The following is a 576,716-nucleotide window of genomic DNA, read 5'->3' on the forward strand; positions in this document are numbered from 1 at the left end:
GGGAGGGGCGGCAGCAATGAGGATGGATTTAGTTTCCTCTGGACCACTTGCTTCATTTTGATGATAACAGTTCTCAAAATTTATGGAAGTGCTCTTGCTTTATGAATCTACCCTTTATTTCTAGAAGAGTGAGGAAGGAATGTCAGATCTCCTCCTCGGATGATAAATGATAAATCTCTTCCTCCGCGCCCCTTCTGCAACTTCCACACTCTCAACCTGGGCTTTGAAATCAGGAGTCTGAGCAGATGAAGAGACAGGAGTCAAGAGCATGTCCAAACAGTAATTTTTCCTATTTTAATAATAATGTGTATCGCCTTGGGGTTCTTAGTTTCTTCTTTAGAGCCAACACAACTGATTTATCAATTTGTTTTCCTTTTTCCTTTGACTTCATGGCTCTTTCTCGTTATTTCCTGAGTATAGCTTTGCTTTGCTTCCCCGCATGGGTAACAGAAATGGTTCTGATGAATCTTGGGAAAGGCCTGGTCTTACTCTCTGATGACACGGCTGCTCAGAGGGAAGTCTGGCCAGTAGAGAGCGCTGGGATTCCTGTTCATATCCCTGGTATGTGGTTACATGGGGCCATGAGCATTCAGTAGGCTCATGTGGTCTCAGAACCCCACAAAGGGAAGAAAAGCACCCCTCTAAGGCTTGGGGAGTATTAAATGAGTTGGAGAAACCAGGTCTTATAACTTTCTGAGTGATCTGCACCAAGTGGAAAGACCCCTCTTATACTCTCTTCAGAGGCCCTAGTGGTGGGGGGTAGGAAGGAGGCTTCCCCCTCCTTTGTGTCCTCTCTTCCCTCTCCCTAGGAATCCTGCGCCTTAAGTTACCTCCTCTCCTATCAGGAAATCAGGGATTTAGTGTCTTTTATCTATTAAAGAATCCAGAAAGGATGATTCTTTTTGTGGCCTCTCCCGTTGCGGAGCACAGGCTCCGGACGCGTAGGCTCAGCGCCCATGGCTCACGAGCCCAGCCGCTCCGCGGTATGTGGGATCTTCCCGGACCGGGGCACGAACCCGCGTCCCCTGCATCGGCAGGCGGACTCTAAACCACTGCACCACCAGGGAAGCCCGAGAGGATGATTCCTAATCTCAGAGAATCGCTAATGGAATTTCAGGCATTTCCACGGAGTGTTTTAAATGGCAGGGCAGCCTCTGACTCACATGCAGGTGGCCGAAGTAGACTGGTGTGGCTCTGCCAGGTATCCTGGTGGGCCTGAGACAAATGTTCATTTGACGTGAATAGATTTAAGTTGGGACACTGTTAATAACCCCTGAGGAGTTCGCTCAGAGAAGTGTATCTGACGGAGGCCATCTTTCACTCTTGCCCATCTCTGTGGTTACGAAGTGGCCCCTCGTAGCCAGAGTGTTCACATTACCGCTGGAGTCCATGGTGGGCCTCCTTCCTCCTCCAAGGCCCCGGGGCTGGAAGGCTGGATCCAGGGGCGGGCACCAAGCCAGAGGCATATGAGGAGCTCTGGGGGGTACTGCTGACAGGCCGTCTTCTCCTGGGGACCGGAGGTTGGGCTCAGCAGCTGGCACATCTGGGGCCGGGGATCAAGCGTGCAGCCCACTCCCTGATGAGTGCCCAGGGGCATCGAGCCGAGCCTGTCCCCTCATACCTCAAGGCCCACCTGCCGGCCTGCAGCTGGTCACTCACAAGCAGCTGAGATGCAAAGCCTGGCTTTGTGCAACCTTGGGCAAGTTCCTCAAACCCGTCTGAACTTCTTTCCTCGTCTCTAAAATGGGGACGAAGCCCGCCCTGCAGGGTAGTTATAGGACAGGTGAGGTGATCTGGGGAGAAGCTGGAGCCTTTGTGGGATGCGCAGACACGAGCTGCTCTCACCACATCTTCTCAGATGGGGTCGACCCCGGATTTCCTTCTGGAACGTTCTCCCATGCCTCAAGGTTTCCAGTGGGCGGAGGGTAGGTGGTGACAAAGATGTTTTAAAGCCGGAGAATCACGGGATCCTAAGTCCCCAGTGACACCCGTCAACCCAGTCACTACTTCCGGCCCCGGGAAGTGCAGGTCAAGGGCCTGGGGTGCCCCCGGGGTCGGCTGGAGGCGATTGACACCAGGGCGGCGTGCAGCCCCGCGGAGCGCTGCTGTCCTGGCGGGGAGGGGCAAGCCGGCTGCAGCTCCCTCCCACGCTCTCGCCCTTGCCCTCCCCTGGTGGGGCCCCCCCGCACGCTACGCCGGCGCCGCGGAGCTTCGCAGCCTCTATTCTGGGGTGCGGCTACAGGCGGCGCGGAACAGAGGAGACGACAGGCTGTCTGAGTTGCTCTCCGAGCAGACCCTCATCCTGCTGGTGCCAGCACCCTCTCGCCACGTTGGGCCGAGCTGCGAGGCGGAAGGCGGAGGCGGCTGCCCCCGGCCGGAGGTCACGTGACCCGGAGCCCGCGGCACCGATTGGCCGGACTCTCCCGGGCCACGCCCTGAGGGCCGGGCTCTTCGCTCCCAGAGGAGGTGCGGCTGCCGGCGAAGTGGCGTCCTCAGGTGCACTTGGGTGGGGACATCTGGGCTTCTCGGCTTCCGGGTCACGTCGGGATCTGTGCTGCTGCGTCTCTGGTGGCTGGACACATTAGCTGTGCTGAGCTTGGCGTGCTGCAGGGCAGCCGTCCGGAATGGGGCTTTCTAGAGAGACTGCTCCAGGGCTGCGCTAGGGAAAGCAAGCCCTCCACACGGGGTCACATCCTCGCCGTGCCCCGTGACGTGGTGCCCGAAGAAAGCCCTCACCGCCGTGAAGGAACCCTCCCAGGAAAATCCTTGCAGAGGCCATCTTCCCCTCCCCGCAGTATCCAAGCCTGGTCCCAACTTGCTTTTCACTCCTGTTCCCCGTGAGGAATGCAGATTGGACCTCAGGACACCCCGCCTTCCCCCGCCTTCCGCCTCCCCCCACCCCCCCGCCCCGGGTTCCCCAAGGTTGATATTCAGTGAGACGTGTACTGTGACTCACGGTTGCAGGCATTATTTCTCTCCGTCCCGGCAGAAGGTGGCAGGCTGCAGCTGGCCTTCATTCCTGTGTCTGGCGAATCACAGCTGTGATTTCTGAGTGAATTTACAGCGGAGCCTGCTGAGGAGTCCCACGAGCTCTGCCCGCATGACCAGCGGGTCTCCCTCCTCCACATCATCCTACAGCTCGCTGCAGCGCCAAGCACGGTATAAGCACCGACTCAGGAGACCTGCAGAAAATAGGGAACCCTGCCCAGTGGGACTCACAGTCTGGAAAGGGAGAGAGAACAGGCCCTTCAACAATTATAGTGCAATATGCCACAGCTTCCACGGCCAAGTAGCCCCAGTTAGGCATTTATTTGTCAAATACAATGACCCTGTGAGTTCGATGTTACCTTCATTTCACCCAGGAGGACTCTGAGACTTAAGAAGTGAGACGCTGTGAAATCACTCTTGAGTTTTCTTCCCATTCATCAACTTCTAAGGTATCACCTGTTGTAGTTTTAAATGGTTGAAGTCCTTTGCGGTCCCCTCCACTTAATAATCGATACCAATGTTGCCTCAAAACCAACAGGGGTTCTTAACCCCTATAGGACCCCTGTCTTCACTGACTTTTTTCTGAAGAAACTTAACTCCAGAACTTCTGATTGAGATCTAAGGATATCACAGTGGATACACTATTCCATAGAACTCCAGGTTTTCAATGTGAGAGAAAAGGAAAGGGGGACAGGAGAGCAGACTACATTTTCCAATGAACTGTGGGAGGGTCCCTGACCCAGGAGACAGGGTCCAGGTGGCGTTTATGGGGGTGCACATATGGAAAAGGTGAGGAAGCTTCCATGGAGGAAGAGGAGAGAGAGAGAGAGAGAGAGAGGGAAACTTTAGAGCCTTTGCAATGTAAAGCACTGGGTTGCATCTTCAGAAATTCCTGCAGAAGAGTCTACATTATTCTTCAAGGCTTCTGGGGTTGATTTATTTTACTTTATATTTTGTTATTTTATCTAATTTATTTTTGCTTCAACCCGCAGAGGAAGACTTCAAGGCACTGCAGTTATATTCTGGCTATCTAAATTGATCAGAATATGAAAACACATTTACAGACTTCCCTGGCGGTCCAGTGGTTAAGACTTTGTGCTTCCAGTGCAGGGGATGCAGGTTCGATCCCTGGTCAGGGAGCTAAGATCCCACGTGCCTTGCAGCATGGCCAAAACAAAAACAAATAAAAACCCAAAATGTATTTAAATCGATCTCAAAACACTTGAGCAGATTTGATTTTCTTCCCAAAGTGAGGTACAGTTGAGTAGCCCTGGAAGGAAACTGAGCAATGATTCCGTCCTTCCCTAGATGTGGTCCAGGCCCCACCTGCATCAGAAGGTCAGTCCCTGGGCCACAGTAGGACCTGCTGAATCGGACTCTCTGGGACAGAGTTTGGGAATCTGCAAGTTTAATGAGCGTGGTTAGGACATGGAAGGTGGAAAGAAGGCTGAGACCATATTCGAGGCCCAGAGCTTTTTTTCTAGTTGAATATAGCAAAAAAAGAGAAAACAAACCCTAGTCTTTAATAATCTTTTATTTCTGTCATTGGTCAGTCTGCCCAGCAAAAGCTTTGGGGTGGAAAGCGCATGGAAGGAGGCCTTTGCACCCTGTGGATTGGTGTAGGTCGTTTAGGCAAGTGTGAGAAAGCTCCCTGGGAGCTTCTGAAATGTCTTCCCCTAATTTGAGAATTAGACCCAAGAACCTTGCTACTCCAAGTCTGTTCCTTGGATGGTGTCACTGGGAACTTGGAAATGCAGAATCCCAGGCACCTGCCTTATAACAGGGTCCCCAGGTGGTCCACCTACCCAAAAAATTGGACAAGTGCTGCTCTTGATAATAGTGTAAATGTGCAGGCTGGACACAGGGGCCAGAGGGAGAAGGACATCAAATTACTTTTGATAACAATTTCAGGAGAAGGAGCACTGTTGCACTCTTCTCTGTGGCTCTGAAGCTCCACCCACCCACCCACCGTCTCCACCAGTGAAGGGGCTCCCTAGTGTGTGGAAACTTTTCCTCCTTCACAGCTCCCTCCCAGAGGTGCAGGTCCCGTCCCTATTGTTCTGTCTCTGTTTTTCCTTTTTTCTTTTATCCTACCCAGGTATGCGGGGAGTTTCTTGCCTTTTGGGAAGTCTGAGGTCTTCTGCCAGCGTTCAGTAGGTGTTCTGTAGGAGTTGTTCCACATGTAGATGTATTTTTGATGTATCTGTGGGGAGGAAGGTGACCTCCACGTCTTACTGCTCCGCCATCTTGGTCCACCTCCATGACTTCTTGAGTCTCCTCCATGGGTACCTTCTGCATATTATTTCTCACATCATTTGAAAAATCCTGATAATTATTTTTTTCCAGTTTTATTGAGAAATAATTGACATACGTCACTGTATAGGTTTAAGATGTACAACATAATGGTTTGATTTACACATATTGTGAAATGATTACCACAGTAGGTTTGGTTACCATTCATCATCTCATATAGCTACAATAAAAAGAAAAGAAAAAAATTCCTCCTTGTGATGAGAACTCTTAGGATTGAATCTCTTAAAAACATTCAAATATACTGTACATCAGTGTTAACTATAGTCACCATGCTGTACATTACATCCCTAGTACTTATTTATCTTATAATTGGAAGTTCGTACTTTTCATTGACTTGAAAAAAAACACACAGTGTGAGAGCTGTGAGTTTCAGTTGCAGGGGACTTACTGAGGACTAGAGCCCGGGAGACATCCTCTCAGATAGCTCTGAGGAAGTGCTCCAAAGAGGGAGGGGGAGAGGTCAGAGTACACGTGATTTTGGCAAAGGGGTATGTGCACTCAAACATAGACCTCAGTGGAAGCTTACTGCTCATCATGAGGGACAGATATCTCAGCTAATGATTTTAGTGCTTTTCTAAGTATGGGAAGAAGCAAGAATCCAGGTTCATAAAAAGTTTCACCTGAAATATTTCTAACTCTCTAAGGGCCTGTTTTGCCTCATTCTTCATCTTCGCCCTGAATTCTATATATAGGTCAGCGACTGCAGTGACTAATAACTCAATCCTTGTAGAGCTGGATGGTGGGCAACATTCTTTGCTTTCCACTTTTGACCACCTTCCTCCAATTCTCCTTTCCCCACCCCTATTTTTCACTTCATTTTAATGTACTGCAGTAGTTCCCCCTTATGTGTGGTTTTGCTTTCTGTGGTTTCAGTTAACTGAGGTCAACTGTGTTTCAAAAATATTAAATGGAAAATTCCAGAAATAAACAATCCATCAGTTTTAAATTGTGCACCATTCTGAATAGCATGATGGAACCTCATGCCCTCCAGCTCCATCCCTCCAGGATGTGAATCATCCTTTTCTCTAACATGTCCCACCCGTTAGTCACTTAGTAGTCCCCTTGGTTGTTAGATCACCTATAGCGGTATCACAGTGGTTGTGCTCTAGTAACCCTTATTTTACTTAATAATGACCCCAAAGAACAAGAGTAGTGATGCTGGCAATTAGGGTATTGTCTTACTGTGCCTAATTTATAAAGTAAACTTTATCTTCAGCATGTATGTTTAGGGAAAATCACAGTATATATAGGGTTTGGTACTATCCTCGGTTTCAGGCATCCACTGGGGGTCCTGGAATATATCCCCCAAGGCTAAGTGGGGATGACTGCATGTATTAATTGGAAGGGCATACTTGGGAGCTTATCAGTATCCCATTCTGAATTGTTATTTGGTAGTTCTACGTGTTGAATCTCTCTTCTAAGTGCCATTGGGAGCTACAATGACTGGACACCAGTTTTTTCAAAATCTTTGAATATGCAAAACCTTTCCCATTCTTCTGAAGGTAACCAATCAGAAGCAGTGACTCCTTAGAGCTGAGTCAGATCTCGTGCTGTAGATCATACTTTTAGCATTTTAACTAAAATTGCCTTTAGGACTGAGGAATCTGATTATCTTCACTGTACAGTGGAGGGGCAGGGTTCAAATCATTTGGCTAAAGCCACATGGTAACTTTGGAACTTAAGTGAGGGGCATAGGCAAAGCCACAGCATTCAATGGTAGTTATTGAGATGACACAAAATAGGAATAAATATAGTAATGCAAAGAGAATTAGAATTCAAGTTTAAAAATCCAACGTCTGAGGAAAACCATCAAGCCATCTGCATCATGAAAATGTGTTTCATGGTAAAATGCTATTTACTGTCGTTTTGAGTAAAACAGATAACAAAACCAAACCAGAGTTAAAAAGTTCAGAACTTTTTTTTAAAAAAACTGAAGTATAGTTGATTTATAATGTTGTGTTAATTTCTGCTGTACAGCAAAGTGATTCAGTTATACATATATATATATTCTTTTTCATATTCTTTTCCATTATGGTTTCTCACAAGATATTGAATATAGTTCCTTGTGCTATGTAGTAGGACTTTGTTGTTTATCCATTCTATGTATAAGAGCTTACATCTGCTAATCCTAACCTCCCACTCCATCCCTCAGCCATCCCCTCTCCCTCTTGGCAACCACAAGTTCATTCTCTATGTCTGTGAGTCGGCTTCTGTTTTGTAGATAAGTTCATTTGTGTCATATTTTAGATTCCACATATAAGTGATGTTATATGGTGTTTGTCTTTCTCTTTCTGACTTACTTCACTTAGTATGATCATCTCTATGTCCATCCATGTTGCTGCAAATCCATGCCCTGAGAATTTTGTTGTTATTATTGTGTTCTCAAATATTTTTGCCTGAAGAACTTTTCAGTCTAAGGACTTTTCTCCCCTAGAGGAATGGCTTTTCAGTCTTTCTGTTGAAATTACTCTCACATCTCTTCTGACAGAGTTGCAAACACGCCGACAACCCCCAAATGATCTGATATGGGATCCTTAATAGGTGTGGAGGTGTTCTCCAGACAAGAAGTGCTGCCCTCGCTGATGGTGCTGGTTCTGGATTAGAAAGCCAGGTGGGAGTTTGTTTGACAGATCTGCCAGGAACTGCAGGATGACTTTCCTGATCTGGAAGAGTGAATCTCACATACTTTACCCATTTGTAGGTATTTTAAAATAGTTTTTGTAAGATGCAAACTTTACATGTACAGTATCTTGGGGTTCTCCCATGTTTATTGCAAGAAGAGCTCAGTGGTGTTTATACTGAATTTCGGGTGCTCTCTATGACCCCAGCCCCCCTCACCCACCAACTTCTCTCTGGTTCTCAAACTCCACTCCCCTGGGACCCATGGTGCCGATGACTGACTGGTGTCCTTTAGGCTTCATGCTCCAGGACCCATTCCTCCCCCTGGGTCTTTGGCCAGAGTCTTTCTTCTGCTAAAGCAAATCTGCCACTTCCTTCAAGATTCTGCTCAAGACTCTCTCTTCCGAGGAAACTTTCCTAAAAACCCGACTCCATATTTTCATCATTGGCCTACCCCATGCCCTTGGTAAGATGAAGTTTGACCAACGACTCTATGGCAATAGACATTTGCATTCACATAACTTTTCTCTTCTCTTGAATTATTTGCTTAAATTCCCAGGACTGAGTTTACTGAATCAAAGCAGACAGGTATTTTTATGGCTGACAGAATTCATTCATTCAAAAAATATTTGTTGAGCAGCTGTGGGGTGCCAGGACTGGGCCAGCTGCTGGTGGTGAAACAGCAAACTGTCAGCCTTCCTGGAACTTACCACTAGTAGAGGGAGAAGACCACAAACAAACAAACAAATAGATAGATAGACAATCAGGTAGATGACCACCATAGAGAAAAACAATGCAGAGTAGGAGGCCTGGAAGTGCCTGGTTGGGGGATGGTGAGGAGGGCTAGGGAGTTGCTGTTTTACACAGGGAGGTCAGGAAAGACCTCCATGTTGAGGAGATATTTGAGTGGAGACCTGGAAGAGGAAAGTGAGTGAGCCATGCTGATAGATAAGGGAAGGACAACTCAGAGGAGCAGTAGGTGCAAATGTCTTGTGTGTCCCCTTCAGAGACTTCCATTAAGTGCATGTTGGTACACTTGACGATATCCCACAGCTCTCTTGAGACACTGTTCATTTTTTAAAAAATTCTTTTTTCTTTCTGCTGTGGACTGAAGGTTTGTGTTGCTCTCCCCCCACACAACCAAATTCATATGTTGAAGCCCTAATCCCTAGTGTGATGGTATTTTGAGGTAGAGCCTTTGGGAGGTGATTAGGCTTGGATGAGGTCATGGAGGTGGAGCCCCATGATGGGATTGGTGTCCTAATGAGGGGATGAAGGGACCAGAGATTTCTCTCTCTCTCTGCCATGTGAGAACCAAGAAGAGAGAACTCACCAAGAACCCAAACATGCTGGCACCCTGATCTCAGACTTTCAGCCTCCATAACTGGGAGAGATGAATGTCTGTTGTTTGAGCCACCCAGTCTTTGGTATTTGTTACAGCAGTTCGAGCTGACTAAGACACTTTCTTTTCCTCAGCCTGTGTAATCTCAACCAACCTGTCTTCAAATCTGCTGTTGAGCCCCACTCTTCAATTTTTCTTTGCAATTACTGTACTGTTTAGCTCCAGAATTTATATTTGTTTATTTTTAAAAATAAGTCCCATCTCTTTAGCGATATTATCTGTTCAGTGGGACATAGTTCTCATGCTTTCTTTTTGTTCTCAGGCTTGGCCTCCTTTAGTTCTTGAATTTATTTATAATAGCTGATTTAACATCTTTATTTAGTAAGTTCAACATCTGGGCTTCCTCAGGGGCAGTTTCTGACAGCGTTTTTTTCCTGTGGGCCATATTTCCTGTGTCTTTACAGGTCTAATAACGTTTTTGTTGCAAACCGGACATATTAAATCATATGCTGTGGAAACTCTGGAAATCACATCTCTCAGACTCTGTTAGCAACAGCTGCTGTTTGTTTACGAACTTTCCAAACTAAATGTGTATAGTCTATTTTCTTCATCGTGTGTGGCCACTGGGATTTCAAGAAAACTCGCAGACAGGACAATAATGGCAGAGTCTGGGAATGGGGCTTTTGGGGGGAGCAACTTGCCCCAACTGCCCCAGCTGGGAAAAGGAAGATGGGCCCAGGGCAAGTGAAAATGCTACAAAGTTCACATTTCTTACCAAGATTTAGTCATTTTTCTTGAATAAATCTCCTCAAATTGTTGCAAGCCTTTGGTTAATTTTCAGAGTACTGAAAAAGTTGCTTTTGACAATTTTCTGTTATTTGCAGCCAAACCTAATTTCAACATTTGCTTGAAACTTACTTTCACATCACTTACATTCAGGTTTGCAAAACCTTTGCTCATCACTCACTGGATTCCATCTTTAATCCAACTCACCCACGTGCTGTCAGATGCTCCCTGGTCATTTCCTCTCTGTGGTAACTCTTGCCCCTCTAGGACACTTGCCTTTATCCCAAGCCTTTTTCACATCTGGGCATTTTGCTTTCCATTTTCAACTGGGGCATGAGGACAGGAAGGGGCTGTTTTCTGATTATGTAATCATCATGCTTTCCATGGCTAAGTGATTGGAGAATTGACTAAACTTTATATCTGGGCTTCTAGGTCAGTTTTCTTGATACACCTTTTTAAAATTGAAGAACAGATACAATGAGCTAACACTTTATTGGGTGTGTGTGTGTATGTGTGTGTGAAAATCCCTGAGAAGCCAGAGTAGGGGCAATTGATTGAGCAGACAAGGAGGGAAAGCAGACAAGCGGGTGTGTTACTTACCCGTCCCAGCCTCGCCAGACAGGCTGGCTGGTTGTTTGGTCCCATGCACTGTCTCCGGGCTGGCTGTATGAACATGCAGCTGCTCAGAGCCATCCTTCAGGAGGGAGGCAGGTAGAATTCATCCACTGGATCCTCCTGTTCCATCTCCCATTGTCAAAGTTCCCTTCACAGAGATCAGCTTCCCACACTTCTGGGTCCTGCCACCTTCCCAGGAAGCCCCAGGGGTTGGAACCTCTCCTGGGCTACTGTCACCCTTTCTCTGGTCAGCCTGTCTTATTTCTCTTAGGGAGCACATGTTTTTTGTTCCATCTTTCCATGGGGCCCTTTGGCTTGGTGGTGGAACCACTATTACCTTCTGCTTCAGAAGTGGTCTTGGTGGGTGAAATGGTCCCAGGATGCTTCCCACTTCGGGATGCTGTCACTTTCATTAACATGACCGACAGCCCTTCCTTAAGGGGGAAAAAGACAAATCATAAAAACAAACCCAACAAACGAAAAATAAGAGACATTGGTGACTTATTTAAAAGAACCTGGGGACTTCCCTGGCAGTCCAGTGGTTAAGTCTCTGCACTTCCAATATAGGGGGCATGGGTTTGACCCCTGGCTGGGGAACTAAATCCCACATGCCACATGTGCCAAAAAAAAAAAAAAAAAAAGAACCTGAAGGGTATGCCCTTGCATCCCCCAACCCCCACTGATCAGGGGATGTGGCCAGTGCCCATGGAGACTGGCCAGTGCTCTGTGTGGGTGGAACTAGGTTTTCCGAGGCCCGAAGCTTGTATTATTGGAGGGTCCATTTTAATAACAAATAACATGAAATTATGAATATGGAGTTAGGTTTGATGGTGAATATTTATTTAGGAGAGAAAAAATCACCATCGATCATAAATTTAATAGCACACCCATTAAAAAGTCCAGAAAAGTAACACACTATTTTATTAGTTAGCTGCCCGAACCACCTCTTTCCCCCCCTCTCTATTTTTTGGGCTGCATATTCTTTGCTTCCTCTTCATATGACAACGATTTTAAACTATATTTAGAAAGAGAGAATAGATTGGTCATTTGGTCTTTCCTCTGGCATCTGTGATCAATATTTGTTATTGATAGTTTGGCAAAGATTAATTAATTAGTTAATTACAACCTCACAACTAATTACTGGTAATATCATGTAAAGTTTTAGGATTGTTAAAATTGGGACCATCTCTATTGAGTTTCTGTCACCCGTGAGCTTTAGGACTGCAAGGCATTTCAACTTTCTTGTGATTCACTATTCTTAAGTATTCTTTGAACCAATCCTCTTTAACCAGATGGTCATCAACGTCCTTGTTGTAGTGGTGTTAGGAGTTTTACGTTATCTTCATCAGTGTCACAATTTAGTGTCACAGAAGCAAAATATTGAAATCTTATTTCAGTCTGATCCTATGACTCACTTCTCATTATTAATTGGATACCACGTCATTCAAGAAACAATTATTTCTATTAGAAATTTATTTCCTTGTCTTAATGATCAACTACTTTTAGGATCATCTAAACTTTTTCATTATTAACGTTCTCTCTTTGATAGCAGAATGATTTCTGTTGTTCATTTCTCATCTTTGTTGCTTTTTAAATATTCTATTTTTTTTTTTTTTTTTTGCTGTATGTGGGCCTCTCACTGTTGTGGCCTCTCCCGTTGTGGAGCACAGGCTCCAGACGCACAGGCTCAGCGGCCATGGCTCACGAGCCCAGCTGCTCCGCGGCATGTGGGATCTTCCTGGACTGGGGCACGAACCCGCGTCCCCTGCATCGGCAGGCGGACTCTCAACCACTGCACCACCAGGGAAGCCCTCTATTAATTTTTATGTGTATTTTCTTTCAGTGCTTTAACAAATTTTAGTGTCAAAAAAGGCACTTTTTATACAAGTCCTTACGAGTCTATAATTTCTCATTTGTTTTATTGAAACATTCCAAAGCACATTTTCAAATTGCAGTTAAACTGGCATATTCAAATTTTATCAATTTTTCTGAATAATTCTTTTTCTCATTCCTGCTGTGTTTGGATTTCTCTCTTGAATCTTTAAAAACATATATTAAAGTCCTTAAAATATTGTTATATCCAAGTTACAAGGCTTGAATGAATTTATAGTGTTATCTCTCTACAAATAGACTCTTCAAATAAAAATCCAGTTGATAATGTGTACTTAAATTACTCAATCACTTGAACCTGAAAAAAAAACCATATAATTACTGCAAAATATTACAGTAGTTAACAACTTTAGGTCTTATGAAGGCAGTTTTTTCTCCTATGAAATTAAAGAAATGAGATGCTCAAGGCAAACATATTGTGATATTTGTGTCACCAAGCCAGGTGAATTGGAACAGAGGGCAGGAAGAGTGTTCCTGGAAATCATTTCTGCACTAGATTAGTTTCTCATTTTATTTCTCTGTTACAATTTCTTATATTTTCACGAATTTTGCCCATTTTTCACTCTAAAAATGTTAACGTATATATTAATACATTTAAAGTCTTTATTTGCACATGACAGTTTTGGATCATCCCTGGGTCTGTTTCTACTGACTATTTTTTCTATTTATGGTTGATACTTTCAGGTTTATTCACATGTACTTTAGGTTTTTTTTCTTGTTGTTTTTTGTTTGTTTTTTAATTAAATACTACAGTTTGAGTATAACAGAGCAGTGAAAACAGACAGAAATTATAATATTTTCCAGGAAGTGCTCACTCTTTTTTGAGTCAGGTATCTTGGTCTAGGATCTGATCTCTTCAATCTAATCATTAGTTGAGCTGAATTAGCACTGGGTTTGTCACTCTGGTTAACTTAATTCACCTCTGTTCCTAAATATCTTGAGTGTGGGATTACCCTCCTTCCAGCAGTGCTGTGAGATCTGATACCACAAAATTTCTCTTTCTTGTGTCATCTTCCTGCCCACCATTTACTCAGTAAATTTCTGTGAGAGAGGGTTGGCAGACAGTGATGTCTGACTCTGTGTTTGGGACTCCACCAGATTCAAATCTACACATCAGCTGTTAAACACTCAGTTTCTCCTTATCCCCTCAATTTTTCTCTACCAGTAGCAAACTTGCTTTTCTGCCCATCCAGGCTCCCATACTTGACCACTTACCCCAGTAATGGAAGAGGCCATGCTCAACAAAGAAGGGCTCATCCCTCTCTAGATTTTAGTTTATTCAGACTTCTTTTGAATCTATAACTCTTCAATGGTGTTAAAGAAAAATACAATTTCAAGCTTATCCAGCACTTTCTCATAGCTATGGTGTAGTGGTGGTCTTTTACATCTTAACCAGAAGTGGAACCTCTTCATTTTGTTTTGATTTTGGAAAATCTGCTCTTTTATATTTTGTTTCTTTTAAGCCATTATTTGTTTTGTTTATTGCTTTTGATGTCTCTGTTAATTTAGTTACTTTTTTCTGAAAAATTTTCCTTGTACTTCTAATCCTGTTCTGAGTTCTGTTACCTGTCCTTTCAAATCCTGTACTTCTAAAGGTTTCTAGTTTTGATTTTTACACTTTTTTTTTTTTTTTTAGCCACATGGCTCAGCTTGTGGGGTCTTAGTTCCCCTATAAGGGATTGAACCTGGGCCATCGCAGTGAAAGTGACAAGTCCTAACCACTGGACCGGCAGGGAATTCCCTAAGTTACGCTTTAATAACATCTATCATTTGCTTAATTCCTTTCACCTCATTGCAAATATTAGGTTACATTTTCATCTGCATTGTGCAGCATAGCTTTCTGTTTTGCTCTCGTTGCCTGTAGGGACAATATTATGTTCTATTTCTCTTTCCTCTTATAACAACTTTATATTAGAATTGGCCATGATCCTTTCTATTGTGTTTTGTTTTTAAGTGAAATGAGTTTTTCTGTATTTATAGGAGTGAGGGATACAGCAAAATAGGTTTTGTAGCTTCCTGGCTCTAGTGCTCCCTCTTCTGCTGCTTTTGCAAAGTGACAAAAAATATTGTATTCAATATTTTCAGAGATCTGACTTTCTGATCCCCTCCCCCAATTTTTCCTGCACCACCTCTGTTCTCTGTACCCTTTATTCCTGATCTCTTCCTTGTGGAGTTTGTCTTGACAGGTAGCTTCCCTGTGCTGTTTTTGAAGGCTTCCAGACTGCTCCTTCATGGTCAGAATGGTGTGTCATGGTCCCCTCGTGCTCCCCTGTGAATTGGATGCTACAATTTTCAAATTGGACCTCTGTGCTGTCAGTGAATACAGGTGAGCAATGTTGTGGTTTTTCTGTTCTCTGTACTGTCGGAATCCCTTTCTTTCCTCCCACACAGATCCTCAACCATACGGGTCTTGTAGCTGTTGGTGATTTACCCCACATGCTCATTCTGCAAGATTCATTGGAATACCTTGTTAATTATTTTGTTGTAGAAGTTCAAGGTCTTTGATTTTTTTTTTTTTTGCTGTACATGGGCCTCTCACTGTTGTGGCCTCTCCTGTTGTGGAGCACAGGCTGTGAACGTGCAGGCTCAGTGGCCATGGCTCACGGGCCCAGCCGCTCCGTGCCATGTGGGATCTTCCCAGACCGGGGCACGAACCCATGTCCCTTGCATCGGCAGGCGGACTCTCAACCACTGCGCCACCAGGGAAGCCCAAGGTCTTTGATTTTGATACACTGGTTGCTTGGTCTGATTTGATGGAGGAATTTGAAGAGATGAAAATATTATGCCTCACAATCTCCCCAGAATCCTTGTCATAATTATTTTCATATGATTCTAAAGGAAAAAAAAAAGATTTTACTGATGATTCAACTCTGATGCCAGTCAACTGGGATATTTCTAGAGAAGATGGTTCTGTTCTGGTTTGGTGGCTAAACAAGGCTATGTCACCATCTATGACTGTTTTCACAGAATCCCACAAACTCTGATCTGATTTCTTCACACCTCTTATTTTCCCTGTTTTGGGCTGAATTGTGTTTCCCTAGATTTATGTTTTGACGTCCTGATCCCTGGTGCCTCAGAAAGTGACTGTACTTGGAGATAGGATCTTTAAAGATGTCATTAAGTTTACATGAGGTTATATGAGTGGGCCCTAATCCAATAGGACTGCTGTCCTTATTAGAAGAGGAGACTCAGACACAGAGAAGTACAGAGGGTGACCATGTGAAGACACAAGGAGAAGGTGGCCGTCTACACGCCAAGGAGAGGGGCCCTCAGAGGAAACCAACCCTGCTGACACCTTGATCTCAAACTTCTGGCCTCCAGACTGTGAGAGAATAAATCTATTTAAAGCCTCCCAGTCTGTGGTACTTTGCTATGGCAGCCCTAGTGTGATTCAGCCCACTCCCCCCAACCCCACCCCCCGCCCCCGAACAAACAAATGCACAAATGCTTGTGAGAATCTGTTCCCAGTTCACCACGTCTGGAGTGAAAAGACCATACCGGGACCTTATTTTCCCTCTTGTTATATAAGAATAGCTCCCTAGACGTTTTACTCCCTTAAAAAACTCATTTTGTGGGAGGGATAAGCTACAATATTTTTCATTTTATTTTGTGATCTTGGTTCAGGCAGAACTCAGAGGTGACTGACCTTTTGTCTGTTTTCTTATAATCTGTTCTCTTATAGCTGTACCTTCAGATGTTTAAATTACACTAAATATATTCTCTGCCTTCTCTCTCTCAGACTTTCACTGCAAAGGCTTTCTGGAGAAGGAGTATGACAGAAAGAGGCAAGCTTTGTTGGAATAGAGAGGTGGGTTCAAACCTTCTGTCTGTTGCTCATGTGTGGGATATTGGGTGAGGCACCTAACATCTCAGAGCCTTTGCTTCCTCCTTTTGAAACTGAAATGATGCTCCTCCTTCAAGGACAGGCCCAAGGGTCACAGGAGACAAAGCTGTCATTTGCTTCCTGGCACATAACGGACATCAAATAAGTGCTATTTTCCATTTTTTTTTCTCTTCCTTCTCCCAACCACAGTTAGCCAGAAAAAAAAAAAAAATCATGGATCAAGGAAAATTTCAGTTAATTGAATATATGTTTAAATGTGCGCAAATTAGCAACGTATTACTCCCTGCACTCCAAATGAACTGTCCTCATCGGGAGTCCAGAAGGGTGTTGCTTACACACTCGGGAAGCACACCACGAACAGCTCTCTGAGCGTGGTCCTCTCTGCAGAAACAGAGGCTGCTTCAAGGATTCCCTATGTATCGTTTTTATTCAGCAACTGGCAAGCTGGTGTCCTACCTAGTGGTCAGCAGGAGGTAGCCCATTTCGAAAAGAGATGAGAAGACATTTCATATGATCTTCAGAAGTCTGAAGAACTATCAGTTCATCCTTTTCTCCCCATTTACAGAGGTCCGGGCAGTGTAAAGCCCACTGTGTGAGGGTGGCAGGGGGCATAGTACGTGTGCAGCTGCCGGGGCAACCGTGGGACTGATAAAAGAGGTCCTGCTCAAGAGAAAAAGAGTCACTACATTAAGAGGCACACTTTTGAATGCTTTTCTTAAAATATGAATGATTTTAAATACACAGAAAAAGTTCATGACAAACACAGCACATTTACCACCCAGCTCTAGCGAGCTCCAACATTTTGTCATACTTGCTTCCTATTTCTTTAAGAAGCAAAAGAACACACATGCTGGCAAAGCTCCCAGTATATCCTTCCATGATCCCTTTCTTTTCCCCGTCCCTCACCCAGAGGGGAACTGTCATCTTGAATTTGGTGTTTACCTAGAATGGCATTTGAAAATTCTATTAACATCCTATATGTGAATCCCTATTTTTTTGTGTTGTCAGAATGTATTTTATTGATGTCATACTGTGTATATTTTTTCTATGACAAACAAATAATGCAATAAACTCTCTTGTGCCATTTTCCCTATGGAACTTCTGTAAGAGTTTTTCTATTCTTTTCCTAGAAATGGAACCGCTGGATTGAAGAGCAAGTCTTTTCTTTCCAGAGTGATTGTAGCAAATTACCCTTCAAATACCCATGTGTAAGTTATCCCATGGCTTTATATCTGCACTGATACTGAAATCATTAGGCTTTTGCATATTTTCCAATTGGGTGGTTATAAAATATTTCAGTGTTTTAATTTATCTTTCCTTAATTAGTATGTATATTGAGCATCTTTTAAAAAAATGTTTTGTTGAAAAATAGTTGATTTATAATGTGTTAATTTCTGCTGTATAGCAAAGTGACTCAGTTATACATATAAATATTCTTTTCCATATTCTTTTCCATTATGGTTTATGATGGGATATTGAATATAGTTCCCTGTCCTATACAGTAGGACCTTGTTGTTTATCCATGCTATATATAAAAATTTGCATCTGCTAATCATACTGGCCACCTTTTTTTATATTTCTTGGTCTTGTATTTACCTCTTCAGGATGGGGGCTGGTTTCCAGAAAGGTCACACCAGGAATAGAAGCCTGGAACTTTCAGCCTCACCCCCTCAACCTCTGGGGAGGGAAGAGGGGCTGGAGGTAATCACCAATGACCAGTAATTGAATCAATCACATCTATGTAATGGAACTTCTATAAAAACTCCTGAACAATGGGATGCAGGGAGCTTCCACGTTGCGGAACACATCAAGGTGCTGGAGGGTGGCCTCCCTAGAGAAGGCATTGAAGTTCTATGTCCCACCCCCAACCCCCATGCTTCTCTTCCATTTGGCCATTGTTGAGTTGTATCCCCTATGACAAACTGGTAATAGTAAGTGAAGTGCTTTCCTGAAGTTCTGTGAGTTGTGCTAGAGGATTATCAAACCTGAGGAGGGGGTCTTGGGAATTTCTGATTTATAGCCGTTTGGTCAGAAGATTGGGTGGCCCAGGATTTGTGAATGATGTCTGAAGAGAGGGCAGTCTTGAGGGGCCGAATGACCCCTTTAACTGACTGACTCCAGGTAGAGAGTGTCAGAACTGAATTGAATTGCTGGCCACCCAGCTGGTGTTGGAGAGTTGGAGAAGTGGTGTTGGAAAAGACACCATATATTTGGTGTCAGGAGGAAAGAAACCTCTCAGGACTGTACATAATGTGTGTGTGGTGCCGTCATGGAGGGAGCAATTAACAAATTCATTCACTGATTCCACAAATATTTATTGCACAACTGCTTCACACCAGACACTGTTCCAGGCACTTGGGTGGTGAATAAAATATAAAAAATCCCTGCCCACGTGGGATTAGATTCTAATAGGGAGCAAAGAAAAAAAAAAAAAGAAATCAACATGTAGCAGATCAGGAAGTGTATTCGTTTTCTAGGGCTGCCTTAACCAAATACACGGACTGGGCAGCTTAAACAATAGAAATGTACTGTCTCTCTGTTCTGGAGGCCGGAAGTCTGAGATCAAGGTGCCAGCAGGGTTGGTTCCTTCTGAGGCTGTGAAGGAGAATCTGCTCCAGGCTTCGTGGTCATTCTGTTTCATCGTTTCTATATCATCTTCCCTTTGTGTGTGTCTGTCTCTGCGTCCAAATTTCCCTTTTTCACAAGGACACAGTCATATGAGATTGGGACCCTAATGGTCTCATTTTAATTTGATTAGTTCTGTGAAGCGTCTATCACCAAATAAGGTTCCAAGGTAAATGGGGGTTAGGATTCCAACATATTTTGCCGGGGAGGAGACAATTCCACCTCTAACAAGTAGGTATTGGAGAATACAGAGGGCAAGATTGGGTAGGTTTGTATATAGAGAGTGGTCAAGGAGGGCTTCCCTTAGAAGGTGATGTCTGAGCAGAGACCTGAAAGATACTAGGGAGCAAGTCCCACAGATGTCGGGATGTTGGGGGAAGACCTCCCAAGGCAGGTTGGTGGGGGGCTCTGAGACCCTTGCTGAGGGTTTGAGGGGCAGCAAGCAGGCAAATGGGGCTAGGATGGAGCTGGTGGGGAGGGTCATGGCCACGTCTGCTCTAGTATGAAGGGCTGTATCAGTTTCCTGAGGCGGCTGTAACAAAAGACCACAAACTGGGTGGCTTAAAACAACAGAAATGTATTCTCTCACAATTTTGGTGACTGGAAGTCTGAAATCAAGGTGTCGCCAGGGCCATGTTCTCTCCCCTGGTGGTTGCCAGCATTTCTTGGCTCACAGCAGCATCATTCTAACATCTTCCCACCTCCGCTCCCCCCTCCCCCATCATCTCACGGCCATTACCCCTCTGTGTGTCTGGGTCATCGCTTGGTGTCCTTCTTTTTGCATCCCTGTCTCTGTGTCTCTTCTCCTCATCTTATAAAAACACCAGTCTTATTAGATGAAGAGGCCACCCTACTTCAGTATGCCTTCACCCTAATGTACATCTTAATTTTATCTTTAAAGAGCCCATTTCCATATAAGGTCACTTTCACAGGTACCCAGGAGTTAAGGCCTCCACATACCTGTTGGGGGACACAATATAACCCACACAAGGGCCTTGTACGTGAGGTGGGGCCACTAGACAGTAGGGGTTCCTGTGTGTCTGATACTCTGCTCAGGGCTCTTTGATGCGTGGAAGTAGCTGCATGGAATAGAGCATCTTTTTAGCGACACATCCCTTGCCTACTTTCAGAAAAGCTTGGATGCAGCTTATAAAGGTCAATGCATAGGTAATAGGACAATTATGAAAGAAAGGACAAACTTCTAACGACAAGACTGAGAAATAACTATGTTCTGGCCCCAGGAATGCATCAAGGACTGAATTCACTGGCCGCAAAGGCAAAGGGGAGAAATTGGTTTAGTTCCATAAATGCCTTATTTTTAAATTACAACGTAAAAGCCATAGGTTAGTATGATGACAAAGGTCTGCAGCTACAGTTTGACAAAGTCGGGGAAACCTCCCCAGCATCTGTTTCCTGTCCTGATGCTCTCGCACCTTTGCCCGGAAGTGAGCATTTTGGGGACCAGCTGAGGGTGTGCAGCATCCTGTTTCGGAAACCTGAAAGCATCGTATTATCTCTGAATCCAAGGAGGGCTTTCTTTGCGGAGAGTTGAAACCACACGCTTCCTAATGATTCAGTTGAACACATCGTTTGCATTTAGAAGTCCGAGAGGGAGAGACAGCTAATGGAATCAGTAGGTCGAGACTGTGCTGAATTGACCTCAAATCACCCTTAAACGGACCACACCAGTCACGTTACCTGCCCCCCCATCTCCCCACTGTGTGTCACCCCAAATCCTGCTTCTTTTTTCCCTCCCACGTCCCGGTGAGTCCTCCTTCAGCACCTCCTGTGTACATCACTCCGTATCCTCCCTGAGCCACAACCCCAAATCACCCCTTGTACCCGTTTCTGGATGACGGCACCAGCCTTGACTAGCCTCCCAGACCCCTCTGCTCTTAGAGGAATCTTCTCAAAACCTAGCACGCGCACGTCAGCCCTTCCGTAAGAATGGTCAGTGGCCCCAACCCTTCAGCCTGGCCTCAGAGAGTAAGTGGAGGGTGGAGACACACAGCCCTGCATCCCTATATTGATGCTCCCTATTGAGGCTCTCTGAACCGCAGTGTACTTTAGCCGAGTTGGCTACAGGTGTCACTGGGGGGATCCTGCTGACCCCACCCTATAACGTCGGGTAAGGATGCCAAGTGTCTTGGGTGGCTTTGCTCTCCTCTCCCCTCCCGCTGACACCACAGTTCAAAGCTCAGGGAGCAGTCTTACTTCTTTCACTTTTAGGTTCTTAGGGGGTGCACCATCACGCACTAGCCATGGTGTTGTGACGTTGCCAGGATCTGGGGTGTTGGGCAATCTGGATGGAACTCAGTGATGAAATGGTGAGCCCTTTGGTTCTCAGCTGCATGCCGTCTCATGCTCCATCCGCACAGCTAGGGGTCCACCTTTCTGAGAAGAGAACCTTCTAGAAAGCAGACGGTCGCTTCTTTTTTTTGCTATAAGAGTCTCCATTTTTAACCTAATATGCATAATCTTCTTATTTTAGGGGCTAACATGAGAGCAACTTTATGGAAGAAATGATAACTTTCAGTTATGCCCCAAATATTTGTTTCAGGGTGGTGAGAAGGGGTGGTGGGTTGCTAATGAAATAATTAGAAGCGGCTGCTTGAAGTTTCCTCAGTTTTAATAAAGCGGACGTTCCTAATTAGGGGTGACAGATGAGGCTGACAGGCATTTAGACAGCCAGATCCACCTGAAACAATTATTTTACAGACAGATTATGGTCATTACAGCCTTCGAAGCTTCCAGAAATTTCTGTCAGCTCATGGACCGTGGGTTCCTAGAAATCTAGTTTCAGACATCGGAGGGGTCTGAACATCCATGGGGAGGCCACCCAGGATGCTTTGTGTAGATGCTGGATCTGGAGGTGGATAGCATGTTGGCTCCCCCTGTTGCTAGCTATGAAGCCAGGGCAGGTTACTGAAAGGTCCTGAGCCTCAGTTTCCTCATCTCTAAAATGGGGGTAATCAAACCTAGCTCATCAGGTGTTGTGGGGAATCTCATGAATTGATGTACGTGAAGCACTTAGCCCAGCGCCCAGTATTTGGAGGCCAAGTAGCTTCTGTTTTTACTCTGTGATCAGGTGCTCACAAGCAGAACTTTCCGTGTCGACCATGATCACGTGGGCAGCCTGCTTTTCTTTGTTCAAATTCTTTCTTTGAAGGATGGATGAGAAAAGGGCTTAAGACTCCAGACTTACAGGAAGCTGCTTGCTCAAAGCAGGGCTTCCTGGAGACTGATGATATTACAGTCTGGAAAGGCTAGAAGGTCAGGGGGCGTGATTGGCTTTCTCCTTTTGCATGTTCCGGGAGGGCCTATTTAGGCTCTGGGGATGTGTTCCCCAATTTTTCAGGGTCAGGAAAAAAGTGAATTTGTAGCTGGACAGTCTTCCTTCTCCGTGCTGTGCAGTGCCGAGGTTGGCCCCTCAGGCTGGGGCAGTGCCGGGGAGGACCGGGGAGATGACACCAAGCATGGTTTGACTTGGTCTCAATTGCTCGTTGAGGGTAGAAGGATGGGTCGTGGAAGGCAGGTCCTGGCCTGGGATGTTAGCCATGGGTCACTCTCCCGTCCCTACTCTGGGGTTTCCTGCTTCGGTTCTCTTGGGTGGAAATTCCAGTAGGGAACTTGGATTTTTCCCGTGCAGTAACTTGAAAGATAATTGATGATAATACTTCTTGACTGTAATTGTTGAATCCTGGTATGGTCCAGGCACTTAGCTAAGCTTTCGCTCACAGTGACTCATCCATCCTGGCAATACCACTCAAGATAGGTCCTGCCGAGGGTGCTGAGGCTCAGGGAGGCTGAGTGACTTGCCCAGAGATGCACAGAGTATGTCAGATACACACCTGAGTCCAGAGCAGCTGCGTGTAAACACTGCGCTGCTCTGTCCTCCAGGGCTGTCTTCCATGGTCAGTTCCCCCTGTGGCCTCCGTAAACTCAGAGCAGACACACAGCTAGGCTTGCTTGCTGGGCTGTGAGCCCACCTGGACCTTGTGTTCAAGGAGCTGGCAAAGTCGACAGGCGCAGGTAACAGAACAGCGTCATCCTGGGTGGGAGTGCGAGGTGCATGCGAGCGGGGTTGGTGGACTGACGGCAGGAGGTCTGGGTCCTGCTTCTGACTGTCACCACTGGAAAGGGGACATTCAGCCATCGGCATCTTCTTCTGGCCTGAGGAATGGGACTGTGTCCTGATGTAAATCCTTACCATTCTAGGTCTCTGTGTGCTGTAGGACTTTAGGAAGAAAGGAAGCCATACGTGGCTAGCTGGAGCCAGGGATGCACTGGTGCTCTCTGGCAAGCTGTAGGCTGCATTATGTGCTTTCCAGACTGATCTGGGCTTTGTACTGCTCCCAGGCGAGCCCTGGCTTTGCCCTGCGTGAACCCTCGTACTTACCTGGTGGAGCCCTGGTCCCATGCCTTGCACTGCCCTTGGGGAATGTGTGCAAGCCTGGCATGTCCCAGTGCCACCTAAGCAGGTGAGTTGGCCCAGTAATCCCGCAGAACCAGCCCTGGATGCCCAGGGTCACAGAGTCACAGAGTCTGGTTGCCTTTGCCTCCCTCTTAGTGGAGCTGCTCCCCTAGCCCTCCTTCATCCTGGGAATGAAGAACTCCAGAGGGACCCCAGACTCCCTTCTCCCTTGTGAGACCCCCTGATATCAGTGGATGAGAAGGGGGGGGATTGCATCCCACAGAGACTCCTCCTAAGCCTGTGCTCTGGCTTCATGCAGACAGACCGTGAACCCCGGAGGATGCGTTGTAGCCTGAAGGGAAGGCAAAACAAACCTCAACACTGTGGATTTTTCCTTTTAAAAAATGCACCAGGAAAGCGTAACTAAACACAGACATGCAGGAAAAGCGAATACAGTTCCTCAGGCTCGCTTCTGTTCTTCCAGGATGCATTTCAGAGGGCGGTTGACCTTTCTAGTCGTCTCATTATCTCCTCTGAAGGGTGGCAGCCTGCAAGGTTTAGCGCCTTTTATCGGCTGAACGGTGGAGGTTGCCGAGTGCTCTAGAAGTGGTTTATGTTTAGACCGTGTTCCAAGTTATGCAAGACATCCCCTCCGGTGGATAACGGCAGGTCCCCAAATCCCTTGTCTCCTGTCCCTTCTGTCCCTCCCTCTTCCCTTCCCTCTCTGCCTGCTGCCCTCTCCTAGTTAATAGAGGAGACTCCACCTTGGATGTCCTCCTCTCCTGGTGGCCATTGGGAATTCATACGTGGGTTTCAGCCCCTGCTTCCTTGTTAATGCCCTCTGCTTTGGTGACAGTATCCTGGACAGTAAGAGAAAAGCCCCCTACCCCAGAGTCTGACAACTTGGGTTTGACCCTGGCATAGCCTCCAGCAAACCTCTAAGTGGACAGGTCACTTAACCCCTCTGAGCTCCCATCTCCTTGCCGTTCCATGAGGTGCCAGTAGCTCCCACCCACTCGGGTGTCGTGTGCTCTTTTGTTCTTTTCCCATGAAACTTGAGGACAGGGCTGGTCATATAGAAAACTATCAAGGTGAACTGTCATTGTCATGATGCCTTCAGGGTGTCGCCGCAGTGTCTTCTTGGTGGAGCCCAGACACCGATCAAATCATTCCTGTTCAGATTGGAGAATCACAAACCTCAGGTCTCCCAAGATGAGGGAAAACACGTGGGGTTCCAGACCTGACAGTGTGGCTGGCTTTCCTTGTGTGTGTGGTTCTATTTCTGGATTTCCCTTTCTCTGCCGATTGGACGCCTGGGGGTTGGGCTTTATATTCAGTTCCCAGCGCTGCTGTATGTAGCAAGTTACCATGGACCGGGTGGCTTAAAACAACAGACCTGTATTATCTCACAGTTCTGGAGGCCAGAAGTCTGACATCAAGGTAGCTACAGGCCCCAGCTTCCTTTGAAGGCTCCAGGGGAGGATCCTTCTTGTCTCTTCCAGCTTCTGGTGGTTCCTGGCATTCCTTGGCTTGTGGCCTCATCACTCCAACTTCTGTTTCTATCTTCACTTGGCCTTCACCTCTGTGTCTGCCTTTTCTTCTTTGTAGAAGGACACTAGTCATTGGATTGAGGGCCCACCTTATGATCTCATCTTAACCTTAACTAATTATGTCTGCAAAGAGTCTATTTCCAAATAAGGTCACATTCTGAGTTTCTGGGTGGACATGAATTTCTGGGAAATACTATTCAATCTACTATAGGTATTAACATTGGGGTCAGCATGGGGTAGCCCCACATTCATGCCCCGGTGACCTGGAAGCTCCTTTCTCCAGGCCCTGAGACAGGCTGACCAGACTGTAGAATGTTCCTCTACTTTCTTTCTCCAGCACCCAAAGCAGCTCAGACATTCCCTCTTACTCTCCACTGGCATTTCCCTGACTCTTCTTGCAGACTTATCTTTTGAAATCTTCCTATTTTTCTGTCATCCCAGGTACCCTACAATGAAACCAAAGGCATGTCTGAATACACTGTAGCTTCTGAGAGGGTAAATAATTTTTTTAAATGCTAAAATGTTTAAAACAAAAACATTTTAAATTTGAAAAGAACACAGAAATATAACCACAATCTATAAATCAAGAAATCGGTGGGGCTGCAAAAACGTCCAAACCGAAGTCTGTCTGTTCTGCCCCCCTCAGCTCTGTTGTCTGTCTCTGCGCCCATCTTGGGCTTTGCGGGGATTTCATTCTGCTGGCTTTGTGCACACAGAACAGACCTCCAGGTCTTGGCAGCCCTTAGGGAGCAGGTTCTGGCAGGCAATTATGGACAAGACTCCTTTCCTTTCAGGAACTAGTGGTATTTTGTTCGTATGCCCTTATGGGCTTATGCAGCACTTCGGTGCTTAGAGGCAGAATTTTGTCATCTCTTTGTGCACAGAGATGTTAGTTGCAAGTGGATGAGTGGCCTCTTTGGCCCATGGCGGGTGAAGGCACAGCCCAAGGTTTGGTTCCCCTCCAGTAGCTGGCGATATGGTTGCGGGGCAGGGTAGTGATGGGGGTGGTGGTTCCAGCTAATTTGTTTCTCGTGCGTCTTTGGCCCTGGCAGTCTCCCTCTAGCATTTCCCGGAGCGGACAAGACCCCAGAGACTGTTTGGATTCTGTTTGACATCAATTACCTTGGTCAAGCTGTGTCCTAGGGCCATGAGGGCAGCTGTCTGACTGCATTTCTCATCTTGGGCTTCTCCCGTCTAGGGCTTGTTAAGGCCCATTAGCCAGTCGTGCATCTCATATGAGTAAAGATCTTTTTTTTTTTTTTTTTTTTTTTTGTGATTCAGCTTAATTTATTATTTAAAAAAATTTTAAATTGAGCTATAGTTGATGTACAATATTATATGTTACAGGTGTACAATATAGTGATTCAAAATTTTTAAAGGTTATACTCCATTTATAGTTATTGTAAAATATTGGCTATATTCCTTGAGTTGTACAATAGACCCTTGTACAATATATCTAGCTTATTTTATACATAATAGTTTGTGCCTCCTAATCCCCTACCCCTACTTTGCCCCTCTCTCCTTCCCTCTCCCCACTGTAACCACTAGTTTGTTCTCTATGTCTGTGAGTCTGCTTCTTTTTTGTCATAAGGATCATTTTATAAGGCAGCTCTCTGTGATTCCAGCACAGGTAGGAACTCAGGAATGACATGAATAGAGGTCTTGGCTGTTGTGTTGTCATCAGAGAGCCACTATAATGCTCTAACAGGAATGTAATTAATATGATAAGGTTCTATTTTTCTTGTTGCTATTTTTTCTTTCTTTATTTTTATTGTGATAGAAGGAATGTGTGAATTATGGGGGAGGAAGTTAAGGAGGGCCTCAGTGCATGTTGTCTGGAAGGACGTGGAAAGGGGTGGGGGCAGTGTCCAACCTGGGCTGAGGGAGTTAAACCTTTCACTGGGCCCTTCCAGATCTAGTGTCGGGAGGGTTAGAAAGCAATTACAGTGCACTGCAATGCGGGCAGGCTGGGCTTTTCTACTAACAGGGGCAATGGGTAGTGAACTTGTCCCTCCCCTGTGGTGGAATAGAGTCTCTGCCTCCTTGGATCTGGGGTTAGGGTGGGCACTGTGATTGTTTGGGCCAGCAGAGTGTGGTGACAAATGGCTCAGCTCCTGGTGAGACAGGCTGGGACCTGGGGCCCTTTACTGCAGGGCTTGCCCCTGGACAAACATCTCCTCCAGCAGCAGATACAAAGAAACTATAAGGGACTAAAAATAACTGCGTGCATGCACAGCTGGAGCAATGTATGAACAGTAAGATACAAAAAGGCCACAAACCAACTGCAATTTCTGATGTGCCAGGAGCATAAAGCAGGGGACTGCACATGGTCCTTGCACACAGCACAGCCCAGGGGGCGGGCCGTCCACCTAAGCTGTCCCTCTGGGCCCGACCCACCGATCCGTCCCTACCCCCACCCCATTTAAGAAACCAGCTTGCCCACACTCGGGGAACGAGCAAGGGAACCTGTTACTCGTTTCCTCTCCCTCGTGCTGCAGCACGAGCCCCAACAAAGCCTTGCCCGTGTTCCTAGTCTGGCCTCCGATCAATTTCTATTGATTCAAGAATCCTAGAACCCAGGTCAGTAACATTGGTGCTGCCCTTCACTGAGCAGTCTGGGCTTCTTCCCTCTTGGAAGCGCTGTCGTGTGAGGAGTGGGACACCTGGAGACATCCACGCTGGGAAAAACCTGCATCTGGTGGCTGTGAGCATCCTGGGCCACGAGCAGGTACGTGGAGACAGAGCTGGGCGAGGAAACCAAGGCGCCCAGCTGACGGCTCATGGATCCGAGACACGTCATCCCCGCCCACAGTTTTGTGGGCGCTCCCCTGCCCACAAAACTGTGAGCAAAATACGTGGTTGTTTGAAGCCTCTATGGGTGGCTTCACGTGAAGCAACACGTACCTGGGGCATTTTGTCAAGACAAGATTGGTCACCCAGCTGGGTCGGGGAGGAAGCTCTATGAAAAGTGGCCCAATAAACTGGTAGATAAAGATTTCAGCTGCTCTCTCAGGTGAAGGTGAAGAGGGGCGTCTATTGGGGACCAGCGAGGGTACACGATCACTGTGCAGGCCTGGATGAGGCCCCATCACCCTGCCTCCTGGTGGGGCAGGGCAGCTGGAACAGTCAACACACGCGATCCCCATGTCCCTTGTTCCACCACTTAGCAAACGCCTACTGAGCTCACAGCTGCTTGGCACACGAGACAGGAGGAGTCGACAGACAGACTCTGGTCCCAAGAAATCCGTGCCTGTCCTCGGTGGGACGGAGTTCCTGCGGGGTTACTGCGGAGAGGGAGTGGGCTCGCTGGGAGTTTGGCCTCCTTGATTAGGCAGCTGACCAGTGTCTTCAGACCTGGTATATCCTGGTCGACCTGCCCCATCTCTGCCTGCTGGATGCCCTCCCTGATGGCCAGTTTGGGGAGAGACCCAGCCAGGCGTGGCGTAAGCGGCAAGACCCTGCTGAGGAGGTCACGGACACCCCATCAACTAGTTTCCTTCATCATTAGCCAGCGTTGGGCCCCTGCTCGTCTTGGCTCCCTGGCTAACATTCTGCTGCCCCCTCCTGGCTCTAGCCTAATGACCTGTCACTACATGGGTAATGATGGTTTGTCCTGGCTTCCATTTCTTCCTCTCAACACGAATCTGTGTATTTGCTGGGTCATCTCGGAATGTTTAACACATAACTGGCAGTATAGCTTTCAGTTCAATATTATCATTGTAGCTTGCCATGTCATTTTGGACTAAGTGTTATAATCTTTGAGCCTCTGTTTTCTCAGCTAGAAAATGGACTAATATTACTGATTTTGCAGGGCTATAAGGATATGGAATTCCTTGCACCTATATGTAAATGTGCTAACAAGTGGGTTTTTTTTTTGTGTGTGGTTATGCCATCAAACAATCGGAGTCCAAAAAGGGAAGAATCATCAGCTTGCCTTGAGTCTATAAAAGTAGAAAAACCATGTTTTTTGAGACTGGCCTGTGGAAGAGAAGCTGGAATGGAGAGCTACAATGTATTGACAGTGACCTTCAGCAAGGCGGCCCTCTCACCTCTATACCAGCTCTGGTAGGGACAAGCTGTGTTTTGAGAAACTGGCCTTCTCATTTTCTTGTCTTTGGGATTCCTTGACGCTGGAGGGCAGAGAGGCAGAACCTGGTCTGCTCAAAGCATCTTTTGTGGGTGGAATTGAACTCCCAAGTCTTCCTTCTAGAGATGACTTCAGGGCTTTGAGAAAAAGAAACATGATGCTGTGATTTAGGAAAACTGTAACTTGAGCAATTACTGAGAAGACCCAAAATAATGCATTTCTTTGTAAGAGAGGAAAGATCATATTATACAATCAAAGCATGTAAAATGATGTGTGCATTGTGTTGGTTAAAGAAGCCTAAGGTGAGCTTCGGGAAAGCATTAGCGGTGGGAGGTGCTGGCTGTTCTGCGTCCCACTGGATACAACGTCCATCCCTCCTCATGGGTCCTGCCAAGAGATGAATGAGAAACACCTTTTTGTAGGATATCTATTGAGCTTAGGTGGCTGAATTGTAGCCTACCGGTTGTTAATGCCCAGGTCACAGTGATGGACAATGCAGACAAGAGGACCTCTTTTTTTTTGAATTTTATTTTATTTATTTTTTAATACAGCAGGTTCTTACTAGTCGTCAGTTTTATACACATCAGTGCATACATGTCAATCCCAATCGCCCAATTCAGCACACCACCATCCCCACCCGCCCATGGCTTTCCCCCCTTGGTGTCCATACATTTGTTCTCTACATCTGTGTCTCAACTTCTGCCCTGCAAACCAGTTCATCTGTACCATTTTTCTAGGTTCCACATACATACGTTAATATATGATATTTGTTTTTCTCTTTCTGACTTACTTCACTCTGTATGACAGTCTCTATATCCATCCACGTCTCAACAAAAGACCCCATTGCGTTCCTTTTTATGGCTGAGTAATATTCCATTGTATATATGTACCACATCTTCTTTATCCATTCGTCTGTCGATGGGCATTTAGGTTACTTCCATGACCTGGCTATTGTAAATAGTGCTGCAGTGAACATTGGGGTACATGTGTCTTTTTGAATTATGGTTTTATCTGGTCATATGCCCAGTAGTGGGATTGCTGGGTCGTATGGTAGTTCTATTTTTAGTTTTTTTTTTTTTTACATGTTTATTGGAGTATAATTGCTTTACAATGGTGTGTTAGTTTCTGCTTTATAACAAAGTGAATCAGTTATACATATACATATGTTCCCATATCTCTTCCCTCTTGCGTCTCCCTCCCTCTCACCCTCCCTGTCCCACCCCTCTAGGTGGTCACAAAGCACCGAGCTGATCTCCCTGTGCTATGCGGCTACTTCCCACTAGCTATCTATTTTACGTTTGGTAGTGTATATATGTCCATGCCACTCTCTCACTTTGTCATAGCTTACCTTTCCCTCTCCACATATCCTCAAGTCCATTCTCTAGTAGGTCTGTGTCTTTATTCCTGTCTTACCCCTAAGTTCTTCATGACATTTTCTTTTCTTAGATTCCATATATATGTGTTAGCATACAGTATTTGTCTTTCTCTTTCTGACTTACTTCACTCTGTATGACAGACTCTAGGTCCATCCACCTGATTACAAATAGCTCAATTTCATTTCTTTTTATGGCTGAGTAATATTCCATTGTATATATGTGCCACATCTTCTTTATCCATTCATCCAATGATGGACACTTAGGCTGTTTCCATCTCCTGGCTTATTGTAAATAGAGCTGCAATGAACATTTTGGTACATGACTCTTTTTGAATTATGGTTTTCAAAGGGTATATGCCCTGTAGTGGGATTGCTGGGTCATATGGTAGTTCTATTTGTAGTTTTTTAAGGAACCTCCATACTGTTCTCCATAGTAGGTGTACTAATTCACATTCCCACCAGCAGTGCAAGAGTGTTCCCTTTTCTCCACACCCTCTCCAGCATTTATTGTTTGTAGATTTTTTTTTTTTTTTTGCGGTACGTGGGCCTCTCACTGTTGTGGCCTCTCCCGTTGTGGAGCACAAGCTCCGGACGTGCAGGCTCAGTGGCCATGGCTCACGGGCCCAGCCACTCCGTGGCATGTGGGATCTTCCCAGACTGGGGCACGAACCCACATCCCCCGCACTGGCAGGCGGACTCTCAACCACTGCGCCACGAGGGAAGCCCTATTTTTTCTAGATTTTTTGATGATGGCCATTCTGACTGGTGTGAGATAATATCTCATTGTAGTTTTGATTTGCATTTCTCTAATGATTAATTTTGTTGAGCATTCTTTCATGTGTTTGTTGGCAGTCTATATATCTTCTTTGGAGAATTGTCTATTTAGGTCTTCTGCCCATTTTTGGATTGGGTTGTTTGTTTTTTTGTTATTGAGCTGCATGAGCTGCTTGTAAATTTTGGAGATTAATCCTTTGTCAGTTGCTTCATTTGCAAATATTTTCTCCCATTCTGAGGGTTGTCTTTTGCTCTTGTTTATGGTTTCCTTTGCTGTGCAAAAGCTTTAAAGTTTCATTAGGTCCTATTTGTTTATTTTTGTTTTTATTTCCATTACTCTAGGAGGTGGGTCAGAAAGGATCTTGCTGTGATTAATGTCATAGAGTGTTCTGCCTATATTTTCCTCTAAGAGTTTTATAGTGTCCGGTCTTACATTTAGGTCTCGAATCCATTTTCAGTTTATTTTTGTGTATAGTGTTAGGGAGTGTTCTAATTTCATTCTTTTACATTAGCTGTCCATTTTTCCCAGCACCACTTATTGAAAAGACTGTCTTTTCTCTATTATATATCCTTGCCTCCTTTGTCATAGATTAGTTGACCATATGTGCGTGGGTTTATCTCTGGGCTTTCTATCTTGTTCCATTGATCTATGTTTCTGTTTTTGTGTCAGCACCATATTGTCTTGATTACTGTAGCTTTGTAGTATAGTCTGAAGTCAGGGAGTCTGATTCCTCCAGCTCCGTTTTTTCCCCACAAGAATGCTTTGACTATTCGGGGTCTTTTGTGTCTCCATACAAATTTTAAGATTTTTGTTCTAGTTCCGTAAATATGCCATTGGTAATTTGATAGGGATTGCATTGAATCTGTAGATTACTTTGGGTAGTATAGTCATTTTCATGATATTGGTTCTTCCAATCCAAGAACATGGTATATCTCTCCATCTGTTGGTATCATCTTTAATTTCTTTCATCAGTGCCTTATAGTTTTCTGCATACAGGGCTTTTATCTCCCTAGGTAGGTTTATTCCTAGGTATTTTATTCTTTTTGTTGCAATGGTAAATGGGAGTGTTTCCTTAATTTCTCTTTCAGATTTTTCATCATTAGTGTATAGGAATGCAAGAGATTTCTGTGCATTAATTTTGTATCCTGCAACTTCACCAAATTCATTGATTAGCTCTAGTAGTTTTCTGGTGGCATTTTTAGGATTCTCTCTATATAGTATCATGTCATCTGCAAACAGTGACAGTTTTACTTCTTCTTTTCCAATTTGGATTCCTTTTATTTCTTTTTCTTCTCTGATTGCCGTGGCTAGGACTTCTAAAACTATGTTGAATAATAGTGGTGAGAGTGGACATCCTTGTCTTGTTCCTGATCTTAGAGGAAATGCTTTCAGTTTTTCACCATTGAGAATGATGTTTACTGTGGGTTTCTCATATATGGCCTTTATTATGTTGAGGTAGGTTCCCTCTCTGCCCACTTTCTGGAGAGTTTTTGTCATAAATGGGTGTTGAATTTTGTCAAAAGCTTTTTCTGCATCTATTGAGATGATCATATGGTTTTTATTCTTCAATTTGTTAATATGGTATATCACATTGATTGATTTGTGTATATTGAAGAATCCTTGCATCCCTGGGATAAATCCCACTTGATCATGGTGTATGATTCTTTTAATGTGTTGTTGGATTCTGTTTGCTAGTATTTTGTTGAGGATTTTTGCATTTATATTAATCAGCAATATTGGTCTGTAATTTTCTTTTTTTGTCGTATCTTTGTCTGGTTTTGGTATTAGGGTGATGGTGGCCTCATAGAATGAGTTTGGGAGAGTTCCTTCCTCTGCAATTTTTTGGAACAGTTTGAGAAGGTTGGGTTTTAGCTCTTCTCTAAATGTTTGATAGAATTCACCTGTAAAGCCATCTGGTCCTGGGCTTTCGTTTGTTGGAAGATTTTTAATCACAGTTTCAATTTCAGTGCTTGTGATTGGTCTGTCCTTATTTTCTATTTCTTCCTGGTTCAGTCTTGGAAGGTTATACCTTTCTAAGAATTTGTCCATTTCTTCCAGACTGTCCATTTTATTGGCATAGAGTTGCTTGTAGTAGTCTCTTAGGATGCTTTGTATTTCTGTGGTGTCTCTTGTAACTTCTCCTTTTTTGATCTAATTTTATTGATTTGAGTCCTCTGCCTCTTTTTCTTGATGAGTCTGGCTAACGGTTTATCAATTTTGTTTATCTTCTCAAAGAACCAGCTTTTTGTTTTATTGATCTTTGCTATTGTTTTCTTTGTTTCTATTTCATTTATTTCTGCTCTGGTCTTTATGATTTCTTTCCTTCTGCTAACTGTGGGTTTTGTTTGTTCTTCTTTCTCTAGTTCCTTTAGGTGTAAGGTTAGATTGTTTATTTGAGATTTTTCTTGTTTCTTGAGGTAGGCTTGTATAGCTATAAACTTCCCTCTTCGAACTGCTTTTGCTTCAGCCCATAGGTTTTGGATCGTCGTGTTTTCATTGTCATTTGTCTCTAGGTATTTTTTGATTTCCTCCTTGATTTCTTCAGTGATCTCTTGGTTATTTAGTAACATATTGTTTAGCCTCCATGTGTTTGTGTTTTTTACGTTTTTTTCCCTGTAATTCATCTCTAATCTCATAGCGTTGTGGTCAGAAAGGATGCTTGATATGATTTCAATTTTCTTAAATTTATTGAGTCTTGCTTTGTCACCTAAGATGTGATCTATCCTGGAGAATGTTCCATGCATACTTGAGAATAAAGTGTAATCTGCTCTTTTAGATGGAATGTCCTATAAATATCAATTAAATCTATCTGGTCTATTGTGTCATTTAAAGCTTATATTTCCTTATTTATTTTCATTTTGGATGATCTGTGCATTGGTGTAAGTGAGGTGTTAAAGTCCCCCACTCTTATTGTGTTACTGTCGATTTCCTCTTTTATAGCTGTTAGCAGTTGCCTTATGTATTGAGGTGCTCCTATGTTGGGTGCATATATATTTATAATTGTTATATCTTCTTCTTGGATTGATCCCTTGATCATTATGTAGTGTCCTTCCTTGTCTCTTGTAACATTCTTTATTTTAAAGTCTATTTAATCTGACATGAGTATTGCTACTGCAGCTTTCTTTTGATTTCCATTTGCATGGAATATCTTTTTCCATCCCCTCACTTCCAGTCTGAATGTGTCCCTAGGTCTGAAGTGGGTCTCTTGTAGACAGCATATATATGGGTCTTGTTTTTGTATCCATTCAGCAAGCCTGTGTCTTTTGGTTGGAGCATTTAATCCATTCACGTTTAAGGTGATTATCGATATGTATGTTCCTCTGACCATTTTCTTAATTGTTTTGGGTTTGTTTTTGTAGGTCCTTTTCTTCTCTTGTGTTTCCCACTTAGAGAAGTTCCTTTAGCATTTGTTGTAAAGCTGATGTGGTGGTGCTGAATTCTCTTAGCTTTGGCTTGTCTGTAAAGCTTTTGATTTCTCAATTGAATCTGGATGAGATCCTTGCCGGGTAGCGTAATCTTGGTTGTAGGTTCTTCCCTTTCATCACTTTAAATGTGTCATGCCACTCCCTTCTGTCTTGTAGAGTTTCTGCTGAGAAATCAACTGTTAGCCTTATGGGAGTTCCCTTTTATGTTATTTGTCATTTTTTCCTTGCTGCTTTCAATAATTTTCTTTAAGATTTGCCAATTTGATTACTATGTGTCTCAGCGTGTTTCTCCTTGGGTTTATCCTATATGGGACTCGCTGCACTTCCTGGACTTGGGTGGCTATTTCCTTTCCCATGTTAGGGAAGTTTTCAACTATAATCTCTTCAAATATTTTCTCTGGTCCCTTCTCTCTCTCTTCTCCTTCTGGGACCCCTATAATGCGAATGTTGTTGCGTTTAATGTTGTCCCAGAGGTCTCTTAGACTGTCTTCATTTCTTTTCATTCTTTTTTCTTTAGTCTGTTGCGCAGCAGTGAATTCCAGCATTCTGTCTTCCAGGTCACTTATCCGTTCTTCTGCCACAGTTATTCTGCTATTGATTCCTTCTAGTGTAGTTTTCATTTCAGTTATTGTATTGTTCATCTCTGTTTGTTTTTTCTTTATTTCTTCTAGGTCTTTGTTAAAGATTTCTTGCATTTTCTCGATCTTTGCCTCCATTCTTTTTCTGAGGTCCTGGATCATCTTCACTATCATTATTCTGAATTCTTTTTCTGGAAGGTTGCCTGTCTCCACTTCATTTAGTTGTTTTTCTGGGGTTTTATCTGTTCCTTCATCTGGTACATAGCCCTTGCCTTTTCATCTTTTCTATGTTTCTGTGAATGTGGTTTTTGTTCCTCAGGCTGCAGGATTGTGGTTCTTCTTGCTTTTGCTCAAGAGGACCTCTTTTAAAAATGTAAACTAATGAATTTCACAGAAATTACTCATTAGATGATGGTAGGATGTGAGCAGTGAAGCATGTTTTGTCAAAATATCAAATGATGTAATTTGGTAGGATAAACCATTTTACCTTAGACGGAAGGAAGCACCAGACCATTCCTGGTTGGCAAAGAGTGAGATTTTCAAAATATACTGCAACTGTGAAAGCAATAATAGGAGTTTCTGTGGCTGCTGTTGTTGCCTGAGTGGCAAGCTATGATTGCACTACTCTTTCTACTCCACCCATCCAACCATCCATTCACCTACCCACCCACTTACCCATTCACCCACCCATCCATCTACCCATTCACTCATCCACCCATCCACCCACTCATCCATCCATCCATCCATCTATCCATCCACCCACCCACCCATCTACTCATCCATCCACACATTCATGAATCCATCCAGCCACCCATCCACCTACTCATCCATCCATCCATCCAACAAAAAAGCACCAACTAAGTACTGAGTATTGTGGAAGGTGCTGGGGACAGATGAGTGAGACAATATTTGGCTGTAAGGAGTTTGTTGTCTACTGGGGACGACAGACAGGAAGAGTTAATATACAGTGCAGTACTAGCTTATGAGCTCTGAAGATGGAAATTTGGAAGGCTGGTGGGGTCGGAGGAGTTAGGGAAGGATATCTGAGCTCCCCAGATGGCCCCAGATTCACATTCCATGTGGTCTTGGAGGGCGTGCCCTGTTGGGGAATGTAGACATTTGATAAAGAGGGCTAGTGGGGTGGAATATTGGCCCATCCTTATAAGGCCCAGCACGAAGTTTGGAAATGATGCTGCACAACAATGATTATTAACCTGGGCTCCAAGGACAGGGGCCCAGGGCACTTGGGTTTGAGAGGCAGGGCTCCTAAGCTCCACCCCTGCTGCAACTGGGCAACTCATCTTTTGTCTAATTTAAATAATGAACTTCCGCTTGAGAGGTCTGTCAGAGAAAAGTTTCTGCAGCTTAGTTTAGAAACCATCAGAGTAGATGAGGGGGCTCCAGCTATGGCTGTGGCTGGGGAGTTGCTTTAGACAATCGCTCCAGGGTAATGTGGAGGGTGGCTCCAGGGGAGTCAGCTAGAAGCAGGGACGGGGGCTCTTCTCTTGGGTACCTGAAGGGATGGAGACATGCCCATGGGTTTCTGCTGGCCCTGGTGAGTGCTAAGTGGGACAGATGTGTAAGGGGCCAGGGGGTGCAGAAGATGGGTTAGTAACTCTACCAGGTGCAGCAGCGAGACTGGCGGGGAGGTCACATTAGGAAAAGTGGGATGAAATAGTGACGGTGTCCTGAGGGTTTTATTTCACATCCAGCAGGCTCTGGGAAATGATATAACCCAGGTATATTTTTACGCAACGTCTTCTGTTCATGTTATAGTGTGAGGCGATCAATATGCCATTTGGAAACTCCCTAGAGGGGGCTGGGGGCCAAGGCTCTCTGGAGTCAGAGCTGAGGTGCTGGAGTTGGGCAAAGCCAACCCCATGCAAAATGGAACACTGAGAACATGGAAAACTCTCTTAGGAACGTTTCTTCAGTTCAACATTGGACTTTGGTATTGTTAAACTTCTCTAATTGAGACACTTAGAGCTGTGACAAGCAGCTGTGAACTGCTCTGTGAGTCCTGGGGTCCCCTTCCTCTTTTAAAGTTTCATGAGGTGCAAACAGCAGATGGGTATAGAATGGGTACTGCCTGGGTGGGCAGGTGTGGGAAGGAGCAGGGCCGCCTCAATGCAGGGATCTGGCCACAGGCAGAGCGTGTGGACAGGTGGGTGGGGGAGGGGAGGGGGGAGAGAGACAGAGACAGAGAGACAGAGAGAGAGAGAGATGGAAGAGATTATTACAAACCCATGACACCGTTCTTGATTTATATGGGGGGAGGTCTGACCTCCTGGTGGTCCTGTGAAAGGATATGACACTTCAGAAATGATTCATGTTCCCACATGCAGAAAAGGCTAACTTCCTTGGACACACACACACAAAGAAGAAACCAAGGACATATCAAATTTTTCTTTTATTGTTCCGGTCAAAAAAAAGAGGAACACCTCAATATGTAAACAGTTTCCCTAACACAGCGAGTTCTTAAAGATATATTTTTTTATTCTAAAAAAATTTGGCATTGTAGTGATTTCTCAATACATAGTTTGTGCTCTCGCATTTTGCATGCTTTCGCCTCATTGTCCGTGCACAGATGTACTTGGAGTTGCGTTACAAAAGGACTGAAAAGTGGGTCAGGAGCCAAACCAGCACTTGAGCCCTACCTGGCTTTCCTTTCCAAAAAGCGTGGCGGGAAGGTTGATAATACTGACTTCAGAAGCCAGTCTAATCACTTATCACGAGGAAAAGTCAGAAGCCTTGGTAGGATTTTTTTGAAAGATGCATTTTCGTATTTTTTTCTGTTTATCATTAAAGGATTGTTGGTTTTGCTCAAGTAAAACTTCATTTTTGCATTGTATTGTTTAATATCTATAAATCTCTCTTATAATAACCCTTGTTTTACGATTTTTCTGGACTTGTAATTTACTACTAAATGGTATGGAAATTCCACCAATGATTTACTCTGTCTCCACAGACTCACTGAATCATATCAAAGTGCTTGACAGTTTTGTCGAGGACATTTTGCCTTTTTCTAGTGAAAGTTATTCTGTTAAAAAAATTCAATCCTAAAGCCTTAAGAGCCTTTTAAGCACAATGTTGGGTTTATTAATAAATGCTGCTGTACTATTCTTTCTGTGGTCTGTGTTCCTTAGCCTGGAATCCCGTCTTCTACAATTTAGCACCAGTTTTCGAAATGCATATTTCATCAAATCTACAATAAGCCATCCCAACCCATCTAGGCTGGCCTAGGTACCATCTCCCAGTCTTGCTTTGTGTATGCCTATCTTTGGACCCTCTCTCATGCTGGCTCCTCAAACTGAAAGGAAGGCCCTCTCTCCTGGATCTCTATCTTCCAAATCCCATTTAATCTCAAGGAATGTCAGGACAAATATCCCTTCCTTTCCCAGGAAACCACTCCTTATGGCTTTCTTTGAATTTCAGAACACTTGTTGTGCCCTCTCTATTAGGCTGTCTTCTTCCTAAAACTAGAGTATGTTAATTTCCCTCTTAGGCCTCAGTATCTTCATTTGTAAAATGGGAGTCAGAATTTGCTCACCAGGCTTTTGTGTGGCTTGATGCACTCAGCACGAGTTGTCATGTGGTGAGAGCTGGTAGCCATGAGGTTGTAGACTTGTTGAGGGCAGAGGAAGAAGTCAACATTTCTTAGTCTTCAGAGTAACTTGCCTAGGGCACCACCCACTGTACTACAACTTGTCATGGACCAATACTCAGTCAAGGTCATGTAGATATAGAATAATAAAATATGGAGCATCAGCCAGCTTTCAGAATATTTTGAGTAGAGTTCTTTCTTTTTCTAGTTTTAGTCGGTGGTTTAGATCCCTGAGAATGGAAATACAAGTGCATGGCTGCTCCCAGCATTGGTGAACTTCGTGCACCTTGAAAATGAAATATTTTATTTCTCTGTAGGAGAAATTTATCAAAAACTCAAGTTCTTAAAAGAATTTCTGGGAACAACACTGAAGATCAAATATGTCTGTGCCTTGTCTCTTTTTAGAAGACCTGCATTCTCTAGGAATGGATACTGGACCTGGAACACCAACATGCACCCCAGTGACACCCCAGCTTGATGACCTGGTCCTGGGAGCGACCGTTCTTTGTTTTGCTTCAATAGTTCCTGACAGCTCTGTGTGATGGTAGGAATGAGGACTTCCAGGTCAAGAGAAACATGGATGTCTAAAAACAGGCAGTGCTCAAACCAGATTAAGAATTATCCTCAATTTCACAGATTCAGATTAAAAAGACTATTGAAGTTTACGCACTGCTCAGGACTTTTGAACTAGAGAACTTTCCAGAATAGTTTTCTTTCTATCTTAGGAAATGGCTCACAGAACAACCTCATATTTTTTAGGGCCAGAGTAAATATTTGGGGCCTTAGTATTGTGCTATTTTATTGGGAAAGACAAACATAAAGATTATCTTTCAATTAGTAGTGGAAGAGAGTGATATGGTTGAAATAAAGCAGTTGAATGAAAATGTTATTATGGTGTAAGCTTTTTGCCTCCTTAATTACGTTCTGCTTGGTTTAGTATTAATTCTTTTTTTTTTTTGGCTGGCCTGGGATCCCAGGTATATGCTTCAGGAAAGGTAGAGTTGGATTCAGGTTAAAAATAAGTTGCCAATAACCTGCTGGAGCTGACTGAGCTGTTCATGGATGAACCTAGGATGTAGGCATGCACTTATTTTCTATCAAAGATGCTAAGCTTCCTTGGGGCTTTTTCTACTGTAGAAGAGAGTATAGTGCTTCTCTGGTAATACCTCATTTTTCTAGAAGGTACCTAACTCACACGCACAACTTGTTTATTTGCTACAGGTTTAGTTGTGGTGAAAGAGAGGAGAGAAGGATGTGGTTGGCAAGGGGATGCTGGAGACAAGCATATGGGTGGTGATGAAATTTCACTGCTGCCAGCAAAGGAATCAGTGAAACTCTTAAAAGCAGCTAAGACTTCAAGCTAAACCATCTTGGGCTATTTAGTGTAAGGAAGGATGGTATAGACCAGATCCTATGGTGATGTAGACTGGAACAGATACTGAGTCATAGACTCAGAGACTGTGGGATTCAAATACTTGCTGAAAAAGATGAAAGTAACAACAGACACATTTTTTTCCCTCAAGCTTACATGAAACATTCACCAAGATAAACCACATTCTGGGCCGTAAAACACACCTTAACAAACTTAAAAGAATAGAAATTACGCCATGTCTGTTTTAGACCGCAGTGGAATTAAACTAGAAATCAATAACAGAAAGATAGATGAAATATCTCAAAGTACTTGGAGATTCAACAGCACACATCTAAATAACACATAGGTTAAAGCAGAAATCTTAAGAGAATTAAAAAAATATTTTGAACTCAATGAAAATGGAAATACAACTTATCATAATTTGTGGGATGTGTGAAAGCAGTGCTTAGAGGGATTTAGAAGGAAGAAATAAAATTGTCTTTGTTTGCAGATGACATAATTGTCTAAATTGTCTATGTAGAAAATCTGAAAGAATAAAGCAAAAACTCCTGGAACTAATAAGCCCTTATAGCAAGGTTGCAGGATACAGGGTTAATATACCAAAAGTCAATCACTTTCTTTCCTATATACCAGCAATGAACAAGTGGAATTTGAAATAAAAAACACACCACTATTTACATTAGCACTCCCCAATATGAAATACTTAGGCTTAAATCTAAGAAAATATGTATGTGGAAAGCTACAAAACTCTGATGAGAGGTATCAAAGATGAACTAAATAAATGGAGAGATAGTCCATGTTCATGGATTGGAAGAGTCAATATTGCCAAGATGTCAGTTCTCCCTAAATTGAACTACAGACTCAATGCAATTCCAGTCAAAACCCCAGCAAGTTATTTTGTGGATATTGACAGACTGATTCTAAAGTTTATATGGAGAAACAGAAGACCCAGAATAGCCAACTCAATATTGAAGGAGAAAAACAAAGTTGGAGGACTGACACTACCTAATCTCAAGGCTTATTATAAAGCTACAGTAATTAAGATGGTGAGGTATTGGTGAAAGAACAGACAAACAGATCAATGGAACAGAATAGAGAGCCCAGAAATAGACCCACATAAATAGTCAACTGAACTTTGACAAAGGGGCAAAGGCAATACAATGGAGCAAAGATAGTTATTTCAACAAATGGTGCTGGAAAAAACGGTACATTCATATTAAAAAAAAATGAATCTAGGGGACTTCCCTGGTGGTCCAGTGGTTGAGACTCTGTGCTTCCAATGCAGGGCATGAGGGTTCTATCCCTGGTCAGAGAACTAAGATCCCAAATGTGGCGTGGCAAAAAAAAAAAAAAAGAATCTAGATGTAGACTTTACACCTTTCACAAAAGTTAACTCAAAATGAATCATAGATTTATATGTAAAACGCAAAACTAGAAAACCCCTAGAAGAGAACCTAGATGACCTTGAGAAAACCTAGATAACCTTGAATATGGCAATGACTTTTAAAATACAACACCAAAGGCATATTTCATGAAGGAAAGAATTGATAAGCTGGTCTTCATTAAAATTAAAAATTTCTACTCTGCAAAAGACACTGTCAACAGAATGAGAAGACAAATCACAGACTGGGAGAAAATATTTGCAAAAGACTCATCTGATAAAGGATTGTTATCATCCAAAATATATGAAGAATGCTTAAAACTCAACAATAAGAAAGTAACCTGATTAAAAAATGGGCAAAGAGATTAGACCCATGCACCTATGGTCAACTATGTGACAAAGGAGAAAAATGACAGTCTCTTCAGTAAGTGGTGCTGGGAATGAAATTAGAGGTCTCTCTAACACCATACACAAAAATAAACTCAAAATGGATTAAAAACCTAAATGTAAGGCTGTATACTATAAAACTCTTGGAGGAAAACATAGGCAGAACACTTTCTGACATAAATTAGAATAATGAAAATAAAAATAAATAAATGGGACATAATTAAACTTAAAAACTTTTGCACAGCAAAGGAAACCATCAACAAACCAAAAAGACAACCCACAGAATGGGAGAAAATATTTGCAAACAAAGTGACCACAAGGGGTTAATCTCCAAAGTATACAAACAGCTCATGCAGCTCAATAACAACAACAACAAAAAACCAAAAATCCAATCAAACAATGGGCGGAAGACCTAAATAGACATTTCTCCAAAGAAGACATACAGATGGCCAAAAAGCACATGAAAAGATGCTCAACACCACTAATTATTAGAGAAATGCAAATCAAAACTACAATGGGGTATCACCTCACACTGGTCAGAATGGGCATCGTTAAAAAAATCTACAAATGGACTTCCCTGGTGGTGCAGTGGTTAAGAATCTGCCTGCCAATGCAGGGGACATGGGTTTGAGCCCTGGTCTGGGAGGATCCCACATGCAGAGGAGCAACCAAGCTTGTGTGCCACAACTGCTGAGCCTGTGTTCTAGAGCCCGAGAGCCACAACTACTGAGCCTGTGCGCTGCAACTGCTGGGGCCCGCGTGCCTGGAACCCATGCTCAGTGGCAGGGGGATGCCACCGCAGTGAGAAGCCTGTGCACCACAAGGAAGAGTAGCTCCCACTCACCTCCACTAGAGAATGCCTGTGCACAACAATGGAGACCCAATTCAGCCAAAAATAAATAATAAATAAATAAATAAATAAATTTATTTTTCAAAATTTACAAATGATAAATGCTGGAGAGGGCGTGGAGGAAAGGGAACCCTTCTACATTGTTGGTGGGAATGTAAATTGGTACAGCCACTATGGAGAACAGTGTGGAGGTTCCTTAAAAAACTAAAAATAAAGCTGCCATAGGTTCCAGCAATCCCACTCCTGGGCATATACCCTGAGAAAACCATAATTCGAAAAGATACATGCACCCCAATGTTCATTGCAGCACTGTTTACAATAGCTAGGACACTGAAGCAACCTAAATGTCCATTGACAGAGGAATGGATAATGAAGTTGTGGTACATATATACAATGGCATATTACTCAGGCATAAAAAAGAATGAAATAATGCCATTTGCAGCAACACGGATGGACCTAGAGATTTTCATACTGAGTGGAGTAAGTCAGACAAAGACAAATATATGATATTGCTTATATGTGTAATCTAAAAAAATGGTACAGATGAGCTTATTTACAAAACAGAAATAGAATCACAGATGTAGAAAACAATCTTATGGTTACCAAGGGGGAAAGTGGGGGGAGGGATAAATTGGGAGATTGGGATTGACACATACACACTATTATATATAAAATAGATAACTGATAAGGACCTACTGTATAGCACAGGGAACTTTACTCAATACTCTGTAATGACCTATATAGGAAAAGAATCTAAAAAAGAGTAGATATATGTATATGTATAACTGATTCACTTTGCTGTACAGCAGAAACTAACACAATATTGTAAAACAACTATGCCCCAACAAAAATTTAAAAACAGTGGGCAAAGACCTGAACAGACACCTCATCAAGGAAGAAGTACAGTGGCAAATAAGCATATGAAAAGATGCTCCAAATCTTATATCATCAGGGAAATGCAAATGAAAACAATGAGATATCAGTGCACCCCATTAGTATTTTTTTTTTTTTTTTTTTTTTTGCGGTACGCGGGTCTCTCACTGTTGTGGCCTCTCCCGTTGCGGAGCATAGGCTCCAGACGTGCAGGCTCAGTGGCCATGGCTCACGGGCCCAGCCGCTCCGCGGCATGTGGGATCTTCCCGGACCGGGGCACGAACCCGTGTCCCCTGCATCGGCAGGCGGACTGTCAACCACTGCGCCACCAGGGAAGCCCAGTGAACTCCTATTAGAATGGCCAAAATCTAAAACACTGACAATTCCAGATGCTGGCATGGATGTGGAGCAACAAGAATTATCACTCACGGTTGGTGGCAATGCAAAACGGTGCAGCCACTTTTGAAGGCAGTTTGGCAGTTTCTTACGAAACTAAACATAGTTTCATCATATGATCCAGCCTTCATGTTCCTTGGTATTTACCCAAATGGGAAAAAAAAAAACCTTGATGTCTACATAAAAAACCTGCACACAAATATCTACAGCAGCTTTATTCATCGTTGTCAAAACTTGGATGCAACCAAGATGTCCTTTGGTACATGAATGGCTAAATAAACTATGGTACATCCAGACAATGGAATAGTATTCAGCACTAAAAATAAATGAGCTACCGAGCCACGAAAAGATGTGGAGGAACTTAACATGTGTATTACTAAAGGAAAGAAGCTAATCTGAAAAGGTTATATACTGTATGATTCCAACGATATGACATTGTGGAAAAGGCAAAACTATGGAGACAGTAAAAAGACTAGTGGTTGCTAAGGTTTAGGGGGAGGCAGAGCACAGAAGATGTTTAGGCAGTGAAACTATTCTGTATGATTCTACAATAGTGGATACATCACACATTTGTCAAAACTCATAGAATGTACAACACCACGAGTGAACCTTAATGTAAACTATGGACTTTAGGTGATAACGACAATCAAGATATCAATTGTAACAAATGTAGCCACTCTGATGGGGGATGTTGATAACGTGGGAGGTTGTACATGTGCAGGGACAGGGGGTATATGGGAAGTCTCTATATTTTTCGCTCAGTTTTGCTGTGGACCTAAAACTGCTCTAAGAAAATAAGGTATATTAATTTTTAAAAAGATGAGAAAACTGTTTCAAAGCAGTTCATTTATTTATCCAAGATCACACGGCCCATCTGGGGATGGAACCAGGACCAGAATCCCAGTCTCCTCAGACTGAATCCAGGTTTCCTACATACCAGTGAAAAAAAAGGCTACTTTATGTATGACCCGTTGCCTGTGGCTTCAGGGAAGCATATGGTACATTTCAGAAAGAATATCACAGTGATGGTGAGGGGGGTCCGGGAGGAAGTGATTATTATTGTTATGGCTTTGGCTTTCTGGAAATTCACTTATGTGGACCAGCTCATAACGGATTGGGAAGGATAAGTGTGTGTGTGTGTGTGTGTGTGTGTGTGCGCGCGTGTATATAAGTGCATGTATATTTGTGTATATGTGTGTATGCATTTGTCAGTTGATGTGTTAGTTACAAAAGACTGGAAACCCCCACTGCATTGTGTATGTTTAGCGGAGTCTTTTAGAAAAGGAAAACAAGCATATGAAGATACAAATAGAGAGGAACCACAGGAGAAGAGCCCACACGTCTTGTTGATGCCTGTTGTAATAGAATTAAAAAATAAGATGGAAGTCAAGCTGCTCAGGTTGTGGAAAGTTCTCACTTATTCCCTAACACCCATCTGAACACGGCCAGCTGACCCAATGAAATGCAAACTCTGGGATCTGATCTGGCTGACTTGTACAGTTTGGGCATGACTTAGAGATTTGAATGTTAAGATCGTCTCTCTGAAAGCAGGCCATCATCTTGAGTACCACAATGACCAAAGTTTCCGTGAGGTCGGTGTCCAGCGGGATTGCTGCTGAGACATTCCTGGTTAGCAGAGTTTATTCCAGCCTGATTTATGGGGCCAGACTGAATTGAACTCTAAGAGCTTCAGTGCTAAATTCCACTTCACCTTTCATACCAATGTCAAGGAGTTTTTTTCTCAGTTTCAAAGCCAGATGGAAAATGGCAAGTTCAAGGAGAAATAGTACTGGGGGGACTTTGCATCTTGGTGGCAAAAATGAATATCTCTGATTTAAAATTAGGGCTTCTAAAGGAATTTGTAAGTAAATTTTAAAAATCGCTTTTGTTTGTACTTGAGCTTATTATTGAAACACTAACTATTTATTGTGGACCAATTTTAATCTTTTAAGCAGAGATTAATAAGATGGCAGCTCTTTGGATATCTATTACATCAGATGATGTGAACTTAGTTTTGGTTTTGGAACCTTTTTTTTTTTTTTTTAAGGCAAATGTGATTTGGGTGTGAGAGTGTGTGTATGGGGATGATGGCTTAAAGAATAGCTTTTTTTTTTTTGGCGGTACTTGGGCCTCTCACTGTTGTGGCCTCTCCCGTTACGGAGCATAGGCTCCGGACGCGCAGGCTCAGCGGCCCTGGCTCACGGGCCCAGCCACTCCACGACATGTGGGATCCTCCCGGACAGGGGCACAAACCCGTGTCCCCTGCATCGGCAGGTGGACTCTCAACCACTGCGCCACCAGGGAAGCCCTTAAAGAATAGCTTTTTAAGGAGGAGTTTGGCCACCTAAGTGCATGCCATCCTAGGAGGAATGGGTAGGAATATCTCACACCTGGCATGCTGAATGAATACCTATTTGCCTGGGCACTGTCCCATGTGTCCTTAGTTTCCCCCAAGGCTATCTACAGGTGGAGCAGTCCTGGGGGGCCTCAGCCCCCTGGGGCCTCTGCCAATTCTCATCAAAGACTCCATGGAGTGGTCAGTACCAATAGGCTATGGTTGCCATGGCAGCAGCCATGAATGTCCTGGGTAACCAGGCACCACATAGGTGCTGGGTTTTTCCCCAGAGCACAGTCTGTGCAGATGGTGAGGGAGGAAAGACCACTTTGCACAGGCTGATTTTGGGCTCATTGTTTCAGAATCCTGTACACGCTTGATAGTTCACTGTTGTCCCTGCGTGGCTCTCACTTTAGATGCAGAATCATTGGGTGGAATAAAGATATTCAGGACTATCTTTGGTAAGCTGGATAACCTAATCACAAGGACCAGAAGGTTTCCCTGGAAAAATACAGCTGTCTCTTCCGCACAAGACTTCACTGATATTCTGTTCAGTTATGGGCTGATGTCAAAATGCCCGACCATCACTCGTGGGCTCTCAATAGCTCATGTTTATGCAGCAGGAGCAAAATATTGTACGTTTTGGTCTCAGGTAGTCAGACCATGAACATAGTATATGCTCAGTTAAAACTGGTGGTGGACAATGAAGTGGTAAGAAATAGGACTAGCCCCAATAATAGGTTCTCTGCTACTGCTCAAGAATGGAATGAACATTCAGAGGAAGGTGCCAGGAAAGATGACTGTTAGTGGTTAGCTGAGGGAGGAAATTCAGAAAGAGGAGCAGGGTAGAAGGCTTGGATGACCACCTGAGGTGACGTGAAAGCTGGGTGGGCACCTGGGAACAGCACAAGTTGTGCCTCCAAGAGTTGCAATCCAGAGGCGTTCCTTGCAAATAAAAAGAAAAATCCAAAACATTGCTGCCACATTTGGTGGCTCTGCTAGAGGAAAGAGAAGGGATGTAAAGTTTCTTGACTGGGGCAGCATTTGTTTGGTTGTGGGGTAGATTTGTGGTGACAGATCAAGACCTCTCACTTAACAAGAGGAGACAGGGTCAGACCATCTAGGGAGATGGCTGAAAAGTGAGAATTTCTAGAGGCTGAAGAAAGATATGTAAAGGAAAACAAAGCAGTGAGGTAATCACCATGGGAAATGAGAACTCTTTTGGACTTCCTTACACTTACTTCATTTATGCATTAGTATTGTTTGATTTTAACTTACATATGGGAGAGGCATCCCTGTGCATAGGGGACTCAAAAGGTCTTACTTCAGTTCTTCTAGGGAGACTCATCATCCCTAACCCACGTGGGTGCTCTGTGGGGTCAAGTGTGCTGGCCAAGAGAAGCTCAAAAGATACAGGCTTCCCAGCAGACACTTCTGGGCGGTCATTGGCAAAATGGGCAGAAACCAGGGCTGGAGGGAAAGGCTCACCCAGAGAGGTGGTGGGTATGAACAAGGCTTCTGGACTACCCAAGGCTGAGCCAATGGACAAGGGAGGGAATGGCTCATGCCCACCGCCCCACCCCCCATCAGCCATGCTGAGAGATGATGCCAGAACGGCACCTGCTGTGCCTGGATCTTAGAACAGTGTTCGTCTCCTTCTCTAAGAAGGCTGGCGAAAGACCAAGAGGTTCCAGTCATGCACAGCTGTCGACAACCCAGCTCTGCACTACAGCTGATCCAGTTCCGCTACTTGTGCTTAGTGGTGATAGACCCAATATTGAAATATTCCATAAGGCATTCAGCTTGGACTGGGGTTTTAGTAGCCAAAGAGATCCGATCCTGGACTCCAGGGACGTTTGCTCCTTTGGATGGATATTTTGTGGTTTCTATTAGAATTTTACAAATGATGATGAATTACATGTTTATTTCACTAGTGCCTGTTGGTAGCAGATATTTACATTGCCTGAGAGAAACAGCCCTTCCTATTCTTATAAAGATTGGCTGGTTGATATCACAGTATTCATGATCCCTGTTAATACAACGGGTGTGTAGCCTTAATCTTGAAATGGTCAATTACGCTTTGTTAGTAGGAAGATTTAGTTCTCTGAAATCAAGCTCTGTTGCTTGTGTGGTCACAAATCTCTAGCTGACCACAGGGCACGTTAGGATTGATGTCTAGGGAGGGTAGTGTCTAAAATTAACTTTACAAATACCATTTTCACTGGTGGTAAATCTCAATCACTTAGTCATGCTGACTACTTCAATTAGCTATTCTCTGAGTGCTAAAGTATTTTGTCCTCTTTCCCCTATGACTCTCTTATTTGAATTAGGTGGATGCATGAAGCTTTCTTTCACCAAGGTAATGAGGCCAAGTAACAGTTTGACTCCTTTTAACATTTATTTAAGTTTTATGGTGTTGAACTTTGAGATTTTTTCCCCTCCCACTTAGTTATGCTGTTCCATGCAGTTGCAAGATCGCAAGCTTTTTGCACGATTGCAGATACCATCAACTACTTAGTTTCAGACACAGGACCAAATTCATCTCAATTTCCATCATTTATCTGTCAGCAATACAACATCACAATGATTTATTACAAAATTTTTTCTTTTCCACCTAACTTCCAGGAAAGCACTCATAAGAGAACTTGATATATTTTTCAATAGAACTAAAGAGATAAAAAACGTAACTTGGCTGACCTATGTCTGGATTTGGAAATGCTTCCTTAGAATACAAGTGAGTTCAGCTTAGTGATACTAAAGAATGTCATTTAGTATTGATTTATCTCAAAACTCCATGGTCTGAATTTCTTTGATCCAATTGGTAACTACAGAGTTACCAATTTTTATCTTGCGCTTCAGACTCAGAAAGCAGCAAACAATGCAATAACCCTTTACTATGCTTCTGTTTCTTCCTGAGCTCTTTCACAGAACCGGTTTGTTTTCTAAGAGAAGCATTTAGTTTTTATTTGCATGTTAAACTTTTAGCTGAGTACCTAGAGGGAGCCAGAACAAGTACAACTAAACAGGAGTGGTGGTTTAAGATTCTTCTTATCACGCTGATCAATTGGGAGCTAGAGGAAACTAGCAAGGGAAGATGGAGAGACAGCTCAGCAGTCTAGTTAGTTCTATTCCAGGAAAGAATTAGAAGGAAGGCATGTAGGGGAGGGGAATTTGTTCGGATGTGTGACAACTACTGCAAGTCTAGTTCATCCCACTCAGCAGAGGCCCAGGCCCCAGCTGTCTACATATTTAAATACCTATGCATGTCAGCGAAGCAATAGCTCAGTCCCTGGAATTCCCATTTTTTTAATTGTTTATTAATGAGTAGTTGTACCACATCACTTTCTGAGCTGGCCACTGGCTCTTGCCTGACTGTTTACTCTATTTACCACTCTTGGGGGAATGGTTATGAAAAGAAAGGAGCTTTTCTTTGAGACTCAACTCAAAGTCCTGTGAAGCAGTTGTCTCTCTTACAAAAAAATGAGTTATTTTTCCTTGAACAAACCTAAGCACAATACTGGAAAATAGAGTCATACTGGAAAAGAATGTCATCATTCTAATTTGCCCAGGAATATTTTAATAGTACAGTACAATATGTAATAGTACTTAATGGTATTAATAGTAGTTAATAGCACAGTACTGGGGTTGGCAAACTTTTCCTGTAAAGGGGTCAGAGAGTAAATAGTCTTCTGGCTATGTGACCTCTGTTTTAGTTACTCAGCTCTGCTGTGTATTGTGAAAGCAGTCATAGAAACAGATAAACCAATGGGTGTGCCTGTGTTCCAATAAAACTTTATTTATGGACACAGAAATTTGAATTTGATATAATTTTCGCATGTCAACAAGTATCCTTCTCTTGTTTCTTTTTCCCAGCCATTTAAAAATGTAAAATCAGTCTTAGCTCGCAAGTGGTGCAAAAACAGGCAGTGGGCCAGATTCTGTGCGCAGATTTGGTTTGCTGACCCTTTTTGTAGTAAAAAGAGCCCATGGTTTTAGCCTCAGCACCTGGATTTGAGACCAGGATCTGTGATTGACTTGCCTTGTAGCCTTGGGGAAGTTACTCAGTTTGCCTAAACCCTAGTTTTCTGTCTATAAAACGTAAATTATAATACTCAAGCTCTGATGGTGGATTAGAATTAAATGAGAAAACTTGTGCAAGTACTCTGAATGCTCCAAAACACCACACAACGTAGGGTGTAATATTGTTTGGTTATTATTGTACATACTGTGCTTTGTCAAAATCAAATAGTAACCTGACAGAGCTTGGACTGCTAGATGACATTCTACATTAAAAGCTCTCCAAGACGTTGAGGGCAGAGATATTAGGAAGAGGTATGCTTTACTCAATTTTAAATTAAAGGATAACATTTTCTTAAATGCGGGGTGGCCATAGAGTCTAGAAACAAGGTCTTATTAGTTGATTATATTGTAATGCAATATCAATGAATCATCTATTATGTATATGTTGCCTATGTTTTTGACTTTATAGCCATCCATTGAAATGAAACCATAGAAGATAATGTTTACCATCTATGTAGGACATTTAATCTTCAACTACCCTTATGACTCTTCTGAATCACACAGAGTATCACCCAAGTCAAGGAAAGAAAGACTGTAGTCAGACCCTTGGCAAGCTGTTTTGGAAATGACTATGAATATATATATATATACATATATATATATATATATATATATAATTTTAAATCTTGTATCACTTAGCTAAGCAAATGATTTCACATTATTTTGCTGAGTTAAAGTAGTTTTCTAATGGAATTTTTAGAGTCTCTTTCTCTGTCCACCAGCTCCCATATTTATAAACAGTTTCTGAACATCCCAAAGATACTGGCTTCAATCTAAATAAAAAAGCAAAGGGGAAAAAGTAAGAAACCTGAAATGTAAGAAAATGTAGGAAGGGAAAACATAAGAATGTTGCTTGGAGACTTCAAAACTTAGGCTTTTAAATGAAGTCATAAATAATTTTTAAATTAGAGTATAATGAAAAACAGACATTTCAGAGCCCTAGTCTGGTTAAACCAGCAAGAGAAAATTGTGCTTAAGAAATAGATTGACCTTTTTAGAAACAGTAGCTGGATTTCTGTTAGGGAACATAAGATATTGAACTAAATCAATGGAACTGGAACTGGAGAACTAGGGAAAGAGAAAAAGAGAGGGACAGATGGAGGAAGGGAGTGGGGAAAGAGAGGTTTTCTTCTCCTGGACATAGAGTGTCTATGTATTGGACCAACCAGGCTAAAAGGCCATATTTCGAAGGGATGGAAAAGTAATGACCTGACATTACAGTGATTGCAAAGGTGTTAATCCAAAAGAGTATAATTTGCCCATGGGACATCCAAGGACATAAACAATTTTATCAGTTACATAAAGCTGACATAAATAAATAGGTGCTCTTCCAGTTGGAAAGCATGTTGAGGTGGGTGGAAATGACAATCTGAGGGTCTTGTCAGCCCTTGGGGAGGTCATGCTCCCAGCTGAGTCTGCCCTTTCCTCCAAACTGGAGTCAATTGTGGCAAACTGTAACCCTTTAGCCCAAAGTTCTTATCTGGCTAATGGATACTGCCATGCTTTTATGGGAAAGGGACTCAAATACATCATCAAACAGACCAAAATATCAAGTTGAGTGTGATCCTCATTCATTATGAGTATTGGTGCATTAAAATAGGCTTATTTATTTCCATAGCTCTGGATTTGCTAACAAAGTGACTGAGTGATTGGAGCCTGGATATGGTGGAAGAGAATGGATAGAAATTGTAGGGTCATCTTTGCTGAACTGTTAATGAAAAACACCATTCAATACTTGCTACTTAGAAAATTCAGTCTTAATGAGCTTTTTTCAGTTCCAAATTTTAACAGTTGACACAAAATACACTGTTAAACTGTGTTATCAATAATTGTAGAAAAATAGACATGTTTGATAAGGACATTCTAATAAAAGGTTCTTCTGGAGCATCCTCATTTAAAGATTCAGAGGCTCACATTACAAAAATGAGATTTGGTTCATGTTCCATCTCCAACCACATTGACACCAAAGACAGTGAGAAATAGGGAAAGACCTCATACCTGGGTGCCCTGTCACAGATACAGAACTGACGTGTGTGTCTGACCAAAGGGTTGTCAAGGCTCTTCATTCAGTTGTGCTCAAGGGCCCCCAACTGCTCTTCCAACCAGACAACAGGGTCTATGTTGTCCTTTAAGCCTTAGTAATGGACTTAGAAAGGCCCATTGAGTCTTTAGGAGCTAAATTAGCAGACTTTTTGCAACCCCAGCTGATCTTGCTTTGTGCTACCATGCCTGGCCCTGCAACTCTGGTGATGCTGCAGGGATAGCGCCCCCAAGGCAAGAGGGCCCTTCCTAAGGCTACACTGAGGTAAGGCCACAGTACCTCCCCACAGCCTGGCAAGAAGTGTATGGGGCTCCCTCCTCCTCCTCAACTACAACCTCCTCTTTGGAGTATGTGGAATGAATAAATGATTCAACAAATATTCAATGCGAAAAGTGAAATGTTGGCAAAAGGAAAGAGTTATGGCCAACAGTTTTGTTTTCCATACTGTCAGTACCAAGAAGCAGTTGTCTTGATACAAGGTGTCAGAAGTGGGAGAAGAGAGACCCAACCCCCATGTCAAATTGAGGAGTTACTTTCCTTATCTCTGGGACATGCTTTTTAGTAGACAAGGTCCCCAAACTACAGTGTGAAGGCCTGTGATATCTGGTCAGGGAAGGCAAGGGCAGCAGGGAGGGACAGCTAGTTTGAGCTCTTTGACCTCCATGGTGCAAAGCCTCAAACTGAGCACAGCTGTAGAAGTTGAAAATGAACTTGGATCCAGTCAATGAATATTTATGATGGATGATTATGTTAGGGAACAAACAGTTTATAAATGCCAACTTAATGTGAAAGATCTGTTTCAGTGCAAAATCTCCACCTGCCCTTGAGGTTTTGTCTAAGATTCTCTTCCTTTTCTTATTTTTTCATTTGAAAATTTTTTCATTTTGAAAATTAGATTTTCAGTACAAAATACTATTCCTTCCTTCCCTCCTCCTCTCCTCTCCTTCCTTCCTTCCTTCCTTTCTTTCTTCTTTCCTTCTTTTTATCTTTGCAGATTAAAATGAATTAAGGCTGTAGTTTTTTGTTTTCTTTGATTGGGAGACACTTTGGATTTGATTTCTAACCTGTGGCATACTCTAGAAATATTTCTTAGACAGTCACCAAGATTGTTGATCTAATCTTTAAATATTGAACTCTGGAAATTTCATAATAATAAACTAATAATAATAATAATAATAATAAATACCAATGCAAGGAATGCTGATGGATAAGCCCCCCAGGTATAGGAAGAGTGCCAGATGGAGTCAAGGTGTGTGAGATCAGTGACTACAATATACTTCGCCCATTACATGCCATTATGAATTTCATGACTTTAGACCCAAACCACCTTTTACTAATTTAACATGTCTCATTTTTTAACTGTGATTATAGAGTGAAAATAGTTGGAGAGTCAATGGTTTTGTAGAAAAAAAGTTTCTCAAACTGTGGTACTACAGAGGGTGAGAGCTAACTTGAAAAGCATAAACACATAATTCCCGTCATTGGTGGGAATTCCCTAGTGGTCCAGTGGTTAGGAGTTGGCACTCTCACTGCTGGGGCCTTAGGTTTGATCCCTGGTCAGGGAACTAAGATCCTATAAGCTACGAGGTATGGCAGAAAACAAAAACAAAACAAAACCAAAAAACACACATCATTGGTGACATGCCAGAGCATGTCCTCCTCCTGAAATTCTGCCCCAGGCTAGTCAGTGAGGTCTTGTTACTTAAAAAAGAGACCTCAGTTTTGTAAACATTTCACAGTATATCAGCATACTGGTGGTGTGTTTTGCCATCTACTGAACCTCCAAACTTCTCCCAGACCTATGGCTTATTAGATTCAATTAAAGGGAACAGTGAGGTACCCAAACGGCTGCCAGTCTGGGACACAGAGCAAAGGCCATGCACTAAAGGGCCAGCGGTCAATGGGACCAAAGAAATCCAGAAAACAGGACATCAGAACCGAAATGCCTACTGTACTTTGGGAATCCTTTTTTTTTTCTTTTAATCTTATTTCTAAAGTTATATATCTAAACCTACATTAATTTTACATCTATGTACATTATTTAGAAGTTTTGTTCTACAGTACTTTTGTACATGCTGGGTTTTATTACTAACTGCAAAAGAAAATAATTACATAAGGCATATATATGTACAGTATTTTGTCATTACCTCACCTGGGTCCTATAAATGCAATGCCCGCAGAGGGCAAGCACCTCGCCCTGTAGATGAAATTTATTGAGATGTATAAAACTGAGGGCTCAACTCTATGTCTCACTGCATGAATGAATAGGCACCAGAGACCTTCCTCATCATATCCCAGGTAGACTCTTTGATGCACTCTTTTGAGTGATCTGGTATTGTACAACACATGCAGGTAAGTAGCAGAAATCTCTAGGACTTGGATGTGTCGTATTAAGGGAGGAGACCAGGCTTGGGTCACAAATGAGGGCACATGACACCTTAACCCAATCTGAATCTGCCTTGTTGATCTGAATAACTGAGAGGGCAGGTAGATATTTTACACCTTGAAGATTTGTTTTCTGGTAATGCCAAACTTCAATATAAGGAAAGAACAAAGTAAGAGAGACAGAAAAGAAAGAGAATGAGAGACAAGGGAAGGTTGTGGGCGGAGAGGAGAAGGGGTGGCCCAGCCAGGGGACTAAACTTTGGATTCGTTCTCTAGATTCGCCACATCACCATTCCTCTCCGTCTGCTCCTCAGGGTTCTTTTCTTCCTCCTCAGTCTCCAGTTCTGCGTGTTGGTTGAGTTTGCTGGAGACGGACCAGCTCAGGGGCAGCTCAGCCCTGCTGGCTAACTCGGCCAGCTCTTTGGCACTGAGAGATGGGGTGCTGGTCTCGTAGGTCTCGTGGAAGCTGTTGTAGTCGACTTCGTAGAACCCGTCCTCCAGCGTCAGAACAGGGGTGAACCGGTACCCCCAGAGGATCTCACTAGTGATGTAGGAGCTTCGAGCTTGGCATGTCATCCCTGCAGAGAGGAGAACAGAGGCTTTAGTGTGTGTGTCTGTGGGCTTTGTATCGCCCAGGGGACTCAGGGAGACAGGCAGGACTGCTGCATGTGATGTTGAGACTGTGACCCACATAGGCTGCTATAATAGGGAAGAACAGAATCTGACTCCATATTAAATCTGCTTCTTTTACTTTAACATTGTATTCAATTGCTTTTGCTACAAGTTAAGAATGTTGCCTATAGCCTGAAATATACAGGATATCCCATTCTCAAAACTCTGACCTTTAAAGGTATAACACTTTCCCATTCATATAGAGGTAAAAAGTTGCAGAACAGAGGATAACATTTGTCTTGTTGGAGGTTTACAGGGGCATTATGACCTGACCTACATGGACAGCTGCAAGAACAAAGGATTCTGACCCCAAGAAGTCTGCAACAACCAGCCACACCCCCTCCTCTTTTAGTATAAAAGAAGCCTGAATTCTAACTCAGGTAAGATGGTTCTTTGGGACGCGAGTCCACCATCTTCTCGGTCTGCTGGCTTTCGAATAAAGTTGCTATTTCTTGCCTCAACAACTCGTCTCTTGATTTATTGGCCTGCCGTGAGGTGAGCAGTACAAGTTTGGACTTGGTAACAGTGTCACAACTACAAGGAGGTGTCTTTCTTGTTGTAGACATGTGCTACCATGCAGGAGGGCATGTGGTGGAGATACCAGGCTTCCGCATGGAATCCCAGGGAGCAACGTGAAAGTTCTGGCTCACACCAGGCACTTGCAGGCACTTGCCTGCAAGGTCAGGCACACACACAGGAAAGCATGTGTGCACATGCACACAGGTGCACACTCATGTGGTTGTGCCTTGTCCACTTTTTACTCCAGGATCATCTGAGGTCATGACTTTTGTCTCACACTGCTTTTAGAGGTTTTGCCTGAGTCCTGCTGGGATTTGAGTCTTGGTTTTGGCCACAGACTTAGAATGAAATTTGACATTTTAAACTAAACTTATGCTGCCTTTCAGCTGGAGGCCACAGATTTGTGGTACCCTCCCATTGCCGTGACACAGAGGCAGCTACTGTGGTCACCCAAATGAGGTTGGAAGGGATGCTGATCTGAATGTGTACTTTCCCCAGGACCAGTGGAGATGGTTGTTCAGATCGTGTGATAATATAATACTTTAAAGTCGCCCCCCATCTCACCCGCCCTTCCTGCTTATAGACAAGAAGACTTTTTCTAATTTGCACAAAAATGCCATATGAGCTACTGGCAGCCCAGGAGCCGGGGATAGCTTCCTTTTAAATGTGAAAAGGCAGAACAAGGGAAATCCCACCCACCTCCTTAGAAAAGGAAACTAGGCAACAGGCTTGGTGTAAAATACGGGGAAGCCATTGGTGCATTTTTTTCCTGAGGTCGAAGAATTCTCTTATGAAACTTCTCAGGAAATGGAAGCGTTCATTCAGCCATTCCTTCAGGGCTGATTTTCCATTAGCTCAGTAGGTCCAGTACCAAGGGCCCACAGTGCTTTTAGGGGCCCATCGTAAAGTATATTACATATTACATAAGGTAGATTATATACTTATTATATTATATAATTATATAAAAATATAATTAGAAAATTTTTAAATGGAATAAAGGGCCCGCAAAGGTAAAACCACGTAGGACTCACCATAGTCCTACTGCAGCCCTGTATTCATTCATCCAGGGAAGCAGCCAGCCAGTCAGTCAATATATTATTCCTTAGGACAGCCTATAATATATATTAGGCAATTGCTTTATGCTGAATGCAGGTGTGGTAAGGAGAAGAGGGCACATGTAGGTTTTACACAGAAGGTTTTACACAGTAGGTTTTTCAGATCTACAAAATATTCCCACAGCAGTGCACCTGTTCCTCGTGGCTAGAAGAAGAATGTTGGGGCCCAGGGACTGAAGTGACTGACCCACTGCAGCTGGCAGAGTCTGAGCCCATACAGCCCTCATTCACATTCTGCTCTTCCTCTGAACCTCAAAACTGAATGCTACCCTTCTTCAATGTTTCCCTGATTACCCAATTATTTGGTCTGCCCACCTCCATGCCTCTGAAACAAGTAGAGCAGGGTTACTGGGCATTGCAAAGCAAAGAACAACAGCATCTTGCTTTTATTTCTCAACGTTTCTCTTCTGAGTTACCAACTCTTTATCTGTGTTTGGGAGTGATGGGGGAAGACAGGTGATGACAGGGTTCTGTGGGCTCAGAGTGAGGCACAAACAGGAAGTCAAAAAGAAAAGGTGATAAAATGACTTTCAAATTTTTCTTCCCATTGAGGAAGCATATGTTTATTGTGACATGACTAGAAAACAGAGACAGGCATATAAAATAAAATTCACCTAGATTTTGATTTCTGGCTATGTAAATGGCCAAATGGAACTAGAAATTAAAAATACAATTATTAAAATTAAAATCTATATGGAGGTTTAACATCCAATTGGAATTGACTGAAGAGAGAATTAGAAACTTGGGACACAGGTATGAAGAAACAACACAGGATGAAGCCAAGAGGTTGTCATTGGGACTGCTGGAGAAAGGACCTCTGAAAACCCTCTCCTCCATGAAAGCAATGAGAACGCTGGCAGAAACGGACAAAGCAAACTCTTTTCGAACTCTGTAAATGAACTCCAGGAGTGTTTGCTCAAGAAAAATGGCTGAATTGCAGTAAGAACCCTGAGCTTTGGGAAATTTAAATTTTCCCCCTGCTCAGCTTTACGTTAGCCTTAAAAATCAACAGCCTGCAATCATGGTGCAAAAGAGCAGTCTAGCAACTGCTGGAGGGGTCAGAACAGGATTGGAGCTCTTTCAAAGCCTCATGCTCAGAATTGTCATCAGTTGAAGTTTCTAGCAGTTCCCTAGAAAATCCCATTTACAAGGCTTGTCTCTTTGTGACTTGGGACAGAGTTTGCCCAATGCAAATAACTTGTTCCCTTGGGCTGTTTGTCAAAAACAAACAGTGGTTAAACTTTGTACTCTCCCTCAGCCCAAATTCCTATGTTGTTCTAACCCCCAGTACCTCAGACTGTGACTTGTTTGAGAGAGGGTCTTTAAAGAGGTAATTAAGTTAAAATGAGGTCATTGGGAGGGGGTCCTAATTCAATATGACTGGTGTTGTTATAAGAAGAGGAGATAAGTTACACAGACATGTGTAGAGGAAATACCATGTGAGGACATAGGGAGAAGATGGTCATCTCCATCTGTAAGCCGGGGAGAGAGCAACCAACCCTGCCAACACCTTGATCTTGAACTTCCAGCCTCCAGAATTAGGAGACAATAAATTCCTGTTTAAGCCGCCCAAGTCTGTGGTACTTTGTTATGGCAACCCTAGCAAATGAATGTGCTTATTGAATTCCACAGGGATAGTAAAATACCTTTTCATAGTACCACTTTAATAGGATTAATTTATGTAATCAAAAATGAATAAGAGAGATTTAAACAAATGTTTGTGGATGCTTTCCCAATTTTTATTCACCTTTGGTGTCCTGATTCATTTGAAAAGAGATGAAAAGAATATTAATATATTTGTCTAACAATATCGAAAAGTATTTCTAGTGTAAGCTGATAATTTCCATTTTCTTCAGAAAGATTCCTGTCTTACATGTTGACATTGGTCCCAGTCCATTCTTAGAAAAATTGTGATTTTTACTGATGTTGAAAAAGTAACAAAATAAAACCAACTAAGGTGCAGCCACCAAAATTACATCAGTGTGTGACAGTGGAGCCCTTGTGATTTTCGATGTCACTTAACTCACTGAAGTGTGACCGTGACTCTGAGACCAATTTTTCACGGATTGTGTTTCAGGCTTTGAAATGAGTGTGAGCTGAGGATGCAGAATTTTCTTTGCTTAATAAAAAAGATTAAAAATGAAAAACATGAAAATATCCACAACACTAATAATGGAAAACAGGAATGACACATGTATATTTACCACGCACATAAAAGTTTAGATACTACCTGACTATGTATGTACAGAAATATAAAGTAAAAGGAGACCGCCTGGTCATCAGAAAAAAAAAAAAGATTCAATCAGTGTGTATGCAAGTTGTGTTTGTTTTTCGTATCAGAAAGATCATTACGGTGTCCTGAGGTAGGTTTTTTATTTTTAAATTAATTAATTAATTAATTTTTGGCTGCACTGGGTCTTTGTTGCTGTGCGCATGTCTTCTCTTGTTGTGGCGAGCGGGGGTTACTCTTTGTTGCGGTGCGTGTGCTTCTCATTGCAGTGGCTTCTCTTACTGTGAAGCACGAGCTCTTAGGCACATGAGCTTCAGAAGCTGTGGCTCGCGGGCTCTAGAGTGCAGGCTCAGTAGCTGTGGCGCAGGGGCTTAGCTGCTCCATGGTATGTGGGATTTTCCCGGACCAGGGCTCGAACCCATGTCCCCTGCACTGGCAGGTGGATTCTTAACCACTGCATCACCAAGGAAGCCACTGAGGTAGGTTTTTGAAGTGAGTGAAGTAATCTCTGGAAAAAGAGAAGCTCCTTTTGTAGAGATGAATAAAACCTGAAAAATCTGATCTCCAAGTTCAGATCACAGCCTTTACTCTGAGCATGCTGGCTGTCTTGCCATTTGCATTTATATTTTTATGACTGTATGTGTGCTATTTGCTTTATCTTGAATGCCCTTCCCCCGGTGGACTCCTGTTCATCTTTCAAGAGCTGATTTATTATCTCCTTTCTAAAGCCCTCTGTGACCGACCCCACTTGAGTTGGAACTAGGAGCCCACGGCTATCAGGACATTTCAGTGACACCCCATCACAGCCTTCTCACAACCTTTGCAGCTCATGCTAAGTGTCTGGTTTCCTTGTTGGACTGTGGATGCCTCAAAGTTCGTTTATCTTCTTTATTTCCATATTCCTAGCATTTACATAGTGCTTCAACATTGGAGGTTCCCCCCAAATACCTGTTGTTAAGTGAAGAGAATGGACCTAAGGAACTATAGAGAAATGTTGACTGGAAATGTCTGACATGTATTATTAAATTAAAAGATGGCTTGTGGTTCTTAGAAAAGAAAGTGGGAGATTTCTGTTTCTGCGTCATGTCAGATTACCTAGGAATGACCCTCAGCTAAAATACAAGCTAGACACTGGAAAGTTACAAACTCCCGAATTTTAATCAAAAATAAGTTCAATAACAAGTAAGGGATGGAACTTCTGGGCTTGGTGAAGATGGAGTCAGTGCAGCCTTTGTCTCCCGTTGCTTACAATGAAGACTTCTAGACAAAACACAAAATGCAACAACCTGCAGACTCTGAAAAGTTACCACTAGTGGGAAGATTGGGGAGGGGTACCAAAACTTGAAGAATGACTTGTTTGGGGGTAAATTTCTTGTTTTTTCTCTCTTTTATCATCTGGCTTTAACCTGAGAGTGGTCCCTATGCAGAACTGGGCTGTGGTGCTGCAACAAAATCTCAGAGAGAAACCCTGTCTTTCTGGCCAAAGGACCAGGACAAGGTCCCCTCTGGGCTGGAGAATGGGGGTGGGGAGCTCTCATTAATTTTGTATCTCTGCACCCAGCTCTCAGTGCTGCGTAGTCCAGAGCTGTGAGAAAATCTTTCTGGCCAGAGGACTGGGAAAAGAGGTCTCTGTGGACCAAAGAGTTTGTGGCTGCGTTTTCCTCTCCTCACTGCCTTACTGTGAGAATGAACTCTGAGCCTGTGAAACCGGGCAGCAGTATGGGTGGCCAACACGTGGAGAGAAATCCTGTCTTCACAGACAGAGAAGAGGGGGTCTGGGAGCTGAAAAGGATGGGGAATCTCACAGAGGACAAAACTGAAGAAGAGTATCCCCTAATTCTGTGTATGAATTGATGCAAATCATGAATAAAAAGAAACGATGAATGAAAAGAAACTACTATGTGTTTCATAACATATAATCATACTTTGAAACGACTTCAATGAAGAAACTCTAATGGGAGTTCAATAATACTTAGAAACGAATGATACTGAAATGTAGAATGTCAAGATTGTGGGATACATGGAAAGTAAGAAACATGTATAGACCTAAATGCTTATATTAGAAAAGAAGAAAGTCTGTGCAGAATATCCAACTTAAGAAATTAGTAAAAGAACAACAGGATGAATCCATGGGAAATAGGTAATAAACATCAGTGTGTAAATGAATAAATTAGAAAACATAATATTGAGTGAAAAAGCAAGTTGTATAGAATATATAAAATGATACCATTTGTACAAAGCTAAAAGTAAGCATAAGTAATATATCATTCAGGGGCACATTCAAAATTATTTTTTTAAAGAAATTAAGAGAATGATAAAAATAAGTAGTTACGTTAGGGTGGAGAAGGAATACAGAAGGAGATATAGCAGTAATGTTCTAGCTCTTAAATCGAACAGTCAAATTGGAAGTGTTTTCTTATACCCTGTAATGTAATACGTGACATGCATTATTTTGTACTTACCAAGTGCTATACTTTAAAAGCTTGCTAATTCCATTTGTTGTTGCAGTATTAGCCTGCTTATCTTTTGTGCAAAGGCTCCTCTTGTTCTGTGTTTTCAGAACTGTTTTTTCTTCTTTTTTTAATTGAAGTATAGTTATTTACAATGTTTCAGGTATACAGCAAAGTGGTTCAGTTATACATATATATATATATATATATATATATATATATATTCTTTTTCAGATTCTTTTCCATTATGGTTTATTACAAGATATTGAATATAGTTCCCTGTGCTATGCAGTAGGTCCTTGTTGTTTATACAAACTTATATTTTTATGTAAAGAATTGGAAACAATAAAAAAGAATTGTGACATAATCTAATCTATATAATTCTGCTTTGTACCATCATTTAAATGTTTCCAAACATCTGTTGGCTCAAAATAGCTATAATGTCTTTTCTTAAAGTTACCCTGTGATAAGAACTGTTAACCACTCATTTATTCGGGTCATGTTTATTAAATGGAATCCATGTGCTAGGTAATGAGTTCCCAGCCTCAGGGAGCTTACAGTCCGTCTTCTCATTCCTGTAGAAGCTCAGAATCAGGAATTCTGACTGGAACTTCCAGAAATGAGGACCCTTGCCTGCATGCCCTAATGACCAAGGGTTCATGATAACTGACATCCAACTGGGTGCCTGGGGTCTTCGGAATGTATGGTGGGGGCAGAGGAAGGAGGGAGGCTCAGTGCCTCTGGGGCGTAAACTCCATCCATGGTCTCCTTGGCTCCGTGACCCAGCTAGTGGGGTTAAACAGAAATACATGATTGTGTTTCTCACCCTTCAACTAGTTTTTCGTGCATTTTTATTTCCTTGATGGTGAGTCAGAAACTGGGTCTCTGTAGAGTAGGATGCTGTCTACTTAGCCTCCTTGACGGCTTTCTGTGCAAATAACCATAGGAAATTCCACAACTGAGAGTCAGCTTAGAGGTGGACAAGACAAAATTGGGGGGGAGGACGTGACATGTGAGACCTGTGCTATAAATGATAGTCCCCGTTTCTTCTCATTCCTCATTATCACGTCACTGTCATCTTCATGGAATATTCCCAAGTAGTTACTGTGAGCTGGGGATTCCCTAAGCCCTTTACCTTGTCTATTTCATTTAATCCTTATAACAACCCCATGAGCATGTGCTATGATTCTATCCCTGTTCTACAAATGAGGAAACTGAGGTGTGGAGACCACTGATGTCACATCCCTGGGGAATCTGGCCTCACAATCTCGAAAGAAACAGGTGGACACTGACATTGCAAGACAGCATTGAGGCCAGTGGGGTTAGAGGAGGAATGGCCTGTTGGTGTGTTCATGGGTCAGTCATGCCTTTGACTTTGTGTTTGAGGAGTCTGCTTGATTTCCATAGCAACGTTGTCTGGTCTAAGTTATTTCCCCAAAGCCCAAAGGCACGTGCGCATGTGTGTGTGTATGTGTGTGTGTGTGTCTTAAAAAGAATTATTGCACTTCATAATTTCTCCACTGAGAGCTTCTCTGGTTAATCTTCCAAGAGTTTAACTCACTTGAAAGTGAATAGAAACAGCCCATCTTTTTGGTGGTGTTTCATTCCTTGAGTAAGAGTACGTTAGAATAAGGAGTGGTGAAGGAGGGACTGCTTGTCATTGGTGGTGAACAAAAAGCCCAGGAAGCTGGGAAGCCAGACTGAGGCCCAGTTGAGGGATCTAACAGGCACTGAGCAAACACAGGTCAGACCCTACAAGATGGAGATTTAACAGGCAAAGCCTTATTTTTAGATTCGCGGCGACAAATGATGACTGGAGATGTTTTGTGCAGAATACCAATATGATGAAAGCCATCCTCAAGAGAGAGCCCTCTGGATAAAGCTGGAAGTATGCACTCAGTAGATAGAAAATGCATCAAAATTGCCTGGAGAATGTGATTCCAATAAAATAAGATGGAATAAACCACCCTCACCACTTTGGAATTCTGTAAAATTAACCTATATTGCCAATATTCAGAAACAAAGAATTGACTGCAGGCGTTTTGTCTTTTTATTTCAAATACCAGCCTACATGATGTAATGTTTTCCTTTACTCTTTGTTCTCATTCTCAATAAAAACTGCACTGAATTAGTGCAGTAATAAAGTGTTCTGCACTAATGTTTATAAGTCTTTGTGAGGGAGAACGATCTTGGTGATTTTCCAAGCCCAGTGTCAAAAAGAAGCAGTATAGAGTAATCTCTGCCATAATGTAATGGTAATTCTAATTCATTAGGCTCAGCCAACTGCTGATCATTTAAACAACAACAAGCCCTGTCTTATGCTCAGGTTAAGAATACCTTCAATAAACAGTTGTACTTCTTCTGTTACTGAAATTTTGGGTGGCCAGTGAGGTTCACCTTTAGCTACACAAAAAAAAATATTGAAAAGTGTATTTTTTTTAATGTTTAGAGAAAGGCATTCTACATGTGTACTCCCAATTGTACTCTCACCAAAGTAACTGATAAATTCATAAATCAAGTATTGAATTAAGTAATACACATTATTTATTAAGTGTTTATTGTATGCCTGGCACCAAATGCTTTATGTGCGTCAACCAACTAACAACACCTTACAACAGCCCTCATAGGTGGGTGATGCTATGATATCTACTTAACATATAAGCAAACTAAGACAAAGAGAGGTTAAGTGAATGTTCTGGGTCACACAGTTTTATGGACTGAATTGTGTGCCTCCAAAATTCCTATATTGAACCCTAACCCCCTCATGTGACTGTATGTGGAAATAGGAACTTTAGGGAGGGAATTAAGGTTAAACAAAGTCACCTAATCCAGTAGGACCATTGTCCTTGTAGAGGAAGAGGTACTAGAGAGCTTTCTCTCTTTCCACGTGCCACATGAGGACACAGCCAGAAGGTGGCTCTCTACAAGCCAAGAAGAGAGGCCCTACCAGAAACCAATGCTGATGGTGCCTTGCTATTGGACTTCTAGCCTCCAGAATGGTGAGAAAATAATTTCTGTTGGTTAAGCCACCCAGTCTGTGGCATTTTGCTATGACAGCCCTAGCAGACTAAGAGTAAGAGTGGAACTAGGGTTCTAATTTAGGGAGTCTGTCTCTAGAGCCTATGTCCTCAACTGCCACACTATTATATCTGTTTTTGAAAACAGGGATCATGTGTTCATTGTCACCTTTATAACTCCTGTAAGTTCCTTATACTTATATTTACAAAATAAAATGGAGAGTAGATGAATCATCATGGCCCAAGTGATGTTGCCACTGGGTGTTGTAACTTGACTGCCAAATAATACCTGCTCACCATTTGTCTTTCCCATCATATCTACCATTTGTTCCCCACCAGCTCTCCTAAGCCTGTCCGTTCTTACCTTGTCTACCATACAAATGTACTTATTCTCTACTCAATCTGGAGCAGTGGCTACCAGATTCAGAATGTTGCTTGGAGACACTAAACAACCTTGATTCTTTTTGAAAGAAATCATGAGATAGCCTCAAATCAAATCATAAACTGCAGGATTCTTCTTCAACCTCTCCCATTCTATATTCGTTTCTCTCTTCTCCAACAGTTCCGGGTTCCCAAAAATCTATACACTTATCATTGGCTCTATCCTACGAGCACACAAAGCAGCTTTGGAATTATCACACCTATAAGTCTACTGAAGAATTGTTTGTACAAGACTCAGACCTCACAGCAGAGGACCAGATATGCTTCTACTTGAAACAGGAAAGCCCCTGTGACTTTACAAGAAAGCCCCAGTATGTACCAGTAAATAGTGAGCCACAGACCGCCAAATGCACTTGAAAGCCAATTAGACCACTTCCCTGCTTCCAAAAATTCTATAATAGAACACTCACCAATCAAAGACTCTCTTAACATTTCCTCCTTTTACTCTGTAAGTCCTGTGGGTTTCTACCGAAGGAAAGAGATAGTAGCAAACTATCTCGTATGATCTGAATAAGCAACCTTTTGTTAATAGTACAGGTGCTCTGTGTACTTTTGAAACCATCATCCGCAAACCTATGAGGTAAACTTAAAAATTGAAATTCTTTTTAATCTTAGACGATTCCCACTGAGGTAGTGCAATCCAAGTACTGAGTTCCAAAGTTATTGGATTCATCCTTTTTTCTATGTAGCCTTGTTATCTGTTTTATATCTAGTTAGGTTCATTTGTTTCTAATGGTATTTCCTTTTAGGATTTGTTTTTGTGATCCTTTTTTTTTTTTTAAAAGAAATTTTAAACCACTTAAATAGTTCAAAAATTAAGTCAGCATAAAAAGATATATTCAGAAAAGTCTCATTCCCACCTCTTCTTCTATCCTGTTTCTGCCCACCTCCTGTATGTGGCCATTTTCATTTGTTTCTGCTTTACCCTGTGTTTCCTTTTGTAAAATAAACAAACTTAGATGCACACACATTCTTATTTCTCATTTTGACCCTGCAGAGGGAATATATTTCAGGACAGGAAGCTGTATGATGATTTTCTTCTGCTAAAGCAATTTGAAATCTCTGGACGTGCTCATTTCCTTTTATCATAGAATCCATAGGCTTATCAATGATACAGTGGAGCTGAACAGTGGGAGCTGGAAGCAGACTGGCCCAGGTTTAAATCTGGGCTGCCCAGAGCCACAGTGTGGCCTGGATAGGCTACTTAGCTTCTCTTATTCCTCATCTGTCATAGCTGGGAAAATAATGACCAGAGTAGAGAAATGATCTACAAGAAATTTCACAGGTGAAAGCCTTGACCTAGGGCTCTGTTTGAGGACATCACTGGCAATTCTCTTAGTGCCATTCCTTCCCTTGGTCATGCATAAAAGCTGACCTTTCTTGTAGAATTAGCAGCATTGATCAATAACATTTTTTCCCTTACCTCAAGTGATTGGTTGCTTGTTGATTTTTTTCAAAAGGAATAAAAACCATTCAGAGAAAGATCTGGAGACATCATGTTTCATCTTCCTGTCGATGTCAGGGTTTATTTTATGCCTTACTATTCTTTGAACATTTCAAAATACCCTTTGGTGCCTGATATTTGAAGAGTCACTCGTCTCTTCATTGTCCCCCATTATTCTGCATTGTCCAGGCAGTGGTTCTTAACTTTTTTTGGTCAAGGACCCTTTTGGGAATCTTATGAAATTCATGGATCCTCTCTTCTTAAAATATACAAACATACAACAGTTTGCAAAGGTTCAAGGGCTCAGGAACTCACTGAAATTTGTGGGATCCTAGGTTCAAACAAAACAAAGAGAAGCAAAACCAAAAGAACAAAACAATTCTGCTTTAGGAGAAGGTGTGTGTGTGCATGTGAGGAGGAAGAGGTTTAAGGGAAAATAGAGAAGAGAGGGTTTCATTAAACTGCAACTGGGTTATGCGCAGGTCATGTGCTTTCTCAGTGGCCAGTGCTCACCCTACCAGAATCTTCCTCACCAAATTGCAATTGTCAATATTTGTTCCTACATTTTCAAGTCTGGGGATGGGGGTTCCTGTGGGCAGGAGTTCTGTCTTGGCCACTATTTTATCTCTGTCCCCTGCTATAGTGTTTGGCAATGGTGTTTGATAATATGCCCAGTAAGTATTTGTTAATGGCTAAAGGAATAAAAGGGCCCAGGTGATAATAATTCATTTATTCATTCATCATATAATATTTATTGAGGACCTACTATGTGTCTGGCATTTTGACGAATTCTGGGCATCAAAAGATGACATGGTCCCTGGGTTCATCGGATTTATAGTCTTCTAAGAATGGAATAAACATCTAAATGAATGTAAAATTATAACTGTAACAAATGCAATGAAGAAAAGGTGGATTCTTCTATAAAACATAACACGGAAATCACACTTGGGTTCACGTGGGAATTAGTGAAAGTGTCCCTGAGGATGTGGCATTTGGGTTAAGACTTTAAGGATGAGCAATGGAATGAGTGAGGTAGGGGTAAGTGGACTATATCAAGGAAGCATTTCTGGCAGAAGGAGGCTCTGTTGGAGGAGGGCCCCTGAGATGTCCAAGGAACTGAAAGACTAGTGTGTTTGGGGTAGGGGTGAGGGGAACTAAATAAAATATTGCTCTGGCTACAGAGGGAAAAATGACTTGGAGGAGGGCAAAGTGTGTGTGGGTAGAAGAGTGAGGAAGCTACTTCAACAGTACAAAGAAGAAATTATAGTTATCAGAAGCAGAAGAGAACCAGTGGAGATGGGAGACTAAAATGGACTGAAGATGTATTTAGGAGGCCAAATGGATAGACCTCTGTAATGAATTATTCATGGGGGTGAGTTAGAAGGAAGAGCCAAGAATGATGCCCAGATTTCTGGCTCAGGCAATGGGATGGATGGTGGTGCCACTGCGAATCTTGAGTGCAGGAAAATTACATGTTTGGTTTTGGGAATGTTAATTGTATTGTGACTTTGAGATATGCAAGGATATTGAATAGGTCCTTGGGATAACCAAGTCTCAAATCCACAGAAGATGTCTGGATTGGGTAGATACTTGGGATGTCAGTGGCATGCGGATGGAATTGAAGCCTGGGGGCAGATGAAATTGCCAAGGGAAGGGTTTGTGATGAGAAAAACTGAGGGTGAGACTATTGTGAAAATTTAACATTTGAAGGTGGGGAAGGATGAGCTTGCCCAGCATGTTGAGAGAGAGAGAGGGTGGCTAGAGAGATAGGAAGAAAGACAGAAGAGTGGAGGGTGACACAAGCCACGGGACAGGAGTGTTCAAGAAAGGCAGGTGGTTAACAGTGCCAAGAACCGGTGAGAGAAAATTGCCCCAAACCGAAAAGTATACACTGGATTTCAGACATGGTGGTCATTATCAACTTAGTGAGAGCTGATGGGTAAAGGAGTCAGTGAAGTGGTAAGAGAAGTGGGTTTGGGGTGAGGAAATGGGGTGAGTGAATTTAGGAAAGTTTTTCAAGAACCTGACTATGAAGATGAGGAGAGAAGGCGATAGTTAGCAAGGGACATGGGATTGAGTGAGTTTTTAAAGACGTGGGACACCTGCCCACGTTCAAATACTGATGCAAAAGGCTCTGGTTGAGTGGGAAGGGCTCCATGTAACGTAGGAGAAGATGTAATCAGTAGCTTATGGTTCTGGAGAGACGGGTAAAGCTAGGAAATCAAGGTGGCAGAAGGAGGCTCTGTCCTTATAGACCGTGGGCGTTGGTCCAGGTAGATTTGTGATATGGGGCAGAGTTGAGCGAATTTCTGTCTGAAAGTGCCTATTTTCTTATTGAAGTAGGAGGTGGGTGGGGGAAGATTTGAAATTTTCGGTGGAGAGTGGGACAGCAGACTGATCAGAGAAACAAAGAAGGATTAAGACAGGAGGATAATCATGAACTTGCAATGAATACTTGTTGCTTATATTCCTTCTTCCTAAAGGTACTCAGAGTTTTATAGGTGCACCCCCTCCACTATAGCCCATGAACTTTGGGGTCCCACTGGGCTTAAGCTTGTTGATACATTTCATTTTCTTGGCCACGGTCATTGGTTCCAGAAGACATATGATGTTCCTTCAGTGGTTCTTCGTTCAGGATGAATTTCAAACCATCGCATAAAGTGATGGGCAGAAGTAAGCTCTCCTCATGATTGTGAACCAGGGCACATATAGCCCTGCTGGCTGCTGGTGGCCATATTGGGGCTGTGAAAGCAGAGAGATAGGAACAGATGACTGGGAGCAGACACCTTATCTGTCCATGGACTTTGCACTTGTGAGAGGCAACAAACCCCCTAAGTGTTCTAGCCTGGTTGTCAACAGCATCCTAAAACAATCTGTCTGACCCTGGCACCAGTTTGCCCTGATGTGTGTTAACCTTCTCTCTAGCCAGACTGCTGGGGTTAACACATGGGTCCATTGATCTGCCAACTAGACCAAAACCAAATGAAGACTAACGTATTCATCTTTTTCAGTAAGAATTTATTGAATACCTTCAAAGTGCCATATATATTCTGTGCTTGGTGATGGGGATTCAGTGATGACCTTGACCTCATAAAGTTGACCATCCAGTGGAGGGCTGCAGTAGGGCCAATGACCCAGCACCACTGATGATAAATTCTCATCAAATTTCAGTAAATGAATGTGAATGAGTTTCTCATTATCACTACAGCAGTTCAGGGTGATTGGCCATATTCTCCTGAATGGCATATTGCCTTAAAAGGTCCCCCAAACTTCAATTCCTTCAATTCAACAAACTTCAAAGCTGCTCTTGATGTTCATTTCAATCTACTTTTTCTCATCAAAAATACTAATTTTAAGGGGATGGGCAAGGAGACGGTGGGAATTTTCTCTGGGTCTAGACCTACATAGAGATGTTATCAAACGTGCTAAGCAATAAACCGGTCCTGATGCTGACGTCCAAAGCACACACACATACACACACCCACTCACTCTGGGGCCCACCCCACGCTGCTGCCAGACACTCCCCTGTCGGTGCTTGTCCCACGCTGGCCACCAGCCTTTCAGTTTTCACCGTGCTCTCTGTTGGTCGAGGAAGCATCACTTTAGAGCCGATTCCTGCAGTGGGGATTTCCCTGGAGGGGCCCATGAACATGCAGAGGGAAAGTCTTTTGGAAAGTTCATGAATGCAGTCTTCTTCCTGATGACCCCAGGTTATTCCTGGCTGCCCTGTGTCTTCCCACTCATGGTGTGAATGCTTTTCACGGCTTCGTGGGGTGGGTGGAGAGGCGCCAGCTCTCAGCTTTGACACACTATAAGTTACACTTTGAGTCCAAAGTTGCACCAGTGGCCTGGACAGCAGGGCTTTCATTGACAAGAGCAAAACTTTGTGGAGAGAAAATAAAAAGGACTTGGGAGTTCCAGAAGCCACAGCTAAGAGAATTGAAGTCTTCCTGTGCCATTCAGGAAAGTGAGACCAGCTGGGAAGAGGGGCGACCGGGTGGAGGTGTTGGGGATGTGACTAGGGTTTGCACACTGCCCGGGTTTCCAGGAAATGGCTCAGGACCCCCTGCCTTGGGCCTGACTTAGGCGTGGGAAGAGGCCAAGACAAAAGGCCCTAAAGAGTTTGAAGTGGAATCAGAAATCGTCAGGACTCAGTGCCTTTTCTGTGGCCCTGGAGGATTTCAGACGTCATGGAGCAGGCTAGGGTCGGCCCAGCTTCTGTGAGGCTGGCTGCCAGCACCGACAGGGGAGTGTCTGGTAGCAGCGTGGGGCGGGCCCCAGAGTGAGCGGGTGTGTGTATGTGTGTGCATGTGAGTGCACTGTGCCTGTTTGTGTGTAGGTGGGTGCGTTTTGCCCTTGTGCAAGCTCCCCTCGTGTGTGTGCAAGTGCGTGTGTTCCAGAGCGTGTACGCGGGAGTGTGTGTGTGTGTTCCCACATCGCTCCACCGAGAGGGTGGATCCACTGGCAGGCCCAGTGGGGAGAGGTGCCCAGAAACTTCTACCCAGGAGCCTTGGCACCTGCATCCAACACAGGGACACCATGGGATACTCTCGAAGACCTTGGGGGGAGTAGCAACGAGACAGAATGTACTTAAGCCACACCCCTCCATCCCTCGTGCCAAAATGATGTATAACCCACCCCAATTCAGAGTGCTCCTAGGATGGCGGAGGGGGACATCTCGAATGACAGTTTAGATCTGAGTTAACCCCATTTAAAGTTGGAAGTGAGGGAATTCCCTGGTGGTCCAGTGGTTAGGACACTGTGCTTTCACTGCCGAGGGCGCAGGTTCGATCCCTGGTCAGGGAACTAAGATCCCACAAGCCACAAGATGTGGCCAAAAAAAAAAAAAAAAAAAAGTTGGAAGTGATTGTCACCTTTTAATTCCCAAATTTAAGGTTTCTTTTTTCTAGGAGGAAACAAAAAGGGAGCTTAAGAGAAGAGTTAATTTCAGTTGCAGAGAAAGTCAGTTCTATCCGTACTTATCTGAGTGTTGTCTATAAAATTATAAACTCCCCTTGAACATGTTTTTAAAAGTTGGCTTAAAATCTTTAGAACTCCTTCTCAAATAAGACATAAAATGACATTTATAACTAAAATGCCTTTGTCTTGGAGGGAAAAATCAGAGTCTGTGAGCCTGAGGATGCCCTCTGATGAGTTTACAAAACTTGGGAAAACTTATGTGATCCTATTACTCTTTGTAGAGTTCAACATAAACATCCTATTTCAACTGGCTTTAAGATTCTAGTAAAACCAGTTTTGAGTTTGATAATTAGAACAATATAGACATTTGGGTGTGGGGCTCAGTTTTTTTCCAAAGACTTAGGATCTTTTTGATGGGTAAAGATGTACAGATGGACCATTTCTATGGACCTGTGGGCTCCTGTCCAGTACATTGATTCATCAGTGTTAAAAGCATGTACTGCGGTTTTGAGAAGACTAAAACGTACATGAACTACTGCCTACATTGTTTTTGTGGCAATTGAGAGTTAAAAATGTTGAGGGAAACTCTAGATGATGACCTCATCCCACCTATCTAGCTTTTTATAAAACCCCAAACTCAGGTGAACCTGCGGGCAGGCAACAGACGGGTGATCATATCCTGCAAAAATCAGTTACATGATTGTGGAGCTCCTACTATGTGCAAGCTCACTGGATTGGCTCTGCAGCTGACCATGCCGGTCCTCTTGGCCACCAGGGCCCTCTTCTGGGGCTTCGGGGTCCTCTGTCTACACTCTCTCCCTGGATGACCTCATTCACTCATGTGATTTCATGTGCTGCTGGCTTTCGAACCTCCAGCCTGACCCTCATGTCTGATCTCCAGACCCAGACATTCACCTGCCCACTGGGCATCTTCCCTCCAATGTCTCATTAAATGCTCCTGATGGGACACGTGCAGCCACTTTCCCTCCAAGCCTGCACCTCACCCCAGGTTTCTGATTCCAGGTACCATTACCACCAGCCAGACAGAATTCTCTCCTCCCCCCAGCATCCACTCCCTGAACACATCTGGTTGATTCTGCCTCTGAAATATTGCTGGGATCTCTGCTGTTCCCTCGCCTCATGGCCACCACTGTGACCTGTATCACCTCCAGCAGCAACTCCAGCCTTCAGCCTTTCTGCTCTCCTCTCCTTTCTCCTCCTGCCACCAGGGTGACCTTGGAACAAAGCAGATCTGATTCCAACTGTGTCTGGCTTAGAGCCTTTCAGTGACTCCCTAACACTCCTCGAATAAAACCCCCAATCCTTAGAGCCTTCTCTCCGGGTCTCTGCTCCCACTACCTGAAGTCCATCCTCCTCTCGCCTGGCTGGCTTGAGACCTTCCTCGGGGGCCATATTGCCCTCTCCAGGGGGTCTTTCCTGACCCCTGCACTGAGTTAGACCTCCCTGTCACTCTCACCCATCACACCCGCCTGTTCCCTTTGAGACTCTCACTGCAATTCTTGATAAAATGCCTGTATTCCCCGATAGAATATAAATGCTGCGACAGCAGGGACTGTTCCTGTTTTATGTTTCTGGAACCGTGCCCAGAGTGGGACACGGTAAGTGCCCAATAAAGACCTGGGGAACTAAAGAAATGAGAGGAAATGACAAAGCATAACCAGCATTTCTTTCACTGATAACCCTTACAATAGCACAAATCCAGTTGGAGAGGGAACGCCTTCACCTGGGAAAAAGATAATGGGTAGTTAGAGGCTGCATGTGGTCAAACCTAAATGATCAGCCCAGGGAGTGTTTCCAAGTTTAAAGGCTGAGGGATTCTCTCTGGGTTGGGGCCGGCTGGGAAGGCTCTGGACCAGGATGCCTTTAGCTGGGCCCTGAAGACCTCGCAGGATGGGGCTTCAGGTTAGCAGAACCCCTGGGCCTTGAAGTTCCCATCTGTTACGTGCAAACAAGCTCTGGGCTAAGGTACTACCATTGAGAACTAGACACTTCAACAAAGGCTCAATTTGGCATCTTGTGGATACCATTGGCATCCCAGTGGGTAACCTAGGTCTCTAGACCACCCCTTGCCACAAATTTGCACCTGGGCAGTTGTGTAGAAAGCTGAAAGTGAAGAGAAGGGTCTCAGCAAAGGTGACACAGTTACAAGAGAAAAAGAACATCAACTGATTTGCATTTGATTTGGCCAAGAATACGAAGCCAGGAACACCTATCAAAACAACTTTTAGTTCTCCAGCCTGAGCTTTGTCTCTGCCTGTAAGAGGCATGTGTACAGCCCTCGATTTTTTTTAGGGGTGATTTACGTGTGGGAAGGGAACAGAATGGGGGGACCTCCCCTCCTGATTTTCCTTTAGGTCTATGAATCTGTCCTATCTCTCAGAAGTGTACAAAGACTGGAGACCCTTCACTGAAAATTAAGTATAGTTTAAGCCTGGCCTAGACATAGTTCACTTTTATTGCCTTTTCATAATTGTTTATGTTTTCATTAATTTTACACCTTGGGAGCCACTGTTGGATCAATTTGCAGAGATACAGTTTCTGTGTCTCAGAGGACCCATTTGTACTCTGCCTTGTTAATAGCCCGTCAGAAGGAAATGGCTTGAGAAAGACGAATACTGTATGATCTCACTTATATTTGAAAAAAAACAAAAAGCCATCAAATTCAGAGAAAAAGAGACCAGATTTGTGGTTACCAGAGGTGGGGGTGGGGTGGGGAAGGGGAACTGGAGCAAAGTGGTCCAAAGGCACAAACTTCCAGTTATAAGAGAAATAAGTCCTAGGGATGTAATGTACAACATGATGACCATAGTTAATACCACCGTATGGTATATTTCAAACTTGTTAAGTGAATAGATCCTGAGAGCTCATCACAAAGAAAAAACATCTTCATTTCTTTTTTTGGTATCTGTATGAGATGATGGATGTTAACTAATAGTGATATTAGTGATAGTCATAGTGTATTGTGATAGTCATTTCACAATACATGTAAGTCAAATCATTAGGCTGTACACCTTAAACTTACACAGTGCTGTGTGTCAATTGTATCTCAATAAAATTGAAGAAAAAGAAGGAAATGCTTTGAGCATATTTTAAATTCTTCTTAAAGTTAGGGGCATACCTGCAAAACAATAGCCAAACTTCCTACCCTCCCTCCTTTCCTCAAAATCATTTTCTGGAAGATTCAAAGGTGCCCTTCCCCTAGGGGAAGGGAAAGTGATGGGCAAGGGAAGAAGCAGCAAGTGTGGGAAACACCAACTGCAAGAAAGACAGTGTTTTTCTTTTGAAAAAATGAACAAACAAACAAAAAAACCCAATAAAACCAGACCCTAAAGGATTTTTTAACCACAAGCAACAGATTTTTAAAAACAAAGAAGACCTTTACAGACTTACTTACAAATCTAGTGACATTCTTGTGATCTGTTGGAATTTCCTTGTTGTTCAACTAATGGTGAACAGTTAATGAACTCGGGGTCCCTCCTACTTATGATTCTATTTTGCTCCCTTTCTTCAAATTTGGATTCTTTCCTGACATGCGGAAAACTGGGTTTGGCTTGTAGTGTGTGAGGCAAGCCTTCTGAATGAGCACATCCTCGTAAACATGTGTCATACTGTTAGAAAGGAGGCATCATCCTGTTAGCCTCCTTAAGCTAAATTCTGTGTTGAAGCCTTGATTTCAAGTACATGTATCAACTAATCTCTACATTCCTCATTCCAAACCATTTATGGTGAAAAGTGTAACCCAGGAGGGTATGACGTTTCAAATACAGGGTTTTGATGTTAAATGAGAATCAAACATTTCTAAGGATCGAAAGGAAACTTGGTGTGGCGAGATAAACCCTCACCACGCTTCATCCTTGGGCTCCGAATCGCCACCAGGTGTCTGGGTTCCAGCCCGCCTGAGCTCCGGGCAGTGACGGGACCATCCCTTTGGTTTCTATTCTCACTTCTTGCTTGTTATTATCCTGGCATGATACCATGTTCTGGGAGCCTCATCATTTGCTTGCCTCTGCCTTTTAAGGCAAGAAGGGTCTGTATAACGACACTGTGTTCTTCTTCGGGCTAATCTCTGCCATCTCATCTCACTGTTCCTCGGGGAGGGATGCTGCGATGTTGCAGCCGGTGTGCCGGAGGTGCTGAGCAGAGTTCCCCAGAGACAGGAACAGCAAATGCCTGGATTCTAGGCCACGGTGTATCTGCAGTCAGCTCAGACGCTTTGTGACAGGGGCACTTGCGCAGCGCGGCGCAGATCGTGTGCGCGGGTGAGACTGGAGACGGGGGGGATCCCCTCCTCTGTCCCAGTGGGAGGAAGACAAATCATATGTCAGATGGAATAATACACGAGTATCTAGCACGGTGCCGAGCCCTTAACGCGTTCCTAGTCAATGGCACCTTCTATTAAGCCTAGGCTGTTATGTTATGCTTATTGTATCCTCAATGTACTGGTGATTCTTTTTAGCTCATTTCCTTGCACCCCATGATTTTTGGGGTCTTTCTAAGAGTGCTTTATGAAGTGTAGAGACCTGGCCGAGGGGCGTGTATGTTTTTAGGGTCAGGGTGGGCTGGGGGAGCGGTATTTTGTGGCTGTTTCGTGGCTTGGTTCTGAGTTAATGTACTAACCATGTCTTTTATTTTCTGTGTTCTGATGCTTTGACACCTGGGGCCTTGCTGACCCTGGAGGGACTGTCCCTCCCAGGGTTAGCCAATCCCTGCACATATTAATTGATAGTAAACAGCTTGCCCGTGAGAGAAAGTTTTAAGTACAAACTGACCCGTCCAGAGTCGACGCTCCGAACCCATCCCTCTATGAGGTTTTCCCACTCCTGGGCCACTGTTCACCTGCCCTAATCACCCCCGGGCCAGGTGTCAGACAGCCAGGGGCAGCTCCTAGGCTCGGAGTCCGCTAAAATCATCCAAACCAGCCCATTCAGTCTTGCCCCTCCCTCCTGTGAAAATGGCTAAAGGAAACCTCACTGAAAATGGAGCGGGGAAGCCCTGAAACGTACAGACCCGGGCAGGAAGAAAGGTTTCCTCTGACCCTCCAATGCAAGCTGCCCGCCGCCGTCTGCAACTAATGGCAAACCCCACGGCCTGCCCCGATTCCCTGCTTTCAAGCCGCCTCCTCTGTTCTCTGGACTTGCCTATGGTTCACAATAGTTGGCTCGTCCCGAACTGTAATTTTTTGCTATTCCTGAATAAACTCATTTTGCTGGTAAAATACGTGGGTTTTTTGTTTTTTTGTGTGTGTTTTTAGGTCAACGCTCGCCACAGAAACCACAATAAAAGCTTTTCCCATCGTTTCCCCTTTCCCTCTGCCTCCTGGCCAATCCCAATGCTTCTTCCCATCACACACCCCCTCCATGGCGTGGCGTGCCGTGGGATCTGTAACAAGTCGTCTTTGCAATGGCAATCATCTCCTGATCTGCTGGCCTTACGGAACCTCAATTTTTCTACTGATACATAGAAAAGTTGTTTCTCTATTTTAAAACAGTTAACCCCTGGAGGAAATGAAGGGCAGGGTCTGTGGCTTGGTTGACAACAGTGTAGCTGGGGAGGAAGTAACAGCACCGCTAACAGTGATTGTGTTTCCTGAACCTCAGATCGGGAGCCGTGATCTGAGCCAGCACCATGTGTCAGGTGTTACGGGCATTATCTGTTCTGGACTGGAGTAGCCAGGACAGGGTGGCTGCTGCCACAGATGCTCTTTAGACAGTCCTGGGGGGATGTCAGGAGCTCACGGAAGAGGCAGCTTTGAGCATGACCTCTGCCTTTCGCTTTCAAGAATTGAAATGCTCCCCAGGGCTTCCCTGGTGGCGCAGTGGTTGGGGGTCCACCTGCCGATGCAGGGGACGCGGGTTCGTGCCCCGGTCCGGGAGGGTCCCACATGCCGCGGAGCGGTTAGGCTCGTGAGCCATGGCCGCTGAGCCTGCGCGTCCGGAGCCTGTGCTCCGCAACGGGAGAGGCCACAACGGTGAGAGGCCCGCGTAACGCAAAAAAAAAAAAAGTGCTCCCCAAAAGAGCTAGGACTTGGGGATCAAGGCCTGGAAGGGGCCCACAGGGGAAGAGGCTCTGCCTGAGAGGGTGGAGGCTGGCTGGCATCGTTGAGGCCGGCTGCTCTGTGTGCAGAGTTTGGGGCCATAGTCTTGCAAGTAGTGGCTTCCTTGCTGCCACCTGCTTGCCGAGCTCTTAGAATGTTCCTCAGGGGAGCCATGGGGAAGGCCGCCTGGCCTTTCCTCTGGGAACTGCTCATGCACACGTGGTGGGCATCAACCTGGAGAGCTGGTCCATGGCCTCAGGGGGATGGATGTCATCCGGTTAATATTTAGATTGGGGGGATGAAAACCAGAATTGTTTATTTTCCTTTCTGGGTAATCTAACTTCACTCCTTTAGCATTTTCTTCTAACCAAACTGTCAGTAGGTACACGTTTTCTGCTCCTGGAAGAGAGGGTCTTGATTTCACTGTGCTACTTCCTGGACCATAGATGTCACAGGACATTTCTCAGCCTGACGAGATGATGGAAACTAGCCTTCTCCCCTGTTTTTTGTTATTTCCCGGGGTCCATCATTTCTAGAGCCACATTCTACTGGATTTATTATGCTGGGGTTTTAAAGTTTTTTTTTTTTTTTTTTAAAGAACTTGTAATGTTAAAATCAACGTGTTTCTCTTTTCTCTCCCTTTGACTTCTATTTAATTTTTTTCAAATCCCTTGTCAATTTTTATTAAAAATTTTTAAAAAATAAATTTATTTCTTTTTTTTATTTATTGTTGGCTGCATTGGGTCTTTCCAAAGGTACAAACTTTTGTGCGGGCTTTCTCTAGTTACGGTGAGCGGGGGCTACTCTTCGTTGCGGCACGTGGGCTTCTCGTTGCGGTGGTTCCTCTTGTTGCAGAGCAGGTGCTCTAGGCACGTGGGCTTCAGTGGTTGTGGCACGTGGGCTCAGTAGCTGTGGCTTGCAGGCTCTAGAGCACAGGCTCAGTAGTTGTGACGTCCTGGCCTAGCTGCTCCGTGGCACGTGGGATCTTCCCGGACCAGGGCTTGAACACGTGTTCCCTGCATTGGCAGGCGGATTCTTAACCACTGCACCACCAGGGAAGCACCTCTATTTAATTTTTGCAATTAAAATGTCCATGAGCTATGGTGGAAGAGACCTGAGAAGTTTCGACCCGAGGAATCCTAGCACTTATATTCCTAGAAGGAGGATGGGATGGCTTTTCTCCTCTGGCCACTCCTTCAGTTTCCTCTAATTGTTCAGTATTGTTCCACAGACTCAGAATTCATTACAACTGTATAACTTCTCAATACAAGTTATTAAGGAATATAGAATGAGAAATTGAAGGAGACTTATAGAGAGGAATATTTTTGTAGGTTGCAAAAGCCGTCCATGACAGTCTCATGATGAAATCAATTGGAAACTAGGGTTTCCGTGGTGGGAAGCTGTGGGGATGACAGTAGTCTTTTGCCAGGGGCTGTCTGCACCATCTACAGAGACGCAGCCATGAGCCTCAGATTGCCTTTGGTGGGCTGTCTGTTGCTGAGGTTTCAAAAGGCGCTGCTTCCAAATGAAGTAGCCTGGGTTCTGATTTAGTGACATTTGTATCTCGTATGTTTATTCTACGTCACTGAATGGAAGGTGACCATATGGCATAAACTTGATTCAGTGAGCATCTTCTATATGCGCCAGGGACATGCCCCTGCCAAGACCTTCATGGGCGATGCAGCCCTGCTTCCCTTGGACAGCCTTGGTGGCTTTGTTTTTTTTTTTTTTTTTTTTTTTTGCGGTACGCCGGCCTCTCACTGTTGTGGCCTCTCCCGTTGCGGAGCACAGGCTCCGGACGCGCAGGCTCAGCGGCCATGGCTCACGGGCCCAGCCGCTCCGCGGCATGTGGGATCTTCCTGGACCGGGGCACAAACCCGTGTCCCCTGCATCGGCAGGCGGACTCTCAACCGCTGAGCCACCAGGGAAGCCCGGTGGTTTTGTTTTACGTCCCCTTGGTGGCCTTTTTGGTGGAGAAGGGTTTGGGGAATATCTCTCAGTTCATTGGAGGCCGTGTATTTCACTTTACAACTCACAGCACTTCATAAGGACTCCTTTACTGTGAAAATACTGATCGTGAGTGTACACCAATGCGTGTGAAAGTAATAACTTATGACTTGATCTACATTAATCAGAAAATGTATAGTGGAAGACCAACTTTAAAGAATGCTAAAATGTTTGCATAAAAGGGTGTCAGGTGGAATTATTAAGACTGAGAAGGGGTGCAGAGACAATGCCAAGAGGGAGAGCATCCCTAGTGATTTGTACCAGCCGAGGCAAAGGCCCAAAGCACAGAAGACTGAGCTGGGCCCCCTGCATCCCAGCTCATTTCCTGTTTGAACCATAGCTATTTGCATATCTGTCTCCCTTTCCCTTTCCCTATTCAAGAGTAAGCTTTCTACCTAATGCAGTATTTACCCAGTGCCTTGCAAATAGCAGGTGCTCAATAAATCAATGGATGGATGGAATCATGAAAGAAAAAAATGAGACAGATAATCAAGGAATGGGCCACCGAGGTCTGCAGTGGAGGTGAGTTTGCGCTGGTCTGCACGTGGGCCCAAGGGATTCAGGCAGAGAGTGTGGGAGAGGGGTCAATAGGAGATGAAACTGCGGGTCCTTCTACAGGTACTTCTCCACAGCCCTGGTCCCAGCAGCGGTGCACAGATGGGCTCCATCCTCTCCAGGCTCCAGGGAGCCTTCCTGCCTGCAGGGGGCGCCAAATCACCCAGCACCATCTCATTTGGTGCATTCGCTTTTGCAAAGGCTTTCTCAGCTCTTTGAGGGATGGTTTTAGTCTGTGGAGATTCTGCGTGGTTTGACACGTTTACATTGGGCACAGCGCTCCCTTTCTGCCCTCCCTTGTACATTTCTAGCTCTGCTTTTAAATGAAGAGGTGGAGTAGACTTGTGGTTGCATTATTTTTCACCTGACCATTTTATAGGGTCTTTCCTCGGTGACACGTTTGGGGTAAAATCTTCATTTTTTTTTTTTTAAGTTAAATGTTTGACTCTGAACTATACATGCATTCCTCCATTATGAGTTGGAATCTGCCTTTTAGCTGGAAGTCCTTCAAATATAATTTTAAGATTTTTATTAACAATCTGACTTGGGAGCTCCCTGTACCTCACTGATTCAGTGATCTGATAAGAAGTTTGTATTTCACAAAAGTGACAGTGTTACTCTAATAGAAGAAATGGAAGAAAGACCCTCCCTGGGTCAGGAAGAACACCCAGTAGCTTGCTTGCTTTCCTCTCTCTCTGTCTGTCACTCTCTGTCTGTCTGTCTGTTTCTCTTTCTAGGTGCCTGGAGACTAGTTCAGCCCTGGACTCTTATAAGGATTGAATATCCTCAAACCTCTCCATAAAGCACAAAGATTCATGGCAGAGTATGAGAGAGACAAATGTCTATTTATCTCTTTTTGGACTTGATAAACAAAAGGATGTCCTCATTTGTGGAAATAACAAGGAACTCTCATTCCAGCTCTTAAAACAATCTGTCTGGCGTGTCTGCATTCTAGAAAAGTAGTGCACTAAGATGTGGCTTTGATCCTGCCTGGCCCACTTGAGGCTGATTCAGAATGTCTGGGGCCAGTTCCCTCTTGTCCTCTGTGAGCAATCAGCCCTGACAAGGTGGGTCTGGGCAGGAAGGAGGCAGCCCACAGTCGTTGTTGGGAGTAGGCTACCCTTGTCTTCCTGTCACTCGCTGTGTGACTTGGGGCAAGTTGCTTTGTCTTTCTGAGCCTCAGTTTCCTTATCTGTAAAAGAAGAATAATAATACTTTCCAGGTTGCTGTGAGGTGTACTATACAAGGCATGCAGGGAATCTTACCTGATCCACTGTAAGCTCTCCATAAAGAGAACAGCTGGAGGGCAGCAGCCTCCACACCTTTGTGCCATTCCTCCCTTCTGGAATATTCTTTCTCCTCCTCTGCCTGTCAGAGTCCCGTCTAATGCCATGAGGAGGCCTCTCTGAGCATCCCAGCCAGCTTTATCCTCAGGAATTCTGATTCATTTATTGTCTGTACCACTCACTAGGGTCTTTTCATGTTCTGTCTATTGTTTTTCCCTTGACCATTTTTAAGGGTTTTATTTATCACTATTATAAAAAAGTTAAGTGTGAACCTTAGTTCCTCAACTAGGCGGTAAGTCCATGGAGTTTACTTTTCATTTTTATTTATTTATTTATTTTTGGCTGCGCTGGGTCTTCGCTGTTGTGCGTGGGCTTTTCTGTAGTTCTGGCGAGCAGGGGCTACTCTTTGCTGTGGTGCACGGGTTTCTCATTGCAGTGGCTTCTTTTGTTGCAGAGCACGGGCTCTAGACACACGGGCTTCAGTAGTTGTGGTGCACAGGTTCAGTAGTTGTGGCATGCGGGCTCAGTAGTTGTGGCGCACGGGCTTAGTTGCTCTGTGGCACATGGGATCTTCCCAGACCAGGGCTCGAACCGGTGTCCCCTGCATTGGCAGGTGGATTCTTAACCACTGCGCCACCAGGGAAGCCCAGTCCATGGAGTTTAGTGAATGTATTTTTGCACCTCCAACCTCATCCCTTAATCAGATAACCTGAAGAGAATTTTGTATCTTTTGCATAAGCTCACTAAATACTTGAAGATAATATCTAAATAATATCCCTAGAGTGGGTTACTTGATTCATTCTACTGGCACTACACAAAGCTTTTGTTCTTTTGAAGTGGGTTCTCACTCCCGCAGCCAGCCTGGATCAGGTGTCACGTACATAAATAAAAATCATTCAGTAATTCAGCAAGTGTGGACGCCTATTATACGAGTCAGGCACTGTGTTGGTTATGGGATACACTAATGAATAACACCAGACACAAATCCTGTCGTCTTGAAACTTGTGGTTTGGGGGGGGTGATGAACATTGATCAGTGTATAAAAGCTGTGATGAGTTTTATGTAAGAAAAAGGTATAGAAGGCTATGGCTGAAGATAAGGGTGGGGACGTGGTATAAACTGGTGAGTAGAGAAGGCTGTCTTGGTGTCAGAATTAACATTACCCACGTGAAGGGGAATGTGGAGAGAAGGGAGTTATTGGACTGGTGAGCCAGCACCCTGTGGTGGGAGAGTGTGGGCTGGCCATAATGGGAAACGGGGCTAGAGCGGTGGGCAGGGGCCCACGCGCAGGCTGTGGTCATATCAATAACTCAGCCTTTCCTCTGAAAGCAATAAGAGGTCACTGGGGGCGTTTTGAGGAGGAACCAGAAAGGACCTGATCTGCATTTTCATTGAAAAGGGCTGCAGTGTGGACAGTGGGCTGGAGGACAGTGCACGTGGTCACAGGAGGGCAGCTAGAGGCCTTCCTGATGGTCTGGGTGATTGGAGCAGCTGCAGAGAGGGAGAGAGTGGATGGATTCAAGAGGTAGGAGTTGAAATGGGCTGAGCTTGAAGCTGGATTGGAGAGGGGCATGGGGAAGATGCAGGGGTCCGATGTCTCCTGGGTTTCTGGAATGAGCATCTGGAAGGATGGAGGTGCTGTACGCCAACATGTGGACTCCTGCGAGAGGACCGGGCTTAGGGGGTATTTGTGAATTTAGTTTGGTTTTGTTGCGTTATGGTGCCTTTGAAACCCAAGCTCCAAGAGGAGCTTTCACAGGGGCCATTGGATGAAGCATTCAGGAACTCTAAGGACAGGTCTGGGTTAGGGGTAAGCTTAAGAGTCACTGGTGTGGGGTAACTGAAGTTGTGGGTGGGAATGAGAATTGGAGACAGGATAGAATGAGGGAGAAGAGGGCTTAGATTGAACCTTGAGAAACTCTGACATTCGTGGCTGGGTACAGGAGTATGAGCTTGAACAATAGCCTGAGGGATGGACAGAGGGGAAGAAAAACCACGGAGGTTAGATGTCATAGGAGCCCAGGGAAGAGAGCAGAGCCAGAGGGAAAGTGTGGTCAACATCAGAAATGGCTGGAAGGACAAATAAAATGAAGATTGGAACTGGCTCATTGGATCTGGAGACTAGACGTCATTGAGGAGCTGAGTGAGAGATGTGTTGCTGGACCAGTAGGGTCAGACCCCAGTGGGAGGTGTGGATGGGCAAAGGGAAGAGGGAGGAGGGAAGTATAGACAATTCTTAATTTGCTTGTGTGGGGAGAGAGAAAGAGAGCAATGCGGAGCTGTGGAAACAGGGGAGAATTTCTTTATCTTTGTTAGTTGTTTTTTTTTTAAATTAATTAATTAATTTATTTTTGGCTGTGTTGGGTCTTCGTTTCTGTGCGAGGGCTTTCTCTAGTTGTGGTGAGCAGGGGCCACTCTTCATCGTGGTGCGTGGGCCTCTCACTGTCGCGGCCTCTCTTGTTGTGGAGCACAGGCTCCAGATGTGCAGGCTCAGTAGTTGTGGCTCACGGGCCCAGTTGCTCCACGGCATGTGGGATCTTCCCGGACCAGGGCTCGAACCTGTGTCCCCTGCATTGGCAGGCGGATTCTCAACCACTGCGCCACCAGAGAAGTCCCCTTTGTTAGGTTTTTAATAAGAGAGACTTGAGTACAATTACAGACCAATGCAAAGTATTCACTGGCAAGGGAGAGGCTGAATATTCAGGAGAAAGAGGATCTTATCTAGAGTGTTTTAGGGTGAGTGGCTGTCCTTGTTTGCCCAGGACAGAGGGGTGTCCTGGGACCCAGGACTTTCAGTGCAAAACCCAGAACAGTCTTAGGTTAACTGGGATGTTTGGTCACCTGAGTTTTTAGAGAAGGTGAGAGGGGATGAGATCCAAAGCATAGGAATAGGAACCTACTTCTGCAGGAGGAGGGCCACCTTCTCTCTTGCAATGGAGGAAAGGAAAGGATGAACTGAGGTGGAGGGAGGTTCATAGGCTTGTTCTGCAGAGGAATTGAAGGGTGCTCATCTGATGTTTTCAATTTCCTTTAGGAAGTAAGGGGTGTGATTATTTGCTGAGGGGGGATGAGTGGAGAAAGTTTCAAATGCTTCTCATGGAGCCTGGAAGAGCAAGTTGACCAGAGAAATATAGTGGTATTACTGGGTGGTGGTGAAGGGCCATGTGAGGTTGGGTGCCATGAATTTATAACAATGCTCATTTGCCCGTCACGTGTATGGGATTATCCAGCAGAGATCAGCTGCTCAAGGGCAGCTTAGAGATGGTGGATTGTTGGCTTCCCACAGGGCTGACATTTTTCCAGCTGGTGCAACTATTCTAGCAACAGAACAAAAGGGTGAAAGGAAAAATTTAATGTACTGCCAAGAATTTTATTAAAGTGGTGGAAGACAGAACTTAGGCTGCATAAAGAAAAAGTGAAGAACTTAGGCTGGAGAAAGGAAGAAGTGATGATGGATTTGGAGTAAAATCAATGGATTGGTAAGGTTGGCGGTAAGGCTGTGAGCCCAGGGTGGAGGCTGTGGTTGAGCTAGAGGTGGGAAGTTGTCACCAAGCATGCCAGAGGGCACAGGGCATGAGGCTCAGAGGGTGCTGGCTGGGACCTGTGAATGTACATTCTCTTCATGGGACATTATAACAAAGGAAGGGAGGGACAAAAATACTCTAGGGGGAAGTAGGGTGAGTGATTGATGGTAGAGGAAAGCTTCTAAATGTGTTGAAAAAAAATAAAGCAAATGCATTTAAATGCTTTAGGGAAACTACCATTATCAACTGGTCTTTGATTCTAGGATGAATGGTGTTATGGGTTGAATTGTGTCCCCCTAAAATTCGTATGTTGAGGTCCTAACCCCCGTGTCTTCAAATGTGACCTTATTTGGAAATAGGGTCATTGCAGATATAATTAGTCAAGTTAAAATGTGGTCATTGGGGTAGCCCTAATCCAATAGGACTGGTGTCCTTATAAAAAGGGGAAATCTGGACACACATACACACACACACACACAGAGCACCACGTGAAAATGAAGGCAGAGATCAGGGTAATACATGTGTAATACAAGGATGCCAAAGATTGCCAGCAAACCACCAGAAATTAGGAGAGAGACTGGAACAGATCCTTCCCTCAGCCCCCAGAAGGAACCAACTCTTTCGACACCTTGATCTTGGACTTTTGGGTCCAGACTGTGAGACTAGATTTCTGTTGATTAAGCCTCTCAGTCTGCGGTACTCTGTTATGGCAGGAAACTAATACATTTTGGGATTATGAGACTTCAGTCAGTATTTTATACACTCTCCTCTTTCATAGTTTTTCCCTATCCTGTCTCTAGTTCTGATGTAATTCTAATTTGGTGTCTGAACAAATGTATTCCTCTAATTATCTTGCCTCTCTTACTCTCCTATGTAATATTTTTAATCTTTAACAGGCTACCCTAGGTGAGAATTTATGACCTGTGTTAGGGGCTTGAAATGCTTTCCACAGAAAGTTGGAGACACAGTCTCAGTTATAACAACTTCCAGAAAAATTAGGTAAGACGACTCCGTACTCTAAAGGACAGTCCTCAAAGTGTGAAGCCACCCCGCTCCAGCACTGACCCCGTGACGACAAGGAGGCTCAGGCATGGAGACCCCAAAAGGGTCTGGAGCCGTGTGCAAGAGATGCCCATGAGGAAGCTGGTGGTCTCTGGGCAACTTTCACCATCTCTTAGAAGCTGACATTCTGCCTCGTGAGAGCTTTATGAGCACTGGGGACCACGGACGTAAAAGCATCCTGCACACTTTGTCAGCTTGCCGCCCATCTCCTCAATGTTTTCATTCATTCATTCCTGGGGCCAGCGAGCCAATATCCCTCAGGGCTGCTGTGTCCGAGGCACTGGGATCGTGGAGCATGCAGCATGGCCCTCAGCGCTGGGCAGACAGAAGCCGCTGTCAGCTCTCTGGCTGGTCTCCTGTCTTCCTGGTGTAACACTCCCCTGTATTGACCAGTGGGAAATAACGTTTCGGTGTCTCCTGATAACTCCTCCCAGCTCGCTTTCGTTCAGTGGCAATCCCAGATCCCCTTCCCACAGTCCCTGTAGACAGCAAGTGCAGGAGAAAGGGCACCGGCCAGTGGGGGGTCAGCACCCTGACTGTGCCCTCGGGCAGGGCCTGTCCCCACCTCCCTCCCACTCCCACTGGCCTCCTTTGATCTTCTCAAGCGCTCTGTGAAGCGGCGGGGGCAGTAGCTGCTGCCATTCCCGTTTGACAGAAGAGCAAATTTACGATTAAGTGACCTGCAGGAAGCAGAGGCGAATTCCTGGAGGAGCCTCGATGTGGTGGGTATTCGGGGTTCTCCTCCCCAGCAACTGCTTCCTCATCCTCTCTGCACAGCGCCTGGCTGTGTTTGGGGACACAGATGTTTTCCTGGGCTCCAGTGAGGACCCCGTGTCCAGGTCAGTGCCAGCACGCGTGGACCTTCCTGAGGCCACATGGGACCCAAGTCAATCACAGTGATTCTCAGAACTTACGGGGCTACAGGAAAGGACCTTAGCCCTTCCCCTTTGAACTTGAACCTGAGAGGTGTGAGAGAGGCTGGCTGAGACAGAGGCAACACAGAGGAAGTACAGCTGAGAGAAGGAGGAAGGGAAGGTCCCATGACATCATTTGAACTCTTGGGTCAAACTGTACCTTAATTAGTCCGGCCTGGGCTTGTGATACTGGTCTTTGTGCTCCAGCTTGTGTGTGTGTGTATGCACACATGTGTGTTACTGGCACTGAAGAGGGTAACTGATACCCAGTGCTACGATGTGAAACCCTGAGCCCCCAGACCAACTCCCACCCCCCGTGGTAGCCACATTGCTTTCTGAAATAATTACGCTTTCAGAGATGACATCTCTGAATGTGACATGCAAATCAAAGCTGCTGTTTTTTCTAAAGAAGCCGAATGAGCTCACGGGCTGTTCTTTACAAGAATTTCAACAGACTCTTTATTCCAAGGAAGAAGCGATTCTAGATTTTATGTGGACCTCTGTGCAGGCTGTGATTGTGTATGTGAGTGAGTGTGTGAAAGTGTATGAGGGGGAAGGTGGGACATAGGTGGGGGAGGATGGACGAGAACAATGATGGGAAAATTCTTTGCAAAGTTAAAGAAATGTCTTGTTCAAATATGATGTGACCTTCCATGATTGTTCAGTTGATTCTTGGCCTCTGAAAGCTCCATGATTAGTGCAGCGCCTTCCCTTGATTCTTCCTGATGACCCGGGAGGTCCTGGCGGTGATGACTCACACCGGTGGGCTAGTATTTCTTCCTTAGAGACCATGACCTGGAGCCCAGCCTCGAGATGGAAGAGAAGGGAGCAGAGGCAAAAAGGAGGCCAGGCCAGCAGGTGCTGTGCTGGGGACGGGTTTTAGAGGAACATCCTCCCCTGGCCCCGCTTCTGGTGCTGTCACCACCTTCTCCTCTCCTGTGTCTGGAGTTGGTTGATGCCACTACTGGGACGCATGCAGCCCAGCCCCGGGGGCATTGCATGGACACAGTGTCACACCACCACCTTTGTCCCGTGGTTTCTCTCCACGTTCCCATAACACACGGGACCCCCGTGGGCTTAGGGATCGCGCCGATGGTGGTCACTGACCATCCTGGCCCAGCCGATGGGGACCCGGGCGGGCACAGCATGCTTGCATATTGCATTCACAGCAGCAATGCTGTTTTTGTTGTTGTCACTATATATTCTATTTTATTTTTCATTTGAAATATTGTTAGTGCCTACCCTAGGTCCAGCCTTTTTCCAGGTGGGAAAATTCAAAAGCAAGGGACATAGGGAGAGGCAAATACCCTTGGGATGAGTGAAGTATTCAGCACCCTCTCCCCTTATACTCTCCCTTGGGATCCAGCCTTCTCTGCAGATGGAATAACAGACCCACCTCACCTCTCAGACCTTCTCTTACCAATTCACTCTCAAGATTTCAGCTAGGCTCCAGGCTTTTAAATGCACACAGCCTGAAAGACGTAGCTCCTGGATCCATGGATCATTTATGGCTCAGTGTAAGCACATTTTCAATGGGTTTGAACGGAGCAGAGCACCTGTGGGGACTGGGTTTGAGAGGCCATGTTTCCTGGGTGCAACGTGATGTGCTGTGCCCCCCCAAAGTGACGCACCCCTGCTCCCCAGACTGGCGTCTGCTGCCCACCACCACCTCCTCCTTGCCTAGCATTACGGGCACTGTGTTTGCTCCTGGAGACCGGCACCTTCATCACATTGCTTGGGGCTCCTTCCGTGGTATGTCCAGGGTCTAGGCTGGATAACTCCTCCCTGGAAGATACATGCTGGGTTTGAACCCATGGGCTTCAGACCCCTCTTGACTGCTAAGGGGCCTGCCTCAACATCCCCAGCAGCTCACCTGTCTCTGCTGGTCCCTCCGATGGCGCAGCTGCAGACTCGGCTGGGTTTGTGGTGTAGACGATGGCGGGGTTTGCGGTGTAGATGACGGCTTGTGGCTTGGTTTGCAGTGTAGACGACGGCTTGTGGCTTGGTTTGCGGTGTAGACGATGGCGGGGTTTGCGGTGTAGATGACGGCTTGTGGCTTGGTTTGCGGTGTAGACGACGGCTTGTGGCTTGGTTTGCAGTGTAGACGACGGCTTGTGGCTGGGTTTGCGGTGTAGACGATGGCTTGGTGGCCCTTGTCCTGGACTGGCTTCTGGCCCCCGGTGCCCCCACCTCGAGGTGGGCGGCCAGCGCCTCTCACGCCCCAGGCTGCGCAGAGCTGCAGGGAGTGAGCCAGGTGGAGCTCCTGGAGCTGGGAGCTGGCATTCGATCCAAATGCAGTTTTCATTTCTGTTCTCACCCAGCCTGCCCGCTTGGATGGCGCCCTGGAGAACAGACCCTTGGTCTGGCTTCTGGCCAGGATGCTGTGCTGGTTGGGTGTGGGCTGAGGACAGAGGTGGTGGTCGTGCATGACTTGGCCCCCGGGGCTCTCTTCTCTGGAAGGTCCTGGAAACCACTGGAAAGAATGGGGGATGCTTGCTCCTCCTTCATCCCTGGGGGGTGTCGTGGCGCTTGTGCCTCCTTCTGACCTGGAGAGAGGTTCCAGGTGCGTCCCTGTGCTGCTCCACTGGAAGGTCCGGGCGAGGGGGAGGGGCTTGCCCTAGGGTGGAGGGGGAGTTCGGGGTGCCCCTGCCCTGGGGCCTGCACCGGCCTCGCTCCCCGGGACGAGGAGTCCCCTCCTCCACTGCCACCAAGCCCCAGGTGTCTGGGACCCGGGAATGCCCTCCCGCAAGCGGCTCCAATCTTATTCCAAGGCCCACGTTGGCCAGAGTCGCAGAGTTGGCTGTGTGGGCACCCCTAGGCCTGAGGGGCTGCAGGAGACCTTGGACATACCTGCTAGGGTGAACCCACATAGGTCCCAAGGACCCCCGCTGGACCAGTTGGGAGACGGAGACTAGAGAGAAGAGGTGTGTGTCCTGGGGGGGCACCTCTGCGCTTGCTCTGGCCCCATGAAGCACAGCCAGTGGGAGCCCAAGGGGGAGGAGCTGGTCCTGAGATGGGCGGGGATCTGCCCCACCATCCCCAGGAAGAGCCCCACTTCTCCATCTGCAGCAGGACCGAGCTCCATGGGGAGCATTGGACCCTCTTCCCCGCCTTCCTCTCTTCTTCCTTTAAAGGGACACTGTCACTGGCTACGTAAGTTATGGGGTCTGATGCAAAGTGAAAATGTAGGCCTCTTACTCACAACTGTTTAGAATATTAAGACTGTGACAGTGGAGCATTAAACTAAGTCAGGGCCCTGTGTACAGGTTGCTGGCTCATAACGCTGACCCCGAGCCTTTATAATTTTTATTAACCTAATTTTTTTTTTTTTTTTGCGGTACGCGGGCCTCTCACTGTTGTGGCCTTTCCCGTTGCGGAGCACAGGCTCCGGATGCGCAGGCTCAGCGGCCATGGCTCACGGGTCCAGCTGCTCCGCGGCATGTGGGATCCTCCCGGACCGGGGCACGAACCCATGTCCCCTGCATCGGCAGGCGGACTCTCAACCACTGTGCCACCAGGGAAGCCCCTAACCTAATTTTTTACTGAGGTATAGTTGAGTTACAATATTAGCTCAGGTAGTATAACACAGTGACCCAAATTTTTATGGATTATACTCAATTTAAAGTAATTATAAAATATTAGCTATAAAAAATAAAGTAAAGGGACTCTCCACTGGGAGAGGGTCCATCGGGATGACCGCAGTGAACCAGAGGGGCTCCCCTGATTTTCTGGACTTGGTGGAAATCACACTCCTCCAGTTTTGCCATATCATTCCTCATAGAAAGACAAGTAAATAAAGCAGTGATTTCTCAAAACTGACCCATCCGGGCCACCACCTGGTTTGGAAAAGTCCCTGCAACGTGAAGCATCTTTTCAGGGGAAATGGCACACTGTGTTCTCTGGCAGTGTCTTTCCCGTGGTTGTCTTGCAGGCTGGTGAAGTGGTGAGTGCGGGATTTGAACTCAGGTCCGTTGGCTATTCAAGTTCATCACACCATGCCTGACTGGACTCAAGCTCTGAGACTCATGTTTCTGACTAGGATGTTTTCTTCTAAAACAAGGCTCCTGTTTCTGTAAATATTTATTGATCACTTTGTTACACATGGAACGGAATTTCTTTGAGTGAGGTGGGGGCAGGGGACATGGCCATCTGCAGAAAGGGCCCAATTAACTGATTTCATGCCAGCCACAGCCTGATGGAGACACTCATTTTAGTGACTAAGTTGAAAATAAAAGCGAGATCAGAGCATCGCAAGCATGTAGCAGGAACGCACAGTGAATTCAAGGGGGAGACGGAAGATTTGGACCCTGAAGACAAGCACGACATTGCAGTTTAGTTTGGGTGAGAAAACTGAGATCTCTTGGAAATGCCTCTGCACGTGTGCGAGTGTCTCTATCAGGTTTCTGCTGCTGTGCGGCCATTTAACATTGGTCCTAAAATATCCTCAGTGCAGAACATTTGAAATGAGCTTTTCATTTGCTAAAATGTTGCAGCGAGCAGGCAGAAGTGATGCTTGTGTGCAACTTTCTGATGGTTTAAAAAGCCTTGCAGAAATGGGGGGTGGTGATAGTTCTTCTTTTTTTTTTTTTGGCTTGTCTACAGAATGAGTGGAAAGAGAAAATGTACCCAAATACTGTGCTCATTCCCAAGGGCACACCAGGCAATGCAAACACCAGAGGCAGGACTGATGGGAGGGAAAGGGATGCTGAGGCCAAAAGAACTCTCTGTGGCACAGATCCTGCCTCATCAGGGCTGGAAAGGACACCAGAGGCCATCCCCGCCCCCCTCCTGTGGCAGGTGGGAAGACAGAGGCAGCCACCGCTTGCTCCGGGTGGCCCAGCCGGCTAGTGGCAGAGCCTGGGGCTCACCTAGACCCTCCGTTCCCCAGGCCAATCCTCTTTCCATTCTGCCTCCCCCAAACATTATCTGTCTAGAAATGTTGGCTCCCACACTTCAAAACAGAAATCTCCTTGTTCTCTCTCCCCATGTGAGTAATTTGTTTTCAGTGTTTACATTAGCTGGAAACGGAGCTGGGAATACTCCTCACTCTGTTCTCAAATGAGATGTATTTTGATCAAGTTTCCTGGCCTCAAATGCTTCTCTGCTTCGTCAGGGCTTGTTGGTTAGAACTTGGTTCGTGGAAGTTCTCAGAGTGGCGGGTGGAGCTCGGAGGAAGAGTTCCAGGTTGTCCCTGGGTTTTGTTTTTTTCCAGGCACGGCTGGAACCTGCAGCACAGTCAGATCACACTGTTCCACATAAGAAATGTGCTGTGAGGTCGCATTCCTGACCATGAACTTGGCACCAAATGAGTCGTAGAAGTGAAACCAAAAGGTGTGACCAAGGGTGGGTAGATGACCCTTGAAGACCGAGCCCCGGCTTTCAGCTGCCACCCCATCACACCTGGGGCAGATCTCTTGTGACCCCAACTGCTGGAGATGCTATAAGCGTCCAGGTAGGTCTGAGATGCAGCGGAGAAGATGAGAATGGAAAAAGGGAAGCTTGAGAAAGAGAAAGAGGCAGGAATAAAAGAGGGGAAGAGCACAGGAAGACACAGCCGGAGGGCAGGGGAGCTTGTGCTCACCACGGCCCGGGACCTCCCTGCCGTCCCTCAGCTTCCTCACTGTGGAGGGTACTCACATGAGCCAGTGGTCTCCAGCCCAACCCAGTGGAAGGACCACAGTCCTCAGGTGGGGGCTGTCAGGGACAGGGTGACGCTTGGTCAAGTTTGCGACTTCAGGATTAGGTCTGGTACACTCCTGGCTTCTTCTGGCCTTCCTAACTGGGTAGAGATTCAAAACCTTTTGTAAAACTACCCAAGCACTTCTGCGTCTAGCTGTGTAGGCAACCGGAAAACTGTCCCCTTCAGAAATACTTAAAATGCCACCGACACACGATAAAAACGTAGGTGTCGGTACAGATGAAGCTGGGAGGAAAGGCCAGTCCCAAGAGGCAGGAAGAGGGAACGGGAGGGGAAGTGGAGATGGCTAGGGGCCACCTCGGTGAGGTTGCTCTGGGTCCACCTGGGTGGCGGGCTCTGCCTGGAGGGCTCCGCACAGCATCACCCGCAGAGCCTCACCATCTGGGGAGCCTTTCCCGAACGCGTCCACCTGGCACACACCTGCAGTTTCTTTTCCCCGTTTTTATTTTTTTGTGATTTGTCCCCTTGAACTTGACCGAGAGTGGCCACATTTCACCAACATCAGTGCCCCAGAGTGCAAGGACCTCCTGAGGCCCCAAAGGGGCAATAGGAAATATCAGAGCCGGTGGACACGCTTTTAATTGGGCACCACTCTGGGTCTTGCACGTCCTGCCCTGGGCGGGGAACACTGGACACAGGTGTTCTGGCCCAGCTGCGATGCTCTGAATCCAGGTGAGCTGCAGAGCGGGCTAGCACACGGGGCACAACTCTCCCTTTAGCCACCTTGTCCCTTTCATCTCCTACTATGGCCACAGCATGTATTGTTCCCACGAGGACAAAACAAAGACTCTTGGATGGTTATGTCTCCTGTCACCCAAGCAGTAAACACACACACACACACACACACACACATGCACACACACACAGGACTCCACGCCTTGTCTGCTTCCCTGTGTTAGAAATATCTGGGCTTGGGACAAGGCATGCTGGAAAGGCCCATTGGCCTCCGAACACCCTCTCTGCCTGTTTTCCACCTCGAGACAGAAAGAGCTTACTGCATGCAGGCCTGGCACCAGGAATTGCACACTTTGCTTTATTAACCGCATTGATCTTGGGGAGCCCTGTCTTATGCTGGTGTCTCACTCCGTGGACTGTCACATGATTTTTAAGGACGAGAAAGTGAGACTGTCCGCTTCTAGCAGGTCATTATGACATCTTTGAGAGAAGGCAGCATGTATCAGTGGTAAGATAGTGTTTTAGAGTTTCTTCAACATTATTCAGACTCACAGGGCAAAGATTTGCATTAAATTTTGCCACAAATTTAATTACTGACTGAATGCCCTATTCAACTTTACCATTGAAAAGGTCTATTGAAATGAATATTTCTAGTTTCCTAAAATTTTTGTAGAATAGGCTAAAAGATATGCCTCTAACTACAAGAGTAACCAGCATAATTAACTTTGATTATTTTGATTATTATATAATTAATTGGATACTGGTTAATAGTATTAGATACTCTTGGTAATAGTCTTGATAACCCCTCCACACCCACACTCTGTATAACTCTTTGAAACTGAGAATGTGATTGACTGTAATGATTAGAATGTGACTAGAATGTGACTGACTAGTAATGTAATAGAGAAGAACAAATCTGACACCATGTTGGATCTGTTTCTTTTACTTTAACCTTTGTATTCTATTGCTTTTGCTACAAGTTAAGAATGTTGCCTATAGCCTGAAATATACAGGATAGCCCATTCTCAAGGCTCTGACCTTTAAAGGTATAACATTTTCCCATTCATACAGAGATAAAAAGTTGCAGAATAGAGAATAACATTTGTCTTGTCGGAGGTTTACAGGGGTATCATGACCTGACCTACATGGACAGCTGCAAGAACAAAGGATTCTGACCCCAAGAAGTCTGCAACAACAAACTACACCCCTCCCTTTTTAGTATAAAAGAAGCCTGAATTCTAACTCGAGTAAGGTGGTTCTTTGGGATGCAAGTCCACCATCTTCTCGGTCTGCTGGCTTTCCGAATAAAGTTGCCATTTATTGCCCCAACAACTCATCTCTTGATTTAATGGCCTGTTGTGCGGTGAGCAGTACAAGCCTGGACTCGGTAAGAGTAACAAATCCTTTTGTAAGTAGCTTGTTTCTAAGGATTTGCTTTTAACAAAACTAAAACAGGGGAATTCTCTGGTGGTCCAGTGGTTAAGACTTCACTTTCCAATGCAAGGGTGCAGGCTCGAGCCCTGGTCAGGGAGCTAAGATGCCTCATGCCTCACGGCCAAAAAATCAAAAGATAAAACAGAAGGAACATTGTAACTAATTCAGTAAAGACTTTAAAAATGGTCTACATTGGGCTTCCCTGGTGGCGCAGTGGTTGAGAGTCCGCCTGCCGATGCAGGGGATATGGGTTCGTGCCCTGGTCTGGGAAGATCCCACATGCCGCAGAGCAGCTGGGCCCGTGAGCCATGGCCACTGAGCCTGCGCGTCCGGAGCCTGTGCTCCGCAACGGGAGAGGTCACAACAGTGAGAGGCCCGCATACCACAAACAAACAAACAACAAAAAACAAACAACAAAAAACCCCTAAAACAGGACCTAATTCATGTCTCAGCATGTGGATCATTTAAAATATTTTTTGATGATTAATCAATATGTAATTTTTAAAGCAAATTATTCCAAAGAAGTTCAAAGAACTGAGTGGCAAGCTATAGTGATATGCATTCTACCCCATTTATGTATTTATAGGAATAATACTTATCAGTACTTGTAGCTAAACAAATAATAAATCAGAATGAAAATAATGCTCATCCCTGTCTCAGACTACCAATAAGTAATAGTATCTACAGCTACATGTGAAAAATAAAAACTCCACCCAAGTCTTTAAGAGATGTATATCTAATAAAATTTTTCTGTTTGTACTTAATAATTATTTACCCAAAATTAATATATTATTTATTTATTTATGACTGTGCCACATTGCTTGTGGGATCTCAGTTCTCTAACCAGGGATTGAACCCAGATCATAGCAGTGAAATTCTGGAATCCTAACAACTAGGCCACCAGGGAACTCCCTTTAATGTTTTTTTTTAATATATTCATATTTTGATTATTTGTATTCTACTTATGTTGTAATGATATCTATGTAGAAGAAAGCAGTTTAATCCTTGAAGCTTTATGATTACAAGAATTTTTTTTCAAATTTAAATTTGTATATGTATTCTTGTTGCAAAGAAGTCTGACATTGTAATCAAAAGATCTGGAAGCACAAAAATGTAACACACTACAATAGAATTCTCTGGGGGAGGTGAAATGAAAATACAAGTTCAAGGGAAAAAAAGACACTGTAAAATGTCAGATGTTTAAAGAAAAGCTTGTCTTGTGTTTTTAAAATAGATGATAACTATTAAATTGCTATATATTTATATTTCATAAAATATATTTAAATGAATTATGTAATCATTTTATAGTTAATGTCAGTATTTACAGTATGCCAAAATATCTTTTGCAGTTACTTAAACTTATGATAAACATGTTAGATGTCAAATTAAACCTCTGTGAGAGGCCTGTTTGCCCAAATTTTTAAGGAGTATGTGAACAGAAAAGTTGTATAAACCCCCCTTAGACCTCTGACGTACAGCACTCAACTAATTCCCTAGTAAAAAGACAAAGATGGTTCTACTGAATTTTTAAAGAATCCAACAGCATCCTATTTATAAGAGGCAGTCCATCAAAACAGTATGGTACTGGCACAAAAATAGAAATATAGATCAATGGAACAGAGTAGAAAGTCCAGAGATAAACCCACGCACTTATGGTCACCTAATCTATGCAAAGGAGGCAAGAATATACTATTGAGAAAAGACAGTCTCTTCAGTAAGTGGTGCTGGGAAAACTGGACAGCTACATGTAACAGAATGAAATTAGAACACATCCTAACACCATATACAAAAATGAGCCCAAAATGGATTAAAGACCTAAATGTAAGGCCGGATACTATAAACCTTTTAGAGGAAAACATAGGGAGAACACTCTCTGATATAAATCGCAGCAAGATCTTTTTCGATCCATCTCCTACAGTAATGAAAATAAAAACAAAAATAAACAAATGGGACCTAATTAAACTTCAAAGCTTTTGCACAGCAAAAGAAACCATAAACAAAACAAAAAGAAAACCCTCAGAATTGGAGAAAATATTTGCAAATAAAGCAACTGACAAGGGATTAATCTCCAAAATATACAAACAACTTATGCAGCTCAATATCAAAAAAACAAAACCCAATCAAAAAATGGGCAGAAGATCTAAATAGACATTTCTCCAAAGAAGACATACAGATGGTTAAAAAGCACCTGAAAAGATGCTCAACATCACTAATTATTAGAGAAATGCAAATCAAAACTACAATGAAGTATCACTTCTCACCCGTCAGAATGGCCATCATCAAAAAATCTACAAACAATAAATGCTGGAGAGGGTGTGGAGAGAAGGGAACCCTCTTGCACTGTTGGTGGGAATGAAAACTGGTACAGTCACTATGGAGAACAGTATGGAGGTTCCTTAAAAAAGTGAAAATAGAGCTATTGTATGATCCAGCAATATATGCTACTCCTGGGCATACACCTGGAGAAAACCATAATTTGAAAAGATACATGCACCCCAATGTTCATTGCCTTATTCACCGTAGCCAGGACATGGAAGCAACCTAAATGTCCATCAACAGAGGAATGGATAAAGAAGATGTGGTACATATATACAATGGAATATTACTCAGCCATAAAAAGAACAAAATAATGCCATTTGCAGCAACATGAATGGACCTAGAGATTCTCATATTGAGTGAAGTAAGTCAGACAGAGAAAGATAAATATCATATGATACTGCTTATATGTGGAATCTAAAAAAAGTCTACAAATGAATTTGTCTACAAAACCGAAGTAGAGTTACAGATGTAGAAAATAAACTTATGGTTACCAGGGGTTAAGGGGCGAAGGGATAAATTGGAAGATTGGGATTAACACGTACACACTACTATATAAAAAATAGATAACTAATAGGTACCTACTGTATAGCACAGGGAACTCTACTCAGTACTCTGTAATGGCCTATACGGGAAAAGAGTCTAAAAAAAGTGTGGATATATGTATTTCTATAATAGATTCACTTTGCTGTACACCTGAAACTAACACAACATTGTAAATCAATTATACCCCAATAAAAATAAAAAGAAAAAGAGGCATTCATAGAACAGAAGAGTACAGAAAGTTTGAAGAAAAATAATAATAAGAGGTATATCAGGCAAATAGTAACCAGAAGAACACTTGTGTAGCTATATTAATATGTGACAAAATGGACTAGGGCTAAAATTATTGCAAGAGATGAAAGGATCACTTCATAATGATAAAAGTTTCTACTCGTCAGAAGATATAAACATGCTAAATTTATGTACATCTAATAACATGTCTCAAAACAGAACAAGAAGAAATGGACACATTCACCAATGTAATGAAGACTCTATCAGTAACAGATAGATTAAACAGACAAGAAATCAGTAAGAACCCATGTATCTATACAAAGAACACAATTAACAAGCTTAATTCATATCATGAACACGTGTCAGACACTGCATCCAAGGGCTGGGATCACATTCTTTTTAAGGACATACAGAGTATTTATTAAATTGACTATGTACAACATCAGCAACCAAGACTTGATAAACTCCAAAGAACTATCATTCAGTTCACATTCTCCAGCCACAACAAAATTAAATTAGAAGTCAATAACAAGGAAAATTAATAAGATGCCATGCTTTTGGAAACAAAGTCATGTCTAAATAACTTATCTGTTAAGGAGCCAAGATCATAGAAACTGGATAACTCTTGGAATTGAACCATAATTTAAAAACTACATATTAAAACTTGTGGGATGAAACTAAAGGGACTCTTGGAAAATTAACTCTAAATTATATTAGAAAAGAAAAAGAGGACAGAAAATGAATAAGTGAAACACCCACTTTAAGAGAAAAAAGTAACAGAAATAATCCAAAGAAAAAGAGGTAAAGAGACAATAAAGATAAAAGCAGAAAATAATGAAAGAGAAAACAATAATGTAATGGAAAGGATTAAGTCGATTCTTTGGAGGCTAATGAAATTGACCAACCCCTAATGAGATGAGCACAGTGGGAAAAAAAGATAATTTGAATGAACAGTATTAGGAATTAATGAGTGTACATACTAAAGATGCCTTGAGATGTAAAAATGTAACAAGAAATACGAATTTATACCAGTAAATTTGAAAATTGAGATGAAATAGACAAATTTCTAAAACATATGTAACTTCCAAAAACTGACTCAACTAGAAATAGAAAGACCTGAATAGTCCTATAACTATTAAAGAAACTAAATTGGTAGTTAAAAGACTTCATAAAAAAGAAATACTAGATGCAAAAACTGAAGTGGTTTTATTGTGGGCTCTTTTAAACATTCAAAGGATAGATAACTGATTGTACAGAGATTGGAAAAAGGAAATATTCCTTTTATAAATTTTAAAATTTTAACAAACTAATTATTTAATTAATTTTAAATTGAAGTATAGTTAATTTACAATGTTGTGTTAGTTTCAAGTGTATAGCAAAATGATTCAGTTATATGTATATACATATATGCATATAGGTATATATAATATATATATTCTTTTTCAGATTCTTTTCCATTATAGGTTATTACAAAACATTGAGTACAGTTCCCTGTGCTACACAGTAGATCCTTGTTGTTTACTTATTTTATATATAGCAGTGTGCACGTTAACCCCAAATTCCCAGCTTATCTCCCCCCCAACACCCCTCTATCCCCTTTGGTAACCATAAGTTTGTTTTCTATGTCTGTGAGTCTACTTCTGTTTTGTAAATAAGTTCACTTGTATCCTTTTTTTTTAGATTCCACATATAAGTGATATCATATGGTATTTGCCTTCCTTTTAAGGCTTGGTTTAGTCGTCCGTTGAATGGGATAGCAACAGTACAAACCTTTTGGGATCCTTGTGAGGATTAGAGGAGATAATGAATGGAAGTCACTTGGGGGAATAGTCATTAAATAAACAGTAACTATTATTATTATTATTATGGATCACACAACAGTAAAACAGAGCGTTAACATGGGGAGGTTGTCCCCGAGAGACCCTAGCTGACAAGGCCATCCATGGTAGGGGATGTGGTAATCTTTGCAAGAGTCACTTCTCCAGGGAAGGGTAATCATTACTCACTCTGGTTTTACAATAAACATTTAGCAATTGGCAGGATGCAGATTCATGGCAATCGGAAGTAGTTCTGAATCGTAAAAGGAAACAGAGCAAGATCAGGTGGAGAAGTAATTTTTAATGATTCCACCTAATTTCAAGGGGGGGAGATTGCCACCTTGGTACCAGTAAGAGTTAGAGCTGGGATTCACACAGCTCTGTCTAGGAGCATAGCCCCTCCTGCCTCTTTCAGTGGTTCAAGGCAGACGAATAAGACTGAAATAGGGTTTTAGGTGGATCCAAGGGTGTGTTGGGTGAAATCGTTCATCCCTCCACCAAGCATCACAGAAAATCTTGTACTTGAAAGTTTACTCCCTTTTAGTAATTTAAAGTGTATCTGAGAAACAAAATACCCTGACGGAGAGTTGAACAGCAGTAGGGGGTGTTGTGTGAGTGCGTGCTAGAGGTTTGGTGGTTTAGTTATTTGGAGAAGGGAGTGTCAGACGTGGTTAGGGAAGGCTTCCTGGAAGACACATTATGGAAGCCAGAGAACGGATGGGATGTGGGTAGAAGGAGGAAACGAGCACACATGCTACGATGCCCGGGAAATTTGCTAGTTGTTTTTGACGTGTGATCTCATTTTATACCGCACGGCCACCCTGAGAACCTGAGAGCAAGATACTGTTACTCCACATTTTGTAGGTGAGAAGGTTGTGGGCTGCACTGGTGAAATGATTTTCCATAAACCAAACGACCGGGAGTGGGGGGATTCTAACCAGGGTGGGAGCTCAGAGGAGAGGGGAGAAGATGGAGTATGACGGAGAGACTGGGGAATGGGCAAGGTCAGCTTCTGTCGACCCACGAGTACCCTAGTCCTGGCTTCCTGTTGGGTATTGCCAAGTCCCCAGCCTGGATCCTTTGGGCCGAACCTCGGCTGAACTGGACCCTCATGGTCTGGGCAGGATGGCATGACTCAGGTGCTGCTATGTGATGATGGGAATGAGCTGCTAAGAAGGCTGCTGGCACCATAGGGAAGAGCCTTTGCATTCTATTACAAGTTAATCACCAAAGGGATGTTGCCTATAAACTTAAATTATACATATTGAGCATTACGTTAAAATACCTTTGTTTAGCTCACAGGAAACACCCTGACCAGGTCTACCTGTGAATGGCCGCAGGAAGGAAAAAATTAACACATCCTCTCAGGAGGCTGACTGGGACCAGGAAATGTTTGACTTTACTCCCTCCCCTTTTACTACAAAAAGAAGCTTGAATTCTACTTCAGGCAAGGTGGTTCTTTGGCACACGAGTCCATCATCTTCTCGGTCAGCTGGCTTTCTGAATAAAGTCCCTATTCCTTGCCCCAAACACTCTTTTCTAGATTCACTGGCCTGTAGTGCACCGAGAAGTATGAGCTTGGACTTGGTAACACCGGGACATCCACCTCTACCAGCACTGCTGTGTCATTTCAGGCAGGTCCCCCTACCTTTCCGAGATGTACTTTCCTCATCTGTAAAATGGGAATCCAAGGCTAGTACCTCTTTCATTGTTTTCCCCTTAGGAATCAAATGAGATGACAGGGGCAAAGCACCCAGACCAGAGCTGGGTGTGTAACAATAAGTGCCAATGAGTGTGAGTTCCTTCTGGCTCACCACCTGTATCTCTAGGTCAGCGTTTCTCAGCAGCACACCATGGGTACTTTGATCTGGAAAATTCTTTTCTGTGGGAGTGCTTGGCAGCTCTTTGCTCTCAGCACATAGAGCCCCAAGCTCTGCGCATCCTGTCTGGACCAGGAAGTCCAGCCCAGCCTAGGGTCAGCCCGCAGAGCCCTGGCAGAGCTCAACAGGAAGAGGCAGTAGGGGTTCTTGGATCAGCGTGGTTGGATGTCAAGCAGCATCCCCACTTTTCTCCAGCATCTCTCATCCCCTGTTGTGACAACCAAGATGTCTACAAACATTGCCAAGTGTCTCTTGGGGACAAACTTGCCGCTGACTGAGAACCACCGTTCCAGGTCCATCTCATGCAGTGGGACCATATCCAAATGGGGCTTGGGCACAGGGCAAGAAGCACTCCTGCTAGGGAAGTGCTTCTTGCCCCCGGGTGCACATCAGAGATCCTGGGAGCTTCTCAAAAGAACTGGTGCCTGGGCTCCACCCTGAGAGTCTGCTGTCATTGCCTGCGGGTGGTATTTGCTCAAAGCTCACCAGATGGTTCTGATGCAGCCATAGCTGAGGACCACCGGTGACAGGCTCCCTGGGGACCGGAACCCTCGCTCCTGGTGGCCTGACCTCGGCTGCAGGAATGCTGGCAGTTCTGTGCATGCTAAAAGCACGATGAGCACCTACTATTGTAAGATGCTCCTGAGAGCTGGGGCCTGCTTCACTCACTGCTGTGTCCACACGGCCTAGAACACTGCATAGTATGTGCTCAGTTAATGACGAACGAATGAATGAATGAATGCATAAAATCCAGACCACTTGCTCCATTGGGGTGGCCAAGGAGGGGCAAGGGCGGCTCTCCCCAGGCAGCCCCCCAACCCCCAGCCTCCCAGGTGGGCTCAGGCTGCCCTGCTTGGAGCTGCCAGGTGCCCTGGGCTTAACTCAGCGGACGTCCTTCACATCATGCTCTACGTGTCTTGCTTGGACTGAGCCCAGGGGACCTCAACTGTGTTTTATTTACTGTCCTATTACTGTGTCTGGTCTAGGGTCAGTGCAAACCCCACAGCCCTTTCCTTTCATTATCTGGAGTTTCAGAGGTGATGGCTATACCTCAGAGATATGAATGTGCACAGAATAAACCTCAGTGATGTTTTCCAGCGGCTGACTGCGCTGGTTTTAGAAACTGTCCGCCAGCCCCATGGACACCTCGGCTGCGCTGTGTGGCCTCTGTACCACCAGGTGGCGCGCACACTCGCGCGTCTTTCAGGGATGGTCAGACGGCCCAGGTTGCTTTCGGTCGCCGCTGACAGCGCTGGGGAAAGAGCACCGGGCTGTCACCGCGAGCGCCATGTAGGAAAGGTGCTGTCGCAGGGAAACCTCGGGCTGCACCTCGGGCTGCACCCCGGGTCCTCGGGACCCCACTATCTCTGGGAGGAGCTGTTCCCTGATCTCTCCTTGGTCCCGGGGTTTGGGAGGGGACAGCTGCAGTGATGAATTTAGCCCCGGGTGCCTTAGTCTTAGGCCGCCTCCTCTCTGCCCCAACCTGAGCAGAAGTTTCCAGCCCCAAGGAGAGGGTGTGTGATAAGAGAGGAGGCCTTGACCTCTAGATTCAGACCCTGGAGGCTGTCACTAGAGGCCTTCGCTTCTTCTAGAAGCAATAGCAAACCAGCAAGCTGACTCTTACACGATTTCCGTGTCCTGGAGAAGAAGAATTTGGAGGTCTGCCCCTGAAAAGTCTGTCAGTATTACCCCCATCCCCAAATTCCTGTTGCTAGAGTCATCTTTAGGGCGGACGACCCTGCAGTCCCCATGTCCATGGGAGGCGGTACACTAACCCTGCCTGAGGCATCTGTCAGATTTCCTAACTGTGGCTTGGACCACCACCCCTCACGTGTGGTCCCCACGACTAGCAGTGGCAGCATCCCCTGGGAGCTGGTTGGAATGCAGAACCCAGACCTACTAAGTCGGAATCTGCCTGTCAACACCATCCCCAGGAGACTCGTGGGCATCTGAAAGCTTGACCTGCGCTGGGAGAGGCCGGGATGCGGGGCCCGTGGTCTGAGGGCGGTAAGCAAGGTTGGCGATGCCTGCAGCCTGGAGAGCTGACCGCTGGGTCAGAGGCTGAGAGAGGGCTGTGGTCCCTTCTTCCATGGGTCAGGCATGTGTCCTGTGACCCCAAGGAGCTCATAGTCAGGTGGCAGATGGGCTCTAAGCTCCCCAGGGCAGGGCTTGTCCTCTGGCCACCACTGTATCCTGCTACCAGCTGACACCTGATAAATCACTGTGGAACGAAGCATGAACACGGAGGAACAATCCCAGGGCCCAGTGGAAGGGCCCCCGAGGGCTGTGGGCATGTGCACAGGGTCCTGGGCGTCTGGAGGACACTGGCATGTTAGTGAGGGGCTGTGCCCATGGTGGGCCTGTAGGGAGGTGACAAGTGAATGAACGAAACAACAGGAAAGCAGAGGGGTCGACCTTCCTGCCTGATCAGTCGTTCTCAGTGGGTAGCTTTGCCCACCCCCAGTGACACTGGCCACTTCTGGAGACACTTCTGATGGTTACAACTGGGGGAGAGCTGCTACAGGCAGCTAGAAGGTAGAGGCCGGGGACGCTGCTGCAAAACGCCCTACAATGCACAAGATGGCTCCACAACCAAAAGCCTCGGATGTGAGCAGCGTCAAGGTGGAGGAACCGTGCAAGAGAGCGGAGGGCCTCTGTCCACATCGCTGGAGATTTCCTGTCTCACGGTGGCTCTGCATCTCCCTCACGAGCTCCACTTTCTCCAGCGCTGTGGCCTGAGACCTTAAGAGGAGTGACTGCAGCTCTGGTCCCAGTTGACTGTAAGGGTAGGGCTCTTGGCTAAGCTGAGGCTGTCCCCGGGAGTTCTATCTGTTCAGTGGCTGAAATCCATCATTGGTTCTTTCCCCAGATGCCAGCATGCTGGCAGTGCCCACCACCCTGCTGGCCTTGGACAGTTGCCTCTGACTGCAGGACCCATCCCTCCTGTGGCTTAAGGCAAGCTCCAACCTGCTGCTCTGGGACAGCCTGGGGGCTGGGGAGGAAGAGGACTTCTGTAAACACAGCCCGGGGACAATGTCTTTTCCATGGCAACAGCTCAGCGCTGGGTCTGCTCACAGGCACGTGGGGCATATGCAGCCTGTGTCCTACCCAGACAGCAAGTTGGCCAAGAGAGTTTATTTTCAATCCTTTGGGGGAAAAACAATAATATTGCTCAAGAGAATGAAATCCTTGGGTTTGTGAAATAGTGGTGATTTTATTTGCCCTTTCATTTCTTCTCCTGTCCTTCTCCTGTTTTTTTCTCCCCTTTTGTTGTTGTTTGTATTAAAATTTTACACTTTGTTTTTCATATGGTTTTATCCTGATTAGGCTATTTTCCATAAAGTTCTTCTATAGTAAATTTCTCTAGAATACATATTAATAGTTAATCTTATTTTTATATGACCGTTATAAGCTCCATGAGATCAGGAGCTGTGTCTCTCCATCCAGCCATTCACCCATCCATCTCCCCATATACCTACCAACCTAACCATTCATACATCCAATCATTTATCCAACCATCATCCATCCATCCATCCATCCATCCATCCACTCATTTATCTCCCCACCCACCCACCCATCAATTTATCAACCCATTCATTTGCTCACCCATCCATCAACTCATTCATCCAGGCAGCCAACTGTCCAACCATTCGTCTGTCCATTCATCTACTCATCAGCAAACATTTGGAGTGCCTGCTGTCTGCCCGGCCCACACAAATATCCTTCTAGTGGAGGGTTTAAATTCACAATACAATGTGTTAAATGCAACCTGAGTGGTATGTACAAAGTCCTATGGGGCCAGAGAGAAGTTGCTGGCTAACTTGGCGGGTAGTCAGAAAGATCTTAGAGAAGAGAGATTTATCAGGAACGCCTTGGAGGATAAGTGGAGAGCAGTGGAACCAGCATTTAGGTAGAGGGAACAGCATTTAGTGAGTGGTTCATTGGGGCTGAGGCATGGGTTGCTGAAGTGAAGGTGAGGGCAGAGATGATACTGGACAGGTATGTTAGGTGTACATTGCGAAGGGCCTTCAGTGACATACCAGGGAAATTGCACTGAATCCTATAGACAGTGGGGAGCTATTGAAGATCTGAGGAAGTGAGTGATGTGGTCAGCACTGTGCTTTAGATAGATACCTCTGGGTGCAGGGAATAATAGTTGGGAATTATGGCTTCTCCACAGCAAAGTCAGAGAGAGGTGGGGAGTGCTCTCCTAAGTGACTAAAAATTCTCTGGGAGGTTTAGAAACCTCTGTTCTAGGGTCCTAGGATTGCTTGTTGCACAATTCCCAGCAACACATAGAAAGCCACTATGATAGGTGGTGGTGCCTGGACCTGGAAGGGAGTATAACAGGACCAGCTACAGAGTTTTGCATGTGTGGTTGAGAGACCCGTGTTATCCAGTAAACTTAGGGATGATGACCATAACTGTGAAGTACATGGCCTTTGGAGCCAGAATGAGTGATCCAGACCGTAGCTCCAACATTTACATGCTTTGCTCTTCCGCCTTCAAGAGTTGGAGCCTAATTTCCCTCCCCATAAGTGTGAGCTGGACTTAGTAACTCATTTCTAGTGAAGAAGTGATGATGTGTGACTTCAGAGATGAGGTCATTCAAGGCACTGAGGTTTCTCTCTGTCTTTTTTGGACCACCAGCTTTGGGGAAAACTATCTGTGATGTTGTGAGGACACTCAAGCAGCCTATAGAGAGACCCACAAGGCAAGGAACTGAAGCCTCCAGCCAACAGCCACATGGAAGCGGATCCTCCAGCCCCGTCAAGCCCCTGGGAGACTGCAGCCCTGGCTCATCTGCAATCCCATGAAAAACCCTGAGCCAGAACCATTCAGCTAAGCAGCTCTTGGTTCTCGATGTACAGAAACTGTGAGACAACACCTACTTGTTGTTTCAGCCACTAAATTTTGGGGTACGTTGTTGTGCCGCAGTAGAGGACCAGTACGGAAGCCCTGTGCCCTTGGACAAGTGAATTAAATCTCTGCTTCCTCACCCACAGAATTAGGGTGATAATAACAGTGTTTCCATCATAGAGGGTCAATAACAATTTTGTGAGTTAGTCCATATAAAGTACTTAGCACAGTGCCCGGCATGCAGTAATTGCTCAATCAGTGGTGGTTAGTTTTAACTATTACTGGTAGTCATTGCATGAATTTTGGGCAAAAGTGGAAGAGTGTGCAAGAGGGAGGAGATATGGGAATACATGTATATGTACAGTTGATTCACTTTGTTATACAGCAGAAATTAACACACCATTGTAAAGCAATTACACTCCAATAAAGACGTTAAAAAAAACTTAAAAAAAAAAGGTGGAAGAGTGGGGAAGAAAGAGAGTTCTTGCTGGATGAATAGAAGGTGGGAATTGACACTCATCCTAACTAGTTGGTGAGCTCTGCCAACCCAAACACATCACAAGGGTGAGGATGTCCGCAGGCCAATGAGGGAGTGAATGAAGGGGAGGGACCGTCACCATGGGAGGAGCCTCTGTGCTCTGGGGGTTGTGCTGAGCCCTACGCCCTCTTTGTCTCAGGAACCTCTCCTGCTGCCTTTTGCAGTGATTCAGCATATCATACTGTCTCCCCTTCTAGACTTGGTTGAAAGAACCCTATCTACTGACCTGAAAAATCTTTATCAAACATCCTCATTACTCATATTGTTGAAGTAACTGTGTATCTGTGAGCATCAGTTCCCAGGGAAGCCCTGAGTCAGCAGAAGGGCCAGTTACTGTTGTGACAACTTTTATTAAAATTCTTATTTGACTCTAGCTAGATATTTGTATATAAGTAAATGGTCTACAGCAAATCTTTTTTTTTTTTTTTCCTCTGATACAAAAGCTAGATGTGTAGATCCCATTCACTTGCTCTCAACTGGTTTCCCCAACTGGCCAGGAGTGTGTATAAATAACGGCCCATTCTTACTTGTTCTTTTTTTTTTACTTTTCTTTTTTTTTAACATCTTTATTGCAGTGTAATTGCTTTACATTTCTTACTTGTTCTTTACTCATTTTTTCCCCCTTTTGGAGTGAAAAGAGCATATGAAGATTCCAACTGGGTGCAGAAATTCCTGAGGAAGAAAGCCCTCTGGGGACAGATCAGAGTGAAAGATGTGCCCAAGAATGATGTGAGTGAAGGTAAAGCGAAACTCTGCTCATCACAGACTGTGACCCTGGTCCAGTCAGCCAGGGCCTCAGTGAGCAACTGACTGTGAATTTCTAAGGGCTCTTGCAGGAAGGTCAAACCAGCATGCATGGCGACTCTGTCTCTGCTGGCTTCCAGAATATTTGGCTGCTGGCAAGGGCACGCCCATTTCAGCCCTGTGATGGGACTGTTTCTCAGAGCTGTGCTTCCCGTGACCACCTAGCATGTTTCACACTCCCCCCCTCCTGCCCCCCCCCCCCCCCGCACAAAACCAACAGTTCTGAGACTGCACCAGTCTCCAAGGATGTTCACTGTCTGAGCCACAGAGCGGCCGACCAGCCAACTCTGGGCCCCACGTGGCTGCCGTTGAAACCTGGGGTATCCATACTGTGACGGTTCCTTGTATGTGTCAACGTGATGGGGCCGCCAGCCGCCCAGGTCGAACATTATTCTGGGTGTGTCTGTGAAGGTGTTTCTGGATAGGGTTCATATTTGAATTGTTGGACTAAGCAGAACAGAGTGCCCTCTGCAACGTGGGGAGGTCATCCAATCCATTAAAGTCCTGAATAGAACAAAAAGGTGGAGGAAGAGAGGGTTTGTTTCCTCTGCTTGACTGAGTTGGGACATTGGTCTTCTCCTGTCTTTGGATCTGGACTCGGGCTGAAACTACACCATTGGCTCTCCTGGGTGTCCAGCTTGCCAACTGCAGATCCGGGGACTTTTCAGCCTCCATGGCTATGTGAGCCGATTCCTTATGATAAGTCTCTTTATCTGTCATCTATCTATATCCACCTGTTAGCTATTATCTCTCTATCTGTCATCCATGGATCTTTACCCCATTGGTTCTGTTTCTCTGGAGAGTCCATACTAATATGCATACTGAACAGAACGCCGCAGCCAGAACCTCCATGACCCTTCGTGGGGCTTTTTTAACCCACACCTCTGGGACCTCAGGGCTCACTGAAGAATCCCTTCTCCAGAGCAGGCGGCATTCACTGTCTGTGGCAGATCTGGGGTTTCTGCGGAGGTTCCCATCAAGGGCACTGGGATGAGGATTATGCCAGTTGTGGAGGGAGCTATGACCCTAGAGCTGACTGCAAGATTTCTAAGTAACCTCAAGAAATCTGTCTGTTAGGTATCGAGGAGTAAAAAGCTTAGTCCCGTGGCCCCGGTCAGAAATAATAATGCCAAGGTTGAGATTTCCTCTTGTCTTTTTAACTTTCCAGGGGTTGAGAGTTTTCAATGCTTGACGTTTCCTGGCATTTTTCATGTGATGCAACAATGTGAAACTCTCAGAGGAGGGGAGGAAATTCCCAAAGTGTCGGCACGGATGATATGATCCAAGTGAAGGATGATCTAGAAAGAGCCAGACGGTAATCTGATAACTCGCCAAGCTTCTCTGATTGCGCCTGTCTCTTCATCTTCTGTGGACTGTTCCTGTGTTGGTTTCAGTCCGAGAGGAGAGTGACAGGTGCTTGTGGATGAATTTAGCACAGGATCCTGCGCTGTCCTGAGCAGAATAGAAACCTGTAACTTGGTCAGGAGCTTCTGAAAAGTGTGTGCACAAGCCTGCTGGTTTCACCCTGATCCATCCCCCAAGGGCTTGCTTCCTTAGGACGTCTGCACTCAGATTCTTAATAACCTTTTTTGAAAAAGGGAAAACATGAGTAATGTTTTCTCATCTTGCTGTTCATTAAACGTTCTCTCTGTGAATGTATATGTGGCTGGTGAATTAGGCTAGTGAAGTCAGCTGGCAACAAAAAATAAGAAAAAGAAGGGAAGGTAGAAAGGGCGTTTTCTGGAAGGTCAGGGCTCTGGGCAGCCACCGTGGCCAACTGAGACCACCGTCCCTGGAACCCCCGTGTAATCTGAGGTCAGGGTGTGTGATTGGGATGCTGGCCTAGGCTGGCTGATGAAGGTGTTGGGTACCTGTTTCTCTATTTCTTTATCGGGGCGAAAGAGGTCTGGCGTGCCCACGTGTTGGGGGGCTGGCCTGGACCTGACACTTTTCTGTCTTGTCCATTTCTTTATTCCACAAATATTATCTACTTAGATGGTCTGTGAGGAGATAGCAGAAGGTGAGAGATTACTTGGAAGGATGGAGCGTTTGTTTCCCATGGCTGCCATGACAAATCATCCCAAACCGGGCGGCTTTGAAACAACAGAAATGGAGTCTCTTGTAGATCTGGAGGCCAGAAGTCTGAAATCAAGGTGTCAGCAGGGCTGTGCTCCCTCTGGAGGCTCTGGGGGAGGATCCTTCCTGCTTCTTCCAGCCTCTGGTGGCTCCAGATGTCCCTTGGCTTGTGGCCACATCACTCCAATCTCTGTCTCCGTCTTCACGTGGCCTTTTCCTCTGTGTCTGTGTCTTTGTCTCTTCTATCTCTTATAAGGGCACTTGTCACAGGATTTAGGATGACCTCATCTTGAAATTCTTAGCTTACTTACATTTTTGAAGACCCTTTTTCCAGAGACACTGGAGCTTAGGGTATAAACATCTTTTGTGGGGCGGGTCACCATTCAACCCCCTACATATCGGTTGGTGCCCGAGCAGTGACAGAGTGGTCCTCTGTTGACCCAAGAACTACTGAAGGGGGCTCCATCTGACCCTGCAGCCTGCTGGGAAGGTGCTGCAAACCCAGCAGCTTTCAAGAGCTCTGGAGCCACAGGGAGCAAAGGCAGGGATGCTTCAGGGAACAGCAGACCCTTGGGAACAGTGCTCAGGCCAAACCAGATCTCCAACATCCACGCTCACCTTTCCGAGTAGATCCAGCCTGCTTCCACCCACGCTGCCTCTCATCTCTGAGGGAAGCATTCCTGGAAAAGCGTGTCCTCTGAATCATATTACCATCCTGATTTACATTATAATTTCTTCAGCTGTGCGTTCCCAGAGGGAGGAAATCAGCTACAAGCCATCACCCAAAATTCACATATAAGCACAAAGCAATCCCGAAAGAAAAGTCGTGTTTGCAGAAAAAGACGGGGCCAGTGTCGCAAAGGTGGATTCCCTGGTGACAGACGTGGCTGTGGACTTCAGTGTGATGTGGCCGTTGAGAAACCCCCATTTCTGGAAGCATTTTCACGGTTCTTGCTTTTTTAAAAAACAGCATTTAACGAGAGCAGCTTTGAATAAATCCTTCCTCAGGGTTCCCTGAAAGGATCATCCTTTCCCTCCCATCCCCCTTCCTTCGCTTAGCCCCCTGGCTTTTCTACAGTTTTAGGAGCACATTGTCGATAATATTTCTCAGCAGAGGAAACACAGATGCACTGTCTCTTCAATGGTCGGAATGGTCTGTTTGCCCAGCTCAGCGTGTTTGTTTGTTTCCAGGAAGAGGGAAGGAAAGCTCAGAGCCTGGCAGGTGGTAGGAGGGGAGATGACGGGAAGGAAGCCAAGGCCAGGGCAGGAGTGGGCAGAGTTCTGCTGGGAGCGGAGCGTGACCGGGTATGGGGAGGGGGCTGCCTCACCATAGCAGATTGCTGGTCTGGACCCTGGGCCCAGCTCTTTCCTGATATACTGCAGAGGAGGAACCCTTACTTGGGTAGGCGGAGGGAGAGGGCGTGGCTTTTGCAGTCTGATGAGCTGGCTGCTTGCAGCATCAAACTGTGCAGGGCGGGTGGGAGTGAGGCCCAGAGTGCCTCTCACTGATGGCCTGAGATGGAGAATGACCACATCTGTGTGAGGCCGACCTGCACAGAGGGGAGATGTTCCCCATGGAACCTTCTCCAACAGCAAATGAACTGGTCTCCAGCCATAAGTAAGAAGTCAAAACGTTCCCTCTGATTGTTGTATTCGTTTGCTAGGGCTGCCATAAGGATGTGCCATAGACTAGGGGCTTCAACAACAGAGAGCTGCTGTCTCCCAGGTCCGGAGGCCGGAGTCTGCGAACAAGGTGTGCGCAGTTTGGTTTCTTCTGAGGGTGGTGATGGAAGGTCTGTTCCAGGCCTCCCTCCTGGCTTCTGGGGCTTTGCTGGCAATCACTGGCGAATCTTGGCTTGAAGTTGCACCACCCCTACGTCTGCCCTCATCTTTATGTGACATTTTCCCTGAGCACGTGTCTGTGTCCAAATTTCCCCTTTTTATAAGGACAGCAGTCATTCTGCAGTAGGGTCCAGCCTACTGTAGTATGACCTCATCTTAACTAATTACATCCACGATGACCCTATTTCCAAATAAGCACACATGCTTAGGTCCTGGGGGTTAGGACGTTACCGTATGGATTTTGGGGGATACAGTTCAATAATAACAATTGTAAAAAGTCGTGTTGGCATAAGCAGCTTAGCGGAGCTTAGATTGATACTTGAAACAGTCACCCGAAGATCAGGAATATTTACTATTGACTTGGGTTTTCTTTTGCTGAAGAGGGTCAGGAGAAATCATAAAGGGCAAAGCTGATAAGCACTCAACTCAGCTGAGAGAAAAATGGATTATTCAATGGACAGTGTTTGGACAATCAGCTGGTCATTCAGAGCAAAATGCAAGCTGGCTCCCTAGCTGAGTCCAGTTGAATCAAAGATCTCGGTCTAAAAGTTAAACTGTTGAAAGGACTATGGGAAAACAAAGTGGAGTTATTTTATGCTAATAATATAGGAATAGGGAAGGCCTATTCCTATGTTCCTAAAATATAAGCATGCCTATGACATAAAACTGAGATCTTATTAAAAAAAAAGTGATGTTTCACTACATAAAATATTATAAAAATATCCAGGCTAAAGATAAAAAAATACCATTAACAAAGAAAGCCATGAGACAAAGGATAGATTGTGAAACACACGTATGTGTAAAACATGTAACTGGCAGAGTGCTAATTTTCTTTATATAAAGCAAGACTTTCCAAATCAATAAGAAAACGCTAAAAACCCATTGGAAAAAATGGGCAAAGGGCAGAAAAAGCAGCACCAGGAAATATATAAAAAGATGCTCAACTCCACTCTAAGAAATGTAAATGACACCTAGTTTTCACTTACCCTGCTGGCAAAGACCAAGGAGCTGCTTATATCCAGCGTGGGTGAAAATCTGTTTACTCAGGCACGAGCCCCTCTGGAGGCAGGCTTTTAAATCAACACAACCTCTTGCGGGCAATTTGGCAGTATCTTTAAAAGCAAAACATGCATATCCCCTTTTCTCCCATCAATCTCACTTCTAAGAATCTATTTTATGGAAATCAAAGAGTTTCCTTATAGTGTTGTTTGTAATAGAAAAAAATGTAGGAAGCCATCTAAATATTCATCAGTAGAGGACTAGCTCTATACATGATCACACATCCATAAAACAGACTATTATTTTGCAGCTTAAAAGAATACGTGATTTCCTTCGCTGTGCAAAAGCTTTTAAGTTTCATTAGGTCCCATTTGTTTATTTTTGTTTCTATTTCCATTCCTCTGGGAGACGGGTCAAAAAGGATCTTGCTGTGATTGCAGCTGTACTTACAATAGCCAGGAGATGGAAGCAACCTAAGTGTCCATTGACAGATGAATGGATAAAGAAGATGTGGCACATATATACAATGGAATATTACTCAGCCATAAAAAGAAACGCAACTGAGTTATTTGTAGTGAGGTGGGTGGACCTAGAGACTGTCATACAGAGTGAAGTAAGTCAGAAAGTGAAAAACAAATACCATATGCTACACATATATATGGAATAAAAAAAAATAGCTCTGAAGAACCTAGTGGCAGGACAGGATAAAGACACAGACATAGAGAATGGACTTGAGGACGCGGGGAGGAGGCAGGGTAAGCTGAGATGAAGTGAGAGAGTGGCATGGACTTATATATACTAACAATTGTAAAATAGATAGCTAGTGGGAAGTAGCTGCATAGCACAGGGAGATCAGCTCGGTGCTTTGTGACCACCTAGGGGGTGGGACAGGGAGGGTGGGAGGGAGACGCAAGAGGGAGGAGATGTGGGGATATGTGTATATGTATAATTGATTCACTTTGTTATAAAGCAGAAACTAACACACCATTGTATACTCCAATAAAGATGTAAAAAAAAAATCTATTAAAATAAATAAATAAAACAATAAAACAAACAAAAAGAATACTTGAATCCGTACATAGATTACATTGTGAAAAAGCAATTAACCAGGAGCAAAAACGTACGCTTCCACTTGTGTAACAAAATATAAATATGTATTAATGCATGTGGACGTATGCTTGAATAAATATGGAATATTTCTGGAAGGCATACAAGTGGCTGTGAACCGTTCTCTCCCGGTAGAGTCACCAGAAAAGAGGGGGTGGGCGGGGGATGTATTTTTCATTACACATTCTTTTATGCTATTGGAATTTCTTACCGTGTACCACTATTACTTGTAATGTAAAAACATCAAAATCAAAATGACTAAAAAATTGAGGAGCCAGACATTGATCCTTCTTTGGCAATCAAATGGTTTTGCTCTGATGACTCTTATGTGTACAGCTGAGGACAGTGGCAGGTAAAATTTAAATGCTTTAGACTGAAGCAAATAAAGAGAGATTCATTACCCAAATCAAGCTGGCTATGTAGGTGGTGGATCAGGGTGTCTGTTGTGTGGGAGGAAAAGAGCTCCTATGATTTAAAAAACAGGCATTGGACTTCCCTGGCAGTCCAGTGATTAAGACTCTGCGCTTCCACTGCAGGGGGCGCAGGCTCCATCCCTGGTCAGGGAACCAAGATCCCACATGCCGCAGGATACAAGGGGCCGAGGTATTTGGTCACAGACCTCAGACTCCTGGGCACCTAGGTGCCAGGACACAGACATGATGGGGAGGGAGGGGATAAAGGAAAAAATGAGGGCTGGGGGCAGGAGGAGAGAGGGGGCCTGCAGCAAAACCCGGAGGACGCACCCTCCCTAAAGGCAGGCAAATTCAAGCTCCTAAGAATACTTGGTCAAATAAATGAGGAAAGTGAGGCCCAGAGTGGCTCACGTGGCTGCCCCAGTGGGCTGGTCCCCTAGTCCACGCCGTCCTCTCACATGGAGCATCTAAGGCCCCCAGAGGGCAGGGTACCTTCTAGGACACAGGGAAGCCCCTTAGGGCGGAGGGCATCATCCACACAGACCGCCAGGGCCCTTAGAAGTGCTTTAGGTGCTGGCTTGGGTTAGAACAGTGTGACAAGGGCGTCCTCACTTGGGACAGGCTGGGCTGGAGACCTGGGCTGCTGGGAGCCTGGAAGGTTCATACCTGGCTGGGCCCCAGCCACTGGCTCAGCCACGTGGGATTGCACGCCGCAGGATGGATATTCCAGACGACAGAGGTTTTCCCCTTAAATGGCAATGTAAATAAACAAACGCTTCTCGGTTGAAGCCAGAATTCTTTCGGCAGTGTGGCGAACACTCCCCTTTCTTTGCAAGCGGACGATGCCCGAGTGTCATCTAAGCATGTTCTCACGTCCCCGTGCCATGTTGCTGAAACCTTAAATACCGTGCTGCCCTTCAGTGCAGACCTGATCTCAGGAGACTGGAAGGTGTAGGAACGTGGGCTTCTCTCCTGAATAGTTCCAACGGCTGCATGTTCGGGCTCTTTCTCTTTGGTGTAGGGCTCTGGGCTTTCCTCACTTGCTGCCAGACCCAACTCTCACTGCTTTCCACATGCCAGCTGTTTGCAAACCCATTTCCTCCCTTTATTTACTGCGTCCGGTCTGCTCTGGTCTGGGAATCCTGTCAACTGACCTTAGGATTTCTTATTAGAAAAAAGAAAGAAACAGGCTCTGCTTATCTGCACGTCAGCCTTAGATACTGTGCTAAAATGCACGAGGTTTAATCAGTGGATACTCTGATGTCTTTTGTGGTTGCATTTCTCCCCTCACTTTTGGGTTCTTAGTTGGATTCTGGAATCTAGATGGATCAAGTTGCTGGATAAACAAGTGTCAGATGACTGACATTTTTTTAGTGCTCTTTAGACCATATTCAATGATTCTGAATGATTTAAAATTTCTTGTTCTTGTTCACTGAGTCCTAGCATCCAAGATGGAAGGCATCCCTCTCGTCTGACCTGGTTCAGGTATAGAACACCTGATGAGAAACAGGCAGCTCTCCAGTTCTTAGTTTAGCTGATATTTTTGCTAAGGGCTTGGCAGACAGTTTTTTTTTCCCTATAAAGATAATTTTAGAGCTAACGTGTTCTAAAGTTACCTGAATTATATGTGATGGAATTCCCAGCTCATCCTGCTGAGATTCAACCTAAGAAAGAATTACCAGCTAATAAGGAGGATGAGTGCTTTTTCTAACCTGACATTTTTAGGAGTTTGAACTATCTGTCATTTTACAGGTGAGTTAGAGCCTCAGAGCACTAGAGAGATACCAGTATTTAAAAAGCAAGATTTTTTTTTTCTCGGTTGTCTGCAATATTTCAGATTCTATGCTAAGCTCTTTTATGTAATCTCATTTAAGCCAGGCAGGTTATTATCCCCTCTCATCAGGTAAAGGAACTGGGGGTCCGGGTAGACCAGGTATCTGGGTCAAGGACAGGGTAGGGTCAAGACGTGAATGCACCTTCTGGTCACAAGAGGTCACTGCTCTCCCTGGTGAATTGCACCGTCTTGGTCAGCCTAGTGGAGTGTGTAACACAACCCACTGCTGGTGACAAAGACTCTCCCTGACCTGACTTTAGGGAGGCTCCTCTGAACCCTCTCTCCAATGAGGCCTTGACTTCGGGACTTATGTGTCTGTCTTTGCATCGCCCAATTTTAGCAAAAGTCCTGCTAAGTCGGTTTAGCCAGAACCCCCATTCCCCCTTCCTTGATATCTGATCGCCCTCAGTATCTGATCTGCTTCTTGGTCCTCACCACTCCCTAGATGATCACCCTGGCCCGCCTTCAGTAAGAGTCCTATTAGGTTGCTTTAGTCAGAATGTTCTCTTTTTTTTGCGGTACGCGGGCCTCTCACTGTTGTGGCCTCTCCCGTTGCGGAGCACAGGCTCCGGACGCGCGGGCTCAGCGGCCATGGCTCACGGGTGCAGCCGCTCCGCGGCATGTGGGATCTTCCCGGACCGGGGCACGAACCCGTGTCCCCTGCATCGGCAGGCGGACTCTCAACCACTGAGCCACCAGGGAAGCCCCAGAATGTTCTTTTACCCCAACTGTTTCCTCTTAGTAGTTTTCCATCCACCGACAACTTCCCCCTCCACCACCTTGGCTAAAAGTCCCTGCTTGTCCACACTGTATTTGGAATTGAGCCCAGTTCTACACTGAGATTTTGTTTCCCCTATTGTAATAGTGCCTGATTAAAATCTCCTTTTACTGCTTTAACTACTCTCAGGCTCTGGTTTTTCTTGGACGCTGGCAAGGCTTGTTCTGGGATACTGAATTCCAGTGGCCAAACAGGTGGGGAAGAGGGATGCAGGTGTCAGATAAGATACCTGAGATTATTCATTACTGAGACCTGTCTGTACTGATGCTTGGCTGGAAACCAGACTTGGGTGCTTAGTAAATATTTTCTCTTAGTCCTACAGTTTTAGAAAAGGTATTTAATAGACACAGTGACATTATGGGTGGAAGTGTTGGCTAAAATATCAGATCCAAAGAGAGCATGCTGGAGGTCAAATGGAGGATTCTTTGAATATATTCTGAACTAATGTATTGTGTTGGCCAAAAAGTTCATTTGGGTTTTTCCCTAAGATGTTATGAACTTTTTGGCCAACGCAATAATTCAATTGTAGTGAAGATATCATTAAATATATGCGCATATATATACATAATGTGTATATATGTATATTTATGTACATATATGTATGCATATGTATATAATATATACATATATAATATAATAACATATTATATTATTATATATAATAATATAATATATATTATATATATAATATTATATATAATATATAATATAATATTATATTATATATAATATATAATATACACATATAATATATTATATATATAATATAATAATATATATTATATATATTATTATATTATATATATAATATATATTATAATATAATAATATTATATGTTGCATTATAATATATATTATTATATATTATAATATACATATATTCTTGAAAGTACAGTTAAAGTGCAGGAGAGAGTAAGAAGTACCATTTAGGAAAGAACTTTCAGGGTCTACAGCTTTTAAAAAGTGATCCTTTTCTGGTTGACTGAGCCCAAGTAAGGAAGAGAATGATCTCTCCTACCCTCCACTGTCCTTCATGAGATGAAATTTTGATGAATTTCCTACCCTGGAATCACTTCAAAATCACGATTTTAGAAGGTTATAAAGGAGAAGGGTGACAAGAAAAATTGGTAGGCAAAGTGTATATTCCTTTTCTTCTAACTCCCCTTTCAAAGGGGTTCCACCTTGTTTTTCTCTTTCCTTTTAAGGGGCTCGGTGTTCACATTCTGTTTCTTTGTTATCAAAGCCTCCCAAGAAGAAGGCGTTGAGTTTTTCAGAGTGTTACTTATCTATCTTCTATCCAACCACAGTCCCTAGTTCTTAGTAAGCATTCAATAAATCCCCATCCTCCTTCCTTTCCTCCTTTCTTCCCTCTCAGGAATTAACAATCTATTGGTAATAGGAGAAAGCAGTTGCCACGGAGTGTCAGAACACATGACATGTCATGCTGGGCTATTTGTATGTTGAATCTCACATTGATTGTGAAAGACAAGGCTTAGTCTCTTATCTCCTGTCAGGCATCAACAGTGGGTGGGAAGCTTGGGTGACCTGAAAATCCTTTCCTCACACCATTTAGTTCACATCAGGGAAGCAGTGTCTCCTCACCATCTTCCAGGCTGGTTTGGGTCCCAGGCTAAGAATCAAAGGTTGGGTCTCAGATGGCCAAGGCACCAGCTTATTCATCATCAATGGTCCGAGCTGCTGTATCCTTAGTGAACTTAATTTTGGATTGAGGATTTAGAAAGATGAAAGACATCCACTGCAATCAACTAGAGACTGTCCTTATAAAAACCCTTGCCTTCTCAGTATAGCATTATGTAATTAAAATTGACAAATAATCAACACATGATATAATTACTTAAAAATTACTATTACTTTCATTGTGGTCATCATTATGAACTATTCTATGTCCAGAGGTTTATCATTTAATTTTTTTTTTTAACATTTAGGTGCTTCCACTCTATAGCATACACCTGACAGTAACCATTTCCCCTTGAATCTTGTTTAAATTTATAAAATTCAAGGACTGTCGACTACAAGACTTTTAATAAAATGTGGGTGTAAATTGTTGACTTCAGCCACTGTCTGCTGGGCAGCTACACACCTTTACAGCTGTAACAGGCATTGGTGGGATACGAGGTCTTTGTTGTGGGAACCTTAGGAAACCTCAAGGTTTTTAAATTTGCCAATGCACTGTGAATATTTTGCTCAATTCTGGGGACCTGGTTACCAAAGATGGCACGTGGCCCAGGTAATAGCCTATGGCCACAGTCAAGGCAAAAACATGAATTAAAAAAAAAAATCCATAGAGTCCTTTTTTTTCCAAACAGAAGATGGATCAGAAGCAGGCAGAGATCAGAGTAACATATTCATGGTGAAACTTCAGGTGACTTTTCAATTTCAATTTACCTTCAATGTGGGTGAAGAGTTGGCCACCAAGCTGGGTTCTGACCCCTCACTTTGCTGGCTTTCAAAGAGCCCAGCAGATCTTGTTGGAAGCTGGAAGGACTTGACACCCACTGGGTGAAAGCACCAGCTGAGTCTGACTTCTGAAGAACTCCTCTTGGATGACCTGTCCTGCTCCTGATTCACAGTTTTGCCCCTGGCTGGAATGGTCTCCAGGTTTAGCTTCAGGCCACAGTGCTTTTCTCAGTTTTTGGCATGAGTAGAAATCAGTAATAATAATGGGGTGTAGTGAGACACGGCTGGAGCCACCTGGCAGGGGTGGAATCGGTAGAGTTACTGGCACACCTGTGCTTACCTGGAAAGCACAGCCATTAGAACTCCGTGGACCCTGCAGGACCTGTTAAGTTAAAACAGGGGCACAGATATGAATGTATTCATTCATTCAACATGCTTTTGCTGTGATCCACCACCGTGGATCAAATATGTCTTCTGAGATGTTTTGCTATGTAATTAAAAGAAAATTTCTCTACCCTCAGCTGATTGCCCACTTATTACAAGCAATCCCTGACATAGTTGAATTCTAACGCACTTTGATAGTCACTTGGGGTTGATGGCAATGGAATTTGATATCTGTGTCCACTTCCAGAGGTTAAAGAGCATTGAGAGCCGCCCACATTCCCATTTAACTTTTGTGTTTCAACTTCCTCTCCCTCTCCCTTTGAGAAATAAATGCAATTTATTTTTTTCCCTTTCAGAATAATTTCCAAGGAGCTGCATATGGGGTTCAAATTGTGTTTAAAGCTCATGGGTTTAAAGTAGACAAGATCAAGTATAACCTCTTCAGTTGTATCAACCCCAATTCCTGCACTTACATTAAGAATAATGCCCCATCCTTGTTTTCCATTTTAGTAAAAAGATCAGGAAAATGATGCGAATGTGGGGGCCAATATAAGCCATGTCTTGGTTGGACGTACTATGTCCTCCTGGTTCAGAGAGGACTTCGGGGTCCAGGGCTTGAGCCCTTCTCTCTCCCTGAAATAGAGTTTAGGCCCTGGCTTCACAGTGAATCAGGAAGACAGGAGAGTACTTATAATTCACTTTCAGAGAGTCAGAGTATTGACAGTTTGACATTCTCCAAGAAACAGATCTCCCATTGAGAGCCACAATTGCCTGGCAATATGCCAAGGAAATATCTATTTAGCCCAAATTTCTAAAATCACTTCCCTCAACTAAATGGTTATTTAGTTAAAGTTAGAATAAAAGGGATGGATTAGATATGTTAAGTTTTACTTTTAATATAGAAGGGGTAGTTTTTCATACGTATCTTTTTTTGTATTGTAAATAACAACAACAAAACAGATTCTGTGAGCAACCTTGTAAGAACAGTCTCATTAATGACTAGCTATACTCTGTTTATGTTCCATTTTGCTTTCCGGCTTCTATTAAAAAGTGTTAGTGATCGGGCTTCCCTGGGGGCATAGTGGTTGAGACTCCGCCTGCTGATGCAGGGGACACGGGTTCGTGTCCCGGTCCGGGAGGATCCCACATGCTGTGGAGCGGCTGGGCCCGTGAGCCGTGGCCGCTGAGCCTGCGCATCCGGAGCCTGTGCTCCGCAACGGGAGAGGCCACAACAGTGAGAGGCCCGCATATAGCAAAAAAAAAAAAAAAAAGTTAATGATCAACAGATGAATGGATAAAGAAGATGTGGTACATATATACAATGGAATATTATTCAGCCATTAAAAAGAATGAAATAATGCCATTTGCAGCAACATGGATGCAACTAGAGATTATCATCTTAAGTGAAGTAAGTCAGAAAGAGAAAGACAAATACCCTATGATATCACTTATATGTGGAATCTAAAATATGACACAAATGAACGTAGCTAGGAAACAGAAACAGACTCACAGACACAGAGAACAGACTTGTGGTTGCCAAGGTGGAGGGGTGTGGAGTGGGAGGGTGGGGTTAGCAGATGGAAGCTATTATATACAGAATGGATAAATGACAAGGTCCTACTGTATAGCACAGGGGACTATATTCAGTATCCTGTGATAAACTATATTGGAAAAGAATATAAAAAAGAATACATATAGATATGTACGTATGTATGTATAACTGAATCACTTTGCTGTACAGCAGAAATTAGCCCAACATTGTAAATCAATTAAAGAAAAGGGTTAATGGGTAGGGAGAAACATTCCTGTGATACTCTCTGTTGTGACAGCAGGAAATTAATAACACTAATCCAATTTGGAACTCTATCAGATCAACTATTTAAATGTGATAATCTTTCCTTCTGAAATTGACGGTGCCAAGTGCTATGTCATAGGTATTTTCTTGCTTCTTGAGGACAGAATCGATGTTTCAGGCAGCACTCCAGTAATGACTAGTTCAATGACATCTAAGCAGGGGTGGGGTGTAAATACTGTGGTCTCTTGATGAATGTCACCGACTGGGGGGTGGTGTCTCAAATGCCTCTTTCACAAGGAGGGGGCCCCGGGTCGGTACCTGAGCTGGAGGTGAAGGAGCATGTAGGTCTGGGCTGTGATGGATGAGTCCTCAAGACAGAATCCTGGGTGATGGCTTGGACCTGACAGCCGCGGTCCAAATGGCCAAATCCCGTGGGCAAGAAGCAGGTGTGAGGCGAGGCGCGCTGCGTGGCTCTTGGGCAGGACGGGGGAGGCCGGGGCAGCCATACGCAGGGTGCAGGAGCTGTGCACAGAGCCTTGGGCCTCTCTGCTGGGCAGACCTGCTTCCCTGAGCCCCTCAGGCAAGGGATCCGGGGAGGGTGGATGCCACAGCACAGCTGATAATTCAAAATGAATCGATCGGCGACTTGGGAAGAAAAGCAGAAACCCTATCACGCGAGCTGAAACAGAGCTCCCAGAGCCCCAGATGAACCCTGTTGGGCCAGCTGCTGGGCCAGCAGCACCCTTCCTGCCAGAGGGACTTGGAAGGGAAGTGTAGGGAAGGTTCCGGAGGGAGAAATCTCCAAGCTGGGAGGCAGATGTGGCAAGTCCAGGACTAGAGCCTCAGGTAGCCGTGTGCCCTCAGGCTTTCCCTTTCTGAGACAAGGCCGACTGGATCCACGGATGCCCTGCTGTGTGTTTACCCTGGTAGTTCTCACCTTCCCACTCCGATGGCTCTTTCAGCACCCATGAGCTCACGTTCCACCAAAGAGGGAAGGGTTGTGGGGTGTTCTGGGCAAGGGATGATGGGGCACTGTAAGGACTTTTCCATACTGTCTGATTATAGAATAAGGAGCCAAGTTTTAGTGGATTTTGCTGTATATAATTTTAGATAAAGCACAACCGATCAAGTGGCAGGCGTGTCAGGGTCTGTGTTCTAGGTGTCAGTGCAATAAAGGTTGCAGACTGTTAGTGAGGATGCAAACACTGTGTCCCTTTATTATCACTCTGACGTGGTCGACAAGGATAGAAGCAGCTTACATGGTGTTATGGCCTCACCTGTGTCCCCTCCCCCCAAATTCACGTTGAAGCCCCAAACCCCAACGTGCCTGTACTTGGAGGTGGGTCCTATTCGGAGGAAAAAAAGGTTCAATGTGGTCATAAGCATGAGGCCTTAATCCCACAGGATTGGTGTCTTTTTAAGAAGAGGGAGGGAGTCCTCGCTTCCAGCACAAAGAAGAAAGGCCCTTTGAGGACACAAGGAGAAGGTGGCCATCTGCAAATCAGGAAGAGAGCTCTCACTAGAAACCGAATCTGCCACCACCAGCCCCATCTGGGATTTCCAGCCTCCAGAACTGTGAGAAAATAAATGTCTGTTGTTGAAGCTGCCCAGCCTGTGGTATTTTTAATGGCAGCTCTACACCACTAATACGTGTAGCCTATATATACATAGCACCATCATGCTGGGGGTGATGCTACGGAGAGAAAGCCACCTAAGATGGGGTCATAAAAAGCACCAGGAATGAGGCATCATGAAAACGCACACCACAACCGCATGCAGCCTTGCTACACGCACCCCAAATTTGGTTCTAGGCATTATGGCAACCACAAGGGAGACCTGGCTAGATACAGAACTTACAGCACCCATCACATAAAAGGAAATCAATTCTTGAGCAAAAGTCCAGCTATTCTTAGTGCTGTGACATGAAGAAATGTCTCCTGAGAGCTTGCAACAAACTGGTGGGACTGCGAACTCGAGTCAACATTGCCTTCTAGGAGACACAAGGTCCATTTCACGGGGCTGGTTATACTTCACACAGCTCAGTAAAACCCTTTTGCAGTGGACTTCTAAGTCCAGGGTTATTCTGTGTTTCTCTGGTAGGTGCAAAAGCTGGGTTATAGACCTTCTGGAAGAATGTGGGGTCTGCATAACTTCAGGCAGGCCTCCCCATGTGCTTCACTCCAGACCAACTTTCTGATAAATATTGGAGGGAGTGAGCTTGAGATTTCTCCCTGACACTTTTCTGGAGTGCAGAGTTTCTGAACTCCTGGTTTAGTTCAGAAACATACATTTAGCAGCCAGCGGAGTTGGGGTAGAATTGACATTTTCCTTTGTAATAGGAGGAGCCTAATATGGCTATCTGTTCTGCACAACTAGTGCCCAAGTCTTGGTGCTAAAGACCATACTCTACTAAACAGAAAAAAATCTTTGGAGAAATGTCTGATTCCATAGCAGGGACTGGAAAAACTCAAATGTGAGCCTGGAGCATCTTTTTGTGCCATAAAGGAAGAAAGCACAAGAGGATTATGGGGAAATGTTCAAAGGATAAGAAGCCTGCCAGTAGGGGGTCCCATTGGCCAAATCTCAAATACCTGGAGCATCACAAATAATTAATGGTAGAAGCAGATTGTAATCCATTGGATAAAATAAGACTCCGTGAGTCCATACTGATATAGGTAGGTAGGTAGATAGATAGATAGCTAGGTAATGCAGGGAGAAAAGCTCTTCCTTAGTGTTGAAAGCCAACACCTAAATGTAGAAAGAATCATGGAGTTAGAAAATTGCCATTTGATAGCCATCCTAGTAATAGTTGATTTGGGTAAGAATCATCAACGGATGCTAAAATGAAAGTTTGTCGAGGAACAGGATATTTATGTGGTCTCGAAGTGTCTATCCGCAAGATGCTTTTTACAAAGTGAAAAGCAATAACTTTACAATGAAGAAGCCTGGTAGGCACCCCTACCCAACATCACGTGCCTCCTGATCTGATGTACAGAGAGGGGCCCGGCTTCACTTCTATTGTATTCTTGTCAAAAATGCAAAACCTGAATCTAACCACAAGGCAACATGAGAAAAATCCATATTAAGGGACGTTTTACAAAGTAAAGGGGCCTCTACTCTTCTGAAAAAGTCAGTGTTTGGAAAGTTAAAGACACACAGAGGAGCTCCACTAGGTCACAGGAGATTGAGACATGACAACAAAGTACGGCCTGTGACTTTCTTTGATAATAAGAGAAATTATTTGGAAAATTGGCAAAAGCTGAATCGTCTTTAGATTAGATAATAACCTTGTATCAATATCAATTTTCTGATTTTGATGATTAGACTGTGGTTTTGTAAGACTGTCTTTGCATTTACAAAATATACACTGAAGAATTTAGGGTTAAAGTGGCAGCTTGTCTACAGTTTACTTTCAAATGATTTAAAAAATCTCAAATTCACATACATGCGTAAGTGCATGGATCTATGTTGATACCTGTATGTAGATTGAGCAAATGTGGTAAAATGTGGAAGACGGTTCCTGCTGTTCCTGACTCGTGATATATAGCACGGCTAACGGGATCAACGTGGGGATCCGAAATGGGTGAGGGATACTGAGGGTCTATAACTGACCTCATAACAGATTCTGGCCCCGACACTTGTCAAATTGTTAGCAAAGAACTCCTGGCATGTTTGGGATCCATAGGGGCAGCTCAGGAGGTACCCTTGACAGGTCCCCGAGCTATCACCAATGGGCACTGTGGTCTCCTATGCTCAGTATGGTGTAACGGGGACCAGAGAGAGAGAAGACAAGAAGCTTAGGGTCCACTTGGGAGATGACAATGACACTTGGAAAAGGAGGGGACATTACAGGACCTGGTTAGGGGTGAGGCTGTGTCATGTGAAGGCCTTGCAGAGGAAGGGGTGTTTGATGGACTTTACAGGGTGTGGAGAATTCAGAATGGGAGGAAAAGAAGCCACAGAAAGCAGTGTGGGGAAGATGGGGAACAAAAGCGAACCAGGAGAGAAGCTGAGGCTTTCCCGTGTGGGTTTTCCAGTGAAAATCCATTCTAGGGAAAATGATTTTTGTCAAGGCAAGTTCCAATGTGCAACTGTTTTTCAAGCGTTTGTTATGATTATTCTGAACCAAGCTCCTGCGAGTAGGTAGCAATACAGCCAAAGCAGGTTGTGGTCTTGGTGAGGTCTTCCTCCCACCATATTTGGTTGGGTCAATGGCAGTTGTGTTGACAGCAAGTTGTTTGATTGAGGCATTTCCAATGAATTTGTTAAGGACAACTTTCTTTGTGGACTGAGTCCCATAATCGCCTGATAGAGGGCGGGGTTGTGTGGATGTGTAACTCATAGCAAAGGTTGAGTGTCTTCATTGATGGCTAATCGCTATACGTCCCCCTCAGCCTCCTAAGAAAATGAGAGTGCGAGTGGTAGGGGACAGAGGGGAGTTGGGACCGAGAAAGGCTCTTTCGGGGTGGAATGGAGTTTAGGACCTTCAACCTCCAAATGAATTGATGTTAAGAATAAATGTTGACGTAGAAAACAAACTTCTAGTTACCAAAGGGGAACAGGTGTGGGGGAGGGATAAATTAGGAATTTGGGATTAACAGATACATACTCCTATATATGACATAGATAAACAACAAAGACCTACTATAAAGCACAGGGAACTATATTCAATATCTTATAATAATGTGTAATAGAAAAGAATCTGTATAACTGATTCACTTTGCTATACACCAGAAACATTGTATATTAACCGTACGTCAATAAAAAATAAATTAATAAATACATATTTTAACTTAACAAAAGAACAAATGTTGCTGGGAGAGAGTTGTATAACTTTAAGTAGGGGGAGTAATTTTCAGTCAAAGAAAAACAGAGCAAGCACAAAAGGTAGTGTCAGTGCGAACCCTCCCGAAACAAAGACACTCACATTCTTTAATTTTTTTCCCTTTAAACCATGATGTTAATAATAGTACTGTTTACCGATGAATCTCTGCTTTTGAACAGAAGTTCAATTTTAGCTCTCTCTCAAAGGTCAGGAACCCTCTGCCCCCCATTATCTTCTCCTTCTGGGGGATTGCAAATGCAAAGAGCAAAGGTAAGTGATTTCCTCTCTCCTGGGTTCTGGCCGCTCCCCCTTCTCCCTGGAGGTGCCTTGCTTGCTGCTGTCACTGGTACTTATTATGTGGCACACATCTGAAGTGGGATTCTGGCTGGGAGTACAAGAGCAGAGCTCCTGTACCCGCTGGTGCACCTCCCCATTAAAAATGTTCTCTGTATATACATTATTCCATTTTGTATAGTAACTTGTTTTTATGTCCAGTCCCATCGCCTAGAACAGGAGAGAGCTAAAAGCAGTTTTGGCATTTTTAAATGGTTGGAAAATACCCCAAAGGAGAATAATATTTTATGACACGTGAAAATTATGTGTCCATAAATAAAATTTTATTAGGACACAGCCACGGTCCTCTGGAAACATATTGCCTGGGGCTGCTTGAACTCCAAGGCCGCAGAGTTGAGTAGTTGTAATAGAGACATCACAGAGTCTGAAGTATTTACTACCTGGCCCTTTACAGGAAACATTTTGCCACTCTCCTGCTCTAAAATGTGAGTTCCCTCAGGGCAGGACTGTGTTTGTCTAACGTTGCCCAATGCCAGGTACATGGGAGGTTCTGGAAAATCCCTGCCTGCGGATTGAGTACGCCTCAGCCTCAGACACGTTGCCTGTAGAGTTCTTACCTTCAGAAAGCCCGCTTAGGACGCTTCAGGTGTGGGCTGGTGTGTCCTGATCTAGCACCTACCCTCATCCTTCATCACTGCAGAAGGTGAGGGTTATATAGTGAGAGACCCTTTATTTACTTATGGATTAGAAACTTGGGTAAAGGAATCTCCCTTTCCCATGATTTGCTCTTCTGAGCTCTCTGCTTGGTCCTGTGGCGGAGTGAGGAGATTTGTGAGCAGAGCCAGACAACGTCAGAGGGAAATATCCATGCGTGGGATGACGGGGAATGAAAGTAATGAGGGACTCTTGTTATGGGAGCCCCATCTCCTGTCCCCACTGAGCCTCCAGTGGACTAGACCTACTTTAGAAAGGGGACCAGAGATATGCCTACTTGGAAGAGCCCCTTGTGTCATTTAAGACCAAATTCTGGGACAAGTTTGCCTTTTGGATCGCTGCTTTAAACTATCTGTATTTACATTGGATGGACTTTATAAGATGCCTGGTGAATATTGGATGGGGAAAGGATCTTGTAAAATAAACAGGCTCGTTAAATAAAAAGTCTTTAATTTTTATTTATTTATTTTTATTTATTATTTATTTATTTTTTTTTTGGCGGTACGCGGGCCTCTCACTGCTGTGGTCTCTCCCATTGCAGAGCACAGGCTCCGGATGCGCAGGCTCAGCGTCCACGGCTCACGGGTCCAGCCGCTCCACGGCATGTGGGATCTTCCTGGACCGGGGCACGAACCCGTGTCCCCTGCATCGGCAGGTGGACTCTCAACCACTGTGCCACCAGGGAAGCCCTAATTTTTAAATTAAATGATATAACAGCCTCATTGGGAAGGCAGATGTAGTCCTTGGCTCTCAGTAGAGTTGAGATAAGATGGTGCCAGGTGAAAAGGAAATGCTGCCAGGCATCTAAGACACATTTAGAAAGGCCAGACCTTGCTTTTTACAAAACCATCAATGTATTCATTCTTTTTATTGAGCACCTACCATGTGGCAAATTGTGCTAGTTGTTGGGGTAGAAAAAAAGGGCATAATCTTTATCCTCAAAATATAGAGTCTGTTGGGGACACCCAGCCATGTGATCAGTCATACACAATGCAGTCAGATATCATGGAGATTTGTAGAAGTGCAGGGGAAGCAGAGAGGGAGGATGCCAGAGTTTGCCAAGCAGTCAGGAAGGTTTCACAGGAGGCAGCATTTGAAGGGAGATTTGGTGGGTGAGTAGGGGTTATTGGGAAGATAAATGGAGGAGGATATTCTAGGCAGAGATAATGTCAGCGCATGTGCAGGCCAGAGGCAAAATAACCCATGGTGCATTCAGGAATTTCAGTAGCACAAGCAGGTAGTGGGGAAAGTGACAGGGCTCCTGGACAGGTGGCAAGACTGTGACATGCAAACGAGATTGGACTTGATTCTTTACCCAGAAACTACTGAGAATGTTTGAGCTGGGGAGTGAGGAGATGGGATCTGTAAGTTACAAAGTTTACTCTACTAATTGCAAGGAGGGTAATTGTAGAAATGAGAGTCTATAATTAGGGAAGTCAGTATGGAAGCAGTGTAATAGCCCAGAGGGAGGGAGTGGTGTTGTGAACCAGTGCAGTGGCCAAGATGCTGGAGAGGAGAGGACGTTTGGATACTAGAGACGGGTACGAGATGGAATGGATAAGTTTAGCTCGGGCCACCACATACGGTTGTGCAGGTTGTACACTGCACAACTCACTAAATCTAAGTGGTACAGATATATTTATGACACAAATTTCCCAGCAGATGGCAGTAGAGTTGAGGAGGGATGGCTTTTCCTCATTTGCACAAAGGAGCCCTGTGGGCTTGGGGAAATGGTTGGGAGAGAGAAGACTGCAGTGCCCAAGGGAGGGGAGAGCATAAATGACAACCACGTTTCTGATCTGGGCAACCAAAGACTATTGGTTAACACACAAGTCCACAGGATACCATCAGCTGGTGACACGTTCTGCACCGAGTGACAGAGGCACAGTGATGGGAGCCGGTTTCTATCTGGTGGGCAGAGAAGACCTCCCTGTACAAGAGCTCTGTGCTCAGAACGGAGAGCCCACGCGGCTGCAGCGTGGTGAGCTGGGTGGGAAAGTGGCTGGAGGTGAGAGCAGACAAGCATGCTGGAGCCAGGCCAGAAGGGCCTTGTTGGCCATGGCAGGGAATCTGGATTTTCCAAGTGCAGCCAGAATCCATGGGAGGGTTTTAAGCACGAGAATGACTTGCTCTGGTTTACATTTTTCTTACCATCACTCTGGCTGCTGTGTGCAAAACGGATTTGTGTAGGGTGGTCACAGTTAAACAGGGAGACCCAGTTGAATGCCATGGGCTCCACATTATGACAATCTGTGGCAGTAGCCACAGAGATAGACATATTTTGGAAGTCACATCTATAGGACTTCTGGCCGGTAAGGGCAAGAGATGAATCAGGGATGCTCCCGAAGTTTCTGATGTAAGTCATTACGTGTTTGATGATGGTATTTATGAACATGGGGAAGATGGAGAGGGAAGCAGATTCTAGGGGATGCTAGGATATCTAGTTTCTGCTTTGGTCACATTAGTTGTACAAGCATCTAAATAGGGATGCCAAGTAGGCAGCTGGATCTTTGAATTCAGAGCTCAGGGGAGAGGTTAGGACCAGAGATAGAAATTTGATGTCACATGCGAAAAAGATGGTAATTAAAGCCAAGGTCCTGGCTGAAATAACAGAAAAGGATAATTAATGGAGGCTAGGACTCTGGATGGAATGGGCCCTGAGATTTTGGGGAAAAGGAGAAATAGCTTGAAGATGAGGATGGAAAGGAGCTTTCACTGAAGAAGGAGGGAAAGCAGAAGTAGTGGTGAACGCTGGGGAAGAAAGGCTGGAGAAGGAGGAAGTGGTCAGCATGTTGATGCGAAGAGGCCAAGTAAGACGGGAATAGAGGGGTGGCCTCTGGAGCTAGCAGGATGGATGTTGTTGGTGTGTGTCAGTGGTGTGCTAGGAATAGTAGCTCATTTGGAAAGGGAAGTAAAACAGTGGTGATGGAGATGCAGACAATTCTTCCTAGAAGTAATGTGGGAAAGAGCATTGAGAAGTGGGACAGTACTGGAAAGGGACACAGTACCAGGAGAAGTCTACCTTTGTTTTTGTTTGTTCTCAAAAATGATAGATATTAGGAAATATTTTTATGTTGTCGGAAATAAACTATTAAGAAAAAAATTGATGATGGGGGAAAGAAGATGGTGTAGTCTAAAAGTCTTTGAGAGGGCTGAAGGGATGCGGTCCAGGTTTGGCCCTGGGTTGGACAGGGCTCCGGACAGGGGTGAAAGGCCCAGGTGGCGGAGGCGGGGGTGTGGCGGTGAGATAGGGGCCGGCGGAAAGGTCAGTGCTCCAGTCTGACTGCTTCTGTTTTCTCAACGAAGTGTGAAGCCAGGTTGTTATCTAAGAGGGAGTGATGTTGCAGGATTGAAGAGAGAGGAGGATGTGGGGCTCATGATTTTGGTGGATGGGAAAATAAAGAGACTAAGCATTTAAATGTAAATGCATATGCCTCGGGTCCATCTGTGGATTTTGTTTCATCATAAGAAGACACCCCAGACTTCCCTGGTGGTGCAGTGGTTAAGAATCTGCCTGCCAATGCAGAGGACAGGGGTTCGGGCCCTGGTCCGGGAAGATCCCACATGCCACGGAGCAGCTAAGCCCGCGAGCCACAACTACTGAGCCTGCGCTCTAGAGCCCGTAAGCCACAACTACTGAAGCCCACGCGCCTAGAGCCTATGCTCCTCAACAACAGAAGCCACCACAATGAGAAGCCCGCGCACCGCAATAAAAAGTAGCCCCCGCTCGCCACAACTAGAGAAAGCCCGCACGCAGCAAAGAAGACCCAATGCAGCCAGAAATAAATAAATAAATACATTTAATAATAATAAAAAAAAGGAAGACACCCCAGGGCGGGGCCCGTGAGAAACACTGAAGGCCATGGCACATTTTTGCCTAACGTCTTCCCCGTCTCCTGTCTACTAGGCCATCTCCTGCCCAGGTTACAGATTCTCCTCATTCATGAGATGCCCCCTTCCACCTGGGTGAACATGTATTGGAGTGAACTCAAGGAAAGGAGTGCCACTGCGTCATTCCAGCCTTCAACGTGGCAATAGAGGACACTTTGCTTTGCTGACACGGGAGCTCCAAGTGCACCCAGCTAGTCTCTTTGATGTCAGGAGTGAGCATTTCTGGTCACAGGTGAGGTTTTTGCGAAGTCATCCACCAAACACAGGGGGTGACTCTGTGCCAGGTCCCCGCAGCAACAGAGGCTTTGAGGTGGTACTGGAGACATCCCTGCCCTTCCTTGTTCTTGGCCTGGTTTGCTGATGGCCAGTGAAGCTGCCAGCCTCCTCCCAGGTAGCCGTGACCCATCTGTTTTTAGCTTCATGAATGTGGCTTCTTTCTTCCCCCAGCCTTGGGGGCTGACACAGGGTCTGCAGGCGAGGCTGGACCTGCTGAGGTCCCTCTGGGTGAACATAAAGGACTCATGCTGTAAAGACCCAGGGAGGTGTTTGGAAATCTTTCTTGCCCCATGTTGGACCTTGTGGGTTCTTAAGCATTTCTGTAAGAATCATAGACATTTTTGTTTTGCAGCATCATTTTTGTTCTCCTTAGGTTGTACACCTTTTCCAACTTTGGGGAGAGAGTCAACATATATAACCAAGTATCTAAAGCAAATACTTTATGGCTAATACTTTGTTACTACTTTAGCTCTCTGAGTTGTATTAAAGATACTTCATTGAGGGCCGATGTGAATGTAGCATTAGTTCCTTTCAGGCTCAACATTCAGTCTTGTCTCCTTGGAGCTCCATGCTGTGTGCTCTTCTCTAATATCATTGCCCACCAGCCTCTCCTTTATCCATCAGCTTTCACAGATTTCTATTAATATTCACCCTATAGAAACTATGCCTGAGAAAACGTAAAAGAAAATGTATTTACTTCGCAAATGTTTAATTAAAATCGTCTAAGGATGGCCTCAGTGACAAGAGAAAAATTAGCATCCTCCTCAAACCCCCAAAAGCGTCTTATTGGATGTTTTGCAGTGAAATGGAAACCCCAGCAGGGTTTACTTGGGCTGGTCAAAGCCTAAATCGTTTTATTATTGTGATTTCTGGCAGGAAGCTCAGCGTCAAAATGGATTCTTCCCTTTCAGTGTTAAACTTTCTTTTTTTCTCCCCTAAGGGTTTTGGCACTGACTGCTTGGTTGCACTTTGGGTTATACTTGGCACGGCACCAGGCTCTTTTAGATGGGGTTGGCCCAGTGTCAAGTGGCATGGTTGCCTGATAACGTAGAACTGGGCAGAATCTGAGAGTATGAACAAGTAGGTGCCCTTTCAAGAGACTCAGTGCCAACTGTTATGAAAGAGCAGATTGCCCGTACCTGCCTCCCGCGGTCTGGTGAGGGGAGCCTGATGGGGAAGCTGAGGCCAGTAATCAAAAGGGAATATATCACTGAGCGATAATCGTCCACACGCTAATGACCTTTAATCAATAACCACTACTTTCAGTGTGCTGTTGTGTACTATGCCTTCCCTGGAGAGGCACAAGGGAGACAGACTGGGAAGGTGGGCAGCCCTGAGATGGAATCTTGCCTTACTACTTCACCAGTTGTGTGACCTCGGGCAAGTTACTCTCCCCAACTCCCTACTCCAGAATCAACCTCCTCATTTGTTAAGTGGGGATGGTATCTACCTTTCAGAATTGCTTTGAGGATTGAAAATAATATATGGAAAGCATCTAATAAAGCAATTGGCATTCAATAGGCACCTAATGAATGCTGGATGAGAATAGTATGATTTACAGAATCATAGATTCACTCTCTAAATTTATTGAGCACATACTATGGTCCCATGATGAATGACTTGCCTGTATTATCTCATGGAATCTCCTTATAAATATAAGTATCATTCCCATTTTTCAGAATGGAAAAAGGTTTGGTGAAGTTAAGGAAAGTGATGCACCCAATCACATGGACAGTTGGGAGTGGAGGCAGAATTTGAATTCATCCTGTCTGACCTCAGAGTCTTAAGCAGTGAACAGAGAGTTTAAAGGAGGGAGGAGAAGCTTTGCAAAGTAGCTAGACAAAAATTCATTTCATGGCAAGTGTGGGGCTATGAGCAGTATACAACAGCCAACCTGTCAAAATGTTTGCATGAAATTTTGTGTCAGGCCAAAGAGGTTAGTTAATATTGTGGTAACAAACAACCCAAATTTCAGTGGCTTAACCCAACCTAAGGTTATTTCTCAGTCATGCTACAAGTCCCAAGTGAGCTGGCAAGGGTCTTCTCTTCAAAGCCGGTCAAGGGTCCAGAATGATGGAAACTTCACTGTGACATGTGCTTCCATGAGAACTACAGAAGTAGGAAGGGAATTATCCTATTTAGCTTGTAAGGTTTCCAGCGGCGTGATACACATGACATATGCATATACTGTTGGGACAAATGTAAGTCACATGACCGTGTCCAACAGGAACAGGGAAATGTGATCCTGACATGTGTTTAGAAGGACGAAAGCTGGACATATTTCACAAACAACACGAATGACTACCGCACATTTTAAACCCTAACTTGCAAAAAGTTTTTAACTCGGTCTAGGGGTTTTCAAAACCACTTGGGTACCTGTGGTAGATTGTATTATTTTGTTCTGAATTATTTATTCCAAGTCCCTGTGAGAGAATTACATTTCCCCATTCCATGGACATCAGGCACTGCCATACGACTTGCTATGACTAATAAATGGCAAGCAGAAGCGAGACGTTTCGTCATTTCTTTTTTCTCCCTGCCATGAGAATGCCTTGTCCTAAGTAGGCCTGCTCCTTTCGTCTGTATCTTGGAGTCAACAGGATGTGAACAGAGTTGCAACTGACATGTAATAGGAATGAGAAATAAACCTTTGTGCTTTAAGCCCTTGGAGGTGTTTGTTACTGCAACATGCCTAGCCAAACCAGACTGTACAGTATCTTTTCATTCTCAGTAAATAGAGAACAGTGGAATGGGCCATATAGAAATTCACATTTACTGTCCACTTTGTTGAAGGATATCTATACTTTCACGCAGAAGTATCTCTAAGGGCTTATTATGTAAATAAATATTCTTCAGTTGAATTAACAGCACAAAAATACATTCTCCAAATTGGGGCATCAGCTGACACCAGAGCATTCTTATAAAAACCTAGGAGGGGGATTGGGGACATAGAAATCTTGTTTTCAAATGCAGACTCTTGGTCCTGTCCTCCCTGAGCAGCTGCCTTAGAAGACTTGAGAATAATCTATATTCGTGTCCCCTTTGGGCAGAAATTATAATGATGAAATGTTACTATCTATAGGAATGCAAAGTCTATTCTGAGCCCAGTGATCCTCATTAATTCAGAGCTCATCATTCGTGGTAGGTAGCTGGGAAGAGGCCAGGCTGGCATTTACTCTCACGTTGTGAGTGTGCATTTCTTGCACTGGCTATCGCAGGTTGACATTTGCCATTTTGACTGTTCAGAGTGCCTTCTGAGGAGAGTCAGTTGTCATCGTGTGGAGATGCTAGCTGCACAGTCCCTGGAAACAGTGGAGCCAGTCCCTGGGACTGACCCTCCCAAATGCCTGGCTTCCCTCCTCCCTACTGCATTTCCCCCGTGCAGTCTGTGGGGGAAGGAATGATCTGATCTAACAGGATCCGTGAAGCTGAAAGGTCACCAACGTTGTAGGTACCGTTGTTGTTCCCATTTTAGAGAGGCAAAAGTGAGGCCTTAGAGAAGTTAAGCAAGACAGTGAATACGGCAACTGTGGTTTGAACCCAGGATTGCCTGACAGTATAAATGACACAAAGAAGTACAGATAAGCTGAGCTATGGCCAAGAGAGACTACTTTTGAAAGAGAGGAGTACTAAATAAGTAATAGAACAAACAAACTCACTTACAAAGTGAGTTGGTGTAAAACACAGGAGCAAGGGCATGCTTAACTGGGGAAGAAGCCCCTCTGGCTTCTGGCTGTTTAGCTATTTAGCAGAGGTGTGTGTGTGTGTGTGTGTGTGTGTGTGTGTGTGTGTGTGTGTGTGTGTTTCCATGTGTGAATAAGTTATATGGTTTTCCCCAATGATCATCTTCTGGTCATTAAAAATTGTCAGGTAGAACTGCTTCACTGGCATCATGCTGTCAGCACTCATATTACTGAATGCCCTGGGAAATAATAAAGCTCGATTTATTTAAGGATGCACTAATTAGAGGCTTCCCACTCTTTGATACTCATCTCTTAATCTGAATGGTGCAGTTTCTTCCCAACATGAGTACTGACTTCCGAGTTTGAGTCAGAGCTAACTTTTACATGCTAGTCTATTTTTTACCTTGGGTTTGAACTTTAAATTGTATATATTGTGTGGCCATTCCTGACTTCTACTGAACATCTATTTTATGAGCTCCTCACAGCCCATTTGGAGAAGGAAGAACAATGGATTTTCTGTTATTGATGTTTTAATAATGAAAAGTTTGATAATTATCCAGTATTTTTGTCTTTTCAACCACAATAGTCTATGGTGACCTCAATACACTGCTATCTAAGTTATGAGATCCTAAGTGCCTTCTAAATTAGGAGAAATGTTTCACAGAGGTATAATGTTTAACAGAGGTATAACGTTTAACAGGGTTACAGTCTCTTTCTTCTAGAGGGGTGGTGGAAAAGTATAAAATTCTATGTGTGCTCTACTGCATCCAGCCTCAGATGGTTAGGACCAGAACAGTGTCCCCAAACTGCTTAGAATCACAAAAAGTTTACCATATTTAGGGAGCAGGTATTATCAGTTTTTATCCAGTCACTGGCACTACTTAGGTGTATTACACTGAGGTAGGCATTTGGGAGGAAGCCCTGAATAGATCACCTGAACCTAATGCTTGAAGAAGAAAGGATGGTTGGATTTCTTGATGTTGATGAGTGGTAGATTTCCATCCAGGAAAAATAAATTCACATGTCTTTGAATTTTTTTAATTGCGCCTTATAGAGATTTACCACGAGATTTTCACCCAAGATCTTAGCATTCCAGATCTTATCAGTTAACTCTTTTCCTAGGCTAGGTAGTTGGGGTTACAACTCTTAAAAGAAAAATGGTAAATCTGGAGATAATGACTTGCCAGTGGAGAGACTAGCAGCTACCTATCTAAAGGGGAAAATAAGATTTGAAAAATACAATGGCTATGAAATATCATTAGTAGAAACAGCTTAAAAGTACTGTGATGCTAACCCTCAACCATCTTAGGTGAGAAATGCCACCTGTTCAAACTCTGTGATCTCTTATTCTCCTCTGTTATAGAGAAGTGGCATTTTGACTATGGCAAAGGAAAGCGGTTCTTGGAAATCAGATTTGACAGAACATTATATTCTTCCAGGAGTATTTTTGTAGACGGTGCTTATTGAATTTTGATTTCAGAACAGTTTTGTGGCAGATCTCATTTTAATATATGCTTGTTAAAAATTCATGTGAATGTAATAAAGAATTTTAAAATGAACTGATAACATTGGAGACCGAAAGAGAAGCCTTAAAGAAAAAGAGCTAAGGATGGGAGAAAAGAGAGCCTGTCTGCACGTTAAATACCAGTCATCTTTTTGGGTGCATGCTCTGCAGAATCTTCACGAACCAACAGCATTCATGATGCAAAGAGCACTGAACTTGGAGGCTGGACATCATCCGTGGTTTAGGGTTTCAAGGTCTTGCTCTGCCCGTAACTATCGCACCTTAGCCAACTCGCTAGTTTTGCTGGGCATCCATTTCCTCACCTGTAAAGTAATTAAGAGTAGGGCGAAGACTCTTGCAACTCAAAAATCCTGTGATGTGATTTATGTGACTAAGCTCTCCTCATGTGAATAAAGAACTGAGCTTTCCTGTGGGGAAGGATGGCTTGCCCTCACCTACTTCCGGTTTGCTTGCCTACTTCTGACACACACTCCCCCTCCTCCTTGGTAACCCGTAGATACTGACGTCTGGACAGTCAGCCCTGCTTCCTCATCTACAAAGTGTTATCTAGTATATCTTCACTAAGTTGGCTTCCTCCCACCCTCCACTTTCCCCAGCTTTCTTCGTAGTATATAAATATTTCAGAAACTCTCTTCTTTGAGAAAAACTTGAAAGATAAAAACCCCACAGGGATGGAAGGGGAGCTCATAGACTAAGGCTTGGAAGAGATCTCAGCCGATAACAGTGTGCTAACCTGATTTGGATTCAAACAGCAGATTTAAACAAAACTTAAAAAGACATTTATGAGAAAAATGGAAGTCAGAGCATTTAGTAGATATTGGATCTTAAGAAATGATCATTAATTGTTTTAGGTGTCATAACAGTGTTATAGTTATGTTTTTTAAATTAATTAATTTTATTTTATTTATTTTTGGCAGCATTGGGTCTTCGTTGCTGCACACAGGCTTTCTCCAGTTGCAGGAGGTGGGGCTACTCTTTGTTGCGGTGCGCAGCCTTCTCATCGCGGTGGCTTCTCTTGTTGTGGGGCACGGGCTCTAGGCGCATGGGCTTCAGCAGTTGTGGCACATGGGCTCAGTAGTTGTGGCTCATGGGCTAGAGCACAGGCTCAGTTGTTGTGGTGCACGGGCTTAGTTGCTCCGCAGCATGTGGGATCTTCCGGGAGCAGGGCTCGAACCCGTGTCCCCTGCATTGGCAGGCGGATTCTTAACCACTGCGCCACCGGGAAGCCCTACAGTTATGTTTTTAAAAGAGTCCTTATCTTTTAGAGACATATTGATATATTTGCAGATAAAATATGATGCTGGAGGGGCAGTTAGTGAGTGGGTGACACAGATGAAACAAGTTTGGCCATGAATTGACAATTATAGAAATTGAATGATGGGTACATGGGAGTTGATTATAGGATTTGGTCTACTTTTATATAAGTTTTATAGTTTCCATAATAAAAAAGGCAAAAAAAAGAGCTTAAAACAGATAATCAGCAAGGACCTACTGTATAGCACAGGAAACTCTACTCAATATTCTATAATAAACTATATGGAAAAAAAATCTGAAAAAGAAGAGGTATATGTATATGTATAACTGAATCACTTTGCCATACACCTGAAACTAACACAACATTGTGAATTGACTATACTCCGATATAAAATAAAAATTAAAAAAAAAAGCTTAATGGGATTCATTCTAAGGAGACATATTTGCTGAGGTGTTGGAAAGGGCTGCCTGTCATAGTTGCATAATCGTTGGGGGTAAATATGGAAGTTCATCAATCAGAAAGCCTATAGTGAGGAGCTGGCTGGCACCGGGCCCAGCTCTGTGTGGCTGTCATCTAGCCTCTATGCCAATTTGCCCTCTATAAATAGCAGTCTATATGAATGCTTTACTATTTAAGGCTCACTTGCCACAGCTGCTCGGCATGTTTGTTTACGTAGCTATGAACCCTCTGTAAACATCACTATCTCCAAATTGCCCCTGTGTCAGGAACATAAAGGGCCCCCTTTAAAAATATATTTATGGGATGAGACACGGCCAGTTCCCAGATGTCTGGGTGGCTGGTGTCAGAATTTTCCAGGGTTTGATTCATTTTCAAAAATAGAACCACATGACTGGAAGGTTCTTGAGAGGTGACACATCCCCCTGACTTGGGGCAGGACCAGACCGAAACCATCCACCAAGAACGTGGGTCTGTCTTTTGTGGGTGTGAGTCTGTCTTTTATGAGGCCAGAGAACTCACTGAATGAAGGACTGGGGCCAGGACCTGCAGAACATCAAAGGTGGGCAAGACTCACCTCCCGCCTTCAAGGAGCTTACTCCCGTTTTCTAAAGACGAGCCTGACCCTGAGTGATGTGACGAAGCAGACTTGGGGCAGCACAACTGGGGTGGGCCTATTATGTGTCAACCAGCTGGCCTGTGAGGGGCCTGAGCACCCGGTGGACTAAAGGACCTGCCGGGTCAGCCTACTGCGTGGTAGCTCGGATCCCCAGCAAATACCACGTTGGGGTCGCTGTGTGCCCACGACGTGCAAGACAGAAAGAGGGAGGGCATCGCATGGAGGTTGCAGTGGTGGCGATGGTGAGGCTCGTCCTTGAAAGAGGCATCCTAACTGAGGTCACTGAGAGTAGTTTCAGGTCAACTAAGTCATATTTGAAAGAAAGCATGAGTCAAGCAGAGGCCCCTTTGTGTCAGCTTGCGGTTTTCATGGTTCCTGATTTCCCATCTAGCCTTCCAATGAATAATTAGATCCTTGTGAATCTGTTTTCCTCAGGGTGCATTTGGTCCACATCTATTTTTTTCCTGTGGCTTTGATTCATTGAAACATTCCCCCCACCCCAAGGGCCTACTTAATACCCATAAATCCCAACTGTGCTTTTCATTCACAAAGAAAAAAAGTGTGCCTCGTTAAATTAAGAGATGAGATGTGCTGGAAAGACTGAACTCTACGAATCCTATCAGGAAAGGATCAAGACGTGTCCAGCTTCCAGACAAACCCAGAACTTTCTAGAACACTCTTTCCTCCACTTTCCAAAAATTAGAAAATTATTATTATTACCTTTAGAAAGTTAATAGTGGTTGCCTTTGATTCTTTTTTTGCTGGCAAGTACCCAGTTTTCTCTATGAAAGCAGTAGAAAGGCCACCGAATGCTCAGAGGTATCACTATTAACTACCAACAAAAGGATGTTCCCCTATTTGGAAAGGCTCAGTCATTACAAGCTATCTTCAGAAAGACACGGTCTGCCCCAGGGAGAATTCCGACTCACAGACATCACAAAGGTAAGTTGCTTATTCCGGACTGACTTATTTTTAGAGCTTGGGTTTTGATTTGAGGGAACACAGCTCCTGCAATTCGAAGCTCAGATTAACACCAGTAAACAGAGGGTACGTCTCCACTGGCTTTTGCTTCTTGAGCTCAGAGACGGAAGGAGAACAAGGCTTGTCCACTCCCCTCCTTTCTGTCCTATCCGGAGAGTTTATAGCGAGAAATCTAATATTAAAAGCGCATCATTAAGTGGTCAGTTTATGCTGCCAGAGACTGTATCTCAGTGGTTACCACTAGGGGGACCCAGAGTCCAGGTGCTTGGCCGAGGTGGGAGTAGTTTCTGGTCTGTGGGAAAATGACGGAGCTCTCTTATTGAGTTGGTTTCTCCCCGCCCTCCTCCCCCCTCCTTCCTCCTCCCTCCCCTCACACAACTATTGGCTCACGAGGGCACCCCAAAGTCAGGCTCAGGGTACAGATAGCCCAGTGCACATGTGCAGTACTTATTTATAATTTCACAATGATTATTTTTGTTTTAGATGTTCCTTTTGCCTTATGCAAAGGATCACACTTCATGCAAAGCCTTTTACTCACATTTTCATTGTTTGCTGCATTTTAAAAAACTATTGCAAAAGTTTTTACCACTATAAGAGAAATTTGTTAGAGGTAATGACTTTGCCTGTTGGGTCCAGGGAGGCTGAGACATGGGAGTAATGACTTTCATTTGACGGATGACTGAGGTCAGGTTATGGGTGGATGAAGAGTCTGGGGTCTGGCTGGTGGCCGTGCATTTTCAGATTGTGTAAACCTACTTGAGCCTCAAGTTGAAGATCTCAAAGCACAAGAAGGGCAGATTGTATAACTAAAAAGGATCCCAAGACTAATGACTCAGAAGAATAGTAAAGCAAAGCTTGAATTAGTGTTCTAGTTTATACTTTTCCCACAGGCACTATTGTTAGCTTAAGGCAGAGTTTATGGCTCTATTTCATAGAAAGTTACAGATAAATACAGGCAGAACCTCCTTTGCTCCTCGGATGTGTAACACGTATGGAAAGATATGAGTGAAGACTTCAATAAAAACAGACCATTTCTCTATTTTTAGAACAGATCATCTTTGTTAAAATACACCAGTAGTTAGCTGTTCAAAGCAGATGGGTCAATAGGATTATGATGAGTGGATATCAATATTTTTTCTTTCCTGTTAGAGTTATTTACTGGGTCTGCATTATTATATCTACAGGGGATTTGGCAGGTAGAGTATAGAGAAAAGATACCAAGTGCTCAACTGATATAAAAGAAAAAGCAAGGCTATGGGTCTTGCAAATGGCTCCCAAAGAACGGGCAAAATTGTATTTTTATTGAAGCAATTTGTCAGGCTTCCTTTGAAAGGCTTAACTTCTTCCTCCTGGCTTGGCAATAAATAACCTCAAGTATTTAATTTAAACAATGCTTTAAAACAATCTAAAAATTGCTTTAGAGAGAGATCAAATTTTAATTTAAGTAAATATTTGAAAATTTAAAATATATTAAGAGGTGTTTTAAAAAATTGTTTATTAATTTATTTTCCCAAGGGCTTTTGAAAAGCTAAATTGTTAGACTTTGTGGTGGACATACTTAAGGTTATAGGCCACATACTACTTCATGAATAAAGAGGTGGCGTCAATAGTGAGTGAGGTTCAGTTTTCCATATTTTGTCAAAAATAAGAATGTGAGGTTCAGTTTAAAATGAGCATTGATCCCACAGATACCCCCGGATGGAGCACACCTTACCTGTAGCTTCCACCATGCCTTCTAGGATGACCACGATTTCCAGTTCCTCTTTGGGCAGCTGGGCTTTGGAGATCTCCCAGAAAGGACTCTGTTGGTTAATTTCATGGCTAATGATGAGTGGTGACACCAGAAAGAGACGGTCATCGCCAGTGTAGTACCCTACGTTGATATCCGTCTGGTTCAAGGGGATGAACTCCCCCTCTGAGGTCTGTTTGGATTTGATCAACTTAGCTCTGATGGAAGCCTCCACGATGTGGGAATTCCTCAGATCCCCTACGCGAAACATCAGGCACAGTTTCCCATCCCTCATGGAAATCACTGCATGGGTGGAAAAAACCAGGGTCTCTGCCCTCTTCTTGGGTTGAGATATTTTTACAAACATGCATCCCACCATGAATGCATTGACAATGGACCCCAAAACAGATTGGATTAAGAGGAGAATAATTCCCTCTGGGCACTTGTCCGTGATGACCCGATAGCCATAACCAATGGTGGTTTCTGTCTCTATGGAGAATAAAAAAGCAGAGACGAACCCATTGAGGTTGGTGACGCAAGGAGTCCATGAAGGGTCCTCTATGTGGTCCATGTCTCCTCGGATGTATGCAATTAGCCACCAGATCATTCCAAAAAAGAGCCACGTCACTGTGTAAACCATGACGAAAATCAACAGGTTGAATCTCCACTTGAGGTCTACTAAGGTGGTGAAGATATCGGTCAGGTAGCGATAGGTCTCCCTCACGTTGCCATGGTGGACGTTGCACTTTCCATCTTTCCGCACATACCTCTGGATTTTCCTTTTGGTCCGGTCTCGGCTGATGTGTCTTGGCAGGTCGTCCCTGGCCTGCTTAGGCAACTTTGGCTGGTGAATGGCCACAGGGCTCTCAACATCCTGGTCCATGGAGTCACCCTCCAGGACGTTAGCTGGTGGTTTGGAAAAAAGAAAAGAAAAACTGAATGAAAAGCTGGCTCTTTGGAGGTCATGGAAATCCCACTGTGGATGGAATATGGTAGGAAACCATCATTTGACCATTTGTGTAGCTATTAACAGTGTAGATGAAGTCTTTTTTGGGGGGTGTCATCTGAATGGGTTGCCTTGGACTCCTGGCCTCTGTGATCTAGCTTGTGTAAGGACTTCACCACCCTTCTCACAGGGACAGAGCTTAACTGCTGTGAAATTGTCTCCCTGCCAGCAAGTTCTAAGAGTCAGCTTTCACAGTGGGATGTGTCCGCATTCTCTCTGAGATGCTGTGGTATGTGAGAGGCAGTGCACTCTGGATAAAGAAATGTTTAGATTCAGACAGTATTGGGTCTACCACTCAGCAACTGTGGGCTCCTGGTCATGCTATCAGTTATGGACCAAACTGCACCTCCACTCCATCCCCAAATATGTTGAAGCCCTAACCCCCAGTGTGACTGTATTTGGAGAGGGGGCTTTAAGGACATAATTAAGGTTAAATGAGGTCAGAAGGGTGGAGCCCTGATCCAAGAGGATGAGACACCAGGGGTGTGCACACAGAGGAAAGGCCACGTGAGGACACAGTGAGAATACAGCTGTCTGTAAGCCAGGAAGAAAGGTCCTTCCAAACCAACCGAGGTCACCAGAAACCAACCTTGTTGGCACCTTGATCTTAAACTTCCAGCCCCCAGAACGGTAAGAAAATAAATTGCTGTTGTTTAAGCCTCCCAGTCTGTAGTATTCTGTTATGGCAGCCTGAGTAGAACAATAGACTGTTAAAATTCACTGATTGATCCTCAGTTTTCACATTTACAAAATGGTAATCATGATAGCCAATTCACAGGGTTGTTATAAAGTTAACATGTGCATTATATGTGCCTGCATGGAACAGACATGTAATAAACATTCTTTTGTAATAAGTTGTTCCTTTGCCACTCTCCTTATATTTAGGGGCAAGAATTTTGAGGGAACTCTTTAAGGTGTCAGTCAAATTTCAGTTTAAAAGAAATTCTGGATTTTATTGGTAAGTATGCATGCCTTTTACCCTAATGGTTGACGCAATGCCAAGGTTAAAAAACGTGTGGGGGAAATGTTCTCTCTCTTTCTATGTGTTTACACATTTCATTTGGTTTCTGCCTCAACATTTAACATCTGCAGTTTTGGCTTGCGGTTATTTTATTCCTCACGGCCTTCATAATTAATGCATCGGTACAATCATTTGATGACGAAGCATTAGGAAAACTCTCCCGGAATCCGAGTGCAAAGGGACATTTGGAACTGATGCTGCTGTGAAATACATATAAACCACTGTATGAAATTACTTGTTTAGCCAATAATTTCAAAGCTTTCTGAAAGTTTTATAAGCAGTTTCTTCCCTCAGGCTTTTATTCTGTGTCATTTGACTTTGCCATGCATTTTCTCCCTTTGGTTAAGGGAGAAACACAGTCCGTTGAGAAAAAACGTTTATCTGAATAAGAAAACAGCTGGGGATGGGACTTGTGTGGTACCAACTTAACTTATGGATTAACCTTGCTCATGGTTGGATAGTTTCCTTCATTATCAATCCCATAGATCCAGTTTTAGACTTCAGTACAAGGAAGAGGCAGCATTTGGTCTGCAAGCTTGATGTTTGGTCCGATAGCTTTGACTTTAGATCACTACCCTCAGTAACTCTTCATTTGTAAATAAAACCTTGCTTTTATTTCAAAGCAGATACCAGGACAGGAGTCGAAGGAAGCAGCTGAGAGTGGGACAGGATGGAGGGGGTTGGGGTATCTGGATGGAGGTCACGGAGAACGTCCCTGCTCACTGCAGGCACCCCTGGCAAGGTGGGATGTTTGTGGCCCAGGGGGCCGCATGTCCGAGCTCTCGCTGCTAAGTTTGCCCTGAGAGGGAATCTCTAAGTGTGACTTCACGTGGGCTGAATTCAGCTCAGGATCGGCCAGCGTGGAGCGGCCTTGTCTGCAGAGCTGCAGTGTGGTCTGGCTCTGGCCCAGGTGAGGAGCTCGCTGCCTGTGCAGAATCACCCTGGGTTCTTGTTTCCACGGGGTGGGAAGTGGAAGAGGGGGGTTTGTCTGAATAGCTGACTCCCAACAGTCTTCTGCCATCTTCCATGCTTTAACATTTCATGGAGGCAACCTACACATACCCCAGCCCCCTGTGTGAAGCTGTTTTCTGCATTTTCTGGCTCAGTTGTAACCTTCCTGTCTGAAGGGTTAATGGAGGAGTAGAGATAAGTGCTCTGGACAGTCTCGGGAGCCTGCCAGTTGATCCTCCAAATCCATTTTTTTCCTTTTCCTAGCTCAGGACTGGACCACATTTCCCGGCCTGCTTTGCATTGAGGAGTGGCCACGTGCCGAGTCCTGGCCCATCAGGAGTGGGTGTGCCCTTCTGGACCAAGGCCTGAAATAGTGGGTGTGTCCCCTCCTATGCCCTTGCCCCTTCTACAAGGGATGATGGAGTCATGAGGTGGAGGGGCCTGGGTTCCCAGCTGGTGGCAGAGAGCTGCCATCCAACTAGAAACAAGAAAAAAAAATTGCGTTTGAGCAGCTATGTATTTTGTGTCTGTTATCAAATTGAGCCTTCTGTCTAATTTTATGGGCAGCAGTATTGACACGGATAAGCAGACAGAAGAGTTCTCAGGGGGCTAGTGTGGGAAAGAGCAGGGAGAGGGGAAGAGAGTGAAGATGGGGTGTTTGGGTTTGGTGTTGTTGAAAAGAAACAGGGATCCAAAAATGGAGTCACTTGTGCTAAGCTCTACATCAGTCAATGGGGACTGAATACCTATCCAGGTTCAGTCCCTCCCAGGGATGTGACCTTTTACCAGTCAGTCTGGAATTTTCTGGCCACAGATGAGGTAGCCTACCACACAGACCCCTGCCTTCCCCCAAGGCAAGTGACCTTGCTTGAAATAATCCTCAATTGTTTATGACTTCCTGTCCCATCCCCTTTAGGCCTTTAAAAACCATCCATTTTGTACAGGACCCCTCCTGTCTGTTTGCTAGATGGGATGCTGCCTGATTCATGAATTGTTGAATAAAGCCAATTTTTTCTTCAAATGTACTCAGTTGAATTTTGTTTTCTAACATTGTCTTTTGAGAAATAAAACATTGCCAGCCATATCAGTAAACAAAGGATGTCAGAGTCATCAGCAATTGCAGCCCTCCAATGGTGAGCTGGTGAGCGCTGAGGGAACTCAGGGAGGAAACAAAGAATACCTGCCATCTAGCAGCCAGCAGACTGTGGCCACTCCCCATGGTGAGGCTTGAGGAAAGTGTGGGTGTGAAAACACAGGGTATTGGCCCCATAGCTGAGGTTCATATCAAAAGAATGGTTTCAGTGAGCCTAGACGCTTGCATTTTCCTATGCATAGAAAAGCACTAAATTCCTTAATTTGAGATACCTAACTTTCTTTTATTAACAGTAATCTTTTGTTCCTACTACCCGCCCTTTGCTGTAAAACTCCTGTATCTCCTAGCGCCCCCCTCACCTCCTCAGAGCAGTTGTCTGAGGGTTACTTGAGATGCTGCCTCCCAGGCTTGAAGTCCTCAGTGTATCTGCTGAATAAAACATAACTCTCAACTCTTAGGTGTGCATATACTTTTTTTTTAGCCGACACTAATGAACTAGCATGTGGTTAATTGAATGTCTGTGTTTTGTGTCAGGGAAAAAATATCAATGTATATGCTACTTAAGTGCCTTTTAAAAACAAACAAAAATGGAAGCAAACAAAGAAAGCTGAATGTCCCAGGGAGTATGGTGGAAAGGTGTCTTTGGAGTGGGGGAGAACAATGACTCTATATGGGATCTGTTTCTTTTACTTTAACCTTTGTATTCTGGTGCTTTTGCTACAAGTTAAGAATGTTGCCTATAGCCTGAAATATACAGGATAGCCCATTCTCAAGGCTCTGACCTTTAAAAGTGTAACACTTTTCCATTCATGAGATAAAAAGTTGCAGAACAGAGGATAACTGTCTTGTTGGAGGTTTATAGGAACATCATGACTGGACCTACCTGAATAGCTGCAATAACAAAGGCTTCCGACACCAAGAAGTCTGCAACAACCAACTACACCCCCTCCCTCTTTAGTACAAAAGAAGCCTGAATTCTAACTTGGGTAGGACTGTTCTTTGGGACACTAGTCCGCCATCTTCTCAGTCTGCTGGCTTTCTGAATAAAGTCGTTATTCATTGCCCCAACAGCTCAGCTCTTGATTTATCAGCCTGTCCTGCGGCAAGCAGTACGAGCTTGGACTTGGTAACAGCCTCAGAGGCACCACTGCAGGTGAGGCAGTGGGTGCACGTGAGATGCATCCAAGGGAAGATGGGGAGGTAAGCTGGGCCTCCCACTTGACAGTGGCTGGCGGGGAACAGGCAGAGTTGAGAAATCAAAAAAGCCAATGAAATGTGAGAGTACCTGGAGAGTAGAGGAGACTGAAGTAGGAGTCTCAAGGGGCAGAAGAGGTGAGGCCAGCAAGGAGAAGAGGTGGGGTGTGGAGTGGGCAGAAGAAGGCAGCACAGCCTCCAGGCCTTGCCCAGAGCAGTGTCAGGGAGCCCTGGACTGGGGAGAGGGCCATTCCAGGTCTGAGCTGTGAGCGTGCTTCAGCACCCGGGCAGGAATGCAAATGCGCGTGCGGGGGGGTGGGGTGGGGTGGGGTGGGGTGGGGGGTGGGGTGGAAATACAGAAGGGAATGTTGATTATCTAGCTCTTAACGTTTCTTTCTTTCTTGGAATCCCAGGTGTGAATTTGACCGGGTGATGTGAATTGCATTTGCAAGAGCATTTGAGCTGCTCGGCGTGGGGAGCTGCAGCTGCTGTTGGGAAAGCAGACAAACCTACCTGCCTTCCGGCACAGCCGGGGACACAAACGACTTCCCACCCCACCCCCTCTCGACCCCCACCGCCTCTCAGGAGCTTGCCCTGGGCCCCCAGCCATGCGCATGTGCATCAGAGTCCCGGTGAGACCCGCCACCCTGGTCCTTCAGCATCGTGCACGTGGCTTGACCAGAGATAATGTATAGGAACTCTCTGCCAACTGTGAAGTGCTGTACAGCGTGCAAAAGGACGGGAGGAACGGCGCCAAGGATCTTGATGATTTACTTAACCTGAGTTATTTTGGTTTAGAGTAAATGTGACTGTGTGTGAAAAAGCCGCTCTCCCGCCCCCCTCTACCCCCATGTTCTTTTTCTTTCTATTAGAAAGATGACCAATTTACATAAAACTAGGTAAGGTGCAAAATAGCCTGGTGTTGAACTTTAACCTCAAAGAAATAACATGTGACTGAGTTACAAACTGGAAAGGACCTGATCCCAGAATTACCGGAAGCACCTCGAATTTGGGGGGCACCGCTTGTGGAGAGAAGGCTGCCGTGAATAGATGCTCTCCTGATGGGAAATTCTACATTGAAAATTGTATACGAATTCTATGGGCGAAACTTACAGTGTCTAAGAAAATGTCCGAAGAGCACTTCAAGAATTTTTAGTATCGTGGGGGAAAAACCCAATGGAAAAACGGGATGGATCTCAAACGCACAGGAAAAATCAAAGACTGGAAGGAAATGCACACATGTTAATAGGGAACTTCTGAGAGGGGGGCTATGGGTGCTTTTAATTTTCCTCTTAAACATTCTGATTTTTCCAAATTTTCCAGAATGACTTTATATTCCTTTTACCATCATAAAGAAAAAAAGATATTTTCTAACAAAACCTTGAGACTCTCCTGGCATGTGATCGATGGAATTTAGCACATAGAAGCTAAATAATTATCAAGTACTTGATCTGAAGGTGTTCCGTCCCATATATCTGGTAACTTAGAAATGGAGAGATTTGTTTCACATGACTCTAAGAAAATCATAAGTAACCCCCATGGGGTGCTTGTGGGCAGAGGAGTGGTGGGCGTATACAGAATGCCTGCAGGTCTGAGACCACTGGAGGCCCCCAGTGGAGTGTAGATTAGAGGCAAGGTTCTGCAAACTTTTTCTGCAAAGGGCCGATAGTAAACAGTTTAGACTTTGCAAGCAAGCAACACGTCTCTGTTGCATACTCTTTTGTTTTTTGAAAGACTTTTTACAATGCTTTAAAAATGTAAAATTATTCTTAGCTCATGGGCAGCACAGAAGGAGGCTGCAGCCTGGATCTGACTCCCTGGGCTGTCATTTGCTGACCTCTGGGTTAGAGGCATGCTGGTAAGAAGAAATGGCTAGCTGCTGGATTAAGGGAGCAGCCATGAGGGTGAAGAGGGGGCAGTGGATTGGGGGCTGAATAAGAAGCAAAACTAAAATAATTTGGAGATTAGAGACTGCGGAGGGGTGTGGGCAGGAGAATGGGGGATGACAGGATGGTTGAGACCAGAAGGCAGAGGATGATGTGGTGTGGGCAGGTTTAGTTTCAAGTGTCTGCTCTCTCCTATGGGCTGAAGCTTATCAGTGACCTGGACCGAGCTCTAGATTTGGAGGTTGTTAGCACATGTGCATGGAAGTGTAACTATGGGCATGGGTGAAAGTTCTTCTGGAGGCTGTGGAGTAAGTAGAGGATATAGAAGACAGGATTCTGGAAAACAATTACAATATGAAGCCAGAAGTAGAGAACCCAGAGCGGGTGCTGAGGAAGGAATGAGAGATGTGAGGAGAAGAGGGAGGGCAGGCAGGTAGCCAGGTGGCAGGTGGAACTGGAGTCTTAGGGGGGCAAAGGGGGCATTTGGCACACACTGTAGGGACAACTGGAAGAAAAATGATGCATCCCTTCCCTCTTCCTTATATCAGAATAAATTCCAAGTGGATCAAAGATCTAAGTACAAAAAAATAAAAACTACAGAAGGAGTAGAAGATTTGAATGTTTTTATAGTTCTCCGAGTTGAGAAAGCCTTTCTAATCGTAAGAGGAATCCAGAAACTATCTTGGAATGCTGGTATTTTTGTCAATATAAAAATTATAAATGTTTGTAAAAAAAAAGCAAGAAGACAAACCACAAAAAATATTTTCACACATCACATATATATTTCTGATTTACAAAAGCAATAAATACCCCCGTAGAAAAATCCGATCAAAGGAAATGAATATGGAGTTTATAAGAGAAGAAATACTCGGAGCTGAAAAGCATATGCTCAACCATGGCAAAGTAAAAGCAGTACAAATATAATAACATTTTTTTACTCTAAAGTTAGTAACATTAAAAATAAACCATAAATACAGCATGTGGAGTATATGTGTTGAGGGGCAGTGGAATTGTGAACGTGCATGTATTATCAGATGTGTAAACTGGCAAAGTCTTCCTGGAGGAGAGAGTGACAGTAGGTCTCACAATTTAGAAATGATTAGATGCCTCGTATTAGCAATTCTGGATCTAGACATTTATCCTAAGAAAATAATTTTACCAACATTTATCTATTGTAGGCAGGGGATATTGCAGCCTCAGTTATAATAGTTAAAAATTAGAAACAACTTAAATGTCTATCCACAGAGCACTAGTTAAACATATTGTTGCAGCTCTAATCAATGGAATATTGTGCAGTTATTAAATATGATTTCCCAATGTTTTGGGGTCTTCAACTCTTTGTGGAAGAATCACCTTCTTAATGAGGACATTTACCTCCTCTTAAAAATCTCAGTCACTTCCTTCAGGTCCTCACATCTCTCCTCCTTATGCTACTGTTTACTTTTTCTGTAGCACTTTTCACCTTCCAGCATGAAAGAGTTTATTTATTGTGTTTATTTTTTATTGTCTGTTGCCACTGTCAGAAAGGAAGTTCCTGGGTAGAGATCTCTATGTGTTTTATCTACTGATGGATCTCAGGCTCTGGAAAAAGTGCCTGACACAGAGCAAGCCCCAGCACCTATTTATTGAATGAATGAATATGTGTTTATCAACCTGGCAGGTTGTCCATGCCATAGCGTTAAGTGAAAAAACAGAATAAAACATATAGTTTACTTTGCATATATTGCCTTTTTGCATTAGTGAGTGTGTGTAGAAGAATGTCCTCCAAAATGATCATTGGGATCAATCTCTGAGCTGTAAGTTTGTTGGTGTTTTTGCTTTCTTTCAATTTTTTTATGTTTAAACTTTCTGTTAATAGTTCTATCATCTAAAAAATCAGTAGGCAATATAAAGCTATTTCTGTTCTAAATAAACAAAACAAATTCTGCGTACAGCTACTGAGTCATGTCCACTGGGCTTGGCACCTGGGATTTACTAGTGTAGTGTGCTGAACCTTGTCCCACCCCCAAATTCATGTCCACCGGAACCTCAGAATGTGACCTTATTTGACAGTAGAGTCTTTGCAGATGTAATTAAGATAAGGATCAAGATGAGATCATACTGGAGTAGGGTGTGCCCCAAATCCAGTTAAAACATCTTCATATGACACAGAAAAGGACAGACAGAGGCACAGAGAAGGCCATGTGATGGCAAAGGCAGGGAGTGGAGTGATGTGGTCACAAGCCAATGAACACCTGGAACCCCTGGAAGCTGAGAGGCAAGGCAGGATTCTTCCCTAGAGCTTTTGGAGGGAGAATGGTCCTGCTGAAGCCTTAATTTCAGACTCTGACCTCCAGAACTGTGAGAGGACACACTTCTGTTGTTTTAAGCCCCCCACTTTGTGGCAACTTGTTGTGACAGCCAAGGAAACTAATACAGTTGGTGACTTTGAACCTGGGGAGTTTTTAACACCTTTGCATCCTGAGAAGAAGCTGAAGCGGAGAGGCTGACCCGACAAGGAAGGGGGGAGTGTGGGAGTGAGGGGTCTGGTGGAATGGAAGTCAACACATAGTGCTGTCAAGAGCAAGGGTGGGGGGATGGGCGCGTACAGAAAAAGGGATGAAGCTTCCTCCTGAAAGGTTAAGTGTGGTATGAGGAGGAAAGGAGAAAGATGGGAAGGGAATATTGGTGACATCTGTCTCAGGCTCTGTGTCATGGAGGAGCTTCAGATGGGCTCATTTTCCAGTGTGAATTGCAAGAAATCTGTACTTCAGCAGACTCATTGAATTGAATCTGCATCTCACAATGCAAATAACTGAACTCTGCATAATCACAGATCAGCCAAAGGTGTCCCCATCCTTACTGGTCAAGAAAAGCACATGTAAACAGATACCTGTACACTCCTGTTCATGGCAACATTCGTCACAATAGCCAAAAGGTGGAAGACATCTAAGTGTCCATCAACAGATGAATAGATAAGCAAAATGTGGTCTATACATACAATGAAACATTATTCAGCCTTAAAAAGGCTACAACATGGATAAACCTTGAGGACATTATGTGAAGTGAAATAAAGTCACAAAAGGACAAATATTGTATGATTTCACTTATATGAGGTCCCTTGAGTAGTCAAATCCTTAGAGACAGAAATACGAATGGCGGTTACCAGGGGCTGGGGGAGGAGGGAATGGGGAGTTAGGGTTTAATAGGTATGGAGTTTCAGTTTGGGAAGATCATGAGCTCTGTAGATGGATGATGGTGTTGGTTGCGCAACAATATGAATGTACTTAATGCCACAGAACTGTAGATTCTACAGAATGGTTGGAACGGTAAATTCTATGTTATATGCATTTTACCACAATAAAAAAGTAAATTGTGTTAACAAAAAGAAAAGCATGTCTATATGTCTATTTTCTTTTTTTTTGCGGTACGCGGGTCTCTCACTGTTGTGGCCTCTCCCGTTGCGGAGCACAGGCTCCGGACGCGCAGGCTCAGTGGCCATGGCTCACGGCCTAGCTGCTCCGCGGCATGTGGGATCTTCCCGGACCAGGGCACGAACCCGTGTCCCCTGCATCGGCAGGCGGACTCTCAACCACTGCGCCACCAGGGAAGCCCAGTGTATCTATTTTCTAAACGAGAGGGGAAGATTAGCTTCTAAGATGCTTTCTTGTCTTACTTCAGGAAAAAGTTTACAAACAGCAGTAATGAATTACAGGTGATGATGCTCCAGACAGAGGACAGGGTGGGGTTTTCCTGTTATATTCATGCCTGCATTTTTCCACTGAGGCTCCCATTGACGACTGGAACACATTTGAGAGAAAATTCAGAGCTGTAGTTACAAGTGGTGCTTAAAGCTCAAAGTCAATAGTTTGCCTCTGGCCCCTTGTCCTGATGCTTGTCGTTTTGCATAAGTCCTTGTGTGAAGAGTCTCCTTCCTTGGGGGCTGGTGGTGATGCCTGCCACTGATGTCTGATGTGTCGTAGGGAGGTGAAGTCGCTTTTATTTGTCCTGTACCTTGAGCTGTTGTAACTATGGGAGACCATTATAATAATCAGAAATTCTGACAGACTGGAAAGTTTAAAGTCATAGGTGTGTGTGTGTGGCAGAACGGCTACTACGTTCCACTGGGAATATGTGACAGAAACTAAAGGGCAAATGTTCCTATTAAAAATCGTAGCTTGGGGGCTCCACAACATGAACCTAAATTTAGAATGTCTAGTACCCACTGCCAGGTCAGAGGACTAACCCTGGCTGCTGTGCACGTGGATATGACTTTGTACAAGGTGCAAGTTCAGTGCTCAAAGGAGGGAAATGACAGGTCACTTTGGACAGATCAGAGGAGACCAACATTCAATACCATGATTTCTCTTCTCATTGGATTTCAAGAATCTGAACCTTGGATAGTGAGAACCAGTAAGAACCTCTCAGGACCACTGCATACAGTTGTGTAGGTTGTGCACTGCACAAGGGTGTCCAGAGGAGGGGAGCAAGATGACTGAGATCCAGTCAGTGATTTGCGTGCCTAGCTAGCACTTCTCGAACTCTGGGCATCATTTATTTTGTCCTCCTCCTTTTTAAATTAAAATTTTTTTATTGAAGTATAGTTGATGTATAATATTCTGTAAGTCACAGATGTGCAATATAATGATTCACATTTTTTAAAGGTTATATTCCAGTTATTATAAAATATTGGCTATATTCCTTGTGTTGTACAATATATCCTTGTAACTTATACCTAATAGTTTGTACCTGTTAATCCTCTACCCGTATGTTGCTCCTCCCCGCCTTTCCTCTCCCCACTGGTAACCAGCGGTTTGTTCTCTATGTCTGTGAGTCTGCTTCTTTTCTGTTATATTCACTAGTTTGTTGTATTTTTTAGATTCCACATGTAAGTGATACCATACAGCATTTGTCGTTCTCTTTCTGACTTATTTCACTTAATATAATGCTCCTCAAGTCCATCCATGTTGCTGCAAATGACAAAATTTCATTCTCTTTTCATTACACAGGAAGAAAGTGAGGCCCCAGGAAGCCAACTGACTTGCAAGGAGGCAGAGCCAGAGTGAGCTCTGAGTCCATGGATTCCAGTCTAAGTTTTCCCACCTTCCCTGTTCTCTGAAGATGGGGCTGCCTCAGGTTTTCCCATTCTTCAGAGACCTTGGACTTGGCGGTTCCCTTCTGGAGTGAAAATTCCTCTACTCTTTCTCTCCTGATGAGTCCAGTGCGTGCCTTCGCCTCAGCCAGACCTGAGGCATCTCTGTTGGGCTGCTCACCAGCTGGGGGGCTTCAAGCTACAGGTTCTTTATTTGTAAAATGGCCTTGCTGGGTTGATGGGAGAATGAAATGACATAATTGCATTGGGCAGTGTGGCCTGGGACAAGGCACTGGGCTTTGGCAGCAGGCAGGCCTGTCTGGGACACTGCTTTCCCACCTCCAATCCGTGTGCATTTGCTCAGGGCGCTTCAGTCTCTGAGTGTCCGTTTCCTCAGTTATAAAATGAGAATCATAAGACCTACTTTGCTGGGTTACTGTGAAAAAGAAATAAATCACCTGGTCCGTAGCAGACATTGAACAAATGGTTACAAGTTATGGTAGTGTCTGGGTTGAAGAAGATACCCAATTTGTAGCTATATTAATCACAATTTTTATAAGCTCAACACTGTCTTGGAAACTGTGAGAAATTCAGATGCAATCCAAGACACAGATGGGTAGACCCATCTGGAAGCGAAGAACCTGCTTGGTGATGTGAGACGCGCACACTGTCCCATATCAATGTGAGTTGCACTCTACACGGTGGATGAGAGACTAAGAATTTGCCAGCATGTCAGAGACAGGGGTAGGCCGTGGCTGGGCTAATTAGCAAAGGCATCTTGAAGGAGGTGGGAAATGAAAGCCAACCTTTAATGAGCATATACTATGTGCCACGTACTGGGTGGGGCACCATAGCCACCAGGAAATGTTGACCCACCCTGCAGGGGAGGCAATGAAGATCTGTCGGGTTGAGTGACCTGCTGAAGCTTATGCATCTAAAATGGGGCCGGAATAGGACTCTCCGTCAGGTTGACCTGATCCTGAAACTCATATTCTTTCCCTTCGGCTACTGTGGAGAGATGTGAGGATGTGTGTGCGTATGTGCATGTGAGCAACGCAAGGGAAAGTGCGTCAGTGAGAAGGATCTTGCCTCACTTGGGTGCCCTTCGAGTGAATTACCCCATAGAGTGGAAGAGATGGAAATAAAAGGGTGATGGATTTGTGGGGTTGTGTCTGGGGTAAGGGTCACTCTAGAGTGGGGAAGGTGGAGGAGAAGGGAAAGCATTGCAAAAAAAAAAAAGACCTTCTAGGACTTCGTGTGCCCAAAACCAGTGTAGTAAGTGGGAAAATTCAGGTGTCTTTTATAAAATTTTAAATTGGGAAGGGGGACTGGCCGTTGGAAGGCAGGGTGAATATTTATCGAATCCCTCCTATGGGTCAGTGTTGAGCTCTGTGGCTTCACCTGCTGTTTCAGCTCATTCTCATCTTTCAGGAATCGGTGTGGCAGACTTGAATCACTGATGCAAGAAAGGCTGAAGTCTTCACCCGAGGTTACACGGCTAGAACTGTGTTTGGTCGAGGGTGCTGGCTGCGCGTCTAGGGCTCTTTCCATTAATCAAACAGCACAGAGATGCACAACGCCCCAGCCCAGTGGTGTTGAGGGCGATGGGCGAGCTGTCCCAGAACATGAGAGCATAGAGGGACCACAAAAGAATTGAGACCATAGGTACCCAGGGGGTATCGACAGAGAGTGGTCTGAGGAGGGAGTGAGAGAGGGAGTTAGCAGAGGGGAGAAGGCTCTGCTGAGGGGAGGGTCCAGGTCAGGGAAGCCAAGGCCCCATATTTAGCAGAGGAGAGGTCATTGGGTTTGGCAGCCAGGAGACCACTGGCGACTCTGAATAGACCGGTCAGAATGCAAGTCAGGCTGCAGGGGAAGAGGGTGATGATGGGCTGAAGAGGCAGGAGACATTTTGTCTGTAGGTGGAGGGAGGGGGCAGGGTGGCCGGGAACAATAAGCATGAGACCTGGATTTTCAAACGAGGGGAGGGGGGAGCTGGTGGAAACGGAGCAATGGGGAATTCTGGACGAAAGCACTGGCATGGTAGTGAATAAGATATCCCGGGGTTGGGAAGGGGTGGAATTCAAGCATCGCCCGCAGAGAGAGGACCATCCCTTCCTGTCTGCTGAAGCCACCGTGCCTGACACAGGAAGGATGACAAGCTGTGTCCAGCTCAGAACGGGGACAGTCGTTCCAGTCCTTTCTTCTTCCTGTCCCTGGACTGCGGTCCTCCATCCTGGAGAGCGAACAGAAGAGATCTGACTTTCCAGCCTTGAGGAGGGACAAGGAGGGGCCGGGAGAGGTGAGAAAGTAGTTTCTTAGCTCTGCAGTAGAGCTGAGCCCCAAGACAACCTCCCGAAGATTCTAGAACTGTGAGGTGCCCAATATTCTATGAAGGGTTTGGTAAGCTCTAGGGTGAGGACAGAGGAAGCTGTTTCAGAATATCCAGTCCCTCCCTGACTGATGGGCATAACGTTTCTGTCAATTTTCTGGAGCAGGACAGGCAGAGCCTAGTCAGGCCCCACCACATTGCGGGTTTTCACAGTGGAGGAAGGACTTCAGCCCTCACGTTAGTCAGAGTTCCAATTTTGGACAATTGTTTCAGCTCACTGCTTCCCACAGACCCCTTGCTGTTAAGAATTCTAGCAAGTGGAAAACTGAATTTTGTTTCCTCTGCTGCCCCTTTCCTGGGAGCGACAATAATTGGGTTTCAGGAGAAGGGTCCTGGCAGTTCACTCTGAGAAGTGACCAGGTAATTGAGGGCTCAGGATAACTGGTCCCCATCATGAAACACCTGCTGGGAGACTCCACCTGCTACCAGCAAAAAAATTGGGGGTGGGGGCTGGAGAGCAGGATTCAGGGTATTTTCTCTGCTCTAACAAGGTATGCTTAATTTTACAAGAAAACAGTTATTTCCCTGCATCATTTCCCCCCTCAACTTCACCTTTACTGCACGATCTATAGGCATCCTGTCGTTTAACTTTGCACTTAAAGTTTAAGTGGTAGCATTTCGAGCAGATTAAAGCCGACGGCCTCTTTTCTTATGAAAGCTTGTATCCTCCGAATGTATTTCAGTGATTACACTAATTCCTGCATCAATGAAACTGCATTGCTTTTACTGGAGATGTGGCTTAAATTCCTGGTGAAATTCCGGTTGGAATGCAGAAGGCCTACATTTTGCACTTCATTAAATCTGTGTTGTTCTGGCAAGATCTGCTGTTGGCATTTGAGAGTCTTTTGAAGAGAAGCCTGTTCCATGCAATCATTGCCTTAGCACGCAGGAATGGGTATGTCCTCCGCCAGGGCTTTGCGGAGGGCAAATGCACTGGATTCGGGGTCTGCAGACTCAAGTGCCCAGACAACCACTTGGTTCCTTATCTTGGGCCACTGACCTTCCTTCCCCACCTCTCGGTGCCTTTTTTTCCAGAAAAGGTGCCTTTTTGCTGGTAGACAACTTACCCCATCAGCTTTCATCCTGAAAAATATTCCCCATCTACAATTGTTTTTTTTCAGGATGAAATAAGAAATTCCTTTTAAAAGGAAGCTTGAAAAGAATGAAATAATGCCATTTGCAGCAACATAGATGGACCTAGAGATTATCATACTTAGTGAACCAGAGAAAGACAAATATCATATGACATTGCTTATATGTGGAATCTAAAATATGACACAAATGAATTTATTTACAAAACAGAAACAGACTCCCAGACATGGAAAACAAATTTATGGTTGCCAAAGGGGAAGGGGGGTGGATAAATTAGGAGTTTGGGATTAACAGATACACACCACTGTATTTAAAATAGATATACAACAAGGATCAACTGTATAGCACAGGGAACTATATTCAATATCCTGTAATAAACCATAATGGAAAAGAATATGAAAAAGAATATATATATATACATATATATATATATATATATATAACCGAATCATTTTGCTGTATACCAAAAACTAACACAACATTGTAAATCAACTATACTTCAATTAAAAAAAAAAAAGGAAGCTTGATATATTTTTGAATGGTCTCTATCCAATGAAATACATTGCATCTTATTTTCCCTGGGAAGCAAATAAAATACAATCTTAGCCATATGTTCTCAAAAGACTTCCATGAGGTTTCAGTAGATGTGAGAATCACATCTCACCATTTTTCACACATATGAGGCTTGCATTCCCCCAGGTTTCAAAGAAGAGAACGGCTCTCCTCCACCTGCATCAGACAGGTAGGTGTGGCCATTCCCTCACCTCTGCCCCAACTTCCTGGGCAGCCCAGTTTCTGTGAACCTGCACCAGCATTCTGGGTTCTCTTCAAACGGCACTTGACTGACGCAGTCCACCAGGTGACTGGGTAGGCATCAAATCTCACTGCCTTCACTTTCCGCAGTCTCTTGGGCTTTCAATGTTTTTCTCATTTGTTTGAGTCACCGTGTGTTGCCCCCAAGGCTCTGAGGGGCTGGCAAGCAGAACCTGAATCTCTAGGCTGGATGCCGGTTTCTGGTTCTCCATTTGGCCAGGCTCCAGGGATATCATTTTTCTTTTCATAATTAAGTCACTGTCTGGGAACATGTCATAAACAGTGTGGGGTGGGTTTCCTCCCATTAGGGCTGAGACTGGGTGGCTGGGTCAAGGTGTTCCCACTGGGAGGGGTGGAGTGGAACGCCCCTCCTCCCTTCCAGTCTGTGCAGAAGGGAAACTGCTGAGGCCTCAAAACGCCCCACAAAGGGGAGCCAGTCCAAGGATTCCACGGAGGAGAGGACAAGACATGGGGAATCCTCAGACTCCCCGACGCCCCCTCCAAGTCCAGGAGACTCCCTAAATTGGGCTAAGACCACTGTTTTGCTGCTAAAGCAGCTCCACGGGGGGTGGCTGGGAGGAGGGAAGTAAAGCCTTGATCAGAGAGTTTGCCTATTCCTGTGCTGCAAAAACTCCCACCACGGCTGATTCCAACCTATCAACTGTTGACCAGCTCTCAAAATTCCTGAATATGTAACAGTTGCCTTTCATGAGCCGGGATGAACCTACTTCTTCACCCGGCTGGAACAAGTTCTACCTCCCAGAGTGAGGGTGAAGGGATCCTGTTTTGACGGGGAAGGAAAGTGAAGGGATAGTAGGTTTAGGAAATGCTGCCGACTCTGTCTCGCTCTTGGAGTGTTCTGGAACAAGCTAGGCTTGTTCCGAATCATCCTGTTTTATAGATATATAATATTACAATTATTTGTAATTGCTTAGATGTGTTTCTCCCAGAATTCCACATCTAGGTTCCACAGAACAGGTATCTGAAATACAGATTTGCTGGTTCCTGGGGTGCAGTGGGAATTGGAGACCGTCGGGTCCACACTTGGCCTTCTTTGCTGTTTGCTCAGGGCTGCCCCCCACCCCCCCACCCCCCGCTCTCTATCTGGCTGACACGGTTGGAGCTGCAGGCTGCTCTGACTCTCAGTGTACCCACTGTTCTCGGGGCCCATCCACCCATCCTCCCTCCCCTCGACTTGGGAAAGAGAGACTCAGTCACCCGGTGACAGCAAAGACGAGAGTGACATATTATCCAAACAGAGGAAGACTCTCTGACACGCATGGGAGGTTACCTTAGACTCTGTTGCTAGACTCAGAGGGTAGATGGAAATCGAGCTTCTAAAATAGAATCACTTAACCAGAAACAGGTACAGCCCAGGGCTGGGAATCACCTACAGACTCTTTGTGCTGCTTTTTCTGCTTTCACCCAGTGCATTTTTTCCTGTGGGCTTGAAAATGCAATCTTTCTATGTTTAAGTGTGGTACTGCCCCTCATGGCGCCAGGGAGACCCCAGACCTCAGCACCCAGGCTTTGGGCATTTTTGTGTACTTATCCCCTCCAGCTCTTCTCCCCAAAGCTCTCGCCTCTGGTGGAGGCTGGTGCAAGGACCAGTGCGGTATCCAGACCAGACCCCATCCCAAAGGGTCAGTGCAAGTCCCGGACCCTCCTCAGAGGCACAGTGTGGGGCAGCCAGGCAGAAGGGGTGCTTAAAGCCTCAAGTGACTTAAAGTCCTTGAAGTGACTCATTTGGTGGAAACCCACAGCTGGAGGCAAAAAAGAACAGGACATCTGCTCTGAAAGAGCCAAAGCAGCCTCGCTGGTGGGGAATGAGGGCAAAGTCCCCATTCCTAGAGCAGCAGCTGCTGCTGTTATTGGAGACAGATGGAATTCTTAGGGGAAAATATGCCACAATCAAATGCCCATCCCTGAAAAATGCTTGCTGTTTCCTGATGTGAGATTATCACATCACAGCATCCCATGGACCACCCATGGCTGGGTTTCCAAGGGGAGAGGGAACGGTGTCATGGAGCTCATCTGTGGACATGCCATTTGGGATGCCCTTGGGGTCTGGACTCCATAAAGGAAGGAGGATTCTCTCCTCCTGGCTCTCATTGGCTTCCCAGCCAGCTTAGGCCTTGGGTGAACTTCACATAGAGTCTAGGGTGAAGTGCAGCTTCAGGGCTCACCTCAAAACAGATGAGTTGAAATATGCATCCCTGACGCCCTAAGTGCAGGCTTAGCGCCCTGTCTCTACCATTTTGATCCCATAACTTCCACTGGGAGCCACATGTCACTCACTGGGCTAGGCCCTGGGATAGAGAGATGAATAAAACCTAAATCCCTGCCAGAGGATGCCACGTTTTTTTATGGCTAGAAACTAGTCTGAGGTCAGGGCAGGAGTGTGCAGAGATTTTTTTTTGTAATTAGAGAAGATCTTCCTTTAAAGGTTGTGTTGGAATAGGGGATGTCAACTTAATGGGCATGGGGTTTCCTTTTGGGGTGATGAGACTGTTTAGGAACTCGATAGAGATGCTGGTGGCACAACTTTATCAGTGCACTAAATGCTATTGAAATGTACTTCAAAAAGATTAGTTTTCGGAATTCCCTGGAGGGCCAGTGGTTAGGACTCAGCACTCTCACTGCAAGGGGGCACGGGTTCAGTCCCTGGTCGGGGAACTAAGAGGCTGCATGCCACAGGATGTGGCCAAAAAAAAAAAAAAAAGGTTAGTTTTCATGTTATGTGGATTTCACCTAAAAAGAAAAGTTGCATTGGATGGTAAAAGTCCAGAAGGTCATGCCTCCCCATCTGCAGAAGCCTGAGAAGCATACGGGCAGCTGGGAGATGGAGCGTGTTGGGATGACTGCCCGGGGCCGCTGGCCTGGCAGGGAGATGGACAGAGGGTGAGGACCGTCCCCCCAGCTCCTTGTTCATGTACCATTCACCCCTACAGGCTCCGGTGCCGACCATCGTGCCGAAGCCAGCCTAGAACATCTGGCAAGTCATTCATAACCAGTGACTGTGATGAACGCCTGCGAGCTTCAACCGACGTTAGCATCTCACTGGATGGGAGATGCCATCCTTAATCATGTTCTTATGCAAATTAGACACAAGTTGCCACCACGGGCCATTGCGGTTGACTGGGTGACAGTGAGCTTTTCTCCTGAGATCAATTTCCCAACCAATCACTTTGGGTGCATCAACTTTTCCTTTTGTGGTGCTGGCATTCCTGGCTTGGCACTAATGTCATGGGGAGCACGGCAGTGTTCCAGAAAGCATGGCTTGTTCTTTCCTTGAGGGACCCCCCACCCCCCGCCCCACCCGTCCGGGCTCGATGCAAAGGGAAGACCTGTTTCATCCTGCCTCACTTTGGGTGTGTTTGCTGGAGACGGAAGTCTCATTTGGGGTTAGAGTGGCCAGAAGTTTGCTGGATTTGTACCTATCATTCATTCGCTCCTTGCGGACGATTCCCCACCTGAACCTGCAATACTTTGTGAATATTCATCAGGCATTGGAGATATTTGCCTTTCCCTTCTTCTCCCAACTCAGGCTGTGTGTTTCTCTTGTGAAATTAAGCGCCTTTGTAAAGTGAAGCCGAGGGAAAGTCGAGACGGCAACTTCTCTGCGATTCTTTGCCAGTTTTGTTTGTTTGTTTTCTGGTCTCATCTTGCTAAAAGGAACAAACAGTTTCCCCAAGGAACAGCCTTGCATTGTGGAACACCTTTGGGCAGCTCTGACCACAGTAGGACTCGAACTGAGTCTTCCATCCTGGGAGGGAAAGAGATCTGGAAAGGGGACTGTTGATTCCTTCCTGTCCATTCACAGCTAGTGAGGGTGGGGCCTGAGTGAGCTCTAGGGATGGGGTCAGAACACCAGCAAAGGCTCTCGGTCCACTAAGCCACAGCTCTGGACTGTTTCTGTATAGAAAATGGCAAATTACTGCACAATAAAGCTGTTTAGCCCTACATGGCTGTGTCTGGGGACTTAAGGCCATTCTGGTCCTAGGTTTTCAGGTCTACGTTTGAATGAGCTTGGAAGGCTCTGTGGCTGAGGTGTGCTTCTCACAGAAGATGCCTTTGGTAGAAAGGGAGAAAACTCCCACCTTCAGCGAGAGGAAATTCTTGGACTGTGCACTTGGTCAGCTCTCGGAGAAGCCGGGTGGAGGGATGGGTTTGGCACAGGGGATTCTGGGTTTTTCTGTTGCTGTATGTGTTCAGTGTTCACATCATACTCTTTTTAAACAGTGAGCTCGTTTTGATTCTCTGCTCCCACTGACAACTGGCGTAAGCCATGGTAACAGGCAGCCCTTGGGGGTAACTATGATGCCGGTTTGGTGTTCTGTATCTCCCGAGACCGACTTATTAACAACCCATAGATTGCAAAAGCCCTCGCGCTTCCCGTGCCTGGGGTCTGTCTGCTGCAATGCTGTTTGGGTTTCATGCTCTTGGGATATGGTCCTTTTAAAATTGCATTTTCTCCTGCTTCTGTGCTCCTCCCCTGTGTGTTTTGCTCAGCCTCCCACTGAATCACTCTTTCCTTTTGGTTCTCCAGCAAAGGTGTATTTGATTTCTCTAAAGTCACTTGATTGAATTCTGAACACAAGTACATACACTGAAGTAATTACATCTGCTCTTTTTAAAAGGAAAAATAGAAATTGGCGTTCTTCTCTCGACTTTGCCTTGCCTGTGGATGTCAACAGTTGCAAATGATATGTCCTTGAAAAGTCATGTTTTATCTAGCTTTGCAAACTTTCGGCTTATATCATAAATCCAGAGATGCTGGCGCTTCTAGCCATAAATCTAATGTTCCTATTTATTTCCTTTTCCCCGAGTCCCAAGAAATATTTTTCAAATAAATGCTCAGGTGGACCAGGAGAGATTTTGTTTGTGTGTTTTGCTTTAATGGACCCTGCGTCGGTTTGGATAATGCTGTTCATCACACAATAAGGCATAGTGGATTATGTGCCAGCTCTCTCCTTCCTGCACCAGCCGTCTCTAATAACTTCCTTTTTTTAGGTTTTTTCTTTTCAAAAAAATTTTATTGAAATACAGATGATTTACAATGTTGCATTAGTTTCAGATATACAGCAAAGTGATTCAGTTATACATATATATATATATATATTATTACAAGCTATTGATTGAATATGGTTTCCTGTGCTATACAGTAGGTCCTTGTTGGTTATCTACTCCATATATAGTAGTGTATATATTTTAATCTCAAACTCCTAATTTATCTCTTCTTCACCTTTGCCCTTTGGTAACCTTAAGTTTGTTTTCTATGTCTATGAGTCTGTTTCTGTTTTATAAATAAGTTCATTTGTATCATTTTTTTTTAGATTCCACATATGTGATATCAAAGGGTATTTGTCTTTCTCTGTCTGACTTACTTCACTTAGTGTGATAATTTCTAATAACTTCCTGATATATGCAAAACAAAGAGAGCCTTTGTAGCCCACAAGTTCCTTCTTGGATGGGCTGATGGGCTCATTTTTTCTGGGAAGAATGAGTAACTTTTGCTGGAGAGAACCCTGGGGCGGTCACCAGAGGAGGGTCCAGGATCTGCACTAATATTACAGCCACCTGCCACGTTGTCACTACTGGCTATTTGAAATGAGCCTGACCCAAAATGAGATGTGCTGTAGGTGCAATCCAAACAGGGGATGTGAAGACATAATGAGAAAAGTAATAATGCAATAATGTAAAATATCTCATCAACAGTTTTCCTATTGTTTGCATTAGAATGATAATACTCTGTATTGTTATATTGGGTTAAATGAAATATATCACTATGTTAATTTTACCTATTTAATTTTCCAGTTAAATGTGCCTCCTAGAAACTGTAAGGTAGCACGAGGGACTGGCCATATGTTTCTACTGGACGGGGCTGCTGTGGAACATCTACTCCTCAGCAACGCCTACTCCTAGTGCGCTGGGACTGGAATTGATTCAGAGCAGCCAACTCCCTGGCCTAAGGGAGAAGAAAAGGGCTGCTATATGGGAGGAGCAAACTTGGAGGCCCAGGATTTGGGGAAATAAATGAATAAGGTTTGGAATTAAGCACAACTAGTCGAAAAAGGGTTAAGAGATTGCTGCTAGCGTGAACCGCTTTCCATCTTTGGAAACGGTGGCGCCCATTTGTTCAAGCATGGGCTGGCTTTCTGTACATCAGCAATAACCTAATTTGTGTCTGGATGGAGAAAACAGACATTGAGAGCACCTTACTTTTGTGCTCTGCACAACAAGGGGGCTTGGCAGAGAGGAAGAGCTCTTGGAAAAACGGACACTTGCAAGTGGAAGAAGTGAGATGTGAGGACCAGGTAGTGTATCTTTTGGTTTAGGCGACTGGATGGCTCATGAATTTATGTGTAATTCTGTGTTCGTTAAAACTTCCTCGGGGATTTTGAAAGAAAAATATCAATAATTACCAAGCACTGATTGGCATCCCGCGCTGAGGGTATGAGTCTCATATTTGAAGCACTGGTGACGTCGCCTGTATTGACAATCATGTAGTTTGTCACCCTAATCTTTCCTGCCAAATCAGTTCCTCCAGGGCAGCTTGTTAAACAGGCTTGCTGGGACTACTTTATTTAAAAAATCTTTTTTTATTTTTAATTAATTAATTAATTTTTATTTTTGGCTGTGTTGGGTCTTTGTTGCTGCACATGGGCTTTCTCTAGTTGCGGAGAGTGGGACTACCCTTCGTTGTGGTGCGCGGGCTTCTCATTGTAATGGCTTCTCTTGTTGCAGAGCACGGGCTCTAGGCACGCGGGCTTCAGTAGTTGTGGTGCACGGGCTTAGTTGCTCCACGGCATGTGGGATCTTCCTGGACCAGGACTCGAACCCGTGTCCCCTGCATTGGCAGGCGGATTCTTAACCACTGCGCCACCAGGGAAGTCCCTTGCTGGGACTACTTTACAAAATGTGTTCAAGGAAGTGCAAACGCTGTGACTCCCAGTAACTCTTCCCTTATTGCCCTTCCCCCTAGAGCCCTCAAAGACCATGAACTTCAAAAGTTATTTGTGTTTGGTTTGACCTTGTACCTTTGTTTAGATCTTTCCCTAATTTATTGGTAGACCTGACGGCTGAAAAGTACGACTAAAAATCTCATGAACATCCTGATTATGGTCTCTGGGTCTCTGATCCATTCTCCTTCCCATTGACCTTCCCTGACCCCTTCTTCTGTTTTCCCACCTCAATGTTGGGGTCACCCAGGGTTTGTCCTCAGCCTGCTTCTCTTCTCATCCCTCATTCTTTCTCTGGGAGAGGTCACTTGTGCTGAAACTCTCCTGATATTTAGATGACTTCCACACCCACCTCTCCAACTCAGATCTTTCCATTTCTACGCTGCCATATTGACTTGCTTGCTAGACAGCTCCACCTGCATTTCCCAGGGAACCTCAAAATGAACATTTTCAAGATGGAGCTCATTATCCCCAGGCTGTCTGGGCTAAGTATTCTCTAAGTATTCAGAGCTTCCCTGAACCCTTCTTGATTCTCCACATCACAGGAGAATGGCTATTATGGATGCAATGGGTCTCTCGTGTCCTCTGGTTTCCTGGTGGGTTTAGCTCATGGGAAGCACTGACAGTAGATGGAAAGGCAGGTGGACAGTGGAGCCTTCCTGTGGGCTCCAGGTTGAATTGAAATGGATTGAGCTCCTCTTTCTACCACCACAGTCCCATTCGGTGGCCCTCTCTCCCACAGTTCTCTCTGGTTTCCTTCTTTGGCACCTGTGGACTCCGGGTGGTGATGGCTTCAGCTGTTCCCAGCCCTGATGCCTCCCCATCCCGGGCTGGTTTCCCCTAGATTTCCCCACACCTCCATAGAGTCTCTCTCCTAACCTCCACACCCCCTCCACCATGTGCGCCTTCTGTGTCCTGTAGACCCTGTCACATACTTCTCCCATGTGTTCCTTCCCTTTACATGACTCCATGGATGTCACCAGCATCTGCTCAGAATCCCAAACCAGAAGCCAGAGGCTTCCTTGCTTCTCTCTCCTTCACCCCACTGACAGTAGACACCAAATCCCATGGCTTCTTCTTCCTAAAAGCTTTTCCTCTTGTCCCCACTTTACTATCCCCCTGTAGCAGAACTGATTGTGTTGTGGAATAAATGAAGACCAACCACATGAGAAAAGCAAAGACTACTAGAGTTTGCTATAGCAAGAGAGTCAGCCATGTGACTTGCATTTTGGCAAAGACTCAAAGGCAGGCAGAGCAGTGGGAAAGCTTCATAGTGGAGAAAAGGGAAGGCTTCAGGTATGCCCTGATTGGAGGCTATAGGTCTGGAGAAGCTATGGGTGGCCAATGAGTAGGGGGGTATCCTATGTGATTGCTTAGGGGTGCATGGTTAGCTTTCTTTAGTTGGTACTAAGTTGGAAGCAGAGACAAAAATTAGGAAAGCTGTCAGTTATTAATCACGTCCCGGCCATGTTGAGCCAGTTGTTATGGAAGTCAATATTTAGCTTCCTGGGTTTTACTAGAGATGACAGTCTGGGTTTCTACACCTCCGACTACAGTCTGACCCAGGAAGCAGGCTAGCTTCCTGGGTTGTTTATTGCACATAAGGGGTTGGTTTCCTGGGCAGATTGCTACAGGATATGGGTCAACGTTCTATTTTTATACATGGTCTGGCCATTGCCTATTTGTATATGCAGTCTCTCAGGGTCACTGTCAGTTTTTAATAAGCAGCAAAAACAAAACGTTTTTTTGTTTTTTCTTGCTTATAAAGGTAACACATCCTCATGTAGAAAATTTCAAGCAACCAAGGAAAGTATAAAGAAGCAAGCAAAAAATTCACCCTGTGTCCTGCCACCAGAGGTAACTACTGTTAACATTTTAATGAACATCTTTCCAGGTACCTTTGTGCATCAACACACATTCAAACACACGTGCTCAGCCCATAAATGCTATTCTGCAGCCTCTTATCAGTTTTCATCTGGATTGTTGCAGGTGTCTCCAAGTCTAGATCATGGCTCCAGTCTTTCCTACCTCCACTTCCCTTTTTTTGTTTTTTTTTTTTAAAAAAATGAGGTATAGTTGATTTAAAGTGTTGTGTTAGTTTCAGGTGTAAACCAGAAATAGACTCCCCTTTCTTTTTCACAGAGCTTCCTCATGGGCTCTTTCCAGTTCAGATCCCATTGTGTTCCTGTCCTGCTTTACGTCGTACAGGGGCCCCACTGGTAAAGTCCAAGCTCCTTGGCAGTGGCTGTCCACGCCACTGATGATGTGACCTTGGTTTTCCCTCTGCCTGAACGTAGAGTTCCCAGGGTGCTCTAAGGCATGATGCTCTTTCACACATGTGTCCTTTCACATGACAATGTCTTTTCACTTCCACTGTCTTCCATGCTCTTTCTTACCCCCTACAACTTACCTGAGTCCTCAGGACTCAGCTCAAACTTCCCCTCCCCGGGGAGCTCCCAAGACTGTTGGTTCCCATCCTCTCCACCCAGTGCCTGCAAAGGATAACACTCAGCACATCGTATGACTATGGCTGGCTTCCATGCCACTCTGCCCTGGAAGACCCTGAACTCTCACAGGTAAGTGGCTACGTCTCACCCACTTTCTCCACATCCCCGTGCCTGTGATAATGTGGGGAACACAGTGGAGGCTCAGTAGACACTGCCTTAATGAGTAAGTTGGTGGATGGATGAAACTATATGAATGTATGTGTGTGTGTGTGTGTTTCCACACACATATCTATCTGTAAATGAACTGGTCGCATGTCAGGTTGATTTGGGGTATCAAATAGAAAATGCCAACACCTACCTTCTGTGGGGTGACCACTTAAAAATCTCAGTTATTGCCTTTAAATATGCTCAGTAGTACTTCTATAAGTTGCCGCCATTTTTATTTCTTCTATCTATAACTCTGTAAAGATCTTGTGGGAAGTGAAATGTTATACTCATAAAAACGCTTTGAGCTTTTTGCAGGAAAATTCACTTTTCCCCAAATCAACAAGAGAGCCACACTCCCTTATAAATAGTAGATAGCATGCATCCCTGTTTTCCCAGATGAGAGACTTTCAGGAGAGATGACTGGGAAGCAAGGCAGATGATCTATGATTTTCCAGAAACACAAAGAATTAGAGGTCCAACCTGCTGGAAGCACAGGTCAGGTGTGGGCTTTATCTAGGGTTTCCCACTCACGAAGCAGTGTCCTCTTGGGAAGGTGGAAGGGGCAAGAAGAGTGGCAGAATCCCCATTCCAGAACATTTCCCAGAAAGCTACCCTGCACTTACAGTAGTAATTCAAGTGAGACAAGTGAAGATTAAGTGGTTGCTGGACTAAAGGCCATCAAGAAAAAACTCAAGCACCATAGGATTGGTGTTGTATCTCTTACACAATGTTTTTCAGAATAAGTTCCTGAGATATTCAAGACTAGAGACCAGGCTTACTGGGGGTATGGGTTGTAAAGGATGGCAACAAGAAGAGGGTGTTAGGATTTTGCTGAGTTGCAGGCATCATAAATTAAGATCCAGGTTTATTCAATTTCTCCTTCTATGGCTTGTAGTGGGCAACATAATGCCCCGATGATGTTCACATCCCTCTCCCTGAAACCTGTGAATATGTATGTTACACGGCAAAAGGAAATTGAGGTTGAAGATGAAAGAGAGGTTGTTAGTCAGTTGGGAGATTATCCTGGGTCCTTAAAAGTGGAAGAGGGAAGACCAGAGAGATGGCAGCATAATTTCAAAGATGGTAGAATGAAGCCACAAGTCCAGGAATGCAGGTGGCCTTCAGAAGCTGGAGGAGTCAAGCGAACAGACCTTCATCTAGAGCCTCCAACAAGGAGCACAGCCCTAATGACACCTTGACTTTAGCCCAGTGAGACTCATGTCAGCCTTTTGAGTAAGGCTGTAAGATAATTCATCTGTGTTATTAGTGCAACAAATTTGCGATGATTTGTTATGGCAGCGACAGGAAACAATTCAGGGCAGTAGATCCTGTACTAAATGCTTGGGGTAAGATGGGGAATAAGGACACAGCTCTGCCCTTGTGGGTTTGCAGCCTTGAAGAAAAGGTAGTGCACACTGGCCACTAGGGCAGCAGTGGTGATCCCAGGGCTCTTGTGTCTTAGTCAGCTCAGGCTGCTACATCAGAATACCAGACTGGGGGGCTTCAACGACAGTCACTTATTTCTTGCAGTCCTGGAGGCTGAGTCCTAGGTCAAGGCTCTGGTTGATTCAGTTCCTGGTGAGGACTCTGTAGTTTGCAGATGTCCTCACATGATGGAGAGAGAGAGAGAGAGAGAGAGAGAGAGAGAAAGAGAGAATGCTCTCTGTGGTTTCTTCTTAGAAAGCACTAATTCAATTAATGGGCCTCACCCTCACAATCTAGTTGCCTCCTAAAGATGCCACCTCCAAATACCATCACACTGGGGGTTAGGGCTTTAACGTATGAATTTTGGGGAGACACAATTCAGTCCGTAGCATGTGAGAATGCAGAGATGGTGGACTAATTGTCTGGGATGAGGTGTGAAGGAAAAGGCTGAGGAAAGCAGGGAGTTCTTAAGTGGAAAAGCAGAGGCTTAGGAAAATCCCAGACACAGGGAACAGTTTAAACAAAGCCTGGGATTACAAGAAAGCCACTTCCTTCTTTCTACCTGGAAGTCTAGTGATCTGGGATTGTTTTGAGTGTGTTCTGTGAGACAAGAGGGGTGAAGAGGGATATTTATTGAGTTCACTCTATGTGTGCAATTCTGTCTTCTCCCAAGTACTGTGAGCAGATGTCATTTGTATTACCATTGTTAAGATATAGGGGGGAGAAGTTACTGGAAAGTTTTGTAGCTTACCCAGGACATCTGACCTCCTGTCTCATGTCAAAGCCCACATCCTCCACGATACTCACTCTACTCTGAGTAATTCCCCTCTGATTAAACCGTGGAGGAACAAGAGAGAGCACAAGGTTTCCTGTGACCATAAACTTGGTACTTCAAACAAGGCCTTGCATATACTAGGAACTCAATAAATGTTTCTTGACTAGATGAATGGGTCTTTTCCTTTCCTTAAGACTAAACATTTGGAATGGTAGCCTGCAACTTTTTCACGCTCTCCAAATGCTACTTCATTCTCTTTGATTGCTCTATGGCTTGTGTTTTTTAAAATGTTCTAGCACAATATCCAAATAGATCCCAGCAAAAGTTTTAAGCTTTCCAATTGTAGGATTTTGTTGGCTATTGAGATTGGTGGCAAAGCCTTACATTCTTCTATATTTTTGACGATTTTTGAAGCCCTGCCGAGACAAAGCTAAAATCTCTCCCGTGGCATGTGTTGGTGTGAAATCAGTGAATGCTTGAACATGTGTGCAGAGCACTGTGTGAGCTCTGGTGGAAGGTTCAAGAGGATAAGATGTGTTCCCAAACCCAAACAAGCATAATGATAGGAAGAGGCACACTGCAGGCATCGAGCAGATCCAAGAAGGCAATTATCAGAAAGACAGCTGAGAAACCAGCTGTCTTTTCTCCCTCCCTGAAAGGGGCAGGTATTTTCCCCACCTGGAGAAGGCCAGAGGGATTTGTGTCTTGCCTTTGAGGAGTTCTTCAAAGTTCTTTTGTTTTCCAAAGATTTGGCTTCAGGAGACAAAGAGCTGGGTTGTTCTCAAGGGGTGAAGCTTTGAGGTTTAATCAGAAAAAGCTGGTAGAGGCCTTGCTAGGGGCAGGGAGGAATCCCCTAGATCTGAAGAAGGGGGTTGGTTTTGCAAGTGGGAGGGGACACCTGAGCACATTATGCGGGGAAGTGGCAGGATGTCTGATGGAGTGTGTGGTAGGCAGGATAACGTCCTCCCAAAGATGCCCATGTCAATCTTTGGAGCCTGTGAATATGTTATGTTACATGGCAAAGGGGAATTAAGCTTGCATGTGGTATTACGGTTGGAATCGGATGACCTTCAAGTAGAGAGGTTGTCCTGGATTATCCAGGTGGCCCACCATAATTACAAGGGTCCTTGTATGTGGTGGAGGGAGGTAGAAGAGGGAGAACCAGAGAGATGGCAGCACAAGAAGGACTCGGCCCCATGTTGCTGGTTTTGCAGGTGGAGGAAGAGTCACGTGGGCAGCTTCTAGACAATGCAAAAGTCAAGAAAATGGATTTTCCCCTTGAGCCACAGCAGTGACACAGTCCTGCACAAAACTTGATTTGAGCCCAGTATTTTTTTTGGGGGGGGGTAACAAGGATATGCCCTCCACAGATTTTATTAGAAATATTTATTAAAAAAGATATCTTTGGGGCTTCCCTGGTGGCGCAGTGGTGGCCGATGCAGGGGACACAGGTTCGTGCCCCGGTCCAGGAGGATCCCACGTGCCGTGGAGCAGCTGGACCCTGAGCCATGGCCGCTGAGTCTGCGCGTCCGGAGCCTGTGCTCCGCAACGGGAGAGACCACAGCAGTGAGAGGTCCGCGTATCGCAAAAAAAAAAAAAAAAAAAAAAAGATATCTTTGGAGGTTTAAAAGGAGGTAGTGTAATGGGCAGGACAAAGTCTCCAGCCCTTCCCCCTCAGATTCCTCTGGCCAGCTTCTCTGCACATTCTCCAAGTTGCAGGCCTCTTGGCAACAGTCTCCGTGACCTCTCCTGGGTGGTTGCTGACACTCCCTTTCGTCCCACTTGGGTGTCTTTTCTGCCTTCTCATTTGCACAAGGAAGGCGATGCTGGTAACAGGAAAGAGGAGGCGAAAAACCATAGCTGGGATGTCTCCAGCAGTGAGACAGGAATTCAGGTGGACTGACCCAACGGTCCAGACTTCTAACAGAATTGCCAGATAATGTATTTGTGTTGTTTAAGCCACCAGGTTTGAGGTAGCTACCCACAACAGCATTCGGAAACTAACACAGGGTGACGTGGGGATGCCTGGAAGCTAAGCCACTCTGCTGAGTCTGTAGCAGGCAGAGAAGGCTTCACTGGATGTAGAGGCATGAACTCCATGCTCACAAGGTTTTGTTCCCTTGAATAGATGGTGCAGAGGTCAGATGACAGCACAGACCAGGACCAGAAATCTTTCCGCAGGGTTTGTGGACTGTGTAAACCGTTTGAGTTACTTATTCAACCCCAGGGAGAGCTGGTGTCCCTCAGGAACAACAGCCACAGGACGGCTCCTCCACCCTGGAGGGCGGCAGGTGCTCAGAACTCGGAAAATCTGCGGTTGTAATGGATCTTGCCCCCAAGGGTTGTGAGTGCTCTGCTAATCCAGATGTTTCTAAAAGAATATGGTAATTGTTGCAGAATTGTACTTGTCAGAGCAAGCTCAGAAAAGAGATGGGTTTTCGGCTGTGTTTTGGCCAGGATGGGAGTGGCAGGTGGAGAGGTGGGAACCGGGCTCCACGGCATCAAAGATGGGAGGAGAGAAGACTTCCAGAGACGGATGGCAGGAGTCCATCTCTAGAAATTTCCACAGAGTTTCAGGTTTTCTCAGAGTTCAGTTTTATCTTGGGGAAAATATGACAAAATGAGTGTACTGGTGATAGAAAATGGAAGAATTCATAAGCAGAGTGTCAAGTCTCAGCAAAAAATTTCAAAGATCCAGTTTCTTTCTTCTTAGACTGATGTTTTGCTTCTCCCCCTGCCTGTCTGTTAAGTCCCAACATGGTAGGTTGAGATTTGACAGCTGCTCCAGGATCTTGCAGTTTATTTTTATTTTTTATTTTGCAGTACGCGGGCCTCTCACTGTTGTGGCCTCTCCCGTTGCGGAGCACAGGCTCCGGACACGCAGGCTCAGCGTCCATGGCTCACGGGTGCAGCCGCTCCGCGACACGTGGGATCCTCCCGGACCGGGGCACGAACCCGCGTCCCCTGCATCGGCAGGCGGACTCTCAACCACTGCGCCACCAGGGAAGCCCGCAGTTTATTTTTTTTGTTTGCTTTACTCAAATTCATACTCGGCTTTGTACTACAAAGGACAAACCTGTGGGTCTGAGTATCCCCACTGGGGTTTCACTGACCTGAAACTTGGGAGCCCCATGAAGCTGCAATGACAGGAAAAATGTCCAGGGATAAAACTGTGGAAAAACCTGAACATTAGGATTCCAAGATGATCTTTGCCTTGTGCTGTTTTACTAGGTAAAGAGCAATCAACCCTGAGTAGACAATGGATATTTAACCCTCAGATTATATGTATCTCTCAACCCTACACACCTACAGTTACACTTTTTTTTTTTTTTGCGGTACGCGGGCCTCTCACTGTTGCCTCTCCCGTTGCGGAGCACAGGCTCCGGACTCGCAGGCTCAGCGGCCATGACTCACGGGCCCAGCCGCTCTGTGGCATGTGGGATCGTCCCGGACTGGGGCACGAACCCGTGTCCCCTGCATCGGCAGGCGGACTCTCAACCACTGCGCCACCAGGGAAGCCCTACAGTTACACATTTTGATGGAGGGCACTACTTTTAGAGATGTATAGATTAATTTCTATAATTTCTAGCTTTCGCGTTGCAGCTCGGGTAGTCTAGGTGATAGGAAGGAGGTGGGTTGGGTAACACAACAGCAGGTATGTAGACATCAACTAGCTGGTCAGAAGGAAAGGTGGGTGGGAGCAGGCATTGGCATCCCTTCAAGGAAACTGGGTTTGTTCCAGGAGCAACTTTGCTTGGGAAACAGTTGAGCAGAGAATGAGTATGTGTGGGTGAGACTGGGCAAACACCGACACAACCTGAAGAAACATCCTCTGCCGGTAGACAGAACACTGCACCGTGCCGGGGACCCTGCAGGAGTCGCTTCATAAATAAACTTGGATTTGATTTATCACTAGGCTGTGTGAGATGGAATTTTTATAGCACCCATGCCTAGAACCCAGCTGTAACTCTCTGTGTTGTGGAGACAAAGTAGAGACGTCAGGGCTGTCCTGGCCGCCTTCCAAGAGAACTTAGACTCCAGCTTAAAGGGAGGCTTTGTGTTTAAGCCCATCGTATTGAGAGAAACGAGGGAAGTTATGTTTGTGGGTCACGATTCTAAGAAACTTCTGTTAGCTTAAGGATGGAATCTAAAAGATGCTGGACATTAAAAAATGGTCTTAAGTCCTCCTGCTTGTTGTAAGGACATAATCTATTGAGGCGGCATGGGGGGCAGGGCAAACCACTGCCTTTGGAGCCAAAGTGCTGGAGAATGCATGACAATGTCAAGGAGCAATAAGCCCTGCACTGTTGCCAAGGGAGCTCCAAGCCAGTGTGAACTGACGAGCAGTAGGACATTATCTCAGGAGAGGGGGGCCTAGGCTACAAACTCACAGATCTGAACCTTCATCTGTGGGATCAAACATCTGGGTTGATATGTTTTTAAAAACGTACGGTTTTATTTTTAGCAGAGCACAGAAGTCTACATTTATGCAGTAGTTTTATTAGAAGCTACAGCTGGTAAGACCTGGGAGCTTGCCTGAAGCTGCGACCTCCTACACACTCCCTAAAGCCCTTGTTATGGGTTTAGGGTTAAGAAACTAACAATAAAGCCCCGGGAATAAGAGAACACTGCTTGTATTTGTGTTCCATGATGTCCTTTTGAAGAAGTCACTAAACAATCGAGGAGAGAACATCCTTGGAGCTCTGAAGGAATAGTCTTTTTGGAGGGAACTGCTTAAGCAAGTCCAAGAGACAGTGGAGAGAGCCGGACACACAGAGAGGATGCAATACCGCTTGCCTTCAATCTCATGAACATTCGCTAAATGTCCAACCTCTCACTGGAATTCTTCATGCCTAAAGTAATTCATGATGTGGCTGGAGTGTGAGTCCTGGGCTGCTGGGCATTTTATTAGGGAAATGTGGACAGCGCTACCTGCTGAACTGCTAAGGAGCTCGGCCTTGACCCCATCTCCCTGGGTGATGCTGGGCCCAGGGAGAGCGGGAGGGAAGTGGGACCTTATTGTTATGATGATGATGTGCCTCTTTTCACACTTACACATTGGAGCCCTCTGGGAGTCAAGTGCAAGGTTGGACACTCCCGTGTTTGGAGTGCATTTGCACTTGTCGAGTAGAGTGGGAAATGTGAGGAGCTTCTGTGCTTAGCAGACCCAGCGGACTGGGAGGTTGTAGGGAAGGAGCCCAGCTGTCCAGAGACATTTCAACTCCGAGGATGGGCTCCCCTTCAAATGCAATATTTACGGTGCCACAGAAGGGTCCTGACTATAAGCAACTTGGGTTCTGTGTACTGAGTTTAAAAGTGTGATTGTGGCACCTTTTAAAACACTTCCTCCCAGAAGGAAGAATGATGTGGAAAAATGATGAACATTTCACAAACCCATGTACTACTGTAAGCTCTTTTACTGTTATGAGGTCTTTGAAGACAGGAACAACTTTTTTTTTTTTTTTTGATATCTGTACCCTCAGGCCCTAGCACAATACTTGATATATTGTCATTCCTCAGTGCATTCTTGGTAAATGAATGAAGGAAGGAAGGAGAGAGGGAAAGAAGACATTTCCATTGTGTGAACAGAATGCATCAAGTTCAAAAGTGTGTATTAGCACAGTTCAAGAATGGGCAGCAATGGAAAGCTATCCACAATGTACAGTAATCTCGTTCCTTTGCAAATTCAATTTAACCTTCAGTGGCTACTGAAAACCATGTCGTTAAAAGAAAAGCTCTCCAGGAATCTCAAGGATCTGTCATTCATCAAGTGGAAGGTGAAAAAGCACTGTACCTCAAGGCGTACTTCTCTGTGTCCTCATGAGACCTTGGACACCAGAGTCTACCACAGCCGTACCTTCCTTTAGAGGGATTTTCCTGGATAAGCTTCCCTGATTCATGCCAAGAGGCCCTGCTACTCTGCTCACAGCTGATTGGACCAGAGAGGGACACCTGACCAAAAAGGCAGCTGACCACCAGCCAATGGATGACCTGACATGGAGCCCCGCCCAATAGGAGATGACTCTAGTGTCCAGTGGCCGGTCACCCAGTCTCTTCTCTCCCTGGAAAGTGAGCCAGATAGAGAAGTCACAGGCAGCAGCGAAAGCTAAGAGGGATGCAGAGAGAAGGCAAGGAGAGGAAGCTCCGAGGGAGCAGGAAGGAGAGGAGAGCAAAGCCAGGAGCGGAAGTGGAGAAGCTGGGTCCCCACATGGCAGACACGCTGCTATTGGGTCGCCAGAGCCGCCAGAACCCAACGGCGCTGATAAATCCTGGAAACCGATGAGGCTTCAGTTCCCAGGGAACCTGGCTAGGTGGCCACAGGCATTAGTTCAACAAAATCCCTGACCCCAGGCAGCCCAGTAGGCTTCCTCAAGAAGCCTCATCCATTTCAACAGGCCAGCTAGTCTAGGAGACGCAGCACTAAAGCTGTGATTCCAGGGTTCTGTGTGCTGTGGGGAACTGAGGGGACCCTAGGAAACTGTAAGGTTTTGCTTCTGCCTGGGAGGGAATTTAATACTTGAGTTGATAACGCAAGAAAAACCCAAGGCGGTGTATATTAAATTCCTTAAGTGAAAGGGAAAATGAAGGTTTCCAGGAGTGACAAGTGGGTGAGGGCAGCATGGGCCCGGCAGACAGCAGGGGGAAGGCCTCTGAGAAGGCAACCCCTGAGCTGGGGGACGCCTGCACAGATGCCTACGTGCAAAAGCACACGTGTGCGTGGCAAATGCATGCACCGTGTGCATCCAGGGTGGGTGAGGGAGGCCACCTGAACCTCTGCAAGCCCAGGGGGCCTCCTAATGCCTAAACATGGAAGCACGACTCTCTGAACTTCTCAGATGACCAGAGTGAACAGTTAGGGCCCCAGATGGCCTTTCCTGGCTCGGGTGACAGCTGTGATCTTGGCTGTTCCCTAGGGCCCTGTAATCAGGACACTGAGGGCACGTCTGTTTCTTCCTAGGAACCACAGGTTACTGATAGAAGGGAGACCACAACGGGAGAAGCTTCAGCCAGGTGTCAACTGCAAAGGGCCACCGTGTTCTGTTCACACAGTGAGTCTATGTCCCAGTTTCATAAACAAAATAGAAACAGAGGGCTGTGTCTGCAGAGATGGACTGTGGTCTGCCTGGTAACCAGGTAGGAACGTGGCGTTCTCGGAGTTCTCCACCAGGCTCTGCTCCTGAGGCTGAAAGGGGACTCTGGAGAGGAAGCTGGGAAAGCCGATTCAGACAATGTTAGGGAAGCATGCATTTCAGAGGGCCCTCTGTTCTGTTTTCTCCTGTTTCTTTTCATCATCTGAAATACCTGTTACCAGCAGAACGAAGGAACACTCACTGTGGTGTTTTATAGGTGAGCCTTGGAAGAATCCTTAGCACGCTTGGATTGTAATACAGGGGGCTGGTCCGATCCCTCCCTCTCCTTGGCCTCTGAGGCATCTGATGCCACTGCCTTCACTCCTGTGGGATGCTCTGGACTTCCTTGGCTGGTTTTATTCCACTGGGAACAGGCTGGACCCTGGAGCATGTACTAACTGACTTTGGAGCACAGGGCTGCTCCCTCATGGGGTCTGAGATCAGAGCCCACATGCCTGTAGGTAGTTGTCATGAATGTGTGAAAATGTCTTGGAGCCTGGATAATACCTGAGATATTGCAATCAAGGGAGAATTAAACATGGATATCCTATGCAAGCCCATTCTTTACGTTTTGCACATGAAATAGATGTTACTAGAGGAAGAGAATTGCCAGGGCAAGGAAGGCCCACGCCAGGCAGTTACTGGGGATGCAGATGTGTTCCTGGTGTTTTTGTGTTTTTTTGAGGATAGCGAGTCTTCCCTGAAAGGAGGCCTTCTGGGATCCCAAGACAAAGCATTCTAATTCTCTACTGCTGCTTGCTTGAGCAAAATGAAACTGGCTTTTTAAGAGACCATGAGTCTGTGAGAAGTAGGAGGCCTTTTATCAGGTATCTTCTAATGCCATAGTTTGTGAGCAGAACACAGAACTGGTCACGATGGCTTGAAGCCTGTGGTTTGGACACTTGTGTCTTTCCAGTGCTCGGCCGTTCATAAACACCCGATAAGTGTCATTTTGTTGAATAAATAAATGAAAGAAGAAACACACTATGTCTTTATCTCCTGTGGTTCTGGCTTATCTGTTTTAAACTGTGCCGTAGCAGATGGGACTGGGACTTAATGCCATCAATTGCCTCAGTTTACTCACCCCTACAATGGGTGTGTGAGGTTCCATTGACGGTGCATGTGGGAGAGCCGTGCCCACCAGGAGATGCAGGAGGGAGTGGGTTGCTGTGGGGTGAAGTATCCAGGCAGGCTTTGCCTCACCCCTAATTGTGGTTCATTTCCAGCTTAGATGTTTGCCATGGTGAAGGAGAGACATGGATTTCTTCCTTCGGGATTGGGAGTGCTGGATTTCCCTTCTAGGGGGCTGTCCCTGGGCCTTTAGCCACATTCTCAGTGCTGAGGGTTATATGGCTGCCAGCCATTGGCTGACATGTGTGAGCACATGCTGAGCAACGTGCCGTTGGGATGGGAGCGGCTGAGGTGTCTTAGGGCTTCGAGGGTTCCTGAAGGACTGAGGCTTTGCAACAGGTTAGCAAAGTGACAAACTAGCCAATCTGAGATGTGTTCATCACTAAGACGTATAGACTGCCAGTCTCCCTGAGAAACAAGTCTTAATTCCTCAAAGAGCCACATGGAAATCTAAAAAGTCAGTCACTGGCTTAGTTGGTTGAAAGTCAAGATAAGTAGAAATATCTAATGTCATGGAAGGAACAGAGATTACAATAAAGAAGGAATAATATCAAAAGGAACTTGGCTGACTTTTGTAGTCCCTGGTTCCTTATTTCTGAGGTATCCATGTTCAGTGGTATCCTGAAAATAAAAAATACAGAAACACACACGCAAAGACCCTCAAAGAAGGCAAGAAAAGGCAGTGCCCCAGGGATAGAAGGCTCTTTTCTGCGACTTTTTTCTTGGTTATCTAAAAGGCCTGCAAATCTTCAAATGCTACCTGAGAGCTTTTCATCTGTAGTTGAATGTCTTTTTTTAAAAATCAATCCAAAAGAGAAAGCAGGGAGAGGCTAGGTTTTCTTGAAAACAAACACACTGGCTTTACAGATGCAAATCTGTGTGCACTGGTCACCAGGGGCAATTACATGAAAGAAGGGCCTGAGCTGCCCTTAGTTTAGAAGGTTTAGATGTTTATAACTGTGAAAGCCAAGGGGCCTCCTCTACCTGCCTTGGACCCGAAAGGTGGCCCAGCCACCTTGAGTTCCTGGTCATAGCGTGAGCAGCTGTGATGGAGTGAGGTAGGTGCTGCCGTGGGGCCTGACAGCGCAGGGAGAGGGACAGAGATGTGGACATGGTACGAGCCTGGGGGCTGCGTGGAGGCTGCTGGTTCCCTCCAGCCCTCTTAGCCCTTGGTGAAGCCATCAACTTCTGGAATCTTCTGTGTTGGGTGAATGCGTCCTGCAGGATGCATGGACTGTCTGAAGTCTTTATTCAGTGGCTCTAAATGGTCACTTGGTAGAGATTGAGAAGGAAAATAAATAGCCAGTGGGGTTGGTTTCATTGAGGTGCTTTTGGATTAGAGCTCTTCTAGGTTTTCTGGAGGGATGGATGGCGTCCCGTTCCCTCATTTGGAAATGGAGCTGGTGGTACAGCTCCGGATTTAGTGAGATAGGTTTGTCAAGCTCCTAGCTCTGGACTCAGTGCCTGCTGGCCTCCTGTGTGACTTTGGCAGAACCATCATTAAAAATGAGCAAAAGCAAGGACTTCCCTGGCTGTCCAGTTGTTAAGGCTCTGCGCTCCCACTGCAGGGGGAGCGGGTTCCATCCCTGGTCGGAGAACTAAGATCCCACATGCCGTGCGGTGTGGCCAAAAATTAAAAAAGAAAAAAGAGCAGAAGTAGAAAAACTGACTCAAAGGAAACAAACACTACGACAGGTAATCATTCATTCCATGTTAGAAATGAAAGGCTGGACCTTGTTTTGTAATAAACACAGGGAACACGAGACCACCACTTGAAGGGACATGGGGACCACGAGCCCCATGCTCAGGGAATACGTCCCAGGAATAGGGCTGGCTGGGGGCCCTGGGAGAAGACAGCTGATGTGCAAAGGGATAGAGGCTCAGTCTGGGGCTGGGGCTCCAGCCTTCAGAGCTGCACTGACATCTTTCTCCATCCTCTGCCCGGGAGGGCAGTCAGCTTGCTGGCATCTGCCACTTCCACACTGCTTTGTGGCCATCACCAGTGTAAAGCACCCAGGGGAGTGTCTGGCCCATTATGAGTGCTCAACTACAGCACGATAATTCCCTTTATTGTCAAAACAATCATTCCGTGTTATAGTAAAGCGACAGATGACCTTGACTTGGATGCAATCACACATCTGGCAACTGGCTGGCTTGAGCCCAGGTCGTCTGAACTGACATCCGATTCTATCGCAAAATGTGTCTCCTAGAAAACGACTCCTGATTAAAACAACAGCTGCAAGAAGGCATGAGAATCTCAGCTCTTGGGATGAGATCAGGTTTTGACCCCCTACCCCTGCATTTGCTCACTGGCTGTGAATGACTGCCTGGCGTTGTCTGGGGAAGTTGCAGGTCCTGGGTCCTGCCTGGGAGGGTGGGGGAGACTGGGAGGGTGGCAAGGAGGAGACCCCCCTTGGTTTGGGGCCATGTCTCATGTGGCCGCAGCAGGGGGGTTTTTGTGGAGGCTGCTCCAACTGTCTTTCCTCTTAAAGCCCCCGTGACATAACTTCCTTGACAGAGTAAGAATGTGAGTGTCCAGAGCAGCGGGGCATCACGGAGGTGGCTGGTCACAGAGTTCTGCAAGGTGGATGCAGTGTGACTTCCCGGACGTCCTGTAACTCTTCTGTCTTTAGACTCAAAAGGTGTTTGCGGTCATTATGGTTGCGTTGATGAGAATATGTGTGGACGAGTAGCAACTGTTTGGGGAGAAGTTACCGCGTGCCGGGTGCTGTAAATACTTTCTCCTTTTTCAGTTCTGAAAACAAGAGCACGTGCAAATGGCAGGCGGAGAAGCCAACAGCCCAGAAAGGGGGGTGGAGAAAAGTCCTGATTTGCAGTGTTTGCCAATTTCTGTGGTGTAAACGCTCCCACCACTGCTGATTTTAGACTTATCAGCAGTTTTACAACCAGTTCACAAAATCCCTGAATATTTACCAGGCAGATCTCTTGGGCCAGAGGAGCAGCTCCAGCACATTTGAGGTAATCAGGGATTTTACAGATGTAGGAGGTAAGGATTAGAGATTTTTATTTTATTTTTTATTTAATTAATTAATTAATTTTTTTTTTTTGCGGTACGTGGGCCTCTCCCTGTTGTGGCCTCTCCTGTTGCAGAGCACAGGCCCTGGATGCTCAGGCTCAGTAGGCCCAGCCGCTCCGCGGCATGTGGGATCTTTCCGGACCAGGGCACGACCCCGCGTCCCCTGCATCGGCAGGCGGACTCTCAACTACTGCGCCACCAGGGAAGCCCTAGAGATTTTATAGGTAAGGAACTGGAGGCTTGGAGGTCACCTGCCCTCTAACTGTGGGTTGGCAAAAACCGTCCGAGCCTTTTTCTTCACTGACTCCTGGCCTCCATCTGATCCTCAGCCCAGTGGTGACCTGTCCACGCTCAAGGCTGGGGAGGAGGCTGTCTCTCAATTCAGCTTCCTGCTCCCCCAGGTCAGGTGACACCAGTGGCCTTTGCAGAGCTGGCTTTGCCCAGCCACATCCCACGGCCTGTGGCTTGCTCTCCCTTCATCCTCTCTGCCCACTCTAAACTGTCTTGCTGCTGGTGCCTCTGTCTCGTCCTTGATGCCTTTGACCTCTCCTGGTGCCCTCTCCCTCCTTTCAACACTCCTGAATGAGCCCCTCTGTAGCAAGCAGTGAGATTGCACTAAGTGGCAGAGCCTTTGAGAACCTGGAAAGACAGGTGAAATGCTGCCTTTCCACCCCTGTTCCGGCAGCGCTCACCCTCACTCACCGGCGCCAGGTATCCTGGCCTTGCCGATGTTCCGGAGCCCCCCAAGATCCTTCTCTCCGTTGGGCCCTTGAGCTTATGGTTCCATCTACCTGGAATGCCCATCCCTTGGCTATTCCCATTACAGACACACCTCCTTTTATTGCACTTCACAGGTATTGTGTTTTTACAGAATGAAAGTTTGTGGCAACCCTCCATTGAACAATTCTATAGGCACCATTTTTCCAACAACATTTGCTCACTTCAGGCCTCTGTGTCACATCTGGTAATTCTTGCAATATTTCAAACCTTTCCATTATTATTATATTTGTTATAATGATCTGTGATCAGTGATCTCTGAAGTCACTATTGCAAAAAGATCACAAAGCACTGAAGGATCAGATGATGGTTAGCAGTTTTTAGCAATAAAGTGTTTTTCAAATTAAAGTATGTACATTGTTTTTTTTTAAAGACAATGTTATTGCACACTTAATAGACTACAGTCTAGTGTAAACATAACTTTTATATGCACTGGGAAACTAAAAAATGTGTGTGACTCACATTATTGCAGTGTTTGCTTTATTGCAGTGGTCTGGAAACAAACCCATAGTATCTCTGAGGTTTCCCTGTATTGGTTGCTTCTTGTCCTTTAGAAAATGTCTCCAGATCATCCCATCTAAGTCGCTTTTCTGGCCTTCTCTGTATAGCACCCTATTTCTTTCCCTCCTGGCATTCCTATCATCCTTAATTCTTTGACAGTCCTCCCTTCAAAAGGTAGACCCTGATTTCCCTCCTTTTGAACGTGGGCTGGACTTAGTACTCTCTTCTGATGAATAGAATGTGAATAGAATGAATAGAATAGGAGTGATGCTGTTAGAATTTCTCAGGCTGGGTCATGAAAGGACAGCAGCTGCCTGGCTCTGTCTGTCCCAGATTGCTCTCTCTGGGGTGACCAGACGCCATGTTGAGAGGATGCCCAAGCAGCCCTGCAGGGAAGCCCACGTCAGGATGCCTCCCACCAACAGCCAGCGGCAGCTTGCCAGGTGTGTGCGTGAGCCCCCTTGGAAGCCGACCCTCCAGCCAGTTGAGCCTTGAGATGACAGCCCAGCCAACATCAGATGGAACCCCCAATAATCCTGAGACTAACCTGCCCAGGCAAGCCAGCACCAAATTCCTGACCCACAGAAAATGCCAGAGATAGTGTTTCCCGCTATTTTAAGCCACTAGGTTTTGGGGTGTTTGTAAAGCAGCAACAGCAAATTAATATGAACATTACAGTGCTATCATTATCCTCATTTTATGAGTAAGGAAGCTGAGGCACAGAGAGGTTAAATGACGCAACTAAGGCCACACAGGGTCAGAATTTGGACAGTGGTGGTCGGATTCCACAGCCCGTGCTCCTAACCACTACACTATACTATCTCCCCCCAAAATGTTCTCAAACCGTTTTTACTTGTGGACAATGTATCCCAAATGAGGGACAGATTGGGTGGTGGGGAGGCACTGGGCCTCCCCCTCTGCAGTCAGAGGCAAATTCAGGCCCTGCAAACAGGAGAGAGGCCTCTGACTCAGTTTGGTGTCCCACACCACAGGGACTGGGAATCCTGCCTCAGGACCACCAGCCATCCAGCTGTCACGTGCTGCTGCCCCTACTTCTGTGTCTGCTTTGAATTTCAGGTGAGCTTTCCCTGCTCAAGGACTTGTCCTTTCACCCTTATCTGCAATGTGTTGGGGTCCAAGAACCCTCCTCCCTACCTTTCATCAGAGCCTGCCTGGCCCTCTTGTCATCCGGAACAGGAGGCCCAGGATGCAGAGGGCTCACTCTTCTTTTACATTCCTTACCTGTGCTGGGAATGGACCTTCCCACCCCTTCAACACACATTTCTGGAGTCGGGGGGCACTGTGTTAGCCCAGGGTTGATTAGGGGATGGCCAGAGGGCCTTGGGCTGAGTTCCTGGGCTCAAAGGGACACAGCTGGTTCAGACAAAGCCAAGGAGGTGAGGAAGGAGCCGGAAGAAAGACACAGCCTGGGGTCCCAGGGATCTGGGTCCAGGCTCACACACCTGGGCTAGGAGGGTTGCCATGGCATACCCCTTGGAGTATGGGCAGGTTTGGGATATGTGTGTGCGTGTGAGGGGTGTGTGTGTGTGTGTGTGTGTGTGGTGTGTGTTTGGTGTGTTTGTGTGCATTGGTGCATGTGTGCTTGCATGTGAACTTACACATGCACACATGCTCACTGCTAAACTTTTTACTCCTTTGACCCCAGAGTCCGATAAAGTCTAGGGAGGAGGGGAGTGAGGTCCACCCATCATGGGTTATGTAGAAATAGCAGACAAGTAGTTAAGATGGTTTGGGGCCAGCCTGGAACCTTGTAGCTCCCTGGGGGCAGGGACGTTTAATCTGTGGTTCGCTAGTTTTTCTCAAATGTGCGGGCAAGATTTGACCTGAAGTCTGAGATACCGAATGTGGAAGTCTTCACGGGGTAAGGGCATCACACACCCTCTTCCTTTTTCATCAGGAGAATCTGAGGTCCCTTTGAACTCTCTCCCCAACCCCTTATCAGGACAGTGGCCCTGAGGGTATAATGACACCCACAGCAGCCATAAAACACAGGTTGGCAGTCTCTCCGAGCCAGGAGTGCCCAGAACACTCTGATAGGTTGAACTCTTTCAAGGAAACTCCCCTTTCTCTAGAAAGGATCTGCCCACAGCTGGGACAGAGTGGGCACCCAGCTCTACCTACTGGATGTCACTGTCCACAGCAAGAAGCCCTGCAGCTCTCCTCCCCTCCGCGTCCCAGGCCCTCGCCCAGAGGCCTCACGGAAAGAGCTAAGTATCCAGTGGGAGCTGAAGCGAGAGGGAAAAGCCCATCCACATGGCTTCCCTGCTTTCCCGGGGGCCCTGCTCAGCTTGGTGGCCCTGTGTTGCTGCACTTAGCATCCCTGCCTTGCCCACCAATGCCACGCTTCCAGTGGCTTCCTAGGTGGAGGTAGACACCTGGTCTGTGGAAGGCAGCCCATAAAAGGTTGTGAGGTTTCCTGCCCAAGTTACTAGAAATTAAAACATTTAAGGGCCAAGCTGGCCACAGGGGCTCCAGTTCTAGGTTGATGGACAGGCTGGGCCTGAGCCTTTGCAGGGAGGAAAGAGGTCCCTCTTCCAGGCGTTGGCCACACAGGACTGCCTGCCCCTTGGCTGGACACCAAGCCAGCCACTCTGGGGGCCCCAACTAGGAGGCCACAAGGTCCCCAGCGAGATCCACACTTGCCAACCACACCGCAGCTGAGCGCACCCACTGACCAGAGCTGAGAGGACTGGTCACCAAGATGCAGGTGGTCTCCGCCACAGCCTTGGGCAGCAAGAGCCATGCTCCCTTGGGTCCTGGGGGACCCAGCCAGCTGCACTTTATGATTAGAGCTGCTCAGCTGTGGTCCCTGGCCCTGCTTGCACATTAGGATCCTGGGGAAGATTCTAAGAAATTCCAGCATCTGAGCTCCACCGCAAGTCTCTGGGGTGGGGCCTGGGCAGCTGTTTCTAACAGGCAGCTATGGGTGAGAAGAATGATGTTCCCATCTCATTTCAGCAGGGAACTCTTGCCTCCACCAGAATCTGCACCGAGGGATAAACATGGGCAGTTGAGGACAGGCTGCTCTGACTGCTGTGCGTTCCCCGTGGTTCCCCAGCTTCTGAGAAGCCCCGAGTCATCGAAAACCACTGATGGGCGGCATCCACTGGTGGATGGGAATAATGAGAAAGGAATTTTCCAAAGTTCCTGGGAGAACACAAGGCCAGCCCTCACCTACCCCTGGCAGGTGCCAGCCCTGAAGGTCAGAGCCTGCCGCCCCACCCTGCCTGGCGCTGCTGCTTGCAGACCCCTTCTCATGCCCCCCAGGACTTGAAAGCAAGGATGAAGCTTCAGGGGGCGAAGAGTGGGGAAAACATCATCTCTGCCTCTCTTCCATCCTCCTGTTCTGCTTCCCACTCCTGATTCCAGAGGGGCCACAGAGCGCATGCCAGCCCCTCTGGCTGCTCCGTGAGGCTCAGGCATGTCAGCGGGACAGGTGGCTCCATGTGTCATAAGGTCCTGGCCAGGCCCACTTCTGACCTTCTCCACCTACTGGCAGAGGCGGGACTAAGAGGACCCGCCCTTCCCTCCCTTCATCACACCCGATCCCGACTGGGGGATAGTGGGGCCTGTGGTATTGGGCAGCCATGGACTAAGCACTAGTGCAGTGAGGCTGCCTGAGCCCCTGACCCAGGCACCCTGGCCCCTCTGCTAGAGAACATGGCCTTGGAGTGACTCCTGGGCACAGCACCTGTCACCTGCTGCCCACACCTTCTGTGTTCCCTCTGTCGTGTGGAAGAGCCACCCTCTTCATTTTAGATCAGAGCTCGGCTGGGGGCTCACCCTATGGCACCTTTCTCAGAAGCCATATTCTTCAGGGTGGGGCTGTTGGTCTTCCCCAAGGACAACCCCCACCCCCGTCAGTCTCAGACCCCCAAGACTGACAAGGGCAACAGGGGAGTCCTCTGTGTGTGGCATCAGCTGGCTGAGATTTGGGGGTTCTGGTAATTGGGGGTTCACCAGGGTTGGGAGGGTAGGGCTGCTGTCCAGTGAAGCTGCTGTTCCCTGTCTGCTCTGTCCCCATGGTCCCTTCCAAGATTTGAATCTGAGCCACAGGGACTCCTGGAGTCCCCGTCCCCTCTAATATTCTCCAGTGACACTAGCTGTGACCCCTGTGCTGGGTGACTCGGAAACGGCTGCTCCCTGGACCCCCTGCCTCCAGACTCCATCACCCTAGACCTTGGACCACCCCTGCAGGAGCAGAGGTAGACTGACCCCGTTTCCAGGAAGGAAAGATTTGTAAGTGGTCTCCATGTGCGTGGGTGATGCTTCCTCAGAGTCAACACCCAGGCCAAGACCGAGGCTGTTTCCTCCCCCACCAGCCCCAGATCTTGACAACCTCCTGGACAGAGAGGCTGGCTTTCACTAGGGCATCTGGAATCCGCCTCTGATCTCACCACCTTGCCTGTCCTGGAGACGTTCAGGGTCAAGGGTGTGAAGCCTGGTTTCTGGGCCCCATACTGAACTGCCCAGCCAGGCTGTCTGCACAGGGTCTGCAGGGCATCTGTGGATGAACAGAGACAATCAGCCCCCTCACATGAGCCCAACTTTGCTGTCTCAGGAGGGGAGAGGGCTTCCGGGCACCTGCCCAGAGAAGGGGCTTCCCGGTAGGCAAATGTTTGACTTGGCCTCTTGCGGGGAGCCGGCAGGTCACCAGAATCCCTGCACCTGGGGGAAGGCACCCTTTCACCTGCAAAGGCTAGAGGCAGACCCCTGGCTCATCCTCTGCCATACGATGAGCAGCCACGTTCAGGGTTTTATTTCTCCTGCAGGAAATAAACCAGCCAGGTGACAGGCTTTCTCCGGGCACAAGGAAGGCCTCCCTTGTGGGGTATAAGTCTAGACCTGCACAGCCAAATCCAGGCTTCTGAGGCTCCCCTGAGATTCTCCAAGGCCCCGTGAGGAAGGGCAGAGCGGAGGGTCAAAATTCGACCTCAGGACTTCCTGGCTAAACTGCTCTTTTTCTGTGAGTTGCTGAATTAAAACCTCTCTTGGCAGATATGACACGGAGGGTCTGCCCACGTGCTTTCTGAAATCTTCTGCTTCTCATCACCCTCTGCATTATTTGTGATGATGTTTTGAGAGGTTATTTGAGTGACAACTGGCCCTCCTACTGGAGTGTCAACTGCAGGAGGGGAGGAACAGTGTTTAGATGACACACGGCTGTATCTCTGGTACCTGAACATTGCTTGGCTCATACGGAGAGTAATGAATGCGTCTTAAATAAACGACTGGCCTTTGCTTGTTTGAAAACTTTTGTTTCCCCTCGACTTATGCTGTATATCACTACACACCCAAAGGCCTTATTTAACTAGAGTGGAGCCAAGTCCTTGATCAGCAGAGTGGATTATTATGGCACAGGTTATGTTTAAATTGAAGTTGCATCAAGCACTGTGTAAAACAATATGGAGATTTCTCAAAAAACTAAAAATAGAATTACCCTATGTCTCAGCAATTTCACTCCTAGGTATATATCCAAAAAAATGCAAAAACTCTAATTCAGAAAGATACATGCACCCAATGTTCATAGCAGCACTATTTACAATAGCCAAGATATGGAAGCAACTTACATGCCCATGGACAGATGAATGGATAAAGAAGAAGAAGATATATATATGTATATGATGTGAGATGTGTACACACACACACACACACACCATATACAATGGAATATTACTCAGCCATAAAAAAGAATGAAATTCTGCCATTTGCAACAACATGGATGAACTTGGAGGGTATTATGTTAAGTGAAATAATTCAGACAGAGAAAGACAAATACTATATGGTATCTCATATGTGGAATCTGAAAAATACAACAAACTAGCGAACATAACAAAAAGAAGCAGACCCACAGATAGAAAGAACAAATTACTGGTTGCCAGTGGGGGAAAGGGAAGTGGGGAGGGGAAAGAGAGGAGCAGGGAATTAAGGGTATAAACTGTTAACGTATAAAATAAGCTGCAAGGATATATTGTACAGCATAGGGAATACAGCCAATAGTTTATAGTAACTATAAATAACCTTTAGAAATTGTGAATCACTATATTGGACACCTGTAACTTATATAATATTGTACAGCAACCAAACTTCAATGAAGAAATGAAGTTGCATTATAGGCCAAATGCCATCTATGGACACTGACAGCCGGTACCATCTCTTTACGAAGACTGTGGTGAGTAAGGTTGAGGGCCTGGTGTTGTAAGAGGTGTCTTGTTGTGGAAATGAGTACAGAAGCAATTGACTTGAAGGGACTTTCTCCTTCCAAAGTAGCAGGTTGAGAAAATGGGACCATGTGAGCCATTAGTTGAGCTTCTGGGAAGCATGACAAATGAAGGGGGAGCAAAGGAAGAGGGGGACTTTAGCCTGCGATGTTCAGAAGAAAATCCTGAAGGAACTTGTTACTTTTTCATGGGATTTTCCAAAATGAGTTTCCAGGCCGTCTGCTGGCCAGCTGTATTTTTAAGGGTGAGTGTGTGCTTGGTCATCTTGTGATCTGCTAGTGCTTTGAAAGCACTTTCAAAAGAATGGGCCTCAGCTGAGGGGAGAGTGGGAAGAAGCAAATCATGCAAACAAACCAGAAACTCTGAGCCAAGGTGCAGGCTTAAGAGGCACCACAAATACTTCAACCAAAACTGCATGTTCATAATATTTCATATTTATGTTGAAAGCTCTTTGAAGTTTATTGAATTATTCTTTAGAACCACTTCTTAGCTTCTGAGCACAAAAATTATACTGCTCGTGCCTACTACCATACCCAAAGGAGGGTTTATTGTTATTAGGAACTGACCTTAGGAAAGTGCGCAAAGACTTCCTTAAGAAACTACTGAGCTCCTTTACAGAGAGAAAGAGCCAGACTCCAGTTAATAGTTAAAAGTAATGGGTCAAAAAAAGACAAAATATTAAATAGAACCTTAAATTTCTATTTATGATTTAAATGTTGAGATTCTATTTTTGCCCAAATCGTATCCAATCCAACTGTCTAGTATAGCTCATCAAAAATTCTAGAATGACACTGAAAGGCAACATAAAAATTCCAATAAAAAGTGCCAGTGATATGAAGATAAACAAAATCTATTTCTTTATAAAATTTTCTGGGGAAAATTAAAACTGAAAAGATCAAATCCCTTTAAAGTCCAAAGAGGAAAGAAATTATGCTGAAAATAAAATTATTTTCTTATTTGTTTTGAAAAAAGAAACAAAAAAACCCTGCATGCTCTCATGGAGTAGAAGCAGCGGTGTGCTGGAGCTCGTTCGATTGGCTGGTGAGAGCTGACTCTCAAATTTTAGGTTTAGGAGCTGGTTGTTAAACACGGCCATTGTTAAAAATTAAACTACGTAAACGTACAATTAAATGAATTATATTCAAGACAAAGGTGATCAATACTCAAAACTCATCACCTTCCTACTCCTTTTACTGTGTTTATTTCTTGAGGTTATTTACATCTGTTGTGTCTATAACGTGGAAATACCGCAAAATGGTGTTCGTGAAGTCACTTTGATAGCTGGAAATTGGCCGTGGTGGGAGTATTTATACCACACAAGTTGTCAAACACAACCAATCAGACTCGGTTTATTGTTTTGCTGATTATCAAAATCAGTGGTTATGAACCAGGGGCGACTTTGTCCGCAGGGGACATTGGCCAGAAACACTTTTGATAGTCACAAATGGGGGTAGTGGTGCTACTGGCATCTAGCAGGTAGAGGCCAGGGATGCTGCTAAACGTTCAATATGCACAGGATGGCCCCCACGACAAAGAATGATCAGACTCTCTGGTCTGAAATGTCAATAGTGAAGTTGAGAAATCCTGGTCTGGATTCAAGGAAGTAATAGGGCATTGTTAATAATGTAGATTAAACTCAAGAGTGTCTCATGTCTGTACCTGTTGCATTGTGAATACCACCACAAAACCTCAGGAAATATTCTTCAAGTACTCAAAAACTGTTATTTGATTCAGTACAGAAGTTGTTCATGTCACTGATGAATGAGTGAAGTTCTGACTTGCATCTTCACCTTCTTTGTTTCACTAAATGAAGATCTCAACCCATATTCATGTTGGAACGACACTCATTTGTCAATGACCACCATAGTTTGGCTGCAGAAACAAGCATTGTGGAAAAGTCCACAGAAACATTCTGTAAGAATCAATGGGCTAAGTGGAATTTACAATAAAAATTGCTACATATATTATTATTTGTAAACTGTGTGCTATACATCCTTTAGATCAGTACAATGTATTATAAACGTGTGTGTGTGTATGTGTGTGCACATGTTTTTCCTGGAGAGCCTGTTGATAAACATTTACCAGCACACCATTGGTTAGAAGCTGCAAAGTTATCTGATGTTAAATTTAACACTCTCTTTTCGTGTCCTCAGAAATGTGTTCATGAATTCTACATCTCGAGAAAGCACGGTGTAGCTCTAGGCAGCTATCTTCTGGGAGGGATTGGAGTAGGGATGAATACAAATGCATGATCGAGCTGGTTCCTTGGGTGGGTGGAGTAGGAGGCCTCTCTTGCAGTGTGACTTGTAGCAGGGCCACTGAAAGCCTACTTACCACCCCTTAAATACCTGCTCCAGGGGCCTGTCTCCAGTGTCTGACATGGGCCCTTGTGGAGACAGGTGGGTTGTCACTAGGCTAGAAAAGGATGGGTGAAGGGACAGAAGACATGGAGGTGGGTAACACAGTGCGTGACTTGATTTTCGGCAGGATTTTGAGCATGCATTTAATCCATTAGATCTCATGGTAGTGGTAGTCCTTCCAGAGCAGAAGGCAGAATAAACAGCTGATGGGTCTGGTACACTTTGATAGCAGGAATGGGATAGAAAGCAGTATGGGGTAGGGCCCCCTCGAGGGAGCTTGAGGAAGCCTCCCAGGAAGGGAAGAGCCATCCTCTACCTGCTTTTCAGTTGCACCAAAGGAAATGAAGGCTGAAGCTAGACAAATGTGGTGCAACTCTTATGAGGCCAACTTCGATGTCCTGAGGGACTCCCCACCCCCAATATGCCACATCTTAGTGATGGGAACTCTGTGTATGGGGTCGGAACCATCCCGAACCTCATTATCTGATAGCTTTAAGAATTGTGGGACACCCATCCTTTGTCCAGATGAAAAAGAAGGGATCCGGAAGGATGCAAGTTGCCTTGTTTTCACCCTGGAGAAATCTCAGGTGTGCGTCACCATTTGTGTTCCCATGTTGGCCTTCAAATCCATGAATGACAACACAGGATGGGGTAGAGGGTCAAAGAGAAAGTAGAATTGTGGGATGTAAGATCTGCAAGGGGCCTTGGAAGCCTTTAGTTCAAATCCCACCCTTCATGGAGAAGGGAGCAACCAGAGGAGATTAGCAACCTGTTTCAGGGGAGGGGCTGGGCTACCCTTGGGGGTGTGACTGCTAATCCCACCCTCTCACCACTTCCCAGCCAAGATGAGAAGGTTGAGGAGAGGGCAGGAAAGTCAGAAACCCAGATGAAAGAGATGGTGGTCAAAGGTTTGGTTTTCCTCTCCCTCCCCCAATCCTGAAGTTGCCTTTCAAAAAAATTCTGAGATGAGAATTTAAATTTAATTTTCATGTTTCCACCAAAAGAGTGGATTGATTAGATTTCAGCTTAAATCAGTGTTTGTGTCTTATGCACCAAAGTTTGGAAAATTATCTGTACTTAGAAGGAGACACAGAAGTCTGGAAGTCTGGGAAATCATACGTGAGAACTGAAAATTTTTTTTAGCAATGTGGGCTTTCATGCAAATTATATTTCTATAGGACTTGGGTAAATTTTTTAAATTAAAATACCGTAGGTGGCTGTGTATAGATTTTTTATTTTCAAGCGTCTGTATGAGTCATCGTGAGTTGTCTGACTTTTTCTTCTCAGCCATATGTCAGCCTATTCGTCCTTCTTGAGCTGGTTGGTTGATAGAGTCAGTTCTCTGAGACCACCCCCATACAGGTCACTGTGACACAGCAGTCAGGGACAGCTCTGTGTGACATGATACTCAGGGTCATCTACTCTGTGATATGGAAGTTCAGGGAACCCACTGAGGGACCACGTGCTTTTATTTTGGCTTCTGAATATGCACATTGGTAACAACACAATAGGAAGACATCTAAGCTGGTTTGGGAGTAACTGCACTTGTATCTTTAAAATGTCTGGTGGTCCCTGATTCTTACCAAATTATCAAGCTAAAGGACAAAGTAAGGAGGAAGAAAAATGATAAACTGAGCAACCAAAATAAAACAGTTGGATTTACATGATAGAAAGTGGCATTGGGGTTACAAAGTACACAGAATCACCAGTTCTCTCAATTTTCCTGCCCAAAGAACACGTAATGGACTCCCCTGAGGTAGTTTCCTTGTAAGACACTGCGGATTCTGTTCACAGCTTACCCTGCCATTGATATAGACCTAATAGGCAGATATTCTGGGTTCAATATTTTGTCTTGAGGGTTAAAAAGGGCTCTAAAAGTTTGTTTATTTGCTTGGATAAAACGTGGACTCAAAAATGGCCTAAACTAAATGAAGTTGAAATGTCAGAATAGCCTTAGTCTACCGTAGAGGGAGACAACCAAAGGCTTGGGGTAGATTGAACTGTTCAAGAGGAGTTATCCTCTTAAGACCTGACCAGCTCACTCAGGGATGATGCATAAGACACACCTTTTACCAGGAGTGTGAGAAATAAGTCAATGTGGGGAACTCCAATATTCTTGAAGAGTTCTATGCTTACTCTTCTCTGTGGGGCAGAAATTACAGTGGTAACTGCTACTGTTGAACTGAGATCCCTAAGTACAATGAGGGTAATTGGATCCCAGGGTGGCAGGAACCAAGTGTTGGCAGTTAATTGCAAAATACGAGGTGGTCATGCTTACTGTAAAGGATGGTGAAATCAAAAGCAGTGATCATTATAGCCTGACTCACAGAGACTATGGTATTATCTGGTTGATCATGGTGTCTCTAGAGAAGAAGCAAATGAACAGTCTACTAAATTCTTACCTGAGCTGTATAAGTGGAAGAGTTCTAGGTCTAGTGAACAGAAGTCTAACTTGACACAACAAAACAGAGAACCATGGTCCTTGAATCAGTTCTCAGATTTGGGTGTGTTTGTAGACTAAGAACCTCTTTAAAAAAGGGGAAACCTGGTCCCCAAGATGAAGGATTCCAGCACATTGTCAAAATTTTCTACTATTAATCTTTCTCCCAGTCTTCCCCAGAGGGATCTACAGCCACTTACCAGGGTTATTATGCACTGGGGAAAGGAAATAACGAGACATTTTAGAGTTTACCAGACACTGGATCTAAACTGATACAGATTCCAAGAGATCCAAAACATCACGGTGGTCCACCAATCAGAGTAGGAGCTTATGAAGGTCAGGTGATCAATGTCAGGTCCATTACACAGTGGGCTCAGTGGGTCCCAGAACCCATCCTGTGGTTATTTCCCCAGTTTTGGAGTGCATAATTGGAATAGATATACCCAGCAACTGGCAGAATCTCCATATTGGTTCCCTGACCTATGGAGTGAGAGCTTATGGTAGGAAAGGCCAAGTGGTAGCCACTAGAATTGCCTCTACCTACAAAAATAGTAAATCATACGTAACACTGCATTCCTGGAGGGATTGCAGAGATTAGTGCCACCATTGAGGACTTAAAGTTACAGTAGTGGTCATTTCTACCACATCCCCACTCAACTTGCCTATTTGTACAGAAGACAGATGTATCTCAGAGAATGACAATGGATTTATTGCTCAATAAGATGGTGATTCCAATTGCAGCTGCTGTTCCAGATGTGGTTTTGTTGCTTGAACAAATTAGCACATTCCCTGGTACCTAGTGTGCAGCTACTGATTTGGAAAATGACCTTCTTCTCTATCCCTGTTAATAGAGATCACCAGAGATAGTTTGCTTTCAACTAGCAAGGCCAGCAATACACCTTCCCCATCTTACCTCAGGGGTATATCAACTCTGCAGTCTAATGTCATAATAAAATCTTCAGGGACCTTGATCACCCCTCCCTCCTATAGGGCATCACACTGGTTCATTAAACTGGTGACCTTAGGTTGATTGGACCTAGTAGGCAAGAAGTAGCAATTATTCTAAACTTGTTGGTGAGATGTTTGCATGCCAGAAGTTGGGAAATAAATTCCACAAACCGTTCAGGGGATTTACACCTCGATGAAATGTCTAGGGGTTTAGTGGTGTAGGGCACATCAAGATATCTTTTCCAAGTTGAAGAATAAATTGTTGCATCTGGTCCCTCCTACAACCAAAAATGAGGCACAATGCCTAGTGGGCCTCTTTATATTTTAGAGGCAACATATTTGTTACTGGGGTGTGCTACTCTGGCCTGTTTACTGAGTGACCTGAAAAGCTGCTAGTTTATAGTGGGACCCAGAACAAAAGAAGGCTCTGCAACAGGTCCAGGCTGCCATACAAGCTGTTCTGCCACTCGGACCATAACCCAGAACCCAGATAGAGCATATCTGATCATGTTTGAAGTGTCAGTGCAGATAGGGATGCTGTCTGAAGCTGTTGGCAGGCTTCTGCAGTTGAATCACAGTGCAGATCCTTACCATTTCATAGCAAAGCCCTGCCATCCTTTGTGGATACCTACTCTTCTTTTGAAAAATATCTTTTGGTCAGCTACTTAGTAGAGACGAAACACTTAACTGTGGGCCACCAAGTTACCATGTGAACTCAGCTGTCCATCATGTATCAGTTATTGTCTAATCCGCGAAGCAATTAAGTTGGGTGTGCACAGCAGCACCTCATTGTTAAATGGAAGTGATATACACAAGATGGGTATGTATGAGAGTGCTATAATTTTCAGTCAGTGCACCTGGTTGCTCATTTTGTCTGGAAGGAGAAATTGCCAGAGGTATGAGGCTATACAGAGTCATGGGCTGTGGCCAATAGCATGGATAGACAGGGATTTGTTAAAAACATGTTTAGAAAACTGGCAACAAGGAGACCAGGGAAAAGGTATGTGGATAGATCTCCCTGAATGGACAAAGAATGTGAAGATATTTGTGTCCCCTATAAAAGCTCACCAAAGGGTGACCTCAGCAGAAGAAACCTTTAATAATCAAATGGACAGGATGACCAGTTCTGTGGATACTGGTCAGCCTCCTTTTACAGCCACTCCCGTCATTGCCCAATGGGCTCATGAACACAGTGGTCATGGTGGCAGGGATGGAGGTTATGCACGAATCAGGAACTTACAAAGCTACCGTGTCTATGGCCACTGATGAATGTCCAATCTGAGAAGCAGATTGGATCAATGTGGATTCCCCAATATGGCACAATTCCAAGGGGGTAACCAGTCCACTACCTGGTGGTAGATTGATTACATTGGACCACTTCTATCATGGAAGGGTCAGCACTTTTTTTTTTTTAACATGAATATATACTTAATCTGGATTTGCCTTCCTTGTGTGAAATTCTTCTGCCAAAACTACAACCCATGGATTTAGAGAATAGCTCTTCCACTGTCATGATATCCTACACAACACTGATTTTGATCAAGGAACTTACTTCACAGCAAATGAAGCATTGTAATGAGCCCATGATCATGGAATTTACTAGTTTTACTATTTCCCCCATCATCCTAAAGTGGTTGGCCTGGTAGGATGGTGGAATGGCCTTTTAAAGACTCAGCTGCAGCACTAGGTAGGTGGAAATACCTTGCAGAGCTTGGGCAATGTCCTCTGGATGCAGTATATGCTCTACATCTGTTTCCAATATACATTGCTGTTTCTCCCATAGATTCACAGATCCACTCACTATTACGCCTAGTTATCCGCTAGCAACATTTTTGCTTCCCATCCTCTCATCTTTAGGTTCTGATGGTCTAGAGGTCTTTGTCCCTAAGAAGTAATTCTTCCACTAGAAGGCACTATGATTGCATTGAACTGAAAGTTGTGACTGCCATCAGGCAAAGAAAGGGATTAATGTACTGACTGGGGCACTTGATTCTAATTACCAAGGAGAAATTTGATTGCTACTACACAGGGGGGTAATGAAGACTATGTCTGGAATAAAGGAAATACTTGAGAGAGTCTCTTAATATTACCAAAGCCTGTGATTAGAGTCAGTGGGAAATTACCAAACTCAATACATACTTGCAGGGCTGATAATGGTCCAGCCTCTTCAAGGATGAAGGTTTGGGTCACCCACTAGGCAAAGATAATAGTCTTTTAGATACACCAACATGGCTAAGCTACAGTCCCTAGTTATTCACTCAAACATCAATCTAGAAGTTGCTGTGAAGGTATTTTATAGATGTGATTAAAGTTCATAATCAGTTGACCTGAAGTAAAGAAGATTATCCTAGATAATCTGGTCATGAGACAAGTTGTAGAAATGAGGACTGCGATAGTTATGAGTATTTCTTCCTAATTTTTAAAAGGAATATATATATATATATATATATGCGCTGTTTTCTTTCTTTTCTTATTCCCTTATTATCTAACATAAGATCTATTAATAATCATTAACTTTCTGTCTCAGCTTTTGAGGTACAGAATATCAAAGAAGACAGAACATCACTCAAGGGCTTTGCATCCTTTTCTAGGAAAAAGGAAAGTGTGTTTTTGGTTGAACAAAGAGTGTTTTTGTGTCACATTAGGTAGAATTATGACTTGGATATTGTCTTTGTTTGGAAATTAAGTATGTTGAAGGAGACATGCATGGTTGCCAAGTTGACAGGAGTGGATGGTGGTCTTTTAGCTGTAACAACACAGCTTAACTATGGTTCCCAGTTATTCACTCCAACACTAATCTAGATGTTGCAGCGAAGGTATTTTGTAGATGTGATTAAATTTTAAAATCAATTGCCTTTAAATAAAGGAGATTATCCCAGGTAATCTGGATGGATCTGATTCAACCAGCTGTAAGAGAAGAAGAAATTCTGCCCGTGGACAGAAGCTTCAGCCCATGCCCAAGAGTTCTAGCTTGCTGTTCCCTATGGTCTGCCCTATACATTTTGGATTTGCTTCCACAATTATGTAAACCAATTTCTCGCAGTAAGTATCTTAATATATGTCTCCTACTTGTTCTGCTTCTCTGGTAAACCTTAATGGATACACTTGATTTAACCTTCTGGTGGGTGTGGGAATGGGTATCTGCTCATCAAACTTAGTAATGGAGCTGAAAGCACTGCTGGATCCAAGGAAACTTTCCAGATGGGTAATTCTGATTTATAGTAAATACAGTAATGACCAACTCATTTATAATGAATATTTTTTGGTTGAAGTAGATGTAGTTCTATGTGCATCACTTCCACAAAGTATGCTTTTTGGGAAAGGAAAAGGGCAGGGGTTTCTCTGGGCAAGTAAGTTTGAGAAATGATGTTAAAGAGATGTCTCTATTTCAAGATTTCTTAAAGCCTTACAATGATACTGCGCATGAGAGATCCAAAAGGAACATAATAGGAGGTGTCTCCTCATCTTATTTGAATATGGAACACTTTTTTTCCCCTCTGGGTATTGCAACACTAGAATTGCATGAGAGATATTTTAGGAAACACTTATCCATACATTTATGGTCCATAAATAAAATTCTGAGTGGGAAGAATCTTATCTCCTTAGCTTGCCTTTTGCTTCACCCATAGTAAATTAGACTCTAACCTATTTTTAAAGAGATTTTATAATAAAGACAAAGAGCCAAAAATTAAAGAGCGCTCCAAAATTATATTTGAAAGAAGAATTTTCATATCCTAATCTCAAAAGGATCCCCAGTGGAAATAGCATGCCAAGAGAATTTATCATTATTTGCACATATTATTACGTTTGTACCTAGCTGGTGAAGTGGAAATCTTCTAGTTTGTACATTTAGTATTCCTTGATAGAAACACACACACACACACACACACACACACGTGCACATCCACATGCATATACACACGTATTTTACAGTAGAAATTCAACCAATTTACAGGTTAGAGTCCATGAAAATGACTGATTTTTTTTATTCTGGCACTTAGCATTTATCTTAGAATTATCATACTCTTAAATTCTACTCTCTAATTTTTCCAACAGCAAAAAAAAAAAAAAAATAAACTAAAGCAATGCTGCAAAATTAAATTTTCTAAATGGGTTTAATTTTAAAAGACTAAATTGTAAAGCTCAAGCGACTTGGGTAGAATGTCTCATGATTATGCTGCCACCTTAGTATTTTCTGATTTTTATCTATATAGCATATGTTTCTCTTGCTCTTACGATCTTCTTGCCAAAAATTTTGTAGAGTTTATTTGTCTTTCTCATCTTTACTTTTTACATCTTTTACTTTACATTCTAAAAAATTTTATCCTCCACTAAATCTGATAAAGTACATTTCAAACAAGATAAATATCTTAATTTACATATTTCAGTCCTATGAAGATACTGCTGCCGTTTCTTTATGCTATACTATATATGCTCGTGTATGCTGGATCACAGCATCAACTCAACATGGATGCTGTGAAATGATTGCATCTCCTGAGGAAAAATGATGAGTTTGTGGGAAAAATCTTTTTCATCCATAATACGTTAGTAAATTCATTATTAGTGAGAAAACCTATCTTTCCTATGCTCATCTATTGTTCTAATATTCTAGTTAGCCCCTTAAGGGCAGTCTTAGGGACTTATGGGTTGTGGTGCCCCTGGGGTGTGGTTACACAGTGAACTGTATACAGTAGGTGCTAAATAACTGCTTGTGTATGATGATCCCTGTGTGTTGTTTCCTTCAACTTGTGCTGCCTAAAGGGGGGGTGCCTGGTGTGCCTTCATGGGCTGGGCCGAGAAAGGTTGGGTCAGAGGCTCCAGGGCTCAGTGGAGGTTCTCTGGACATTTCTGTAGCATCCTGGGTTCCACCAGGGCACATCCCGGGCAATCACTCTACCTTCCTGTCTTCATTTTCAAAGGCAGGCACCATGTCCTGTTTATCTTGCTCTCCCCAGGACCAGGGCAATTCCTGGTAAGGAAAATGTAGCTGCTATTTTCTCCTTCCTGTGAGTAGGGAGTGGAGGAGGGTGTGGGAAGCCCTAAGGCTCTCCTTCGCCCTGCCCCCTTCCCCCCTCCTCTCCCTCCCCAAACAGGAAGGCGCATCCACGTGGAGGTGGGTTCTTTGGAGGTAGGATGGATTGCCGACTTTTCTTATAATTTGGAATCTAACATACTGCACATTGAGTTCATGTCTCTAGTTCTCTCCAGCTGCTCCAGGTGGGCACCAAGCGGCCCCCTGCCCAACGCCTGGGTCATGGCTAACAGCTCGGGACTATTGCTCCATCATCATCCTGGGGTTATTGCTGTTCTGACCCTCCCCAGTTCCCCAATCTGCTCTAGGATTTCCAAAGATCTTTTCTGTAGCCAGTTTGAAGCATTGCCTCCGGGTATGCCTCCTTTCCCCTTGGCCACGCCCCCTTTATTTCATACCCTGGCTCCCTACTTTCTTTACCCCCGACCCTCTCTGGGTCATCCTGGTGTGACAATTTACCTAAACACTGTTTTTGCTACTTCTTTCCCTGCTTATCAAACCAATCTCATCTCTGTGGCAGAACACTGAAGATTTCAATTATCCATGTCTCATCATCGTTTATAGCATAGCAGTTAAGAGCAAGAATTCTGGAGTCGGAAGGCTGGGTTTGAAACCCAATTCTGCCCCGGATAACTGTGTGACCTCAGACGAGTTTCTTAGGTTTCCTCATCTGTGAAACAGCAATAAAGCATTTACTGTATAGGATTGTCTGATATGCTAGGTAATTGTTTGTGGTGAGAACTTTAGGAGATAATAGCACTCACACACATACAGAGTTATGCTCTTATTCCCCTAGCAAACAAAGGTCACTGCTGTCTGTTACTCCTCTACCTCATCTGCTCAGTGCTACCTCTGCTGTCCTTTTCCCAATGCACAGCTTCACCTTCCCCAAGTCCTCTGATTGACCTTGCTCAGCAGTGGTCGAGCTCTTGCATTTCCACCCTTAGGGCCCATGCCTGGTCTGTATTACTTTATCCTTGGGTTGTTATACTTGCTTCTTATATTTTGTCTTCTCACAGACATTGTCTGTGCCATGTATTCCAGCACTTAGAATAGAGCTAAGTTCATGGTTTCCGTATTTTTATTAAGAACTAAGTACTAAGTATTACACTTAGTTAAGTAAAGGTGAAGAATTGGCATCTTTTTTTAGAAGTTGAATTGCATTTTTAAAGATTAGTATAAAGTCGAGTTAACGACAATCTTATCAACTGTCACTTCTATTATCAACTCACGTAATACAAATCTTGCCTGTTTGCCTGAAGGAAATGAAGCATCTGGTGTAGACTTCTCAGTCTGGCTCTTTTACCAGTGTGTCTGGTATCTGTTGATAGCAAGAGATGCTTCATGGGTGCTAGGAAAGGAATCTTAAACTTTACAGAAGAAAGGGAAGCAATGGGTCCTTATGTGTGGAACCAGGAATGCCACCCTTGACAGCAGCCCAGCCCACTGGCAGCCCATTGTATCAGGAGCGTCAGGCATCCTTGCTCTCTGCTGCTCAGAGACTCAGGAATGACGCCTGTTTCCGAAGAATGGGAAAATGTTCCTAGTGTTCTTACCATCAAGCTGGTAGCAGATGTTTGAAAAGAGGAAGGGAAAACATGACCCAAAGCACTAGGCCATTCTGCTTTTTCCAGGCTAGAAAAAGAACTGTGTTTGATCTATGGCAGGGGTTTTATTTGAACAGAAGCTTCCAAGGGATTGGGGTATAATTTTGTATGCCAGGACTTGCCTAAGTGAGAATTCCCAAAGGAAGGACCTATACCCCCACGTGTTGTCACTTTGCCATCTCAAAGTCAATGTTTCTATATACCTGGCTTCTGAGCCTCTTCTGTTTCTAAGTTTGCTGCGCTAGCCCTCCAAACATAACTACTTTTTCCTAGAGAACTGTCTCTTCCTAGAGAATGTGGAAAAAGAAGGCATCACACTTCTGGAGGTGTTCCTCTTTTCCTTTTTTTGTATTTTTCTAATTTTATAGAATGAGCTTGTATTATTTTTAAGATGGAAAGATAAGTCTATATATACTTCTAAAGGCAGCCACAGCACTACTTCTGTTCATTAGTTGCCTTTGAATCGACATTAGAGAATTCTGTGTTCTGGTTGTTGCATCCATCCCAACTCTTTGGTGAAACTTTTGGACCCCCAGGCTCTGGCTCCTTCTCACCGTATTTCTGTTTATGCGTCAACACCCATCTTCTGTTTGAATTAAGACAATATCTTCCCATCTCCTGTATCCCCTCCCCCACAGTGTCTGTCCTTTTGCTCTGTGCTTGCCTGTCCCTGGCGGCCTCTCTTCTGCCTCTGTGACCCGACTCCCCTATCAAAGCTCACCTCTGACTCATGGCACTTTCTTGAACCACCTGGGTCCATCCAGACACAGCTGTCTTTTCTCTGAATTGTTACTGCCCTTCTTATCTGCAGCAACAACAGACTCCTAGTAACATGACCTTGCTTTTCAGCAGCTCTGTGCTGTTTTCAGAGCATGCTCACCCCCATTATTTCATCTTAGGGCTGGGATTAGGGGGAGGAGAGTGAGGATCTCACCCTCAGGCTCGTGCAAGTGCTGGGTTGGATCCTGTCTTTGTTTAAAATGTTGATATTTTGTTAACCATGAATTTTTCTGCATTCATTTTAATTTTTAAGTATATTGCATCAGAACAGTTTTTATCTTGATTCTTGAGTTCCTCATTGTCCTCTTAAATTTTGCACCTGAGATCAGTGCCTCACTGGCCTCACCCTAGTCTTGACCCTGCTTCATTCAGTCCATTCAGTGACAAGTGCCTGGGGTCTCACAGCCCATTTTGTACACAATGAAAGTCCTCTGTCCCTTGATTATAAGCTTTGTGAGGCGTCTTTGTAGCTGATACTGTTCTGGCCTTCCCACGTCAACATGTTGAGGTACCTGCTGATGTGTTTACTTCAAGGTGTAGCAATGTGATTAGGACCACGTGTATCTGATCAGGACCCTATGGGACCTTCCCAGAATAGACCCTCCTCATGTCCTCTGTCTGCCTTTTGTCTGTAGAAAATCTTTAGTCAAAGAATAAATTTAATCAGAGAAGTAAGCAAATAAAGAAAGAAAGGAAAACAGTCAAGCAAGACAAAATAATAACAGTTTGGCCATTAAACAGTCAAGGGTCTTTAGTTTTTCCTCAAGGGCTACAGATAATATTCTGAGTCATGTCCTCTGAGCTGTTTTGCAGATACTGAAACCCCCACCAGGTGGAAGAAGTTAACTGCATATTGCCCACAAGCACGTGGACCCCAGATAGGTTGGAACCAGAAGGTTAATGTTGTTGACTCTCAGTTACCTCACCACCAACCAATCAGAAGTGTGTCCACAAGTTGATTGCATATCCCATAACCCCCCTCTCTCACCCTGTCTTTTTAAAGCTTTTTCTAAAAGCCTTTGGGGAGTTCAGGTCTTTTGAGCACTAGCTGCCTGGACTCCTTGCTTGGCGCCTGCAATAAATGTTGCACTTTTCTTCACCAAAACCCAGTGTCAGTAGATTGGCTTTACTGTTCATGGGCAAGTGGACTCAAGTTTGGTTTGGTAACATATGTGGGGACCATAAACTTGTAAAAAGCCCAGTCATTGCCCTTGACCTGTCCGTGAGTGCATCTGCCTGTAGACCCCCCTGCACATCTAGGAAGTGGACTTCCTCTGCTTCAGAAATCGAGTGCCCATTTGATAGGGGAGTCATGGGGGCTGTCTGGGAGAGAAGAATTTGACTGAGAACAGCTCACTCAGGGGACCTGAGGGAAGTCAAACATTAGTTGGGCCCCAGGAGCTTCTGTTTCAAGCAGGAAGGAACTCCTTAAAAATTGGCCAATATTTCTGCAAAAGAACATATGCTATGGATTCTGGGATGAATGTAACTTTTGAAGGTTTACTTGTATGGTGGTGTGGCACTGAGATGACATTTTTGGAGTCATGAAAATGAAAATGAAATAGTATATACTTAAAATCTTCTACTCTTTGAATAAAAGTGTAACAGTGTATGCCTTTGAATGTGGTTATGTTGGATTTGGTGTGTTTCAGGTTGGCTCATGGCTGGCTTCTTATCCTACCAGGTTATGGAGACTTCTTGTGTCATCCCACTACACAGGGGTAGTGTGTGTGTGTGTGTGTGTGTGTGTGTGTGTGTGTGTGTCTGTGTCTGTGTCTGTGTGTGTGTGTAGTGGGGGTGTCTCTGACTACCTGTTATTCCTCTGTTGGTCTGGGGTCATTCTGCCTGTTTGAGGATCAGAGATAGAGTGTGGATCTAAATTATTACCTTGAGAGAATAAGATAAAGAAAGAATGTGAATACAGCGCTAAAAAGAAATGAGTTATCAAGCCATGAAAAGAGATGGAGGAAGCTTAAAGGCATATTACCAAGTGAAAGAAGCCAATCTGAGAGGCTACATATTGTATGCATGATTCCCAATATATGACATTCTAGAAAAGGCAAAATTATGGAGACAGTAAAAAAGATCAGTGAGTGATTGCCAAGGATTATGGGAGGGAGAGACAGGGATGAATAGGTGGAACACATAGGATTTTTAGGGCAGTGAAATGATTCTGTATGATACTATAATGATGGATACATGTCATTATACATTTGTCAAAACTCACAGAATGTGCCACAAGAGAGGGTCTAAACTGTGGACTTAAGTTGATAATCAAGTATCAATATTGACTCATCAATTATTGTTACAATTGTAACAACTGTATCACATTAATGCAAGAGGTTAATAATTAAAAAACTGAGGTAGGGGGAGAGGGGGTATAAGGAAATTCTTTGTAGTTTCTGCTCAATTTTTCTGTAGACCTAAAGCTTAAAAAAATGAAGTCTATTAATTAAAAGGAAAGAAAGAGAGGAGAGAAAGAATTTGTCTCATCTTCCTATTTGTCTCATCTTTTATCTTTCAACAAAGGGCCTTAGCTCTAAACAGCATGTTAAGAAGGAAAGCTTGGTTGGCATGGGGTGAAGCATGGCTCCTTCCAGACGCAGCGCATGTCTGCTACCATCAACCCGGCTCGAAACAGCCCGATTTCCTTTTCCAACCCACCACCCATCCTGCATTTAGTCAAATGGAATTTTCAATAATGTGGGTCATGACAGAAGCTCCTTGACATGGCAAATGTTCCCTGGGGATATCAAGTTTGATCCCTATCTGAGCTGCCTCGGTTGTGTGACAAATATTTTCACTCACAAGCGTAATTCAAACCTTGGCAGAGGCAGGGGTGAGGAGACAGACAGGGAAGTGTTAGATGGAGAAAGAAGGAAAGTGTTTACATCCTTGACACAGCAGCCTGGGGAGGTGACTTTCCCTGCTGTAGTCAGAGCTGGGATTTCTTGCTAAGGAAGAAAGGGTAACTGATACTTGCAGAGCAGCCCACATGCACTAATGAAAACTAGGATGATGAGGAACAAGATAAGAGCAGCACCCACTAATGTTCCCCACGAGCTGGGCACCAGTGTAAGCGTTTTAAAAAGAGAAATTTATTTAATCATGACAACAGAGGTGGGGTCTACCAATATCCCATTCTACAGATGAGAAGACTGTTACTAGATTTGGTTGTGTGGTTAAGATTGCATAGTCACTAAGAAGCAGAACAGAATTCAAATCCAGTCTTCCAGCTCAGGATGGTGGCCTTTCTCCAAACCATGTGGCCTCTGATTAGCTCCTCTGGACAGGTGACAGTTGTGAGTCCAGCACTGCCCAGCCCAAGGGGGCAGAGAGCAAACGGGTGTTGCCTGGAAATACCTAGACACATAATATATAATACAAACCTTCATGCCGTGGGAATCTAAATAAGGACCTCCCAAAAGTGTCTGTGTCTTAATCTCTGGAGCTTGGTGAATATGTGACCTTGTTTGGCAAAAGGGACTTTGCATTTAATTAAGCTAAGGACATTCAGATGGGGAGATTAACCTGGATTATTCATGTGGAATGTAATCACAAGGGTCTTTATAAGAGCAAAGCAGAAGGGTCAAAGTCAGACAGAGAGAGAGACAGACAGACAGAGAAGGAGGAAGCAGAGGTCAGAACACTGTAAGGCCATAAGCCATGGAATGTGGGTGACTTCTAGAAGCTGGAAAAAGTAAGGAAAAGGATTTTCCCTGAGAGCTTCCAGAAGGAACCAACCCTACTCACACCTTGGTTTGAGGGCTTTCTGGCCTCCAGACCCAGAACTGTAAGAGACTACCCCTGTGTGGTCTTCATTTGTTTTTATTTTTGGCTGCGCCCGGCAGCTTCTGGGATCTTAGTTCCCCAACCAGGGATCGAACCTGCATCCTAAGCAGTGAAAGCAGAGTTCTAACCACTGGGCCACCAGGGAATTCCCCTCTGTGTGGTCTCAAACCACTAAGTGTGTGGTAATTTGTTATAGGAGCAACAGGAAATTAATATACATAGGGAACACACACACACATACTACATGAACATGTATCTTCAGGCATTTAGGGCTGAGCTTGCTGACTCTGGCTCCCAGCCCTTTCTCTGCCCTCTTGAGGTCTGGCTCCCCAGTATGGTTAGCCTCCTTTCACATCCATGACTCCTCCCTCTGCCCACTTGAGGGCCCTTACTTTGACCTGGCTTGGATGATAAATTATAGTTGACCCTTGAACAACATGGGTTTGAACTGTGTGTGTCCACTTATCCATGGATTTTTTTCAATAAATACTGCAGTACTACATGATCCACGGTTGGATGAATCCTCCAGATATGGAGGACCCATTGATAGAGAGGGCCAACTACAAAGTTCCCAGGGTTTTCAACTGTGGGGTTAGGGGAGGGCTGCTCCCCCTAACTCTTCCCATTTTTCAAGAGTCAACTAAGTATGGTTGTCTCATCTCCATCAACCTGGCAGTTGCCTGCAAGTGATTTAGTCCCTGAACATTTAAAATTCCAGGCTGGCCTCCTCCTGCCGTCCAGCATACCCCCTGATACCTCCTCCTTGAATCATGGGACTGCCCAGAAATCTATCAAGCCTTTAATTTTACAGAAGAGGATGATGACTCCTAAAGACATTATTGTTCAAGGTCCCATGAACTCGGTGCCAAAACGTGCCTTGAGCTCAGGAATCCTCCAGTAATGGTTCCACGAGAAGTATCTTCCCCACTGATTCACATTGCTCAGGGCATGCTGATGGGGGTGCTGACTCACCAGGACCTAATACCTGTGTAACCTGCCAGGTCTGACACCTGAACCCTTGGACTTTGGTAGTCTCTTGACTGAAGGTATCTTGTCCCTGCTCAACAGTCTTTGCTATGGTTATGAACTGAATTTTTGTGTCCCTCCCAATCCATATATTGAAACTTAACCTCCAGTGTGGCTGTATTTAGAGATGGGGCCTCTGAGGAAATAATTACTGTTGAAAGAGTAAAAGAGGTCATAAGGGTGGGGCCCTGATTTTATAGGATTAGTGTCCTTATAAGAAGAGACACTAGAGCTTGCTCTCTCTGTCTTTTTCTCCTTATTTGCATGCACAGAGGAAAGGCCATGTGAGGACACAGCCAGAAGACAGACATCTACAATCCAGGAAGAGAGGTCTCACCAGAAACAGAATCAGCTGGTACCTTGATCTTGGACTTCTAGCCTTTAGAACTGTGAGAAATAAATGTCTGTTGTTCAAACCACCTGGTGTGGAATCCTGTTATAGCAGCAAGGACAGATGGATACAGCTCTCTCCCTTTGAGTCTACACCTGCCTGTCATTTATGCCTCTCAGTGTGTGTCCTCTTCCCCTCCAGCTTTCTCTCACCCTCCCACTCACAACTCTGCTTCCAAACATAAACCTTTCACCACTGACAAACAGGGCACAGAGGTGTCTCAGCTGTTGTCTGGCCTGACCATTCTCGCTGACTGTCAGTGGTCTCCCACCCAAAGCCACTGCTCCCAGCTCCACAAGTTAAAAATCCCGTCTTCCATGTAAGGACCTGCTAGAAGACTGCTTTATCCATGGACCTCCCTGCTCACAGCCAGACCCATTCTTCTGCCTCTGTTGCTACAGGAAGTTTGGGTTTACTATGGCCATGTGTAGGGTGTTGAATAGTGTCCCCCAAATTCATGGCCATCTAGAACCTCAGGACATGACCTTATGGAAATAGAGTCTTTGCATTTGTAATTAAGTATCTTGATATGAGATCATGCTGGATTTAGGTTGGGTTCTAAATTGTCCTTTTAAGAAAAGGAAGGAACGCAGAGACAGAGGGAAGAAAGAGGCAGAGACCAGAGTGATGTGGCCACAAGCCAAGGAATGCCAGGAGCCACCAGAGACTGGAGGAGGCAAAGAAGGATTCTCCCCTAGAGACTTTGGAGGGACTAAGACACTGCTGACAGCTTGATTTTAGATTTCTGGCCTCCAGAACTGCGAATCAATTTCTGTTGTTTTCAGCCACCAAGTTTGTATGATTTGTTATGGCCTCCCTGGGAAACTAATACCCTAGTATTACAGGTATTCGATTTCACCCCTGCCCTTCAGGACAGGTGCCTTATTCTAGTTAGCATGGGGCCTCCCCTAGCATCCTGACACCTAGTGAGCTTGCAAACTCGTACACTGTGCTGAGTCACAGTGAATGTCCCCAGGCTGCTCTGTCATGCATTCTGTTGCTCAGAGATCTAGTGGCTGGGTCTGTCTTTCTCAGCACAGGGTGTGGGCCCGCCCAGATCCAAGGATGTGTGAATTGCTGGCAGAGCTGGATGCTAAAATTCCCAACCAGCACTCCAGATTCCCCGTCTGCTCGTTATGACTTGTATATTAGAAATGCTCTCAGGATTCTCATAAAATGGTTCTTCTAGGCAGATGTAATATTTTCCTCCAGAAACTCATATGTTACTTAGCTCTTCTAAGCCTCAGTCATCAAGGGGACTTCTGGTTCTGAGCATAGTTTGGGACTATTCTAAGGATATATCTTCTAAGGACCCCCAGACTCATATATACCCCCTTTTGAGAACAGGTGTTTTGGTAAAACTGGAGGAATGTAGGAGGCACCTCCTTAGACCACAGAGCCCCAGGGACAGCAATTTCCCCTGAGACTGTTGATTGTCTCCAGAGAGCTTAAGAGTTACTTCTGGAGGCTGAGATTCAGCCTGGGGATCCGTGGTGAGAATAAGTAGATTCTGTTTATCGTAGTTAATATGGCTCTATATGCAACCAAGATGAGGAGGGCCAGGAAAATTTAGGTTACAAGTGAGTTCTGAGCATTATAGAAGATGTTCGAAACACATTTTAAAGGAGATTTTAGACTAGCACTGTTCATAAGTAAACCACGTGGCAGTTTCCAAAGACTCACTGTTGTACTCTCATAATTAACAGGCATTCAGGTCTTAACATCTGGGAATGACAATGCACTGAAATTGCATTATCTCAGTGCATTGGGTTTTTGTCCTTGTTACAGTTTGTTTATATGTTGTTAACACAGAGTAACATGTGCATTAGTTAGCATACACTACTAACAAATAAAAACAACATCTATCACTAGTTGAGTGCTTACTAGAGAGTAGAAAGGCAATGTGATAAGTGCTTTATACATGTGTCTTAGTCAGCTCTGGCTGCTATAACAAAATACTGTAGGCTCAGTGCCTTAAACAACATTTATTTCTCACATTTCTGGAGGCTGAGAAGTCCAAGATCAAGATGCTGGAAGAGTTGGCTTTTGGTGAGGGCCCTCTTCCTAGCTTGTAGGCTACAGCCTTCTCTCTGTGTCCTCACAAGTGTCCCCTCTTCTTATAAGAGCGCTAATCCCATCATGGGAGCTCCATTCTCACGATCTCATATAAAACTTATCACCTCTCAGAGGCCCCACCTCCCAATACTTTCACTTTGGGAGTTAAAGGCTTCAACACATAAATTTTGTGGCAACACAAACTTTCAGGCCATATAACGGTATTATTTTTTTAATCTCCAAAACAAATCTTTGAAGAAGAGTTCATGCATTTTACAGGTAAAGAAACTGGGGGTCAGAAAAGTGAATTTCTTTGCTGAGGGTCACACAGGAAGTGGAGGGGATATGAACACAGCTCTGGGTGGCCATCACCCAACTATCATTAACTAGGTAGTACAAATGTGACACCTCCCTTTCCCTCTTCCATGCAGGCATTGCTAACGAGCATGGTACTCTTTTCCTGATGAGCCCTGATGTGGTCCTACAACCCTTTTGAGCCCAGCCTTCCAAGCAGTCAGAATTAATCAACTGGAGTTGGTGTCAACATGGGAGATGCAAACTCCTTGCCTTCCTGGTGATATAATGCTTTCCATCTTGGTGTGATGCTGGCCCATTGCACTTAAGCCAGAAATATTAGCTGCCACAGGGGGGAAGAGGTAGGGCCAGGAGTCTTTAAAATTTTTTATTATTTATTTATTTATTCTGTTGGCTGTGTTTGGTCTTAGTTGCAGTACACGGGATCTTTCGTTGTGGCACATGGCCTTCTCCCTAGTTGTGGCACGTGGGCTCAGGCTTAGTTGTCCCGTGGCATGTGGGACTTTAGTTCCTTGACCAGGGATTGAACCCATGTCCTCTGCATTGGAAAGTGGGTTCTTAACCACTGGACCACCAGGGAAGTCCCACGGGGGTCTTTTTTTTTTTAAAAAAAATTAAAAAATTATTTATTTTACTGTGGTAAAAACATTTAACATGAGATCTGTCCCTTTAACAAATATTTGAAAGTACAATATAGTGTTTTTCATCCATTGTTGTACAGAAGATCTCCAGAGCTTATTCATCTTGCTTAACACTGGGTCTTCTTGAAACGTGGCCAGCACTTAGGTGGACCAACGCCTTCCTCTTCTACATGGGGCATCAGACTCTGGGCACTTTTGCCTGCCCCACAATTCAGCTAAGCAGGAAGCCAACAGGTGTGAGTGCAGCCATCTCAACTGTGGCAGCCTCAAAGGCCATGTGCAGAACCTGGATATATTTCTCCATTTGGCTGTTGCCTACTGCTGCTCTAATGTGGAGGGACGAGGCTGGGCTTTACAGTGAGATTAAGTGGAGTTTGGTTCTCGCATCTGCCGCTTACTAGCAGTGTGGCCCTGGACACCTTGTCTAATTTCTTTGAGTTGTGGTCTCTTCATTTTAAAATGAGGCCGTTGTGAGGATTGGATATGACAATATAAATAAAGTGATCTTGGCATCTGACAGGCACTCAGTACACAATGGATACACATCTTAGCTGTGATTATTGACAGTTATTTTCTCTATGTCTCTGTTCTATTTCTCTGAGTGGAGGGTAAGTTCCTTAAAAGCAAGGCCTCCCTGATAGTACCTCACAGAGCTTGCTTTGCACACAGTAGGACCTACTAAACATATTCCCCGAATCATGGTTGATGTACTATTTTAAAATTCTGGTCTCAGTTGACAGGGAATCTCTTCTCTTTTGTCCTCTACCTTGAATCCAGGCCAGCATCTGAGAAAATAGCTTCAAAGACAACAAATGAACAGGGGGTTGGAACATTCTCCCATCATCTGCGTATAAAATTGTCTAAAGCTGTATATAAACTTTGGAAGTCCCCTTGGGACAAGCTGAGCCTGGGAGGAGCTTGCGGGTGGAGGGTGGTTGAAGCACAACAGTTTCCTGATGGGCAGGGAACTCTGCATCCCTAGACTGAGTGATGCCTGTGGCAGACCTTTCAGGAGGCAAGGCCTGGGGCGTGCTCATCCTTCCTCTGACGGGGATTTTGTAAAGGATGCTGACTGTTTTCACACTGGAGAATACCAAAGAATCTTAAGAAACTTCTTTTCCTCTGAAAGAAGGAAATGATCTCTGATAGCTTTCTTCATCTAGAATGAAGCCACACACATGAATTTTTACGTGGCATTTCCAAGAGAATGGGTCTGCTGCTCTACCTTGGAATCCCCAAATACATGAATGTATTTCTTTGGGAACTTGCAATGAGTTTTAATGGACACAGTGATGCTGGGAATAAAACAGAAATGGTCGTGCCTGATGCCCATGGGAATCTAATACTGATTATTTTTGAAAGCAGAGGGAATTGGCCTACAAAAAAAAATCAGCATACACATTTAAAATGGAGTTAGAAAGAGCTGGCAGAAGAACTATGAAAGAATATTAATTAAAGTTTCAAGTTTGAACCTAGTCATGGGAAGGTCAGAAATATTTTTCTTAAGGTCATGGATCCATCAGCTGTGACTTTAATTAAGAATAATGGGGTTGGACCACCTCTGCCCTCATCTCTGTGTCATTACCATTCCAGGTGGAGAGACCTCTTTAATGTCACAGACAGAAAGCTAATGTGATTAAGGCCTTGTTTTCACATTTTTCAAGTACCAATTGTGCGCAGACATGAGAAGAAAGATCTCTTATTCTCAAGGCATTTGCTCATGCATTTTTAAAATACCATTCGTTGCTTATTGACTTAATGAAGCTGCTCATGGATTTCCAGTTTTCTTCCTGCATTAATTTTAGACAAATAATATTAATCAGGGGGCTTCCCTGGTGGCACAGTGGTTGAGAGTCCGCCTGCCGATGCAGGGGACACGGGTTTGTGCCCTGGTCCGGGAAGATCCCACATGCCACGGAGCGGCTGGGCCCGTGAGCCATGGCTGCTGAGCCTGCGCGTCCGGAGTCTGTGCTCCGCAATGGGAGAGGCCACAACAGTGAGAGGCCCGCGTATTGCAAAAAAAAAAAACAAAAACAAAAAATTAATCAATGAGCTTCTCATTCTTGCTTTGATGGAAGATGGAAATATGAAGATTTAACAAGAATTTGGGCCCCATTCCAGAAGCAGTCATGGAACATGGAGCTTCTTTTTGATCTTTTTGGTATAGCATAGAATGTTCACTTTAATTTGCTTTTGGCGTGGTATTAACATAACTCAACAAATTGCTGATTTAGAACATCCTTCTTATTCTCATTTGCACATTTGTTCACATTCTTCCTACCATGCGACCAGCGTACTGTGATTGATTGTAGAAATTCCCTCTGCATTCATGATCTTTATGATGTGACTTTGCAGCTTCAGCCAATAAGAGGTAGAGTCCCCCCCACCCACCTTGAATCTGGACTGACCTTGTGATTTGCTCTGGCCAACAGAAGTGAAAGTGCCAGTTCTCTTCATCTCTTGGAAATGAGCCCAGGCTGGCCTGCTGGAGGATGAGAGACTATGTGGAGCAGAGATGACCCATCTCAGCCAACTCAGTAGCTGACCTGGATGCATGTGTGACTACCCCTAAGACTGGGAGGAGAATCATCTAGAGAAGCCCAACTCAAATTGCTGACCCACTGAACTACTAACTTTGGGGAAGTTTGTTACATAGCAAAAGCTAGCTAATAACCTCTCTCTAACCTAAGAGAGGTTCTTTGGTTAATCTATCAAGAAGTCCTGGGCTTCCCTGGTGGTGCAGTGGTTGAGAGACCGCCTGCCGATGCAGGGAACACGGATTCGTGCCCCGGTCCGGGAGGATCCCACATGCCGCGGAGCGGCTGGGCCCATGAGCCATGGCCACTGAGCCTGCGCGTCCGGAGCCTGTGCTCCGCAATGGGAGAGGCCACAACAGTGAGAGGCCCGTGTACCGCAAAAAAACAAAAAACAAATAAAAAAAAAAAAAAAAAAAAAAGAAAAACTCCTTAAAGAAAAAGTGACTCTCATTGTAGAGTCATCATCAAAAAGGCTGACACTTATTTTGGAAGCTTTATCATTTCACTACTCTCAAGAAAATTAGGGTAAACAGTTTCATCATCTTCAGCATACTGCATCCGCAGCCAATTCCAGCCTCCAGGCACAGTTATTATCTCCATTTCATAGATGGGGAGTCTGAGGTTTAGAGCCGTTAAATACCTTGCCCAAGGCTGTGCAGACCACCCGTGGAGTCAGGATTGAAACTTTTAGCACCTTCACGCTGCGTAGGTCTATATGATGAAACCAAGTGTTGTAGAACGAAGTGGATCCTGATAACTGTAGGTGACCTACATATGACTGGGGGAACTGTGGCTCTAGTCTCCTCAAAATGCAAGAGTAATATTTTGCTGGATAACTTCTTCCCCTTTCCCCCACTTTGCAAGCATTTGGAGAAAACTTTGTAAACAGGGCTGAAGCAGTAAGGCTAATCAAATCAAAAGCATCCTCCCCTACCCCCTGCCCCAAAGGATCATACTGGTGCTTGCTAATGTGAATCCTTTCTGTTCAAAGTTTAGTACCTCATCCAAGGGCTCCACAATTACATTTCCATTACTTCCCACTGTTTATCACAGTTGGATTGCAAAAGCCAATTTATGTTGTGATTTCTCCTTTGCTAGATCTTTACTGTCTATTTTTAATTTTGTCTCACAGTCCAGTTGGAAGCCTCATCACAGTGTTGGCTCCATGGTGCTGTTGGGACATCGGCCCTGAGAGGGACCTTGTTCTCCAGCCACAAAGCATCCTCTGGACCAGCCATGAGGTCATGGGAAGACTGTGTCCTTGAACAGCTCTTTCTCACTCATCTAGGGCAGTTTCTGATTAACCTTACATCTAAAAAAGAAAGAAACAAATACTTCCTTGTGTATTCTAAAATGAAGAAAAATGATTGTGTCTCCCTAATGCCTCTGACCTGGCATTCGTGAACCCAGACTCAAGTGTTTTCATCACATGACCATCCTCCATGACAGCTCTTACAGTCCATACTGGAGTGACCTGGGCTTTAAGCTGGAGGCCAAGTTTGCTAGGGCTTCTGGGGGTGCAGGGAAGGGTGAGGTGGGGACAAACATTTTGTCCTTTGACAAGAAGAAAGAAAAGTTTCAAGAATACCTTTAGAGATGGGTTGGCAGCCTGGGACAACAGTATTTTAATGGGCATAAATTACTCCTGATAAAAAAAGAACCGGGATCCATGAAAGAAAATATAATTGAAGAATGTTTTGACCATAGCTGTCTAATATTTGAAGAAGTTTTTCTTGATGGGAGATTTTATTGCCACCTGTCTTTGTTTTTGTAATTCTCCAAGGCGACAGGCCAATAAAATCAGCTTATCTGTATGGCTTTTCTAATCTGTTGGCAAAGATTGAAGTGTTTTTTTTAGCCTTCTTTAACAATGTCCCTATTTCCTCCCACCTTATTTTCTTCATATGAATTGGGCAGGGGCTTTTTATTAATATTAGAGAGAGATGACTTTATCCATCAGTGGTTGAGTTGTAATTTGGTCTGTTTAGTTGCCAGTGAATTCACGGAGGTGTGCAGCCTCTGAGGCCAGCAGGTTCCTCCAAAAATGAGATAAGAGAAAGCAAGTGAAGAAATACTTCAGTCCACGGACCACGGATGCTGGTGTGTCTGCTGCCACCCTTCTGTTTATTGCTCTGTGGCCAGTCTTCCTTCGACATAGACCCCGAGTTTCCAGCAAAGCCTGTCCAACTCTAGGTGCTGTTCGAGTTCTGCGGACTCAGCTCTGAGGCACCTGTTGCCCAGATCAATCGCCAAGTTAATTATTTTTGTTCTTTGAACTCAATCCCCCTCCCTGCCTTTATCCCCGTGGCGTACCGTGAAAAGCAGAGCAATGCCTCTCTTTGCCCGTCTCTTTGAAGAGCATGATGTTAAAAATTTGCAAGCAGCAAAGCCAAACATTATGCAATCTTGTGGGAAGGGCACAGATGCTGGGGTTCAATGGCATTGGGAGGGGAAACTAGAGGCAGTAAGCAGCTAAGATCGATTGAGGACCTATTACCTGCTAAGTGTTTGGGGCTTGTTATCTCCTTTAATCCACACAACAGGTTTAGTTATTAGTGCATTTTGCAGATTAGGAACATGTGTCCACCTAGGGTAGATAATTCCCCCCCTATCACGCAAGGGCACGAAAATCCTGCTCTTGTCACCTTTCCTGCACCCTTTTCATCTTCTTGACGGTGAGAATATCTGTCTGCTTTAATCAAGGGGCATTTTTTAGTCAAGGTTTCATGAGACAATATGCACCAAAGCATATCTGTAAACTCTGAGGCATTCCACTAAAGCTAGTTGTTACTGCTTTCCACATGGAAATTCTCCTGGGTTGCTGGTCCTTTGGCCAGTTCCACAAAGTAGGCTGACCAAAGTCCTGTGATGCATGAGGCCTGGTCCAAGGCAAGGTCATGAGCCCCTTCTCTGAAGGTGCTGAACGTCGCACAAAGTAAGGGTGTCCCCTGCGGCACTTTGCTTGTCCTTTCGGGCTCACTGGGAGCCCTAACTCCATATTTACCCCATTAGAACCTGGGAAAGCTCATTCTTTCCATTTATCAGGTTGGGGTGGCCTCATCCTGAGGAAGCTGGAAGGGATTTGGGGTTAGAAAATATTCATGTTTTAAGTGTTATTTCTAGAATGCTCTCTATTCATTAAGGAAGAGCTTCTTTTTGAGAGGCTGGTTTCTCATGGCTTGTCAAACAAGGCAGGTTATTTCATGCATACATGAAGGAATTCATACATGTAGGCTGTGAATGGGTGTCCATCAACCAGAGGGGCCATGCCCTGAAGGCGACCACGTCTGTGATACTGAGTCACCTCCCCCTTTCCACGTCCTCAGCCGTGAGCTGAGATGACACAGGCAGACACCATAGAATTCAAAGCCACCTTTTCCTGGGCACACGTGCTGTGGAGTGAAGAGCTTGGTTAAGGGAGCAAGAGCTGCCTCGTCTTGGAGGCTTCCTGAGTACCAAGCTGTCTGCATCATTGCATTTAGTTCTAGCGGGAACCATGCCACAGAGGAGCCATGCCAGGGAGGAACCATGCAAGGGGGGTGCTAGTTCCAGGGGAAACTGATTGCTCAGGGAGGTTAAACACTTTGCTCAGGTGGGAAGTTCAAAAGCTGGGGTTTAAACACGGGAGAGTCTGATTCCAGACCCTACAGACTTAAACATATCATCACAGAGCTTAGGCAACGGCTGGTGCCTGACTTGTAATGTGAGGAAATTAATCAATACTACCATCCCCTATCATAAATGGAAGGCAGGAAATCATACCTGTATGAAAGTAAAAGACAATCCATCCATTACAAGAAGTCAGAGTTTAGCCATTGTTTTCCAGACTTTTTGGACAATACCTCACGATAAGAAATATATTTTTTTTATCATGGTTCAGTGGTCATATTTAGATATTTGTGTATGCATACACATATGAGTGGGTGTATATAGACTCAAACCAAAATTTCATGGAATAATTTTTCCTAATTTACCATGTACTCCACACTGAAAGATTTTCTGTTCCCTTTTTCTTTATCTCATTTTTTTTTTTACAGTGCTGGTTAAATTTATTTTATTAAATTCATTTATTTTCACAATCTGTAGGCCGTGACCCCCTAGTCACAGACACTGTTTAATGGGGGCTATGTCTCTGGAACAGCCTGTATGAGTTGGAAGTTAAGACCTTCTACTTGTAGGCTGTTTGACCTTGGGTAAATCCCTTAACCCCTCATGCCTCAGTTTCCTTATCTACAAAGTGAACATAATGAAATAATAGCTACCTCAAAGAGATGTTATAGCAACTTGGTGTAATAATACAGATGAAGGGCTTAAACCGAAGAATGGTGAAAGTAAATAATTAATGTTAGTTTCCTAATAATTACAAGTGACTTTTCCACAATATATTTATTTTGCATCTGTATCTGCTATTTAATAACAGCAAAAAAATTAAGGCAGTTGGTATCTATGGGAGGGATGAAAGTCTGTCTATGAGTATGTTGGAGGTCAGGGTAATGATCATGTAAACCCAACTTTTCTAGGGCTTAGAGGCAGGTGTGGTTGATTTGAAGTAGAAAAGAGCAAAACTAAAATTCAAATGTAACTCTATGTCTTAGATTAAAGTATGTTTATAAAACAGACACAAATTCATAGACAGAAGATTAAATTATACTCAGTCTAAACTCTACATAAAGAAGGTGGGGAAACATGTAACACATTTTAGAAAAAATTCCATTGAGAAAATAAAATGACACCAAAATGTTGGTACCATTAAGGGGTAAATTCTGTTATCTGGAAGACTGCATCCTGTGGAGATATTTTCCCCATGATGCCTGTGGGAAGATGAAAGTTTGCTTTACGGAACCTTTCCCACTGTGATTTACAGTTGGTACAGCACGAAGTGCTGGGGTGAAATCAGGACAAGAAGAGGCTAATGGAGCAGGGCAGGCCTCCATTTTTAAGGACAAGGGACATTCTTTGAGGTAGGCCTGTGAGAGGCGAAATCACAACATAGAATTCAATCCTAATTTTGGGGAGGTTTAAAAGAAAAAAAGAGAAGGAAAATTAAGGAATCTCTTTGGGCCTTAAATAATCTCTTGGAATGGGTATTCTTTTGTTATACCCATTTTACAGATGAGGAGATGGAAGCATGAGGGGTTAAAAAATTTCCCTTAGGCATCAACCTCCTGGGATTTCTCCCTGTTTTGATGTAGTGTGATACAGTATTATCCTGCCCTTGCATTTAAGACATAGAAAAATTATAGGTTCTATGGGGGCTGAGGTGAAGGTATGGTCCAAGAACAATAGGAGAGACCAGGAATCTGACGTGACAGAACAGACTATGATTGGCCACTGTTTATTCTTTGAGGCCAGAAAGTGGGGTTTATATTTGCCTTGACCCAAGGTTGCACCTAGATCTTTTTTCATGTCTTTTTTATGGACACTGTATGGAAGTGAAAAGGCTGGAATGCTGCCAAGACAAGTCAGCAAACCTAATATCATTTGCTCTTAGCTGGATCAATGGCCTTCTTCTTGCCCTTTCTTAGAAGCTTAGTGTGTTGGAAACTCAGCAAAATTAAAGAACCGTTAAAAAGGATTAATTCATTAAAATGGATTAAGCCTGGGAACCCATGGAAAGATTGACTTCAGTGTCAAGGGGCAAAGTGGCTGGCTGTTTTGGAAGTCTAAGCTGGCAGATTCAAGGCCAGTAGCCTAGTTGAGCGGCCACAGGCAGGACCAAGCTTCATTTCATTCAGAAGTATTTGGCTCTAATTCTAGCTTCAGTTCTTTTCCCAAAGTGAAGTACTTGGATGAGATGGTCTCTGAGATCCCTCCTGCTTCTAATACTGAGATTTAAGGTAGTCAAAATAGGACCTTCCCCAACGCCAATCAAGTCTCCTTGTAAACTACCTGCCTATATGTGCTTTCATTACTATACACTGAATCTTTATGTTATTTGTCCATTTGGTTGCGGTTGGCAATAAGTTGGCCTCTCTGGATTCTCCTTTGTGCCTTTTTTGTGACTACAGCACAGAAAGATTTGGGTGTGGGTTGCAAAGAGTAAAACAAGTGAGATTGCTTGTGCAACCATGGCAATCGGTAAAACACACCATTGGGAGTAAGTGGTTAATAGAATACAACGATTCAGAATTAATAATTTATATGGTTTCATTTCCATGACACTGAATTATAACAACAATAAAAACAAGATGGCGATACACTAATATGTATAAAATAGATAACTAATAGGAACCTGCTGTATAGCACAGGGAACTCTACTTCACTTTGCTGTACAGTAGAAACTAACACAACATTGTAAAACAACTATACCCCAATTAAAAAAAAAACAAAACAAGATGGTGATACTGTTGACTTGCTACCAACAGACATTTCTCCACCTATTTTTTTCCCCTCGCCAATCTACCATCCACAACAGAAGTTGTAAGTGCCAGATATCCACTTTTTCAGCCTCCCTAACAGCTAGGGGTTGGCCATGTTTTCCATTCCTGAAGGGAAGTCAGCAGACGAAGTGGATGAAGGAGAAATGAGAGAGGAGAAGATTCTTCCTTTGAATCTGATTGAGTCAGGATATTGTTTGTGGAGTTGTGGCAGCCTTCTTATCTACAAGAGAAGTAGGCCAAGAGAAACAAAGGGAAATGGACTCACCATAGTCCAGAGAATCTAGAGCTGCTGAACTGGACTAGTTACCTTTGGACTTCTCATATGTGAGATTTATGAACAATTCCCAAATATCCAAGTCACTGTAGTCAGACATTTCCTCACCTGCAGTTTAGAGCTTCCTAATTGATAACCTAACTTAATAACGCCCTTGTTAAGTAACCACTCTACACTGGGCATTGTTACATTGTTCTAATAATGCAATCCCATAAAGTATATCTATTTTTAGTACTGTTTTAGTGATGAAGAAGTGGTAGCCTAGAAACAGAAATAACTGGCCCTAGAACAGTGGTTAGCTAGTGGTCAAGGCAGGATTTCATCCTATGCTTCCAAACCCCTTACTCTGTGCTTACAGTACAAATGGGGCAGGCAGCCATACACATTGGTTCTGAAGAGACCCAGAAAAGGCTCTATCTCTTCCTTGAATCCTCCTCCCCATTGGCCTCATGTCCCATGAGTCTTACCCCTGGTATCTCCTTAAGGAGCCTTTTGGGGATTTGCACACTTGAATGTGGTTAAATCATAGTGCTGTCCCAAGAGAAATTAAACCTACATTCATACAAAAACTCGTATAAGAACGTTCATAGCATCATTATTCACAATAACCAAAAGGTGGAAATAACCCAAATGTCCATTAACTGACAAATGGATAAATAAAACATGTTCTATCCATACAATGGAGTATTACCCAGCCATAAAAAGGAATGAAATACTGACACATGCTACATCATGGATGGACATTGTAAACATGCTCAGTGAAAGAAGCCAGTGAAAAAAGAGCACATACTGTTCAATTATATTCATATGAAAGTGCAGAATAGGGAAATCTGTTGAGATAGTAGGTTAGTGGTTGCTTAGAGCTGAGAAATATGGGGGATATGGATAGCTAAATGGTGTGAGATTTCTTTTTGAGGTGATAAAAATGTTCTAAAATTGACTTCAGTGATGGCTGAACATATTTGAGATTATACTAAAAATCAATGATTTGTTCCACTTTAAATGAGTGAATTGTATGGTATGTGAATTATATCTCAGTAAAGCTGTTAAAAAAAATCATAGTGCTTCTAGGAGGGGAAGCACCTTAGCTAGTCATCCGTCATAGGTGGGCTCAGGCTCCAGTAACTTTGAGCGGGGGAGGAGGAGAAGATGTAAAAGTGAGGGGGGCAGGAGAAGCTGGAAACAGGGAAGCATGTCAGCCAGTGTAACAGAGATCTGCACAGTGACAAAGTGTCTCTCCTTGACCAAACTCTACTCAGGGTCCCCTGAGCTCTTTTTCAACCAGGTCTTCACTTTTGGACTTCTGTGTTTGTCTCCACATTGTCCAGTTCTAGGAAGGATTCTGTTAAGTCAGTTTAATCAGAATTCCACACCTTTCATATCTGATCACCCTCCATATCTGATCAGGTTCCTCATCCTCCACCATCCACAGAGGGTGTCTGATCACCCTGGTAAGCCTTCAGCAAGAATCCTGTTAGGTCAGTTTAGCCAGAAGCCCCCTTACCCCTGATGTCTCCTCTTAGTAGTTTTCCATCCACAGACCCCACCCTGCTCCTTGTCTATAAGTCCCACTTGCCCACGTTGTACTCAGAGTTGAGCCCAATTTCTCTTCCCCCTGTAAAACCCCAATGCAGTAACCTCTACGTATACCTACGTCTACAGCCCTCCTTGAATGAAATCTGCCTTACTGTCCTTTAGCAAGTGCCATTGAATAATTTTCTTCTTAACAGCAGCAAGAAGGTGTGTGTAGTTTCAGGGGAAGGGGAGGAGGGGGGAGGGGAAGGTGAGAAAAGGTGTTTGCAGGATGACCGTTCCTTTTCCCACTACCTTGAGCAAGGTGAGCCCCTTCCATGCAGCAATTATGGCCAACAGACAAGGGCAAGTTCTGCTTGGCATGGAGGAAATAATAGCTCAGCCAACTGCAGTTGAGATCACAAAACTTTGTGTAAAGAAATAAAATAGTTCCATCTTGTAGAAAGGAAAAAACACCTAGAAAATATCTATTTAAATATTTGTTCCAAGTTCTCTCAAAATAAGCTGCTTGATAATTCTGGGACTTGCACTCAATTTCTTATACGACATTGAGAAGGATTACTGATTATCCTTTACTTAAACATTTAAAAAATGTGGTTAGGTTTGGATATTTCCCTCAAAAGTCCCTCAGAATTTCAAGTGAGCATTTTCACAATAGAGTTGTCTCTCTGGTTAGTCTTCCTATGGACTCTATTTTAAAGCTTCTGTTATATTAGTTTTTTCTTCAGAAATTCCTATGAAAATGTGGCTTTTATTAAGAGAGCCACTCAACCCCTTTATCTGTTAAATCTTGGACTCCTCACCCCTAGGATAACACCAAGAGCCGCTGACAAGTTTATCCTAGGCATTGGTAAGAAAGGGCTCATTCCCTGGCTATAATTCTCAGCTCAAGTCCTAGAAGAAACTGGAAATGGAGCATTCTGCAAGAGCAAAAGGAAGGTGTGGCTGGAACAAACTGTGCCCAGTTTTGCTGGAGCAGAGACTTCTTCAAAGGTAACCAGGCAGAGCGTGAGCTGGCTGCACAGCAAGGTACCCACTTATTCCACACGGGATGGTGGATAGGGAGGCTGCAGTGTAGGAAGCCCTTATTAGGCTGGGGGGAAGGCCATGGGGGAATCCTCTTAAACAAAACTTCATGCTGAACAGTGAAAAAAAGAAAAAAAAATAAAGAAAAGAAAGGTATGGTTGTTGGGTCTTTATCTTGAAAACTGAAACAAAAACTATAAAAATAAGTTTACATTATCTTCCATTGAACATGCTTATAATCATAACTATGCACAAATTCTTAGGAAAAAAGCAAGGATAAAGTGTTGATTATTTTTCATCTGGGTGATTTTTCTGGCAACCCTGCATGTTAGTACAATCAATTAGCCTTCATTTTACACACTGAGATGATCAGAAAGGTCATAAAGAGGGTCAGGTCTGCAAAAATATGCTGAAACTTTGTTTCCCCAAGGGCTTTGGATAACATTTTGCTACTCGAATCATTCTCTTCTAAGGCACCTCGTCTTTGCCATCTTCCCCATCATTACTTCCTCTTTGGGTGTCACGGGCCCATCTCTGCCAGGTCATCATGTATCAATGACTTCCCCTGTGATGGGAGGAGATCCCTAACTTGATCACTGTAAATTGACTTTATGAAATCCTGCATCTATTGCAAGATTTTACATTTCACTTTGTAATTCACTTGTGATAGATTACCTGGCAACATATATGACTCAGAGAGACCCACCTATAAAGGATTTAATGCCTTAGTTGGGGGGTTGATGAGGGGTGGGGAAGAGAGATGTTGGAGATAAAGGGGTGACCAGTTGTTAATTTAGCCAGCTCTCTGGGAAGTCTTCCTGTTTATGACCCTTCTACTTCCTTACTCAATCCTCCAACTTTTCAGACTCAGATAACCGGGTCCCTTCTATATAATCTGGATATTTCAACCTAACCCTTCTGCCTCAGTCTACTGGATATTCTGGATCAAAGTACATCTCTGTTTTGCTTGAGTAAACTTGGAAACAGTCCCAACTTTTTGTTTCACTTATTGTCTGTGGTTTGGTACCAACCCTTTTGAGCATCCACCATGTACAAAACTCTCAGAGGACATCTAGGATTCCACCAAGGACCTGCCTACATGTTTTCTCCTGGACACTGTCTAGAGATTTCCATTCTTCTCATATTCACAACAGTACTTGGGGAAGCTTGTTTGGGGTTGCCTGCCCTCTGTGTACACTCAGCACTTTTCATAGGGCTCACTTGCCTCTTACACTGTGGTGGTTCATGGGTAAACCTCTCCCAGCCCCACCCCAAAGGCAGGGCTTCCCAAGGGTGTGGGCTCATCTCCACTTCGGTTCTCTGACTCTTGTGCTTCTCAACACTGCAAAGTGGAGATTCCCACCCTTTCCCTAACTCAAGGGGGTGTGTGTGGTTGGGACAAAAAAGATAATGTCAAACAACTTACATTTATTTGCCATTTTTATTTCTAAAACCCCGTCCCATAAATTATCTCAAAATTATTCCTCCCAGTCAGCTTTAGTGGTAGGCATGAAAGATATTGTCCTCCCAAAGGGTTGATGAAACAGTAGCTATAGTGACTGCTCAGAGAAAGTGTGATTGGCCCCAAATTATACAACCTGTGAACTATGGGCAGTGAAGCTGGTGTTGACACCAAGCTCTCAGTTCTTTCCACAGACACAGAGCAAGTTTAGGGCTTTGACATTACTGCATGTCAGGGCCTATCCCTGCATCTGGTGGAGGAGAAGCCACAGCAGGGATGGAGTATCTGAATATCTTTCCATTATTTACACATTAGGGGGAAAGGTCCCCAAATCCCCTGGTGTTCAGGTCGGGGAGACTACAGCAGGCTGAATAATGGACACCCCCCCCCCCACCAAATGTCCACCTCCTAGTTCCCAGAACATGTGAATATTACAGTGAAAAGGGACTTAGAAGATGGGATTAGGTTAAGGATCGTGAGATGGGGAGAGTCTCCTGGATTATCTGGATGGGCCCTAAATGTCATCACAAGAGTCCTTATGGTGGGGGGGGGCGTAGGATGAGCAGAAAGACAAAAGTGATGTGATGACAGAAGCAGAGAGAGATTGGAAGCTGCTACACTGATGGCTTTGAAGATGAAGTATGGGGCCATGATCCAAGGACTATAGGCGGCTCTAGAGGCTGAAGGCAGGAAAACAGATTCTTTCTTAGAACCTCCAGAAAGAACTCAGATAGGCCAACCCATTTTAGATTTTTAGCTGTTAAAACCGTAAGATAATAAATCTATGTGAGTTTCATGTTGCCGCAAATTACCAGAAACTTAGTGGCTTAAAACAATACAAATTTAGGTGTTTCATAGCCATCTCTCTAGAAAAGAACACTATAATCAGTTAGAGGTTCATATAAGACCTGTTCAGAAGGAAATACACAGGAAGAAGAGAAGAGGTGTCTGCAATAAAGAACCAGTAGACCTTCAAGATGGCGGAGGAGTGAGACGTGGATATCACCTTCCTCCCCACAAATACATCAGAAATACATCTACATGTGGAACAACTCCTACAGAACACCTACTGAAGGCTGGCAGAAGACCTCAGACCTCCCAAAAGGCAAGAAACTCCCTACGTACCTGGGTAGGGCAAAAGAAAAAAGGAAAAACAGAGACAAAAGAATAGGGACGGGACCTGCACCAGCGAGAGGGAGCTGTGAAGCAGGAAAGGTTTCCACACACTAGGAGCCCCTTCGCTGGCAGAGACTGCGGGTGGCGGAGAGGGGGAGCTTCGGAGCTGCGGAGGAGAGTGCAGCCACAGGGGTGCGGAGGGAAAAGTGGAGAGATTCCCGCACAGAGGATCGGGGCCTACCGGCACTCACCAGCCCAAGAGGCTTGTCTGCTCATCCGCCGGGGTGGGCGGGGCTGGGAGCTGAGGCTCGGGCTTCGGTCGGAGGGCAGGGAGAGGACTGGGGTTGGCAGTGTGAACACAGCCTGAAGGCGTTAGCGCACCACGGCTAGCCGGGAGGGAGTCCGGGAAAAAGTCTGGAGCTGCCGAAGAGGCAAGAGACCATTGTTTTGGGGTGCACGAGGAGAGGGGATCCAGAGTGCTGCCTAAACGAGCTCCAGAGACGGGCGTGAGCCACGGCTAACAGCACGGACCCCAGAGACGGGCATGAGACGCTAAGGTTGCTGCTGCCGCCACCAAGAAGCCTGTGTGCGAGCACAGGTCACTCTCCACACCTCCCCTCCTGGGAGCCTGTGCAGCCCGCCACTGCCAGGGTCCCGGGATCCAGGGACAACTTCCCCGGGAGAATGCACAGTGCGCCTCAGGCTGGTGCAATGTCATGCTGGCCTCTGCCACCGTAGGCTTGCCCCGCATCCGTGTCCTTCCCTCCCCCTGGCCTGAGTGAGCCAGAGTCCCTGAATCAGCGGCTTCTTTAACCCCGTCCTGTCTGAGCGAAAAACAGACGCCCTTCTGCGACCTACACGCAGAGGCAGGGCCAAATACAAAGCTGAGCCCCGGGCACTGTGCAAACAAAGAAGAGAAAGAGAAATCTCTCCCAGCAGCCTCAGGAGCAGCGGATTAAATCTCCACAATCAACTTGATGTATCCTGCATCTGTGGAATACCTGAATAGGCAACGAATCATCCCAAATTGAGGCGGTGAACTTTTGGGAGCTATGATATATATATGTTTTTCCTTTTTCTCTTTTTCTGAGTGTGTATGTGTATGCTTCTTTATGTGATTTTGTCTGTATAGCTTTGCTTTTACCATTTGTCCTAGGGTTCTGTCTGTCCTTTTTTAGTATAGTTTTTAGCACTTGTTATCATTGGTGGATTTGATTTTTGGCTTGGCTGCTCTCTTCTTTCTTTCTTTTTCTTTTTTTAATTACATTTTAATTTTTTTATTTTTAATAATTATTTTTTATTTTAATAACTATATATTTTTTTATTTCTTCCTTCTTTCTTTGTTTTTTTCTCCCTTTATTCTGAACTGTGTGGCTGGCAGGGTCTTGGTGCTCCGGCCGGGTGTCAGGCCTGTGCTTCTGAGGTGGGAGAGCCGAGTTCAGGACATTGGTCCACCAGAGACATCCCAGCTCCACGTAATATTAAATGTCAAAAGCTCTCCCAGAGATCTCCATCTCAATGTTAAGACCCAGCTCCACTCAACGACCAGTAAGCTACAATGCTGCACACCCTATGCCAAACAACTAGTAAGAGAGGAACACAACACCACCCATTAGCAGAGAGGCTGCCTAAAATAATAATAAGGTCACAGACACCCACAAAACACACCACTGGATGTGGTTCTGTGCACCAGAAAGACAAGATCCAGCCTCATCCTCCAGAACACAGGCACCAGTCCCCTCCACCAGGAAGCCTACACAACCCACTGAACCAAACTTAGCCACTGGGAGCAGACACCAAAAACAAAGGGAACTACGTACCTGCAGCCTGCAAAAAGGAGACCCCAAACACAGTAAGTTAAGCAAAATGAGAAGACAGAAAAACACACAGCAGATGAAGGAGCAAGGTAAAAACCCACCAGACCTAGCAAATGAAGAGGAAATAGGCAGTCTATCTGAAAAAGAATTCAGAGTAATGATAGTAAAGACAATCCAAAATCTTGGAAATAGAATGGAGAAAATACAAGAAATGTTTAACAAGGACCTACAAGAAATAAAGAACAAACAAACAATGATGAACAACACAATAAATGAAATTAAAAATTCTCTACAAGTAATCAATGGCAGAATAACTGAGGCAGAAGAACAGATAAGTGACCTGGAAGATAAAATAGTGGAAATGACTACTACAGAGCAGAATAAAGGAAAAAGAATGAAAAGAATTGAGGACAGTCTCAGAGATCTCTGGGACAACATTAAATGTACCAACATTCGAATTATAGGGGTCCCAGAAGAAGAAGAGAAAAACAAAGGGACTGAGAAAATATTTGAAGAGATTATAGTTGAAAACTTCCCTATTATGGGAAAGGAAATAGTTAATCAAGTTCAGGAAGCGCAGAGAGTCCCATACAGGATAAATCCAAGGAGAAACACACCAGGACACATATTAATCAAACTATCAAAAATTAAATAGAAAGAAAAAATATTAAAAGCAGCAAGGGAAAAACAACAAATAACATACAAGGGAATCCCCATAAGGTTAAAAGCTGATCTTTCAGCAGAAACTCTGCAAGGCAGAAGGGAGTGGCAGGACATACTTAAAGTGATGAATGGGAAAAACCTACAACCAAGATTACTTTACCCAGCAAGGATCTCATTCAGATTTGACAGACAAATTAAAACCTTGACAGACAAGCAAAAGCTAAGAGAATTCAGCACCACCAAACCAGCTTGACAACAAATGCTAAAGGAACTTCTCTAGGCACGAAACACAAGAGAAGGAAAAGACGTACAATAACAAACCCAAAACAATTAAGAAAATGGTAATAGGAGTATACATATCGATAATTACCTTAAATGTAAATGGATTAAATGCTCCAACAAAAAGACATAGACTAACTGAATGCATACAAAAGCAAGATCCATATATATGCTGTCTACAAGAGACCCACTTCAGACTAGGGACACATACAGACTGAAAGTGAGGGGATGGAAAATATATTCCATGCAAACTGAAATCAAAAGAAAGCTGGAGTAGCAATTCTCATGCCAGACAAAATAGACTTTAAAATAAAGACTATTACAGAGACAAAGAAGGACACTACATAATGATCAAGGGATCAATCTAAGAAGAAGATATAACATTTGTAAATATTTATGCACCCAACATAGGAGCACCTCAATACATAAGACAAATGCTAACAGCCATAAAAGGGGATATCGACAGTAACATAATCGTAGTAGGGGACTTTAACACCCCACTTCTACCAATGGACAGATCATCCAAAATGAAAATAAATAAAGACACACAGCTTTAAAGGCACATTAAAAACGATGGACTTAATTGATATTTATAGGACATTCCATCCAAAAACAACAGAATACACTTTCTTTTCAAGTGCTCATGGAACATTCTCCAGGATAGATCATATCTTGGGTCACAAATTAAGCCTCGGTAAATTTAAGAAAATTGAAAACATATCAAGTATCTTTTCTGACCACAATGCTATGAGACTAGATATCAATCACAGGAAAAAAATCTGTAAAAAATACAAATACATGGAGGCTACACAATACACTACTTAATAACCAAGAGATCATTGAAGAAATCAAAGAGGAAATAAAAAAATACCTAGAAAAAAATGACCCAAAACCTATGGGATGCAGCAAAAGCAGTTCTAAGGGGGATGTTTATAGCAAAACAATCCTACCTCAAGAAAAAAGAAACTTCTCAGAAAAACAACCTAACCTTACACCTAAAGCAATTAGAGAAAGAAGAACAAAAAAACCCCCAGAGTTAGCAGAAGGAAAGAAATCATAAAGATCAGATCTGAAATAAATGAAAAAGCAATGAAGGAAACAATACCAATACCAAAGATCAATAAAAATAAAAGCTGGTTCTTTGAGAAGATAAGCAAAATTGATAAACCATTAACCAGACTCATCAAGAAAAAAAGGGAGAAAACTCAAATCAATAGATTTAGAAATGAAAAAGGAGATGTAACAACTGACACTGCAGAAACAAATGATTATGAGAGATTACTACAAGTAACTATATGCCAATAAAATGGACAACCCGGAAGAAATGGACAAATTCTTAGAAAAGCACAACCTTCCAAGTCTGAACCAGGAAGAAACAGAAAATATAAACAGACCAATCAGAAGCACTGAAATTGAGACTGTAATTAAAAACTTCCAACAAACAAAAGCCCAGGACCAGACGGCTTCACAGGTGAATTCTATCAAACAATTAGAGAAGAATTAATACCAATCCTTCTCAAACTCTTCCAAAATATAGCAGAGGGAGGAACACTCCCAAACTCATTCTACGAGGCTACCATCACCCTGATACCAAAACGAGACAAAGATGTCACAAAGAAAGAAAACTACAGGCTAATAACACTGATGAACATAGATGCAAAAATCCTCAACAAAATACTAGCAAACAGAATTCAACAGCACATTAAAAGGATCATACAACATGATCAAGTGGGGTTTATCCCAGGAATGCAAGGATTCTTCAATATATGCAAACAATCAATTTGATACACCATATTAACAAATTGAAGGAGAAAAACCATATGATCATATCAATACATGCAGAAAATGCTTTCGACAAAATTCAACACCCATTTATGATAAAAACCCTCCAGAAAGTAGGCACAGAGGGAACTTACCTCAACATAATAAAGGCCATATATGACAAACCCACTGCCAACAGCATTCTCAATAGTGAAAAACTGAAACCTTTGCCACTAAGATCAGGAAAAAGAGGGTTGCCCACTCTCCCACTATTATTCAACATTGTTTTGGAAGTTTTAACCACAGCAATCAGAGAAGAAAAAGAAGTAAAAGGAATCCAAATTGGAAAAGAAGAAGTAAAGCTGTCACTGTTTGCAGATAACATGATACTATACTCATGGAATCCTAAAGATACTACCAGAAAATTACTAGAGCTAATCAGTGAATTTGGTAGAGTAGCAGGATACAAAATTAATGCAGAGAAATCTCTTGCATTCCTATACCCTAATGATGAAATATCTGAAAGAGAAATTAAGGAAACACTCCCATTTACCATTGAAACAAAAAGAATAAAATACCCAGAAATAAACTTATCTAAGGAGACAAAAGACCTGTATGCGGAAAACTATAAGACACGGATGAAAGAAATTAAAAATGATACAAACAGATGGAGAGATAAACCATTTTCTTGGATTGGAAGAATCAACATTGTGAAAATGACTATACTACCCAAAGCAATCTACAGATTTAATGCAATCTGTATCAAACTACCAATGGCATTTTTCACAAACTAGAACAAAAAATTTCACAATTTGTACGGAAACACAAAGGACCCCGAATAGCTAAAGCAATCTTGAGAAAGAAAAACAGAGCTGGAGGTGTCAGGCTCCTGGACTTCAGACTATACTACAAAGCTACAGTAATCAAGACACTATGGTACTGGCACAAAACAGAAATATAGATCAATGGAACAGGATAGAAAACCCAGAGATAAACCCACACACATATGGTCATCTTATTTTTGATAAAGGAGGCAAGAATATACAATGGGGAAAAGACAGCCTCTGCAATAAGTCGTGCTGGGAAAACTGGACAGCTACATGTAAAAGAAGGAAATTAGAACACTCCTAACAGCATACACAAAAATAAGCTCAAAATGGATTAAAGACGTAAATGTAAGGCCAGACACTATAAAACTCTTAGAGGAAAACAGGCAGAACACTCTATGACAGAAATCACAGCAAGATGCTTTCTGACCCACCTCCTAGAGAAATAGAAATAAAAACAAAACTAAACAAATGGGACCTAATGAAACTTAAAATCTTTTGCACAGCAAAGGAAACCATAAACAAAACAAAAGACAACCCTCAGAATGGAGAAAATATTTGCAAATGAAGCAACTGACAAAGGATTAATCTCCAAAATATACAAGGAGCTTGTGCAGCTCAATATCAAAAAAACGAATAACCCAATCCAAAAATGGGCAGAAGACCTAAATAGACATTTCACCAAAGAAGATATACAGATTGCCAACAAACACATGAAAGAATGTTCAACATCACTAATCATTAGAGAAATGTAAATCAAAACTACAATGAGGTATCACCTCACTCCAATCAGAATGGCCATCATCAAAAAATCTACAAACAATAAATGCTGGAGAGGATGTGGGGAAAACGGAACCCTCTTGCACTGTTGGTGAGAATGTAAATTGATACAGCCACTATGGAGAACAGTATGGAAGTTCCTTAGAAAACTAAAAATAGAACTACCATATGACCCAGCAATCTCACTACTGGGCATATACCCTGAGAAAACCATCATTCAAAAAGAGTCATGTACCACATGTTCATTGCAGCACTCTTTACAATAGCCAGGACATGGAAGCAGCCTAAGTGTCCATCGACAGATGAATGGATTAAGAAGATGTGGCACATATATACAATGGAACATTACTCAGCCATAAAAAGAAACGAAATTGAGTTATCTGTAGTGAGGTGGATGGACCTAGAGTCTGTCATACAGAGTGAAGTAAGTCAGAAAGAGAAAAACAAATACCGTATGCTAACACATATATATGGAATCTAAAAAAGAAAAAAAAGTGGTTATGAAGAACCTAGGCACAGGACAGGAATAAAGAAGCAGATGTAGAGAATGGACTTGAGGACATGGAGAGGGGGTTAGCTGGGACGAAGTGAGAGAGTGGCATGGACTAATACACACTACCAAATGTAAAATAGATAGCTAGTGGGTAGCAACCGCATAGCACAGGGAGGTCAGCTCGGTGCTTTGTGAACGCCTAGAGGGGTGGGATAGCGAGGGTGGGAGGGAGAGGCAAGAGGGAGGAGATATGGGGATATATGTATATGTATAGCTGATTCACTTTGTTATAAATCAGAAACTAACACATTATTGTAAAGCAATTATACTCCAATAAAGATGTTTAAAAAAATAATTAAATAACCAATTCAACACTGTGGTAATAATTTGCATGTGCAGACTCTAGTATCTTCCACCCAAAGGCCAATGAGGTCCTCTGCCCCAGGACACTCACTGACTTGCTTTACCCAGGAGTCCCAACGGGGCTTTCAACTCTATCAGAGTCGGTAAGAATTCTGAAAGCCTTTTGAAGGTGGTGAGTTTCAAGCAGGTGACTTTCTCAGCTGACAGTTTTCATAGCAGAGGGAGCCAGTCAAGCTTCAAGCCTTTGACAATTATATTGAAATGTGTGTATGTGTGTGTGTGTGTGTGTGTGTGTGTGTGTGGTCTTGTATAATGTATTACATTCTAGAACTCTTCAAACATGGAAAATTCCAATAACATTTTTTAGCACTTACATCAAATTGTCTTTATATAATTTCCTATAACCCCTTCATCAATACATCAATACATCTAGAAAACACAGTAACATAAGGTAGATTGGTGAGGTCTTGAGCTTTATCAGGACAGCTTAATCTCTTTTTATGACTTAATGTTTACTTCAGTCTAAATAAATATGTTCAGGCATATCTATTTACATGTGGAGGCTTCCATAGAATCATGATTTTTTTTTAAAATTTTGGCCACTGAAATTTATATTCTTTTCTCCAGTGTTGGTTGGAAGAGTGGGCATGTGATGCGGAGCAAAAAAAATCAACCCACACCCTGCCAGCGATGTCCTTCTATCCCCATGGCCACAGGATGGCTGAGTAGACTGTGAAACTTAATTTCCCATTTTAGTGCTTTTCTTTAGGTGACATTTGTGGCTGAGAATCTATGACCTCAAATCCACACTTCCCATAACACAGCATTTGAGTGATTTCCAAACATACTTAGTAGAACAAGACATCATTCCACAATGGAAATAAGTCTGTTGAACGCCGGGACCAGAGCAGGGGCAGAAGATTCATGGGTTATAGTTGGTCTGCCTGATTCATAATTACAGCATTTATCATGATTCCTGCCCCTCTAATTGGCTTAAGAGTCTTCCTGGGACAGTATTAGGTGGTACTTCATTGTTGGAATTTACTTTTGATTTTGTAGCCGACGTCACGTCCGTGGCTGGTAATTGCTTCCTCAAATTGGTGGAGAAACACTTCCTCTTCCCCTCAAGTAGATGACAGACCAGAAGGTAAAGTGACAAGAAAGTGGTATTCTGCTTCAAATTAAAATGAGCAGAGGACACTTACTTTCCACTTGAAGAAATACCAGTATTGTACCCACTTTATTTCTCTCATTGTATTTGTGCTGGGCTCACCTTTCAGCTGTGTCCTTTCCATCTAACTCCTGACTTCATTGTAGCCAGAGGCATGGAGGAAGGAGGTCGCACCTCAGTGAATGGGGAATCCTTTTGGCGGAAAACTCTTGCTAATATTGCTCTTCACTTCTTTCCAAATCTCCCCCTTTAAACTTTATTTTTGGGTTCAAAATCTGTGTGTGAACAAAACTGCTCTGCACCCAATTAAAAAATGGACAAAGGATTTGAAGAGACATTTCTCCAAAGAAGATTTTAAAATCCCCCATAAGTACATGAAAAGATGCTCAACGTCATTAGTCACTAGGGAAATGCAAATCAAAACCTCAGCAAGATACAACTTCTCCCCCACCAGGAAACCTACAAACAAAAAGATGGACACTAACAAGTGTTGGTGAAGATGGGAAATTGGAACTTTGTTCGTTGTTTGTAGGACTGTAAATTGCTGCAGCTGCTTTGGAGGACTTATTGGAAGTTCCTCAAAAAGTTAAACATAGAGCTGCCATATGACCCAGCAATTCCACTTCTAGGTGTATGTCCAAGAGGACTGAAAACATAGGTCCACACAAAAATTACCATATGAATGTTCATGGCAGCATTATTCCTAATAGCCAAATAAGTCCATCAAATGATGAATAGATAAATAGAATGTGGTATATCCGTGCCATGGTATATTATCCAGCTATAAAAAGGACAGAACATGAATGAAACTTGAAAATATTATGCTAAGTAAAAGAAGCTAGAAATAAAAGGCCACATATTGTATAATTCCATTTATATGAAATATCCATAATAGGAAATCTCTAGAGTCAGGACATAGGTTAATGATTGCCAGGGGTGGGGGAATATAGAATGACTGATAACACATACAGTTTCTTTGCGGGGTGTTGGATGTCCTGGCATGAGGTAGTGGTGATGATTCCACAACTTTGTGAACATATTAAAAACCACTACATTAGACACTGTACAAGTGTGAATTTTATGGTATGTGAATTATATTTAAATAAAAAATTATGAGAAAAAATATCACCTCTGAGGAGTGATACTGGGGTTCCCAGGTTGTCCCATTCTTCTACTTGAATTTTGAAAATTGTGTTATTTTCATAAAGATGATGATGGTAAAAGAAAAAATATGCTTTTCCAATCTCAGTTGCCACCTCCTTCCCCGATGACATCTAGTGCCCAAATGTCACTCCCAGAACCAAGGAGCCAAGGGTCTCTTTCTGCCTTTGTGCTCTGAACTTGATCCGTTTGCTGTCTGAGCCTGGCTCTCTGATTGAGAGCCCCTAGGGCCTTAGTCACCACTGTCTTCCCCCTTTCTTGTGGGTTAAATTGTGTTCCCACAAAAGATAGATACAAGTCCTAATTTCCACTCTCTGTGACTGTGACCTTATTAGGAAATAGGGTCTTTTCAGAAGTAATCAAGGTAAGACCAGGTGATACTGGGTTAGGATGAGCTCTAATCCTATGGCTGGTGTCCTTAGAAAGGGGAAAATTTAGACACATAGACCAAGACATCATTCCACAATGGAAATAAGTCCATTGTGGACTTATTCAATAGACAATGTGAAGACACACAGGGAGAGGATCTTGTGATGTGGAGGCAGAGATCGAAGTGCTCAGCTACATGCCAAGGAACGTCAAGGAAAGCAAAGACTGCCAGCAGCCACCGGAAGCTGGAAGAGGTGAGAGCGTTCTCCCCTGCAGGTTGTAGAGGGAGCACCTGTGAGCACCTTAAGCTTGAACTTCTGGCCTTCAGAACTGTGAGATAGCAAAGTTCTATTGTTTGAAGCTATCCAGTTTGTGACAGTTTGTTATGGTATCCCTAGGAAACTAAGATGCTTCTTGAGTGCAGAGCCTGGCACACAGAGACTCGAGCATATTTTCATATTTGCCGAGTGAATGAATCTTCTGCTTCCAAACAAGCTGTCCTGGCTGAGGTGGGAAGAAGCCCCGGCCAATGGCTGGTAGAAAACTGAAATGGTAATCTCCGCTTCTGCAGGTGAAGGATCCAGAGAGCAGAAGTGGTTTACCCCAAGTAGGGAGCAGAATGGGGGACCTGGAATTCAATTTAGATCTTTCCACCCTGAGTTAACAGAAGAAGATGGAAAAGAGAAATGAACCTAATGAAGAGTCTAGTATGAGTCAGATGCTGTGAACTTGGCCTAATTTATTTCTCTCCACAGCCCTGTGTGACCAGTCTTCTCATTCACATTTCTGCAAATTAGGCAACAGACATAAAAACAGAGATTAGGATGCCTCTAAAATCATCTAGCATGTGGCAAAGCCAGAGTTCCACCCCAGGACTTTATGATTTCAAGGTCTTGCTTCCCCTAATCTTGCTAGTGGGATCTATTCATTAGATAGCTTTCAGACTTCAGGAGGGCTTTCAAGTTGATTTGATGAGTGATCAGAATACATTTACCTTATAAACTCAAGGTTTGAACAAAAAAATTAATATCTACATTTTTGAGTCACTGTGACTATAATGATTTTGATCTAAATTCATGAATATAAACATTTTCTCTAATCAATAGGACAAAGATAAGATTTTAATATATGCAATGTATTTTTGCCTTTTTGAGAGTAATAAATTGCTAAGATGAATATTATAAGCCATCAGTAAAACATGGATAGGTAAAACTTAAACATAAATAAGGAGGTTTTGTAGTCCATTTTTGCAGGTGAAGTGGCTGATGAACATTTCTGTAAAGGCATATAAAATATTTGTAGGTTATATTGTTTTAGTATTTTGGGAGTAGTAAATGGAAATAACTTTTTAATAGGATAAGTAAGGCATTTTCTTTCCCAGCATAATTAAAAATATTCTATAACAATTTAGAAAGATTAGTTTTCAATTTGTTTCTCCATTTTCTTAGGAAATTTTTATGAGGTTTGGCCTATTTTGAAGTTGCTGACATATCTGTGCATTGGGGGACAGCTTTTAACATCTAATGACCTACATTTACCCCACATGTCAGGGGCACTGAGTGTAGTTAAGCTAATGTTTTATAATCTTAGAAAAACTAGTTTCATTAGGGCAACTGGTGATGTAGTTGGGGATGATTTAGTCTGTTTTCCCACGGCTTTGAGAAAAATGAAAAGAAAACTACATGCCATAATTAAATTAAACCAGTAAAAGGAAATGCAACAGTTTAGCCCTGGAATGAGTTTCTCAAGCCTGTAAGTCACAACTATGTGACCCTGAAGGTCAAGGATTGTGAGAGATTCAATAGCAGTGGTCACATTTAAGAATATCCCCATCTGGCCCAGCATGCTTTCTTTCTGCAGGCCCAGAGCCCCATTGGGAGAAGTGGTTGAATTGCGGTGCCTCCTTTCTGGCTGACAAGCAGATGTGGCAGCCCGGGCTCACAGCAGACACTGCAGGGCCTTGAGACATCAGGCCAGTCGAGAACCACACCTGCCTCCTCAGTAGCCTGCACCTCCCAGGTAATGGCAGGTCTGGGAACCAACCCAACATACAGGGTTTGAGTTGAGAATGAGCACGTCCAGCAGGGGAAGTAGACAGAAGCCTAGTCCCGGGATGCTGTTGGCTATTTATGGCTAATTTGTGACTTTCTTTTCTGCAAACATCTTTCTCTGTAGAATTCAAGGGAGTCACGCATTTGCTATATGATCAGATTAGTGTGAATTGCATGGATTTTTCCATGAATTAAATAATAAACAGCAACCCACTAATCAGATGACCTTAGAATACATTTTAACAGCATGTCTACTGAAATCCGTGGAATTCACCTTATCATCTGGTGTGACAGCATCATGTTACAAGTGTTAATCGTAATACAGTGTGTGACCTTGATGGGCTGATTAATTTGGTCATGGGCTCTCAAGTTAGCTTTGCCAAGTTGTTCTGAAAAGGACCATAACCTGCCTTAAGCCAAAGTCATGGGCGAGAAGAACAACTAAAATTCAGATGGACTGTTGAAAAGTTGAATGAAAAGCTCTCCCACCACTTCATCCCAGAAACACACAAATCGTTCACTTTATGAGATTATGTATGGCCTTGTGCATAGTTTTAAAGAGACAGCAGCTAATCCACTAATAATGCAATTGACTTTTCCTTGTGTTAAAAATCAAATTAAAAAAAAATCAAATTCAATAATATCACCCTACTTTGTACCCTAGAGATCTAAGATGTGAGAACAGAAATACGAGTTTTCAAAGGCTAAGATCATCTCACTCTCTGAGCTCTTGCTGACTGCTGTTGAAGTTGGGAGCACTCAGAAAGAGAGGGTACCCCCAGGGTACAGATACACAGCTACATTGTCTCAGCATGACTTAGAGCCCCTGCTTTTTTGGGGCTAGCTCTTCCAAATTATCTTAATCTCTCGCTCTCTCTTTTTAAAGATACTGTTACTCTAAAAAATAAGAAATTTGCTGTAACTTTTTTTTCCTGTAAAGTTAATAGCAAGCTCATTTGTAAAATTCAAGCAATGCAGGAAAAACACACAGAAATGAAAACCTTGGTATACCTGGGCTTTGGGATATTCATCCAACTCCTCTACTCCTCCCTGAGGAGAGGACACAGTCCTGACATCTCCCTTGTAGTTAGGTGGCCATGAGAAGGGAGATGCATGGTACCTCTGGGCCTGTCTCACTAAAGGCCTTCCTTGTGATAGGGCGTAGCCTTTCTTTGTTTTCTCATCAGACTAGAATGGAAAGGTCTCCCAAAGTGACCTTGGGGTTCACATACTGGAGATGGCGAAGCTCAAAATGGCAGGAGTCAATTCACTCCATAGCCAGCACCCCCTATCATTTGGGCTTTACATGAATGAGAAATAAAATTCCATTGTATTGGATCATTACATGTCTGGGTTTATTTCTTAATGCAGCATTGCCTATCCTACCCTGACTAGTTCGATATCTTACCACCAGAAATAACAACATAACTTATTAGTAAATATAATTCCAGATATCTCTTTATGAGTAACGCTTACACACACATCTGCAGGCAAACGCAATATTTTCCCAGTAGGATCATAGCATACCCAATATCTGTTTCGCTCAATTATTTCTGGTGCAGATATTTTCATATATTGTGTTCATTAATATATATCATCCTTATAAATGGCTTCATGCCATTTTATTGAATGATTCTATCACGGTGAAATAAATTAATTTTTCCTTGATGGAAATTTAGACTGTTTCCAATTTTTCATTATTATAAACAACTTTGAGATGAAAAACCATGTGCATACCTCTTTGTGCACTCGCCCAATTATAGCATCAGGATAAAGTGTCAGAAAAATTATGAGAGTGGGGTTTGAGCCACATTGCCACACTGCTCTCCAGAATTTACCATAATCCACTTGTCAATTAACGGGTAGCGAAAGCACCTGTTTCCCCCACTTTCATCCGCCTGGTATCTTCAAACTTTAGAATCTTGGCCCATATAATAGCAAAGAGGGATCACCTTGGTGATTTTATTTTCATTTCTTTTTATCACTTTTGTTATTGACCTTCCTTTGCATGTCTTGACCCCTGACTGCATTTCATCTTTTGTGAATAATCAAGCTTGTCCTTCTCTTTTCTTGTTTGTGAGGTTTATTTTTTTGGCCAGTGAAATGTGCTTTGAAACTGACATGACTACCAAGTACTGGAATTTAAATGATCTTTGGGGGGCTTAGAAGAGCATCCTCTCAACCTTGGACTTGTCAGGAAGCAATGCATTTCTGGCAGTATCCTGGTTAGTACAGCAGTGCTCTCCTAGGAGCAGTGAAAGGGGAGACACAGGGAAACTAGCCAAGAGACATAACGTTGGTGAAACATTCTGCAAATATAAAGACGTCTCAGAAGGATAAATGGCAACAGTGCCAACCCGGCAAGACAATTAAATGGCAGTGCTATTTTTATTGCTTAGGTGGAGAGCAGGGAATAGACTCATACCTTGGAAGAACCAAGAAATTGAAGGAACTTGGCCAATGTGAGGGTCCCTCCTCCCCGGTTAAGTTGGAAAGAATGTAAAATTGTCTTCTGGATTATACATAGAAAGGCTTTGGCTGCCCAGAACTCACTGAGGAAATCATACCAGGGCTGGTCACGCTAGCATTTGAGGAATTGCGCTGGCTAAAGTGACTCCCTCACCCGCCTACCCCCAACCTTGGGTCATGCTGGAGGTTCCCAGACCCGTGCGCCTCTCAGAGCTGAGAGTGTTGGGGAGAGTGAAGCATTGTTCAGTCTCAGAGAGTCTGTTTAGCTGCAGGAAGGAAAAGAAAGGCGTCCACCTAACCTAGCATCGGAGCTGGGAATGTAACTGAAGGGTCATCTTATTTGGCCATTAAGGAAATAGACGTGATCCCCGAATCTTGCCTTCGTCAGCCCTACAAAGCCATATGGGTCAGGTAACAGAGCTGAGTCTCCAGAATGGGGTTTTGGCGAGAGGCAGTCCTCCAGGGGAGAAAGTTGGTGCTCCAGGGAGATCATCTAATCCAATAGGCTTTGCCTTAGACAAAGGCAGCCCCAGAAGGTTAAGAAACATAGCCGGTAAGTGTGCGTTCCGATCCCCATAAATTTGGGGCCTGGATGGGTGGTAAGGGAGCAATGACAAGGGCTTTGGGCTCCAAATTAGCACATGGCTGATCATGGGCCTGGATGAAGAAGGGGGTGGTCTCTGGGGGAGTAGCAAGAACCCGTTTGACTATGTCAGGTGACTTCTCTGAAAAGTACTCAGATCCCAGACTTCGGGGAGCAGGGATCTTATTTCCTGGAACTGCTCCCCTTTAGGGGTCTGCTGAAAGCTTTGAGCCCTTGGCCTTAACCCCCATCGTATAAGTAAATGTGAGCACACACAATGTTGCAGGATATTTCAGACGTAGGCCATGGGACGCAGTGGTGAGACCGTGACAAGAGCAAAAGCAGAGAGTGGAGGGGACGGGTGTCTGGGTGAACACGGGCTCTGCCCCCTGCATGCCCACCTCCAGCCCCAGACCTCCACCTGCCCCGCCCCCTCTGCTCCCCTCCAGTTTCCTCACTTGAGGCAGCCACAGGGAAAGGTGGTGGCCATGCTGGCCTCTGAAGGGGGCAGAGCCAGACAGAGGCCAAGCCCAGAGCAGCCCTGGGTTCCTTGCCTTGCACTGCCATCCTAGAAGGTCTCCAGTGGGTACCTAGTGCTGGGGGTCCAGTGCCGGCCCTCCTGGAACGCCCTCCTCTGTGCCGGGCACTGTGCCGGGTGCTGAGGGCTCTAAGGACAGATAAGGCCCTTGTGTTTCAGGAGAGTGGGCTTAGATTTGTGGTGTTCAACTCTCAAATCCGTGGCGGGGAGGCGGGGGGAAGTTACGGCCCGGGCCCGAGGATGCTTCTATGCCCTAGGTACCACCGGCAGATAAAATAAATAATTCCCGGTCCATATCCATGTTGCTCTTGTTCTCTGTGAACATATGCTCTTGGGGTAACAAACTACACATTGAAAGATCAACGTGTTTTCAGTTGGTTTCCACTTTTCGTCACAATGTATTTTCTCACCTCTCCCACCCTCTTGCTGGGACCGTGAGCTGTCTGAAGTCATCAAGTCATGCTGACCCTGGGAGAAGTGAGGGACCAGCCTGGACCTTGGTGGGCAGGGACTTGCTGGTTGGCAGAGCGGGTACCTCTGGCTCTAGCAGTGAAACCTTCTGATGAGGATCTCTTCACGGGGGAAGGGACGCCGAGGATGCTAGCTGTGCTGAGCATGGATGGTGGGGAGGCACAGGTGCACTGACCTGCTGTTCTGGTCCCAGGGGAAGCAAGCCCCTCACCTCCCAACCGCAAGGCAACCCACTCAACAGCGCTGGACCGAGAGATGCCGCTCTGACCCTGGCCACCAGCCACATGGGCTTCTCCAAGCTGCCCCCTTTCTGGCGGTTTCTACTGCCAGCTTTTCAGATCCTTGAATGATTGCTCTGGAACCTGAATGCCTGAGTTCAAATTCCAGCCCCCTCCTATTTTAGCTGTGTAGCTTTGGGCAAGTGGAGTTTTTCTTAACCTCTCTGTGACTCAGTTTCCTTATCTGAAAGTCTATTAGCACCAACTTTATAGAATTGTTAAGTTTAAATACATGATTGTAGGTAAAGCAAGAAGATTAAAAATGATTCAGTACCTCTTAACATTGTAGCATGGAGGCTGAGAATCTGGGTTTAGAGCCAGGTGATCTGGGTTTGAACCCTGACTTCATTCCTTCCTCTTGGTGTGATCTTGAGTGAGTTTCTTAATCTCTCTGTGCTTTAGTTTCCTCACCCATAGCACGAGGATAATAACTGCATTTGTTCCCGAAGGCTGCTGTGATAAACTAGTGAGAAAGTAAAGTGCTTGCAGAAGCCCACAACACATACTAAATGCTATACAAATACTAAGTTATTAATTTTGTTTTATAAATAAAAAACAGAGAGGTCAAGTAAATCCTCCACAGAAGTTACACAGCGAATAATGGTGGTTCTGAGACCATGACCAGATCCCCAAATAAAAAGAAATTGTTCCCACAATTCACCGAAGTATTTTCCTTATTGCGAGAGCAAGAGGGAGGGAGTTTCAGGCCTGAAATTCTCATCAGGCTGTGCATAGTCCTTTCCAAGTCAGCCAACAATAGAACACGATCCTGGTTCAGAAATCACCTGCCAGGGTTGGCTGTTTTTGCTGTTGTTGGGTCCGATACGGTTATGCTGAGGCGCACAGTTACCCTGTGAAGGGACTCCTTGTCTCCCTGGCTCTCTGGGGAGGGTTTTGGCTCTAGCTCCATACCTGGCCAGCCCTCCTGCCCTCACAGGAAGTCTTGTCCCCTCAGGTACAGCATCCGCCTGTGCCCAGATGCAGACAAAATGGCCCTCTCTTCACTCTCCGCTGAACACATAATCCGAAGGTTACAGATGCTTCAAAAAAGATCCTCCCCCAAACGTTCCCCAATCCAGTCCTTATTCCTCAAATCCCACTAGCCCCTCTCAATTATCTTATATTTCTTGCTCCATAGCCAGTTTGTCTAACTGAAAAGTATGTGTGCATGTGTGCGTGTGTGTGTACGTATGAGTGTGTGTGTGTGTGTGTGTGTGTGTACACGTTGAGCACCGCGACAGTCTCTTTCCCTTCCATAGGAAATACCAGCAAAGCTGCAAAACATCTCCATGGAAACCAGCCTTTCAGTCCATTGGGCTTCTGCAGTGTGGATACATCCTGTGCAAGGCAGGCAGGGACTAATGAGGCAACTTAATAGAACATACAGCGTGCCAGTTTAGAATGCAATGGCCCTTCCTTGGGGCTCTTAATAAGCCAGTGACATCCAAACGATGACAGAACCCCATGTTTTACTCCATGAAAGCTTAAGTGTGTGCAGGCTTTGATTGTCATGAAACTTTTGTAGGTTCACTGCCCCACATCAGGTCATGAAATGTAGGTCTCTGTAGTAACCTACAACACAGTCAATTTAAAAATGACAGTTTCTCCATCATGGTAAGACTCCCCTCCCCCAGCCCGGTTACCTTTTAGGTCTCTTATGTGGTCCTAATGCATTTTCTCTTGTTCTTTTGTCACACTGACATTTTTAATCTGCTGAGAAACAGAGGTGATTTCAAGAGGAATAATTCTGATTTTTTTTTTCTTAACCTTTCCCTCACCCTCTTCTACCTTTTCTCCATTAGAGGATATGTATTAAGGCTCTAAACAATATATACTCAATCTTTTTGCCTTTCAGGCAAGGATCAAAATGGTTGTGAATCCTGCTGGTAAGAGGTATGAAGTGTAGGATACGACCCTTCAAAGGTTGGGTAGGAGCTTTAAAATATTAACAGATGGGATCAAACATATATTTGATGAGCTGAAAAGATTAAGTGTGTGGGTAATTTCCACAAGTATATTATTTTACCCCTTCATTAATATGAAAGCTCTTTTTGTATGATTATAATTGTCTGGATATTTGAATAGTTTTCCACATTATTTGGTCTCATCTACACTGGACCAATGGGATAGTTGCCTCAGGTGATTATTGTTTAACTTTCTGTTTATAATTTCTTCTGTTGTTATTCTGGATGTTTGGGGGCAGCAAACAGTCAAATATTCCAAATATGTTTCAATTTGATTGACCATTTTGCCTGGAAAGTTCTAGGGAAAATAATGTAAGATCTTATTATTTGAAAAGCCTATTATGCTAAGTTGTCTGATTTTAGAATTGAAATCAGAATGTCATATCCACCTCAAAACCTGAGGCTGTTCTTTTTTTGCTTCTTAGACTTGTTAACTCTTGGCATTTGAAATCCATCATTACTTATTATTAGAGTGATTATGACAAGAGAGTTTGAGAATGTTTGGAGCTCTGAAAGGCAATAATATATTTAAAAGAAAAAAATGTCTCAAACTATACTCCCTCTCAAATAATGTACTACTGGTAAAATTATGTGGTTATGCTTTTTAGTAAATCTGTCATTCTTCTTAAAACTGGCTTTTTCTTGTATCTTTATGCTACTGGTTCTTATGTACGTAAAGGCTCCTAAAAGAATGCAGGTATGCCTTCCCAGATTGCCATAAGTTGATTCATTTATCTCTTATATTTGGCTGTTGAGAAAGCCAGGTCACCAAGAAGCCATTAATTAAATTCTAAGCAATTTTCCCACCAGAAAAATCTGGAAAAAAGGATGAGAGGAAAATAGATTAAAAAACCCACCTAATTTTCTAATTTCGTGTAAATAGAAGTAATATTTCTTCTGCTTGAGAAAAAGAGAGCCAAAGATAGCATTAGGAATATATCAGAATTCATAATTTTGAACGAAAGTAAATTGCATAAAGTTTTGAAGGAGGTTTTTCTGTTTGGGTTTCCAAAGTGAAACTGTCCGAATTTTACCTGTTTAAGGATGTATTTCATTGTTTGGTGAGGGAGAAATTGAAATCATATATATATATATGGTCTGTGTCCACCTTAACTGGGTGCACTGCAATTCAATTCTGACACTAACCACTTGGTGATGGTGCGAGATCCCACAAGTTAAGGGCTCAGTTCTCCACAGCTCTGTCCTTACTTCAGACGCTAGATGCATTTTAGGAGTCCCCAGACCATCTGCACTTCTGACCTCTATGTCTTACCACACTTCTAGCTATAAATTCTGGGGTTCCCACTATGCCTTTAGGTATGATAATCCACTAAAAGGTCTCATAGAACTGAAGGGAGTGCTAGACTTGCAATTATAGTTTGTTATAAAGGACACACATAGGTGGGATCTAGGAGAGAGGCAGAGCTCCCATGCCCTTTCCCCATGGAGTCAGGGCACTTTGCCCTCCTGGGATGTCAATGTATTCACCAACAGGGAAGCTCCACGGAGCCTCATGTCCAGAGTTTTTATTGGGGGTTTCAGTACATAGACACGATTCATGAAGTCATGGGCCATATGATTGAACTCAATCTCCAGTCCCTTCCCCTGCACCAAGGTTGGACTTGGTATTTCTGGTGACCAGCCCCCATCCTGGGTTGAACTAGGGGCCCATCATGAGTCACCTTTTTAGCAGAACAAACACACTCTTTTCACTGAAGAAACTCCAAGGGGTTTTGAAGCCCTGTTCCAGGACTCAGGGACAAGACCACATATATTCTTACTACACCACAGCACATAAATAATTGGCAAGACATAGCCCTCCTGATGTCTGCTCTTACTTGCCTAGTGTCAGGGACATGCTGTTTTGTGTACATTATTGCCAGATTTGTCACTTTCCCTCTAGCACTGTTGTCAAGCGCCTAATCTTTTATCTGGTTATTTGTTTTGATTTCTGCCAAAATACATCAAAATATCATGACACATGGGTTCTACCCATCTCCCAAGTTGCAGTTTTAGTCATTTTTATTCTTTTATGCCACCTCTCTCAACCCTGACTTTTATGTAAAAAATTGTTCCCTCAACATAGAAATTTGGGGGCCTCTATTTCAGGTTCACTTCTTCTGCCCTCCCTCCAGTTCCCACCCCACCTTGGGCCAATGGGTTAACCAGCAGTGTTGCTTCAGGGTCCTCATCAAGAAAATGAGTTTTTTCTCTTATGAAAAGAACTATGGTGCCTACGAAACACAGGGATATAAAATTTGCATTTTGAGGATTCCATATTTATGGGAAAGGCTTCAAGCAGTCCAGACTCAAAAATAAATACTCTAATGTAGATGGCCATAAATTGACAGGGGAAAGAGAACTTTCTGGAAGTACTTTTGTCTTATCAAATAGTTTGGCAGAGTAAAAACTTTTCCCATGCAAGGATTTATTGGTCTATGGACCTTTCTGCTTCTTAGTCATTACAATCACTGTAGCAAAGTTTTGTGAAGACATGATTAAATCTGTCTGTTCCCAGTACCTCAGGATGTAATATGGGAAGTATTTATTTATTTTAAATTGAGGTTAAATTCCCATAACATAAAATTAACCATTTGAAAGGGGACAATGCAGTGGCATTTAATACATTCACAATGTTGTGCAACCACCACCTCTATCTAGTTCCAAAACATTTTCATCACCCCAAAAGGAAACCCCATACTCAAAGCCATTACTCCCCTTCAGAGGATAATTATTTTTCCAAAAAAATCTCTGTTTTCAGTCATTCACTTAACGAATATTTATGTCTACTGTGTAAGGGATACATGTAGAGTACTTTCTTTTTCCTTGTCATTTTCTTACTTTTCCTAATTGTATTGTATATGGCTATAGGAAGATTCCAGACAACTGGGTCTGGTTAATCAACTAGAAAATTCTACTCCATTGATAGAGTCTGTATCTTCCATCTTATCCAGCAAAAGAGCAGACACACAGCAACTACCTAAGGAATGTTGAATGACAGAGCTTTGCTGTAATCATACTGCGTTAGGATTATATTATCAAATTATCAAATTATATTATCAAATCAAAAAGATTTCTTTAGGCAAGCAGAAGTCAGGAGCAGCCAGAGATGTGATTTCGTATCTGAGTCAATGAGAGGATTCAAACTGGGGAGGAGAATCAGCTCACAGGAACTTGTCACACCTCTTTGTTAAAAAAAGCATTGCAGGGCTTCCCTGGTGGCTCAGTGGTTGAGAATCCGCCTGCCAATGCAGGGGACACCGGTTTGAGCCCTGGTCCGGGAAGATCCCACGTGCCGCGGAGCAACTAGGCTCATGCGCCACAACTACTGAGCCCACGAGCCACAACTACTGAAGCCGGTGTGCCTAGAGCCCGTGCTCCGCAACAAGAAAAACCGCCACAGTGAGAAGGCCTCGTACCACAACTACTGAAGCCAGTGGGCCTAGAGCCCGTGCACTGCAACGAGGAGTAGCCCCCGCTCACCACAACTAGAGAAAGCTCGCACACAGCAACGAAGACCTAACACAGCCAAAAATAAATAAATAAAATTTATTTTTTTTAAAAAAGCATTGCATTCACAGTGTTTCAAAGGAGACCTTCTGAACTGAACTGCAACTTGCAGCTACCGTTCTGGATGAGCCAGTTGCCCGGAAGTTGCCCTTTCGAGAGACAGCTGTAAGAACCATCGGGATGCACGTGGAAGATGACAAGTCCCTCGTTACATAAGGTCTGGGCGTTGGGGAGTAGCCCCCAGACACCATTTGACAATAAAGAATGTGTCAGGATACGGCAGTGACCCCACTCCTTGTGGGTGGGGAAGGCGGTGTCCCCAGGTGCCCAATTCTGTCCCCTCAGCCCCACTCAGCATCCAGCGTCCCTGGACCAGCTCCGGGGCTCCTACAACCTGGGAACCCTCATTTCTGAAAACCCGCACAGCTCTGTGCTCCATAGCCTCTAACTGATGTCTGGCTATTGTTTTATGTGGGGGATTTTCTGTCCAGACAATCTTCTTAATTGTGTTTTCCTTCTCAGCACAGAGAAGAATATTTTGCTGACAATATGCTTGAAATGAGAAGATGCCTTCTTTCCTTTGGGTGTTGGGGTCCATGGTTTTGCTGGAGGTGGTGCCTGTGGACCAGTGAGAGGGGATTTCTTAAAGAACTTTAAATCTACATAACTTCATTTCTCTTTTATAAGGATTTAAATCTCACCACCCATCTTAGGTTCAGTGAAAGACAGCTGCTCTTTCTTGGAACCACAGAGCCAAGCCGTTTCTAACAAACATTTAGAGTGTGTCTTATATGACAGCACAATTTGCTTTAGTGGAACTGACATCTAAAAGGGGCCTTTATACAAAATAGTACATATTTTTGTTCTGGTCAACCTAGAGGGTCAGTAAGTATCAGAATATTTCAAAATTTCCAGTTAGTAAATCCCCTAGATCTTCTAGATCTCAGATCTTTTCTTAATCTCCCATTTAGCACCTTTATAATCATATAACTCTTAGACAAATATAATTCTGAGGAAACTTGTCATTAGACCAACATCCCCCCTTGTGTTCATTTCTTAGGCCCTCCACTACAGACTACCCAATCCTGGGTGGCTCACAACTGCAGAAATTTGTTCTCTCCCAATTCTGGAGGTGAGCAGTCTGAGACAAGGTGTCGGCAGGACCACACTCCCTCTTCCTTGCCTCTTCCACTTTCTGGGGGCTGCTAGCAGTCCTTGGTTTGTGGCTGCATCCTTCCAATCTTCAAGGCCAGAATCTTCAAATCTCTCTGCTCTGTCTTCACTTTGCCACCTCTGCTCTACATATGTGATTGCTTTTAGGGTCCACCTGGATAATGCAGGATAATCTCCTCAAGTCAAGTTCCTTAACTTGATTCCATTTGCAAAGATCTCTCCGCCTTTTATCTCCATATGAGGTAACATTTACAGGTTCCAGGGATTAGGATGTGGTTCTCTTGTGGAGCCCAGTTTTTCACTCTATTAAAGAAGTTAAGCAGACTTCTTTCCTGCAGAGCATCTTAAAGCCGTTACTACACTAATAGGCAGTGGGAATCTCAAGGGGAGAGGCAAGTACCCCCTACAAGAGTTGAATCACCAACACCACAAAAATTAGTCTGAGGATGTCATGGGACTAATGGCCCTAGGAATAAACTTTAGAAAATGTTTGGCTTTAGGATAACTTAGAAACTTCTTCTCCAGCATTAAGGACCCCATCCACCATTCCTAGATTTCTCTCTTACTATTTTCCTACTTAAAATGTCCAGCTTTAGTCAATGCGTCCTGATCATTGTTCTCCAAATATACCTGTGCTCTCCTGCCTCCACTTTCTCCTAAGATAATGACCACCCACCTCATCTTGACCCCCAAGCTCCCTGCCACCCCCTAATCAGAAGCACTGTCACCCCTTCACCTCCTCGGTAAAACCCTGTCCGTTCTCGAAGGCCCAGCTTTCTCAAATTCTTCCTGGTTCTTCCAAGAAGGAGTCTCTCCCTTTTTAAATCTCACCTTTAGTGTTGAGATACCCCAGGGTCAATAATAATTAAGTACAGAAATGTCCAAATCTTTACTTTTTAGTTTTACAACCAGCAGATTCAAGGTTATCCCTATAATGACCTTGTGGTCTTTCCAATATGGAAAGACAGGGAGGTGAACTACAGCGTAATCTTGACTTTTCTCTAGGAAATGGGTTGTTGTGAGTTGAACTTCATTTGATTTTAAGTCTTGGTTAAAAAAAAAAAGGTGAGGTCTGTAGGTCCTCACTTACTTGGAATTTTATCATCTACTTCCTTAAAACAGGACAAGAGTTAGTTTGTTGTCTGAAGTTGTGTTAAATTTTTAATGTCAGCCTTAAGGTCCTGACTCTTGTTTTATAATTTATCACCCCTCCCCCACACTCTCCATGCCTGCTGGTAAGTACTTATTGATTACTTGGTTAATTATTTGTGATGGACTCACCCTTGATTTATTAAAAAAAATTAGATTAAAAAATTGTACGCAAGGAAGAATCCTGCATTTTGAGGAATGCAATGCTTGGCTTATTCAAAGTCTTATTCCTTCCTTCCTTGATGATCGTGGGGCAACATGAACAAGTCTGGCAGGAGAAAATGGAGAGAAAACCTTTTCCATGGGAGGCTCTGAGACATGCATCTGACACCTTCCTTTTCATTACAGCCGTGGGGGAAAAATGTGCATCTTACACGGGAATGAGAACATTCTGGCTTAAAAAAAAATCCAGACTTTTTTCTTCCTATCCATTTTCCTATGAGAGCATCCTTTTTGAAAATGTGTGCTGGAAAAAAGGACTGCAAAGCCGTGTGCCTGCAGGTTAGGGACCCAGCAACGTGGAGGAGATAGTAATTTGGGGAAGGGTATTATTTAGAAGTCAGAACACGATCACCATGGGGCACCTTTCTTTGATTTAGTTGCACGTTTACTCCTAGGTGAGAGCCAGAGCCATAATCTGAATTAAATATCTACTAAGAAAGCATCCCTAGCAACCCAGCAGGGAGTGATGTTTGGTTTGGCTTTGACTTCAGGAAATCCAAAGCCAGGTTTAGCTCTCTTAATTCTGTGAACTGGACTGTGTGTGAATCTGGGGAGCAAACATCATCAATATCACATCTGTTGCAGGAGAGAGCATATGATATTGGGAGGAAAGGGTCTGTATACCGAGCTGAAAGGATTACAGTATTTAGCAATGAAACCCACAATGAGACTCTTTGGCAAGGATGAAAGTCCAAGTATAAGGTGAAATATTACTTGTCAGAACAAAGGTACAACAGGTAAAAACCACCACATATTAAAATCCCTAAGGTAGCTGAAATCAGTCAACAAGAATTTTTTAGTACCTAATGCCAACTCATAAGATCATACGGCCAGGCCACAGCCCTTGGACCTTTAAGAGAGTTGGGTATAGTACAAGGTAACAAAACACCACAATATGAATAGTTTTATAATGGGCTTGAGAATAGTGAGTAAAGTGAGGTGTGGGGATCATAAGAAGGTTCATTTTTGTTTTTGAGGGCCTGATAGGGGACAATTGCTATGCTCAATGCTTTGCATGCATTATATATTATGTGATTATACGAATATATATGTTTATTAGCTTTCAATCATATCTGTTAGCTTATGCATGTATATAGATATTCAAATGCAATTATTTATACAAGCTTATATGGATAAGTATATATATTAGCTTATATATACATATCTATTACCTTTATACACATTATCAAAACAATGCCAGGTGGCTGTTATGCTCCATCGCAGGAACTCGGAGAAGAAGGGTTAAGTAATTCATGGGTGGGCTCACAGCTAGGAGGTGGCTGAGTGGCAGTCAGACCCTGGGAAGACCATGCTGACTGAAGATGCTCTCCCTAGAAGGACGACTGCATGCCAGAGATGTCTTGCTAACTGTGTAGAAACCTTTATGAATGCAGTTCTGGGCTGCAGAGCAATTCTCTGAGTCAATATTTAAACATCAAGACACACCCCCCTCCGCCTCCCACCTCCCTTCCTTTTAACGCCTTTGAGCCTGAAATTGTAATGTCTTGTGAGAGATTAAATCAAAGCAGAAAAGTGCACGAGAAATGTAGGCAGTGATGTTGTTACTGCCGAACACCCCCCCACCAGCTCTTTCCTCTCGGTGAAGCCGAGACTTGGTGAAATCTGGGAAGTGACTCCCTCCCACCAGGTGACATCGCTGTCAGCCTGTCTTCCCCAGCGCCAGGAGCCAGGTGCTTCCCCGGCAGGCCTCCCCTCTCCAGGGGAGAGGCAGAGGGAGCCGCGGGGAGCCCAGGGGCTGTCCCAGCTCACACACTTGTCCCCAGGAGGAAGAGTAGGGTGGGGAAGGGGGAGGGGGCAGCAGCCTAGCACCAGGGGACAAGCGGGTGACAGATGAGTGATGACAAAGTCTCTGAAGGGCCTCATTCCCTTTTGCTGGGGAGTATCAATGAGGCCAAGAGGGCGGCACAGGTAAAAAAGCAAATTCCTCCACCCAGATGTTCAGGAGTCCAGGTCTGCCCTCAGGTTTGGGCAGCGTCTCTCCCCTGCCTGTGCTGTCCTCTTGGGAGCCTGGGCTTTAGAGTTCAGTGTTCCTGCTGTTCCCTCTTATGATCTGAGGCTCACATCTCAAATGCCTTATATTAAGCTAAGCGCTTCCTGTACACACACCTGCTCACATCCTCCAGCTCTGGGTCGGCCACACTTGCTCGCCCTGTAGGCCATTGGCTCCCCTGCCCTCTGGCCTTCCTCATGGCCACACCTCTGCGCAGGGGACCCTTCTCTCTGCAACCTGAGGGCACAGAGGGACGTCTGAGATGCTGAGTTTCCACTCTTTGCCCTGATGAAACTTGTTGACGGCAGAAACGTGGAGAAGGGGGTTTGGCGGTTGATGTGAGGAGGGGAAGGCATGGGGAGCAGTGGGAGGAAGGAGGGGAGGGATCGAGAGATGGTGGCAGGTGGAGGGAGGGTGGAGCGGGCCCTGGGAGCAGGTGGCAGTGTGTGGGAGGGGTGAGGGGAAGGACAGAGAGCCGGGGCAGCATTAGGTGGGGGACAGGGAAGGGGAGTGGAGGAAGTGGGAGGTGAGGGAGTTTAAAAATGCATTTGTTCAGGCTTCCCTGGTGGTGCAGTGGTTGAGAGTCCTCCTGCCGATGCAGGGGACACGGGTTCATGTCCCGGTCCGGGAAGATCCCACATGCCGCGGAGCGGCTGGGTCCGTGAGCCATGGCCGCTGAGCCTGTGTGTCTGGAGCCTGTGCTCCGCAACAGGAGAGGCCACAACAGTGAGAGTCCCGCGTACCGCGAAAAAAAAAAAAAAGCATTTGTTTATTCTTTTCCTTTGGGCTGGAGAAAAGACAAGGGGGGAGCTGGACCCCCAATTGGGGGGACTCGGCACTTGGGTCCCGAGGGGGCATTACAGCTCCTCCACAGCCCTGGGGTGTCACCTACGCACTCCCGTGGGCTTGGCAAAGAGGGCCTGGGGAGCAGGGCCTGCTGCTGAGATGTGTGTGGATGGTGGGGGGGTGGTGATGGAGACAGAGACTTTTGGTTGCTCGTGGCCCCAGTGGACGGTGGTGGCAGCCTGGCTAGGGCGACTGTCTCCACGTTGCCAACCTGGGCTGGTGGTGTGGTGACTCGTGCCTTGAACATCTGCTTTGTGTGCCACGACCTTCTGTAAAAAGAGTGGAAACTGAAGGAGGACCAGAGTCCTTGCGATCCCCAATGAGAGAGGGAGACACTCCAGTGAAATGCCAACGGCACTGGTGCCTTCTGAGATCAGGGCACATGGAAACCAGTGAAGAAGGGCCGAGTGGATGCAGCTGCCCCTGAGCCGGGCTTCCCACCATCAACGGCTCGGAAAGGCAAAGTGAGAGAGAAAAATTGTTATTGCCAGAGCTAATGGGCAGGTCCTGCAAATTGCTGTTTGGGAAAGAATGATACCCCTCCCAGCTTCTGGGAGAAAGGAGGTCTCCAACTTCTCTCCCCAAGCACCTTCCACCTCCCCTATTTCTGTTAATCCCAGGAGCTGTGGTGTTTCCAACTCTCCTCTTGGACATTATCATGCTGGGAAAATCCCTTTATCCTTCTAAGCTTCATCCAATGGCTGCATCAATAAAATAGAAATACCCTTGACTTGATGGTCCCCAAAGCCAGGTGGCCGAGAGAGATGGATTCTCTCGGTGGTCACCAAGAGTGGCTCAGGTTTCCATCTCTGCATTACTCAAGTAGAGGCTGTAGCAGGGAGTGATACTGGAGACCGAAACCTCGGGAGGATCTGCAATTGACTAGAAAGTCCCACTATTGCTGCATAAGAAGAAAGAAGAACCAGAAAGACTGGTTCTTCCTGGTTTATCTAGAGCAGTGATTCCCAGTCTCTCAATGGGGAGTGACCTGCCCTGCAGAACAAATTTAGTCATGTCTGAAGACATGGCTTGTGACAAGTGGGGGAAGGTGCTACTGGCATCTAGTGAGTTGAAGTCAAGGGTGCCATTAAACATCCTTCAATACACACAGCTTCACAATGAAGAATTATCCAGATCTGCATGTCAATGGTGCCCAAGGCAAGAAATGCAGTCTAGATCTTCCTAGGGCCCAAGAGAAGTTGTCGGTGTCAGAGATGAGTTTCTCACCAACCAAGTCACAAACATTCATCAGAAGGTGAGGGTGAAAGTGATCTCCAAAAATCTTAAAGGAAGGAAAATGAACTTGAGAAAACAGATTTTCTCCATTTCCATTTTCACGAAGCACAGTAATAATCTGTACAAATGTAAGGCACCCTAAACTGAAATTTACTCACTTAGTTTGCTGCTTTGAACATTGCTGTGTGTTTCTACCAGTCACATCCTTTAAATTACATGCGCGTTCTGGAGATGGCAAGGAAGGAAGCGTCATTCTTATTTGGAGAAGGCTGTTGTCGGGGGAGCCTCAGAAGGGAGGCAGCAGATGGAAACCAAAGGAGCAAGGAAGTCCTCACACTGAGGGACATGGGAGGGAGGAAAAGGGGGGACCAGGCAGGGCATGAAGCCCATCCCCATGGAGATGGTGTCTGGGGCCATTAAGCGGCATGAAGACTACAATCCATTTCAGGTCCTCTGAACTCAAGCTAGAATCTCTGATTCCAACTGAACAGGCCCGTAATCCCAAGCAGAAAGTGATTATCCTTGAATTTAAAAGATATATTCCAGTAAGGAAAGCACATGCCTCTTAGTAAAAAAATAACAGCTTTTTAGAGGAGCACAAGCAGGGAAGAGGCTGCTGGATCTCTCTCTTCTGCTTTGGATCAAAGGAAGCATTTCTGCCTAATGGTGGGACTGAAATGATATATTGTGAAGGGACCCAACGTATCATACCATAAAATCTTCTGCATCCATCTGCGTTCTGCTGCCCCTCCACGCTGGCTTCTCTGGGCATCCACTCTTGTGCCCCCCTCCCCGTGTCCTGCAGGTAACCCAGGAAAGAAGATACAGAAAGGAGGATGCTCTGGTCAGAGTTGCTAGTTGAGGTGGCAGAGCCAATCTGGCAAGTGTGGGCAGCCAGGATGGATAAGGGATAAGACAAGGCTCCCAGAGTCATGGGAGAGTGAGAGACTCAGCCTGGAGAACCTATTCCCAGAAGCACATGACAGAGATGCTGGGAAGGGGAGGGGCTGCTTGTCTGCACCTGTGCTGGCACCCAGCCCCGTGGCCCATCTGCATCAACTCGCCTGCAGGATGGAGGGGGACACGGTCTCAGGCTGGGAGATGCAAAAGAAAGGGAGGTGGGAAACTACCAAAGGAGAGTCTGGAGGAGATGCTGGGTGGCCAGAGCAACAGGTGCCCTCTGTTGAGGAGGAAGGCACATGAGAAGGGAGACTTGACAGGAGAGAGAAGGTTGAGACAGCAAGGAGGGTCAAGGGTACACTGCCAGGGAGAGCTGACAGTGATGGGGCATGTGGGGAGGGATTTAAGAAGACCTGAAACCTCCCTTTTCCAGGAACGGGAGGGAGCGATGCTTCCCTGTGCAGCTGTCACAGAGGAGTTCATTTAGATAATAATCACAAGTAACAAAGTGACGATTTAAACTGTGTAAGGGCAAGAACGAGTGCTCAAGAGCAATGGGTTTGTCTTTAAGTCGTGTTACTCTTTTTTCTTAGGGGGTGCCTTTTTGAAGTTTTATTAAATCTTTTATTACGAGTAATTGTATCCAAAACAAAAATAAATGCAGATAATAAAGAAGAGTATAAAATACAGAGTAAAAGGTCTTCCTACCCACTTCCAGTCATCAGAGGAAATGCTGTCAACAGCATCTGGTTTTAGTTTTCCTAGCGATTAGCATGAATTTAATGAACTAGATTTACACCTTTATTTTCTAAAACTTTCACTGCTCTTATAACCCATGGTGCCCTCTTTCTTGTATTCTTTTCTCTTTCTTGAAGTTTTATTTTTTTTTAAAGGATGCATGGGATCCTTCTTTTTAAAGGATGCTTTCTGATTGTAATATGCCTGTATTCTTTCCTCCCACTTACCTATCAGCTGGGTATGAATTTTCGGATGGAAAATCATTTCCCTCAGAATTTGAATTTAGTATTCTGTTGTCTTTTTTTTATTTTTTAATTGAAGCAGAGTTGATGTATAATATTATATAAATTACAGGTGAACAATACAGTGATTCACAATTTTTAAAGGTTATGGGGAATAGAGCAGGTATTTTATAATAACTATAAATGGAGTATAACCTTTAAAAATCAAGTCGTGTGACTTTTGAGATGATGCTGTGACTACCTGTGTGAGGGTGAGCCTGAGAGACAGATTCCCATATTTAAAGTGTCTGAGTTTTATCAGGAGGGAGAAGATACATTTTAAAAAGCACCATCTGGTGGGCCTGATGTAGCCTTAGTCCCTGAGGATAGAGGGCCATTTCACGCCCTAATGACCTCATGCAAAGAACAGCTCTGCCCTGTCCTAAATATCCTCCATCGCCCTATACTCCCAATCCAGCTATGGGGTCTCTTACCAGCCATGAACAGAAGCCAAAGTCTGGGTACCCACATCTGCCTGGACCCGTGACATCTTCCTTTCACCCAAGAGGGCGTAGGGCAGGGCACTGGCAATGGTGTGTTTGAGAGGGTAGGCGGGCATTTCCGCATGGGGATAAGGAGCCTTCAGTACCCAGCAAGGGGGACAGGCCCCATGGGTTTAATACCAAAGGGAACGGTGTCTCTATTCTCCCACTGTCAGGAACCCTAATGCTTTGGGACAAATGTGCCCCTGTGGAGAATCCTGATGCCTGCTTTCCTGGCTCCTGGCCTTGGTGGTTCCAAGTTGAGCTTCCTCTTCTTAGGGGGATGATTCTGGAGCAGTGGTGGTGGCCATTCCTGCCCTTGTGGATTATTCTGGTTTCCCCTGGGCCCATCCTGGCTCTTTGGCCTCAGCCCCCTGCCTCTCCTTTCCTGTCTTAGCTTTTCTGTGGGTCTTAAGTGCCTCCCCATCACCCACAGGATAAAACAGAAGCTGCAGACTAGCCCTTTTATGACCTGACTCTTGCCTATGTGCCCAGCCATCTGCTATCTCCCCCGCCTGCCCTCGCTTCCCCACGCTGGGTCCTGGGTCCTCGGTCAGGGCATTCATGTTCTCACTGGCTGCCTGGTGAAACCTGTGTAACCTTTGGGTGCCTTTATGATGCCCACGCATGCCAGCATGCACCTTCAGCTACAGTGCTTACCAGGTGGCTTCTGCAAGACACTGATTCTCTGTGCTGTAGTCTCCCACCCCCTTCACCCCCAAACGCTGCACCTGGTGTGGGCCAGGACCCCATTTCCTTATCCTTCCAGGACTTAACACAATGCTGGAGTGATAATAGCAGCTCCGTGAGGAGAGGATAAATGATTAGAAAACCACTGTGCTTTAATGAAGCTAATTTAATATGAGGTGATTGTAATTGGTTCTCACTCTTCATTTCATTTGACACTAGAACATTTCAAGTCTGGGTTAAATTTGAACAATTACTTTAATCGTAGGAGGAGGAATTCCCTCTACATTAATGCAGACCGCCAAGACCTCTAAGTGCCTCACGAAACAGGCCCGTGGCTCCGGGCGGTGGGATGAACCAGGGTCCCCTCACTTCTGTCCTGGCCAGGAAAGGACCACCCTGAAGCTACTCAGGTTACAGTGGCCACTCTGCTCTTTATTTGAGGAGGATGATGAGTAACTGTTTCCTGTGCAGATGTGTTACGGTTGTGATAACCACAGGGTTAACTGAGGGGACAACCTGGGTAGAATGATCCGTGGGGAGGACCAGAAGGGCTCCTCTGGGGCTCACGTGCCCGAGAGAGGCTGGCGGATGGTGACAGAAAGCAACAGAAGTCAACTCTTCCCGTCATGATTCAGAGTGAGCCACGGCTGGCCCTGCGCACTGTCTCCTGCTGCAGGGATGCACTGCATACCTGTGACTGATGTGGAGAAAGAGGCAGAAGTGGGACTCCAAGAATGCTTGCGGAGCGCTGGGGGTGGGGCTCGGGAAGGGGCTCTGAAACTTGCAGAAGGCATGGGGGCCAAGCATCCCCACCTGTCCTGCCCTTGCAACTTCATCACTAAGACAGACATTTGATTGTAATCCACACTATTAATGGACCCCTGTGGTGTCTGACAGGTTCCCAGGTGTGGGGGGATACATCAGCAGGTGACAACCATGAAGAGAATTACTTGCAGAAATCTATGTAAGAACAACCTACAAAGGTACTCTGTACAGATCACGATCCCGGAGCCCCAGGCTATTTGCGTGCTTCTCAACATCTGCAATTTGTCACCATCTGACTTAGATTCGAGTGGCCAGGACAGAGCCCGACAGCCTCAACGTCACCTCTAAGGACAGCACAGTGTGGGATTTGGTTTCCTTGTTTGGGTCCCTGTGTGCCTACTTATGGACAAGGTTGGGAGTCTCCACTTGGGTCAGGCTTTCAGCTTGGTTTCCGTTAGTGCGTGGGTAGTAAAATCCTGGCTACTGACCGGCAAGTTCAGAGTAACTTCCTCTAGTGTGGGGTTTTCCGCCGTCCCATTTGGAACAGGGTTTCTGATGGATGAAGTATGAGAATATCCTTTTCTAAGATGCTAACAGAGATTAAAATGTCAAAGGGCAACGGTAAAAAAACAATAGGCTTTGAAACGTTCAATGACCACAGCCAATGAATGCAAGTGTGTAGTTTATGAATTTTAGATCCCCTGAACCTCCTTGTCAATATCTGTCCTTGCCTCCTTTCTCTTTGCCTTCTCATCTTCTCTTTGCGCATGATTTTGTCTCTTTCCTCCTTAATAGCGCCTTCTCTGGATCTTTAAAATGTTTATTTATTTATTATTTATTTATTTATTTATTTTTATTTCCTGGCCATGTCTCACAGTATATGGGATTTTAGTTCCCCAAACAGGGATCAAACCCATGCCCCCTGCATTGGAAGCTCGGAGTCTTAACCACTGGACCACCAGGGATGTCCTCGGGTCTTTTTTATACATATGTTTCCCCCTGTATTTTTCTCATGTGCATTTTCTTATATTGCATCTTTTTTTCTTCCTTTTTCTGTTTTTTCTTCCTTATCATGACCCTCCTCACTTCAGCAATGCGACAAATATATTTTGAAGTCTTATCATGTATTTATTAAATAAAGTTGTTTTTCCTTAAACATTTGAAAACCTGTTAATACTTTTGCGTCCCTTGCTTGCCCTTTAAAAAAATGATGAATGCTATTGTTTCTAACGTGGTTGATTAATGGCACGTGATAGAAAGAAATACTCCTCACCCTGCTCTAGAAGATGAAGAAGATACCCCATCCCCATGATGGTACTTGCATAGTCATCAAAAGCATTTGGACCCCTATGGTGATTGGAGATGAATTACTCTCTAGTCTAGTTAGACAGAGAGATATTCTAGTAACCAGATGGTTTTTGCTTGGCAGTTTAACAAGCAGAGTGTTTACTGGCTCTGAAAACTCATTCAATGCACTGTGTCCTAGGCATTGGTGGTTCTGTTTTTGTCCGTTTTCTCTGGTGGCCATGGATTTGATGTTCCCAGCACATTTATTGTGCAGTTCTTAAAAGAATGTTAATTCTTTGCTTAGCCCACTGATAGGCTCTCCTTCGATAATTAGGTATTTATTTCCTTGCAGGTTTCCTATGTAGAATAAATGTATAGTTGTATATAACGTTATTCAGGAATTTAATTTTGATGAACTATTTGTTAGTGTTGACCATGTGATTAACTTTCATCGTGAGCACCTTGAAAAGTAGGAGTATGTCATATATTTTATAATTTTTTTTTTATCTTTGTCAGGATCACTGGACTGGAATGTTGGGTATGATTCCAAGGTCCGTTTTCAAACTTTAAATTTCCTTTGTGCATTGAGCTTATCTATGTGATCTTTTCTTTTCTTCTTCTTCTTCTATTTTTTTTTTTTTAAGACAGAGCAAGTTAGAAGAATGGCCATGCCCTTTCATCTACCAAAGGGTTTGGAATTCAATTTTGGCAGAATTCTCTTAAGCCAGTGGATGCATAGGTCAAAATCCTTAGAACCATTGCAGAGGCAAACATGAAACTGAAAACCAACACATCAGGGAGGGTCCAGGGAGGGGCTCTTATTTAAATGCATCTGGATCCAATAGATATAGAAAAATTAAAATACCTTTATCAGAAATATTGACCAGTAGATCTCTTATAGTGCCCTAAATGGTTTATAATTCAGTTAGGTGAGTTAAAAAAATATTCACTGAACTAGAGATCAAATTCTAACAGGAGACTCACGGTAAAACCTGTTAGCATCACAACTCACACAAGACACTATTTGATTTAATTCACCATACACCCCAGACTCCACTCATGGAAAAGGATGCTAGATTCCAAGCCGTTGATCTTTCTAGCATTCAGAGAATCTGTGAGTCTTTTGTGTTGGAGACTTCGGACTTAGAGATTAGGACTAAGTCTGCGAAAGTGCCGTGGATTGTGAATTACTTGATGTGTCCCAATCTCGCTCCATATTTTGACAGCATAGGCATGTCAGTTTCATAGTGGTTCTGGTACCCTCACTATTTCATTCCAGGTCTGAGAAGAACACCTACTATGACTCAAGGGCCTTTCCCTGACAGAGAACCAGTTTGGTGTTCTTCAAACCAAGTGGCAAATCCTTGGAACGTTTTTCCATCTGCAAAGCTAGAGGCAGAGAGAAAGGTGGAACGGAGTGAGGTCAGGGAGTGACCCAGAAAGGAGAGCAGAAGAGAGACGTGGGAGCACCTTGTCCTTCCCTTAGTCCCTGTGAGCTGCCATTTCCATCGTGAAATTAGCATGTGTTCAAGACATATGAAATTAGGCAGAGGTTTTGGGTCAGGAATTAAAGCAATGCAATGTACAGAACCTTGTAACATTACCTTTTCTTGGAAGGGGGGGTACCTTTGGCGATAAGGGCTCATTGACTGTGCTGCAGGAGAACACTTGTATTTAACAGTCTCAGGATTTGAGGAATAGTAGAAGGAGAAGACAGGGGCCAGTTAAATTTGTGCAAGATCCATGGCTAATTTTGCAGGCCAATTTTAAGTAGGTGTTTATGGCTCTAATGATACTGGAGAAGTGTTTACAAGCTTCCCTTGTCACCTTAGATGTGAAATCCATCACTAGGAAAATGTACCTTTTCAAAGGAAAAAAGTCTGCATTGTCTATTTATTTCATATCCACATGGTCTTTAATAGTTAAACGTCAACACAGGAAATTGCATTTCTCAGTTTGCAGGAGGATTTATTATAATTAATTTTTCTTTTCTCTTCAAAACGCTTTGTGTATCCTGTTTACTTGGCTTAAGAGTTTAGAGCATTATACCACTGGTAGAGTCGAAACCTAAATCACTGCAAGCTGCTTACATCTCAAGTTCTCCATCTTTTAACGGTTCTCTCTGAAATTCCAGAACAGCACCTAACAAGTCTAACGACAAGAAGCCATTCTTTCCTCTCTTTAGATTATCCAGCCTATGGAATATCTGTGCATAAAACTTCAGGTTTAGACTTTGTCTAAACCTCTTAAAAATCAGTTTAAAATTATTGTGGGTCCCAATACCCAACGCAGTGCTACAAATAAAATTCATTTTGACTCTTTAGCTCCATAATGTTGGGGGAAAATTTCAGCACAGAATTGGACACCATGAGAGATGAATTTTGAAAAACACATAATGTAACGTCAGCACAATATGATCTGTGTTAAATAGACCTTGGCTATCACAAGAGTGAAAGACAAATCAGATAATCACAAGGGGATGTGTTTTTTGCAAGATTTTGTCGTTTTCCATTCAAAACCAAAAATGAAGAATAAATTTCAAGTTACTTACTCATGGATTCTGTCAACTTGGCCATCGTTGAAATCTCCTCTTTGTGCTTTTCCTGGAGGTGAGAAGAAAAGATAATTATGTACAAAGCACATCTTAAATATGAGTCAACACAATGGGTCTGTAACAACAGCTCTCTCTTTCTCTCTCTCTCCCTTTCTCTTATGTTAGAATTTGGTCACCAATGATGAAATGAATTTTAAAATCTCACATTATTGCTATATGATCAGTCAGTCACTGAAAAGAGATTTTTAGAATCCTAAAAACCTTGCCAGTGCTCTTGGAAATGACTGTCTGTCACATTGATCTTGGATATATATAATTGGTGACACATGACCAGTTTTCAAAACCTCCTTGACACTGGAGTTTTGATATCCATATGCCAGTCTTTTGCTCTCTATTTTCTCCTGTTGAAGCATTTTTGGTATTTTTGGAGCTGGTATTTTTGTAGTCATTTGGTCTCATTTTTTCCTAAAAGCTAAATAGATTTTGTACATTTTTCTTTGTCTTACTTTTTTGAATTCCTGGAATTTTTTGAAAGTCATCACTTTTGATGGGTTTATGACCTTATCTGTTTTGGGCTGAAAACATTTTGTTTCAACTGGGATGTAGGCTATAACCCACTGAGTCTGAGAGTGAGAATGATACATACATAAATTGAATCTGTCCTAATTAGAAGATTACTTCAGAGCTATTAAGAATAATGGTCATCTCTTCTGAAAGTTCTCTTCAATTTCTTTAATTTCCTTAGGCTCCTAACATGTGTAGTAACTGAAACATTGGCTGCTATGATTTTACTTTTTTTTACAGCCTTATTTTTTTTCTGATGATGAAACTAACACATGCTCATTATTTAAAAACTCAGAAAATATTGAAAAATTATAAATCAGAAAATATAGTTCTCTCATGATGCCACCCCACAGAGAAAACCACTGTAATGTTTTGGTGAAAATCTTTCTATTACCATTTCTATACCTGTAAATATATACAGATATGGAAATATAATCCCCTTTTTATAAATATAAATATCTATACTATACATACGATGTTGTAAGCTACTGTCACTTAACTCCGTATCATACATCTTTTATGTCAATAAAGGTAGAATACATCATCATTTTTTAGTGACTGCATAGCATTCATCATGAATTACACCATAATTTCCTCAACCAGATTCCACTGAATTTGCTTCAGATTGTCACTATTTTATAAAACGCTGCGATGAGCATCCTTGAACTCACATATTTGTGCCCTTGTCCTATCAACACTGAGGATAAATATCAGAGTAAGGTATGATTTGGTTAAAAAGTATGACTATTAAGAATTTTGACACGTATTGCTCAATTGTCCCCCACAAACTTTGGCTCTGACAGTGTTCAAAAACATTTGTTCCTGTATATTCTTGCCAACTTGCCAGTGGCTTTAGCACTCCTCCTCAATCTTTGCCAAACTGATAAGCACAAAGTGGTATCTTGTGCTTTTATACTGCCATTTTTCTTTCTCCGACCTTCTGTTTACGAATGACAGTAGCATGCTTTCACATGGAGTAGGTATGTCATTGACTCTGTCGTGTAGCTGTCCCCTAGCTCCTGTGCCATCAACACTCTGGTTCTTAGAAGCCAAAGGTGGCATTTATCTTCCCCCATGGCCACAGTTTAGTGTTGAGTTCTTCACAGCTGCTTGGCTAGCACTAGAGTCAACGTGTCATGGCTTGGGTGTGGAAGTACAATCAGCATCATTATTCATTCTTCTAGAGCCACCATCCCCAAACTAAAAGGGTCTGTGTTGAGTGTCAATAAACAACTTTGCACACCACAAGTACACTTGACTTGCACAAGCCCTGCAATAACGCAGTGAAACCAAGGCACTGCCTCTTACTTAAACTTACTTAAACTAATTGCCCTTGAGGACAGAAGAAGCTAAGAAACCATAATCTACCACCCTACTGTGGTGGCATTAACCTATGATGTTTAGCCTGCCACGTGGTTTATTTCAAGATGTAAAGGAAAAGCACAGCTACTGGAGAGGCTAAGAGCGTTGGGTGGCAGAGACAAGACCGGCAGAGAGGAACATCTCACAGCAACGTGGGTTCACAGGTACGTGCACAAGGCTGCTTCAAAAACAAGTCTACCCTGGTGGTTGATGGTAATTCATGCATAGATGCAACTCCATGGTGAGAACTCAGTGAAATTCATCCTTGACCTGTAGGAAACTTGTTCTATCTCTGCTTGCTCTGTCCTTGACTCTCCACCTCACCTCTTAGCCTAGTTCTGCTACTGGTTTGGCCTCTCTAGTTACACCATCTCTCCTTGTATCCTGGTCTATGATTTGCTTTCCCTTTGTTCCCTGTGCTACATCAAGTCTTACTCTGGATCACTCACCTCTTCAGCTTGGTCCTCTTCTAATGGCCCCAGTGGTGAGAGTCCCCAAACCACAGGCACCCAGATTCCAGGCATTATATCCTCACAAAGCCCTGTCGTTTGTCTGTCTTGTGTGTGTGTCACTGTGTTATCTCTTATGACCCAGGGACCCCACCACCTTTTGTACTCCAGTCTTGCTGGTGGGTGTTCCTTGCAGCTATTTTTATCCAGATGTGTTGGATATCCTGGAGAAATCAAATACTGCCTGTGTCAGCATTTTCCTCTTCCCTGTGCCAGATGGAAACTTCTGACATTGAGAGGGGAGGGGCCCTTAAAAGTCCTAAATTTAGCTCTCCCAGTTTGACTCATCTATGGCATAACTTATGGTGGAAATCATGACATATGTTTCTGTGTAAGTGGTTTAGTCATTCGAGGAGATGCCTTTAAACTCCTTATGTCCTTCCCTCATTATCGGAAAGTTGAGGTTTGCAATTACATGACATGTATACTCGATAAAGGATTTACATTTCATTCACGCAAATTCTCCTCCTTTTTCTAAAGCCAAGAGCTTCCTCCAAAGTAAAATTCCTGGTTATGGGATTTACAAATACTGGAAGAGATTTGGAATGATAACATGTTAAACCTAGAAGAGAATCTTTTAAGGAATGTCAAGTCCAACTCCACAGTGATGCACTTGATGAAACTGAAGCCCATGCCAAGAAAGGAATTTCCACCAAGCTGGTCTCTTCTCCTTGTCAACCTCTACTCCCCGAGAACCTCAAGGTCTACCATATAGGGATATATTGTAACAAGAGTCCTTATACAACAATCCTGGTGCTGTGTTGGAGTTTCTCAGATTTGCCTTCTCTGTGTTCTTTCTTGGAGCAGTCTCATTCACAACAGTGGCTCCAATATCCACAAATGGCTGATGGCTTCCAAATTTGTACATCCAGCTCTGACCTCTACATTGAAATATCGTTGACTGGACAGCACCACACAGCTGTCTAGTGCATGTTTCAAAGCAACGTGTTTGAGGTTACTCTCTATTCCCACACACTTTCCACCAGCCAAACCTCAGCCCCTCACACCTGGGCGATTTCTTCCATTCTCTGTCTTTGGTTTATGGGATCACAACCCACATTATACCTAAGCCAGAAATCTGGGAACTCCCCACCTCCCTTTTCTTCCTCACCCCCGATATTTCACTTAGCTTAAATTTGACCTCCCTTCGCTGCCGTCTCTTAAAGGGAATGTTGATATTGCTTCCCTGTGTCTCCAGCCTTACCTGCAACACTGAAGGTTTATCTTGAAACAATCCTGGGGGAATCTGTCTAAAATGCAGGCTTGACCCAGGCACCCCTGCTTGAAATATGTCAGTTCTTCTCTAGCAAGTAAGCATGCAATCCTTGTCTTTTAACCAGGGCAGGCTGCCTGGATGGTTCTGTCTTTATCTGTCACACCCTAGTTGTAGGTACTTTCCTGCCTTGGCAATTACCCAATTTCCATTTCCTCCTTGTGCTCCCAAATTTATCCCTAAGAACTTCCCTGGGTACCAGTAAATCTCTGCAGTTTTCCCCTACTCCTCCTGATCATCTCTTCTGAGTTTTGTTTCTAAGCATGCTCATACGTGATCGTGTATCACTGCATAATTTATTATTTGTGTAAGGGATTCTGAGACCTTTGGAAAAGTCAAGTCCACCTCCCATAGCCTCTTCCAGAGGCTCCCATTGGCACCCCTCAGGGCCAGTGGGTATTTAATTTTCTTACTGTATGACTGTGTTCTCTCTACCATACCTGGGAATATAAATAAAAGCTCAACAGTTTGCTTGGGACGTGTGCTGTGTGTGTGGAGATTTATACCCATACTTCTGTTTCAGTTAGGGGGAATGTGGCTCTCTACTGGAACCATGCCAGATACATACTTCTCTCTGTCTGAAATGACAGACGGGTTTTTAATGAGGGCAATTATAACAGAGTTTGGCTGTAGCTCAAAGCTACGACTAAGACACTGTGTGTGTATTGGGTGGGGAGGTGGATTCATGAATGCCAAGTTTTAGAGAGGGTGGAGGAGGGGATTTTCTGCTGCACGGGGCTCCCTTGCACACAGAGGGCAGCAGTTGGCGCAGCTGAGTGAGGTCTGCGGGTTGAACAGTGCGACTGCATTACTTTCTGGAACCCAGAAGTAGGCTTTTAAGGATGAGGGGGAAACTCGTCATAGTTGATATATTTCAAACCAGTCATATTTGCATTTTGGATATTTTTATCTCTCTAAAAATGTGTGCTTATATTCATCAGAAAACTGTGATTTTTTTTAAGTTACAACCACTTAAAGGAACATTTATATAAAGTGGGAAATGATAATGTTATTTTATGAGTTTGTATCCTCACTGGACCTCACCTCCAGGTTAAAACAGGGGCCACAAATCTCCCACCTTATTCTTAGGTTTCTCAATAAACGTGCCAGCTGTGGTCTCCATCCACAGCTTCCCTTTTCCACTTTCCTGACATGATGCCATAGCAGGTCACCGGAGAACTGATTTAAAAGGGAAATGTCCCCTTCCTCAGGTAACCAATCAAGTAAGTGTTCTTATAATGTGGTACCACATATTGCCTTGAGTTGCTACAGAAAAATATCGGTCAGAGGATTTAAGAACCACTAATTAGCTTTTTTTGCCTAATAAAAAACTCATGGAAATGAGTAGTCAGCATGCAGCTATGGTTTGGGACAATAAAATAGTAATCCCTCACATTTATTTCACATTTATTACACCCTGGCACTATGTTAAGTGCATTGCTAGACTATCTCATTTAATTTCCACCATGACCCCATGAAATTAATGCTATTACCCCCAACTTTGGGGATGGAGAAATTGAGGCACAGAGAGGTTCAGCAAACTGCCCTTGGTCACAGAGCTGGGAAGGAGTGGAGTTGAATGTCAAACACAGAAGTTCTGACTCATGGAACCAGAGTTAGAGGAAGAGCTTCACTGTGTCAAGAAGGGTCAAAGTGGGAATTCCCTGGCAGTCCAGTGGTTTGGACATTGCCCTTTCACTGCCAAGGGCCTGAGTTCAACCCCTGGTCGGGAAACTAAGATCTTGCAAGCCTCACAGAGTGGCCAAAAAAAAAAGGGGGGTGGGATCTAAGAGTGATGTGGGGAGGGGAGACACGAGGCAGAATATTCCAGGTGGAGGAACAGAGGTGGGGAAACTTGGTACCCGAGGAAGAGCAGATCGCAGGTAGACTGAGGCCGAAAGGAAGAAGAGTAGCAGAGGGCTAGCTTAGAAAACTAGGGTGTAAGCTGTAGAGGACCAAGGGGAGCAGGCTGAGTCGCTCAGGAGGGAGACCGGGGCTAGAGTTGGGGTGATGTGTGAAGCTGTGGGAGGAGGAGGCTGGTGCCAAGGCCTGGACCTTGGGGAAACCCAGAGAGCCCCCTCTTAGCAGCCAAGGGACAAGGGATTTGAGGAATTAAGAACTTGTCCATTAGCGTGTGGTACAATTTTACATGGGACAGTTAGTTTTTATCCTTGATTTACTCAGTGAAATGCTCCTAGGGTGATCTAAAGATAGAATTTGTGGTAAAAAAAATTTGTAGGGGCGTGTTTGAAGGAGGAGGTGAAATTCATACTGGGCAGGCCACGCAGGAGGCTCTTGGAGATATGGCCTCCTCTGCGCAAGGTGAGAGCCCCTGTCTCCCCTAGACACCCTTTCTAAGGTCCCTTGTATGCAGGTCACCCTGCGGGGTTCCCTAGGATGCATCGCTGCAGCCATGTTGACCAGACTAGGGAGGGTTCTACTGCATGGAGCCGTTAGGATGTCTTACAAAAATAAATTAAATGAATTCAAGGTTGTGCTTGGACTCATATCCTCTCAATTCCCCTATGCCCTTAGTCTTAGGTGGGAGGAGAGGATTTGGAACATCACCCTGGGTTCTTTCTTGGAAGTATGCTGAGCACATGAACGTCTTTCGAGAGGGACAGGTTGTGGGGCTAAGGGTTAGAAGCTGCTGGATCACATGGCTGCAGAATTTCTCCAAACCTCTGTGTGTGTCTTCCCCTGCTGGAAACCCCGTGGGCTACACTCTAGACTTCCGGCATCGACGTCCCAGCAATGTTTTGTGAATGCCCAATATTCCAAGGTTTCTTGGAATATTGATGAGTGACTCATTCCTCCTTTCCTAGAGCTCCTGGACATATCATAAAATATAAGACAGGCATTAGCACCCACCTCATATCAAGAGGTTTCCTTTAAAGAGAATACTGAGCCAGCCTGCAGAGAGGAACCGAGAAGACCTGAGCAGCTGAAACACACAGACAACATTCTCGTTGCCACCAACTCAGGTAGGCACTCCTGTCCCAGGACACACCTGTGCTAGGTTCACTCCAGCTTCCCAGGACTCAACTGTGAGGTACTGAATCTTGGAAGCAGCCTGAAATTCTCTCTTGGTCTCATTTCACTCAATCTATTACCTCCCTTCTGGGACAGCATCTCTCCAAGGCTCTTGTCACCTCCAGAGCTATCTTCCAGGAATCCTAGCCCTTACAGTGGCCGATGCCTCTCCCATTCACTTTCATCAGAGGCATCAGCTTTGCTAAACCATCTCTGTTCACAAGCGGAAAGGGAGAAGTTTCCATAATTATTTCCTTTCTTTTCCTTTCAGCCACCATACAAGTTCTGAGCCCAGTGAGTCCTCTAATTGCTGCTCTGCACTCCCAACTCTGCCCCATTTGGTGGTAAGTCAGGACACTTCCCTTGGAGACCTGGCTTCCACCTACCTCTCCAGGCCCAATCCCCATCACTCCTTGCTTCTAAACTATGTTCCAGTCAAATGAGCCCCTTTTGGTACCAGAACACATTGCATTGCTCCATCCCTCCTCCCATCTTCTTTGCCTGCACACTTAACTCCCACTTGTCTTCGAGGATCCGTTCAGATTTGACCTCTTGTTTGACATTGTAACCAGCTACCCGTTTTCTAGTGACTGTTCTCTCTGTACCCCAGCACCTGCACATACTTCTGTCACAGGGCTTCTCCTTCTCAGAGCCATGACTTCCAGAGACAACAATGATGATAACTTCAGGAACAACTGGAAAACTGAAAGGAATTCATCCTTTGGTTTCCAAAGAAGAGAAAGCAAAATCCCCAAACAAAACTAAAGAATGAATAGAATGGAACAGGATAGAAAGCCCAGAGATAAACCCACGAACATATGGTCACCTTATCTTTGATAAAGGAGGCAAGAACATACAGTGGAGAAAAGATAGCCTCCTCAATAAGTGGTGCTGGGAAAACTGGACAGGTACATGTAAAAGAATGAAATTAGAACACTCCCTTTCACCATACACAAAAATAAACTCAAAATGGATTAAAGACCTAAATGTAAGGCCAGACAACATCAAACCCTTAGAGGAAAACATAGGCAGAAACTCTATGATATAAATCACAGCAAGATCCTTTTTGACCCACCTCATAGAGAAAAGGAAATAAAAACAAAAATAAACAAATGGGACCTAATGAAACTTAAAAGCTTTTGCACAGCAAGGGAAACCATAAACAAGACCAAAAGACAACCCTCAGAATGGGAGAAAATGTTTGCATATGAAGCAACTGACAAAGGATTAATCTCCAAAATTTACAAGCAGCTCATGCAGCTCAGTAACAAACAACCCAATCCAAAAATGGGCAGAAGACCTAAATAGATATTTCTCCAAAGAAGATATACAGATTGCCAACAGACACATGAAAGAATGCTCAACATCATTAATCATTAGAGAAATGCAAATCAAAACTACAGTGAGATATCATCTCACACTGGTCAGAATGGCCATCAAAAAATCTACAAACAATAAGTGCTGGAGAGGGTGTGGAGAAAAGGGAACCGTCTTGCACTGTTGATGGGAATGTAAATTGATACAGCCACTATGGAGAACAGTATGGAAGTTCCTTAAAAAACTAAAAATAGAACTACCATACAACCCAGCAATCCCACTCCTGGGCATATACCCTGAGAAAAACCATAATTCAAAGAGTCATGTACCAAAATGTTCATTGCAGCTCTATTTACAATAGCCAGGACATGGAAGCAACCGAAGTGTCCATCAACAGATGAATAGATAAAGAAGATGTGGCACATATATACAATGGAATATTACTCTGCCATAAAAAAGAACAAAACTGAGTTATTTGTAGTGAGGTGGATGGACCTAGAGACTGGCATACAGAGTGAGGTAAGTCAGAAAGAGAAAAACAAATACTGTATGCTAACACATACATATGGAATCTAAAAAAAAAATGGTCATGAAGAACCTAGCGGCAAGACGGGAATAAAGATGCATACCTACTAGAGAATGGACTTGAGGATATGGGGAGGGGGAAGGGTAAGCTGGGGCAAAGTGAGAGAGTGGCATGGACATATATACACTACCAAACGTAAAATAGATAGCTAGTGGGAAGCAGCCGCATAGCACAGGGAGATCACCTCGGTGCTTTGTGACCACCTAGAGGTGTGGGATAGGGAGGGTGGGAGGGAGGGAGATGCAAGAGGGAAGAGATATGGGGACATATGTATATGTATAACTGATTCACTTTGTTATAAAGCAGAAACTAGCACACCATTGTAAAGCAATTATACTCCAACAAAGATGTTAAAAAAAAGTAAAATAAATTTCTGTTGTTTAAAAAAAAAAAAAGAATGACTAGAATGAATAAGGTTTCCTTGAGCAGTTGTGAGTTTCCTGGCCTGGGATGCTGAGTCATCATTTGTCCAGAAGGCTCCAGAAGGATTTCTGCTCCAGGAAGTGGTGCAATAGAATGACCTGTAAGAGCCCTTCTAAAATTGTTTCAAAGGGGAAAAAAATCCTTAATTTCTTTTGCTTTTGTTTGTATGGAGTTGTTTTTGTTATCTGATCAGAGGTGGGTGATAGGGGTGGTGGTGGAGGTGAAGTGGGAGAAATGACAGGAACAGACTGGAAAAACAACTGGTCACTGGTTACTCTGCCATGTAAGGGATGTTTAGAAAAATTCGCCTCACCCAGCAGGTTGAATCCTCTTTTAAAGACTTGCTCAAGCCCAATGGTGAGATACATATGGTCCCTAGAATGTCTTACGTTTGGCTGATGATTGAATGTTGTATTGGGGAGCCCTGTACAAAGGTACTGTGGCAGCTTTCCAGGCCCATTTCCCAGAGAAAACAATTTTTCTCCAGTTTCCAGTTTACCCAGATAACACAGTTGCTCAGAGTTCACGACTTCCCTGCCTTTTAACTTCTACCTATAGTTTCCATTGGCAGGAATGAGATAGCTTCCTTCGCTAGGGCTGTGCCATGTTGCCAGGAGGCAATTTGCCGTGTTCTCCCTCAAGAACTGGCTGGGTTGTAGTGAAGGTCAAGGGATTCATTCATTCATCCATCCATCCATTCATGCATTCATTTATGCTCAGTTTTGTGAGGTACAATCACGAACAGCCTCTGGGAGGGCCATGATCAAGTTTCTTGAAAGGAGATTAATTCAGTGGTGAAACTTAGGACTAGGCTGCCCAATATTGGATAACCCATGTGGAAATTCCCCAGTGATATGGGGAGCCCAGTGGAGTATAGTAATAGTTCCTTCCCAAGCCAGGCCACTCTTGGGCACTGTTGGTGTCCAGGGAAGTGGTGTGGATGCTTCTTTTCAAAACAGACACCATCCCTGCTGGACTGGGTCTTAGGGGAGCCAAATGGGTAGCTGAGAGCCCCAGGTATTGGAGTCACCAGGAGTCAGCCTGTTACTTATGCATGTGTGAGAAAGGATGCAGGGGACAAGGAGATGCAATACTTCAATCTCTCATCTGTGTCAATACTAAGATACTAAGTCGGAGGAATATTTTAAAAATGTTATTTTGCAAAATGCAATTTCATAACCAAATGTGACATTTACAGGGCTGGAGAATGGAGGAACATTTACTGACAAAAATCATATCATTTTCTTGTGCTTCTTGCCCATTTTCAGCTTGGACTTCTGTTTGGGCAGAGGAGGGAAAGGAGAGATGGTAACCCCTTCATTAGGTACCTCATGGCTGATTGTAGGCAGCACACATCTCTGAGAAGAAAGGAAAACAAGAAAACACCACTCCTTTATCCTTTGTCTTTTGTTCTTTGTCTTCCTTTCTTTTTTTTCTCTCTATTTACAATTAATCATCCAAATTGAGCTTCTGGGAAAATGACATACGTGTACTTTTCTCTATTCTTCCCACTAAGTACAACTAAAAAACCATGAACATTACAATCATACCTCAGAGATATAGTGGGTTAGGTTCCAGACCACTGCAATAAAGTAAATATCATAATATTTACCACAATTGATTTGGTTTCCCAGTGCATATGAAAGTTACATTTAGACTATAATCTGTTAAGTGTGCAATAACACCAGGTCTAAAAAAATACACATACCTTAATTAAAAAAATATTTTATTGCTAAAAAATGCTAACCATCATCTGAGCCTTCAGCAAGTTGTAATCTTTGTGCTGGTGGAGGGTTTGAAATATTGTGAGAATTACCAAAATGTGACATAGAGACAGGAAATGAGTAAATGCTGATGAAAAAAATGGTGCCTATAGATTTGCTTGATGTAGGGTTGCCCCAAACCTTCAATTTGTAAAAAATGCAGTGTTGGCTAAGTGCAATAAAGTGAAGCACAGTAAAACGAGGTCTGCCTGTATATATATCAATACATACAACAAACATAAAAAGTGGAGAGAGGATGGCAGATTAACCAGGGACCTTGAGCCTGAAGGACAACATGGTGGTGAGTTTCCTGTGTTTTGTTTTTGTTTTTTCCTTTTTGCTTCTTATGTCCTAGACCAGACACTATAGAAGTTGGCAATTTGGAAATGTCAATGGATACAGACAGAAATGCCCCCCAAAAGTCTGCCTTCTCTAGACCAAGGACTAGGAAAGAGGTAGTCTAGAAAGACAGAAAACTTTTAGATAATAACAGCTCTACTCCAGCCAAAACTACATGGAAAAAAATTGTGACATCACCCTGAGTGCAGAGGATGAGTGGGGAGCCTAGACTCCTACCCTTGCCAGGCTGTAGCAAGGCACCCCAAACCTCCTGCCAGGGGGGTATCAGAGTAGACAAAGTGAGGAGCCCAGATTTTCATTCTTTCTGAGGGGTAATAGGTTCCCCCTAGAGACCACATGGGGAGCCTGGACTTCTCCCCAGACTCAGCAGTAGTGAAGCAGCCCTCCCCATTCCCACTGGGGTAGCATTAGGAGAATCCTAGTATAGAGTCAGGACTTCCACTACTACTCATCAATAACAATGCCACTTCCACAAAATGTAGTGGAGACCACAGGGGAAACATCAATGAGGTACCCCTCTTGTCCAGCGTGGTATCACTGGAGACTCATTGGGGAGCTTAAACTCTCATTCCCACCCAGTAGTAACAAGGATCCTCCCTCATCCTTATGTCAGTGGAGACTGACATCATACTAGGTAGTAATTAGGTGAAACCCCACAACCACCAGAGTGGTGTCAGAGGAGAACTGCTGTAATATGGGATTTAAATAAGATCCAGAGTCTTACAATCCTTCTGATGCCTAGGTTTCAATTAAAAAATTCACTTGTCACAATAAGGAAGAGAAAGAGCTCAGACTGAATGAGAAAAGACAAACACCAACATGGACGTGACACAGATTTCAGAATTATCTGAGAATTTTAAAGCAGTCATCATACAAAGGATTCAACAAGCAATTACAAACATGATGAAACAAATTTTTAAAAAATCTTAGCAAAGAATGGTAAGCTTCAGCAAAAAATTTTAGCAAGTGTAGAGAAGAACCAAATGGAAATACTAGAACTAAAAATTACAGTTCCTGCAAAAAATGCTCAGTGAGTGGGCTCAGCAGTAGAGTGAAGGGGACAGAGGAAAAAAGCAGTGAACTTGAAGACAGAATAATATAAATTATTCAATCAGAACAATAGAGAGAAAATAGACTGAAAAAGGAATGAGCAGAGGCTTGGGAACATGTGGGGCTATAATAAAGATCTAAGAATTATGCCATAGAGTACCAGAAGGAGAGCAGAAAGAGGCTGGGAGTAAAAGAGTATTCAAATCTTCCCAAGTTAAAAAATAACCTACAAATTCAAGAAGCTTAGTAAATCCAATACAGGATAAATCCAAATAAACCCACACAAAGACACATCATAATCAAACTTCTGAATACTAGAGAAAATCTTTTTTTTTAAACATCTTTATTGGAGTATAATTGCTTTACAATGGTGTATTAGTTTCTGCTGTATAACAAAGTGAATCAGCTATACATATACATATAACTCCATATCTCCTCCCTCTTGCGTCTCCCTCCTATCCTCCCTATCCCACACCTCTAGGTGGTCACAAAGCACCGAGCTGATCTTCCTGTGCTATGCGGCTGCTTCTCACTAGCTATCTGTTTTACATTTGGTAATGTATATATGTCCACGCCACTCTCTCAATCTTGAGAGAATCCAGAGAAACGACACATTACTTACAGGGGAAAAAGAATTCAAATGACAGTGGATTTCTCATCAGAAACTATGGAGGCCAGATGGCAGTAGCACAATGTTTTTCAGTTACTGAAAGCGAAGAATCATCAGCCCAGAATTCTATACCAGCAAAAACATCCTTCATGAATTAAGAGGAAATCAAGCCATTCTTAGATGAAGGAAAACAAAGAGAAGTTGTCAAAAGCAGACTCACTCTAAAAGAATGGTGAAGGAAGTTATCTAAACAAAGAGAAAATGATAAAAGAAGGATTTCTGGTACACCATAAACTGAGAAAAGACATAGAAAGAGCAAATATAGCGGTAAACACAGTAGACTTTGTTTCCCGTAATGGTATAAATATGTTGAAAGTAAAAAAGATTGAAAAAGATATAACACACAAACATTAATGAAAGGGAAGCTGGTATGGCTTTATTAGCATATAGAATAGGCTTCAGAGCACAGAAAATACCAGAAACGAAGAAAAACATTACATAGTGACAAAGGGTCAACCAACCAAGAACATGTAGCAAGCTTAAATGAATATACATCAAACAACAGAGATGTAAAATATGTAAAGAAAAAACTGATAGAACTGAAAGGATGAATATGCAAAACCACAAGTATAGTTGAAAACTTCAACTCCTTAACAGTTGTTAGAACAACTGGAGAGAAAATCAGCAGAAATGTGGAGGAACTCAGCAACTCCATTGACCAATAGGATCTAATTCATAGCGTACTGTACCCAACAGCAGCAGAATGTACATTCTTTTAAGGTGCCCACAGAATGTATACCAAGATGCAACATATCTTGGGCCATAAAACAAACCTTAACAAACTTAAAAGAATTGAAATCACATGGACTGTGTTCTCTGACCAAAAGGGAATTAAACTAAAAAAAAATTGTTTTCTCTGTTTTTGTCTTTTCTATGTATTTTTTCTTTTCTTCTCTTCACGCCACCTGCTTCTTCTTCTGCCACTCAGGCCTGCCCTCATTCTAAGTGTTGCAGTGAGGATGCAGTTAATGAAAAGATTTTGGAGTGGGATGTGGCTTTCATGTTCTAGGGCTTTAAAGGAAAGAGAGAAATAGAATTTTCATTCTCGTAGGCCTCTCTATGGGAGAGGCTCTCCTTTTGGAGAATTGATATGACCTTCACCTTGTTTTGTTCTAACTATCCCTGGGACCTTGTTATACAAAACCAGAGGAGAGAAGAGGATGGTTGAGATTCCTAGTCTGTGTCACTGAAAATGGGTTTGCATCATTTGTGCACTTTAAGTAATTTTGAGACAAAAAAAAAATAAGTGGAGCAGAAAAAATAGCTTTCTTTATGCCTTATGAGACCTAAAAATTCGACCGTAAATTTCCAATTCAAAAGGCAGAAGTTGAGAGTGACTGCATCTGCTGGGGACCCTCTGTCCATGTGGACCAGTCATCGCATAATTTTGTGCTGTGTTCACATGGCCCTCTCAGTGCTGCTGAGCTAGGAAACCCAGTCCTGTCCCCAAATAGTGAATCTTTCTCTAAACCATGTATTCCCAATAATGGGCTTCCCACTGACAATTCAGTGATCCCCAATTTTTTGATATTTATCCATAGGAAAAGAAAATGACTCCTGCCACCATTAGTTACAAGGTGGGCTGTTTGGCCCAGCGCAGCCAGGAGCCTCAGTTTCTGACAGGCAGCAGATGTTCAGGCTCCCTGTCCCAGAGGACAGCAGAAGGCAAGGGGGAGGGGTGGAGCTAGGATTCAGGGAGCTCAAGGCAAAAATTCTTTCCTGAGTCTGGAACCTCTGTGGGGCTGGGCATTGGGCAGATGGTGTTTGCTTTCTCCATCAGTCAGGGAGTCACGGCCAGAAGCATGGGGGATGGGGGCATCCAAACATCATTATTGAAGCTCTTCAGGCTCCCTGCATTTTAAAATCACTCAAGTTTGCTTTCTAAGTATCACAGAGGCAATTCTATACAATATTGTGGCATTCACTGGATCACATTCTCTGGTGTAGGGGTGGGGATAGAATTACTCAACTTAAAGCAGCAACCAGCGTAAACATTTTCAATTCCTTCCTGTGGCCTGGACCCTTTCCCCTGGAGGCCCTGCTAGCATTTCTCTTGCCCTCTCCCTAATTCATTCTTTCACGTCCTGAACTCAGGGTGATTTTGCGTTTCTGGCTCCTATGTGGGAATCTACCCTCTCTGTTCCTGACTCCCTATCTCTACTGAGATCAGCAAGGGAGCCTGTGGAGCAGGTGGTATTCAAACCAATGTGGAGAATGTCCTCATTCCCAGGATATTCATGCTAAGATACTTAGGGGTGAAGTATCTTGACATCTACAACTAATTCTCAAATGGTCCAAAAGAGAGAGAGGGAATCCACAAATAAGGCAAATGTGAAAGGTGAAGGGTACAAGGATGTGTACTGTCTTGTTACTTTTGTGACTTCTGTTGGTCCAAACATTTTCAAAATTAAAGCAAAAATGGGAAAGACCAGCATGGTGACAGTAAGCCACCTCTCTTCAGTCTTAGGTCTGATCAATGGTCTCTGCACTGGAGGAAGTGTCTGGCTAGGGTGCTGATGTGGATAAATATGATGGCTACTTGATTTCCTTCCAGTGTGAGATCACTTTATATGGTTCATCAGTCCGTACTCTGAATAGGAGTACCGTTGAGTGGCATCCTAAATGCTTCAGATTCTTTGCCTGTGGGCTCTTTCGTCACCTAGAGATGATTATGCTCCATTGCAGACATACTGAATTGAACTCTCTAGGGGTAGAAACAAAGAAAAAGTAGTATTTATTTAAACCATTGTTTGTGGAGATACCTACTTTGAAGATGATAAGACAAGGGCTTCTTTGTCTCCTTCAGAAAACAGCACAGAGACAAAGAAACAAAAAAGAATTTTATTTTTTTTTGTGAAACTAGGAAATGTCTGTAGTTCCAAACTATGTATAAAGGATATGCACCATATGCAGCAGAAATTGGATCACGATGAAGCCTGTTAGTGAGAAAGAATGACTGATGGACACTGGTGATCTATGGCAGAACTGGCAGAGCATGGTCTTCTCCATCCTGGGGCACAACCAATGTTTAGAACAACAAGCTGAAGATGTAGGGCTGCCTGTGGGAGTCTCCCTGGACAGTGTGTGACACCACAGAGGGGCCACAGGAAACAGAAGGAAATGAGAAAATGCTCAGATCTGCAAGAAGCAGTCTCCCTGGGTGGCTGAATGGAGGAGGAATTGTGATGATTGGCAGCTCTGTGGCTGCCAATCTTTCTTAGCTGTAGTGATTTAAGGACTGCACCCTCTGACAAAATCCACTATTAGAGCTTCACTTTGAGCCAGAGACCCCCTGCTAATTTTCAGTGCTTTCTTGGGTCCTCTCTAGACTGTCCTTTCACAGATAGCTGATCCAGGGAGAATGCCCCTCATTGATGAGGAATGAGCAGAGAATCTATTCAAAACTTTTTGCCAAAAAAGAGACAAACTAGAGGCTACTGAGGGAAAACACAAGGAAACATTTTGTAGCAGAGTAGATGAAGAAGACAACAAAATGATTCTCCGCAAACTCAAAGAACTGGTGAAAAATAACCTTAATAGTTCAAGAACTAAAAGCAGAGACTCCTGAGTTGTAGGAGGAAATGACAAAACAACAGAATAAATTAAAAATGACCTAGATGAGAAAAGTAAAGTGAATATAATAATAGAAGCTACCTTGGATATGGACAAAAGAAAAAAGACACTGATAAAAATACAATCGAGACATGGAGTGCAGACTTGAGAAAATGAGCAAAATAAAAAGAAAACAAACAAAAGAGTGAAAAAAAAAGGACTGAATAGTACATGATGGGCATGAAAGACAAAGGTGACTCAACATATTCTTTGTGTCCTTGGAGAAGAAAACAGAGTAAATCAATAGAAAAAAATATTTGAACATATCATTTAAGAAAATTTTCAGATAAAGCTCAATTCTTAACATTGATAGGGCATACTGTGTCCTTCTTGGAGGAGGAAGAAAATTCATGGACATTGATGCATATACTGATGTAAGTACTGGACTTCAAAGAAAAGGAAATAATTCTACAGGCATCAAAGTACAAAGAACACACTGAGAAGGGGAAATGCGGACTGTCTTTAGATATCTCTCTGGAAGCATTCAGTGCTAGAAGACAATGGAACATGGTTTGAAGTCCTTAGGAAAAGAAAGTGAGACAAATATTTTTATACCTACTCTTATTTTATACCTATACCTAGTTACATTTTATACCTAGTCAAGATACCTGAGAGATATCTTTTATTTAAAAAAATTTTTAAATTAAGTTTTATTGGAGTATAGTTGTTTTACAATGTTGTCTTAGGTTCTGTTGTACAGCAAAGTGAATCAGCTATGAATATACATATATCCACTCTTTTCTGGATTTCCTTTCCATTTAGGTCACCACAGAGCATTGAGTAGAGTTCCCTGTGCTACACAGTAGGTTCTCATTAGTTATTATTTTATACAAAGTAGTGTATATATGGCAATCCCAGTCTCCCAATTCATCCCCACCCCCCATCCATATGTCTGTTCTCTACATCTGTGTCTCTATTTCTGCTTTGCAAATAAGTTCAAATATGTATTGTTTTTCTATATTCCACATATAAAGATATTATATGATATTTGTTTTTCTCTTTCTGACTTACTTCACTCTGTATGACAGTCTCTAGGTCTATCCACATCTCTGCAAATTGCACAACCATAATTCAAAGAGATACATGCACCCCAATGCTCATTGCAACACTATTTACAACAGTCAGAACATGGAAGCAACCTAAATGTCCATCAACAGAAGAATGGATAAAAAAGATGTGGTACATATATACAATGGAGTATTACTCAGCCATGAAGAGATATGTTTTAAAGATGCTAGCACTCAAAAAACATAGTTCTTGTTGCTTTGTGACCACCTAGAGGGGTGGGATAGGGAGGGAGGGAGGGAGACGCAAGAGGGAGGAGATATGGGGACATATGTATATGTATAGCTGATTCACTTTGTTATAAAGCAGAAACTAACACACTATCGTAAAGCAATTATATTCCAATAAAGATGTTAAAAAAAAGAGAAAGATAGTTCTCCACGAGCCTTTTTTGAAGATATCATGCATCAAATCTCAGCTGCATTAAGTGAAGAATGGAGAAACAATGAGAAAATGTTGCAGTGAGTGATGAATCCATTTGCATATAGATCTAAGGATAAAATTGTCATGGAAATTATTATTACAGAAAAGAACAGAGAAGTGAAAACAATGGCAATGTTAAAATAATAATATAACTAACCAAATTCAGGTGGTAGGTAGAGAAGATGAAGGTAGTGAAAGACTGCAAAGTTCCTTACCTTACAGAGCAAGAAGATCAGATATGTTTAAAGCTGAAAAATCAAATAGGGAACTATAAGAATATAATTTAAGGGAATAAAGATAAACACTAGATGAACTAGGAATAACAGTATCACCAGATAGTGAAGGAGAAAGAGGAAAGGTGGATGAAAATCAAAGAACCTGAATTTGAATATAGTTTATGGTGGGGAGGCAATAGATTCTGTCTGAAGAACTGAGATACAAGTATAGGATATATTAGGGAAGAATGAAATGAGACTCGGTCTGCCAAACTACAATTTGCAAAAAGCACACAACAAAGCAAAGCAAACCTAGACCATAAAATGGAAGATAAAGAAAAATAAAAATATTTTAAAGATTTGAAGGCTTAATGTAAAATAATAACTCTAATATATGAAAGACCAAAATATAGCTCTAGGTAATTATCATGGAAAAATCTCCAAGATATATAGTTAAGCAAATCCTTAACCTTAAGTGATTCCTTAATTCTTTCTTTCCTGAGTCCTGTTATCCTCACAGTTAATATCTCAAAAGTTAGCCATCAATTGTTCTCCAATTACCTCATCTGTGATCATTTTTCTCCAACTTGAGTTTAATCCTTTCTCAGGGGAAGACCATGGACTCTCTGTTCTAAGTAAATCCCAGATCTCCCTGTTTCCCACCATCTTCACAGCTACTACGTTAGTTCGAGGCAGGATCACTTTTTGCTTGGTCTACTCCTGACCTCCCGATAACCATCTTGGACGTTCTATAGTTCATTCTCTACATGGCAGCTGGAGCCATTGTTGTCTTTGAGCATAAATCAGATGACCTTGCTCCCTGGCTGTCCAGCACACTTGTGATAAAATCTAGGTTTCAGGAGATCTATAAATCCCTGCAGGATCTCCAAGCACTTTTCCCATAACTGCATTTACTGATCTCCAGTTTTCTTGCTCTTCTTTCCACATGCCAAGCTCCTTCCCTCCTGGGGCCATTGTACTTGCCAGGAAAGCCCTTCCTCTATGTCCTTGCATGCCTCTCTCTGTCACATCATTCGGGTCATGGTTAAAATCATCACTTCCTCTGAGGCTTCCCTGACACCCTACCTAATATAGAGCTCCTCTCTACCCCCCATCATATTCTAACCCTATTTTTCTTTGCAACATTCATCTTTACTATGTATAAGAATGGAAAACGTAACCTGGGGTTAGACTGCCTGGGTTCAAATCTCAGCTCCGCTGCTTAAGCTGTGTGACATTGGGCAAACCCTTAAATTCCCTCTACTTTACTTTCCTCATCTGTAAAGTGGAGGTAGTGTGACACCCAGCTTATGGGACTCTTGTGAGGGATGAAAAGTCCTTAGAAGGGTGGCAGGCAGAAGATGAAGACTAAGTAGGTATTTGTTATATTATAAAATTGGTATTTATTTACTCACAGTTGCCTCAGTCACTACCCTAGATTGCCACCCTGGTGTTTTAGTTTGCTAGGGCTGCAGTAACAAAGCAGTGCAGACGGAGTGGCTTGAAACCGCAGAAACTGATTTCCTCACAGTTCTGGAAGGCAGAAGTCTGACATCAAGGTGTCCGCAGGGATGGTTTCGTCTGAGGCCTCTCTCCTTGGCTTGTAGATATTCATCTTCTCCTTGTTTCCCCACATAATATACCTTCTGTACCTGTCTGTGTCCTAATTTCCTCTTCTTATAAAGACACCAGTCATACTGGATTAGCACTCACCCTAAGGACCTCATTTTAAATTAACTACCTCTTTGAAGACCTTACCTCCAATTATGATCCCATTCTGAGGTATTGGAAGTTAGCGTTTCAGCTTGTGAATTCTGAGGGGACACTATTCAGCCCTTAACATCTGGAGCACAATGTTTACAGCCTGGTGAGCTCCGCATGTCAGCAGGTAGAAGTATGTTTAGTATATTTCAGTTTGTCCATAACTATCTCTTGAACAAATGGGAGTGCTTCTTCCCTCCTGTCTCTTGCTACATCTGGTATGTTCAGTTTCTTCATAACCATCCCTTGAAAGCACAAGAGTGCCTCCTACCCACGTCTCTTGCTCTGTCCTATGTCCATGAAGGAGGCATTTGAGGAACCAGCTGAGGGCTTGTGAAGGGTCCACCAGCTTCACTGAGGAGCTGGTGCTGGGCTCTTTGGTGGCTTAGAGACTGGAAAGGCTAGGCAGGCACAGAGAACCCTGAGCTTTGGGTAACGTGGCTGCAGGTCAGCCCACGGTAAGCAGGTGGTTCCAGCCCTCCAGCAGGACAGATCTCCATTCTCATCAAAGGAACAAACCAAGTTCAGTCCTTGGCTCTGCTCCTCTCCTGGACTGAGGCTTGGAAGACAGCCCTTCTTGGAAGCAGCTTCTGATCTTATGTAAGGTGTTGGAATCACCAGTGGTTGGAATTTCTCCTGTGAGTGCTGTGGAGAAGGGCTATATTTTACTCGTTTATGATCAGGTAAACCTCACTCTATACTACTGTTAAATTCTCCAAAGGTTGGTTGTGAATTTTAAATCCAAGTTTACCTTAAATGCACAGTGGTCAGGGTTGGGGGTTGGGTCACTATTTAAAGCAAAAAATAGTCAGTGTGCCTCTTTTGGCAAAAGGAAGCCTTCTAATTTGTGTTTTTTGTTTGTACATGTGGCCTTTATACATGTATACACACACACACACCACACACACCACACACACACACACCACACACAGCAGACACACCACACACACACCCAGCCACCCCCCCCACACCACACACACACCACACACACACCACGAACACACACCACACACACACACCATAAACACACACACACACACACCACACACCACACACCACCCACACATATACACCACACACACACACCCCACCACACACACACCACCACACACACACCACACACACACCACACACACCACCCACACCACACACACACCACAAACACACACACTCACACACACACCACCCACACCACCCACATCACACACCACACATACACCACACACACACACACACACACCACATACCACACACATACACACACCACACACACACATACACTCACACACATACCACCCCCCGCACACCCATCACACACACACACACACCCCACACATACACGCACACACACACACCACATACCACACACATACACACACACACACATACCACACACACACCACACACACACATAGACCACACCCCCCTGCACACACCACACATACACATACCACACACACACCACATACCACACACACACACCACACATACACACACCACACACACACACACACCACACACACATACACTCTCACACACATCACCCACACCACACACACACACCACACACACCCACACCCCCCCCCCACACACACACATACATTTTTGCCTTACCTCTGTAAGAACCTGGTATCTAAATCAGGTCTAAACCAGGAAGGCTTTATTAAGTAGTTCAAACTGCAGAAAAAATTATGATCCTAGTTTAAGCCAAAATACCACAAAAAACCTAAAAACTGCATCTGTCAGCTTTGGGGATCCTGCTTTACTCTGGGCACCAACCTGTACATTTTGACTTTGAAACAGAAGCTACAGGGACTGTAGTTACCAGGTATGGTTGGTCAGGGGGATGTGAAATATTAGGTTTTCTCCTCTTATATTTGTGCTGTCTGGTAGGGTGATTTAGTTGAACATATTTTGGTGGTTTTGTGAAAGAGTATAAAGGCCCTAAAAATGTAAGTTGCTGAGTCATTCTCATAGACAGCCTCGGGGTTTAATTGGAAAGTTAGGGCAGGCATCTAGACTGGCATGTGACATTCTTTGTTGCCACTATTAAAAAAAAGCAGAATTGAGGCAAAGATGAAGGGGTCAGATTTACACAAGAATAACCACAGCTGGGAGATTTTCCAGGACGTAGAACAGACTCTTAAAAAGGAAAAAAGATTCTGACAAGGTGAGTTCAAGACAATGAACAGCAGAGCTGTCCCCTTGAGGAATTCAGACACTTGACATTAAGAGCTGGGAAGAAACTGTTGATGAATCAATTCAGGAAAACTGAGGGGTGAGGCAAAACGTGTTTTGAATTCTTTTCTTCAAAAAATGTGTTTTATTTTGTATTATTTGATTCATTAATATTTTAGAGAAATAATTCCTTATCTGTTAGGTTCTCTTCATTTAAATTAGTTAGAATTTACTGATTTTGAATTAATACTCTTTTAGGTTCAAAGATTTTGAAATTCAGAGATGATTATGGCTGGACTGTGCCTTCAAAAGTAAAGAAGACAGTGATATCTGATGATAAGGAGAAATTGAATGGCTCTTTGGCCATCTGCTATGCCCCCAACTTCTTCATGTTGATGGCTGTATCACCAGTAGTACCAGCTTGGATTTATTGAACACCTGGTTTAGAATGGGTGCAGAGAAAAAGCCTGTGTCTATTTTATAATTGTGTCCTTGAGAGTTTATTCTTCAGAAAAAGTACATCTGGTGCCCGACATTCTTATTTTTAATGTTTTGGACTCAATTTTGCTTTATTCACAATGTGCGGTTAACATCTAAAATCAATTTTTGTGCATAAAGAAATGACATTATTAAAATATTATTAAACTAGGTTTTCACAGGCGCTTGGCTATTTGTGACAAAATGCATAATTAGCAGGATTTAGGAGCTAATGGGTTTATAAGCCCATTATACATACAAGCTCCCCTTCTAAAATAATGTTCAGCTTGTACTTACATGACTTGCTGTGACTTGTGTAAGAAACAAGTTGTTCTATAGATTACCAGAGTCTTACTGTTTTGTATTATCTCTTGAAGCAACTCAAATATATGGAGCTTGGTATTTTTTGTGGCAGGGCAGCAGAGAGGGAAGAGCTTACACTATATTGGCAGTTTGGAGCCTGAGCTTAAACTGCTTGAAATGACTGGACTCTCAGAGAAATCCTTTGAAAATGTGGGCTTTTTATGGCCAGTGTGTCATCGGGCATCACAAGCCAGGTTGTAGGGCTGAGGCTGGTGCGGAAGCCGTCTGCGTCGACGCATCAATCCACACCTGATGTTTGATACAGGCGTGGAAAGGAACCTTCCACTGTTTAATAGTTTTTCTTCTTAAAATGTCAGCATTCAAATTAAATATTTACTCGCCATTGTTCAACACATTGCAAGATGAGTCAGGGAAGAGATAAAACCTAAACAGAAGTAAACAACAGTTTACCCAGACTTGTAAGCTCTGTTTGTGGTTAGGTACCTTAAAATAGGAAGATTTAAAAACATGACTGGGCAGAAGGACAAAGACAAATGCCATTTGACATCGCTTATATGTGGAATCTAAAATATGACACAAATAACTTATCTAAGGAACAGAAACAGACTCAGGACATAGAGAACAGACTTGTGGTTGCCAAGGGGGTTGGGGGGGAGGGATGGACTGGGAGTTTGGGATTAGCAGATGCAAACTATTATATAGAGAATGGATAAACAAGAAGGTCCTATTGTGTAGAACAGAGAACTGTATTCAGTATCCTGTGATAAACCATATGGAAAAGAATATGAAAAAGAATGTATATATATGTATAACTGAATCACTTTGCTGTACAGCAGAAATTAACACAACATTGTAAATCAACTATACTTCAGTACAATAAATTAAAAACTAAGTAATAATCCTGTAGTCCTATTTGAATTAAAGGTATCATTAACTGATGAAAAAAATATGACTGGGGCTCAGGGATGGGAGGGTGTCAGGCCCTTCTGCTGAGGTCATGTGATTGAATTGCCCTAATTTGGACTGTCACAGGAGTGTCTCTAAAATGGCACTTGTTTCCAGCAAATATACGCCTCACCAATGCCCCCTCTCAAAATGGGGATGACACTTTATTTTACTTCTACTGAAGTGATGGTACCAAGGAGTGATTTTGGGGTCTTTAGCATACCCATGATTCCATCAGCCTACAGTCTCCCCCAAATAAACAAACAGAAAAGTCAAGCACACAAAAAGACATTCTCTAGGCCCATGAAGTTTCAAGGATGTTGGTTTCCTTGTGTTCATTTCTTAGAACTAGACCCCAAGTGTCTCCTGGATAGAGAGCCCTAGCCCTAACCCCAAACTTAACTTGTGCAAGAGAACTCAATGGGAGTGCAGGAAAAGCTGGAGTCACCTTTGGCCAGGTGATTTGCATATAATTTGAATATTTGAATTCAAATACATGTTCCAACCGTTGTTTTTGTGCCAGGTGAAAGACAGCTGTATCTTCCATGTGATACTGAAATAGCTAAGACATATTCTACGTCAGTTGACACGAAAAATAGAAGTGACCGTGGTACAGAAAAAAAAGGGGAAGAGGCCTCATGCAAACACGGTCAGATAAATGGATGTTGTTTTTTGATACCCACATGCCACTCATGTCTACCTGCAGTTCTTGGCCATTTTGCAGGGCACAAGAAGAGAAGAGAGTGAAAGGCACAGGGTCGGGGAGGAGCAATGTGTCTGACCTTTCAGAACTCGCATCTCTCCTTCCATGGAATGCGGATTTCAGCTCCTCTGCTGGAAAGCCAGAAGTAGAACCATCAACGTCAGCTGACCAATTTAATCATTCTGTAAGTGTGGGAGCCAGCTTAGAAAGAAGTTGAGAGTTAGGTGGGACTTCCCTTCACAGAGCTATGCTCTTGCTGACACTTTAACATACAATAACTGAGGACCTTGTCCCCATTCCTTGTTCCTTAGGTCTTAATGGTAGGTCTTATAATTTGGTGATGGAGTTAAAAACCAAGGGTCTATGTTGAAGGGAGTGATGAGTTTTGTGTTGAGAGTAAGTGAATTTTTTCAAGCTAGGGCTTATTTCAACAATGGATTTTTTCAACACCTTAGAGATGAACCAGTGAATATCCTCCAATTTGATCAAGCCCCAGTCCCTCCTCTTTGCAGCCTGATGAGGTGAATAGAACCATATGACGGAAGTGTGAGCTCTAATTTTTCATGATTAAAGAACTGGAAGGAAAACAAAAAATCTCTCCAACTCAACTGTGTGAAAGACAAAGTTTGCAACATGCAAATTCTCCAAATTGAGGGTCTACCAATTCCCCTCCTTAGGGGGCTCATCTTCACAGTCTTTGAGCTTCAAAGTAGGGGAAATGGGCAGTAAACTTCTCTCTCTGCTTGGTAGGTATTTTGCATACCACAAAGCAAGCTAACACAAACTGGGGTTTAGAGTTTTCTTCCTAACTCCACATAGCACTCACTGTTCTGACTCTGAACATGTCAAAGGACAAAGAAATAAAATGCACTTACTGTTGGTCTTCTGGTTCTTGTCCTTCCTGCCAGGTCTAAAGGCAAGGTTTCCTCTGCTATTCCACTCCCACTATGCGACAGGTTACACTAAGGTAATTTGTTAAAACTTGAAGTTGTCTTATTGAGAGTAAACCAGAAGACATACGCAGTGTTTCCAATTAGTTACCTAGAAGCATATTAGTAACAACCCCTCACAAATATAAAACATCACGCCCTGACTAGCTCAGTAGACCAGGAATCCTACCCAGACCAGATCTGACCATTTTACAAGGGAAGGAATGGATGTACACAGAGCCTGAGTGGCTCCAGTGACAGAGACAGGTCTAGAGCCCAGGGTTTGTGACAACTACAAATCAAGTGTGTGTTTTTCTTTTTTGCCACAGCATAACCTGACTTGTGTCACTGACACACTTGTTCATTTCCCAAGTGGTGTGTTAGTTTGGCTGGGCTACAGTTCCTGGCTATTCACTCATCACTAATGGAGGTGGTACTATGAGAGTATTTCATAGACGTAATCAGTTGACTTGATCCTATGTTACCTGTGTGGGCCTGACTCGATCAGTTGAAAGGCCCAAAGAGGAGGGTTGAGACTTCCTTCAGAGAAGAAATTCTCCCTGTGGATGACAGGTTCAGCTGCTGCCTGAGAGCTTCTGTCTTCCCTTCTTTTTTTTTTTTTTTTTTGCGGTATGCGGGCCTCTCACTGTTGTGGCCTCTCCCGTTGCGGAGCACAGGCTCCGGACGCGCAGGCTCAGCGGCCATGACTCATGGGCCCAGCCGCTCTGTGGCATGTGGGATCTTCCCGGACCGGGGCACAAACCCATGTCCCCTGCATTGGCAGGCGGACTCTCAACCACTGCGCCACCAGGGAAGCCCTCTGTCTTCCCTTCTTGACAGCCTGCCCTAGAGATTTCTGATATGACCAACCAGCCTCTTAATCATGGAAGCCAATTCCTTCCAATAAATCTCTTAATATATATCTCCTGCTGGTCCTGATTCTCTGGTTGAACCTTGACAGATACACCAAGAGAGCAATTGTAGTTAAAAACTGGATCTGATGGGGAATTCCCTGGTGGTCCAGTGGTTAGAACTCCACGCTTCCATTGCAGGGGGCATGGGTTTGATCCCTGGTTGGGGAACTAAGATCCCGCAAGCCGTGCGGCGGCACAGCCCAGAAAAAACCAAAAGTGGATCTGATGTGCTGGGAGCATCTCATGAGGTTTCCGTGTATGGATGGAAAGAGAAAGAAAAGCCTTGAATGGCCACAGCCCACTTATTCTTACTTCATGGAACCAGAAGCCTGATTGTTCGTATGCTTTTGTGCAACTCTTGCTGCAGAAGAAGACCTGGCCCTTCTGGGACATTGAGGTCCAGATTGCATGCTGATATAAAGACTGATGGACATTGGTTCACACCTACCGGGCACTGGTGGGAAGAGGGAGAGAGGGCAAGAGAAGTGTAGATCAGAAACTGACAGAAAGGAGTTGGAATGATCAATTGGTGATTCTTAGGAAAACAGAGCATGAGCAGATTTGCCTGCCACCAGGTCATGGTCAAGATGAGAGGTCACAAGATGAGCTTAAGACAGCCAACGGCTGCGAGAAAGGCAAGGGAAGACGGAGAACAGGAAGCCAGACTTTGGGTGTGGAAATTTAGGAATAAGCAACGAAGGTAACTGGGTGTTTCCAGTGGAAGACTATGCATTATTTAGAGCACACCCTTCTGGGTTTTCTGATTTGAGCTGTTCATTGCCATGGAGATATTTTTATAATTTGTAAACGGTAGAGAACTGATTGCAATGCAATTATAATTACCAATCAAACAATTCTTGTATATAGACCTACAAATAAATTCTGCCAGGAGGCAGTTCAATCAATCTCTTTCCTGATGGGAAAAAACATTTCAACATTACTTTCCTCCATATAAATTTGTGGTTTGACTTCTTTGAACCTGTTGTAACATCTGTATGATTTCCTTGTTTAGTTAATGAGTTAATGCAATATTTGGTCTGTGTTCATTTTATGTTTGAGGGAAGCTGAAGGGTCACCAGGCCCCAGAAAGGCCCATGCAGTCATGCTTGCAGCACAGACAACGTAAACAAAAGTAAACTTTTTAATTTTTCTTTTTAAATTAGGGTAAAATTCAGATCCTTTATCCTTCCCTTTGAGATTAACATCAAGAGATGCTTTTATAGTTTTTAGAAGGAGAGTTAAATGCGTCCTCTGTGTTTTATATTTATATACACATTTGTTTATGTAGGTGTGATTTCTATCTTACCTGCTTCCAGAAACCACATTTGAAGTGGAGCAGAGGGTAAAAGGAGAAAGAATAATAGATTGCCTAGCAGACCTCACCTTACAAAGAGCAATATCATCTGCAGGACCACAGAGCAGATGGTGAGAAACCATATGATAAAAATAACAGAAGGCTACATGGTAAATATATCATAACAACAGGCAGGCAGCTAATGAGACTGATGAACAGAAAGTAAAAGATGAGGAGGGAGGGGATCACCCAAGGTCACCAGGTCTGAGATATTAAGTTACGTTGCAGGTTGGATTTATGTCAACAGTCTCCAAAGAGCCAAGTGTGGTTTCACTTTCAAGAACACTTGGCCTTCCATTTGCAGGTGGGGTCGGGGGCAGAAGAGTGCAGGCCTGGGGCAGCAGCAGACATTGCTAATTCTCCCCTCTGAATGGATACACTGGAGCAGGGATAGGAACCATCCCTGCCCTAAGACATCATTGGAACATTGGAGCACAAGTCTCCCACTTGGCCGGTGTCCTGTCTGCCATGCTGTCTCCAGCACCATGGTGATGGTGGGGATGGCGTTGGCAAGGGTCATTGAGCACTCCGTAAACAATGCAATAAACGGAGCAGAGGGGGGCACTTTATACTATTTTCTTAATAGATGTCGTTGTGCTGAGAGAGATAATGACTGCAAATTTCAAGGTGAATTGTATGAGATCAGTGAGTGTGGAGATTTATACTGTCTGGAATGTAATTCTAAAAAACTTTCCTAAAGGTCTTTTTAAGGAAAATATCACAGAATTAAATTAAATACGTGTCAATGAAAATATTGTGTGCCTCAGGAGGTAAATTACACATTTTATCAAGAAAAGCATTTGGGAAACTGAGATAATATATTAACACTCTATCTATCTGCTGTTAAGAGAAGGATCTAGACTAAAGCTGAACTCCAGACAAAAGAGGAAGAACATCTCCCTGGGATATGTGGGGAAAATATAGACAGAACTGGAAAAGTCCAGAGGCAGCAGCAGTGCATGTGCTCTCAGCAAGGGAAGAGGGAGTTGGATGTAAATGGTGGTTGGAAAATTAAGAGGACCAGCCTCAGAGCCCTGGAAATGAACCAGTCAGGGGACAATCTCTGTGTGGGTCCATGTAGCTCAAAACCTGTGTCATATCCTAAGAGTAGCTACACTGGGCTCCCACCATGGGCAGGAGTGGGGTGAGTAAGAAAGAGGACCTGGCAATTTTCAAATAAAACTAAAATGTTCCTCGGAATTCATAGTACAGAAAATGCTTGGACGTCTTTTACGTGAGTGACAGTTTTAAAACATGGTTCTCAAGCTGTGTGTTCGCTATCTCACTCATAGTTTAGAAGAGGGAAAAAGGAAAGTAGGTACGAATGAGGTCTTTTGCAGGTTGTGCAAGAAATTCACAGTGGCCCTGGGTTGGGGGAGGGGGGAACCAGACTGCAGATCCCTGAGCTGAGCACGGGGCAGTGAATTGTTTCTTGGGATTATCAAAGCAGCCTGAGTCAGTCCCCCGGAGGGTCTGGGAGTAAATAATGAATCACATGCTGTGAGGACAGGGAAGGAATAGGGTTTCCTGAGTGTGATGAGCTACTATTGACACAGGCCTGCTATTGACATATCTGGAGCCTCCAAAGCACATTCTTCATACTGGTGACCCCTCTTCTAATCTTAGTAATGGCTAACATTTATTGAGCACCTACTATGTGCCAGGCATTTCTTTCCATGTATTAATTCATAGAAACAATCCAGGAGGTGTTTTTACAGACTAGAGTGGAAAAACTCATCAGGTAAGTTAGCTACAGTTTGTGTTTTAAACGTATAACCACTTCCCTGAGTTGTCAGGTTCAATAATTCTTGGATCTGCTTAAGCAGGGTTCTGATGGGAACATTTGCCTCAGGCTTTCACATGTTTGTATAATTTGAGTTTAGCTTACTCTGCTAATTTTAAGTCCTGTCAGGAGTTGGAAGAATTTATAGATATGATGCAGGGGGTTGGTGACTTGTAGTGATTTAAAGGAAGGAAATACGTTCTATCTTTCCCTTTGTAGCCTCTCCCACCATTCAGGTAACATGGCATCTTTATCCTTCTATATGTTTTAAAGCTATTATGTTGTTCATACTTACAAATAAGGCAGCAAAGTCCTTTTTAGGACTCTTTGAAGGATGAGCTTGGAAAGCCAGCTCATCTTCTTCCATTAGCGTGCTGGTTGACCAGATGGCTGCGGCACCTTTACTAGGCACTAAGTCGTAAAGTCTGGGTTCCAGGACATGGCAATTTAAGCGAGGGACTGAATTCTCCCGAGGTCAGACTTGAGGGGTGAGGTGTTATGGACAGTAGAATTTGAAAAGCAAAGCACCAGAACAGGCAGAGGCAAGCCAGGCAGCGAATGGTACAGATCTCTGGGAGAATATTGGGAAGAAAAAAAACGAGATCACAGCTCTCCAAAGTGAGCTTCTTACATAGCCATGTCTTACATCCTGGAAGCATGGGAGGTAGGAGCCCTCACTAGATGCTGAGTTATCCCTTTTCTGTTTCTCATGTGTGTTGCAATAACTAGGAGGCCACACAATTGATGGAATTTCTCAGGCCTGCGGAAACAAGGGAGGACATGTGGCATTATAAGTCTGCTTAGATAACTTAAAAATTTAAGAATAATGTCAGCAATAGCCGCCTTTAAACAGAGATCTCAGGAGTGGAACAGACCAGTTAAGCATCTGTTTTACTTGCGGCCCAGTATTTATCTCTTTGGCTCAGGCCCAAGTACCTAGCTGGCAAGGACCCAAACCTATCCCCAGAGTTGCCTCTTGGGATCTAAAAACTCCAGATGGCCAGAATTGAAAGCTGTCTCTCTGGGTTTCAGAGGTCTGTTAGAATAATTCTGAGCTATTCCAGATAGTGCATTAGAAAATGGAAACAATTCAAGAATTATTTGTCTTGTTTTGTTTTCAAAATCAGCTCTTGGGAAGGGATTTAAATGAGTTATAAATCATTTCAGAGAGAACGCGTACACAGTACAATGTATGCCTGAATGTTTTGGTTTCTTATTATCAGATGTTTATATTTGATGAAGAAATTTGTAAATTCTGGAGTGACCCTTCCAGGGTCCAATCTAAAAGGTGATCCAAAGGTGGTCTGATGATGCCATTGTCCATTGTGTTTCTTTGTGTCCCTACATGCCCTTCACCTGATGCTTGGCTGGGTTCTGCTTCTGGCACTACAGCTTGGCCTGGGCACTCATGAGAGCCTCGTAGTAGGAACTGGGGAATTCTTTGTCCATCTCGTAGACTCAGACGCCAGTTCCACTGGGGGATGCACCATTATCTCTGTCACTCCAGATTTTTTTTGTCAGGCTCAAGGCTTCTTTCTACTTTGCCAACTCTTCTTTCTCATCCACTGCCTTCCATTCCCCATTTTTATTTCCCCTTCTGTCCTCGAGGGCTCCAGTGTCTGGCACTGGCTGTCCACTGACACATGAGTTGAATAACAGTGGAGGGGAGGGTCCTGAGTGGATGAGAACTAATGCAGGGAAGGGCAAGGTGGGTGGACTCAGTTAAGCTGTGGGTCCTGGACTGAGGACATAGCTTGGGGGACCTCACAGCCATGATTGTCATTGGATGTGAGTTGGGTACATTCATCTGACCCTGCTGCTCTGCTCTGCCTTGTGCCATAACCTCAGACGAATGCAGGAGCTCAAACCAAAGTCTGGGGCTGAGAGTTCTGGGTGGATGGGAATTGAGAGGTGAAATGCAAGGCTGATGTGGGCCCTGTGCACTCCCACCCACCTTCCTAGCAGAATGTCCAGGTGGAGGGCCAGGTGAGGGTCAGAGGCCAATTCTACCCTTGACAAGAGGACAGGGGTCTGGGCACAATCACATGCTGGGCTCTGAGGCTTTTTCCTGAACAACAGCAGGATTTATACTCTTGGATATTCTTCACATATGACTCATGGCTCCATCCTCAAATCTGGAAAAAGTCATTCAAAGAACAATGTGCTGGACTTCCCTGGTGGCGCAGTGGTTAAGAATCTGCCTGCCAGTGCAGGGGACATGGGTTTGAGCCCTGATCTGGGAAGATCCCATACACCGTGGAGCAACTGGGCCCGTGCGCCGGAACTACTGAGCCCACGCACCTAGAGGCTGTGCTCCGCGACAAGAGAAGCCACCGCAATGAGAAGCCCGCACACTGCAATGAAGAGTAGCCCCCGCTCACTGCAACTAGAAAAAGCCCGTGCACAGCAACAAAGACCCAATGCAGCCAAAAAAAAAAAAAAAAAAAAACCACCCCCCCAAAAACAAAACAGTGTGTTTCTGCAGACAGATGAGTAAACTGGCAGACAGATGGGGGGACTGTAGATAAACAGAGATGGAAAAAGGTGAGCCTGTAGAGTAAAATGTGTCCAAAGCAACAGAAGTTTGGTGTTTGGATGTATTTCCGACTCACAAAGTTTAACCACCTGTTTCTTCTTGTATTTTTTAAAGAAAAGCTTTTTAAAAAGCTATTAAGAGACATCAAAATGATTCTTGGGCATTAGGCTACTGTTTTGATGGATTTAGAATAAATAAGTTGGAAACATATGGATTTCATTTTTCTTTAATTGAATGTGTGAATTTTAAAATAAAAGTAAAATTCCCCATGAAAATAGAGTTTAGCCTTTTTTTGGGGGGGGTGGGGGGAGTTTATTAAACAAAGGTTTCCATGCAAATCAGAATAAATATTTGTAAGGCATGGGTACACTAAGGGCTTCTTTTAGGCACAACCCAGGCCTAGAAGTCTCATCAAGGCTACCTGGATGTGAAAGGGACCACAGCTCTTATGGTTCCTGGAGAAAATATGTGGATAAACCTAAGTAAGAGGATTGTCTGGAGTCTGGACCTGTGAACCTCAAAGGGCAAGTCTTCCTTTGTGTCACTGGCATCAGTTAGGGAACAGGGCACCCTGGCTCCTGGCAGAAAGTTGTCATTCCACCCAAGAGACCTAATCTGTAGAGACAAAGGGTGGATGAGTAATTATTGCATCCTGATGACATTCGTTCATTCACATTACTCAACCAGACTCTTTGAACAGCCTTCTGATTGTAACTTGGCTCCCTCAATAGATTTTTCTCCTGGCAGTGATGTTTCCTAAGTTGGCTTTCTGGTTTATCCATCAGTCTTCTGTGAGTTTAGTTCATGTGAGTTTGGCTCCCTGAGCTCAACATTCTCTACAGACCTGACAAAGTCAAGTTGCTGCTCTTGGGGCCTGAGGGCCAGACCCTGGAACACGGCAATAACTCCAGTCATCACTCGCCAGGCTCCTCCAGGACAATATCACCATCCCAACTGTGCGCGCACTGCAGTCATTTCTTAGTAATGTAATTATACCGAGACTGATGATGATGCCTACCATTCTTTCCTGGCTTATCATGTGCCATGCACCTTACATGAATCCTTCCAGTAAATCCTCACAGTGGTTCTATGGGACTAGTATCGGTCGTAGTTTACAGTTGAGAAAACTGAGAGTAAATCAAACAAATGATTTTTCCAAAAATCACATAGCTAACAGTCAGTGGGGATGCTTGGACTGAGGTCAGCCAGGGCAGTGCAGAGTCCATGTGCCCAACCATACACTGACTGACCTCCTAAACTAGCTCAGGAAACATACCAGCCCTAAACAGACAGGAGAGCATGTTAGGGTTTGCAGACCTGTCTGGACTGATGTCATTTAATTAACCTTGATTTATAAGTGTTCGTGAATTCAAGAACCTTCATTAAAAACCCATTATGGGAGGGGCTTCCCTGGTGGCGCAGTGGTTGAGAGTCCACCTGCCGATGCAGGGGACACGGGTTCGTGCCCCGGTCCAGGAGGAGCCCACATGCCGTGGAGTGGCTGGGCCCGTGAGCCATGGCCGCTGAGCCTGCGCGTCCGGAGCCTGTGCTCCACAATGGGAGAGACCACAACAGTGAGAGGCCCGCATACCGCAAAAAAGAGAAAAAAAAAAAACCCATTATGGGAACTTTCCTGGTGGTGCAGTGGTTAAGAATCCACCTGCCAATGAAGGGGACACAGGTTTGATCCCTGGTCCAGGAAGATCCCACATGCTGTGGAGCAACTAAGCCCGTGCTCCACAACTACTGAGCCTGCGTTCTAGAGCCCGTGAGCCACAACTACTGAGCCCACGTGCCACAACTACTGAAGCCCGCATGCCTAGAGCCTGTGCTCCGCGACAAGAGGAGCCACCGCAGTGAGAAGCCCGTGCACTGCAATGAGGAGTAGCCCAAGCTTATCACAACTAGAGAAAGCCCGTGTGCAGCAACGAAGACCCAACACAGCCAAAAATAAATAAATTTATAAAAAATAAAAAGAAACATTCCCATCTTCATTAAAAAAAAAAAGAGCCCATTATGTAGGGACTAGAGATAGCAAGGTGAACAATGATCCACTTTCCCACTCATTTTTCCTCTCTCCTCAAACCTCCAGCCCTTCTCTCCATCCTCACTTTCAGCCGAAGACCCAGCTTCCTCTTCGAACGAGAAAGCTGATGCCCTCATAGGGAAACGCCCACAGGTTAACAGGTGCCACCCGCCCACCTGTCCGCATCCTTGCCTATCTCCTCTGCCCTGGGTCCTGTTACTAGTCAGGAACTGCCCAGGCTCCCATCCTAGGCAGCCCATCCCCACACTGTACTTCTGATCCCCTCCTTCCCTTTTGCCTTCTAACAGACACCATGGCTCAGCATTTCTCTTCTTTCTTAACATTTTCAGCTTCTTCCCATCTTCTGTCATTACTTATCCTAAAAAGAAAATCTTTTCTTGTCCCCTTCCCCCATTAACCTCTACCACCATTTCTCTGCTCACTTTTACGGCAAACTCCTTAGAAGACCTACTCTTACTTAGCCCTCCATCTCTCTTAAACTCATTCCACTTGGGGGTTGCCCTCTGCCTTCCCTTGTGAGCTGCTCCTGCCTGGTGGACGCCACCACTGGCCCACGGGACCCGTCCTGCCGAGCCATCCGTGGCAAGTGGCACACTTGATCAGAGCCCTGCCCCCCCACGCCCCCCCCCCCCCCACTGACACATCCTCTTCACTTGGCTTCTCATTGCTATTGTCGCGCTTTTTCTTTCTTTCCTTGGCTCGTTTCTCATTATTTAGGATACCCCAGGGCTCAGCCCTCAGACCTGTTCTCCTCTCCATTCTCACTCTGGATTTAAATACCTGACTGTGTGCTGATGATAGCCAAATCAGCACACAGTCAGGACCACCTGGACCTCCCAGGTCTCCACCTGGTCCTCCCTTGAACTCCAGACTCACATATCTGACAGACTCGGCTCTCCCGCCACCTCCCTCCTGGGTCACGCCACCATCTCTGCAGCAGCTTCATGACCAACCTCTCTGCATCCATCATGTCCCTGAAAATATATTCTCAACACAGTGGTCCTTTCAAAACATAAGGTGGGTCCTGGCAGTCCTCTGCTCAAAACCCTCCTCTTCCCTTCTCTCAACAATGCCGACATCACACTAAGGCCTGCACTCCCCTTCCTGAGGTCCCGGTGAGCAGGGACCACCTGATGGTGGACACGGGCTCCCCCCACTGCCCTCAGCCCAGGGCAGGCTCAGGGAGCGGTTCCTTCTCCACCATTGATTCTAGATATGAAGGTGCAGGGTTTGTGGTGCCCTTTCTGGACATGGTCACCGCTTCCAGGGTGAATCAGTACTCTCTCCAATGAACAGGCATTATTTTTGTAAAGAAAAAAAAATCTTCTTAAAAGAAAAAGGAAGCTGAAAGCAGAAATCTGCCTTCCAAGAACTGGAACTGTGGCTGCCTGACTCCGATTCCCCAAGCCCAGCTCTTGGTGGGGCATCTGCACCTTTCCTAGGAATTCCAAATGCCAAATCCCCCATCCTGTGTCCTCTTCTTTCTCCAGCCCAGTGCTTTTGTCCCCGAGCTGACCTGGAGAGCCTGGGGTGGGGAGTGAGAGTAGATAGAAGAGCAAGTGTCCAGGAACCCCCCCGAGGGACCAGGCTACTGGGGTCTCCCACCTTCTGCTCTGGGCTTCCTTGGCGTTCACTGCTGGAGGCTTTGTGCATCTGAGGTTGCTGCTGCACACGCGGCTGCTAACAGCCCATTTTTTCGATTTTTCCATATTACGAAGGATAACCTTGGCCCTTTCAGGACAGCCACCTCAGGGCCGGTGCCTGCCAGCAGACTGTGCCCCATCCTCCCCATGTTTGCTTGTAGACGCTTCAGTGCAAGGACACGTCTGGCAGACCGCTCGGGTTCTAACTTATTTTTTAATTACTAAATAATTCAGAGCCCTAGTGACATTGCTGGATGGTTTATATAATTAAAAGGTAATTAGTAAAGACCTGTGGTTTTGACTGTGTGTTGAACTTGGAAATAATGAAGTACCAGTAGGGATGATTGATAATATCAACTAACATTTACTGGGCTCAGGACAGGCTGCAGAATTTGCGGGGCTCAGTGCAAAATGAAAATGCCGGGCTTCTTGATTAAAAATGAAGAATTTCATGATGACAGCAGAGTGGTAAACTAAGCATTGGGCCCTTCTGAGCACCGGGCCCTGTGTATATTCATAGGATGTGGCCCGTGACTGGGCACCGACCATGTAAGCCTTGAGGGTCCATACTTCATTCTCCCCAAAACCCTTCAAGAGAAAAACTTCTCTTATTTCCATTTTACAGATGAACAAACTGAGGCTTTTAGAGGTTAAGTTACTTGCAAAGTCACCCAACCCAACTAATAATCAGGAGAGCCAGGGTTCAATTCTAGGCAGTGAACCCAGAGCAACAATCCTCAAAGTGACAGCTATCTGTCTATATATGAAAACTACCATGTGATAAAGCAATTCTACCCTGAGCATATATCTAAAATAAAACAAAAACACCAGTTCAAAGAGATCCATGTACCCCACGGTTCTTAGCATCATTATTTATAATAGTCAAGATATTGAAACAATCTAAGTGTCCATTGATGAACGAATGGATAAAGAAGATATATATACTCAATGGAATACTATTCAGCCATAAAAAAGAAATTTTGCCATTTGCAGCAACATGGATGGACTTGGAGAGTTTATGCTAAGTGAAATAAGTCAGACAGAGAAAGACAAATACTGTATGATATCACTTATATGTAGAACCTAAAAAATACAACAAACTGGTGAATAAAACAATGAAAAAAAGCAGACTCACAGATACAGAGAACGAACTAGTGGTTGGTTACCAGTGGGGAGGGGAGGGAGGTGAGATACAGGGGAGATACAGATACAGGAGGAGTGGGAGATACACACTATTGAGTGTAAGAGGCGCTCAAGGATATATTGTACAACATGGGGAATATAGTCAATATTTTGAAAACTATAAATGGAGTGTAACCTTTAAAAATTGTATAAAAATTTTAAAAAATTAATAAAGAAAACCAAAAACCCCAGTCACAGTTTCACGTCTGTGGGTTGATAGTTGAACAAACACACAGTAGGAAATGTACATGGTGGACCCAAATGGACTCAGTCTGGATAACCCAGCAGCAAATGGATAAGGTGGCCAAGCCCAAGCTCAGAGCAGCATTTTGGATAATTGAATTCATGAAATCACATATTTTGGAAAGATCAAACAAGAGCCCAAAGATATCAGACCCGAGGCAACCTCAGTTCAACTACCTAAGAAGTCATCCAGTGGAAGTGCTTGAAGCTCGACCAGCCCACCTGTCAATGCCCGTAGCTTCACTGTTCAGTGTATCTCATGTGGTCCAAGGTCGAGGAAACTTAACGTTTTTATTCTTCAGAGTCATGTTTCAAAGTGCTCAGCTCTCGAGTTGATGGCTTGATAGAAACTGTTTTGCACCTGGGTGCCATTCAAACACTATGTGCACATGCTGTACCCAAAACAGTGAATCCATGGTGGAAGGTTAAATAAAAAGACAACAACTGGTTTGAGAACAGCAACTGATTCAATCATGATGATTAAATCATGGACCACCCCCCTCCCTGCCGCTCCTTGTCCTAGCCAGTCCCCTTCACATTTCCTTTCCAGGTTTCTCGTGACAACTCAGAAAGCCTGAAGCAGGACTACCCTTCTTCCCTGCAGATAGCCTACTGGCATTATCTGCAATTTCTACACCAGTCAAGTGTTGTTAGGGGAAGCAACTGCCTGAGAATATTCCTGTGGTTTTTATCTAATGGCGTCAACACATCTCTCTGCAGGATGTGTATGGGAAAAACATCACTGATCCAAGAGATGCCTCTTCCCCTCTAAAAAGGAAAACTTGAGACTCAAGTATAAAATCCAGCTGAATAATTTGCTTTCCAAATTAAGGGAAAGAGCCGGGATGTTTTGTGAAGTCATCAAACCTAATGTGGAGTGAGTGACATGAGAAATTCTGGTTAGGCTAAAAGGCCACTGAGATTTAAACCCACAGGTGAGTTTGCTCTTCCTTCTGGAAGGTGAAACAGAGGAATGTTGCTGGACCCCCTGTGTTTCCACCCATCCCCAGCTGGGGCGTCTAGAGGTGTGCTCTGAGGCTGCTTGCCCCCCTTACTCTCCCTGTCCAGAGGGCTTATTTCCTGGGACTGTGGATTTAGACACTGGTTTTAGTCTGAACTTAAGAGAATACCAGGTTTCAGAACAAATGTGGGTGTGTATTGTCTGTCTCTTTCTCTGGAATGCACCAGAAGTTCATAAACTTAATTTGTTTGACATTTTGCAAGATAAAACACAAGTTGGAGAAGAGAAACTCAAAGAAAGAAAGGGGATCATGAGATTTTCTTAAAGAAAGCGTAAGTCAAAAAAAAAAATGACTTACATCTGACAATATCCTCAATAGGAGTGATGGTTAAATGGTTTCATTTAGGGACTGAGCTCCTTTTGGGATTTCCTGTCTGCTATCAATCTGCATCGTGAGAACAAAAACCATTCAGCTTTGAACAGCTGAGGCCTGAGAAACAAAACGCAGCAAAATGCTAGTTTAAAACTAAGTAACCTTCAAGGATAATTGAATTATTCCTGTGCCTGAAGTTATAATGTCACATTGCATTGTGACTATTGCTGCGTTCAGAGGGATTTTTTTTAAAATTACCTTCCTTAAAGAGGAACAGAGCTAATAAGTATTTCTTATAATATGCTCATCTTCTACCTCTTTCCTTGAACTGTGACTTGAAATTCCAAGCAAATAGCTTTGTGGGATGGCAACGATTTATTTAGCGGCATTGTGAGTTGGGTGAGTGGCAAAGCAGGTTCGATACACAAACTCTCAAGAAGTTCCTGAATGGGTCAGCCTTCCCTCCAGCAGGCTTGCTGGTCAACCAGCCTCCTCCTTCAGTACAGCTCAGCCCCACAGCCAAGAGCCAGAACTGGCCAGGGTGATGGAAGGTGTTAACATCAGACCCTTGCCAAGAGCTGTGCCCAGCATCAGAAACTGGGGAACCTGTTTGTTCGAATCATGTTTGTTTGCTTGTATCTTTGCTCAGGTGAAATCGTATCAGGGCACCTAGAGTATCGAGTAAACTATGCCCACCACTGAGTCACAGAGGGAAAAGTAAAGGTGAGTAGGATGGGGGTCATGGGGTAGGAAGAAAAGGAAGGCCGAAGTGGCATGTTGGGAGGAGGTCAAGGGAATAGGGAGGGCCAGCACTGACCCCATTGTGGGGCTGTTTTCTTTCTCAGGCTCCCACTCTGACAATGGCGACCCTCCACGATGTCCTGATACGCTTAGCTGTGTCTTACATACCACCTACACCTGAATCCAGTGCTAGACTGTAAACTCCTTGAGGACAGGCACTGTCTATTGACCATCTTTCATGTTCACATATGGCTCTTCGGTAAGGTTTGTAGAAGGAATGACTGAGAAAGCAAAAGGAATCTGTTCTTCACAGCAAGTCAATTCAACAAACGTCGATTACCTCCTGCTGTGGGTGGATCGGCTACTGAGGGTTGGCTGAGTGCTGAGAGATGGGAGGAGAACAAGGACAAGACACTGTTCCTCCCCTCAAATTGGTCACAGTCCGGATAGGGTCATAGCAGGTTTATGACCAGCTCCACAGAAAATGTGTACAAGTCAGGGTGCTGACTACAGTTTCTTTTGAGGACAAGGCAGTGTGCGATGTCCCCAGAACAAAGTTGGGCTGCATTTTCAGACTGCAATAGCACTTGCATTCTCAATGTCTACCTAGTGATCCTCTGTTTAATACTAAGCTCTTAATTATGAGTTTTCCCTGCACCGGAACAAGGCAGCTTAGTGGCGGTGGTGAGGGGTCAGCTGTGACAAACATTGGCTGCTCTGACTCCACTACTGGGTCAGTTAAGGACAGGACAGCTTTAAGCTTATCGTGCCTTGGGTTCACCCAAGGTCATTTCCAGGTACAGGGAAAGACCTATGGTCCAAAATAACATCTCCTTCCCCCCTCCTAAAGTCTGGGCTCCATTGCTCATGGTTTAGCATCACAGACAAAGTGACATGAGAGAGCTCAAAGCAGAGTCCCAGCTGTTGGGAAAAATCAGTGCCTGCCTTACAAAGAGGTGTGTGTGTGTGTGTGTGTGTGTGTGTGTGTGTGTGTGTGCGCGCGCGCGCATGCACGCTTGTTGGGTTGGGAGGAGACACAGTCAGTAGTTCCAGGTTGGATAAAACCATGTTCAACAAGAAGCGGAACTCTCCCAAGCTTGGATTTGAAGGTGACCTGGGTTTTGTAGAATTCGAAGCAGCAGCAGAATAATGTTTTGACTGATGTATAGGCTTCTTGGGGGTCCTGAAATTTATAGCTTTCCATTTCAAAAGGAAAAAATATAGGCATTGTCCATGAAAAAGGGGTCACACCAGAATTTGTCAAGCACATTGTATGCCACCTCCCACTTCTGGAGAGAAACAATGAAAGTCTTGGTTTGGGGGAAAACTCAGAGTCTGCTATACAGGGAGGGCTTGGGCCGGTCAAAGTCATCATCTTCTTACCACTCAAGGGAAGTGGGGAAGGTGGGGAGGATGGTCCTCTGGGTTTTAATTCTTCCCCCAAAAGTAGGCTTGGTTGGGAGCTTCATGGAATGTGATTCTTTCAGCTGAAGGTTTGCAATAGTGAAGGAAGAAGAAGGAAGTGTAGAATTAAGCAAGGGTTTTGAGTTCCATGTTCCATCAGTCCTTCAAGGTTGTCTGCAACAATTTCTTTTGAGCAAATATATTTAGATAATTGTGTGTTCAATGAAATAAGTGTTTTTACTTGGGTCTTTCCACTTGTGGAGTGTTTCCCAAGCTGGTTCGACTCTGAAATCTTTTTGGTGGGAAACACTGAGAGCTCACAGACCATGTGCTCCAAGGAAAACAGAGTGAGAACTGGCTCTAAGTTTTCAGAAGGCAAACTTCTTTCTATATTTTTTCTTTGCACTGACATTACAGACATCGAGGACCTCATCAAATCAATCAAAAAATGAGTGTGAAGGGAGAACAAAGGTCAAAATATTTTTTAAAGATCTTTAAAAATAATATCTCTGTCTTGCATACCAACAAGAATGCATTGATATTGTGAACATTTGTGATACACGTATTAATAGAGTCATTACCTCCCCCCAAAAAGGAATTCAGAGAACGTATGGAGAAGAGCCCATGAGCAGAGGTGGCTCAGGAAGGAGGAAGGGTTTTAACATGAGAAGCTTGCTCTACTGACACCAATGAGGAAGAAGATTTAAAGCCACGACAGTTCATGAAAGTTTGAGTTACTTGAGTCAGTACCAGGAACTGAGCATCATGCTTGAGGTGCTTTGTAAATAAGACACCACTTTGTGTTTCAGAGTTTGCAAACTGCCTTTATGGATGGAATGTTTTGCAGGCCAGAAAGAAAAAGTAGTATCACACTGCTATAGTTGAGATGGATAACAAATGAGGACCTACTGTATAGCACAGGGAACTCTGCTCAATATTCTGTAATAACCTAAATGGGAAAAGAATCTGAAAAAGAATAGATACACGTATATGTATAACGGAATCACTTTGCTGTACACCTGAAACTAACACAACATTATTAATCAACTATGCTCCAATAATAAAAAAAAAAAAGACGAGAAAACATTAAAAAAAAAAAAGAAAAGAAAAAGTAGTATCATTATTCCTGAATCGTAGGTCCTGATGCAAAGTCCTCAGGGCGTCTCTGGAGCCTGCGTGTGTACATGAGTAGGTCGTGTGTGCATTCATGTGTGTGCGTGAGTATATGGTATGTGCATGATTGTGTGGACATTTGTGTGTGCATGTGTGCAAGTTTGTGTATACATGTGCACCCATGCGTGACTATATATGTGTGTCTGTACGTGCCTGTGTGTGTTCACATGTTTTACACCCATGTAGGCCCTCCCTCTAGGTAGTAGAAATAAACTGCTTGGGTCCTGGTTTCCAGCTCTGTCTCCAAATAGCTGGGTCACCTTCCAGGAGTCTCTCCACCTCCCGTGGTCATTGGCAATTCTTGGAAATGTAGGCTTGCCCCGGATCTAGGGGTTGGCAAGCTTCTTCTGGGAAGGGCCAGCTGTTAAGTATATTATTCTTCACAAGGCACACGTAGTTTCCGTTGAATGTTCTTCTTTTTTTCCCTCAAGTTTTCAAAACTGTAAAAGCCACTCTGAGCTCAGGCCTTGTAAAAAGAGGTGGTAGCGTGGCCTGGCATAGCTGCAGGACCCTATAGATGACCCCTTTCAGCTCCAGCATGGCCGGTTCCCCTGACCCAGTGAATCGGTTGCTGCCAAGGTAGATGTTTCACCCTCCTGCAGAGTTTGTCATCCGATGCTCCCATTTGACCAAGCGGTCAATACAGGGTGGTGGGGACACAGCTCTGATTCGGGGGCCAGGAGGCTGACACCCTCTGCCTCTGTTTCTGGAGGGAGGGTTGAATCCTCACTTTGCTCCCTAAGTGTATGGCTTTGCCCAGGTCAGTTCACTTCTCTGGTTGCTTGGGTAACTGTGTTTGAAACTGTTCAGATTCCTTCTGGATATGAAATCGTGCAATTTACCCTTAGTGCTGCTTGAGAGCAGGGTGTTTTGAGTTCCCTTGTAGCTAAACACTCAGCTTGCCCAGTCCCTCCCACACTGCAGCCCCAGGGAGCCCTTGCCCATGGTCCAGGCCTGGCCTCAGGACACCGGCCTGAAGGAAGCTGCCCATCTGCTGGAGGTCGAGCTGTGGTCCTCAGAGCCATCCCTGCTCCTTGGTTCACCTGTCTTTGTCTTTGTGATTCATGGGTTGTCCGTGGTAGAAAGATTTCCCTCAACGTTGGCATCTATTTAAAATATCTATTTGTGTTTTTTTTTTACATCTTTATTGGAGTATAATTGCTTTACAATGGTGTATTAATTTCTGCTTTATAACAAAGTGACTCAGTTATACATATACATATGTTCCCATATCTCTTCCCTCTTGCGTCTCCCTCCCTGGGGCCACGTTGCTGCTTTGCAGGCAGAGAAACCTTTCTGCTCAGGGAACCGCTTGCAGGATTCCTGATTCCCAGCGTGTGTTGGCTGAGCGTGGGCTCGAGGTGTCAGAGCCAGACACCGTGGGCATGTCGTCCAGGCTCAATGAATGTATCTGCATCTCTCCTAAGAAAGCCTCTGGAAGTGAATGATGGCGATGTGGCTCTGGAGGTGGACCCAGGCACTCACTTGTTACTGCCCCCAAGTTCACAGGCTCTCTGGACAGACACAGAGTTACCCGGGAGCGAGTCTTGATCTCCATCCCGTGCCCCCCTCCCTGATCTCCTCTCCCATCTCTGCCTGCTTGCGTCCTCGGGGAGCATCAGCTCTCTTCCTTCCTCTTTCCTCTTTGGGCAGAGACCCAAGTGTCTGCCCTGTTGCCAGATTAACCTTCCAAAGGTGGCAGTTTGCTCACTGATATCACAAGTTTTCCTTTACTCAGAAAAACTTCACAACTTCCCAAAGCCAAAAGCAAACCCCCAACTTCACTAAAACCCAGACGTCTATACTCTCCTAGTCTCCCATCTGCGTCTTTATTTTTATCTCAGAAAGTCGTCAAAAATAAAGATGTCTGGATTTCATGCCTGGTGCCTGGGTTCAATTGGTCAGAACTGGGCCCAGTTACTGGGCTGAGAACCACAGCCTCCAGGAAGCCTGCTCAAACCCAGCTAGTCTCATCAGCCCTTGAATTTGCTAAATGACAATGCGTGTTACTTCAAGAGTCAGAATAAAATAGCAAAGGCCATTAATTATAGAGGTTCCCCCCTCCCGCCCCCACCATGCCGCACAGCATATGGGATCTTAGTTCCCTGACCAGGGATCGAACCCGCCCCCTGCACTGGAAGCATGGGGTCTTAACCACTGGACCACCAGGGAAGTCCCTAGGTCACAAATGATAAATAATCCAAACTACACCATGCACCCTCTTGCCTCTCAGCCTCCTGCTGCTGCACAGCTTCCTGCTCTCTTTTCTCTTTGTTATTCTTCCATGTGGGCCTAGAGTTTCTCATCCTCAGAGAAACCTTCTTCCAATTCCAGTTCATCCCTGGGTCCCTAAGCACAGCAGAGGATGCCATGTGTTGGATTTCATCCATCCAGCACATCCACTCATCCTGCCTGTCCCATCCCCAACTTGACTGTACCTGGACAGCTTGGCAGAGGGATGGATCAGAATTAATTCTGAGTTGAGACCTGGTTCTTAGAAAAGGTCCCTTCTGCACACACAGCAAGGCTTACTGAGTCCTACTTTCAGGGTGGGACCGGTGGGGAGCGGAGGGAAAGTTTTGAAACAGGCACAGTGGGGTGATATACCACTGAAATCTTAAAGACATGGACAAAGGTGTCAGTGTCTTGTGGTTGGCAGAATTCCATGGTGGTCCCCCAGATCCCTACCCTCTGGTGCCCACACACCTCTTCCCAGTGATCCATTCAAACGCTAACCTAGATGCTTCTGTGAAGGGATTTTGCAGATGTAATTAAGATCTGAAATCAGTTGACTTTAAGGGAGGGACATGATCCCGGGTGGGCCTGAACTAATCAGGTGAGCACTTAATAGAGACTGGGCTCCTCCTTACAGGAGAGATTCGAAGCAAGAGAAGGATTCAAGGCTGAGAGGGCGCATGGACAGGGCTACATGGCAAGGAACTGTGGGCAGCCTTTAGGAGCTAAGCCCAGTCCTGGGCCTGCAACCAACAGTCCTAAAACCTCAAGGAAGCAAATTCTGTCAACAACCATGTGAGTTTGCAAGAGGACCCAGAAAGGACTGCAACCCCTGCAGACACCTTGATTGGAGCCTTGTGGAACCCTGAGCAGAGGACCCCACTAGGCTGCACCTGACGTCCAACCCCCGGAAACCATGGTATAATAAAGGAGTGACGTGAAAGCCTCACGGTTTGTGGTAATTTGTTAATTGCAGTAGGACCACTGCATGATTTCTCCTCTCCAAAACACACTTTCTCAAGACCATTTCCTTTGTGATTTATTAATACTCTGCCCCCGCCAGGCTCAGGAAGTCCTGGCAGGGCTGCCATCTCCTGGCAGATGAAATGACAAGAGGGGCAAGTTTTGTTATGGATGAGACATTCTCCAGAGCTGAGTGGGGTGGAAGGAAAGGGGATCCTAGGTACATTCTAAGAACTCTTTTTGCAACCTGCTGCCAAAATTCCTAACGTGTTGGCTGCAATCCTCCGAAAAATTGAACAGAAAAGTTCAATAAAAAAAGACTCTTTATCTTTTTTTATCAAGAGCTTCAAGGGAACCGAAGTCTACATCAGAGACAAGGTTATGTTTTAAATAATGGACTAGGATGTGTGGTTGCCCACCTGCTTACTGCGATAGCCTTTGTTCCCCAGTCCTGGGTGGTGACACCTGGGCACCATCCCTAGTGTTCCCACCCTGCCTCTGACCAGTGGCTTTTCCCTGAGAGCAAGAGCAGAGGGTCAGGGATAATGTGGTCATGGGGGTGGGTCATCTGGGTCTTTTCAAGCTTCTTGAAGCATCTCGTGTAATTACAACTAACCTGTCTCAATTTCAAATCCAAAGGCAACATGATTAATATCCTCTAAAAATAGTCAGTGAAAGGCACTTTTAATAAGGCGTCACACATGCAGGCTACTTTTAAATATAACCTATGATTAAGTCTGAGGATATACCCACTGGAGGAAGCTGGAATCGAGAACCTGTCCCAGCAGAGGGGGAGCTGCCAGCCGCTCCACTGTTGCCACTTTGTTGCAGTTCAGCCTCCTTCAAAGTCTAGCTCTCACTCTGGTCTCACAGCCATTTCTAGAACCTCTGGCTTATGCTCCTTGAGGGCTGGAACTGTGACTTTTGGGGGTCTTATTCCCAGTCCCAGCACTGTGCCGGCACACAAAAAAAGCCTCATGGTATGTTGATTTAATTAGTTAAAATTCACTATTTTTTTCCCCCTGCCAGATCCAACCTTGGGCTTCTGATTCTTTCCTGAATTCTACTCTCTCTCTGTCCAGCTTGATGGACAGGAGCATGGACCAGCCCCACCCCCAATCACTCTCACCCACAAAGCAGTTTCCTCCATGCCCACCCTCTCGAATGAATACTCTCACATTCCTGAGCTTGTTTGAGGGCTCAGCGTGGTCTCCTTTTGACCCAGGAGTTTCTGACGCCCACGGCCCAGATTCTTGCGGAAGTTCTGTGTGTGGGAAGCTTCCAAGGTCAAAGAACTCTTAGGCCAACTTTGTAGGGCTACAGTAGGATTATCCTGTTTTATAATCATGCCTTACCCCCGAGTCAGAATGGGATCCTGTGTTTACTAAGACAACCTCTCCCTCAATTATTCATCACAGGTTGGCTTGTTGCAAAACCAAGCCCCATTCAAATTTGGTTATACTTTCCAGTGGATGCTGTCACCATTCACTTATCAAGTCTTTCTTAAGCGCCTACTCTATGTCAGGTACTGTTCCAGGTCCTGGGAACACAGCAATGAGCAAGACAGAGTCCTACCCTCATGGAGCTTACATTTTGGTGGGAGATCAAAGCAGGAACTAATAGCTGCATATTATAGGTGTAAATTTCAGGAGATAGTATGTGCTATAAATTAAAGGGTGTAAGAAGATTAAGAGTAATGGGGTGGTTTTAGGGTGGGATTCCCTCTCTGATGAGATAGAAAGCACATTTCTTTGAGAAGAAATAAGAGGCACATTTCCTGGGGAGGGGGAGAGAATGATGTAGGCAGAGAGAACAGTAAGTGCAAAGGTCCTGAGGTTAGAAGTAGCTTGACTTCAAGCACTTCACCACCTTAATGCATCGATGATTTGGATATAGCTTCTCTTTTCTTTCCCCCTGGAAATACAGGAGGAAAGTCAGGTGAACTGGGATAAAGCAAAGGAAGCCAGTTGTGAGGAAGGTTAGAGTCCTCCACTTATCTGACCATAAATGGTAGCCCCAGCTGGGCAGTTGGTGTTTTGGAGCTGTGTGGGGCTGGGCCAGCCAGAGCAAATGTTCGTCTTGTTGCTGCTGTGGCTGGATGTCTGAGGACTGAGCAGAGAGTCTGGGGAAGGGCTTGGTGGGGTCCACGGAAACTGGGATAGGCAGTCTGCACTCCTCTTGTGACAGGCCTGTGAGGACAGGGCTGGCTTCTCTGACTCAGCAGTGTTGATGCTGGGGATGGTGAAAGTGTTGCAGGCAGCTTCTCTACAAGGTGAGATTTTAGGGTGCCGGTAAACTTTTGTGATCCCCTCTAAACACCTCATTGCCTCCCAGCTCCTGACGCCCCCCCACTCTGGCATCCTCATAATTCCTTTTTGCCCTTAGCTTTCCCACCCTTCAATCCACAGGTGAAGAAGGCTCTTCAGCCCAGGGAAGGGTGACAGAAAAGAGCACTGCAAGTCAAATGGTGGCATTCTGGGCTTTGACCTCCAGAACAGTCTTGGGAGCCAGGGTTTTGGAATTCAAGAGCTGGACAGACTTTTTTTTGTGAGTTCTCCCAAGTTTGGCTTCAGGTACCAGGCACAGAGCCTGGGGAGCCTGGGAGAGCATAAAGCCTATACACTCCTGAAGAGAGGAGAGAAGATGTGATGACAGAGCAGCTGTTCTGTCTCCCAAAAGGAGACAAGAAACCTTACACTGGCGGCGGGGGGGAAGGTGGGAAGACTTGGCCAGGTGAGAGGAGAGTGTGGGGTCGCCCCCCAGCTGTCTCCTTGAAGCTGGAAGCCTGGAGGGGACAGGGGATGAGTTTGGGGACCACAGTGCAGAGGAGACTTGCAGCTAGCTTGCTCATGTTTGGCCCAGGGAATTGCAAACCTGTTTGAGATCCTGGCATCTAGACCTAGACCAGCATTGGGAGTTGGATGGTCCAGAGGCGCGTGGGCTGGCAGAGACCACAGGGCTAGGAGGAGGAGCCAGGTCCTGTGGGGACCAGACAGCTGATGGAGTCGAGACCTAGGGCATCACTGTGCCAACCGCCCCACTCCCCCTGCCAAGCACACATGCTCTGCAAGGGAGTGGGGAGCAGCATGTGGGCTCAGGCCCCTACACAGACGTAAATCATAAGGGACTGAGTTTACTGTCAACTGGCAAGAGTTTTCTTGCTACTTCCCATTCACGGGGGCTCGTGTGGGCTCAGGTCTAGGGAAGTGGACTTTCTCCTCTGAACGCTTTAAGTTTAATTAATTAATTAATTAATTTTTGGCCGCGTTGGGTCTTCGTTGCTGCGCGTGGGCTTTCTCTAGTTGCGGCGAGCAGGGGCTACTCTGTTGCGGTGCGCAGGCTTCTCATTGCGGTGGCTTCTCTTGTTGTGGAGCACGGGCTCTAGGCACACGGGCTTTAGTAGTTGTGACACATGGGCTCAGCAGTTGTGGCTCGCGGGCTCTAGAGTGCAGGCTCAGTAGTTGTGGTGCACGGGCTTAGTTGCTCCGCGGCATGTGGGATCTTCCCGGACCAGGGCTTGAACCCGTGTCCCCTGCACTGGCAGGCAGATTCTTAACCACTGCGCCACCAGGGAAGTCCACTTTAAGTTTTAGGATGGTGAGATTCTTACTGCGATTTCTTACAGGTTATTTCAACAGGCAGAAAAGCCTTCCATTTCACCAAGAGAAATAAGGCTCAATGGGTGACAAGCTCACTGGAATACCCATGTCAGGGTTCTTGGAGAAGGTGGTCTATCGCAGAAGGAAGGGCCAGAGCGGGATGGGGGCAGAGCTGTGAGGGATAGAGTTTTGCTCAGGGCTGGCTGACTCTTGAGAGGAAGGTTCTTGGATAGTGTATCTGTTTCCTAGGGGGCTGCTGTAACAAAGTACCACAAGCTGGGATGGCTTAAAACCACAGAAACCTAAAACCTTACGGCTTAAAATCTTAAAGCCCTAATAGTTGTGGAGGCCAGAAGCCCAAAATCCGGGCGTTGGCAGAGCCAACTGAATGCTCTACGGGAGAATCTATTCCATGCCTCCCTCTCAGCTTCTGGTGTTGCCGGCCATTCTTGGCATCCCTTGGGTTGTAGACACATCACTCCAGTCTCAGCCTCCATCTTCACACGGGCTCTTCCCTCCCTGCCATCCCATCACCTTCTCTGTTCTTATAACGACACCTCTCATATTGGATTAGGGCCCGTCCTCATGACCTCATTTTGACTTGATTATGTCTGCAAAAGCTATTTCCAAATAAGGCCACATTCACAGGTACCAGGGTTAGGACGTCTGCATGTCTCTTTTGAGGGACACAATTCAATTCACGGTAGTGAATTAGGTTGCAGAAACCCATTTGTCTTGTTGGCTTCCTGGTCGGATGCTGGGTTTAGAGAAATCAGATGGCAGAACTTACCTCTTTCTCAAAGGTGATTTATACTCTATTCACATTTCTAAGGCAAAGAGTTGAGACCTATACATCTGTTCATAAACTCTTCAGGAAAGGCCCCTTTCTTTCTGAGAGTAAGGAACTGACAGCACACAATCCTTCTGCTTCTAGGCAGCCGCTGCGGCTCTAGAATCCTGACCTGGTGAGATGTGCAGGTCTGTACAGCACACCCACCCATGATTGGGCTCACACCTCCTGTAGGTGAAACTCACCCTGAGACTTCTGATTTCTGGGGGCTGAAAAGAACCATGCGTAATAGGTGGCAACTCTTTGTGTCAGAAGGTTTCCCCCGCACGCCCCGCCGACATGGCAAGCACGCCACGTTGGTATAATTCGGGAGAACACCAACTGTAATTCTACCCACTTCCTCCACGCTCCAGCGAGCAGCAAACAAAACAAACGCCACGTGAAGCTGGAACCTACTGCCTTTTCCCCCCAAAGCTTTGCAAAATCGAATATAGCAAGATGGCGTATGGGGACAACTTCATAAACATGTTTCCTGTAAAATAATGTGTATTGAAAGTCTGGTGAGAAATTCAAGAAATTTCTCTCTGAAGTTAAACACAAGGAATTCTGAGGGTATATACCCTGATCTCTTGATTGTAAGTAAATAATGTTCAATTATCCTAGAAAGGTGAGTTATAGACAGAATAAGAGGAATGGAAAGCACAGGGCAGGAGATTTTTCTCCTTTTTTGTTTTTATAGAATAGTTTCATAGGCTGGACCTCTCAGCAGGATACTGAAGAGACTAAAAGGTGAACATCGCTTTTACTGAAGCAAGTTAGTAGGTTAAGGGAACTCACATCCACACACACAGTTTCTCTCCCCCCCCTCCTTTCTCTGTCCACTCTGCACAGTATGTCATTTTAGTTGTAGCAAAAATACCTTTTATATATTGATCAAAATTTGGCCCCTGACTTATCAAAGGTTCATACTAGCTGGAAAACCAAGGATTTTTAAGCATCGCTTACAAATGTGTCTCTAAAAGTTACAAATAAAAAGCTTTAATGCATATTTTAATTTTGTAAAAGGGAGATTGATAGATCGATTACTTGTATGCTGTTTGGATAAGAGAAACTGTTTTCACAGTTTCTTATACCCGATGAAAGCTAGAAATACCCTTGGGGGCCCAGGTTGCAATGTTTTTTTATGCTCCCACCTACCACCTCCTTCCATGGCTGCTACTTTACGCATTTTAAAGGTTTGAATATCCAAATACAAAAGCTGATAATTTAAGATAAGTGCCTCAGCTCTGTATTTTGACCTTTTTGCTGTTGTCAGTGGTGGTGGTGATGATAGGGGATGGTGATGCTGTGGGATGGGGAGGGGATAGTGGGTGGAGGGAAGGGGGATATCCATCACATGACTTTTAAATGGTTCTAGGGAATAAGAAAAAGGTAAAAGATTTTCACGTTGGGAGTTTCAATGCTTAATAATTTTCAGGTATGTTTTGAAGGCATCTGATGGTTATTCTTTAAACTAATGGTTCTCAACCCTGGCTGCCCAGTAAAAGCATGTGGGGAGCTTTGAAAACATACAACGCCGAGGCTGCTCCCCGCTGTGATTCTGATTTAACTGGTTTGGGGTGAGGAAGAGATGTGGATATATTTTTAAATCTCCTCGGGAGATGCTGATGTGCACACGGGGTGTTGAACCACTGCAGGTCAAACAGAGCATCCCAATCAGGCACAGGTAACAGAGGGGGACTCAGGTGGTGCTACCTCCTCTGAAGGGACAAGCTTGTTGTCTAACTGTTCAATAATAAAGCCACCCACTTCATTTCTCTTTTTTCATTGAAGTATAACTTCATTTCTTATTATTTACTATAAGATATTATAAAAATTTAGGATGGGACTTCTCTGGTTGGCGCAGTGGTCAAGAATCCGCCTGCCAATGCAGGGGACACGGGTTCGAGCCCTGGTCTGGGTTGAGCCTGCGCTCTAGAGCCCGTGAGCCACAACGACTGAGCCCGCGTGCCACAACTACTGAAGCCCACGCGCTTAGAGCCCATGTTTCACAACAAGAGAAGCCACTGCAATGAGAAGCCCGTGCACCGCAATGAAGAGTAGCCCCCGCTCGCCAAAACTAGAGAAAAGCCCGCACGCAGCAACAAAGACCCAAGGCAGCCAAAAATAAAAATAAATTAATAAATTAAAAAAAAATTTAGGAAAGGACACAGAATAACCAAGCTCTCACTCCAGATTTAATAATGGATATTAGTATTCTGCAATATTTCTTCTGTATCAGTTTTGAAAATGTGGCTTTTAAAAAATATCTGGTAAGTATGAATGGATTGAAACATGTGGACTATATTTGGGCAAATGTACTTAGAAGCCATGCTGCTCATTTAGAGCCCTTCTATTTTAGTATACGTCAGGAAACTGGGTAGAGGCAATGGTAGAGACTAAAGGCTGGGCAAAGATGGGGAGACAAGATGAGAGAAGGGGTGCAGGATGGGCCTGAGGCTTAGGATGTCTAAGGCAACCACCAGTTTGTCTACTGCTGGTCCTAACAATGGCTTACAATTTTTTTTTTTTTTTTTTTTGCTGTACACAGGCCTCTCACTGCTGTGGCCTCTCCCATTGCGGAGCACAGGCTCCGGACGCACAGGCTCAGCGGCCATGGCTCACGGGCCCAGCCGCTCCGCGGCATGTGGGATCTTCCCGGACCGGGGCACGAACCCGTGTCCCCTGCATCGGCAGGTGGACTCTCAACCACTGCGCCACCAGGGAAGCCCATGATATTTTTATTAAGGAGTTTTTTTAAGAAGAAATTACAGTTCAGGAAAGTGAGCATTCTCAAGAATTTTCCCTTTCTTTGTCACTCATCTGGTTCCTTCCACAGCTTTGCACCAAGTTCCTGGGTATTCTTTTGATCTTGTCCCCCTTTTTGCAGAAACATGGTGATTTCTTTGTTCAAAACGTGCACCAATACACCCTTGTGTAACTGGCTACTTGTGTGGTCTGTGCCCCATGGCAGAGGGAGGGCTTTCTTTGCTCCGCTCTGCTGACTGCCCTTCCATATGCCTTTTGACATTTCTTTCCAACAAGTACTACCTTGGGTTCTGGATTAGATTCCTAGGATAGCAACTGAAGTTTCCTTGGTCCTTCCATTTAGAGATGTTTATTTTAAAAAGATTGTAAAGGGTAGAATTTACTTCTAAAATACTTCAATAAATAACCTCTTCCAAGTTTCTCTAACTCCCTTTGGCAGAGACACGCTATATACATAACCCAGAGCCGTGTCCAAAATAGACGTAAAGAAGCAGAGCTGGCCTCTTCCTCTCTCTTTCTTCTCTCGGATCCTCGTCAACATCATGCCCTCCAAAATCTTAAACTGATCTGTTAAATTATAGTGTAATCAAAACCCTTTACCACGTTTTAACTTCAGGAAGCCTTGTGATCCTTGCTTAACCACTCAGAAACAAAACAAAAGAAAACAGAACAAAAACCAAAGACATAAAGGAGATGACCTGGGAAGCCTGGTTCTAGAAGCGGATTATTCATCCTTCCTTGATGTCTGTCTAAACTCGTAAAGGGAACAAGGCACTCGGCGAATCAGTGGAAGTTACTCAGAGCCCTGCAGCATCAGCATCACCAGGGAGCTTGTCAGAAATGTAGGACCCCAGGCTCCAGCACAGACCTACTGAATCAGAATCTGTATTTTAGTAAGAGACCCAGATGGTTCCTGAGCACATTAAAGTTTGAGAAACATGAACCCGTCACACAGAATCAACACTTGGACCCCTTGACTCCCATGGACAATATTAATTTAACTGCCTAGAAAATCTGGCTTACAACTTTCAAGACCCTTCTTAAGTAGTTTAAGGAAAATAAAGCAGCAATATATCGACATTTTCTCCAACTTTCTTTTGTTAGCACTGGAGCGATGATTCCCATTGCATGTTTTTCAAAAGAACCTAGAGAATATCACTTTATTTCAAAACTGTGTTCACAGTATCCTGTTTACTATTTTCTAACTAAAATTACGTATGCCAAATAAGGAAGAGAAGCACACACAACTTCGAATTATGCCATATCAGCTTCTTTCTGAATCCCGAGTTAACGGTCCTGGCATTTAGACGTGAGGAAGAGAAGGGATTTTCTTAAAGGTTCATGAGGCAACATGGCTTTTTCCCCAAAGACCCACAAGATCAAGAACCACAAGTTCAGCTGCCGCAAAATGGGAAGAACCTAGAATCAGCCAGGATAGAGTGGGAACCTGGCCACCTTAATAAGATCCCATTAATAGCTCTTTCAGGACATCTGCTCCTACTGCAGAAGCATTAGCACTCTTAACTAGAGCAGGCTTTGTTTCTCCCAAAGACAGCATCCCTGCTTTGAAGACGGCAACCCCTGTCCCCACACCTCCTCCCCAGGACTCAGCATCTCTAACCCCACTCCCGCCTCCCACAACTTTCCTGAGGTGCTGACCTTCCCCCCTCCTGGAGGTCATTCTTTGGACAGTGTCTGTGGTTAACAGTGCACAGCCCTCTCTGCTTCCATCTCTCCCATCGCCCTGTAACATCATCCATCCGCCAATGGCTCTGAGAAGGCAGGGGGAGTTGTTGGAGGGAGGGGATCAGGGACAGAGGGGCTGTGAGGCGGAGACCAAGGGCGTCAGAGACCCACCCTAAGCCTGAAAGTGGTACCCTGTTCCAGTTCCCTATTTTTTTTTTTTTTTTTGCGGTATGCGGGCCTCTCACTGTTGTGGCCTCTCCCATTGTGGAGCACACGCTCCGGACGCGCAGGCTCAGTGGCCATGGCTCACGGGCCCAGCCGCTCTGCGGCATGTGGGATCCTCCCGGACCGTGGCACGAACCCATGTCCCCTGCATCGGCAGGTGGACTCTCAACCACTGCGCCACCAGGGAAGCCCCCAGTTCCCTATTTTGAAAGATGGAAACTCAGGGTGAAGTCTCAGTGTAGAATCTTGAAGTTTCTCAGGGTAAAGTCGTACTCCTAAAACCAGGACTGTTTCCATAAGTTTGTTTTCTGCATCTGTAACTCTGTTTCTGTTTTGTAGAGGGCGTAAGGTGGGGGGAGAGATAAGTTGGGAGATTGGGATTGGCATATACACAATACTATATATAAAATAGATAACTAATAAGGACCTACTGTATAGCACAGGGAAACCTACTCAATACTCTGCATATAGGAAAAGAATCTAAAAAAGAGTAGATATATGTATACGTATAACTGATTCACTGTACAGCAGAAACTAACACAACATTGTAAATCTACTATACTCCAATAAAAATTCAAAAAATAAAATAAATAAAAATAAAACAAAAATTAAAAATTAAAAAAAAAACCGGACCGTTTCTCTCAAATGTCAGAGAAGTTCCTGTTGGTCCGTAAAAACTGCTGACGTTTCCGAAGTCCTTTGGGATGGCCAGTGATGTCACACATCTGTTTTCACTTGAAAGAATAAAGCTCGTGTGGGGCTTGGGGCTTCTTACCAGCCTGACTGTGGGTTTGCTTGTGGTCATGCCTCTGTTGGGTGGTGCCTGGTGCGTTGGGTGGGAGGTGTGCATTTCTCATGGGTCATGAAAGTGCAGAGGTGACCTTTCTTAAGCCCCAAGGTGAACCTGGAGACCACAGCATGGCTAGGAGGGCAGGACCCTGCCCTCCCATGTCCTGGAGGAGACTCAAGGGTGGCATGTGGACCGGAGGTGAACAAATTCTCCGAAACCTTGTGGGAACACTCAGGGTTTCTCTCTGGCAGGAGCTGGTGTCTGTGAGGGGAACAGAAAAGCTGACAGCCTTCGGGGAGAATCAGCCAGGGTCCCAGAGGCAGTGGGGATACCACGCTGGCAGACACATCCCTGCCAAAAACAGAGGCGTGCAAAGGCAGTGCCTGGAGCACAGGATTTGCCCTTTAAAAAGGAAGAGAAGAGGCAAGTGTCTGGTGCCAGGACCGCTGGGAATTCATCTCCTGCCCAGGCTCTCTCCGAGGAAGGGACAGCAGGCTGGGATGAATCACAAAGCCAGCAGGGAGCTGGTTCATGTGAAAGCCCAAGATTTGCCTGCAGGAACTCACACTGGCTCCTTCATCTTGCTAAGGGATTTAAACCGTATTTCTAAATGCTGGGAAGACAGATTTGGAGAGAACGGGGTTCTCTCCTCTCTAGGAAGCTGATTTGGGTTGGAAAATCTTTTGAAGGCAGCCCTGCAAGGAAGCCTGGTCTGCTGTTACCTTGCAGACCCCTGGTTGGGGTGTGGGCCCCCATCCTGTCTCTGTGTTCAGCCATCCCCAAGGGGCTGCCCAGCGAGGAGGGAGAACAGTAAGTCAGTCACAGGATTGTGTGAGGGCAGTGACTCCTGTGACGTCCACCTCCATGCTGGTGAAGCCGTGGGGAAGGGGAGGAGAAGCCCAGTCGGGGTCGCCCATGGCAGGAGGGATGACCTGCAACATCAGCTGAGGGCCTGCTCACCTGGAACCCACACGCATAGGTTTCACGTCCACTCTCATGCCCGGTGAGAAGCCCTGAGATGTAGATCACATGGAAACGGCTTCAGGGTGTGGTTTTGGCGGAAGTGGGGTCAGCTCGGGGCACCAGGAAATGGTGGATCTAAAAATAAGCTCTGTTATTCCTCACAATTGCCCGTCTCACTGACAAAGTAAGTATTGCTGCTGATATTGCCTTTAGATAAACACAAGTATCATTTTTCTAGAAGCAAATTTGTCCCTTCCGCTGCCTTGCCTAAAATCTTGCTTTGGCTTTCAGTTGCCTCTGGGATGAAAACTAAGGTGCTTCTGGTGGCACACCGGGTCCCTGTGGTTTGGCCCTTCACCCCGTCTTCAATCCTCTCCCCTGGCTCCCTCATCCCGCCAAGCCCCTGTCCTTCCCCACGGCCACCTCCGATTTCCCGAGTTCATCGCGGGGGAAAGCTTGCCTCCTAATGCTGGGCTCCATCAGAGGTCTTTCACAACTGCCCCTCACCCATCTCGGGGACAGGGATCCCACACCCACCAGCACTAGAGTTGTCATATTCTCTCCACCCCTTAGTGGGAAAAGCCCTTGAGTGGTACTGCAGCACCTAGGACCCAGTAGGACCCAATCCCTGTTTGCTGAGGGAGTGACGATCAAACGAGATTGTAGATGGGAAACCACTTCCTGTGCTGGAGCTCATGAGAAAGTTTAAGGGAAGATTCCTATTATTATCATAGAGTGAACCTTGAATGCTGGGCTGTGTGCACTGGCTGTTGTGGGTTCTTCACCCTGGCTGCCCTTTTAAATCATTTGGGAGGCTCTGAAGTGGTACGTGTGTGTGTGTGTGTGTGTGTGTGTGTGTGTGTGTGCGCGCGCGCGTGCACGCGTGTGTGCGCGCACCACAGACCTGTTGAATCTGTGTGGCTGGATGGCCAAGGTTGTCCAGAGCATCGCTTGTTTGAGTATCTTTGGCTGCTGATTCAAGCCTGGTTCTGTTGTCTTTCCTTAGAATGGTCATCAGATTTGCTCCAGAGTCTTTACTGGTCATGGAAAATTCCACTCCAGATCAGCCACTGCAAAATGCCTTTTGAGAGCTGTTCCCAGTGGATTTCATTTCTTTTAAATTTAAAAAATGTCAATAATGCGCTACTAGGTTTTTTTTCTGTTTTTGTTTTTTGTTTTTTTGCTCTAGAAAGGCATTGTGGATGGAGAAGATATTTCCTTCTAAGCCCCAGTCTTACCATCTGTAAATGTGGGTAAGTCACTAGATATCAGAGACACTGGAGAAATTGAATTGTTAAAATATCTATGAAATTGTATTTTTTTAAATAAAAGACATAGCCAGGGAAAGAGATTCCTTTTTCTATTAGCTTACATATAATTTACAGATGTTGATGACAATTGTTATCTTTTCGCTATTTCTCAGTTGAAGTTTCAAATGCATACAAAACTTTTAAATATCCTGTTTTGATAAGAAAGCATTTTTCAATGTTTTAAAATAAGACAGGTAAAAATCTCACATAGTAAAAAATTTTTTTCCTTCTGTTAAAAAGCAAAAACCTTCAGCCCTCAAATGAATGTACTTTTCTTAGGTTTTAAGGGGGATATCAGCTAATAAAGGGAGACATGACTCCATCTACTGAGATATATTATGCTGACTTGCTCCTGGGTTGGAGTGGAATGATGGGGGCAAGAGGAAGGGATTTTTTTTTTTGGCTCTGCCCCACGGCTTGCAGAATCAGTTCCCAGGGCCAGGGATCAAACCCTTGCCCCCTACAGTGGAAGTTTGGAGTCCTAACCACTGGACTGCCAGGGAAGTCCCTGGAGGAAGGGATTTTTATCTTTTGTGTATAATGTCAGCAGAAATCATGGCATCTCTTTAATGATATTCTTACACATGTGAAACTAATAACAGTTTATGAACTCAGAGGGAAAAACTCAGAGCCATGGTAGTCTACTATGGCCAAGTAGACTACAAAAGCTATTGCTAAGAAACTGCCCCTAGCTGGATAGTTCTTCTCTCTTTCTCCCTCTCTCCCCACCAACTCCCCTTTCTCCCCATCCCTCAAGTCTACAAATTATAAAAGTATTTCAATAAGTTAATATACTACTACAGTGTTGCTGAATCTCTTAAAATCGCTTCTAAAGGACCCATCTTGGACACTCCTGGCCAGTGTGAATGTGGATTGAAGAGTGGATCTTGGCTGTTGAAAGAGCAAAGGGGGAAAGAGTTCAAGGCCAGAGGCCTGGAATCCTGACTCTGACTACAAATCGTGGTGATCACCTACCCGTGTGAACTTGGGTTTGGTTCGCCATCTGCCAACGGGTCAACAGCATGTGCCATTCCTTGGTGGGCTCTTGTGAGGATCAGTTGGCTTAATGATTGGGATATTATCTCTGAAATTTGTATCAATCATCTGAGTTCCACCCTAGGAAAGTGTTTGCCCAATGTCCGATGTTAGTTCCTTCTTTCTAACTGGCCCAGTCATGTGGCCGAATGGCTCAAGGGGTCGCAGGTTCTGGCAGCTGAGACAGACCTGGTCCAATTCTTTAAATGATCTTGCATCTGGCTCGCTTGCTTATGCGGTCAGTGGGTCAGTGGACTGGACCTCTGGTAGAATGTAAATAGGGGCAGCCTTTCTGGGTGGCAATTTGGTTGAATGTTGTAAGAGCTTTAAACCAAAAATGTGGACCCTTTTACCCAGCAATTACATTTCTAATAATTTATGCTAAAGAGGCATTCTCAACTGGTGTGTACAAAAATGCTTATAATAGTAGTGTTGACAACACAAAAAGGAAAACAACCCAAATGCCCAAAATAAAGATGAAAAAAAATTCACAGTAAATAAGTTTTAGAATTACTTACAATGTAGCCGTCACAACTATATATTTATTCAACAATATTGCGTACCTATTATGTGCTGGGCAGTGCTTGGGATGCTAAGGATGTGCCAATGCAGTGGTTAATTTTATGCATCAACTTGACTGTGCCAGGAGGTGCCCAGATCAAACGCTATTTCTGGGTGTGTCTGGGGGGTTGTTTTGGGATGAGATTTACATTTGAGTCAGTGGCCTCAGCAAAGTAGATTGCCCTCCCCACTCGAAGTGGTAGACATCATCAAATCCATTAAAGGCCTGAATGTAACAAAAGGTGGAGAAAGAAGGAATTTGCCCCTGTTTTCCCCGCCTCACTGCTTGATTGGAAGATCTCATTCCATCCTATCCTGAGTTCAGATTAAGATGCACATTATCAGCTCCCTTGGTTCTCAGGCAACTACCGATCATGTTAAAGGGATAGCCGGGTGGGCCGTCGGCAAGGTGGTTAGAGTGCAGGGACTGAGTCCCACAGCAGAAGGGAGTAAGGTCAAAGACATCTACAATCTGCTCCTAGTTACTGACTTGGGAAGAAGCTGATGATGTATCATCAGGTAAGAAAAGAGCACAGCAAAATAGTGTATACTAAAAACAGTGATCCGGTTTGAGTTACAAACATAAATAAACTCATATATTTACTGTACATGCTACTTCGTTCCCTCTTTTCTTTCTCCTTTCTCCCTTCCTTCCTGCTTGCTGCTTTCCTGACTTTTTTTTTAAGCTTATTTGAATCTTTACAGTTTTCTACATTGAATGTAACTTACTGGTACAATGAATAAGGGAGAAATGCCCAGGTAAAATAAATTGACTGTATTTTATTATCTTTAGTCAAGCTGTCTGAGCACAGGTTTCATTACTCTCAAAATTTGTTTAGTTTTCGGAATTAGCTATAAACATTCCTGGCTTTGTAGAAATGTTCAAACAATGGGAGAGTTAAAATTGTCCAGTTACTTTAAAGGTGAGTGTTATCTCAGGGAAAGAGAAGTTTGGTTTCCAGAAGTCTGGCCACACCCAACATACAATTTCTCTATACTTCCATCGGTAGAAGTTTCACCAGGGTAGTGCCAAAAAGTGCCACCTCTATGGAAACCACACAAAAAATTGTTATACAGGTTATACGGTTATACAGGTACAAATGTGAAGAGCTTTCCTGATCCACATATAAGCTTATATACATTTTGAAACTCATTTGTACTCACAAGATTCAGTATTGACTTTGCCGTAAAACTTTGTTGATTAAAAGTGCTTCAGGAAGGGGATGGTCTGGTTTAAGTGAATTACCTGGATTACCTCTTCCACCCAGGAATAAAGAGAATTTCAACTGATGGTTCCTAGGATTTCAAATTCAGTTGTTAAACATCTTTCTAGCCCATGAGCTCACTTCCCTGTGTTGGTGACTGTGCAAGGCTGGGCACAGTTCAGTCTTTGATGATGTGGGTTCCCACAGTGTATCTGGGGCATCATCCTACCCATAAACTTATTTCACCTTCAGAGGCCTATAATGAAGCTGTGAGTAGCATCTCCCTCCTGAACATATTCACTTGGCATTTAAAAAAAGTGTAAAATCATTAAATTGCTCATTTTAATTTTCCATACCCTCTTAGAAGCAAGGTATGGGAAAAATAGCTCACTAATCTATTGAGTTTATTTCCCTGAATTATCCCTACTCTATAGCTGGGAAACCTGACAGAGAAAGAAGTTCAATAACTCATCTAACAGAGCTTGGTGTCTGTCAAAGCTCATTCTATAAACCGCATGCCTCAACGTTAACGCCAATCTCTCAGGCTTCTTGAAAGGAAGTGTGTTATGGTTAACAGCGCTTAGACCAGCACAGACATGTCAGAAACCAATGACCTGGAAATGACTGAGCTTCGACTTTTATATGGCTGAGAGAAGTGAGAGTGTTACTCACCTTGTCTCATCTGAAACCCACACTCATCCCTTTTCCTCGTCATTCACATACTGTGTTTGAGGGACATCCAAAACAGACGTACAAGTTACTAAGGGAGGAAGAAGATCTTTCCCTCTTATGTCTCCCCTCTGGCCTCTGTATACAAAATTTGGGTGTTTTATTTCTTGTTTGGGTGGTCTTTACTGAACTTTTGGAGATGGCTACAATCTGACTACATGGACTGACACAAGCTGTATTCATCTTCCGAGGAGAGCTATTTTTAAATAGTTTTAACAGTTTCTAATCTGTCTATTGGAATCAGAAAACTTTAGGCATCATAGAAATGTTATTCAAATACCACATATTGAATTGCTCTTCCATGAAACTCTTAGGGAGAAACACAGAGGGGGTGCAGTGATGTCTAAGTCTAGCCCTCGTTGGCAAGGAGGTTCGAGCCTGGCAGAGCAGTAGAGCATGCAGGTACGCAGCAGCCCATGAAGTGGCTGCAGGACAAGGCCCACAGAACAGTGCTCACAGAACAGTGGCCATGGAACGGTACCCATAGAATGGTACCCACGGTGAGAGGAGAAGGCTCAAGCATGAGAGCACAACTTTGAATTTCGGTGGTATCTTCCAATATACTCTAATTGACATCTTAAATTTAGTGACCTGGACACTGCACTTAAGACGTTGCCTCGTTTATCATTTTGATTTCTCAGATGCCAGCACAGAAATTTCCATCCTTTCCTTTTAAAGCATTTTTAGGGTGTCAGAACCTCTGGCTCCAGCAAGCCCACCTTGCATAGATCTCAGGCCCATTTTCTCTCTCTGCTTATTAGAAACCACTGCTCATTCCCCCTCCCACTGCCTGAGATTCCTTCTCTTGTGCTCAGGGCTTCAAGGCCCTCGTTGGCAGTTTTGCTTTCTTTGCCAACTGAACGGGATTTCTCTTGTCTTTTCTCATGTAATTGAACATTTATGAAATTTGGGGATGCTCTAAGTGCACAGAGTGATCTGTTTTGTGGTTAGAATCCGAGGCACACATGATTCAACCAGTTCCTCTATGTCTGGAACTGGGCATGGGAAGAAGCCAGGATGGAATGGAGGGTTTGTCACTTAAGTGACTGCCCTGCTCGCCGACCTCATGTTTCCAGGGTTTATTATTCTAGCAATACCAACAGCTCATCTGGAAACTTAACAGGGAAAGAAATAACTTGAGTCCAGATTCCTTACATGAGTAAAGGAATAAACTAGAACAATACTTGCATATTGCAAGAGCTTGAGCAGTCAAACGAGGATTACAATTTCTCCCAAGGACACCCAGGCTCCAATCTCAGTGCTAACAGCATTCTGACACTTCTTTTGCCACAAAAAGACACACTTTGGATTGGTTGGGGTAACAAAAACAAGGTTCGTATAGTTTAACAATTACTTTCTTTAAGAAAATATTATTAAATAAATAACAGAAATTAGAGGTTTATTTGAAAATGATTGGTGGATTTTAATGAAATTTTCCTCTCCCAGACTAGTTTTGTGTGTCACCACAATGTCATTTTTCTCTACGAGTTGCTCTAAAATCCAGGATCTACACACTTTAAGGGAGGGCTATTGTGGATGACTTTGGTATTGTTTTGAAGATCAGATGATTATTTATAACCAGGAATTTTCAGGGGATTTATTCTTTCTGATCTGAGAATGCCACATAATCGCCCTTATTACCCAGTGCCCAACATAACTTTTTGTTCTCCCCATGAAAGCCAAATCTCACAAAAGATTCAGCATTGCTAATTTAAAATAAACTCCACTTCTGCAAACAACAGGAACGGAGGATCAAGACTCTTATCTCCAGAGTGTAGACCAAATAAACTATTTCCCTGAAAAATAAAATTCACTGAAAGAAACATATTTTAGTTCACTATTTTTATTATTTTGAGGTCTTGTAAAAAAATATCTTTACTCATTTTGCAGTGGTGGATCTGACCCATGCCTCTCATTGTGCCAAAGGGGACCATGCCATTTAGGTTATTCCAGATGATGGTGGGTCCATTTTATATTTACTCTTTGGTGACAGCTCAGTGGGAGCCCTGGGTTAGTGGCAGGCACTGGTAGGATATATCCTAAAGCTCCATGTTTCCTGGGGGCTCCATTCATGCTGTTCAGAGCGAGACTAAATCCCCAGTGACTTCCATAAAGTCTTCAGTGAGTTTTACTCCACGGGCAGAGAAAAAGTAGGAGTCCGACATACATGAGTAGGGATGACTATGAGATGAATCTCAAGCAGCACTGGTTTTGCAAACAAGAAAGGAGCTAAAGGAGTTCTTTCTTCTCTCTGCTCTGCATCACAAAATAACACGGTCCCACCGCCTGCAGGATTAACAAATCTCCCATTCATAACCCTGCACATACTTGTCCCTGTGGTGGCTCAGGAACAACAAATCCCCAAAGACACATTTTGGAATGCTGCAGCCCAGTGTTTGCACGTGAAGGTGAGGATGAACCATCGAGCCACAACCCTAACCTCAGCTCTAACGGCAGCCCTCGCTCAGCCTCCTTCCCAGTCGTGTTATTTATTCACTGGAATGACCTCAACACTCCACACCTGGACAGCGGCCACGTGCAATCCCTCGTGCTCACGGAGCACACGACGTTGGAGCTTTCTTTGGGCTGGATCTACCTCAGCCTGGTCTCTCCGCTCACGAGATCTAATTCCAGTACTAATGAAGGCACTCAAATGGGACCATTTTTCTGTTGCTGGTTTACAACTCTGAGCATACTTAGGTCTTCTTCCCTTCCTATCAAGGTCTGGCTATCTCCTGATCCCAGTTTTTCCTCTCTTCCAAGTCTGCCTTGCCCAAGGCTGCCAGATTAAAATGGCAGAATAAAATCTGTGTATCCTCTCCTTTGCCCCCAACCAAAGCCATTACTTGAGATTGAAGACTCAAATTCCATACTGATGCCTGGACTCCATTTTCTCCATGGTGAGGTACACCAATACCCCTGCCTGACCTATCTTCATTGCCAATGCCCCCTCCATGCAGACTGATTTCTCATTTGAAAAGCACTCTCTTCCCCATTTCCCCATCAAAACCCTACTTCTTCCAAGATTCCTTTACCTTCCACCATATGCTTTGATGTTTCCTACTGACACTAGCCCTTTTTAACATCCCCCTTCTTTACTCAAAGCCTAGCACTTTCTTGTTTAATGCTATGCTTCTTTGTCCTGTGCATTATTGTTTCACTGATATTCTTATTTTCGTAAAGTCTAATGCCTCTGAAGGCTGAAATGAGGATGCTTTTACTTTTTCCTCCTTTGTCTTCTTTATATAGCAGTTACTCTTAAAGACTTGTTGACTGACTGGTTCAAGAAGCTATGCTGATACGGGGGGTAGCTATTAAAGGTCAATTTCTGGAAATGTGCTGATGGTCAAGAGATGTTTTAAACAAAAGTGAATGTTATATAACTATAATTATTCTTCACTTGGTTGCATGAAGGTTTGCCACGATAAGCCCGTTATTCAATTCTTGTAATGTGGCTTTTCTCCAGAGTACACCATTCTTATTTTCTGATAGCGTCTTTTATTTAAAGGATAATAGATGAGACTATTAATTTAAAATAAGAACTAAAAACCTTCTGGATGGATTATCTGGAATTCCAAAAGACTAAGCAGTTTATTTACATGAAGAGAGCAAGAGAGAAGCCCTTACTTGCCATACTTTTCCCCACTTAGTACGATTGTGCATGTTTTATCTGTTGGAACAAAAGCCTTTTGTTTTTGTCTTTTTCCCCTGGGCATTGAGACCAGGTTAGATCTGCACATGCAGTAGAAGATAAAGACAGGCATTCCATCTCCAGCTGTGACTTTGCATGGCTCTCAAGTGAGCAGACACTTGGAGGTCTTCACTACAGGAAGAAGCCTACTAGAGGGGCTGCATTTGAGAAGAACCTAAGCCAGTCGTTCCCAAAATTTCGTGTGCATCAATTCCTGGAGGAGATATGCAGATGGGTTGCTCCATCCCCAGAGTTTCTGATTTAGTGGGTCTGGGGTAGGCTTGAGAATTAGCCTTTTTAACCAGTTGCCCTTGTGATACCATTGCTACTGGTTCAGGGACACAGTTTGGGAACCATTGACCTAAGCTGACTTCTGTGAGCTCTGATGCTTCCTTCTGCTCACAGAGATCCGCCTGTGGCCAGCAAGGAGGCATGAGAGGGGCTGGCTTGGGGCTTAACACTCCTTAGCTGCTGATGAGACAGAGGGCCACCTAATTCAGTCTCCTCAATGAAGGAATCCCTTTTATGACAGCACATCTATAACAGATTCTCTATTTGCTTCTCTCTTTGTGTCCTCTCTCTGTATATGCCTCACTACAATGGGTCTGGTCACCCCGGGAGGGTGAATATATATTTAGGGTATTCACTGGTGAGTCTTCAGGATACAGCTGAAAAGGAAGGGGTCCATTCCTTCTTTGCTAGTATTGAAATTGGATTCCTTAAGAGTAGGAATTTTATCTTATTCACACCATATACTGCACAAAAGAAATATCTGCAAATCTGAAATGTACTCTGGCTGATATGTCATGGAGTCCTGACTCTGAAAGCAACTTGGGGCTTTTTACAAATAAGAAGGTTCAGGGTGCCATGAGAAACCTCCAAAGGGGTATTTCATGCCCTATCTATTGATGGAAGATAGCGAGGTATGGACAACATAAAGCAGCAGGGTAAGTGTTTTCCTTGAGTGATGAATCCTGTAGATGCAGCCTGGTCATGTGGTCCCTGCATTCCAGACCTGCTCTCACTGACCACACATTTTGTATATGGACTGAGGTGTCATTTTGGTGAAATATGACTCATTTCTCTCATAGAGAAATGATGGTTCCCTCATAAAATGATGACCTCAGTCCATCATAGCCTACTCACAGAGGTCCAGTCTGATTTGTTGGCTTAAACTGTAGGTCATCACTGCCCTCTTAGGACTTGGAAGCTCTTTGTGTTTGTAGAGACTTTAAAACACATGCACTTCAGCCCCATTTCTTAGCTCCTCCAACTTCTTTGTGCCTTCCAGTGATGGGGAATTCAGAGCTATGCAAATGAAGAGGACAGATCATATAAGCCCTGCCCAGCTCTGACTACAGAACATTCTTTCTTATATGAAACAGAAATGTGTCACTTTGTAACTTCTACCACTAGGTCCTAGTTGTATCCCTTAGAGTCCATCAGAACAATTCTAATCTATCCTTCATCTTCAAATATTAAGACACCTGAAAACAATGGTCTTTCCCTCCTGTCAAGAATTCTCTAGGGTAAATAACCTCAATTCCTTCATCTACCTCTTATACTACATGGTTTGGACTTACCTACTATCCTAATTGCTCCCTTCTGCATGAGACTGAGTTGAGTTATATCCCTTCTAGGTTGAAATGTCAGGATGTGGCAGTGAAATACACCCTCTCTTCAAAAACACTCTCTTCATTAAACAGAAGCTCCACTATGAGATGTTATTCACTTTGGAATGGCAAGATATTTCAAGTGTTCAAGGGGTCTCTAATCCAGTATAACTGCACCATGGAAGGATGAACACACATTAGTGGTAGGTGTTCACTGTTTCAGGCTGGCAACCTTGGGCCCTGCATGAATGGGCCAGGGCTTTGGCACCTAAGTTGGAGGAGTGGAATGACATAAGAGGCTGGAAGCATTATGGATCACCACTACATTTCTTCTGGCTCTTTCTCTCATAGCTTTCTCATATATCTCCTCCTGACATTTCTCTTTTCTAAATGTATATTTGGCATTAAGGCTGATCTCTCCCTTCTAATGAAAAGGTATAGATTTTAGTTTCCAAGGGTACCTGCTCTCCTCGAGGCAGTCAGGAGTTCTCAAAGACTACTTCCAAATTACATGGTCTATTTTCAAAAGAACACTTGACTACTGTTAGATTAATTTAACCTAAACTTAGAGCATGTGTCTAACTTATATGCTATTCAAAACAAAATGCAAACTGCTAGTCAACAGCAAGTACTAGATACTGGAAGACAGCATCTAATGCTTCAGCCTTCTTAGACACAATGTGGGTGTAATTGTCAGGATTGGAAACTTGCTCCCAAGCTTGGGTTGTGAAGTCAGCTCTTCTTTGTGTCTACTTTAATGGTTCAGCTACCAGAAGTCAAACAATATAGATTTGCATCTCTTTCGTAGGCATCACATATGCCTACTCCTAAAGTCAAAAGGTTCCCAACTAACTTATTTAAAAAAATACACCACTGGGGGCTTCCCTGGTGGCGCAGTGGTTGAGAGTCTGCCTGCCGACGCAGGGGACACGGGTTCGTGCCCCGGTCTGGAAAGATCCCACATGCCGCGGAGCGGCTGGGCCCGTGAGCCATGGCCACTGAGCCTGCGTGTCCGGAGCCTGTGCTCCACAACAGGAGAGGCCACAATAGTGAGAGGCCCGCGTACCGCAGAAAAAAAAAAAAAATACACCACTGGAGAATGATTCAAGAGCTCAACAAAATACTAGTCCAACTGGGGATCTTTTCACCATTGGGACAAATCATTTGCTTTGCCCCACTCTATTGCTGACCCACACTAACTGTATTTCTTTGACGCCAGACATTTATATTAAAGTAGTCAAATTTGCATGCTTAACATTGGGTATATATGCCAAAGACTCAAGTGTGTTCACCCTACCAGTTTGCCTTCCTCCTGGGCATAGAGCTAAGCTACAATCTCCAGCTACCCTTGCAGTTAGGTGTGGCCATAGAATATGGGCAAGATTGATATAATTACTTCCAGGCTTGTATCACTGAAAATCTCCTGCATGATCATCTACTCCCTCTTACCCTATCTGCCAACTGCATATCAACTCTAAGGAGATCATGGAAGCCAGATGTTAAGATGAATAAGTGTACATCAGCCTGGGTGCTGGTATGGCATCAGCCAAGTAGACTTATAGGGATGAAAAATAATCTTCTGTTTTGCTAAACTGCTGAAATGTAGGGATTTTCTGTTGCATCAGCTACCTAATTAATAGAGTTCACATAGCCTCATTGAGGACCAAACTTAATGACACATTATAACAAATAAATAATAGCATCTACTATTTATAAAGTGCCAACTTTGTGCTGGACATCGTGCTAAGAACCTCATTATCACATTAATCCTCATAACATCTCCGGAGTAGACATTATTATTATTTTCATTTTACAGATAGGCAAACCAAGAACTTGAAGTTGAGCAAGGTCACCCAATTAGTGTCGTGGATTGTATCATCATCCCCAGTTATTCACTTCTTTCTCTGTAGGAAGATTATATGTCTCCACCTATTGTTATGTGACTTGCAGTGCCCCACTCTGGGAGAAATATACATGTCATTGACCATTGGCATTGGTGTAACAAGTGACTTGTTTTGGGTCAACGGAATGTGAGTGGATAACTTATGTCATATCTTAGCAGGACTTTTAAAAGCCATTGCTTAATTTGGCATTCTTCTTTTCCCTCTGATACTGGAATGGAAAGTCCCAGGTCAGACTGGTCCTTCAGTCTGGATTCCAGTGTGAAGAAGACACTTAAGGGCAGTCACGCTGACCAGCAACGGCACGTAGCTTGAGGGAGAAATAAACCTTTGCTTTATAGGCAACTGAGAGGTTGTAATGGCTGTTACTGCACCAAACCTACTAAAAGCTGATGGATACATCTAGAACTTGATGCAAATGCAGTTAGTTAGACACCAGAGCCTGTGCTCTTCATCACCAAACAACACCTGCCAGGCACATTGTCACACTTGCACACGTTCCTGTCAGATGATATGATGAAAATTTAAAGCACCATTGAAAAAAAAAAAGTCTGTTCTCATTCTGGGTAGGAAAAAGGTGATGCCTGTGAGTTTGAAGAGAAAACTGCCACAGCACCGGGATTAAAACTTAACTCATAGCTTCGTCTCTCACAACGCATACAAAATGTTTAGATGTAGTGCCCCACGAAAAAATTGGTGGCAAGGATGTGGATCTTATAGATTCACTGGCTGGTTCATTTTTTAAAGTTTTCACACTGGTAATCACATCTCTGTGACTGGGAGTTTGGAGGTGAATAGTACCCCAAATTTATCCACTAAAAGAACCACCAGTACTATACGGTCCCTGGTCCTAAGCACAGCCATCAACAGGAAACATAAAATGGGAGACTGAAGGGGTTACTGGGATTAATCTGGCCTGAACTCATCTGTAAAGACATGAAATAAATAGCCATTTCATTAAAATTTGGGGTTAACTTCATACATTGTAAGTAGGAAAGTTGATTGATGGTCTCACTGCATCTGGACAAAATAGAGATTTGAGTATAGCCACTTGAACATTGTGCACTGAGCAAAATCAGCTTCTGAGGTTTTGTTGAAATAACTATTCAATTCAGTAATAAATAAATAATTGGGCCTCTACAGTTGATTAGCAGGTATTGTTAGATCAAGGCTATAGTTTAGGGAACACAGAATATTCTTTTTAAGATGACATTGTCCTTCTTTATTGAAAGGAAGTAAAGTTGTATTATTAATTAGTGCTAGTAAAATGTTATCAAGTATGGGTATATTATATACTTTGTCAGAGGAGAGTCAGAATATCATTCAGGCACTAACTTCAGTTATCATGATCTCTTCTTTCTACAGAATTCTGATTATTTCTAGGACTAATTATTTTAAATACATTTTAAAATGTATTTTATCCCAAATGACTTTTTTTTTTTTTTTTTTTTTTTTGCGGTACGCGGGCCTCTCACCGTCGTGGCCTCTCCCGTCGCGGAGCACAGGCTCCGGATGTGCAGGCTTAGCATCCGTGGCTCACGGGCCCAGCCGCTCCGCGGCATGAGGGATCTTCCCAGACCGGGGCACGAACCCGTGTCCCCTGCATCGGCAGGTGGACTCTCAACCACTGAGCCACCAGGGAAGCCCCCAAATGACTTTATTTTATTTTTATATCTCTTTAAATACTTGAAGTACAATTAAAGAAAAATACCTTAATTCAACAGAAGTGTCTTGATAATTTTTTAACTTTACCAATTCCTCTTTTATTGATACTACCAAATTTAATAATTTTATAAAAATCGAGATGGAACCATTCTCTTTTGGTACTTAAATGAAATTATTAAAAATAAAAGAAACAGTAAATGCCATCTTAGTAAGCCAAACCCAAATTTGTTGAATTTAAACATTTCAAGTCCACGAATTTTAAAGTGCTGATACAATGAACTAAAAAAACTACCTTGCTTTGAAAAGTATCATGACTTTAAACCTGGTAAAAATAAATAACTGCCTTTTCCCCTAGCCCCCTTCCTTCCCCTTATTCTGACTCTCTCTGGTCCATTTCCCTTATTAACCAACATAGTACTTACATAACATTTGATTAAGGAATAGTGAAAAAAAGAAAAGCTTTATCTTGCCTACCTGCTCATTTTGAAAAAGAGGGTTTGTCTTGTTTCCATGAAAATGCATTTTATCAACATTCAACCCTTGAAGAAAGTAATATTTTCTACCTGTGAATGGGGTTAAGCTTCCATAAGGCTGTATTTACTTTCTTTTAAAAATAATTGAAGTAATGTCAATTTACAATGTTGTGTTAGTTTCAGGTGTACAGCAAAGTGATTCAGTTATGTATATGTTTTATATATATGGATGTGAATATATGTCTATATGTATATTCTTTTACAGATTCTTTTCCATTATAGGTTATTACAAGATATTGAATATAGTCCCCTGTGCTATACAGTAGGCCCCTGTTGTGTATCTATTTTATATATGGTAGTGTGTATTTGCTAATCCCAAACTCCTAATTTATTCCTTCCTCCGCCCTTATATTTACTTATTTTTAATATCCAACACATTTTTTCTATTCCTTATTAAACAGCTATTTTCATGTTTTATTTTCTTTTTATCCTGTAAAGTAAGGATAGTTTGTGAGAAGATAGGGAGGAATATGAGAGTGAACTGAAGAATTTTTATATACTCAAAGGAAACAGCCTATACCAGTCCTGTGTATTAAATGAAGACCTGGGTCATACAAGTGCATATATTTACTGATGTTTAGGAAATACCAGGGTGAGGTATCAAAATTATATTTTAAAAAATTACAAAATGGCTCCAGGTATGCAGGAATAAAATTAAGTTGCTCTCCTTAACAAATCCTACTTGAAATGGGTAAACCAATTATTCTGGAGTATGCTATTCACTGTCATCAGGACATAATGACACTTTGCTCAGCAATTAGCCACCCAGGAAGAAAGCAAACCATAGTTTGGTAAATTAGCACTGAATACATGAACATGGAATCTACCAGAACTAAAGATAATTGATTGAGCAATTTCATTCTCGTCTTTTTTTTTTTAATTCATGAGAGAAATTGAACTTTAGAACTCACAAATACACTACTTTGTTTATCTAATAATCCATATTCTTGTCTGGATTTATCTTCATAAGTAATGTCTACTTTCCTTCTGCTGATAAGATCAGATGCAGCAAAGGCAGGGTAAACTGTCTTGTTTAAGTCCTAATAATACTCCATACATCACTTCTGTCTACTCTTATAAATTAAATGATAGACAAACGTGTCCATGTCCATCAGGAACCAAAAGGTAAATGTAGTGTAATATTTCACCCTTTGCCCAGATTTAGAATAGATTGCTTCTGCCTTCACTAGTGATCACAGGGGAAGAAAAAATACCGGAAGGTATAAACACACAGCTTTATCCAAGTCCTGAGTGCTCTGCATGCATCATCTTTAGAAAGGAATGAAATACCCAACAAGGAAAACCAGGATACATATCATTTACCTTCATAAACAACAAACCAGAACTAGCTCAAGACCACACATGCATAATGGCATCCTCAAAAGAGAATGGCAGCCAGGGGTACTGTAGAGTCTTTATCAGTATTTCCATCCCGTTGCCAAACCGTACCTCGGCTCTGTAATTCAAACTGTGCCTTCTAACACCTGGATGCCCCCTTTTAAAGCTTCCTCTTTCAAAATGTGACTTCCACCTTCCTCTACTATTTTTCCTCATCAGTATCAGTCCAGGGGAGGGGGTGTGTGAGGAGCTGGTACCAAAGAAGAGGAGGGCGCGGCACAGACCAGTCTTGCCTAAGGTGAAGACAGAATGGCGTGAGGAACTTACCTGTTTCCCCTGTAGGAATGTTGAAATGGAACTGGAATGATAGTAAATCGGCCCCTCTTGCACAGTTTCTTCCTTGTTTCTATCAGGAAAAGTAACTCCTCCTCTGTTTACTATGCCTGCGACCTTGGAAATGTAGTCGCTCTGTTCACATGCTGACTTGAAGTTAGTCACTGATCTCACAAACACACCCTTTTCCCTTTCCTGGAGCTCACCAGCTCTGCTAAGAAGTCTGTCAGGCCTGGACTAAGAGTAAACTATTTCTCCACCCTCCTGGGTCTCAGGACCCTTAGACAGGAGTTGATTGGCCGGTATCTCGCTGACCACAGTTCTCCCACAGCGCCTTTCTGCCTTCTAAGCCCGACAAAAAGTTAGAGAGGAGAGCGAGAGGGTGAGGAATGAATGAACGCTTTTGAAGCCAAAGGGGCTCGGTTGAAACTAGACAACTCTCATCAGGGACTGATCCGTGGCGTGCGTGCGTGCCTGCGTGTGTGTGTGTGTGTGTGTGTGTGTGTGTGTGTGTGTGTGTGTGTGTTCCTTTTCTCCCCGGAGGATGGGATTTTCCCCATTCTCAGTTCAGCTCGGATCGTTTGCGGTTTCAATGTTCTTGACTTTGAATAGCTATTGTGATGCACCGCCATGCGTGAAATGGGTGATTTGCAAGCTTCTCTGTCCCACGCAATTCCGTGCATAATCATATATCCAGATTCTGCACTGGCAAGGGAATCGTTCCTTTATAGAAAGCGATTGAATTCCCGCGACCAAAGGAACTTAATAGTGTTCGCTGGGGTAGCCATCCGGGGTGGGAATGCGGGCGCCTGTGCTCTGGCCTTGGTGCTGAATCCGAAACCCGCTGTCCAACAATCTCAGCAGTTCCTGGGCAACTTTGGGAGGTCTGATGGGGACTGGCCAGTCCTAGGCACCCCCTCGCCGGTCGCCGGCAGGAATCTGGGCAAAGCCTATGCTCTGGGACCCTCCGCAGGGGACGCAGCTCCCTTATTTCTTTGCTTGGATCTGGGAAAGTTTTGTACAACGTTTATTTGTAACTGGAGCTGCCTTCTCCCCTCCCACCTGGGTCGCCATGGAGACTTGAGCTCTTTCTCTTTTTCTCCAGGCAAAATGGGCGAAGCTTAGTTAGCTCAGCCCTGACTGTAGCAAAGCCCCTTCTTCTTTCTAAGCAGCTCCTGGGCATCCCTCTTCTCCGTTTTTCAGAAGAAAGGTAGGCAGGGAATGGTGCTAGCTGGAATGTGGCATTACACCCGGTTCTGTGGTGGCTCCTTGGATCATCAGACTTTGGGTAAAAGCAGGCAGGAGACACTGTAAATGTATAATAAATCTCCAACTCCTAAGTACTGGAGTCCCCCCTCCCCTCCCTTTTTTTGGGAGTGGAGGCGGGATTCTTTGGAAAATGCTGGTATTTTATTTCTCCACTAATCTCACCCCATTACTGTGGCTGTTTCTATCAAGATATGTTTCCTCCCTAAGAGTCTCTCCCTACTGAACCCGGTACAAGAGATATACCTGTGGATTAACCCAAGGTTTTACTGGGTTTGGGAAATACAAATGTTATTTCTGTTAAAAACTCATCCAAGCTTAATGTCTTGATGCAAATGAAAATATACCCAGGAGGAAGCAAGCCAGTGAATTCATCCAGCCCCCTAAATGCAGTAAACATCTCATTTCATCTGAAGGGTTTTTGTTGTTGTTGTTGTTTGTTTGTTTTTTTCTCTTCCAATTACAAAATAATTCAGTTTACTTCTAGGGAGAGCTTCCTATTCACTGTTGGTAGTCATCATATCACATCTCTGGCTATATTGATAGAGAACAGTTAGGAGTTATTGTTTCCCATTCTCTGCTTGTTTCTCCCCAGCCCTCACTTTTCCTTTTCCTCCTCATGTTTCTCTCTCCCTTTTTCTCTCTCTCTCTCTCCCTATCTCTCTTTCTCTCTCTCTCCCTCTCTCTCTTCCTTCCTCTCTCTCTTCTGCTCCTATACGCAAAGAAGAACAAGGATACAGCTTTCCACAAAGACAATGGGCTTTTCCCAACTGTAAATGACTACATAGAAAGCCACCCCTGCCAGTTAATCCGTGCATTTCATCTTTGCCAACGGATGTTGAAATGATGTCTGTAATAACTGACTGGGTCTCTCCGGGCCCTGGGCATGCAGACCCCCTCCTCTCCCCGCCCCCCTTGCGAGTTTTCAGTTGCTAATGAGAACCGTATGAAACAGATTTCCCTTCTGTTATGTAACCTGCTTCTCCCTCGCCTTTCCCTTGACTTGGGCATCCTGTTTCTCATCAGAGTGGAGATGCATGCAGCGGCGGAAACTGGGGAAGGGGAGTTGGGGACCCGAGGGCACAGAACCTCTTGCCCAGATTGATGCCAGCTTCTTGCCTTCGAGCAACTCAGCGCACCGCTTACCTTGCTGCGGACTTGGTGGCTTCATTCAATCATGATCTCCCCTCTTGGAACGGAGCAAGGTTTAATAATTCACTACACGATGGATGGCGAGGGGAGGAAATAAAAAAAGAAAAGGGAAGGAAAACTGGAATCAGATGGTCAAATTTTACATCAGCCCCGGGAGGCTTTAGGAGACTCCATTCTCGCGGTGCATCCAGGTCTGGGTCTATCTTCCCGGGTCCCGCGGATCCCACCCCTCCGCCCGCCCAACCTCTCCGGCCAGGTGCGGCCGTCTTCAAACTGGCTCCCTCTGGCCGAGAGTGGAGAGGAGGGCTGGGCGCGGAGGCCAACGGAGGGGCGGAGGGGTGTGCGTTCGGGCAGGGGCGGGGGAGGGAGAACGGGTGGAGGGAAGGGGGAAAAGGCTAGAGTGGCGGAAAAAAAAAATCCCCGGCTAGGAGAAAAGTGATGGACCACGCAGGGAGACGTCATGAAAGCCGCAGATTCAAAGAACGCTACTCAATTCCTGGCGACTGGCTGAGCCCGGCTGTCAGCGCACGAACAGACGCGGCTCCGGAGATAAAAGCGAGCGCAGCGCCGCGTGCTGGAGAAAAGCTGCCACGCAGCCTGTTCCGTAGAGGCCGTGGGCGGGGACCCGGAGGGATGGAGCTGGAGACCCGGAGGCGCCCACCCACCTCCCATTTTCAGCATCAGTGTCGCGTTGGATCGCCCAGCTTGGGCGGGGACACTACGACGCCCCCCCCGCCCCCAAATCCGAGCCAATGCGGAAACAACCGAGTCAAGCCCCACCCCTCCAATACAAGCCTGGAAAATGTGGGGCTCTCGATGCCTGGGGATGATTTTAGGGTTAGCCTCGGGTTCCCATCATTCCCCCCCAGGTCACTAAGTTATTCTCGAAGAAAAGCCTGGAAAGCAGGAAAGCCGAAGCTCGGGGATCAGTTTTTGACTGCTGGTTGGAGGGGGCTCTTTCTTTAATGTTTTGTGACATCAGGAGAAAGAGACTCTTGTCCCTGTCTCCCTCTGGGCTGAAATGGAGAGTCAGCTTGGGGCGCGGAAGCCGGAGCGCGCACTGTCCACGTGGCCGGCAGGGGGCGCAGGGAGCGGGCTGCGTGGGAGCCCAGGGGCCGCGCCCCAAAGCTTGCACCGCCGGAGACCAGCAGGCTGCTGCATACATTGCGTCCTGACCACGGCAGCTGGGCCCCGGTCCCCACTGCTGCTCCTCCCCTACCCGCATCCGGACGTCTCTGTTCCGTGGCATTGGAGGAGAAGGCGCCGTGGGCGTTTTCATACACAATCCAGGTTGCCTTCAAAGTTGACTTCGGCAGTCCCTGCACAACTGCCTCCTCCATCCTTAGAGTTTTAAACTTGCTTTGTATTGTTATTCCAGGGAGCACACCATAGTGGTCCCCTCTGCAACCCTTCTTTTTCTTATGATCTTCACAAAGAGTATTTCCACATTTCCGAATCCTTTCCACACAACTCGCTTCTACCTCCATGCTGTCCACTCTTGTATGCCATCTTTTTCCTGGGATAAATGGGTTGACAACTAAACTGTGAGAGCAATGAATACCATTGGTTGATAATTTTGTAATGGTCCTTTCAGTAACTGGCTGTTCTTGTGCCATGTTTTAAAGTGGCTTTCCTTCCACAACATACAGGATCTCCATTTCCAAGAAGGTGACCCTATTCAAGAGAAAGTGCTGGTCAAGACCTCTTATTTCCAAGATTATTTTATTCTACATTCATACTTTCTAATTACACAGCAATTCAGCCCCTCAAGAATGTCGTCTGCTGTCTAAGGATGCCTTTTGGTATGGAGAGGTGCTTGCTTCAAATTTGCATCATCAGTTATAGACAAGTCAACCACACACACAACCTGTGGGCTTATACTCACTGATTTTCCCTAAGAGGTTGTGTAATCTCACTTGCTCTTACTTCTGAGTCACATAGCTCAAATACAGAAGATATTAGTATATGTACTATGTGATTTTTATGCTCCATAGTGCTTGCTGGATCTAGTAATTTTGTCAGAGATAAAGATAAACAAAGGACAACTGGACTCAACAATCCCTGAGGGATCCTGGAGTAAGGATGTGAGATGCAGGACTTTGGTGGAAACCTCCCTAGAACATTAAAAGGACAACTCACATTGACTATAGTTGTCTAAAGGGCATTCTATTTAATCTGCGAAGCTGCTAAGGGTACGTCCGCCAAGTTTGTTTATGTAGGTTTCCACCAGTGGAAGGATTTCTCAAGGCATCAGACTAAGTAAGTCAAAGAGGAGAATCATCTGTTTCTGCTTTGAACACTTTGAAAACTGCCCTAACTTGAAGCAGCAAGCCAGGGTGATACGGGCTGCAGCTCTTCCTGAATAGTGTAGAAGTTTGTTTTGAATGAGGTGGGTCACATATACATGGCATGGGATTTGATTAACACCAGAGACAAGAACGATTGGCTTAACTAAATTCATTTATTCCTGAGAGAGCTCAGACAGTGATCAGCATGGCTGTAGCTAGGAGGAGTCTCAGTGATGTCAGAAAATCAGGCAAGCTGTGCTTCGGAGCTGCCCACTGCGGCTCCTCTGAGCTCCCCAGAGCCCTGTCTCTCAGGCTACACTGTGTTCAGCATGCCTGGAATCTCACTTATATGTCTATTTTATGATTTCCGATGAAGGCAAGGGCTGGGGGGTGAGGCTCACAAGACTTTAGCTCTTTTGGTCTCTGTCTCTGGGGAGGTTAGTACTCCAAAGCTGACAAAGACAGTGGCTTCTAGGACTGACTGATTCTTTTATATAGATGAAACTGGATTCTCCCCATGTATCCAACTGTAATGGAGGCTTATTAGCTACCCAAACTGACAAACTGAATTATCTCAACTGGGTGCCATTTGTGGCAGGTAGTCTTGTTTTTCTCCATTATCCATTGTGGCAGTTTACAACCCGGGCTGTCTCCCCCGCCCACGTGTAGCTCTGGCTCTGCTTTGGGCAGGCTGACACCAGGAGCAAGGTGGGTGGCTGTTTCTGGTCTTTATCTTTACTTGTGTCGACTTGTTTTATTTTTAAGATCTTAGGCTGTTGTGGAGACCCAGTTTCTATTCCATTTCACTTCCCCCACCCACCTCTCTTTATCAAAAAATGAACAAACAAAAAACCAAATAAAACCTACAAAAAAACAACATCTTTAAAATGCAGAGATAGGTGTATAATTTTAAAATAAGTTACTTTAACTATAAAGGACATCGTTAAGAGAATCAAGAAAGATAAATTTTAAAAATACTCTATCCTGCAGCTCTACTTCCAATGGGCCAGATGGATTTCATCCATGTTTCTTATTTGGGGACTATCTATAAAGAGTTATTGTATTTCCTTTTTGGACTTTGATTATAAATTTGGAGATATATTCTTAATAAATATCTCCAGGTGAAAAAAATTCAGTACTCTTCTTAAGAAGGCGCTTTCGGATGGGTTTTAGCTTCATAGCATGTGGGGCATTTTAGTGTTGATTTTTAGTACTTTTATTCTCCAATCATCCAGTTATCACTTTCCTTTTTTGGGGGATACCTTTCATCTTCTACACATTTTCTTCACTTCGGAATTCCATTCAGTATTCCTAGTAATCTTTTCTTTATTTTTTAATTTTTTTTTTTTTAGTTTCGGTTGTACAACATAATGATTATTTCTAACATCTTTATTGGAGTATAATTGCTTAACAACAGTGTGTTAGTTTCTGCTTTATAACAAAGTGAATCAGCTATACAGATACATATATCCCCATATCTCCTCCCTCTTGCCTCTCCCTCCCACCCTCCCTATCCCATCCCTCTAGATGGTCACAAAGCACGGAGCTGATCTCCCTGTGCTATGCAGCTGCTTCCCACTAGCTATTTTACATTTGGTAGTGTATATAGGTCCATGCCACTCTCTCACTTCGTCCCGGCTTACCCGTCCCCCTCCCCATGTCCTCAAGTCCATTCTCTACGTCTGCATCTTTATTCCTGTCCTGCCCCTAGGTTCTTCAGAGCCATCATTTTTTTTTTTTTTTTTTTTAGATTCCATATATATGTGTTAGCATATGGTATTTGTTTTCCTCTTTCTGGCTTACTTCACTCTGTATGACAGACTCTAGGTCCATCCATCTCACTATAAATAACTCAATTTTGTTTCTTTTTATGGCTGAGTAATATTCCATTGTATATATGTGCCACATCTTCTTTATCCATTCATCTCTTCCATGCCCTGGCTATTGTAAATAGAGCTGCAATGAACATTGTGGTACATGACTCTTTTTGAATTATGGTTTTCTCAGGGTATATGCCCAGTAGTGGGATTGCTGGGTCATATGGTAGTTCTATTTTTAGTTTATTAAGGAATCTCCATACCATTCTCCATAGTGGCTGTATCCATTTACATTCCCACCAACAGTGCAAGACGGTTCCCTTTTCTCAACACCCTCTCCAGCATTTATTGTTTGTAGAAGTTTTGGTGGTGGCCATTCTGAGTGGTGTGAGGTGATACCTCATTATACTTTTGATTTGCATTTCTGTAATGATTAGTGATGTTGAGCATTCTTTCATGTGTTTGTTGGCAATCTGTATATCTTCTTTGGAGAAATGTCTATTTAGGTCTTCTGTCCATTTTTTGGATTGGGTTTTTTTTTTTTTTTTATTGAGCTGCATGAGCTGCTTGTATATTTTGGAGATTAATCCTTTGTCAGTTGCTTCATTTGCAAATATTTTCTCCCATTCTGAGGGTTGTCTTTTTGTCTTGTTTATGGTTTCCTTTGCTGTGCAAAAGCTTTTAAGTTTATTTAGGATGCATTTGTTTATTTTTGTTTTTATTTCCATTTCTCTCGGAGGTGGGTCAAAAAGGATCTTGCTGTGATTTATGTCATAGAGTGTTCTGCCTAGGTTTTCCTATAAGAGTTTTATAGTGTTTGGCCTTACATTTAGATCTTTAATCCATTTTGAGTTTATTTTTGTGTATGGTGTTAGGAAGTGTTCTAATTTCATTCTTTTACATGTAGCTGTCCTGTTTTCCCAGCACCACTTATGGAAGAGGCTGTCTTTTCTCTATTGTATATTCTTGCCTCCTTTATCAAAAATAAGGTGACCATACATGCGTAGGTTTATCTCTGGGCTTTCTATTGATCTATATTTCTGTTTTTGTGCCTGTACCATACTGTCTTGATTACTGTAGCTTTGTAGTATAGTCTGAAGTCTAGGAGTCTGATTCCTCCAGCTCATTTTTCTTTCCCAAGATTGCTTTGGCTTTGGGGTCTTTTGTGTTTCCATACAAATTGTGAAATTTTTTGTTCTGGTTCTGTGAGAAATGACATTGGTAGTTTCATAGGGATTGCACTGAATCTGCAGATTGCTTTGGGTAGTATAGTCATTTTCATAATGTTGATTCTTCCAATCCAAGGACATGGTATATCTCTCCATCTGTATCATCTTTAATTTCTTTCATCAGAGTCTTACAGTTTTCTGCATACAGGTCTTTTGTCTCCTTAGGTAGGTTTATTCCTAGGTATTTTATTCTTTTTTTTGCAGTGGTAAATGGGAGTGTTTTCTTAATTTCTCTTTCATATTTTTCATCATTAATGTATAGGAATGCAAGAGATTTCTGTGCATGAATTTTGTATACTGCTACTTTACCAAATTCATTGATTAGTTCTAGTAGTTTTTTGGTAGCATCTTTAGGATTCTGTATGTATAGTATCATGTCATCTGCTAACAGTGACAGCTTTACTTCTTTTCAGATTTCGATTCCTTTTATTTCTATTTTGTCTCTGATTGCTGTCGCTAAAACTTCCAAAACTCTGTTGAATAACAGTGGTGAGAGTGGAAAACCTTGTCTTGTTCCTGATCTTAGAGGAAATGGTTTCAGTTTTTCACCATTGAGAACAACATTGGCTGTGGGTTTGTTATATATGGCCTTTATTATGTTGAGGTAAGTTCCCTCTATGCCTACTTTCTACAGGGTTTTTATCATAAATGGGTGTTGAATTTTGTCAAAAGCTTTTTCTGCATGTATTGAGATGATCATATGGTTTTTCTCCTTCAATTTGTTAATAAGATTTATCACATTGATTGATTTGCATATATTGAAGAATCTTTGCAGTCCTGGGGTAAACCCCACTTGATCATGGTATATGATCCTTTTAATGTTCTGTTGGATTCTGTTTGCTAGTATTTTGTTGAGGATTTTTGCATCTATGTTCATCAGTGTTATTAGCCTGTAGTTTTCTTTTGTTTGTGACATCTTTGCCTGGTTTTGGTATCAGGGTAATGGTGGCCTCATAGAATGAGTTTGGGAGTGTTCCTCCCTCTGCTATATTTTGGAAGAGTTTGAGAAGCATAGGTGTTAGCTCTTCTCTGAATGTTTGATAGAATTCACCTCTGGAGCCATCTGGTCCTGGGCTTTTGTTTGTTGGAAGATTTTTAATCACAGTCTCAATTTCAGTGCTTGTGATTGGTCTGTTTATATTTTCTATTTCTTCCTGGTTCAGTCTTGGAAGGTTGTGCTTTTCTAAGAATTTGTCCATTTCTTCCAGGTTGTCCATTTTATTGGCATATAGTTGCTTGTAGTATTCTCTCATGATCCTTTGTATTTCTGCAGTGTCAGTTGTTACTTCTCCTTTTTCATTCCTAATTCTATTGATTTGAGTCCTAGTAATCTTAGATTATAAATGCTTATAAACATTTTGAAATTACACATTTTAATTTTTGTCTCCTCACTTGATAAATAAATGAAATCTGAAGAATTATTTGATCAATTCTTTCTTATAGAATGTTTTATTAGTTCATCATTTAGCAGGTATCATTCTTTTTAATCACAGTGTCCCCAAGGAATTCATTAAAATTCAAATTTAAAAAATCATAACTTCAAATGTAATATTTCAAAGACCACAGCAGGTGATGATTACAAACAATTGCATGAACTACTCTCTTCCTGGAAATAATTTTAATTAACATGAAATCTGCACAACAGAAACATTGAACATTCAAATAAAGGAACTGAATTTGCTCTTCCTGTGGTTAACTATTTGCTAAGATGTCCAGATTCTTTGTTTCTTGCTGACATTCTTAACAGAGACTCTGCCTTGGAGGGAATGAGATGAAGTGCCTTCTTCTGTAGGGAACTGTATCTGTTTGTGGGTCATCTCCTACCGTCACCCTGCATACCAAGCAGTAGTTACTGCATTGGACCTTGTTTGCTTTCAGGAGAGATGGAGCTCCTGTACAACATTCTCAGGCTTCCTTAGTTCTCCCAAAGGAGCCTTGTCAGCCTTCCTTCCTAGAGATACAGTCCAAAGTCCAATTTCACATTCCAGATCAGCCTCAGTGGTCTGAAGCAAGATTCATATACTTGAGCTGTCCTGGCCCCAGTGTCCATGCTAAGTGATGGGTTTAGCCAGGGGTATTCTGTTTTATTATTTTATCTGTAAAATGGTGTTACAGGTGGTTTCTTGGGGAACCAGACTCTGAGATGAAGTTTAGTGTGCTGGATGTTTATTAGAGACATTTCTAAGGGATGTTATATTTATGAGATCAACATCTATGGAAGGGAGAGAAAAGAAGTGTGAATGAGCATAAGGGGAAGCATGACTGATACCAGCCTTGGCTGATCCCATGGGCAGCTTTGAAGCTAAACTGGACCATTAGAGTTGCCTTGTAATGAGTCAAAATAGCCCCTTTCCAATCAGTTCCTGGATGTGTGTTCTAGATACTCTGCATCTGATTGCTAAAAGCTGTCTGCCAACAATTTTATGGCAGCACGGCTAAGTCCTTCCTTGAAGGGGGATCTTGGTGACAGATCTCCATGTCTACCACAAACGGTGATGATAACATTTACTTACTGCATAGGTTTCCTCTCAGTATTATATGACATAATTCATATAAAAAGTGGAGCGTGGGGTCTGGCTAGAGTAACGGCTTAATAAGTGTCAGCTACTTATTAATGGATGATGCTTGTCATTTTTATGATTAAGCAAACTCAGGATCGTGTGTTTTCAACTAGCTCCAGGTTTCTGTCCACCCCATTTCAAGTTCACTGGGACTTCAACCTAGGCTCATAGGAGACTTTGGTCACTATAGACAGTGAACTCACTTTCCCTTGCTATAGTAATTCTCAAAACTCAGTGATTTATTTAGGTACCTCTTTCTTCCTATATTCTTTTTATTTTAAACTAAAGTGGAAGAAATGGAATACAGCATCAAAAAGTTCCAGAGTCTACAAGGAATCAAGCAACCCAGCCTGGAAAGTATAAGCGAGGGTGCAATTTAACACTGGGATTCATGAAACTGATTGCTTATGGCAAACAAAGAACAGATTTCATTTGCAGCCTCCAGTCCCCATGTGGTTGTCTCTACTGGTATTCATTTGCTGATGCAAAGTGGCAGGAAAGAGAACACTGGTTTAAAAAAAAAAGTGTAAAGATGATAGAGCCGCAGACTATAGCACTTGGAAGTCACTCAACTTAGGGATTAGCTGGTCCCTTTTCAGTTTCCATGAGCCTTTCTCTCACCCCAGTTAACACACCCTGGACTGCCTTTACCACCTAAGTATGTTGATTTGTTTCCACTTTCCAACTCTTGGATTGGCTGTTCTTTTGACCACATCAAAGCCTTTGACACTAACTCTCATATCTTTAGCTTATTTCTTACATTTGATGCCCTGGAATAATTTTCCCTCTTCTCAAAACTAAGTTCTCAACTTTGACCACTATTGACTCATTCCTTGTCCTAGTTCCTGTCTTCTCAAATCTGTCTCATACATTAAACAGATTATTTATAGTATCATAAACATGAAAGGCACAAACATTTCCCATAGTGTTATGTGATCTTTTTCAAACAAGTACAATTCAAGAAAGAAAAATGATACACGATAATACAATGATACCAAGATGGAGTTTTGCCCACATATTTCCTGGGGTAATAGGAGCTTTTAGAAATTTAAGCAATCTTGGACAAATTACTTAACTTTTTAGGTTCTCTAAAATAAGAATAATAAAAATACTTTGTATTAGTTTTCTATTGCTGCATAACAAACTACTGCAAGCTTAGTGGCTTGAAAAATACTCACATACTAGCTCATAGCTCTGTAGGTTAGAAGTCCAGCAGGGCATGAATGGTTTCTCTGCTTAGCATATCACAATGCTGAAATCAGGGAGTCAGCCAGGCTAAGCTCTTGTCTGGAGGTTCTTTCTACTGCCAGCCAGAGAAAACTCTCTGCTTTCAAAGGAGAGATTAGAGCAGGCTGATCTAGGTAATCTCTCTATGTTAAGGTCAACTGATTTGGGAGCTTAGCTATTCACAGCAGCACCTAGGTTAATGTTTGAATGAACAGCTGGGAGAAGGTGTTTGTATACCAGGGCTGGGAATCTTGGGAGCCTTCTTAGAATTCTCTACTTCATAGAGTTTTTAATAAATGAGGTAATACATGGGTACACAGTATATTGAAAGGAAGTTTTTGTTGTTGTTGTTTTTTTTTTTTTTTTTTTTTTTGCGGTACGCGGGCCTCTCACTGCTGTGGCCTCTCCCGCTGTGGAGCACAGGCTCCGGACGCGCATGCTCAGTGGTCATGGCTCACGGGACCAGCCGCTCCACGGCATGTGGGATCTTCCCGTACCGGGGCAGGAACCCGTGTCCCCTGCATCAGCAGGCAGACTCCCAACCACTGCGCCACCAGGGAAGCCCTGAAAGGAAGTTTTCATGGAAACACCAAGAAACCCACGTGGTTTGCTGATCTGCTGATTCATCTTGTTGGCATGAAGCATCAGCTGAGGCTGTACTTTATCCACCATTCCCTGCCTCCTCCATCAGCTTCTTTGATTCCTGGGCCTGGTGTGGGTGTGTTTAACCCTGTGATGAAAGACTTCCGTAGAACACTCACGTCACCAGCGCCAGAGGCAGTAAGAACTGACACAAGGTTCAGTTCATCCTTGTGGGTTCCAGTCTGTTTGCACCGTATTGAGTCAATGCTGCAGTCCCCACATCTCTATCTGGTTTTAAGGGGTAAGATCTTAGTAGGGACTGCCTTTTTCTATCGCTATCTTGTATCCCACTTACCCTCTGTCAGCACATTGACGGATGGACTTCACCTGTACAGGTAACTTCAACTGTTATTGATTAGAAGGAGGAAATTTGGTGGTGCTCCCATTATTAAGTTGTCACATTTTTCCAGGACTATTGATCAAGGGAGTAATGAGATGCCCCAGTGAATTCCATTCAAAAATAGCCCTTCTTGCAATTGAAATAAAAGCAAAAATAAACAAATGGGACCTAATCAAACATAAGCTTTTGTACAGCAAAAGTAACCATAAACAAAACGAAAAGACGACCTAAGGACTGGCAGAAAATATTTGTAAATGATACAACCAAGGGCTTAATTTCCAAAATATACAAACAGCTCATAGAATTCAATAACAAAAAACCAAACAACCCAATCAAAAAATGGACAGAAGGGCTTCCCTGGTGGCGCAGAGGTTGAGAGTCCAATGCAGGGGACACGGGTTCGTGCCCCGGTCCAGGAAGATCCCACATGCTGCGGAGCGGCTGGGCCCGTGAGCCGTGGCCGCTGAGCCTGCGTGTCCGGAGCCTGTGCTCTGCAACGGGAGAGGCCACAACAGTGACAGGCCCGCGTACCGCAAAAAAAAAAAAAAAAAAAAAAAAAAATGGACAGAAGACTTAAATATATATTTCTCCAAAGAAGACATGCAGATGACCAATAAGCACATGAAAAGGTGCTCAACATTGGCAATTATTAGAGAAATGCAAATCAAAACTACTATGAGGTATCACCTCATTCTGGTCAGAATGGCCATCATTAAAAAGCCGACAAATAACAAATGAGGAGAGGGTATGGAGAAAAGGGAACCCTCCTACACTGTTGGTGGGAATGTAAATTGGTGCAGCCACTATGGAAAACAGTCTGGAGGTTCCTCAAAAAACTAAAAATAGGGTTGACATATGATCCAGCAACCCCATTCTTTGGCATATATCCAAGGAAAACTAATTCGAAAAGATACATGCACCCCAATGTTCATAGCAGCACTATTCACAAAAGCCAAGACATGGAAGTAACCTTAATGTCCATTGACAGATGAATAGTTAAAGAATATGTGGTATATATATACAATGGAATGCTACTCAATCATAAAAAGAATGAAATAATGCCATTTGCAGTAACATGGATGGACCTAGAGACTATCATACTAAGTGAAGTAAATCAAAAAGAGAAATAAAATACCATGTGATATCACTTATATGTGGAATATAAAATATGACACAAATAAACTTATTTACAAAACAGAAACAGACTCAGACATAGAGAACAGACTTGTGGCTGCCAAGGGAGGTGTGGGGAAGGATGGACTGGGAGTTTGGGATTAGCAGATGCAAACTATTATATATAGAATGGATAAACAACAAGGTCTCACTGTATAGCACAGGAAACTATTCAATATGCTATAATAAACCATAATGGAAAAGAATATAAAAAAGAGTATCTATCTATCTATCTATGAATCACTTTGCTGTACAAGAAACTAACACAACATAGTTGTAAATCAACTGTAATTCAATAAAAGATAAATTAAAAGTAAATATGTCTTCTTGCCTATGGAGAAGTAACTCAGTTTCTCTCTAGTCATCAGGATTGATCATGACAAACAAGGACTTCTTGTCTGCCTGTTGGTTTAGTAGCATAAGGAGTCCAAAAGGCCAGGATGTAATGCAAACTTCCAATGCATCAGAGCCTTTATTATGTTTCTTGGTAGATGCCTTCCTCCCTTTGACACTAGGAACTCTAAACTCATGAAGCCAAGGCAGAAAGGTTGAGAAGCAAACAATATTTGGTGAAATAGTGATGGGGCCACTCTCTCCTTCATCTTATTGGTTATTGGATATGAATTCTGCGTATTCTGGCTATGGCAGTGTCAGCACAAGTGTTGTTTGCCAGTCTAAGGCATTTACCACTCCCTATAAGACAGAATCCCTATAAGACAGCTGGGTGCTGTCTCCCAGCTTGTGCCATGACAGTCTTCAGAAGACCATTCCACCTTTGCAATAAGGAAGCTGCTTCTTGGTGATGAGACACATGGTAAGACCAGTGAACTTCACTGGAAATTCATGAGCCCATTGTCACACTTTATGTCCCACACATTGACCCCTGCTCAGAGGGACACTATGGTAATGGATAAGGGAGAGATTGTTCAAGCAGTGAAGGCTTGTTGGAAGAGATCCCACGTAATGAACGTACTACAGTTTGGCCTCCCGTGTCCCTCAAGGAATGGTGCCACATCAGGTCCTCTGCAGGGGATACTGACTTCGACACAAGACACAGATACCTTCACACTCTGTGCTCATTCATTGAGGCTGATACATGTACTTCTTCCCAGACCTCATTATCACCAATCCTGGTGATATGAATCAGGGCATATCTGTACCTCTGTCTACCTTTCCTTCCCCATTACATAGAAAATGTAAACCATCACCCACATACCTTCCCATAGAGAGATTTCCTTTTACCACCACCTTTTCTGAGCAACAGTCCACTTCTGTCTGGAACAGACAGATCAGGCCCTTGACTTTTCTTTCTTCTTTAATGGGTCATAAGAAATTTCCTATTAAGACATAAACATGTGTTGATGGAAAAGAGGCAGAGCAGTAGAATCAGGTAACATAGAAATCTGCCCAACTGTCTTGTGAGGTTTACTTGGACCATCCATTCTGTTTGGACCCCAAGTTCTATATACCTGTGCTAGACTTGTCCACTAATGGCCCCCATAAAATCATGCCTCTAGTTATCCAAGACCTTGTGTGACTTTGAAGATAGAAAATGTACCTACCTTTATGGGTCTGGCTAAGGAGATTTCCAGGTAGAATGTTGAAAGAACCAAATGGCTTTTTTAAAGCTGCATATAATAAGGAAGTGTTTAATAATAACTGTTCCATTTGTAAGCAGAATTTAGGAGAAATTTAAAAGAGATAGAACCTGCTGGTTGGAAAATAAAACTGTTTCTCATCTCTTGTTTTTTCCCACCAGCAAACAAGTCTCAAGCTAAGGACTAGTCACAGGATAAGGATCAAATGAAGGATGTGACTGTAAGACCTCTGAAAGATTTAAGTGGTGCTGGGTTAATTCCTTAACAGACAAAAGGGCTTTCAAGAATCTTAAGGGCATTGTCCTCCAGAAGTTCTGTATGGCATCCAAAGTAGAGAGTGATCTGTCTTGAAAGATGATTTTAGCTTGGGGGAACAGGGTGAATCCCAGTCACTATAGGAAGCTCATGATACTTTTAAATTTTTTGCCAACTTGAACTAGAAGAGACAGAGTCAATTAACAATGCAAAGAGGCTCTGGATCCCATAACTTCCTATGGGCAGGAAATAGGTTGGGAGAGCTACTCATGTACAAACATGGGGCATTGGTTATGTGAAAGAAAGATCTCTGAGAGGGCAAAGCTAAGACCCCCAAAGAGAGGAGCCAAGAACCATGAAGAACTACTGGGGGCAGAACTGGGCTTTAACGATGGAACATTTCCTGCCTGCAGGAGGCCCTGACAACAGTGTTTTGGATGTATTTCAGAACTGCTATGGGCCAATGACTCTTATATTACTTTAATAATATTACTTCAATTAATACTTTTTTAATTGAAAAAATTAATTAACCTGTTGCAATTAACCTGTTCTTGTCTCAACATTGTATGTATGGGAAAGGTTTCTAGATTAAAAGTTGTTGGTCTCAAGGAGCCTTGCCTACTTCTGAATTTAATGCATATAAAGAGAATATGGGCCTCTAGCCTGATGACATGATTGGGTGAGAATTTAGGAGACTTAGGAAGGGATGATCGTATTTTGCCTATTGGAAACATTTGAATCATTGGGTCAGAGGGTTGGGATGGGGGAGGAGGCTGTGGAAGATTGATTATATGGAATTCCCCATGAGGTCATAGGTGCTGGTTGATGAAGAGGTGGAGAGTAATACCAACTATCATAGTAGTTGTGGCCATTAGCTTGGGCAGATTTCTCATAATTTCCAGACCTGATTGGACCCATCTTATATACACATGGTGCACTGTTACATTAATAGTCTCCAGTGAATCACACCATGCCCTGTGAGCTCAGGTGAAACTAGCAGAAGAGCACAGCAATGGGTAGCTGAAACAGTGCCATCTCCATTTTACAATGGAATGCTGCTATGAACATCCAATTTTGGGTGGTTCAGTGGATCAGATAACACCCAGTTAATGAGGAATGGTTTGAGTTGTATGGTCACTTGATGATCCATGGTGAACTTTCCATCTTTACTAGAGCCCAAAATCAAGTGAGGAGTTACTTTTCAAGTGGAGAGAACATGGCTTTATTCCTAAATCCTAAGAGTCTGCTCTGTGATTCTCCTATAGGGGCTTTCCGGAATCTCCATACACTTCCTTGTTTGACATCTGTAGCTACACTGCATGGTTCTTCCCCGAAGAGCCTGACCTCAGCTTCCTCCATCAAGGGGCTCTGGGTCTGGAGCTGACTTAGGTCTGGGAAATGGAAAAGGGGCTGTGAATCCCCACAAAGGGAATTGAACTAGTATTAGACCCACATTCCAGAAAAGAGTTTTTTCTGATTTTATAGGCAAAACCATAACATTAGGAGGAAGCATCTATTTTATTCCTAGGGATCTCTTCACCAGACATACCCTTGGCGGCCAAAACGTTGATCAGCACTCCATTACTGGGCTTATAATGGAATGGAAGTTCAGGTGATAGTTTCCAAAGCATTGTTATTTAGATGTAGGGTTATGATCCATTTGTTTTATTTTCGATCCTTTATTATTAGTGGATTCTGGGAACTCTAGAAAATCCTGGAAAAATCAATTCTAAATCATGAAGTGACTAACTCAGTAGACGAAGAGAGAGTTACAAATATCTGGAGATACTAGGTAATGAATTCTCTTATGTAATATTGGAAAAAATGAAGGTTTGGGGATGTCATTCATGCAGCTACAAAGGCACCTAGACATTTTCTCATAGTAGGGGAGTCTTCAAAAGTGTGTATTCTTATGTTTGTTTATTTGTGTATTTATTTAGTTTTACTTTGTTAGCCTTTATACTTGAGAACGGCTAGGAATAGGACACATCTCATGCTTCTTTTTGATGACCGCAGTTCTTAACTCAGAGTGGGATGTCAAAAAGTACTCAGGCCATAATTATTAACTAATAAATTCAGACAAATGGGAATACCTTATGATAACTGATACAATTTTAGAGCATATTTACTTGAAGGGAAGTGAGAAGGAAAAAAAAGAACCCCACTGTTTTAGGTAACAGTTTTTTTTTTAAATAAATCTATTTTATTTATTTATTTTTGGCTGCATTGGACCTTCGTTGTTGCGTATGGGCTTTCTCTAGTTGTGGCACGTGGGGGCTACTCTTCGTTGCCGTGCGTGGGCTTCTCACTGCAGTGGCTTCTCTTGTTGCGGAGCATGGGCTCTAGGCGTGTGGGCTTGCACGTGGGCTCAGTAGTTGTGGCTCGCGGGCTCTAGAGTGGAGGCTCGGCAGTTGTGGCGCACGGGCTTAGCTGCCCTGCAGCATGTGGGGTCTTCCCGGGCCAGGGCTCGAACCTGTTTCCCCTGCTTTGGCAGGCAGATTCTTAACCACTGCACCACCAGGGAAGGCCAGGTAACTGTTTATAAGCCAAACACAATGGGAAATAAATTGCTGTAGAGTGAAGTACCCAGTGAACTCAGGCTCACATCATTAAATGACTTTGCTCATCACTGACTTGCAAGGGTCCTGAAACCAGGACTAAATCAAGTGCATGGTCTGTTGCAGTGGCACCGCAGTTGGAGACCTCTGACTCCAGATCGTCACTGTCACAGCAGTATAGATCCTGACTGTCCAACTCCCAGAAGGAGCATAAAAATATCTTTCTACATTTTAATTTCTCTTCTGATTTATGTTTTTTCTTTACACACTGACTTCACAGCCACAGTTGTATGATATGATTTGAGACAATGTTAGCTATAAATCACTGGATTTGCAGAAATGGGGAATTCTAGTTTATATTTCCTTTTCCTTGAAATGAGACAAATCATACACCATTCTTTTACCTTTAATAATAAATTCTGTCAGGACAGCAAACGACTTAGAGTTATTAACTGGCCTACTGAAATATTCATGATGCTTTAGGATGAAAAAATACACTTGGAGGATGTGTTTTTAAGCAGCTCTGTTTTCCAGGTAACCAAAAAAAAAAAAAAAAGCAACACAGTTTAAAAGGAAAAATACACAGATGTATAAGAAAATTCCCCACCTCTCTCAAGCAATTGACTGAAATCTATCAAGCAATATTTTCAGGTGAAATTTAGGTGCTATTACAATGTTATATTTTAAACTGCAGTAATAGGTCTCACCTTTCCCTTTCCTTCAGTCACGACTATAGAGAACCAAGGCTCTTGGATTAGAACTTAACCAAGCCATTATGAGAAAGGGCCTTTCAAAGAGTCTCTTGTGCACTAAGGGAACAGCTGTTTTCTGTGGATGTAGAGCCAATTTTACTCTGAAAACCCCATATGGAAACCAACCTAGTGATTTCAGATAAAAGAATCATTCCTATTGCTAGAGGGTTTCCTTCTTTACTGAGTAATAAGTGTTATTCCTGAAAATGAGTGTTTGCCTCAGAGAAAGGTGTGTGTGTGTGTGTTTGTGTGTGTGTGTGTGTGTATGCGAGCACACACGCTATTGCTGCAATAGATAGATGTCAATGATAGAAGCAGATATGTCTGAAACTTGAGCTGACGCCACCCTAACACCACCCTGAGAGACCCCACCATGAGGTCTAGTCTTGGCAGCCTAAGCCCCTTCCATCAGACTATATATGGAACCTGGAGGGCTGAGGACCAGTACTAACATCTGGCTAGTGCTGCACTCTAGCTGAATAGTAAGTTAAGAAAATGCATGAATGGTAACAGAAGAATTGATGGTCTATGGTGCTTTGTGTGTTAAGTGATTCCCTCTGGGTAGAGGTGATTCTCCAAGAGATGGGAGGAGATACAAGAGGGAAAGTTCGACAAGAATTTTCTGATGGTGAATAAGGTAGTTGAAACCCACAACTCATTGAGGACCCGGTTGTTAGCAAGCTGTAGGCGCTTTCCCTGAAAATTCTGGTAAATGTTTTATTGAGCATTCACCTTCCCTTCCCTCTTATGTGTAGTATTTTCTTTTGTAAATCATCTCAGCCTTTCAGTACAGAGTCATACATGCTGGTGTAAGGGTCTCCGTGTTAGAAAGAAGAAAGGGCAGTTTGATTATGAAGATGGTTGCTTGCTCTATCCTCTTTGGACATCTGTGGAGGAGTGGGGAGCAGTTCCCAGTTGTAGACCGTTCTCCAGGTCCTAGAATTCTTCTTGGTGACGTCAGCCCAGGCGCGGTGGCTTTCAGAGTGAACTTAGGTCTGAGGGACAGCTTTTAAGTGGACAGCTCAAGAGGATCCAAGACTTATCCTTCTGTATTCCAGCCAGGATATATGAAGACATATGAAAGATCTTTGAGAGGGGTTGAGAGTGGAAAGTCAATTGGCTGATGTTTCGGTTAAATCTCTGGTAACTCAGTCAGCTATTGTTGCATAAGGAACTAACTGATGGTGATAAGTATACATGAGGATGAGAAAAAGACTTAGTTGGACAAATTTATAAACTTGTGACAATATGAGGTTTATTGAAAACTTTTATGTGTATATTTTTATTACCAGTGCATAATCACCATATCAAAATAAGAAATGGAGAGAAAAGTTAAATTTGACTGTGAATTTTTTTATTATTGAGTTAGATGGCAAAGCATTGTGTGTGTGTTTAATATTATGAATATGGCTGTGCCAAAAGAATACAATATGCATAGGTATCACCAAACTAAGCACTATAGAGCTTCTAGAAGAAAACAAAAGAAAATGTTTCTGACTTTGGATTAGGTAAAAATATTTAAAAATGTGATACCAAAAAGCATGATCCATAAAATAAAATATTGATAAATATTTGAATTCATTAAAATTAAAATCTTTGCTCACACTATTAACAAAATAAAGACAAGCCATAGACTGGGGAAAATTCTTGAAAAATGTATATATATGATAAAATCCTATATCCAGAATATATAAGAAAATTTCAAAAGTCAATAATAAGAATTATCCAGTCTAAAAAATAATGGGCCAATTTTTAAATAGAAACTTCACCAAAGAAGGTATGTGAATGGTAAATTCACATAAAAGCATTCTCACATCATTAGTTATTAGATAAATGCAAATTAAAACTTCAGTGAGATACACCTACATATCTATTCAAATGGAAAAAAACCCGTGAACAAACCAAATGAAGAAATTGGAACACTCATATGTTTTTGTAGGAATGCAAAAGATATGACTACTTTGGAAACCAGTGTGGCCATTTTTATTTAGTTAAATGTACTCTTATCATAAGTCCCAACAATCACATTAGTAGTATCTACTCAATGAAATGAAAACTTATGTTCCCACAAGAATCTGCATGTGGATGTTTAGAGCAGCTTTACTCATAAAGGTTGAAAATTGGAAACTATCCAAATGTCCATCAAGAGGTGAATAGACAACTGTTTTCATCCATACCATAGAACACTACCTAGCAATAGAAAGAAACAACTTGTGATACAAGCAGCAAAAAAATGGATCTCAAATGTATTATGATAAGTGAGAATAGCAAGATTCAAATGGCCACATACTGTACAATTCCATTTATATGACATTCTCAAAAAGTGAAACTATGGAAACAGAAAATGGATCAGCAATTGCTGGTGCCTGAGGGTAAGAGGAGAGATTTCCTACAAAGAGACATCAGGGAAAATTAGGGGTAATATAACAGTTCTATATATTGATTTTGGCAGTGATTACAGGACTTTGTGTCTTGTCAAAACTCATAGAACTGCATAACTAAAAAAAAGGATAATTTGAAATGTATGTCAATTACAATGCAGGTAACCATACTTAAAATAAAAGGGCAAAATTAAAGTAATTCAAGATAAAGAAATAACATTGAAATAAATTATTGGTAGCACACCTGTGCTACCTTGCTAAAGGAAGTCCTTCAGGCTGAAAGAAAATGACATCAGATGGTAACTCAGATCTACAAGGAAGAATCAATAGATTGGAAATAGTAAATGTGTGTATGTTTGTGTATGTCCTTATATATTTTATTTTCTTAATTTATATTATAAATTGTATATATTATTTCTTCTTATATTATAATTTATTATAATACCCTAAATTTATAATTTTAGGGTCTATACTATATATATGTGTAATATATATGAGTACAATAGCATGGGGTTTTGTTTGAGCCAATACATTCTTTTGGGCACACAGAATATTCTTCAGGATGGACCATGTTCTCAGTCATAAACCATGTTTGAAAGTTTTAAAAAATATTTAAATTACACAGGTTATAATCTGTAATGTAAGTTAGATTGTAATGTAAGTTAGAAATCAAGAAGAGAAAGAGATATCTGGGAAAAGATATCTGGGAAAGCCCCAAGTATTGGAAATAATAAAGTAAATGAATATGTAAACACAGCATACAAAATTTGAAGGATGCAGTTAAAGTAGATTTTAGTGGGAAAAATGCAGCTTTAGAAATGAAGAAATATCCAGACCCAGTGCTTAAAGTTTCCACTTTAAGAAGCTGAGAAAAGTAATACCAAATTTAATCTTAGTAAAAAAAAATCAGTGTGGAAATGAATGAAAAAGAAAATGAATGAACAACAGAAAAAAATCAATAATGTCAAAGCTAGTTTTTTTTTTAAAAAAGATGATTAATCAGATAGAATAAGCCTTAGCTCATTGATCAAGAGAAAAAAGACAGAAGACATATATTATCAGTATCTGGATGACAGAAATTACTACAGACCCTACAGACAGTAAAATAATGATAAAAGAATATTATGAACAACTTTATGTTAATGAACTTGGCCTCATATACGAAATAGATAATTTCCTTGAAAAATACACCTTATCTTGAAGAATCAAGAAAAAATCCAGAAAATTTGAATATTTCTGTATGAAGTAAAAGAATTGAATTAGTAATTTAAAATATCCTTACCAAGAAATGAATGTGAGTTTGGTGGTGAGTTTTATCAAAGATTAGTGGAAGAAACAATATCAATTCACTGTCAGAAAAGAGAGAGGGGTTTCCCTGGTGGCACAGTGGTTGAGAGTCCACCTGCCGATGCAGGGGACACGGGTTCATGCCCCGGTCCGGGAGGATCCCACATGCCACAGAGCGGCTGGGCCTGTGAGCCATGGCCACTGAGCCTGTGTGTCTGGAGCCTGTGCTCCACAGCGGGAGAGGACACAGCAGTGAGAGGCCTGCATACTGCAAAAAAAAAAAAAAAAAAAAAAAGATATAGGCTTTGAATCAGAGTTCTAACACTAAGTAGTGGAAGTGTGACTTTAAAGAACTACTAACTTGCCTCAGGACTCAGACTGAGAAAGAAACTTCTGTATGAAAAGCATTTTTCTTAGAAAATTCTAGGAGACAAAGCAAAGGAAACTGTAAACAAAATGAAAAGGCAGCCCACAGAATGGGAGAAAATATTTGCAAATGAAGTGACCGACAAGGGATTAATGACTAAAATATACAAATAGCTCATGCAGCTCAAAATAAATAAATAAATAAATAAATAAATAAATAACCCAATCAAGAAATGCGTGGAAGATCTAAGTAGACATTTCTCTAGAGAAGACATACAGATGGCCAAGGGGCACATGAAAAGATGCTCAACATCACTAATTATCAGAGAAATGCAAATCAAAAGTACAATGAGGTATCACCTCACACCAGTCAGAATGGTCATCATCAAAAAATTTACAAACAATAAATGCTGAAAAGGGTGTGGAGGAAAGGGAACCCTCCTACACTGTTGGTGGGAATGTAAATTGGTACAGCCACTGTGGAGAACAGTATGGAAGTTACTTAAAGACTAAAAATAGAGCTACCATATCATCCAATAATCCTACTCCTAGGTATATATCTGGAGAAAACCATAATTATAAAAAATACATGGACCCCAATATTCATTGTAGCACTATTTACAATAACCAGGACATGGAAGCAACCTAAATGTCCACTGATGGAAGAATGGATAAAAAAGATGTTGTATACATACATAATGGAATATTACTCAGCCATAAAAAAGAACAAAATAACGCCATTTGCAGCGACATGGATGGAGCTAGAGATTGTCATACTGAGTGAAGTAAGTGAGACAAAGACAAATATCATATGATATTGCTAATATGTGGAATCTAAAAAAAATGGTACAAATGAACAGAAATAAAGTCACAGATGTAGAAAACAAACTCATGGCTACAAAGGGGGAAAGTGGGGGTGGGAGGGATAAAATGGGAGATTGGGATGGCCATATACACACTACTATATATAAAATGGATAACTAATAAGAACTTACTGTATAGCACAGTGAACTCTACTCAGTACACTGTAATGACCTATATGGGAATAGAATCTAAAAAAGAGTGGATATATGTATATGTATAACTGATTCACCTTGCTGTACAGCAGAAACTAACACAACATTGTAAATCAACTGTACTCCAATACAGAATTAAAATAGAAAAAAATTCTAGGAGATTATTATTGTTGTTATATCCCTGTATTCCATTTATCTGGTGACAATATTCCTTCCTTACATGTCAGCTCTCTAGAATCTAACACAAATGTGCAAGTAAAAGCCCTTTAGTATGGGGAATAATTTTTTCCAAAGCCTTTGGTGTTACAGTCATCCACTTTACTCCTTATTCCTTATTGACTTTTATTTTACACACAATCCTAACAAACTTGATCATTTAGACTTTCAGCCCACAGCAAGTGAGAACAAGTAAGGTCCTGGGAGAATATCCACTAACAGCAGAAATACTGCCGATAAAAAGCCAACACTGTATTTATTGAATGTACTGTATTAAATAATCGTGATTCATCAAGAAAATTTTAAATTAGGTTCATTGTTCTCTTTTTGGAAAGAAGGAAACCATGCTGTGCATCTTAGAATAATATCCATTAAAATAACTCAGTTATTTAAATGAATTCTGATGCTAGATGAGGAAGCTGTTATCTGGAGATAACTCATATGTAACAGCAGCTGATAATGCCAAATGATCAAGATGTTAGGACATACACCTCTTTTTATCTTCTCTTCTGTAAACATTTTATTCATGCTATCCAATTTCTTTGCATAACACATATCTGCCTTTAGAGCCAAGATTCTGGGAAGTATTTTTTATAATAGCAGGTGTCTTTAGGTCTTCTACAGAGAACTCCCTCAGTATGTGAAAGGATTCATAGAAGATATTAATCATTGCTGCTGCTTACAAAATTCCAACCAAAGAAGGACTTTTGTTCAAGAAACAGAAGGGGAATCATAAATGCTAATTGGAATCATCAGTCTAGATGTGGTTAGACACTGTATCCATCAAGGTAATGTATAAGAGACAATTTATCACAAGCCCTGAGTATTCTGTACTAAATGCTGCAGGCTGGGTTGCCAGTTTGTTGAGAAAGGCAGCAAATCACACCTGTCTTGCTGTAGAATAGCAACTTCACGGATGCTCTGGGAGCCTCAGAGCCCTGGCCTTGGGCCAGATGCCCCATGAATGTAAAAAGAAGCTCATGGTTTAGACTGGCTACATTTCTGCTGAGAACAAGATCACTGAAACATGTAGGAGGCCAACAGCATTGAAAAACACCCAGGACATGAAACCAGTTGGTGGATTTAGATCCAATTCTGCAGCCCAGCCATGTGTGAACAAAGGGGAAGTGAGTGCTCCCTGGCCGAGCCCTCTCCAGTTTTGGAGAACAGGTAACAACTATCTGCCTATGTATAAATGACTCCCACATTGTAAGACTGAAGAGTGAGGAAGGGGCCCTATCAGACAAGGGTATGTGTCACAGCTATTCAGTTGGTCATCAAATATGTTCCACTTCCTTCCACAGGTGGTTAAAAACACAGATCCAAACTCTACCACTGTAGTTGGATGACTCGGGCAAGTGCATTCATATCTCTGATTCCAGTACACTCACATATAAAATGTGGTTCATAGTAGTGTCTACTCATAGCATTGTTTTGTGAGATTAAAGACATTTTTTAGCATATTCAAGTACTTAGCCTAATACATAGCATAGAATTAACACCCACTGCATGGCTGGAGATGTCTGTTTATGTGTAGTCTAATTCTGGATTCCCTCTTCCATTCAATTGCATTTTCTACCTTTACACCAGCACCACACTGGTTTTGGTTACTATAGTTTTATAATAATTTTTGAAATCAGGTAGTGTTAGCACACTAAATTTGTTCTTCTTTTTCCAAGTTTTTTTTTTTTAACATCTTTATTGGACTAAAATGCTTTACAATGGTGTGTTAGTGTCTGCTGCGTAACAAAGTGAATCAGCTATATGTATACATATATCCCTATATCTCCTCCCTCTTGCTTCTCCCTCCAATCTTCTCTAACCCACTCCCATAGGTGGGCACAAAGCACTGAGCTGATCTCTCAGTGCTATGCAGCTGCTTCCTGCTAGCTATCTATTTTACATTTGGTAGTGTATATATGTCAATGCTACTCTCTCACTTTGTCTCAGCTTACACTTCCCCTTCCCTGTGTCCTCAAGCCCATTCTCTACATCTGTGTCTTTATTCCTGTCCTGCCCCTAGGTTCATCAGAACCATTTTTTTTTTTTAGATTCCATATGTATGTGTTAGTATACAGTATTTGTTTTTCTCTTTCTGACTTACTTCACTCTGTATGACAGATTCTAGGTCCATCCACCTCAGTACAAATAACTCAACTGTGTTTCTTTTTGGCTGAGTAATATTCCATTGTATATATGTGCCACATCTTCATTATCCATTCATCTCTCGACGGACATTTAGGTTGCATCCATGTCCTGGTTATTGTAAATAGTGCTGCAATGAACATTGTGGTACATGACTCTTTTTGAATCATGGTTTTCTCAAGGTATATGCCCAGAAGTGGGATTGCTTGTTCATATGGTAGTTCTATTTTTAGTTTTTTAAGAGACTTCCATACTGTTCTCCATAGTGTGTGTATCAATTTACATTTCCACCAACAGTGCAAGAGGATTCCCTTTTCTCCACAGCCGAATTCTATCAAACATTTAGAGAAGAGAAAATACCTATCCTTCTCAAACTCTTCCAAAATATAGCAGAGGAAGGAAGACTCTCAAACTCTTTCTATGAAGTCACCATCACCCTGATACCAAAACCAGACAAAGATGTCACAGAAAAAGAGAACTACAGGCCAATATCACTGATGAGCAGAGATGCAAAAATCCTCAACAGAATACTAACAACCAGAATCCAGCAGCATATTAAAAGGATCATACACCATGATCAAGTGGAGTTTATCCCAGGAAGGCAAAGATTCTTCAATATACACAAATCAATCAATCTGATACACCATATTATCAAATTGAAAGATAAAAACCGTATGATCATCTCAATACATGCAGAAAAAGATTTTGACAAAATTCAACACCCATCTATGAAAAAAAACTCTCCAGAAAATAGGCATAGAGGGAACTTACCTCAACATAAGAAAGGCCATATATGACAAACCCACAGCCAACATCGTTCACAATGGTGAAAAACTGAAACAATTTCCTCTAAGATCAGGAACAAGATAAGGTTGCCCACTCTTACCATTATTATTCAACATAGTTTTGGAAGTTATAGCCACAGCAATCAGAGACAAAAAAGAAATAAAATGAATCCAAATCAGAAAAGAAGAAGTAAAACTGTCACTGTTTGCAGATGACATGATACTATACATAGAAAATCCTAAAGATGCCACCAGAAAACTACTAGAGCTAATCAATGAATTTGGTAAAGTGGCAGGATACAAAATTAATACACAGAAATCTCTTGCATTCCTGTACATTAATGATGAAAAATATGAAAGAGAAATTAAGAAACACTACCATTTACCATTGCAACAAAAAGAAAAAAATACCTAGGAATAAACCTACCTAAGGAGTCAAAAGACCTGTATGTAGAAAACTATAAGACACTGATGAAAGTAATTAAAGATGATACAAATAGATGGAGAGATATACCATGTTCTTGGATTGGAAGAATCAACATTGTGAAAATGACTCTACTACCCAAACCAATCTACAGATTCAATGCAATCCCTATCAAACGACCAAATGGCATTTTTCACAGAACTAGAACAAAAATTTTCACAATTTGTATGGAAACACAAACCCCAAATAGCCAAAGCAATCTTGAGAAAGAAAAACGGAGCTGGAGGTATCAGGCTCCCTGACTTCAGACTATACTACAAAGCTACAGTAATGAAGACAGTATGGTAGTGGCACAAAAACAGAAATATAGATCAATGGAACAGGACAGAAAGCCCAGAGATAAACATGCACATATGCTCACATTATGTTTGATAAAGGAGGCAAGAATATACAAGGGAGAAAAGACAGCCTCTTCAATAAGCGGTGCTGGGAAAAATAGACAACTACATGCAGAAGAATGAAAGTAGAACACTCCCTAACACCATACACAAAAATAAACTCAAAATGGATTCAAGATCTAAATGTAAGGCCAGACACTATAAAACTCTTAGAGGAAAACCTAAGCAGAACACTCTATGACATAAATCACAGCAAGATCCTTTTTGTCCCTCCTCCTAGAGAAATGGAAATAAAAACGAAAATAAACAAATGCATCCTAAATAAACTTAAAAGTTTTTGCACAGCAAAGGAAACCATAAACAAGACCAAAAGACAACCCTCAGAATGGGAGAAAATATTTGCAAATGAAGCAACTGACAAAGGATTAATCTCCAAAATTTACATGTAGCTCAACATCAAAAAAACAAAAACCCAATCCAAAAATGGGCAGAAGGCCTAAATAAACATTTCTCCAAAGAAGGCATACAGATTGCCAACAAACACATGAAAGGATGCTCAACATCATTAATCATTAGAGAAATGTAAATCAAAACTACAAAGATATATCATCTCACACCAGTCACAATGGCCATTATCAAAACTTCTACAAACAATAAATGCTGGAGAGGGTGTGGAGAAAAGAGAAACCTCTTGCACTGTTGGTGGGAATGTAAATGGATACAGCCACTATGGAGAACAGTATGGAGGTTCCTTAATAAACTAAAAATAGAACTACCATACGACCCAGCAATCCCACTACTGGGCATATACCCTGAGAAAACCATAATTCAAAAAGAGTCATGTACCACAATGTTCATTGCAGCTCTATTTACGATAGCCAGGACATGGAAGCCACCTAAGTGTCCATCAACAGTTGAATGGAGAAAGAAGATGTGGCACATATATACAATGGGATCTTACTCAGCCATAAAAAGAAATGAAATTGAGTTATTTGTAACTCAATCCAGTGAGGTGGATGGATCTAGAGTCTGTCATACAAAGTGAAATAAGTCAGAAAGAGAAAAACAAATACCATAAGCTAACACATATATACGGAATCTAAAACAAAGAAACAAAAAAATGGTTCTGAAAATCTTAGGGGCAGGACAGGAATAAAGATGCAGGTGTTGGAAGACTTTTAATCACAGTTTCAATTTCAGTGAGTATGATTTATCTGTTCATATTTTCTATTTTTTCCTGGTTCAGTCTTGGAAGACCTGGTTCAGTGCTTTTCTAAGAATTTGTCCATTTCTTCCAGGTTGTCCATTTTATTGGCATATAGTTGCTTGTAGTAATATCTCATGATCCTTTGTATTTCTGCAGTGTCAGTTGTTACTTCTCCTTTTTCATTTCTAATTCTCTTGATTTCGATCTTCTCTGTTTTTTTCTAGATGAGTCTGGCTGATCGTTTATCAATTTTGTTTATCTTCTCAAAAACCAGCTTTTGGTTTTATTGATCTTTGCTATTGTTTCCTTCATTTCTTTTTCATTTTTTTCCTGATCTGATCTTTATGATTTCTTTTCTTCTGCTAACTTTGGAATTTTTTGGTTCTTCTTTCTTTAATTGCTTTAGGTGTAAGGTTAGGTTGTTTATTTGATATTTTTCTTGTTTCTTGAGGTAGGATTGTATTGCTATGAACTTTCCTCTTAGAAGTGGTTTTGGTGCATCCCATAGGTTTTGGGTCATCGTGTTTTCATTGTCATTTGTTTCTAGGTATTTTCTGGTTTCCTTTTTGATTTCTTCAGTGAACTCTTGGTTATTTAGTAGTGTGTTGTTTAGCCTCCGTGTTTTTGTATTTTTTACAGTTTTGTTTCCTGTAATTGATATCTAGTCTCATAACATTGTGGTCAGAAAAGATATGATTTCAATTTTCTTAAATTTACCAAGGCTTGATTTGTGACCCAAGATATGATCTATCCTGGAGAATGTTCCATGAGCACTTGAGAAGAAAGTGTATTCTGTTGTTTTTGGATGGAATGTTCTATAAATATTAATTAAGTCCATCGTGTCTAATGTGTCATTTAAAGCTTGTGTTTCCTTATTTATTTTCATTTTGGATGATCTGTCCATTGGTGAAGGTGGGGTGTTAAAACCTTCAACTATTATTGTGTTACTGTCTATTTCCCTTTTTATGGCTGTTAGTATTTGCCTTATGTATTGAGGTGCTCCTATGTTGGGTGCATAAATATTTACAAATGTTATATCTTCTTCTTGGATTGATCCCTTGATCTTTATGTAGTGTCCTTCTTTGTCTCTTGTAATAGTCTTTACTTTAAAGTCTATTTTGTGTGATATGAGAATTGTTACTCCAGCTTTCTTTTGATTTCCATTTGCATTGAATATATTTTTCCATCCCTTCACTTTCAGTCTGTATGTGTCCCTAGGTCTGAAGTGGGTTTCTTCTAGATAGCATATATACAGGTCTTGTTTTTGTATCCATTCAGCCAGTCTACGTCTTTTGGTGGGAGCATTTAATCCATTTACATTTAAGGTAATTATTGATATGTATATTCATATTATCTTTTTCTTAATAGTTTTGGGTTTGTTTTTGTAGGTCTTTTCCTTCTCTTGTGTTTCCTGCTTAGAGAAATGCCTTTAGCATTTGGTGTAAAGCTACTTGGCGGTGCTGAATTCTCTTAACTTTTGCTTGTCTCTAAAGGTTTTAATTTCCCTGTCGAATCTGAATGAGATCCTTGCTGGGTAGAGTAATCTTGGTTGTAGGTTTATCTCTTTCATCACTTTAAATATGTCCTGCCAGTCCCTTCTGGCTTGCAGAGTTTCTGCTGAAATGTCAGCTGTTAACCTTATGGGGATTCCCTTGTATGTTATTTGTTGCGTTTCCCTTGCTTCTTTTAATATTTTTTCTTTGTATTTAACTTTTATAGTTTCATTAATATGTGTCTTTGCATGTTTCTCCTTGGATTTATCCTGTATGGGGCTCTCTGCACTTCCTGGACTTCACTGACTATTTCCCATTTTAGGGAAGTTTTCCACTACAATCTCTTCAAATATTTTCTCAGACCCTTTCTTTTTCTCTTCTTCTTCTGGGACCCCTATAATTTGAATGTTGGTGCATGTAATGTTGTCCCAGAGGTCTCTGAGACTGTCCTTAATTCTTTTCGTTCTTTCTTTTTTTTTTTTTTTTATTCTGCTTTGTGGTAGTTATTTCTACTATTTAATCTTCCAGGTCACTTATCCATTCTGCCTTAGTTATTGTGCTATTGATTCCTGCTAGAGAATTTTTAATTTCATTTATTGTGTTGTTCATCATTGTTTGCTCTTTAGTTCTTCTAGGTCTTTTAAAAATGTTTTTTGTATTTTCTCCATTCTATATCCAAGGTTTTGAACCAACTTTACTATCATTATTCTGAATTCTTTTTCAGGTAGACTGCCTATTTCCTCTTCATTTGTTTGGTTTAGTGGGTTTTTATCTTGTTCCTTCATGTGTTGCATATTTCTCTGTCTTCTCATTTTGTTTAACTTACTGTGTTTGGGGTCTCCTTTGTGCAGGTTGCAGTTTCATATTTCCTGTTGTTTTTGGTGTCTCCCACCAGTGGGTGAGGTTGGTTCAGTGGCTTGTGTAGGCTTCCTGGTAGATGGGACTAGTGCCTGTGTTCTGGTGGGTGGGGCTAGATCTTGTCTTTCTGGTGAGCAAGCCTGCATCCAGTGGTGTGTTTTGGGGTGTCTGTGAATTTAGTATGATTTTTGGCAGCCTCTCTGCTAATGTGTGTGGTTGTGTCCCTGTCTTGTTAGATGTTTGGCATGGGGTGTCCAGCACTGAAGCTTGCTGGCCATTGGGTGGAGCTGGGTCTTAGCTTTCAGATGGAGATCTCTGGGAGACCTCTTGTTGATTGATACTATGTGGAGTTGGGAGGTCTCTGGTAGTCCAATGTCCTGAACTCAGCACTCCCACCACAGAGGCTCAGACCTAACACCAGGCTGGAGCACCAAGACCCTGACAGCCACACAGCTCAGAGGAAAAGGGAGAAAAAAGGAAAAAAAAATTAAAAAGCAATAAATTTTTTTTTAAAATTATTAAAATAATAATAATAATAATTTTAAAAGACAGTAACCAAACCAATAAACAAATCCACCAATGATAAAAAGCACTAACAACTAGACTAAGATAAACATAGAAATCAGAAACAAATCAGTTGCAGAAAGCAAACCCAAGTCTACAGTTGCTCCCAAAGTCCACCACCTCAATTTTGTGATGATTTGTTGTCTATTCAGGTATTGCACAGATGCAGGTACATCAAGTTGATTGTGGGAATTTAACCCACTGCCCCTGAGGCTGCTGGGAGAGATTTCCCTTTCTCTTCTTTGTTTGCACAGCTCCTGGGGTTCAGCTTTGGATTTGGCCCCGCCTCTGCATGTAGGTCACCCTCAGGCATCTGTTGCCCACCCAGATAGGAGAGGGTTAAAGCAGCGGCTGATTAAGGTGCTCTTGCTCACTCAGACCGGGGAGAGGGAGGGGTACAGTTGTCATAATTGGAATGTAGGGTGAGCCTGCTGTGGCAGAGGCCGGTGTGATGTTGCAGCAGCCTAAGATGTGGCGTGTGTTCTCCCGGGGATGTTGTCCCTGTATCACGGGACTGGACCCTGGCAGTGGCAGGCTGCATAGTCTCCTGTGGGGGTGTGGATAGTGACCTGTGCTTGCACACAGGCTTCTTGGTGGCTGCAGCAGCAGCATTAGCATTTCATACCCATATCTGGGGTCTGAGCTGATAGCTGCATTTCACGCCTATCTCTGGAGCTCATTTAGGTGGTGCTCTGCCTTCTGTGGGTGCATGGAGCAGGAATCCCCTCTGCTCATGCACCCCAAAACAGTGGTCTCTTGTCTCTTAGGCAGGTCCAGACTTTTCCCAGACTCCCTCCTGGCTCACTGTGGTGCACTAGCCCCCTCAGGCTGTGTTCACACAGCCAACCCCAGTCCTCTCCCTGGGATCTGACCTCAGAAACCTGAGCCTCAGCTCCCAGCCCGTGCCCACCCTGGTGGGGGAGCAGACAAGGCTCTCGGGCTGGTGAGTGCTGGTTGGCATGAATACTCTGTGCAGGAATCTCTCCGTTTTTCCCTCTGCACCCCTGTGGCTGTGCTCTCCTCCTTGGCTCCAAAGCTTTCCCCTTGCCCACCCCCATCCCCACCATTGAAGGTTCCATCCCTGTTCTTTTGTCTCTGTTTTTTGTTTTTCTTTTGCCTTACCCAGGTACGTGGGGATTTTCTTGTTTTGGGGAAGTCTGAGGTCTTTGGCCAGTGTTCAGTAGGTGGTCTGTAGGAGTTGTTCCACATGTAGATGTATTTCTGATGTATTTGTGGGGAGGAAGGTGATCTCCATGTCTTACTTCTCCACCATCTTGAAGGTCCCCTCTCCAAGTTGTTTTGACTATTCTATATTCTTTGCATTTCCACACTGGTTTCAGGATTAGTTTATGAAGGACTGCAATAAAGCTGTCTGGGATTTTGATTGGGATTGCATTAACTCTACAGATCAATTTGGAGAAACGTTACATTTCAACAATATTGAATAAAAGAGGCCAATTTTTCCACATCTTTACATCTTTAATTTCAGTCAGGAACATTTTATAATTTTCAGTGTAGAGGTTATTCATATCTTTTGTCATGTTTATCCCAAATCATTTATTTTTCATTGCTAGTATAAAGAAATGCAATTGACTTTTGTGTATTATTCTTGTATCCTGAAACCTTACTAAATTCAGTTATTAGCTCTTGTAACTTTTCGTATGTTCCATAGGATTCTCTACATAAATGATCCTATCATCTCTGAATAAAGACAGTTATACTTCTTCCTTTCTAATCTAGATGCCTCCTGTTTTTCATTGCCTGACTGCACTGGTTAGAACCTCTAGTATAGTATTGAATAAGAGTGGTGAGGGTGGTCATCCTTGACATGTTCCTGATCTCAGGGATAAAGCATCTTGACTTTTGCCATTAAGTATGACATTGACTGTGGGTTTCTACATATTTTTGTCAAATTGAGGAAGTTCTTTTCTGCTCCTAATTTCCTGAGATTATTTTTATTGGGCATGGATGTGGATGTTGGAGTTTGTCAAATGCATTTTCTGCAGCTATTGAGATGACCATATATGGTTTTTCTTTTTTTAGTTTATTAATATGGTGAATTACATTGTTTTTGAATATTAACCAGTCTGCATTCTTGAGATAAATCCCAGTTCATCATGGTCTATTATCTATTTTATATAAGCTTTCTTATGTTGGAATCCACTCTCCCTGAGGATCATGAGCGTTGGTTAATCCAATAAGGCCAGAAGAAAATGGGCTAATATTTTTGTCTGATCTACTTAATATGCAGGAAGGTGGCTGACCTTGAAAAGAAAATGAACAAATGAGCTGTTCTTGCCTCTCTTGTTATCTTCATTGACAGCAATTTTCTTTTTCAGGGACTCTCCTCTTGATCAACACGATGAGACTCTGATGGGCAGCAGGCAATGGGGTTTTATGAGTGGTTATCTTGTAATCCAGCAATTCTCACACTTTAATGGGCATCAGAATTGACTGAAAGGTTTGTTGAGACATGGGTGGCTCATGATGTCGGGGGTGGGGTCTTACAAGGGAAGGAAGAAAAGCCTGCAGAACCGCCACATTCCTGAGGCCACAGAATGTCACAAGCTAGGAGTACCAATGGAACAATGTCTCAAAGAGGTGAACCTGTGCAGCCTTCACGCTTGGTAACCATGGTTACCATAGTCTCTCTTTCTTGGCCCCTTTTGTGATAACACAGTGAGAAAAGTCTCAATCCAATAGGCTGAGCAGTACATAGGGTTGGAACAGCCTCCTCTAGCCACCTTGCAGGAGGTCTGGGCAGGAGCTTGCATGAGAGTCAGCAGAGTACGCAGGATGTGTCTTGAGATTATAAATGAAAGACGTGGTTCTGCGCTTGCAAGCTTGGTGCCTCTTTGTTACTGCAAGTCCCCGTGTGGCCACCTGGTTAGTATTTGGTGTAAGTGAATAAGACGGCTCATCCATGCACCCTGTCCCCTCTGAGACCCTGGTGTTGGGGGAGGAAACCCTAGCACTGAGAGACAGTTGGACCCCTTCTTCCAGCATGGGGACCTCAGAGAGCTGGCTTGGGTTGTTAGCAGTTGTTATGGCCTGCTGCCTCGGTTGTGGCATCCGGCTCTTGCTGACAGAGAGGGTGGAACCCTCCCCCAGGCAGGGGAGTCCCCCAAATGCTTGGTCCGGGTGGAGAGGTAGGTGTAATGGCCTTGGATCAGCGTCCAGAGTCTTCTTGCATCTGGCAGCTCTCACTGAGGAGGACCACACACAGGCCCCCAAACGTGCCACCTGGGCCATAATGCTATGCTTGGCTTGCTCCCCTTCCAGTGCAGAAACCACCTATTCCTGCTTTTATGAACTTGCTAACAGTCTCCCATTTCCTTTCTGCCTGGTGACATGCTGTAAGTCTCTCAAACGAGACACTAGACCTTTTGTTCTAGAAAGAACTTATTCCATGTACACTTAAAAGAAAATCCCTTTACTCTGACAACAAGAGCCAGCTCAGACCATTTCAGATACCTTGAGTCTTTTTACATTTAAAATTCTTTCCAAGTTCATTCAGGAAGCACTTCATGAGTGTCTCCTAGATACTGGACACAGTGCTGGAGGATCAATAAAACAGTCTGTGACCTCAGGCAGCTCAGGGAGCTCACAAGTTGGCCAGAGAGTGGGGCATGGACAGAGAATATTACTGTAATAGATAGGAACTGTGATAGAAATAAGTTCAGGGGGCTCTAGGAGCACAGAGGTAAATCTAACCCAAACAGGAAGGCTTCCAGAAAAAGGTGGCTTCTGAGATTAGCCAGGAAGTATGAGTAGGATTAGCTAGTCAGAATGGGGACAAGACATTTCAGGAAGAGGAAAAAGCATGAAAAAAGCCATGAAGGCAAGAAACAGCAGGGTGGATGGTGTATGTTTTTGTGCATGCGTATTTGTGTGCATATGCGGGTGTGCATTGGTGTATGCATGTATACACATGTATTTGTGTGTACACGTGTGTTTGTGTGTGTATGTGTATATCTGTGTATTCATGCATGTGCCTGTGTTTGCTGTTTCTGCAGATGTGTGGATGTACATGAGTATAGGTGTGAGCATGTGTTCATGCATGTATGTGTACATGGCTATGCGTGTGCAGGTGTGCCTATGTGTGCATGTGTGTGTTTGTACATGCATGTGCACATGTGTGTGAGCTCATGCATGGCTGTGTGGTGGGATTGGCAAAGGAGGGGTGGTGGCAGTGAATACAAGGGTTTCCACATTTCTGAAAGGTCAAGTGCAAGGAGTGGCAGGATGATGAAGGTGGAGTCAGGTCAGGGAGGGCCTTGAACAACACATTGAGGAGAGTGGCTTTGGGTTTTCCTTCCAGCAACTCTCTTGATGATATTCAAGGAGTGAGGTGCATGATGGGAACAGATCAGGACAGGTATCTTCTTGTGTCTTTGGAACATGTTGAGTTCCCCAGAGGCAGAGCCTGAGGCAGGGATTCAGGAGACTTGTTTTAAAGAGATCACACTCTCAGAAGAGATGTGCAGGGTATGGCAGGGGAAGATGCTAAGCAAGGATGTGGGCTCAGCTGGAGGCCTGCTTTGGCCTGACTTTATAGTGAGATTGTACCACAGAGCCCATCCTGCCTCCTGGAAAGGGGGTGTGCATTTGATCCTGGTATCAGTCCATCATTGGCTGCAGACTGGGGGTGGGGATGGTGAGAGGGTGCATTCATGGACAAGACTAGGTCTCCAGAGGAGGGTCCGCTGAGAGCACTTATTTGTTGGCCCCTGAGGGGTGGGTGCACTGGCTGGTGATGCGGATCTGGGCAGGGCACCAACATCATCTACTAATAGTACAGAGTATTTTTATACATTCTCTGAGAAGTTCTAGAAATTGGGGCTAGTTTAATTTGATGTTGGTTGTTTTAACTGAAAAAAAACTTCCTTCTTTAACATTCTCTAGGAACAAATACCCTCAATAACTGTATTATTATTTTTTCAGAATATTTCTCAGCTCCATATTGGATTACCAAATTCTTAGCTTACTGGTTTTTGCCATAGGTTTTATGTCAAAGATCACTTCTGTAACATTCCAGATAGAAAACAGACATTCTTTTTACCAAAGTCTTAAAAAAAAGTTTCAAATTGAATAAGATGGGTTTGAATTAATAAAACCTCTACCTGAGAAGCCAACAACATGCTGAAACAGACTCTTCCATCTGACGTTGGCATGGTGCTTTGATACAAGGCTTTCCTGTCCTTAATTCATGAAGGTGTGGGTGGAGGGAGGGTACCAGTCATTAAACCTGAGTTTGACTACTGTTAAAGAGAAATTATTTTGACACTTGTTAAAACGATAAGACTTTATTCAAGACTATTGTAATAGGGGAGAGAGACTGACCTCAACTGCAAACACAGCTGGGGATTTATAACCAATGGGCAGAGTGAGAGGGAGTCAGTGGATGGGAAGTTACTAAGAGGAGCAGTGAAGGATAGGAGAAGTCTTGCTAAAGCCAGGCCAAGGTCTTAGAATATCAAGGGTGGGAGGATTCTCATTAGATGGATTCAGCAGGTATATTAATTACACTTTTATTTTTTAATCTTATGATGTTTTGATGTTTCTCAGGGATCTCAGAGACCCCAGGGACAGACTGCTCCTCCCAGGCATAACTAATTCTTGGGATGGGTAGGGCTGGACAGCTTGCCTGGAACCTGCCTTTCATGAGCAGACTGACCAATCAAGGCCTTGCCCCGTCCACTTTCTTGTCTAACTCTCACACACCCAGCCAATATTCCCCCTGCCCTAATCAACTCAGGGCTGGGTACCAGACAACTAGGGACCACCATGCCTATAGCCCAAAGTCTGCTGAAATTATTCAAACTAACCAATCCTACACTGTATACTTCTCTCTGTCTTGTCTTTCCCATAGAGACCCCAATAAAGGCTGTGGTCTATGCCTTCCCCTTGCTCCTGCTTCTTCCTCCTGACCAAAACTTAGTGTCCCTCCTGTACTATGTGGTGAGCTGTGCCTCTTGTTCCTAGGGAGACCATGAGTTACATTAAACTTTTCTTTCAATGGTATGGAGCTCTCCATGTCATCACTAGTTCCCTTTATAAATTAAGACACATGCACAGGACAGCAGGCATCTTTGCTAAAACTGGGCTCAGCAGAGATGAACATGGAAGGTCAAATTCAGGCTGAGTGGAGAAGGCTCAGAGGAGCCTGACTAACATTGGTCAAGGACATTGTCTTTGTCACCCCCGTACTCCACTGCAAACATCCCCAAGAATGTGTTTCTTAGCCTTCAAGCTTAAAAAGCAACAGGGCTAATAATTAATAATCATAAAGGAAGTTTGCCTTGAGACCCTGGAAACACAAGGCAGACAAAACCTAATGAATAGCAGCTCTGAACCCTAATGACTTTGATAAAAAGCAAGACTCATAGTCTTAGAGAAAGGCAGAGATATCATCTCCAGCATTATTCAGAATGAAGAACTGACATCTATAGGGGTTGAAATGCCATGACAAGGCCTTTCAGATGTACATGATCTTAATTTAAAAATTTCCAGTTTTAACCCTGTGTTATGTCTACTTCACGTCCTTAGAGAAGCACAGTTTGCTTGTTTTGTGGAGTGCAGGGCATTGATATCAAAGGGTGGCCATAGTCCTGATAGGGGAGGGAAACGTGTTCCAAAGAACCATGCGGGTTTATTGAAAATTTCCAGGGAAGCCTTATCTTTATATCAAGAAAATAGTAAATTTTAAATGATATCCGTCTCTTCCCCAAATCTATTTAAAAAATTAAACAACCCTGAAAACCCTATCTTAATCTTCGTTTCTTTGTAAGAAATGACCCTCTTCAAGTGTCATTAGAAAGACAGCTTATACTGCATTCAGCCCATCAGAGTAAGAGCCTGTGATGGGGAAGATTTGCTGCTTTCTGTTACCTCTCAGCCGAACAGGAATATTATCAGTTGTGTACCCAAGGCCTCCAGAGGCCAGATGAGTAATCACCACTGATTCACTCACCTAATGACAGAAAAACTGTTGAGTTTAAGCATTGATACTTCCAAAATGTAGGCACTGAGGCGCATTACTCAGTGAAAGAAGCCAATCGGAAAATGTTACATACTGTATGACCTCAACCACATGACATTCTGGAAAAGGGGAAACTATGGAGATAGTACAAAGATCAGTGATTGCCAGGGGTTGGGGGTGGGGAAGGATGAATAAGCAGAGCACAGAGGATTTTAGGGCAGTGAAACTATTTTATATGATACTATAATGATGGATACATATTATACATATATACATATTATACATTTGTCCAAATTCATAGAATGTGCAACACCAAGAGTGAAGAGTGATGTAAACTATAGACCTTGGGTGACAACATGGAGTCAATGTAGGTTCATCAATTGTAACAAATGTATCCCTTTGGTGGGGGGATGTGGATAATGGGGGAAACTGCACATGTATGAGAGCAGGGGGTATATGGGAAGTATCTATACATCCTGCTCAGTTTTGCTGTGAATCTAAAGGTGTTCTAAAATATAAAGTCTGTTAAAATAAATGTATGCAGTACATTGTGCCCACGGGCACACAGGCTGTGGAAGAGGGTGAGACTGACCTTGGCTTAAGCTGGCACGAGATTTGCTTCTTCCCCACCTCCCATGTTCTCTTGCATGAACTTGGTGACCCAGCCCAAGTCTCTCCTGGTACAACTGATTCTCATCATCAATGAAAGTTATGTTCGGGACTTCCCTGATGGTCCAGTGGTTAAGACTCTGTACTTCCACTGCAGGAGGCATGGGTTCCATCTCTGGTTGGGGAACTAAGTTCCTGCCTGTGACACGATGCGGCAAATAAAAGAAAGAAAGAAAGAAAGAAAGAAAGAAAGAAAGAAAGAAAGAAAGAAAGAAAGAAAGAAAGAAAGAAAGAAAGAAAGAAAGAAAGAAAGCTATGTTCCTTAAGATTGCTGTACACACTGCATTAGCAAATAGTGAATCATAGATCCTAGGGGAATTATAGGGCTGGGTTCCTGAGAGCCTCTGGTCATGTTTCCATCAACTGATCAATATAGAACCTTGACTTACCTAAGTTTCTGTTTAAAGATGCTTTATTTAATACATATTGTTGAGTCATTAACCTTGAACTCATGGCCAACCGTAGCATCATTCATGCCTGAATGAAGCTTATTTAACACATTTTCTTTATAAGGCACATCACAGCCTTCTGGCACTTAGGGAGACTAAACAAACAGCACTTCAGCACTACATGTGGGGGCCATTTTAAACAACATTACCAACAAAAAGTGCAGAACAAAATAGTGGCACTAATACATCAAGGAAAGGACACTTGTTTAGAGGACAAGAGCTGAAACAAGAAGGCAGGGCATCACCTGGTTCCACCTCAGCTGGGAACACACCTGTTGGGCAACTCAGATTACTCCCACTCTGTGCATGCCCACAAATTACCACTAAGACACCACACCTATCAATTTTTGCGCATCGAATAAATTGTAGGGAGTAGGTGAATTTGCATATATTAGATCTGCAAATAATTAGGTTCAACTGTATATGTTTTTGGTTCAGCCATAGAAAACTTGGCATGAGTCTAGCTTGGAGGACCTGGAAAACTTTAGTGACTTAAGGACGATGTTAGAACACTGTGTGGGTGTCTATTTGGAGATGAAAATGTTTTGGCTCCACCTCTCTGTGGGCCATGGGAAGAAATCCAGGGCACAGCCTATCAAGGTGAAGGCCCACAGCTTGTATTGACCCAGGTTCCTGATTATTTCCCTCTCTGGTCAGCACAAGTGTCCAGATCACAGAGACACTGCATATGCTTCTGAGTGATCCTCAGCCCTCACAAACCCCACCTCATGCCTTTTCATTCATCGAACCCTGTTTCTATCTCGACCACCGGGGAGCTTTCCTATGTACCAGTGATCTCTGTCTTTCCTTAGGGTGTCATAATAATTCACTTTATCCAGACTCTGCTCATTCAGGGTGGGCAGGAGAGCCTATCTGTAATCGTGGCATTCCATCTCACACTGTATCTCAGAAGGACATGAAGTGAATACACCAAACATAAATTGAGGCTTTGAGTAATATATACCTTGATGTAATAAATTTCAGTAAAGCAAAGGGACACAAGGAAACTTTTGGAGGTGATGGATATGTTTATTACCTCAATTGTATTGATGATAATGGTATCATGGGTGTGTGGGTGTAATGGTATCATGGGTGTGTCTAAAATCATCAAATTGTATACATTACTCATGTTCGTTTCTTGGTATATCAATTGTATCTCAATAAAGCAGTTAACATTTCAATCAACAATTTTTAAAATATAAGTATGTCCCATACAATATTTGAGACATGTTTATATTGAAAAAATATTCATTATTTACCTGAAATTTAAATTTAATTGGCTGCCCTTATATTTTTATTTGCCACATCTGGTATCCTTGCCCTTCAGGAGCCCTGGGGGGCACCAGAGCTGGCAGTAGTGTGAGAATCAGGCAACCTGTCTGCCAGTGACCAACAGTGAGATTTTGGGAAAGTTACCTTCCATCTGAGCCTCAGTTTCCTCATCTGTGAAATGGACATGATTTCTAGTATCTCCAGCTGTCCTTTTATAAAATTGACACTGAGAACTAGAGTTTGGGCCCCAATTTTCATATTCTTTCTTCTTGCTTGGTCATTTGACACTTTTTAAGTTCCCAAAGAAAGCTAAGAAAAGAAATGTGAAGGTAGTATTTATTTCTGAGTAAAAGTTTTCTATTGCTGAAAGAAAGCCCACTCATCTGGACCAAAATACCTGCTGCTTTGACAGGAAAATAAATTTGCTGAAAATCATGAAAGCGCTTTCTCCCTCACCTTCCTGCCAGACCCTGATGCACAGGCGATTAAGAGCATGTTCTCTGAGAAAGTAGGTTGGCTAGGTACAGGTATGGGCTGTAAATCACGTCTTCAGTGGAGTGACAGGCTGAGTTTCCATGCTCCCTGCCCTCACCAGGCTGTGCTCCTGTGCATTCAGGCTGGCCGGTGAACCAGGCCCCTGGACCGTGGGGATTTAGGATGGTAACACAAAAGATTGGTTCTGTACCTGCAACAGAGCCAGGCAAGCCCGGGTCACAGCTGTGTCTACACTTCCAGCAGTGAGAGGTGCTTTCCCCTACACCATGTTCACAGAGTTGGCGACCTCGGAGAAGGGCTGTGCTTTCCCTGGAGTCTGCTGGTGGACTCCGGCCAAGACGTGGTCTGCACTTCTGTGTTTGAACAGAGCACTCATTCTGGGTGGGGGTGTCGGGGGGGTGGTAACAGGGGGAGGATTGAAACTTAAATGAGAGTGGGGAGTAAACTCTGGGATGCATTTGTTCCAAGCCCTCATTTCAGAAGCCTCAGGCAGCACTACCATCCTGGTCTGATGAGAGGCCCATCTCCCCTGGGGAGGTCTTAGCAGCTGTGGTCTCCTAGAGCTGGCTTGTTCTGCAGGTGGAACCCTCGAACAGCAGGCACCTGGCTCTGCTTTTCTTGGCTTTGAACAGAGTTCCAGCTGGGATTTGAAGACCATGGAACTCCTGCATGCTCTGACTGTCGAATGCTCTCTGAGGTCCTAGGTCGCTTTTTCATCTCAGGTAGTGGACAGCTGGGGTGAGATAAACCAATAATTTCGTTAAGGTACACAGGAATTGTAGTGTCTGTTCTTGCATGTGGAGATCCAATTGTTCCAGCATAATTTGGTGAAAGACTATCTTTTCTTCACTGAATTGCCTTTACACCTTTGCCAAAAATCAGTTGTCCATTTATGTGTGGGTCTGATTCTGGACTCTCTGTTCTGTTCTATTGTTTTATATGCCACACTGTTTTGATTACTGTAGTTTTATAATAATTCTTGATATCAGACAACATTAGCCCTCCAACTAAAGCAGGGGATCGAAGCTCTCAGGGCCAGGATGGGCTAAGCATCATTTGATCCAGTGGTTGGTGGTCTTCAGAAAGGATGCTGAGCCCCATTTGACATTTAAGAGAAGAGAAGCCTAACAGAGTAGAGGTTCTGGCCTGTGGAGCTAGAATGTAATAGAGAAGAATCTAGAACTCAGCACTCCTTTCTATTAGAACCTTAGCAAAATGCTCTTCCGATAATCAGATAATCATGGTAATAATGAGCTGCTATTATTATTGTAGTGCCAGCTATGGAGCTAAGCATTTTACATGTAGTATTTCATGCAACTATATCTAGGATGCGGTGCTATTATTAGGTACATGTTTCAGGTGAGAAAACTGAGGCACACAGAGAGGTTAAGTTATGTGTGCAAGGCTGTGGAGCTACTAGAAGGCTGGACTGAGGCGCAAATCCAGGGAGGCTCATGGCACAGTCCGTGCTCTAAACCAGCAGGTTTCAGAGTGTGTTCCCTGAACCAGCAGCATTAGCATCACTTGGGAGCTTGTTAGAAATGCAAGTTATTACCCCTCCATTATTCTGATGCAGACCAAAGTCTGAGAACTACTGATAGAATGGGCCCATGTCCTGTCTCTGTTAGCAGGTGGTTTCTCTATGTTTAAATCTCAACTGAGAAATGAACAGTTGCAGAGGCTGGAGGGTGTGTGTACCTGTAGGCCTTTCTCTATCATACTCAATGGCAATGATTTCAGGGGAAGGAGTAACACATAGAGAGGGCAGTATGGAATACAGGTGAAGTTCATGGGCTTGGAGGATTGGTCAGAGCCCAGGCCAACTTGTTTAACTTGTCTACACCTTCATCTTCCTCCTCTGTGATAACAGTAATACCTACCTCCTAAGGGTGCTGAAGGGATGAATGAAATGAGTTGGAAAAGTACTCAACATAGGATCTAACCCATAAAGATAAAGACTCAATCAAATTATATTTTTTATCATTATTATTTAAATCCATTTAGAAAAACTTCAAAAATTGACCACAGATTGCAGGCCTTCCATGGAATTCTTGGGATAGGTTTGGGCATCTCTGCCTGGTAGGGTGGCCAGATAAAATATAGGATGCCCAGTTAAATTTATGTTTCAGATAAACAGAATTTTTTTTAGTATATCTCATGCAATATTTGGGACATACTTATACTAAAAAAATTCTTTTTTTTTTGGCTGTGCTGTGCGGCTTGTGGGATTTCAGTTCCCTGACCAGGAGTTGAACTCAGGCCATGGCAGTGAAAGCACCTAATCCTAACCACTAGACCACCAGGGAACTTCCTAGATTTTTTTTTCAGTGATATCTAGAAATTAAATTTAACTAGATGGCCTGTAATTTTATTTAGTAAATCTGGTAACTCTACTACCTGGACAGTAGTGACTGTTTTGGGGTCCCTGTAGTGAAGGAAGGACTCCTGCACCGACTCTATAAGTCCTGTCTGTTTGTTTTGGGGTGGGGATTCGGGATGTGTTTACGTTGCCTAGAAATAGGCAGTGTGACCAGAGACTAGCAGAAGGGCTCTTGATCCATTTCCCTTTTACAATCTTCAGCTACATGTTATGAAACAACAGAGAGATAGATGTTTAAAAGAACAGGGTAGTTAAGGGACCTGTTAAAAGTGAGTGCAATTTGGCATACTCCTACTGAAAACAAAAGTAAAGAAACAGGCTGCTTTGTTCTGGGAGATAAAGAAAGAAAGAAAGAAAAAAAAAACCACATACCACCAACAAAGCAAGCCCACAGATACATTTCACCACAAGTATATTTATTTAGTCCTCTGAAATGTCTTAATATGGGGGCTAGATGTTCTGTTTTTAAATCTGTAATTACATGTAACTGTGTTGCAATGATGATAAAATTCCAGGATATTTATGTGGGGATTTAATGGCATTAATTTAAGCTGTGAGTACTGCTTAACTAACCTGAGAATATGGGCTTCTGTTAAAAATCCACTACTTCCAGATGAACCGGTTTGCAAGGCAGAAATAAAGACACAGATGTAGAGAACAAACCTATGGACACCAAGGGGGGAAACTGGGGTGGTGGGGGGGCTGGTTGTGGTGGGATGAATTGGGAGATTGGGATTGACATATATACACTAATATGTATAAAATGGATAACTAATAAAAACCTGCTGTATTAAAAAATAAATAAAATTCAAAACAAAAATCCACTGCTTCCAGCTAAGCCTGTGTTCCAGAAACAGTAAAGTTTAAACATTTAAAGGCTGTAAATTATTGATGTCAGCGCTTCTGACAAGCAGTGAAGTAGGTGACTAGGTGCCAGGAATTTGGAAAGCATTTGATCCCTGTAGGTGGAAATGCTCAGAGTGAAAATAGTGTTGTTACAAGTTTTCAGACCATCGGGGAAAGAGAACTATGGCCAGCTCTCCCCACCTCTGCTGGCATCCTCTCTCCATCTCCTTCCTTCCCTCCAGCCTGTGTCCAGGTCCTGGAACTCAGCCCTCTGCTCAGGTCACAGAATGGGAGGAAATAAACTAGGCTGAAGAGTTAAATGGACATCTGAGCAGAAGCCATTTAAGATGGGAACTAACACTCACACAGGAGACCTTGCATTTTATCCTCAACTATTCTCGTCCCTCCCTTTTCAAGGGGATTTTGCTTATCACGTTGATTATTTTTCTTCCTAACTGAAATTGTCTAATGTAATTTTAACTAGTGGAATAGCTGAACTTCATTTGATGGGATGGAAAGAAATGCGCTTTGTTTTCTTAAAAAGAACAAATGTTTGTCATTTCTTATTTATAAACACAATAAACCAGGCTGGGGAGAGAAGTGGAGAGGAAGCAGCAGATGCATGGGAAAAAGGGCATAATATTTATAACAGTGTGAATGAAACATTTAAAATGGGTAAATTAAAGCAATCCTCTAGCAAAAAGGATATATGTATTGTTTGAAACTCATATACACGTGTTCCAACCTCTTCTTTGGAATCATGCTGAATACAGAGCTACTTGGTAAGGGGACAATTTGATATGAAGCTTGTGTTTTTAAAGGAATCATCATGTGTGCTCATACATGAGTAAAGCACAAGTGAGGAAACCATGCAACATCTCACTTCAAGATTTTTGATCAGAAAATGCTGTTCTATACCCAACTTATAGGGTGGACACTAAAATCAAAGGAGAGGACAGCTGACTTTAAAATGTGGGTCACCTAAGCAATTCCACTCCTAGACATTTACCCAGAGCAATGAAAGCCCATGTCCACAAAAGACTTGCTTGAGAATATTCACAACCTCCAAAGCCCAAGAAAAAACTCAAATGAAAAACTCAAACTCAGAGCCCAAGAAAAAACTCAAATTAACTGGGGAATGGATAAACAACTTGTATATTCACACCGTGGAATATTACTCTGCAATGAAAAGAAACTGCTGATACATGGAAAAGATGTAGCTGAATCTTAAAAACATTATGTTGAGCAAGTAAAGCCAGATTTTTAATTTTATTTGTCAAATAAAAACAAATCTCGACTTCATTTGGAGAGAGTTTATTCAAGAGGAAATCGCAATGGGGGAGGAGCTACTGCAGTAGGGAGCCGGTTCTGACCATCAGATCAGCAAGCATCTCAGAGGTTAGCGTTAGGGGTTGTTCTTTGCAGAGTGGAGTGAATAAAGCCAGGAAGAAGCAGGTGGGGGAAGTAGGGTGAAAGGCGAGGTGACTGGATAGTAGATCGAGAATGTTTTACCCTGAGGTCAGACTTTTATAGGAGGGGCAGTGAGGGTGGGACTGTTTTTCTGTGAGGTGCTATCTGTTGGCACTGAAGGGTGGACCAAAGTTCATGGGCCTGGGGAAGGAGATCCTTTTTTTTTAAAATTAATTTTTATTGGAGTTTAGTTACTTTACAATGTTGTGCTAGTTTCTGCTGTACAGCAAAGTGGATCAGCTATACATATACATATATCTCCTCTTTTTTGGATATCCTTCCCATTTAGGAGCATTGAGTAGAGTTGCCTGTGCTACACAGTAGGTTATCATTAGTTATATAATTTATATATAGTAGTGTATATATGTCAATCCCAATCTCCCAATTCATCCCACTCCCCCTGCTCCCATGGGGGGAAGGAAACTCTTAACCCAAGTTTGATTAAAAAACATTTTGTTCTGATTGATTAGTGAGCATAAGCAGTGCAGCTAATCTTTCATGATTAGCAAAGGAAGGGAATTTGCAGGGTCTGTGTCTGTGTCTGTGTCTGGCTGTCATACGTAAACAAAGTGGGCTTCTTAGAGTCTTATTAAGTTGTATGGGGATGGGTGCTTTTTGCAGTAAGATGTTTTCAAGAACACAAAAGGGTTGGGGCAGGAATGGTGTTCCTTGAGCCTTTGCTATTTTTCAGGACCACAGGTCTCAGGTAAATTTCAGCCTTGCTATATTAAGCAGCATCATTCTGTTTTTTATGAAATTCTATAAAGGCAAAACTAAAGTACAGTGGTAGCTGGGTTGCTGCCTGGGGGCAGTGGTGGGCATGTGGACTGACTGTAAAAAATCATATGGAAACTTTTGAGGGTGACAGAAATGTTCAAAATCTTGATTGTGGTGATGGTTGAATTGCATATACATTTCCCCATATTCATGGAACTATACACTTAAAATGGGTGCATTTGATTGTATGTAACTCTATCTCAATAAGATTGATTTTCAAAACTGTAAGAGGGTTAGATCGTAGTGGCCATGAGTTCAGACATAGAAGCCAGGCATCACTTGTGAATTGTGAGATGGATACTGGACAATTGCTCATCCCCACTGTGTATCATTTTCTCCCTTAATGCCCACCTCCTAAGGTTGCTTAGAGCTTTAAAGACATCCAACTACTAAGAGCTCAACCGTAATGTCCATTATTGCTGGTGCAATTGTTACTCTGCACTTCCCTTCAGCTGTGTCTCTCAGGCAATGTGATGCAGTGGACAGAGAATGAGATTTCAAGGCAGAATGTCTGGGCTGGAGGTTCTTTACCTTCAATGCCTTCAGCTGTAAAACAAGAAATAGAATAATCTCGGCTCAGCTCTATTGCAGTATGGTGGTGAAAATCAAATGTGAACGTGCATATAAGCTAAAGCATTATCGTAAGTGGAAACAAGCCAGTAAATGGAATTCTTTTGCTTCTTTATGCCTCTGTATTTTCTAATTTGCTTTTCACAAAGAAGATGAATTATCCTTATAATCAGGAAAATATGTAAAGTAAATTCCATTTCAGAAAAAAGATGCTGTAGGCCTGGAATAAGTACTTATTTATCTGAAAAGCAGGTATATAAGAAGAGGTGATTACATAATTATCTTCTGAGGAGGCCCCTTTTGGAAGTGGAAGAGGGTGCTATCACTAATTACACCAAGACAACTTACATAAAACGGCACTACCTGGAGAAAAGTGAGATGTTTGTCCATTTACATGTAAAGTATATGTAGACAAATAGTCACTCACAAATGCCTCTTAAAAATCAATAATGTACCACTTGAGGGTGATTCTTATTTATTTATTTACTCTTTTTTCCCCCAGTTTTATTGAGAAATAATTGACACACACATGCTGTATGTTTAAGGCATACAGCATGATGGTTTGATTCATGTACCTATATTGTAAAATGATTATTGCAAAAGGTTTAGTTAACATGCATCTTCTCATATAGATACCTTATAAAGACAAGAAAAAAGAAAGGAAAAAGAAGAAAATCTCCTTATAATGAGAACACTTAGGATTTACTCTCTTAACTTTCCTATATATCATGCAACAATGTAAACTATAGTCACCTTGTTGTACATTACACCCTTAGTACTTGTTTGTTTGATAACTGGAAGTTGATCTTTCTTTAAAAAAATAATTAATTTTTGGCTGCGTTGGCTCTTCGTTGCTGCGTGGGGGCTTTCTCTAGTTGCAGTGAGAGGGGGCCACTCTTTGTTGCAGTGCACAGGCTTCTCATTGTGGTGGCTTCTCTTGTTGTGGAGCACGGGCTCTAGGCGCATGGGATTCAGTAGTTGTGGTGCATGGGCTCAGTAGTTGTGGCACACAGGCTTAGTTGCTCCACAGCATGTGGGATCTTCTTGGACCAGGACTTGAACCAGTGTCCCCTACATTGGCAGGCAGATTCTTAACCACTACGCCACCAGGGAAGTCCCTGGACGTCTGTATATTTTGACCACCTTCTTCCAATTTTCCCTCCCTTCACCCTCTGCCTCTGGTAACCACATGTTTGATTTCTTTTTCTATGAGTTTTTTCTTTCTTTTATATTTCATATATAAATGAGATCATATAATGTTTGTCTTTCTCTGTCTGACTTATTTTGCTTAGCATAATGCCTTCAAGGTCCATCCATGTTGTTGAAATGGTAGGATTCCTTCATTTGTTATGGTTGGATAATACTCCATTGTGTTTATATTCCCCCAACTTCTTTATCCATTCTTTTATCAATGGGCATTTAGTTTGTTTCTATGTCTTGGCTATTGTAAGTAATGCTGCCATGAACATGGCGGTACAGATATCTTTTCAAGTTAGAGTTTTTGTTTCAGAAATGGAATTACTGAATCATACGGTAATTCTACTTTTAATTTTTTGATGCTCCTCCATATTGTTTTCCATGATGGCTGCACCGATTTACAGTCCTACCAACAGTGCACTAGGATTCCCTTTTCTCTGCATCCATGCCGACATTTGTTATCTCTTGTCGTTTTGGTAATAGCCATTCTCACATTAGTCATGAGGTGCTAGCTCATTGTGGCTTTAATTTGCATTTCCCTAATGACTATGATGTTGATTATCCTTTCATGTACCTGTTGGCCTTTTATATATCTTCTTCGAAAAATGCCTGTTCAGGTCATCTGCCCATTTTAAAAATTGAGTTGTTTGGTTTGTTATTGTTGTTGAGTTGCATGAGTACTTTATATGTTTTGGATATTAACTCCCTATCAAATATATGGTTTGCAAATAGATTTTTTCCCATTCCATAGATTGTTTTTTAACTTTATTGATGGTTTCTTTTGCTGTACAGAAGCTATTTCATTTGATATAGTTCCACTTTCTTATTTTTGATTTTATTACCTGTGCTTTAGTTGTCATATTTAAAAATTCATTGCCAAGCTCATGCAGCTCAATATCAAAAACACAAACAACCCAATCCAAAAATGGGCAGAAGACCTACATAGACATTTCTCCAGAGAAGACATACAGATGGCCAACAAACACATGAAAGGATGCTCAACATCATTAATCATTAGAGAAATGCAAATCAAAACTACAATGAGGTATCATCTCATTGTAGGTGTGAGGTATCACCTCACACCGCTCAGAATAGCCATCATCAAAAAATCTACAAACAATAAGTGCTGGAGAGGGTGTGGCGAAAAGGGAACCCTTTTGCCCTGCTGGTGGGAATGTAAATGGATACAGCCACTATGGAGAACAGTGTGGAGGTAGTTCTATTTTTCCTTAAAAACTAAAAATAGAACTACCATATGATCCAGCAATCCCAATACTGGACATATACCCTGAGAAAAACATAATTCTAGAAGAGTCTTGTACCACGTTGTTCATTGCAGCTCTATTTACAATAGCCAGGACATGGGAGCGACCTAAGTGTCCATCAACGGATGAATAGATAAAGATGTGGCACATATATACAATGAAATATTACTCAGCCATACAAAGAAACGAAATTGAGTTATTAGTAGTGACTTGGATGGACCTAGAGTCTGTCATACAGAGTGAAGTAAGTCAGAAAGAGAAAAACAAATACTGTATGCTAACACATATATATGGAATCTAAAAAAAAAAAAGAAAAAGAACAAACGGTTCTGATGAACCTAGGGGCAGGACAGGAATAAAGGCGCAGACATAGAGAATGGACTTGAAGACACGGGGAGGGGGAAGGGTAAGCTGGGACGAAGTGAGAGAGTGGCTTGGACATATATACACTATCAAATGTAAAATAGACAGCTAGTGGGAAGCAGCCGCATAGCACAGGGAGATCAGCTTGGTGCTTTGTGACCCCCTAGAGTGGTGGGATAGGGAGGGTGGGAGGGAGATGCAAGAGGGAGGGGATATGGGGATATATGTATACATATAGCTGATTCACTTTGTTATACAGCAGAAACTAACACACTATTGTAAAGCAATTATACTCCAATAGAGATGTTAGAAAAAAAATTCATTGCCAAGACTCGTGTGCAGGGGCTTTATTCTTATGTTTTCTTCTAGGAGTTTCATAGTTTCAGGTCTAACATTTAAGCCTTCAATCCATTTTGAGTTAATTTTTGTGAGTGGTGTAAGGCAGCATTGACAGCACTGGAATATAGTCTATATTTAAATAAAAGTATTTTCTCAATGTTACATTTCCTGAACTGACAACCGTGTTTATTTTAAAGAGACTATCCTTGTTCATAGGAAATACACATTGAAATATTAGGAGGTAAGGAGGAACGAGGTATGAAATCTACTTTCAAAAGTTCCAGAGAAAACAAATTGTGTACAAAGTCATTCACCATGAGAATCTGAGAGAGAATATGACGAGACAAATGTAGCAAAATATTAAAAATGGATGAATCTAAGTAAAGTTTCCATGGGAATGCTCTGGATTATTCCTGCATTGTAAATTCAATGTTATTGTGAAATGCAAAGTTTTAAAAAATTCAGGAAGGTGCTAAGTAGTGATGAGTAAACGAGGGCCCAAAGTTTGGAGACCTCAGGGTGTCGTTAAGGCTCCAGATGAAAGTGGGGCAGCTGCAGGGATAAGCGGGAGACAGAGGCACTTCATGTGGTTTAGAAGGACAGGGGAGCCTCGGGACATAAGTTTCTCTTTTGCTACTGTAATTTGGACTATGTAGGTTTCGTTGGGGCCAGCGTGGGGGACAGGAAATAGACAGGCACTGAGTGCCCATGAATCTGACTCTTCTCGAAATTGAGCTCCTGGGCGACTGAGATTGTCCAGTACGGGTTCATCGCCTCCCAAACCCGGGCGCTTTATGGATTATAATAAAAAATGAAAAGGCAAACTGCTATCACAAAGGAAGGTATCCTATAACATCTCGAGTTATTTTCTCCCCAAAGTCCAATGTCAGTCCCAGCATCAGATCAAGCATGGAAACACCAGAAAATGTCACAGCTGAAGGATTTGTCCAGGTGCCAGGCATGGAGGTGGTGAAGTAGGACAACGAACTAAAGTGAAACTGACAATCAAGTCTTGGTTCTCTTACTGCGAAAGCGCAAGCAAGAGGCAAAAAAGAGGTTCCAACTCCCTGGTGTCCCATTTCCCCCATGGAATGGCATCAGGCGAGGGTCAGGCAGACAGAGTTGGGCGGGTACTCGCCAAGAGGGGAAAGTCTGGGGTGGAAAAGTACTCAGTCAGAGTGGAGAAAAGTTCCTCAGGCAGCACCTTGTTGAGGAGGTTTTGGTGGAGGCTCCTGGGCTAGGAATGCAGACATCTGCGTGAGCATGGCTGGCCTGGGGGACCTCAGCTCCTGACAGCGACCCCCTCCAGAAAATGGCAGTGCATCAAGTCTGATGTGGCAGGGGAAACAGTAAAGAGAAAGCAGAGCCCAGCAGAGAGCAGAGGTGGGAACGTGGTTTAAAAAATCAAAAGGGTGGTGAGCAAGATCACAGAAGACTACAGCCAATCCTGGCTTTCAAGAGAGGGAAGGATATCCTTGGACAGCTTTTAAAAGTAATCGCATGATTAAAACACAGAGATGCACACAGCCTAGGCTGACCTTGGCTCTCAACGCTGCTCAACAGCTTTGGATCCTCAGGCAGGGAACTTGAACTACACCTCAGTCTCCTCATGTGTAACTTGGTGAGTTTCACAGTATCTCTTTCGTCAGGTTGTTGAGAGGATTAAATGAGATGATGCTTATAAAAGCATGAGATGGTTTTGACTCACTCTGAGGGCTCAATGAGTGCTAACTGTAAATATACATCCATATTTATATACTACATGTATTCACGTAGTCATATATATGCCTGTATATGATGTTACATATGCAAGTAAATACATACATATATATAGTGGTGAAGTGTATTTGCAGTGAAAGTAAATCTAGTAGACAGTGGGGATCATTTGTCCAAACTTTAAAAGGAATCATACATTGAAAAGTGACTTTTGTTTAACTGTGGAGATGGGCAGTTTTTCTTTCCTGAAAGACATATTTATTAAGGACAGAAGCCTGTATTAACTCACCGTGGAAATGAAAAGGGACACGTCCCTAATGTCAGGAAGTGAGAAACGGAAGATTGTTATGGTTTACGTTGCTGACATTGCACGCACTCGCATGCACCCACGTACACTCATGCACACATGCAGGAATCCCGGGACTGCATGTGTGTTATGTGGGACCAGGGCCATGATTCCTCCTAAGGCCTCCTCTCTTCCAGGCTCTTCTTCTTCCCTTCATTCTTTCCTCTTTTTCTTCTTTATGTTCTTTTCATATTTCTCTGTTTCTGCTTTGTCCTTCTCGTGTGTTTACCTCTTACATCCTCGGTAGCTATGTTTATTCATTTGAAAGTCAAAAAGAAGGTAAGAGGAAAAGGAGTTTGTAACCTAAAAGTCCTTCTTTATGAGGGAAACATCTGTCCTTGTTCAAAAATAGCCATGACACTTGTTTCATGGAGAACAGGAAGGACCTGGAAAAGCGTATTTTCTACTTAACCTGTGGTGGTGAATCTTGTGGTCATGAGTGGGCTGTAAAAGCAGAGGGAAGGGTCCGTAGGGAGGCCCTGAGCTGCTGCTCTCCATCCCGAGAATTTCTGGCATGTTCCATGACCATGGCTTCCTCAGGGCACATGACTCTCCATCCCCTCAGTTCCCCTCTGGAGGCTGCAATGTCTCCCCCCATTCAGCTCCCACTAGCCACTCTCAGGGGCCCTCACCCTGCCTTGGTGTGTGAGACAGCTCTGAACACAGGTTTCCACTCATGGTAAACTTATGGAGAACTTGTTCATACATGATAAGAAGAGAAATGTAGACATAGAGAAAGGATGTGTGGACACACGTAGGGAAGGGGAGGGTGGGATGAATTGGGAGATTAGGTTTGACATAAATATACTACCATGTGTAAAATAGCTAGCTAGTGGGAACCTGCTGTACAGCACAGGGAGCTCAGCTCGGTGCTCTGTGATGACCTAGGTGGGTGGGATTTGTGGGGGGGGGGAGGTCCAAGAGGGAGGGAATATATGCATACATATAGCTGATACACTTCACTGTACAGCAGAAACTAACACAACATTGTAACGCAATTACACTCCAATAAAAATAAGAAATGGAGACTATTATATGTTGATACTAATACCACTGGGAGATTTTGTTACTTTGTAGAAAATATCTGCAAATCTTACATCACTGTGTTTTATGAGCACTACAGTGCAGTGGAATGATGGACCCATATGCATTTTGTTTTTCTTCAGAACAACATAGATGCGTCTATTTGACATGGATGCATTTAAATAAATCAGTGAATTTATTGGGAGGAAACAGTCCGTATGCTAATTAAAAAAATAACCCATAGGTATGAAGACAGAATGCAGGAAAAAAGAAGAGACAGAGATATTTTATAACACTTGCATTCTAGTAACTTGTATTTTGTACATAAAAGAGAACTGATTTTTATTATTTTCTCCTATTATTATTTTTTTTTATTATTCTCAAACACTGATGACAAAGGGGTAAATTTGATGAATTTTTACTATAGTATAGAAAATGAAAATCTAAATATTTTATTCTTCCTCTTTACTCGGTTGCTACCCATTTACATTCATGGCTAAAGAACTATTTTTGCGGCTAAAGAACTACTTTTGCAGTTGACTGGATGTCACACTTACTTCAAAACAATGTGAAGGTCCACAATTCTCATCATCCCGGCATAAAGCCAAGTGGAATGCCTATTATTTAAAACAATGTGCAAGGAAACCAATTATTGTGAAGAACATAAGTATATGTTAAATGTCTTCATGTGAATATCAGTCCACGTCAAGTGATTTTCAAATGCAGTTGTATTAACATCAAGTGCTTAGGCTTGGGAATGTGTCTGAGGCATAACAGCCGTCATTTTCTAAATGAACTTATATATAAAACAGAAATAGACCCACAGACATAGAAAACAAACTTCTAGTTACCAAAGGGGAAGGTGGAGAGGGATAAATTAGGAGGTTGGGATTAACATATACACACGACTATATATAAAATAGATAATCAACAAGGACCTGCTGTATAACACAGGGAACTATATTTAATATTTTGTAATAATCTATAATGGAAAAGAATCTGAAAAAGACTATATATATATGAATCACTTTGCTGTATACCTGAAACACTGTAAATCAACTATACTTCAATTAAAAATAGAAAAAAAGAGAAAACTTCCAAGAAAATGTATGCATAACTGAATCACTTTGCTGTACACCTGAAACTAACAAAACATTGTAAATCAACTATACTTCAATTTAAAAAGTGCTGTGTTTTCCTTCCATTGCTTTTCTGTAAGTGTGTCCAGAGTCCTGTACGTAATTTTTGGTTTCCTGACTGTCCACCCTGAAACTGACTTTTCCTCCTGCATTTACTGAGCACACAGTAGCTGATCAACTCATAATTTAATTGAATGACCAGGGCAGGAATATCTGGCTCCCACTGTGCTAGGTGACTTCTCAGACACTAAGCTGGGAGGACACCCTGCGTCTCCCGGCTCTTCACCCCAAGTCCCATTGTCCTTGGAGTGCGTGGTGCCTGAGTGTGCAGAAAGGAACAGTGTACTGCTTCAAATCTATAGTGTCTGGTTCCGTGAGCCAAAGGACCAGAAAGCTGTCAGGGAGGAGTGTGAGTGAAGGGGTAGGGGCCCAGCGATGCCCTCTGAGTGCAGGGCTGGGTGGCCCACTGTGGGTGGCCTTTAACGGTGGAGTAGGGAGTTGCTTCTGATGGCGAACTTGACTGATGCAAGGCTAGATGGTGAAATCCGCAGGCCGTTAGCTCCCCTGAGGGGTGGTCAGGATTCACAGGGTTATATACACATTCTCAGACTCTGGGGAGGGGTAGAACTTTCCAGGTCTTCTCCACAAACTCCAACGTGAGCCCTCCTGGGACTCCAGCCGACTCATCTGCCCAGTGACGGGGCCGCATTCAGAAGGGTCGATGAGAGAGCAGACGCTGGTTTCTGCACCTCTTTGCCATCTCAGTGCATCCCTGCAAAGCCCGGAGCTAAGGTCCTCAGCATTTCTTGGTGTTGAGAGTTAGCTGAAGTTTATAGGAACAATTTTGCTGTCTATACTCTCTGACGATGGTGGCTGTACTCCTTGCTGATAAAGATATTATATTTCTAAGTATTGTGTGTGTGGCTGGGTTTTCTTTTTCTGAACTGTCTAAGGAGGTCATGACAAGTCTATAGCATCACACTCGCTGTTCTTACAGTCAGTGGATGACATGGCTAGACCGTGATGCCACTCTGACTCAGCCTCAGAATCTTTATCTACAGAAAACTCTGGATTTTGTAACGAAACCCACCTGCCACCTCCTGGTCTGGAGAATGTGATGACAAGATGTGAGTAGCCAGGAACTGACTTTTTAAAAATGTTGGCTTGCCATTTGCTGCAACATGGATGGTCCTAGAGAAGTGAAGTAAGTCAGACAGAGAAAGACAAATGTCATATGATATCGCTTACATGTGGAATCTAAAAATATGATACAAATGTACTTATTTATAATATAGAAATAGACCCACAGGCATAGAAAACAAACTGATGGTTCCCAAAGGGGAAAGGGGGTGGGGAGATAAATTAGGAGTTTTGGATTAACATATACACACTACTATATATAAAATAGCTAAACAACAAGGCCCTACTGTATAGCACAGGGAATTGTACTCAATATTTTGTAATAACCTACAAGGGAAAAGAATCTGAAAAAGAATATACACACACACACTCATATATATATATATATATATTCAGTTTTACATATATATATATATATATATATATATATATATATATATATATAACTGAATCACTGTGCTGTATACCTGAAACGAATGCAACATTGTAAATCAACTATACTTCAATCAGAAAAATAAAAATGTTGGCTTGCAATGATTTCTTGGACTACAGCATTTCAACCATCAATTGTCAGTAGGTATTTTATCAGTGATGTGGGAATGGTTTGTTGAATGCACTATTCCTGCTGATCGTACTTTTTCTTAGAACACCCTTCGCCTCCATAGCTGTTCTCCTTCCTCTTGGAGAGAAGGTCATGGGGCTGGCTGTGTGTACAATGCAGGTCAGGGGTTGTCACTGTGCCTTGGCTGGTGTGGAAGGAGTGGCCCACTTCACCCTCACGCCTTCTCCAGTGTCGTGCCATGAGATCCAGCCTGCTCTTACCATCAGTGACTTTGTACTCAACCCCAAGCAAAGGAGATTCAGAATCAACTATAATACAATTAGAACAGCACTTCTCTGCTAGTCATTCAGCTAAATGCTTCAAATCCCTTTTCTCTTTCATTCTTCACTGCAGCCTTGCAAGGTAGGTAGTATTATCTCCACTGAAGAGATGTATTCAATAGAAATGAGGCTTGGAGAGGTTAAAGAACTCACCCAGAGTCATATAAGAAGCAGAAGAGGAAGGATCGGAACCTAGGCCCTTCATGATTTGCTCTATGATCTTAAGCCAGATGGTTTGAAAAGCTCACCCCTTGCGCTATGAAGGAGACGGAGTGATGGCATCACCCATGTCACCAGTCTGCAAGGACAATCTGTTCTACTCGAGTCCCCCTGCAAGCAGTGTCCCAAGTATGCTCCAGGATGTCACCTACTGGCTGGGTTAGAACCCGGACAAATAGACTCAACCAGAACAAGAAGGGGATATAACAGGTGAGTTTTGTGTGACAGAGGTGGGAGCGCAACAGAAACGCAGCTCTGGAGCCCGCTAGATGTGCTTATCTGAGGCATGCTTCCTTTGTTCTATTTCATGGCAAAGAAATATGTTCTGGATTATTTTAGGTGAGGGAGGGATGTGAAGAGCTGAGGGTGGCTGTAAAGGGGACTAAGAAACTTAAGGCTAGATTTGGGCTGGATTTTGGAATTCAAGAGTTTAACAAGCTGAATTTAGGAAAAGTTGTCCTGTCATTTTTGCTCAAAATTGTTGCTGTGTGTATGAGTGTTAAAAAAAAATCAATGTGAAGTTACCAGTGTTAATATTCATAATAAAAGTTAACATCTGTGAGGCTCTAACGGTCCAGGCTCCTATTTTTATTATTAACATCAATTTAACACCCTCAGAAAAGCGATTAGTCTCAACCTCCTCTGCCATTGCTGTCGTAATAGGAATAAAGGCCATTTTCTTCTGGTCGTAGATTCAGCTTTTAAAAATGGAGCATCAGCAAGACCCTGACAGTAAACAACCCCAAATACGGTGTGATCACTGTCTTGGCCAAGAAAATGAATATTTATGAGACTGTGTCTCGGCCGTTGGTTCAGATGCTGTGGGCTTCAGGCAGAATTACTATTCACAATCTGAATTGTACAGTTAGGTTGGACGTAAATCATTTTATTCAAAACTTCATCCCGGGGATTGTGAGGAACATGCTTCATTGTATTTAGGATGTGCTGACAACCTGACAAAGGACTCAGGTACCTGTGACATTTCCTGTGTGATACTGATCCACACCTGACCGTTGGGTGCTTTCTTGGTCTGGTGGCAGAGGGACTGGTGGATCCACAATAGCCCTTCAGAGTGAGCTGGTCTGAGAACCCGTGTCCTCCCCAGCCAACCCTTTGTCCCCAGAACGTCTGCTAATGTGCGACCTGGTGGCCTCAGACTAGCATTCAGTGTCAACAGGAGATTAAGTGTGGCACAATTTTTCTGGGATATACCTGATTATAATTAAGTCTAAAAATTTGGAAACACCTTGGTAGAATTTCTGGGACCCCAAGAGTCTGGACAACCATAGCAATGTCCTCCACACCAAATAGTATAACTCGATGTTCTGATGTGGCTGCATTAATTGCAGTCCTCGGCTGGAGAGAGGAGTTCTCTGCATTTCCAAGTGTTTTTCAAGGGTTTCATTGGATACGGGTAGCCCTCCTACAGTTTGGGGGTGGTGGATGTGTGTGGTTTTGCCCACCCGTGGGTGGCTCCTTCAGACGGGAGATGTCCTGAGGTTTCTGACCTACTTTTGGTCTAAGGAATTGAACTTGAATCCCTCAGCTCCATTTTCCACCCTCGAGCTTGTTATGCTGTACAGCCTACTCTGTTCTTTGGGGTGCACTGTAGTGATAAGGGAAGAAATCAGTACCTTTTTGTGAAGCATCGCTGAAGCCTTATGTGCTTTCTGTGTTGCCGAGCTGTGTAAATTATCTTCTGAAGGAAGAACTCACACAGCTCGGGCTCACTTCAGTACAACTCTGACAGTTTGCTGGTAGCAGAGAGCAAGGAAAACAATCACCATTTGTGCGGCAAAGACTAGGGAGCTTTGGAACTATAAAGGGAATTGAGCTAGGAGCTCCTGGCACACCGAGCTGAATCATGTACGGTCAACGTCCTCAGAGCAGCAGGTGTCAAGATGGGATTAAACGCTCACAGGCTTTATTAGAGGAAACTACTGTTTGAGAGAAAAGGGAGAGGAAATCAGTGGAAGCAGGGAAGATGCATCCTGGACCGCCAGGCTGCAGTCTCTGGAAGGCTCTACAGGGCTTGGGCAGCTCACCTGTGTCTCTCAGGAACAAGGCTGCCCTGGTCGTTGGCTGGAGTAGCCCAGGGGAAGCGTGGCCTTGTGCAAACATGGTGAGGATGGATTTCAAAGTGTGACACCTGGAGGCTTTGGTCAAAATGTCTCTGCTGTTGGAGATCTGCAGGGCCCCTCACAGGGGCTGCCCGAGACTACTTCTTGGGGCTTCAGTCTCCTTAACTTAAAATGAAGAGCTTTTCTTCACGAAATACCTACTTTGTTTCAGAGGCTGGTCACATCCTGGAGTCCCAAAGGGGCTGCCAGAGGGAAACAGAGGAGGGGCCGTGTGCCCCCCAGCCCAGAGGCCTTTCCCTGCCAGCCTCCCTCCACACACCAGCGTTTCACTGGCTTCCTAGGACCACAGACCACAAAGCCCGGTGGTCTTCTCGTGTCTTCGGTCCCACGGCTATTGGTCAGGGTAACAGGCTGTAGCCAAGCACCGGCTGTTTGCAGCTCTGTCCCTCAGGGGTGGCTTGTTGCCTCTTCTTGTCCTCTCTGGACCAGTTCAGGCACTTTCTCTCACGTTCCTCTGCCAAGTTTGCAACAGGAGGGAACCCACACTCACACCCATGTTTAGTGAAAGTGAGGCTCCCACCTGCCGCTTCCATTTCCTGCCTGCCTGTGAGTCTGCTCTGCAACTGCTGGCTGTGTGACCCGGGGTATGATGTCCAACCTCTCTACGCCTCAGTCCTTATTTGTAAACAGGGAGACTTGTACCAATTATTAACTATTATGGATGTTTTGAGGGTTGAATGTGATAATACAAGCTAGCGCTTCGCACGGTGCTCAACAAATGTCAGCTATTATTAGGTTGAACTATTTAGAATTGCCCTCTTCCTAAGTCAAAAGTCATTACATTTTAGCAGTTTTATATGGTTGAACTGAGAATTGTCATTGGACAAAGCTTTTGGGGTCGGAAACTCCCTTACCATCTGTGGGATACTCACTTGCCAGGTGGAGCAGCTGGCCTGGGCTGCTTCTGCCTCCTTGTCAGGACTCAGCATCTGCTCCTCCAAAATTCGTTAACTCCAAGAGGAGGAAGGTCTTAGGTGGGAACAGAGGAGTTGGTTCCAGCTCACCTGTCCTCACCTCCTCCTCACAGTGATCAGTGTTCACAGTGGTGGCCTTGGACTACAGGAGGCCTCCCCAGGGTGGGTGCTCAGCTTGTGAAGGGAGACGGCCCTTTCCTGGTTCACAGAGCAAAATAGGGTACATCAGGATGACTCCTTGTATTAGGGTTCTGCAGAGAAGCAGAATCATAGGAGATTATATATATATATATACATACATATATTGAGAGATTTATTATAAAGAACAGGCTCACACAATTATGGAGGCTGAGAAGTCCCATGGTCTGTAAGCTGGAGCTCCAGGCGAGCTAGTGATGTAGTTCAAGTCCAAGCTCAAAAGTCTGAGAACCAGGGGGCCAATATAAGTTCCAGTCTAAGTCTGTAGGCTGAAGACAGATGTCCCAGCTCATCAGTCAGGCAGAGAGAGACAATTCTTTCTTCCTCTGCCTTCTTGCACTCTTCAGGCCCACAGTGGATTAGATGATGCCCACCCACATTGAGAAGGGCAATCTGCTCTACTCAGACTGCGAATTCAAAGGCTCATCTCATTCAGAAACACCCTTACAGACATTCAGAAATAACATGTAACCAGCTATCTGGGCATCCCATGGCCCAGTCAAGGTCCAGGTAGGTTTACTGTGGTGATCTTGATTCAGTAAGAGCGTGTCTTTGTGGGAATGGCCGGCCTTGGGGAACCATGGGCATCCTTTAACACCAGCCACGGAATGAGAGGTGCTCCTTCTGAGAACACACTTGGGTCAGTGTGTGGGCAGGTCCTTCATGGTGAGGAAGAAGGGTCCTCGGACAGTGGACTGAGAGCCATGTCCTCGTCTCTGCTGGGATGCCCAAAGTCACAGGTACTCTTGTGTTCAAGGCATTCACTTCCTAAAGCCAGTGTTAAAATAACAATGTGTAGCTATTCACATTTGTACATGGGAGGAGCTTAATATGATGAGGATAAAGCACTGGATTTAAACTGCAGAATTAATTTACTCCTGGTCCAACTGTGTGGCTGTGTGCAAGCATCTTACCTCCCTAGAACCTCATATATGGCATGAGAGTTTGTGCCAAAGTCTGAATGACAAGTGCACCTTATCTCCGAACCTGAATCTGACTGATGAGTTCAAGCTCCTTCAAGCACTGTGTTGGAAGGATTAATTGTTGATATAAGGCCATGCCCAGATGACACCATATGTACTTGACAAAGGATTTATGTCCAGAAAACAAAAAGAACTCCTACGAATCAATACAAGCAAGAAACGCAATCCAATAAAAAAATTTGAACAGACACTTCACCAAAGATCCAGGAATAGCCAGTAAGTACGTGAAATGATGCTCAACAGCATCCGTCATTAGGAACATACAAATTAAAACCATGAGATACCATTTCACACCCACTAGCATTAGCCCAAATCTAAAAACTGATAACATCAGATGTTTGTGAGAGTGTGGAGCAAGTGGAACTCTCACACATCACTGACGGTCATGTAAAATGGTGCAGCCACTTTGGAAAACCGTTTGACGGTTTCTTATAAATTTAGCCATATACCTTCCCAATGATCTAGCAATTCTACTCCTCAGTACAGCCCAAGACAGATGACAACATTTATCCACAAAAATATTTGTATAAGAATATTTGTAGGAGGTTTACAGATATCAGTCAAAAACTGGAAATAATCCATGTTTTCACTGACAGGAAAATAGATAAATACATTGTGGTATATTCATATAAGTGAATACTACTGATGCAGGTAATGGCATGAATGAATTCCTAAAACATTTTGCTGAATGTAAAGGACCAGTCAAAAGAAATATATACAGTGTGATTCCACTCATGTGATGTTAAAGAAGAGGCAAGTAGCTGATAGAAATCAGAACAGAGGTTTTTTTAATCGGCGTGAGGAAGACTACAAGGGGACCAGAGAGAACTTTCTGAAGTGATGGAAATGGCATCTTAATTGGGGTGGAGGTTATATGGGTGTATACATCTTTCAAAATTCACCAAATTATGCACTTAAGATCTATGCATTTTACTGTTTGTATATTTTACTACAATTAAAGAAAAATAGGAAAAAACAGGAGGAGAGAAATTAGAGACACTGAGAATAGCTTGCTCTTTCAAGGAGCTTTGCTTAGAGGAGAAAGGAGAAACAGAATGGTAACGAGAGGGGAAGTCAGGGCCAGAGGTTGTTTTGTTTTTTGTTGCTTTTTACCATGGGAGAAGTAACACCATGTTTGTGTGCTGATGAGAAAGATTAGCAAGATGGAGGGAAGATGCATGGTTCAGGAGAACAGTGGGCCAGGCTACAGGAGTGATGTCCTTGACTAGGTAAGACAGACGGTATCTAGAACACAGCAGGATTATTAGCCTTTGCCAGGAGTTGGGAGAGTTCACCTATAACAAGACGGAAGGCATTGCAAATGAACACAGATGCAAGATTAATATCTGAGAATTTAGAACAGGGCCAGTCTGCACACTGAGTTTTCCTCCAGTCTCATGTGACCCCACCAGTGCAGTAAAGTGAACATAGACTTGGAGTTCAAGTGAGTAAAACAAAGTGAGGGGGGATGGTGAGGGAGTGAGAGAGTGATTATCCTGATTGGTCATGGACTCTACATTCCATAAACAAGTCAGTGAGGACAAGAGGATGGTGGGGAACAGACAAAGCCAGGATTGCTAGATTGTTGGTACTGTTAGGTCTGAAGGACTAGAGGAGTTGAATCAGAAGAAAAAATGTGCAGGAAATGCAAAATAAGCTGGGAGCTAAATTTTCAAGGAACAAGTGACAGTGAACTGGGGGTCAGTTAATGATGGTGGCAAGCAGGGTAAGTAACTGGTACCTAGCCTGATGAGTTGAAACCCAAAGCTAGGTGTCTTGATGAAGGAGGAAGGAAGACAATCTGGAGAAACCATGTCAAATGCTGCAGATAGATTACCCCCACCTCCGGGCCAGGTGGTGCAAAGAAGGGATGCTGAAGAGAAGACTTGACAGGGCTGAGGGCAAGCAGAGTCTCTGGGAGGGGGAATGGCATGTCCCAGTAGAGGAATAGGATGAAGAGACAATATTGGGGAAGAAAGGATTTGGGTGTAACAGTACATTTCATCTAGCTCCATATGTCTCTGAACCTGGTGACATTTTGCTACTTCTCATTTTTGTCCAGTCTGGAAGGATCACACAGCTCTTATAGAAATTAACATATTACCTGATTGGATGTGTCATGACGTTGCCCTAATATGTGCTCACACTGTTCTAAGGTCTTGCCAAATACAAGAAGGATGATCAAATGACCAACAAGCACAAAATCAATCAATCAAAATCTACTTCAATCTTACTAGCATCAAACAAATAGGAATTATTGGAGTGGAAAAATAAGAAGTATTGATTTTTCTGGCATTAGAGAAAGTCAAGGATCACTTTCACACACACTGTTATTTGTAATGTCAACTGATACAATCATTTGAAGGACAGTTTAGCCAAAAGTATTCAAAATTAAAATGAATATACCCTTTGTTTCTTTCATATCCACTTTTAGGAAATTAACACAAAGAAAACTGCATAGTTATACAGGAGAGTCCACAGTGTTCACAGGAGAAAAATGATTGTTCATATGCCAAATGGCTATAAAAAAATTGGGCAAACACGTGATAACTCCAGACAATGGACTGTCTTACAGCTTCAGAATGGTTGAAGCAGGTATCTCTCTACATATTTTTAAAAGTCTCACTCTTACTGCAAAGTGGTGACTGTGTTACAAAGAAGAGAGTGATGTATTTGTCTTGAAACGGAAGGATGAGACATATTACTAAATGGAAATAAAAGCAAGTTGCACAATAGTTTGTGTGCATGAACTCTTTTGTCAATAATAGATGTGTAGAAAATTAATGGGATTTTCACACAGTACAGCTGTAGTTATCTGTGCATTGGAGGGCGCTTCCCATGTCCTCTTTGTTAACATCTAACGGGGTGTGCAGAGTGCCACTTCTGGATCAGAGTGCCTGGATTGGAATCTTGATTCTTATACCTGCCAGCTGTGTGGTTGTCGCCAAATCCCTCTAAACCTGGGTTTTTCCCTCTATAAATTAGGAATTAATAATATCTACCATTGTAAACTGTGAGGGTGATGTAGGAAAAATCATGGCAACTATCACAGTAAAACATATAGAAAGTGCTCGAATTAATAATTATTATTATTACTAGTATATTTTACATAACGGACATGTAATTGCTTTTTCTTTATTGGAGTATAATTGCTTTACAATGTTTTGTTGGCTTCTACTGTGCAACAAAGTGATCAGCTATATGTGTACATATATCCCTTCCCTCTTGGACCTCCCTCCCACCCCCGCCATCCCACCCACCCATCTAGGTCATCACAGAGCACTGAGCTGAGCTCCCTGTGCTATACAGCAGGTTCCCTCTAGCTAGATATTCTACACATGGTAGTGTATATATGGCCAGTCTTAATGTCTCAATTCATCCCACCCTCCCCTTCCCCCTTTGTGTCCACTTGTCTGTTCTCTACATAATTGCTTTTCTATTCAGAAAAGAAATAGATTTTTTTAAATTTTATTTTTAAGGAACTTAAAAATAAAAGAGAGATGTAACCTTACCTCCACATGAAAGTGGCCAAAAAAAGAATGAATGAATGAATGTTGAATGAATGAATGAAAGAAAGAATGAATGTAGTGACTGATGTTGGTGGAGAACCAAACGGATTCCTGTGGATATTAATTGATTTGAATCTAAAATCAGTGAAAGATTTCTTTTTAGTTCACAGGAAGCCAAGCAAGCCAGTGAAATTTTAGGGTGACATTGTATTTCACGTTTTATATATTCCTGATGTATCTTGTGTATAGTAACTTACACCTTGTGGTGTGGAAGGAGGGGTCCCTGAGCTTCTCCAGCAGCAGGGAATTTCCTGCCTGCTGAAAGCCAAGACTTTCAGCTTTGGAGAGGAGACAGGTGACTGAGGGAGAATAAATTTGTGGACACTCCTATCCCCAAATTACACCTGGTTACAACGTGGGCCAAGAGAAGACACCCCTCCCCTCCGGGGGGGCTAAAATAGAGACTAGGTGAGAGCCGACGGAGCAGGCTAAGATATACTAACAGCTGGACCCAGCTCTCGTAAGTCCCCAAAAGATGTGTCGATTTTCAGTCCCCTTACTCCCTAAGAATCAGAGAGCAATTCCTTTCCATTTTGCACCTCAAACCAGGGTGGGATGGCATGTTTTACTATGGAAAGCTGGGGTCTGGAGGCAATTCTATTTATGGAACAAAATTTTGGAGACTAAAGAACTCTACACTTTGGGATACTGAATCAAAATTTCAATTTTCTGCTCAAGCTTGAAGCCTTAGAACTAGGCAGACCCCCCCTCCCTCCTCCACCCCATTATCTCCATCCCACCCTCTTTTTCTCTGTATGTCTTTCTTTTCTTCTTAGGGAAAGTATAGTTTTTGGTCACAGCCCTTGTCTTTGAATCATGTACATTGAGAGAACATAAACTGCAGTCCTTTTAGTAATTTAGATCCTACACTTTTAGCTCATTGGACGTCAGTGAAGGCATCTCAATTCAAACGATCACTGGGAGGGGCTGGATGGAAGAGAGCGTTCCCAATATGGGAGGATGGTTTGAAACAGCAATTATCAAGATTTTTATTGCCGCTTGTATCTGTCTCCTACATATAACAAAACACATAATCAGCAACCACTGGTACAGGTTATCCTCTTGCGACTTCTGGCATATGCAGTGGTATGTTGTGTTTACAGCCCCTCTATTTGTATTAATGTCTCACATGGTGGCCCCTTATTAGCACTGAATATTTAAACTGGCACAGAGTAGAGCACTGGGCTCATGTATTTTGGATAAAAGCCTCTAGCCATTCTTCCTTATTTACACTCAGGAGTCATTCTTGAGCCCTCTATGATGCTAAATTCATTTTCTCATCTCTCTTTAGGCAAAACACCTTTGAACAAATGTATAATGTCCTTTTCACCAAAGCTTGGAAGAAAGAAACTGTGAATTAGAAGGAAGTGTGATTTTCTGTCTTGGGAAAACTATGAGCCTAGGACATAGTTCTACTCTTGCTTGACCTCTAATCCTTAAACATAATCAACTTCATGCCACACAGGGCCAATAGAAGTTTATTTTTCTTTATATGTGTTCTTCTGGGTGTTATTTTTGTCTAGCAAAGGTTACATTTTACATTGTATTAGCTGGAACTATTGTTATAGAAGAAACACTATTAATCACTCTTAAAGTGATTCCTCTAGTGTTAGATATTTTTATTAATATTAGAACAATTGTGGATCAGTGTCAGTAAAATTTGAGCTTTTTCTCTTTACTCCCACCTTACTTTTGTTTTTTTCCTCCACCCCTCCATCCCTCCTTTCCTCTCTCCCTTCTTTCATTCTTCTATACTTACTTTTTAGAAAAGAGTTAAACATATATTTCAGATAAGATATTAGATAGCTCCAGAACTATCTTTGGGTATTACTTATTGCTTTAGATGGAGGGGTCACCTGTCAAAGATTTCATTGCTTAGATGCAGAAACAGATCCACTCAAGGCCATTCTCTGACCTCACAACTGAATCAGTACACTGGCTTCCTAATCTGATGTCCCTGCCTTCGATTTTTCTGCCCTGTAAGTAAATAAGCACCCAGCCGTATTATATTTCCTAAATGACCAGTTTCATGAAAATTTTGAAGGCTCTTTTAGGGGAATTCTCACTAAAAGGACAAAGTCCACAGTCTTACTTTCTGTTTAGGACTTGCAATGAGTGGCTTCCACATTCTGTGGAAGCAGAATTTCATGATGCAGAGCTGTCCTTAAGGGAGGATGGGCTCCACATTGCCCCTACCCCCCACCAAGTGCATCTCTAACTCCAAACATTTGCTCATACCCTTCCACTCCTCGGATGCCTTTGATCCTAGTCCCACACAAATCCTATCCCCTCACCAAAGGTTCAACCCTACTGTCTCTTTTACTAGAAAGCTTTCCCTAATAGTTTCTAGTCTCACTGAATCTCACTTTCCTGAAATTCCTTCGACGTTCATTACTTAAGATGCCCTCCAGTATGAGAAACCCAAACACCTATACCCACCCAACTACGGCCGAGGTTGATCTTGACATGACTTTTCTATCTCACTGTTTTTATCAATATACTTTACTATTCCAGGAAACTCTTTCCCAGGAAATTAAACATTACAAATAACTTTATTTGCAAGAAGTTCAGGAACTTCCTTAAAAAATTTTTTTAAAATGAACCTGAAACTGTTAAGAGTTTTTAATAGATAGCATCAAACAACTCTTTACCCTCCAAGGCTTTATGAAACCCTTCCTTCAAAACCCTCCCTTTGAAGAGAGCTTCAATATGGCAGAGGAATAAGTTCACCTTCCTCCCCACAAATACATCAGAAATACATCTACATGTGGAACAACTCCTACAGAACACCTACTGAACGCTGGCAGAAGACCTTAGACTTCCCCAAAGGCAAGAAACTCGCCTAGTACTTGGGTAGGGCAAAAGAAAAAAGAAAAAACAGAGACAAAAGAATAGGGATGGGACCTGCACCAGTGGGAGGAAGCTGTGATGGAGGAAAGGTTTCCACACATTAGGAAGCCCCTTTGCGGGCGGAGACTGCGGTGGTGGAGGGGGAAGCTTTGGAGCCGCAGAGGAGAGCGCAGCCACAGGGGTGCGGAGGGCAAAGTGGGGAGATTCCCGCACAGAGGATCAGGGCTGATCGGCACTCACCTGCCCAAGAGGCTTGTCTGCTCACCCGCTGGGGCGGGCGGGTCTGGGAGCTGAGGCTCGGGCTTCGGAGGTCAGATCCCAGGGAGAGGAGTGGAGTTGGCTGCGTGAACACAGCCTGAAGGGGGTTAGTGTGCCACAGCTAGCTTGGAGGGAGCCCAGGAAAATGTCTGGAGCTGCCTAAGAGGCAAGAGACCATTGTTTCAGGGGTGCGTGAGGAGAGGGGATTCAGAGCACCTCCTAAACAAGGTCCAGAAATGGGCACAAGTCATGGTTATCAGCACAGACCCCAGAGACGGGCATGAGACGCTAAGGCTGCTGCCGCCACCACCAAGAAGCCTGTGTGCGAGCACAGGTCACTATCCCCCCACCTCCCGTCCCGGGAGCCTGCACAGCCCACCACTACCAGGGTCGCATGATCCAGGGACAACTTCCCCAGGAGAACACACGGCGCGCCTTGGGCTGGTGCAACGTCACGCTGTCCTCTGCCACCGCAGGCTCGCCCCGCACTCTGTGCCCCTCCCTCCCCCCCGGCCTGAGTGAGCCAGAGCCCCCGAATCAGCAGCACCTTTAACCCCGTCCTGTTTGAGCGGGAACAGACGCCCTCTGGCGACCTACACGCAGAGGCGGGGCCACATCCAAAGCTGAACCCCAGGAGCTGTGTGAACAAAGAAGAGAAGGGAAATCTCTCCCACAGCCTCAGGAACAGCGGATTAAATCTCCACAATCAACTTGATGTACCCTGCATCTCTGGAATACCTGAATAAACAACGAATCATCCCAAAATTGAGGCAGTGGACTTTGAGAGCAACTGTAGACTTGGGGTTTGCTTTCTGCATCTAATTTGTTTCTGGCTTTATGTTTATCTTAGTTTAGTATTTAGAGCTTATTATCATTGGTAGATGTGTTTACTGATTTGGTTGCTCTCTTCCTTTTATATATATATATATATATTTCTTTTTGTTTTTCTCTTTTTGTGAGTGTGTATGTGTATGCTTCTTTGTGTGATTTTGTCTGTATAGCTTTGCTTTTACCATTTGTCCAAGGGTTCTGTCTGTCTGTCATTTTTTTTTTTAAGTATAGTTTTTAGTGCTCGTTATCGTTGGTGGATTTGTTTTTTGGTTTGGTTTCTCTCTTCTTTCTTTTTTATTTCTCTCTCTTTTTTATTATTTTTTAATCTATTTTTAATAATCTTTTATTTTAATAACTTTAAAAATTTTATTTAATTTTATTTTTCTTTCTTTTTTGCTTTTTCTTCTGAGCCATGTGGCTGCCAGGTGCCAGGTGACAGGCCTGTGCCTCTGAGGTGGGAGAGCCAAGTTCAGGACGTTGGTCCACCAGAGACCGCTTGGCTCCACATAATATCAAATGGGGAAATCTCTCCCAGAGATCTCCATATCAATGCTAAGGCTCAGCTCCACTCAACGATCAGCAAGTTATAATGCTGCACACCCTCTGCCAACCAACTAGCAAGACAGGAACACAACCCCACCCATTAGCAGAGAGTTTGCCTAAAATCATGATAAGTTCACAGACACCCCAAAACATACCACTGGACATGGTCAGCCCACCAGAAAGACAAGATCCAGCTTCATCCACCAGAACACAGGCACCAGTCCCCTCCACCAGGAAGCCTACACTACCCACTGAACAAATCTTAGCCACTGGGCCAGACACCAAAAACAATGATAACTATGAACCTGCAGTGGGCAAAAAGGAGACCACAAACACAGTAAGTTAAGCAAAATGAGAAGACAGAGAAACACAGAGAAGATGAAGGAGCAAGGTAAAAACCCACCAGACTAAACAAATGAAGAGGAAATAGGCAGTCTACCTGAAAAAGAATTCAGAGTAATGATAGTAAAGATGATCCAAAATCTTGGAACTAGAATGGAGAAAATACAAGAAACATATAACAAGGACTTAGAAGAACTAAAGAGCAAACAAACAATGATGAACAGCATAATAAATGAAATAAAAAATTTTCCAGAAGGAATCAATAACAGAACAACTGAAGCATAAGAATGGATAAGTGACCTGGAAGATAAAATAGTGGAAATAACTATGCAGAGAAGAATAAAGAAAAAAGAATGAAAAGAATTGAGGACAGTTTCAGAGACCTCTGGGACAACATTAAACACACCAACATTCGAATTATAGGGGTCCCAGAAGAAGAATAGCAAAAGAAAGGGACTGAGAAAATATTTCAAGAGATTATAGTTGAAAACTTCCCTATTATGGGAAAGGAAATAGTTAATCAAGTACAGGAAGAACAGAGAGTCCCATACAGGATAAATCCAAGGAGAAACACACCAAGGCACATATTAATCAAACTATAAAAATTAAATACAAAGAAAAAATATTAAAAGCAGCAAGGGAAAAACAATAAATAACATACAAGAGAATCCCCATAAGTTTAACAGCTGATCTTGCAGCAAAAACTCTGCAAGCAGAAGGGAGTGGCAGGACATATTTAAAGTGATGAAAGGGATAAACCTACAACCAAGATTACTCTACCCAGCAAGGATCTCTTTCAGATTTGACAGAGAAATTAAAACCTTTACAGACAAGCAAAAGCTAAGAGAATTCAGCACCACCAAACCAGCTTTACAACAAATACTAAAGGGACTTCTCTAGGCAGAAAACACAAGAGAAGGAAAAGATCTACAAAAACAAACACAAACAATTAAGAAAATGGTAATAGGAGCACATATATCACTAACTACCTTAAATGTAAATGGATTAAATGCTCAAACCAAAAGACACAGACTGGCTGAATGGATACAAAAACAAGACCCATAGATACGCTCTCTACAAGAGACACACTTCAGACCTGAGGACACATACAGACTGAAAGTGAGGGAATGGAAAAGTGAGGGAATGGAAATATTCCATGCAAATGGAAATCAAAAGAAAGCTGGAATAGCAATTCTCATATCAGGCAAAATAGACTTTATAATAATGACTATTACAAGAGACATAGAAGGACACTACATAATGATCAAGGGATCACTCCAAGAAGAAGATATAACAGTTATAGATATTTATACACCCAATATACGACCACCTCAATACATAAGGCAAATGCTAACAGTCATAAAACATGAAATCGACAGTAACACAATAATAGTAATTGACAGTAACACAATAATAATAGTAGTAGGGGACTTCAACACCCTACTTTCACCAATGGATAGATCATCTAAAATGAAAATAAATAAGGAAACACAAGCTTTAAATGAAACATTAAACAAGATGGACTTAATTGATATTTATAGGACATTCCATACCAAAACAACAGAATACACATTTCACAAGTGCTCATGGAACATTCTTCAGTATAGCTCATATCTTGGGTCACAAATCAAGTCTTGCTAAATTTAAGAAAATTAAAATTGTATCAAGCATCTTTTCCAACCACAATGTTATGAGACTAGATATCAATTACAGGAAAAAAACTATAAAAAATACAAACCCATTGGATGCTAAACAATACTCTACTAAATAACCAAGAGTTTCCTGAAGAAATCAAAGAGGAAGTCAAAAAATACCTAGAAACAAAGGACAATGAAAACACGATGACCCAAAACCTATGGGATGCAGCAAAAGCAGTTCTAAGAGGGAAGTTTATAACAATAAATTCCTACTTCAAGAAACAAGAAACATCTCAAATAAACAACCTAAACTTACACCTAAAGCAATTAGAGAACAAGGAACAACAACAAAAAACCCAAACTTAGCAGAAGGAAAGAAATCATAAAGATCAGATCACAAATAAATGAAAAAGAAATGAATGAAACAATAGTAAAAATCAATGAAACTAATAGCTGGTTTTTGAGAAGATAAACAAAATTGATAAACCATTAGCCAGACTTATCAAGAAAAAAGGGGAGAAGACTCAATTCAACAGAATTAGACATGAAAAAGGAGAAGTAACAACTGACACTGCAGAAATACAAAGGATCATGAGAGATTAATACAAGCAACTATATGCCAATAAAATGGACAACCTGGAAGAAATGGACAAATTCTTAGAAAAGTACAAGCTTCTGAGACTGAACCAGGATGAAACAGAAAATATGAACTGATCAATCACAAGCTCTGAAATTGAAACTGTGATTAAAAATCTTCCAACAAACAAAAGCCCAGGACAAGATAGCTTCACAGGTGAATTCTATCAAGCATTTAGAGAACTAGCACCAATCCTTCTCAAACTTTTCCGAAATATAGCACAGGGAGGAACACTTCCAAACTCATTCGACAAAGCCACCCTGAAACCGAAACCAGACAAAGATGTCACAAGAAAAGAAAACTACGGGCCAGTATCACTGATGAACAGAGATGCAAAAAATCCTCAGCAAAATATTAGCAAACAGAATCCAACAGCACAGTAAAAGGATCGTACACCATGATCAAGTGGGGTTTATCCCAGGAAGGCAAGGATTCTCCAGTATATGCAAATCAATTAATGTGATACACCATATTAACAAATTGAAGGAGAAAAAACATATGACAATCTCAATGGATGCAGAAAAATCTTTCAACAAAATTCAACACAGATTTATGATAAAAACTCTCCAGAAAATAGGCATAGAGGGAACTTACCTCAACAAAATAAAGGCCATATATTACAAGCCCACAGCCAACGTTGTTTTCAATGGTGAAAAACTGAAACCATTTCCTCTAAGATCAGGAACAAGACAAGGTTGCCCACTCTCACCAGTATAATTCAACATAGTTTTTGAAGTTTTAGCCACAGCAATCAGAGAAGAAGAAATAAAAGGAATCCAAATGGGAAAAGAAGAAGTAAAGCTGTCACTATTTGCAGATGACATGATACTATAAATAGAGAATCCTAAAGATGCTACCAGAAAACTACTAGAGGTAATCAATGAATTTGGTAAGGTAGCAAGATACAAAATTAATGCACAGAAATGTCTTGCATTTTTCAGATGAAAAATCTGAAAGAGAAATTAAGGAAACACTCACATTTACCATTGCAACAAAAATAATAAAATACCTAGGAATAAACATACCTAAGGAGACATAAGACCTGTATGCAGAAAACTATGACACTGATGAAAGAAATTAAAGACAATACAAACAGATGGAGAGATGTACCATGTTCTTGGATTGGAAGAATCCACATTGTGAAAATGACTATACTACCCAAAGCAATCTACAGATTCAATGCAATCTCTATCAAACTACCAGTGACATTTTTCACAGAACTAGAACAAAAAATTTTACAATTTGTATGGAAATGCAAAGGACCCCGAATAGCCAAAGAAATCTTGAGAAAGTGAAATGGAGCTGGAAGAATCAGGCTCCCTGGCTTCAGACTATACTATAAAGCTACAGTAATCAAGACAGTATGATACTGTCACAAAAATAGAAAGCCCAGAGATAAACCCATGCACATATGGTCACATTATATTTGCTAAAGGAGGCAAGAATATACAATGGAGGAAAGACAGTCTCTTCAATAAGTGGTGCTGGGGAAACTGGACAGCTGCTTGTAAAAGAATGAAATTAGAACACTTCCTAACAGCATACACAAAAATAAACTCAAAATAGATTAAAGACCTAAATGTAAGGCTATATACTATAAAACTCTTAGAGGAAGTCATAGGCAGAATACTTTGTGACATAAATCACAGTAAGATCCTTTTTGACCCACGTCCTAGAGAAATGGAAATAAAAACAAAAATAAACAAAAAAGACCTAATGGAATTTAAAAGTTTTTGCACAGCAAAGGAAAACACAAACAAGATGAGAAGGCAACCCTTAGAAAGGGAGAAAATATTTGCAAATGAAGTAACTGACAAAGGATTAATCTCCAAAATATACAAGAAGCTCATGCAGCTCAATATCAAAAAAAACAAACAACCCAATCTATAAATGGGCAGAAGCACTAAATAGACATTTCTCCAAAGAAGACATACAGATTGCCAATGAATACATGAAAGGATGCTCAACATCACTAATTATTAGAGAAATGCAAATCAAAACTACGATGAGATATCACCTCACTCTGTTCAGAATGGACATGATCAAAAATCTACAGACAATAAATGCTGGAGAGGGTGTGGAGAAAAGGTAACCCTCTTGCACTGTTGGTGGTAATGTAAATTGATACAGCCACTATGCAGAACAGTATGGAGGTTCCTTAAAAGGCTAAAAATAGAACTACCATATGACCCAGCAATCCCACTACTGGGCATATACCCTGTGAAGGCCATAATTCAAAAAGAGTCATGTACCACAATGTTCACTGCAGCACTATTTACCAGGACATGGAAGCAACCTAAGTGTCCATTGACAGATGAATGGAGAAAGAAGATGTGGCACATATATACAATGGAATATACTCAGCCATAAAAAGGAACAAAACTGACTTATTTGTAGTGAGGTGGATGGACACTGAGTCTGTCATACTGAATGAAGTAAATCAGAAAGAGAAAAACAAATATCATATGCTAACACATATATATAGAATCTAAAAAAAAAAAAAGGTTCTTATGAACCTAAGGGCAGGACAGGAATAAAGATAGAGATGTAGAGAATGGACTTGAGGACACGGGGAGGGGGAAGGGAAAGCTGGGATTAAGTGAGAGAGTAGCATTGACATATATACACTACCAAATGTAAAATAAATAGCTAGTGGGAAACAGCTGCATATCACAGGGAGATCAGCTCGGTGTTTTGTGACCACCTAGAGGGGTGGGATAAGGAGGGTGGGAGGAAGATGCAAGAGGGAGGAGATATGGAGCTATATGTATATGTATGGCTGATTCACTTTGTTATACAGCAGAAATTAACACACCATTGTAAAGCAATTATACTCCAATAAAGATGTTAAAAAAGGGGGGGATATATGTATATATAGAATTGATTCTCTTGCTGTACAGTAGAAATTAATGCAACATTGTAAAGCAACTATACTTCAATAAAAATTAATTGAAAAAAAAAAAGGGAGTCCAGGTAGCTAGTGTCCAAAAGACCCAAACTTCTTGAAGGCTTCCAGGGAAAGGTTTTTTAAAGACAGGGTGAGGGAAGAGCATTGTGTGTGTGTGATTAGCTCATGAACATTCTTCTGATTTGTTGTTGGTGGGGTAATTGGGAGTCAACATCATCAGCCTTCTAGTTCCAACTGGCCTGAGGTCTACATGCTTCTGGGCAGCATAAAGTTAACTTCTTTTACCTGCTGGGGGTTTCAGTGTCTGCAAAACAGCTCAAAGGATATGGCTCAGAATATTATCTATAGCCCTTGAGGAGGAACTAAAAGTCCTTGACTTTGTAATGGCTAATCTGTTATTATTTTGTTTTGCTTAACTTTTCCTTTCTTTTTTCATTTTCTCACTTCTCTGATTAAATTTACTCTTTGGAACTTGGGGAAGGCCTAGGAGGCTAAAGTTTTTCTACAGGCAAGAGGCAGGTGGAGGAGACTGAGGTGAGTCTGTTCTGGGAAGGCCCCATTGTGTCCTGCTTGGTTACAATAGGGCTTTTGTGTAGATAAAATGAATTATACACACAGGGCTCTGAAAGCATCGCTGGGCACATAGTGAGTGCTTATTGTGGTGATTGTTGTTATTAAGTGGAAAATCTCTTTATATTCCTAACATGTACAAGAGCCTCTTTTGTAAAGAGTTTCTACCCACACTTCTTTTATTACATTTATTTATTTTTCATGTAAATGCTCTAGTGAAAAATTTAGAAAACATAAAGAAAAAAACACCCATGCGTAAACACTCTTCCTTTGGTTGTATTTTATTTTAATTTAAAAAAAATGCTTGTATATTATTATTTTTATGAAATTGAGATCATATGGTTGTTTTGTATGCCTACTTTTAAATTCAGTATTATGCTTTGAAAAATGTTCTAGGTCACTGAATATCCTTTGAAAATAAGCATGATTTGAGACACATACAGGGAGAACACCATGTGAGGACAAAGGCAGAGATCGGGGAGGTGCATCTACAAGCCAGGAAAAGCCAGTGATGGCCAGCCAACCAGCAGAAGCTAGAAGACAGCATGGAACAGATTCCCCCTCTCTGCTCTCAGAAGGAACCAACACCTTGATCTTGGATTTCCAGCCTCCAGAACTATTTTGACTCAAGGATAACAGAAGATCAAGAGATCACTTGAAGACTATCACGATGGGGCTTTCTAAGAGCTGCATGGATGGGGCATTAATGACGTTAATCTCATATGTCAGTGATTTCAGCTCTTACCTATGGCACGTACACTTTCCAGTGCATGCCAACCAAGAAGATAGGTATTCAGATAGCTCATTCTCTATCTTCTGACTTCTTACAATGAAGACAGTCTATAACTAGAAGATCAAACCATCAAACATAATAGCAAGCAAGCAAACAAAGTAAGAGCTGTCAGATGTTTGGAAGAGAACATCTGTGCATCAGAATACTTTGAAGAACCCTGATGGTAGAGAAAATTCTGTGGCAGGGTCCAGTCTCACCTGTTTGCACAAGGATGGATGACTATATTTTACATTCCAAATGCTCCCTCTTTCTGCCTCCTCTGATGTGGATCAATAGTCACATATTGTGTCTGTTTCTGGGCTTTTTAGTCTTTTCCATTGGTCTGTCCTACAGAGGTTTTGTATATCCATTGGCAGTTTTTTTAATTGAAAACTTATTTAAATTTTATTTTGAAACTCTTTGTCACTGATATATAGAAATGATATACACACATATATCTGCAGCAAATTTTTAAAGTATTACAAATTTTATTAAATTGTCTGCAGACTTATTTGGATTTTTTCCTTATTTTTTACTTATTATCTGTGATGAGGGTTTTGTTTCTTACTATACAATTTATAAAGATTCATTTCTTTCACCTGCCTTGATGTAATGGATACTATCTTCATTGCCAAATAGAAATTGTGACAGTGGGTATACTTGTGTTCCTCTGGATTCCAAAGCAAGGTTTACAACGTTTTGATATTAAATGTTTCATAGACACACTTTATCAGAAAAAGAGATGCATCCTTCTTTTGCCAATTTGCCATGAATTTTTAAAAAATGAGTTGGTACTAAATTAATCAAATAGTTTTTCTGCATCTGCTGAGATGATCATTTTTTAAAACTTATTAATGTGGTTGATTGTAATTTACTGACATTCGATTGTTAAACCAAATTGCCATTCCTCAAAAAAGAAACCCAAACAATTTGTTCATGATGCATTAAAAAAATAAACAATTTCCTACTGTTGTGTAATATGCCATTGTCTAGATTAGTGCTTCACAAACTTGCTTATCAATCCTCTGGATTTTATTAACACAGATGTGCAAATTCACTAGGTTTGGTCTGGGGCCTGAGATTTTGCATCCAGTGCCCATGCGATCCTGATGCTGGCCCCTGGACCACACTCTGAGAAGCAAGATTATAGACATAACATGATTAATGTAAATAATCCCTTATTGATAGATACATCAATTAGAATTTTTTGACTTTTAAAAATAACTCTGTGATGAGACTTGTATTTAAATCTTTTCCTATTTTCCTGGATATGGGTTTGGTAGGTCAAAGACTCTTAAAACTTACTATCAAATGCTTCTGATAAAGGATGTATACATTATGGTCCCACCAACAATATTAAGAGCTTCTCTATGTAGCAACTGGAAAGCTTCTAGAAATTGACTATAAATCCTTCTGTTTGTAAGTGCCCATGATATTTGTTTTCTATTATTAGTTTTCTATTGATGCATAACAAATTATCACAAACTTATCAGCTTAAACAGCATCATACTAGCTTCCAGCTCCATAGATCAGAGTTCTGCACACTGTGGCCAGATTCTCCATACGGTCCCACAAGGTTAAGGTGTTGACAAGATTGGGCTCTTAACTAGAGACTCAGGGGAAAAATTTGCTTCCAAGCTCCTTTGGGTTGTTGGCAGAATTCAGTACCTTGGGACTATGGGACTGAGGTCATCATTTCCCTGCTGGCCTTCAGACAGGGACTGTCCTTAGCTCCTGTTTGTCACCTGCATTCCTTCTCAGCTAGCACCCTCTCCATCTTCAAAACTGCAGTGATCATCGAGTCCTTCTCATACTTTGAATTTCTCTGACTGCTCCACCACCAGCTGGAGAAAACTCTCTGCTTTTAAGGGCTTGTGGTGTTACCTTGGATGCCCTTGGATAGCCCAGGATAATCTTTCAATTTTAAGCTTAACTGTGCCATGTAACATAACATGATGCTATGAAGCAATTATCTCATCATACCCACAGGGTCTGGAGAGTAAGTTAGGACATATTTGGGGGGCCCACTTAGAAATTCTACTTATCATACCATCCAAGTAAAAATTTGTTGTTTTCCCTTCACTCTCTGTCTTAACTGTTTCAATTCCTCTGTAATAATCTTATGCCTCTGGATTGTAACGTTTCCAACCCTGTTTTTCCTTTTATATTTATCTGACATGTTAGGGTTATTGATGTTGCTGAGGCACTCAAAATAAAAACTGAAACCCAGTAAATGGATTATAAACTAAAAATCGCTTTGATGGCCAAGACTATCACTGCTCTGCACACTTGTTAACAGAGTCTTTAGGGGTAAGCAAATGGATGAGTTTTCGCCTTGAGGTTTAAATTTTTCTGTTTAATTTTGAAGGTTCATTAGGATGGAAGTTTATGCACAGGATGGAATACCATTTTCCAGCATGCCAGGGATCTCATCTGTTCCAGTTATATGACATTCCCAGATTGCTGGTAACTAAATGCAAACTAGTGAACATATTGATGCTGTTACCCTCAAAATCATATTAGCAGTGAGGGAACATTGTCTGTTAGGACTAAGGCCATGCTTCCTTTATCATAAGATGGACCTGTCTTGACATCCCCAATTGGAGGTGGCATCGCCCCATGCCACACATTATAGAAAATTGTTCTTCATTTGTTACAAAGTCACGCTTTTCTCCAAATGCAAGATTATAAAAATTCCCTTTGAAATAATTCTGTCATTTAGATGCATTTGCTTTGACTTTAAGAAGGGGAGGGGCTTCTATGTCCATTTTACCACAACTTCACTAACTGCCAAAATTATTATTGAAACTTTGTTAATTTGATAGATGAAAAATGATATTTCATTTTGAGTGAAACAGAACATTTAATGCTTATTAGTCATTTATGTTTCCTCTTCTGATTCTGTTCTTGTCCATTTTCATTGATTTGTAACCACTTTATATACTTAGAACATTAACATTTTATCCTGTGATATTTCTGACATACTTCTTGTCTCATTGCATGCTTTAACAATTTTTTTTGACATACAGACATTTCAAAGTATTATGAGATAATTTTTTTTATTTGTGATTTCTCCCATCATTTCTTATGCTCAGAAGTTTGCTTTTTCATCCCAAGATCAGATACGTTTCTCCCCAGGCTTTTCATTATTTACATTTTTTTTGATCCACTAGGAATTTCTTTCAGAGTACAATATGAGGTTGGGACTCTATATTGTTTTTCCCTCTAAATACTTAACTTGTTATTCTAAATTATTACATCAAATAATTATTTTCCTTTCTGTAATGATTTTAATGCCATCTTATATAATATAAAAGCCCTCAGGCTTTCAGATTAACTAAATACTAAGGTTGGGTTTATTTGTTTTTAATTTTAAAGTAATTATATATTCACAGGAAGTTGCAAAGATGGTGTACAGGACTGTTTAAGGATGTCTGTTTTGTCTCATTGATTTGTCTGATGATTCTTCAGCCAGAAGCATTCTTCACTAAGTTATACTTTTATATATATTCTCAAATATCTGATAGAATATAAGAATCATTCTTCACTATTTTATTTTTCAAAAACGACTGTTATTTCTCCAGATGAACTTGAGAATCAGTTTTCAAGTTCCATTTAAATTTTTCTGTTGCACTGAATGTACAAATTAATTTACGACTCTTTACGAAAGAGTCGTAAGACTCTTTACGAAATTGAGTCTTTCCATTCAGAAATATAAAGAATCTATGTAGTTAAGTCTTTTTATGTTCTTCCTAAATTTTTAAAGTTTTTCTCATGTGAGTCTCATACATGCCTCATTAATTTATATTAATAGATTTCGTATTACTTAATTGGTGTTTTAAGATTTCTTGCTATTCTGACTGAAATCTTTTCTCAAACATGTTTTTGAATTGGTTATTAATGGTACATAGAGAAGCAATTGATTTTAGAAATTTCTTTTGTACCACAATTTACCTTTGAGATACCTCACTCTTTATTGACAAGAGAAAAAGAATTCCTGTTCTTCTGTTAAACATGAACGAAGTCATAACCTTATAGATTCTCTGCTATATGATGTGTTTCTGTTTTCAGGTAGAACTATCCTCATAAATACTATCTGTCTCATTTCAAACATTCATTCATTTCCTCACTCAAGTTTTTATTAAACTACCACTACCAATAAGATAGTGAATAAGGACCCCCCAAAGATGACCATATCCTAATCCCTAGAACCTGTTAATATGTTACCTGACATGGCAAAGCAGACTTTGCAAACACGATTAAACTAAAGATCTTGAGATGGAGAGATGACCCAGGATTACCAGGGTGAGCCCAATGCAAGCACAAGGATCCTTATAAGATGGAGGCTGGAGGGTCAGAGTCACAGATGGAGGTGGGACAGTGCAGACAGAGGGAGATTGGAAGTTGTTACTCTGCTGGCTTTGAAGACAGAGGAAGAGGCCATAAGCCAAGGGATGCAGAGGTTTCTAGCTGCTGGAAAAGGCAAAGACGTGGATTGTTTCCTGGAGCCTCCAAAAGGAACACAGCCAGACTGACACCTTGATTTGAGGACTTCGGATCTTTAGAACTGTAAGATAATAAATTTGTGTTGTTTCAGATCTCTAGGTTTGTGGCAATTTGTTACAACAACCATAGGAAACAAATACAGGAGCTCACTGAGGAAGAATAAAGGACAAGAAGCCACAGTTTGTACTGTAATGACTTACAGAGTGCAGTTCCCATAACAATACAAAAATACAAGTATTTAAGGGGAAGACAACAGGTGTCAAGTGTATGTTCTGAGAATCATAACTTTCTTGAAAATCTGACTCTGGGTTTTAATTGCTTGCATTTCTCCCCTTGGTCATCATCACAGACTCATTCCTGCTCTGTAAGTAATGCAGAGAACCAGCCTGGAAACACTGGTCCACTCAGGATTCTGCCCCCTCCCCCTTAAAGCTAGTGCTGGGCCTAACCAGTGACCTCTGATCAGTGGGTATGCCTTTGGGGGGCCTCAGTGCAGTGTCGGGAAAGGAAGGAGGAGAAAGATCACCTGTATCAGCCTTTAACTTCCTCTCAGTGGTCTCCAGGGTTTCTATCCTGGTTCCAAACACTCCCAAAGCTGTATAAGAAAACCCTGTGGATGAAGGGACCCAGTTCCCTTGGTGGAGTTTAGTTTATCTGCACCTGATGTGTCACAGCCTCCTCCCTGTACCCTCAACATCTATACAAGAGCCCCTTTCAGCCCTGCCTGATACTTACTTAGAGATGAATTCTGATAAATTCACTTTTCTTCCTTTTCTTCTTTTCCAGAGATGCTTGCTTCCCATGGTGTTTAGTGCACCTCATGGACCAGAGTTCCACAAGGCTCCCCAGCTGGCCCACCACTTCATGTGGCCCTGTGAGGACACAGCTCTACCTGCGTTATATCCCCTCAGAGGCTGTACAGGTTCTGGAAACTCAGGCAGAGTCTGGGACCCTGTAACAACCCATGGTGGTGAGTCTGCAACTCACAGCTATTAAAACAAAAGCTGGATTTATGAGCACCATACATCAAAACTCGACATTCTCTGTCATTCTTTAATGGAGCAGAACTGTGTTTCCAGAATTTGTGTGACTCCAAGCAGAAGAGTTGCTACATTTTGATGTTTCAGTTCTCTACTAAGACAATATAAGTAGTGACATATTCCTCATATATTCCTAGTTTTTTTTCAAAAGACCCTCAGGCTTTCAGATTAACTAAATACTAAGGTTGGGTTTATTTGTTTTTAATTTTAAAGTAATTATATATTCACAGGAAGTTGCAAAGATGGTGTAAAGAGATGCCATGTACCCATCATCCAGGTACCCCCAATGGTTACATTTTATACAACTATAGTTCAATATCAATAGTGACATTGATACAATGTGTACGAAGTTCTATGTCATTTTATTACATGTGTAGATTTCTTGTAACAACTACCACATCAAGATACATAATTGTTCCATCCATGCAAAGACCTCCCTCGTGTTACCCCAGCAGAGTCATAGCCCCCACACCACCTTGACCATTCCTAACCCCTACAAACACTAATCTGTTCTCCATCTCTGTGATTTTGTCATTTCATAAATGAAATCACGCATCATATGACCTTTTGAGACTGACTTTTTTCATTCAGCATTGAATGTTCAAGAACATTGTCCTTGAGATCCATCCAAGTTGTGACATGTATCAATATTTCAACTCCTTTTGAAAAGGAAACCCTCCTACACTGTTGGTGGGAATGTAAATTGGTACAGCCACTATGGAGAACAGTATGGAGGTTCCTTAAAAAACTGAAAATAGAGCTACCATATGATCCAGCAATCCCACTCCTGGGCATATATCGGGAGAAAACCATGGTTTGAAAGGATACATGTACCCCAATGTTCGTTGCAGCACTATTTACAATAGCCAGGACATGAAAGCAACCTAAATATCCATCGATATGGATATGTATGAGAGATCTAGTTTCTTCATCTCCTCACCAGCATTTGGTTTTGTCACTACTTTTCTTTTAGCTGTTCTGATAGGTGTGTATTAATCTCTCGTCATGGTCTTAATTTGCATTTCTCTGCTGGCTAATAGTATTGAACATTTTATCATGAGCTTATTTGTCATCAGTATAGTTTCTTTGGTGAAATGTCTCTTCATGTCTTTTGTCTATTTTCTAACTGGGTTATTTGCTTTTTACTGTTGAATTTTGAGAGTTCATTATATATTCTAAATATGGGTCCTTTGTCAGACACATGGTTTGCAAATATTTTCTCCCAGACTGCAGCTTGTCTTTTCATCTTTTTAATGAAACCTTTCACAAAGTAAAAATTTTGAATTTTAGTGAGGTAAAATTTATAAATTGATTATCTTATGCATATGTTTTTGACATCATGTCTGGAGTCCTTTGCCATTCCCTAGGTTATGAAAGTGTTCTACTCTTATCCTCTAGAAGTTTTATAGTTTTACACTTTACATTTAAATCTATGTTCAACTTTGAATTACTGTTTATAAGAGGTGAGTTTAGTCAGGTTCATTTTCTTTTGCCTATGGATACCCAGTTGCTCCTGCACCTTTTGTTGAAAGCCCATCCTTCCTTCATTGAATTGCTTTTGTATCTTTACCAGAAGTTTTGAATTTTGCCTCTTATTTGAGCACGCAGCCCAAATTCAGATGCAATGAAACCATCGGCACTGTGGTTTCAAGCATCCCATTCAGTGGCTGTTTCTTATATGCTTGTGTGTCATCAAGAACAAGTTGCTCTGAGAGCCGAATACAACAGGCAACGTACTGGCAGGCTGAGCAGATTGAGAGAAATAGAGAGTTAGTTTGTAGACTGGAGAAAGCATTCTTACCAAGATGTGCTGGGTTAGATGCAAGTGGCCTTTGAGGCCTTCACACAGCCATCTTGGGAATACTTGGAAGGTTCGGAGAAATGCTGGTGCATTGTTGAGACAGCCCTTAGGATGCAGCTTAAACCTAATGAGCCATTGTCTCCCATGTTAACAGTGCTTATACTCCTGGTTCGCAAAAGACAACTATGATTTGAAAATGCCTCTTGCCTTAAGATCTCCCCAGAGAAGTGACAAAAAACAAGCAACTCCATTTTTTTTTTTTTTGCACGATGTATGAACTGATGTCAAATTCATAGGTAAGATGCAGTTTATTTGCTTGAGTCATGGGACCCTGGATTTTCTGGGTAATAAGATGTGGCCACCATAACATAAACTTCCACTTGGGAAATCACTCCTTCAAATAAGGCTGTTGACTTCCCTTCTGGTTGACTTCTGCTCCTTTGCATACATGTCCTGCTTTGGGATTGGGGACACAGGACCACTGCACAGGGGCAGGACTGACCAAGATGAAGGGCCTGCAGACTTTCTGCTGAGGGGTTTGACTGAATGTAAAACAGAATGGTTGCCAGCTGGCCTCTGGAGTCCACCAGCACAGTTGGCTCCATGGAAACCACCACCAGCCTCTTGTCAGACCCAGAGTGACTGTGTGCTTAAAACAGGCTCTCAGCAATGTTATATCTGGCTGAAAATGCTTAAATGTTTATGACCTGGCAGGTGGTCAATTCGAGGACCAAAGTGCAGTTTAATTCCACAAGAAATAAAATCTAGGGTATAAAGGAAAGAATATCCCCTAGAGAAGAAGAATAAAATTGAAGGACCCTGGAGGAGAAAAGCAGATCATAAGGATAGCAGCTTTGTTGGATCTGTTGAGGGCCAGCTCATTGTCATGGGCACAGGAGGTGCTGTGCTTACCTGTCATGAAGAATTTGTGAATTCACGCAGACCTCCTGCTCCACCACTTCTCCAGCAGCTTTTATGTGTTCACCATTTTTATTGCGTTTACTCCGTGTGTCTAGTGAACAGACTGCAGACCATAAGGTGAAGGGATGCTAGTGTGAATAGGAAAGAGACAGCCTTTGAAGGCCAAGTTAGACTTTTTCTGCACTTTAAAAAAATTGTGGTAAAATACACGTATAAAATCTACCATCTTAACCATTTTTTTTCTTTCTTCTTCTTCTTTTTTTTTTTTTATGGTACGCGGACCTCTCACTGTTGAGGCCTCTCCCGTTGCGGAGCACAGGCTCTGGATGCGCAGGCTCAGCGGCCATGGCTCACGGGCCCAGCTGCTCCGCGGCATGTGGGATCTTCCCAGACTGGGGCACGAACCCGTGTTCCCTGCATCGGCAGGTGGTCTCTCAACCACTGCGCCACCAGGGAAGCCCTTAACCATTTTTAAGTGTACAGTTCAGTGGTATTAAATACATTCCCAGTGTTGGGCAATCATCCATCCGCATAACTCTTTTCATCTTGTAAAACTCTTATCTATAGGAAACTTTATTCCTATTAAACAATAACTCCCTGTTCCCCCCTCCCCCAGTCCCTGGCACTCACCGATCTACTTTCTATGAATTGACAACTCTAGGCACCTCATATCAGTGGAATCATACTGTTTTTGTCCTTTTGTGTCTGGCTTATTCCACTTAGCAAAATTTCCTCAAGGTTCATCCACATTGTAGCATAAAGCAGAATTTCCTTCTTTTTAAAGGCTGAATAACATTCAATTGTATATATAGACCACATTTTTCTTATCCATTCATCAGTTGATAGACACTTGGGTTGCTTCCACACTTTATCCATTGTGACTGATGCAGCTATGAACATGGGTGTACAAATATCTCTTTCAGACATTGCTTTCAATTCTTTTGTGTCTATACCTGGATCACATACTGGATCACATGGTAATTATATTTACAAGTTTTTGAAGAACTGCCATTCTGTTTTCCATAGTGGCTATACGATTTTACATTCCCACCAATGGTGCACAAGTGTTCCAATTTCTCCATGTCCTTGCCAACTCTTGCTATCAGCTGATTTTCTTTTATAATAACCATCCTTTTTTTTTTTTTTTTTTCCCTCTCCTGCCGCGGAGCACAGGCTCCAGACACTCAGGCCCAGCGGCTATGGCTCACGGGCCCAGCCGCTCCGCGGCACATGGGATACTCCCGGATCCGGAAACGAACCCGCGTCCCCTGTATCAGCAGGCGGACTCTCAACCACTGCGCCACCAGGGAAGCCCCTAACATCTTTATTGGAGTATAATTGCTTTACAATGGTGTGTTAGTTTCTGCTTTATAACAAAGTGAATCAGTTATACATATACATACGTTCCCATATCTCTTCCCTCTTGCATCTCCCTCCCTCCCACCCTCCCTATCCCACCCCTCTAGGTGGTCACAGAGCACCAAGCTGATCTCCCTGTGCTATGCGGCTGCTTCCCACTAACTATCTATTTTACATTTGGTAGTGTATATATGTCCATGCCACTCTCTCACTTTGTCACAGCTTACCCTTTCCCCTCCCCATATCCTCAAGTCCATCCTAATGGGTGAGGTGATATCTCATTATGGCTTACATTTCACTAATGATTAGTAATGTTCAGTGTCTTTTCATGTGTTAATTGGCCATTCAGTATATCTTCTTTGGAGAAATGTCTATTCAAGTCCTTTGCCCAATTTTGAATCGCAGTGTTTGGTTATTTTTTGTTCTTAGGTACCAGGTTAGACTTTTGAAAGGGAGTATAGGGCTGCTTAAAAAATTTAGTGTAGCCCAGGAAGCTAAGCCTGAAATGGGGAGGCTAAAACCTTGTGTCAGCTTCAAAACCAAGTTGTTTTTTTGTTTTTTGAGATTAAGCCAATAATGTGGCTTCTGTGAGTCTCAGATTCTTTAAAGGCAAGAAGTTGGGGGCTTAGCTTGTGTTGCTCTCTGACAGTGGAGGGATGATTAGAAGTGTCTGGAAAACAGCCACATGGAAACCCATCCAAAATAGAATGAACCACTGCCTCAGCTTTCCACCTGTTTTATAGGTTTCATTTGAAAAGATGCTGCTCTTTAACGCTCTATACATTGCTGCCCATTTCTAGGACATGTCATGGGTGTGTCTGAAGGAGCAGGAAGTGTTCAGAGGGAGGTGGATGTCACTGGTGAGTTTAATTCAACAAGAATCTGCAGGACACCCACTGGGAAGCTGGCACTGGGCCTGGAGGGCACTTGAAAGAAAAAACAGGGAATGACAAGACGTCTGAATGATACAAAAACCCTGAAGAATTTCCAAGCTCACTATGGAGAGATGTCAACCCAGGCACAGTGAAATAAAAGTTCAGTGGGGTGTAATGGTTAGAAAAAGAAGGGATGGGCAGGCAGTTACCAGGATAGGGGAGTGTTGTCACCCTGGTCTGGCTCATGACACCTTAGCAGGTGGCACTGACCTTCAGGATTAGTGTCAGTAAGACCCGTAATGCTTGCACTTCACTCCCCTTTCTCAGCTCCTGTTCTCTCGCAGAGGGCAGTGGGTAGGCTGAGGGACAGACGGGAGGGGTTTGCCGTCAGCTGTTATGATGGCAGATACTCATTCAGGGAGTTCTCCTTCTAACCTTGCTGGAAAGCTCCACTCTGAGACCGTAGTTTACCATCTTGCCTGGAAGGTCCTTCCCCGAGATCTAGCATCAATGGAGCAGAAGGACATAAGTGCCTACTCTCAACCAGGAAGGCGAAAGCAAAATTTCCTTTAATCAGCAGGGGCTGTAGGCAATCCTGGTTGTTCTTTTCCATGGTTAAGTGAGTGCAAGGCTTAATAGGGGTATTAACCCAAGCCATTTCAATTTCAGTGTCTTGTCATCTTAAATTTGAAGCCTAGTATGCGCTTCTCAATGCTCATTGAAGAAAACCTCTAAAATATGACAATATTGGTGAACCCAAAATACAAATGACAAACTGGACTTTTTAGACTTAGAGATTTTGAAAATATTTGTAAGATGGGTATTTTCAAGAAAACTTTCACCATTCCCACCATTCAAATAGGAGTTGTTTCCTGGAAGACCTTTAAATAAACCTGTATGTTCAGCCCACTCATCTGCCAAAGGTGAAGGCTGAAATAACCAGGATGTGGGCCTGTCACCCCAGCTGGGTCTCCTTTATCTCCCATTGGTGTTTTCTGATGATGCCAAGCAGAGAACCAGAGGCTATAGTCTGACCCCTTCATGGTCATCTTTGCCTCATAGTTCCCTCTGGTTGAGGGTCAGTTGGAGGTAAGCCTAGGCTCCTAGAGGCTCTTCTGATTATGTTCCATGTCCCTTCGGTGTCTGCCTAGCAGATGTCTGTCCATAGGGAAATGCAGATCAAAACCACAATGAGATACGACTTCATACCCACTGGGATGGCTGTAATCAAAATGACAGATGGTAATAAATATTCGCAAGGATGTGGATAAATTTGGACCCTCACAGACTGCTGATGGGAATATATAATGGTGCAGCTGCTTTGGAAAGCAGTCCAGAAGTTCTTCAAAATGTTAAACATTGAATTACCATATGATCCAACAATTCCACTCCCAGGTATATACCCAAGAGAAATGAGAACAAGTCCTCTTCCATATGCTGGAAAAGCTATTCAGGAGCTGTCACAGCTGTAACCCATGTAGGCAGCCAACATGCATTCACTCATGTAATTCATTCATTCAACAAATGTTGAGTGTCTACTGTATGTCGGGTACTGGGAAACAGTAGTGAACAAAGAGATAAAAAGTCCTGCCCTCACTTACCTTACAAGGCAGTGGGGAGAAGGACACAGGCTATTAACTACATAAGTAGAATATGTACTGAATTAGTTAGGGGTGTGGGGGTCAGGGGAGATATTGCAATTTTAAATATGATCATCAGAGAAGGCCTCACTGGAAAAGGTATAGCTTGAATGAAGACCTTAAGGAGATGTGGAAATGAGTCAGACAAATTTCTAGAAGAACAATGTTTAAGACAACAGTACCTCATGGGCAGTGACCCTGAGGTGAGTGTGTGCCTGGCACATTCCTGGGGCAGCAAGACCAGAGAGGCTGGATGTGAGTGGGTGGGTGGGTGAGGCTGCTATAAGGGTGAAGACTTTTTATCTGAGTGAAATGGGAAGAGTTTGGGGCAGAGGGGTGACTTGAAGTGACTTGGGCTTTAGGAGGATCACTCTGACTCTTTTGTGGGGTGAGTTGCTTGTTCACTGGTGCTCAGAACAAGGGGAAATCAGGGAGACCAGTTAGGAGGCTATTGCAATAATCCAGCAAGAAATGATAACATCTTGGACCAGGAGATCGCAGTGGAGCTGGTGAGTTGAAAGATTTCTCCCAGTGCCCTTGGTAGAGTGGCGGTGGAGGAAGTCGTGTGAGGTTTTGTTGTAGAGCTGGAAAGAGAGAATCTGGGTGAGTAAAATAGAGATGGATCAAGGAATGTCGAGAGGCGATACGGGTTCTCAAGCAGGATGCTGTGTATTTATACACAGCAAAAGGAAAAGGCTTGTGTCCTAGTCAAAAGATTGCAGCTGTCCATCTACCATAAAATTACAGAATTAATCCAGTTGCTGGGTTCACTATAAATGATGGCAGAAAGCAACATATGTAAATTGAGAGGATAAAATTGCTTCATTGGTTTGGTTTCCAAATCATGGAAAGAAAAACACCACATCAGTTTATTGAAGAAACACACAGAGGTGCTTCTGAGCCACAAGGCTGAAAACCGTTTATGTCTACTTTCATAATTGGTTTTCTGGATTGGCTGAGAACATAATACCACCATTCCCTTCAATAGCCTAAGGAAGAATTGATTCCTTTTCTGTCTTATAGGTTCATTTATTTCTTGCTTCACTTTGTGTGGTTGTAATAATTGCCCCCTTTGGGTGGTTCAATTGCCCTGTGTGGAAAATAAAGCAAAATATACACACACACACATATATATAATGGATAGGTCTGGAAGAGCCTCTTTTTCTAAGGATATGTAATAAAACATACATATTTACTTTAGGAAATTTGCTCCTTGATTGAATTTAAAATGTGTTGAATGTTGAAACTTTGATTTCCTTGTGGGTTTTCAGGAGCATAATTATTCCTTCAAATCCTTCCTGCCTGTTATAGGTGATGAGGATGGAGCAGTGAACAAAACAGATAAAACTCCACTCTATGGAGTTACAGCCTAGTTGGGGGAGACAGGAAATGAACAAATAAGTAAGTGTAATGTAGTATGTCAGATATGAGCTCTACAGAGAAAAACAAGCAAAGATGTGGATGAGGTGCTCCAGGGTAGAGGTGGTTGCCAATTAAATGGGGTGTGCAGGGAAGTCTCCCCTGAGAATAGTAGGTACAAAGGCCCAGAGGCAGGAGGACTGTCCAGGACCCCACGTGGTTGGGGCAGAGTGAATGGGCTGAGTAGTAAGAGATGGGGGCAGATTGGTAATGGGAGGGAGCACAACAAATAGGTGCTCATTGAACCTAAGTTCTCCTAACAGCCTTCTCTATGAGAAAGGATGTCAGAGGAGGGACAAGGCATGTTTAGGAGGATTGTGGAAAGACAGAATGGGTTAAGATGCTTGCAAATCATGTATCCAATAAGGGACTTGTATCCAGGTTATATAAAGAACTCTTACAAGTCAATAATAAAAAGATAAATCACCCAGTTAAAACTTACAAAACAGAAATAGAGTCACAGATGTAGAAAACAAACTTACGGTTACCAAGGGGAAAGGGGAGAGAGGGATAAAGTGGGAGATTGGGATTGACATATGCACACTACTATATATAAAATAGATAATTAATAAGGACCTACTGTATAGCACAGGGAACTCTACTCAATGTAATGACCTATATGGGAAATGAATCTAAAAAATAGTGGATATATGTATATGTATAACTGATTCACTTTGCTGTACAGCAGAAACTAACACAACATTGTAAATCAGCTATATTCCAATAAAAATTAATTTTAAAAATGTGCAGAGGATTCGAATAGACATTTCTAAAAAGAAGATCTACAAATGGCTAATATAAATTGCATTTCCCTAATAGCTCATGATATTGAGCATGAAAAGATGTTCAACATCATTAACCATTAGGGAAATACAAATCAAAACCAAAATGAGCTACCACTTCACACCCACTAGGATGGTTGTAATGAAAAAAAGAGGTAATAACAAGTGTGGTCAATGATGTGGAGAAATTGGAACTCTCATAGATTGCTGTTGAGAATGTAAAGTGATTCAGCTTCTTTAGAAAACAGCCTGAAAATTCCTTAAAATGTTAAACATAGGATTACCAAATGATCCAACAATTACACTATTTAGTGTATATTCAGGAGAAATGAAAACATGTGCCCACATAGAAACCTGTACACAAATGTTCATAGCAGCATTATTCACTGTAGTCAAGGTTATTTGTGGAAACAGCCCACATGGCCATCAACTGATGAATGGATAAATAAAATGTGGTATATCCATATAATGGAATATTAATTGGCAATAAAAAGTAATGAGGGATGCTTAAATGCTTCAACACGAATGACCCTTGAAGACATTTTGCTAAATGAAAGAAGCCAGATACAAAAGACCACGTACTGTGTGATTCCATTTATAGAAAAGTTCCAAGACAGGCAAATCCAGAGATAGAAAGCAGATTAGTGATTGCCAGGGGCTTGGGTTATGGGATAAAGGGGTTGGGAGTTTTCTTTTGGGGGTAATGAAAAGGTTCTAAAATTGCCTGTGGTGGTAGTTGCACAACTCTGTGAATACATTAAAAACCATGGAATTGTGTACTTTAAGTGGGTGAGTTGTATGATACACAAGTTACATTCTCTTAAAGCTATTAAAAACACACAAACAAGAAGGACCAGTCTGACTGCTCTGTGGAGAACCTTCTACAGGGATGCAAGCAGGGAGTAAGGATCCCAACAGGGGGACTGTTACATCAACCCAGACACAGAGATGAGGGTGGCTGGACCCCGGTGGTGGTCGTGGAGGTGAGGATTTTACATTCATTTCATAGCAGAGTGGGGGAGCTTTGCTGACTGAATTGATGTGGGGGGAGAGGGGAAGGGACAGTGTTACTATTCTATTATGAAGACTGGGAGAGAGGAGCGAAAGATGGGGAGTGAACCCCAAAATGAGCAGCCCCATGGCCCACCACTATGGCTAAGGTAGAAGACTAGATGCTCAGGATGTGCAAGGGGATGTAGACCCCAGTCCTTGCTTCAGGAAGCTTATAATCTGAGTGCAGATTTTGACACAGGAACACCAAAAAAGTTAAATGAGCACCAGTACCAGTGCCATGCTGTTTTGATTATTGTAACTTTGTAGTATAGTTTGAAATCAGCAAATGTGCTACCTCCAGCTTTGTTCTTCTTTCTCAAGATTGCTTTTACTATTCAATGTCTTTTTGCTTTTGTGCAAATTTTAGGATTTTTTGTTCTAGTTCTGTGAAAAATGTCATTGGTATTTTGATTTTTTCCCATTTTTAAATTAAGTTGTTTACATTTTTATTATTAAATTGTAGCAGTTTTAAAAAATATTTCTTGACAGAAGTCCCTTAAAAACATATATGAATATCTTCTATCAGTCTGTGGCTTGTCTATTTAGTTTCTTAATAACATATATTTGATGAGCAGAAGTTTTAATATTGGTGAATTCCAATTTACCAAAATAATGATTTTAATGGTTATTACTTTCTGTGGATTCTCTAACAAATTTATGTCCGCCCCCAAAGTCATGAAATTATTCTCTTTGGTTTTCTTCTAGAGTTTTACAGTTTTAGTTTTTATGATTAGGCTTAGATCTCTCCCGGAATAATTTTTGTGTAGGGTGTGAAGTGGGAATTGAGATACTTTTTTTTTCCATATTCACTTGCTTCCACATCGTTTTTTGAAAAAAAAAGTCTACCTTTGATTTGCTTTGGTATCTCTGTCGAAAAATTATTGGATCATATATATTTGGTTTATTCCTGGAAACTCTGTTTGGTTCCATTGATCTATTTTTGCCTATTCTTTAACCAGCACCGTACTGACTTGATGACTGTAGCTTTATTAAATTTCAAGTCAGTTAGTGTAATTTCTCCACATTTGTTCTTTATCAAGATTGTGTTGGCTATTTTAGGTACTTTGAATTTTCATATGTATTTTAGGATCAGCTTGTCAGTTTTTATTTTTAAAAAAGTGCTGGAGTTTGGCTTGGGTTTGCATTGCATCTACAGATAAATTTGGAGAGAACTGACATTATAACATGTTGTCATCTAATTTTTAAACATTGTACATTTATTTAGGTTTTCTGTTATATCTCTCAGTATTGTTTTATAGTTTTCACTATAGAGATCCTATACACCTTTTGCTAAATTTATCTCTAAGTATTTCATGTTTTGTGAATACTATTGGAAAGAATATTTTTTAATTTTTATTTTTAAATGTTATGTAATAAAATTCACATGTCTAAATACATACATATATATATGTATGTGTGTATATCTACATTTATCATCTATATTTATCTATCACTTATCTACCTATCTATCTATCTATCTATCTTTTTTTGGGTGTCCATTCCTCTGAAGTGGCTAAATTACATTCCTTATTTCATGGTGCAAATTCATCATTGGCCCATGCATGGCAGGTATGTTTCATGTACATATGTATGTATTTTTAGTAGTGTAATAAGCATCCTTTAATCCACCTGCTATAGCAAAACTTCATTGACAATAAGCTACATCTAATCATATGCCTTCTCCCCAAATCTCGCTGCTCACCATACTCAAATATCATCATCCTGAATCTACCTCTTAATTTGTTGAATTTTTCCTTTGTGATTGGGCTTTAAGTGGTCTTTCTAGGTTTCTTCTATTACAAGTAATTCTGTAATAAGTATTCTTGTGCAGTATATTTAGTCCAAACACTGATTATGTACTTGGAATATATTCTTATAGCTGGAATTATGTCAAAGTACATCAAAAGACAAGATTTTTAAGATTCTTGTATATTTTACTGCACCTGTAAAATGGGCACATCTCCCAATACCTGGGTACTCAGCACAGATTGAGAGCATCACCCAGGCTTCTGGGAGAACACCTGGCCTGTACCTGTGTGCAGGGGTCTTTCTAGTCCACAGTCCACACCTACCCTCCATCTGTATATCATCCTCCATAACAAGGCAAAATGTTCCCTACACCTTGGTGTGTAGCCTGTAGAGAAACCCCTTTGTCCAGGGACTCAGGCCCCTCTCACCTGCCCTTAGTTATCCCTACCCTGGGGATAGCAATGACTTCATGGATAGTCATTCCCCAGGGAGGAACTGGATATATTTATCCAGTTCAGTCTAACAAGCCTTTGTGATTACTAATAGTGTTCCTGGCAATGACCTCTACCCTTTGCGGGGACTCTTCCATCTGCCCAGCACTGTTGTAGGCATCCTACAGCATCATCTGGCTCAATCCTCACAAGTGTGCTGGGGAATGACTGTCATCACCCTCTTTCAAGATGGGGAAAAGGAAACAAGAGGCAGTGACTAACTGCTCAAGATGGCACAGGGACAAATGGTGAGGCAGGACCCCAGGCAGCTGTCTCATCCTGGAGGCCACGCTTCTCCATGAGGTGACCGAGTCACACCCTGAGTGGAGGGCAGAAGGGGAAGGGGGAGAGGAGGAAAAGGATGTAGCCCTGCCCTCCATGGACTTAACGGCCCAGCAGAAAACAAAGGACACACATGTACCCACACGTGAACACGTACATGAACACACCCACACTGCACATGCACACACGCTATCACACACACATCCACATGGTTACACATACACTCACACACACACTGTTACACACACACTCACATCACACATGCACTGTCACACACACACACATACACTCTCACATAGGTATACACTGGTGCATGCGGGCGCGGACAGCTCAAAGGTGACACTGCAGCAGAAAGGCCTGCACCGCTCTTCACAGGAAGGGACCCCAGGAGCTGCCCAAGCAGAGAAGACCCTGGGGTGATGTGAGCTCTGGGTGCTGAGTGCTCACGAGCTGGAGGCTGAGGCTACTCAGTGGACGTGGGGCCTCTGTCTGGGGAGCAGTGGAAACAGGAAGGAGCAGCTCACATGTAGGGGACTGTGAGGACAGACCACAGGGGACATTGTGTGATCTGGGGTCCAAATTCCAACCTGGCTACAAGTAAACTGTCAAGGGTTACAAATTATTTGTGCTGATAATAACAATGTCAGATTGATAAGATAGATAGATAAAAGGTAAAAAAAGGAAAAAATAAAAGAACAGAAGAAGAGAGGAGAGGGGAGGGGAAGGGAGGGGAGAGGCCAAAGTCTTCTCCCTCCTGCTTCTTCAAATTCTTTACCCGGTGGGGACTGGGGAGGGGCCATCCTCCCAGAATGTTTTCAGAATTCTCTATATACAAGCATCTTACCATTTCACTCACTAACATATTCTGGACCTGTTTATGGGGCAATAGTCTGAATTCTATTTCACTCTTTTAAGGCCTGACTTCGTATTAGGAAGAATATTATCCTTTCTTCTGCCCATTTTGGATCCTTTTAAAAGACCAACCACTTGCAGGTGCAGAGTTGGCTCCCGCTGCCCTGAAAGGGGTCTGACTTCCCCTGGGAGGAGCCCTTGCCCCCAGTGCCCACTTCATGTCCCATGGATCTCTTGATCCCTGGCACCCTCTAGGACTCTCCAACTGGCCTTAGATTACATTGTTCCCACAGCAGTGAAGGAACTGGAGACCAGGCTCGCATGGCAGAGTCCTAGAGGATGAACTAGGAGGCTCTGAGCCTGGATCTGCCTGAGAGATATTAGGAGAGCAAGGTGTGGTTTAATGAAATAAAAGTTGGTTAATGGAGCTGAAAGAAGGACATGCACCCTCCACAGAGGCCCACTCTGAAGGTGACTTGGCAGATAGGAGACCCTCCCCCAGATGACAGGACCACATGAGAGATGGAGCCATGGTGTCTGTGTCACCCCCAGTACAGGGTCACCCTCTTCAAGGAGCACTTAAATTACACAGGGACATGCTGGGTCCACAGAATCCATGAAATTATAAGACCCTGCCAGGTCCAGTGAAATTTTCCAGGGTTGCTAGGATTAGAATCCATCTGTTTTAATTAATATCTTTTGGGACACCTTTCACCCTTCACCCCTGCCTGCCCACAGGGACCACACACAAGGAGAGAGGGAGCCTCAGAGGAGGGAGATTCCCTGGGACTTTGAGGGTAGGACCAGGTTTCTCTGAAGCAGAAGAAAACTTTAAGTCAGGAGAATGGGTTTTACCCAGGGAAGAGGCCCCACCGCTCTGCCCCATGTGCCCTTGTGCACAGAAAGGGGTGTGGCCTGGCCTTGCTCTGACCCCTAGAGGGCCCCAGCTCCAGACTGTGATCAGCCCTCTCCACCTCCCCCAGGGCCTGTATAAGTGATTAGATCACTTTCTATTTCAGAGCAGTTAGGGAGAACTGTTTCCTAGAACCTGGCTGGTCTACTCTCCCCCAGCCTACCTGATCAGCCCTGGGAGGCTGGTGTGAGGATTGGTGTGAACTTTTCTTTAAATGTTCAGTAGAATTCACCTAGAAAGCCATCTTGTGCTGGGCTTTTGTTTGTTGGGAGTTTTTTAAATTACTGATTCAACTTTATTACTGGTCTGTACATATCTTCTATTTCCTCTTGATTCAGTCATGGGAGATTGTACATTTCTAGAAATTTATCCATTTCTACTAGGTGGCCTATTTTATTGCCATATAATTATTCTTAGTAAACTCTTATGATCCCTTGTATTTCTACTGTGTTGGTTTTAACCTTCTCTTTCTTTCTTAGTTTATTTAGTTAGGTCAATTTTGCTTATCTTTTCAGAGAACCAGCTCTTAGTTTCATTGATATTTTCCTTTTCTTGGTCTCTATTTCATTTATTTCTGCCCTGATATTTATGATTTCTTTCCTTCTACTACATTTAGATTTTGTTTATTCTTTTGTTAGTTCCTTCTAATCTGAATGACAATCTTGCCTGGTAGAGTATACTTGGTTGTAGGTTTTCTACTTTTCATCACTTTGCATATACGGTGCCACTTCCTTCTTACCTGCAAAGTTTCTGCTGAAAAGTCAGCTGTTGGTCTGATGAGAGTTTTCTAGTATGCAACTAGTTGCTTTTCTCTTGATGTTTTTAAAGATTCTCTTTATCTTTAATTTTTGCCATTTTAATTATAATGTGTTTTGGTGTGGACCTCTTTGGGTTCACCCTGTTTCGGACTTTCTATTCTTCTTGGACCTGGATATCTGTTTCCTTTCCCAGGTTAAGGAAGTTTTCAGTTATTATTCCTTCAAGTAAGTCCTCTGTCCCTCCTAGAGCCCTTATAATGTGAATATTAGTAGGCTTGATATTATCCCAGAAGTCTCTTAAACTATCCTCATTTTTAAAAATTATTTTTTCTTTTTTCTGTTCAGCTTGAGAGATTTTTGGTACTTTGTCTTCCAGTTCACAGATCCATTCCTCTGTATCATCTAATCTACTGTTGATTACTTCTAGTGTATTTTTTATTATTATATTTTTTACCGTGTTCTTCAGATCTGTTTGGTTCTTCTTTATATTTTCTCACTCACTGTTAATCTTCTGGATGTGTTCATCTGTTCTTCTACCAACTTCCTTGAGTAGCTTTATGATCATTACCTTGAACTCTTTATTCAGTAGCTTACCTGTCTTTACTTTGTTTAGTTCTTCTTCTGGGTTTTGTTTCATTGCTTCATTTAAAACATATTTCTCTGTTTCCTCATTTTGCCTACTTGCTGAATTTATTTCTATATATTAGATAGGTTGGTTAAGTCTCGTGATCTTGGAGAAGTAGTCATATGTAGGAGACATGCTATGGGACACAGGAGCACACTCCCCTCTGGTAATCAGAGCTATATGCTCTAGGGGCACCCACTATGTGGGCTGTGTGGTCCCTTTTGTGGTGGGGCTGACTATTGTGAGCATGCTGGTATATGGGGCTGGCCCCTGATCTGGTTAGCTGCCAGGTCCTCCCTTGTGAGGTTGCTGCTGGCCTATTGGTGTGCAGGTAAGCCCCTGGAGTAACACACTAGAGGGAGGACTCCAAAATAACACTTGCCAGCATCATGTCCTCATGGTACAATGTGCTCCCTAAGGTGGCTGCCACCAGCATCTATGTCCCCAGGGTCAGTCTCAGTTGTCTCTTGCCTCTCCAGGAGGCTCTCCAAGATCAGCAAGTGGATCTCATCCAGGTTCCTTTCAAATTGCTGCCTCTGCTTTGGGACTCAGAACATGTAAGATTTTGCATGTGTCCTTTAAGAGTGGAATCTGATTCCTCCAACCCTCTGGCTCTCTTGTACGCAAAGCCCTGCTGGCTTTCAAAGCCAGACATTTTGGGGGATCTTCTTCCTGGTGTAGGAACCCTGGTGGGGCTCAAACCCCTTGCTCCTTGGGGAGAACCTTGGCAATTGAGTTATCCTCCTATTTGTGGGTCACCTACCCAGGGAATTTTACCATGTCTCTGCCCTTCCTACTTACCTCATTATGGATCCTTCTTCATATTTTTGGTTGTGGAGAATCTTTTCTTGTAGTCTTCAGGTCATTCTCATAGATAGTTGCTCTGTAAATTGTTGTAATTTTGGTGTACTCATGGGAGGAAGTGAGCTCAGGGTCTTCCCACTCTGTCATCTTGGCCACCCCCACACCCCAGCACAAGACTTTAAGTGTACTGGCAACACCAGAAGAGATATTGCAGGAAAATTAACTAGTAATTGCTGTATTCAAAATATGAATTCAAATATATGACTCTGGGCTGAAATAGCTCCCAAGGCAGGCCTGAAAGGAGGAGGAGAATGGGACTCAGAAAAGAGGGAGGGAGCCTCAGGAAACCCTGTGGTTTCAAGAGTCAGGAAATATATGACTGCGGCTGAAGGCAATTTCCCATGGAGATGGAGAGGGAGATGAGGTTGGAGAAAGCAGAAAACAATTCCCTTTTAAAATGCAGAGGGGAAAATACTTTGTCATCATTTGACTGGTCGTAAGAACGAGCTCAGCAATTTTGTACCAGATCATAAACCAATTGCCCTCTTTGCAAGATTAACTACTAGAAAGACCTACTGCCTTTCTCCTGTGATGGGATGATAATGCATGTGACGGATTGCCTGGAAAATAAAACATAGTAACGGGGGTCAAACACTGTTATTAAATCCATGTGGGAAAAGAATCAGGAGGAGGGGAAACTACTGTTAATTATGGCGAGAAAGCAGATTACACAGTGGCTAGAGGGTTTTTTTCACGGATGTTTGAATTTAATATATTTTGAGACTGTCAAAGAGGTACATTAGAATGATTAAATATATTCAGACTACTCTGGGAATTAACTACCTGCTCTTCTTTCACAGGGAGTAAATAAGATGGCCAGGTGATATTTTTAGTAATTGAAAAATGTTTCTTTGATTTAGATTTTACTTATTTTTCTTGGGAAAGATAGATATTCCACCTGTAGGAATTGGAAATGATCTTCTTTATAGCCCTGAAGTGAGGCGTTTGTGTCTTAGAGCTAGGCTGTCTCTGCTCAGATCCCAGCTCCTCGCTTCACTACTGTTTAATCTCTCTGTGCCTCAGTTTCTTCATTTGTAAAACAAGGATGATGGTAAGAGTGGTACCCACTTGGTGGGGCTACAAGAGGATTGACTGAGTCACTGTCTGTACAGCAGTCTGTCCACTCCCTGTAGTGTTAGCTGTGAATCGAACAGTCTGCTTTTTTACCAATTCCTCGCTTTCTGCTCACTTTTATTGTAGCTAAGCAGTGTATTTCTTCTTTATTATACATATTCGTATGCCTCCAGTTGTAGGGTCTGCAGTCTTTCTTGGAGGAGGAGCTACTTTTCATTTCCAGCTGCCAGATAAGTGGCTGGAGGTGATGGGGAAACTTCAGCCAAAACCCACAGGATGCACATGGATGTTGGAGGTGGGGGCATGGGTTCACACACTCACCCCAATACCCTCCACTCAGCACAGTCCCTAGAAACCTCTACTGAGTATTGGCTGTTGACAGGAACTGGTTAGAGCAAAAGCTATGAGGTATGGTTTCCAAATCCACTGGGTGAGTCATTTTGACCAATTGTTAGTTTGAATTGTAAAAAGTGGCATTTATATAGGTCAGAAAGGATGAATGTTGACAATTCTGTATGATTCAACATAGTATTTCATGTTTCCTCCGTCTGTTGATTAATGGATATAAATAGTTATATCATTTACTACTTTCCAGCCAGAGCTACCAATGTCAGCAGGCTGCATTAATGAGCCCCTGAGGACAAAAAGATAATTCTGTTCTACATCCGACCTCAGGTCTTTGATTAAAGTACTTTCTTCAATTCATAGATTACATTTACTAGATCCCTCCATATGCTGGGCAAGAGACAATACTTAATAACAGGTATTCACAGTTTAAGATCACTTAAGGTTCATCACCATCACCACCATCATTAGTCATATGTAGAAACACTCAGCCTTACTGGATGGCTTACAGGAATATTCCTAAGCATTTTGGGGAGGTCATAAAAGGACTCCAGGTTGAATATGAAGTGGAGGGATGGTCAACCTTATGCATAGGCTCACTTTGGAAGCATCTGGGCTATGATTTTGATGTGTAGGGTAGAAGAGGAAGAGCAAAAAGAAATATTCCCGTGACCCACATGTCTCTCTTTGTCTCTGGTCTTACTTTGGGAACAGGAATTCCTGGGTTAACCATAACTAGTATGATTGAGGAACTAGTATATTTTCTAGTTGAGTCTAAACTCCTCTTGTCCATGGGTACTGCTCTGGTGGCCCTCTCTGTTCATGCCACTCTTGCCTGAAGCTGTTCAGCATCTGATTGGTTGTGTCTTCCTTCATGGCTCTTATGAATAATTACAGAGAGTTTCAAACTTTGTATCTCCAAGGCCAAAAGCCTAATCTCTTCTTTGACAGTCATCTTCTACTGAGGGTTTTGCTTCATGTTATCCAAATGCTGGGTAACAGATCCAGCTTTAGCAATATTATCAGTCAGGCTAGGCTAGGTTACGTTTCAATAACGGATAACTCCAAGACCTGAGACAGAAACTACAAAGGTTTATTTCTTGTTCACACCACATACCCACTGCAGTTCAGCTGGGGCCTCTGTGCCTATTACTTTCACTGGGACATTCTGGCTGGGAAAGGCTCCAGCACTATGCTTCCACAGTTGTTTAGGCAGAAGAAAGAAAATGTGGTGTGTTATACACCAGTTCTTAAAGCTTCCATATGAAAGTGACACATGACTTTGTTGCAAATCACAAGACCACATGTAACTTCCAGAAGATGCAGAAAAGTGCAGTCGATTATGCATGCAGAAATTAGACGGCTGAGATTATCTCCTGAAAAGCAATAATGACCACTGCTAATGGACAGTGGAATGCACGCAGGATGTCTGAGCTTTTACTCAGTACCCTAAGCATTCTGTCCTGCATCCTTGTTTGCTCAACTGGTTGCGCTTTTTTGGGTATTCTGTGATGAAGGAAGGAGTCATCTTTCATTTTCCTTTTTGAAATATGACTTTTGATTATATGAGTTATAATCAATTATATACCATAACTTTTCTTGTGCAAGTCCCTGAAACATCAATATACAATAGCAGTAATATTTGTTTATTGTATATTATTATTGTTCCAAAATAAACATAGTATACAGTTTACTGATTCAACCATTTTAAAGTGTACAATTCATTGACACTAAGTACATTCACATTGTTTTGCAACCATCAGGACCACACACTTCCAGAATTCTTTTCATTTTCCCAAACTGAAACTCTGTACCCTTTAAACAATAATTCCCTATCCCCCTTCCCCCCAGCACCTGGCAACCACCATTCCACTTTCTGTCACGATGAATTTAAGTATTCCAGGTATCTCATGTAAGTGGAGTCATACAATATTTATCCTTTTGTAACCAGCTTATTTCACTCAGCATAATGTTTTCAAGAATCATCCATGGTACAGCATGTGTCAAAATTTCACTTCTTTTAAGAATAAATAATATTCTGTTGTACTCATATTCCATTATACTCATATTCCGGACATACCACACTTTGTTTATCCATTCATCTGTCAATGGACACTTGGGTTTCTTCCACCTTTTGTTTATTATGAATAATGCTGCTGTGAACATTGGTATATACATATTATTGATTTCGATAATTCTGGGTGTACATCTAGAAGTGGGAATGCTGGATCATATGGTAATTCTATTTTTAACTTTATAAAGAAATGCAACAGCAATATTTAACTCAGTGTTTTAAAAGCTGTTTTCTGTGGAACTATGGCCCCATCAGTGACTCACAGTGCATTTCAGCCTTGTAAAGTACTGAGAAATTCTACAAGAAAGAAATCTTTTTCTCTTGGATTAATGCAGTATTTACCAAATTTATTAAACCATAGAATTCCTGCCCCATTTTTGATTGAGCTGTCTATTAAGACCTCATGGAATATGAGGTAATGTGGAAAATATTAGTTAACCGTTCAACTCAGTATCATGTGGGCTATATGAGAAATGGCCAGATGATCGAAAGAAAAACCTAAAATGTGGAGAGTAAAGATGCCATAGGGTGGTCAGCTCATTGGTCAGCATTCTCATTGGCTAAAAATTGCTAAAAATATCCGATTCCACCAAAAGTGAAAAACACAGTTGAGTAAAAGAGATGAAAGCTGCCAGGAAGAGAGGAAGGAGTAGAGAGGGAGTTGGGGGAGAGATTGCGCCTCTAGGGAAGATCTACAAGTACTGATGCTGTGAGGGCTACATTCACCTCCCTTGCTCATTCAATGTGCAATTTGAAAATGGATGTAATTTCTGTCCTTCCAGCTGAGGAAATGGAGGCTCAGACCACACAACTGATAAGCAGAGGTGTTGGGATTGGAGTTGTTCTTGTGATTCCAAAGCAGAGAGAGAGAGAGAGCAGTGGCTTCCAGTGGATCCCTAGAGCACACAGAGTTAGCTGCAGAAGTGAGCTACACCTAGCTGCAGGAGCAACCTGGGTGTCTGGAGAGGAGTCAGTGTGCAAACAGGGAGCCCCTCAACCTCAGTGGACCCTGATATGATCCATCTTAGGTGGAACCCTCAACATTTTTTTTAGATTTTATATTATATATATATATATATATATATATATATATATATAATCTTTATTGGAGTATAATTGCTTTACAATGGTGTGTTAGTTTCTGCTGTATAACAAAGTGAATCAGCTATACATATACATATATCTCCATATCTCCTCCCTCTTGCGTCTCCCTCCCTCCCTCCCTATCCCACCCCACTAGGTGGTCGCAAAGCATAGAGCTAATCTCCCTGTGCTATGCAACTCCTTCCCACTAGCTATCTATTTTACATTTGGTAGTGTATATAAGTCCATGCCACTCTCTCACTTTGTCCCAGCTGGGTTATGGTATATATAGAAAAAAGATAGTATTTGTATGATCACCTGGGATGAATGGGATAATGATGCTAGAGGCTGGCACCAGACCTGGGGGCTGCAGACCCCCCAGACCTCCGTCCAGCTTCTCCATGGGCTGAGGGGATGACTCTCCATGTGTCTGTACCCCAGGCTGCCCCCTGTTGGGAGCTCTGCCCTAAGTGTGTCTCTATTACAACATAGAGCATGGAGTTGTGAGGAAAGCTGTGTGTGTTGGGGGTGGGGACAATGGGAACAACCAAAGGGAATAACCAAAATGCCAGCTATGTGGCAAAGCTGAGGATACTGTGCTTACTGTGCTCCTAAAAGGGGGTTTCAGGCTTTCATCAGTGGTCTAAGGAGAAGACTCTGGGACTGAGGCTTGGGGGAGCAAAGGGAGATTGGGTTCCCTTTAGTGTTGGGAGCAGTCTGCTCCCTGCAGCTGTGCCTCTGGAGTGGAAACTGAGAACTCCACACCCGAGAAGGGGCTTGATGGCAACAGGCGATGACCTTCCCGCGTTGGCTGAAAGAGCAGGTGGGGGTGTGTCCCGCCTTGGACACTCTTTCATCCAGTGGAGCAGTTTCTTTTTTTAAAACTAAAATTGGAACACATTTTATCGTAAAATATAACATCATTACTTTCTTAGAAGAGTAATGCATTTTTATGGTATGAAACCTAAAATGTAACCTTAAAATAATGCAGGGAAAAAAGATTGGTGATGGTTTATAAGAAGCATGCTTTTAAGAATGACCTTTCTGAAAATTAAATCTTGTTCAGAAAGCTCTGTTTTCTTAGACGTCAGTGTGTGAGTAGAGGTCAAATGATAATTTTCTTATTTTTTATAATAAAAATTGTTAAAATAGAAAGTTTTGTGTTTCCATAGGATTAGTTGTTTTAAATATAAGTAAAGTTTTAAAATATGAACTAATTTTAGATCTACAGAAAAATTGCAAAGACAGTGTCAAGAGTCCTCCTGGATACTCTCACCAAGTTTTAGTTTCCCCTAATTAACATTATCCTGTCCTATTAACATTAACAGTAACATTCTCATTTCATGTTACCATGGTACATTTGCAAACCTAAGACACCAACGTGGGTCCATTACTATTAACTAAACCAAACAGACGTTGTTTGAACATAGGTATACCTTTAGATAACTGTAGTACCTCCCTACACATCCATTTTCCAGAGGAGTTATTGAAGAACTTAGGTTTTCTATCTCTCATTCTTGAATTCAATATTTATATTTATAGTTATCGTTATTGTTATAGTTATATTTTCCTGACAAATCATCTGCCTCACATTTCTGGAACTCACTTTTACTGTGAAAGAAGGCTTCCTATGATTACCAAGTATGTTCTTTTATATGCAGTAGTTTAAGCAGAATAACTAAGCTACAATCCAATAGGCATTCCTCATAATGATTATTGTCATCTTTTAAAAAAAAATATTGCGATATAGTGGATGTACAATAGTATATAAGTTTTAGGTGTACCACACAGTGATTCACAATTTTTAAAGGTTATACTCCATTTATAGTTATTGTAAAATATTGGCTATATCCCCTGTGCTGTACAATATATCCTTGTAGCTTATTTATTTTATCGTCATCTTTATTGAGTAAATCCACATATTGAAGTTCCTAATGAAAGTGAGTTTTTAAACACATGAAAATTATTTTATCATTCCTCTTTTTAAATTCTATTATATTATCATAATAAGAAGAAAGGGAAGCTGTATCAGTCAGGGTCCTAGAAGGGGACAGGTGACACGCCTGGATGGGGTAATTGAGGACACTTCAGTAAGATGTCTATTTACAAATCTGAGGGCAAGTTGAAGGATACCCTCAAGGACAGAGCGACACTCTGGAGCAACAACAGTGGGGGTTATTGTGACCCCTCCCACCCCAGGCTTGAAGGTGCCAGAGAGGAGAAGTTGCAAGAAATGATGGCAACATAAATGCAAACAGGAAGTCAGCAGAGAAGTCTGTATCTTGAAACAGACTTTAAAAGCAATTTAACTACAACTGTTTGTGTCATTCATTCTAGATGTTATTGTCCACATCAGCTGTGCAGAGTCAAACAAAGGGAGAGATCAGACTTTCAGTTTTTAAAAAAAAAAGGGAAAAATGAATAGCATGTCTGGTTTAACTTTAGGGTCACAATTCCCCTGCCATTCCTGGTAAATGCTGGGCTTAATGGCAGCTGTGTCAGAGCTTTGCTAGTTTTCTAGAATCAGAGTGGTCAGCATCTTTGCTGCAGAATGAGCTGTGCCAGCTTTGCTGTGTTAGCTACATCGTGAAGGGACACTGCTACCTTGGGCATCCTTTGCTCTGGATGCTGGCTTTGTGTTTGTCTGGGTTTGTCCCTTCTCTGTGTTCATGTGGTTAGCAGTTGTTTCCTGCCTAAGGGCCCTGTAAGCACGGGCACATAATTTTCTATCTGTTTCTCCATGTTTGGGTTGAAAGAATTCCTAGTTACATTCCTTATCAGAATGTATTCATATGTCAGTTTAACCTCATTAAGTCCATGATGAATTTTAAGATTTCTTTTTTGATCTCCAGCATGTGGACATGGATTTTTAAGTTATCATTCCAACCAGGAAGAACATACCCCAGTGTATGCCCAGACTACTGACAGGCTAGAAAGAAGAATGAGTTCTTTCTCCCTTTATTTATTCACACACTCGTGTTTTGACAAACACATTTTGGACCCAATAGTTGATAACTGGCTGAAACTCTACTTTGATTGTCATAATTAAAAAACAATTTGGAGAATATATTTATTTTAGGATTTCATTAGTAAGTTATGAGTTTGTGATGAAAACAAAATAATTTGAAATTTTTCAAAAGGTTAAAAAAAAGACATTACTAGGCTTGTTGTTTAGAGAAATAGGAAAATATGTGTCTTATTCAAAATAAATTAGGAAAGGTTGTTTTTATGTTAAATGACTGATGGATGTTTCCATGGGGAAATTTTCTCTCCATGAGCTACAGGGCTTGCCTTCAATACTGACACCAAATGCTCTGGGAATTGAAATCAATGACATCCAAAGTATCATTATTGGTAACAATAATAAACACAAGTAACAATGAGTAAGTACTAACACTGTACCAGGCTTTGTGCTAAGCATTGCACAGGATGATCTCAGTTAATACCCACAGGAGATAGGTCTTATGATGAATCTGTTATTACATAAACGAACAGGCAAAGAACTGAAATATACCCAAGATCACAAAGGGTTGGAGCCAAAATTTGGACCCAGTTTTTCTGATTCCATTGCCAGGGTCTTAACTATAGGAGTCTGTAGTCTCCCTGTGGTTCAAATTCATGCAGGATTGGAGGTAGGGGCATCTATGAGAATCTTTACAGGTTCGAAAGATGATCAGAACTTAGTGAAATGAAATGTAGCATGGTTAACTTATTAATGAAGCTGCACTCATGTCCTAAAACTCCCTGTGCAAACACAGAAAGGGGAGATGGTGTTTAGTATCCACAGCCACATAAAAAACCAGAGGTTCTAATTACTAGAATTTTTGAAGTGAGTCTACTGTGTTGATTTGGCTATCAACGCAAGATAGCATATGGGAAAGTGTTTTTTAAACCACAATTCACTACACAATGTCTCATGTACATACAAGTTTTGTTGTAGATATTAATTCTGCTCTAAAAGCTGGAGGCAGCACATGAGAAAGTGTTTGTAAATCACAAATCTCTACACAATATCGTATTTGTACGTATCTGTTCCAGTGATAGATCTTGATTCTTAAAAGGAGGAGGAATTTGGAGCAATTCTCCCTGTTCTTGGCTGGAACCCCACCCTTTGTCTGGAGCATGGCTCTCATAGCTGGAGCCATACTTTACTCAGGAACATATTAGAGGAGGGTCTTCAAGTTAGTGAGGAAGCTAAACCCAGGTCATGTGATGAAGAAGAAAGAGCTCTCTGGGAGCTGATATCTGGGGAGAGCAGACAGGCCTCTTGAACAGGTCAGAAATGACTTGAGAGAGCAAGGAAAGGAGACTACTGGCCTGGGCTTTTACTGTGGGGACCTGGCTTGCAGGGTTTGAGGGAGTGCCCAGACTTTGTTACCAGCTTGTCCAGGTGTGGACCACCTGCAGAAGGGGGTGAGGCTTGAGGGTGGTCAGCTTTCAGTCATCAAACACAGAGTCAGACTCCTTATCACACACAGGCCTACCCCAGCGAAAGCCAGCCTGAATGGGTCCATGGGTTTCCCACACACAGACACACTTTCCCTCTTGATCCTGAGTGGCAGCCAATCCCAACATGGCCACACTTCCTTGGAATCCTCTGTCAGCAGTCAGCCAGCCAGTCTCTAGGACTTCAGAAGTCTCAGGATGGATCAGACATGTGTCTGTCTCCCCAGCTGCACCCCAGGTACAGGGGTTCACGGCACACTTTTCTCCCGACCCCTCTGGCCTCCCTCACTAGGTTCTAGGTGAGGGGCTGACACTCCCACCTCTCATCACTGGAGTGAAACTCACAGTGTAGCTCATTCCTAAGAAATTCTTATCAAAACCCTTCCTGTCTCTCCACCTCCCACTCTTTTACATTTGTAGTGTTGAGAGGTTCATGAGTGTTGGATCTGCTTGTGCTTCGGAGGCTAAATCCAATGAGATTTATGTCCGGCCTTTCAGTTGGGAACCGCCGTCTCTTGTACCTTGGGACTACATTTAAACATACTGCTACATCTGTTAGTTAGTTTGTTTATTACTTATTCATGACACATCCTCCAATTACTTTCTCAGAGGGATTTGAGATGACTGAGGATATAAATTCATGTTCAGTCAGCCAGTTTCAAATACAGTCAGAGACTTATTTCTTCAGGCTTCATCCCCTGAAAAGCATTGCATCCCCATGGGAAATGGCTAGGATGTTCCTCATGGTATCTCAGAGACACCGATAAAGGTGCTCAAGAGTGGGGAAAATATGTCTATAGGAAGTATAGTTCTTAAAGCATTATTTGAGATCAATGAGTTGTAACTAGGTATATTCCGGAATCATCGCTGGAGTTTAACATCCACACACTGGGATCCACCCCCTGGCATTCTATTTTAGTATACCTAGGGTATTTCTAGTATATCTAGATACTTGCACTGAAAAATAAAAGATGTGCAGGTGTTTCTGATGTATACCCTCGTTAATATCCTCCTTCTTCAAATCATACCTCATCTAATTAATCTCATCTGCAGGACTAAACTTCCGTATATTTTTTATTTTGTTTTAAAATCTAGAATTTCACAAATAAAATGGAACATTCCTTGCTGTGTCTTGCACATAGTGAGATGTGTTTGTTCATTCATCCAGTATTTATAGTGTTACCGGCTGGGTCCCAGGTCCTGGGCTATTAAGACATCAGAGAGACCCAGGCTTTGAATGAAGTCAGAGTCATTGTCAGGAAGTGGCACCAGCTGACAGTGAGGCCTTGCTCCAGGGTAGGCTCCCTGGGGAGATCAATGATTTGTAATTCATCTCTGGAGTTAATTTACCCTCCAGGATGAAGTACTCCACACAAAGGGCTGACATGGAAAAGACCCTACAAGTATGCACCCCACTGTAGAGTGGTGAATGGCTTATTTGATTTTTAAAAGAATTTTATTTTTATTAAGACTTTACTTCCTGACTCAAATCTTCCTACCTAACGCAATCAATGTGTGAGTAGAATTTCTGTCAACTGCATTATTTATGAATGTATGAGAAGAGTTTACCACTTAATGTAGTCCTTTGGGTAAACTATAATTTTTTTAGTAAAGAATCACTCAGCCAAAAAAAAAAAAAAAAAAAAAAAAAAAAAGAGTTTACCGAAATCTAGATGGAGGCAAGTTGGAGACTGAAGAGAAGTTCGGAACCTTCCAGAATCCTCCAAGTCTCGGGCATCAAGGCTCCATTCTAAGATGGGGATTGTGGGAAGGGAAACCAGAGTATGGATGCAAAATACATTGTCGAGGGAGATTACTTGTGATGTTTCCCACCATCCAGGTTTTCTCACCTTTCTTCCATTTGTTGTCAATCAATTCGTTTTGTGTTTACATATGTCAGAATAAATCAACTCACTTTTTTTAAAACAGTGAGAAACATAGAAATATATATTAATATAGCAAAACAGGCCATATAGACAGAGCCTCCGATGGACTGTGCTTTGTCCCAGTGAAAGGTTTTCTGAAGATGGTGTACAAGCTGGGGACTCACAGGATGGTTAGGACTACACTAAGGAATTATAAGCAGGTGGATGGCACACGTTGCGTACTTCTGTCCTTATTTGCCAATTCTAATGAAAACTGTCCTCCCCCCCAGCGACATTCTCTCCATCTTTCACTGGACTGATTTTACCTTCATTCTCAACACTCTCATTTGTCTTGTCTTGCAAGCTTAATTAAGGTTTAAGGTGGGCAGTGAACTCTTTATAATAAAGTGTCACAGTTGGAAGCTGGCCTCTTAGGAAGTGCAAAACTGGGAGGCATCTTGTCTGACTCTTTGGACTTGCTGAAATGATTCAAGGACCAATTTAGACTTTGTTGAAATTATAGTAACATTTTAGAAAATGACACACATAAATGCAAATGATGCACACAAATGCAAGCATTAGGATGCAGGAGCCCTTGACCATCTGTGTTCCCCAAATGAAGTGTACATTTCTGTGAATATAATGGATGCATTAAGGATTGGGAATGCTGGTAACTCTGTGTTGGATTAATGTCTAGAAACTTCTGATTATTTTTGAATACAGTGACTTAGAACACAGAAGTTTCTTGTTTCCCTTTGTCATTTTTATTACACTAGATATTGTGTAGTAAAGTTTCTACTGTAGAAAAATTAGAAAATGTTTTAAAAAATTGCCCCGATACCACCAGTCATTGAGAACCATGATGAATAATTTGGTTTATTATGGCTATATAATTAGTTAAGAGGGTATCATATTATGTACTATTTTTATTTGTTTAGTTCACTAATAAAAACCTCATAGAGCAGTCCTTTTAAAATAAACAGTAATTCCAGATTTATTAATTGAGCATCTACTATGTACCAGGCATATGAGATAGGAAAAAATGGGGGAACAGAACTCCTCTCACAGAACTTATAGTTCAGTGGAAGAGACAGTCCTTCATGAAGGATCATGGCAGATGTTGTTTCAAACTGTGATAACTGTGTGAAAGAGGCACACAGTGTGTGATGAGAGGATAAAATGGGAGGTGGGGCTGGTATAATGAGGAAGGTCAAGGAGGTTCCCTGTGAGGAAGAGAGCTTTCAGCTGATATCTTAGGAATAATTGGGAGATAGCTAGGGGAGAGCTTGTCAGTCAAGACAGTGGAAATCGGTGTTGTTTCAAACTTACCTCACTACAACATTAATAATGTAAGCTCAGCCCCTTTCTCTCTCTCCTAGCCCCTTCACCCCTTTCCTCTTTTCTTGGGTAAGTAGCCTTGAGACCCATGAGTCCAGATCTGTGTCATCTTTAATTTGCTGGCCTGACTCTTGCTTCACATGTCCTTGCATCCCTGTCCTATTATGCATCCTTCTCTTTCCAGCACAGGTTGCTCCAATGCTAGGTCTTTTGTCAATAGGGGCTCCTGTGTTAGGAGAGAAATTTCCTATCTTTATCACCAGTTGCAGGAGGCCAAGATAAGCTTGTTCAATAACATGTGTGGTGTGATTGTGAGACCCTCTTGATTGCAAGTGAGAAGAAGTTTCTTCCAACAGAGCCAGAGTCAGATTTGCCCAGCAGTTAGGGGCTGATGCTGCCATTATGAACACAACTGAAGGAAGTGAGTGGTAAGATTTCCTAGGCCCTCTGGTGTGCGTCATACTTGTTTGGGAAGACCTGGCTCGTCCTCTTACTAGATCTGTACTCAGGCAGGTTGCTGACCTGAGTTTTCTCATAGATAGTGTAGGGATGATGACCTGCTGTGGACTTCTGTCATTTTGTCTGCTCAACACCTCTTTCCTTGGGGAATGGTCCTTCACCCTCTGGTACTGGGGAAGCTTGCAATCACAAGACACACACACACAGGGGTGTTTATGGAACTCAGGCTTTGGCCAATGGCAGTGACCCATGCTCTTGGCCACAGTGATCAGCCCCCGAATGGAAATGTGACTCAAGCGAGGTCAATCAGAGTCCTTCTTGGGGGTCTTATTTATAGTGAGAGAGACAAACCCAGTCTTTCTCTTTGTATTAAAAACTAAAGGGAGGGCTTCCCTGGTGGCGCAGTGATTGAGAGTCCACCTGACGATGCAGGGGACACGGGTTCGTGCCCCGGTCCGGGAAGATCCCTCATGTCGCGGAGCGGCTGGGCCTGTGAGCCATGACCACTGAGCCTGCGCGTCCGGAGCCTGTGCTCCGCAACGGGAGAGGCCACAACTGTGAGGGGCCCATGTACTGAAAAAAAAACAAAAAAAAAACTAAAGGGAGATGCGGGCAGCCATGTTTCCTATCACACAGGGGAAATCCTGTATGAAGCAGGAAAGAATAAACCAAAAAGAGTTGAGCATAAGTGGGAGGGGGAGAGAGAGAGTGAAAGCAAGAGGCAGAGAGGAGGTGGGGGTGTTCCAGGCTCATGGCCCTGCAGGAGACCCTTGTCATCTCCAAGCCCACCTTCATCTCTAGACTTTCTTGTTATGTGTTTCTTTAAAATTCCTTTTTTTTTTGTTGGTGTTAGTTTTGGTTGGGTTTCCATCACTGGAAACTAAAGCTAAAAAAAGGTCCTGGCTAAAACAAATATCTGCTTTATAGAGTTGTGAGAACGAAATTAAAATCTGTATTTTGTTAAGTGCATAATCAGCACAGTATCTGGAGAATGGCAAGTACTTAATACCTTATGGTTAATGCTGTTGGTAGAACTTGTCTATGTCTTAGAATCTGGCTAGTAAAGGGTGGCCCGTGTGATCCAGCAGCATTGGCATCATCCAGGAGCCTGTTAGAATCGTCAAATCTTGGTTCCCATCTATGGTCTGCTCAGCCAGAACATAACATTTTGCAAAGACCATGCATGAGTTGTATGCAAAATAAACTGTGAAAAGCACCAGCCTGGTGTGGTGATGAGTTTTTAGATACAGCATCAAAGGCACAATCTATGAAATAAATAATTGATAAGCTGGATTTCATTAAAGTAAAAAACTTCTGCTCTGCAAAAGACAGTGTCAAGAGAATGAGGAGAGGCCAGAGGTTGGGATAAAATATTTACAGAAGACATATCTGATAAAGGACTGTTATCTAATGTATAACAAGAACTCTTAAAACTCAACAAAAAGAAAACAAACAACTCAATTAAAAAATGGGCCAATGACCTCATCACCAAAGAATATACAGAAATGGCAAATAAGCAAATGGAAAGAGGCACCACATCATACGTCATGAGGGGAATTCAAATCAGTGCAACAGAATACCATTATACACCTATTAGAACGGCCAAAACCCAGAGTGCTGATGCCAAATTCCGGCTAGGATGTGGAGCAACGGAAACTCATTCATTGCTGGTGAGAATATAAAATGGTACAGCCACTTTTGAAGACAGTTGGGTTGTTTCTGACAAAACTAAACATACTCCTACCACTCAATCTAGCAATCACATTCTTTGGTATTTACCCAAAGGAGTTGAAAATGTATCGCCACACAAAACCTGAATGGGGTGTTTATAGCAGTTTTATTCATAGTTACCAAAACTTGGGAGCAATCAAGATGTCTTTCAGTAGGTGAATGGATTAGTAAACTGTGGTATATCCAGACAATGGAATGTTATTCAGCAATAAAAAGAAATGATTTATCAAACCATGAAAAGACATGGAGGAATCTTGAATGTGTATTACTAACTGAAATAAGCCAATCTAAAGGGTTATATACTGTATAATTTCAACTATATGACATTCTGGAAAAGGCATATCTATGGAGACGGTAAAAAAAAAAATCAAGGATTGAAAAAGTGGGGAGGGATGAATAGGAGGAGCCCCAAAGATTTTTAGGGCAGTGAAACTATTATATATGACACTATAATGATGGATACATGTCATTATACATTTTATCAAAACCCATAGAATATAAGCTATGGACTTTGGGTGATTATGATGTGTCAATGCAGTCTCATCAATTGTAACAAAGGGACCACTCTGGTGGGAGATGTTGATGATGAGGGAGTCTATGCATGTAAAAGGGCAGGAGGTATATGGGAAATCTCAGTCCCTAGCTCTCAGTTTTGCTGTGAGAACTGAATTGCTGAAACTACTCTAAAAAAATAATGCCTTGGGGGGAAATCAGGAAGATGGCGGAAGAGTAAGACGTGGAGATCACCTTCCTCCCCACAGATACACCAGAAATACATCTACACGTGGAACAACTCCTACAGAACACGTACTGAACGCTGGCAGAAGACCTCAGACCTCCAAAAAGGAAAGAAACTTCCCACGTACCTGGGTAGGGCAAAAGAAAAAAGAATAAACAGAGACAAAAGAATAGGGATGGGACCTGCACCAGTGGGAGGGAGCTGTGAAGGAAGAAAGGTTTCCACACATTAGGAAGCCCCTTCGCGGGCAGAGACTGTGGGTGGTGGAGGGGAGAAGCTTTGGAGCCGTGGAGGAGAGCGCAGCAACAGGGGTGCAGAGGGCAAAGCGGGGAGATTCCCACACAGAGGATCGGTGCCGACCAGCACTCACCAGCCCGAGAGGCTTGTCTGCTCACCTGCCGGGGCAGGCGGGGCTGGGAGCTGAGGCTCGGGCTTCGGTCGGAGCGCAGGGAGAAGACGGGTTGGTGGCGAGAACACAGCCTGCAGGGGGTTAGTGCACCACGGCTAGCTGGGAGGGAGTCGGGGGAAAAGTCTGGACCTGCCGAAGAGGCAAGAGACTTTTTCTTCCCTCTTTGTTTCCTGGTACTCGAGGAGAGGGGATTAAGAGCGCTGCTTAAAGGAGATCCAGAGATGGGCTGAGCCGCGGCTAACAGCATGGACCCCAGAGACGGGTATGAGACGCTAAGGCCGCTGCTGCCACCACCACCAAGAAGCCTTTATGCAAGCACAGGTCACTCTCCACACCTCCCCTCCCGGGAGCCTGTGCAGCCTGCCACTGCCAGGGTCCCGGGATCCAGGGACAATTTCCCTGGGAGAACGCACGGCGCGCCTCAGGCTGGTGCAACGTCACGCCGGCCTCTGCCGCCGCAGGCTCGCCCCGCACTCCGTGCCCCTCCCTCCCCCCTGGCCTGAGTGAGCCAGAGTCCCCGAATCAGTGGCTCCTTTAACCCCGTCCTCTCTGAGCGAAGAACAGACGCCCTCCGGTGACCTACACGCAGAGGCGGGGCCGAATCCAAAGCTGAACCCTGGGAGCTGTGCGAACAAAGAAGAGAAAGGGAAATCCCTCCCAGCAGCCTCAGGAGCAGCGGATTAAAGCTCCACAATCAACTTGATGTACCTGCATCTGTGGAATACCTGAATAGACAACGAATCATCCCAAATTGAGGAGGTGGACTTTGAGAGCAAGATTTACTATTTTCCCCCTTTTTCTCTTTTTGTGAGTGTGTATGTGTATGCTTCTGTGTGAGATTTTCTCTGTATAGCTTTGCTTTCACCATTTGTCCTAGGGTTCTAGCTGTCTGTTTTTTTTTTTTCTTTAAAAGTTTTTTTTCTTAATGATTATTTTAATTACTTCATTTTATTTTATCATACTTTATTTTATCCTCTTTCTTCCTTCCTTCCTTCCTTCCTTCCTTCCTTCCTTCCTTCCTTCCTTCCTTCCTTCCTTCTTCCTTTCTTTCTTTCTTTCTTTGTTTCTTTGTTTCTTTGTTTCTTTCTTTCTTTCTTTCTTTCTACTTTTTCTCCCTTTTATTCTGAGCCGTGTGGATGAAAGGCTCTTGGTGCTGCAGCCAGGAGTCAGTGCTGTGCCTCTGAGGTGGGAGAGCCAACTTCAGGACACTGGTCCACAAGAGACCTCCCAGCTCCACATAATATCAAATGGTGAAAATGTCCCAGAGATCTCCATCTCAACACCAGCACCCAGCTTCACTCAACGATGAGCAAGCTACAGTGCTGGACACCCTATACCAAACAACTAGCAAGACAGGAACACAGCCCCACCCATTAGCAGAGAGGCTGCCTAAAATCATAATAAGGCCACAGCCACCCCAAAATACACCACCAGACATGGACCTGTCCACCAGAAAGACAAGACCCAGGCTCATCTACCAGAACACAGGCACTAGTCCCCTCCACCAGGAAGCCTACACAACCCACTGAACCAACCTTAGCCACCGGGCACAGACACCAAAAACAATGGGAACTACGAACCAGCAGCCTGCCACAAGGAGACCCCAAACACAGTAAGATAAGCAAAATGAAAAGACAGAAAAAACATAGCAGATGAAGGAGCAAGATAAAAACCCACCAGACCTACCAAATGAAGAGGAAATAGGCAGTCTACCTGAGAAAGAATTCAAAATAATGATAGTAAAGATGATCTAAAATCTTGGAAATAGAATAGAGAAAATGCAGGAAACATTTAACAAGGACCTAAAAGAACTAAAGATGAAAGAAGCAATGATGAACAACACAATAAATGAAATTAAAAATACTCTAGATGGTATCAATAGCAGAATAACTGAGGCAGAAGAATGGATAAGTGACCTAGAAGATAAAATAGTGGAAATAACTACTGCAGAGCAGAATAAAGAAAAAAGAATGAAAGTAATGGAGGACAGTCTCAGAAGCCTCTAGGACAACATTAAATGCACCAACATTCGAATTATAGGGGTTCCAGAAGAAGAAGAGAAAAAGAAAGGGACTGAGAAAATATTTGAAGAGATTAGAGTTGAAAACTTCCCTAATATGGGAAAGGAAATAGTTAATCAAGTCCGGGAAGCACAGAGAGTCCCATACAGGATAAATCCAAGGAGAAACACGCCAAGACACATATTAATCAAGCTGTCAAAAATTAAATACAAAGAAAACATATTAAAAGCAGCAAGGGAAAAACAACAAGTAACACACAAGGGAATCCCCTAAGGTTAACAGCTGATCTTTCAGCAGAATCTCTGCAAGCCAGAAGGGACTGGCAGGACATATTTAAAGTGATGAAGGAGAAAAAACTAGGTCCAAGATTACTCTACTCAGCAAGGATCTCATTCAGATTCGACAGAGAAATTAAAACCTTGACAGACAAGCAAAAGCTAAGAGAATTCAGCACCATGAAACCAGCTTTACAACAAATGCTAAAGGAACTTCTCTAGGCAGGAAACACAAGAGAAGGAAAAAACCTACAATAACAAATGCAAAACAATTTAAAAAATGGGAATAGGAACATACATATTGATAATTACCTTAAATGAAAATGTATTAAATGCTCCCACCAAAATACACAGACTGGCTGAATGGATACAAAACCAAGACCCATATATATGCTGTCTACAAGAGACCCACTTCAGACCAGAGACACATACAGACTGAAAGTGAGGGGATGGAAAAAGATATTCCATGCAAATGGAAACCAAAAGAAAGCTGGAGTAGCAATTCTGATATCAGACACAATAGACTTTAAAATAAAGACTATTACAAGAGACAAAGAAGGACACTACATAATGATCAAGGGATCGATCCAAGAAGAAGATATAACAACTGTAAATATTTATGCACCCAACATAGGAGCACCTCAATACATAGGGCAAATACTAACAGCCATAAAAGGGGAAATCGACAGTAACACATTCATAGTAGGGGACTTTAACATCCCACTTTCACCAATGGACAGATCATCCAAAATGAAAATAAATAAGGAAACACAAGCTTTAAATGATACATTAAACAAGATGGACTTAATTGATATTTATAGGACATTCCAACCAAAAACAACAGAATACACATTTTTCTCAAGTGCTCATGGAACATTCTCCAGGATAGATCATATCTTGGGTCACAAGTCAAGCCTTGGTAAATTTAAGAAAGTTGAAATTGTATCAAGTATCTTTTCTATCCACAACGCTATGAGACTAGATATTAATTACAGGAAAAGATCTGTAAAAAATACAAACACATGGAGATTAAACAATACACTACTTAATAACGAAGTGATCACTGAAGAAATCAAAGGGGAAATCAAAAAATACCTAGAAACAAATGACAATGGAAACACGACAACCCAAAACCTATGGGAGGTAAGTTTATAGCAATACAATCCTACCTTAAGAAACAAAAAACAGGGCTTCCCTGGTGGCGCAGTGGTTGAGAGTCCACCTGCAGATGCAGGGGACACGGGTTCATGCCCCGGTCTGGGAAAATCCCACCCGCAACGGAGCGGCTGGGCCCGTGAGCCATGGCCGCTGAGCCTGTGTGTCCTGAGCCTTTGCTCTGCAATGGGAGAGCCCACAACAGTGAGAGGCCTGCGTACTGCAAAAAAAAAAAAAAAAAAAAAATGGAAACAGGAAACATCTCGTATAAACAACCTAACCTTGCACCTAAAGCTATTAGAGAAAGAAGAACAAAAAAACCCCAAAGTTAGCAGAAGGAAAGAAATCATAAAGATCAGATCAGAAATAAATGAAAAAGAAATGAAGGAAACGATAGCAAAGATCAATAAAACTAAAAGCTGGTTCTTTGAGAAGATAAAAAAAATTGATAAACCATTAGCCAGACTCATCAAGAAAAAAAGGAAGAAGACTCAAATCAATAGAATTAGAAAGGAAAAAGGAGAAGTAACAACAGACACTGCAGAAATACAAAAGATCATGAGAGATTACTACAAGGAACTCTATGCCAATAAAATGGACAACCTGGTAGAAATGGAAAAATTCTTAGAAAAGCACAACCTGCCAAGACTGAATCAGGAAGAAATAGAAAATATCAACAGACCAATCACTAGCACTGAAATTGAAACTGTGATTAAAAATCTTCCAACAAACAAAAGCCCAGGACCAGATGGCTTCACAGGCGAATTCTATCAAACATTTAGAGAAGAGATAACACCTATCCTTCTCAAATTCTTCCAAAATATAGCAGAGGGAGGAACACTCCCAAACTCATTCTATGAGTCCACCATCACCCTGATACCAAAACCAGACATGGATGTCACAAAGAAAGAAAACTACAGGCCAATATCACTGATGAATACAGATGCAAAAATCCTCAACAAAATACTGGCAAACAGAATCCAACAGCACATTAAAAGGATCATACACCATGACCAAGTGGGGTTTATGCCAGGAATGCAAGGATTCTTCAATATATGCAAATCAATCAACGTGATACACCATATTAACAAATTGAAGGAGAAAAACCATATGATCATCTCAATAGATGCAGAGAAAACTTTTGACAAAATTCAACACCCATTTATGATAAAAACCCTGCAGAAAGTAGGCATAGAGGGAACTTTCCTCAACATAATAAGGGCCATATATGACAAACCCACAGCCAACATTGTCCTCAATGGTGAAAAACTGAAAGCATTTCCACTAAGATCAGGAACAAGACAAGGTTGCCCACTCTCACCACTCTCATTCAACATAGTTTTGGAAGTTTTAGCCATAGCACTCAGAGAAGAAAAGGAATCCAAATCAGAAAAGAAGAAGTAAAGCTCTCACTGTTTGCAGATGACATGATACTATACATAGAGAATCCTAAAGATGCTACCAGAAAACTACTAGAGCTAATCAATGAATTTGGTAAAATAGCAGGATACAAAATTAATGCACAGAAATCTCTGGCATTCCTATACACTAAGGATGAAAAATCTGAAAGTGAAATCAAGAAAACACTCCCATTGACCATTGCAACAAAAAGAATACAATATCTCGGAATAAACCTACCTAAGGAGACAAAGGACCTGTATGCAGAAAATTATAAGACACTGATGAAAGAAATTAAAGATGATACAAATAGATGGGGAGATATACCATGTTCTTGGATTGGAAGAATCAACATTGTGAAAATGACTATACTACCCAAAGTAATATACAGATTCAATGCAATCACTATCAAACTACTATTGGCATTTTTCACAGAACTAGAACAAATAATTTAAAAATTTGTATGGAAACACAAAAGACCCCGAATAGCCAAAGCAATCTTGAGAACGAAAAACGGAGCTGGAGGAATTAGGCTCCCTTACTTCAGACCATACTAGAAAGCTACAGTAATCAAGACAGTATGGGACTGGCACAAAAACAGAAATATAGATCAATGGAACAGGATAGAAAGCCCAGAGATAAACCCACACACATATGGTCACCTTATCTTTGATAAAGGAGGCAGGAATGTACAGTGGAGAAAGGACAGCCTCTTCAATAAGTGGTGCTGGGAGAACTGGACAGGTACATGTAAAAGTATGAGATTAGATCACTCCCAAACACCATACACAAAAACAAGCTCAAAATGGATTAAAGACCTAAATGTAAGGCCAGAAACTATCAAACTCTTAGAAGAAAGCATAGGCAGAACACTCTATGACATAAATCACAGCAAGATCCTTTTTGACCCACCTCCTAGAGAAATGGAAATAATAAAAAATAAAAACAAATGGGACCTAATGAAACTTCAAAGCTTTTTCACAGCAAAGGAAACCATAAAGAAGACCAAAAGACCCTCAGAATGGAAGAAAATATTTGCAAGTGAAGCATCTGACAAAGGATTAATCTCCAAAATTTACAAGCAGCTCATGCAGCTCAATAACAGAAAAACAAACAACCCAATCCAAAAATGGGCAGAAGACCTAAATAGATATTTCTCCAAAGAATATATACAGACTTCCAACAAACACATGAAAGCATGCTCAACATCGTTAATCATTAGAGAAATGCCAATCAAAACTACAATGAGATATCATCTCTCACCCATCAGAATGGCCATCATCAAAAAATCTAGAAACAATAAATGCTGGAGAGGGTGTGGAGAAAAGGGAACACTCTTGCACTGCTGGTAGGAATGTGAATTGGTACAGCCACTATGGAGAACAATATGGAGGTTCCTTAGAAAACTACAAATAGAACTACCATATGACACAGCAATCCCACTACTGGGCATATACCCTGAGAAAACCATAATTCAAAAAGAGTCACGTACCAATATGTTCATTGCAGCTCTGTTTACAATAGCCAGGACATGGAAACAACCTAAGTGTCCATTGACAGATGAATGGTTAAAGAAGATGTGGCACATATATACAATGGAATATTACTCAGCCATAAAAAGAAATGAAATTGAGCTATTTGTAATGAGGTGGATGGACCTAGAGTCTGTCATACAGAGTGAAGTAAATCAGAAAGAGAAAGACAAATACTGTGTGCTAACACATATATATGGAATTTAAGAAAAAAAATGTCATGAAGAACCTAGGGGTAAGACAGGAATAAAGAAACAGACCTACTAGAGAATGGACTTGAGGATATGCGGAGGGGGAAGGGTAAGCTGTGACAAAGCGAGAGAGTGGCATGGACATATATACACTAGCAAACGTAAAATAGATAGCTAGTGGGAAGCAACCGCATAGCACAGGGAGATCAGCTCGGTGCTTTGTGACCACCTAGAGGGATGGGATACAGAGGGTGAGAGGGAGGGAGACTCACGAGGGAAGAGATATGGGAACATATGTATATGTATAACTGATTCACTTTGTTATAAAGCAGAAACTAGCGCACCATTGTAAAGGAATTATACTCAAATAAAGATGTAAAATAATAATAATTATTATAATGTCTTAAAAATAAATGAACAAAGAAACAAACAAACAAAAATACTGGCCTGATCACACCAGAAGCACAGGCAACAAAAGTAAAACTAAACAACTTAGACCACAGCAAAACTAAAAAACTTCAGTGCATCAGAAACATATGAACAGAGTGAAAGGGCAACCTACAGAGTGGGAGAAAATACATATAAATTATATATCTGATAAGATGTTAATAGACCAAATATTTAAAGAACTCCTAAAACTCAACAACAACAACAAAATCCTCCAAATAATCCAATTAAAAAATGAGCAAAGACTTGGATAGACATTTCTCCAAAGATGATATACAAATGGCCAATAACCACATGAAAAGATGCTTAACATCACTGATCATGAGGGAAATGCAAATCAAAATCACAATGAGATATCACCTCACACCCATTAGGATAGCTACTGTAAAAAACCCCCAAATGTTTGATGATAAATGTTGGCGATGATGTGGAGAAATTGGGGTCCTTGTGCATTGCTAGTGGAAATGTAAATGGTGCAGCCTTTGTGGAAAACAGTCTGGCAGTTCCTCAAAAAATTAAACCTGGAATTACCATATGATCCAGTAATTCCACTTTCAAATATTTAGTAAAACAAATTGAAAGCAGGCACTCAAACACATACATGTACACCCATGTTCACAGCAGCACCATTCATAATAGCCAAGATATGGGAGCATCTCAAGTGTTCATCAATGGATGAATGGATAAAATACAGACAATGGAACATTATTCAGCCTAAAAAGAAAGGGAATTCTGACAAATGCTACAACATGGATGAACCTGAGGACATTATGCTAAGTGAAATAAGCTAGTCACTAAAAGACAAATATATTATATGATTCTACTTAGATAAGGTATCTAGAATAGTCAAATTTACAGAGACACAAAATAGAATGGTGGGTGCCAGGGACTGCGAGAAGAGGGGTGAGAATGGGAGGTTACTGTTTTATGGATACAGAGTATTAGTTTTGCAAAATGAAAAAGTTCTGGAGATTAGTTGCACAATAATTTGAATACACTTAACACTACTGAAGTGTTCACTTAAAAATGATTGAGATGGTAACTTTTCTTATGTGTTTTTAACATAAATTTTAAAAAGACTAAGACAAATGGCAAAAAAAAATTTAAACCACTGGTCAACTGGGGGTCCTTTGATGAAAGGGTCTGAAGAAAGGAGATGTTACAAGTGTTTGTCCCACTGATTCCAAATAGAGACTCTCAGACGTGTGCCTCAGAAGTCAGAAAGTCAATGAGATGAAATAGTGACTTCATGGACAGGTTGACAGTGAGAATATCACCAACAAAGACTTGACAACTAGCAGCCTTAGTCTGTCTCCTGGCTCGTAAAAGACTGTTCCTACTTTAAGTTTGACTTGGTGCTTGGATAATTGTTACCTTGTTCTATATAGTAAATGTCATCAGAATTCTTTTCTACCCTAACTAGGGCAAGTTCATTTCTGGAATAAATGCAGTCCTCAAAATACAGAGGGGCTCTGTTCCAGAAAAATTCATTTCTAGGTCAGCTGAGTGAAAGTTTGAAAACAATTCTAGAAGCAGCCTTTAAGTTATAAGTTCTTTTGATACAAATCTTAGAAAAGTACCAATGACCTGACAGTTCTTAAAACTAATTTCATTCACAACCAATGGTCGTTTCTCATAGATAGAACCTTCTGTAGTTCAGTCAAGGAAATTGGATGTAGAATTCTAGTCCTAAGACTCTTCCCTCATGCTAGGATTCTGGTCAACGTAGTATAGGCACAGATTACTTATCCAAATGGAGGTCAAAATACTATAATAGTGGTTAGGAAAGTGACTGATGCCCACTCAAATGCATGGATTCTGGGAAACTTTGATGGAGACACAGGCTTGACCTCAGAGTAGGGCCTCTGAAAAGTAGCTCCCCAAGAAAGTATCCATGTCCTAATACCTGTGAAAGTTACCTTGTATAACAAAAAGGGGGGGGGTTGGTCTTTGCAGATGTAATTAAGGATATTGAGAAGGGCAGATTATCCTGGACTACCCAGGTGGGTCCTAAATGTGATCGTATGTATTCTTCCTAAAAGGGGGAGATTTGACATTACACAGGGGAGAAGGTGACTTGAGGAAAGAACAGAGAGAGATTTGAAGATGCTGGCCTTGAGGACTGGAGTCTTGCAGCCACAAGTCAAGGACTACCGGTGACCACAAAGCGAGAAGGAGCAAGGGACGATTGGGGAGAATCGTTCCCTCTAGAGCCTCTAGAGGGAACGCAGCCCCGCTGACAACTTTTATTATGGCCTAACGATCCTCTTGCTTCTCCTGTTCTCCTGCCCCAGGTGTAATCTTCCACAGAGGAGCCCCTCCCGGCCCCCGACCCAGCACAAGGGGCTCAGTGCTTCCCTCTCTGCTGAGTGTGTGCAGGTGTGCAAGGCTTTTGCTTGAGGGGATAGTACATCTCTAGGAAAATAGTACATTCCTGTATCAAAATATGTTTGATGATACTCAGCTATTGATTAAGCACCAAAATTTTGAATTGTCTGAGCATTTGCCCAGAATTTTTGAACCAGAGGTGACTTAGCTGTCTGGAAGAGTCAGGATCACATGTTTTTCCCCACCACCAGAGGAAATGAGGGCTCATGAGCATGGTGTATTCTGCTATGGAGAAATACACGTTGCATCTCTGCAGATGTAAATATTAACCTACAAACATCCCACTGGGCAGAAGCCACACCTGTCTCCGGAGAAGGGGACTCCTACATGGACTCCTTCAGTTGACCTCCTTGCTTCAGATCAAGTTCTGAGCCTGGATCCAAACTGTTGCTTCTTGGAAACATGTTTGGTTTTACCCAAAGCACTCTTCATGAGCTGTAGCAACTTTTTCAGGAAAAGTCTATGTGTGTGGTGGGATCTACAGTTCATCCCATGTATGCCCCATAGAAGAAAGTCCTTCTGCATCCTGCTTTTCCTGATATTAATTGACTGGCATTCATCACTAGCCATCTCTAGGCCAGGGGTAGATCCTATTAATGGATAATGGAGGAAATTTTGCATACTTTATGCAAAAATGGTGGTCCTTTTAATGTCTAAGCCAACAGAACCTAAGATTTAGGTTTCCCTGCACTTTATACTGAACTTACCACTTTATGCACTCTGAAAATACAGGAGAAGAGATAATGATGATGAAAAAGACCTAGAGCTTCTTAGTTATAGGCTCTGAAATGGTCCACTCTACTGAGGATCAGCGGGCATTCTTGGCACGTGTTCGATTTTGGATCACACTGTGCAACCAGCCCCCATTCAGGTGGCAGACAGGGAGAGGGAGCTGCAGCTGTAGTGAGTGACACTAGCTGAATGTTTGCAGTGACCTCACTCTTAAAGCAAAGTCATGGAGATTTTTCTGGTGAGCTTTGTGAGAGTTAGACAGCTCTCCTGGCAGCTCTGAGAAAACTTGTGCTGTGCCCAGTTCCACACTGTGGTCTCTGTAACACCCTTAGGCTCTATCTAAGGGAGTGAAGCAACCTCCTTCTACTCAACTCAACCTCCCAAATTGTACCTTCATTTGCTTATACATAAAATCACTGGAATTAAAGCCACATGCCCATTCCAATATGGTCCTTCATCTAGACAAGACCAATAAATATGAGTAGGAATAGCAGCTGAGGGCCACTGCCTTTCAGAAAGTTTTCCATCTCCTTGCAGACACACACATCTGTGTCTTGATCACACTCCTGTAATCTGGTCTTCCTGTGACAATTGGGTCCATTGATCTCCTGTTTCTATTTTCAGTGTGTTCTCTCCACAAACACCTAGGGCAGTGCTTCCACACATGAAAGCATAATGAATAATTTTCTACCAAATTCTGGACATCTCTGGAAGTGTCAGCCAGCCAGTACTTGAAACAAAGCCCAATTTCCTATTAATTATACTCAGCAATATGACTCATATAGAAGGAGCACAAAACAAATTGGAAAAAAATAAAATAAGGCAGGAGAAACTAAGGGAGTGAAATTGGACAAAGGTAATAGGAGAAAAAAATAGCCATTGTGATGAGTCTGAATGAACAGAGTAGACAGAGTTGGGAGGTGATGCCTCCAGGAAGCTATCACAGAGAATAAGAAATCTAGGCGGAAATTATCACTGGCATATGAGTCATGGATAAATGAAATAATTGTGAGATAAAGTGTCCAACCAATTTAGTTCACTGATTGGTTTTATTGTTTTGGTTTGGTTTTTTTTCCCCGTGGAAGAGACTGGTTGTCAGACTCTTCTTTCCTCATTAAGTTGCCTGGTTTACTTTAAGAATATTGCTACCCCACTCTTTTTTGGGGGGGAGGTTGTTGGGATGCCAAATATTACACTTTGGGGATGGGCTATGTGGTGAGAAGACAGGGAACACAAGCTGACCTCAGAGAGAGTCAGAGCAGGTTCAAGCACAGGACAAGTCAGTCAGGGACCAAGTGCTTATAGCTACCCCACTCTCAAAGACATACTGGAAGACTGGTGCAGAGGAGAGAAACCTGTCCTGGGAACATGACAGAATCTTCTCAGGTAGGATTGCAGAGGGCCTTTGAGGAGCATAAGCAGAGTGGGGAAGGTAACAAAGAACATTGACAGCATTTATGAACTGATGAATTAGGGTGCCCTTTAGATTGAAAGATTCCTGGCCCCAGGATTATATGTTTCTGTGTACTCTGCCCTCCAAGTTGGGAAGCTGAGAGTTAGGATACCCATCTAGTCTGATTCCACAAGAAACAGAGAATCAAAGAATAGGGAGCAGATCGAGAAGGACAATCCAGGAAACCAGTTCTTCCCAGCTTGATGGTCAGTCTCCTGCTTCTTCCAGCAGTGGCATCTCACAGTTGATCTCCCAAGGTCTCCCAGTGCCGCCTTGGATCCTTTGGCAGCCTGAGAGCGTAGGTCATAGTAGGGTCCTTCCCAAGGCCGGTAGGGCCAAGACTTATAGAGTGGCTATCATATTCTACGTACTTTACATACAGTCTACTAATCTTTACAGATGAGAAAACAGAAGATGACAGAGTTAAGTGATTTTCCCAAGGTCTGGTAAGTGGTGAAGTTGGGATTTGAGGCTGTCTGTTGCACAAGCCTGCATTCTTTCCACTGAGACACACTGTCTCCTTCATAAGATAACGCTTTGTTCAGAGTGTGTAGTTGCATCAGGAAAACAAGCCTATAATACTGCATGATGTCACACTGTGCTGAGATGTTTATCAGTTGCTACTTTGAGAGAGAGTCCAGGTTTCCATGTGGAGTTCTTAGAGATGATAAAACATACCACGCCTTTGAGTGCAGTGGTGCAGGTGGTGCACCAGAACCGAGAAAGAGCATCAAACCTTCCACAACTATTTACTGAGTGCTTACAGTGCCTCTGTCTCTCTCTCTCTCTCTCTTTCTCTGTCTCTCATGCATGCATGCCTCATTTGGATTTTGAAATAAAGAGGATATCTCCTGTGTTTCCCTGTCCCACTTTCCCATTCTTTTGCTGGCACTATACCACTTTATTTTTTTTTTCCTGGGTAACCATCCTTTCTCCACTCCTGGTCCATGTGACTCTAAGTGTGGCTTGACCCTGGTATGAAAGCATAAATGAGGCAGCTCCTGTGAGCATATTCCATACTCCTGTCCAGTGAAAGGTTTGGGAATGGGCATGTGATCCAGGTCAGACCATTCACTGGACCTATGGAGAAAGAATGCTCTCTTTTATGGTTGCTAAGTAGGTGATATGTACACCTGATTCTACTGGGTTCCCACAGCAGAAAGCCTGGCTGAGCATGAAGCTGACCAAGAAGAAAGAAAAACAAAAGGAGATGGACAAGCCCTGTTGGTAATTTTATATCCTGCGCCCAGCCCGGGATCTGCAACATAGATCCACCAAATCTCCAACACAATCTTTCACCTTCGGTCATCAGGTATAGCTTGAGCTGTCAACAACACGATACTCTGACTTTCCCCTGCTATTGTTCTTGGGTGAAGAGCTTCTTTGGAGAGCTCACTGGAAGAGGGGCGACGGGCAGTTTAAGGGCCAGGCATCTTAGGTGTCTGGTCATAATCTCAGTCATAATACAGTTAGGCCTTCATATCTACTGGTTTCACATCTATGGATTCAACCAAATTTGAATAAAATATATTCAAGGAAAAGAGTTCCAGAAAGTTCCAAAAAGTAAAACTTGAATTTTCTGTGTACTGGTAACTATTTACATAGCATTTATATTGTATTAGATATTATAAGTAATCTAGAGATGATTTTAAATATATAGAAGGATGTGCATAGGTTATATGCAAGTACTATGCCATTTTATATAATGGACTTGAGTATCCTTGGATTTTGGTATCTGTGGGGGATCCTGGAACCAATCCCCTGCAGAAACCGAGGGATGACTGTCAAATGTCATCAAAACTCCTAGCAGAGGTCACAGACATCATTTCCACACTTGTATTCAGAAAGGATTTAAGTGTCAACAGCATCAACAGTTATTTGCAGGGTCATGTCACTGGATTTCTCATTGCATGAAACTGTTAATGAACTGAGGGTACAAAACCTGAAAAAGTGTGAAATGGAAATGCACCAAAACCTCTTGTTTCCTGTGATGTTTGTATACAACCAATTAGTTGCAGTCATCACCAAGGACTTGAATTCAAAATAAAAGTCTTTTCATTGTACTTTAAAAAGTAATTTAAAAAGGTACTTTAAAAAGTACCTACCACAGTCAGGTCTTTCGACTAATATAAAGAGTTAGTTGAGGATGTAAGTGTAACTTTCCACCCCATTCTCACAGCATACAAAAAATTAATCATTATGCAAAAGCAACCTAAGGACCGACCTAGAAGTTCAAACCACAGATTACACTTCGGCGCTACCGGATGCACAAGTATGGGGAAGTGTCATCTTAACTAAAAATAACAATATATATGAAAGTATATTTCTAGTAAGAAATTTCAGCTATGACGGCATCCATCCTTCTGCTGTAAATTATATCACATTTGCCTGCTGGCTTAAAGAAATCACAGCCCTGGAAACTCCTCTAGATTTAATCTTTGCACTTCTATGCAAAGTCCTGAAAGGAAAATACACTTAAAACACAAGAATGTTCCCCTATTTAAGCTCTCCGTTCCCCAGGCTCTGTGCAATAATCTGTGCCCAGTGGCAGGAATAAGGATTAAGCCATTAGCATCATAAATTGCTTAAAAGACAAGGTATAGATGATATGAAAGATACATGGAGTGGAACTGAGCAAATTAGGCCTGTCCCTGTTGTTTTAATCTTTATTTATTAATGGCAATAATTCAGTCCTAATCTTTTGTATAGAACTTCATCAATTATGTGGAATGCAAAGCTCGTTAAGGTCTCCAAATAATTTTCTTGACTTCCTTTTTCTTCTCCTGCAGAGGCAAAATGCAGATGGCTCTAATTCCTTAGAATGGGGTCATGAGTAACCTCAACAGATACTTGTGGTTCCTGCTGTTAAAAGGGTCTGTAGGAATTCATCATCTCCTCCCCCAAATGAGGACTTTTTTTTTAAATTAAGTTTTATTGGAGTATAGTTGCTTTATAATGTTGTTAGTTTCTGTTACACAGCAAAGTGAATCAGCTATACATATACACATATCCTCTCTTTTTTGGATTTCCTTCCCTTTTAGGTCACCACAGTGCACTGAGTAGAGTTCCCTGTGCTATACAGTACTTTCTCATTAGTTCCTATTTTTATACATAGTAGTGTATATATGTCAATCTCAATCTCACAGTTATCCCACTCCCCCTTCCCCCCTTGGTATCCATATGTTTGTTCTCTACATCTGTGCCTCTATTTCTGCTTTGCAAATAGTTCATCTGTATCATTTTTCTAGATTCCACATATAAGTGATATTATACGATATTTGTTTTTCTCTTTCTGACTTAACTTCACTCTATATGACAGTCTCTAGGTACATCCACATCTCTGCAAATGGCACAATTTCATTCCTTTTTATGGCTGAGTAATATTCCATTGTATATATGTACCACATCTTCTTTATCCATTCATCTGTCGATGGACACTTAAGTTGCTTCCACGTCCTGGCTATTGTAAATAGTGCTGCAATGAACATTGGAGTACATGTGTCCTTTTGGAATTATGGTTTTCTCTGGGTATATGCCCAGGAGTGGGATTGCTGGGTCATATGGTAGTTCTATTTTTAGTTTTTTAAGGAACTTCCATACAGCTCTCCATAGTGGCTGTATCAATTTACATTCCCACCAAGAGTGTAAGAGGGTTCCCCTTTCTCCATACCCTCTCCAACATTTACTGTTTGTAGATTTTTTTGGTGATGGCTATTCTGACCAGTGTGAGGTGATACCTCATTATAGTTTTGATTTGCCTTTCTCTAATGATTAGTGATGTTGAGCATACTTTCATGTGTTTGTTGGCAATCTGTATATCTTCTTTGGAGAAATGTCTATTCAGGTCTTCTGCCCATTTTTGTATTGAGTTGTTTGTTTTTTTGATATTGAGCTGCATGGGTTTTTGTATATTTTGGAGATTAATCCCTTGTCAGTTGCTTTGTTTGCAAATATTTTCTCCCATTCTAAGGGTCATTTTTTCATCTTGTGTATGGTTTTATTTGCTGAGCAAAAGCTTTTAAGTTTCATTAGGTCCCATTTGTTTATTTATTTTCATTACTCTAGGGGGTGGGTCAGAAACCATCTTACTGTGATTTATGTCAAAGTGTGTTCTACTTATCTTTTCCTCTAAGAGTTTTATAGTGTTCAGCCTTACATTTAGGTCTTTAATCCACTCTGAGTTTATTTTTGTGTGTTGTGTTAGGGAGTGCTCTAATTTCATTCTTTTACATGTAGCTGTCCAGTTTTCCCAGAACCACCTATTGAGGAGGCTGTCTTTTCTCCACTATCCATCTCTAGAACATCTTCATTTTCTCAAACAGAAACTCGGTACCTATCAAACAACTCTCATTCCCTCACCTCTTAGTCTCAGGTAACCACTATTCTACTTTCTGTTTCTTTAAATTTGCTTATTCTAGATACCTCATGTAAGTGGAAAAATACAATATTTGTCTTTGCATTTTTGGCTTCTTTCATTTGGGATAGTACCATCAACGTTTATCCTTTATGTAGCATGTATCAGAACTTCCTTCCTTTTTAATGCTGAATACTATTCCATTGTGTGTATATATTCGATTTCGTTTATCTATTCACCTGTTGATGGGCATTTGGTCTGTGTCCACCTTTTGGCTATTGTGAATAATGCTGCCAGAGCATTGGTGTACTCTGTTTGAATCCCTGCTTTCAGTTCATTTGAGTATATACTTAGGATTGCTGAGTCATATGATAATTCTATGTTTAACTTTCTGAGAAACTACCAAAATGTCTTCCACTGCAGCTATACCATTTCACATTCTCACCACTAGTGCGTGGGGACACCAATTTCTCCACATACTCACCAATACTTGTTATTTTTCCTTATTTTTTTTTTTTTTTGGTAATAGCCTTCACAACATATGTGAAGTGGTATTTTATTGTGGTTTTGATTTACATTTCCCTAATGATTAGTGATATTGAGAATCTTTCTTTTTTAAAAAAAATTTTTATTTAAGCTGTGCCAGATCTTCGTGGGATCTTTAGTTGTGGCATGCAGACTTCTTAGTTGCGGCATGTATATGGGACCTAGTTTCCCAGCCAGGGATTGAACCTGGGCCCCTGGCATTGGGAGCATGCAGTCTTACCCACTGGACCACCAGGGAAGTCCCAAGAATCTTTTCATGTTCTCATTGGCTGTTTGCATGTCTTCTTTGGAGAAACATCTATTCCCTTTGCCATCTTTTTAATTTCTTAATGTAAATTCATGTCAGTGATACTGAGCAGGACCCTATGGGGCTCCTGGGCACAAAAGCCTTTCTGTGTCCCCCATTTCTTGATTACAGGAAATAGGCTTTACTCAGCCTCTATGACCTTCCCTGAGTTCCAATGGGCAGGTTCAAAGAGTTGCTGATTAGGGAAGGGAAGGAATGTGGAGACAATGGAGGAACAGTCAAGAGAAACAATAGTGCAGCCTTGGGGCAGGGTCCTGGTTCCCCATAAAGGGATATACACAACAATACCTCTGAGCTGTTTTGAACATACTGGAACACCCACCAGGTGGGAGAAGTTAACTGTATGCTGCCCACAAGTGTGTAGACCCCAGACCTGTTGGAATCAGAAGGTTGGTGATGCTGACTCCCACTTACCTCACCACCAACCAATCAGAAGAATGTCCATAAGCTGATCATGCCCTCTTTGCGCCATTACTATAAAATTCCTCACTACTCCCTCCAGGTTGGGACACACGGTTTTGAGGGCATCAGCCCACTGTGTCCCCCTTTGCCTGGCAAAGCAATCAAACTATTCTTTTCTCCTTTACCCAAACTCTGTCTCTGAGAATTAATTCAGTGTCAGGTGACAGAGTCTGGATTTGGCTTCATAAGTTCTTTTTAATTATTTAATTCCTGGTCAGCTTGACTGTAGGGAGGGGCTGTGCTGAGCATGTTGACTCAAGAAGATTGGCTTACTGCATGGCAGTTTTTTCTACTATAAATTTAAGTTTCCCTGTGGTTTTATACTTCAGTCTTCTGAGTCTGACCAACGTGAGTTCATACTTGGGAGATGGATTTGCTCTTGAGGTGTTGGCAAATCAGTTTCTGAATTTGTGATGTAGAGGCCTAAACCCAGACCACTGTATATTCCCTACTGTGATGAAAGACCCCCTCTGAGGGTCTGGGGAGAGAACTATTGGTTCTCCATGATTTTTAGATTCACCTAAAAGCCGTCATGTTTCAGCTACTTGGAAACCACATGTGGCCCGTGTCTACTGTCTGGAGCAGTACAGACATGGAGCTTTTCCTTCATCTCAAAAGTGCTACTGGGTAATGCTGATTTAGAAAACAAAGCGTTTTAAAAAGAGCATTGGAAAGTGATCATGATAAACAAAATAAAACGATAATAATAAAAAAGGACTCTAGGATTAAGAAACAATGTTAGAACAGAGTTGAAATAAACCCTGTACTTTAACGACTAGGGAAGAGTCCATTAGTATTATGTGTTATAGAATCATTTGTAAAATAAGTTTAATACTAGTGAGCATGTCACAGGGCTGATGTGACAATTAAGTGAGGAGTAACAGCCTAGCACATAGTAAGCATTATATAAGTATGTATTGACCATGGAAATTCACTGCTCAATTCTCCTGCTGCTGGGAGTGCTCACCCTGAGGCCATGCTTCCTGCAGGCAGGTCCCAGCCAATAACAGAGTGTGACAGGGCGTTAATGCACCCACATTGGGCAAGATGTGAGATCCCCATTGGCCTGGCAGAAAGGTTTTAGAGCTGTGCTATAGTCCAAGACTCTTCCTAATTCAATCCTTCTTCCTTCCTGCTCTCTTTTGCCAGGTGCCAAACTTGCAACATGGTTTGCAGGCTCTCCCCATTTCCATCTTTTCCCATTTTCCCCCTAATACGTCTCTTGCATGTCTAATCTTGTCTTAGCATCTGCTTCATGGTAGAAGAGAAATTGTTTGCTGCTATTAGTATTCTTTCCAGGAGACATGTCTTTATCTTTCTACCATGTGAAAACTCTTAGCAGACTCTTTCTATCAAAACTCCCACGTTAGCTAAGCAGCTAGTATTTCTTCCATTTCTTCTGAGTCTCTTGTGAGCTTCTCAGCTCTTCAAGCACAGGCTGTTATGACATCTTTTTGGTGCCTCTAATTTGAGGCTCTTGGAAGGGACATTCTAAGGTACATTCATCTCTCTGAAATACATTCAAAATCCAGATGTTACCTATTATTTTCACCCTTTGAAATAGGTTATTTATTTCTAATTGCTCTACTAGAACACCTGGATTTTTAATTGCCAGTTTCATGAAAAAAACTGGAGATAGTATTTTTTCCCCCGTTCCAGAAACTTCCTTCAACCTTCTTGTCTTCTTCCCCAGCTTGGTCAAAACACAAAAGAAAACCCTGTAAGCAGTGGACCTGAGCTTCAAGTTTTCAATCTGTCACCCAATCAATGTTCAGTTGTTTCCTTCTGCAGAATTTTACTCCTTCATTGGTCCCTATCTCCTCTCCCAAGGCCATGTCTTTCCAAATCTTCACCATTACTTACTTACTTGGACAAAACCCAACATAGATGCCATTTTTTCCCACAACTGCAACACAACCTGCATGTTGTGCAAGGTAAAAAAAAAAATAAAACTACCATATGACTCAGCAATTCCACTCCTGGGTATATATCTGAAAAAACTAAAAACACTAACTCGTAAAGGTATATACATCCCAATGTTCATAGCAGCATTATTTGTAATAATCAAGATATGGATGCAATTTAAATATCCACCAACAGATGAATGGATAAAGCAGAAGTGATATATATATATATATATATATATATATATATATATATATATGTGTGTGTGTGTGTGTGTATGTATATATGTATATATCTTATGGCTGAGTGATATTTTATTGTGTGGAAAAAATATATATATATATACTACATATATATATATTACAGCTATATGTATATATATAAAACAGCTACATGTAAAAGAATGAGATTAGAATATTTCCTCACATAATATACAAAAATAAACTCAAAGTGGATTAAAGGCCTAAATGTAAGACCGGAAACCATAAAACTCCTGGAAGAGAACATAGGCAGAACACTCTGACATAAATCTTAGCAATATTATTTTGGATTATCTTCTAAGGCCAAAGAAATCAAAGCAAAAATAAAAAATGGGACCTAATTAAACTTAAAAGCTTTTGCATAGCAAAGAAAACCTACCGAATGAAAAGACAACCTACTGAATGAGAGAAAATATTTGCAAATGATATGACTGATAAGGGGTTAATATCCAAAACACATAAACAGCCCATACAACTCAATATCAAAAAAACAAAGAACCCAATTTAAAAAATTAGCAGAATATCCAAACAGATATTTTTCCAAAGAAAATATACAGATAGCCAATAGGCACATGAAAAGATGCTCAATATCACTAATCATCAGAGAAATGCAAATCAAAATCACAGTGAGATATCATCTCACATCTGTCAAAATGGCTGTCATTGAAAAGTCTACAAATAACAAATGATGGAGAGGATGTGGAGTTTCCTCAAAAAACCAAAAATAGAATTACTGTATGATCCAGCTCTTCCACTGCCGTATATGTGCCTGAAGAGAACAAAAACACAAATTTGAAAAGATACATGAACCTCAATATTTTTATCAGCATTTTTTTTTACAATAGCCAAGATATAGAAGCAACCTAAGTGTCCATCAACAGATGAATGGATAAAGAAGATGTGGCACATATATACAATGGAATATTACTCAGCCATAAAAAGGAACGAAACTGAGTTATTTGTAGTGAGGTGGATGGACCTAGAGGCTATCATACAGAGTGAAGTAAGTCAGAAAGAGAAAAACAAATACCGTATGCTAACACATATATATGGAATCTAAAAAAAAGAAAAAGAAAAAGAAAATGGTCAGAAAAACATAGGGGCAAGACCGGAATAAAGATGCAGACCTACTAGAGAATGGACTTGAGGATACGGGGAGGGGGAAGGGTAAGCTGGGACAATGTGAGACAGTGGCATGGACATATATACACTACCAACCGTAAAATAGACAGCTAGTGGGAAGCAACCGCATAGCACAGGGAGATCAGCTTGGTGCTTTGTGACCACCTAGAGGCGTGGGATAGGGAGGGTGGGAGGGAGATGCAAGAGGGAGGAGATATGGGGACATATGTATATGTATAACTGATTCACTTTGTTATAAAGCAGAAACTGACACACCATTGTAAAGCAATTATACTCTAATAAAGATGTTAAAAAAAGATGTGGTATATTCCTATTTATATTAGCCATAAAATGGAATGGAATTCTGCCATTTGCAACAATGTGGATGGACCTAGAGAGTATTATGCTTAGTGAAATAAGTCAGACAGACAAAGACAAATACTGTTATCACTTATAGGTGGAAAATAAAATAATAAATGAATGTGTATAACAAAATAGAAACAGACTCACAGATATAGAGAACTAGTGTTTTCCAGTGAGGAGAGAGAAGCGGGGAGGGGTGAGATAAGGTTATGGGATTAAAAGATACAAACTACTATGTATAAAATAAATAAGCAACAGGATATATTGCACAGCACAGGGAAATACAGCCATTATTTTGTAATGACTTTGAATGGAGTATAATCCATAAATATATTGAATCACTATGTTGTACACATGACACTACTATAATATTGTAAATCAACTATAATTCAATTTAAAAAATAACAAAGTTATTTGGTAACCTGTTAGTGTGGAATACAGTGCATGCACACACACAAGGACATCCTCCCCAGAACATAACAGCATAGCTTAAGAGCACGTATGATGTGGTACAGAACCAAATGTCTGTGAAGAACAAAGGTTTTGTTTCTGTGTTTTTCCCCCTCATAGCTCTATTTCACACAAAATGTATAAAAACCATTAATTCAAGGGCAAACAAATACTGAAAGCATTAAACACATTTTCAAGAAGCAGTAGCATTTTCAAGAAGTTAATGAACAGTGCTCACTCTGCATTACTGGCTCCTGTGAAAGGGTGGCATCTGGCAGATGGACTGGAAGGCAGGTTGGCCCGGGGCTGGCACAATCATCTACTGGTCGATAATAGGGCTCCTCTCAGTGCTTAATTAAGTGGTTCTGATTGTTCGCTGAGTATGAGAAAATGCATTTGGAGATTCGCGCTGGTGGTTCTACCCTCCCAATTAATCTAGTTACAAATAGGTCCTTAGCCAATTCACTTTTTCATTATTAAGAGGACAAATCATAACATAGCATGAACTAGAAGTAATTTAGCATGTCAAATACTTTAAAACTTAAATGGGGTTGAAATTAAGTTCACTTAAACCCCAAGAGCAAATTTGCTTCCTGTTTCAGGACCCTTGCGTTTCCAGGTGATTTCACGGGGCACAGCATTTTCCTATCCCAGGTGAGGCTCATTAATGGGGCTGACATTTGGTCATCTCCAGGAGGGTTCAGTATGGGCCCCCACAATCTGGCTCGGCCACTACTGCTCCAACCAAAAGAGCAAACTGTGCACCTACAGGTCAAATTTATGTTCAACTATCAATATATGTACTATCACCAGTATGAATGTGTGTGTGTGTGTGTGTATGTGTGTGTGTGTGTGTGTGTGTGTGTGTCTCCCTCTCTTCCTTCCCTCCTTCCTTCCTTCTCTCTTTCTCTTCTGTCTCGTACTCTTTCTCCCTCTCTTCTGGGTATCTGACAGAGAAAGAGAGAAAGAGAACCACCTTCTTCGTCCAAAATCATACCTAAAAGCTAAATTAAATAATCATATATACTTAAAGTTAACAAATAGATTTAAAACTCAATAAACTTCTTCATTTAAAATATATATATATATATATTTTTTTTTTTTTTTGCGGTACGTGGGCCTCTCACTGCTGTGGCCTCTCCTGCTGTGGAGTACAGGCTCTGGACGTGCAGAGTGGCCATGGCTCATGGGCCCAGCTGCTCCGCGGCATGTGGGATCTTCCCGGACCGGGGCACGAACCCGCGTTCCCTGCATCAGCAGGCGGACTCTCAACCACTGCGCCACCAGGGAAGCCCCATTTAAAATATTTTTTAAAATTCTTTGCAATTTCATTTTCTCTGCAGATTATTAGAGTTTTTACAGGTGACACATTTTCATCACATTGAGCAACATTTGCAAACATCCATTTTTAAAATGCTCTCTCTATAAGTAGTCCTTCCCTTCCCTTCCTCCCTTCCTTCCTCCCTTCCTTCCTCCCTTCCTCCTTTTCTTCCTTCCTTCCTTCCTTCCTTCCTTCCTCCCTTCCTTCCTTCCTCCTTTCCTTCCTTCCTTCCTTCCTTCTTCCTTCCTTTTTCTTTGTTTGTTTTTTATTCCTACCACCAAAGTAGATTTGAAAAGAAGTTTTCTATTCTATCCCTCTCAAAACATAAACAAATGCAAATCCCAAGCAACAAAAGTTCTTTTCATAATTTGTTCTTTGAAAGTGGTAGATAATATTTTGTTGCTTTGTAGTGTTGGTGGGAATAGGAATGGAAGACTTTTTCTTTTCCCTCTTTTTTATTCAGTTTACATTCAGTTTTAAATTTTATTTCCCCCTTCTCATCCTTACTGGTTTAATAAGGGATTAATATTCAACATATATAACAGCTCATACAACTCAACATAAAAAAAACCCAAACCAAATCAAACCAAACAAAAAACCAAAAAGAACCAAACCAAAATTTTAAAAAAGGAAAAAATATTGAACATCTACATGCTTCTAAAAGTCAAAAGTACCCATTAAGTTAAATTCAGAGAAGTATTATTCTCTCTTAGATACCTTCGTCTTATGTCCTTTACACCTTACAGATAATCAGTTTTCTTGTTTTCCGGTTTCTCCTCCCTGTGTTTCATTGAAGTCATTTCTTAATTGTCATTAAAGCATCACCTCTCTTTTCAAAGGGAATGTTAACTTTTCAAAACATCTTTTAAGTAGTGTATCATTGTCACTTATTTTTTCTGGAACACTTGTCATTGCATAAAGAAAACATTTTTTTTTTAATTTTGACAACTCTCTTAAGTATTTTGTCATCAAAAAGCCAGTGAAACTTTACCCTCATGGACAATTTTCCTGGTTATTCCTGACTCATTACAAAGTGTTGCACAGATTCTACTACCTGATGCAGGTTTTGTCAGGCACACTCTAATGTGGATCCTATGATCCGGACATCCTAATACACACTTCCCTGTAGAACCCCCTCCCCTTGACCTGTGGGACATGTGGCTTGCTTCTAACCAGTAGAATATGACAAAGGTGATGGACTGTCATGTCTATCATTATATTACATAAGATTGTAACTTATGTCCCGCTAGTGACTGTTTCCACTGACTCTCTCCCTTGCTGGATTTGATGAATTAAGTTGGTGTATGGAGAGTCCCCTGTTGCCAGGAACTGAAGGCATCCCTCAGCCAACAACAAGCAAGTTGCTGAGATCCTCAGTCTTACAGCCAGTGAAGAATTGAATCCTCCCAACCACAGATCCTTCCCCAGTCGGGCCTCAGATGAGACCCCGGCCCTAGCCTTCACCTTGATTGCAGCCTTGAGAGAAACCCTGCTGCAGCAGACCCAACTAAGCCATGCCTGGACTCTTGACCCCAGAAATGATGTGATCATGAATGTGGGCTGTTTTAAACCAATACGTTTGTGGTAATTTGTTATGCAGCGATTAATAACAAATGCACAGGTTTTACTTTTATAGATGCAACAAAAGTTGCCGCAGCACCTTGCTTTTGAAGGGTGCAGTACATAAACTTCACATGTGGGGCTGTCTCCGTAATCTTCACCTAGAAATGGTTCTTTAAAATTCCAGTCAAAGCAGCCACTCCATCAGGGGTTCCACTACGCTGTTTTCCCATCAAGCATTTCTATTTTACAAATTACTCTTATGAAGATGTCTTCTCCAATAAAGTTTTCAGTTGGTGGCTCATAAAAAATGTCATTTATTATTCATCTCCTTACTGGAATAGAATGTAGCAAATACATAAGTGAAGGTATTGAAACATCTCTTTACTGGAATAGGATCTAGAAAATATATAAGCTGCTGAAGTATTGGAAACATCTATGCTTTCATTCAACTCTATAGCTAATATTCTCTACCACATAATTTATTCTAATACTTTTATCTTAAAATGTTAACAGTGTTTCCTAAATCCCTTCCAGATTTGTGGACAAAGGAAAGTAGTTTAATTTATTGGTATGTATTGATTCCTATGTATCTGTTTAGCCATTTTTCCTCAAAGGGTTGAATGAGTGCTTTCCTAATGAGGATTTTGCTACTGAGTAAGAGACTTCAAAGGAACCTCTAAACAATTATCATTAAGATTAATGGTATTTTTGAAATATTGAGTATCCAGTAACTTTATACACAACAAAGAAAAATTAGGCAGTGTCTTTATGTTCTGGTTTTTAAGTGTATTAGTTTTTTACTTTTTAAGTGTCTTGCTAATTGATGACATTAATAATTACCAGCTCAAGGCTCAATTATACACCTAGAATAAATTTCACTATTAAAGGAAAGTGAAAATGGTTTTAAATCCATGTTGCAAATGCAATGTTCTCTTATCTGGTCTCCTGGCTTCCATCCTCACACCCCGTTTGTCAATTCTCAGCTAGAGGACCATTGAAAAACCCATCCTGTCACATCCCTGTGCAGACGGTCCAGTGCCTCTCATTTCATTCACAGTAAGAGCCCAAATATTTCCAGATCCCTACATGACCTTCACTCTTTTCAGTCCCAATGACTGGACTGCCTCACACCCCACTTTCCTTCTCACTCATGCCTCCCCAACCAGGCTGGCCTCCCAGATTGTGCAAAGTGAGCTTCTACCCCAGTCCTTTGCTGCTGCACTTTCTTCTTCTTGGAGTGCACCCCCTCCAGTATCCATAAGATTCATTTCCTTGCTTCCTTTAGGGTCTGCTCAAACATCTCCTTATCAGAGAGGTCTCCCCCTCTATAGCTACATACAGATATGTAGCTATAGCTATGTATAGACGTAGCTATAGAGATAGATAGATAGACAGATAGATAGCAATTCCCCAGATACTCCTATCCCCACCTTGCTCTTTTCTCCGTATAGCATCTCTCATATCTGACATTGTATATATGTACTTGTTGTCTCTACATGAGAGTAAAACTCTTTTGTCCACTGTTCTAACCCCAGTACCTAGACTCTATCTGTCTTATAGAGGATGCTCAATAAATATTTATTAAATGAAAGAATACATTCAAACAGCCTTCTTGATAATATAAAATATTTTTATTGTTTTTACCTGAATTTGGTTTGGGCTCTCATTGTTTTTATCACGTGATATGGTCACAAAGAGATTACCATAGGGATAGAAATTTTAGCTGTCATTGTGTGGCATCTGTGCATGAATGCTGATTTACCTTCTCCAGAGGATGTAAGTAGCCTTCCGACCGTCTTCAGAAAGAATTTTCTTTACCTAAGCTTCTAGAAGAGTGTGCTTCCTTGAGCTCTGTGTTCAATGTCAGCCTGTTCTCAAGATGTGCAGTGAGGTCAGTGGAACCATCTAGAATGCCATGAGCCAAATGCATTGTCTTTTCTGCATTAGGGATGTGTTGGTACCAAGAGCAACAACAAACCTCAAATCCTTGCTTCACTCCAATAAAACGAGAGGCCCACCCTATGTGGTCTCAACCTTTGCTGTCACCTAACAGTCACTACCCTGGATTATTAATGGGCTGCCTTCTCCAGCCCCTCATTACTTCATGTGGCCCGGCCTGTGGTCTCTGTTTATATTTCTTACCTACCAACTCCTCTGATTTCTGACAACTCTAAGTATCTTCACGCTGGCCTTTCTTAGTTTGTGTATCCTCATATCAGGTAGGCTGCTACACACTGCCCTCCACTGAGGGCATCTTTCCTCTTTCTGGTAGTCAGGTCTGCCTTTTCTAAGGGTACTTGGCATCAGTAAACTATAATTGGGCAAAGCCATAGTGAACAGGGAGAGGGGAAAACACAATTCCTGCTGGGCCATTCTAGACCTCTATTTAGAGAAAAACATTGGGGCTAAGGGTTCTTGCACAATGGTTTGCTGAAGTTATGACCTTGGAAAAGTCATTTAATATATCTGAAGCTCAAGATTCTTCACCTATAATTGTGTCCTGTCCCCATATGGTTGTTGTAGGAATCAGAATGAGTCCACCATAAAAGGCCAAGGACTTGAAAATTTAAGCTAATGTCATTGCAATATTATCCAGAAGGTTCTGTTGGATTTTAGTCCCTTTACTTTAAAATTTGCTTGCTATATTATTTACACACAGCTTACATTTAAAAGTGTCCACTTTTTTATTAAAAGTGTCCACCTCCCTTTTCTGTTTCTCCTAAAAACACAGACATCAATTGATCTTCTAGTGACGCTCTGTTGTGATAACCAAGGATTGGTACATCAGCAATTTGCCTTCTCGATATGAAGCGAGCACACAGCTGTTTGCCTGGCACATTCTTCACCATTTTAAGGTATTCTGCTACTCCTGCTCATCTGTGACATTAAAGGTCCTTTCAGTGAGCACACTGGGATGGAAGGGTGTCTGCAGATTTCAAGGTTAGGGGAGCGGTTAAACACAGCACTTGGTATGATTTTATGCATGAACATGCCAGCTTTTTGCAGACACAGACTCTTCAGACTGAAAATAAATGCCACTGGGTACAGAGTCTCACATTTTTATGGTACATTAATGCTGATCTTGTGTTTGCATATCAAAGAAAAATGGCTGAGCAGACATTTTAATATAGTGGAATGATTATTGTTTCTCAGCACGCAGGCAAGTACATCTGTTTAGTCTTTGGGATTCATTACACTAAACTAATGGACATGTTGATGAGGGTAAGTGTGAGTTTAATGTGTAGAATAAGAGACAATCTTGAACATTTATGAAGCCACCACCTCTAGTGAGCAAAGCGAATTTATCTCTATTCAACTTTTCCATTTGTAAATTAGTGGTACATACATTGCCCAGAAGTCTTGAAGTTCTGCTCTGAAGGACAAAGATCAGTCGAGAGAACTGTTGCTAGATTTCTCCTAAACAATCCCTCCAGGCACGTGATTCTTCACTGGGCAGAGGAAAGGGCTGATTTAAGGGAAATGGGGGGTGGGATGGAATGAAATGTAAGATGAATGCTAGCTTAACCTCTCACAGCCTACAACAACCACATGAAACTTATGAAAACTATTCATTGTGCATATGCACTGTGACGAGAAAAGTTTGCACAATGTTCAATAAGTATTTATAGAATTAATGAATTGAAGTTAGGATCAAAAGGGAGAGAATGGAGCAACAGGGTAAGAAACATTAGTTTCAGATGCCCATTTGCGCCCATGGTCATGTTCCCCTTTCTATCTGCCCAGAAAGCCCTGAAGAGCTTCTCCAAAAAAGGAGATCCAAGGGTGATTTCAAGTCCTGGATGGGGTCCGCAGGCCCAGAAATCAAGCTTCCTGGGCTTCTCAGACTTGTTTATATATTTTGTCCAATGTCAAATATTAGATGACCTTGATTTATGAAAGAAATTCCTGGTTTAGGAAAAATGTTTTGGATACAGAAGTAAAACCTCGTTGTGTTTTGTTTTCTTTTCAAAAAGATCATTAATTTATTATTTATTAATCAAATACATATTCTTCTCAAGGCAGAGGGCCAGGTCCTATAGGAAATATGGTGTATTATTCTTTTCACTCAGTACTTTTTTTTCTCACTCAGTAAGTTTTTCATTTGCCTGATAACTCAAGATACTGTTGTAGAAAGCAAAAGTATAGATGAAAAATAGTTAAAAGTCAAGGCTTAGCACTGAATCCATTTCCTAAATAGGCCTGATTCTTTTCATTCTTTATTCTTAAATTATTTATACCATTTTTCTTTGACTTTTTTTCTTTTTTTTAAGTAGGTATTATTCAAGCATATTGCAAAATTCAACAGGGACAAAGGATCCACAGTGAAGTTTCCCTCCTACCTATGTCTCCCAACTACCCAGCTCCTATCCTCGGAGACAGCTATGTTATCAGTTTTTTACTTATTCTCCCAGAGGTATCTTCGAAGTATTTTAAGACAAAATGAGAACATAAGAGAAGACAGCTCTTAATCATAGCCACTCAATACTTCCCTTCCACATGCATTCTTTGTGGAGTATTATTTCTCTTCTCTGGGGATCTGGGATGGGGGTGAGAGTGTCTAAAATTTGAATCCTCTTAGGAGCAGATCCTAAGAAAGCAAATTTTCCCCATCTTCTGGAAGCTCAGGTCAGGTAAGTGGATTCAGAGGTGGAGTCAATGGTGAAATTGAGGTTGTGGGGTCCATGGCAGGCACTGGGAAAACGAAATCTCTCCCAAACCCAGCAAAATCCTCCCCCAGCATAAGTTGAGGGTCACACAGCATGTGACCCTGGGGCACAGCTGGTGATGCAAGGCCTTACAGTCCACATTCTAGGGCCTGAGGATAAGGAGATCTTTCTTTCCCTGTTGGTAGATTCCTTGCAAACTTTCAGGTCTCACTGTGATTCAACTCTCACCAACACCTCTCAGGTGAGGCAACCAGGATAAGTACGAGGGGGTCCAGGGCATACAGGTGTGTTGTACAATTTCTTGGTCTGTCAGGATGATTCGTTTCGATCTACCAAGACTTTCACTGAGCAGATTGTCAGAAATCCTGAGATGACTGTTGGCCGTGGACAGATCTAAGGTCACGTGTCCTTGGAATTTCAACGTCCTTGAGTTCATGACAGACCCTCCTTCAGCTGGGGCTGCAGCTCTTGGACTGGAAGTCTCACCATTCCAGCTGGAATCAGGCTCTGATCTTAGAGATATATCAGGACATCAGGGGCAAGACACAGCATCACCTGGGGGGGTTCCATCTCAAGGTAGTCCATAGATGAGTGACAGAATCTGTGTCCACATGCCATGGACAGGGGCTTCTGGAAGTGGTTCAAGGAGATATGGTGGCTCCAAGTTTCTTTCGACCCTTCAGACCTGGCCCTCCTGCTGTGTCAGGACCCTCCTCCACCCACACGCTGGAGACTTCTGTCCTAGGTCACACTACACAGTGCTTCCCTTTACCTAATCTTTTCTTTGATTTCAGGGAATAGACTTAAGAGTAAAGGAGAAGGGTGTTCACTTCAGTGAAGACTCAATCACTGGTCCTTTGCAGTTTACATGTGCTTTCCCCTCGAATATTTTACAATGTTTAAACCATTTTTATTATGAAATATAGCACACTACAAAAAAACTGTACAAAACAGAAATGTACAGCATAAGGATGCATCACAAACCGACCCAGACCAACCATCGCAGGTACCGCAAAAGCCACCCATCATCCCTCCCATCACTGCTCCACCCTCTCACCCAGAGAGCACCACCATCCCTACTTTCATAATCTCTTCCTTGCTTTGATTTATTCTTTGACCTCTTAAGCCACAGAAACACTGTGGCTTAGTTTTGATTTCTTTATGTAAATAAATTATACACATCATGCCTTGTTTTGTATCTGATTTCTCTCACTCAGTAGGTTTCTGAGATTCCATGTGGTTATATGTATCTAGAGTTTGTACATTTCTTATTACTTCTTACTATTTACTCTTTGTCCATATTTATTATTATCTATAACATACTGCTATCTATTTATCACTATTACTGTTTATAGATACGTGGGTTGTTTCTAGCTTTCTACTCTAAGAGTAATGCTGCTGAAAACATTCTCTCTTGGTGCATATGGACACATTTACATTTGGTATATACCGTGGAGTAGAATACCTAGGAGTGGAGACAGAGATTCGTGTTTGCCATTAGTAAATAAGGCCAAACAGTTTTCTAAAACAGTGGTACCAATTTACACTCCTACCAGCAGTGAGTGTGTTCCCATTGCCTCGTGTCCACATCACCACTTGACATAATCTGCTGTTTTCATTTTTGCCTTTCCACTGGGCATGTGTGATTTTTGTCTTATATTTCCCTGTAAAATTTCGTGTATTTATTGGCCACTTGGGTATAATCTGTTCAAACCTCTTGCCTACATTTCTAGTTTGCTCTTTCTATTCTTCTTGATTTATGGGAGCTCTTTATATACTCTGAATATAAGCCCATTGCAGGCATTATAGGTTGTGAATTCCTTGTCATCTCTGTGACTATGATAAAAAATAATTATTTTTTGGTTTTTAGAAGTTATTTTTTTTCTCCATTATGAACTTAGATATTGCATTAGTTTTCAGTGGCTGCTGTGACAAATTAACACAGACTTGGTGGCTTGAAACAATAGAAATATATTCTTTCACAGTTCTAGAGGCCAAAAGTAAGAAATCAAGGTGTCTTCAGGGCTGTGCCCTTTTTCTCTTTCAGGTTCTTGTGGCTGTCCACATTCCTTGGCTTGTGGTTACATCTTCCTCCATCTTCACATTGTCTGTCTTCTCCTCGTCTATCTGTTATAAGGACACTTGCCATTGGATTTAGGGTCCACCTGGATAATCCAGGATAATTTCATCTCAAGAGCCATAATTTAATTACATCTGCAAAGACCCTTCCCCCAAATACAGTCACAATCACAGGTTTCAGGAGTTAAGACGTGGGCATAACATTTTGGGGAACACCACTCAATTCACTATCGAAGTTATATATTCACTTACTATTCTTCTAGTGACTATAATCCAAGGTAAAATACACTCTCCTGACTTATTAAAGACAAATATTGTGCCTCTATCCCTTCCCAGAAAATTCAAGAACAGTAGAATATTTTAAATTCATTTATTACCCTCATGAACTACATATTATTGCTGAAGTGTACTTTTATATGTTTATTGTAAGCCTAAAAGGACATTATTATCATTACTTTATGCAGTTACTACGTGGACAGCACAATAAAGCCAACAGAAGCAGTAATTTTGCTTGATGTATCCAATCAATGGAATAAGAACTATTTTTTTCCTTCATGTGGAAAAGGATCAATCGAATTTCATTTTCCCATATGAATTTTATTTTTTATCCATTTGTTTACTCCAGAAATGATAATTTAGTACCTCTTATGTGCCAGGGAATGGGAATAGAGGAAGAAGAATGGCAGACAAATTCTCCAAAGCATGGGTTAAAAATTTATTAAACTGGAGTTTTAGTCTGAAGAAAATCTTGAGATCATTTGGCACCTCAAACATTATTGTGCTAATAAGGAAACCGAGAGTGAAGAAATTGAATGACTTTCTGTGCCAGGAGGTCACAAAATCAGACCCTTCAAATCCTTCAGATCCCAGTCTAGCCCTTGTAACTTCTAGAGTAGACATGATATGCTAACTCAATAAATGTATTTAAAGAAGACAAGGCTATGTGGACATCTAAGAAAGATACGCAGAAAAATGTTGTTTTGCAGACACATGAATCTCCACCTCTTGGAAACTACCTCATGATGTATACCTTTGGTCAAAACATAATACCCATGGCCAAATCTGGAAATAGACAAGATCTATGGAATGTTTTAGTAAGGGAAATCTTTACTATGTTATTAGTGATAATAATAAAAGTTAACATCTCACGAACACTCACGATTCTCCAGGTATTGTGTTAAGAATATTATTACGTGGGGGGAAAAGCCCACGTAAGTCATGCCAGCTTTACGAAGTTGGTGTTATTATCCTCATCCCCTTTTAAAGATGAGGATACCGAGGTGCAGAAGTTCAGGAACCTGTCTGTTCAGGTGATGTCATGGTGAGTGGTGGAGCCAGGATTCTAAGCTGGAGAGCTGAGGCTTTCTTCAGTCCTCCAGGCAGCCCTGCCCGTGGGTGCTGAGCCACAGAAAGGGGCTTCCATCTTTTCCAGGACCTCTTGTGCTGCTCTCACAAACCTCCAGGTTCACGCCTGTTTATCCCCCAGAGAGAAGGGAGGGAAGAGTGGCTCACTCCTTTTGCATCTCACCTACATCTCTTGCTAGAATACTTCTCTTCATGGTTCTTCTTCATATCTTGAAGAAATAACCACTATTTTCCACCTAAAATCTGGCCATTGTGTCAAAAAAGAGGGAGATCCATGGAAACAGTCGATGTGTCACATGTGCTGTGTCCACGTGGTGCTGGCATAGTGACACAGTGAACGGGACAGATGAGCAGGAAGGCTGTTGGAAGTGTCCTATTTTCCCAAAGTGCTCTCCCTCCAGAAAAAAATTACCCCAGAGTGTTTGCTTTGCAATCAGGCCATCTCTTGTTAAAAACACCCATATTTCTGAGAGGCATTAGGAACTGACAGAACATGATGCAGCCGCCATCACTTGTGAATTCATACCAAAAGGATGAATATGAATGAGGAGCAGGGGTTCTAAATGGATCCCTGCAGACTCATCGCAGCTCTCCCAACATTTGACAAGCTGGTTTTCAAAGGGATCTTCAGGGCACGGTTTGGCAGTCAGCCGTGAGGATGCCTAGTGCCACTTGGGACTGGAATCAGCATTAGTATTCTCTGCGGGGTGGATGCCAGCTCCAGCGTCTAATCACAAATGCCATATCCGTGCATCTCAAATGTCATTTAGGTAAAATTAATTCTGATTGATGGAGCCCAGTTCTTGCTTTTAGTTCTTGAGTTGCCTGCTCTGACTGTAATTGGATTGAAATATACATAATGGAGTTGTGAGAGATGAGGATGGGTCGGCTTAGTCATCAGTGTCCTATAATTTGTCCCCCTACATTAAGACCATAAATAACATTCCCTGGCCTCTGGGAGGAACAGACAGTGATATTATGGGCACTGATCTTTTCCTTTTTCTTTCCATTTGCTAAATTAAACTTTGTAAAGTAAGCTTTAAAATGTTGAAAAGTGAAGTTCCAAGAAATTATGAGGGCCACTTTCTTCCTTCGTTAATGAGAGAGGCTGGAGGTAATATCTGAAGTCTCTTCACATCCATTTCTATGACTCTAAGATAGTCTCAGCATGTGAAAAGTTGATCTACACTTATTGTATAGTATAGACGAAAAAGTAGGAGTACTTTCCCTATTGCCTCCTCCACCGAAAACTGTGTTAATAACTAAAAGTAAAACTAACACATGCCATCTAAGAATTAAAATGTCTTAAATCTTTTTTTAATTCAAAATAGTACATAAACATGATAACAATTGTACGTTAACATGCCTGTGAAAACATCTGAAGCACAGTTGTCCTCTATCTTCTAATAATGGTGGTCCTCAGTCCCCAAACCACACACTGGATTCACTGTGGTTCTCTCTGTTGCTTCATTCCTATGTTCAAGCAATAAATTCTCTGTGATGTCAAAAAAAAAAAATACTTTGGAGCCCAGGAAGGTGAGTGAGACCTGGACAAGAAGGACGACGAAGAGAGCAGCTAGTGTATCAGTTAGTTTCTGCTGCATAACAAACACACCCAGATAAGTGGATTAAAATGGCAACCATTTATTTGCTTACAGTTCTGTAGGTTAGTGATTTGGTTTAGTTCAGCCAGGAAGGCTTATCTCTGCTCCATGTGGTGTTAGCTGGGTTCACTCATGTGTCTGCAGTCAGCTGGCAGTTCTGAGGCCACATGGAAAGCTAGCTGAAGGCTGGCTGCCTGACCTCACTCACAGGGCTACTGATAGAAGGGTTGATGGAGGCAACTGGGTTATGTGTTGTTGATTGTCCAGAAGGCTACTATGGCTTTGTTCACATGATGGTGGTTGCAGACTTCCTATGAACAGCAAGAGAGGGCTTACCTCAATGCACTAGCACTTTTCAAGCCTCTGCTTCACCAGCTTTGTGATATCCCATTGGCCAAAGCAAGTCACATGGCTATGTCCACGTTCAAGGGAGTAGACTCAGTCTCTTGATAGGAGGAATTTGTGGTGGTTCTAAAATGTGTCCACAATTCCTAGTCACCTCTGCTACCAAGAGGTGGAGGACACCCTTGAATCTGAGTTAATCTTAGTGACTTGCTTATAACTTTAACAGCTGAAATGACCCTGCATAATTTTATTTATTTATTAATTATTTAAAAAAAATTTTGGCTGCCCCACACAGCATGTGGAATCCTAGTCCCCCAACCAGGGATTGAACCCATGCCCCCTGCATTGGAAGCATGGAGTCTTCAACACTGGACTGCCAGGGAAGTACCTGACCCTGCATTATTTTAAAAGTGAGGTCAGCAAAGGACCTGCTGAGACAGACTTGCTAAAGAAGCCACATGTAATTACTCTGGCTGACCACCCAGCTGAGCTCCCCACCAACAGCTAGCATTAGTTGCCAGACTTACTGATGAGCCATCTTGAACACCCAGCCCGGTTCAACCTTCAGATGACTGCAGCCCTGCTGACATCTGACTGTAACCACATGAGAGGCTCCAAGCAACAACAGCCCAGCTGAGCCCTTCCAGAATTCCTGACCCACAAAATCATGAGAAAAATACAATGGCCATTATTTCAATCCACTGCATTTGGGGGTAACATTTTTACTCAGCAATAACAGCAAAATTAATCGGTTTAAAAACTCAAATGTAAATACTATAGTAATAAAAATGTTAGAAGGAAATCTAGGAGACTAAATATGCAACGTAGGAATTGAGATGATCTTAAGCACACCGAGGGGGACCCACTTTGGTTTCTTGAAGATTCCATTCTCTCCCCCACCACCACACAACTTGGTGTGATCAAAGCAGGCTTTCCCACTCAGTTGGAGTAAGTGAAAGAATTTAAATGCTTTTCAGGACAATATTTAAGATTGCACATGAACTGTGAACCTTCTCATAACTCCCTGGAAGAGCTCAGGGATGCCCTCAGTTTCTAGGTAGCTTCCTGTCCAGGGTCTGAGTCTCCCTCCCCTTCTTGCCTCAGCACTGACCATCTTCACCAATTTATAAAGAAATGCCCCTCCCCTAGAAGTACAGGGCCCGTCTTGGGATTGATGCCTCTCTGCCTAGAAATGAAGTTCCTCAGGACTGCATTATACAGCCTGCAGCAAAATCTGGGGATCCTTGGAGACTTCAAGTCAGAGCCTCTTTGAGGTCTCGCTGCCCAGAAGAGCTACAGATGTGGCTCTTACCCTGACCCCCATCATGTCCTGTAGGAACTGTTGGATCACACCACCCTCCCTTGTGTGAACAATCAGACCTGGTCCCACCCCTACCCAAGACAGACCCACATGTTCAGAGGAAAGAAGAGGATGTTCTCCTACTGGCCACATAAAGCCTCTCCTGCCCGCACCTCCCCACACACACTGCTATTTCACATGATACACTGTACAGTGTTAGCCTTTTCAATGATGCTCTGCTCCTGTACCCTCAGTTACCTAGACATATGAGCCAGTTCCCCAACTACATAAAGATCCAACCATTTCCTTGAAATTACTGCTTGGAAAGAGCTGGTTAAACACTTAAACCACATCCTTTCTGCAAGTCTCTACCTGAGGACGTTAGCTCTTTCTCCCCTTCCATCAACTTAAGTTATAACAGATTTCCTTTCTAGAAGGAGTGTAATGGACAGGTGTTTAATCTCCTCTGGTTCCTACAGAGGCCAGTTCAGCTCATTTTTCTCCCTTTGTTTGAACCTTGATCGTGGGAAACAACCTCTCACATTCCAAGGGGGCAAGCTCTGTCTTTGCCTTCTCCTGGATTCCCTTCCACAGGACTTGCCCTCCCCCAGCCTGTGGGGCTGGGGCTGCCTAGTCAGAGAGCCTCAGAGCACATGGGGAGGGCCACCTTCGCTCCTCTGCTGGCCCGTGCAGGGCCTTGCTCTCCTTCCAAAGTGGCCTTAGATAGAGAAGCTGAAGGTGGTGGTGGAGGGGGGGAATACTGATCTCTCTCAATATCATTTCAGGGCCAATTAATCCAGAGGAATGATGATAAAGGGCTGTACTGGGCATTAGCAGTGAGAAGAGAAAGTTAAGAATAGGTGACAGAAATTTCATTAATTCATACCCCTTTTTTCTCCTGGCTGCACCACACAGCTTATAGGGATCTTAGTTCCCCAACCAGGGATCGAACCCGGGCCCCCGACAGTGGAAGTGTAGAGTCCTAACCACTGGACCACCAGGGAATTCCCATTTCATACCCTTTTTACATTAAGAAATGTAATTAATATTGCCAAGAACTTTGTAAGTACCCCAAATAGTGCTATGGAAAATAACTAGATGACAGACATGTCCCAGAGAAGCGGGTTCCCCTCTAGATGCAATGAATTAATACCACGAAGTATTGTACTATAGGGTTTCACTCTCTTCCAAACATCCCTCCTGGCTCATACTGGGTGAGAGTTTCTTGCTTCTCTCTCAACTGCCACTTCTCTGCTGAGGCAAAGAGGTTTGCCCATCTTTTGTGTCTCCACAGTACCACCAACCTCCAGGTTCCCAAAGACACCCCCCCCACACACACACACCTTTCAACCACCCCGTAGCTCTCTGCAAGTCTGCCAGAGACTTTTTGCCCCTCAGGGGTCCCCTTGGCCTTAGTGAGCAGCTGGTAACAGCAGGAGCCACAGGAAACCGATGTGACCACAACACTCGGGCACAAGATGGACCCCTTGTAGTTATTGCTGCCACATCATGGATGTAGGTTTTCCATATGGGAAACTGAAAAGCAGACACAAGGACAGACAGATGGAGACCAAAGTGTCAGCTTTGCTGTTGACCACAGAGAGGACATTGGATGAGGCTCCTGCATTTGTGTGTTGGGCTCGCCACCTCTCTGCTTGTCCCTTCTCCCATCTGGTTTTTGGAGCAGCTCATGAGGGTAAAGTTGGGTGTCCAAATCAGATATTTTATCCAAGATTGCTGCCTCTCATTGGTCCTGGGTGGAGAGGGGAGAAAGGAGATGGAATTCATATTGTTTACACTCTTCTAATAGATCAGCTCCCCACAGTCATGGAACACAAGCCATCAGCAGTCACCCACACCTCCGCAGAGAGTGGCCAGTGAGACTGGACAAAGAGGCCAAAAGGGTAAGTCAAGTAGCATCCCTTCCACGTGCACGTACGAAGAATGGGGACTGCAGGTCCCCCAGCTTTTCTGTTCTCTTAATGCGTCACCATTGGTTTAAGCATTAAGCCCCTGGTCAGGCAGAGGTGTACTGTCCTGCTCTGTGGGGCCATCCATCAGGCCAGTTTTACTCCCACCTTCAACAGCCCACTCCCCCTTGGGATACCTTCCTGTGACAGCTTCTGGGAAGGATATGTTTTGTTCCCAGAAGCTGTCCATTGGCTTAGAATACTGAAATATTTAAATTAACTTTGAGCCAAGCTTGAGTCAAGGCTGAATATTTATTCTTTTCTATATTTCTTTGCATTTTTTCCCAGCCCTATTGCCCAATGTAGCTTATCTGAGATTCTGCAATGTGATTAAAAGTCAACATTAGATGAACTGGGAATACAATGTCAACAACCTGGAGATGACTTGAAGTTGAATGTAAAGCCTTCTTTTATTAAATTCTGTTTTAGTAGACTAGACTAGGCTATAGTACAGCAAAGAGTAATCCCCAGATCTCGGTGGATTAACACTTTCTTAAATTTAAATTTAAGATTAAATTTCTTTCCATAGATTTCACTGTCCACAGAGGGCTCTGCTCTGCATCGCCATGGTCTTTACTTTGGTACCCACCTGAGAGTGTAGCCATTTGGAGTGTTGCTGGTCATGTGTCAGAGGGAACTTCAAGCTTAGCTAAGCACACGCTGGTGCCTACAGCTTCCTCCTGGAAGTATCAATGTCCCCTCTGCTCACATTCTATGGGCCAAAGCAAGTTACGTGTTGTGCTTGAGTTCCAAAGAGGCACGGAAGCCCAATTCTCCCACCTTCCTGGAGAACAAGAGCTGGAAGAGTGCAAACAACTCTAAGGACCAGCACAGATTTTCAGGGAGAGATAAAAGGCCACAAATATTAAATGTTCTTGTAAGTTAAAGTTCAACGAATTTTGTGTCTGAAGTAAAGTCCAAAATTAAATACTCTTGTTCTTGTGAAGTCAAGTCCAAAGTCTATAATTCCTGATTTTAAATTAACACTCAATGAAATTACAGCCCTCTTCCCTTTGTTAAGAGTCTGGCTTTCTTCAACCATCCTGTGTGAGCTGGGCCACCATCTATCACAGCGGACTTAATGCCTTCAGGACTTTAGATGTTGAGTTAGTTCAATTTCTCAGTCTCCACTTTAGAATATAAAGAGAAAGGCAAATGCTGTATGATAACACTTATGTGTGGAATCTAAAAAGTACAACAAACTAGTGAATACAATAACAAAAATAAAGCAGACTCGCAGGTATACAGAACAAATTAGTGGTTACCAGTGGGGAGAGGAAAGGGGGGAAGGGCAAGATAGAGGTAGGGCATTAAGAGGTACAAACCATTATGCATAAAATAAGCTATGAGGATATATCGTACAGCACAGAGAATATAGCCAATATTTTATAATAACTATAAATGGAGTATAACCTTTAAAAATCGTGAATCATTATATTGTACACCTATAACTTACATAATATCATACATCAGCTATACTGCAGTACATTTTTAAAGTGATCTTAGGACCTACAGTATTATCACAGTACTGACTCTACATCATTAACCAACCTCAATGCCTGGAGGAGCCATCCCAAGTGAAATGGGGTTCTCAGGATATCGTGTTTGGTAAAATCTTGACCTGTGTTACTGATGTCAAATACGAAGTGGAAGCTGAATGGGATCTGAGGACAGGTTGGAGGATAAAGAGGGAAAATCATCCTTGGTTTCATGTCTGCAGGAAACCATTGAGGCCAAGGCACCCTGACCCCGGAAGTTAATTCCATTGCAAGAAATGTCTTTTCAAGAGGTTAACAATACCCCTACTTAACCTTCATGTACTTACTGTCTCCTTTCTTAGAAGAGGCATTTTCAGAGACATATTCGGGACATTCTTATCTTCTTGCAGAATGTAGAAATTTGTGATGGTGGCAGCCTTGTTTCCTCATCTTAGTTTCCACTTCCCCTTTGAGTCTTGGGTCTGGAGTCTCTCAGGCTGCTTGGAGGGTTGCCTCTCTCCAGTGGCATAGTTGCCACCCAGTGTTATGGATGTGTATTTTCTGTCTTGAGACACAGTCACTTGCTTCCATTGCCTCTTCTTGTGAAATTGCAAAGGTCTGAGAGACATGGCCTCTGGGGATGATTTCCTTCTGGTCCTCATGTGGTTTTCAGTGAATCAAAGAAGATCCCTGAACCCAACCTGCTGTTGATGCTTCAAAAGTCTGTTCTCCTAGAGCACAGTTCTCACTTTGGCTGCACCCTAGAGTTTTTTTTTGGGGGGGGGGGCTTTAAAAATCCTGAGGATCATGCTACAGCTCAATCAATTACATCACTGTCTCTGAGGGGGTGTGATGATTAATTTTACATGTCAATGGGGCTGAGCCATGGAACCCAGGTATTTGCTCAAACACTGGTCTAGAGGTTGCTGTGAAAGTATTTTTTTAGATGACAATAACTTAAATCAGTAAACAGATGGCCTTCCACAAAGCAGGTGAGACTCATCCAATCAGTTCAGGGTCTTAAGAGAAAGAGACTGACCTCCCTTGAGCAAGAAGGGATTCTGCCAGAAGACTGCTTTTTGGATTTGAACTCCATCTTTTTCCTGGGTCTCCAGCCTGCTGGTTTACCTTATAGACTTTGGACTTGCTGGCCTCCACAGTTGCATGAGCCAATTCCTTAAAATGAACCTCTCTCTCTCTCATGCATCTTGTGGGTTCTGCTTCTCTGGAGAGCCCTGACTGATAGGGGTGGTTGTAGTGGGTCAGACATTGCTGCCTTTTAGAGTTCTTCTGGTGATCCAGTGTGCAGCAGGGTGAAAACCACCTCCTGAGGGTGGCTGCAGAGGAGAGGAACCCTCCCTGTGCTCCTCAGGATGCTGTCTTCCCTCTACTTCCGGATGTTCTGGGGCCCAAGAACATTTTTACCTGTAATAGTAGGGGTGCTACCCTCTGTCAACACCCCCTCCTGCTTTTGCTGCTTCCAGGAAAGCCCAGCTGCGTTTCCAGGATTTCAGCCTGCTTCTGAGATTGTTTTCTTCCTTCTCAAATGTATTGCCCTTCGGTGCCTTCCTCCACAGGCAAGCAACATCAACCTTAGCAGGAGCTTGTCAGAAATACTGAGATATGGAACCTGCTGGCTGCCGATGTCCTGAAATATGGAATCCACAGCTGTTCTTTTCCACCTGAACCCATCTGCAGCTCCTCCTTTTGGTCACTTCTGCCCATCCTGGCCACTGAGACCTCATCTTCCCCTCTGTGTGCCCAGCCCCTCCTCTGAGAGTGCAGCATCCCATCCCTCCTAATGAAATCACTCCCTTTCCCTCCAGCTTAATTAGCTCGACTTCCTTTCTCTAAAAAATTATTCTACAACCCCTTCTCTTATAATAAAATGAAGCACACTTTCATGGAGTTTGAGCTCTTTCTCGATTCTTCTAGCAAACCTGACACTTACATAGTAATCCAGACACAAGGTTTTCCACTGTACTTCTAACCTTTGGGTCTATAAACACTGAAATAAGTTTTCTTTGTTCTTTTCTGCTCCCTTAAAAGATGACACTTTTCCCACTTTTTAATGAAATTCTTTTATCCTATTTTGAGGGAAGATTCATCTAAATTATATGATCTCTTCATCTATATTTTAACTGTAAAAATAATACACATCCTTATTCCTCTTTATTTACTGACAAATCAAACCTACCATGTTTCTGTAAATAAAACCAGCCTGGATCTCTGAAGTCTAAGCTCAGGATTAAAGTTTATGCAACTAAAAATTGTAGAGTCAAGTTGAGATAACATGGTAGTGGTGGTGGGGGCAGTAATGTGGTGACTGTACCAGTAGTGGAGGGATTGTAGTGGGAGCGGTAGGATGATGGTAATTGAAGTGATGGTGGTGAAGGTGCAGATGATGGAGGTGATGGCGGTGAAGGTGCGGATGATGGAGGTGATGGTGGTGCTGATGGAGGTGGTGGTGATGGTGGTGGACATAATAGTAGTGGTGGTAGCTGGGGTGGTGAGGATGGTTGTTGCGGAGGTAGTGGGCACAGTAGTGATGGAGGTGGTGGCAATGATAGTGATGCAGATGGTGGCATGATACTTAAGAGTCTCTGGACAAGGCACATAGTAAGAAGAGATTCACTCCTCACTTTCCTGAGTACACCAAATGGGGTGATGCTGCTGCCCCCTTGGTCTGGTACTATCAATTTAAAATTCGATCCCAACACACCAGTGCCCCCAGAGACACACAGAGCTTTCTGATTATAATTTAAAATACCTGCCTACAGATCTGGCTGAGATAATTCAGAAAGCAGCAAATATTGTTCCACCACCCATGCTAAGAAAACATCAAATGCCTGGGTAAGCTGCACTCTCATAGTTTAAGGTCAAGCTGCGGCTGTCTACACAGTGAGGCTGTGTTGCTAGCTTGATAAGGAGGGTTCTAAGGTCCCCTTTTATTAAGAGTGGCTCTGTCCCCATAAGCACGAGCTGCTGGCCAGGAGTCCAGACTGAGTGGGATTGTGGTGACAGAGATGGTGGTTTGCTGCGGTTTCCAGCAGCTACTTGACCCGACTCCATCATTAACTTTCTTAATCTCACCAATTCTTTTTTTTATATATATAATTTTGTTGGCGTATAGTTGATTTACAACAATGTGTTCGTTTCAGGTGTACAGCAAAGTGATTCAGCTATACATACACATATATTCATTCTTTTTCAGATTCTCTTCTCATACAGGTTATCACAGAATTTTAAGTAGAGTTCCCTGTGCTATACAGTAGGCCCTTGTTGGTTATCTATCTTAGATACAGTAGTGTGTGTATGTTAATCCCGAACTCCTCACCAATTCTGCTTTATTCCTTGAAATTCCCAGCTTTAATGGCAGACATCTATGCCAAATGCTCTGTATATATTCCATATACCAAAGGCGAGGACTTCAGGGGGTCACTAAGTAACACCCCTCTTCTGCTCACATGATTTCTGAAGCAACAGAATACTCAGAGCCAGACGTGCCGGGATGAAAACATCAGCTGGCTTGGAGGACCCGGCTTAGGCAGGCGATGAGCTGGGCTGGTGAGTGCTCTCCACTCCAGCTCTCCCCTCCCGGCCAGCCTGTCTAGCCTTTGGCACAGCCCAGCCAGGCTTGGTTTGTGTCTCCCAGGTTCACTTACGCAGGATTGCTGGCTCGCACTGGTTACGGGAGGACAGAGAAGGAATATATTCATTTAATTACACGTTCTTTCATTCCTTCGTTCATTCACTCAACAAATATTTATTGAGTGTCTCGTAACTGCCAAGCGTGAACAAAATAGAAAGTATTTCTGCTCTCGTGGCACTTACCTTTCGGTGGGGAAACAAATCCTTCGTGTTTATTGCCTTCTCTTGAATTTGTTCTAATGAAACTCACTTTTTATCTGTGAGGAGAAGAGATAAAAGGGCACTAATGGAGTTTCCTTCTCATGAGGAAGGAGGTACACGTAATTCTCCCTAATCCTTCTGAAGGAGCCACATGCAATTTCTCTTTGGTAAGTGGTTGGCATAGTGGAGGAGGGTCAAGTCCCCATCCTGGGCCGGTTGGGGCATTCACATCTGTGGACCCATGGACCCTTCTGCTGCTGTGGCTCATAGCACATTCTGTGGGGTGGGTTTCTGCTTTCCCCACCTACCACATAGCTTAATGCCCAGAGGTTCATGAAATTAATGAACGACTTTGAGGTTTTGAGCTTGGGTAACTTGAGGTATGATATGTTTCTAAATGGAAATAGAGATTCTGGAAAGATATTCATTTTTCAGGGAAAAACTGGTGAGTCCAGGTTTCGACCTTGTGAAATATTTAGAGGACAGCCTAATATTACCTGTGCTGCTTGGATTTAATGGCTACCTTTGCATTTGAGAGGAGGGAGGACTAAAACCTTCCCTCCAGCACCACCAGTCACATCCCACCTCAGTCTGTGTGTGTCTTTTTGCTCCACCTTTTTTTTTCCAACCAGTTTCAGTCTTTGAAAATTGTACCCAGTCTTTGGTGTTTTCACTTTCTCATATTCCTCCCACATATAGATGTGAGGACAAATCCAATACCCTCAATGGACACATGCCTGTAATTAGGCTGTCACTGCAGGGATGACTCCCCTCTGAATTGTCATCAGAAAGATTATAGATAAATCAAGGACAGATAAAGCTAATTTGATACCAATGAAGATAATATGAACTCTGATTAAAGGAAAATGAGGTAGGATCTCAGGCCTAACAGCTCAAAGAGGAGTAAGGGCAATGAGTCTGCATCTGTCTCCCTCTGAGGATTGGGCTTCTGTGTGTAACATTGTTGGGCTGTGGTTTCACTTACCAAATAGCTGTGTATGTGCCCACCCTGTGGGTCATGATATAATTAACATCTCCGAGAAATTGACATTTTGTCACCTAAATGTATATATTTCACTGCTAAATGGGAACGAACAGCCAGAGGAGTATGATTATTATTGGCTTTATATCAATATTATAAGTTAAAAAATGTATATACATTTGGGCCTTGATTTGGTGCCATTATTTGAAACACATATTTAGTTCAAACAGCATGTTTTTTACAAAGGTTGTACCGGGCTTCCCTGGTGGCGCAGTGGTTGAGGGTCCGCCTGCCGATGCAGAGGACACGGGTTCGTGCCCCTGTCGGGGAGGATCCCACGTGCTGCGGAGCGGCTGGGCCCGTGGGCCGTGGCCGCTGAGCCTGCGCATCCGGAGCCTGTTGCTCTGCAACAGGAGAGGCCACAACAAGTGAGAGGCCCGCGTACAGCAAAAAAAAAAAAAAAAAAAAAAAAAAAAAATGTTGTACCATGTTGGGGTGAAAAAGATTTGGGGGGAGAAAAATGTGCTTTAAGTTACAAATTCCATCTAAGTTTCTCCAAGCTCTCAACCCAGTGATTACTTTGTCTTGCATACCATCCTGACACACTCTATTAATCACAGCAGAAGGATGTGCAAAAACAGACTCCTATCTTCTAGAGATAGTTGGGTCAATTCAGTTCAAAATTTTATTGGTCTCAGCCCAAAAGCTATTGGAAAAACTTGTAGAATGAGAGTAGTTACAATGTGATGTTTAAAGCCAATTTCAAAGATGAAAGCAGAACAAAATTGTTTCCTGACCATAAAATATTATTCTTTTCAAACACTTATGAGTTAAATTGGCACACGGATATAGTTCCATGTTCTTTAAACTTACTGGGTAGGAAGTGATCAAAACTCTTATGTCTTAAAAAGAAAGACTTTTCAGATATTAAATCACTTCATTGTAGTAAGTTTCCTTTGGGGTGTTATATAAGTAATATTTTCTGGTGTTGTTCCAAGAACGATAATAAATAAAATTATCTTTTGATCATACAAGGTGGGGTTTGTAGCCACAATACTCTCAGTAAGGCAGGTCACCCATATTAGTTTCCTAGGGCTGCTATAACAAAACACCACAAACTAAGTGGCTCGAACAGCAGAAATTTATTGTCTCCAGCTACGGAGGCCAGAGGTCCAGAGATCAAGGTGGGAGCAGGGTTGGTCCTTTGGGAGAGCTGTGAGGGAGATCTGTTTCATGCCTCTCTCCTGGCTTCTGATAGTTCCTTGGCTTGCGGCAGTCTTCACATGGCATTCCCTCTGTGTGCATCTGTGTTCAAATTTCCCCATTTCAGGATACCAGTCATATTAGATTAGGGCCCATCTTACTCTTATATGATCTCACTTTTAACTAATTATGTCTACAAAGATCCCATGTCCAAATAAGGCCACAACCTGAGGTCCTAGGGGTTAGGACTTCAACAGATGAATTTGGGGGGACAAAATGGAACCCATCACACTCTCATGGTGATGCTTGTGCACCTCGGGAAATGTCTGACTCCAAGCTCTGCATCCTGGTCCATCCCCTCGCCTTCACCACCTGGTCTCACTGAACCTCACGGCCATCCCCAGAACTGGCACTAGGGTTGGACTGTCAGCTTTACACTGAAAAGCACCTTCTAATTCTCCTTCAACTCCTGCTTCTCTCTCCCTGGAGCCCAGGCTGCCTGAACCCTGGCCAGGGGTCTGACTCCAGGCCCCCACTTATTCAGAGAGGGAAGGTGAGCCCTTAATAAGCTGCTGTCCTGCTTTGGACACGTGGGGGAACAGCAAGTCCTGAAGAAAGAACAGGGGATGAGGGATGCAGAGACCCCACCAGGATAGCTCATGGCATCCAGGACTCTTGCTCTGGAAAATGACTTGGAGCACGTTTGTGAGCACATTGCCTTAAGGGCTCCTTTGAGGCTGGGAAAGGTAGGGTTGAAAAAGTCTAATATTTTGCTGAGATCACTTTTAATATCTCACACCACCTAGGAAAAAAAAAGTCATGTTTAAAATAACCAACCTGTCAGACAAAGAGCTTTGCCTGGAGATGCAATCATACCACAAACGCTGTTGACAAATTGAGCTGCAGGCACTCGGGTGGGAAGCAGGCGGGGTGCGTCTGGAGATTTAAAACCCAATCTTTACAGTTCGAATGGGGAGTCATTGTTGACTGGAGGGTCTCAGTGAAATCTTTTGTTTTTCTTAAATTTTTTATTAGGGCCTCATGGACTTGGGCTCTCATGGACAGGAATCTACTTACTCACTGTCTAGAGCTGCTAGGATGCTAGTGGTTAAATGTAATGTTTTTCTAGGTGACTTTTCATAAGGTCTCCAAGGTCAGTTATGTGAGCTCTATCTAAACATCTACCTCTGCTCTATGAAGGATTTGGGTCACTTTTGACTATGGAAGATTTTGGTCTGAATATGCAGTAAAATTTTAGTATTCTTTCTATAATTTCAGAAGTTATGGCCTTTCCTGATCTTGATATATGATTTTTGAGGAAGGGTTTGCTTGAAATAAATATCTAGATATCTGGATACAGAATGCAGCTCATAAAAATCTCAACTCTTCAGTATCTCCTGGAAATAAATCATTCTGGACAACCAAACTGACCAGATAGCTGAAGGATAACCCTCTTATTCCCTAGAACATTAAAATCTAAGTTGAACTTTTATTTTTTTTCTGGAGGTGTGTCCTATCTTTTAAAATAGTTAATACCAATCATAGCTTAGTAGTTTCTTAATGGTTTATCATGGTTCCCATGCACACCAGTTATTTTGACTTCACATAGCTCTGGATGGAATGGCAGATACTGACTTGGATGTAGAAGTTGTGAGACATGGAGTTTAGTGCATCCATTCACAGAACTTGCTGTCATGTGAATCCCTTGATTTTGCTTTTAGATCATTTTTCTTCTCATCAAGTTGGGGTGATACACACAAGGGTCACTTGGTTGAGGTCATGCACCAGCCTTTCTATGGACTCAGGGAATCAAAGCCTGAGCCCGTCTCTCATTGAGTGTTTTTATTACCTCCCCCCACAAACCCTCATCTTCTGATCAGCTCAGAAGCCTTTGATTTATTGGAACCAGGCACACCTGTATCTCTGACCCGAGTCACATCAGTTTACATCTACTTCACCATCCTGGACTCTCTCTCTGTAAAAGCTGCAGGAGGACTTTTCTCCCCACTAAAGTAATTTATGCTACGAAAGTGTACAGAGTAAGTACACTTACTCTAAAGCAATGGTTCTCAAACTGGGATGAGTTTGCCTTTCCTCCCCAGGGATATTAGACAACGTCTAGCGAAATTATTTTTCGCTGTGAACAATTCAGTGGTGTTTAGTATATTCACAATCTTGTGCAAACACCTTCTTTATCTAGTTCCAAAATGTTCCATCATACCAAAGTGAAACCCCTTACCCAACAATCAGCTTCTCCCATTCGCCCCTCCCCAAATCTCTGGCAACCACCGATCTGTGTTCTGTCTATATGGATTATCTATTCTGAATATTTCATATAAATGGAATCATATCATATGTAATATTTTGTGTCTGGCTTCTTTCACTCAGCATAATGTTTTGGAGGTTCATCTACTTTGCAGCATGTATTAATACTTTATTCTTTTTTATGGCTGAATAATATCCTTTTGTGTATAACACAATTTGTTTATCCATTTATCTGTTGACGGACATTTGGACTGTTTCATCTTTTGGGTATTGTGAATAGTGCTGCTATGAACATCCAGAGAACAAACTTGTGGTTATGGGGTGCAGGGGAGGAAGGGGCAAGTAGATGAAGGGGATTAAGAGGTACAAACTACTAGGTATAAAATAAGTTGTAAGGCTGTAATATGCAGTAAGGGAATATAGTCAATATTTTATAATAATTTTGTATGGAGTATGTTCTATAAAAATGTCTAATTACTATGCTATACACCTGAAACTAATATAAAACTGTAAGTTAACTACCTTTAAATTAAAAAAGAAATTGGAGAAAATATTTCCAAGTTATTTATCAACAAGATATAGAGAAATAGTACAAAGAGCCAGAAAACTCAAGCAAAAAATGGGTAGACAACTTGACTAGACACTTCTCCAAAGATTAAACATAAGGGATGAATACGATTTTTAAAAATGGAAAATAACAATTGTAGGTGAAGGTGTGGAGAAATTGGAACAGTTGTACATTGTTGGTGCACATATAAAATGGTTCAGCCACTGGGAAAATGTTTGTTGGTTCTTCAAAATGTTAAACACAGAATTACCATATGATCCCATAATTCCACTCCAAGGTATATACCCAAAGTAGTTGAAAACAGATATTCAAACAAGTACCTGTCTGGAGACATTTTTTAATGTTTTTTTTTTTATTATGGTGGTAAAAGTCACATAATCTAAAACATACTATTTTAACCATATTTAACTGTACATTTCAGTGGCACTAAGTACATTCGCATTGTTGTGTAACTCTCACCATCATCCGTCTCCTGAAGTTTCCACCTTCCTAAACTGAAACTCTGTCCCCATTAAACACTAACTCCCCATTTCCCCCTCCCCACCCTCCCCACCCCCTGGCCCCTGGCATCTACTGATGTACTTTCTGACTCTATGAATTTGAGTATTCTAGGTACCTCAGATAAGTGGTATCAAAAAGTATTTCTCTGCACCTAATGTATATGGAATGCATTTTTAAGGTTAACTTAATATATGTTCTGCAAAGAGATTGTACCTTTTCCCCCCTGTGCTGTACAGTAGGCCCTCACCAGCCATCTACTTCATACATAGTAGTGTATATACATTAATCCCAATCTCCCAATCCATCCTACCCCCCACCCAATGTCCATATGTTTGTTCTCTACGTCTGTGTCTCTATTTCTGCTTTGCAAATAGGTTCATCTGCACCATTTTTCTAAATTCCATATATATGCATTAATATATGATATTTGTTTTTCTCTTTCTGACTTACTCACTCTGTATGACAGTCCTTAGGTCCATCCATATCTCTGCAAGTGGCACAATTTAATTCTTTTTTTTTTTTTTTTTTTTTTTTTGCAGTACACGGGCCTCTCACTGTTGTGGCCTCTCTTGTTGCGGAGCACAGGCTCCAGATGCACAGGCTCCAGGTGCACAGGCTCAGCGGCCATGGCTCACGGACCCAGCCACTCCGCGGCATGTGGGATCTTCCTGGACCGGGGCACAAACCCGTGTCCCCTGCATCGGCAGGCGGATTCTCAACCACTGCGTCCTCATTCCTTTTTATGGCTGAGTAATATTCCATTGTATATATGTACCACATCTTCTTTATCCATTCCTCTGCTGGTGAACATTTAGGTAGCTTCCATGTCCTGGCTATTGTAAATAGTGCCGCAATGAACATTGGGGTGCATGTGTCATTTTGGAATTATCGTTTTCTCTGGGTATATGCCCAGGAGTGGGATTGCTGGATCATATGGTAGTTCTACTTTTAGCTTTTTAAGGAACCTCCATATTGTTCTCATAGTGGTTGTATCCCTTTACATTCCCACCAACAGTGTAAGAGGGTTCCCTTTCCTCCACACCCTCTCCAACACTTATTGTTTGTAGAATTTTTGATGATGCCCGTTCTGACTGGTGTGAGGTGATACCTCACTGTAGTTTTGATTTGCATTTCTCTAATGATTAGTGATGTTAAGCATCCTTTCATGTGTTCGTTGGCCATCTGTATGTCTTCTTTGGAGAAATGTCTATATAGGTCTTCCGCCCCTTTATGGATTGGGTTATTTGCTTTTTTGATATTGAGCTGCATGAGCTGCTTGTATATTTTGGATCTTAACCCTTTGTCTGTTGCTTTTGATTGCCACAAATGGGGGAACGGCGCTATTGACATCTATTGGACAGAGGCCAGGGATGCTGCTCAACATCCTACAGTGCACAGGACAGCTCCCAAAATGAAGAATTGTCCAGCCCCAAATCTCAATAGTGCTGAGCTTGAGAAGCCCCGTTCTAAAGGAGAGAGCACTTTGGCAAACATGACACCAGGCTGCAAGTTCTTCCAAGCTCTCTCTATGTTTGACTCATAGAGTCCTGATTTCTATTTAAAATTGCATCTTAATATTAAATTTCCTATAAAATACCTCCATGATGGATTGATATCTTTATATAACCTCTTCTATAATACATACTTTGAAATGCATCATAAGCCATAGGTCGAAATCCAGAAAGGCAGAAAGTGAAGGTAGGAAAAGGGTTAAAATAAATACACACAATATTAACTCAGCACCTGGAGGGTGAGCTCAGCTGTTGTCTAGCTCCTGTTGAGGCAACTTTATTCAGGTGTCCATCTGGAATCTGTATTAGTTTCCTAGGGCTGCTGTAACAAGTTACCACAAACCTAGGGAATCAAAAGAACAGGAATTTACTCTTCCACAGTTCTGAAGGCCAGAGGTTCAAACTCAAAGGCTCCCTCATGCTCCCTCTGAAGGCTTGGGAGGAGGGGAGCTCTGGCATTCCTCGGCTTTTGGCAGCATCGCTCAAGTCTCTGCTTCCATCAACACATAGTCTTCTTCCCTGTGTTTCCGTGACTCCAAATCTCCTTCTCATAGGGATACTCATTACTGGCCTTAGGGCCCATTCTAATCCAATATGACCTCATCTTAATTACATCTGTAAAGACTGTATTTCCAAATAAGGTCCTATGTACTCATACTGGAGGTTAGGACTTGAACATATATTTGGGGGGGCACAATTCAATCCACAACACTCAGTCGAGACATATGAGGCACTTTGCTTCTCGACACCACAGAAGTCCTCTTCTCCCTTTGATGCTCACTTCTCTCCTTTGGTCACTGGTGATGGCACTTTCGTTTCTCAGTTGGATGGCTGACTGCAAGGCTGCCATACTCCTTGCCCGTCTTCACCACTTACTTTACCCTCCTGTGTCTTTTTTCTTTTTCTTCATTATTTTCCCATCAATTCTCCTTGTCTGCTTGATTTTACCATTGACAGCTAATCAAGATCCACTTTCCCTTCTTGTTAAGACTCTCATGACATTTACCAAGTATAATATCTGAGTTCTTGCATCTTCCTGGCAGTATTCATTTGCTGTCAGTTGTCTTTTGAACTGCAAAAGATGTTTTCTTCTAAGGGCTTAATGCCAGGAGTCCTTGGGGGAATCTGATGCTTCCAGAAGAGTAGACCTTAGATGGCAAAGCTTTGCTACATTAACGGTTCTGGGAGATTGCAGTTGGGATTGTTTAATTTTCAGATGTCATCATTTTGGTTTTTAATTTACTTATGAACAATAGCCTTTGTGGAACCCTGAAGGTAAAAGATGGTAAGAACTTAGAGGCAACATGTAGAAAGCAGGGAGTGGAGTGTCCAATTGAGGAATGAAAATGCTGGGCCAGAAATTTTTTTTAATTAGGCAATGCAGTGAATTCTGTGAGAAGATGCGTGGGCCATGGGACGACTCCCACCCTCAGTCAGTGCTGAAGAGCCTGAAACCCCTGTCTTGGTCTAACTCTGATGATGCTGAAAAGATGCTCAAGCAGAAATATGAAATGACCATCAACACCAGAGGCAAAAGTCAGCACTGCAACCATGTTCTGTTACAATTACCAAAAGCTGTAGTTGAATGTATGAAAGCTTTTTAAGTATATGGAGCAGACTTTTAAAATATGCGCAAGTCATGCAATGAAGAGTTGCAGAATGGCCGTTCATTGGTCTCAACTGTGTGCAGAAGCAGGTGGTTAGAGGTGAAAGATATGGGTTGATTTTCCTTCATCTTCTCACCGTGTCATTGTGTCCCTTGTCACTCAGAGGTTCACGCACATGGTCCTCTGAGGTATGGTTCCCTAAGTCCTGTTTCTGTCCCTTTAAAATATTGACAGGAGAGTTCTCAATGGGAACACCGCTGTTATCTATCTTGTCTAAGATTGTGACTCTCTGTCTCTCCTCCGAAATTCTTGTCCCCCTTCCATGCTTTATTTCCCTTCTTAGAGAATCACTTCCAAATACACTATGTATTTACTCATTAATCTCATTCACCATATGTCTCCCCTCCTTAGAACGGCAGCTCCATGAGGGCAGGAGGTCTTGTCTGTTTTGTTCACTGCTATGTCTGCTGTACCTGACCCAGCCCTGGACCACTCCCACTTTACCAGCCCCCAAATACACATGCTTGTTATTACTTTGGTTGTGATTTTACTAGAGGGAACAAATTGATGTTGCAGGCATAAAGTATTTGTAAAATGGGGATAACAGTAGAATTTAGCTCATGAGGTTGCTGTGAATTAGTACCTGTAAAAGTCTAGAACAGTGCCTGACACAGAATAAGAGCTTGGCAATGTCCCTCCCTCTCATGGTGCCCCTCTGGCTGTACTTGCTTGGAGCCCAGGTGTCCTGCAGCTAAAAGGAATTCATATGTTTTGTCTTTCATCAATTCTCAGAATAAAGGAGCATAACATATAACACTTTGTCAGTGTTCATTTTTGCCACCCATTTATCTTAACGTTTTGGTGCTTGGTCATTACTTCTCTGTTGGGGAAACTATCAACGGAAGGGAAAAAAAAAACAACAAGGGAAAAGAAATGATAGTGCTTATTTCAACAACTTGCCTTTTCATAGATTTATGTATAAATATAGTTCTGTTTTCTTTAAAATTATTAAAATTTAATGAATCCATATGCTTAATTAAGTTAAATATATCAATGTTTCATCGTCTTCCATAATTACATCATGACCTCAGGCACTCAGTCAATCCACTCACTAATTTAATTGTTTTCTGGCCATCCAGGCAGATCCATGCCCTTTGTGGGCAACTACTTTTTCCTCTTGGGTTATAATCTGGAGGGTCTGTGTTACGGACTGAGTGTTTGTGTCTCCCCCAGACTCATAAATTGAAGCCCTAATCTCTAATGTGATGGTATTTGGAGATGGGGCTTTGGGGAGGTGATTAAGGTTAGATGAGATCAGAAGGGGGACCTCATGTTGAGATTAGTGCCCTTATAAGAAGAGACACCAGAGAGCTCTGTCTATGTCTTCACGTGAGGACATAGCAAGAAGGTGGCTATCTGCAAGCCAGGAGGAGGGTCCATACCAGAACCCCAACCTTCTGACACCTTGATCTCAGACTTCCAGCCTCCAGAACTGTGAGAAGATAAATTTCTGTTGTTTAAGCCTCCTTGTCTATGGTGTTTTGTTATGGCAGCCCAAGCTAAGATAGACTGTAATACAGTGTTCTGCTCTCCTCTACATAAGGAGCAGGTGTGACCCAACCTGAGATAATTGCACACATCATCCCTAGAAGTAGATCTTGAGCAGAGGGAAGAAAATACAAATGGGTGGAGTTCATTCACTTGTATCTCCCTGACCAAACCCCTCTTGCCGTGGGTCTCTTGAAGTTGCCCATACTTTTGCCTGAGTGTCCAGTCTCCTGCACTGATACTGTGTGCTCTTGACATTCTTCCAATAAATCCTCCTATTTAATTTAGACAGAATTAGTGTCTGTTCCTTATGACCCAAGAATCCCAATTAATATATCTACCAGCTCTGCCAGTTAATGTGTAAGGCCTACATACCTTATAAGTTCTCCTTTTATAAGATATTATAGCTATATTTTTATGCTTATCATTGTGTAATAGACTTCTGAAATGAACTTGATAATTAGATGACTTTTGACATATTATATTTGAGTCATTGGTTTTATTTTGATGGAGTAACCCAAAGATAATACTAGCTAAAATTTTTATTCTTCATACAGTAATATTTGAATAAATCATCAGAATCATTTTTCCCTGTGCTGAATTTCTCATTATATTTGTGAGAGGGGCTGGGGGAATGGTAGGATGGACAAATGGTATGCAAGTAAGCTTATGCATAGGTTAGCATTAACAGGCATTTGATGTTTTCAGCTTTGCTATAGATTATACAACTATTACTGACTTGCATAAATGAGTAGGAAACTACAAATTACTTTATGGTGAGGAAATTCTGAAAGACTTATGCTATTGACTTTTACTGACACTATGTAATTGGAAAAAGTGAGGTGATTTAAGATAAAAATTGATTTACGTATATGGTCATCATGGTCTTTTATTTCCATGGAGAAGGGCTATTGATGTATTACTCACATTTTAATGTCCACAAGCCCTAGTGAACATTAAACTTTCGCATGATACGTGAAAACATTGTGACACACTGGATTTCAAGCCAGAGTGGTTGATGTTTCAGTCCCAGTGATCAGCTGAGCCAAGACTTGTGGAGGTGTTCGGAGCAAAGTAGATATTTATTCAATTACTTAACTCAACAAATAACTATTGTTCCCACCCTGTTCCTGCTGCTGTGGTGTTTGCTGGGCATACGGTGTGCAACATGGACCTTTGCAAGCAAAGAGGATATAGTCTAAAAGGTGACATAAATGTATACAAATAAGAGCAATAAATCAGAAGCACCGAGACAGAGTTATCTACCAGAGCAATGAGGCCCAAAGGAGAGGCCGCTCAGCTTTTCAAGTAGAAGGTGGGAGAGTGTCCAGGAAGGAAGTGGTAGAGCCCACAGTGTAAGAAGAGTTTATGAGATAAGATATAGGCAGGGTAGGTTGATAAATGCAAGAAGCTCAGCATGACCTAAATATTGGTGTGAGAAGAAATGCAAAGAGAATCAAGGCTGCAAAGGAAGGTCAGGTCAGACCTTGGCAGGGTCTGTGGGCCAGGATAGGCACTTGGAATTGATCTGTCATGTACACAGGAGGCATTAACATATTTCAGTGATAGATTGAAATGATTGGATTTATGTTTTAGAAAGACCTCTTTAGTAGGTGAGAGGAGCCTGGATAAAAGAAAGGAAAAACTAGAATTCTAAAGACCTACTGAGAGATGGCTCTGGGGATTGTTTGGGAAATGGTACTAACTTGAGGGAAGGCAGTGAGGATGAGAGAGGAGGAGAGGGATGGGAGGGATGTTTATGAGAAAAGTGTGACCGGACTTAACCCCTGATTTGCATTGAGTTGGAAATTGTTGCACAAGAAAGGGAAGAGGCAAGACTGACTGTCAGGGATGGGTCTCGGTTAGACAGTAAGAATTCATAATGTAGAGGACAAAAAGCAAGACTGTGGATGGAAAGCAGGATAATAACTCAATGTTAGGTGCATTGAATTTGAGACGCTTGCAGGACATTTACATAAATACCCAGGAAGCAACTGAACACTGAAGTCATCAGGGTCTCTGGCCTAGACATGCAGTTCTGGAAGTTGCCACCATACAGGTAGAGTTAAAAGTATAAAGTAAATGTGATGGTCTAGGGAGACAGGGTGGAATGAAGAGAGGCTGCCATTTCTTTGTGGGTGGGCAGGAGGAGATCAGCTCACAAAGGAGTTGGGGAGGAAGTGGTCGAGGGGCACACTGGGAGAAAGTGCATCCAGAGACCAAGGGGAGAGGGGATTTAGGAAGCAGTCAGAAGCCAAAAATGCCCCAGAGAGGGTCAAGTGGATTTCAATTGTATTATATGTTGCTTTGGAAAAAGGATAAGTGAGTTATTTTGAGAGAGTTAGGCTAGGATGCTAATCTTTAGATCAGTTATTGTAAAGGGAACTGAAGTTCTGGGTCCCATCTCTGAGTGGCCCAACGTGCCTTCTCAACTTATGCTGCCAGGATATAATTGAGCACCTGACTGACATGTGTTCTTTCTCCCTCTAGCAAATTATTTCTCAACCTCAGCACCGTCGACATTTTAGACCTGAGAAGTCTTTTTTGTGGAGGGTGTCCTATGCATTGCAGCAGGCCTAGCAGCATCCCTGGCCTTTACCCAGCAGGTGCCAGTTCCACCCTCCCTGTCTCCAAATTGTGACAACTGACAATTTCTCCAGGCAATGCTCAATGTCTCCTGGGGAGTAAAATGACCCCAGTGGAGAACAGCTTCTCTAGATGTGTAGCAAGACAGATCAAGCAGCACCTTCTGAAATGTTTGCCAGGATAGGAGCACAGACATAGAAAACGATTTTAGATGAAAACTCTCAGCCGTGGAGGTGTCTCAGAAAAGATGTGTGTGGTGATGGAAGCCAAATACCCAAGCAATATAGACCTTAACTGTCTGAGTAAAGCAGATATTTTCTTATTTTTTTTTTCTGAAGCAATGAACAAATTGTCTCTAGAAGGACAAGACAGAACTGTAAAAGCCAATAATAAAGAAGACTTCACACAGTTACATCCACATGCCCTTGAATACTAAGCATGGGGACTCAAGAGCTCATGGCAATAACTGTTTGTTTGGGTCCATTGGTGATCAGGACCATCTATCGCTTTGGTAATACTCCTCCTGGATCTTCAGGAGTTTAAAATACCAGCTCAGAGTCATGTCATCTCTTCTCTACCTCACTTCTGCTTACCTCAAAGCAAAGAATTCTGGTGCTCTTAGTTCTTGAGGCAGATGAAATATTTTTTTTTCCGGTTCATTTGGTTTGGTTTTCTGCTTTCCAGGATCTGGGCAGTATTCTTGGTTATTAGCAGATTTATTTTCCCTTGCTTTCACTCATAAAACAACGGAATGCATAAACCCCCTAGTGAGGGTTTTCCTCACCTGCTGAGTGTGTGGTTGTGACTCACTGTGGTTTCTTTCGGAGAATAGCCCTAATTCATTGGTTCCTTCATTCAGTCAGTTGACAAACAATCATTGCTTGCCTGCTGGGTGTGAGACACTGCACCACTCACCACAGAGACTGGATGGCGCCGTAGATAGAATAGGGCCCCTTCATTTTGCTCAACTTGGGGAGTGAGACAATAAACACTTAATATTAATATATAAATGGAAAGATGAAATAAATACAAATTGTGATCGTGGTTATGTTAGGAAATAAATAAAGTAATGTGCCTGTAATTGGGATGGAGTGAGATCAGGGATATCTGATTTAGGTTAGGTTGGTTGGGGAAGGCAGATCTGAGGAGACAATGTTTGGTCTGCTGCCTATAGGATGAGATGCAGCCAAGCGTTTCAGAAGCTGGAAAAAGGTAAAGAATCCTCTGAGAACAGGAAGGACCACAGTCTGGTGAGCAAGGGGCTGAGTGGTGGAAAAGAACGCTGGAGAGGGAGGCGGGGTCAGATCACAAAGACTTTTTTGCATTTGAATTTTGGTCTCAACAATAAAGGGAAGACAGCGAAGGGTTAAGCTGGAGATAGGAGAATATTTTGTGCCTAAGGTTTTAGAATATTATTTTGCCTGCTGTGTAGGAACCGCATTGGAATAGTAAGAGTGGAAGCAGAAAGAACAGGAGGAGGCCATTGGATCTGCCCAGTAACAGAGGATGGTGGAAGGATGCGGGTGGTGGGAGTGGAGAGAGAAGTGTGAACTGATCTGAGATGTGTTGGGTGCAGAACAGATGGGCTGTGGTAGGCAGAACAATGGCCTCCTGAAGATGTCTATGCCTAATTGCCAGAACCTGTGAATATGTTACCTTCTTTGGAAAAAGGGACTTTGCAGATGTGATTAAGAGTACAGACACTGAGATGGGGAGATCCTGGATCTTGCCAGGATATGAGTGCGTCCATTCTAATGGACCCTTAAAAGTAGAGAATCTTTTGCAGCTGAATTAGAGAGATGCAATGGAAGAAGAGATTTGAAACATGAGAGGAACTTTACCCACAATTGCTGGCTTTGAAGAAGGAGGAAGGGGGCTGTGAGCCAAGATATGTAGGTGGTTTCTAGAAACTGGGAAAGACTCTTAGCTGGTAGCCAACAAGGAAAAGGGCTCTCAGTCCAACAACTACAAGGAAGACAATTTTGCTGACAACCTGAATTAGCAAGGAAATGGACTCTCTCCTAGAGCCTCCAAAAAGGACATGGCCCTGCTGACACCTTGATTTTGGCCCAGGGAGACTCATGTCAGACTTGTGGCCTTTAAAACTGTAAGATGATAAATGAGTATTGTTTAAGCCACAAGTTTGTGGTAATTTGTTAGAGAAGGAATAGGAAAGTAACACATAGAGCTTGGTGGCTGGTTGGATATGGAGGGTAGGAGGAATGAAGTGTGGCCACCTAAGTTGCCTGTTTGATCAATCAGTGGGCAAAGATGTCATATAATGAGGTGCAGAAAACTCAGGGAGAAACAGATTATGGAGGGTAGAAACCAGGCTGCTGTTTTGGTCATTGATGTTTTAGAAGTTTGGAATGTCTATAAGATATTTAAATTGAGGTACTAAACAGGAAATTGATTATATAAGCCCTGGGTTCAGAGGAGAAATTTGAACTAGTGATAAAATTTTGGACTAGAAAGAACGGGTGATATTTACAAATGTGAACTTAACCGATCAGACCTAAGAAGGGAGCGTAGATGGAGAAGCAGGGCTAAAGTCCTATTCATAGACACTGCAGTATATGGTTGTTGTGTAGGGCAGGAGCCGGAGACAGCAAAAGTGATGAAGAAGGATCCCAGAGTGGTGGGGAAAAGAGCAGGAGAGCACAGCGTCAGAAATCGAGAGAGAGAGGTGTGTATCGAAAAGGAGGAAGGAACTGTGCCTAAGGCTGCAAAGAGGTCTGGTGGCTATGACACAGAAGTGCCACTGAATTTGGCAGTGGAGGTGGGGCACGGTCCTTGGCAAGAGGGTAGAGTGGTAAGAATGGGGGACAGATGGGACCAGGATGAAGAGATGGCAGGGGGCTAGGTGATTCAATTCAGACAGTGAGTCTTATAACTTGTTTCACAGGAAACAGGACAAAAAGATGCAGAGGTTTTAGCTAGAGTTGAGTAAGAGGTAAAGAGGTGCCTTTGAAAGATGGATCAGGTTTGTGTACTGACATGAATAATGTGGTGGGGAGGGATAAAAGTATCTGAGCGGGAGAGAGAGAGAGAGAGAGAGGAGAGAGAGAAAACTAAGTGAGGAGTAGGATATCTGAGAAGGGAGTAGGAGATGGGACCCAGAGCACAAGCAGAGGAATTTACCAGTTTTGTTCACTGTAGTAGGAAAGCAGGGAAGATGGATGCACATGATGGTAGGTCTATAGATTTGTTGGTGGGAGGAAGATGAAAAATAAGACTCCAGGCAGCATACTGAGCCTGGCCTTTATACATTAGTATTGCCTTAATAACAACTTGGGAGTCATAAGGAAGGAGGACGCTGAGTCACTCTGATCCCAGTGACATTTTTATGATTGTAGCAAATATGTTTCTGACATCTGTAAGAAGAAAGTCTAGAATGTGGAGCAAAATAATGCCTTTGGGAAAGAACATTAATGGACAACAATAACTACTAACCCTGCCTCTCTTACCTTCGCCAGGCCTTGTGTTTCTTTTAGTCATTTTATTATCAAGCATCTGAGAGGCTGACAAGCAAGCCTGTGTCAACAGACTGGGCTCTTTTTGTTGTTGTTGTTGTTGTTGTTTTTGTGGTACGCGGGCCTCTCACTGCTGTGGCCTCTCCCGTTGCAGAGCACAGGCTCTGGACGCACAGGCTCAGCGGCCATGGCTCACGGGCCCAGCCGCTCCGCGGCATGTGGGATCTTCCCGGACCGGGGCATGAACCCGGTCAGCAGGTGGACTCTCAACCACTACGCCACCAGGGAAGCCCTGGCCAGATTTTATTAAAGAAAATTTTTGCGTGATTTACTTTTCACCAGTGTGTTCTGGCATGCTTCTAATGATATCAGAATCGCCTAGAAAATAAGACACAATAATATTACAGTGTATTTAATGGCAACTGGTAATCATCAAATTAGCAATGGTTATCTTCAAAAGTCATTATACTAGCTGTGCTGTCATTTCTCAAGGTTGACCAGATACCTAGAGTCACAGACCTTTTCCACATAAGATACATCATGTAAATCAGACTTGGTTTATCACCAGCATTTATAAAGCCACACTAGGAAAAGAACTAGGTCTGGGGGCACATGCATGGTCTTAATACAGTGAATGTTTAGCCTGCCCTGGTTATTACAAAATCAGAAGAACGAGAATATTCACAGCAAACCTTGCATTTTTTAATGCCTCATGCATACCAGGCAGCTTGCAACTGCACACACAATGATCCTGGATTTACAAAGCCCTGGAAGCCAGGACAGCTACAGTAGTGTGATGATTTAAGAAATTGCTGATCTCTAGGAGGAACTATTCAGCCCACTTGAATTATTGAGATCATGGCCTCACTTTCCATTTCATTCTGCAAGTGTGCACATACCCTCAGGTAATTTCTACCAGCTACAGTATCCTGTTGCATATTTAAAGGTTATAAACAATAGCACTTTTTGCTTTGCTTTTGTTTAATGACCAAATGAAGGAGGTAAGTAAGTGAGTGTACTGGCTTCACTTATCTGCATTAGGAGTGCTTTTTGGGGAATTATTTTCATGTAGCCATAGGAAGCCAAATAAGACATTAGAAAACAGGTTTTTTTTTTTAGATTTTAAATTAAGATATATATTTCACCCCTTATTTGTTTCACTTTATTTGCAATTGAGTTAGTTCAAAACGAAGTGCATTTATTTGATTACTGGCCTGTGTCAGTTGCCCTGATGTGTTTTTTTTTATCTGTTTTTTATTTAATTGTGATACTAAGTGTTAAGCCAGTACTAAGACAGGAAAGAAGATACATAGAGCTTTCAAAGATTATATAGGCCCTTGGGCAGGACTTCTTAAATGGGAGCTGCCTTGAGGTCACAAGCTTTCAAATCAACGGTTAGGCACTTAATAGAAGGCTTCCCTTCATGACAAGGATGAAATATGGAGCAGATTACACAGGGTGACCCGGGCAGGCCTGGGCCTGAGGCCATGTCTCACTCATGTCCGTGGTGTCTTGCCTGGAGACTTTTATGGTCCTCTCTGCCCCACTGTTTGACCTGGCTTGGTCCAGCTGTAATCACTCTCATAACATGTCAAACACTCCCACTTGTCCTTCTCTTTTTGTGTATTCCTTCAACTTACATTTAGGAAAACAGCTGAGGGAACGCCCTTCCTGGTACACCCAACAGGCTCTGGAAGTAGAAAGCTCTAACTCTTTTCTGTGGGTTATGTCTCTAAGCTGTGCAAGACTGAATATTGGTTTATGGACTAAGGGGGCAGCTAAAAACCTGCCCATCAAGACCAGAAGGAGTGGGTCAAGGCATCCTTCCTTCACCTGCTGTGGCTCCTCCCATTTAGACAGTTGTTTGCACACCTGTGTGCACTCCTTAGGCAGGTGACCAGTATACAGCACAGGCTCTTCAGGAATACATAATTAATCAAAGCCTAATAACTAGAATAATGTAATCTGAAGAATTAAAATCAACACTCCTGGTATTTGCTCTGTACAGGATGCATATAAATATCTTATTGTCCTCTTCACCTTATACTTAGTGAGGGAGAATTAGCAATCCCAAATTACTCAATAAAAGGGGCTTATGAGCAGGCACCTAGCTGCATGGACAGTGGTACTGGGGGGGGGGTGTCTTAAAGCTGTGTTTGTATAACAAGCACATTGGTGTTATATAGATTGTGTATTTATTTGCGTGGCTTGGAGAAATACCTACCCAAGCCATCCCTCGAGTTCTGTTTTAGTGGAGGTGAGAGGGTACCTCTTAGAGAATTTGATGTGGGAAGATAGAGAAAAGCCATTATTTCAAATATTTTAGAAGTGTAGGCCCAAAGTTGACAACATTGGTTTAGGAGATCCCCCGATGGAAGTTTGTATTTAAACAAAGATAGGCACCTGGTATCTAAACAGTCTGGAATAGGAGTAATTGAAACAGAGACTCAATTTTCTGTTTTTACAGGGTAGACCAGGGAGTCTGGGGGCTCAGAGATGAAGAAAATTGGGATTGGGTCTAGACACAGAGGGTGAGACCTGGCCACAAGGAATATTATCTGATGTTCTGATGGTGTATTTTTGGGTAACAAAGCACCCAAACCCCATAGGGTAACATAATGAACATTTCATTATGTTTATGATCTGGAGGTCTATTGATTCCTCTGCTCCAACAAGGCATTGAATGGGGTCCCTGGATGGGATTCAGCTGGCAGCTGGTCTGGTTTGGAGGGTCCAAGACGGCTTCACCCACCTGCTGGGAGGCTGGGCTCAAGTAAACCTCTCCTCTAGCCACTGTGAGTTTCTCCCTCTCATGGGTTTCACATCTCTCCATGTGGAGTTTCCCACAGGGCTGTCCAATGTCTTGCATGGCGGCTCAGGCTCCAAGCACAAGAGCTCCAACAGACAGGAAGTGGAAGCTGCAGGTCTGCGTTGGAATCTGTCACAGCATCACTTTCACTGTATTCTACTGGTCAAAGCAGTCACAGGCCCACTTGGATTCAGTGGGAGGGGACAGAGGCCCCACCTCTCCATGGGAAAATGTCAAAGGCTGTGGCCTTCTTTAATCTGCCATTCAGCTTGAGGTTGGCTTTTGTTCTGCACTAGCTTTAGTCCATCTCTCTCTTCCCCCAACACTTCGTAAAAGTGAGCAAAAGAAGGGGAAGAGGCTGTGTTCTTGCCTGGGACCCCCCGGTGTAGACAGGAGTCTCGACCTCAGCTGGCAGCCAGAAATCTGAGGGAGCAGAGATTGAGAGAGAGGTGAGCAGAAGACCTTAAGTCACCTGAGGGATCTGCAGGAGTACCTGGGAGAGCTCTGGATGCCCCACAGTATGTAAAATGAAGGTGGCCATCATCGACCTGAATAATAACAGAAGACCAGAGGACCAGGAAATATCTTGTTCCTACAACAGATTACAATAGCAAACACTCATCTTTTTTGCCTCTTCCACCCAGAAGGTACACTTCACAAAAACAAGGATTATATCTGGTTTTTTTCTTTTCTTTTTTTTTTCTTTTTGGCCATGTCTTAAGCACCCAGCAAGTGCTCAATTACTATTTGTTGAATAAACATACAGCTGTGAATGTATTCCTTGCTATGTGCTGTTAACTGTTGGTGAGTAGCAATTACTACATTTAACATAATGACAACACTATGCCATTATAAGCCCCATGTGACAGATAAAGATAATAACCCACCCACAGTTGTTTAAATCCATGCATGTCCAACTTCAAGCCTTTAAGTCAGCTAGGCATTTTGACTCTCCATTCACAAGTATTTCTTCAACCATTGCAATATACACAGCACAGGATCCATCCCTAAGGAGAGTATAGTTTATTTAATCAGGGAAATGAAGACAAATTCACAAAGAGTTGGCAAGAATATAACTAAATAATGATTAAAATATGTCACAAGGCAGTGCAGGAGAACCAATGGCTAAAAAAGACAAGGATAGTAAATTCTGTGAGTCCAGAGGACCCAGAAATTTATGGACTGGGTAAGCTTCACAGAGAGGCTGAGGCTCCTAGGATGGAGATGATGGAATGGATGAGGGAGGGGGTAAGATCAGGAGTGCCTGCCATAAAGTGGGGGGGGGAGGGGAGGGGCAAGGGGAAAGGCATGAGTCAAGATGTGGGGACAGTAAAAATGCAAGGCACATTGGAGGAATAGTGACCAGGTTCAAGGGGATATTCGTGCTGGATTTAAAAGTGTTCCCACAAATAACACTCACATAAGAGGTAGAACTAAGAAATGGAAAGATGATTATTGTAATAGAATTTTACCATTAACAGACTAACTTTAGAACGAGCTTCAAGATGGCAGAAGAGTAAGACGTGGATATCACCTTCCTCCCCACAGTTACACCAGAAATACATCTACACGTGGAACAACTCCTACAGAGCACCTACTGAACGCTGGCAGAAGACCTCAGACCTCCCAAAAGGCAAGAAAGTCCCCACGTACCTGCGTAGGGCAAAAGAAAAAAGAAAAAACAGAGACAAAAGAATAGGGACGGGACCTGCACCAGTGGGAGGGAGCTGTGAAGGAGGAAAGGTTTCCACACACTAGAAGCCCCTTCGGTGGGGGAGACTGTGGGTGGCGGAGGGGGGTAGCTTCGGGGCCGCGGAGGAGAGCGCAGCAACAGGGGTGCGGAGGGCAAAGCAGAGAGATTCCTGCACAGAGAATCGGTGCCAACCGGCACTCACTAGCCCGAAAGGCTTGTCTGTTCACCCCCCGGGGCGGCCGGGGCTGGGAACTGAGGCTCCGGTTTCGGTCGGATCGCAGGGAGAGGACTGGGGTTGCTGTGAGCACAGGTCACCATCCACACCTCCCCTCCTGGGAGCCCGTGCAGCCCGCCACTGCCAGGGTCCCGGGATCCAGGAACAACTTCCCCGGGAGAACGCACGGCGTTGCACGCCGGCCTCTGCCGCCGCAGGCTTGCCCCGCACTCCGTGCCCCTCCCTCCCCCCAGCCTAAGTGAGCCAGAGTCCCCGAATCAGCGGCTCCCTTAACCCCGTCCTGTCTGAGAGAAGAACAGACGCCCTCCGGTGACCTACACGCAGAGGCGGGGCCAAATCCAAAGCTGAACCCTGGGAGCTGTGCGAACAAAGAAGAGAAAGGGAAATCCCTCCCAGGCAGGCTCAGGAGCAGAGAATTAAATCTCCACAATCAACTTGATGTACCCTGCATCTGTGGAATACCTGAATAGACAACGAATCATCCCAAATTGAGGAGGAGGACTTTGGGAGCAACTATATATATATATATATATATATATATATATATATATATATATATTCCCCTTTTTCTTTTTTGTGAGGGTGTATGTGTGGGCTTCTGTGTGTGATTTTTCTCTGTATAGCTTTGCTTTTCCCATTTATCCTAGGGTTCTCTCTGTCCTTTTTTTTTTTTTTTTTAGTATAGTTTTTAGTGCTTGTTATCATTGGTGGATTTGTCTTTTGATTTGGTTGCTCTCTTCCTTCTTTCTTTCTTTTTTAATTTTTATTATATTTTAAAAAAATTTTAAATAATAATTTTTTATTTTACTGTATTTTATTTTATCTTCATTCTTTCTTTTCCTCCCTTTTATTCTGAGCTGTGTGGAAGACAAGCTCTTGGTGCTCTGGCCAGGCATCACATCTGTGCCTCTGAGATGGGAGACCCAAGTTCAGAACACTGGCCCACCAGAGACCTTCCAGCTCCACATAATATCAACCAGCGAAAATCTCCCAGAGATCTCCATCTCAACACCAAAACCTAGCTCCACTAAACGACCAGCAAGCTCCAGTGCTGGACATCCTATGCCAAACAACTAGCAAGACAGGAACACATCCCCACCCATTAGCAGATAGGCTGCCTAAAGTCATAATAAGGCCACAAACACCCCAAAAAACACCACCAGACATAGACCTGCCCACCAGAAAGACAAGATCCAGCCTCATCCACCAGAACACAGGCACTAGTTCCCTCCACCAGGAAGCCTACATAACCCACTGAACCAACTTTAGCCACTGGGGGCAGACACAAAAAACAACCAGAACTATGAACCTGCAGCCTGCGAAAAGGAGACCCCAAACACAGTAAGTTAAGCAAAATGAGAAGACAGAAAACACACAGCAGATGAAGGAGCAAAGTAAAAACCCACCAGACCAAACAAATGAAGAGGAAATAGGTAGTCTACTTGAAAAAGAGTTCAGAAAAATGATAGTAAAGATGATCCAAAATCGTGGAAATAGAATAGAGAAGACACAAGAAATGTTTAACAAGGGCCTAGAAGAACTAAAGAGCAAATAAACAATGATGAACAACACAATAAATGAAATTAAAAATTCTCTAGAAGGAATCAATGGCAGAATAACTGTGGCAGAAGAACAGATAAGTGACTTGGAAGACAAAATAGTGGAAATAACTACTGCAGAGCAGAATAAAGGAAAATGAATGAAAAGAATTGAGAACAGTCTCAGAGACCTCTGGGACAACATTAACTGCACCAACATTCAAATTATAGGGGTTTCAGAAGAAGAAGAGAAAAAGAAATGGACTGAAAAAATATTTGAAGAGATTATAGTTGAAAACTTCCCTGATATGGGAAAGGAAATAGTTAATAAAGTTCAGGAAGTGCAGAGAGTTCCCATACAGGATAAATCCAAGGAGAAACACACCAAGACACATATTAATCAAACTATCAAAAAATAAATACAAAGAAAAAGTATTAAAAGCAACAAGGGAAAAACAACAAATAACATACAAGGGAATCCCCATAAGCTTAACAGCTGATCTTGCAGCAGAAATTCTGCAAGCCAGAAGGGACTGGCAGGGCATATTTAAAGTGATGAATGGGAAAAACCTACAACCAAGATTACTCTACACAGCAAGGATCTCATTCAGATTCGACAGAGAAATTAAAACCTTGACAGACAAGCAAAAGCTAAGAGAATTCAGCACCATGAAACCAGCTTTACAACAAATGCTAAAGGAACTTCTCTAGGCAGGAAACACAAGAGAAGGAAAAGACCTACAATAACAAACCCAAAACAATTAAGAAAATGCTAATAGGAACATATATATCAATAATTACCTTAAATGTAAATGGATTAAATGCTCCCACCAAAGACATAGACTGGCTGGATGGATACAAAAACAAGAGCAGTATATATCCTGTCTCCAAGACACCCACTTCAGACCTAGGGACACATACAGACTGAAAGTGAGGGGATGGAAAAATATATTCCATGCAAATGGAAATCAAAAGAAACCTGGAGTAGCAATTCTGATATCAGACAAAATAGACTTTAAAACAAAGACTATTAAAAGAGACAAAGAAGGACACTACATAAAGATCAAGTGATCAATCCAAGAAGAAGATATAACAATTGTAAATATTTATGCACCCAACATAGGAGCACCTGAATACATAAGGCAAATACTAACAGCCATAAAAGGGGAAATCAACAGTAACACAGTCATAGTAGGGGACTTTAACATCCCACTTTCACCAATGGACAGATCATCCAAAATGAAAATAAATAAGGAAACACAAGCTTTAAATGATACATTAAACAAGATGGACTTAATTGATATTTATGGTACAGTCCATCCAAAAACAACAGAATACACTTTTTTCTCAAGGGCTCATGGAACATTCTCCAGGATAGATCATATCTTGGGTCACAAATCAAGCCTTGGTAAATTTATATGATAAATTTATCATATCATTTATGACATGATATTGAAATCATATCAAGTATCTTTTCTGACCACAATGCCATGAGACAAGATATCAATTACAGGAAAAATATCTGTAAAAAATACAAACACATTGAGGCTAAACAATACACTACTTAATAACCAAGAGATCACTGAAGAACTCAAAGAGGAAATCAAAAAATTCCTAGGAAAAAATGGCAGTGAAAACACAACGACCCAAAAAGCTATGGGATGCAGCAAAAGCAGTTGTAAGAGGGAAGTTTATAGCAATATAATCCTTCCTTAAGAAACAAGAAACATCTCAAATAAACAACCTAACCTTAAACCTATAGCAATTAGAGAAAGAAGAACAAAAAAACCCCAAAGTTAGCAGAAGGAAAGAAATCATAAAGATCAGATCAGAAATAAATGAAAAAGAAATGAAGGAAACTGTGGCAAAGATCAGTAAAACTAAAAGCTGGTTCTTTGAGAAGATAAACAAATGGATAAACCATTAGCCAGACTCATGAAGAAAAAAAGGGAGAAGACTCAACTCAATAGAACTAGAAATGATAAAGGAGAAGTAGCAACTAACACTGCAGAAATACAAAGGATCACAAGAGATTACTACAAGCAACAATATGCCAATAAAATGGACAACCTGGAAGAAATGGACGCATTCTTAGAAATGCAAAACCTTCTGGGGCAGAACCAGGAAGAGATAGAAAATATGAACAGTCATATCACAAGCACTGAAATTGAAACTGTTGTTAAAAATCTTCCAGCAAACAAAAGCCCAGGACCAGATGACTTCACAGGTGAATTCCATCAAATATTTAGAGAAGTGCTAATACTTATCCTTCTCAAACTCTTCCAAAATATAGCAGAGGGAGGAGCACTCTCAAACTCATTCTACGAGGCCACCATCACTCTGATACCAAAACCAGACAAAGATGTTACAAAGAAGGAAAACTACAGGCCAGTATCACTGATGAAAATAGATGCAAAAAGCCTCAACAAAATACTGGCAAACAGAATCCAACAGCACATTAAAAGGATCGTACACCATGATCAAATGAGGTTTATCTCAGGAAGGCAAGGATTCTTCAATATATGCAAATCAATCAATCTGATACACCATATTATCAAATTGAAGGAGAAAAACCATATGGTCATCTCAATAGATGCAGAGAAATCTTTCAACAAACTTCAACACCCATTTATGATAAAAAACCCTCCTGAAAGTAGGCATAGAAGGAACTTACGTCAACATAATAAAGGCCATATATGACAAATAAATAGCGAACATTGTCCTCAATGGTGAAAAACTGAAACCATTTCCACTAAGATCAGGAACAACACAAGGCTGCCCACTCTCACCACTATTATTCAACATAGTTTTGGAAGTTTTAGCCACAGCCATCAGAGAAGAAAAAGAAATAAAAGGAATCCAAATGGGAAAAGAAGAAGTAAAGCTGTCACTGTTTGCAGATGACACAATACTATACATAGAGAATCCTAAAGATGTTACCAGAAAACTACTAGAGCTAATCAATGAATTTGGTAAAGTAGCAGGATACAAAATTAATGCACAGGGATCTCTTGCATTCCTATACACTAACGATGAAAACTCTGAAAGTGAAATTAAGGAAACACTCCCATTTACCATTACAACAAAAAGAATAAAATACCTAAGAATAAACCTACCTAAGGAGACAAAAGACCTGTATGCAGAAAACTATAAGACACTGATGAAAGAAATTAAAGATGATACAAATAGATGGAGAGATATACCATGTTCTTGGATTGGAAGAATCAAAATTATGAAAATGGCTCTACTTCCCAAAGCAATCTACAGATTCAATGCAATCCGTATCAAACTACCACTGGCATTTTTCACAGAACTAGAACAAAAAATTTCACAATTTGTATGGAAACACAAAAGATCCCGAATAGCCAAAGCGATCTTGAGAAAGAAAAACAGAGCTGGAGGAATCAGGCTCCCTGACTTCATAGTATATTACAAAGCTACAGTGATCAAGACAGTATGGTACTGGCACAAAAACAGAAATATAGATCAGTGGAACAGGAGAGAAAGCCCAGAGATAAACCCACACACATATGGTCACCTTATCTTTGATAAAGGAGGCAAAAATATACAGTGGAGAAAAGACAGCCTCCTCAATAAGTAGTGATGAGAAAACTGGACAGCTACATGTAAAAGAAGGCAATCAGAACACTCCCTAACACCCTACACAAAAATAAACTCAAAAGGGATTAAAGACCTAAATATAAGGCCAGACACTATCAAACTCTTAGAGGAAAACATAGGCAGAACTCTCTATGACATACATCACAGCAAGATCCTTTTTGACCCACTTCCTAGAGAAATGGAAATAAAAATGAAAATAAACAAATGGGACCTAATGAAACTTAAAATCTTTTGCACAGCAAAGGAAACCATAAACAAGACGAAAAGACAACCCTCAGAATGGGAGAAAATATTTGCAAATGAAGTAACTGATTAACGGTTAATCTCCAAAATTTACCAGCAGCTCATGCAGCTCAATATCAAAAAACAAAAAATCCAATCCAAAAATGGGCAGAAGCCCTAAATAGACATTTCTCCAAAGAATATATACAGATTGCCAACAAACACATGAAAGAATGCTCAGCATCATTAATCATTAGAGAAATGCAAATCAAAAGTACAATGAGATATCATCTCACATCAGTCAGAATGGCCATCATCAAAAAATCTACAACAACAATGCTGGAGAGGGTGTGGAGAAAAGGGAACCCTCTTGCACTCTTGGTGGGAATGTAAATTGATACAGCCACTATGGAGAACAATATGGAGGTTCCTTAGAAAACTAAAAATAGAACTACCATATGACCCAGCAATCCCACTACTGGGCATATATCCTGAGAAAACCATAATTCCAAAAAAGTCATGTACCACAATGTTCATTGCAGCTCTATTTATAATAGCCAGGACATGGAAGCAGCCTAAGTGTCCGTCAACAGATGAATGGATAAAGACGATGAGGCATATATATACAATGGAATATTACTCAGCCATAAAAAGAAATGTAATTGGGTTATATGTAGTGAGGTGGATGGACCTAGAGACTATCATACAGAGTGAAGTAAGTCAGAAAGAGAAAACCATATACCGTATGCTAACACATATATATGGAATCTAAGGAAAAAAAAAAAAGGTCATGAAGACCTAGCATCAAGACAGGAATAAAGACGCAGACCTACTAGAGAATGTACTTCAGGATAAGGTGAGGGGAAAGCGTAAGCTGGGACAAAGTGAGAGAGTGGCATGGACATATATACACTACCAAATGTAAAATTTCTAGTGAGAAGTATCCGCATAGCAGAGGGAGGTCAGCTCGGTGCTCTGTGACCACCTAGAGGGGTGGGATAGGGAGGGTGGGAGGGAGAGAGACACAAGAGGGAAGAGATATGGACATATATGTATGTGTATAACTGAGTTATTTTGTTATAAAGCAGAAACTAACACACCATTGTAAGACAATTATGCTCCAATAAAAATGTTAAAAAAATAGACCCAACACAGCCATAAATAAATTAATTAATTTAAAAAAATGATTAACTTTAGTTAAACATATGTAATCATGGAATATATATATTTTTAAATTTATGTGGAGTACAGTCTACTTTCTTGTACAGTTTTATGAGTTTTGACAAATGTATACAATTATATAACCATCATCACAATCAAGGCACAGAACAGTTTCATCATCAAAAAATAACCTCCATGTACAGCGCCCTCATGTCAACCCTGATCATGTGATTGTAACTGTACATCCAGTTGTATATTTGTGGCGACATTCAAAATGTTATGCAGATTTTTGTTTACTTTCCTGCATAGCTTGGTGGTATCCAGTCTCTTGTTGGTTCTAGGATAGGGGGTAAAAACTAAAGTGGCTTTGAGGTTCTAGGAAGGAAAAGTACAAACAAAAGAGAAAGTCCTGAGATAGAGTAGAATACAACCATTGTGTGTTTCACTCCACATTCCTTTTAGGAAAATATGAGCATGCTGTTTAAGGAGAGAACAGGAGTTCTCCAAACCAGTGTTCTAACAACTGAAATGATGATGATACTGATGCTGATGGTGATGATGATAATGATGGTGATGGTGATGATGTTTCAATAAAAAAGAGATGGCTCAGGCCCATTTTATGATATGTGTCATCCAATTGTCATAATTCCTTCCTAGAAAAGTCAGTACTTAGTTAAATCAAGCATTTATTTTTCATTTTGTATATGACTAGGGAAATGGTTATAAAAGAGCCCTGGATCAGAAGCCCCAAAGGCTGAGGCTGGGACATTAACAGGTCTCAGGACCCAGAGCAAAACATCTAACTTCTTTGGCTTTTTCTTTTGATCTCTGCAAAAGGTGGACATTTGACTAGAATGACTTCTAAGAGCCCCTTAATTAGGAACAAGAACTGGATGGATAATGTTTTTGGGAAACAGCTTACAAGCAATCCTTTGGCTGTTTCCTTTGGCTCTTTCCTTCAATTATTACAGGTTCCCTTCCCCCCCCTGCCCCTAGGCCATCCTCATCCCTCTCTTAGCATGTCGCCCTTGCCTATTGCCTAGCCTCCTACTTATTCCTGATTCCAGTTTAATGTCCTGATGATTAGTCCTACCCTTGGGATCACTTTCCATCCTCACTCCTGGTGTTGGCAGCTCTTGCTGTCACTGTGACCTGTGGAATCCCTGTTACCATGACTAGCCTTTCCTTCTCTGCCATCTTCACTCATCTACCTCCCCATCTTGACTACAATCTGCTCCCCACTGATAAACTTTCCTCAACCTTTTACATGGAGGTCACTCCTTCTCCAAATTCTCTGTTCCTAGGGTGCATAGGAGAGAGAGGTCAACAGAATTGTTTTTCACAATTGTGGTGGAGGGGGACCAACAGTTGGAAATTTATAAAAGTTGTTAGAAAAAATTATCCAAAATTTAGAAATTCAGCAAAAATTAGGTGGCATGTCCTTCACTATCATACTGGGGCAGAGGTCACTCAAGGATTGACCAGGAAATTAACTTAGTTCATCTCATTGTTTATTATTGATCAAAATAATAAGATGAAGTTACTTGCTAAAGTTTTTTGGTCTGATATAGACACAAATAATTTCTGTTTGTTGGAACTGATGACCATAAAGTTTTACAGTCTGCTGGACATTTATTGGTTTTATATCTAACTAAACAATCTTATTCTAACATTACTCTGTTAAGTTGCCTATAAATATCTTAGCTTCTCAGATGTTCTTTGAACCAGTCATAACATCTTAGTGGTTCCCTCATTAGTTAATAAGTTAAAATCTTTAACACTTGTTCATTTTATATTTGCCCAGAGTTTAATTTTGCCTTTCTGAAAATTAAACTCTATCAAAGTAAAGCCCTGGCAGATAGAAAGTGCTATGCACTCCATTTGTGGGAAAAATGGATGATAAAGCTGAGGAGAAAGGTTTCTAAAGATGGTCTTATGGTGAGTAATCTGTACCTGGTTCAGCAGGCAATGGAGAACCACTGAAGGTTTTTTAAAAAGGAAATTGGCTTGGTTGGAATTGTGTTTTCACTAGGTTTACCTGGCAGACACATGTAGTCTAATCGAATTGAGGAGAGAAGAAAGAGAAGCTAGTGAAGGTGTTGTGGCAGTCACCCCTGTTGGAAGAAATGAAGGCCTGGATTAGGGGGAAGAAGGGGGATTTCATGGTCAGGAGGACCTTGAGGACCAGGCAGATTCCCACCACCCCCCCCGCCCCTCACTGAGCATCCTAAGGTTAAGCCATTTCACTGACTCTTCACCATTAGCCATGGTACCATGATTTTGATCTTTACCATTTCCAAAATTTTTCGGTTTTCAAATCAAATATTCAAACTCTACCAAGTTTTCAAATGAATCCTCCATGTTTCTCTCATGGCTCAATTTACTTACGTTGTTAAATATGTGCATCTCCATGATGCATATTTATTTTAATTAAAATTAGCTAACTTGTGTCAGTTAATTTCCACGACACATGTTTAGCTCAGGGTGGTTAGGATGAATAAAAGAAGCCAAAATGATCATCAAGACATGGTCGCAGGAAATAAAATAAGAAGGTAAAGGAAAGGTCTGTGCCCCCAGTGCAGAGCCAGTGAGACGGCAAGTCAGAAGTGCTTAAGAGTTCAATATCAAGATACATAGCACCTCCATTCTTATGAGAAATATTTCCAAGGATTCAGTATTGTCAGGTCCTGGGTATCTATGACTCACGTATGCTTGTAAGAGCACCCTAACTTTACTGGGAAAAGCAGATAAAAAATAAATATATTCTGCTCAGGTCTATTGGCTTTTCTTATCTCAAAAATGGAAATAACTTTGCTGGACCTCCTCATTCTCTTCCTAAGAAATATCAGGTTGCTGGCTCTCCAGGTATTGCATCCCAGACCTCTTCCTCTCATCCCGCTGGACACAGCCTGGTTTCCTTCTTCGGTATAATAATGTCATTTTAAGGACAATCACATCATCTGAATGTGCTGTTATTTTGGTTCTGCCTTTAAACCACATAAGCGAGCCAAATGCTGATAAAGCAACACATCTGAACTTCCCACATTTGTTCAGAACCGAGGGGCATTTAATGTTTATGTATTGAGAATATGAGAATGAGAACAGCAGGACACTTAAGCCAGAGACCACTGTTTCTTATTTAATATCTTTAGACATGAAAATATTTGCATCTGGATTTAAATGGAATCACCCTGAGAACACTTAATTTCAACAGTTTGAGAAAAGTGCTCTTTCATCAGGACTGTTTCTAATAGTTTTAGACATGCCGGTGACAATGACTGATGTCCATGTCTCTCTCCTGGCAGCCTGACTGCAGGACCAGGTCGCATTCACTGTCAGGGAGCAACCTGCAATATCTCTTTCAGAGCTTCTGAATGCAGCAGGGAACCAGTCTGCTCAACCACCGTCGTTATTAACAAAACAATAAGGATTTAAAAAATCCCCTGGGAATTCTGGCAGCATATCAAACATGAGGCAATTAGGACTGTGCCTTTGGAGAGGTGACCTGGCTATTTTCATGATAACCCCAAACATCTTATGAGTTACATTTCTCACTACTCGGCCCTGTGTATCAGTCGTATCAAATCTATCCGTGTTATCCGAGCACTCTGTTTTCTTTCCTCCTGCAATTATTACCCTAATGGCCATAGTGGGGATGCAGCAGGTTTTAGAGAATTATTTCATGGGTTGGCATGGCAGAGAGCACTCCCCACATGACCTAAACAAAAATAGGCAGAACACACAGTATTAGCATATATGCAAATATATACAACTAGGAAAAATGGGCATTTGTATAAACTTACAGGGCACCTGCTGCAGTCACAGCCCAGTTCTGCTGCCAGGAGGGAGAGAGAATCAGATATACTGTCTCTGCATGAGCTTGAAGAAGGGGTGGGTTCCTCATCAAATGTTCAACTCCACTTGATTTGTTATAGATTCTGAGCTGGGTGCTAATAAGGAAATAAAGCTTTGGCTCCTTCTTCCTTAATTTGTAAACTTTATTACTGATAGTTTTTAATCTTTCCATCTTCTCATTTACACTCATGTTCTAACGTTCAAATCACTCTGCTCTGCCCAAGAACCCACCCCAGACATGGTTAAGAGATGATGACAAACTAGACCCACAGCATGTCTTGGGCAGGAACTGAACTTCCCTCAATGCCTCTTCTCTCCCCAAGATGAGGTTGCTCATTAACTCAGATGACAAATCCTGGAAAATCTGGATGGAGCATGTTGTACCACTTCACTGTGCCATTTGCTATTTCTGTTCTTTGGGTAGACCAGAAGGACTTGGCAGATCAATGGATAATATATCTTGTTCCCTACTAGTCAACATCTGTGCATTTTCAGGAATGTCCCTCACCCGCACCTCAACACACACATATGTATATCCCTCCACTTGGGCAGTTTCTAAGACTTTGGGAAAATCCAAAGGAGTTCCTTATAACACAAAGTGCCTTGGGTTGCATGGGACTGTGGGAAGGTACAGAGCCAGGGTTCTGGCTCAGGGAATAGCTCCACCCTCCCTCCTTCTCCTCCTCCCCACAGACACCCACACCGACCCAAGCAGCCTTTGCTGTCTGGTGCCTGCCTCAACCCAACGGGGGAAGGAGACTTGGTCAGGGTCAAGGTGACAAGCATGTAACTCTCAGCAATCATGAAAACAGCTGGGTTTTGTGTTGATCTCTCTAAAATTAGGTTTTGAACCTTCATATGTGCCTTACCAACAGACAGAACTGTAATTCTGCCTGAAAGTGTTAATTAAATGACTCCTGAATGATCTGATTTCATGAGACATAATAGCATCTGTTGGAGCAACAGTTCCATTGTTTGAAACACGAGAACTATAAATAGGAGCGAACTGACAGCCCTTTTAGTGTGGTTATTTATGCGACGATGAACATGGACTTGTGGGAACTGAGCTCATCAACAACAGAATCTCAACAAGGGAAGGATGCATTTGCCTATAGCATTAATCTGTATCTACAGGCTGGCAGGAGAAAATCAATGTGGCTTCTGGGGAGAGAAGGCACCTCACCAGGAGATTAATAACATGAAAGAATTAGGACATTTATAGTGAAAATTAACCCATATCCTTAAAAAAAAACTTAATTTTGAGATAGTTTCAGAAATGCAGAGGAATAGCAAAAATAGTACGAGGTTCTTGTATCCCCTTCACCTAGTGTCTCCTAAATTAACATCTAATTAAACCCCAGTACAAAGATCACAACTAAGAAATTCACATTTGTACAATACTGTTAACTAAACTGAAGATGTTATTCAGATTTCACCAGTTTTTCCACAAACGTTCTTTTTCTGTTCCACATCCAGTCCAGGATGTCACCTCGCATTTATTTGTTATGTCTCCTTGGTCTCTTCCAATCTGTGAAAATTCTTCTGTCTTTTCTTGTCTTCCAAGCCTTGACAATTTTGAAGAGTGCTGGTCAGGTACTCAGCAGAATATCCTTCAGACTGGGTCTGTCTGATGTCTTCTCATGATTAGATTGAGCTTGTGCATTTGGGGATGAATACCACCGAGGTGATGGATCCTCCTTAGTGCATCAGGTCAGGGGGTCCGTGATGTCTATCTGTCTTACTACTGGTGATACTAACCCTGACCCTAGGCTAGGGGGATGTCAGCCAAGATTCTCCACAGTGAACTTAGTGTTTCCCTTTGTAATGAATAAATATGTAGTTTGAGAGAGATCATTTGAGACTGTGAAAATGACGTGTTTCTTCTTAAAACTTTGCTCACTCTTTTTAGCATCCATTGGTGGATCTTGACTGAATTTTTTACTGTGTGGCTCCAATGGTGATTTTCTATTTTCTTCATTCTTTCTGCATTTACTAATTGAAATTTCTCTAGAAGAAAGTTATTTCTCCTTCCTCCCTCACTTATTTATTTATGCAGTTATTTTTTTTTCCTCGGTATGAACTGAAGGGTCATTTATTTTATTCTTTGGGTTGTGTTTCATTACTCTATTTTGTTGCTCAGATTGTTTCATCTTTAGCACTGGGAGATCTTCAGCTCTTCCTCCCCCCGTTGTACGCTTCCATCCTTTTTGTTTGAGCATGTTCTTACTTTCTGGCACTGTAGCCATGGAATCAACTTCTTCTCCACAAGCCCCAATTTCTATTATTGCAAACTAGAACTTAAGAACCATGATCCGGGCACTAGATGTGCTCATTGCTACTGTGGTGTCATTGCTTCTAAGTCTTTCTGCCGACAGAACCAGGAAATACATATATTACACTAACCCATATACACATCTATATTTCTGCACACACTTATCTATGCATATCATTTATAAAAACATAAGTTCATACTGATACTTCTGAGTCCAGCCCAACACCACACAGTTCAGGCTAGCCACCCCCTCCTTATTTGTAATTACTTTGACTGTGAGAAACCTGACTCTCATTATCTGCAATACATTTCTTATCTGTTCAGTCCTAGTACACACATAAAGTGGTTTAAAACTGCTAACCCATACCCCAGAGGAAAAACAAATTTATCAAATAAAGTACCGTGTCACGTACAGTTCTTTCTGTCTTTAGCGTGTCGGTATCCAGTCTAAACAGGTTTCCCAAAGACACATAAGTCACCTCTTTTCTTCCCCACTCTTAGAGAGCTTACGTGATTTTCTTGTAACACATTTAGATTCATTTCTCACAGTCTGCTTTCCCTCTTGAGTCTTCCCTCCACCCAACATGCTTGTTGAGTTTTAGAATGTAATTTACAGTCAGCAAATTCACTCTCTGTGTTTTAAGAATTTTGGACAAATGAAAAGTCATTTATTGACTGCCACAGTTCCTTAGAGACCAAGTCCATCCCCCATCTCCCAAATTCCCTCATAATTTCCATTTGCAGTCAACCCTTACCATCATCACCCAACCCCTGGCAACCACTGCTCTGCTTTCCATCTTTATAGCTCAGCCTTATCCAGAATGTCATATAATAGAATCATACAATATGTAGCCTTTGGGGTTGGACTTGTTTCACACAGCAACTTAAGATTCATCTGTGTTGTTGTTTAAATCAAAAGTTCATTCCTATTTTTTCCTGAGTAATATTCCACTGTATGGGTGCACCATAGTCTATTCATTGCCTCTTGGAGGTCACATGGGCTATTTCCAGCTTTGGGAAATGATGAATAAGTCTTCTATAGAAATTCACAATCAGGTCTTTATGTGAACATAAATTTTCCTTTTCTTGAGTAAATCGTTAGGAAGGGGATTGCTGAGTGATATAGTAGGTGTATATTTAACAGCATAAGAAAATGGTCAACTATTCACCAAAGCAGTTTATCATTTTGCATTCTCACCAGCAAACTAGCAATGCACAGGAGTAGTAGTTGCTCTACATTCTTGCTGGTATAAGATATTGTCAAGTTTTTCAGTTTTAGCCATTCTAATAGGTGGGTAGTGGTATTACAGTGTGGTGTTATTTACATTTCCCTAATGACTGATAATGTTATCCATTTTTAAAATGCTTATATGCCATCATTGGTGACATACATGTTTGGATCATTTGCTTATTTTTTTAAAAATTGAGTTGCTTGTTTTCTTAATTTTTGAGTTTTGAAAGTTCTTTCTTCTGGAAAAAAGTCCTTTGTCAGAAATATGATTTTCAAATATTTTCTCTCCATTTGTGACTTGTCTTTTCAATTTCTTAAGTATGTCCTTTCAGAGCAAAAGTTTTTAAATTTGATAAAGCCCAATTTATCATTTTTCCCTTTATGTATTGTGGTTTGGTGTTATAATTAAAAATGCTAAAAAAAAAATGCTGCCTGCCAAAGGTCATGAAGATTTGCTGTTATGTTTTCTTTTGGAAATTTAATAATTTAAATAAGTCTATTATCCATTTTGAGTTTTTTTCTTATATAAAGTATGAGGTAGAGTTCAACACTTTTCCTTTTTCTTTGCATGTGTCTGTCGCGTAATTCCAGCACCATTTGTTGAAAAAACTATCCTTGCTACATTGAATGCTTTTGCACCTTTGTTCAAAATCAATTGGCTGCTTGATTATCTGGGCTATTTATGGACTCTCAATTCTGTTCCATTGATCTATGTGTCTTGCTTCTTGTCAATATTACACTGTCTTAGTTACTGTAGATTTACAGAAACTCTTGAAATTGGGTGGTATGAGTTCTCCAACTTTGTTCTTCTTTTCCAAAATTGTTTTGACTAGTCTATTTCCTTTGTTTTTCTGTATATATTTTCCAATCAGCTTTTTAATAGCTACCAAAAAAAGGCCTTCTTGGATTTTGATTAGGGTTATACTGAATTTATAGATCAAATTAAGAAGAATTGATACCATAACAATATTAAGTCTTCTAACTTTTTTAAAAAAAATAAATTTATTCATTTTATTTATTTATTTTTGGCTGCATTGGGTCTTCGTTGCTGTGCACGGGCTTTCTCTAGTTGTGGCGAGTGGTGGCTACTCTTCGTTGCAGTGCGGGGGCTTCCCATTGTGGTGGCTTCTTTTGCTGTGGAGCATGGGCTCTAACACACAGTCTCAGTAGTTGTGGTGCATGGGCTCAGTTGCTCCATGGCATGTGGGATATTCCCGGACCAGGGCTCGAACTCGTGTCCCCTGTATTGGCATGCGGATTCTTAACCACTGCGCCACCACGGAAGTCTAAGTCTTCTAATTCTTGATCACAGTATATCTCTCCATTTATTTAGATCATCTTTGCTTTTTTTTTTTTAATCAGGGTTTTGTACTTTTCAGTATACAGATTCTGTGCATACATTTTTTAGATTTCTAATTTAAAAATTTTTTGGAATTCCAATGTTCACTTCTATTATATAAAAATTGACATTTGTATGTTGACTTTGTATCCTGTGACCTGGATCTACAAGCTGTTTTTTAATGATAGATTCTTTGGGATTTTCTATATAGACAATAGTGTCTGTGAGCAGAGACAGTTGTATTTCTTCTTTTTCAATCTGTATGCTTTTTATTGCATGGACTAGGAATCCAGTACAATGTTGAATAGAAGTGGTAACAAAGGATATACTTGCCATGTTGATGATTGTAGAGGGAAAGCATTCAGTCTTTACTATTAAGTACAATGATACTTAATTCTTTAGATATCCTTTACTGGTAGATAATAAGTTCCTAGGTTGCTAAAAGTTTTTATCATGAATGAATCTTGACTTTTGTCCCATGTTTTTACTGCATATATTGAGAGGATCATATTTTTCTTTATCTTTTGAGTCCACTTGTGTGAATTGCATTGATTGATTTTTGAATATTAAACCAGCCTTGCAGTCTTTGGAATAAGCCCAATTTGGTCATGATGTTTTTAATGCATTGTTTAGTGGAAAAAAATACTAGTGAAATAGATTCAGTGTTGGTAAGAAAGATATTTATGTTCTGGTACAAACTAAAGACAGGAGCCCCAGTACTGCTGGGAATCAAACTTTTCCTCCCTAGGGCCACATAGAGCAGGGTAGCTGGCAGCAGAGTGTTCTAGAAGAGAGGAAGGCAAGGTGCTGCACTGCACCCCTTTCCTGCCTGAAACTATGCCCATCTCACCTGACCTCATTCACCTACTGTAGGAGACAATTCTAAAGCTGTCTCCCCACGATGTCATCCACTGGTTATTTAATCAAATAGTTATCTGGGTAGGGATACGAAGGGGCTTTGCAGATGGAATTAAGGAGGCTTAACCAGCTAACTTTAAAATATGGTGATTATATCATGGATTATCCAGGTGGGCCCAAAGTAATCATGTGAGCCCTTAAATGCAAAGAGCAAGTCAGAGAGATGCAGCAGAAGGGGAAGTTGGAGAGATTCAAAGCATGAGAAGCCTTGCTCTGCCATTGCTGGTTTTGAAGATGAAGGAAGAGAGCCAGATGCCAAGTAAAGTGGCGGCCTCTAGGGGCTGGGAGAGGTGCCCGGCAAACAGCCAGAAAGGAAACAGGGACCTCAGTCCTGCAACTGATGAAACTTAATTCTGCCAATAACCCGCATGAGTTTGGAAGCAGACTCATACCCCAAACCTCTAGAAAGGAACACAGTCCTGCTGATACCTTGGTTTCATCCTATGAGACCTGGAGCAGAAAACTAGCTAAACCAAGCTGCGCCTAGACTTCTGACCTACAGAACTGAAAGGCAATCAGGGGGTACTGTTTTAAGCTGCTAACTTCATGGCACTTTGGAGAAGTAATGCTTTCATTCACCAAACACACACTGAAGGCCATCTGTGTCAGGACTGCTAGCGCTGAAGACGGGGATGAGAAACACAACCTCTCTCTTCAGGGAGCTCACCAACTCTGGGTAAAATGTAGCTCTAAAGAAAAAGTCAAAGTATTTTGCATATACACGGTAAAGGAAAATTTTCACCAGGTTACAAAGAACAGAAAGCAATTCTGGCTAACCTGAAGCCACAAGAACAACCGAGAGAGAGGGGGCGGTGCGGGGTGGGGGGTGGGTTGAATACTTGCTTTTAATTTTGGGAAGGAAGACACTGGAAGTTCTAGAAAATTAGGGAAACTTTATAGGTATCAGATTTGGGAAAAGAAGAACTGGCACAGTCCTAGGACCTTTAATAATAGAAGTTTGTGGACTCTGCTCTTACTGTGACTCTGCCGCCACAATTCTCGATCTTCATCTCTCTTTCCCAAGTTTCAAATTATAAGGAGAAAAAAACTGCTGCATTGCATATAGGGTCAGAATGTCCCAGATCAAAATGTCACAGACTCACTGCCTTAAAAGACAAAAGTGGGAAGAAACCTAAACAAAAATGACAGGTGGATCCAGGGGTATTTGTGACCAAATAGAATGAGAGGTTTTCATTTTCTCCTATGCCTTAATCATCTTGATGTCGTGAAATGTTAGGGTTGTGTGCACTGATTATATTTTGACAAAACTGTTAGAAGCCTTAATGAGTCTCATAAAAGTTGTCCACTGTACCCATCTATGCCTCACAAGGTCTGCCCTGGCTTCACAGCACAGCTGACTGCTGACCTTATCCCATATTTTTTTTTAATTAGAATTGATAACAATTGCAGCCCTTTCCCCATCCCTCTGTCTCCTCTCTCTCTCCCTTCTGTCCTCCTTGCACATGTAATTTAGGCAGAATTTTGATATTTATGTATCCAAACCTACCACTGTCGGTATCATTTTGCTTAGTGTTCTTTATCTTTTCTGAGGGGTTGCATCAGGCAAAGACGTCCTCATTCTCCAAACAAGGAAGCCCCAGCCAGACAGTTGTCAAGGCAACAGAAAATGCACACTGTGAACCACCAAGAAAAGGCCGTCTGTATAATGTTGCAGCGCAAACTTAATTTGGGGGCTTGGCAAAAAGATCTCTTTTATGGCTAATTATAAAATGTACCCAACGTTATTAGACTGGGTGATAGATGATTGCCTGCTAAATGTGATGTGAAAAATTAAGGCAGTTTTCAAAGTGAAGGGACCTAAATTAAATGTGCTTCAAGGATCAATAGCTTATTTTTGTCATTCTGCATAACCCGAACAGAACAGCTGAGTGTGCGTGTGTGTAGGAGCTACCAAACTCATATTTATTTGGGTCACGTCGTAATTTTCCTTCAAAATGTATTCAAAAGAAGGTAGGAGGTGTCCCACCCATATTTAGATAGTTGGGGGGAGAGGGAAACTTTAAATTCAATCCCTGTTTGTCAGCATTATGAGTTTTCAATAAAATTACTCCCAGCAGGTGAGATTACAAAATCAGAATTTGCATGCTCATTTCAGATGGTTAACTGATTATCTCCACCCGATTTTTTTTGCCTGATATTATTTTCTTCTACATACTTTGTTTGCCAACAAACTCCAAATAAATGCTAACAGGTTAATTTGATAATAGATGTGGTGATTCGGGACTGAAGGGGTCAGGGTGAAAACATTGATCTAATAATCCACCATTTTAATAAATATGTTCCTTTGAAAACAGAATGTTTAAATCTGATTCGATATGAACAGCTGATCCAAAGCCTTCTGGTCAGTCTGAGAGTGAGTGGGAATTCAGTGTATATAGCTGGGGAATCATCTGACAAAAGGTCATTTTTTCTTTCTTGGGGGAGCCCCACTCTTTGTAAACAAGGTCAATTTGCGTTTAGGGTGACTTGATTAGGTATCACTTCTCAGGCACTCACCCTGGGGAAAGGAAAATGGAACTTTCAGCCTTTAAAAGAGGAAATTAGATTTACCTGAGGGAGAGATCAAATCTTCCGGTCCTGTTGACTCAAGTGACTGACCATGAAATTAAATCGTGTTTGTCGTCCTCGCTCAGATACAGAAGACTATTGAGGCTGATCATGTAGAAAAGGGAAATGTCATGGAAACCAATTATGCTTTAGCCTTTAATGTACATCGTATTTACACATACATATTAAAACAGCGTGTCTCCCCTTTAGCCCAAAGTGCTCCTGGAACTGCATTTTATACACTGGGTATACCTCTCCAGTCAAAGGGATGGGAAAAGCAATTACCTGGTAAACAGACATGTCAACCAGGCTTGTGTGGACAACTTAGAGCAATAAACCAGGTTTTCTGTTTCCTCCATAGCCTTTTGGGCTCTTATCATTTCTCCTGATGGCATTGCCTGTGTTTAAACTGGTCCTGAATGGAGGTGTTTGGGATATTAACACTAGAGCTTCCTGAAGGACTCAGTGTAATGAACTCTTGACTTAAGTGTTTTTGCTATTTCATTTCTATCCCTGCTGTGGAGGTAGCGGGAAGCTGTGAAAGGGAAGAACTGCCCCAAATAAGAAACTGAATTGAAGTGAAATGGCTGAAACGTTTCCCAATAATCAGCTTTCTGACATTGTATGTAAAACAGAGGAAGTGTATGTACACTTCCTAGAGAATAGATCGATAGATTTTATCAGTTTCTTAAATGGGTACTTAACCCCCAGAAGATTAATGATGAATAAAATCCAATAGTTTGTAAAACATGCAAATGAATGCCACCAAAATGCACGTTTTAAAGGAGGGTCTGTCTGCAGGGCAAAAAGCTGAAGCGGGCCTAGCGCAGTGAGCGAAGGAGGAGGGAAGAAGGGTCCAGGCAGACCTGCAACCCCCTGTCCCTGGGGCTGGGTGCCCAGTATAGCTCTCTCCAATTCCATCTGAGCAGCACCCTCTTCAATCTTCTCCCAGTGTCTACTTCAATATATTATCTTGAGAATCAAACGAAATAACATGAATAGAGAGATTGTAAACTCTACACACGCTCTACAAATACTCAGTTATCATTTAAAAATTGAGCTTTGGTAACACACATAGGTTTAACTGTTCTGCCCATCACCCCTGGAAATATCTGACATTCAAAATGCCTGTTGATGCTACAGTTCACTTCTGCTAATAAGTTAGCACATGAAGTTAACATGCCTCAGACACTAAGATCTGCCATCAATACCCACCGACGCTTTCCTCCTAATTCAGGGCTGGGTAGGATGCCCCCGAGATGACAGTGATGGGTGATTGAATGACTCAGAGGTGACATACGAATATAATCACACAGTGCTGTAAAGAGATGCAGTCAGTTAGAAATAACATTCAATTTCCATGCAGCTTAAATGATGTTGAATTCACTGCAGTGTGAGGGCACGATTATGTCTCAGTATGGCTGAGATCAAGTCGAACGAGGAAGGAAATCCTCTGTGCAGAGAGCATAACATAAAGACCTGATAGGATTTATCAGATTTGCCTTGGAATGGTAAAAGTCACTATATTCTATACATTCAAAGAAATTTGCTGTCACCTTTGTGTGATTTGAGAAATTTGGGGCACGTCATTTGTAGCCTGGATTCCTATTTGAGGTAAAATGTAGTCAGATTCCAATAACTGGGTTTTGAGCCATAGAACTAACAGAATTGAAGGGTCACATAATGAAGAGATGTTGATGGATGTAGATTCCTGCATTTAGATTTCCAGGATGAGGAAGAAGAAAAACCCTCTTCTAAAGGTGTTGAAAATAAACAGGGATGACTTAACCTTAAACAAATCATCCATCAGAGATTACTAAACACATTTTTAGAGGCAACTTTTAAAAGCATGCTGGGAAGGAAAAGTGAAAGGATTTCTTTCTTGAATAAGTTATTGAAGAAATGGATTTGATTAGTGATGTCAAAGAAGCTGATGAAATTAAAATGTTAGAATGATTGAAGGTAAAACTACAACTTTTGTGTTGTGAAGGTGAAATGAGGACTGTTCCAATGACAAGGAAATAGACAAGGAAAGCCAAATAAAAAACCAACGTTGGGTTGTGCAAAGGACTGGATGTCTGTGTCCCTACAGAATTCATATGTTGAAATCTGAACCCCAATGTGATGGTGTTAGGAGGCGGGGACTTTAGGAAGGAACGTTAGGTCATGAGGGTGGAGCCCTCATGAACGGGATCAATGCCCTTATAAAGGGACTGCCACACCTCTTTCCAGAATGTGAGGACACAGTGAAAAGTTGGCAGCCTGCAACTAGACCCTGACCGTGCCGGCACCCTGGTCTGGGACATCCAGCCTCCAGAACTGTGAGGAATAAATGTCTGCTGTTGATAAGACTTCAGGGTGTGGTACTTTGTCAGCTCGCACTGACTGAGACAAGTTTGGGGTCAGAAGTCTCAGATTCTCTGATTCCCAGCCTGGCATTCAATAGCTGTGGGACAAGGCTTCTACAGGGCTGCTCCTGGACTCCTCAACAAAATCAGAATGAGTACAATGGCCCCTGCCAAACTTACAAGGTTGGGGAAAAAACATAATATGAGATCATTGCACAAAAGCATTTTATATGCATTAGAATACGGGGGTAAGCTGGGGCGAAGTGAGAGTAGCATCGACATATACACACTACTGAATGTAAAATAGATAGCTTGTGGGAAGCAGCCACATAGCACAGGGAGATCAGCTCGGTGCTTTGCGATGACTTAGAGGAGTGGGATAGGGAGGGTGGGAGGGAGGCTCAAGAGAGAGGGGATATGGGGACATATGTACGCATATGGCTGATTCACTTTGGGGTACAACAGAAACTAACACAGCATTGTGAAGTAATTATACTCCAATAAAAATCTATTTTTTTAAAAAAATGCATTTTATAAACTAAACATTATATAAATAATCCATTTGAGTATTACCTTGCAATTTAAAAAATGTCTACACGAAAATTTTCACTGCTTATCACTTCTACCTCCTGCCCTTATTGAAAAATATTTTCATGAGCTGTTTGGTTCAGAGTTTAAAAGATAGAGGCAGGGAGAATAATTATTCAACTATAATTGATGTCAAGCAAAGTCAGAAAATCTCTTAATTTATTGGAGTTTAAATGCCCTTGGTTATGAAACCTAAGTGATACAATGCTTATGAATGTATTGTAAATTCTAATGCGCAGTGCAAATGTATTTATCTATCTATATTTTTTATTATTTTTTAACATCTTTATTGGAGTATAATTGGTTACAATTGTGTGTTAGTTTCTGCTTTATAACAAAGTGAATCAGCTATACATATACCTATATCCCCATATCTCCTCCCTCTGGCATCTCCCTCCCTTCCACCCTCCCTATCCCACCTCTCTAGGTGGTTACAAAGCACCAAGCTGATTTCCCTGCGCTAAGCGGCTACTTCCTACTAGCTATTGGTTTTACATTTGGTAGTGTATATATGTCCAAGCCACTCTCTCACTTTGTCTCAGCTTACCCTTCCCCCTCCACTTACCCTGAAGTCCATTCTCTAGTAGGTCTGCGTCTTTATTCCCGTCCTGCCCCTAGGTTCTTCATGACCTTTTTTTTTTTTTTTTAGATTCCATAGATATGTGTTAGCATACAGTATTTGTCTTTCTCTCTCTGACTTACTTCATTCTGTATGAAAGACTCTAGGTCCATCCATCTCACTACTAATAACTCAATTTTGTTTCTTTTCATGGCTGAATAATATTCCATTGTATATATGTGCCACATCTTCTTTATCCATTCGTCTGTAGATGGACACTTAGGTTGTTTCCATGTCCTGGCTATTGTAAATAGAGCTGCAATGAACATTGTGGTACATGATTCTTTTTGAATTATGATTTTCTCAGGGTATATGCCCAGTACTGGGACCCATCTCTGGGGTCCACGCTGGTAGCCACGGCTCGCGCCCATCTCTGGAGCTCCTTTAAGCGGCGCTCTTAATCCCCTCTCCTCGTGCACCCCGAAACAATGGTCTCTTGCCTCTTTGGCAGCTCCAGACTTTTCCCTGGACTCCCTCCCGGCTAGCTGTGGTGCACTAACCCCCCGCAGGCTGTGTTCACACAGCCAACCCCAGTTCTCTCCCTGCGCTCCCACTGAAGCCCGAGCCCCAGCTCCCAGCCCCATCTGCCCCGGCGGGTGAGCAGACAAGCCTCTCGGGCTGGTGAGTGCCGGTGGGCACCGATTCTCTGTGCGGGAATCTCCCCGCTTTGCCCTCCGCACCGCTGTTGCTCTCCTCCATGGCTCCGAAGCTTCCCCCCTCCACCACCCGCTGTCTCCGCCCGCGAAGGGGCTTCTAGTGTGTGGAAACCTTTCCTCCTTCACAGCTCCCTCCTACTGGTGCAGGTCCTATCCCTATTCTTTTGTCTCTGTTTTTTCTTTTTTCTTTTGCCCTACCCAGGTATGTCAGGAGTTTCTTGCCTTTTGGGAGGTTTGAGTTCTTCTGCCAGCATTCAGTAGGTGTTCTGTAGGAGTCGTTCCATGTGTAGATGTATTTCTGGTGTATCTGTGGGGAGGAAGGTGATCTCCACATCTTACTTTTCCGCCATCTTTAAGTTGCTCTCAATATATATTTTAATTCCTCTCTTACTTGCTAGATCTTGTTTTTGTAATCTTTTTACCCCTGATATATTTTGGCTGTAGTAAGTTTAACGAGTTAAAATTCATTATTCCTGGATTCAGACACCTCTCTTATTCCTGGATTCAGACACCTCCCTGGGAATTCTGATAATTCTACATCTATAGATGTAGTTATATCAGAATATATTTATTTCCTGCTGATTCCAAAGCAGCTCAGTTAGTTTACGCCTACCCTACCCATTTATCTTATGAGTTTGCATCTCACCATCCTGTCACCTTCTGCATGAACTTGGCTTTGGAAACACCAAGGCCCATCTAAACCAAAAACAATATACAATTTTACATCCTTTAAAGTAATGCCTTGTGATTTAAAATAAACTTCAATACTCTTGCTGAGAAAGCTCATTTCAAAGCTCCTGGAAGAGTGATGAGGATGCAACTCCTTAATGATTGTAACTCTTAATATTTAGAGTTTTCTGTTGTTAAAAAGTGCTTCCTCATATATAAAAGGCCTTATTTGAACTTCATTTATACAAAGAAGAAAGTAATACCTATAACGAGGTATTTTTACACATATCATATCATCCCTTATATAAGGGAGAAAACCACCAATGTTTGAAAGATGTCAAGTCCAGTATTGCTTGGCTAGTAAGCAGGACAGCTAGGACTGCACCCATTTCTGTCAAATCCTAATCTCTTGCTTTAAAGATTTTCTCTTGTCTTTGGTTTTCTGCAGTTGAATATGATATGCTTAGATACATTCGCTTGTTTTTTCATTTTTTATTGAGGTAGAATTAATGTGCAGCATTATATTAGTTTCAGGTTACAACATAATGGTTCAATATTTGTATATATGGCAAAAGGATCATCACAGTAAGTCTGGTTGACATCCATCACCACACACAGTTACAAACTTATTTCTTTCCTGTGATGAGAACTTTAAAAATTTACTCTCTTCGAGACTTTCCAACATGCCGCATGGTGTTATTAACTGTAGTCACAAAAATATATGGAATGCTCCATGAATTGGTGAATTGTCCTTGCACAGTGGCCTTGTTTATCTCTGTATCATTTCCATGTTAGTATACATGAAGTCAAAGCAAGTGGTGTTTGTTACTTATTCTACTTTGTGTTCTCTGAGCTTCCTGAATCTGTGGTTTTGTACCTTTTATTACTGTGGGAAAGTTCTTGGCCATTGGTACCTCACCTGTTTCTTCTGTTCTGCTGTCTCTCTCTTCTCCTTCCAGTATTCTAATTACCTATATTATACCTTTTGAAATTGTCTCACAGTCCTTGAATGCTCTGTTTGGTTCGTTTTTGTCCCTCCTAGTCTTTGCATTTCAGTTTGGAAAGATTATATTGACTTATCTTCAGCTTGATGATTCTTTCCTGGATAGTGCCAAGTCTACTAATAAACTCATCAAAGACATTCTTTATTTTTGTCATTTTTTTTGGGTAATTGCCAATTTTAATTTTCCCTATTATGTGTAAGAGTTGTGTGTAAAAATACTGGCAAAACACAGACACTTCTCAATTTCCCTCAGCTTGTAAACATGGGCATATGTCTTTTAACATCATTTTCTTTTATTTGAAGTATAGTTTTTTACAATGTTGTAATAGTTGCAGATTTACAGCAAAGTGATTCGGTTATATATATATCCTTTGTCAAATTCTTTTCCATTATATGTTATTACAGGATATTAAATATAGTTCCCTGTGCTATACAGTAGGTTCTTGTTGTTTATATCTTTTATATATAGTAGTGTGTATCCGTTAAACCCAAGTTCCTAATTTATCACACCTCCACCACCACCATTTCCTCTTTGGTAACTGTTAGTTTGTTTTCTATCTAGCATTTCCTTTTAATCCTTTCTTAGTATTTCTGTCTCTCTCTTACATTACTCATCTCTTCTTTCATGTTGTGTGCTTTTTTCATTAGAGCCCCTAACATATTAAACATGGGTATTTTAAATTACCTGTTTTAATAATTCCAACATGTGTATCACATCTGACTCTAGTTCTGATGCTTGTTTTTCCTCTTCAGACTGTGATTTTTTTTCTTGACTTTTGGCATGCCTTGTAATTTTTTGTTGAATGCCAAACATGTTGTATTAGGTAACAAGTATTAAGGTAAACAGACCTTTGGTATGAAAAGGTGTGGTCATCTTGCTAGGAATTTGACTGTGTTTACTTAGTGTTTGCTGTAGGTGTAGGTACTCGACCTCTCAGATTCCTCTCGTTCTTGTTTTTGTCTCCCCTCTTGACTTTGGGCTTCCTTGAATCTGTGTCAGCTTTTTCAGTGCTGTTTTGCTGTTATTATACTGGAGCCTATTGATATGGTAGAAGATGTAGGGGAGGAGAAGCCTTCTAAAATCTCATGAATAAATCTCAGTCTTTTAATGGGTCTATGTCTGGGAACTGTGACCTTTACAAATATTCCTCCATTGGTATTTCCCCCTGCCCCTACTCTCTATCCTGGCTGCAGCATTCCCAATATTTTCCCTTGAAGCCATGTTCCTTGTTGACCATGTTTTTGTATCCCTTATCTATCCAAGGAGACAGGAAGTTTAGGGGGTGCTGTAGTGGGAGGAATACCCTTCCCCTAGTTGAGGCATGGCTCTAGCAAGGCCTTTTCCCATGGAGCATAGGCTTTTGTTGTGGACACATTTCAGAATGTGTCCCTCTGTCAGAGCCATAAGGAGATCTTTCACATCTTCATCTCGAGAGCCTGTGAGCTTCCTGGAGGTAAAGTCCATGAAACTGTGGGTCCCTCCTCAGACAGTGGCCCTCAGGAATTTCTTACTCTCATGGTAGTCCACACTCAACCCTGAGCAATTCATCAGTTACCATTGTGTGTTCCTACCAGTTTACGATTCCCGTGGCTTCTGTTTCTAGGAAACATATCTAGGTTATGTATCTCCAGATTTTGAGGTGGCAATTTTCCCTGAAACTTCAATTGTCTCATGGTTCCAAGAAATGTCATTGATTTTCTGAGAAAAAGGTTCAGCCTTTTCTTTTTGTAAGGATAGAATGATTTCCAAGCTCTTTACATGTCAGAGTTAAAACCAGAAGTCCAAAGTCTTTCCTTTCACTTGAGAGCTTTCACCAGGTTCTAAGAAAGAAAAAGAAAAGTATATAAATAATCCAGCATGTACATGTGGCTAGTTAGTGGAGCCATTTGTGTCTCAGTAAAGAGGAAAGAAATGCCAGTGTATTAACTTCTCTATCTGCCCATCCTCTATGGCAGAAGGAGCCCAGCAGAAAATAGGAATAGATCTGGAGCATAAAAACTTAGGCATACCACACTGGAATAGGACAACAATCCACCCAGTCCAGAACCCTGTCTGACTGTGGCTATCAAGGGTATTTTGTGGGGGAACAAGACCCTGAGAGATTAAGGCACCCCCCAGACACTTCCTGTCTCCTGGTCAGTTATAGATGTATTGTCTGTACAATCATGGGAACCTGTAAAATCACAAAATCATAGCATGTTGGCACTGGAAGGTAGATAGAAACTGGTACTTTTTGTTGATATTTAAATGCTGTTGACTTTTATAAAGGTGTAAATGTCCAAAGAAAGAAAGAAAGAAAGAGCAGTAGTGAGAATGGGAAAAAGGAACCAGGTAACATCCATTTATTTCCTTTCTATCTTGTCATTGAGGCATTTGTGAACATATCATAAATGAAGGCATCTCATAAATCTGCTGTCACCTCTGTCACCCTCCATTCCACCTGAGACTTTTAGGGCAAGAAATGAGGAAGACACTGATGCTCCTCTTGTTCATTGGTTCAGATGATGAGGAAGGCTGTAATGAGACAGACAGAAAGAGGGATGAGGCAGAGGGAGAATAATAAACCCATGTGTGAAAGAAAATATTTATGCAAGACTTCAGATTCATCAACATGAGTCATCTGAGGATACCTTTGAAAATAGCATTTTTTTTTTGTTTCTTTGGAATGTTACATAACTTTTTTCTTGTGCTTGGTTACCTTGAAGTCTTAGCTGTCAGAAGAAAGGACCCAAAAGTCGATCTAGTTTAAGTCTCCTCAGGCTGTGCTTCAATCCCCTGAATCCCCAGGAACCAGCTGACCTCTGCTGAGATAACTGGTGCTAGGGCCTCATTAATCCCCGACCAACTTACCTTATGTTTCACAGCTTTGGTTGTTAGAAAGCTCTTTCTCTCATTAAACTCAATATTATGTCCTTATAAATCCATGAATTTGTCTTAATTATTGCACAAAATAGATACATTTGACGGTTGAGCTATTCGCTTGCATATAAACTTTGTACGTATTGGACATCGTTTTCTTCAGAAGAAATCTTGGATGAAATTTGACCATCCTTTCTTTCATTTTCATGAATCTCAAAATAGATGAATCAAAATGCCTAGCCTCAGTCATTTAAGAAGTTCAGTAAACTGACCTATAAATAAAGCCCAGGGAAGGAAGCTGGGAACGTAGCACATAGAAATGTCTTTTTTTTTTTTTTTTGGCTGCATTGGGTCTTTGTTGCTGCGCACGGGCTTTCTCTAATTGTGGTGAGTGGGGGCTACTCTTTGTTGTGGCATGCAGGCTTCTCATTGTGGTGGCTTCTCTTGCGGAGCACGGGCTCTAGGCACTTGGGCTTCAGTAGTTGTGGCTCGCGGGCTTAGCTGCTCCATGGCATGTGGGATCTTCCCAGACCAGTAATCGATCGAACCTGTGTACCCTTAAATGGCAGGTGGATTCTTAACCACTGCACCACCAGGGGAGTGTCTTTATTCCTCCCCAAGGAGTAAATGAACACACGTCCCTTGGGGCCCACAGGGCAGGAATCTATCCCCAATTTATGGGGATTAGAGACCACTCTCTCATCTAGAGTGATAAATGGATATTAATCTGGCAAAAGTGGTGAATTGTATTACAGGAAGCATTTTCAATTCCAACTCTTAAGATGTGAAAATTGGCAGCACGAAAATTGGTAGGTGTGAGTACACCTAATGAGAGCACATTACACTTAATATGAGAAGGAGTGTCACATTAAATTGTGGTAGGTGGTATAGAAATTAGTTCTCTGAATGTCCTCCTTTTCAGAAGGACACGGACCTTGAATCAGAAAAACTAAGGAAAAGTAAAAGGCGTGGGGACATTACTGTACGAATGTGATTTCAACCAGGCTATTTGTTCTAACCTCAGCAAAGTCTGACCTCCATGGGAGACAGTAAGCTGATAGTGGAAGGAAGAACATGGAGAGAGGAAGGAGTGGAAAACTTGGATCCAGGAGAAAATGGCCCTGGGAAGCAAGGCAGAAGTTCTTAATCTCTCCCAATTGGAAATGACCATGAACAGGGACAGCAGCAGGGATGAGAAGGGAGCTCCAGCTGCAGGAGTCAGTTGTGGGAAGGGTCTGTAATCCAGGTGGGTTTCTTTTACGTATTTAGACCTTAGTACCTGAGCTCTATGTATGTGCAAAACAAACCAATTGAGTACCGAGTGATTAGACATCCACGCCCACGGGAAAAGAGAAAAAGACCAATTTACAACACAACCTCACTCATTAAAGAAATTCAGGACTTGTGGGAGGGAACTTACTCTGGGAGATTCCCAGAACCTTTAAGTTTATTGATTTTTAAAATGAAAATGTGAGTCACTTTGTTTAAAATATTGAATGATATGAATAATAATGTCTTAGTGATGACTCAAATTTATCTGTCATAAAGAACATCTAGAAAGACATGTTTGAAGAAAATAATGATTAGATGACTAAAGTTAGTGATTACTTTCTGAGAAAAAAAATGGTCCATCACTTATAAAATCTTCTATCTTCATAGAAATTTATTTGACATGGCTCTATTTCATTTCCTTAAGCACACTATTGATTAAACAAAGCAACGTTAGTCTTTCTTTATTGACTCATTGGATTTAATAAATAGGCATCTAGAAACATTGGAAGCAGCACTGTAACAAAATCTAATTGAATTGAGGTTGAGCTGTTTTTAAAATGAGATTTAGTCATCTTAGAATTTTCAAAACCAACTTACCTTCTTCATAGGCAGACAAAAGGAAAGTTCTTGGTACTTTACTTTGAAGAAAAATTTCTTGATTTTAAATATGTTAGGAAAAGAGTTCTAGGCATAGTTTATCTCATCACATACATCCAACTCTTACTTGGTTTCTTTGTAAATATCATAGCTGGAGTTGTTGACTGATGATCACTTGATGTAAGTACTAATTATGATGACAGTTGTCCAAGTGAGTAATTTAATACCTAAATATATTCAGAGTCTCAAATAGGTTATGTACTCACCCTCTTAGTCAATCTTTAATGGTCATTCAAAAATTAATGTCAATTAATTTAGAAGTTCCTTGGGAGGGGTACAAAGGGTAGAAGCCATTCACTGCTTATGGGGCTGAGTTTGTAGTGAGAACTTATTTGAAAACAATAATAATGAGAGATTTCAGAAAATTAATCTCCATTTTCTAACCTATTTGTTGATCAAATTTTTGAGGTTTATTGATCTCTCTTTGTCCAATGTTGATATAATAGTTATATATTAGAAATGTATTACAAATATACTATACATATATTATATGCCTTACTGTAATTTTGCTACCATCATAAACAAAAGCAAACATTTAGGGTCTGCTCTTCCAAATTAAAAAGGAGAGGCAGCATCCCTGCCCCTCAATCTGAATCTCTCCATATATCCTTCAAAAAGCATACAGATCAACGACAATCACACATAAAAGTCATTTAAAACCCTCATCATAATAAAATTAGGAGAAAAAGAATGGTATGAACTCTAAGTGTGATGGGAGAGACCACTCCAAACCAGCAGAGCCAGTTTCAGATTCCAGGCTGAGCAGAGAGAGGCGCCAGGCTGGGACAGAAGAGATAGGACTGCAGTGCGGATGGAGCAATTGCAGGGGAGGAAAGTGTTTTCCTTTACCCGCTTAGGGTCCCTGGCTAGGTCTGAAAATCAAACTGACAAAGACAGATTCACAGAACAAAAGCACACACATTTATATAATGTAAGTTTTAACTGACCAGGGAGCCTTCCAATAAAATGAAGACTCAAAGAAACAAAGCTGTGTATTTTCATGTAGGCTTGATGAAGAGTAGGTGGTCATGGAGGAACATGGTAGGTTAAGGAGAATGAAGGACATTCAGTAAACTGGGGAAAACTTAGCAAGCCCTATGCATGAAGATTCTTCTTGGTACCTCTATGTTTTGGAGATAAAGATGCCTCTTTCCTCTGAGTATCTTCCAGGTACATGGAGGGCACCTCTTACATGAAGGGTTTTTTTTTTTAACTTTGAATATTTTATTCATAATCTTGAAAGAAGGTACAATTTATTTTCATTTTCATCTTTCTTTGTAAGATAGCAGCATCACATGAAACTGAAGGAGAGTTGGTAAAAACAAAAGTATTTTGACTGCTTAGTAAATATTGAATCACATGTGAAATAGTGATTTAAATTTAAATTACTAAAATCATTCTCTTCTATAATGAAGTTCTAAAATGTTTTAAAAATATTCATTTCTGAAGGACTTCCACTGTCTAGACTATGGACCTGCCAAAGTTCAATTTCATTCAGCTCAGTTCCATTCCACGAACGTTCACTCAGTGCACTCTTTTTATGTCCGAGCCAGCTCTAGATGTCCAAAGACAGGTACGATCTCAGTGAGCTCATCTCCTCCTCAGGGAAAGGACTAAGTCACATGAAGGTTATATGACTCTTCCCTGTTTCAGGGAAGAAGGGCAATAGGAGGAAGAGGTCAGAGTGACGTTCTTGCTTCTGCCATATTCTCAAACTCCTTCAGCTTAAAATATTCAATATTCCAATGTGCCATATTTTGGGGTAGCATGTCCTGAACCCCATCACAGTGGTGGAATGAGAAGGCACCCCCAGGAGAAGAGAGGGCTCTCCTGAATAGGGAGATATTGAGAACAGGCTGGAGGCCTCATGGACCGGAGCACAGGCTACAGTAGGATTGAAGGGAAGAGGCTTGAAATTTCACAGGAACAGAGGTGCAAGTCTTCCAGGAAAGAGGGAGGCACTGTGCAGGCCTGAGGGTGAAGGGAGAAAGGCAGCAAAAGGCAGACGTTACAGGAAGGAGAGAGCATTACACATCAGAAGGCACGTTTGACCACCCCTGCAAATTCGAAGACAGTGAATAAGCAGATCCCACTTACAAGGGCCAAAGTAAATACATAAATATATGGATTTTAAGAAAGAAATGAAAAATATTTAGAAATAAATGTCACAGGAAATGGGACAAAACCAAGGGAGACTAAAAACACTCCCAAAAGACACATAACGGACTTGAACAATGGAGATACTCCTTACTTAGGGATAGAACAATCCAACATCATAAACTTGTCCATTCTTCCTGGATCAATGAACAAACTTAACAAAATCATAATAAAAATACTAACGTGTTTTCCCTTGGGCTAGACATTTGATGCTAAAATTCATATAGATTCTAAAAAATACGGAAATAATTGTTAAGGAAACTCTGAAAGGAATTGGAAATGGTCTTAACCCCATGAGATATTAAAATATGCCTCAAGCATCTGCAATTAAAATCACGTGGAAATGTTCCATGAAGAGATAGACAAAGGAAAGAGAATGGAAAGTCCAGAAATAGATCCACCTATAAAGTAAGCTTGTATATGATGAAAAATGCATCTCAAATTATTTGTTAAATTATGAACTTTCTTGTGAATGATGTTGGCATTGCTAGATTCATTTGTAAGAGGATAAAATTCTTCACGTAAGGAGAACCCCAAATGATCAGTGATCTTAACACTCAAACCATACGAATGCTCCAATAAAACATTATCTTGAAAGGAGGAAAAAACTCAAAATCCAGATGCAGTGAAAGATTGATACATTTAACACTGTGCGTGTATGTGTCTGTTATGTAGGAAATCAAACAGAAGCAATGATCAAAGCTAAAATAAAAGAGCACGCTTTTCACCTGAAGAATTTAAATCTGTGAATAAAAACGCTTCACCTATTTTCATATGACTAAAAACAGAGATCAATTTCTAGATGCATCTTTGTGAAATTTATAAATCTCAAGGCAAAAGGTCCACCCTGCAAGTATTTAGTCAGAAAAGTCAATTTACCTGCAAATTAAGAAAAATGACCCTTGTCTCAGACTTTTCCCTCATAATGAACATCAGATATAAATAAGAGTAACATTTACAAAGATTTAAAGGGGAAAGGTTGTAACCCAGAAATCTAGACTAAACAAGTTTTCCTTCATCTGTAAAGGCAAAAGTAAATAGTCAAGGCTTTAAAAAGTAGTTCATTTCCATGCCATTTCTTAAAAAGTAAAAAAAAACACACAGAAAAAACAAAGAAACCCAAAACTGAGTACATATCAAAGCAAAGTAAAAAACTTGAGAATGTGGAAATTATGGCAGATGAGTTAGAGAACATTCAGATTTATTTTAAAAAATTGTAATAATTATTAAAAATATTGTTGAAAACATAGTGCATATAGTTTTTAAATGCTCCAGAAAGTAAAAGCAGCCCTCCCCTCACACACACTCACACACAGACATACACTTCTAAAATCTCGGATCATTGCCACCAAAGATAGAACGTTGATGCTGGAGAAGAGTAAGAAAATAAAAAGCTGCTAATTTAAAAATATTACGTAAAGAAGCATCAATAGAAACTGTCTTTACTTGGCAATAATAATTAAATGTATATCAATTAAAGTGTATGTTTTAAGATTTAAAAAAAACTTAAATGATTAAAAACATATGTATACACATTTCTAGTTACTACATGTAAAATAATTTAAAATAGTCATTGCCTAATCCAAAGTCATGAAGATTCCTGTGCACATGGAAGATTGAGGTGCCAGCCCAAGAGTTTCTAAAAGGCAGAGTAAAGTCTACCTTAATATCAAAGTACTTGGAGATTACTTTTCCCCAGAGGAACAGGGAAGGTCAATTGTCCACTTAAGATTTTTGCTGCATTTGAAAGGTACAAGGGAATGGGAGACAAAGAACCAAGCTGGACCCAGAGATAAGAAGTGGATTTGCCCCAGTCTTTCCTGGCTGGAGACAGTAACCCACCAGGCTTTCAAATCTCTGAAGGGTCTTGCCTGACAAACAGAGAAGAACCAGAGATGGGTTGAGTCTTATTAAAAATGCATATGTATAATTGGAACACGGGTGGGGGGGTGGGAGACAGAGAGAGACAGAGACAGAGACAGAGACAGAGAGAGAGAGAGAATGGAGCAAAAGCAGTAATTGAAGAGATAATGGCCAAAAATTTGCCCAGATTGATAAAAATCAATCCACAGATTCAAGAAACCCAAATAGTTCAGCAAATGTGTAAGAAAGAAAGAAAGAAAGAAAGAAAGAAAGAAAGAAAGGAGAGAAAGAGAGAATGAAAGAAAGAAAAGGAAAATCATCCTTTGGTACATTATAGGAAAACTGCTAAAACTTAGCAGATGAAGTTAAACTTTTCTTTCAGAAGCAAATATATATCCATATATATCATTGTTAAGAAATAAACATTAAGATATTTTAAAACTAGTTATTCATCATAAGAAATTAAGAAAATAATGCCAAAACAAATTCAAGTTTCAAAGGAGAATGCTTATAATAAACATAAAGGCCAATATTAAATGATCAGTGAGAGAAAAACATACAAATGGCCAATAGGTAAAAGAAAAGATGCTCAACATCACTAATCATTAGAAAGATGAAAATCAAAGCCACAATGGGAGGGCTTCCCTGGTGGCGTAGTGGTTAAGAATCAGCCTGTCAATGCAGGGGACACGGGTTCGAGCCCTGGTCCGGGAAGATCCCACAGGCCGCGGAGCAACTAAGCCCATGCATCACAACTACTGAGCCTGTGCTCTAGAGCTCACAAGACACAACTACTGAAACCTGTGTGCCTAGAGCCCATGCTCCGCAGCAAGAGAAGCCACCATGCGCGCACTGCAACCAAGAGTAGCCCCCGCTCACCAGAACTACAGAAAGCCCACGCACAGCAATGAAGACCCAATGCAGCCAAAAATAAATAAATAAATTAATTAATTTAAAAAAAACCCAGAATGAGATATTACCTCACCCCGTTTTGGAATGGCTATTATTAAAAGGACAAGAAATAGTGTTGGCAAGGATGTGGAGAAAAGGGAACCCTTGTGCACTGCTGGTGGGAATATAAATTGGTGCAGTGACTGTGGAAAACAGTATAGAGGTTCCTCAAAAAATTAAAAATAGGGCTACCATACGATCCAGCAATTCCATTCTGGGTATTTATCTGAAGGAAATGAAATCACTACCTGAAAAGATATCTGCACCTCGTGTTTATTGCATTATTTACAATAGCCAAGGTATAGAAACAACCCAAGTGTCCATTGATGGATGAAGGGATAAAGCAAATGTGGTAGATACATAGAACAAAATTTTATTCAGTCAGAAAAAGAAGGAAGTCCTGACATTTGCAACAACATAGATGGACCTTGAGGGCATTATGCTAAGTGAAGTAAATCAGACAGAGAAAGACAGATGCTGTACAATCTCTTATTTATGGAATCTGAAAAAAAAAACCCAAAAAACAAACAAAAAAGATCTCATAGACACAGGGAACAGATTTGTGGTTGCCGGAAAAGGGTTGGCAGGGGGGTGGGGTGGGGTGGTATGGGTCAAATTATTGAAGAGGATCAAAAGGTACAATCTTCCAGTTATAAGAGAAATAAGTCTTGGGGGTGTCACACACAGCATGGTGACTATAGTTAACAATATGGGATTTGAATGTTTCTGTAGGAGAGTAAACCCTGAAAGTCTCATCCCAAGAAAAAAATTATAACTATGTGAAGTAATGGATGTTAACAAGATTTCTTTGGTGATCATTTCACAATATACAAATATATCAAATCTCCAATGTGATACTTCAATTATATCTCGTTAAAAAAATAGTCATTGAAGAGTACCAGAATATGCCACCCCAAAATATACTCTTTGGCATAGGAAATATTTTGAGTCAAAGGCCACTGAGAACCAGTAGACACAGGACAAGCTCTAAGAACAGGGTATAGATTGTCCTTCTTTAGAGGAAATTTCCGTTTGTAGAGATGTGCCCCTCTGCTGTACCTGGGAGAAGAGGATCCTTAACAGGCCAGAAGGCACTGGCTTAAATCTGCACAACAAACCTTACTGAACACCTCTTGTTCAACCATAATTTTCCTGGTCACCTTCATACAAAGTGCCTCCCCGCACAGAAGCTCCCAGACTGCTTTTCTGGTTTTCGTACTGAAGCCTGAGTTCTAACCACCACTTGGGGTGACTGAGTGCTCCTATGTGTGCATACACAATGCATGTGTTAAAAACTTCTGATTGTTCTTCTCTTGTTAACCTGCCTTTGGCCAGTCTAAGGTAGAGGCCCCAGCAGGAGAACCTAAGATAGATGCAGGAAGAGATTTTTCTCCCTAACATCAGGAAAGGGGAAAACAGCTGAATTGATAGATCAATAAATCTGAAATCCAGTTATATGAATAAGAAAAGCTCAATGAAAGATATGCATTCCTTTTTAATTTTTACTCTTTTAATTAAGTAAATTTGACTCAAATAAAAATACATAGATGTGGGACTGAAAAAATTGATGAGATTACAGATTCAGAGGAAGCTACAAAAATAAGGGTAAGTTTATAAGTACACTTTCTATAAATAAATTTGATATTTTTATGAAAAAGGACAATTTTCTGGCCAAGTATAAATGATAAAACTTTACTTAAAAAGAAACAGAAAATCTGAATAGGCCAATTACTATTGCTTGTTACTGAGAAGGTTATTCAGAATATATAAAATTTACTCCAAAAATTTTCAAGTTCAGGTGGTTTCATCCTCTATACTGTATATAATACCACACATGTGCATAAATATGTACAGTTATATATAAATCTCTATTTATTTTTGTGAATTTGACTCACTTGATACCAATGCTTGAGAAAGCATCAAAACCATGAAGCTAAAAAAAAAAGCATGAGACACTCTCACATATGAATATAGGTGCAAAAATTCTAAATGGAATTCTCACAAATCAATTTCAATGCTAAATAAAAATGAGAACATACCACAATTAGATAGAATTATTCCAGGAATACAAGGATCACTCCATGCTAGGAAATCTATCAATTTAACATATCTTATTTATAGTTCAAAGTAAAAGCTAGACAAGGATCTCTACAAATACTGAAAATGCATTCAGAAAATTGACAAATTTTAAAAAAATTAATAGACTTTTTTAGAGAAGTTTTTATTATACAAAAATATTGAACAGAAGGTACAGAGAGATTCCATATACTCTGGGCCAAAATTTCCTCTATTATTAATATACTGCAGTCAGTTGGTACATTTGTTCCAAGTGATGAGCCAGTATTGATACGTTATTATTAAAGTCCATAGTTTGCATGAGGGGCTACACTTTGTGTTGTACCTTGTATGAATTCTGACAAATGTATAATGACAGGTAGCCACCGTTAGAGTATCATACAGAATAACAGTTTCACTGCCCTAAGAATCCCCTGTGCTTCACTTATTGATCTCTCCCTCTCCCCAAGCCCCTGATTTTTTCACTATCTCCATAGTTTTAAATTTTTCAGAGAACAGTAGCAGAATATGCCACCCCGAAATATGACTGTGGGAGTTCAGGACATGACTCCCCAAAATATGCTGTTTGGTACATTGATTATTTTGGGCTAAAGGCATTTAAAAAACAGCAAACTCAGGGAGAGGCTTTCTCCAAACTCCCCTTATCTGCCTAAAGACAAAGCCTCCAAAAGGAACACAGTTGTCATAAAGCCCCTTCATCAAACAGGGAAAATTGACTCTTGTCACAGGAGAGATTAGAAGTCAACATCACACCCAGACAAACTTTGTTACCGACTATCATCCCTTCATCTATTATTCTAGAGGCCCCCATCTTCTTTCCTAAAAATCATTTGCTTTTCCCTAAAAGGCTTACATCTCCCTTTCCCTTACCCTAATAAGATTGTATTTAATCCTGAATTCTAAGCCACCTTGGGGAGTTCCGCATTTTTCGCTGGTGTATGTATATATATATATCATGTATATATGAGCTATACATGTGAATAAACTTCTGTTTGTTTTTCTCTTGTTAACGTATCTTCCATTACAGGTCTTGGCTCAGAACTCAGAAGGCTAAGGGGAAATTTTTTTTTTCTCCTACGATAGGAATCCTACAGTATGTAGCTGCTTCAGATCGGCTTCTTTCAATTAACAATATGTGTTTAAAGTTCCTCCATGTCTTTTTGTGGCTTACAGCACATTTCTTTTTATTGCTGATTAATATTGCATTGTCTGGATGTACCATAATTTGTTTATGCGTTCACCTGTTGAAGGACATCTAGATTGCTTCCAAGTTTTAACTGTTATAGTTAAAGCCACTATAAACTTTTCATGTGCAAGTTTTGGTCTGAAAGTAAGTTTTCAACTCATTTGGATAAATACCAAGGAGGGTGATTATTTGACCATATAAGAGTACGTTTAGTTTTGTAAGAAACTGTCAAACTGACTTTCAAAGTTGTTCTACCAGTTTGCATTCCTACCAGCAATGAATAAGAGTTCCTGTTGCTCCATAGCCTCACCAACATCTGGTGTTGTCACTGTTTTGGATTTTGGCCATTCTAATGGGTGTATAGTGGTATCTCCTTGTTTTAATTTGCAGTTCCCTATTGATATTGAGCATCTTTTCATATGCTTATTTGCTATCTATATATCTTATTTGTAAGGTATCTGTTCAGATCTTTTGCCTATTTTGAGGTTTTTGTTTTCTTATTGCTGAGTTTTAAAAGTTCTTTGTATATTTTGGATACAAATCCTTTATCCAATATGTGTTTTGAAAAAAAAAAACCCTCACTAGTCTGTGGCTTGTTCTTTTATTCTCTTAACAGTGTCATTTAAAAAAAAATTTTAATTTTAATGAAGCCATGCTTATCTTTTTTTAAAATTTTATTGATTGTGCTTTTGGATCTAAGAAGTCATCACTAAACCCGAAGTCACTTAGATTTTCTCTTATGTTATCTTCTTGAAGTTTTATAAGATACACTCAAAAAAAAATAGAAGCTCTGAATTAGTCAGCATTCCCACTAGATTTTTTAAATAGAGAGTTTAATGAAGGGACAAAAAACAGGCTTGGCAAGGCTAACAAAACATATAAGGGGTTGTGAGGCACCTAGAGATAGTAATCATGGTAAGCTATTACCACCTTAGGGCTGATGGGAAAAAGGGAAGAGTTGGTGCTGGAACCTCATGTTGAAACTTTACTATTATCGTGAACTCAACTACTACTAATGAGTTCATGCCTAGGCAGGGAGAGAGCAGAGGGTGAAATATCCTTGCCTCTTCTTCATATCTTCCAGTGTCATGTCAGTGACCCTAGCTGGCAAAACCCACTAGAAGGCCGTCAGCAAGGGAGGCTGGGGAGTGCAGTCTGCAGAGGTCATCCTCCTGGGGGCATAGAGCAGAGCACAGATGGCTGGGAAATCCATGTGGGAGAGGACACGTGTTGAAGAATGACTACAAGCTCCTTGTATCGTTAAAAAATCAGTATGTCACACTCTAGACCATTACGGAGCCAAGTTCAAAGCTGAGTTCTAGCATTTAACAGCTGTGTGACCAAGGACTGGTTAGTTAACGTCTCTGTTTCCTTTTCTTTTTTAAATTGAAGTATAGCTGCTGTACAATATTACATAAGTTACAGGTGTAGCATCTCTGTTTCTTTATGTTTAACTGGGGACAATAACGATGCTACATTATAAATATTGAGACGACTGTATTAAATGTATATAAAGTAGTGATGAGTACTCAATATGCCAGCCACTACTACTACTACTATTATTTGAGTCTTTGTTATTAGAGAGAGAGGAGAAGCAGGAAGTCTAATCAGAAATGTAAGCACTGTTTCTCAACACAAGACAGAATCTCTATATGAAATTAACAGCCAAAGACATATCTGACAGTGAAATATTAACACGTCCCCACTAAAACCAAGAACCAGTGAAGGATGCCTTCTCCCACCACTATCATTTAAGGGTCTAGAAATTTTAGCCAACATAGTAAGATATGTAACATTGGGAAAAACAAGAAATTTACCTTTTCATTACTTTTAGATAATGATGGCTCTCTGTCTAGAAAGACTCCCGACCCCCAAATTTAAAAATGAAATGGGTAGACAGTTAATGAATTTATAAAAATTAATGGCTTTTATAAAATCCAGGAAAAGATCTAAGTATAATATTTAATGGAAACAGTTTCCCATTTATAATGATAACACAAAATATTAAGTGCCTAAAAATCTTTATAAAAATTTTGCAAAAAATGTGAAGTTAGCCAAAAAACCTGATAGCTACATTAAAAAAAGAGAATGTGTTAAATAAAAATCACCCCATTTTGAATATTGAAAAGATGTCAGTTCTTCCCAAACTCATTTATATGTTCAATGCAATTGCATTTAAGTTTCCAGCGGGATTTACTCTAAAACATGTTCAAGTAAAACTAAGATTCATCTAGAAGAATAAATTCATGAGCAGAGCTGAGAAAAGTTGAAACAGAAACAAAATAAAAAAGACTTACTTGTGATATTTGTCCTACTAGATATAGAAACATAATTTAATATTAATATAATCAAAACAGGTGGTGGTGGCACAGAAAACATTATCAGAATAAAGGAATGAAATAGAAACTCCAATAACAGAATAAATATGTAAATATGAAGTAAATGTAGAGATGTATTTTGATACGATACCCCCAGATAAATACCAGGTGGATTAAAGATTTAAATGTGAAAAATTAGCCATGATAAAAATCCTGGAAGAATAGCAGAATATTTGTGTACCTCAGAACAGAAAAAGGCTTTTTAAGTGTAAAAGCAATACAAAATAGTCACAACAGAAGACTGATAGGACTGCATAAAATAAAACCTTTCATATCTCAAAAGTCAGCCCTCTTCAGCTTTTCATAATAACAGCTCTTGCTGCTGATTCTGAGGTTTATGCTTCTAGGTTTGAACTGGGACAAGATTAGAAAGTGTGTTATCCTACAGATGGGTTATCATGTAGACAGCCGCTAGGATGATTTCTTCTTGGAATGAAACTTAGGATTTCGTAGCCCCACTTCCATGGTGCACTGATGTATTAAGTCATTGAAAATATCTCCCCAAACTTCAATGCAGACAGATCTCTGTGTCTTCAGCACACTGCCCTTGGAATTCAGAGAGGCCCGAGTTCCAGATGCAGATGGGAATGCGCTGGTCAAAAAAGGGTAACAGTCGTTATTATTATCCGCATTTTGCAGAGGAGGAATATTGCTCTCCCTTACGAACCAGCATTCACTTTCTCTGCATGAGCCTGTATGTGTTTCTTATTCATAGGAATTAGAGATTAGCTGGGCAAATTTTTCCCCATTGTTTCAAAGATTGTGTTATTATTTATAAACTAGTTTAATTACACTCAATCTAAATCAATCCACATTTCAGTAAGGACATGAGAGTTTTATGTCTAAAAATTAAAAATAAGACAGTTCATCCTGTCATGATTTCCATTCAAATGTTTTTCCTAAACAATAACAGTAACAACAACAACAAAAACCTGACATCTTAATAGTCCATTTAGATTTCATTTAATGCCATTTGTAATATTTAGGCAACACAGACCCACATTATGCGATTCCCAGTCCCGGAACAACTTACATGATTATGGAACGGCTGAGGGGCAGAGCATAAAAGCCATGTCTTTGTGGTCAGACCTGTTGAGAGCAGTTGTCATCGCCAGCACTTAGCAACTGTATGATCTTGGGCAAAGTTCTGGCAGCTCCTTCTGTTACAGTCTCACCAAGTAGTAGGACTTGCTGTCAGCCGTGCTCCAGAGCTGGATTCTTCAAGGTCACTCATGTTGGCTCCGATGTCCATGAGTTCAGCCATGGTGGAGATGTTGTCATTGCTTTTTGGTCATTATGCTCTCTGTTGTTCTTCTTCTCTTTACATGTCATGTTATTTCTCCAGTAGCTACCAACCAGCCCATTCTCTCAGTCTTTCCCTGTTCAGATCCTAATGGGAGAGAGTCTGATGGTCTAAGAAACTCACAGCAACCCTTTTGGAGCAAGAGACTTGGTGTGCAGGTCAGGCCACTCTGAGGTCACTGGCCACTGATATACTGGCTGCCTTTGGGTCAGATCCCTGGCCACCCCTTTCTCAAAGGCTGCTTAATGCTACTTCCTTCAATATTCTGCAGAAGGCGGGGTTTCCCTTAGAAGAGGACAGTGGGAGAGCGGAGATAGTGGGCAATGTGCCCATTACAAGAGTGCAAATCATCATAGTAAACCAAGTGAGCATTTGCAGAGCACTTACAATGAGCCAGACGTTGCATTAAACATTTAACGTGCCTTAATTCACTGGAGTCTCACAACCAGAATATGAGGGAGGTGAGGTTATTGCTATTAGTATTTACCATTTTACAGATATAGAGCTTACAGTGGTAAACTACTCACTCAAAATGTTAAGACCAGTAAGCAGTAGAGTTCATTGGCTTCCAAAGCCTATGCTCTTAGTTATTAAACTCTACTGTATCAGATGATATCTCTCCGACTTTGGTTTCTTCATCTATAAAATGGGAACTACATTGTAAGGTTGTTTTTAGATTTACAAGCAACATATGCAATGCATTTATCTCAGTATATGACATATAGTAAAACAAAACATGAAAATAAAGAAAAGAATGAAGAGTAATGGTGAGAATATATATATGGATAAATCTAGATAAGTACTAATTGTATAAATAATAACATCAAGGTCATGAGATTTAAAATAGAAAGTTAAAATCAACAACAGCAACAGCATTTTAATAAGTCAAGAATGCATATTGTAATCTCTAGGGTAAATAGCAAAAAACAATTAAGAATAATTTACAAACTAATAGAAGGAGAAATGTAATTATAAAATACTAAATAAATCAAAAAATCTTAATAAATGACATAAAAATCATAAAATAGTCAAGGCAAATAGAAAACAAATAGTAAGATGGTAGATTCAAACCCAAATTACAGTAAATTTATACAGACTAAGTATTCCAATTGAAATCTAAAGATCCTCAGAACAGATAATATAATAAAACGAAGCTTAACATACTGCTTGTAAGAGACATACCTTAAGTATAAAGATACCAACAGGTTGAAAGTAAAGATGGGAAAAATACTGTGCAAACCAAAAGTTCCAAAGTCAGAGCTAAAAGTGGTTCATTTAAGAAAAACAAAAGTTTTAAATTTAAGATGAAACAATGTTAGATTTGTGTGTACCTAATAACATAGGTTCAAAGTACATAAAATAAAAAGGGACAGACCTTCAAAGAGAAATAAAAAAATCCACAATCATGTTGGGAAGCTGTATACATCAGGGTTCTCCAGAGAAACCTGTTTTGGCTCCAAATACCTTCAACTGATTAGACGAGGCCCACCCACATTCTTGAGGATAATCTCATTTACTTAAAGTAAGTTGATGATAGATGTTAACCACATAGAAGAAATACCTTCACAACAACACCTAAACGATTTTTTAAATTTTATTTATTTTTTTATACAGCAGGTTCTTATTAGTTATCCATTTTATACATATTAGTGTATACATGTCAATCCCAATCTCCCAATTAATCACACCACCACCTCCGCACTTTCCCCCCCCTTGGTGTCTATACATTTGTTTTCTACATCTGTGTCACTACTTCTGCCCTGCAAACCGGTTCATCTGTACCATTTTTCTAGGTTCTGCATATATGCATTAATATACGATGTTTGTTTTTCTCTTTCTGACTTACTTCACTCTGTATGATGGATCTCTAGATCCATTCACGTCTCTACAAATGACCCAATTTCGTTCCTTTTTATGGCTGAGTAATATTCCATTGTATATATGTACCACATCTTCTTTACCCATTCATCTGTCGATGGACACTTAGGTTGTTTCCACGTCCTGGTTATTGTAAATAGAGCTACAGTGAACATTGCAGTACATAACTCTTTTTGAATTATGGTGTTCTCAGGGTATATGCTCAGTAGTGGGATTGCTGGGTCATATGGTAGTTCTATTTTTAGTTTTTTAAGGAACCTCCATACTGTTCTCCATAGTGGCTGTATCCATTTACATTCCCACCAAAAGTGCAAGAGGGTTCCCTTTTCTCCACACCCTCTCCAGCATTTATTGTTTGTAGATTTTTTGATGATGGTCATTCTGACCAGAGTGAGGTGATATGTCATTGTGGTTTTGTTGAATAACTAGGTTCTAAAGCCTGGTCAAGTTGACACAGAGAACTAATCATCACACAGACTTAAATGTATTTTTGAATATGTGTTATATTTCAATTGAAAAAAAAATAGTTAACAAATTTAAGCCAGTGGGTTGGTAATTGTTACAGGTGGTTTCCCCGGGAAGTGAGCTTTGAGATGGAGATTATCATGCAGAAAGTTTAGGGATTGCTCTTGGGATCAACACCCGTGGAAGGGAGAAGGAAGCAGAATTTGGGAAGAAAGAAGTTCAGCTCAAGGCAGTATCAATAAGAAACTCTGCCCATCCTCGAGGGAGATCAGAAGGTGGAATGAGCTTTCTGAGCTCTGCTGAGTTGGGCCAGCAGGGCTGGCCTTTATGCACCCAAGTCAATTGAACATTGGACATGGGGCACCCTGGAGAGGGAGTGTGACCGTGGGTGAGGCAGCTGTCTCCTGCTGAGGGAACTCCAAAGGGGGCTGACACAGGAGGGCCTTGGGTGGCAGGGCTCCAGGGCGTTTGGGCCTCCTTCCATCCCCTGGGGAACCTGGGCCACACATCACCATGTGTGGGTTTGGAGTGGTGTTAGTTTTCTTAACATGTTTACTTCATTGTTGGCATGATGTCATGTCTATTATTTTAAACAAAATAAAAGAAAGTTGTTAGTATCCTTTGATGCTTTCATGAAGGGAACTTATCTCTCTGCCCTACCATATTATATAGTGGTGGACATTCTTAAAAGGTCAAAATAGCTCTCAACTCCAAGAAGAACGCTGGTTGGGGTTCCAGAGATTCCAGTGTGTCACTGCCCCTCATTCCTGTCAGTTTCCTGGGTCTCAAATGTACAATACAAATGCTTGTCTATCAACCAAGAAAGCTCACCTTGGGTCATGGATACTCAATGGGAGTACTCTTACCTCAGCACCTGGAGGGCCATGGTTAGCATCCTCTGGATCTGGGGGTGGATGGTGGAGAATAATAATTAATAAGGACCTACTGTATAGCACAGAGGACTCTACTCAATACTCTGTAATGACCTATATGGGAATAGAATCTAAAAAAGAGTGGGTATATGTATATGTATAACTGACTCACTTTGCTGTACAGCAGAAACTAATACAACATTGTAAATCAACCACACTCCAATAAAAATTAACTTAAAAAAGGAATAGAACAGTTGTTACAATGATTTGATGGTTGATCTCTTCTCCTGTTTCCTTAGCTCCACCTCACTGAGCAAAAATGAATTAACTTGGACCCATCTCTTTTACTGTGACAAAGGAGCTTCATTCATTCAAGACGGCATTTGTTAACCTATTGTGAGTAAGTATATGCTTTCCTATTAATGAATCGAATCCTTAGGATGTTGCCTCATTTACAGACATTGGTTATGAGTATGACCAATGACTGTAAATCATTCTCTGACTGTAATGCTTCATTGGAAACTCATCATGGAAGATATAGACTTGCTCATCCATTTCCCAGACAGGAGTTTGGCTGCCAACGGGGAATACTGAACAGTGGAAAACCTCCAGATGATGAATGTACAACACAATAATGGTTAAAGTTTTTAGAATGAGATGGTAATAAAGTGTGCATGAGATGTTTTGTGTAAGCACAGGTAACTGGACATTTTCTAGTAGAGTTCTTATTCTTAAACAGTTTGGAATACTTTGCCCTATATGATACCTGATGGGCAACTATATAATGATTCTTCTGAGTGACTCAGTTCTCTTAAATGACTTTATGTCTTCTAAGTAAATGCATAGATACTGTATTAGTTAGGAACAAGACAAGATATATATATATATATATATATATATAGAGAGAGAGAGAGAGAGAGAGAGAGAGAGAGAGAGAGAGCGCTTTATTATAAAGTATTGGCTCACATGGTCTTGGAGGCTGAGAAGTCTGGCAATTTGAGCAAGCTGAGCAAGCAATCTGCAAGCTGAGACTCAGGAAAGCTGGTGGTGTGGTTGAGCTAGAGACCCTGTGGTGTAGGTTCCAGTCTGAGTCTGAAGACCTGAGGGCCAGGAGCAACATGGGAAGGAGGAGACTGAAGTCCCAGGACAGCAGTCAGGGAGAGAACAAATTCAACCTTCCCCTGCCTTTTTGTTCTACTCAGGCCCTAGATGGATTGGATGATGTCCACCCACTCTGGGGAGGGCCATCTGCTGTACTCAGTCTACTGATTCAAATGCTAATCCTTTCTGGAAACACCCTCACAGACTCCCAGAAATAATGTTTAATCAAATATCTGACCCAGGGGCTTCCCTGGTGGCGCAGTGGTTGGGAGTCTGCCTGCTGATGCAGGGGACACGGGTTCGTGCCCCGGTCTGGGAGGATCCCACATGCCACGGAGTGGCTGGGCCCATGGGCCATGGCCGCTGAGTCTGCACATCCGGAGCCTGTGCTCCGCAACGGGAGAGGCCACAGCGGTGAGAGGTCCGCATACCGCAAAAAAAATATATATCTGCCCTTCCCTTGGCTGAGTCAAGGTAACACATAAAATTATCACAGATACAAATTGAAATTAAATAATAATAATATAGACCTTCGTAAAGTGTATTTTCAAACAAAATATGTTGGTAAAATTGGTTTAGGAGCATCAGATAAAAAACACAATAACAATGTATTGGGCATTCTGTGTTTGCCCCTTCAGGTCCACTTCCATCCTTCCCCACCATGTTTTGAGCCCCAGGAGACTGACCTCTATGAATAGAGCTAACTGGACTCCTTTGTCTATGACTGCCTGGGATTTGGCCCATGGAGGCACCAGAGGAGTCTGGGGCAAGAGAACCAAATGGTGGGGTATCTGTTCTCCTTTTGAAACCAAATAGGACCCTGTGGGGCTCCTGGGCATGGGAGTCTTTCTGTCCAGCCTCCATTACCTTCCCTGAGTCCCAAAGGGCAGGTTCAAACAGTTGCTCATCAGGGAAGGGAGGGGATGCAGAGACGAGGGAGGAGCAGTCAGGAAACAGTAGTGCAGCCTTGGGGCAGGTCCTGGTTCCCCCTCAAGGGACACACATAAAAATATCTTTTGAGCTCTTTATTGAACGAAAACCCTCAATGAATGGAAAATGTACAATCCTCATTCCAGAGAGAAAGTCATGGTTTGATAGTCTTGAGAACCAGAGAAGCTTATCTGGAGACCACCTGAGGCCAGATTAAAGGAGTGCAGGCCCTGCACACACCGCAATCTTGTCAGCAGCCCCGCCCTTGAACCATTGCTATAAAACTCCTCACCAAATCCTCCCAGGTTGGGACATACAGTTTTTCAGGGCACAAGCCCACTGTGTCCCCCTTTGCCTGGCAAAGCAATAAAGCTATTCTTTTCAACTTCACCCAAATCTCTGTCTCAGATATTCGATTTGGCACCAGTGCACAGACACCAAGTTTTCAGCATCACTCTCAAGCCATGTGTTGGCAGCACAGCCCCTGTCCCCAGTCTTCTCCTATGGCTCCAATCTCAGCTCTTTCTGGGTCCTGGTCTCCCCTCTCACTGCTGTCCCCCCCCCCCAGTCCCGGGGGAATTCAAGGCTCTTCTGTGGTTGCTGTGCATGGACGTTTCAACATCTATTGTTGGTTTCCCACAGCCCTGCCCACATGTTTGTAAACAGTCCCCTAATTCAGCTCAGCACAGTCGCATGGTATGAGCACTGCTATGTTTCCCCCCAGGACTCTGATGGAGGAATCATTTACAGCATTGGACTGTGCCGCATGCGTCTACCTACTATCCCCTCTATGCCTCATTGATCAGGAATGTGAATCTTTTCTTCCCATGACATAAATTGCCCTTAAAAGTTTACTGATGCTAAGTATAAAGAGGGCAAAATCAGAACTAGTTTCAGCTTTTTTTAAAGATGACCTTACATAAAGTTGGGATATATTAAATACAAGCATTCATATATGTTCTCCCCACTGCCTGCGCCAAGCAAATAAACACACACACACACACATGCACACACGCACACATGCAGCACGCACACACACACGCAGGTATGAACACACGCTCATGTGTGCACACATGCAGCACACACATGCACGCAGGTACAAACACACACGTGTGTGTGCACACACAGAGTGCACACGCATACACATGCACACACACGTGCACACACACACACCCCTTTTGAAACCTGTGAAAGCCCACGTTGTCTCCAGTTCCTAGAAATGAAAGCTCTGATAAGATCAAGGGGCTCTGACTCAGCAGTTTACTTAACCAAACAAGAACTCTTTACATCTCTCATTCACTCTGATTTCCTTTTTGCTTTTGGTTAAATTGAAGTTTTTCATTTAATGTAAGATTTAGAGGTTTCTGTCTCAGTGCTTCCTAAGGCTGGCTACTTTTATCTGCTCTTATTTTTATCTGAAAATCTAGATTTATCTATGATTCCAAGTATTGATGTTAACGTTGCTTTTTTCTTCCGTTCACTGAGTGGGCGTAGAGGCGTAGGTGCCACATTACTGCTTATGTTACATCAACTTTAACATATAATGGAACATCACTCTTCTTGTGTACCTGAAACTTCTTTAAATTAAAATTTAATCTTTTAAAATTGTGGCAAAATATATAAAACATTGATCATTTTAACCATCTTGACGTGTACACTCCGGTAGCATTAAGGACATTCATGATGCTGTGCAACAACCATCTATCTCCAGGGTTTTTTGTCTTCTTAAACTGAAACTCTGCCCCCATCAAATAATAACTCACCCCCCAGCCCCTGGCAACAAAATTCCTTCTGTTTCTGTGAATTCAACTACTCTAGGTGCCCCATATAAGTGAAATCATACAGCATCTGTCCTCTTTTGACTAGCTTATTCTGCTTAGCATAATTCTTTAAGATTCATCCATGTTGTAGCATGTGCCAGAATGTTCTTTCTTTGTAAGGCTGAGTAATATTCCATTATGTGCATTTATATATGTATACACGTCTATATAGGCACGTACTACTACCTTTGGTTCATGTATTCATCCATTGATGGACATTTGAGTTGCTTCCACCTTTTGGCTATTGTGAATAATGCTCTCACGAACAAGGGTGCACAGATATCTTTTTGGAGTTCTGCTTTCAATTCTTTGGAGTATATATCCAGAAGTGGAATCCTGGATCTTATGGTAATTGTATTTTTAATTTTGGAGGAATGGCCATACTGTTTTCAATAGCAGCTGCACCACTTACATTCACATCAGCATGCACAGGGTTCCAATTTCTCCATATTCTCGCCAACACTTATTATTCCCTGGTTTTTGCTTGTTTGTTTTATTTTTAAAATGTGGAGCATTCTTACACATGGTTACAAATCCATCATGGCAGTCTTCATCAAATTAGGAAAAACATTCACATCACTCATTCTTCCAGGGATAGACATTAGTAAAGTTTCAAACTCAATAACACTGATAAATGTTTTCAACTTTGAGGGGGTATAACTGGATTTTAAAACTGCTTCTTATAATTCCAGCTGACAAACTCCTTTTCCACTGAACATGTTAAAGAACAATTTAATTTATCTCAACCAATATTACTGAGGTTCAACTATGTACTGGGTTCCATTCTAGGTGAATGGGCCCAGCAGTGAACAAAACCTAAAAAAAATTACAAACCATTTGGAAACCTAGTATTAACCTTCCATATGTTAACCAGGAAGTAGGGTTCCTCCTGGCCTCATTGTCATGTCTCAGCTAATGAGTTCACAGCTCAGAAAGGACGAGCGTGAGATAGGCACTAACAGACGGGATCCTTCTACAGCCTTAATTTGTGTTTGTCTGTGGCACGTACCGCTTGTGATGCTTGTACATATTTTATTTTCTTACCAGATTTTGAGCTTCTTGAGGGAAGATTTCATCTATATTTTATTCCCCACCATTATCCAGTGTTTTGCCTGTAAGCATTCAAAAGCTGCTTATTGTTCATTTGCTGAATATTAATCAACTGGCCTGAGCCTCTATAATTTCTTAGTCATTTCTGAAAAGGTACAGCTCCCATGCCAGGGAGAGTGGTAATTCTAGACCTCCAGATGAGAGTCAAACAGATAAATCAAGTCACCTTTCTGCCTGCTCCTGCTTTGGAGGGTGCCCCCTGTGCATGGGGCTGCTGGTCTGCACTCTGCCGCCCTCTAGATGATAGCCTTGCACAGACCTCTGGTCTTGTTGCTTTAGTTTGAATTTTCATAGAAAGAAAAAAATGAGCAAGCTGAGGTTTGTCTTTGAATGCATTAGGAACTAGAAGGGAAGCCCACTCCCTCTCCCACAGCAGGTTTGGTTAAGGCCCCTCAACATCCCCATGGACATGGCTTTGCCAGGTAAGAAGAAGATGTGGCTCCCAGACACGTGAAATCGGGGAGTAAGTTCTCAGTTGGGAAATGCTGCTCCTCCTTCCTCTTGTTTGGCCCCAGGTGTTCTTTTGCTACTTAATGGTCTCAATTCAATGAGTTACAATTAAAATTCTGAATTCTCTAAGTATATTTTCAGTCCAATTTCATCTGAGGCAATAAACATTAAATAACTCAGAGTGACTTTATTACTTAAGTGTCTCAGATTTGGGGGGACAGAATAATGAAGTGAGTCTCTTCACAGCATCCATATGACATGTAGCATCTGCAGGGGGTCGAAAGTCCCCAAAGCTCAAGTTCATTTCACCCAATCTGTCACACTTTATAAATATGAGTCAGGGCTAGTCTCCAGGTAAGAATGTCCCAGGAGTCTTTCTTGAGTGAAGATCTTATTTCACCCTTTTCCAGGAGAGGGGAGGGGTTAGTGTTTGAGAAAAACAACTCCCCAACTGGTTGTTACCTTTCTGTCTCCACTTATGAGTTGTCATTGTTTATTTCATTTATTTGTATTCCAGATACCAGATGAATATGAGATGTCGGCCCGAGATCTAGAAACATAGTTCCACTGGGTTCCTGGGCATATGAATCTATCTATGCTCAGCATTACTGACACTGAAGACTTACTTTCTCCAGAGATGGTTTCCCCTTCTAAATTCCCACCCTTCTCCCATCCTTTCTCTCTCCCTCCCTTTGTAACCTCACATGGCCCCCCTGTTCCTCACTCCCTCCTCTTTTCTGCTCACATTTTATTGAAAGTTTTATACTGTGGATGAATACAATATTGTTACCGAGTCCAAGCTCATACTGCTCGCCGCATGACAGGCCAATAAACCAAGAGATGAGTTGTTGGGGCAAGAAATAGAGACTTTATTTGGAAAGCCAGAAAACCGAGAAGATGGTGGACTAGTGTCCCAAAGAACCATCTTAACTGAGTTAGAATTCAGGCTTCTTTTATAAAAAGGGGAGGGGTGTGGCTGGTTGTTGCAGACTTCTTGGTGTCAGAATCCTTTGTTCTTACATCTGTCCATGTAGTTCAGGTCATGATGTTCCTGTAAACCTCCAACAAGACAAATGTTATTCTCTGTTCTGTAACTTTTTATCTCTATATGAATGGAAAAGTGTAATGCCTTAAAGGTCAGAGTCTTAAATGTCAGAGCCTTGGTAATGGGCTATCCTGTATATTTCAGGCTCTAGGCAACATTCTTAACTTGTAGCAAGAGCAATAAGATACAAAGGTTAAAGTAAAAGAAACAGATCCAATATGGAATCAGATTTGTTCTCCCCTGTTACAAATATGGCACCTCTATTCATGGAACTTACATGCTACTGCACTGGCTCCTGCAAAATTTATTGAGCACTTGCTAAGTAATATGCAGTTTTTTTCTCATTTATAAGCACACAGTGCTAAAAATTGACATCATTTTTTCCTTTCCATTTCCCAAAGCCATGTTAAGAAGATCAATTGATTCTCCCCTCAGAAAACTTTTTCATCTCCTGCTGTCTTTCCTTTCTCACTGATGACTTTTACTCCATACTTTCATCAGGTCATACCCAAGGTTGTGAGTTGAGTTGTGTCCACCAAAAAGATATGTTCGAGTCCTAACCCTCTGATTTGTGAATGGACCTTATTTGGAAATAGGATCTTGGAAGATTCAGTGAAGTTAAAATGAGGTCATACCAGATTAGGGTGGGCCCTAATCCAGTGACTGGTATCTTTAAGGAAAGGGAAATTTGTACACAGATACAAACAGGGAGAAGGTCATGTAACAATGGAGGTAGAGACTGCAGTGTTATGTCTACAAGCCAAGAAGAACAAATGATTTTTGATAAACACCAGAAGCTACAAGAGAGACACGTCTTACATTTTCCCTCAGAGTCTACAGAAGGAACCAACACTTTGGACATGTTTATTTAGGACTTCTAGCCTCCAGAACTATGGGAGAATATATTTTTGTTGTTTCAAGCTGCCTAGTTTGTGGTAATTCGTTAAGGCAGACCTTGGAAACTAATATGCCCAGTCAGTGCAATAACCGTCCAATAGTTCTCCTTGCCTCCAAACACACTGTGTCCTCCCATCATTGATCACTGTGGCATCCTGCACATTACTTTCAGGGATGGGTTAGTGCCAATCAAAGAGAACTCAGCCCTGGGAGGGGAGATAAGAATTTGGAAAGGAGATTCTGAGACTAGAAAGTGATTATCATTATTTAAACCATTGGAAACTTGGGGAAATCTTGGGGTGGTCATGGATCACAGATCTTCCCCCAGACATGGAGTGGGGGGCTCAAAGTACAGAGACGCTACTGCTGCCATGTGGGTGACATACACGCAATCTCATTGAGTCCTCTCTGCCTGGGGCCACTACTTGCTCTTATAGGGAGGAAGCTAAGGCTCTGTGGGGTAGAGTTGCTGAGCTGGTCAAGTCCAGCCACAGAATTTGAACCCAAGACATCCTGCTCTACAGCCAGTATTCTTCCCTTCCTTGCCTGTACTTCTATATCAGCACACCAGGTTATTTATTTTTCCTGGCCCTATTTTGCCATTTTCTTTTCTGGGTGTCTCTCTTTTTCCCTCTGCACCTGGTCAAAATCTGTTTATCCTTCAAAGTCCAGTTTAAATCTAGTTTTACCTGTTATAATTTCCCCCAAGCACCTCAGCCAAAATAGAGCTGAACTGGCTTCACCAAACAAAAATTAATGACATACAGATCATTCCATTTGGCACAATTCAGCACTTCCTAAGTTATTCTTCGATTATTGTCTTGATCTCTTTGCATTTTTTTCTCTGGAGTTATTTTTTTCAGGATTGTTGTGAGCTCTTTGGGCAGAGTCCATAATTTATACTTCTTTGTATGTCTAGCAGGTCTCAGAACAGTGGCTTGCACAATGATGCTCAATAAACTCAGATGTCTTGGTTCTCAGTACAACCATCTGCTCTGGATTTGTTAACCCCAGGACACTGAAAGGATCCCTTAGATGTCCTCAGTCTTGGTTCCCTTGTTTTTGACATAAAGAGTTTGACCTGGCAGGTTTCAGTTTCCTCCAGTCCTATTAGGCTGGGACACTACTCTTCTGGCTTAAAGCCATGTCAGGAAGATGGGATGTGAGACTCTTCTGGCTCAATTCCTGGGCACATGGGGCCTCAGCAAGTTTCACATGAACCAGATTCACCATATTGTTGGGCTGCAGTCATGACCTTGATGTTGGGAGGAAATGAAGGCCAGGTGTGATGCCAGCAGTGTCTCTTGGTGGCTCAGGTGTCTGCCTGACGTTCTGTCTAGGATACACATTGGAAAATGTCAGATCCCAGCAGGACAGATCTGTCTTCCCACATATGCTCAGAAAGCCTCTGCCAAGATGTTCACACAGGAGCCATGGTCCACGATGTTCTGGGGAATCATGCTCTGAATGGTAACAGTAGTAAATATACCTGTCCTTCTTCACAGCACCTTCTCGAAAAATAAGTGACGTAGGTGAACATAGATGTGTTAGTGTGTGTGTGAGTGTGTGTGTGTGTTGGGGGGGGTGCTGGAATGAACACTTAGAGGGGGGTTTGAAGCTCTGTTTTATCTTTTCTTATTGAAACGACACCCCTTCCCTGCTGTAATCTTATGAGTGCTTCTCCAATGCAGGATCATAAAACCCCCAGTTCTACTGATGAGATTTGTGGCCAACTGAAGATTTATAAGCTGGCAGACAAGTTTTTAAAAGTTTAAAGCATAATTTTTATATCCAGATGCTGACAGTTTGTGATGGTTTAGGAAGTGAGAACATTCCCTTGCTGGGTGTAGCATCTCCCTTTACTGAACTGTGTTAAAACCCCACAACCAATCATACATTCCGGTGAGAACCATCTAGACATGTTGAGAAAAGAATTCTCAATTTTGGTGTAGTTAACAACATCTGGTAGTGCCCACATAACACCACAGCCAGAAAAATTTAGGGGGAGAAGACGATGGAGATTTTGTCCTTAAAGAGGGATCATAATAATTGACAATCATGCATAACTTTAGGTAGAGTTCTACAGAAAACAGGTAACATGAAGTAGTTTATTAATTTTTATGGGGATTAACTTTATTTTATGCTCATTTTACTGAGACAAATTCTCTCCTAGAATCCTGAGAAGTAAATATAAATGCACTCAACATTTGTACTCTTAGCAAAAGAATTCAAACTTTGTCTTTGTTTCAGAGGCAAACACTGTCACTATTATTATTTCAGAATGATTTTTATAACAGTTATAGGTGTGATTGTTTATTTGCAAATATCTTAAAAAAGTGGCAACAAAGGAATAGGTGGAGATTTGGGTAGTGTATTTCTAACTTTAATTACATGTTGTATTTAGTATTCAAAGGTAATACCCGGTCTATGTTTTTCACATATATTCAACTTGAGGCTGCCTTATTCTAGGGCAGTGGTTCTAACCCAGGGTTGATTTTGACCACCCCCCCCCCCATTTCCAGGGGACATTCCAGTATCTGGGGACATTTTTGATTTTCCCTACTGTGGAGGGTGCTACTGAGATCCAGGGGTTAAAGGCCAGGGGGTGATGCTGAGTACCATACAACACACAGGACAGTCCCTCACACCAAAACTAAAGTGGCCCCAAATGTCAGAAGTGCTGAGATTGAGAAGCTCTGCTCTAAGGAAGAAGAAATTATATTTCTCTCTGATGATAACCCACCACTAACCTTTGAGCCCCATTTTGTCCAGAACGGCTGAGCGGTCATGACCTGAAAATGAATTTCAGAAGCACTTCACATCATTGTTAGTGCAGAACAGAGAGGTTATATCCAGCCTAAGTATGAGTTGTTACTTTAGCACCACCTGATAGCTTAGAGGACATTCCACGCCTCATTGTCTGAAATACACCCCCTCAGCTTGCCTTTCTGACATTTTGTAGGAACCATGATTAATCTTCAACTAAAGATGCTTCAATGGTGGCCAGGTTTTACTCTGAAGGATGCTACCACTTAGAAACAAAGAAAAGGTAAAAGGAGGAAGAAAAAAGTTATGTTTTCATTTTAAACATCTCCAAAGCTTGATGGGGCTCACGTAGGGAACCATTAATTATACCAATAGCTGAAAAGATAACGCACATGTTAAAAACACAGCTAGCTATCAAATGGTACGGCATCTGGGAGCACTAGGAGCTGGCAACTTAAAATGATTTTCCGAGGTTATTCTACTGTACTCCAGCATAATGTACTGGAGAGATGTTAGAATCTCACATCTGCTTCCCCTCTGGTCCTGCGCTCCTCTCAGAAGAAGTCCTAAAGTCTAATACAGCACCAGAATAAGGTCAATCCAAATGTCTTGCTTGTTATTTGGCAACATTTTATTGCTATGCCATTGGATATTATTATTTAGAGACTATGTTGCTTCCTTAAACCTTTCTCGTACTGTGGGTGGAGGAGACTGAGCTCTGGGGGATGATTCAGAAAAGGAAGATGGGACTTTCCTGGTGACGCAGTGGTTACGAATCCACCTGCCAATGCAGGGGACACGGGTTCGAGACCTGGTCTGGGAAGATCTCACATGCTGAGGAGCAACTAAGCCCATGCGTCCCAACTACTGAGCCTGCGCTCTAGAGCCCGCGAGCCACAACTACTGAAGCCCGTGTGCCTAGAGCCCATGCTACACAACAAGAAAAGCCACTGCAATGAGAAGCCTGTGCACTGCAACAAAGAGTAGCCCCTGCTCGCCACAGCTAGAGAAAGCCCGTGCACAGCAGCGAAGACCCAACGCACAGAAGCTAACACAACATTGTAAAGCAATTATACTCCAATAAAGATGTTAAAAATAAATAAATAGCTAAAAAAAAAGACCCAACGCAGCCATAAATGAATGAATGAATGAATGAATAAATAAATAAATAAATTTATTTTTTAAAAAAAGAGAAGGAAGGGGCTTCCCTGGTGGCGCAGTGGTTGAGAGTCTGCCTGCCTATGCAGGGGACAGGGGTTTGTGCCCCGGTCCGGGAAGATCCCACATGCCGCGGAGCGGCTGGGCCCGTGAGCCATGGCCGCTGAGCCTGCGCGTCCGGAGCCTGTGCTCCGCAAGGCGAGAGGCCACAGCACTGAGAGGCCCGCGTACCGCCAAAACACAAAACAAAACAAAACCAAAAAAAAGAGAAGGAAGATGCCAGATTACATCTGATGCCCTAGGCTCCTGCAGCAGTGCTCACCTTAGGAAAAACGGTCCTTCATTCCCAGTTCACAGAAGGAACCCATTCCAGACTTCTTGTGATAAGCTCCGTTTCTTAACAGTATGAGGTTAATGAACTTCCTTATTTTTGGCAGGATGAGTAAGTGGAAAGTAGGAAAATCTATCTGAGACAGCCCAGTTCAGAGGCTTTAATGGCTTATGTGACAGTTAAGGAGAAAGCCCCTCCTTTCAAAGCAGAAGGCTGCAGCACTGTCATCCCCAATCTGGCAGCTCTTCCTCAATTACATAAACAAGAAGGAAATTAAAATTTGATGGATTAAATAAGGGGGTGAACTGGTACTTATTTCCTAGCTAGAAATTACCATTTTTACTCTTTTGAATTGATAATTATCAGCACCATAGTTTATTCACTGTGTAATGAGGTCCTTTTAATTTTAATTAAAATTGAGATGCTTTACATTCCTTGTCTTCCCTTAAGAAAATCTTTCAAGTGTTGAAGTCCCTGGTATTGGAAAGCTTTAATTGCACCATAGAAAGAGCAGAGTGGAAAGAGCTGGAGAAGGGTTGTGCCTTCTCATTTCCCATAAACAAAATCATGCTGAGAACTCAGGCAGGTTGGTGACTTTGTCAAATTTGCCAAAGATTATGTTTACTGGAAGCTGAAAAGTGTCGCTGAGGGACCATGCATGTAGGGTGGTTTCCAATCATTTTGCCCCCTCTGCCTAATTTCAGAACCCCAGCAGCTCATCACCAAACTTCACATCTTGTCCTAAAAATATACATAAAAATTGTCATAAAAATCAAGCCAAAACAGATACCCAGGTTTGCACCTGTATTCCACACCAATGGGAAATCTGCTTATATTGAAATAAGGTATTGCATCAGTCAGGGTTCTTCAGAAAAACAGAACCAATGGAAGATAGATAGATAGACAGATAGATATTTTTAATTTTAATTTTTGAAAGTTTTAAAAGGCTTTATTTTAAGAAGTTGGTTTATGCAATGTCAGGGCTAGCAAATCCAAAGTCTGTAGGTCAGGTTGGCAGGTTGGAAACTCAGACAGTCTCGAGGCAGAATTGCTTCTTCTTTGGGAAATAGTTTTTGCTCTTAAGGTCTTCGACTGACTGGACAAAGCTTAAACATTTTATTGAGGATAATCTCTTACTTAAAATCAAGTGATTGCATGTTAACTACAATGGAAAATACCTTCATAGTAACACTTAGATTAGCATTTGAATAAATAAATGTGTACGATTACTTTGTCAAGTTGACACATAAAACTAACCATCAAGGCAAGAAGCTTGAATGTTCGTTAGGACTGTGAACAGTGGATTAATGCCTACTTAACTGAATGACACCCAGAAGGGCTCAAAGCCTTGAGCTTCCCTACCACCCATTCTGATCTCAACGCTGCTTCTGTTTTGAGGGTCTGGCCCACTTGCTCCCGTTCTGATCTGCTCTACATTCCCCTGTCCTTCTGGTTCAGGAGCCTATTGAATTGTAGGACAGACTTCACCATTCCTTGAATGCCTATAGCACTCAAAGTCTATGCCCCATAATTTTTCACTTGATTCCCATTTTTATGGTTTACTTTACGTGGTTTAACTTGCTTCTCTGATTCAGACTATAGATTTCTGTAGAGTAGAGAATGTTTCAATCTTTTCTTGTATGTAAAGTTCACAATCAGCATTCAGGTAGATACTCAGAAAACACATTCAGACCTTTAGAGGTATATAGGATGGAAAAACTGGCAAAAATCATTAATTCGTTCATCAATGTTTCAAAATCAGTAATTCATTCTAAGTGATTTACTCATCCATTCCCCTATTTGTAGTCCATCCATCCATCCATCCATCATTCACCATGTATCTAACCGTTTATCCATCCTTCCATCCAGGCATTCATCCATCATCCATCCATCCACTTATTCTTTTGAGAGTCATATGGCTTAAACTGAGAGATAGGGAAGTTAAATAACTTATGGGGGATGAAGCAATGTTTTCGTGGCAAGGTTAGGCCTGTCTCTTAATTTTTAGTCCTTTTTTTTTTTTTTTCGTTTTTTGCATTTCATCCACTTAGCTGCTTTAGGGGAGAAATTCCTGTCCTGTAATTCTTTGAGCCTGATATAGTTGCTAAAATTTGTAACTCAAATAAAAATGCATGATTCCTGAAAGCGTGTCTCACTTTTTTTATTTCCAATATAGATGTCTGTTTGGTTTTCCTGCCACTAAATGTGAGTTGAGATCACAAAGAAGTGATGATAGTTCATCAGGGACTGGGCATTTGCAATCAAAGTTTGTGAACTAATTGCATCAATTCATTGAATAATCCAGTCACAATAAAAGACTTTCTTAAATTACCCACAAAATTTTGGAAAGACTTGTTTCATTTATTTAATGAATCTAACCAGTAACACCTTATGTCTCCAATTTTGTTTTTTCAGTTGAGATCTGGCTTAATATTCCTCAAGGAGAAGTAGAGAATTTAGGCAAAGTGTATTTTAAACTATGAACAGATATTGATGTGTTCATATTCAAAAAGACAATGCAACTAGATGGGTATATTTTGTGTATTATTTATTTAATTAGCATGTACACTGACCCCACCACTGCCTTCAGAATGTATCTCTCTGACAAAATCAGAAGAGAATAAAGAAGAAAAAGGAGGAGAGGGCTTGGGTGGGTAAATCTAGGTTGTGCTTCACACAAGTGGCTTGGGGCTTCCAGGACAAACTTTAACAGAAGCTACTGCAGCCTAAAGACAATGCCCTTCTGCTGGGGCCGCTGAACAAAGATGAAAATAGATCAATTAAGCATTACTCCACTTATAGTGCTTTTGGCAAAGACAATCTTTCAGAATTCTTCATCTGCCCTTGGCAAAACTTCAGAGAATCTCCTCCTGTTGTTCACGCTTGTGGCAACTTGCCAAGAAGAAATTCCACAAAGAAAAACGTGTCTATTTTTTTGTCAAAATTGAGAGGATGGGAGAAAGTGCAGGCTCATAGTAGGCACTCAGGTTCTGCCATTGACCTCTAGGACAAACGCCACCCACACCCCTACCTGCTGGCTGTTGATCTTGGCTATGGCTCTGACCTTCCATGTCCCCACTTGTGGAATGGGGTAATGACAGTCCTTACTTGGCAGGGTGGTTGGGGGACTAGGTGAGACTGTGCTAAAGATGTGTAGGTCACAGAGTAAACTGAGAAAAATGGAAGCTTTTGTTCAGAGGAGAGAGAGAGACAAGGGGAGTGGATGGAAATACCCCATGACTGTTGAAATTGCCATCGCATCAATAAAAATTATATCTCCATGGCTTTTCTTTTTAACTCATGATACCTTCAGGTATTTAGCTGACACTCTCAATATATTTTACGCTTTAGCTGACACTCTCAATAGATTTTACAAAGTAGGTGATGTTGACTGCTCTGTAATAAAGATGTCTTTTGTTTTCTTGTCTATAAATCAAATGGAGAAGTCTATTGGTCTTCTATTGTTAACCTAGGCTTTTATAATTATTTCAACTGTCTTCTCTCCACTACTCCATTCACTGACTCTGCCTAGGCATGCTTTAAAAAGCTCATAAAATACATAAAGTATATTCATTACTAGTAGCCATCACCATCAGGAGAGAATTTAAACCAACTTATTCCATATCTTTCAACCTGACTTTTTTTCAAAGGACCTATCTCTATCTGAAATTACTTTATATATATTTATTTTCTTATTTATTATCTGTCTTCCTTACTAAAATGCAAACTTGAGAAGAATAGGGGTCCTTTAGTATTATTTACCAGTAAACCTCCAGTAACCTGACAGTACTCCATAAATACTTGTGGTATGAATGTTGAATAAGTGAATTTGGAAATGAGTATTTATATTGTCATAATGTATATGTTTTCATTGTTTCATATAATACCCGTCTAGTTTTACTATTTATCTTGTTGCATATGACATTTCTGAAGTAATCCATGAATTTATGTCCTATTGGAACCATACTTGCTGAATGTGTAATTTTCATCAAACCATACTAATATTAATCAAAATAAAACGAAACCTTTAAAAATATTTGTTGACCTTGAGCTTGTATCATGTCTTCATAATGAGGTTTTTCAAGTAGAATTTTTTTTTTTTTTTGAGGTATGCAGGCCTCTCACCACTGTGGCCTCTCCCGTTGCGGAGCACAGGCTCCAGACGCGCAGGCTTAGCGGCCATGGCTCATGGGCCCAGCCACTCCACGGCATGTGGGATCCTCCCGGACCGGGGCATGAATCCGTGTCCCCTGCATCGGCAGGCAGACTCTCAACCACTGCGCCACCAGGGAAGTCCCAAGTAGAAAATATTTTAAGGAGCAAAGAGCTATTCTCTTATATTCTGTGTCATGGACAAGGTACAAGACACAACATCAGATTAAAGCAAGACAAATAAAAATAAAGAAGACAAAATATCAAGAAAACTGAAAGCTAGTTTTTTGAAAAGATAGATAAAATGAGTGAGAATGGCCCAGGGAAAAAAAAGAACATAAAGAATAACATTAAGTAAAATAGATAGTTAGTGGGAAGCAGCCTCATAGCACAGGGAGATCAGCTCAGTGCTTTGTGACCACCTAGAGGGGTGAGATAGAGCGGGTGGGAGGGAGGGAGATGCAAGAGGGAGGGGATATGGGGACATATTTATATGTATATCTGATTCATTTTGTTATAAAGCAGAAACTAACACACCAGTGTAAAGCAATTACTCCAATAAAGATGTTAAAAAATAAATAAATAAAATAAAATAAAATAATAAAAAGTCACTGAAGTAAATGTTAAAAAAAGAACAACATTAAGAATAAAAAAGGATATATAACTATAGGGTACAGTAAATATTTTTAAATCTCAAGAGAACATGATGCCAGTAAATTTGAATCTTAGATTAAACCTTTGCTAGCAATTATAATTTTTAAAAATTCACTCAAGGGCTTCCCGGGTGGTGCAGTGGTTGCGAGTCCGCCTGCCGATGCAGGGGACACGGGTTCGTGCCCCAGTCCGGGAAGATCCCACGTGCCATGGAGCGGCTGGGCCCGTGAGCCATGGCCACTGAGCCTGCGCGTCCGGAGCCTGTGCTCCGCAACGGGAGAGGCCACAACAGTGAGAGGCCCGCGTACCGCAAAAAAAAAAAATTCACTCAAGAAAAAAAATTAAATCTGAATAGACCAAGTAAAAACAAAATTGGTTAATATTCCCAGAACAGTAACCAACTGCATCGCCACTGGACACAATTTATTTGAGTTTCTATAGAAAAGAAGCAATTGCATTACAGTCAGTTTTCTACATCTTATGGAGCTGTGAAACAGCTGAAAGACATTGAAAAGCAGAGCCAGGGCAGACGGGTGCCCTAGACAGGAGACTCAGTCATTCCTTTGTCCATTTCAAAGTCTTTCACAATTTTTTTTTGACTGTCTAAACTGTATTTTGCTATTGATCTTTAAATATTGACTTGGGCGTAACCTTCTTTTCTTTCTTTCTTTATTTTGGCCACGCAGCTTGTGAGATCCTTGTTCCCCCACCAGGGATGCAACCAGTGCCCCCTGCAGTGGAAGTGTGGAGTCCTAACCACTGGACTGCCAGGGGATTCGCAAGAATTTTAATTTTCTTATTTTTATTTGAAATAAGAAATCAGTGGAGCTAGTGCACTGATAGCTGATATCAGATAAGTCTATGGGAAGTCAGATCATACCTTTGGTGACCCACCGGTTAATCTCAACTGCCAGCAAAATGCTTGCAAGGAGATGTATAGAGTCAGCCTCAGCTAAATAAACCATCTTCTTTTCAGACAACTTAAATTTTCAAAGCAACATTTAAGCAAAATACGCTTGAACCTTGAACAACACGGTTTGAACTGCGCAGGTCCACTTACATGGCGGATTTGTTTTGATAGTAAATATTACAGTACTACGGGATCCTTGGTTGGTCCATGGATGAAGAACTGCGGATATGGAGGAAGCTCAGATATGGAGGGCCAATTATAAGTTACAAGACGATTTTTTTTTTTTTTTTTGCAGTACACGGGCCTCTCACTGTTGTGGCCTCTCTTGTTGCGGAGCACAGGCTCCGGACGCGCAGACTCAGCGGCCATGGCTCACGGGCCCAGCCGCTCCGCGTCATGTGGGATCTTCCCGAACCGGGGCACGAACCCACGTCCCCTGCATCGGCAGGCGGACTCTCAACCACTGCGCCACCAGGGAAGCCCACAAGATGATTTTTAACAGCACGGAGGGTTGGCTCCCCTAACCCCTGCATTGTTGAAGGGTCAACTGTATGACATTTTTTTCAACATCTAGGCAAAATATAGCCTTTCTCCCAGCCCATCTTACTCTCAAATCATGCCCTTGTTACTCTTGAAGTAGAACTCAATGTCCACACATGGGAGCATTCCCTGTGGGTTAGAGTTCCATATGTAAGGGTCTGCTCTTTTATGAAATGCAAACATTCCTTGATTGCCAACGTGAAGTCATCAGCTGTGCTACTTGCCTAATATTTTCAAAAAGGGACAAGCGGCTGAGGTCAGAGCTCTGAGGTTGCAGGTTGCAGGGCTTGACAAGGAGGAGATTGGAAGAGCAGTCAGGTACCCCACGGAGGAAGGAAGCATCAGAGAACCAAAAGCATCACCTGGAAATGGCACCTGGGATTCGAGATAGCTCATGACAAGAAAACAGTGACTATGTTAAAAAAAAAAAAAAAGAAAGAAAACAGTGACTCTGAAAAGAGATGCGTAGGTGCTAAGGACAACATTCATCTCTGCGTCTGTTCCCAGCCTGGTCAAGGATTGACAGGGTGATCCAATTCCCTATTTCCAATGCCAAAGACGAAGAGGAAAGGTTTTGGGCTGGCCTCACCTAGGTTGTTTGTTCAGATACAAGACATTAGTTCTCTGGGCCATTGACCTTGTATAGAACAGGCAGCATTTTCTGCCTGCCAGTTCTGCATCCTTCCAACAGGCAGTGAGCATCAAAGAATTAGCCTTTTGTAATAAAATCAGCCCTTTAAACCACTCAGAAGACTTATGATAGGGATCACTACCTGGATTAGTTTGCTACCAAATAGAGAATCAGATGTCAAGATGAATAAGAGAGAACAGCCAGATGGTTGGGTTTGAAAAAAAAAAAGTGCAAGCCTTTCTTCCTTCCCTCTTTCCTTTCTTTCTTTCTTCTTTCTTTCTTTCTTTCTTTCTTTCTTTCTTTCTTTCTTTCTTTCTTTCTTTCTTTCTTTCTTTCTTTCTTTCTTTCTTTCTTTCTTTCTATCTTTCTTGTTCCGGTATTTTCAATTGAATTAGTGTGGGTCATCTTTTCTAAGTTGATATGTGCTGAATTTTCAATGATTTAGGGGCACTCATTATATTTCTACCAGAGGGTGGTTCTCTGAAGAGCCAGCCCCCTGTCAGCACGACATGATGGTGTCACACATTTCTCAAGGCAGCCTCCCAGGGTTGCTTTTGACCTGGGTTGTACCCTTTAACGAGGGGGCAGTAAATGGGGGTCTTCAGGATTGGTTGCCTAACGTGAGGGGCCCATTGCAAAATGTAAATACGGGTACTGTGTTCAAAAAGCAGTAAGACTTTCAAGACAGAGACAGAAGACAATTAAACTACATGGAGGGCCCCTCTGAGAACAGGGTCCTGGGTGACTGCACAGGTCACGGGCCCATGAAGCTGGCACTGGTGGTCTCAGTGAGGGAAAGCAAATCCTTTCTCACTATTGATTTAGTAACTAGTTATGCCAGAGACTTGAGGTTTATAATTTGGGGGCCAAATACACTGTTTGGACTGGGAAGACGACTCTAATAAAAGTTATGCTTCCAGAAGAAAACTGTCTATTTGCAAAGAAGGCTTCAACCCTGGATTTCTTGGAATTTACAAGATGATTCAAATTACTTTGTAATTACATTCCTTGGGGATCCATGAAGATCTCTTTTGGAAAAGGTTTTTTCCTTCATTTCATTTGGATTCTATCCACCTTCATACAGTTACGTTCCTATCATAGATTATTTGGGTCAAAGCCCCATGCATTACAATATTTCAGGGTCCCATTTGTGTTGGGGTTTATGAATCTGTCAACAAGAAGCAGTCACCTCTACTGACAGTATTTAATTTTTAATGCAGGGTTTTTCAAACTAGGTTCTGCAGAAGTATTCTTGGGTGCCCTAAATTTCAAGTTTGGGAAACATTGTTTTTTGTCTTAGTCAAGTTCTGACCCAAAGGTTTTGAAACCTTAGTAATTAATGAGAAGGTCTGTGCCCTTTCAAATGACCATATGGAAATCAAATGTTTAAAAGAATAGCTGAGGGAAAAGGAAAAATGGCAAACTTAATTCAGATAAAATTTAGTCTACTGGTTAAAAAATATTTGAGGTTACCAAATATTGAGGAAGAACAATGTTACCAACCACAATAGTAGTTTTAAATGTTCATTGTATGACACACAATTTTGATATGTGTCATTTTTCAGTCATTTGAGTTGGGTCCTGATTGAGCCTCTGTTTTGCAGATGAGGAAATTGAATCAGACCAAGGTCTCCAGCAGAAGGAGCAGAAGTCTAATTCCAGCACCAAAGTCTGATTCTAAAGCCAGGGTTTCCCCCACCAATGGCATTTCTTTACACGCTTTTGCTAGAAAATCTTTACACATGGAAGTGTTTGTCATTTTAAGCTTTTGCAGGATCTGGGGATCTGCAGAATCTGGGGGCACGTGACTTTTAAAATGTAGGCTTTATTATTATTTAGGTATAGGAACCAGGAGACAACTGCCATTGAAAAGATAGTTTGTTCTTCATAGTTACCAAGAGATGGGGGGTCATGTTTATACCACACAGGGCCACATGGGGAAGCACCAGGGTGAGTCAGGAGGCAGAGAGAGAAAGGGAGCAAAATGTGAGTGAGAGCATTTATTGTGGTCTTTGTGGGAAGGGATGGATGAGACAGGGCAAGCAGGCATAAGATTGACTCATTTGAGTAATTTCAGTGGTCTCTGGAGTGTAGGGGCTGTCGCAAATTGTCTAGTACCTGGCCGCTAAGTGATTAGGGCAGGGAAGGAGTGGCCTGGAGTGTGAAAGGTGGTTGTGGTATGGGCTCTGGGTTGGTTGGTTTGCATATGGAAGGTATGCTTGTAGGTGAGTCATTTACAGTCTATAGGAATTGGTTAGCCCTGGGAGGAGCAGTCTTTCCAGGTTAGCCATGTCCCAGATGTAAAAGCATCAGGATACAAAGTGTGCTAATACAAGGACCTGGAAGACACAAGTAGACAAGAGACCCAGGAGCTGCTGCCTGGTCTGAAGAGTCACCTCTTGGGAGCAATGTCCTCTCCTTTGTTAAGACAATACATCTTTGAAGAATGATTAGAAAGAGATATTGCAAAAATGTGTGTGCAGCTCGTGGAGACAGCCCTGTTCATCAGAGCTGCAACCACACGTCCCAAAGATGTAGACTTGAGAATAAATGGCACCGGAAACAGAAAGCAAATGTGACACTCTGTGATTGCAAGTAGTCATGATTATCGCTTCTCAGTAATTAGGCAGAGATGATAAGCAATCTAAACTTTTTTCAAATGCATATTACCTTTGATTTTCTTTTCTCACTTTGCTAGTTTCCCAGTGTCAATAAACAGAATTAGTTTTGATGAGCCTTGGGTTCCTCAGGCCCCACATCAGGGGTCTCGCTCTACCAGTCCCCACCCTGCCTCCTGCTCTTGTTTAACTGGTCCTTGATCTGGACTCTCAATTGCCCTCCTATTCCTACTGGGAATCTTGAAGTCCTGTGGGCTGAGGACTTAAAGCACCAAGATGTCTGGGATCCCTGATCCCATCCACCTGGAAGACTCACAGGCAGCTGCTGACCTCAGTCCCTGTCCAGACCCCTATGCTCCTTTATGGGTCGACCATGATGCTCAGAGCTGAGCTCAGCTAATGGGACAGCAAGATTTGATTCCAAGGCTCTCAGACTTTAGTGTACAGCTCATGGGTTAATAGGTTTCTCTTGCCCTTCCTCCTAAAGTGCACCCTCTACTGCCACCAGGGAGCCCAGGCCTTCAAATCCCAACAGTCAGATTAGATCCCTTTCCTGGAGAA

The 576,716-nt window shown here is 42.7% G+C and overlaps 1 protein-coding gene, 1 long non-coding RNA gene, 2 other non-coding genes and 2 pseudogenes across 4 annotated transcripts; 3 read left to right on the forward strand and 3 right to left on the reverse strand.

Moving 5' to 3' along the window:
* Nucleotides 1-13,551: 13,551 nt before the first annotated feature.
* On the forward strand, nt 13,552-17,712 carry LOC137224589 (uncharacterized). Its single transcript, XR_010943391.1, has 3 exons — nt 13,552-14,879; nt 16,293-16,361; nt 17,528-17,712. It is a non-coding gene; the product is annotated as an uncharacterized lncRNA (long non-coding RNA).
* Nucleotides 17,713-50,275: 32,563 nt separating this feature from the next.
* On the reverse strand, nt 50,276-335,399 carry KCNJ6 (potassium inwardly rectifying channel subfamily J member 6). Its single transcript, XM_067739491.1, has 4 exons — nt 334,860-335,399; nt 260,576-260,627; nt 141,817-142,737; nt 50,276-55,508 (listed from the first exon to the last, which is right to left on the reverse strand). The coding sequence occupies exons 2-4, from the start codon at nt 260,598-260,600 to the stop codon at nt 55,183-55,185; spliced, it is 1,272 nt and encodes a 423-aa protein (XP_067595592.1). The 5' UTR covers nt 260,601-260,627; nt 334,860-335,399; the 3' UTR covers nt 50,276-55,182.
* LOC137225570 (uncharacterized) lies at nt 193,899-195,559 on the forward strand (annotated as a pseudogene).
* On the forward strand, nt 195,572-196,926 carry LOC137225571 (uncharacterized; annotated as a pseudogene).
* A 147,767-nt stretch (nt 335,400-483,166) lies between the features above and the next one.
* On the reverse strand, nt 483,167-483,239 carry TRNAG-UCC (transfer RNA glycine (anticodon UCC)). Its single transcript has one exon. It is a non-coding gene; the product is annotated as a tRNA-Gly (tRNA).
* A 23,096-nt stretch (nt 483,240-506,335) lies between these two features.
* Nucleotides 506,336-506,466, reverse strand: LOC137225607 (small nucleolar RNA SNORA72). The gene has a single exon (XR_010943920.1). It is a non-coding gene; the product is annotated as a small nucleolar RNA SNORA72 (small nucleolar RNA).
* Nucleotides 506,467-576,716: the final 70,250 nt, after the last annotated feature.

This window comes from Pseudorca crassidens, chromosome 5, assembly GCF_039906515.1.
Source record: "Pseudorca crassidens isolate mPseCra1 chromosome 5, mPseCra1.hap1, whole genome shotgun sequence".
Taxonomy (NCBI): domain Eukaryota; kingdom Metazoa; phylum Chordata; class Mammalia; order Artiodactyla; family Delphinidae; genus Pseudorca; species Pseudorca crassidens.

What these genes read in the sequence shown, in the direction of transcription:
- KCNJ6 (XM_067739491.1), bottom strand. Translation starts at nt 260,600, where the DNA reads ATGGCCAAGTTGACAGAATCCATGA. An exon ending in CAAGTTGACAGAATCCATGA is followed by an intron (nt 142,738 to 260,575) that starts GTAAGTAACTTG and finishes CCAAACCACCAG; the next exon opens with CTAACGTCCTGGAGGGTGAC. An exon ending in AGGCATGGTGGAAGCTACAG is followed by an intron (nt 55,509 to 141,816) that starts GTAAGGTGTGCT and finishes TCCTCTCTGCAG; the next exon opens with GGATGACATGCCAAGCTCGA.